The sequence below is a fragment of the Tachyglossus aculeatus genome, chromosome 4, assembly GCF_015852505.1.
Source record: "Tachyglossus aculeatus isolate mTacAcu1 chromosome 4, mTacAcu1.pri, whole genome shotgun sequence".
In the NCBI taxonomy this organism is placed as follows: Eukaryota; Metazoa; Chordata; class Mammalia; order Monotremata; family Tachyglossidae; genus Tachyglossus; species Tachyglossus aculeatus.
In genome coordinates this window covers 2,235,635-2,781,050 of record NC_052069.1, presented here as the reverse complement: position 1 = coordinate 2,781,050, position 545,416 = coordinate 2,235,635, and the positions used below count along the sequence as shown (strand labels likewise).

At 45.5% G+C, this 545,416-nt stretch overlaps 3 protein-coding genes and 1 non-coding gene across 4 annotated transcripts in view; all 4 read right to left on the bottom strand.

Annotated features, from left to right (window-relative positions):
• Nucleotides 1-4,422: 4,422 nt before the first annotated feature.
• Nucleotides 4,423-41,260, bottom strand: MSANTD1 (Myb/SANT DNA binding domain containing 1). The gene is made up of 4 exons (XM_038745801.1): nucleotides 41,238-41,260; nucleotides 40,858-41,122; nucleotides 15,050-15,337; nucleotides 4,423-4,955 (listed from the first exon to the last, which is right to left on the bottom strand). Exons 2-4 carry the CDS (start codon nucleotides 41,109-41,111, stop codon nucleotides 4,715-4,717), a joined length of 783 nt encoding a protein of 260 aa, XP_038601729.1. The 5' UTR covers nucleotides 41,112-41,122; nucleotides 41,238-41,260; the 3' UTR covers nucleotides 4,423-4,714.
• A 15,097-nt stretch (nucleotides 41,261-56,357) lies between these two features.
• Nucleotides 56,358-56,464, bottom strand: LOC119927926. The gene has a single exon (XR_005450891.1). It is a non-coding gene; the product is annotated as a U6 spliceosomal RNA (small nuclear RNA).
• A 12,235-nt stretch (nucleotides 56,465-68,699) lies between these two features.
• HTT (huntingtin) lies at nucleotides 68,700-446,821 on the bottom strand. Its single transcript, XM_038744544.1, has 67 exons — nucleotides 446,585-446,821; nucleotides 409,966-410,049; nucleotides 402,012-402,132; nucleotides 398,466-398,525; nucleotides 394,250-394,329; nucleotides 391,881-392,019; nucleotides 386,633-386,774; nucleotides 379,230-379,408; nucleotides 371,690-371,888; nucleotides 363,446-363,493; nucleotides 354,612-354,692; nucleotides 350,426-350,703; nucleotides 342,756-342,879; nucleotides 337,624-337,778; nucleotides 337,411-337,522; nucleotides 327,701-327,847; nucleotides 322,940-323,098; nucleotides 322,741-322,838; nucleotides 321,190-321,329; nucleotides 317,040-317,103; nucleotides 314,532-314,632; nucleotides 307,203-307,349; nucleotides 304,030-304,150; nucleotides 301,030-301,106; nucleotides 296,238-296,389; nucleotides 292,555-292,757; nucleotides 289,140-289,266; nucleotides 277,477-277,604; nucleotides 271,345-271,455; nucleotides 267,119-267,196; nucleotides 255,418-255,641; nucleotides 253,995-254,073; nucleotides 253,544-253,705; nucleotides 246,807-246,862; nucleotides 241,302-241,450; nucleotides 233,343-233,479; nucleotides 229,907-230,023; nucleotides 221,004-221,126; nucleotides 218,288-218,526; nucleotides 215,006-215,148; nucleotides 206,842-207,049; nucleotides 198,563-198,704; nucleotides 197,097-197,276; nucleotides 191,088-191,264; nucleotides 188,765-188,841; nucleotides 185,805-185,943; nucleotides 184,345-184,467; nucleotides 176,585-176,801; nucleotides 175,836-175,981; nucleotides 172,108-172,285; nucleotides 167,336-167,431; nucleotides 160,525-160,712; nucleotides 150,929-151,055; nucleotides 147,635-147,735; nucleotides 139,497-139,651; nucleotides 138,530-138,669; nucleotides 133,683-133,765; nucleotides 131,554-131,684; nucleotides 131,320-131,449; nucleotides 126,548-126,703; nucleotides 114,602-114,792; nucleotides 100,515-100,629; nucleotides 92,022-92,235; nucleotides 87,036-87,141; nucleotides 80,698-80,860; nucleotides 76,956-77,116; nucleotides 68,700-70,357 (listed from the first exon to the last, which is right to left on the bottom strand). The coding sequence occupies exons 1-67, from the start codon at nucleotides 446,737-446,739 to the stop codon at nucleotides 70,144-70,146; spliced, it is 9,297 nt and encodes a 3,098-aa protein (XP_038600472.1). The 5' UTR covers nucleotides 446,740-446,821; the 3' UTR covers nucleotides 68,700-70,143.
• A 24,900-nt stretch (nucleotides 446,822-471,721) lies between these two features.
• GRK4 (G protein-coupled receptor kinase 4) overlaps nucleotides 471,722-545,416 on the bottom strand; it is a 221,929-nt gene continuing 148,234 nt past the window's right edge. Inside the window, exons 9-16 of the mRNA XM_038745522.1 lie at nucleotides 536,257-536,447; nucleotides 512,087-512,124; nucleotides 509,022-509,111; nucleotides 501,329-501,537; nucleotides 496,791-496,928; nucleotides 485,642-485,779; nucleotides 482,689-482,820; nucleotides 471,722-471,879 (exon numbers count right to left, since the gene is read on the bottom strand). Coding sequence (XP_038601450.1) covers nucleotides 471,826-471,879; nucleotides 482,689-482,820; nucleotides 485,642-485,779; nucleotides 496,791-496,928; nucleotides 501,329-501,537; nucleotides 509,022-509,111; nucleotides 512,087-512,124; nucleotides 536,257-536,447 — 990 coding nt within the window. The 3' untranslated portion in view covers nucleotides 471,722-471,825. The remainder of the gene's footprint in view (nucleotides 471,880-482,688; nucleotides 482,821-485,641; nucleotides 485,780-496,790; nucleotides 496,929-501,328; nucleotides 501,538-509,021; nucleotides 509,112-512,086; nucleotides 512,125-536,256; nucleotides 536,448-545,416) is intronic.

The following is a 545,416-nucleotide window of genomic DNA, read 5'->3' as shown; positions in this document are numbered from 1 at the left end:
TAACTTCTCTGTGCCTCAGTTACCTCATTGGTCAAATGGGGATTGAGGCTGTGAGCCCCATGTGGTACAACCTGATTACCTTGTATCTAACCCATCATTTAGAACAGTGCTCGGCACATATTAAGCATTTAACTAATACAAATACCATCATTATTATTAAGTACCTGGCTAGATCATCTGGGAAAAGAGATGAGGGTGGAGAAGACAGGGGGAATGAGGTGGAGATTAGAAGTCTGAAAAAGTGTCATCCTGGACTCCGCTCTCTCATTCACCCCACACATTCAATCTGTCACCAAAACCTGCGGGTCTCACCTTCACAACATCGCCAAGATCCGCCCTTTCCTCTCCATCCAAACTTCCTTGTTGGTTCAGTCTCTCATCCTGGATTACTGCATCAGCCTCGTCTCTGACCTCCCATCCTCCTGTCTCTCCCCGCTTCGGTCTATACTTCACTCTGCTGCTCAGATTATCTTTCTACAGAAACACTCTGGGTTTGTCACTCCCCTCCTCAATAATCCCCAGTGGTGGCCTATCAACCTTTGCATGAAGCAAAAACTCCTCACTTTCGGCTTCAAAGCTGTCCATCCCCTCGCACCCTCCTACCTTACCTCCCTTTTCTCCTTCTCCAGCGCAGCCCGCACAGTCTGCTCCTCTTCTGCTTTAACCACCTCACTGGGCCTCCTTCTCTCCTGTCCCACCATCAACCCCTGACCCTTGTCATCATCATCATCATCAATCGTATTTATTGAGCGCTTACTATGTGCAGAGCACTGTACTAAGCGCTTGGGAAGTACAAATTGGCATCATACCTCTGGACTGTAATGCCCTCCCTCCTCACACCCACCAAACAAGTTCCCTTCCCCCCTTCAAAGCCCTTCTGAAAGCTCCCCTCCTCCAAGAGGCCTTCCCAGACTGAGCCCCCCTTATCCCCTGCTCCTCCTCCCCTCCCCATCACCCCGACTCCCTCCCTCTGCTCTACCATCTTCCCCTCCCCACAGCACTTGTGTATATTTGTACATATTTATTACTCTATTATATTAATGATGTGCATATATAAATAATTCTATTTATCTGTTCTGATGGCATTGATGCCTGTCTGCTTGTTTTGTTGTCTGTCTCCCCCTTCTAGACTGTGAGCCCATTGTTGGCTAGGAATTGTCTCTATCTTTCGCCAAATTGTACTTTTCAAGTGCTTAGTACAATGCTGTGCACGTAGTAAGCGCTCAATCAATATGATTGAATGAATTAATTAATTAATTAATGAAGGAATGAATGAATGAAAAAGCCAGTGTGGACAATGGACATGAGAGTCTATAAATAATACTATCAGGTGTCAGAGCAAGGAGAGCTAACGCAAATGAGGGTGTTTGATGTGGATAATAATAATAATTCATTCACTCAATCGTACTTTAATAATTCATTCACTCAATCGCACTTATTGAGCGCTTACTGTGTGCAGAGCACTGTATTAAGCGCTTGGGAAGTACAAGTCGGCAACATATAGAGACAGTCCCTACCCAACAACGGACTCACATGGTATTTGTTAAGTGCTTACTATGTGCCAAGCACTGTCCTAAGCACTGGGGGTAAATACATGGTAATTAGGTTGCCCCACATGGGGCTCACAGTCTCAATCTCTATTTTACAGATGAGGTAACTGAGGCACAGAGAAGTTAAGTGACTTGCCCAGGGTCACTCGCAGAAAAGTGGCAAAGCCGGCATTAGAACCCATGAACGCTGATTCCCAGGCCCGGGCTCTTTCCACTGTGTCTGGATTTCTGCCAGCAGCGCCCTTTCGCTCGTGTCTAAGAGCAGAGAAAGATTCCTGAGGAGGTGATCCAGGGTCGCAGAGGGATGTGGGAAAAAAGAAAAGTCACAAGGTTGTGACGGGAGAGTGGAATTTCAGAGTTGGTGAAGGGGGAGATTGTACGATGACTAGGTTGAAAATCCGGCGCTTAGAACAGTGCTTGGCACATAGTAAGAGCTTAACAAATACCATCATTATTATTAAAACGAGCCCCAAATCCAATTTGGTGAGTGGGTGAGGTGGGGTCATCTTGTGCTGCTGGCAAGTTCATTCAATCGTATTTATTGAGCGCTTACTGTGTGCAGAGCACTGTACTAAGCGCTTGATGTGATGCCAATACAAGTAAAAGAAGAGAAGCAGCGTGGCTCAGTGGAAAGAGCCCGGGCTTTGGAGTCAGAGGTCACGGGTTCAAATCCCGTCTCTGCCACTTGTCAGCTGTGTGACTTTGGGCAAGTCACTTAACTTCTCCAGGCCCCAGTTTCCTCATCTGTAAAATGGGGATGAAGACTGTGAGCCCCCCGTGGGACAGCCTTATCACCTTGTACCCTCCCCAGCGCTTAGAACAGTGCTTTGCACATAGTAAGCGCTTAATAAATGCCATTATTATTAAGTAAAAGACCCATCATATGAAAGCAGTGTGGCCTAGTGGAAAGAGCACTGGACTGCGAGTCGGAAGACTTGGGTTCTAATCTCGGCTCTGTCACCTGTCTGTTGGGTGACCTTGGGCAAGACACTTCACTTCTCTGTGCCTCCGTTATCCCCTCTGTAAAACGGGGATTAGGAATGTGAACCCCAAGTGGGACATGTACTTTGTCCAACCTATCTCGGATCTGCCCCATCGCTTGGTACAGAGCTTAGACTGTGAGCCCGTTGTTGGGTAGGGACCATCTCTATATGTTGCTGACTTGTACTTCCCAAGCACTTAGTACAGTTCTCGTATTTATTGAGCGCTTATTGTGTGCAGAGCACTGTACTTGACAAAGGGCTTTTCCTTTCAGATAAATGACAAGACAGTGATTAAGGGGAAGACTGTTACTCCTCAGAATACTTGGTTTTTAGCACACTGCACACAGTGAGCGCTCAATAAATACGATCGATTGATTGATTTTTCCTCCCATTTGACATAATTTTTTTTCCCCCTTGTGAGGCAGACCGGTGAATTCTCTCATTGCTGGTAGTTCAAAAGTAACCCATGGTCTCAGGTAATGAAAAAACTAGACATTTAATATCAAAAGCAACTTCAAGTATTTTCAATAGTCACTCTCTGTGTATATAGAAGGATTTAACATTTCTACAGTTAACTCAAATGTTCAGAACACCAATTTCAATTTTCGGCATTAGGGCTCACCACCGCAGGAATGAGATTTCAAGAAATCGGATGTCTCAAAAGGCCCCTCAAAGCCATAAGCCTTCCTCCTCGAGGCTGCGTGGGTATAGCTCATCCGCTTGGTCCGCTTAGTACAGTGCTCCCCACCCAGTGCCCCGCCCACAGTAAGCGCTCAATAAATACCAGCGATAGAAGAAGGAAAGCAGCACGGCCTAGAGGAAAGAGCCGGGGCCTGGGAGATGGAGAACCTGGATTCAAGTCCCAGCTTTGTCATTTGCTTGCTGGGTGACCGTGGTCAAGTCGCTTCCCTTCTCTGGGCCTCTGTTTCCTTCTCTGTAAAATGGGAATTGAATCCCCGTTCTCTCTCCCCTGTAGACTGTGAGCCCCATGTGGGACAGATTTGTGTCCGATCTGATTATGTTGTCTCTACCACAGCACTTAACACTGCGCTTGGCACATAATGAGCACAGAACACCTGCCACAAATCTTATAATTTGGTCAGAGCCACACATTCTGGTGGAGCACTGCACTGTGGAACTAATAATAATTAATAAGGAAGGTACCCGTTTAGGGGTTTCACTTTTCTATTATTTCATGAAAGCTTGAAATCTGAATCTCTTCAATCTCTTCCTGTAGACTGCAAGTAGACTGTGGGCAAGGATAATAATAATAATGACGATGGCATTTGTTAAGCACTTACTACGTGCAAAGCACAATTCTAAGCGCTGGGGAGGATACAAGGTGATCAGGTTGTCCCACTTGGGGCTCACAGTCTTAATCCCTATTTTACAGATCAGGGAACTGAGGCACAGGGAAGTTAAGTGGCTTGCCCAAACTCACACGGCTGACAATTGGCATTTGAAACCATGACCTCTAACTCCCAAGCCACTTTCCACTGAGCCACACTACTTCTCTGTTTGCTATATTATATTCATTCAATCGCATTTATTGAGCGCTTACTGTGTGCAGAGCACTGTTGTATTGTTGTATTGTACTCTTCCAAGCGCCTAGTACTCTTCCAACTGCTTAGTACAGTGCTCTGCACAGAGTGAGTGCTCGATAAATACAAATGAATGAATGAATCAACTCCTAAAGCACTGATTATGTGCCAAGCACCATTCTAAGCGCTGGGCTAGGTACAATTAAATCAGGTTGGACACAGTCCCTGTCCCACATGGGACTCACACTCTTAATTCCCATTTTCCAAATGAGGGAACCAAGGCTCTTCTTCACCCACCCCAGGACGGTCAGTGGGGTGTGTAAAATGCTACAACTCGGGACCCCTCAGCCTCTTAAAGTATAAAAATAATGAAGACCACTTATCTTCTTAGGAGAATATATCTATCTATCTCTAACTATAGATGCAGATATAGATTTCACAGTTCAGTTTCGTCCCTCCCCTGGCCATCCCCAGTGGTGACTTGGTCTTGACTCCACCGATTCGGTTCTCCCTCCTTCTCCGTCCCTGTCTTCCTTCTCCCCCGAGGCTGACGGCGTCGAGGGCAATCCCGGGCCCATGGGCGGGAAGGATGAGGCCGGACGGGGAGCGGTGGCGGGGAAGGCGGGGGGCCGGCGGGTTGCTAGGCGTTGGCCTTGGCCACCATCTTCTCGAGGAGGTTCATCATGCGCTCCTGCAGCTGGAGGCTCTGGACTTGAATAATGTTCTGCTGGTCCAGGAGCCTGCGGGCCTCCCGGCACGTCTCCTCCATCGCCCGACTCAGTTTCTTTTGCTCTTCCAACATGGCTTCCATCAACTTGAGCTTCTTCTTCTGGAAGTGGCAGCTCTGGACCTTCCTTTTCTTGACCGGTCTTTCTTCGGATCTGAAATGAAAGATTGTTGAAGGAGGGAGGGGCGGCTGGCAGGTAATAATAACAGTAATGATGGCTTTTGTTAAGTGCTTACTATGTGCAAGGATACACATAATATAGTATACTATATAGTATAGTACTATAGTATAGTATTAGTATAGTATAGTATAGTATAGTATAGTATAGTATAGTATAGTGTAGTATAGTATACTATGTGGGAAGGATACAAGGTGATCAGGTTGTCCCCCGTGGGGCTCACAGTTTTAATCCCCATTTCACAGATGAGGTAACTGAGACCCATAGTACTATAGTATAGTATTAGTATAGTATAGTATAGTATAGTATAGTATAGTATAGTATAGTGTAGTATAGTATACTATTTGGGAAGGATACAAGGTGATCAGGTTGTCCCCTGTGGGGCTCACGGTTTTAATCCCCATTTCACAGATGAGGTAACTGAGACCCAGAGAAGTGAAGTGACTTGCCCAAAGTCACACAGCTGAGAAGTGGCAGAGGCGGGATTAGAACCCACGGGCTATGATTCCCAAGCCTGGGCCCTTTCCACTAAGCCACGCCGCTTCTTTGGGTTAGGTCGCTAGGGGTGGGAGGATTTAGGGGATGGGGTTGCTAGGGGGTGGGAGGATTTAGGGGGTGAGGAGCGTTAGGGGGAAAAGGATCAAGGCGTCGGGCAAACCTGCCGTCTCCAGGTAAGTGGGTCCTCAGGCAGGATTTTGCCCCCCACCCCCACCTTGGGAGTCAGAAGTCCAGGGTTCAAATCCCAGCTCCACCAATTGTCAGCTCTGTGACCTTGGGCAAGTCACTTCTCTTCTCTCAAAAATCTCTCCTCAAAAATCTCCAGTGGCTACCAATCAATCTGCGCATCAGGCAGAAACTCCTCACCCTCAGCTTCAAGGCTGTCCATCACCTCGCCCCCTCCTACCTCACCTCCCTTCTCTCCTTCTACAGCCCACCCAGCACCCTCCGCTCCTCCGCCGCTAATCTCCTCACCGTTAGGCCTCGTTCTCACCTGTTCCGCCATCGACCCCCGGCCCACGTCATCCCCCGGGCCTGGAATGCCCTCCCTCTGCCCCTCCGCCAAGCTAGCTCTCTTCCTCCCTTCAAGGCCCTACTGAGAGCTCACCTCCTCCAGGAGGCCTTTTCAGACCGAGCCCTTTCCTTCCTCTCCCCCTCGTCCCCCTCTCCATCCCCGCCATCTTACCTCCTTCCCTTCCCCACAGCACCTGGATATATGTATATATGTTTGTACAGATTTATTACTCTATTTATTTATTTATTTATCTTACTTGTACATATCTATTCTATTTATGTTATTTTGTTAGTATATTTGGTTTTGTTCTCTGTCTTCCCCTTCTAGACTGTGAGCCCGCTGTTGGGTAGGGACTGTCTCTATATGTTGCCAACTTGTACTTCCCAAGCGCTTAGTACAGTGCTCTGCACACAGTAAGCGCTCAATAAATACGATTGACGATGATGATGATGATGACTGTCTCTATGTGTTGCCGACTTGTACTTCCCAAGCGCTTAGTACAGTGCTCTGCATACAGTAAGCACTCAATAAATACGATTGATTGATTGATTGATTGATTGATTCTCTGGGCCTCAGTTACCTCATCAGTAAAATGGGGATTAAAACTGTGAGCGTTTAACAAATACCATCTTTATGTTTATATTTAACAAAAACCACCTCCATATCCTAAATAATCCCACCTAAATCCTCCTACCCCTATTTCCCCCAACCCCTAATGATAATATTAACTGTGGTATTTGTTAAGCAGTTACCGTGTGTCAGGCACTGTTCTAAGCACTGGGGCAGATATAAGAGAATCAGGTTAGACACAGTCCCTATCTCACACATGGCTCACAGTTTTAATCTATGAGAAGCGGTGTGGTTTAGTGGCTAGAGCATGGGCCTGGGAGTTGGACGGTCATGGGTTCTAATCCCACTCTGCCACATGTCTGCTGGGTCTCAGTTACCTCATCTGTAAAATGTGCATAAAAAAATAATTATAATGGTATTTGCTAAGTGCTTACTATGTGCCAAGCTCTGTTCTTAGTGCTGGGGTAGTTACAAGGTAATCAGGTTGTCCCACGTGGGGCTCACAGACTTAATCCCCAATTTACAGATGAGGTAACTGAGGCACAGAGAAGTTAAATAAGCTGCCCAAGGTCACACAGTAGACAAGTGGCAGAGCCGGGATTCGAATCCACAACCTCTGATGCCCAAGCCCATGACATTTCCACTAAGTCACGCTGTGAGCCCTATGAGGGACAAGGACTGTGTCCAACTTGACTAACTTTTAGTGCTTTGAACATTGCTTGGCACATAGTAAGTGCTTAACAAGTACCATAACTATTATTAGTATTATTTTTCTTAATCTTCATTTTACAGATGAGGGAACTGAGGCACCAAGAAGTGAAGTGACTTGTCCAAGGTCGCACAGCAGACAAGTGACCAGGATTGGAACCTAGCTCCTTTTGACTCCCAGGGCCAGACTCTAGCCACTAGGCCAAGCATCCCCTAGATCCCCCTAACCGCTAACACCCTCATCTCCATCACCCCTGCTCCCTCTCCCACATCCTAGCTCAGAGAGAGGCAGATATTATTGTTCTGCACACAATAATAATAATAATAATGGCATTTATTAAGCACTTACAATGTGCAAAGCACTGTTCAAAGCGCTGGGGAGGTTACAAGGTGACCAGGTTGTCCCACTGGGGGCTCACAGTCTTCATCCCTCTTTTCCAGATGAGGGAACTGAGGCCCAGAGAAGTGAAGTGACTTGCCCAAAGTCACACAGCTGACAATTGGCAGAGCCAGGATTCGAACCCATGACCTCTGACTCCAAAGCCCATGCTCTTTCCACTGAGCCATGCTCCCTTAATAAATGCCAGGGATTGGGTGATTGACCAATAGACTGTAAGCTCCTTGTGGGCAGGGAATGTGCCTGCCAACTCTGTTATACTGTGCTTTCCCAAACATTTAGTTCAGTGCTTTGTACACTGTAAGTGCTCAAAAAATACCACTGATTGCTTATTATCTCCATTTTACGGATGAGGAAACAGGCACAGAGGACTAAAGTGATCTTCCCAAAAGTCCTCAACAGGCTAGGAGCAGAGCTAATTAATCAATTAACCATGGTATTTGTCGATGCTTATTTATTTTTTACATGCCAAGCCCTGAACTAAACACTGGCGTAAATCAAAGTTCACCAGATCAGGCACAGTCCCTGTCCCACAGTCTGAAAGGGAAGGAGAACGAGATGAAGAAACTGAGGCACAGAGAAGTTTGTTGTTTTTTTAAGCACTCACTATGAGCCTAACACTGTTGTTAAGTGCTGGGGTGATACAAGTTAATTAGGTTGGACACAGTCCCTGTCCCTCATGGAAGAACAAGAGTTAGATGACTTGTCCGAAAGATATAAGCTCATTCATTTATTCATTTATTAAATCATATTTTTTGAGCACTTACGGTGTGCAGAGCACTGTACTAAGTGCTTAGGACAGTATAATAATAATAATAATGGCATTTGTTAAGTGCTTACTATGTGCCAAGCACTGTTCTAAGCACTGGGAGGATTACAAGGTAATCAGGTTGTCCCACATGGGGAATCACAGTCTTCATCCCCATTTTCCAGATGAGGTAACTGAGGCCCAGAGAAGTTAAGTGACTTGCCCAAAGTCACCCAGCTGACAGGTGGTAGAGTCGGGATTAGAACCCATGACCTCTGACTCCCAAGCCCGGGCTCTTTCCACTGAGCCACGCTGCTACTCTATATAATAAACCTTCCCAGACCGAGGAAGACTTCCCAGACCTTCCCAGGCCTTCCCAGACTGAGCCCCCTTTTTCCTCTCCTCCTCCCCATCCCTCCCGCCCTACGTCCTTCCCCTCCCCACAGCACCTCTATATATGTTTGTACAGATTTATTACTCTATTTTACTTATACATATTTACTATTCTATTTATTTTGTTAACGTTGTGCATCTAGCTTTAATTCTATTTGTTCTGACGACTTTGACACCTGTCTACATGTTTTGTTTTGTTGTCTGTCTCCCCCTTCTAGACTGTGAGCCCATTGTTGGGTAGAGACCATCTCAATAGGTTGCCAACTTGTACTTCCCAAACACTTAGTACAGTGCTCTGCACACAGTAAGCACTCAATAAATACGATTGAATGAATGAATAAACAGTGTAATAAACAGACATATTCCCTGCCCACAATGAGCTTACAATCTAAAAGAGGGGTGACAGACATTAATATAAATAAATTACAGGTATCTACATAAATGCTGTGGGGCTGGGAGAGGGGAAGAACAAAGAGAGCAAATCAGGGTGACACGGAAGGGAGTGGGAGAAGAGGAAAGGCAGGGCTTAGTCAGGGAAGGCCTCTTGGAGGAGGTGTCCCTATAATAAGGCTTTGAAGAAGGGGAGAGTAACTGTCTGTTGGATTTGAGGAGAGAAGATGTGCCATTCATTCATTCATTCAATTTTATTTATTGAGTGCTTACTGTGTGCAGAGCACTGTACTAAGCGTTTGGGAAGTACCAGTTCCAGGCCAGAGGCAGGATGTGGGCTGCCCTCCACTCCTCTGCTGCTAACCTCACTGTGCTTCGTTCTCGCCCGTCCCGCCATCAACCCCCGGCCCACGTCCTCCCCCGGCCTGGAATGCCCCCAATCCCTCTGCACATCCGCCAAGCCAGCTCTCTACCTCCCTTCAAAGCCCTACTGAGAGCTCACCTCCTCCAGGAGGCCTTCCCAGACTCAGCCCCCTCCCCACAGCACCTATATATATATATATATATATATATATGTTTGTACATATTTATTACTCTATTTTACTTGTACATATTTATTCTATTGATTTTATTTTGCTAATATGTTTTGTTTTGTTGTCTGTCTCCCCCTTCTAGACTGTGAGCCCGCTGTTGGGTAGGGACCATCTCTCTATGTTGCCAACTTGTACTTCCCGAGGGCTTAGTACAGTGCTCTGCACACAGTAAGCGCTCAATAAATACAATTGAATGAATGAATGAATGAATGAACGAATGAATGTGGGCGAGGGGTCGGCGGGGAGACAGGTGAGATGGAGGCCCAGTGAGAAGGATGGCATTACAGTAGTGAAGTGTGAAAACTGGGTTGGAATAGGAGAGTAGCAAGGTGAGGTCGGAGGGGGCGAGGGGATAGACGGCTTTAAAGCCAATGATGAGGAGTTTTTGTTTGATGCCAAGGTGGATCAATCAATCAATCGTATTTATTGAGCGCTTACTGTGTGCAGAGCACTGTACTAAGCGCTTGGGAAGTACAAGTTGGCAACATATAGAGACGGTCCCTACCCAACAGTGGGCTCACAGTCTAGTCTAGTGGATGGGAAACCACTAGAGTTTTCTGAGGAGTAGTGTGTCATGTCCTGAACGTTTCTGTAGAAAAATGAACCGGGCAGCAGAGTGAAATATGGACAACCCATTGTTGGGTAGGGATTGCCTCTATTTGTTGCCGAATTGTACTTTCCAAGCGCTTAGCACAGTGCTCTGCACACAGTAAGCGCTCAATATGAATGAATGACTGGAGTGGGGAGACACAGGAGGCTGGGAGGTCAGCAAGGAGGAGGATGATCTTTGTGGGCAGGGAATGTGTCTGCTTATTGTTATATCGTACTCTCCCAGGCACTTAGCACAGTGCTCTGCACACAGTGAGTGCTCAATCAATATGCTTGGATGAAAGAACAAACAGGCAGCAGGCAAGTGACGGAGCCAGGGTTAGAACCCAGGACTCATAACTCCCACGCCTGGGTTCTTTCTGCTAGGCCTCGTTGTGGTTTAGTGGAAAGAGCCCAGGCTTGGGAGCCAAAGGACATGGGTTCTAATCCCGGCTCTGCCACTTGTCTGCTGTGTGACCTTGGGCAAGCCACTTCACTTCTCTGGGCCTCAGTCACCTCGTCTGTAAAATGGGGATTAAAACTGTGAGCCCCACATGGGACAACCTGATGACCTAGTATCTACCCCGCTCTGCCAACTGCCAGCTGTGTGACTTTGGGCAAGTCACTTAACTTCTCTGTGCCTCAGTTCCCTCCTCTGTAAAATGGGGATTAAGACTGTGAGCCCCCCCGCGGGACAACCTGATCACCTTGCAACCTCCCCAGCGCTTAGAACAGTGCTTTGCACATAGAAAGCGCTTAATAAATGCTATCATTAATTAATTACCCCGGTGCTTAGAACAGTGCTTGGCACATAGTAAACAATTCTATTTGTTCTGATGATTTTGACACCTGTCTACATGTTTCGTTTTGTTGTGTCTCCCCCTTCTAGACTGTGAGCCCGTTGGTGGGTAGGGACCGTCTCTATATGTTGCCGACTTGTACTTCCCAAGCGCTTAGTACAGCGTTCTGCACACAGTAAGCACTCAAAAAATATGATTGAATGAATGAATGAAAATACCACTATTATTATTAATTATTATTATTATTCTCTGAGGCCTAAAGCTGAGGCTTTTTCACCTGCTAGTCAGGAGCCTCCCTTCCTGCTTCGTCCCGGACATCCTGGCCACGCTTCATTCATTCAATAGGATTTATTGAGCACTTACTGTGTGCAGAACACTGTACTAAGCGCTTGGAAAGTACAACTCGGCAACAGATAGGGACAATCCCTACCCAACAACGGGCTCACAGTCTAGACGGGGGGGAAACAGACAACAAAACAAGTAGACAGGCATCAGTAGCATCAAAATAGATAAATAGAATTATAGATATAGATGCATCATTAATAAAATAAATAGAATAATAAATATGTACACATACACCTAAGTGCAGTGGGGTAGGGAAGGGGGTAGAGCAGAGGGAGGGAGGGAGTCAGGGCGATGGGGAGGGGAGGAGGAGCAGAGGAAAAAGGGGGCTCAGTGTTGTTGGCTGTGTGACCTGGGATAAGTCATTTCACTTCTCTTAGCCTCAGTGACCTCATATAATAATAATAATAATGGTATTTATTAAGGGCTTACTATGTGCAAAGCACTGTTCTAAGCGCTGGAAATGTTACAAGGTGATCAGGTTGTCCCACGTGGGGCTCACAGTCTTAATCCCCATTTTACCGATGAGGGAACTGAGGCCCAGAGAAGTTAAGTAACTTGCCCAAAGTCACACAGCTGACAACTGGCGGAGCCGGGATTTGAACCCATGACCTCTGACTCCAAAGCCCGGGCTCTTTCCACTGCGCCACGCTGCTTCCCCATATGTTAGACTGTGAGCCCCATGTGGGACGGGGCCTGTGTCCAACCCAATCTGCTTGTATCCACCCAACGCTTAGTATTCATTCATTCAATTCATTCAGTCATATTTATTAAGCGCTAACTGTGTGCAGAGCACTGTACTAAGCACTCGGGAAAGTACAGTGCTCTGCACACAGTAAGCGCTCAATAAATATGATTGAATGAATGAATACAATGAAGCAATAAAGAGTTCCTGGAACATCTTAAACACTTAAATACCACAGTTATTATTATTGTTACTTCACTTCTCTATGCCTCAGTTGCCTCATTTGGAAAATAGGGATTAGAATTGTGATTCCCATGTGGGATAGGGACTGTGTCCAAACCAATTTGCTTGTATCCACTCAGCGCTTAGTACATTTCCTGAAATAGAGTAAGTGCTTAAACACCATAATTATTAGTAGTAGTATTATTACTTCACTTCTCTGTGCCTCAGTTGTCTCATGTGTAAAATGGGGACTAGAATTGTGAGTCTCATGTGGGACAAGGGACTGTGTCCAACCTGATTAGATCCACCCCAGTGTTTATTACAATGCCAGGCACATAGTACGTGCTTAAATATCATGAAAGAAAAAAAAATCACTGTTATCGGGTGCTCTCAGACCCCCCCAGGATTGCTGCTGCCCCCAAGAAGAAGCAGGAATTGGAGGAAAACATCTTCCATATAATAATAATAATAATAATGGTATTTGTTAAGCGCATCCTAGCAGTGGGAGGTCAGTGCTACTGAAGGCAACTTAAAGTTGAAATGTGACCCCTCAAATTGGAGGCTCTGAAACAATAATCGTATTAGACGATAATAACGTGGGTAATTAGGCTAGATAAAATGGATAACAGTTGAACATATATCTGAAAAGGTTTTTTGCCTAGCTTTCTGTTGCTTTTTTTTTCCCTCTCTCTCTCTCTCTCTCTCTGGGAAACCATAATTGAATGCATATTTGAACTGTAAATTGTATTTTTGCCATCAGCAATGGAATTTTACATCTTAGATCTTTGTTAGAACTGTCCTCTGTGGGGTGGCTTATTGTGTTAATAATAGGGAGTTAAATCAATTATACATTCCCCCGTCCTCCAGCCAAAGTCTGCCTGTGCACATTTCAATAACGCCTGCAAATTCTCCCTAATTCTGGATTTCCAAGTTCTCCCTCTCCTTCCCCCACCATGCCCCAGCCACAGGTAGATGCAGTTATTTATCTACGAGGGCAAAAATGTTAGTTTATCCTTCTAATGACCCACCCATTCATTTTGTTCATCTTAAGGGGTCTCGGTTCTGCTCTAGGAAGGCTGGAAATAGCCGGGCTCTGGAGGAGCAGGGGAATCATCATCATCACCATCAGTCGCATTTATTGAGCGCTTACTATGTGCAGGGCACTGTACTAGGCGCTTGGGAAGTACAAATTGGCAACATATAGAGACAGTCCCTACCCAACAGTGGGCTCACAGTCTAAAAGGGGGAGACAGAGAACAAAACCAAACATACTAACAAAATAAAATAAATAAAATGAATAAAATGAAGGGAATGAAGCCGGGAGGCGGCGGAGAAAGAGTACAATAGAAACCACAATAAGACAACGGAAAGGCGGCAAAATCCTTAGATGGGTTAGCTCAACCCAGGTCTACTGAGCACCTGAATTTCTCAAAAAAAGGGGTATCTGGAGGCCAGTCAGTCACTTGTATTTATTGAGCGCTTACTGAGTGCAGAGCACTGTATGAAGCACTTGGGAGGGAACAATATAACAAACACACTCTCTGTCCATAATGAGCTTACAGTCTAGAGACATCGATCAGTGATTAGTAACAGCATGGCCTAGTGGATAGGGCACGGGTCTGGGATTCAGAAGGACCTGGGTTCTAATCCTGACTCTGCTGCTTGTCTGCTGTGGGATCTTGGATAAGTCTCTTCACTTCTCTGTGCCTCAGTTCCCTCATCTGTAAAAGGGGGATTAAGACCGTGGGCCCCAAGAGGGACAGGAACTGTGTCCAACCTGACTTGCTTGTATCCAAACTGTGAGCCTGTTGTGGACAGGGAATGTGTCTGTTATATGGTTCTATTGTAAAAATAGTAATCATAATTATGGTATTTGTTTAGTGCTTACTGTGTGCCAAGCACTGTTCATTCATTCATTCAATCGTATTTATTGAGCACTTACTGTGTGCAAAGCACTGTGCTAAGCCCTTGGGAAGTACAAGCTGGCAACATATAGAGACGGTCCCTACCCAACAACTGGCTCACAGTCTAGAAGGGGGAGACAGACAACAAAAAATATATATATTAACAAAATAAAATAAATAGAATAGTAAATGTGTACAAGTAAAATAAATAGAGTAATAAATCTGTAGAAACATATAGACAGGTGCTGTGGGGAGGGGAAGGAGGTAGGGTGTGGGGGGAGGGAGAGAGGAAGGAGAGGGATCAGTCTGGGAAGGAGAGGGGTCAGTCTGTTCTAAACACTGGGGTAGTTTCAAGGTATTCAGGTTGTCCCCCGTGGGGCTTACAGTCTTAATCCCCATTTTACAGAAGAGGGAACTGAGGCACAGAGAAGTGAAGAGGCTTGTCCAAGGTCACACAGCAGACAAGTGGCAGAGCCGGGATTAGAACCCACGTCCTCTGACTCCCAAGCCCTTGCTCTTTCCACAAAGCCACGCCGTTCTCCCAAGCCCTGAGTACAGTGTAAAATGGGGATTAAGACTGTGAGCCCCACATGGGACAACCTGATGACCCTGTATCTACCGCAGAGCTTAGAACGGCACTTGGCACGTAGTAAGCGCTTAACAAATACCATCATGACTATGATAACGATTATGAAAAAGGAAGAAATGGGGCCCCTACCTTAACTTGAAGGAGAGCAAACTGGACGAGCTGTCCGAGGGCTGCTGGTCTTTGTAGCACTGTTCTCTCCCCTCATAGGGGAACTGGTTGTAGGGCAGATAGAGCGGGGCGGACTTGGCCGACGGAGACAGGGAGGCCTCCGTCTGGGACGTGGAAGGCCCCGGTTGCTGGTTCTCGAGCAGCTTGACGTCGCTGTATTCTGGGACTTTGGACAGGATCCGATCAATGGTCAGGTAATAGGGCCAATCCGGGGGCACGGACTCACTCTCAGTCATGCATTTTAATTTCCTGCAACGAGAGACACACGGCTGCGAAGGGCGATAATAATAATAATAGTGGTATTTGTTAAGCGCTGACGATGTGCAAAGCACTATTCTAAGCGCTGGGGGGGATACAAGGCGATCATCATCATCAATCATATTTATTGAGCGCTTACTGTGTGCAGAGCACTGTACTAAGCGCTTGGGAAGTACAAGTTGGCAACATATAGAGACAGTCCCTACCCAGTAGTGGGCTCACAGTCTAAAAGGGGGAGACGGAGAACAATACCAGACATACTAACAAAATAAAATAGAATAGATATGTACAAGTAAAATAAATAAATGAATAAATAGAGTAATAAATATGTACAAACACCACGTGGGGCTCACAGTCATCATCTCCATTTTACAGATGAGGTAACTGAGGCCCAGAGAAGTGAAGTGACTTGCCCAAAGTCACACAGCTGACAAGTGGTGGAGCAGGGATTAGAACCCCCTTCTAGACTGTGAGCCCGTTGATGGGTAGGGACCTTCTCTATATGTTGCCAACTTGTACTTCCCAAGCACTTAGTACGGTGCTCTGCACACAGTAAGCACTCAATAAATACGATTGAATGAATGAATGAATGAATGAATGAATGAATGAACCCATGACCTCTGACTCCCAAACCCAGGCTCTTTCCACTGAGACATGCTGATTCTCTGGCGATCATGTGTAGACAAACACACACGCCAACTCTGATCTCCACTTTCCTCCTCCTCCACTGCCTGGCTCATCAAGGAGCTCGTTGTGGGCAGGGAATGTGTCGGTTTATTGTTATATCGGACTCTCCCAAGCACTTAGTGCAGTGCTCTGCACACAGTAAGCGCTCAATAAGTATGACTGAATGAATGAATGAGTGTCCGAACTCCCTCAGATGACCTGTGGTGGGCATGGGGCATAAGAAGCATGACCAGTCATTCATTCCTTCAATTGTATTTATTGAGCGCTTGCTGTGTTCGGAGCACTGTACTAAGCGCTTGGGAAGGTCATTCAATCATATTTATTGAGCGCTTACTGTGTGCACAGCACTGTACTAAGCACTTGGGAAGTACAAGTCGGCAACATATAGAGATGGTCCCTACCCAACAGTGGGCTTACAGTCTAGAAGGGGGAGACGGACAACAAAACAGAACATGTAGACGGGTGTCAAAATCATCAGAACAAATAGAATTAAAGCTATATGCACATCTTTAACAAAATAAATAGAATAGTAAATATGCACAAGTAAAATAAATAGAGTAATAAATCTGTACAAATATATACAAGTGCTGTGGGGAGGGGAAGGAGGTAGGGCGGGGGGGATGGGGAGGAGAAGAGGAAAAAGGGGGCTCAGTCCGGGAAGGCCTCCTGGAGGAGGTGAGCTCTCAGTAGGGATTTGAAAGGAGGGAGCTAGCTAGGGAAGTACGACCAAGTGGATAAATCCCGGGTCTGAGAGTCAGAAGGACCTGAATTTTCATCCCGGCTCCGCTGCTTGTCTGCTGTGTGACCTTGGTCATGTCACTTCACTTCTCTGGGCCTCAGTTCCCTCATCTGTAAAATGGAGATTAAGACTCTGAGCCCCACATGGGACAGGGACTGTGTCTCACCTGATTTGCTTGTATCCACCCCAGTGCTTAGTACAGTGCCTGTCTCGTACAGCCCAGCCCACACCCTCCACTCCTCTGCCGCCGCTAACCTCCTCGCTGGGCCTTGTTCTCTCCTGTCCCGCTGTTGACCCTGGCCCATGTCCTACCTCTGGCCTGGAAAACCCTCCCTCCACACACCTGCCAAACGAGCACACTTCCCCCTTTCAAAGCCCTTCTGAAAACCCACCTCCCCCAGGAGGCCTTCGCAGACTGAGCCCACCATTTCCTCTGCTCCTCCTCCCCTCCCCATCACCCAAGCGCTCAATAAATATGATTGATTGATCACCCCAATTCCTTCCCTCTCTTCTACCCCCTCCCTATCCCCACAGCACTTTTTTATTACTCTATTTTATTAATGATGTGTATACATATATATATCATCATCATCATCATCAATCGTATTTATTGAGCGCTTACTGTGTGCAGAGCACTGTACTAAGAGCCTGGGAAGTACAAATTGGCAACATATAGAGACAGTCCCTACCCAACAGTGGGCTCACAGTCTAAAAGGGGGAGACAAAACCAAACATAGTAACAAAATAAAATAAATAGAATCGATACGTACAAGTAAAATAAATAAATAAATAAATAGAGTAATAAATATGTACAAGCATATATACATATATACAGGTGCTGTGGGGAAGGGAAGGAGGTAAGATGGGGGGATGGAGAGGGAGATATATATATATATTTCTGTTTATCTGTTTTGATGCTATTGATGCCTGTCTACTTGTTTTGTTTTGCTGTCTGTCTCCCCCTTCTAGCCTGTAAGCCCGTTGTTGGGTAGGGGCCGTCTCTATGTGTGCCAATTTGTACTTCCCAAGCACTTAGTACAGTGCTCTGCACACAGTAAGCGCTCAATAAATACGATTGAATGAATGAATAGTAAGTGTTTAATACCATAAAAAAATGGATATGATTCTCCCCACATCCCAGCTGGTGACAGGTGGCAGGCTACTAGCCTGGGTGAATCTATTATTGAAAATTGAGAAGCAGCATGGCCTGAGTCACAGGCTCTGTGTTTTAATCCTGGCTCTGTCACCTACCTGCTCTGTGACCTTGGGCAGGTCATTTAAATTCTCAGTGCTTCTCTTTCCTCATCTGTATAATGGGGATTTAAAAACCTGTTCTCACTCTCCCCGAGACTATGGGAGAGGGACTCTGACCGATCTGCACATACTGTAGCTACCCCAGTGCTTAGCTCAGCGTTTGCCACATGATAAGCCCTCAACACCAGACTTCCCCCAGATGGGTTCATTCATATTTATTGAGTGCTTATTGTGTGCAGAGCTCTGTACTAAGCGCTTGGGAAAGCGCAATACAACAATAGTCACATTCCCTGCCCACAATGAGCTTTGAGTCTAGAGGTGGGGAGACTGACGTTATAAAAATAAATAAAATGACAGACCTATACATAAATGCTGTGGGGCTGGGAGAGGGGGGAAGAGCACAGGGAGGGAATCAGGGTGACGCAGAAGGGAGTGGGAGATGAGGAAAAGTGGGGCTTAGTTTGGGAAGGCCTCTTGGAGGAGATGAGCCTTCAATAAGGCTTGAAGGAGGAGATGTCCCTTCAATAAGGTTAGCACCCAGGTGTTATTATTATTGTTATTATTATTATGGTATTTGTTAAGCGCTTACTATTTGCCAAGAACTGTTCTAAGTGCTGGGGTAGATACAAAGTAATCAGGTTGTCCCACGTGAGGCTCGCAGTCTCCATCCCCACTTTACTGATGAGGGAACTGAGGCCCAGAGAAGTGAAGTGGCTTGCCCAAGGTCACACCACAGTCAAGTGGCAGTGGTGGGATTAGAACCCACATCCTCTGACTCTCAAGCCCAGGCTCTTGCCCCTAGGTCATGCTGTTGCCTCGCTCAGGAGCTGAGTGTTGGCAGGAGAAAGGACGCCTTAATTTGGGAGAGGGGCAAGCAGGTGGGCAGGAGAGCTGAAGGAGGGGCAGATGGGGATGCCGTTTTAACGGTGCGTCCACCCCCGGCCTCCCCTCACACCTCAACCCCATCATCACTGTTACTCAGAACTGTCACCTCACCTCCACCCCCACCAAATTTAGGTCCAGATCTATAATTGTTAATTATTTGTTAAGCGCTTACTATGTGCCAAGCACTGTTCTAAGCATTGGGGTAGATACAAGGTAATCAGGTTGTCCCACGTGGGGCTGATTCTTTGAATCCCATTTTGCAGTTGAAATATTTATTCTATTTATTTTATGCTGTTAAGATGTTTTGTTTTCTGTCTCCCCCTTCTAGACTGCGAGCCCACTGTTGGGTAGGGACCGTCTCTATATGTTGCCAACTTGGACTTCCCAAGCGCTTAGTACAGTGCTCTGCACACAGTAAGCGCTCAATAAACACGATTGAATGAATGAATGAATGAGGCACAGTGAAGCCAACTGGCTTGCCCAAGGTCACACAGCAGACAAGTGGCGGAGCCAGGATTAGAACCCAAGTCCTCTGACTCCCAAGCCCGGGCTTTTCCACTAAGCCATGCTACTTCTGTGTGTAAGTGCTGTGGGTTGGGGAACGGAAAAACAAAGGGAGCAAGTCAGGGGGATGTAGAAGAGAGTGGGAGAAGAGGAAAGGAGGGGCTTAGTCAGGGAAGGCCTCTTGGAGGAGACGGGCCTTCAGTAAGGCTTTGAAGCAGGGTAGAGGCATTGTCTGTCAGATTTGAGGAGAAAGGGCATTCCAAGCCAGAGTTAGGCAAGATGGAGGCACAGTTTAGCATTATTCATTCAATTCATTCAATCGTATTTACTGAGCGCTTCCTGTGCGCAGAGCACTGTACTAAGCGCTTAGTATCAGAGGAGTGAAGTGTGCAGGCTGGGTTGTAGAAGGAGAGTAGTGAGGTGAGGTAGGAGGGAGCAAGGATGTGGACTGCTTTACAGCCGATGGTGAGAAGTTTTTGTTCGATGTGGAGGTAGGTAGGCAACCGCTGGAGTATCCTGAACATTTTTCTAGAAAAATGATCCAGGCAGCGGAGTGAAATATGGACTGGAGTGGGGAGAAACAAGAGTCAGGGAGGTCAGCAAGAAGGCTGATGCAGTAATCCAGGTGGGATAGGCTGATTGTATTAATAATAATTATAATAACGACGGCATTTGTTAAGCACTTACTATGTGCAAAGCACTGTTCTAAGCACTGGGGAGGATACAAGGTGTCCAGGTTGTCCCACGTGGGGCTCACAGTCTTAATCCCCATTTTACAGGCGAGGTAATTGAGGCACAGAGAAGCTAAGTGACTTGCCCAAGGTCACACAGCTGACAATTGGTGGAGCGGGGATTTGAACCCACGACCTGACTCCCAAGCCCGTCCTCTTTCCACTGAGCCACGCTGCTGCCATTAACATGGTAGCAGTTTGGTTGGAGGGCAGAGGGCGGATTTTAGCAAAGCTGTGAAAGTGGAACCGGCAGGATTTGGAGACAGATTAAATATGTGGGTTGAGCGAGAGAGAGGAGTCAAGGAAAATGCCAAGGTTACAGGCTTGTGTGACAGGATGAATGGTGGCACTGTCTTCTTCCCCTCCCCCTGCACTCCCCGCAAATAGCCTTCACCCAATGCGGCCTCTAGAATCAGTGGAAAGAGCCCGGGCTTTGGAGTCAGAGGTCATGGGTTCAAATCCCTGCTCCACCGCTTGTCAGCTTGTCAGCTGTGTGACTTTGGGCAAGTCACTTAACTTCTCCGTGCCTCAGTTACCTCATCTGACAAAAGGGGATTAAGACTGTGAGCCCCCCGAGGGACAACCTAATCACCTTGTAACCTCCCCAGCGCTTAGAACAGTGCTTTGCACATAGTAAGCGCGTAACAAATGCCATCATTATCATTAGTATCATTAGTATTACAGAAAAGCTTCCCTTCTTTCTTGACCCAGTCACCGCTCCTTCTTACCATCACGGAAATCTGCCTCTCTCCAATCAAGCGGGTCTCCCCTCCTGTTCTCTCCAAAGGGGAGCTCGATCTTCTCCCACTCCCCCAGACCACTGGGAAAGGTAGAGTGGGCTTTTTTCATTCATTCAATTCAATTGTATTTACTGAGCACTTACTGTGTGCAGAGCACTGTACTAAGCGCTTGGGACGTACTCGCTCCCCCATTTTCACCCCACTCCACCTCCCCCATCCCTCTTTTTTCCTTCCTTTGAAGCCCATACCATCCACCTCTACAACCCACTCCAGATTCTAATAATGGTCATTCATTCATTCAATCGTATTATTGAGCGCTTACTGTGTGCAGAGCACTGTACTAAGCGCTTGGGAAGTACAAGTCGGCAACATATAGAGACGGTCCCTACCCACCAACGGGCTCACAGTCTAGAAGGGGGAGACAGACAACAAAACAAAACAAAACACGTGGACAGGTGTCAACAGAATAAATAGAAATAAAGCTAGATGCGCATCTATCCTACACCTCCGCCCCCAACCCAACTTCCTCCTCCACCTTTCTGAACTATTTTGATCCCCAGCGCTATTTGGATTATTTGATTTTGAACTATTTATTTCCTTAGAAATAAATGCCAATGTTATTATTATTATTAAGTGACTTGCCCAAGGCCACACAGCAGACAAGTGGTGGAGCCAGGATTGGAACCCATGACCTTCTGAATCCCAAGCCAGTTCTCTATCCACTACACCACGCTGTTTCCCGTGGTTAGAACGGTGCCTGGCACATAGTCACTTCACTTCTCTGTGCCTCAGTTCCCTCATCTGTAAAATGGGGATGAAGACTGTGAGCCCATGTGGAACGACCTGATTGCCTTGTATCTACCCCAATGCTTAGCAGATAGTAGCATGGCTCCATGGAAAGAGCCCAGGCTTGAGAGTCAGAGGTCATGGGTTCAAATCCCAGCTCTGCCACTTGTCGGCTGTGTGACTTTGGGTAAGTCACTTCACTTCTCTGAGCCTCAGTTGCCTCGTCTGGAAAATGGGGATGAAGACTGTGAGCCCCCCGTGGGACAACCTGATCACCCTGTATCCCCCCCAGTGCTTGGAACGGTGCTTCGCACACAGTAAGCACTTAATGAATGCCATCATTATTATTATTATAGTAAGTTCTTAACGAATACCTGTGAGCCCTGCGTGGGACAACCCGATCACCTTGTATTCCCCCCCTCCCAGTGCTTGGAACAGTGCTTCACACATAGTAAGCGCTTAATGAATGTCATCACTATTATTATTATAGTAAGCGCTTAACAAATACCTGTGAGCCCCATGTGGGACAACCTGATCACCTTGTATCCCCCCCAGTGCTTAGAACAGTGCTTTGCACATAGTAAGCGCTTAACAAATGCCATCATTATTATTATTATTATTCATCCTCCCTCCCAGTCCATCACATGTGTGTGTGTATATATATATATAATCTGTCATTTATTTATTTATTTATTCATTTATTTATTTATATTAATGTCTGTCTCCCTCTAGACTGAGCTCACTGTGGGCAGGGAATGTGTCATGTTATTATGTACTCTCCCAAGTGCTTACTACAGTGGCCTGCACACACTAAGGGCTCAATAAGTACGACTGACTGATTTAGGAACCATAGTTGTGACAGATTCCTTTGGATGGTCTGAAAGAATAAAACCAATGAATGGAGTTAAGCAAAGTTAAGATAAAGTAAAGAAGCAGACCTCTGCCGTCACAAAAATTCTCCTGAATTTTGACAATAGCTCTGGAGGTGATGGCTTCAATCTGTAAGTTTGTTGTGGGAGGGGAATGGGTCTGTTTACTGTTACATTGTACCCTCCCAAGCGCTTAGTACAGTGCTCTGCACACAGTAAGTGCTCTATAAATACTATTGAATGACTGGATGAATGAATGATCTTTCTGACTCTTAGGCTTGTGCTAAATCTACTAGGCAATGCTGCCTCACTTGCCCCTTCTCTCCTTCCCTCCCTGACCGCCATCCTCAACCATTTTACTTTCCAATGGCTTCTTCCCCACTGTTTCCAAAAATGCTCATGCCTCCCTTATCCTAAAAAAACCAACCCTCCTTTGACCCACAGTTCCCTCCAGTTTATCACCCCATCTCCCACCTGCCATTCCTCTCCAAACTTTTTGAGGGAGTTGTCTCCACCCACTGTCCCCACATCCTCTCTTCCAATTCACTCCTTCCTTGATCCTTTCCAATCCGGTTTCTGCCCCCTTCACTCCAGAGAAACTGCTTTCTCAAAGATCACTGAAGACCTTTTTCTTGCTAAATCCAACAGCTTCTACTCCATCTTAATCCTAATTAACCTCCCAGCTACATTCAACTTTATGAACAACCCTCTCCTCCTTGGAAGTTGATCCAACTTTGGCTTCACTGACACTCTCATCTCCTGGTTCTCCACCTCTCTCTCTGGCCATTCATTCTCAGTCTTCTTCGCAGACTCCTCCTCTGCCTCCCAGCCCCTAATGGTGGGAGTCCCCCAAGGCTCATTTCTGGGTCCCCTTCTATCCTCCATTTTCACCCACTCCCTTGGAGAACTTATTCCCTCCCAAGACCTCAACTACCACCTCTATGTGGTTGATTCCCAAATCTCCCTCTCCAGCCTGGACCTTTCACCACCTCTTCGGTCTTGCATTTCCTTCTGCCTTCAGGACATCTTTACTTGGATGTCCCACCAATATCACGGCTTCAAGGCTCTCCATCCCCTCGACCCCTCCTACCTCACCTCACCTCCCTTCTCTCCTTCTACAACCCACCCCACACCCTCCACTCCTCTGCCACTAACCTCCTCACTGTGCCTCGTTCTCACCTGTCCCGCCATCGACCCCCAGCCCACGTCCTTCCCAAGGCCTGGAATTCCCTCCCTCCACACATCCGCCCAACTAGCTCTCTTCCACCCTTCAAATCCCTACTGAGAGCTCCCCTCCTCCAGGAGGCCTTCCAAACTGAGCCCCCTTTTTCCTCTCCTCCTCCCCATCCCCCCCGCCCTACCTCCTTCCCCTCCCCACAGCACTTGTATATACTTGTACAGATTTATTACTCTATTTATTTTACTTGTACGTATTTACTATTCTATTTTGTTAATGACGTGCATATAGCTATAATTCTATTTGTTCTGATGGTTTTGACACCTGTCTACATGTTTTGTTTCTTGTCTGTCTCCCCCCTTCTAGACTGTGAGCCCGTTGTTGGGTAGGGACCGTCTCTATATGTTGCCAGCTTGCACTTCCCAAGTGCTTAGTACAGTGCTCTGCACACAGTAAGCGCTCAATACGATTGAATGAGTGAATCTCAAACCTAACATGTCCATAGTAGAATTCCTCTTCTCAACCAAACCCTGTTCTCTCCCTGACAGTCATATTCATTCATTCATTCAATCAATCGTATTTATTGAGCGCTTACTGTGTGCAGAGCACTATACTAACAAAGTGCTTGGGAAGTACAAGTTGGCAACATAGAGAGACGGTCCCTACCCAACAACGGGCTCACAGTCTAGAAGGGGGGAGACAGACAACAAAACAAAACATGTGGACAGGTGTCAGGTCGTCAGAATAAATAGAAGTAAAGCTAGATGCACATCATTTACGAAATAAATAGAATAGTATGTACAAGTAAAATAAATAGAGTACTAAATCTGTACAAATATATATACAGGTGCTCTGGGGAGGGGAAGGAGGTAGGGTGGGAGGGATGAGGAGGGGGAGAGGAAGGAGGGGGCTCAGTGTGGGAAGGCCTCCTGGAGGAGGTGAGCTCTCAGTAGGGCTTTGAAGGGAGGAAGAGAGCTAGCTTGGTGGATGTGCAGAGGGAGGGCATTCCAGGCCAGGGGTAGGACGTGGGTCGATGGCGGGACGGGCGAGAACAAGGCACAGTGAGGAGGTTAGAATCATATCACTGTAGACAACACCATTATCCTCCCGATCTCACAAGCCCATAACCTTGGCATTATCCTCAATTCCTCTCTCTCATACAGCCAGATTTTTCATCATTCACCGGATCTTATCTGCTCTACCTTCTCAACATCACTAATATCCACTGTTTCCCCTCCATCCAAACTGCAACTATGCCGATCCAAGCAGTCGTCCTAACTTGGCTTGACTTGCATCAGTCTTCTCGCTGACCTCCAAGCTTCCTGTCTCTCCCCTCTCCAGTCCATACTTCCCTCTGCTGCCTGGATCACTTTTCTAAAAAAACATTCAGGCCACATCTCCCCGCTCCTCAAGAACCTCCAGGGTTTGTTCATCCACCGCAGCACCAAACAGCAACTCCTTACCGCTGGCTTTAATCGACTTTATCTCCTCTCCTCCTCCTACCTTGCCTCACTGATCTACTACTGATCTCATAATGATAATAATAATAACGGTATTTCTTAAGCGCTTACTCTGTGCAAAGCACTGTTCTAAGCTCTGGGGAGGTTACAAGGCGATCAGGTTGTCCCACGGGGGGCTCACAGTTTTAATTCCCATTTTACAGATGAGGTAACTGAGGCCTGGAGAAGTGAAATGACTTGCCCAAAGTCACACAGCTGACAATTGGTGGAGGCAGGATTTGAACCCGTGACCTCTAACTCCAAAGCCCGTGCTCTTTCCACTGAGCCATGCTGCTTCGCTCCTCTAATACTAACCTACTGACTTTCCCCTTATCTCATCTCTCCCACCCCCAATTCTCTACCCAAATCCTGTCTCGGGCCCAGAACTCCCACCCACTTCACAAGAGAAGCAGCGTGGCTCAGTGGAAAGAGCCCGGGCTTTGGAGTCAGAGGTCATGGATTCAAATCCCCACCCTGCCAATTGTCAGCTGGGTGACTTTAGGCGTCACGTCACTTCTCTGGGCCTCAGTTCCTTCATCTGGAAAATGGGGATTAAGATTGTGAGCCCCCCGTGGGACAACCTGATTGCCTTGTAACCTCCCCAGCACTTAGAACAGTGCTTTGCATGTAGTAAGCACTTAATAAATGTCATCATTATTATTATTATCGACAGACCATTAGTCTCCATCTTCAAAGCCCTACTAAAATCACATCTGCTCCATTCATTCATTCATTCAATCATACTTACTGAGCACTTACTGTGTGCAGGAGCACTGTACTAAGCGCTTGCCTGCAGGCAAATCCTCCAAGCTGCCACCTCAGGACTAATGGTATTTGTTAAGTGCTTACTATGTGCCAGGCACTTTACTAAGTGCCTGGCATCAAATAGAAACTCCTCACCATTGGCTATCAAATAGAAACTCCTCACCCATGGCTTTAAAGAAGCCGTTAAAAGCAGCATGGCCTAGTGGCAAGCGTCCAGGTTTGGGAGTCAAAGGTCGTGGGTTCTAATCCCGCCTCTGCCGCATGTCTGCTGTGACCTTGGGCAAGTCACTTCACTTCTCTATGCCTCAGTTACCTCACCTATAAAATGGGGATTGAGACTGTGAGCCCCACGTGGGACAACCTGATCATCTCGTATCTACCTCAGCACTTAGAACAGTGCTTGGCACATAGTAAGCACTTAACAAATACCATAATTATTATTATAATTATTATTAAAGCACTCAATCAACTGCCCCTCCTACCTCACCTTGCTACTCAGAGTGGCTCAGTGGAAAGAGCATGGGCTTTGGAGTCAGAGGTCACGGGTTCAAATCCCGGCTCTGGCAATTGTCAGCTGTGTGACTTTGGGCAAGTCACTTCACTTCTCTGGGCCTCAGTACCCTCATCTGGAAAATGGGGATTAAGACTGTGAGCCCCCCGTGGGACAACCTGATTACTCTGTAACCTCCCCAGCTCTTAGAACAGTGCTTTGCACATAGTAAGTGCTTAAGAAATGCCATTATTATTATTATTATTATTATTATTACTCTCCTACTCCAACCCAGCCTGCAGACTTCCCTCCTGTTATGCTGACCTTCTCAATGTACCTCGATTTCATCTGTCTCCCTGCTGAACTCTCGCCCATGGCCTGCCTCTGGCCTGAAACACCCTTCCTCTTCATATCTGACAGATGATGACTCCGCCCGCCTTCAGAGATTTACTGAAGGCCCATCTCCTCCAAGCAGCCTTCCCTGACTAAACCCTCCTTTCCTCTTCTCCACACTCCTTTCTGCGTCACCTGGACTTGCTCCTTTTATTCATCCCTCCCACCAACCCCACAGCACTTACATAGTGCTCCGCACACAGAAAGTGCTCAATAAATATTATTGAGTGAATGAAAATCCATATTTTATTTATTTCTATTAATAATAATAATAACAATATAATAACAGTATTTGCTAAGTGCTTACTATGTGCCAGACGTTGTTCTAAGCACGGGGGTGGACACAAGCAAATCGGGTTGGACACAGTCCCTGTCCCACGTGGGGCTCACAGTCTCAATCCCCATTTTACAGAGGAGGGAACTGAGGCACAGAGAAATGAAGTGACTTGCCCAAAGCCACACAGCTGATAAGTGGCAGAGCCAGGATTCGAACCCAAGACTTCTGACTCCCAAGCCCGGGCTCTTTCCACTGAGCCACACTGCTTCTCATAATGTCACGCTGCTTCTATTAATGTCTGTCTCCCTCTCTAGAATGTAAAGCTCACTGTGGGTAGGGAATGAGAAGCAGTGTGGCTCAGTGGAAAGAGCCCGGGCTTTGGAGTCAGAGGTCATGGGTTCAAATCCCGACTCCACCACTTGTCAGCTGTGTGACTTTGGGCAAGTCCCTTAACTTCTCTGTGCCTCGTTTACCTCAACTGTAAAATGGGGATTAAGACTGTGAGCCCCATGTGGGACAACCTGATCACCCTGTATCCTCCCAGCGCTTAGAACGGTGCTTTGCACATAGTAAGCGCTTAATAAATACCATTATTATTATTAATGTATCTGTTATATTGTTACACTGTACTATCCCAAGCACTTAGTACAGTGCTCTGCTGCAGTAAGCACTCAATAAACATGACCAACTGAATGACTTCACTAAGAACTGGGGGATATAATAATAATAATAATAATGGTATTTGTTAAGCGTTTACTATGTGCCAAGCACTGTTCTAAGAACTGCGGTAGATACAAGCTAATCAGGTTGTCCCACCTGGGGCTCACAGTCTTCATTCCCATTTTACAGATGAGATAACTGAGGCTCCGAGAAGTGAAGTGACTTGTCAATCAATCGTATTTATTGAGCGCTTACTGTGTGCAGAGCACTGTACTAAACGCTTGGGAGGTACAAGTTGGCAACATATAGAGACAGTCCCTACCCAACAGTGGGCTCACAGTCTAAAAGGGGGAGACAATCGCTCTGTCTTGTCACAGAGCAGACAAGAATTCCAGCGCTTAGAACAGTGCTTGGCACATAGTAAGCGCTTAACACATACCATGATTATTATCATTAAGTGGTGGAGGTGGGATTAGAACCCAGATCCTTCTGACCCCCAAGCCCAAGCTCTAACCACTAGACCACACTGCTTCATGGTGGTGGAGGTGGTGTGAGCCAGCGTGGCTCAGTGGAAAAAGCCCGGGCTTTGGAGTCAGAGGTCACAGGTTCAAATCCTAGCTCTGTGAATTGTCAGCTGTGTGACTTTGGGCAAATCACTTAACGTCTCTGTGTCTCAGTTCCCTCACCTGTAAAATGGAGATTAAGACTGTGAGCCCCCCGTGGGACAACCTGATCACCTCATAATTCCCCCAATGCTTAGAACAGTGCTTTGCACGTAGTAAGCACTTAATAAATGCCATCATCATCATTATTATTATTGCCTTTTAGACTGTGAGCCCACTGTTGGGTAGGGACTGTCTCTATATGTTGCCAATTTGTACTTCCCAAGCGCTTAGTACAGTGTTCTGCACATAGTAAGCGCTCAATAAATACAATTGATGATGATGATGAGGCAGTGGGGGGTTCTCCTGGGCTGGTTTAACCTGTCAGACCCTCAGGGCAGGCTGAGATCGCCCACCTGTCCTGCAAGGGACCCAAACTTCCCGAACACCACCGTCCAACACCTCACCACCAGAATTTACAGAGGCCTCTAACGCCTCGGGCGTCAAGCCAGAAAGCAGTGTGGCCCAATGGATAGAGCAAGGGCCAAGGACCCGGTGGAGCTGGGTTCTAATTCCAGCTCCACCACATGGAACCGTGAATTGATGATGATGATGGCATTTGTTAAGCACTTACTACACGCCAAGCCCTGTTCTAAGCGCCGGGAGAGATACAAGGTAATCAGGTTGTCCCACGTGGGGCTCACGGTCTTCATCCACATTTTACAGAGGAGGTAACTGAGGCCCAGGGAATAGTAATAATAATAGTGATGGTATTTGTTAAGCGCTTATTATGGCCAAAGCACTGTTCTAAGCGCTGGGGAGGTTACAAGGTGATCAGGTTGTCCCACGGGGGGCGCTCACAGTTTTAATCCCCACTTTACAGATGAGGGAACTGAGACACAGAGAAGTAAAGTGACGTGCCCAAAGTGACACAGCTGACAAGTGGTGGAGCCGGGATTAGAATCCACGACCTCTGACTCGCAAACCTGGACTCTTGCCATTAAGCCACACTGATTTAGACTGTGAGCCCACTGTTGGGTAGGGACTGTCTCTATATGTTGCAACTTGTACTTCCCAAGCGCTTAGTACAGTGCTCTGCACACAGTAAGCGCTCAATAAATATGATTGATTGATTGATTGATTGAGCACTGGCCTCCGAGTCAGAAGGTCAGCGGTTCTAATCCAGGCTCTGCCACCTGTCTGCTGTGTGATCTTGGGCAAGTCACTTCACTTCTCTGGGCCTCAGTTATCTCATCTGGAAAATGGGGAAGAAGACTGTGGGCTCCACGTGGAACAACCTGATCTGCCACTCGTCTGCTGTGCAACCTTGGGCAAATCGCTTCATTTCTCTGGGCCTCAGTTATCTCATATGGTTAAGCCGCTTGCATACCTGTACAATGTCTAACGCTGCATGGCTTAGAGGAAAGAGCCCGGGCTTTGGAGTCAGAGGACGTGGGTTCTAATCCCGGCCCTGCCATTTGTCTGCTCTGTGACCTTGGGCAAGTCACTTCACTTCTCTGGGTCTCAGTTACCTCATCTGTAAAATGGGGATTTTACACATGGGACAACCTGATTAACTCTTATCTACCCCAGCACTTAGAACAGAGTTCTAAGCACATAGTAACTGCTTAACAAATACCATTATTACTATATTATTGCTAAAAATAATAATAAATCATTTCACTTCTCTGGGCCTCAGTTCCCTCATCTGTAAAATGGAGATTGAGACTGTGAGCCCCTCGTGGGACAGGGATTGTGTCCAACCCAGTTTGCTTGTAGCCACCCCAAAGCTTAATACAGTGCCTGGTACACAGTAAGTGCTGAACAAGTACTACAATTATTATTATTATTATTTCTGCTGAGTGACCTTAGACAAGTCACTTCACTTGTACGCCTCAGTTATCTCATCTATAAAATGGGGATTCAACAACTCGCTCCCATGGCTTCAACTATCATCTCTACGCTGATGACACCCAAATCTACATCTCTGCCCCTGCTCTCTCTCCCTCCCTTCAGGCTCGGGTCTCCTCCTGCCTTCAGGACATCTCCATCTGGATGTCTGCCCACCATCTAAAACTCAATATGTCGAAGACTGAACTCCTTATCTTCCCTCCCAAACCCTGCCCTCTCCCTGACTTTCCCGTCACTGTAGACGGCACTACCATCCTTCCCGTCTCACGAGCCCGCAACCTTGGTGTCATCCTCGACTTTGTTCTCTCGTTCACCCCTCACATCCAATTTGTCACCAAAACCTGCCGGTCTCACCTCCTCAACATCTCCAGGATCTGCCCTTTCCTCTCCATCCAAACCGCTACCTTGCTGGTTCAATCTCTCGTCCTATCCCGACTGGATTACTGCATCGGCCTCCTCTCTGATCTCCCATCCTCCTGTCTCTCCCCACTTCAGTCTATACTTCACGCTGCTGCCTGGATCATCTTTGTGCAGAAACACTCTGGGCATGTTACTCCCCTCCTCAAAAATCTCCAATGGCTGCCAGTCAACCTACGCATCAAGCAAAAGTTCCTCACTCAGCTTCAAGGCTGTCCATCCCCTCGCCCCCTCCTATCTCCCCTCCCTTCTGTCCTTCTCCATCCCAGCCCGCACCCTCCGCTCCTCTGCCGCCACTAACCTCCTCAATGGGCCTCGTTCTCGCCCATCCCACCGTCAACCTCCGGCCCACATCCTCCCCCTGGCCCGGAATGCCCTCCCTCCACACATCCACCAAGCTAGCTCTCTTCCTCCCTTCAAAGCCCTACTGAGTGCTCACCTCCTCCAGGAGGCCTTCCCAGACTGAGCCCCCTTTTCCCTCTCCTCCTCCCCATCCCCCCAGCCCTACCTCCTTCCCCTCCCCACAGCACCTGCATATATGTCTGCACAGATTTATTACTCTATTTATTTTACTTGTACATATTTACTATTCTATTAATTTTGTTAATGAAGTGCATCTGGCTTTATTTCTATTTATTCTGATGACTTGACACCTGTCCACATGTTTTGTTTTGTTGTCTGTCTCTCGCTTCTAGACTGTGAGCCCGTTGTTGGGTAGGGACCGTGTCTATATGTTGCCAACTTGTACTTTCCAAGAGCTTAGTACAGTGCTCTGCGCACAGTAAGTGCTCAATAAATATGATCGAATGAATGAATGAATGAACAAAGATCGATCGTCTTCTTAGACTGAGAGGCTCTGTGGGACAGGGACTGTGTCCGACCTAACTGGCTTATACCTACCCCAGCGTTCAGTACAGTGACTGGCACATAATAAGTGTTTAACAAATAGCACTTAAAAAAAAAAGGAAGATGGCTGAAGGGCATCTCAGGAGACTCAAGGCCACAACCTGGGAGAGCGGAATAGGGTAAATTCATCCCTTTCATGCTACGTTCTTTCTCGGGCTAGTGTCCATTTCCTATTTAAGAGCTGGGAATCGCTTTCTTTTTCAAAGACTGCATTTTTCAGAGGGGAGACCACCGCTCTGTCTTCCTCCCCTCTTTGCCTTGTTTACTGCCATATTTGTTTGATATTGCCCTCGCCTTCAGAAATGGAAACGGAATTTCTCCCCTGGGAATCCCGAAAAAGCTTTCAGAATAAATAATGAATAATCACGTTCCGGCCACCATATCACCTAGGAAACCGGGTGGGGAGGGAACAGAGAGAGAGTGTGTGTGTGTGTGAGAGAGAGAGAGCGCACAGTACTTAAGTTGTGTGGAGCTTTGAATTATGGAACCGGCAGGAAAAGCTGGTCAGATATTCAAATTTAACTTTCTGCAACATCCTCACTGCATTTTTCCTCCACCACTCACTAACTCATAGGTCAAAACTTTAGTCACTTAATTTCATCAAATTTAGTGAAAGATCACACGAGCCACTACACTTAATTGCAATTGTGTGTAGTCATAAAAACCCCCTCAGACTTTCAACCTTCTGCCTCAAATCATGAGGCAGCGATTCAAATTTAACATTCATTAACATTAATCGACGCAGCTGCATCCTGTTTCAGGACCTCTCTCTGGTCGTCTTGGAAAAATATCAAAGATATAAAAATGTACACGTTCATTTGTTTATATAAGCACAATCATCCTGCCTCCGACCTAGAATGCCCGCCCTCTTCATTTCATTCATTCAATCGCATTTATTGAGCACTTACTGGGGGCAGAGCACTGTACTAAGCGCTAAAATTAATTATGGTTTCTGTTAAGCGTTTACTATGTGCCCAGCACTGTTCTAAGAGTTGGGGTAAATACAAGGTAATCAGATTGTCCCACGTGGGGCACACAGTCTTAATCCCCATTTTACAGATGAGGTAATTGAATTGAGGCCCAGAGAAGTTAAATGACTTGCCCAAGGTCACAAAGCAGACCAGGGGCAAAACCAGGATTAGACTCTCCCTCCATTTCAAACCCTCATTGAAAGCCCATCTCCTCCAAGAGGCCTTCCCTGACTGAGCCTGCCTTTCCCCTTTTCCCTCTCCCTCCTGCGTCATCCTGATTTGTTCCCTTCATTCACCTTCCCTGCCTCACAACACTTAATAATAATAATAATAATAATATTTATTAAGCACTTACTATGTGCAAAGCACTGTTCTAAGCACTGGGGAGGTTACAAGGTGATCAGGTTGTCCCATGGGGGGTTCACAAGTCTTAATCCCCATTTCCCAGATGAGGTAACTGAGGCCCAGAGAAGTGAAGTGACTTGCCCAAAGTCACACAGCTGGCAATTGGTGGAGCCGGGATTTGAACCCATGACCTCTGACTCCAAAGCCTGCACTCTTTCCTCTGAGCCACGCTGCTTCTCATAATCAACACATCAATCAATCAATCATATTCATTGAGCACTTACTTTGTTTAAGGCACCGTACTAATCTCTTGGGAGAGTACAGTACAACAATACAACAGACACATTCCTTGCCCACAGTGAGTTTACAGTCTAGCAGGGCAGACATACATGAATAGAAATAAATACATTTTGGATAGATACATAATAATAATAATAATTTTGGTATTTGTTAAGCGCTTGCTATATGCAAAGCACTGTTCTAAGCACTGGGGAGGATGCAAGGTGATCAGGTTATCCCATGTGGGGCTTACAATCTTAATCCCCATTTTACAGATGAGGTAAACTGAGGCACAGAGAAGTTAAGTGACTTGCCCAAAGTTTGGGGCTGAAGGAGGAGTGAATAAAGGTACTGCGTGATTTAAGTTTAGTCCATATTTTAATCCATCGTATTTTATTGAACACTTAGTGTGCGCAGAGCACTGTACTAAGCATTTGGGAGAGTCCAACATAACAGAGTTGGTAGACCCATTGCCTAGCCACAACGAACTTACAGTCTAGATGTGGAGACAGACATTAATATAAATAAATTACAGCTACCAGAGCACTGTACTAAGCGTTTGGGAGAGTCCATCATAACAGAGTTGGTAAACTCATTCCCTGGCCACAACGAATTTACAGTCTAGAAGTGGAGACAGACACTAATACAAATAAATTACAGATACCAGAGCACTGTACTAAGCGTTTGGGAGAGTCCAACGTAACAGAGTTGGTAGACCCATTCCCTGGCCGCAACGAACTTACAGTCTAGAGGTGGAGGCAGACATTAGTATAAATAAATTACAGAAATGGACATAAATGCTGTGGAGCTCTGGGAGAATCTATCTGTAATGTATTTATTTATATTAATGTCTGTCTCCCCCTCTAGACTGACAGCTCATTGTGGGGAGGGACTGTGTGTTATACTCTCCCAAGTGCTTAGTACAGTGCTCTGCACACATTTAGAGAAGCAGCATGGCTCAGTGGAAAGAGCCCGGGCTTTGAAGGCAGAGGTCATGGGTTCAAATCCCGGCTCCGACAATTGTCAGCTGTGTGACTTTGGGCAAGTCACCTAATGTCTCTGGGCCTCAGTTCCCTCATCCATAAAATAGAGATTAAGACTGTGAGCCCCCCCCCGTGGGACAACCTGATCAGCTTGTTCCTCCCCAGTGCTTAGAACAGTGCTTGGCACACAGTAAGCGCTTAATAAATGCCATTATTATTATTATTATTAAATGCTCAGTAAGTACAATTGATTGATTTAGGAACCATAGTTGTGACAGATTCCTTTGGATGGCCTAAAAGAATAAATCCAATTAATGGAGTTAAGCAAAGTTAAGATAAAGTAGAGAAGCAGACCCCTGCCACCACAAAAATTCTCCTGGATTCCGACAATAGCTCTGGAGGCGATGGCCTGAGTCTGTAAACTTGTTGTGGGCAGGGAATGGTTCTGTTTACTGTTACACTGTACCCTCCCAAGCATTTAGTACAGTGCCCCGCACACAGTTAGCACCCAATAAATGCGATTGAATGAATTAATGAGTGAATTCGTTTCCCAGACAGGCTTGTAGCTCTGGACCATCAATGGGGAGACAGATTCTCCAGATGAGCCCTGTTATTTTTTCATCTTGGACCAGTGATCACTGAAAAGGAAGCTGGGGGCCCTGGGAGGTCCGGAATGTAAGCTCACTGAGGGCAGGGAATGCGTCCACCAACTCTGCGGACAAGCGCTTAGTACAGAGCTGAATACACACACTAGGCGCTCAATAAATACCACTGCCTGTTCTTGGGTTGAGGGTCATTCTCGGCTGAGAAGCACCTTGGCCCAACTGGTAGAGCACAGGTTTGGGAGTCAGAGGACCTCGCTTTAAGCAGCGTGGCTCAGTGGAAAGAGCCCGGGCTTTGGAGTCAGAGGTCAGGGGTTCAAACCCCAGCTCCGCCACTTGTCGGCTGTGTGACTTTGGGCAAGTCACTTCGCTTCTCTGTGCCTCAGTTACCTCATCTGTAAAATGGGGATTAAGACTGTGAGCCCCATGTGGGACAACCCGATCACCTTGTATCCTCCCCAGCGCTTAGAACAGTGCTTTGCACATAGTAAGCGCTTAACAAATACCAACATTATTATTATTATTCTAAACTTGGCTCCGCCACTTGTCGCTTCACTTCTCCAAGCCTCAGTTTCTTCATCTGTAAAATGGGGATGATATAAATCCTCCTCCCTCCTACTCAGACCTAGAGCCTCATGTGGACAGGAATCAAGCAAAAACGCCTCACTCTCAGCTTCCAGGCTGTTCATCCCCTCGCCCCCTCCTCCCTCACCTCCCTTCTGTCCTTCTCCATCCCAGCCCGCACCCTCCGCTCTTCTGCCACTAATCTCCTCACCGGGCCTCATTCTCGCCTGTCCCACCATCGACCCCCAGCTCACGTCCTCCCCCTGGCCCGGAATGCCCTCCTTCCGCACATCCGCCAAGCTAGCTCTCTTCCTCCCTTCAAAGTCCTACTGAGAGCTCACCTCTTCCAAGAGGCCTTCCCAGACCGAGCCCCCTTTTCCATCTCCTCCTCCCCATCCCCCCAGCCCACCTCCTTCCCCTCCCACAGCACTTGTATATATATTTGCACAGATTTATTACTCTATTTATTTTACTTAGAGAAGCCGCGTGGCTCAGTGGAAAGAGCACAGACTTTGCAGTCAGAGGTCATAGGCTCGAATCCTGGCTCCGCCACATCTGCTGTGTGACCTTGGGCAAGTCACTTCACTTCTCGGAGCCTCAGTTACCTCATCTGTAAAATGGGGATGATGACTGTGAGCCCCAAGCGGGACAACCTGATCACCTTGTATCCCCCCAGTGCTTAGAACAGTGCTTTGCACATAGTAAGCGCTTAACAAATGCCATCAGTATTATTATTATTACTTGTACATATTTACTATTCTATTTATTTTGTTAATGATGTGCATCTAGCTTTAATTCTATTTGTTCTGACAACTTTGATGCCTGTCTACTAGGTTTGTTTTGCTGTCTGTGAGCCCGTTGTTGGGTAGGGACCGTCTCTATATGTTGCCGACTTGTACTTCCCAAGCGCTTAGTACAGTTCTCTGCACACAGTAAGCGCTCAATAAATACGATAGAATGAATGAATGAATGAATGAATGGTGTCTGACCTGATTATCTTGTATTTACCTTTTAGTGCTTGTTACAGAGTACGTGATTAACAAATATTATTAACTGTGGTATTTGTTAAGCTCTTACTGTCTGCCAGGCGCTGCACTAAGAGCTGGGGTAGATGGAGTGCTAGGGAAGCAGCGTGGCGCAGTGGATAGAGCTTGGGAGTCAGAAGGTCATGGGTTCTAATCCCAGCTCTGCAACTTGTCTGCTTTGTCACCTTAATAATAATAATAATAATAATAATAGCATTTATTAAGCACTTACTATGTGCAAAGCACTGTTCTAAGCACTGGGGAGGTTACAAGGTGATCAGTTTGTCCCACTGGGGGCTCACAGTCTTAATCCCCATTTTTACAGATGAGGTAACTGAGGCCCAGAAAAGTTAAGTGACTTGCCCAAAGTCACCCAGCTGACAAGTGGCAGAGCCGGGATTTGAACCCATAACCTCTGGCTCCAAGCCCCGGGGTTTTTTCCACTGAGCCACGCTGCTTCTCATTAAGCAAGTCGCTTCACTCCTCTGGGCCTCAGTTCCCTCATCTGTAAAATGGGGATGGAGACTGTGAGCCCCACATGGGACAGGGATGTGTCCAACCCGATTTGCTTGTAATAATAATAATAGTAATAATAATAATGGCATTTATTAAGTGCTTGCTATGTGCAAAGCACTGTTCTAGGCATTGATGAGGTTACAAGGTGATGCGGTTGTCCCACGGGTGGCTCACAGTCTTCGTCCCAATTTTGCAGATGAGGTAACTGAGGCACGGAGAAGTTAAGTGACTTGCCCAAAGTCACACAGCTGACAATTGGCGGAGCCGGGATTTGAACGAATGACCTCTGACTCCAAAGCCCATGCTCTTTTCACTGAGCCACGCTGCTTCTCTATCCACCCCAGCACTTACTACAGGGCCTGGTACATAGAAAGCCCTTAACAAATACCATAATTATTATTATTGTTATTATTATTACAAGCAAATCAGATTGGACACAGTTCCTGTCCTACATGGGGCTCACGGTCTTAATCCCTACTTTACAGATGAGGAAACTGAGGCAAAGAGATGTGAAGTGCGTTGTCTACTAACTCTTTTGTATTGTGCTTTCCCATGAAGGTACACACTGAATGCTCAAGAAATAGTATTGATTGCTTGATTAATTAACTGAAAGAACTGCAGCTGCCAGGCCAATTTACCACCTAGTTACCTCATCTGTCAAATGGAGATGAACATTACGAGTCCCATGTGGTACATGGGACTGATTAATCTTGTATTCACCCCAGCACTTAGCATCGTAGTAGACACAGAGTAAGAACTTAACAAATCATAAGAATGGTATTTGTTAAGCGCTCACTATATGCGAGGCACTGTAACACTCTTTAGGCTAGTGAAGATCTGACTCCACAGAAGAGGCCTTCTCTTTGAGCAGACAGGGGGAGAGGGAGGGCCAGAGGTTTTTCTACATGTATTCCTCCCCCTCAAATAAAAATCAATCGTCTTCTTGCTTCCCCAAGAAGCGGCGTGACCTAATCTTGTCTCGTCTTATGTCGTCGAGTCATTTCCGACCCACAGCGACAGCACGGACACATCTCTCCCAGAAGGCCCCACCTCCATCTGCAATCGTTCTGGTAGTGGATCCGCAGAGTTTTCTTGGGAAAAATCCAGAAGGGGTTGACTGCTTGGTCAGTCGACTGACTGGATGGTATTGCATATTTATTACTCTATTTATTTTACTTGTACATATCTATTCTATTTTATTTTGTTAGTATGTTTGGCTTTGTTCTCCGTCTCCCCCTTTTAGACTGTGAGCCCACTGTTGGGTAGGGACTGTCTCTATATGTCGCCAACTTGTACTTCCCAAGCGCTTAGTCCAGTGCTCTGCACACAGTAAGCGCTCAATAAATATGATTGATTGATTGATTTACCACTGCCGCCTTCTGCGTGGTAAACTTGAGTCTCCGCCCTCAACTCTCTCCCACGTCACTGCTGCCCAGCACAGGGGAGTTTTGACTTGTAGCAGATTGCCTGACCCTCGTTAGCCACTAGCCAAGCTAGGAATGGAATGGACTTGACTTTCCCTCCCGTAGCCGAGACTGGGAGAGGACTGGAAACTCCTCAGGTGCCACCCTGAGAAGGGAGTGACCTCTTAGGAAGAGCATAAGATGGGGAGTCGGATTCAGTATCTGTTCTCCTTCCCCTTTTGGCTGTGATTTCCAGGTGGGACAGGGACTGTGTCTAATCTGAATATATTGTATCTACCCCAGCACTTAGCACAGAGCTTGGCACCCAGGAAGGACTTAATGAACATCACTGTTACTGCAAAGGGAGGATTGGAAAAGTTGCAGGTTTAGATGAAAAAAATTCTACGGGTCAGACCCATGGAAAATGCGTCATCTTTGCTGGGTGCATCCAAACTGCCAACGCACAAGAGGTTCCCGTCTCCCTACCATGGATTCTTCTCCTGTCCCACGGATGAGATTTGGGAAAGACAAAGAAAACTGTTGAGAAGGAGCCAGGAGCTCTGGAGCCTGCCTCCCGCCTTCCGAGCTTCCCCTGCTTTCCTGTGGCTCTGTTTTCCTGTTCCACCTCCCATGCCCGTGTCCATGCCCACAGAGAACACTACACTACACTGTGCTTTGATGGTGCCCTCAGAAAATGGCACCCCACGGACCCACTCCTAGGCTGATGACAAATCAGCCCCCAAACTCTCCAAATCAAACTGTCCCCCGGGGGGGCCCGCACTTCTCCCTCACTCCTGAAGCTTGGCGGTGTCCACCAGAGCCCATCCACAGACCATTCGGAGTGGCACATTTCGGGTTGGGCTGGGATAGGATGGGCTGGGAAGGGTTGGGTTGTGATGGGGTTGGGTTGGGTTGTATTGTGTTGTGTTGGGCTGGGTTGGGTTGGGTTGGGCTGGGTTGTCCACCTCTCTGGCTGATGGGTGAGTGGCATCTTTCCTGAGAGAGGGAGGGAGGAAAACCAGTAGTTTAAACACAGCTGTGCCTGCAGTAAAATTATCCTGTCTCCTTCCTCTCAATTCTCTCCCCAATCAATCTCTCTCTCTCTCTCTTTCTCCTCCTCACACAACACCCCTCATGCCACTTATGTTCCCAGGCAACAATCACAACAGGAAATACAACCCATCCCCATCCAGTATTTCCACCCTAGGGCAGTTGGCACCCTCGGAATTGAGGGGTTGCAAATCCTCTCATCTCCATAATCCTCTCATCTCATCTTACAGATAGACTGTGAGCTCGCTGTGGGCAGGGAATGTGACTGTTTACTGTTGTATTGTACTTTCCCAAGCACTCCGCACACAGTAAGCACTTTGACTGTGACCCTTCTAGACTGTGAGCCTGTTGTTGGGTAGGGCCTGTCTCTATATGTTGCCAACTTGTACTTCGCAAGTGCTTAGTACAGTGCTCAAGCCTTAGTACAGTGCTCTGCACACAGTAAGCGCTCAATAAATACAAATGAATGAATGAATAATATCCTCCATTTATATATTTCTATTCATGTCTGTCTCCCCCTCTAGACTGTCAGCTCATTGTGGGCAGGGAACAGGTCTACCAACTGTCTTATATTGTACTCTCCCAAGCTCTTAGTACAGTCCTGTGCACACAGGAAGTACCACTGACTGATTGATAGATCGAAGGAGAGAGCTGTTGCTTTGAAAGCAGAATCTGTTACCCTTTCCCTGTTCACGCACATCCGTCTCTTTCCGACTTGGCCTGTAGACGCAGATACCTATTTCACATGATTTCCTCTTTCGTGACAGAGTCCTGGCCTTTCCGGTTTGAAAGCAGTTCGGTATATTCTCTCTCTCTCAGTCTCTCTCCCTCGTCTCTGGCCATCTCTCCCCTCCTCACCAGCGCTGCTTTCAATCACAGCAGTAGATGCCACTCAAAAAGAAGGGCCCCAGTAATATTGGCCCCGAGATATGACGTGAGTCTCCCCTTCGGCCCCGCCTCCAGCCTCTACTTGACCTGCCTTTCCTGACCATGGGGTTCATCCCCCCGCACCCCAACTACCTTCCTCTCCCCCCACAAAGCCGTGCTACTGAATCTGAACTTTGACTCCTCTTTCTCCCTCTCGCAACTGGCCACTTGACGCTGCAGTGGTTTGAAGGGTGAAGAAGTGAGCCAACACTGCCAGACCTATAAGCAGGAAAAGCTCTGGGCTTCCACGCTCTATGGACCATAGCCAGGGGCCTCCTCAAGCAAACTCAAGGGGCCAAAGTTCTTCAATAAATAAGGGTGGGGGGAAGGCAGATCAAAGTGACGCGAGGAGGTTGGCAGCAACAATTCTCCCCAAGTAGGACAAACTACCTTTCCTCTCTTACAGTCTGGATTGTCTGCAAGAGAGGTGACGCTGCAAAGTCCTGGTTATGAGCTAAAAAAAGGCACTAACCTCCCCTTTACCGGCCCCCTTCCCCCCCGAAAAAGGATGAAGAGGAGGAGAAGGGAGTGAAGGACAAAGATCCACAGCTTACCTGTACTGAAAGGTCATATTTGTAATTTTTATCTTTATCTCTTCTCCGTGCCGATGTTCTCCAGTCATTTCAAAGAGTTTGTTCGCCATTTTCTCATAAACTTTAGCATTCCTCTTGGTTTGTTTCAGCTCATCGAAAAATTCTTCCCACACCAGCATCAGGCCTCTCATTTCTGCATCGGTCCAGTTCCTGGCCCTCCTGTGTTTCTCCGTCTGAGGAGATACGACATAACTGGGTAGTTCTGCTGCAGCCATTGCTGATTGACCTAAAAGGGTTTTAAAAGAGGACACTTAACCACGCTGTATTTTCAGCTCAGATTTTGTCGGGCGAGGCGGGCATGTGCGGAGAAAGAATTTGAATGACAACAGAACATATGAAACCTTTTTGCAACAGCTTGAAGCTTGAGTGCACAAAATGGGGCCTATATCTGACAGGCAGGAATTTAGTTAAAAGCTTTTAAACAGAGAAACGTCATTTTGATGTCACGTTTCCATAGCAACAGAGCAACTGCAGAAGCTACAACAACAAAAACCTTTTAACTGAAAGCCAAGGAATCAGGACAGAGTTGACGGGCCATCAATATTAAAGCTTTTAAACACTTTAAAAAGGTTTAACCAAAAAAAGAGAGAGCGGGAGCAAGCGAGGCGAGAGAGGGAGAGATCTATACAGCCTTTGGAAAAGCTACTTTTAAGTTTCTGTCCTGATTTAGCTCTCCTCTCTCCCCTCCCACCTCAGCTGCTTTTTGCCTTTTATGCTAAGACACACAATCCACTAGTTGGTGTCGTGATTTCCTGAATAAGCTTTTAAGTTGCACCTTGTCAGACTCTCCAGGCAGTAGAGAGGACTGAATTTGAGTGTACACACATACGCTCTTTTTCAAAGACAGACTATCGAAATCTCACCGCCTCTTTATGGGACACAATGGACTAAAATCATCCATCTCAAGCGGCAGCAAAGTTTGAGGACCCCCCCACCTCTTTCTGCCTCTCCCCGCTTTTCATCTCTGCCCTCCCCCTTCACCCCCACTTTCCCAAGAACGTCTCAGAATTAGTTTCTAGCAATAAGACGCAACACCCCAATTAAGTGTTTAAATAGGATCCTTTTTATTATGCTCAAACGTGCATATGCACGCAGACTCTTCTCCCTGCTACCCGCTCAGATGATTTCTCTGCTGATTAGCACACACTGCAGTGTTGTCAGCCTGGGTGTGTGTGTGTGTGTGTGTGTGTGTGTATTAGTCTATGGCTATTTGGTATTCAGGGTAATTTATATGCTATTTGTGCAGCCGGTCGGCTGCTTTGCGTCTGAGCATTACAGGCTCTGTGGAGATTTTCAAGGGATCATTCGGCAAAAGGGGAAAGAGGGTGCAGGACACCCAGGAGATAAGTGGTTTTTTCTCGTTCTCCTGGTAAAGCAGAAAGGATTTGGCCGCTTTACCAAAAGCTCTGATAGGGAAGCAGCTCAGCTCCGGGAGGGTCAGAATTGGAAGAGATCAGCGCTTAGTACAGTGCTTTGCACATAGTAAGCACTTAATAAATGCCATCATTATTATTATTATAAAGAGCCGCAGGAGAGCAATGCACCAGATTTGAGGCTAAACGCCAATGGACTTGGAATGCGACTGAGGCTCCGTCAACCCACCCCAAATTCCAGAATACTCTCCTTCTTTCTCCTTCTCCTCCTCCTCTGCCTCCTCCTCCTCCTCCTCTTCACATTCTCACCTTCTCCCCAACACCTCATCTTCCCAACGCCTCTAACTTCATGGATTAATAGCAAAGGAAACCAGGCGCCTCCTACATCATCTAGGGGTTGATTAGTAACAAGGAAGGTAGGTCAGGGGTCACTCAGTCAAGTGTATTTACTGAGCTCTTACTGTGTGCAGAATGCTGTGCTAAATGCTTGGGAGAGGCCAGTATAACAATATTACAGACACATTCCTTGCCTATAATGAACTTGGTTCCTTGACCACAGTGAGCTTGCAGTCTAGAGGGGGAGACATTCATAGAAATAAATAAATGACGGATATGGACATAAGTGCTGTGGGGTTGGGAGGGGGGAATGAATAAAGAGAGCAAGTCAGGGTGATGCGGAAGGGAGTGGGAGATGAGGAAAAGTGGGGCTTAGTCTGGGAAGACCTCTTGGAGGAGACGGGCCTTTGGTAAGGCTTTGAAAGGGGGGAGAGTGACTGTCTGTTGCGTAGTAAGAGGGAGGGCACTCCAGGGCAGAGGCAGGACGTGGGCAATCAATCAATCAATCAATCATATTTATTGAGCGCTTACTATGTGCAGAGCACTGTACTAAGCGCTTGGGAAGTACAAATTGGCAACACATAGAGACAGTCCCTACCCAACAGTGGGCTCACAGTCTAAAAGGGGGAGACAGAGAACAGAACCAAACATACCAACAAAATAAAATAAATAGGATAGAAATGTACAAGTAAAATAAATAAATAAATAAATAAATAAATAGAGTAATAAATATGTACAACCATATATACATATATACAGGTGCTGTGGGGAAGGGAAGGAGGTAAGATGGGGGGATGGAGAGGGGGACGAGGGGGAGAGAGGGGGAGGAGAGAGAGGGAGAGGGACGAGGGGCAAGAAGTCGGTGGAGAGATAGATGGGATCGAGGGACAGTGAGAAGATTGGCAATAGAGGAGCTAAGTAGGCAGGCCGCTTGGAGTAGGAGAGTAGTGAGGTGAGACAGGAGGAGGGCAAGGTGATGGACGACTTTGAGGCCAACATTGAGGAGTTTCTTTTTGATGCAGAGGTCGATGGGTGACCATCGGAGGTTCTTGAGAAGGGAGGGGGCCTCTTTCTGTCACCCTCCTCACCCTGCCACTCTCCCCCTCCACGACCTCCAGCTGACGAAGTTCCCTTGGTCCATGACACTGCAGGTGAGGGGCCAATGCACTGCAACTTTCCAGGGGGTCTGAAAGCCCCCTGTTCATCATCCTCATCATCCTCACCACTGTATGAACAGTGTTATAATATATAATATAATGTATTATATTATATACGATATATAATATATTAGATAATATATAATGTTCACCTGTATATATGTATATGTTTGTACATATTTATTACTCTATTTATTTATTTATTTATTTGTACATGTCTATTCTATTTATTTTATTTTGTTAGTATGTTTGGTTTTGTTCTCTGTCTCCCCCTTTTAGACTGTGAGCCCACTGTTGGGTAGAGACTGTCTCTATATGTTGCCAATTTGTACTTCCCAAGCGCTTAGTACAGTGCTCTGCACATAGTAAGCGCTCAATAAATACGATTGATGATGATAATGGTATAAATTATCTCTATTAACGTCTGTCTCCCCCCCGCCCCCAGACTGCAAGCTCCTTGTGGGAAGAGAACGTGTCTGCCAACTCCCTTGTATTGTACTCTCCACCAACTGCTTAAAACAGTGCTCTGCTTATTGTAGGCGTTCAGTAAGAAAAGCAGAGTGGTCTAGTGGATAGAGCCTGGACCTCGGGGTCAGAAGGACTCCAATGAAGTTTCCAGTGGCTGCCAGTCAACCTACACATCAGGCAGAAACTCCTCACCTTGGGCTTCAAGGCTGTCCATCCCCTCGCCCCCTCCTACCTCAACTCCCTTCTCTCTTTCTCCAGCCCAGCCCACATCCTCCGCTCCTCTGCCACTGCTAAACTCCTCACTGGGCCTCGTTCTCACCTGTCCCGCCATCAACCCCCGGCCCACGTCCTCCCCATGGCCCGGAATGCCCCCCCTCCACCCATCCACCAAGCTAGCTCTCTTCCTCCCTTCAAAGCCCTACTGAAAGCTCACCTCCTCCAGGAAGCCTTCCCAGACAGAGCCCCCTTTTTCCTCTCCTCCTCCCCATCCCCCCGCCCTAGCTCCTTCCCCTTCCCACAGCAGCTGTATACATTTGTACAGATTTATTACTCTATTTTACTTGTACATATTCACTATTTATTTTGTCAATGATGTGCATCTAGCTTTAATTCTATCTGTTCTGGCAACTTGACACCTGTCCACATCATCATCATCAATCGTATTTATTGAGCGCTTACTGTGGGCAGAGCACTGTACTAAGCGCTTGGGAAGTATAAACTGGCAACATATAGAGACAGTCCCTACCCAACATTGGGCTCACATGTTTTGTTTTGTTATCTATCTCCCCCTTCTAGATTTTGAGCCCGTTGTTGGGTAGGGACCGTCTCTATATGTTGCCAACGTGTACTTCCCAAGCGCTCAGTACAGTGCTCTGCACACAGTAAGCGCTCAATAAATATGATTGAATGAATGAATAAATGAAAGGACCTGACGTGAGCCCCACATGGGACGGGGATTGTGTCCAAACCGATTTGCTTGTATAATAATACTACTAATAATAACGGTATTTGTTAAGCGCTTACTATGTGCCAAGCAATGTTCTCAGCGCTGGGGTAGATACACGGTTATCAGGTTGTCCCACATGGGACTCACAGTCTTAATCCCCATTTTACAGATGAGGTAACTGAGGCACAGAGAAGTTAACTGACTTGCCTAAAGTCACCCAGCTGACAGGTGGAGGAGCTGGGATTCGAACCCACGACTTCTGACTCCCAAGCCTGGGCTCTTTTCACTAAGCCACGCTGCTTCTCTCTTTGTATCCACCCCAGAGCTTAGTACAGCACCTGGCACATAGTAACCGCTTAACAAATACCATTATTCTTATTATTACCACTGAATGATTGAACAGTTTCCCTATCTCAAAGCCAGGCTCACCACGATCCAGCTATACCAGGTGGGGCACATGAAGAGAAGGAGTGACAGCAGCCTGACTCAGTGGAAAGATCCCGGGCTTGGGAGTCAGAGGTCATGGGTTCTAATCCCGACTCCCCCACTTGTCAGCTGTGTGACTTTGGGCAAGTCATTTCACTTCTCTGTGCCTCAGTTGCCTCATCTGTAAAATGGGGATGAAGACTGTGAGCCCCACGGGGGACAACCTGATTACCTTGTATCTATCCCAGCGCTTAGAACACTGCTTGGCACATAGTAAGTGCTTAACAGATACCATCATTACGGCAGGAGACCGGAAAAGCTGCTGGATCATCGTCATCATCAATTGCATTTATTGAGCGCTTACTATGTGCAGAGCACTGTACTAAGCGCTTGGGAAGTACAAACTGGCAACATATAGAGACAGTCCCTACCCAACAGTGGGCTCACAGTCTAAAAGTTGGGAAACTGAGAGCCAGGAGGGCAGAGGGAGTGATTTAAGGACACGGTGAAAGAAAGATTCAGACACAACAGACACAGCGCCGCGTCCCAGCTGGAAACTGGGAATCTGTTGCTCAGGACAGACCAGCATGGCTTGTTGGTGCTGCTGAGAAAGGAGTTTTTCTCTTGGAACAATAATAATAATAATAATAATAATAATAATAATAATAATAATAATAGTATTTGTTAAGCACTTACTATGTGCCAAGCACCATTCTAAGAACTGGGGTAGACACAAGGTAATCAGGTTGTCCCACGTGGGCCTCCTAGTCTTCATTCCCATTTTCCAGGTGAAGTAACTGAGGCCCAGAGAAGTGAAGTGACTTGCCCAAGGTCACGCAGCAGGCAAGTGGCAAAGTCGGGATTAGAACCCACAACCTCTGACTCCCAAGCCCGGGCTCTTTCCACTAAGCCACGCTGCTTCTTGTACATAAGGTATCTACGAAAAGAGAGACACGGAGGCACAAGGGAAAACATTCATTCATTCAGTCAGTCAGTCGTATTTACTGAGTGCTTACTGTGTGCAAGGCACTGTACTAAGCGCTTGGGAGAGTACGACAGAACAATAAACAGAAATATTCCCTGCCCAGAGTGTCAGGCGCTTCAAAGCCTCAGTTCGATGACCAAAGGGACAACCACATTGTGTGTCCCATATGAAGCAGCATGGCGTAGAGGAAAGAGAATGACTTGGGAGTCATAAGGTCATGAGTTCTAATCCCTGCTCCGCCACCTGTCAGCTGTGTGTCTTTGGATGAGTCACTTCACTTCTCTGGGCCTCAGTTACCTCATCTGGAAAATGGGGATGGAGACTTTGAGCCCCTCTTGGGATAGGGACTCTGTCCAACCCGCCTTGCTTGTATCCACCCCAGCGCTTCATACAGAGCTTGGCACATAAGCAGCGTGGCTCAGTGGAAAGAGCCCGGGCTTTGGAGTCAGAGGTCATAGGTTCAAATCCCGCCTCCGCCAATTGTCAGCTGTGTGACTTTGGGCGAGTCACTTCACTTCTCTTGGCCTCAGTTACCTCATCTGTAAAATGGGGATGAAGACTGTGAGCCCCGTGTGGGACAACCTGATCGCCTTGTATCCCCCCAGCGCTTAGAACAGTGGTTTGCATATAGTAAGCGCTTAACAAATGCCATTATTATTATTATTAAAAATACCATAATAATAACAAATACCATAACAGTAATAATAATAATATGGCTGGGAATGTAGGTTCTACACTGACCTTTTCAGGCCAATGCACACTCACTGGTCGGCTTCACCATCAGTGTGGCTTAGTGGAAAGAGCCCGAGTTTGGGAATCAGAGGACATGGGTTCTAATCCCGGCTCCGCCACTTGTCTGCTGTGTGACCTTGGGCAAGCCACTTCACTTCTCTCAGCCTCAGTGACCTCATCTGTAAAATGGGGATTTAGACTGTGAGCCCCATGTGGGACAACCTCATTACCTTCTATCTACCCCAGAGCTTAGAACAGTGCTTGGCACATAGTAAAATACCCTTATTATTATTGTTATTATGAATTAGTATTATCCGTTCATCTGTAAAAATGGGGATTAAGACTGTGAGCCCTATGTACGATAGGGACTGTGTCCAACCTGATTTGCTTGTATTCACCCAGTGCTTAGTACAGTGCCTGGCACATAGTAAGCACTTAACATATACCAGAAGCAGCGTGGCTCAGTGGAAAGAGCACAGGCTTGGGAGTCAGAGGTCATGGGTTCAAATCCCAGCTCCGTCTTTTGTCAACTGTGTGACTTTGGGCAAGCCACTTAACTACTTTGTGCCTCAGTTACCTCATCTGTAAAATGGGGGTTAAGATTGTGAGTCCCACATGGGACAACCTGATCATCTTATATTCATTCAGTCGCATTTATTGAGCGCTTACTGTGTGCAGAGCACTGTAATAATAATAATAATAATAATAATAATAATAATGGCACTTATTAAGCACTTACTATGTGCAAAGCACTGTTCTAAGCGCTGGGGGATACACGGAAATCAGGTTGTCCCATGGGGGGCTCACAGAGAATCAATCAATCATATTTATTGAGCGCTGACTGTGTGCAGAGCACTGTACTAAGCGCTTGGGAAGTCCAAGTTGGCAACATATAGAGACGGTCCCTACCCAACAGCGGGCTCACAGTCTAGAGGTGGGAGACAGAGAACAAAGCCAAACATACTAACAAAATAAAATAAATAGAATAGAAATGCACAAGTTAAATAAATAAATAGAGTAATAAATCTGTACTAAGCGCTTGGGAAGTACAATTTGGCAACATATAGAGACGGTCCCTACCTAACAGCGGGCTCACAGTCTAGAAATCTTGTATCCTCCCCAGTGCTTAGAACAGTGCTCTGCACATAGCAAGCACTTATTATTATTATTACTATTATTAGGGTTGGTGGGCCACCAACCCTAATAATAATAATAATAATAATAATAATAATTTTGGGGTGGCTCCGCATGTCAGCAAGGGGCTTCTGGGGCTCCTCGTCACCCTCTGCACTCCCCGCCTTCCTCCCAAGCCCTCTCCATTACCCTCCACGCTCTCCCCCCGCTCCTCTCTCTCCCTCCGTTCCCTCCCGCCGCCAGCCCCATCTATTTTGAGAGCTCATCTAAAAATATATTTTCCTCTGTCTTGCCTAAGTCGCTGAATTTCTCCTGACGGTTCAATCTGTAATTGTGCCATTTACCCAACCCTATTTCGGGCGACGGTTGGTGCGGCCGATTTGAGGCCAAGCCAAGGGGCGTCGGGTTGCCTTGACAGCTTTTCTCCAGAAAGAAAAGTTCTGGAAGACAGAGATCTGGCTCGAATCCCGGCCCCGCCACTTGTCTGCTGTGTGACCTTGGGCAAGCCACTTAACGTCTCTGGGCCTCAGTTACCTCAGCTGTAAAATGGGGATTAAGACTGTGAGCCCCATGTGGGACAACCTGATCACCTTGTATCCCCCCAGCGCTTAGAACAGTGATAATGATGATGATGGCATTTGTTAAGCACTGCGAAGCATTGTTCTAAGCACTGGGCTAGATACAAGGTAATCAGATTGTCTCACGAGGGGGCTCACAGTCTTCATCCCCATTTTATAGATGAGGGAACTGAGGCTCAGAGAAGTTAAGTGACTTGCCCAAAGTCGCACAGCAGCCAGGTGGCGGAGCTGGGATTAGAACCCATGACCTCTGACTCCCGAGGCTGAGCTCCTTCCATTGAGCCACGCTCAATGGAAGAACCGTGAGAAAGGTTGCGGATTAGGGCAGAGGACAGGACGTCCTGGAGAAAGTATATCCGTGGAGTCGCAATCAATCATAAAAAGCTCGACAGACTTAGTAATAATGATAATAATAATTATTATTATTATTATTATTGAGAGTAAATTATTATTATAATAATAGTCTAAGTAACAGTGATTCGCATAGAGTAACTACTTAACACATACCATCATCATCATCATCATCGGGGCTGTAGAGGATGAGGAGCGTGGTGGGGGGGACCGTTCCCCACTTCAGATTCATGAGGCAGGGTACAATCAGTCAATCAAACAGTGCAAATTACTGGGTACCTGCTGAGTGATCATCGTCATCATAATTGTGGTATTTTTAGGCACTTACTATGTGTCAGACACTGTACTAAGCGCTGGGGTAGATACAAGGTAATTGGGTTGGATACAGTCCCTGTCCCATATGGGGCTCACAGACTTAATCCCCATGTTACAGATGAGGGAGCTGAGACACAGAAAAGTGAAGTAATAATAATAATAATGGGATTTGTTAAGCGCTTACTAAGAGCCAAGCACTCTTCTAAATGCTGGGGGAGATACAAGGTTATCTGTTTGTCCCACGTGGGGTTCACAGTCTTCATCCCCATTTTATAGATGAGGTAACTGAGGCACTGAGAAGTTAAGTGACCCGCCCGAAGACACAGAGCTGACAAGTGGCGGGACCGGGATTAGAACCCACAACCTCTGACTCCCAAGCCCGGGCTCTTTCCATTAAGCCACGCTGCTTCTCGGGGGCAAGTGACTTACCCAAGGTCACCCAACAGACGAGTGGTGGAGCCTGGATTAGAATCCAGGTCCTTCTGACTCCTGGGCCTGGGCTCCATCCACTAATCCACGCGGCTTCCGTCCTAACCAGAAGCAAAAAGACATGGGCCCTGCCCTCAAGGGGCAACTGTACAGTTCATTCAATTCATTCAATTGTATTTATTGAGCACTTACTGTGTGCAGAGCACTGTACTAAGCGCTTGGGAAGTACAAGTTGGCAACATATAGAGACGGTCCTTACCCAACAATGGGCTCAGAGCAGTATGGTGTAGTGGGTAGAGCTGGGGCTTGGGAGTCTGAGGACGTGGGTTCTAATCCCGGCCCTGCCATTTGTCTGCTGTGTGAGCTTGGGCAAGTCACTTCACTTCTCTGGGCCTCAGGTCCCTCATCTGTAAATGTGAGCCCTACTGAGAGCTCACCTCCTCCAGGAGGCCTTCCCAGACTGAGCCCCCTTTTTCCTCTCCTCCTCCCCATCCCCCCAGCCCTTCCTCCTTCCCCTCCCCACAGTATAATAATAATGGCATTTATTAAGCGCTTACTATGTGCAAAGCACTGTTCTAAGCGCTGGGGAGTTTACAAGGTGATCAGGTTGTCCCATGGGGGGCTCACAGTCTTAATCCCCATTTAACAGATGAGGGAACTGAGGCCCAGAGAAGTGAAGTGACTTGCCCAAAGTCACATAGCTGACAATTGGCGGAGCGGGGATTTGAACCCATGAACTCTGACTCCAAAGCCTGGGCTCTTTCCACTGAGCCACGCTGCTTCTCCTATATACGTTTGTACAGATTTATTACTCTATTTATCATCATCATCATCATCAATCATCAATCGTATTTATTGAGCGCTTACTGTGTGCAGAACACTGGACTAAGCGCTTGGGAAGTCCAAGTTGGCAACATATAGAGACAGTCCCTATCCAGCAGTGGGCTCACAGTCTAAAAGGGGGAGACAGAGAACAAAACCAAACATACTAAGAAAATAAAATAAATAGAATAAATATGTACAAGCAAAATACATAGAGTAATAAATACGTACAAACATATATACATATATATACAGGTGGTGTGGGGAGGGGAAGGAGGTAAGGCGAGGAGGAGGGAGAGGGGGGAGGAGAGGGAGAGGAAGGAGGGGACTCAGTCAGATGGCCCCTAGCAGCCCCTAGCCTCCCCATCCCCCCCGCCTTACCTCCTTCCCCTCCCCACACCACCTGTATATATATGTATATGTGTTTGTACGTATTTATTACTCTTATTTATTTGTACATACTTATTTTATTTATTTTATTTTGTTAATATGTTTTGTTTTGTTGTCTGTCTCCCCCTTCCAGACGGTGAGCCCGCTGTTGGGTTGGGACCGTCTCTATATGTTGCCAACTTGGACTTCCCAAGCACTTAGTCCAGTGCTCTGCACGCAGTAAGCGCTCCATAATTATGATTGATTGATTTATTGATTCTAGACTGTGAGCCCATTGTTGGGTAGGGACCGTCTCTATATGTTGCCAACTTGCACTTCCCAAGCGCTTAGTACAGTGCTCTGCACACAGTAAGCGCTCAATAAATACGATTGAATGAATGAATAAACACGATTATTACTTGATTTATTTATTTATTTATTTATTTTGCTTGTACATATCTATTCCATTTTATTTTGTAGTATGTTTGGTTTTGTCTCCCCCTTTTAGACTGTGAGCCCACTGTTGGGTAGGGACCGTCTCTAGATGTTGCCAATTTGTACTTCCCAAGCGCTTAGTACAGTGCTCTGCACATAGTAAGCGCTCAATAAATACGATTGATGATGATGAGCCCGCTGTTGGGTTGGGACCGTCTCTATATGTTGCCAACTTGGACTTCCCAAGCGCTTAGTACAGTGCTCTGCACACATTAAGCGCTCAATAAATGCGATTGAATGAATGAATGAATAAATAAACCCAAGCCTCCAGGCTGGTGCCTTTGGGCGAGCTGACCATCCACTGCCAGGCTGCTGGCTGACCCGGCTCACAACCGGCTCTGCCCATATCCCTCTGACCCAAACCGCCCGCTGGACTCAGAACCAGGACTGTGAGCCCGCTGTTGGGTAGGGACCGTCTCTATCTGTCGCCAACTTGGACTTCCCAAGCGCTTAGTACAGTGCTCTGCACACAGGAAGCGCTCAATAAATATGACTGACTGAATGAATGAATGAACCAGGAGGGACTGGACCCCTTTCACCAACGAGGAAGCAGCGTGGCTCAGTGGCTAGAGCCTGGTCCTTGGAGTCAGAATAATAATAATAATAATAATGATGGCATTTATTAAGCACTTACTACGTGCAAAGCACTGTTCTAAGTGCTCTCCCCCTCTCCCCCTCCCCGTCGTCCCCCTCTCCATCCCCCATCTTACCTCCTTCCCTTCCCCACAGCACCTGTATATATGTATATATGGTTGTACATATTTATTACTCTATTTATTTATTTATTTATCTTAATTGTACATTTCTATCCTATTTATTTTATTTTGTTGGTATGTTTGGTTCTGTTCTCTGTCTCCCCCTTTTAGACTGTGAGCCCACTGTTGGGTAGGGACTGTCTCTATGTGTTGCCAATTTGTACTTCCCAAGCGCTTGGTACAGTGCTCTGCACATAGTAAGCGCTCAATAAATACGATTGATTGATTGATTGATTGATTCTAAGTGATGGGGAGGTTAAAAGGGGATCAGGTTGTCCCACGGGAGGCTCACAGTCTTCATCCCCATTTTCCAGATGAGGTAACTGAGGCCCAGAGAAGTGAAGTGACTCGCCCAAAGTCACACAGCTGACAATTGGCGGAGCCGGGATTTGAACCCTTGACCTCTGACTCCAAAGCCCGGGCTCTTTCCACTGAGCCACGCTGCTTCTCTAAGCAGGTCTACGACCTCTAAGAAGGTCACGGGTTCCAATCCCTGCTCCGCCGCTTGTCTGCTGGGTGACCATTGGCAGGTCACAGCGTGGCTCAATAGAAAGAGCCCGGGCTTGGGAGTCAGAGGTCATGGGTTCAAATCCCGGCTCTGCCAATTGTCAGCTGTGTGACCTCTAGACTGCGAGCCTGTTGTTGGGTAGGGACCGTCTCAATATGTTGGCAACTTGTACTTCCCAAGCGCTTAGTACAGTGCTCTGCACACAGTAAGCACTCAATAAATACGATTGAATGAATGAATGACTTTGGGCAAGTCACTTAATTCTCTGTGCCTCAGTTCCCTCACCTGTAAAATGGGGATGAAGACTGTGAGCCCCACGTGGGACAATCTGATCAACTTGTATCCTCCCCTGCACTTAGTACAGTGTTCTGCACACAGCAAGCACTTAATAAATGTCATTATTATTATGATTATTCTCCATGTCTCAGTGACCTCATCTGTAAAATGGGGATCGAGACTGTGAGCCCCATTTAGGACAGGGACTGTGTCCGACCGGATTTGCTTGGGTTCATTCATTCATTCATTCATTCATTCAATCAATCGTATTTATTGAACACTTACTGTGTGCAGAGCACTGTACTAAGCACTTGGAAAGTACAATTTGGCAACAAATAGAGACAAATCCCTACACAACAACAGTCTCAGAGTCTAGAAGGGGGGAGACAGATAATAAAACAAAACAAAATAACTCTCCCAGAGAGAGAGAGAGAGAGAAGGGGGGGAGAGAGAGGAGACAGAGAGAGATCCCCATCCAGGATAGAAACAATAAATACGATCGATGGATTGATTGATTGCTTAGAACGGAGTCATGAGAAGCAGAGATTCATTCATTCATTCAATCGTATTTATTGAGCACTTACTGTGTGCAGAGCACTGGACTAAGCGCTTGGGAAGTACAAGTCGGCAACATAGAGAGACGATCCCTACCCAACAACGGGCTCACAGTCTAGAAGGGGGAGACAGACGACAAAACATGTGGACAGGTGTCAAATCATCAGAATAAATAGAAATAAAACTAGATGCGCATCATTAACAAAATAAATAGAATAGTAAATATGTACAAGTAAAATGAATAGAGTAATAAATCTGTACAAACTTTTAGACTGCGAGCCCTCTGTTGGGTAGGGACTGTCTCTATATGTTGCCAACTTGTACTTCCCAAGCGCTTAGTACAGTGCTCTGCACGCAGTAAGCGCTCAATAAATACGATTGATTGATATATACAGGGGCTGTGGGAAGGGGAAGGAGGAGAGGAAAAAGAGGGATAGAGATAGAGACAGAGAAGCAGTGTTGCTCAGTGGAAAGAGCCCGGGCTTGGGAGTCAGAGGTCGTGGGTTCTAATCCCGGCTCCGCCGCTTGTCAGCTGTGTGACTTTGGGCAAGTCACTTCACTTCTCTGGGCCTCAGTTCCCTCATCTGTAAAATGGGGATGAAGCCTGTGAGCCCCACATGGGACAACCTGATCACACTGTATCCCCCCCAGCGCTTAGAACAGTGTTTCACACATAGTAAGCGCTTAACACATCATTATTATTATTATTATTATTACAAGATAGAATCAGAAGCAGAACCCATCTCAGAAGCAGGCAGACGGGAAGACTCTGTGCCGGCCTCACGGGCACAGCTACGCGACCTAATGGGTAGACCCCGGGCCCGGGAGTCAGAAGGACCTGGATTCCAATCCCAGCTCCACCACATGTCTGCTGTGTGACCTTGGGCAAGTCACCTCACTTCTCTGGGCCTCAGTTCCCTCATCTGGAAAATGGGGATAAGAGAGTGAGCCCTATGTGAGAAAGGGACTGTGTCCAATCTGATAAACTTGTATCTCCCCTAGGGCTAAAAACAGTGCTTGGCCCATAGAAAGTGCTTATCAATCAATGTATTTATTGAGCGCTTACTATGTGCAGAGCACACAGTAATTATTATATATTAATTAGTATATTGATAATTAGTATATTGATAACGGTCTATTATTATAATATAATATTATAGTAATATTATTATTGTCATATATTATTATACTATAATAATAGTATTGTATATATTATTGTTATTATTATAATGGTATTTGTAAAATGCTTACTACAGGCCAAGCGCTGAGCTAATCAGGTTGGACACTGTCCCTTTCATTCATTCATTCATTCCATCGTATTTATTGAGCGCTTACTGTGTGCAGAGCACTGGACTAAGCGCTTGGGAAGTACAAGTTGGCAACATATAGAGACAGTCCCTACCCAACAGTGGGCTCACAGTCTAAAAGGGGGAGACAGAGAACAAAACCAAACATACTAACAAAATAAAATAAATAGAATAGATATGCACAAGTAAAATAGAGTAATAAATATGTACAAACATATATCCATATATACAGGTGCTGTGGGGAAGGGAAGGAGGTAAGATGGGGGGATGGAGAGGGGGATGAGGGGGAGGGGGGAGAGTACCCTAAGTACCATAATTATTGCTATTATTATTAGAAATCATTCATTCATTCATTTGTATTTATTGAACACTTATCGTGTGCAGAGCACTGTACTAAGCTCTTGGGAGAGTGCAATAGAATAATATAACCTCTGGTCCAGTGGGAGCAGACTCCTGGACCCACACCTTCCCAGATTTCTAGACTGTGAGCCCGTTGTTGGGTAGGGACGTCCCTATATGTTGCCAACTTGTACTTCCCAAGCGCTTAGTACAGTGCTCTGCACACAGTAAGCGCTCAATAAATAGATTGAATGAATGAATGAATTGAGCCCCCTTAATCCTCTCCTCCGCCCCATCCCCCCACCCTCCCTCCTTCCCCTCCCCACAGCCCCTGTATATATGTTTGGACAGATTTATTACTCTATTGATTTTACTTGTGTATATTTACTATTCTATTGATTTTGTTAATGATGTGCACCTAGCTTTAATTCTATTTGACGATTTTGCCCCCTGTCTACATCAATCAATCCATCAATCAATCGTATTTATTGAGCGCTTACTGTGTGCAGAGCACTGTACTAAGTGGTTGGGAAGTACAAGTTGGCAACATATATGTTTTGTTTCGTCGTCTGTCTCCCCCTTCTAGACTGTGAGGCCGTTGTTGGGTAGGGACCGTCTCTATATCATCATCATCATCATCAATCGTATTTATTGAGCGCTTACTGTGTGCAGAGCACTGTACTAAGCGCTCGGGAAGTACAAATTGGCAACATATAGAGACAGTCCCTACCCAACAGAGGGCTCACAGTCTAAAAGGGGGAGATAGAGAACAAAACCAAACATACTAACAAAATAAAATAAATAGAAAAATATGGAACGCTTCACGAATTTGCGTGTCATCCTTGCGCAGGGGCCATGCTAATCTACTCTGTATCGTTCCAATTTTAGTATATGTGCTGCCGAAGCGAGAATGCATTTCTCCGGCCCGCGGGGCTCACTATATGTTGCCGACTTGTACTTCCCAAGTGCTTAGTACAGTGCTCCGCACACATTAAGCGCTCAATAAATACGATTGAGTGAATGAATGAGTCTGCACATACTAAGCGCTTAACAAATGCCATTATTAATTTTTATTATTATAAAAAAAAACAAAACGGCAGCAGGTGCGGCAAAGCAGGGAGCATGTAAGGCAACAAGAGACAACCTTTGTGTGTGCACAGCATGGCCCAGGATTGTGGCTCTCCCATTCAGCTACACACTCACAACTAGGCAAACTTCATTATCACTGGTGTCTCCTTCAAAAATGACATGTGGCCTAGTGGGAAGCAGCGTGGCTCAGGGGAAAGAGCCCGGGCTTTGGAGTCAGAGGTCATGGGTTCGAATCCTGACTCTGCCGCTTAGCTGTTTGACTTTGGGCAAGTCACTTCGCTTCTCTGGGCCTCAGTTCCCTCATCTGTAAAATGGGGATTAAGACTGTGAGCCCCCGTGGGACAACCTGATCACCTTGTAACTTCCCCAGCGCTTAGAACAGTGCTTTGCATATAGTAAGTGCTTAATAAATGCCATCATTATTATTAAAAGCCCAGGCCTGGGGGGGAGTCAGAGGACCTGGGTTCTAATCCCGGACTCCACAATTTGCTTGTCGTGGGACCCTGTGGTTAAGTCACACAACTTCTCTGGGCCTCTTTTCTCATCTGTAAAATGGGAAGTAAATATCCGCTCTCCGTCCCCCTTACCCTGGGAGCCCCATGTGGAAGAGGGATCGTGTCTCATTCATTCATTCAATCGTATTTATTGAGCGCTTACTGTGTGCAGAGCACTGTACTAAGCGCTCGGGAAGTACACGTTGGCAACATATAGAGACGGTCCCTACCCAACAGCGTGCTCACAGTCTAGAAGGGGGAGATGTGAAGTGCCTTGCCCAAGGTCATACAGCAGACAAGTGGAGGAGCTGGGACTAGAACTCAATCAATCAATCAATCAATCAATCAATCAATCGTATTTATTGAGCGCTTACTGTGTGCAGAGCACTGTACTAAGCGCTTGGGAAGTACAAATTGGCAACATATAGAGACAGTCCCTACCATGAGAAGCAGCGTGGCTCAGTGGAAAGAGCCCGGGCTTGGGAGTCAAAGGTCATGGGTTCAAATCCTAGCTCCGCCACCCGTCAGCTGTGTGACCCTGGGCAAGTCCCTTAACTTCTCTGGGCCTCAGTTCCCTCATCTATAAAATGGGGATTAAGACTGCATGCCCCACATGGGACAACCTGATCACCTTGTATCCCCCCCAAGCGCTCAGTTGACTTCACCTCTTTTAATAATAATAATAATAATAATAATAGTAACTATTTCGCACTTACTATGTGCAAGGCACTGTACTAAACGCTGGGGAGGATACAGGCAAATTGGGTTGGACACAGTCCTTGTCCCACGTGGGGCTCACAATTCCAATCCCCATTTTACAGATGAGGTAACTGAGGCCCAGAGAGGTGACTTGCCCAAGGTCACACAGCAGATAAGCGGCAGAGCCAGGATTAGAACCCACAACCTCCGACTCCCAGCCCGTGCTCTTTCCACTAAGCCACGCTGCTTCTCCAACCCAGCCCTTAACTCAGTGCTTGGCACATAGCGACTAAATACCACAGTGATGATGATTATTGTTTGAAATCCATTCCCTTCCAGGGCTCATCCTCACTAAAATCCCTGTCCCCTCATACACTCCCACGCTCCCGAGGAAACCCCGGCACTCCTGACACTGCTCAGCGTCTAATACACTATTTCCTCATGTCTTCCTGGAAAATATAAAAGAAGGAGGAATGAGGAAGTAGTTAAATGAGTCACTGTTGTACCAAACCTACTTTAGATATTCAAGAACCATTTTCCTTGTACATATTTACTATCCTGTTTATTTTGTTAATGATGTGCATATAGCCATAATTCTATTTGTTCTGACGATTTTGACACCTGTCTACATTTATTCATTCAATCGTATTTATTGAGCGCTTACTGTGTGCAGAGCACTGTACTAAGCGCTTGGGAAGTACAAGTTGGCAACATATTTTAGACTGTGAGCCCACTGTTGGGTAGGGACTGTCTCTATGTGATGCCAATTTGTACTTCCCAAGCGCTTAGTACAGTGCTCTGCACATAGTAAGTGCTCAATAAATACAATTGATTGATTGATTGATTGATATAGAGACGGTCCCTACCCAACAGCGGGCTCACATCTACATGTTTTGTTTTGTTGTCTGTCTCCCCCTTCTAGACCGTGAGCCCATTGTTGGGTAGGGACCGTCTCTATATGTTGCTGACTTGTAGCTGTGTGACTTTGGGCAAGTCACTTAACTTCTCTGTGCCTCAGTTACCTCATCTGTAAAATGGGGATTGATTGTGAGCCCCCCCGTGGGGCAACCTGATCACGTTGTAACCTCCCCAGTGCTTAGAACAGTGCTTTGCACATAGTAAGCGCTTAATAAATGCCATTATTATTGTACTTCCCAAGCGCTTAGTACAGTGCTCTGCACAGAGTAAGCACTCAATAGATACGATTGAATGAATGAATGAATGAACTAGACTGTGAGCTCACTGTGGGCAGGGAATGTCGTTGTTTATTGTTGTATTACTCTATTTTATTTGTACATATTTATTCGATTTATTTTATTTTGTTAATATGTTTTGTTTTGTTCTCTGTCTCCCCCTTCTAGACTGTGAGCCCATTGTTGGGTAGGGACCGTCTCTATATGTTGCCAACTTGGACTTCCCAAGCGCTTAGTACAGTGCTCTGCACACAGTAAGCGCTCAATAAATACGATTGAATGAATGAATGAACTTACAGTGCTCTGCACACAGTAAATACTCAATAAATCCGATTGAATGAATGAATGACTGAAGTCCAGTTGCATTTTTCCTCTCAGAGAGATTTTTTTTTTTCCCGACAGGGATGTGGAACTGCTTATGGAAAAAAACAAATTCCATCTGGAAGACGAATCTTTATAGGTGTGCCAAAAACGCCAAGTTAACATTTTAGCCCTAATGATCTGCGCTTCCTAAAGGCCCTTGGGCCGACCCTTTGAAATGCCTCTGGGGAAAAACATCGCCTTCCAAGAGTCGGTTATGTTAGGAATTAGTGTTGAATTATGTCAAGGAAGGATAAGGTCAATGAAAACTAATTTGACGCTCTTAAATTGAATTAATGGGAAAAGCGTCCCCAGATTGTACTTCCTTTAGGAATCCCGGGTGCCGTTCATGGGACAGTCCAGCATTTCGGGCGGTTGGCGGGTTTGGTGATATCCAAGGGCAAAAGACTAAGCAATCTAGTTCCAATATTTTGTCCATTTTCCCAGTAATGGTTTCTCCTAAGTCTCCGGAGCTGCGGTTTTTGCGGAGCCGGGATAGCTAGAGTCTGTCGCCCAGGTTTGGGGGAGCGGGGAGGACGCGGGGCGCAGCCAAGTGACCTGTTTTGTACCTTCGGGGCTAGTATGAGAAGCAGCGTGGCTCAGTGGAAAGCGCCCGGGCTTTGGAGTCAGAGGTCATGGGTTCAAATCCCGGCTCCGCCACTTGTCAGCTGTGTGACTTTGGGCAAGTCACTTCTCTGGGCCTCAGTTACCTCATCTACAAAACGGGGATTAAGACTGTGAGCCCCTCGTGGGACAACCTGATCACCTTGTAACCTCCCCAGTGCTTAGAACAGGGCTTTGCGCATAGTAAGCGCTTAATAAATGCCATCATTATTATTAGTAGTAGTGGTATGGTGTAGTGGCTAGAGCCCAGGCCTGTCATTCATTCATTCAATTGTATTCATTCATTCAATCATTATTATTAGTAGTAGTATGGTCATTATTATTAGTAGTAGTATGGTGTAGTGGTTAGAACAGTGGTTTGCACATAGTAAGCACTTAATAAATGCCATTATATATATAGTGGCTAGAGCCCAGGCCTGTCATTCATTCATTCAATTGTATTCATTCATTCAATCGTATTTATTGAGCACTTACTGTGTGCAGAGCACTGTACTAAGCGCTTGGGAAGTACAAGCTGGCAACATATTGAGACGGTCCCTACCCAACAGCGGGCTCACAGGCTAGACGAGCGGGCTCACAGTCTAGAAGAAGAGTCAGAAAGTCATGGGTTCTAATCCCCTCCACTTGTCTGCTGTGTGGTCTCGGGCAAGTCACTTCACTTCCCTGGGCCTCAGTGACCTCACCTGCAAAATGGGGATTAAGACTGTGAGCCCCACGTGGGAGAGGAACTGTGTCTAACCTGGTTTGCTTGGATCCACCCTAGTGCTTGGTACAATGAGCGTTTAACAAATGCCACAATTATCATCATCATCATCATCAATCGTATTTATTGAGTGCTTACTACGTGCAGAGCACTGTACTAAGCGCTTGGGAAGTACAAATTGGCAACATATAGAGACAGTCCCTACCCAACAGTGGGCTCACAGTCTAAAAGGGGGAGACAGAGAACAAAACCAAACATACCAACAAAATAAAATAAATAGAATAGATATGTACAAATAAAATAAATAAATAGAGTAATAAATCTGTACAAACATACATACATATATACAGGTGCTGTGGGGAAGGGAAGGAGGTAAGATGGGGGGGATGGAGAGGGGGATGAGGGGGAGAGGAAGGAAGGGGCTCAGTCTGGGAAGGCCTCCTGGAGGAGGTGAGCTCTCAGCAGGGCCTTGAAGGGAGGAAGAGAGCGAGCTTGGCGGATGGGCAGAGGGACTGGGGGCATTCCGGGCCCGGGGGAGGACGTGGGCCGGGGGTCGATGGCGGGACAGGCGAGGGCGAGGTACGGTGAGGAGATCAGCGGTGGAGGAGCGGAGGTTATTAAGGTGAGAGAGAGCACACTTATGTGGATCCTAGGGACACAACCCCCTCTCAGGGGGTTTCCAGTTTCCAGAAACTGGAGAGTTTCCAGTCCTCTCCCAATCACAACTGTGGGAGGGAGAGTGAAGCCGAGCCCTGTCCAAGCCATTCCTAGCTTAGACAGTGGCTGGTGAGTGGAAGGCCATCTGCTACAAGTCAAAACTCAAGTCAAGTCCCTACTGAGAGCTCACCTCCTCCAGGAGGCCTTCCCAGACTGAGCCCCCTCCTTCCCCTCCTCTCCATCCGCCCCCCGCCTTACCTCCTTCCCTTCCCCACAGCACCTGTATATATGTATATATGTTTGTACATATTTATTACTCTATTTATTTTACTTGTACATATCTATTCTATTTATTTTATTTTGTTAGTATGTTTGGTTTTGTTCTCTGTCTCCCCCTTTTAGACTGTGAGCCCACAGTTGGGCAGGAACTGTCTCTATATGTTGCCAATTTGTACTTCCCAAGCGCTTAGTACAGTGCTCTGCACACAGTAAGCGCTCAATAAATATGATGATGATGATGATTTATTACTCTATTTTACTTGTACACTTTTATTCTATTTTATTTTGTTAATATGTTATGTTTTGTTGTCTGTCTCCCCCTTCTAGACTGTGAGCCCACTGTTGGGTAGGGACTGTCTCTAGATGTTGCCAACCTGGACTTCCCAAGCGCTTAGTACAGTGCTCTGCACACAGTAAGCACTCAATAAATACGATCGATTGAATGAATGAATGAATGAAAACTCACCTGTGCTGGGCAGCAGCAGCAGCAGGGGAGAGAGTCGAAGGCGGAGACTCAACTGTGCTCGGTGGCTAAGTGGAAAGAGCCCGGGCTTTGGGGTCGGAGGTTATGGGTTCAAATCCCGACTTCGCCACTTGTCAGCTGTGTGACTTTGGGCAAGTCACTTCACTTCTCTGGGCCTCAGTTCCCTCATCTGTAACATGGGGGTGAAGACTGTGAGCCCCACGTGGGACAACCTGATCACCTCGGAACCTCCCCAGTGCTTAGACCAGTGCTTTGCACATAGTAGGCGCTTCATAAATGCCATTATTATAAGGAAGCGATGCCAAACCACTTCTGCATTTTTCCCAAGAAAGCATTATGGAAACCACTACCGGAAGGATTGCAGACGGAGGTGGGGCGCTCCATGCTGTCGCTATGGATCGGAGACGGCTCGACGGCCTAAGACAAGGGACGCAACCCCCCTGTTCCTCCTCTTCTCCTGCGTCTCTGGCCCCCCGTGGGTTGCCGGCCAGTTGCGAGCACGGCAGAGTGTGAGCCCGCTGTTGGCTAGGGACCGCCAACTTGTACTTCCCAAGCGCTTAGTACAGTGCTCTGCATCATCATCATCATCATCGTCAATCGTATTTATTGAGCGCTTACTGTGTGCAGAGCACTGGACTAAGCGCTTGGGAAGTACAAATTCCAACAGACAGGTTGGAGAAGCAGCGTGGCTCAGTGGAAAGAGCCCGGGCTTTGGAGTCAGAGGTCATGGGTTCAAATCCCAGCTCCGCCAATTGTCAGCTGGGTGACTTTGGGCAAGTCACTTCACTTCTCTGGGCCTCAGTTACCTCATCTGTAAAATGGGGGTGAAGACTGTGAGCCCCCCGTGGGACAACCTGATCACCTTGTAACCTCCCCAGCGCTTAGAACAGTGCTTGGCACATAGTAAGCGCTGAATAAATGCCATTATCATCATCATTACAAATTGGCAACATATAGAGACAGTCCCTACCCAACAGTGGGCTCACAGTCTAAAAGGGGGAGACAAAACCAAACATACTCACAAAATAAAATAAATAGAATAGATATGTACAAGCAAAATAAATAAATAGAGTAATAAATATGTACAAACATATATACATATATACAGGTGCTGTGGGGAAGGGAAGGAGGTAAGATGGGGGGATGGAGAGGGAGAGGAGGGGGAGAGGAAGGAAGGGGCTCAGTCTGGGAAGGCCTCCTGGAGGAGGTGAATCTAGCTTTATTTCTATGACTTGACACCATATTTACTATTCTATTTATTTTGTTAATGATGTGCATCCAGCTTTACTTCTATTTATTCTGATGATTGACACCTGTCCACATGTTTTGTTTTGCTGTCTGTCTCCCGCTTCTAGACTGGGAGCCCGTTGTTGGGTAGGGACCGTCTGTACATGTTGCCAACTTGTACTTCCCAGGCGCTTCGTACAGTGCTCTGCACACAGTAAGCGCTCAATAAATACGATTGAATGAGTGAATGAAGTTTGGCGAGCTCTGGCCCCACTCGTCGTATGGAGTGGGCAGGGACCCTGACCACACCGGTGGATCTCGCCCGCCTCGCTGGCCGTGGGCCGTCGGAGAGGCACGAGAAACTGCGAGTAGAGCCAACGCTCCTTTCAAACTCTTAACTGTCAGATCCTTAATCAATCAATCAATCAATCAATCGTATTTATTGAGTGCTTACTGTGTGCAGAGCACTGTACTAAGCGCTTGGGAAGTCCAAGTTGGCAACATATAGAGATGGTCCCTACCCAATAGTGGGCTCACAGTCTAGGGAACGTATTCAATTGTATTTATTGAGTGCTTACTGTGTGCAGAGCACTGTACTAAGCACTTGGGAAGTACAAGAGAAGCAGCGTGGCTCAGCGGAAAGAGCCCGGGCTTTGGAGTCAGAGGTCATGGGTTCGAATCCCGGCTCCGCCACTTGTCAGCTGTGTGACTTTGGTCAAGCCACTTCACTTCTCTGGGCCTCAGTTACCTCATCTGTCAAATGGGGATTAAAGACGGTGAGCCCACCCGTGGGACAACCTGATCACCTTGTAACCTCTCCAGTGCTTAGAACAGTGCTTTGCACATAGTAAGTGCTTAATAAATACGATTGATGTAACCTCCCCAGCGCTTAGAACAGTGCTTTGCACATAGTAAGCGCTTAATAAATGCTATTATTATTATTATTATTACAAGTTCGCACATATAGAGACGGTCCCTACCCAACAACGGGCTCACAGTCTAGAAGGGGGAAGACAGTCTAGAAAGGCTGTCAGATTGTACTCCCCCATTCAATCGATCGTATCTATTGAGCGCTTCCCATGTGCAGAGTGCTGGACTAATCAATCAATCGTATTTATTGAGCGCTTACTGTGTGCAGAGCACTGTACTAAGCGCTTGGGAAGTACAAGTTGGCAACATATAGAGACAGTCCCTACCCAACAGTGGGCTCACAGTCTAAAAGACTAAGTGCTTGGGAGAGCACGATACAACAGAATTAGCCAACGCGTTCCCTTCCCGCAACGAACATGCAGTCTAGAGTTGAACCTACAAGTGTTTTATACAGTGCTCTGCACTCAGTAAATACTCAATAAATACCACCGATCGATTGATGGATTTCAAAACAGAAAAGACACGGATGAGGAGAGACGGAGTCTCCACTGGTGCTGTCTTGGGGCCCCTCTCCGTGCAGGGAAGACAACCTTTCCATCCCAACTCCCAAAGCCCCATGTCAGGAAGGATCCGGCCCTGACTGGATCCTCAAGCGCTTAGTACAGTGCTCTGCACACAGTAAGCGCTCAATAAATATGATTGATTGATTGATTGATTGACTGGGAAGTTTTCCGAAGCCGGCTGAGGTCCCCGCTCTGGGTTTGTCAAAAGCACAGCCGGCGCGGGTTGCAGGGTGGGAAACGTGGGGATTAATGTTAATAATGTATTTGTACTTGTCAATAATAATAATAATAATGGTGGTATTTGTTAAGTGCTTACTATGTGCCAAGCACCGTTCTAAGCGCTGGGGTAGATACAAGGTCATCAGGTTGTCCCACGTGGGGCTCACGGTCTTCATCCCCATTTTCCAGATGAGGTCACTGAGGCCCAGAGAAGTGGAGTGACTTGCCGAAGTCACAGAGCTTATAAGTGGCAGAGCCGCGATTAGAACCCACGACCTAGATTTGTGAGCCCACTGTTGGGTAGGGACCGTCTGTATATGTTCATTCATTCATTCAATCGTATTTGTTGAGCGCTTACTCTGTGCAGAGCACTGTACTAAGCACTAGGGAAGTACAAGTTTGCAACAGATAGAGACGGTCCCTACCAACCAGCAGGCTCACAGTCTAGAAGGGGGAGACAGAAAACAAAACAAAATATATAAACCAAATAAAATAAATAGAATAAATATGCACAAGTAAAATAAATTCATTCATTCATTCAATCGTATTTATTGAGTGCACACTGTGTGCAGAGCACTGTTGGGTAGGGACCGTCTCTATATGTTCACTCATTCATTCAATCGTATTTGTTGAGCGCTTACTCTGTGCAGAGCACTGTACTAAGCGCTTGGGAAGTACAAGTTGGCAACAGATAGAGACGGTCCCTACCCACCAGCAGGTTCACAGTCTAGAAGGATGAGACAGAGAACAAAACAAAACATATAAACCAAATAAAATAAATAGAATAAATATGTACAAGTAAAATAAATTCACTCAGTCACTCAATTGTATTTATTGAGTGCACACTGTGTGCAGAGCACTGTTGGGTAGGGACAGTCTCTATATGTTCATTCATTCATTCAATTGTATTTATTGAGTGCTTACTCTGTGCAGAGCACTGTACTAAGCGCTTGGGAAGTACAAGTTGGCAACAGATAGAGACGGTCCCTACCAACCAGCAGGCTCACAGTCTAGAAGGGGGAGACGGAGAACAAAACAAAACATATAAACCAAATAAAATAAATAGAATAAATATGCACAAGTAAAATAAATTCATTCATTCATTCAATCGTATTTATTGAGCGCACACTGTGTGCAGAGCACTGGACTAAGCGTTTGGGAAGTACAAGTTGGCAACATAGAGAGACAGTCCCTACCCACGTTGCCAACTTGTACTTCCCAAGCGCTTAGTCCAGTGCTCTGCACACAGTAAGTGCTCAATAAATATGATTGATTGATTGATTGACCTCTGACTCCGAAGACGGTGCTCTTTCCACTAAGCCACGCTGCTTCTCTAGCAGTCATTCAGTCAGCCGGACCTATTTATTGAGCGCTTACTGTGGGTGGAGCAGTGTAACAAGAGCTCGGGAGAGTACGATACAACAGTAAACAGATAAATCCCGGCTCCGCCACTTGTCAGCTGTGTGACTTTGGGCAAGTTGCTTAACTTCTCTGTGCCTCAGTTATCTCATCTGTAAAACGGGGATTAAGACTGTGAGCCCCTCGTGGGACAACCTGATCACCTTGTATCCTCCCCAGCGCTTAGAACAGTGCTTTGCATATAGTAAGCGCTTAACAAATGCCATTATTATTATTATTATTATAAATTCCCTGCCCACTACAAGTGAGCTGGGGGGTCCCTTGGGATGTTGGGATTCTCCTCCTCCCAAATGAAAGATGGCAAACACCGTTAGCCTGGGAGCCCAGGCCTGAGAGGCAGAAGGTCCTGGGTTCTAATCCCGGCTCCGCCGCTTGTCTGCTGTGTGCCTTGGGCAAGTCGCTTCACTTCTCCGGGCCTCGGTTACCTCATCTGTAAAATGGGGATTAAGACTGTGAGCCCCACGTGGGAGAGGGTCTGTGTCCAACTTGATCACCTTGTATCTACCCCAGTGCTTAAAACAGTGCTTGGCACATAGTAAGTGCTTGATTCTATTTGTTCTGACGATTTTGACACCTGTCTACATGTTTTGTTTTGTTGTCTGTCTCCCCCTTCATTCATTCATTCAATCGTATTTATTGAGCGCTTACTGTGTGCAGAGCACTGTACTAAGCGCTTGGGAAGTACAAGTTGGCAACATCTTCCTTCCTCTCCCCCTCGTCCCCCTCTCCATCCCCCCATCTTACCTCCTTCCCTTCCCCACAGCACCTGTATACATGTATATATGTTAGTACATATTTATTACTCTATTTATTTATTTATTTATTCTACTTGTACATATCTATTCTATTTATTTTATTTTGTTAGTATGTTTGGTTTTGTTCTCTGTCTCCCCCTTTTAGACTGTGAGCCCACTGTTGGGTAGGGACTATCTCTATATGTTGCCAATTTGTACTTCCCAAGGGCTTAGTACAGTGCTCTGCACATAGTAAGCGCTCAATAAATACGATTGATGATGATGATGATCTAGAGACGGTCCCTACCCAACAGCGGGCTCACAGTCTAAAAGGGGGAGACAGAGAACAAAACCAAACATATTAACAAAATAAAATAAATAGAATAAATATGTACAAATAAAATAGAGTAATAAATCCGTACAAACATATATACATATATACAGGTGCTGTGGGGAGGGGAAGGAGTAAGGTGGGGGGGATGGGGAGGGGGAGCCCCTTCTAGACTGTGAGCCCATTGTTGGGTAGGGACCGTCTCTGTTGCCGACTTGTACTTCCCAGGTGCTCAGTACAGTGCTCTGCACACAGTAAGCGCTCAATAAATACGATTGAATGAATGAATGAATGAAATACCATCATCATTATTATTATTATTATCTATCCCAATGCTTTGAACTGTGCTTGGCACATGGCAGTGCTTAAATACCATAATTATTATTATTATTTACCTCTGCGTTTATAATGTGAGCTCGTTGTGGGTGGGGAATGTGTTTAATGTTATATCGTACTCTCCCGAGTGTGTAGTACTTAGAGAAGCAGCGTGGCTCAGTGGAAAGAGCCCGGGCTTTGGAGTCAGAGGTCATGGGTTTGAATCCCGGCTCTGCCAATTGTCAGCTGTGTGACTTTGGGCAAGTCACTTCGCTTCTCCGGGCCTCAGTGACCTCATCTGTCAAATGGGGATGAAGACTGTGAGCCCCACGTGGGACAACCTGATCGCCTTGTAACCTCCCCAGCATTTAGAACAGTGTACATAATAAGCGCTTAATAAATGCCATTATATATGTGTGTGTGTGTGTGTGTGTGTGTGTGTGTGTGTGTGTGTGTGTGTGTGTGTGTGTGTATAGAGAGTACAGTGCTTTGCACACAGCAAGCGCACAAATACAATTAATAAAAATAATAATAATGACGGCAGAATTTGGCACATCGTAAGTGTTTAGCAGATACCATCATTATTATTATTATCTACCCTAGTGCTTAGAACAGTGCTTGGCACATAGTAAGCGCTTAACAAATACCATAATAACAATAATCATAACCTTCCCTTCTCCGGGATGGTTTCCAATCGTAACCTTCACTTTTCCGGGATGGCTTCCCCCAACAGACCCGGCTTCGGACTGGCTGACCGGAGCCGGCCCCGGCTGGTCAGCGGCATCCCTGGGGACCGCGTTGTAGCCAACTGACCGTCTGCGGCAATCACGAGGGTTTCAAAACGCCGCCCGGCTCGGGGGCCGGGGAAAGAAGAGCGATCCAAGTGAGACGGTGCAGAAAGGACTTCCTTTAATTGGGCGGCGCGGCCGGACACCACGAGAATCTCGGAAATACCGGGTCCGGGTACGGTTCGGGACGGGGTGAGTCGTTACCAACAATTACTTCCGTTCGCACCATCCTGAACCACTGCGCTGAAGGTTCGGCTCCGGGGGGCGGGGGACAGGGGGACGGTGGAATACACAAAATAGACATTTTAGGAAGTGTGACCCTTGGATGAGCGAATCACTTTATACCGAGGGGGTGGGAGGGGAGGCATCCGGAACCCGAGCCAAGAAGGGCCAACAAGGGGGAGAAAGTGAAAGGGGGATTAAAGGAAGGCCTGGGTGCCATTTTGGAGCTTGGTGGGGCCAAGGGGCGAAGGAACCGCCAGATCCCCCGGCCTCTACATCTTTCCACACGTCGAACAGGGGTCTTGTGCCCACCGGCTGCTTCCTGCCCCTATATCCAACGCGCTGCTCACCCCTTCCCATTTCCAAGTCCTGCCCAAGGCCTCAAGAGCCCTTGCTTTCCCCTCTCACCCCCGAAACCCTTCCAAGCAAAACGTAGGGGAAATGGCTCCGGAGAACTCCCGACCACCGGTACCTGAAGACAAACGAATTGCGCCCTATTCGGGCTCTTCACGGGGCGGACGCACAAAACGGGGTGGGAGGGAGAGCCCAGAAATGCCACCCGGACACTGGCGCGGGCTGAGAACCTAATGAACGACTGGAGGGGGCCGGGGGAGCCCAAAGGGAAAACGGAGACGGGGCGAGGAACGGCAAGGCATTCGGTCAGTGGCTTCGGTCGTCGGAGGAGACGAACGGTGTCATGCAGCAGTGGGTTTTACAATTTTACATACTTTACATGATATAGAAATCTTTTTTAAGTTAAAATTAATCTCTTTACTCGTATACTCGAATCTGAAATCCTGAGAACCACCAAGGAAAACGAAGCGCGGAGCGGCCAAGGGGGTCACCGGGTTTCCCCCCCCCCACCTCCACGGCCACTGGCGCCGTCAAGCCCATCCCGCGCAACACCGCCGGACGGTGAGGGGCCCGAGAGACGGGAAGTACATGCTGGGAGTGTTAATCATGAAGACTGGAATTTCTTTTCCTTTTCCACTTGGGAGGGGACCAGGGAGAGGTCTGGGGATAGAGATCTGTGGCGTGGAAGGCAAAGGATCAACGTTGGTCCCCGCGGATAGCGCCTTCCCTAAGGGCCTCGTTCCCCGTCCCGGATGCCGTGCTAAAAGGGGAAGGGGGAGGGGGACGAGGGGACATTTCCCCGCCGCCCGCGGCCCACACCCCCGTGGGAAACATTATTTCTGTCATCCTCAGGAGAGAGGCAGCAAAGGGCTCGGATTCTCCCGGGGGAAGCAACCACCGGCCCGCCCGGGTGAGAGGGCGGCCCCCTCGGCCCCCCGGTCGTCTCCCCTCGCCCGGCTGGCCGCCCTCAGCACGTGGCGACCTCGTGGACGTTCTGCAGGCAGGTTAACAGGCGGTGGTAAGGGCTGCCCGGGGACGCCACCACCTCAAACACCGACTGGAAGGCCCTGCGGTCCAGCTCCTCGTCTATCTGGTGCCGGTAAAAGTCCACGGCCACCAGGCAGAAAAGGTTAACGTCCACTGGGTCCGATTTTCCCATCCTGCTGATGACGTGCGGGAGGCTGGCGAGGGAGTTAAGGGCAAAGAGGAGGACCTCCGCGGCTCTGCAGCTGACCGTCGCCCTCCCTTCGGAGACCCACGCCGGGCCTCCGACCGACCCCAAGCCGACCCCCGCGGGCTTCCCGTCTGCCGCCCTCCCTCCCCCGGAGAGGAGGAAGGCGGGCGACGACTCGGATGGTTTCGGAAAGCCACACGCGGCCCCCGCGAGGCCCAGCGGCTGGCCAAGGAGGAGGAAGAGGAGAACCACGACCACCCCCACACCCTCTGGCCCCAGCCCCGGGTCCTGTGGCGATACTAGCTGGCAAGGCCGCCCACCCCGGCAAGACTCACCCGGCCCTGGCTGCCCTGCCCGGCCCGCCCGTCCACCGCCGCTTTTCCTCTGGCCGGCCCGGCCGCGCCGGGGGTCTGGGTGATGTCCCCCCCGTCGGCGCCGGGAGCAGCCGGGCTCCTCTCTGGCCGGCGTGGTTCGCCTGGCGGGGCCCGTCGCCAAAGAACGCCTTGAGCTCTGAGGGTGGGAGACGGAGGGGACGCTCCTCTCTTAAGGGCTGGAGCCAAGGCAGGGCCGACATAAAGGAATAATGAAAAGCAGCCTTAATTGAAAAAACGAACGGCCCCGAACGCCCCGACCGCCTGCGGGGGCCGCAGCCTCAGCGCTTCTCCCCACGGTCCCCCTTCGCCTGGGCAAAACCGCAGACACTCCCCTCCTGCTCCTCCCGCCACCACCGTCGCGCCCGCCCGGGCACCGAGGACGGGGGGCCTGGCCCGCCGGGGCTCCCGTCGGGCAACCGGGTCTCGGGAGCGAGCCGGACAGGGCCGGGGGGAAGGCTTTCTCCGATCCAAAAGCACCAGACCAAATTGGGGCCAGTGGCGGGGCCGAGAGAAGAAGCAGCGTGGCTCCGTGGAAAGAGCCCGGGCTTCATGTCTGCTGTGTGACCTTGGGAAAGTCACTTCACTTCTCTGGGCCTCAGTTCCCTCATCTGTCAAATGGGGATGAAGACTGCGAGCCCCCACATGGGACAACATGATTGCCCTATATCCCCCCCACAGCGCTTAGAACAGTGCTTTGCACCTAGTAAGCACTTAATAAATGCCATTATTATTATTATTATTATTAGAAGGAAGGGGACAGCCTTGGGAGTGCTAGTCATGGCTCAGTGGCAACAGCCCAGGCTTGGGAGTCAAAGGTTGTGGGTTCTAATCCTGCCCCTGCCACTTAGCCGTGTGACTTTGGACAAGTCACTTCACTTATCCGGGCCTCAGTGACCTCATCTGGAAAATGGGGATGAAGACTATGAGCCACCCGTGGGACAACCCGATTACTTTTCTAGACTGTTGTGTAGGGACCGTCTCTATATGTTGCCAACTTGTACTTCCCAAGTGCTTAGTACAGTGCTCTGCACACAGTAAGCACTCAATAAATACGACTGAATGAATGAATTACCTTGTATCTCCCCCAGTCCTTAGAACAGTGTGCGACCCACGGTAAGTGCTTAAACAAATACCATCATTAAGAGAAGCACGGTGGCTCAGTGGAAAGAGCACTGGCTTGGGAGTCAGAGGTCATGGGTTCTAATCCCAACTCCGCCACATGTCTGCTGTGTGACCGTGGGCAAGTCACTTAACTTCTCTGAGCCTCAGTTACCTCATCTATAAAATGGGGATTAAGACTGTGAACCCCACGTGGGACAACCCGATCACCTTATATCCCCCCAGCACTTAGAACAGTGCTTCGCACATAGTAAGCACTTAACAAATGCCATCATTATTACTATTATTCTCTGTGTCTCAGTGACCCCATCTGTAAAATGAGGATTAGGACTGTGAGCCCCACGTGGGACAACCTGATTAAATTGTTTCTACCCCAGTGCTTAGAATAGTGCTTGGCACAGAATAAGCGTTTAACAAATACCATACTTATTATTATTATTAGTGGACCAGGAACATTTATATTGTTCTATTGTTCTATTTCTATTGTTCTCCCGAGCAGTTAGCACAGTGCTCTCTATACATGGTAAGCGCCCAACAAATACCACTGACTGAGCAGTACCAGCTTGGCTGCCGGCCTGCTGTAGGGCATCGGATAATAATAATGATAGCATCTATTACGTGCTTACTATGTGCAAAGCACTGCTCTAAGCGCTGGAGAGCTTCCAAGGTGATCAGGCTGTCCCACAGTCTTAATCCCTGTTTTACAGATGAGGTAACTGAAGCCCAGAGAAGTGAAGTGACTTGCCCAAAGTCACACAGCTGACAGTTGGCGGAGGCGGGATTTGAACCCGTGACCTCTGACTCCAAAGCCCGGGCTCTTTCCGCTGAGCCACGCTGCTTAGTCTTCTCCGAGGCAGAGCAGGGGTTAGACGTCCAACCTCCTGCTCCCTGCACCCTTCAGGTGCTGGGGTCCGGGGCATGGCCAATGACCGCCCCACCCCTCCTGGTTTCCACGTCATCATCATCAATCGTATTTATTGAGCGCTTACTGTGAGCAGAGCACTGTACTAAACGCTTGGAAAGTACAAATTGGCATCATATAGAGACAGTCCCTACCCAACAGTGGGCTCACAGTCTAAAAGAGTGGGCTCGCCCAAGGCGGGTCCTTCCCTCTCACCCCCAAACCCCCTCCAAGCACGAGGCAGCGGGTCACTCTTTTAACCCCTCTGCGTCCTCAACTGAAGCAGTGTGGCTCAGTGGAAACAGCCCGGGCTTGGGAGTCAGAGGTCATGGGTTCGAATCCTGGCTCCGCCACATGTCTGCTGTGCGACCATGGGCAAGTCACTTAATAATAATGGCATTTATTAAGCGCTTACCATGTGCCAAGCACTGTTCTAAGCGCTGGGGAGGTTACAAGGTGATCAGGTTGGCCCACGGGGGGCTCACAGCCTTCATCCCCATTTTACGGATTCATTCGTTCAATCAATCGTATTTATTGAGCGCTTGCTGTGTGCAGAGCACTGTACTAAGCACTTGGGAAGTTCAATTGCATTTATTGAGCGCTTCTTACTGTGTGCAGAGCACTGTATTAAGCGCTTGGGAAGTACAAGCTGGCAACATATAGAGACGGTCCCTACCCAACAGTGGGCAGATGAGGTAACGGGCACAGAGAAGTGAAGTGACTTGCCCAAAGTCACACAGCTGATCATTGGCAGAGCCGGGATTTGAACCCCTGACCTCTGACTCCAAAGCCCGGGCTCTTTCCACTGAGCCACGCTGCTTCTCTAACTTCTGCTTCACTTAACTTCTCTGAGCCTCAGTTACCTCATCTGTAAAATGGGGATTGACTGTGAGCCCCACGTGGGACAACCTGATCACCCTGTATCCCCCCCAGCGCTTAGAACAGTGCTTGGCACATAGTAAGCACTTAACAAATGCCATTATTATTATTATTATTATTATTATTAAAACAGGGATGAGAGACTCGCTCTGCCTTCCTCACAGCCTGGGAGCCCAGCAGGCAGTATCTATCACAGTGCTTGGCGCATCAAGAAGTAGTGTGGCCTAATGGCCATACTTGTACATATTTATTCTATTTATTTTATTGTTAATATGTTTTGTTTTGTTCTCGGTCTCCCCCTTCTAGACTGTGAGCCCACTGTTGGGAAGGGACCGTCTCTAGATGTTGCCAAATTGTACTTCCCAAGCGCTTAGTACAGTGCTCTGCACACAGTAAGCGCTCAATAAATACGACTGAATGAATGAATGAATGAATAATGGCTAGAGCCTGGGCCTCGGAGTCAGAAGGACCTGGGCTAGTCTCGGCGGAGGCTTGTTGGCTGTGTGACTTTGGGCAATCAATCAATCAATCAATCATATTTATTGAGCGCTTACTGTGTGCAGAGCACTGCACTAAGCGCTTGGGAAGTACAAGTTGGCAACATATAGAGACAGTCCCTACCCAACAGTGGGCTCAAGTCACTTCACTTCTGGAGAAGCAGCGTGGCTCAGTGGAAAGAGCCTGGGCTTGGTCATGGGTTCAAATCCCGGCTCTGCCAGCTGTCAGCTGTGTCACTCTGGGCAAGTCACTTTACTTCTCTGTGCCTCAGTTCCCTCATCTGTATAATGGGGATTAAGACTGTGAGCCCCACGTGGGACAACCTGATTACCTTGAATGCCCCCCAGAGCTTACAACAGTGCTTGGCACATAGTAAGCGCTTAAGAAATGCCATCATTATTATTATTATTATTACTGTCTGCTATGTGACCTTGGGCAAAGTCGCTTCAGTTCTCTGTGCCTCAGTTACCTCGTCTGTAAAATGGAGATTGAGACTGGGAGTCCCATGTGGGACAACCTGATTAGCTTGTATCTGCCCCAGCGCTTAGAACAGTGCCTGGCACATAGTAAGCACTTAACAAATGCCATAGTTATCATTACTACTGTAGCATGAAGCGGGAATAAGGCATGGGCTGGTGGCTGGTTTCTAGAGCTCTTGGGGGGTTTGAGGTACCGAGTCTCCGAAAGGAGCGTGGCTCAGTGGAAAGAGCCCAGGCTTTGGAGTCAGAGGTCATGGGTTCAAATCCCGGCTCCACAACTTGTCAGCAGCGTGACCTTGGGCAAGCCACTTAAGTTCTCTGGGCCTCAGTTCCCTCATCTGTAAAATGGGGATTAAGACTGTGAGCCCACATGTGGGACAACCTGATCACCTTGTAACCTCCCCAGTGCTTAGAACAGTGCTTTGTACATAGTGAGCGTTTAATAAATGCTATCATTATTGTTATTAAGAAGCAGTGTGGCTCAGGGGAAAGAGCCCGGGCTTTGGAGTCAGAGGTCAGGGGTTCAAATCCCAGCTCCACCAACTGTCAGCTGTGTGACTTTGGGCAAGTCACTTGACTTCTCTGGGCCTCAGTTACCTCATCTGTAAAATGGGGATTAAGACTGTGAGCCCCCTGTGGGACAACCTGATCACCTTGTAACCTCCCCGGTGCTTAGAACAGTGCTTTGTACATAGTAAGCGTTTAATAAATGCTATCATTATTATTATTAAGAAGCAGCGTGGCTCAGGGGAAAGAGCCCAGGCTTTGGAGTCAGAGGTCAGGGGTTCAAATCCCGGCCCCCCCAGTTGTCAGTTGTATGACTTTGGGCAAGTCACTTAACTTCTCTGTGCCTCAGTTCCCTCATCTGTAAAATGGGGATGAAGACTGTGAGCCCCCCATGGGACAACCTGATCACCTTGTAAACTCCCCAGCCCTTAGAACAGTGCTCTGCACATAGTAAGCGCTTAATAAATGCCATTATAATCATCATCAAGTCACTTGACTTCTCTGGGCCTCAGTTCCCTCATCTGTAAAATGGGGATGAAGACTGTGAGCCCCCGGTGGGACAGTCTGATCACCTTGTAATCTCCCCAGTGCTTAGAACAGTGCTCTGCACATAATAAGTGCTTAATAAATGCCATCATCATCATCAAGTCACTTGACTTCTCTGGGCCTCAGTTCCCTCATCTGTAAAATGGGGATGAAGACTGTGAGCCCCCCGTGGGACAACCTGATCACCTTGTAACCTCCACAGCCCTTAGAACAGTGCTCTGCACATAGTAAGCGCTTAATAAATGCCATTATCATCATCATCAAGTCACTTGACTTCTCTGGGCCTCAGTTCCCTCATCTGTAAAATGGGGATGAAGACTGTGAGCCCCCCATGGGACAACCTGATCACCTTGTAACCTCCCCAGCGCTTAGAACAGTGCTCTGCACATAGTAAGCACTTAATAAATGCCATCATCATTATCAAGTCACTTGACTTCTCTGGGCCTCAGTTCCCTCATCTGTAAAATGGGGATGAAGACTGTGAGCCCCCGGTGGGAGAGTCTGATCACCTTGTAATCTCCCCAGCGCTTAGAACAGTGCTCTGCACATAGTAAGTGCTTAATAAATGCCATTATCATCATCATCATCATCAAGTCACTTACTTGACTTCTCTGGGCCTCAGTTCCCTCATCTGTAAAATGGGGATTAACACTGTGAGCCCCCGGTGGGATAATCTGATCACCTGGTAACCTCCCCAGCACTTAGAACAGTGCTCTGCACATAGTAAGTGCTTAATAAATGCCATCACCATTATTAATGGTGATGCCATCACCATCATCATCATCAAGTCATTTGACTTCTCTGGGCCTCAGTTCCCTCATCTGTAAAATGGGGATGAAGACTGTGAGCCCCCAGTGGGACAATCTGATCACCTGGTAACCTCCCCCGCGCTTAGAACAGTGCTCTGCACATAGTAAGCGCTTAATCAATGCCATCATCATCATCAAGTCACTTGACTTCTCTGGGCCTCGGTTACCTTATTTGTAAAATGGGGATTAAGACTGTGAGCCCCCGGTGGAACAATCTGATCACCTGGTAACCTCCCTAGCGCTTAGAACAGTGCTCTGCACATAGTAAGTGCTTAATAAATGCCATTATTATTATTATTATTATTATTATTATCTGATCTTCCCCTGCCTGGGGGGGGTGGCTACCAGATGTCGGGGGGCCTCGGGGCGGATCAGAGGCGCTGCCCGTCCCTCTCGGACCCGGACGGAAATCCAGGCTGCGGCGGGTCTCGCCGGCCGTGCCTCGGTTGGCCCCCTGGAAGCCCCCACTGGGGGAAGGCCGAGTGAAGGATACATCGCGGACACCCACGGGCTGGTGGAAGCGCTGACGAAGAAGCAGGACAGGCTCCACATGGCCATGGCCACCGGGCTCCTCTGCGTGAAGTTGGACAGGGACAGCATCACCCAGTCCCGCACCATGGACGACTGCCCCGTCGTGTGGAGCGTCTGAAACACCTGAGGAGACACCACAACCAATCAATCAATCGTATTTATTGAGCGCTTACCGTGTGCACAGCACTGGACTAAGCGCTTGGGAAGTACAAGTTGGCAACATCTAGAGACGGTCCCTACCCAACAGTGGGCTCACAGTCTAAAAGGGGGAGACAGAGAACAAAACCAAACATACTAACAAAATAAAATAAATAGAATAGATATGTACAAGTAAAATAGAGTAATAAATAGGTACAAACATATATACATATATCATCATCATCATCATCGATCGTATTTATTGAGTGCTTACTATGTGCAGAGCACTGTACTAAGCGCTTGGGAAGTACAAGTTGGCAACATATAGAGACGGTCCCTACCCAACAGTGGGCTCACAGTCTAAAAGGGGGAGACAAGAGAACAAAACCAAACATATTAACAAAATAAAATAAACAGAATAGATATGTACAAGTAAAATAAATAGAGTAATAAATATGTACAAACATATATACATGTATCATCATCATCATCAATCGTATTTATTGAGCGCTTACTATGTGCAGAGCACTGTACTAAGCGCTTGGGAAGTACAAGTTGGCAACATACAGAGACGGTCCCTAGCCAACAGTGGGCTCACAGTCTATAAGGGGGAGACAGAGAACAAAACCGAACATACTAACAAAATAAAATAAATAGAATAGATATGTACAAGTAAAATAAATAAACAAACAAACAAATAAATAAATAAATAAATATACACAAACACAAGCACGTCGGTTTCCTCGCAGGGCAGGGGCCCCGGGACGCGGGAAACGGGGCGAGGAAGGAAGGGCGGGCAGGCCGATCGGGACGCACTGCACGGATCCCGGGAATAATAGTAATAATAATGATGATGGCATTTATTAAACACTTACTATGTGCCAAGCAGTGTTCTGAGCGCTGGGAAGATTACAAGGTGATCAGGTTGTCCCGCGGGGGGGGCTCACAATCTTCATCCCCATTTTCCAGATGAGGTCACTGAGGCCCAGAGAAGTGAAGTGACCTGCCCAAAGTCACACGGCTGACAACTGGCGGAGCCGGGATTTGAACCCATGACCTCTGGCTCCAAAGCCCGGGCTCTTTCCGCTGAGCCACGCTGCTTCCCTGTCAGCTCCTTGAGAGAAGGGTCCACGTCTCCGGAATCTACTTTACTCTCCTGACGGCTCAGTACGCTTACAACAGTGCTTTCTCCCCGCTTCTAGACTGTGAGCCCACTGTTGGGTAGGGACCGTCTCTCTATGTCGCCAACGTGGACTTCCCAAGCGCTTAGTACAGTGCTCTGCATACAGTAAGCGCTCAATAAATACGACTGATTGATTGATTGATTGCACATAGTAAGTGCTTAATAAATGCCATCATTATTTCTTTATTTACAGTGCTCTGACCGCAACAGGCGGGCCACGTGTGCCATCCTCAGTGGCAGGGAAGGGTCGGGCAGATGCCACCCCGGAGGCTGCAGGGAGGGAGACAATTGGGGGGGTGTTGTGTAGGTTGTCAGCTCCTCCCTGCTCCCGGAAGGGTCGGTCATTCCCGGACCGACGGGGATGGAGGTGGTCTTGGTGCCTGCAGTAGACTGTGAGCCCGTTGTTGGGTAGGGACCGTCTCTATACGTTGCCGACTTCCCAAGCGCTTAGTACAGTGCTCTGCACACAGTAAGCGCTCAATAAATACGACCGAATGAATGAATGAATGAACGGTCCATCTTTCCTCGGCCCGTGCTGACTTGAGGACACCCAGACGGGGGAAGGGGGCAAATTTCAGGCAGAGAGACAACGTGCTAAAAGCCCTCATGCACAGAATCAATATTCCGGGCCTGGTTTTTCCCCCAGATCATTCATTCATATTTATTGAGCGCTTACTGTGTGCAGAGCACTGTATTAGGCGCTTGGGAAGTACAAGTTGGCTACATATAGAGACGATCATTAGGACTACTGAGGGAAAGTGCAAGGCGTTGAAGGGGAAGCAGCGCGGCTCCTAATCTTCTAGACTGTGAGCCCGCTGTTGGGTAGGGACCGTCTCTATATGTTGCCAACTTGGACTTCCCAAGCGCTTAGTACAGTGCTCTGCATACAGTAAGCGCTCAATAAATAGGATTGATTGATTGATTGATGTCTGCTGTGTGACCTTGGGCAAAGCACTTCACTTCTCTGGGCCTCGGTTACCTCATCTGTAAAATGGGGATTGAGACTGCGAGCCTGGTAATGGGACCGGGATTGGGTCCATCTTAAATTGTATCCACTCCACTGCTTAGATCAGTGCTTGGCACATAGTAAAGCCGTTAGGAAGCACCACTGTTATTTATTCGTTCAATCGTATTTATTGAGCGTTTAGTGTGTGCAGAGCACTGTACTAAGCGCTTGGGAAGTATAAGTTGGCAACATATAGAGACAGTCCCTACCCAACAACAGGCTCACAGTCTAGAATTATTGCTGAAAAGCAGCACAACGTGGTAGAAAGAGCCCAGGCCTGGGAATCAGAAGGTCATGGGTTCTAATCCCAGCTCCACCACGGGTCTGCTGTGTGACATCAGGCAAGTCCTCGGTCTTTGGGCAAAGACCCACAATAAAGTGTCACTGTTTGGTTAATTTCTAAATCAAAAAAGTAAAACCGTCTCGTGATATCACGGCACAACCACAACCTCGCTGCTTAGAGAAGCAGCGTGGCTCTGTGGAAAGAGCACGGGCTTTGGTGTCGGAGGTCATGGGTTCCAATCCCGGCTCTGCCACTTGTCGGCTGTGTGACTTTGGGCAAGTCACTTCACTTCTCTGGGCCTCAGTGACCTCATATGGAAAATGGGGATGAAGACTGTGAGCCCCACGTGGGACAACCTGATCACCTTGTAACCTCCCCAGAGCTGAGAACAGTGCTTTGCACATAGTAAGCGCTTAATAAATGCCATTAAAAAAATAAAGTCACTTCACTTCTCTGGGCCTCAGTTCCCTCATCTGGAAAATGGGGATAGAGACTGCGAGCCCCATGTGGGACTCCACACAATTTGCTTGTATCCACTCCATCTCTTAGAACAGTGCCTGGAACATAGTAAGCGCTTAATAAATGCCATTAAAAAAAAAAAAGTCACTTCACTTCTCTGGGCCTCAGTTCCCTCATCTGGAAAATGGGGATAGAGACTGTGAGCCCCACGTGGGACTCCACGCAGTTTGCTTGTATCCACTCCATCTCTTAGAACAGTGCCTGGAACATAGTAAGCGCCTAACATCATCATCAATCGTATTTATTGAGCGCTTCCTATGTGCAGAGCACTGTACTAAGCGCTTGGGAAGTACAAATTGGCAACATCTAGAGACAGTCCCTACCCAACAGTGGGCTCACAGTCTAAAAGTCTAACAGATACCGTAATTATTAAGTGCAATCGTGTATTAGAGGTAATTTTGGACGGTTGTGCAGATTTTTCTTGTCAAATCAAACCACGCTTCCCTCTCCGACCTCTGCGGTGTCGTCACCCTCCCTGTCAAAGCGCTGGGAAACGGAAGTTTTGGGAGGGAAACCGGGGGGGCTCAACCAGTAGTTCTCCTGCACCGGTTGGAAGCCCAGGGAAAGCCACACACCTTGTAGAGCACCGCTGCCATGAACTGTGGGTACGGCTGTTGGTTGGACAAAAATTCCCCGATCACTTTGTTCATGACATCCTGGGGGGGGAAGAAGTCATCCAGGAACTGGGGGAGAATCCGGGCCACCACTCTGGCTTCGCAGGGATATCCTTTCCTGATCCTAAGTGGGAAAGAAGGCGACAAGTGGTCAGTTCCCGAGCTGTCCATACAATGGCTCCACGGGCCACGGGAGGACAACGGGACAGGATTTGGGGGCCGAGCGGGGCACCGAAGCGAGGATACAGGAGGAAGGTTTGGGATGTAGGAAGACGGAGGGAGGCAGAGGCCAAAGCAGAGCCCTGGCTTCATCATCATCATCATCATCAATCGCATTTATTGATTGATTTACTGATTGATTCTGGCTTGGGAGCCAGAAGGACCTGGGTTCTAATCCCGACTCTACCCTGTTGCTGTGTGACCGTGGGCATGTCACTTCACTCCTCGGGGCCTCCTTGCCCTCATCTGGAAAATGGGGATTAAGACCGTGGGCCCCATGCGGGACAGGGACTCCGTCCAACTGATTAACTTGTGTCTACCCCAAACCTGATCACCTTGTATCAATCAATCGTATTTATTGAGCGCTTACTGTGGGCAGAGCACTGGACTAAGCGCTTGGGAAGTACAAGTTGGCAACATACAGAGACAGTCCCTACCCAACAGTGGGCTCACAGTCTAAAAGGGGGAGACAGAGAACAAGACCAAACATACTAACAAAATAAAACAGAATAGATATGCACAAACAAAATAAATAAATAAATAGAGTAATAAATATGTACAAACATATATACATATATACAGGTGCTGTGGGGAAGGGAAGGAGGTAAGATGGGGGGGATGGGGAGGGGGTGTAGAGGGTGGGGAGGAGGGGAGGGAGGTGGGGTGTAGAGGGAGGGTGGGGATGTAACCTCCCCAGCGCTTAGAACAGTGCTTTGCACATAGTAAGTGCTTAATAAATGCCATTATTATTATTATTATTATTATTATTACCTTAGCACATGGAAACAGCCCAGGCTTGGGAGTCAGAGGGCATGGGTTCTAATCCCGGCTCTGCCACTTGCCGGCTTTGTGACCTGGGGCAAGCTGCTTAACTTTTCTGTACCTCAGTTACCTCACCTGTAAAATGGGGACTGTGAGCCCCACGTGGGACAAGCCTATTACCCTGTAACTACCCTGTACTACAAGCCTAGTGGCCCCCCAATTACGCACAGAGATCTCTCTTCTTTCCTTAACGAGAAACTGAAGAAGGCATTCCTTCATTCATTCAATAGCATTTATTGAGCGCTTACTGTGTGCAGAGCACTGTACTAAGCGCTTGGGAAGTCCAAGTCGGCAACATATAAGGACAGTCCCTACCCAACAACGGGCTCACAGTCTAGAAGGGGGAGACAGACGACAAAACATGTGGACAGGTGTCCAGTTGTCAGAACAAAAATGTGGGCAGGGAATGTGTCAATGCTGAGTGTAATAATAATAATAAAAATAATGGCATTTCTAGACTGTGAGCCCACTGTTGGGTAGGGACCGTCTCTGTGTGTTGCCAACTTGTACTTCCCAAGCGCTTAGTACAGTGCTCTGCACACAATAAGCGCTCAATAAATACGATTGATTGATTTATTAAGGGCTTACTATGTGCAAAGCACCGTTCAAAGCGCTAGGGAGGTCACAAGGTGATCAGGTTGTCCCTCGGGGGGGCTCCCGGTCTTAATCCCCATTTTCCAGATGAGGGAACTGAGGCCCAGAGAAGTGAAGTGACTTGCCTAAAGTCACACAGCTGACAATTGGCGGAGCTGGGATTTGAACCCATGACTTCTGAGCAGCACCTCAGCGCTAGGGTTGCCCACCTAGCAATCCCTTTGGTCAGAGAGGTTAGTTTGACGGCTTCTCCTCCTGATTCTGGCGGAGGCCCTGCTGCCGCCATTCCCCCGTGGCCTCCACTCCTACAGTTGGTGACCTTCTAGACTGTGAGCCCACTGTTGGGTAGGGACCGTCTCTATATGTTGCCAACTTGGACTCCCCAAGCGCTTAGTACAGTGCTCTGCACACAGTAAGCACTCAATAAATACGATTGAATGAATGAATGAATGAATAAATACGATTGATTGATTATTGAGAGGTCTTGGGGGAGGAGATGGGGGAGAGGGTCTGGCCAAATGTAAGTGTTGATTCACGAGGCCAGGACAAATCCCTTCAATTCCAGGATTTGTTTGCACATAAATGTGTACACAGGCTCACACGCACGTGTGTGCCATCATCAATCGTATTTATTGAGCGCTTACTGTGTGCAGAGCACTGTACTAAGTGCAATGACATTCTCGGTCTATTTCTGGCCCCCCGGAAACAGCTCTTAGGGAGTTCTGGGGCAAGAGAAGCAGCGTGGCTCGGTGGAAAGAGCCCGGGCTTTGGAGTAGGAGGTCATGGGTTCAAATCCCGGCTCCGCCACTTGTCAGCTGTGTGACCTTGGGCAAATTAAGCACTTAGTACAGTGCTCTGCACACAGTAAGCACTCAATAAATACGATTGAATGAATGAAGTCACTTCTCTGGGCCTCAGTTCCCTCAATCAATCAATCAATCAATCAATCGCATTTATTGAGCACCTACTGTATGCAGAGCACTGTACTAAGCGCTTGGGAAGTCCAAGTTGGCAACATATAGAGACAGTCCCTACCCAACAGTGGGCTCACAGTCTAAAAGGGGGAGACGGAGAACAAAACCAAACATACTCATCTGTCACATCAATCAATCAATCGTATTTATTGAGCGCTTACTGTGTGCACAGCACTGTACTAAGCGCTTGGGAAGTCCAAGTTGGCAACATCTACAGACAGTCCCTACCCAACAGTGGGCTCACAGTCTAAAAGGGGGAGATGGAGAACAAAACCAAACATACTCATCTGTCACATCAATCAATCAATCGTATTTATTGAGCGCTTACTGTGTGCAGAGCACTGTACTAAGCACTTGGGAAGTCCAAGTTGGCAACATCTAGAGACGGTCCCTATCCAACAGCGGGCTCACAGTCTAAAAGGGGGAGATGGAGAACAAAACCAAACATACTCATCTGTCAAATGGGGATTAAGACTGTGTTGCCCCATGTGGGACAACCTGATCACCTTGTAACCTCCCCAGCGTTTAGAACAGTGCTTTGCATATAGTAAGTGCTTAATAAATGCCATTATTATTGTTATTATTATTATTTTTAGAAGCGAATCCCCCAACTTCAGACTGGGGCCGGCCCGGGGACACGCAGAGGTGTAAGGCGGCTCCGACCAGCCGCCGGGACCCAGATGCCAGGCTCGTTCCCTCACTGGGTTGATGCCACCTTGGGTAGCTGTGGGGAGGGGAACCGGCACGGCCCAGAGGATAGAAACTGGATCTGGGAGTTTCGGATCCTCACCGTACCTCGTTCTCGCCCATCCCGCCGTCGACCCCCGGCCCACGTCATCCCCCGGGCCTGGAATGCCCCCAATCCCTCTGCCCATCCGCCAAGCTCGCTCTCTTCCTCCCTTCAAGGCCCTAATGAGAGCTCACCTCCTCCAGGAGGCCTTCCCACACTCAGCCCCTTCCTTCCTCTCCCCCTCGCCCCCCTCTCCATCCCCCCATCTTACCTCCTTCCCTTCCCCACAACACCTGTATACATGTATATATGTTTGTACATATTTGTTACTCGATTTATTTTACTTGTACATATCTATTCTATTTATTTTATTTTCTTAGTATGTTTGGTTTTGTTCTCCGTCTCCCCCTTTTAGACTGTGAGCCCACTGTTGGGTAGGGACTGTCTCTATATGTTGCCAACTTGTACTTTCCACGTGCTTAGTGCAGTGCTCTGCACACAGTAAGCGCTCAATAAATACGATTGATGATGATGATGACGATGGGAGTTGGAGGTCATGAGTTCTAATCCCGGCTCTGCCACGGAAAACTAGCCTCCCTTGACTGAGCCGATTTTACTATTGGTGAGGCGCTTACTCTGGGCGGAGCACTGGGGTATGTGCAGGACCATCAGATTTCACACAGTCTAGATTCATTCATTCATTCAATCGTATTTATTGAGCGCTTACTGTGTGCAGAGCACTGGACTAAGCGCTTGGGAAGGACAAGTTGGCAACATATAGAGACAGTCCCTACCCAACAGTGGGCTCACAGTCTAGATGCCCCGCGGGGGGGGGGGCGGGGGTAACCCCTACTTTCTTCAATCATTCAATCGTATTAATTGAGCGCTTACTGCATGCAGAGCACTATACTAAGCACTTGGGAAGTACAATCAATCAATCAATCAATCAATCGTATTTATTGAGCGCTTACTGTGTGCAGAGCACTGTACTAAGCACGTGGAAAGTACAAGTTGGCAACATATAGAGACAGTCCCTACCTAACAGTGGGCTCACCGTCTAAAAGGGGGGGACAGAGAACAAAACCAAACATACTAACAAAATAAAATCAATAGAATAGATATGTACAAGTAAAATAAATAAATAGAGTAATAAATATGTACAAACATATATACAGGTACAAGTTGGCAACGTTTAGAGACGGTCTCTACCCAACAACGGGCTTTACAGATGCAGAGACTGCCACATGCGGAAAGAGCCCGGGCTTATGAGCCAGAGGGCGTGGGTTCTAATCCCGCCTCTGCCACTTATCAGCTGTGTGACTTTGGGCAAGCCCCTCTGCTTCTCCGTGCCTCAGTTACCTCATCATGAGAAGCAGCGTGGCACAATGGAAAGAGCCCGGGCTTTGGAGTCAGTGGTCATGGGTTCAAATCCCAGCTCTGCTGACTGTCAGCTGGGTGACTTTAGGCAAGTCGCTTAGCTTCTCTGTGCCTCAGTTACCTCATCCGTAAAATGGGGATTAAGACTGTGAGCCCCACGTGGGACAACCTGATCGCCTTGTTTCCTCCCCATTCATTCACTCATTCAATCGTATTTATTGAGCACTTACTGTGTGCAGAGCACTGTACTAAGCGCTTGGGAAGTCCAAGTTGGCAACATATGGAGACGGTCCCTACCCAACAACGGGCTCACAGTCTAGAAGGGGGAGACAGACAACAAAACAAAACATGTGGACGGGTGTCAAGTTGTCAGCGCTTAGAACAGTGCTTTGCACATAGTAAGCGCTTAACAAAAACCATTATTATTATTATCTGTAAAATGGGGACTAAGACTTTGAATCCCACATGGGGCAACCTGATTACCTTGTATCTAACCCAGCACGGAGAACGGCACTTGGCACATAGTAAGCGCTGAACAAACACCATCATTATTACTATTATTAAGTCGCTCAACTTCTCTGTGCCTCAGTTCCCTCATCTGTAAAATGGGGATTAAGACTGTGAGCCCCACGTGGGACAACCTGATCACCTCGTATCCTCCCCAGCGCTTAGAACAGTGCTTTGCACATAGTAAGCGCTTAACAAATGACATTATTTTTATTATCTGTAAAATGGGGACTAAGACTTTGACTCCCACATGGGGCAACCTGATTACCTTGTATCTAACCCAGCGCGGAGAACAGCACTTGGCACATAGTAAGCGCTGAACAAACACCATCATTATTACTATTATTAAGTCGCTTAACTTCTCTGTGCCTCAGTTACCTCATCCGTAAAATGGGGATTAAGACTGTGAGCCCCACGTGGGACAACCTGATCGCCTTGTATCCTCCCCAGCGCTTTGCACATAGTAAGAGCTTAACAAATACCATTATTATTATTATCTGTAAAATGGGGACTAAGACTTTGACTCCCACATGGGGCAACCTGATTATCTTGTATCTAACCCAGCGCGGAGAACGGCACTTGGCACATAGTAAGCGCTGAACAAACACCATCATTATTACTATTATTAAGTCGCTTAAGTTCTCTGTGCCTCAGTTCCCTCGTCTGTAAAATGGGGATTAAGACTGTGAGCCCCACGTGGGACAACCTGATCGCCTTGTATCCTCCCCAGCGCTTTGCACATAGTAAGCGCTTAACAAATACCATTATTATTATTATCTGTAAAATGGGGACTAAGACTTTGACTCCCACATGGGGCAACCTGATGACCTTGTATCTAACCCAGCGCGGAGAACGGCACTTGGCACATAGTAAGCGCTGAACAAATACCATCCTTATTACTATTATTAAGTCGCTTAACTTCTCTGTGCCTCAGTTCCCTCATTTGTATCCATCATTACCATTACCTCGTCTGTATCCATCATTACCAAGAAATACCATCATTATTATTATTATTAGTTGGAAGCGGTTGCACGACTTGCTGCCTTGGGGGTCGGATCCGGGCCTCGGCGACCTACCTGTCGAAGAGGATGGACACCCGCTCCATGGCGACAATCACGGACTCGCTGTCGGGGGCCGAGGCGTTGGCTTCCGTCGTCCTTCCCGGGCTCATTTTCTCCTTTCCTGAAAGACGGAACGGGATTTGGGGAAGGGTCACTTGGGAGACGCGGACCGGAGCCCGCCCGGCCCCGCGGGATCCGCTACAGGGCTTCGGGGGACGGGGATGGAATCCTTCCCGACAGCTCCGTTTCAGATCCTGAATTCAGGAGACCCGCTCGCTTTATTTGGTGATGGCAGGAACGCAAGGGTGCTTGGTGGGGTGGTCAATCTTCAGCGCTTAGAACAGTGCTTTGCACATAGTAAGCGCTTAATAAATGCCATCATTATTATTATTCTAGACTGGTAGCCCACTGTTGGGTAGGGACTGTCTCTCTATGTTGCCAACTTGCACTTCCCAAGTGCTTAGTACAGTGCTCTGTGCTCAATAAATACGATTGATTGACTGATTATTATTATCTTGCTCCCCACACTGCTCGCCCCACTGGGGAAGCAGCGTGGCTCAGTGGAAAGAGCCCGGGCTTTGGAGTCAGAGGCCGTGGGTTCACATCCCAGGTCCGCCGATTGTCAGCTGTGTGACTTTGGGCAAGTCACTTCACTTCTCTGGACCTCAGTGACCTCATCTGGAAAATGGGGATTAAGACTGTGAGCCCCCATGGGACAACCCGATCACCTTATAACCTCCTCAGCGCTTAGAACAGTGCTTTGCACATAGTAAGCGCTTAACAAATACCATTATTGTTATTCTCTGTGCCTCAGTGACCTCATCTGTAAAATGGGGATTAAGACTGTGAGCCCCCATGGGACAACCCAATCACCTTATAACCTCCTCAGTGCTTAGAACAGTGCTTTGCACATAGTAAGCGCTTGAAAAATACGATTATTATTCTTATTCTTATTCTCTGTGCCTCAGTGACCTCATCTGTCAAATGGGGATTAAGACTGTGAGCCCCCCATGGGACAACCTGATCACCTCATAACCTCCTCAGTGCTTAGAACAGTGCTTTGCACATAGTAAGCGCTTGACAAATACCATCATTATTATTATTATTATTATTATTATTCTCTGTGCCTCAGTGACCTCATCTGTAAAATGGGGATTAAGACTGTGAGCCCCCCATGGGACAAGCCGATCACCTTACAACCTATTCAGCGCTTAGAACAGTGCTTTGCACATAATAAGCGCTTAATAAATGCCATCATTATGATTATTATTTCTGGCCCTCTGATATGCTTAAAAGTGGGTTTTCCCAGCCCTCTCCCACCCCTCCCTACTGGGAATTCCCAGGGCTGGCAGTCCGGCAGCGAGCGGCTGGCAGGAAAGACCGGAGAGCCCGTCTCTGGCCAACAGGGTTGAGGCGAAAGCCTGGCCGCAGTCATCATCAATCGTATTTATTGAGCGCTTACTGTGCGCAGAGCACTGTACTAAGTGCTTGGGAAGTACAAGTTGGCAACAATCCATCAGTGGCTATCTACTGAGTGCTCCGCTGTGTGCTTGGGAAAACGCGATATGATCCAGTTGGTGGATCCGACCCCTGCCCGCAGGAGGTCACAGTCTAGTTGGGCAAATGAACCTTTAAACTTTGAGAAGCAGCATGGCGTAGCAGATGGAGCCTGGGCCTGGGACTTGGAAGGTCACGGGTTTTAAACCCAACATGTCTGCTGTGCAACCATGGGCAAGTCACTTCACTTCTCTGGGCCTCAGTTCCCTCATCTGAAAATGGGGATTGAGACTGTGAGCCCCACGTGGGACAGGGATTGGGGCCAACTCCATTTGCCTGTATCCACCCCAATAATAATAACAACAACTATGGTACTTGTTAAGCGCTTCTTATGTGCCAGGCACTGTACTAAGCACTCGCGTGGATACAAGCAGATTGGGTTGGACGCAGTCCCTTTCCCATGTAATAATAATAATAATGATAATGGCATTTACTAAGCGCTTACTATGTGCAAGGCACTGTTGGGTAGGGACTGTCTCTATATGTTGCCAACTTGTACTTCCCAAGCGCTTAGTACAGTGCTCTGCACACAGTAAGCGCTCAATAAATACGATTGACTGATTGATTCTAAGTGCTGGGGAGGTTACAAGGTGATCAGGTTGTCCCACGTGGTGCTCACATTCTTAATCCCCATTTTCCAGATGAGGCCCAGCGAAGTGAAGTGACTTGCCCAAAGTCACACAGCTGACAACTGGCGGAGCCGGGATTTGAACCCATGACCTCTGACTCTAAAGCCCGGGTTCTTTCCACTGAGCCACGCTGCTTCTCTGTGGGGTTCACTGCCTTATTCCCTGCTTTACAGATGAGGTAACTGAGGCCCAGAGAAGTCAAGTGACTTGCCCATGGTCACACAGCAGATAAGAGGCAGGGCCAGGATGAGAACACTTAGGGAAGCTGCGTGGCCCAGTGGAAAGAGCCCGGGCTTTGGAGTCAGAGGTCACGGGTTCCAGTCCCGGCTCTGCCAATCGTCAGCTGGGTGACTTTGGGCAAGTCACTTCACTTCTCTGGGCCTCAGTTCCCTCATCTGTAAAATGGGGATGAAGACTGTGAGCCCCCCGTGGGACAACCTGATCACCTTGTAACGTTCTCAGTGCTTAGAACAGTGCTTTGCACACAGTCTCCATCCCCATTTGACAGATGAGGGAACTGAGGCCCAGAGAAGTGAAGTGACTTGCCCAAAGTCACACAGCTGACAATTGGCCGAGCCGGCATTTGAACCCATGACCTCTGACTCCAAAGCCCATAGTCTTTCCCCTGACCCACGCTGGTAACTGAGGCCCAGAGAAGTGAAGTGACTTGCCCAAAGTCACACAGCGGACAATTGGCGGAGCCCCCTCCTTCCTCTCCCCCTCCTCCCCCGTCCATCCCCCCCACCTCTCCTCTTTCCCTTCCCCACAGCACCTGTAAATATATATATATATATGTATATATATATATATATATATATATATATATATATGTTTGTACGGACTTATTACTCTATTCATTTATTTATTTTACTTGTACATATCAATCAATCAATCGCATTTATTGAGCGCTTACTGTGTGCAGAGCACTGTACTGAGCGCTTGGGAAGTACATCTATCCTATTTGATTTTGCTTATATTTTTTGTTTTGTTCTCTGTCTCCCCCTTCTAGACTGTGAGCCCACTGTCAGGTAGGGACCGTCTCTATACGTCTCTAACTTGGACTTCCCAAGCGCTTAGTACAGTGCTCTGCACACAGTAAGCGCTCAATAAATATGACTGATTGATTGATAATGGGCAGAGCCGGGATTTGACCCCACGAACTCTGACTCCAAAGCCCAGGCTTTTTCCACTGAGCCACGCTGCTTCTCCTTGCCATTATCGCAATATGCAATATGCCATATTGCAATGATGATGATGGCATTTGTTAAGCGCTTACTATGTGCACAGCACTGTTCTAAGCGCTGGGGGGGTGGATACAAGGTGATCAAGTTGTCCCACCTGGGGCTTACGGTCTTCATCCCCATTTTCCAGATGAGTGAACTGAGGCCCAGAGAAGTGAAGTGACTTGCCCAAAGTCACACAGCTGACAAGTGGTAGAGCCGGGATTTGAACCCACGACCTCTGATTCCCTAGCCGGGGCTCTTTCCATTGAGCCACGCTGCTTCTCATAAATGCCATCATTATTATTATTATGACGGACTCCGGGCACTGGCCGGGCCTGGGTCGGACGTGGAATCGGGGCGAGGGGCGTCAACCGAACCCCCTCGGCCTCAGGAGCCCCCCACCCAATCAATCAATCAATCAATCACATTTATTGAGCGCTTACTGTGTGCAGAGCACTGTACTAAGCGCTTGGGAAGTACAAGTTGGCAACATCTAGAGACAGTCCCTACCCAACAGTGGGCTCACAGTTTACAAGGGGGAGACAGAGAACAAAACCAAACATACTAAGAGAAGCAGCGTGGCTCAGCGGGAATCAATCAATCAGTCAATCGTATTTATTGAGCGCTTACTGTGTGCAGAGCACTGTACTAAGCGCTTGGAAGATACAAGTTGGCAACATACAGAGACAGCCCCTACGCAACAGTGGGCTCAGTCTAAAAGTGGGAGACAGAGAACAAAACCAAACATACTAAGAGAAGCAGCGTGGTTCAGTGAGAATCAATCAATCAATCAGTCGTATTTATTGAGTGCTTACTGTGTGCAGAGCACTGTACTAAGCGCTTGGGAGATACAAGTTGGCAACATCTAGAGACGGTCCTTACCCAACAGTGGGCTCACAGTCTAAAAGGGGGAGGCAGAGAACAAAACTAAACATACTAAGAGAAGCAGCGTGGCTCAGTGGGAATCAATCAATCAATCAATCGTATTTATTGAGCGCTTACTGTGTGCAGAGCACTGTACTAAGCGCTTGGGAAGCACAAGTTGGCAACATATAGAGACAGCCCCTACCCAACAGTGGGCTCACAGTCTAAAAGGGGGAGACAGACAACAAAACCAGACATAGTAAGAGAAGCAGCGTGGCTCAGCGGGAATCAATCAATCAATCAATTGTATTTATTGAGCGCTTACTGTGTGCAGAGCACTGCACTAAGCACTTGGGAAGTCCAAGTTGGCAACATATAGAGACAGCCCCTACCCGACAGCTGGCTCACAGTCTAGAAGGGGGAGACAGACAACAAAACCAAACACACTAAGAGAAGCAGCGTGGCTCAGGGGAAAGAGCCTGGGCTTTGGAGTCAGAGGTCGTGGGTTCAAATCCCGGCTCGGCCAACTGTCAGCCGTGTGACTTTGGGCAAGTCACTTCACTTCTCTGGGCCTCAGTTCCCTCATCTGGAAAACGGGGATGGAGACTGTGAGCCCCCCCGTGGGACAACCCGATGACCTTGTAACCTCCCCAGCGCTAAGACCAGTGCTTTGCACATAGTAAGCGTTTCATAAATATTATTATTATTATTATTAAGGAGACACTCGCCTGTGTACATGCAGGTCAGCATGAAGCCCAGGGCGGCCATGGCTCGGTGGGGGCTGTGGACGTTGACGCGGTCGACGCTCAGCTTGACCAGGGCCTCGGCGTCCAGGCGCGAGAGCTGCTCCGACAGGAGGAGTCTCTCCAGTCCCCTCAGGATGCAGTGGTACGTCATGGACGGGGTGGACTCGTCGCTGCCGGACACCATCACCCCACACAGCTGAAATAATAATAATAATAATAATAATAATAATAATAATAATAGGCATTTGTTAAGCGCCTACTATGTGCGAGGATACAGGGTGATCAGGTTGTCCCACGTGGGGCTCCCAGTCTTCATCCCCATTTTGCAGATGAGGGAACTGAGGCCCAGAGAAGTGAAGTGACATGCCCCAGATCACACATGTGGCGGAGTCGGGATTCGAACCCACGACCTCTGACTCCAAAGCCCGGGCTCTTTCCACCGAGCCACGCTGCCTCTCTCAAACCGCCACGGGACGGAGCGCAGAGCCCGGCGGGGAGGAAGGAAGGGCCGACGGAAGGGGGGGAGAAGGGAGCTGTCGTCCGGGCGTCGCAGCAGCTCGGTGGACTGGGGTTCCCAAGCGCTCAGTCCAGTGCTCTGCACACAGTCAGCGCTCAATAAATGCCAACTTGTACTTCCCAAGCGCTCAGTCCAGTGCTCTGCACACAGTAAGCGCTCAATAAATGCCAACTTGTACTTCCCAAGCGCTCAGTCCAGTGCTCTGCACAAAGTAAGCGCTCAATAAATGCCAACTTGTACTTCCCAAGCACTTAGTCCAGTGCTCTGCACACAGTAAGCGCTCAATAAATGCCAACGTGTACTTCCCAAGCGCTTAGTCCAGTGCTCTGCACACAGTAAGCGCTCAATAGATGCCAACTTGTACTTCCCAATCAATCAATCAATCGTATTTATTGAGCGCTTACTGTGTGCAGAGCACTGGACTAAGCACTTGGGAAGTACAAGTTGGCAACATATAGAGACAGTCCCTACCCAACAGTGGGCTCACAGTCTAAAAGGGGGAGACAGAGAACAAAACCAAGCACTTAGTACAGTGCTCTGCACACAGTAAGCGCTCAATAAAGACGACTGAATGAATGAATACGATTGAATGAATGAATGAATGCGAGCTCACCTCCTCCCGGAGGCCTTCCCAGACGGAACCCCCTCCTTCCGCTCCCCCTCCCCACCCCCCACCTTACCTCCTTCCCCTCCCTACAGCACCTGTATATATGTTTGTATAGATTTATTACTATATTTATTTTACTTATAAATATTTATTCCATTTATTTTATTAATATGTTCTGTTGCTTGTCTCCCCCTCCTAGACTGTGAGCCCGCTGTTGGGTGGGGAAGGTCTCTATATTTTGCCAACTTGGACTTCCCAAGCGCTTAGTCCAGTGCTCTGCACACAGTAAGCGCTCAATAAATACAATTGAATGAATGAATGAATGAATGAGAGCTCACCTCCTCCAGGAGGCCTTCCCAGACTGAGCCCCCTCCTTCCTCTCCCCCTCCCCATCCCCCCGCCTTATCTCCTTCACCTCCCTACAGCACCTGCATATATGTTTGTACGGATTTATTACTCTATGTATTTTACTTATACATATTTATTCCAATTATTTTATTTTCTTAAGATGTTTTGTTCTCTGTCTCCCCCTTCTAGACTGTGAGCCTGCTGTTGGGTGGGGACCATCTCTATATGTTGCCAACTTGTACTTCCCAGGCGCTTAGTACAGTGCTCTGCACACAGTAAGCGCTCAATAAATATGATTGAATGAATGAATGCGAGCTCACCTCCTCCAGGAGGCCTTCCCAGACTGAGCGCCCTCCTTCCTCTCCCCCTCCCCATCCCCCCGCCTTATCTCCTTCGCCTCCCTACAGCACCTGTATATATGTTTGTATGGATTTATTACTCTATGTATTTTACTTATACACACTTATTCCAATTATTTTATTTTGTTAAGATGTTTTGTTGCTTGTCTCCCCCTCCTAGACTGTGAGCCCGCTGTTGGGTGGGGACCATCTCTACATGTTGCCAACTTGGACTTCCCAAGCGCTTAGTATAGTGCTCTGCACACAGTAAGAGCTCAATAAATATGATGAATGAATGAATGAACGAATGAGAGCTCACCTCCTTCAGGAGGCCTTCCCAGACTGAGCCCCCTCCTTCCTCTCCCCCTCCCCATCCCCCCGCCTTATCTCCTTCGCCTCCCTACAGCACCTGCATATATGTTTGTACGGATTTATTACTCTATGTATTTTCCTTATACATATTTATTCCAATTATTTTATTTTGTTAAGATGTTTTGTTCTCTGTCTCCCCCTTCTAGACTGTGAGCCCGCTGTTGGGTAGGGACCGTCTCTACATGTTGCCAACTTGGACTTCCCAAGCGCTTAGTCCAGTGCTCTGCACACGGTGAGCGCTCAATAAATACGACTGAATGCAAGAATGAATAATAATTATGGCATCTGTTAAGTTCTTACTATGTGCCACTGTTCTAAGCGCGGGGGTGGGGGGGATATTCTATTTACTATTCTATTTATTTTGTTACTGATGGGCATCTAGCTTTACTTCTCTTTATTTTGCTGACTTGACACCTGTCCACATGTTTTGTTTTGTTGTCTGTCTCCCCCTTCTAGACTGTGAGCCCGCTGTCGGGTAGGGACCGTCTCTAGATGTTGCCAACTTGCACTTCCCAAGCGCTTAGTACAGTGCTCTGCACAGAGTAAGCGCTCAATAAATACGATTGAATGAATGAACGAAAGGGGCGGCGGGAAGATCTGGGGGTGGCCCCTGAGCCTGGCTCCGGCCATCCGGCAGAACGCGGCATTCTCCCCCTTTTAGACTGTGAGCCCACTGTTGGGTAGGGACTGTCTCTGTATGTTGCCAATTTGTACTTCCCAAGCGCTTAGTACAGTGCTCTGCACATAGTAAGTGCTCAATAAATACGATTGATTGATTGACTGATTCCTGGAGGAGCTGTTGGCTCCGGGTGGAGACCTGTGCCATCATCAGAACAGTGCTTTGCACCACAGCACCTGTATATATGTATATATGTTTGTACATATTTATTACTCTATTTATTTATTTTACTTGTACATATCTATTCTATTTATTTTATTTTGTTAGTATGTTTGGTTTTGTTCTCTGTCTCCCCCTTCTAGCCTGTGAGCCCGCTGTTGGGTAGGGACCATCTCCATATGTTGCCAACTTGGACTTCCCAAGCGCTTAGTACAGTGCTCTGCACACAGTAAGCACTCAATAAATACGACTGATTGATTGATGGATTATTTTTATTTTTATTTTTTTAGACTGTGAGCCCACTGTTTTTAGACTGTGAGCCCACTGTTGGGTAGGGACTGTCGCTATATGTTGCCAATTTGTACTTCCCAAGCGCTTAGTACAGTGCTCTGCACACAGTAAGCGCTCAATAAATACGATTGATTGATTGATGGATTGATTATCAGGAAGAAGCTATTTTGAGAGAGACTCTCTCTATACTGTAAGCTCCAGGTGGGCAGGCAGTGCGGCGTAGTAGATAAAGCCCGGGCTTGGGGGTCAAAAGGACCTGGGTTCTAATCCTGACTCTGCCACTTGTCTGCTGTGTGACGTTGGGCAAGTCACTTCACTTCTCGGTGCCTCAGTTACCTCATCAGTAAAATGGGGATTTAGACTGTGAGTCCTATGTGGGATGAGGACTTAGAGGAGACCTTCCCAGACTGAGCCCCCTCCTTCCATTCCCCACAGCACCAGTATATATGTATATATGTTTGGACGGATTAATTACTCTATTAATTTATTTATTTTATTTGTACATATTTATTCTATTTATTTTATTTTGTTAATATGTTTGGTTTTGTTGTCTGTCTCCCCCTTCTAGACTGTGAGCCCGCTATTGGGTAGGGACCGTCTCTATACGTTGCCAACTTGGACTTCTCAAGCACTTAGTACAGTGCTCTGCAAACAGTAAGCGCTCAATAAATATGATTGAATAGTAAGCGCTTAACAAATGCCATTATTATTATTATTATTATTATTATTATTATTATCACTTGGGAGAGAATTAGGTAGGGTGCTCAGAACACTGCTTGACACATAGTAGGTGCTTAACAAACACCACCAATATGATTGGGGAAACACCATCAAGGAGTCTAACTGTGGACAGACTCCAAATACTTTATAGACTCTGCCAATTGTCTCTATATGTTGCCGACTAGGACTTCCCATTCATTCATTCAATCGTATTTATTGAGCGCTTACTGTGTGCACAGCACTGTACTAAGCGCTTGGGAAGTACAAGTCGGCGACATATGGAGACGGTCCCTACCCAACAACGGGCTCGCAGTCTAAAAGGGGGAGACAGAACAAAACCAAACATACTAACAAAATAAAATAAATAGAATAGATATGTACAAGTAATCAATCAATCAATCAATCGGATTTATTGAGCGCTTACTGTGTGCAGAGCACTATACTAAGCGCTTGGGAAGTCCAAGTTGGCAACATCTAGAGACGGTCCCTACCGAACAGTGGGTTCACAGTCTAGAAGGGGGAGACAGAGAACAAAACAAAGCGCTTAGTACAGAGCTCTGCGCACAGTAAGCGCTCAATAAATACGATGGAATGAATGGATGAATGAGCAGTGGGAAGCTGGGAAAGTGAGGGGGGACTCTGTTGATAAAATTGGCATCAACCCCCCCAAAATCACCTAACCCCCATTCATTCAATCATATTTATTGAGCGCTTACGGTGTGCAGAGCACTGTACTAAGCACTTGGGAAGTACAAGCTGGCAACATACAGAGACGGTCTCTACCCAACAGTGGGCTCACAGTCTAGAGGGGGGAGACAGACAACAAAACCAAACATATTAACAAAATAAAATTAATAGAATAAATATGTACAAATAAAATAAATAGAGTAATAAATCTGTACAAACATATATACATATATACAGGTGCTGTGGACCTCCGTTCCCTGAACAAACCTGCCCAAGGAGCTTTTCTGCCAAAAAAATCAAGCAAACTAGAGTGGACAATTAAAATCATAACAATAACTGGTATTTACTCAGTGGTTACTATGTGCCAAGCACTGTACTAAGCGCTGGGCCAGACTCACGATAATCAGGTCCCACGTCGGGCAAACAGTCTAAGTAGGAGGGAGCACAAGGACAGAATTCCCATTGGGGAAGCAGCGTGGCTCAATGGAAAGAGGACGGGCTTTGGAATCAGAGGTCATGGGTTCAAATCCCGGCTCTGCCACTTGTCAGCTGTGTGACTTTGGGCAAGTCACTTCTCTGGGCCTCAATTACCTCATCTGTAACAACAAAACTGTTGTTTGGTTCTCTGTCTCCCCCTTTTAGACTGTGAGCCCGCTGTTGGGTAGGGACTGTCTCCATATGTTGCCAGCTTGGACTTCCCAAGCGCTTAGTACAGTGCTCTGCACACAGTAAGCGCTCAATAAATACGGTTGATTGATTGATTGATTGTTGGGTAGGGACCGTCTCTATATGTTGCCAGCTTGTACTTCCCAAGCGCTTAGTACAGTGCTCTGCACACAGTAAGCGCTCAATAAATATGATTGATGATTGATGATGTTGGGTAGGGACCGTCTCTATATGTTGCCAACTTGCATTTCCCAAGTTGGGAAATACTTACTTTCCCAACTTAATACTTTATGCTTAATACTTTAATGCTTAATACTCTCCCAAGTAAGCGCTCAATAAATACGATTGAATGAATGAATGAATTAAAATGGGGATGAAGACTGTGAGCCCCCCGTGGGACAACCTGATCACCTTGTAACCTCCCCAGCACTCAGAACACTGCTTTGCACATAGTAAGCACTTAATAAATGCTTAATGCTTAATAAATGTCATTATTATTATTATTATTATTATTATTGTTATTATTATTGTTATTATTCTACAGATGGGGTAACTGAAGCCCAGACAAGTGAAGGGATTTGCCCAGGGTCACACACCGCAGCGAAGAGACAGAGCGGGAACTAGAACCCGGGCTTGGGAGTCAGAGGTCGTGGGTTCTAATCCCGGCTCCGCCACTTGTCAGCTGTGTGACTTTGGGCAAGTCACTTCACTTCTCGGAGCACGGGCTTGGGAGTCAGAGGTCATGGGTTCAAATCCTGGCTCCGCCACATGTCAGCTGAGTGACTTTGAGCAAGTCACCTAACTTCTCTGTGCCTCAGTGACCTCATCTGTAAAACGAGGATGAAGACTGTGAGCCCCATGTGGGACAACCTGATCACCTTGTATCCTCCCCAGCGCTTAGAACAGTGCTTTGCACACAGTAAGCGCTTAACAAATGAGCCCACTGTTGGGTAGGGACCGTCTCTATATGTTGCCAACTTGTACTTCCCAAGCGCTTAGTTCAGTGCTCTGCACACAGCAAGCGCTCAATAAATAGGATTGAATGAATGAATGAATGAATGAATGTTGGGTAGGGACCGTCTATTACGTTGCCAACTTGGACTTCCCAAGCGCTTAGTACAGTGCCCTGCACACAGCAAGTGCTCAATAAATACGATTGAATGAATGAATGAATGAATGTTGGGTAGGGACCGTCTCTATAGGTTGCCAACTTGGACTTCCCAAGCGCTTAGTACAGTGCTTTGCACACAGTAAGTGCTCAATAAATACGACTGAATGAGTGAATGGTCATACTGAACTCTCTCAAGTGCTTAGTACAGTGCTCTGCACACAGTAAGCGCTCAATAAATACGATTGAATGAACAAATGCCATTATTATTATTATTCTCTGTGCCTCAGTGACCTCATCTGTCAAATGGGGATGAAGACTGTGAGCCCCACGTGGGACAACCTGATCACCTTGTATCTCCCCCAGCGCTTAGAACAGTGCTTTGCACATAGTAAGCACTTAACAAATGCCATCATTATTATTATTATTATCATTATTAGAACCGAGATTCTCAAGCCCAGGCTCTTTCCACTAAGTCACGCTGCTTCTCGGACACCTTGGAGGTCAAACGTATTTCCCGGGGTCTCCCCGTCCAATGAAGGAAAACGGCAGACCGCAGGTGATAATTTTCCTCTCTCCATTTATAGGGAGATAATAATAATAATAATAATAATAATAATAATATAGGGAGATAATAATAATAATAATAATAATAATAATAATAATAATAATGGTATCGATGGGGTCAGTGAGAGGAGAGAACGTGTTAAAAAAGAGGAAGTGACCGGGATGTGTGTGTGTGTGGATGAAGGCGGCTCTAGCCCATATTCGGACAACTTGACACCTGTCCACATGTTTTGTTTTGTTGTGTGTCTCCCCCTTCTTGACTGTGAGCCCGCTGTTGGGTAGGGACCGTCTCTATATGTTGCCAACTTGGACTTCCCAAGCGCTTAGTACAGTGCTCTGCACACAGTAATCATCAATCGTATATATTGAGCACTTACTGTGTGCAGAGCACTGTACTAAGCGCTTAATAGTAATAATAATAGTAATAATAATAGTAGTGATAATAGTAATGGCATTTGTTAAGCGCTTACTACGTGCAAAGCACTGTTCTAAGCGCTGGGGAGGGGAAACAAGGTAATGAGGTTGTCCCATGTGGGGCTCACAGTCTTCACCCCCGTTTTACAGATGAGGGAACTGAGGCTCACAGAAGTGAAGTGACTTACCCAAGGTCACACAGCAGACATGGGATTCGAACCTATGATCTCTGACTCCAAAGCCCGGGCTCTTTCCACTGAGTCATGCCGCTTCTCCGAGCGCTCAATAAATACAATTGATTGATTGATTGATTGTTAAGTAGGGATCATCTCTTTATAATAATAATAATAATAATGATGGCATTTGTTAAGCGCTTTCTATGTGCGAAGCACTGTTCTAAGCACCGGAGTGGATATCAGGTGATCAGGTTGTCCCTAGGGGGGCTCAGTCTTAATCCCCATTTTACAGATGAGGTAACTGAGGCACAGAGAGGTTAAGCGACTTGCCCCAAGTCACCCAGCTGACAAGCGGCAGAGTCAGGATTAGAACCCACGACCTGTATATATGTTTGTACACATTTATTACTCTATTTATTTATTTTACTTGTACATATCTATTCTACTTATTTTATTTTGTTAGTATGTTTGGTTTTGTTCTCCGTCTCCCCCTTTTAGACTGTGAGCCCACTGTTGGGTAGGGACCGTCTCTATATGTTGCCAACTTGGACTTCCCAAGCGCTTAGTCCAGTGCTCTGCACACAATAAGCGCTCAATAAATACGATTGATTGATTGATTGACTGATCTCTGACTCCCGAGCCCGGGCTCTTTCAACTGAGCCACGCCGCTTCCATATGTCGCCAACGTGTACTTCCCAAGCGCTCAGTCCAGTGCTCTGCACACAGTAAGTGCTCAATAAATACGATTGAATGAATGAATGAATGAATGAATGAATGAATGAACGAATGAATGAAAAGCCATTCCGGCTCCTCCGGCTCCACTCACCTGTATTATTTCCGCGGAGAATTCCGGCCCAACGTCCAGCGGGTAGTTCTCCACCAGGTAGAAGGCCGCCGCGCACATCACCAGGACGTGCTCTTGGTTGTGCAAATTCACGTTGCTGAAAGGGAGCGAGACGGCCGACGGTCACGGCAGGGGACCGGACGGACCGGACTTCTGAGCCCGGCGCTTAGTACGGTGGTCTGCGCGCGGTCTTTTAGACCGTGAGCCCGCTGTTGGGTAGGGACTGTCTCTCTATGTTGCCAACTTGGACTTCCCAAGCGCTTAGTACGGTGCTCTCCATACAGTAAGCGCTCAATAAATGCGATTGTGACTGTGAGCCCTTTTAGACTGTGAGCCCACTGTTGGGTAGGGACTGTCTCTATATGTTGCCAATTTGTACTTTCCAAGCGCTTAGTACAGTGCTGTGCACACAGTAAGCGCTCAATAAATACGATTGATGAATAAGCCTTCCCAGACTGAGCCCCTTCCTTCCTCTCCCCTTCGTCCCCCTCTCCATCCCCCCATCTTACCTCCTTCCCTTCCCCACAGCACCTGTATATATGTATATATGTTTGCACATATTTATTACTCTATTTATTTATTTATTTTACCTGTACATATCTATTCTATTTATTTTATTTTGTTAGTATGCTTGGTTTTGTTCTCTGTCTCCCCCTTTTAGACTGTGAGCCCACTGTTGGGTAGGGACTGTCTCTATACGTTGCCAGTTTGTACTTCCCAAGCGCTTAGTACAGTGCTCTGCACACAGTAAGCCTCAATAAATACGATTGATGATGATGATGATGTTGCCAATTTGTACTTCCCAAGTGCTTAGTACAGTGCTCTGCACACAGTAAGCGCTCAGTAAATACGATCGATGATGATGGTGAATAAGCGTGGTGAGAAGCAGCGTGGCTCGGTGGAAAGAACCCGGGCTTTGGAGTCAGAGGTCCTGGGTTCAAATCCTGGCTCCGCCAACTGTCAGCTGGGTGACTTTGGGCAGTCACTTCACTTCTCTGTGCCTCAGTTACCTCATCTGGAAAATGGGGATGAAGACTGTGAGCCCCACGCAGGACAACCTGATAACCTTGTAACCTCCCCGGCGCTTAGAACAGTGCTTTGCACATAGTAAGCACTTAATTAATGCCATCATAATAAATACGACTGATTGATTGATTGATTGATTAATACGACTGACTGACGGACAAGGCCGGGAACCGTCTCCCCGGGGCTCCGAAGGCGAACCGCCTCATCGCCGTCCTGAGACGGGGAGAGACTTCATTTGGGCTGCTAAACGCAGAGAGGAAAGGGATGAGTACAGTGCTAAGCGCTTAGTACAGTGCTCTGCACATAGTAAGCGCTCAATAAATACGATTGATGATGATTATATGTATATATGTTTGTACATATTTGTTACTCTATTTATTTATTTATTTATTTTACTCGTACATATCCCTTTTATACTGTGAGCCCACTGTTGGGTAGGGACTGTTTCTATGTGTTGCCAATTTGTATTCCCCAAGCGCTTAGTACAGTGCTCTGCACATAGTAAGCGCTCAATAAATACGATTGATGATGATGATTGATGATTGAAATGCAATTCCCGGTAATGAATGTCCGTAGGGATATAGGTGACCGAATTCCCAGGCTAAGCTCCCCCTTTCCTCTACTCTCCCTCCCCATCGCCCCGATTTACTCCCTTTGTTCTACCCCTTTCCCCACCCCACAGCACTTGTGCACAATAATAATAATAATAAATCGTATTTATGATTGATATATTTATATCTGTGAGCCCCACGTGGGACAACTTGATCACACTGTATCCCCCCCAGTGCTTAGAACAGTGCTTTGCACATAGTAAGCGCTTAACGAATGATGGCATTTGTTAAGCGCTTACTATGTGCAAAGCACTGTTCTAAGCACTGGGGGATACAAGGTGATGAGATTGTCCCACGTGAGGCTCACAGTTTTAATCCACATTTTACAGATGAGGTAACTGAGGCACAGAGAAGTGAAGTGGCTTGCCTAAGGTCACACAGCTTACAAGTGGCAGGGCCGGGATTCGAACCCATGACCTCTGACTCCCAAGCCCGGGCTCTTTCCACTGAGCCACGAAATGCCATCATTATTATTATTATTATTTATTGAGCACTTACTGTGTGCAGAGCACTGTACTAATCAATCAATCAATCAATCGTATTTATTGAGCACCTACTGTGTGCAGAGCACTGTACTAAGCGCTTCGGAAGTACAAGTTGGCAACATATAGAGACAGGCCCTACCCAACAACAGGCTCACAGTCTAGAAATAATCATGGCATTTATTAAGCGCTTACTATGTGCAAAGCACTGCTCATTTATGCACACATGTACATATTTATAATTCTATTTATTTATGTTATATAGAGAGAAGCAGCGTGGCTCAGTGGAAAGAGCAAAGGATTAGGAAGTCAGCTGTGTGACTTCGGGCAAGTCACTTCACTTCTCTGGGCCTCAGTTCCCTCATCTGTAAAATGGGGATGAAGACTGTGAGCCCCACGTGGGACAACCTGATCACCTTGAAACCTGCCCAGCGCTTAGAACAGTGCTCTGCACATAGTAAGCGCTTAATAAATGCCATCATTATGTCCACCTAGCCCACTGTTGGGTAGGGACCGTCTCTATATGTTGCCAACTTGGACTTCCCAAGCGCTTAGTACAGTGCTCTGCACACAGTAAGGGCTCAATACATACGACTGAATGAATCTGTCATTTATTTCTTTCTATTCATGTCCGTCTCCCCCTCTAGACTGTGAGCTTGTTGTGGGCAGGGAATGTGTCTGTTTACTGTCCTCTCCCAGGCGCTCAGTACAATGTTGTACAATGTTTGGCTTCAAAGCCCTCCATCCCCTCGCCCCCTCCTCCCTCCCGTCCCTTCTCTCCTTCTCCATCGCAGCCCGCACCCTCCGCTCCTCTGCCGCCGCTCAATAAATATGACTGAATGAATCAATTAATTTTTTATGGCATTTTTAAGCGCTTACTATGTGCAAAGTACCATTCTAAGCGCTCAATAAATATGACTGAATGAATCAATTAATGTTTTTTGATGAAATTTATTAAGCGCTTACTATGTGCAAAGCACTATTCTAAGCACTCCTATAAATGACTGAATGAATCAATTAATGTTTTTTTGATAGCATTTATTAAGCGCTTACTATGTGCAAAGCACCGTTCTAAGCGCTCAATAAATCTGACTGAATGAATCAATTAATTTTTTTTGATAGCATTTATTAAGCGCTTACTATGTGCAAAGCACCATTCTAAGCGCTCAATAAATATGACTGAATGAATCCATTAATTTTTTTTATGGCATTCATTAAGCGCTTACTATGAGCAAAGCACCGGTCTAAGCGCTCAATAAATATGACTGAATGAATCAATTAATATTTTTTGGTGAAATTTATTAAGCGCTTACTATGTGCAAAGCACTATTCTAAGCACTCTATAAATGACTGAATGAATCAATTAATTTTTTTGATGAAATTTACTAAGTGCTTACTATGTACAAAGCACCATTCTAAGCGCTCAAAAAATATGACTGAATGAATCAATTAATGTTTTTTTGATAGCATTTATTAAGCGCTTACTATGTGCAAAGCACCGTTCTAAGCGCTCAATAAATATGACTGAATGAATCAATTAATGTTTTTTTGATGGCATTTATTAAGCGCTTACTATGTGCAAAGCACTATTCTAAGCGCTCAATAAATATGACTGAATGAATCAATTAATGTTTTTTTGATGGCATTTATTAAGCGCTTACTATGTGCAAAGCACTATTCTAAGCACTCTATAAATGACTGAATGAATCAATTAATGGTTTTTTTTGATGGTATTTAAGCGCTTACTATCAGCAAAGCACCATTCTAAGCGCTCAATAAATATGATAGTGAATCAATTAATGTTTTTTTTTTGATGGCATTCATTAAGCACTTACTATGAGCAAAGCATCGTTCTAAGTGCTCAATAAATATGACTGAATGAATCAATTAATGGTTTTTTTGAATGGCATTTATTAAGCGCTTACTATGTGCAAAGCACTATTCTAAGCACTCTATAAATGACTGAATGAATCAATTAATGTTTTTTATCACATTTATTAAGCGCTTACTATGTGCAAAGCACCATTCTAAGCACTCAATAAACATGACTGAATGAATCAATTAATTTTTTTTATGGCATTTTTAAGCGCTTACTATGTGCAAAGTACCATTCTAAGCGCTCAATAAATATGACTGAATGAATCAATTAATGTTTTTTGATGAAATTTATTAAGCGCTTACTATGTGCAAAGCACTATTCTAAGCACTCTATAAATGACTAAATGAATCAATTAATTTTTTTGATGAGATTTATTAAGCGCTTACTATGAGCAAAGCACCATTCTAAGCGCTCAATAAATATGACTGAATGAAACAATTAATTTTTTTTGATGGCATTTATTAAGCGCTTACTATGTGCAAAGCACCGTTCTAAGCACTCAATAAATATAACTGAATGAATCAATTAATGGGTTTTTTTTGATGGCATTTATTAAGCACTTACTATGTGCAAAGCACTATTCTAAGCACTCTATAAATGACTGAATGAATCAATTAATGGGTTTTTTTTGATGGCATTTATTAAGCGCTTCCTATGTGCAAAGCACTATTCTAAGCACTCTATAAATGACTGAATCAATTAATGCTTTTTTTTTTTGATGGCATTTATTAAGCGTTTATTATGTGCAAAGCACCATTCTAAGCACTCAATAAATATAACTGAATGAATCAATTAATGGTTTTTTTGATGGCATTTATTAAGTGCTTACTATGTGCAAAGCACCATTCTAAGCGCTCAATAAATATGACTGAATGAATCAATTAATGTTTTTTGATGGCATTTATTAAGTGCTTACTATGAGCAAAGCAGCATTCTAAGCACTCAGTAAATATAACTGAATGAATCAATTAATGTTTTTTATGGCATTTATTAAGCACTTACTATGTGCAAAGCACCGTTCTAAGCGCTCAATAAATATGACTGAATGAATCAATTAATGTTTTTTGATGGCATTTATTAAGTGCTTACTATGAGCAAAGCAGCATTCTAAGCGCTCAGTAAATATGACTGAATGAATCAATTAATGTTTTTTATGGCATTTTTTAAGCACTTACTATGTGCAAAGCTAAGCGCTCAATAAATACGACTGAATGAATCAATTAATGTTTTTTTTTGATGGCATTTATTAAGCGCTTACTATGTGCAAAGCACCGTTCTAAGCGCTGGGGAGGTTACAAGGTGATCAGGTTGTCCCACGGGGGGCTCACAGTCTTCATCCCCATTTTCCAGATGAGGGAACTGAGGCACAGAGAATAATAATAATAATAATGATGGCATTTATTAAGCGCTTACTATGTGCAAAGCACTGTTCTAAGTGCTGGGGATTACAAGGTGATCAGGTTGTCCCACGCGGGGCTCACAGTCTTCACCCCCATTTTCCAGATGAGGGAACTGAGGCCCAGAGAAGTGAAGTGACTTGCCCCGAGTCACTCAGCTGACAATTGGCGGAGCCGGGATTTGAACCCGTGACCTCTGACTCCAAAGCCCGGGCTCTTTCCACTGAGCCACGCTGCTTCTCTAATGTTCTGCACACAGCAAGCGCTCAATAAATACGACTGACTGACGAACAATCTCTCTCTCCCTGCAGGGACTGCCAGAGCGGAGCTGGATCTGCTTAGAGAAGCAGCGTGGCTCAGTGGAAAGAGACCGGGCTTTGGAGTCAGAGGTCATGAGTTCAAATCCCGGCTCAGCCACATATCTGCTGTGCGATCTTGGGCAAGTCACTTCACTTCTCTGGGCCTCGGTGACCTCATCTGTCAAATGGGGATGAAGACTGTGAGGCTCAGTGGAAAGAACATGGGCTTTGGAGTCAGAGGTCATGGGTTCAAATCCCAGCTCTGCCAATTGTCAGCTGTGTGACTTGGGGCAAGTCACTTCACTTCTCTATGCCTCAGTTACCTCATCTGCAAAATGGGGATTAAGACTGTGAGCCCCCCAGTGGGACAACCTGATCACCCTGTATCCTCCCCAGCGCTTAGAACGGTGCTTTGCACATAGTAAGCGCTTAATAAATGCCAATTATTATTATTATTATTATTATTATCTGCATGCGGAACTCCCTCTTGGAAGGACTATGGAGGCACTTGGGAAGGAGCATGTGAGTGTAATAGACTACAGGATTCCCGGGGGATCGGGGAGAGTTTATGTTTTTAGACTGTGAGCCCACTGTTGGGTAGGGACTGTCTCTATATGTTGCCAATTTGTACTACCCAAGCGCTTAGTACAGTGCTCTGCACATAGTAAGCGCTCAATAAATACGATTGATGATGATGATGTGTAGCCAAGTGCTTCAACGGGACCTGGCAAACTGCGGCGCCCAATTGAGAGGAAAAAGGCGTTCAGTTCAGTACAACTTTGCCCCTGAAAAGAAAGCGCAACTCAGTTCAGCTTCCTCGGCTGAAACTGAAATGCGGCACGAGCTACTAATAATAATGATGGCATTTGTTAAGCGCTTACTATGTGCAAAGCACTGTTCTAAGCGCTGAGGGGGGGATACAAGGTGATTGGGTTGTCCGGCGAAAGAGCCTGGGCCTGGAGAGGTTCTAATTCATTCATTCATTCATTCAATCGTATTTATTGAGCGCTTACTGTGTGCAGAGCACTGTACTAAGCGCTTGGGAAGTACAAGTTGGCAACATATAGAGACAGTCCCTAAACAACAGTGTAGGGACTTGCCCAACAGCGGGCTCAATCAATCAATCATTCAGTCGTATTTATTGGGCGCTTACTGTGTGCAGAGCACTGTAATAGGCCCTACTGAGAGCTCACCTCCTCCAGGAGGCCTTCCCAGACTGAGCCCCCTCCTTCCTCTCCCCCTCCTCTCCCTCTCCGCCTTACCTCCTTCCCTTCCCCACAGCACCTGTATATATGTATATATGTTTGTACGGATTTATTACTCCATTTATTTATATATATGTTTGTACATATTTATTACTCTATTTTATTAGTACATATTTATTCTATTTATTTTATCTTGTTAATATGTTTTGTTTTGTTCTCTGTCTCCCCCCTTCTAGACTGTGAGCCCGCTGTTGGGTAGGGGCCGTCTCTATATGTTGCCAACTTGGACTTCCCAAGCGCTTAGTACAGTGCTCTGCATACAGTAAGCGCTCAATAAATACGATTGAATGAATGAATTTATTTTACTTGTACATATCTATTCTATTTATTTTGTTAATATGCTTGGTTTTGTTCTCTGTCTCCCCCTTCTAGATTGTGAGACAACTGTTGGGTAGGGATCGTCTCTATGTGTTGCCAACTTGGACTTCCCAAGCGCTTAGTACAGTGCTCTGCACACAGTAAGTGCTCAATAAATATGGTTGATTGGTTGATTGATTGATTAATAATAATAATAATTATTATTGTACTAAGTACAATACTTAGCGCTTGGGAATTAGCGCTAAGCTTGTAAGCTTATAAGCGCTTAGCGCTTACAATACTTAGCACTGTACTAAGCGCTTGGGAAGTACAAGTAGAAGAGCAGCGTGGCTCAGTGGAAAGAACCCGGGCTTTGGAGTCAGAGGTCATGGGTTCAAATCCCGGCCCTGCCAACTGTCAGCTGTGTGACTTTGGGCAAGTCACTTCACTTCTCTATGCCTCAGTTACCTCATCTGCAAAATGGGGATTAAGACCGTGAGCCCCCCAGTGGGACAACCTGATCACCTTGTAACTTCCTCAGCGCTTAGAACAGTGCTTGGCACATAGTAAGCGCTTAATAAATGCCATTATTAGCATTACAAGTTGGCAACATATAGAGACAGTCCCTACCCAACAGCGGGCTCACAGTCTAGAAGGATCCCCGTCTGCCCCCGGCCTGCTGTGTGATCTCGGGCAAGCCACTGAATTTCTCTGTGCCTCAATCGCCTCACCTGTAAAATGGGGATATAATACTTATTCTCGCTCCCTCAGACTGTGAGCCCCACGTGGGACCGGGATTGTATCCTGATTCTCTTCTATCTGGAAGCAGCGATGCATAATGGCTAGAGCCCGGGCCCGTTGTTGGGAAGGGACCGTCTCTATATGTTGCCAACTTGGACTTCCCAAGCGCTTAGTACAGTGCTCTGCACACAGTAAGCGCTCAATAAATACGATTGAATGAATGAATGAATGAATGGGAGGCAGAAGGAACTGGGTTCTAATTCCGGCTCTGCCACATGTCTGCTGTGTGACCCTGGGCAAATCACTTCACTTCTCTCGGCCTCAGTTCCCTCATCTGGAAAATGGGGATTAAGACTGTGACCCCCCTGTGGGACAGGGACTGTGTCCAACCGGATAAACTTGTACCTTCCGCAATGCTTAGAACGGTGCTTGGCACATAGAAAGTGCTTAACAAGTACCATGATTATCATTAATAATAATAATAATGGCATTTGTTAAGCGCTTACTATGTGCAAAGCACTGTTCTAAGCGCTGGGGAGGACACAAGATGATCAGGTTGTCCTACGTGGGGCTCCCAGTCTTCATCCCCATTTGACAGGTGAGGGAACTGAGGCCCAGAGAAGTGAAGTGACTTGCCCAAAGTCACACAGCTGACAAGTGGCGGAGCTGGGATTTGAACCCATGACTTCTGACTCCAAAGCCCGGGCTCTTTCCACTGAGCCACGCTGCTTCTCTCACACGCTGATAATAATAATATTATTATTATCTACCCTAGTGCTTGACAGCACATAGTAAGTGCTTTGCACAATTATTAATAGAAGTTGAAAGAGCCCGGGCTTGGGAATCAGAGGTCATGGGTTCTAATCCCGGCTCCACCACGTATCAACTGTGTGACCTTGGGCAGGTCACGTAACTTCTCTGTGCCTCAGTCTCCTCACCTGTATATATGTTTGTACATATTTATCACTCTATTTATTGATTTATTTTTCTTGTACATATCTATTCTATTTATTTTATTTTGTTAATATGTTTTGTTTTGTTGTCTGTCTCCCCCTTCTAGACTGTGAGCCCACTGTTGGGTGGGGACCGTCTCTAGATGTTGCCAACCTGGACTTCCCAAGCGCTTAGTACAGTGCTCTGCACACAGTAAGTGCTCAATAAATAGGATTGATTGATTGATTGTAAAATGGGGATGAAGACTGGGGTCGATTGATTGATTGACTGATTGATTGATTGTACAATGGGGAAGAAGACTGTGAGCCCCACGTGGGACAACCTGATTACCCTGCATCTCCCCCAGCGCTTAGAACAGTGCTTGGCACATAGTAAGCGCTTAACAAATGCCCTCATTATTATTATTATTAGACCTTACCCACACCCAGAAGAAAACCAATTCCGTCGGTGCAGACTAGGATGCTTCTCCTTGTTCTCTTCTTGGCCGCTGGGCCAAAGCTGACGTTCATTCATTCATTCATTCAATCGTATTTATTGAGCGCTTACTGTGTGCAGAGCACTGTACTAAGCGCTTGGGAAGTACAAGTCGGCAACACACAGAGACAGTCCCTACCCAACAGCGGGCTCACAGTCTAGAAGGGGGAGGCAGAGAACAAAACCAAACATACTAACAAAATAAAATAAATAGAATAGATATGTACAAGATAAATAAATGAATAGAGTAATAAATATGTACAAACATATATACATATATACAGGACGTTCTGACTTGAAATCGGTACTTGTACTCTCCAAAGCGCTTAGTTCAGTGCTTTGCACACAGTAAGCCCTCAATAAACAGGCCTGAATTTTAGACTGTGAGCCCACTGTCGGGTAGGGACTGTCTCTATATGTTGCCAATTTGTACTTCCCAAGCGCTTAGTACAGTGCTCTGCACATAGTAAGCGCTCAATAAATACGATTGATGATGATGATGAATGAAATCCTTGACCGGAATAAACTTTAGACCTCACCCACCCCCAGATAATAGTAATAATAATGGTACTTGTTAGGCGCTTACTATGTGCCAAGCACTGTTCGAAGCGCTGGGGGAGATAAAGGTGATCAGGTTGCCCCAGGTGGGGCTCCCAGTCTTAATCCCCATTTTAAAGACGAGGTAACCGAGGCCCAGAGAAGTGAAGTGACTTGCCCAGAGTCACGCAGCTGACAAGGGGCGGAGCCGGGATTAGAACCCAGATCCTCTGACTCCCGAGCCCGGGCGCTTTCCACTGAGCCACGCTGCTTCTCCCGCTGCTGTCCATCGGTTGCCGACTAAGATGCTTTTTATTTTCCTTGTCACTTCTCGGCCACGTGACCCAAGGTGACGCTCCGAGTGGAAATCAGTACTTGTCCTCTCCTAAGCGCTTAGTACAGTGCTTCCCCCTTCTAGACTGTGAGCCCGTTTCTGGGTAGGGACCGTCTCTATACGTTGTCGACTGGTACTTCCCAAGCGCTTAGTACAGTGCTCTGCACACAGTAAGCGCTCAATAAATACGACTGACTGAATGAATGAATGCTTTGCCCACAGTAAGCGCTCAATAAATATGACTGAATGAATGAATGAATGCTTTGCCCACAGTAAGCGCTCAATAAATACGACTGACTGAATGAATGAATGCTTTGCCCACAGTAAGCACTCAATAAATATGACAATGAATGAATGAATGCTTTGCCCACAGTAAGCGCTCAATAAATACGACTGACTGAATGAATGAATGCTTTGCCCACAGTAAGCGCTCAATAAATACGACTGGATGAAATCCTTGAGCAGAAGAATACTTCCGCACTGATGCCCCCTGAGAAGCAGCGTGGCTCAGTGGAAAGAGCCCGGGCTTTGGAGTCAGAGGTCGTGGGTTCAAATCCGGGCTCTGCCGACTGTCGGCTGTGTGACTGTGGGCGAGTCACTTCACTTCTCTGGGCCTCAGTTACCTCATCTGGAAAACGGGGATGAAGCATGTGAGCCCCCCGTGGGACAACCTGATCAACTTGTAACCTCCCCAGCGCTTAGAACAGTGCTTTGCACATAGTAAGAAGTTAATTAATGCCATCATCATCATTATTATTATTAGAACAGTGCTTTGCACATAGTAAGCGCTTAATAAATGATATCATTATCATTCTTATATAATTATCTAATATATAATATCTAATATAATGTATAACATTGCATAATTATTATAAGCAGCGTGGCTCAGTGGAGAAGAGCCCGGGCTTTGGAGTCAGAGGTCATGGGTTCAAACCCTGGCTCCGCCAAGTGTCAGCTGTGTGACTTTGGACAAGTCACTTAACTTCTCTGTGCCTCAGTTACCTCATCTGTAAAATGGGGACTGAGACTGTGAGCCCCCCCGTGGGACAACCTGATCACCTTGTAACCTCCCCAGCGCTTAGAACAGTGCTTTGCACGTAGTAAGTGCTTAATAAATGCCATCATCATTATTATTATTAGAACAGAGCTTTGCACATAGTAAGCACTTAATAAATGCTACCATTATCATTATTCTATAATTATCTAATACATAATATCTAATATAATGTATAAAACTGCATAATTATGATTATAACAATTATAACTGTTATTATAATAATTATTATTTAATTACAATATATTATATAAATAATATAACATATCATAATTATATATAAACATATAACTCGCATATAATTTATATAAATTATATATGCTATAATATATGAATTATATTTATATTTTGTACATATTTATTACTCTATTTATTTATTTATCTTACTTGTACATATCTATTCTATTTATTTTATTTTGTTAGTATGTTTGGTTTTGTTCTCTGTCTCCCCCTTTGAGACTGTGAGCCCACTGTTGGGTAGGGACTGTCTCTATATGTTGCCAACTTGGACTTCCCAAGCGCTTAGTCCAGTGCTCTGCACACAGTAAGCGCTCAATAAATACGATTGATGATGACGATGATGATGATGACTGTCTTTGTATGCTGCCAACTTGTACTCCCCAAGCGCTTAGTCCAGTGCTCTGCACACAGTAAGCGCTCAATAAATGCGATTGAATGAATGAGCTAATGATGTTGATATTTCTATAATTCTATTTATTCTGATGGTATTGATGCCTGTCTTCTTGTTTTGTTGCCTGTCTCCCCCTTCTAGACTGTGAGCCTGTTGTTGGGCAGGGACCGTCTCTATATGTTGCCGAATTGTACTTTCCAAGTGCTTAGTACAGTGCTCTGCACACAGTAAGCGCTCAATAAAGGCGATTGAATGAATGAATGAATAAATACGATTGATCGATTAATTATAATAACATATAATTATAATACAATACATTATGTTATAATGATATATTATATGATTATACTTATAATTATTATAATATAATTGATATTGTTATAATTATCATAGTAATAATAATTATTATCACTGAAGTCGGAGCAGAATGAATTTCTTTTCCATACATTACTATAACATGTTATAATGATCTATTATATGATTATACTTATAATTCTTATAATATAATTAATATGGTTATAATAATTACAGTGATAATTATTATTATTACTGAAGTCGGAGCAGAATGAATTTCTTTTCCATACATTATTATAACATGTTATAATGCTATATTATATGATTATACTTATAATTATTATAGTATAATTAATATTGTTATAATTATTATAGTGATAATAATTATTATTACTGAAGTCGGAGCAGAATGAATTTCAACATGTTATAATGATATATTGTATGATTATACTTATAATTATTATAATATAATTAATATTGTTATAATTATTATAGTGATAATTATTATTATCACTGAAGTCGGAGCAGAATGAATTTCTTTTCTGTACATTATTATAACATGTTATAATGATCTATTATATGATCATACCTATAATTACCATAATATAATTAATCAATCAATCAATCAATCATATTTATTGAGCATTTACTATGTGCAGAGCACTGTACTAAGCGCTTGGGAAGTACAAATTGGCAACACACAGAGACAGTCCCTACCCAACAGTGGATTGTTATAATTATTATAGTGATAATTATTATTATTACTGAAGTCGGAGCGGAATGAATTTCTTTTCCATACATTATTATAACATGTTATATTATATGATTATACCTATAATTATTATAATATAATCAATATTGTCATAATTATTATAGTGATAATTATTATTATTACTGAAGTCGGAGCAGAATGAATTTCTTTTCCATACATTATTATAACATGTTATAATGATCTATTATATGACTATACTTATAATTCTTATAATATAATTAATATTGTTATAATTATTATAGTGATAATTATTATTATCACTGAAGTCGGAGCAGAATGAATTTCTTTTCCATACATTATTATAACATGTTATATTATATGATTATACTTATAATTCTTATAATATAATTAATATTGTTATAATTATTATAGGGATAATTATTATTATCACTGAAGTTGGAGCGGAATGAATTTCTTTTCCATACATTACTATAACATGTTATAATGATCTATTATATGATTATACTTATAATTCTTATAGTATAGTTAATATGGTTATAATTATTAGTGATAATTATTATTATTACTGAAGTCGGAGCAGAATGAATTTCTTTTCCGTACATTATTATAACATGTTATAATGCTATATTATATGATTATGCTTATAATTATTGTAATATAATTAATATTGCTATAGTTATTATAGTGATAATTATGATTATCACTGAAGTCGGAGCAGAATGAAATTCTTTTCCATACATTATTATAACATGTTATATTATATGATTATACTTATAATTCTTATAATATAATTAATACTGTTATAATTATTATAGGGATAATTATTATTATCACTGAAGTCGGAGCGGAATGAATTTCTTTTCCGTACATTATTATAACATGTTATAATGATCTATTATATGATTATACCTATAATTATTATAATATAATCGATATTGTGATAATTATTACAGTGATAATTATCATTACCCCGTCCCGGAACCCGCCTCCACCCCCCCCACCGGGTGTTTTTCGAGGTTTCCGGGGGGCAGGGCGAAGGGGTGGCCGGGGCGGTCACTCACTGGGCGACGCTTCGGAGGTTGGAGAGGAGGTAGTCGGCGATGGCCGGGATGAGCTGCTTGGCCGTCTCGTCCAGGAGGTCGCACTCCAGGACGTAGAGGACGCCGTGCAGGGCCCCGGTCCGGCTGGGCAGGTGGGAACTGCGTAGTGTCCACTCCAGCAGGCGGCTGATGGGCTCGGCTACCGCTTTGTCCTGAGGGGCCGACGCGGGCACGGGCCTTAGCCCGCCGGCCCCCATGCCACCGCGGAGGGGACCCCCCAACCGTGGGGCCTGATGAGCTGAAGCTGACCCCCATTGAAGCCCGGGTCCCTGAACCATTCATTCATTCATTCATTCATTCATTCAATGGTATTTACTGAGCGCCTACTGTGTGCAGAGCACCGGACTAAGCGCTTGGGAAGCACTTCCAGACTGCGAACCGCTCTTTCCGCTGAGCCACGCTGCTTCTCAGGGGGCATCAGTGCGGAAGCATTTTTCCGCTCAAGGATTTCATCCAGTCGTATTTATTGAGCGCTTACGGTGGGCAAAGCATTCATTCGTTCAGTCAGTCGTATTTATTGAGCGCTTACTGTGGGCAAAGCATCCAGAGCTCACCTCCTCCAGGAGGCCTTCCCAGACTGAGCCCCTTCCTTCCTCTCCCCCTCGTCCCCCTCTCCATCCCCTTATCTTACCTCCTTCCCTTCCCCACTGCACCTGTATATATGTATATATGGTTGTACATATTTATTACTCTATTTATTTACTTATTTATTTATTTACTTTACTTGTACATTTCTATCCTATTTATTTTATTTTGTTGGTATGTTTGGTTCTGTTCTCTGTCTCCCCCTTTTAGACTGTGAGCCCACTGTTGGGTAGGGACTGTCTCTATGTGTTGCCAATTTGTACTTCCCAAGCGCTTAGTACAGCGCTCTGCACATAGTAAGCGCTCAATAAATACGATTGATTGATTTATTTATTGATTGATTGATTCATGTTGGGTAGGGACCGCCTCTATATGCTGCCAGCTTGGACTTCCCAAGCGCTTAGTCCGGGGCTCGGCACACAGGGAGCGCTCAATAAATACGACTGAATGAATGGATGAATGAATGTGGGTTACACAGTAAGCGCTCAATAAATACGACTGAATGAATGAATGTAGGTTGCCAACTTGGACTTCCCAAGCGCTTCGTACAGTGCTCTGCGCACAGTGAGCGCTCAAGAAATGCGACTGAATGAATGGAAGTTGGCAACGTATAGAGGCGGTCCCTACCTAATAGCGGGCTCACAGGCTAGAAGGGGGAGATGGACAACAAAACAAAACATATAAACATCTTACCTCCTTCCCTTCCCCGCAGCACCTGTATATATGTATATATGTTTGTACATATTTATTACTCTATTTATTTATTTATTCATTTTACTTGTACATATCTATTCTATTTATTTTATTTTGTTAGTATGTTTGCTTTTGTTCTCTGTCTCCCCCTTTTAGACTGTGAGCCCACTGTTGGGTAGGGACCGTCTCTAAATGTTGCCAACTTGGACTTCCCAAGCACTTAGTACAGTGCTCTGCACACAGTAAGCGCTCAATAAATACAATTGATTATGATAAACCAAATACAATGAATAGAACAAATATGTACAAGCAAAATAAATAGAGTAATAAATATATACAAATATATATACATATATACAGGTGCTGTGGGGAGGGGAAGGAGGTAAGGCGGGGGGACGGGAAGGGGGAGTAGAGGGGAACCAGAGGGCACCCATGGACTAGGCCATTACTCTATTTACTTATTTATTTTACTTGTACAAACTTATTCTATTTATTTTATTTTGTTAATATGTTTTGTTTTCTTGTCTGTCTCCCCCTTCTAGACTGTGAGCCCGCTGTTGCATAGGGACCATTTCTATATGTTGCCAACTTGGACTTCCCAAGTGCTTAGTACAGTGCTCTGCACACAGTAAGCGCTCAATAAATACAACTGAATGAATGAATAATGAACAAGTGAGAAGCAGCATGGCTAGTCCCATGCCACGCGCTCAGTACAGTTCTTTGCACACAGTAAGCGCTCAATAAATAACACCGAATAAATGCCTCTGGGAGGATCCCCGGCTTGGGCACGCGGGAAGGGTTAATAATAATAATAGCAATAGTAGTAATAATCATGATGATACTTGTTTAGTGCTTACTAAAGCACTGAAGAACAAGTGAGAAGCAGCATGACTAGTCCCATGCCATGCGCTCAGTACAGTTCTTTGCACACAGTAAGTGCTCAATAAATAAGACCGAATAAATGCCTCTGGGAGGATCCGCGGCTTGGGCAGGTGGGAAAGGTTAATAATAGTAATAATCATGATGGTACTTGTTTAGCGCTTACTAAAGCACTAAAGAAGCAGTGAGAAGCAGCATGGCTAGTCCCATGCCACATGCTCAGTACAGTTCTTTGCACACAGTGAATGCTCAATAAATACGACCGAATAAATGTCTCTGGGAGGGTTCTCGGCTTGGGCAGGAGGGAAGGGTTAATAACAATAACAGCAATAATAGTAATAATCATGATGGTACTTGTTTAGTGCTTACTAAAGCACTAAAGCAGCAGTGAGAAGCATCATGGCTAGTCCCGTGCCATGCACTCAGTACAGTTCTTTGCACACAGTAAGTGCCCAATAAATACGACCAAATAAAGGTCTCTGGGAGGATCCTCAGATTGGGCAGGAGGGAAGGGTTAATAATAATAATAGCAATAATAGTAATAATCATGATGTACTTGTTTAGTGCTTACTAAAGAAGCAGTGAGAAGCAGCTTGGCTAGTCCCATGCCACGCGCTCAGTACAGTTCTTTGCACACAGTGAGTGCTCAATAAATACGACCGAATAAATGTCTCTGGGAGGGTCCTCGGCTTGGGCAGGTGGGAAGGGTTAATAATAATTCATTCATTAATTCAACTGTATTTATTGAGCGCTTACTGTGTGCAGATCACTGTACTAAGCACTTGGGAAGTACAAGTTGGTAAGACAGTAATAATAGCAATAATAGTAATAATCAAGATGGCACTTGTTTAGTGCTTACTAAAGCACTAAAGAGCAAGTGAGAAGCAGCATGGCTAGTCCCATGCCACGCGCTCAGTACAGTTCTTTGCACACAGTAAGTGCTCAATAAATACGACCGAATAAATGTCTCTGGGAGGGTCCTCGGCCTGGGCAGGCAAGGAGGAAGGGTTAATAATAATAATAATAACAATAATAGTAATAATCATGATGGTACTTGCTTAGCGCTTACTAAGCACTAAAGAAGCAGTGAGAAGCAGCAAGGCTAGTCCCATGCCACATGCTCAGTACAGTTCTTTGCACACAGTAAGTGCTCAATAAATAAGACCAAATAAATGCCTCTGGGAGGATCCTCGGCTTGGGCAGGAGGGAAGGGTTAATAATTATAATAGCAATAATAGTAAAAATCATGATTGTCCTAGTTTAGCGCTTACTAAAGCACTAAAGAAGCAGTGAGAAGCAGCATGGCTAGCCCCGTGCCACGCGCTCAGTACAGTTCTTTGCACACAGTAAGTGCTCAATAAATATAACCAAATAAATGTCTCTGGGAGGATCCTCAGCCTGGGCAGGCGGGAAGGAAGGGTTAATCATAATAATAACAATAATAGTAATAATCATGATGGTACTTGTTTAGCGCTTACTAAAGCACTAAAGAAGCAGTGTGAAGCAGCATGGCTAGTCCCAGGCCACGCGCTCAGTACAGTTCTTCGCACACATAAGTGCTCAATAAATATGACCAAATACATGCCTCTGGGAGGGTCATCGGCTTGGACAGGCAGGAAGGGTTAATAATAATTAATTCATTCATTCAATCGTATTTATTGAGCACTAACTGTGTGCAGAGCACTGTACTAATCACTTGGGAAGTACAAGTTGTCAAGACAGTAATAATAGCAATAATAGTAATAATCATGATGGTACTTGTTTAGCGCTTACTAAAGCACTAAAGAAGCAGTGAGAAGCAGCATGGCTAGTCCCATGCCAGGCGCTCAGTACAGTTCTTTGCACACAGTAAGTGCTCAATAAATATGACCAAATAAATGTCTCTGGGAGGCTCCTCGGCTTGGGCAGGAGGGAAGGGTTAATAACAATAATAGCAATAATAGTAATAATTATGATGGTACTTGCTTAGCGCTTACTAAAGCACTAAGGAAGCAGTGAGAAGCAGCATGGCTAGTCCCATGCCCACGCGCTCAGTACAGTTCTTTGCACACAGTAAGTGCTCAATAAATATAACCAAATAAATGTCTCTGGGAGGGTCCTCAGCCTGGGCAGGCGGGGAGGAAGGATTAATAATAATAATAACAATAATAGTAATAATCATGATGGTACTTGTTTAGCGCTTACTAAAGCACTAAAGAAGCAGTGTGAAGCAGCATGGCTAGTCCCATGCCACGCGCTCAGTACAGTTCTTTGCACACGTAAGTGCTCAATAAATATGACCAAATACATGCCTCTGGGAGGGTCATCGGCTTGGGCAGGAGGGAAGGGTTAATAATAATTCATTCATTCAATCGTATTTACTAAGCGCTTACTGTGTGCAGAGCACTGTACTAATCGCTTGGGAAGTACAAGTTGTCAAGACAGTAATAATAGTAATAATCATGATGGTACTAGTTTAGCGCTTACTAAAGCACTAAAGAAGCAGTGAGAAGCAGTATGGCTAGTACCATGCCAGGCGCTCAGTACAGTTCTTTGCACACAGTAAGTGCTCAATAAATAAGACCAAATAAATGCCTCTGGGAGGATCCTCGGCTTGGGCAGGAGGGAAGGGTTAATAATTATAATAGCAATAATAGTAAAAATCATGATGGTACTTGTTTAGCGCTTACTAAAGCACTAAAGCAGCAGTGAGAAGCAGCATGGCTAGTCCCATGCCACGCGCTCAATACAGTTCTTTGCACACAGTAAGTGCTCAATAAATATAACCAAATAAATGCCTCTGGGAGGGTCCTCAGCCTGGGCAGGCGGGGAGGAAGAGTTAATAATAATAATAATAACAATAATAGTAATAATCATGATGGTACTTGTTTAGCGCTCACCAAAGCACTAAAGAAGCAGTGAGAAGCAGCGTGGCTTAGTGGAAAGGGCACAGGCTTGGGAGTCAGAGGTCATGGGTTTTCGTCTTGACTCCACCACTTTTCAGCTGTGTGACTCTGGGCAAGTCACTTGACTTCTCTGTGCCTCAGTTCCCTCATCTGTAAAATGGGGATGAAGACTGCGAGCCCTATGTGGGACAACCTAATTACCTTGTATCCCCCTCAGCACTTAAAACAGTGCTTGGCACATCGTAAGAGCTTAATAAATACCATCATTATTATTATTATTATTATTCATTCAATCATATTTACTGAGAGCTAACTGTGTGCAGAGCACTGTACTAAGCGCTTGGGAAGTCCAAGTCGGCAACATATAGAGACAGTCCCTACCCAACAACGGGCTCACAGTCTAGAAGTCTATTATTACTTTTAGACTGTGAACCCACTGTTGGGTAGGGACTGTCTCTATATGTTACCGACTTGTACTTCCCAAGCGCTTAGTACAGTGCTCTGCACACAGTAAGTGCTCAATAAATACGATTGATTGATGATTGATGATGATGATTATTACTCCGATCCCCTGACCCCCATTTCCTTCAGCCCTTCTGGAGAACTTCATTCCTCATAATAATAACAATAATAATGTCATTTATTAAGCACTATGTGCCAACCACTGTTCTAAGCGCTGGGGAGGATACAAGGTGATCAGGTTGTCCCACGGGGGGCTCACAGTCCTCATCCCCATTTTACAGATGAGGTAACTGAGGCACAGAGGAGTTAAAGTGCCTTGCCCAAAGTCACACAGCTGACAGGATTTGAACCCACAACCTCTGACTCCAAAGCCCGGGCTCTTTCCACAGAGCCACGCTGACATATTTCGCACCAGAAGCGGAAAACTAAACGGGGTGGAATTTCGAAGAGGATCCCTCGCCGATGGACGAGAGGCTCAAGGGCTTGCCTCCCAACGAGTACATTGAGGGAGCTTTGCACATAGTAAGCGCTTAACATACCTGTATATACCTGTATATATGTATATATGTTTGTACATATTTATTACTCTATTTATTTATTTATTTTGCTTGTACATATCCATTCTATTTATTTTAATTTGTTAGTACGGTTTTGTTCTCTGTCTCCCCCTTTTAGACTGTGAGCCCACTGTTGGGTAGAGACCGTCTCTATCTGTTGCCAACTTGTACTTCCCAAGCGCTTAGTACAGTGCTCTGCACACAGTAAGCGCTCAATAAATACGATTGATTGATTAACAAATATCATTATTATTATTACCGCGGCGGGGTCCGAGGGATGAAGCTTTCTGTACAAATTTAATACTCTATTTTACTTGTACACATTTACTATTCTATTTTATTTTGTTAATATGTTTTGTTTTGTTGTCTGTCTCCCCCTTCTAGACTGGGAGCCCGCTGTTGGGTAGGGACCGTCTCTAGATGTTGCCAATTTGTACTTCCCAAGCGCTTAGTACAGTGCTCTGCACATAGTAAGCGCTCAATAAATACAATTGATTGATTGATTGATTAACAAATACCATTATTATTATTATTATTACCGTGGCGGGGTCCGAGGGACGAAGCTTTCTGTACAGATTTAATACTCTATTTTACTTGTGCATAGTTACTATTCTATTTTATTTTGTTAATATGTTTTTTGTTGTTGCCTGTCTCCCCCTTCTAGCCTGTGAGCCCGCTGGTGGGTAGGGACCGTTTCTAGATGTTGCCAACTTGGACTTCCCGAGCGCTTAGTACAGTGCTCTGCACACAGTAAGCGCTCACTAAATATGACTGAATGAATGAGAGGGATCGGTTCTGCAGACAGACGTCCCCCTCCCGCGGACCGCCGGCCCCTTCCCAAATCATTCGCTCCGGGGGGGGTTTATTCAGAGAGGATCTTCCTGCGTTATTCCCATCCATGTCTCCTTATTTCTTTGATTTACGGACTCCGCAGCTACGGCCTCGGGGTTTCGGGACCCACAATTTCAATTATGTGAAGTTTTGCAGCCGAAATCTCCCACGGAGAAAAGAGGGGCCCCCTTCCCTCCTTAAGAGATGGTCCAGGAAAGAGCCAGAGGGTGGACACTTGGAGGATAAAAATGTTCTCACAGAAGAAAAGCCACAGTCTTTCCATGGATTTTTTTTCTTTTCTTTTTCTTTTTAAAGCATTCGTTAGGAGCTTACTAGGTGCCAGAATCCGTACTAAGCTCTGAGGTAGATAGTAATAATGAGGGCATTTGTTAAGCGCTTACTATGTGCGGAGCACTGTTCTAAGTGCTGGGGGGGATACAGGGTGATCAAGTTGTCCCACGTGGGGCTCACAGTCTTAATCCCCATTTTACAGATGACGTAACTGAGGCTCAGAGAAGTTAAGTGACTTGCCCAAGGTCACACAGCAGACATGTGGTGGAGTTGGGATTCGAACCCATGACCTCCGACTCCAAAGCCCGGGCTCTTTCCACTGAGCCAGCTAGTCAGGTTGGAAGCAGTCCCTGTTCCACGTGGGGTTCACAGTCTTCACCCCCATTTTACAGATGAGGTCACTGAGGCTCAGAGAAGTGAAGTGACTGGCCCAAGGTTACACAGCACACATGTGGCGGAGTCGGGATTCGAACCCATGACCTCTGACTCCAGAGCCCGGGCTCTTTCCACTGAGCCAGGTAGTCAGGTTGGACTCACAGTCCCTGTTCCAGGGGGGGTTCACAGTCTTAATCCCCATTTTACAGATGAGGGCACTGAGGCTCAGAGAAGTGAAGTGACTGGCCCAAGGTCACATAGCACACATGTGGCGGAGTCGGGATTCGAACCCATGACCTCTGACTCCAGAGCCCGGGCTCTTTCCACTGAGCCAGCTAGTCAGGTTGGATGCAGTCCCTGTTCCACGGGGGGTTCATAGTCTTAATCCCCATTTTACAGATGAGGGCACTGAGGCTCAGAGAAGTGAAGTGACTTGCCCAAGGTCACACAGCACACACGTGGCGGAGTCGGAATTCAAACCCATGACCTCTGACTCCAAATAATAATAATAATAATTTTGGTATTTGTTAAGCGCTTACTATGTGCAAGGCACTGTTCTAAGCGCTGGGGAGGATACAAGGTGATCGGTTTGTCCCATGTGGGGCTCACAATCTTAATTCATTCATTCATTCATTCATTCGTATTTATTGAGCGCTTACTACGTGCAAAGCACTGTTCTAAGCGCTGGGGGGATACAAGGGGATCAGGTTGTTCCACGTGGGGCTCACAGTCTTCATCCCCATTTTCCAGATGAGGTAACTGAGGCCCAGAGAATACTAATAATGATGTTGATGGCATTTATTAAGTGCTTACTATGTGCAAAGCACTGTTCTAAGCGCTGGGGAGGTTACAAGGTGATCAGGTTGTCCCATGGGGGGTTCACAGTCTTCATCCCCATTTTCCAGATGAGGGAACTGAGGCCCAGGGAAGTGAAGTGACTCGCCCAAAGTCACACGGCTGCCAATTGGCAGAGCCGGGATTCGAACCCATGACCTTGGAGTCCAAAGCCCGGGCTCTTCCCACTGAGCCACACCGCTTCCCATTTTACAGTTGAGGTAACTGAGGCAAAGAGAAGTTAAGTGACTTGCCCCAAGTTACACAGCTGTTGCCGACCTATACTTCCCAAGCGCTTAGTACAGTGCTCCGCACACGGTAAGCGCTCAATAAATACGACTGAATGAATGAAGACCAGCTGTCCCCATGGGGCTCAGAGTACTCAATCGTCTCGCCCCCTCCTCCCTCGCCTCGCTACTCTCCGACTGTAACCCAGCGCGCACACTTGGCTCCTCCGATGGCAAGCTTCTCACTTTACCTCGATCATGCCATCGACCTCCTGCCCTCAAGCGCTTAGTACAGTGCTCTGCACACAGTCAGCGCTCAATAAATACGATCGAATGAATGAATGAATGAACGCCCTCGTCCTACGCCCGGGCTCTTTCCACTGGGCCAGCTAGTTAGGTTGGAGGCAGTCCCTGTTCCACGTGGGGCTCACAGTCTTAATCCCCATTTCGCAGATGAGGTCACTGAGGATCAGAGAAGTGAAGTGACTTACCCAAGGTCACACAGCACACACGTGGCGGAGTCGGAATTCAAACCCCTGACCTCTGACTCCAAATAATGATAATAATAATTTTGGTATTTGTTAAGCGCTTACTATGTGCAAGACACTGTTCTAAGCGCTGGGGAGGATACAAGGTGATCGGTTTGTCCCATGTGGGGCTCACAATCTTAATTCATTCATTCATTCGTATTTATGGAGCGCTTACTATGTGCAAAGCACTGTTCTAAGCGCTGGGGGGGGATACAAGGGGATCAGGTTGTCCCACGCGGGGCTCACAGTCTTCATCGCCATTTTCCAGATGAGGGAACTGAGGCCCAGAGAATACTAATAATGATGTTGATGGCATTTATTAAGTGCTTACTATGTGCAAAGCACTGTTCTAAGCGCTGGGGAGGTTACAAGGGGATGAGGTTGTCCCACGGGGGGTTCACAGTCTTCATCCCCATTTTCCAGATAAGGGAACTGAGGCCCAGAGAAGTGAAGTGACTTGCCCAAAGTCACACGGCTGCCAATTGGCAGAGCCGGGATTCGAACCCATGACCTCGGAGTCCAAAGCCCGGGCTCTTCCCACCGAGCCACGCCGCTTCCCATTTTACAGTTGAGGTAACTGAGGCAAAGAGACGTTAAGCGAAGTGACTTGCCCCAAAGTCACACAGCTGTTGCCGACCTGTACTTCCCAAGCGCTTAGTACAGTGCTCCGCACACGGTAAGCGCTCAATAAATACGATTGAATGAATGGAGACCAGCTGTCCCCATGGGGCTCAGAGTACTCAATCGCCTCGCTACTCTCCCACTGTAACCCAGCGCGCACACTTGGCTCCTCCGATGGTAAGCTTCTCACTTTACCTCGATCATGCCATCGACCTCCTGCCCTCAAGCGCTTAGTACAGTGCTCTGCACACAGTCGGCGCTCAATAAATACCATCGAATGAATGAATGAATGAATGCCCTAGTCCTACGCCCGGGCTCTTTCCACTGAGCCAGCTAGTCATCATCAATCGTATTTATTGAGCGCTTACTATGTGCAGAGCACTGTACTAAGCGCTTACTATGCTTACTATGTGCAGAGCACTGTACTAAGCGCTTGGGACAGTCCCTGTCCCACGTGGGGCTCACAGTCTTCACCCCCATTTTACAGATGAGGAAGCCGAGGCCCCGAGAAGTGAAGTGACTGGCCCAGGGTCACACAGCGGACAAATGGGGGGGGAGCAGTGTGGCCAAGTGGATAGAGCCAGGCCCGGGAGTGAGAAAGACCTGGGTTCTAATCCTGGCTCTGCCACTTGTTTGGAGAAGCAGCGTGGCTCAGTGGAAAGAGCACGGGCTTTGGAGTCAGTGGTCATGATGATGATGGCATTTGTTAAGCGCTTACTATGTGCAAAGCACTGTTCTAAGCGCTGGGGGGGAGACAAGGTGATCAGGTTGTCCCACGGGGGGCTCACAGTCTTCATCCCCATTTTACAGATGAAGTAACTGAGGCCCAGAGAAGTCAAGTGACTTGGCCAAAGCCACACAGCTGACATGTGGCGGAGCCGGAATTAGAACCCATGACCTCTGACTCCAAAGCCCAGGCTCTTTCCACTGAGCCACGTTGCTTTATTTTACTGTTTACTGTGTGCAGAGCACTGTACTAAGCGCTTGGGAAGTACAAGTTGGCAACATATATTCATTCATTCATTCAATCATATTTATTGAGCCATTACTGTGTGCAGAGCTCTGTACTAAGCGCTTGGGAAGTACAAGTTGGCAACATATATTCATTCATTCATTCAATCATATTTATTGAGCCATTACTGTATGCAGAGCTCTGTACTAAGCGCTTGGGAAGTACAAGTTGGCAACATATATTCATTCATTTATTCAATTGCATTTATTGAGCGCTTACTGTGTGCAGAGCACTGTACTAAGCGCTTGGGAAGTCCAAGTTGGCAACATATATTCATTCACTCATTCAATCGTATTTATTATCATTAATCGTATTTATTATCATCAATCGTATTTATTGAGTGCTTACTGTGTGCAGAGCACTGTACTAAGTGCTTGGGAACTCCAAGTTGGCAACAAATATTCATTCATTCATTCAATCGTATTTACTGAGTGCTTACTGTGTGCAGAGCACTGTACTAAGCGCTTGGGAAGTCCAAGTTGGCAACATATATTCATTCATTCATTCATTCATTCAATCGTACCTATTGAGCGCTTACTGTGTGCAGAGCACTGAACTAAGCGCTCGGGAAGTCCAAGTTGGCAACATATATTCATTCTTTCACTCATTCATTCAATCGTATTTACTGAGCGCTTACTGTGTGCAGAACACAGTACTAAGTGCTTGGGAAGTCCAAGTTGGCAACATATATTCATTCAATCAGTCAGTCCATCGTATTTATTGAGCGCTTACTGTGTGCAGAGCACTGTACTAAGCGCTTGGGAAGTCCAAATTGACAACATATATCCATTCATTCAATCAATCGTATTTACCGAGCGCTTACTGTGTGCAGAGCACTGTACTAAGCGCTTGGGAAGTCCAAATTGGCAACATATATTCATTCATTCAGTCAATCGTATTTATTGAGCGCTTCCTGTGTGCAGAGCACTGTGCTAAGCGCTTGGGAAGTCCAAGCTGGCAACATATAGAGATGGTCCCTGCCCAACAGCGGGCTCACGACCTCTGATATTCAAGCCCGGGCTCTAGCCACTGAGCCCCGCCGCTTCTCGACTGGGCGTCCATCCACGACAAGGGGGTCCCCCCGTCCCGTCCCGTCCCATCCCGTCCCGCCTCTCCCCTTCTTACCATTCCAAGGACCGCCGCCGCCTTGCAGATGGCCGGGACTATATACTGAGCGAGGATTTCATCTTCGGCAGGGTGGACCCGCCGCAGCTCCGTCAGCGTGGCGTACATCATTTCAAACTGATTCCTCTCGGTGAACAGGTCCGAGACGACCAGAAGCTGGACGGGGAGGCGGCGGAGGGGAAGGAAAGCAGAGACGGACGAGACTCGGGTGAACGGCTAAGCCCGCGTCATCATCATCATCATCAATCGTATTGATTGAGCGCTTACTATGTGCAGAGCACTGTACTAAGCGCTTGGGAAGTACAAATTGGCAACATATAGAGGCAGTCCCTACCCAACAGTGGGCTCACAGTCTAAAAGGGGCATCACTCGTTCATTCATTCAATCGTAATTACGGAGCACTTGCTATGTGCAGAGCACTGTAATAAGCGCTTGGGAAGTCCAATTCAACGACAATCAATCGATCATCAATCGTATTTATTGAGCGCTTACTGGGTGCAGAGCACTGTACTAATCAATCAATCGATCAACCGTATTTATTGAGCGCTTACTGGGTGCAGAGCACTGTACTAATCAATCAATCAATCAACCACATTTATTGAGCGCTTACTGGGTGCAGAGCACTGTACTAATCAATCAATCATCAATCGTATTTATTGAGCGCTTACTAGGTGCAGAGCACTGTACTAAGCACTTGGGAAGTCCAAGTTGGCAACAGATAGAGACGGTCCCTACCCAACAGCGGGCTCACAGTCTAGAAGGGGGAGTCAGAGGACAAAACAAAACATATTAAGTAAAATAAAATAAATAGAATAGATAATCAATCAATCATATTTATTGAGCGCTTACTGTGTGCAGAGCACTGTACTAAGCACTTGGGAAGTCCAAGTTGGCAACAGATAGAGACGGTCCCTACCCAACAGCGGGCTCACAGTCTAGAAGGGGGAGTCAGAGGACAAAACAAAACATATTAAGTAAAATAAAATAAATAGAATAGATAATCAATCAATCATATTTATTGAGCGCTTACTGTGTGCAGAGCACTGGACTAAGCCCTTGGGAAGTCCAAGTTGGCAACATATAGAGACGGTCCCTACCCAACAGCGGGCTCACAGTCTAGAAGGGGGAGACAGAGAACAAAACCAAACATACTAACAAAATAAAATAACTAGAATAGATATGTACAGGTAAAATAAATAGAGTAATAAATATGTACAAACATATATACATATATACAGGTGCTGTGGGGAAGGGAAGGAGGTAAGGCCGGGGGGGGGGTGATGGAGATATGTACAAGTAAAATAAATGCTGAGCCCACTGTGACAGTGAGCCCACTGTTGGGTAGGGACCGTCTCTCTATGTTGCCAACTTGTACTTCCCAAGCGCTTAGTACAGTGCTCTGCACACAGTAAGCGCTCAATATAATTGATTGAATGATTGATAAATAGAGTAATAAATACATACAAACATATATACATATATACAGGTGCTCTGGGGAAGGGAAGGAGGTAAGGTGGGGGGGATGGACAGGGGAAGGAGGGGGAACGACAGAGACAATTCCTATCCAACAACGGGCTCCCAAACTAGAAGCACCGGGCTTGGGAGTCAGAGGTCATTATTACTATTACTCTATTTATTTATTTATTTTATTTGTACATATTTATTCTATTTATTTTATTTTGTTAATATGTTTTCTTTTGTTGTCTGTCTCCCCCTTCTAGACTGTGAGCCCGCTGTTGGGTAGGGACCGTCTCTAGATGTTGCCAACTTGTACTTCCCAAGCGCTTAGTACGGCGCTCTGCACACAGTAAGTGCTCAATAAATACAATTGAATGAATGAATGAAGAGGTCATGGGTTCTAATCCTGGGCCCGCCACGTCAGCCGTGGGACTTTGGGCAAGCCACTTCACTTCTCTGGGCCTCAGTTATCTCATCTATAACATGGGGATTAAGACTGTGAGCCCCACGTGGGACAATGTGATTATCTTGTATCTCCCTCCAGCGCTTGGAACAGAGCTTGGCACATAGTAAGCGCTTAACAAAGACCATTATTATTATTATTGTTATTATTAGAAGGAGGAGACAGATAACAAAACAAGTAGCCAGGCGGATCTATACACGTGATTAATACCAATAATTAGAATTATAGAGATGTACCTGTATACCCTAGGGCTGTGGGGTGGCGTTGCGGGGGCAGAGTTGAGGGAGGAAGTGGGGGAAAGGGGAAGCACTTAGTACAGTGCTCTGCACACAGTAAGTGCTCAATAAATATAATTGAATGAATGAGGGGAAGGGGGATCAGAGGAGAAGGGGGGCTCAGTGTGGAAGAAAATAATATAATAATAATAATGATGGCATTTATTAAGCGCTTACTATGTGCAAAGCACCGTTCTAAGCGCTGGGGAGGTTACAAGGTGATCAGGTTGTCCCACGGGGAGCTCAGGGTCTTAATCCCCATTTTACAGATGAGGTCACTGAGGCCCAGAGAAGTTAAGTGACTTGCCCAAAGTCACACAGCTGAGAATTGGCGAAGCCAGGGTTTGAACCCATGACCTCTGACTCCAAAGCCCGGGCTCTTCTATTCATTTATATTGATAAATACTTGGTTTTTTGCTTGTTAAAAAACTTGTTACTTGCTTTGACGTCTGCCTCCCCTCTTCTAGACTGTCAGCCCGGTGTGGGCAGGGACTGTCTCTCTTTACTGCCGAACTGTACTTTCCAAGCGTTTAGTACAGCGCTCTGCACACGGTACGCGCTCAACAAATACGACTGAATGAATGAAACTCCTGCCTGGGAGCTGGAAAAGTCGAGAAAAACGCTCAATGAGGGATGAATATTTTCTCCTTGGACGCGTGGGAAGCAACGAGGCTTAGTGGAAAGACCTCGGGTTTGGGAGTCAGAGGCTCAGAGTTCTAATCCAGTCTCTGCCATGTACTTGCAGTGACCTTGGGCATGTCACCTGAGTTCTCTGTGCCTCAGTTTCCTCATCCGCAAAATGGGAATTCAATGCCTGTCCTCCCTCCTACTGGGACTGTGAGCCCCTTTTGAGGCCTGGTGATCTTATATCCACCCTAGCGCTTAGTACAGTGCTTGGCACGTGGTAAGTGCTTAGCAAATACCATAGTGGTTACAAGCAGCGTGGCTCAGTGGAAATCAATCAATCAATCAATCAATCAATCAATCGTATTTATTGAGCGCTTACTATGTGCAGAGCACTGTACTAAGCACTTGGGAAGTACAAATTGGCAACACATAGAGACAGTCCCTACCCAACAGTGGGCTCACAGTCTAAAAGGGGGAGACAGAGAACAGAACCAAACATACCAACAAAATAAAATAAATAGGATAGAAATGTACAAGTAAAATAAATAAATAAATAAATAAATAGAGTAATAAATATGTACAACCATATATACATATATACAGGTGCTGTGGGGAAGGGAGGGAGGTAAGATGGGGGGATGGAGAGGGGGACGAGGGGGAGAGGAGGGAAGGGGCTCAGTCTGGGAAGGCCTCCAAAAAAGAGCACGGGCTTTGGAGTCAGGGGTCACGGGTTCAAATCCCGGCTCCGCCACATGTCTGCTGTGTGACCTTGGGCAAGTCACTTCACTTCTCTGAGCCTCAGTTCCCTCATCTGGAAAATGGGGATTAAGACTGTGAGCCCCCTGTGGGACAACTTGATCACCTTGTATTCCCCCCCAGCGCTTAGAACAGTGCTCTTAGTGCTTTTAGACTGTGAGCCCACTGTTGGGTAGGGACTGTCTCTATATGTTGCCAATTTGTACTTCCCAAGCGCTTAGTACAGTGCTCTGCACACAGTAAGTGCTCAATAAATACGATTGATGATGATGCTCTGCACATAGTAAGCACTTAACAAATGCCATTATTATTATTACAAGTGGATTGTCAGTAGTTAATTATTATTAATTATTATGGTATCTGTTAAGCGCTTACTACGCACCAAGCGCCATTCTAAGCACTGGGGTAGACACAAGGTAATCAGATTGTCCCACGCGGGGCTCAATTTTTAATCCCCATTTTCCAGATGAGGTAACTGAGGCCCAGAGCAGTGAAGTGGCTTCCCCAAGGTCACACAGCAGACAGCAGCGTGGCTCAGTGGAAAGAGCCCGGGCTTTGGAGTCTCAGGTCATGGGTTCAAATCCTGTCTCCTCCAACTGTCAGCTGAGTGACTTTGGACAAGTCACTTCACTTCTCTGGGCCTCAGTTCCCTCATCTGGAAAATGGGGATTAAGACTGTGAGCCCCCCCGTGGGACAACCTGATCACCTTGTAGCCTCCCCAGCGCTTAGAACAGTGCTTTGCACATAGTAAGCGCTTAATAAATGCCATCATTATTATTATTAAGTGGCGGACAAGTTTCCCCCTTGCACTTGCTCCCTTATTTCACCCCTCCCTCCGCAGCGCTTATGGCCATAGCTTTCGTTTCTTTATTTCATTCATTCATTCATTCATTCACTCATTCAATCGCATTTATTGAGCGCTTACTGGGTGCAGAGCACTGTACTAAGCGCCTGGGAAGTCCAAGATTTCTATTATTAATGTCTGTTTCCCCCTCTAGACTGTAAGCTTGTTGTGGACAGAGAACGTGCCTGCCAACTCCACTCTACCGGACTCTCCCTATCGCTCAGTACAGCGCTCCGCACATGGTAAGCGTCCGACGATTGACTGACGCTTCATTTCGGGAGCAAGGCCGTCCCTTCCGGCCCGTTTTCGGCCGAGCCTCGCGCTCCCGGGACGTTTCCGCGGACTTACCGATCGCACCACCTCACTGATCAGGATGACGGGAGTCCGCTTGTTGGGATTCGAGGGCAGTATCCACTGACTGTACAACTCCAGGAGAAACTGAGAGCACGAATGTATGTCCACTCCGGCCCGATGCTTCCTGAGGAGGGAGAGAATCGGGAGGGGACGGGGACGTCCCGAGCCTGAGCGCTTCTCCCGGGACCCCGCTTCCCGCCGTCCGCCCTGCCCGAAACCGCCCGAGACCTGGAATTGAGAGGAGAGTTGGGGGGCGACGAGGGAAGCGGGGGGTCGCCCTCGTCCTCTTCGTCTTCGTCCCACTCTTCCTCTCGCAGGGGGGTGATGTTGTTGCCCAGCCAGATGGAGTGGATGGACACCTGAAATGGCAAAAATAATCAGTCGGACGAAGAGCCGGCCCTCCCTTATCAATTCCGGGGGCAGGGAGGGGCCTGTGGCAAAGTGGACCCGCTGGATTTGGAGGACACGGTTGGAAACCGGGGCAAGGAGGGGAGGCACCTTGGAAGGCGCCACTGTCGAGTCTGCCTTGAGCTCGGGACCCCATGAAAAAAAACCCACTGGGCGGGTGAAGGGGGGGCCCAGCCCTGAGCGGGAGACTGCCCAGCAGGACGGAGGCCTGAAACAATGTGGGCATGTTACTCCCCTCCCCAAAAATGTCCAGTGGCTGCCGGTCAACCACGAAATCAAGCAAAAACTCCTCACTCTCGGCTTCAAGGCTGTCCATCCCCTCGCCCCCTTCTACCTCCCCTCCTTTCTCTCCTTCTCCATCCCAGCCCACACCCTCCGCTCCTCTGCCGCCGCTCACCTCCTCATTGGGCCTCGTTCTCTCCCGTCCCACCGTCGACTCCCGGCCCACGTCCTTCCCCTGGCCTGGAATTCCCTCCCTCCACACATCCGCCAAGCTAGCTCTCTTCCTCCCTTCAAAGCCCTACTGAGAGCTCACCTCCTCCAGGAGTCCTTCCCACACTGAGCCCCCTTTTTCCTCTCCTCCTCCCCACCCACCCCGCCCTACCTTCTTCTCCCCCGCCACAGCCCCTGTATATATGTTTGTACAGATTTATTAATCCATTTATTTTACTTGTACATATTTCCTATTCTATTTACTTTGCTGATGATGTGCATATGGCTGTAGTTCTATTTTTTCTGACGATTTTGACACCTGTCTACATGTTTTGTTTTGTTGTCCGTCTCCCCCTTCTAGACTGTGAGCCCATGGTTGGGTAGGGACCGTCTCTATATGTTGCCGACTTGTACTTCCCAAGCGCTTAGTACAGTGCTCTGCACACAGTAGGCTCAATATTCATTCATTCATTCAATCATATTTATTGAATATGTTGAATATTGAATATACTAAGCGCATATAGTTAAGCGCTTAGTACGGTGCTCTGCACATGGTAAGCGCTCAATAAATACAATTGATTGATTATTGAGTGCTTACTGTGTGCAGAGCACTGGACTAGGCGTTTGGGAAGTACAAGTCGGCAACATATAGAGATGGTCCCTACCCAACAACGGGCTCACAGTCTAGAAATAAATATGACTGATTGAATCGTATAATAAATACGATTGACTGGATTGATTGATTGACCCTGGCCGGGCTGGGCCTCTCTGTATTCATGCTGGCTCCAGGACAAAAATCCTCTGCAAGAGGAGGAAGGCGAGGGGGTGGTGGAGGAGAGGAAGGAATGGGAGGGGACGGGGAGGGGAAGGGAGGAGGAGATGGGGAGGGAATGGGGAGGAGAGGGCGAGGGGAGAGAAATCCATCATCATCATCATCATCATCAATCGTATTTATTGAGCGCTTACTGTGTGCAGAGCACTGTACTAAGCGCTTGGGAAGTACAAGTTGGCAACATATAGAGACAGTCCCTACGCAACAGTGGGCTCACATGTATATATATACACATATATATATATATAAAAATATATATACAGGTGCTGTGGGCAGGGGCAGGAGGTAGGGCGGGGGGATTCATTCATTCATTCAATCGTATTTATCGAGCTCCAGCTCCCCACCTGGATTTCCTAGCACTTTGCTGAATCCTCTGCCTCCTCATTTTTTGGGGGACTCCTCTGCTCCTTCCCCAGCCCCCCAATCCACAAAAGCCATGGCCAAGGGGCAACGGGGGGTTTCCCGACAATCCCAGAGAGGAGCCACCGGAGCAGGTCGGCTCTCCTGGAGGAAACATTCCGGCCACGTCGCGTTCAAGCGTCTCATTGCGGGCCAGGGACACGGGCCCCCCCCAAACTAAGGGGCGCCTTTCCTGGGGGCGGGAGGGGGGCAAACACGCGCACACACATGGCTCGGACGCCGGCCCCGGGCAAATCGTGGCCCGGAAGGGGGAAGGGGAACGAACCTGTCCGAGCTTATAGCTCATGTTTCCGATTTCTCGCTCCGGGTTGATCTGCAGGAGGAGTTTTTCGTGGCTGATCAGGGCCCCTAAGAAAAAATATCTGGTTAAACACACGCCTCAGGAACCTGAAGTTGAATGCAACTGCGATGTTACCTCAGAATCAATGGACAACTCTATGTCTCGGTGGGACATTTTTTCCTTTATTCTGAGCATACTCCAGCTCCCAGACTGAGCTCCCTCCTTCCTCTCCCTTTCCCCCCCACCTTACCTCCTTCCCCTCCCCACAGCACCTGTATATATGTATATATATTTGTACATATTTATTACTCTACTTATTTATTTTACTTGTACATATTTATTCTATTTATTTTATTTTGTTAATATGAATATGTTTTGTTTTGTGGTCTATCTCCCCCTTCTAGACTGTGAGCCCGCTGTTGGGTAGGGACCGTCTCTATATGTTGCCAACTTGGACTTCCCAAGCGCTTAGTACAGTGCTCTGCACACAGTAAGCGCTCAATAAATACAAGTGAATGAATGAACAACTAAAACTGCGTGAAACAGTCCATATTTTTAGATGTTTATACCCACTGCCTCCACTCCCTCTCCTCCGATTCCCTCCTTCTGCCGCCTTCACTCCATGAAAACCACCCTCTCTACGGTCATAATAATGATGGTATTTGTTAAGCGCTATGTGCCAAGCACTGTTCCAAGCGCTGGGGGGGGGGGGGGGGGAAACAAGGTGATCAGGTTGTCCCTCGGGGGGCTCGCAGTCTTAAATCCCCATTTTACAGATGAGGTAACTGAGGCATAGAGAAGTGAAGTGACTTACCCAAAGTCACACAGCTGACAAGTTCTCAGTCTCTTTTTCGGGCTCCTCCTCTACCTCCCAGCCCCTAACTGTTGGGGGGGGGGGGGGGGGTGTCTCTCAAGGATCAATTTTGGGTTCCCTTCTAGTCTCCACCTACGCCCATTCTCACGGAGAGCTCATTTGCTCCCCAGGCTTCAACAACCATCTCTACGCAGATGATTCCCAAATCCACCTCTCTGTCCCTGATCGCTCTCCTTCTCTACAGCCTTGCATTCCCCTCTGCCTTCAGGACATATCTGCCTCGATGTCCCGCTGACAACTCACCTCCTCCCCTACTGAGAGCCCACCTCCTCCAGGAGGTCTTCCCAGACTGAGCCCCCTTTTTCCTCTCCCCCTCCCCATCCCCCCCGCCCAACCTCCTTCCCCTCCCCTCAGCACCTGTATATATATCTGTACAGATTTATTACTCTATTTTACTTGTACATATTTACTATTTCTTTTGTTAATGATGTACATATAGCTTTAATTCTATTTGTTCTGACGATTTATGACACCTGTCCACATGTTTTGCTTTGCTGTCTGTCTCCCGCTTCTAGACTGGGAGCCCGTTGTTGGGTAGGGACCGTCTCTAAATGTTGCCGACTTGTACTTCCCAAGCTCTTAGTGCAGTGCTCTGCACACAGTAAGCCCTCAATAAATATGATTGAATGTATGAACTCAAATCTCACAAGTCCAAAACGGAGCTCCTCATCTTTTCACCCAAACCCTGTCCTCCCCCAGATTTTCCCCATCCCTGAAGACAGCCCCACCCTCCTCCCCATTTCATTCAATCAATCAATCAATCATATTTATTGAGCGCTTACTGTGTGCAGAGCACCGTACTAAGCACTTGGGAAGTATAAGTTAGCGACATAAAGACAGTCCCTACCCAACAGTGGGCTCACAGTCTAGAAGGGGGAGACAGAGAACAAAACCAAACATATTAACAAAATAAAATAAGTAGAATAGATATGTACAAGTAAAATAAATAGAGTAAAAAATATGTACAAACATATATACATGGCTCGTATTTATTGAGCACTTACTGTGTGCAGACCACTGTATCTCACAACCCCATATCAGTGGAGGCATTATACTCAACTCATCTCCTACAGTCTGCATATTCGATCTGTCATCAAATCTTGACCGTTCTTCCTACACATTTCTAGAACACGCTCTTTCCTCTCCATCTTTTATCGTCCTGCATTCTTCCGAGTGCTTAGTACAGTGTTCTGCACACAGTAAGTGCTCAATAAATGCCAATGATTCAGGGATCTGGTGCCCCGTTACGAGGCAGTTCTGTTTTCACAGAACCCCAGAAGTTTCGGAGATTGTTGCTCATCCTGTCTACACCTGCGGAAGTGTCTTCCGTGGCAACCACTGCCCAAGAGGGAACCGGATTGGCAGGTATGAGCAGGAATTCCTGCACGAAGACTCTCGGTCTTCAAATCCTCCCAGACCAACCGGACTCTCCCGAGCGCTTAGTACAGAGAAGCAGCATGGCACGGGCTTGGCTCTGCCACTTGTCTGCTGTGTGACCCTGGATAAGTCACTTCACTTCCCTGTACCTCAGTTACCTCATCTGTGGCATGGGGATTGAGACTGTGAGCCCCATCTGGGACAGGGACTGTCCCCAACACAATTTGCTTGCATCCATCCCAGCACTTAGTACGGTGCCTGGCACATAGTAAGCACTTAGGAAATACCACAATAATAATAATAATAATAATAATAATAATAATAATAATAATAATAATCGCTATTATTACTATTATTATCAGTCTTTTAGACTGTGAGCCCACTGTTGGGTAGGGACTGTCTCTATATGTTGCCAATTTGTACTTCCCAAGCGCTTAGTACAGTGCTCTGCACATAGTAAGTGCTCAATAAATACGATTGATGATGATGATGAATAATAATCGCTATTATTATTATTATCACAGTCTTTTAGACTGTGAGCCCACTGTTGGGTAGGGACTGTCTCTACATGTTGCCAACTTGTACTTCCCAAGTGCTTAGTACAGTGTTCTGCACACAGTAAGCGCTCAATAAATACGACTGATTGATTGATTGGCACCCAGTTACTGCTCACTGACTGGTTCTTCTCTCTGAGGGATAAGGACATAGAAAAAGGGGTTCTACAGATCCTGCCGAGGTTTTTCTGGCAAAGAGAAAATTTCTTTTTCAGTATTTAACCCAAACTGAGATGTTCTTCATCGGACATTCAGAGCAGACTACCTTGGGAGAGCGCAATATACAATACACTTGAGAGATACCCTTAGGATTTTACAGATTACAGTGGGCGAAGAGGATTGGTAATTTGAAATTTGATATCTATAGCTTGAGATCAATATACAATTTGAGATCTCTGCCTATATATAGAGTGAGCCCACTGTTGGGTACGGACCGTCTCTGTATGTTGCCAACTTGTACTTCCCAAGAGCTTAGTACAGTGCTCTGCACACAGTTAAGCGCTCAATAAATACGATTGATTGATTGACTGATTGAGATCAATATATAATTTTAGATCTCTACCTATATATAGAGTGAGCCCACTGTTGGGTAGGGACTGTCTCTATATGTTGCCAACTTGTACTTCCCAAGCACTTAGTATTAGAGTGCTCTGCACACAGTAAGCACTCAATAAATACAATTGAATGAATGAATGAATCTATCTAAATAAATAATTTATGGTATTTACTAAGTGTTTACTCTTCGCCAGGCCCTGTTCTAAGCACTTGAGAAGCAGAGTGGCTCAGTGGAAAGAGCCCGGGCTTGGGAGTCAGAGGTCGTGGGTTCAAATCCCGTCTCCGCCACTTGTCAGCTGGGTGACTTTGGGCCAGTCACACCACTTCTCTGTGCCTCAGTTTCCTCATCTGCAAAATGGGGATTAAGACTGTGAGTCCCGTGTGGGACAACCTGATGACCCTGTATCTATCCCAGTGCTTAGAACTGTGCTTGGCACATAGTAAGTGCTTAACAGATACCATATTATTATTATACAAGATAACTGGGCTGGACACAGTCCCTGTCCCACACGGAGCTCACAGTCTTAATCTCCATTTCCCAGATGAGGGAACTGAGGCCCAGAGAAGTCAAATGACTTGTCCAAGGTCACACAGCAGACAAGTGGCAGAGCCGGGATCTTTTCCTCTCCTCCTCCCCATCCCCCTGGCCCTACCTCCTCTCCCTCCCCACAGCACCTGCATAAATGTTTGGACAGATTTATTACTCCATTTATTTTACTTGTACATATTGACTATTCTATTTATTTTGTTAATGATGTGCGTCTAGCTTTACTTCTATTTACTCTGATGACTTGACACCTGTCCACACGTTTTTTGTTTTGTCATCTGTCTCCCCCTTCTAGACTGCGAGCCCGTTGTTGGGTAGGGACCGTCTCTATATGTTGCTGACTTGTACTTCCCAAGCGCTTAGTACAGTGCTCTGCACACAGTAAGCGCTCAATAAATACGACTGAATGAATGAATGAACTCACCACCTTCCGACTCCCGGGCTGGGGCTCTATCCACTGTGCCATGCTGCCTCTCCAGTACATCTTTACAGATGTATTCATCTTCCAATACATATATAGAGAAGCAGCGTGGCTCAGTGGAAAGAGCACGGGCTTTGGAGTCAGAGGTCACGGGTTCGTATCCCGACTTCGCCACATGTCTGCTGTGTGACCTTGGGCAAGTCACTTAACTTCTCTGAGCCTCAGTTACCTCGTCTGTAAAATGGGGATTAAGACTGTGAGCCCCACGTGGGACAACCTGGTCACTTTGTATCCCCCCAAGCGCTTAGAACAGTGCTTTGCACATAGTAAGCGCTTAACAAATACCAACATTATTATTATTATTATTATTATATAGACATACAATACACATACATACAGACACATATAATGTACTCACACGTGTGTGCAAGCACACCCAAGTGCACACACAGAATACAGCTCGACACATACAGGCAGCCGTCGAGGTGCGTCCCGCAGGGGTACCTGTGAAAGCGGGGGACAGGGACGGCACGGGGTCCCAGGCCTGGTACACGTGGTGGGTGGCGATATTGTCTCTCTGGGAAACCATGGCTTGGATTTCTTGTTCCACGATCCCTCGGATTGTACTCAACTTCCTCCCAAATCTAAAAGATCCAAACGGAGCCCGGTTACAACGGGGTTTCCTCTCTAGTGACCTTCTGGAAACGCTAAAAGGACGTCCCTCCCAACTCCCCAAGACTCAGCCACGAAACCTCTCAGGGTTCCATGACGTCTTTCGAAAGCAAACGGCCCCATTCATGGAGACGGCTTTACTAAAGACTTCCTTACGGAAAACCTCTCGAGTTTACACGATGTCTTTCGAAAGCGAATGCCCGCATGCAGTGGAGGTACCGAAACGTGATTATTTGACACGTACTACGAACTCTTTGCCCCCCATCATCGCGGCATCCCCCCAATCCCTTTGGCCCTTTCTCCTGCACCTTTCAGCGAGGGCTGGAAAGGGAACAGCCCCCCGAAGAGGCCTCGCACAACCGAGGGAAGGCTGATGGCTAATGGCAACCGCCGCGGTGGCCACGGGGACGTCACGGACTCTGGATCACGAGGGGTCTGAAGTTCTGCTCGCCTAACCCCACCTCCCTACTGCTGTTGGCACTTGGTGATGTCTGAATCTGTAATCCGTCCTCGTCCCTTCTGCCGTTTGAATGTTTTATTGTCTCACCGTTCCCGGTGGGTCTCGTCCCCACCTGTATTCACGGAGGGGCAGGGTCTGGGTCTAATCGCCCCCCTGCATACCCTATCCCAGCGTTCGGACAAGTGCCTCGCACGCAGGAAACGCTTCGTAAAGACGATGACTACAGTCGCCAGAGTGCTCCTTACCCCCCAGACCGCTCGGCTTCCCGATCCCAACGGGACGTGGCGGGAAACTACGAGGGGAAGGAGGCGGGGGGGGTGGGGGGAGACGGGGCGATACCTGGTGTCCAGAGCTTTCAGGGCTTTGTTCCGCGGCTGCTGTTCCAAGCAGCTCACGGCTGGGTTGCCGGCCACGGGGATGGTCATCGCGCTCAGGACCAACGAGGTGATGGCTTGGACCGCGAGGACGTTGATCTGGGTCCTCTCGGTGTCCTCCTGCGGGAAGAGGACGCGGGAAGTCACCGAGGACCCGGAAGGCGGCCGGAGAGGGGCCAGCCGTCATCATCGTCATCAATCGTATTTATTGAGCGCTTACTGTGTGCAGAGCACCGTACTAAGCGCTTGGGAAGTACAAATTGGCAACATATAGAGACAGTCCCTACCCAACAGTGGGCTCACAGTCTAAAAGGGGGAGACAGAGAACAAAACCAAACATACTAACAAAATAAAATAAATAGAATAGATATGTACAAGTAAAATAAATAGAGTAATAAATATGTACAAACATATATACAGGTGCTGTGGGGAAGGGAAGGAGGTAAGATGCGGGGGATGGAGAGGGGGACGAGGGGGAGAGGAAGGAAGGGGCTCAGTGTGGGAAGGCCTCCTGGAGGAGGTGAGCTCTCAGTAGGGCCTTGAAGGGAGGAAGAGAGCTAGCTTGGCGGATGGGCAGAGGGAGGGCATTCCAGGCCCGGGGGATGATGTGGGCCGGGGGTCGATGGCGGGACAGGCGAGAACGAGGTACGGGGAGGAGATTAGCGGCGGAGGAGCGGAGGGTGCGGGCTGGGATGGAGAAGGACAGAAGGGAGGGGAGGGAGGAGGGGGCGAGGGGATGGACAGCCTTGAAGCCCAGGGTGAGGAGTCTCTGCCTGATGCGCAGATTGATTGGTAGCCACTGGAGATTTTTGAGGAGGGGAGTAACATGCCCAGAGTGTTTCTGGACAAAGACAATCCGGGCAGCAGCATGAAGTATGGATTGAAGTGGAGAGAGACACGAGGATGGGAGATCAGAGAGAAGGCTGATGCAGTAGTCCAGACGGGATAGGATGAGAGCTTGAATTAGCAGGGTAGCAGTTTGGATGGAGAGGAAAGCGCGGAGCTTGGCAATGTTGCGGAGCTGAGACCGGCACATTTTGGTGACGGCTCGGATGTGAGGGGTGAATGAGAGAGCGGAGTCGAGGATGACACCAAGGTTGTGGGCTTTGTGAGACGGGAAGGATGGTAGTGCCGTCAACAGGGATGGGAAAGTCAGACAGAGGGCAAGGTTTGGGAGGGAGCCGTCTCCCGGGAACGAGAATACCGGGGAATGGCGGGGGAGCCCTGTGGTGATTGTGCTGGACAGTGCTCTGCACACAGTGCGCGCTCAATAAAGACGACTGGATGAATTCTGGACTCCGGAACAGTTCTGCTGGGTGCGTGCGGCTGAAGCAGGAATCAAGGCAAGTAGATGCGTGGATCGACACGGGGAAGCGGCGAGGCCCGGTGGCCCAATGGCTAAAGCACGGGCTTGGGAGTCTGAAAGACCTGGGTTCTACTCCCTGCTCTGCCACTCGTCTGCTCTCTGACCTTGGGCAAGTCACTTCACATCTCTGTTCCTTAGTTACCTCAGTTGTAAAAAAGGGATGAAGACTGTGTGCCCCATGTGAGACAGGGACTCTGTCCCACCCTATTATCATCAATCGCATTTATTAAGTGCTTACTGTGTGCAGAGCACTGTACTAAGCACTTGGGAAGTACAAGTTGGCAACACAACTTGTACTTGTTATCTTCTATCTACCTTCTATCTATCTATCTATCTATCAACTTATCTTCTATCTACCCCAGCGCTTAGTACAACACTTGGCATATAAAAGACCATTAAAAAAATATCCATTCTCCCTCCTCCTTAGACTGTGAGCCCCATGTGGGAAAGGGACTGAGTCTGATCTGATTACCTTATATAATAATAATAATAATAATGATGGCATTTATTAAGCGCTTACTATGTGCAAAGCTCTGTTCTATGCGCTGGGGAGGTTACAAGATGATCAGGTTGTCCCACAGGGGGCTCACGGTCTTCATGCCCATTTTCCAGCTGAGGTAACTGAGGTCCAGAGAAGTGAAGTGACTTGCCCAAAGTCACCCAGCTGACAAGTGGCGGAGCCGGGATTTGAACCCATGACCTCTGACTCCAAAGCCCGTGCCCTTTCCGCTGAGCCACGCTGGTATAGCCATCACAGTGCTTGGCACATAGTAAGTACTTAAATATGACACTTACTACTACTCAGGAAAAAGTGCCCTAGAGAATTCCCAGTGCCCCACACTACACGGACACGTGTGACCGTTTCTCCATGACCGCTTCTTCACCCACGGCACTGAAACCACAAGGCCATTGCCCGAAGAACCTTCCCCAAACTGCCACACGAATAAAAACACATCGGACTGATAATAACTGTGGTATCTGTAAAGCGTTACTATGTGCCAAGCACTGTATGAAGCGCCAAGGTATATACAAGATGGAGCTCACCACCTCTGTACGAGGGAGAACAGGTCTTGAATCCCCATTCTGCAGATGAGGGAACTGAGGCCCAGGGCAGTTCAGAGATTTGCCCCAGGACACGGAGCAGACAAGTGGCGGAGCTGGGATTAGAACTCAGGGCCTCTGACTCCCAGCCCTGTGTCCTTTCCAGTAAAAATAATGATGGTATTTGTTGAGCACTTATAATAATAATGATGATGATGGCATTTATTAAGCGCTTACTATGTGCAAAGCACTGTTCTAAGCACTGGGGAGGTTACAAGGTTATCAGGTTGTCCCATGAAGGGCTCACAGTCTTAATCCCCATTTTTACAGATGAGGTAACTGAGGCACAGAGAGGTTAAGTGACTTGCCCAAAGTCACAGAGCTGACAACTGGCGGAGCCGGGATTTGAACCCATGACCTCTGACTCCAAAGCCCGGGCTCTTTCCACTCAGCCACGCTGCTTCTCACTTATGTTCCCGGCACTGTACTAAGCGCTGAAGCAAATCAGGTTGGACACAATCCCCGTCCCCCGTGGGGCTCACAGTCTCCATCGCCATTTTACAGAGGTCACGGAGGCCTAGAGAAGTGAAGTGACTTGCCCCAGGCCACACAGCAGACAAGTGGCGGAGCCGGGATTGGAACCCGTGACCTTCCGACTCCAAGACCCCGCTGCTTCACCAGAATGGAGTGTGTTCCTTAGAGGCGAGTCATGGCTCTGAGAAAGATACCAGGAGTTCAGGGGGCCTTCTGGCAAGCCCTGAAACCAGGCACCAATCAATCAATCAATCAATCGCCTTTATTGAGCGCTTATTGTGTGCAGAGCACTGGACTAAGCACTTGGGAAGTACAAGTTGGCAACATATAGAGACAGTCCCTACCCAACAGTGGGCTCACAGTCTAAAAGGGGGAGACAGAGAACAAAACCAAACATACTAACAAAATAAAATAAATAGAATAGATATGTACAAGTAAAATAGAGTAATAAATATGTACAAACATATATACATATATACAGGTATATATATATACACCAACCTGCAGGACACCCATAACAACATGTTTGGTATCTGTTGAGCACTTACTAAGTGTTAAACACTGTTCTAAGAGCTGGGGTGGATACGAGTTGAGCGCACCCATCCAGACCGCTACCTTGCTGGTTCAATCTCTCATCCTATCGTGACTGGATGACAGCATCAGCCTCCTCTCTGATCTCCCATCCTCCTGTCTCTCCCCACTTCACTCTGCTGCCTGGATTCTCTTAATAATAATAATAATAATAATAATAATAATAATAATAATAATAACGGCATTTGTTAAGCGCTTACTATGTGCAAAACACTGTTCTAAGCGCTGGGGGGATACAATGGGATCAAGTTGTCCCACGTGGGGCTCACAGAAACGCTCTCTTTCTACATTCACATTCTCTTTGTACAGAAACGCCCTGGGCATGTCACTCCCCTCCTTGAAAATCTCCAGTGGTTGCCTATCAACCTTCGAATCAAGCAAAAACTCCTCACCCTGGGCTTCCAGGCTGTCCATCCCCTTGCCCCCTCCTCCCTCCCCTCCCTTCTGTCCTTCTCCAGCCCAGCCCGCACCCTCCGCTCCCCTGCCGCCACTAACCTCCTCACCGGGCCTCGTTCTCGCCTGTCCCGCCGTCAATCCCCGGTCCACGTCCTTCCCCTAGCCTGGAATGGCCTCCCTCTTCACATCCAAACTAGCTCTCTTCCTCCCTTCAAAGCCCTACTGAGAGTTCACCTCCTCCAGGAGGCCTTCCCAGACTGAGCCCCCTTTTTCCTCTCCTCCTCCCCTGCCCTACCTCCTTCCCCTCCCCACAGCACTTGTCTATATTTGTACAGATTTATTTTACTTGTACACATTTACTACTCTATTCCTTTTGCTAACGATGTGCATACAGCTATAATTCTATTTATTCTGACGGTTTTGACACCCGTCTACATGTTTTGTTTTGTTGTCTGTCTCCCCCTTGTAGATGTGAGCCCATTGTTGGGTAGGGACTGTCTCTATATAATAATAATAATTTTGGTATTTGTTAAGCGCTTACTATGTGCAAGGCACTGTTCTAAGTGCTGGGGAGGATACAAGGTGATCAGTTTGTCCCATGTGGGCTCACAAGCTTAATCCCCATTTTACAGTTGAGGTAACTGAGGCAAAGAGAAATTAAGTGAAGTTAAGTGACCTGCCCAAAGTCACACAGCTGTAGCCGACCTGTACTTCCCAAGAGCTTAGTACAGTGCTCCGCACACAGTAAGCGCTCCATAAATATGATTGAATGAAGACCAGCTGTCCCCATGGGGCTCAGAGTACTCAATCGCCTCACCCCCTCCTCCCTCGCCTCGCTACTCTCCTACTGTAACCCAGCGCGCACACTTGGCTCCTCCGATGGCACGCTTCTCACTTTACCTTGATCATGCCATCGACCTCCTGCCCTCAAGCGCTTAGTACAGTGCTCTGCACAAAGTCAGCACTCAATAAATACGATCGAATGAATGAATGAATGCCCTCGTCCTACCGCTGTCCTGGAACGCCCTCCCTCCTCAAATCTGCCAGTCAACAAATCTCCTCCCCCTCTCCATCCCCACCAGTTTACCTCCTTCTCTTCCCCACAGCATATGTATATATGTTTGTACATATTTATTACTCTATTTATTTATTTATCTTACTTGTACATATCTATTCTATTTATTTTATTTTGTTAGTATGTTTTGTTTTGTTCTCTGTCTCCCCCTTCTAGACTGTGAGCCTGCTGTTGGGTAGGGACCGTCTCTATATGCTGCCAACTTGGACTTCCCAAGTGCTTAGTACAGTGCTCTGCACACAGTAAGTGCTCAATAAATACGATTGATTGATTGATTGATTGATTGAAAGCCTTACACTGAAGGCCCATCTCCTCCAAGAGGCCTTCCCTGATTAAGACCCACTTTTCCTCTTCTCCCACCGCTCCCTTCGGCGTCTCCCTGACTTGCTCCCCTTATTCATCGCCCCCTCCCAGCCCCCCACCACTTAGGTCCACCTCTGTCATTTATTTATTTCTCGCAACGTCTGTCTCCCCGAGCCGAGACTGTCAGCTCGTGCCAAGGACAATAAAAAGGTGGACAAATTCGGGTCCGGGATGGGTTTCTGCCAGCCTGCCCAGTGTAACGCAGCTCAGCGATCCTTTGGCAGATCCAAGAGATTGAGCGTCGCACGTTCACTAGATGATCTTGGGGTAAGTTGACTTTGCGGGGGCAATCTCTGGGCAGAAGTGACCACCATCAGAAGTTACGGTATTTAGGTGAACGTTGAAAATTTGGCTCGGTTTTTGGTGGACTGCAAGTGCGTGCTTTGATTTTTCCCAACATGCAACCGGAGAACAAATACACATTTTCGCCTCTTCTCCCACTCCCTTCTGCGTTGCCCTGACTCGCCCCCTTTATTCATCCCCCCATCCCAGCCCCACACCGCTTTGGTCCACATAAGAGAAGCAGCGTGCCTCAGTGGAAAGAGCACGGACTTTGGGTTCCAATCAATCAATCAATCGTATTCATTGAGCGCTTACTGTGGCCCACGTCATCCCCCGGGCCTGGAATGCTTCCAATCCCTCTGCCCATCCGCCAAGCTCGCTCTCTTCCTCCCTTCAACGCCCTGCTGAGAGCTCACCTCCTCCAGGAGGCCTTCCCACACTGAGCCCCTTCCCTCCGCTCCCCCTCGTCCCCCTCTCCATGCCCCTCATCTTACCTCCTTCCCTTCCCCACAGCACCTGTATATATGTATATATGTCTGTACATATTTATTACTCTATTTATTTATTTATTTTACTTGTACATATCTATCCTATTTATTTTATTTTGTTAGTGTGTTTGGTTTTGTTCTCTGTCTCCCCCTTTTAGACTGTGAGCCCACTGTTGGGTAGGGACTGTCTCTATATGTTGCCAACTTGGACTTCCCAAGCGCTTAGTACAGTGCTCTGCACATAGTAAGCGCTCAATAAATACGATTGATGATGATGATGATGATGATGTTGGGTAGGGACTGTCTCTACATGTTGCCAATTTGTACTTCCCAAGCGCTTAGTACAGTGCTCTGCACATAGTAAGCGCTCAATAAATACGATTGATGATGATGATGGTGATGATGCAGAGCACTGTACTAAGCGCTTGGGAAGTCCAAGTTGGCAACATATAGGGACAGTCCCTCCCCAACAGTGGGCTCACGGTCTAGAAATCAAATCCCGCTCCGCCACTTGTCAGCCGTGTGACTTTGGGCAAGTCTCCCCCTTCTAGACGGTGAGCCCGCTACTGGGTGGGGACCGTCTCTATATGTTACCAACTTGGACTTCCCAAGCGGTTAGTACAGTGCTCTGCACACAATAAGTGCTCGATAAATACGATTGATTGATTGATTGAATGAATGTGGGCGGTGAATGTGCCCGTTCTATTGTTATGCTATTGAAGTCAAATCCCGCTCCGCCACTTGTCAGCTGTGTGACTTTGGGCAAGTCTCCCCCTTCTAGACGGTGAGCCCGCTACTGGGTGGGGACCGTCTCTATATGTTGCCAATTTGTACTTCCCAAGCGCTTAGTACAGTGCTCTGCACATAGTAAGCGCTCAATAAATACGATTGATTGATTATGCTGCATTCTAAGATCTTCCCCTTTGGATGATCGAGCCACTTCCCCGGATGACACCTCCTCCCCTTCCTCCCCCTGGATGATGGAGCCTGGCGGATGCCACCCTCTCTTTTCGCTGCGTGGCAGACCCGGGCCCCAGGTTCAAGCTTCTCCCCCCTCCCTCCCGAGCCCCTGGATACTGAAGCTGCGAGGACATCTTTTATCATCATCAATCATATTTATTGAGCACTTACTATGTGCAGAGCACTGTACTAAGCGCTTGGGAAGTACAAATTGGCAACATGTAGAGACAGCCCCTACCCAACAGTGGGCTCACAGTCTAAAAGGGGGAGACAGAGAACAAAACCAAACGTACTAACAAAATAAAATAAATAGAATAGATATGTACAAATAAAATAGAGTAAAAAAAGATCTTTTAGACATCTTTTACAGTGCTCTGCACACAGTAAGCGCTCAATAAATACGATTGACTGATTTAGACTGTGAGCCCACTGTTGGGTAGGGACTGTCTCTATCTGTTGCCAACTTGGACTTCCCAAGCGCTTCGTACAGTGCTCTGCGCACAGTGAGCGCTCCATAAATACGATTGATGATGATGATGATGATTCTCCGAAGCGCGCAGGGCAATGCTCTGCCCACGGGAAGCGCTCAATAAATACCACGGATCGAGTGGTATTGGACTTAATGGTATAGTGTTATTGGACTTAGTGGTATAGGGAAGTCCTCACCACAGTGAGGCCTGTGGTGGCTCAGAGGGAAAGTAACAGCCTTGAAAGGCTCGAGGCCTGGGTTCTAATCCCCCCTCTGGTACGAGAGATTAAAAGAGATTGTAAATACCTAGGAGGGTCTAGAATAGATCACCTAAGAGATAAAATTTTACTTTTAGACTGTGAGCCCAATGTTGGGTAGGGACTGTCTCTATATGTTGCCAATTTGTACTTCCCAAGCGCTTAGTACAGTGCTCTGCACATAGTAAGCGCTCAATAAATAGGATTGATTGATTGATTGATCGATTCAACCGGTCCCGAGGCAAAGCGAGGGAACGGATCCGCTTCCGGGTAGGCCTTACTTCTTGCTGTGTCTCCTCCGGGTCCATGACGATGGGCTGGGTGACCAGAACGCCGAGGAGGGTAGCCCAGGTCTCTTCAAACTGGGTGCGACTGGTCCACCCTACAAACAGGACGGGCACGGTCAGTCCGGACCCGCCCGCGCCGGGACAGTGACCTGGCCAACGGCCTCCCTCTAAGCAGCGGGGCTCAGCGGAAAAGAGCCCGGGCTCTGGAGTCAGAGGTCATGGGTTCGAATCCCCGCTCCGCCAATTGTCAGCTGGGTGACTTTGGGCCAGTCACTTCACTTCTCTGGGCCACAGTTACCTCATCTGGAAAATGGGGATGAAGACTGTGAGCCCCACGTGGGACAACCTGATCACCTCGTATCCCCCCAGCACTTAGAACAATGCCCTGCACATAGTAAGTGCTTAATAAATGCCATTATGATTATTATTATGGGTTCAAATCCCGGCTCTACCAATTGTCAGCTGTGTGACTTTGGGCAAGTCACTTCATTTCTCTGGGCCTCAGTTACCGCATCTGTAAAATGGGGATTAAGACTGTGAGCCCCCCCACATGGGACAACCTGATCACCTTGTAACTTCCCCAGTGCTTAATACAGTGCTTGGCACATAGTAAGCACTTAATAAATGCCATCATTATTATTATTATTAATAAGAATTCTAATTACGGCATGGTTAACTATGTGTCAGGCACTGTACAAAGCGCTGGAGTGGATCCAAGCAGATCGGGTTGGACGCGGTCCCCATCCCACGCGGGGCTCACGGTCTCCATCCCCATTTTCCAGATGAGGGAACTGAGGCCCAGAGAAGTCAAGTGACTTGCCTGAGGTCACCCAGTGGACAAGTCGCAGAGACAGGATTAGAACCCATAATAATGATGGCATTTATTAAGCGCTATGTTCTAAGCGCTGGGGGGGACACAAGGTGATCAGGTTGTCCCACGTGGGGCTCACAGTCTTCATCCCCATTTTCCAGATGAGGTAACTGAGGCACAGAGAAACTGAGTGACTCGCTCAAAGTCACACAGCTGATAAGTGGCGGATCCAGCATGAGAACCCATGACCCCTGCCTCCCAAGCCCCTGCTCTTTCCACTGAGCCATGCTGCTTCTCTGCTTCATTTTCCAGATGAGGTAACTGAGGCTCAGAGAAGTTGATTATCTTTGTCCAGAAACGCTCTGGGCATATTGCTCCCCTCCTCAAAAATCTCCAGTGGCTACCAATCAATCTGCGCATCAGGCAGAAATTCCTCACCCTGGGCTTCCAGGCTGTCCATCCATCCATCCCCTGGCCCCCTCCTCCCTCCCCTCCCTTCTGTCCTTCTCCAGCCCAGCCCGCACCCTCCGCTCCTCCACCGCTGATCTCCTCCCCGTACCTCGCTCTCGCCTGTCCCGCCATCGACCCCCGGCCCACGTCCTCCCCTGGGCCCGGAATGCCCCCAATCCCTCTGCCCGTCCGCCAAGCTCGCTCTCTTCCTCCCTTCAAGGCCCTGCTGAGAGCTCACCTCCTCCAGGAGGCCTTCCCAGACTGAGCCCCTTCCTTCCTCTCCCCCTCGTCCCCCTCTCCATCCCCCCATCTTACCTCCTTCCCTTCCCCACAGCACCTGTATATATGTATATATGGTTGTACATATTTATTACTCTATTTATTTATTTATTTATTTTACTTGTACATTTCTATCCTATTTATTTTATTTTGTTGGTATGTTTGGTTCTGTTCTGTCTCCCCCTTTTAGACTGTGAGCCCACTGCTGGGTAGGGACTGTCTCTATGTGTTGCCAATTTGTACTTCCCAAGCGCTTAGTACAGTGCTCTGCACATAGTAAGCGCTCAATAAATACGATTGATTGATTGATTGATTGATTGAGTGACTTGCCCAAAGTCACAGAGCTGACAATTAGCGGAGCCGGCATTTGAACCCATGACCTCTGCCTCCCAAGCCCCTGCTCTTTCCACTGAGCCACGCTGCTTCTCTGCTTCATTTTCCAGATGAGGTAACTGAGGCTCAGAGAAGTTGAGTGACTTGCCCAAAGTCACAGAGCTGACGATTGGTGGAGCCGGGATTTGAACCCATGACCTCTGACTGCAAAGCCCGGGCTCTTTCCACTGAGCCACGCTAATAACCCCACTGCATGAGCTTATTTGTACATATTTATTACTCTATTTATTTGATTAATGATGTGTATATAGCTATAATTCTATTTATTCTGAGGGTATTGACACCCATCTACTTGTTTCGTTTTGTTGTCTGCCTACCCTTTCTAATAATAATAATAATAATAATAATAATAATAATAATAATGGCATTTGTTAAGCGCTTACTCTGTGCAAAGCACTGTTCTAAGCGCTGGGGAGGATACAAGGTGATCAGGTTGTCCCACGTGGGGCTCACAGTCTTAATCGCCATTTTACAGATGAGGTAACTGAGGCTCCGAGAGGTTAAGTGACTTGCCCAAGGTCACACAGCTGACATGTGGCGGAGCTGGGACTTGAACCCATGACCTCTGACTCCCAAGCCCGGGGTCTTTCCACTGAACCACACTGCTTCTAGACTACGAGCCTGTTGTTGGGTAGGGACTGTCTTTATATGTTGCCGATCTGTACTTCCCAAGTGCTTAGTACAGTGCTCTGCACACAGTAAGCGCCCAATAAATACGATTGATGATGATGATGATGCCGATTTGTACTTCCCAAGCGCTTAGTACAGTGCTCTGCGCACGGTAAGCGCTCAATAAATATGACTGACTGACTGAATACCCTCACCCAAGCTGCAGCCTTGGGGTTCCCCCCGGCAGCTGTTTCTCCACATCAGCCATGAGGAAACCAAAACAGCCCTTGGGCTTCGAGCTTAGCACAGTGCTCTGCACACAGTAAGCGCTCAATAAATACGACTGATGATGATGATGAGCTACGAACCAGGGCAGACCTGGTTCGAGAAGCAGCGTGGCTCAGTGGAAAGAGCCCGGGCTTTGGAGTCAGAGGTCATGGGTTCAAATCCCCGTTCCGCCAACTGTCAGCTGGGGGACTCTGGGCCAGTCGCTTCACTTCTCTGGGCCTCAGTTACCCCATCTGTAAAATGGGGATTAAGTGAGCCCCCCGGGGGACAACCTGATCACCCTGTAACCTCCCCAGCGCTTAGAACAGCGCTTTGCACATAGTAAGCGCTTAATAAATGCCATCATTATTATTATTATTACCTGAGAGGTCTCCGAGCCCAGGCTCAAAACGTGGCGTTCCTTCCAAGTGGGAAATCACTCACTTCACTGGGGGGAAAATTCACCCACCGTCACCCACCTAATATGTTGATGCGATAGATGAACTCCTTGAAGATCTCCTTTTCCTGAAGGAATTCCACGGGGATTTCCGGAAAGACTGTGCCAAAATCCCCGCCGGGTTTCGGGGACCATCCAAGTTTCCACACCTGTTGGAAGAGGGAAAAGGGAGGGGATGATCAGAACGCTTCCCATCTAGACTGTGAACTCCTGGTAGGGACGGAGCCGATCTACCGACCCTGATAATTGTACTTTCCCCAACAACTTGACACATTGCTCTGCACACAGTTAAGTATTCATTCATTCAATTGTATTTACTGAGCGCTTACTGTGTGCAGAGCACTGTACTAAGCGCTTGGGAAGTACAAGTCGGCAACATGTAGAGACGGTCCCTACCCAACAATGGGCTCATTGTCTAGAAAGGGGAGACGAACAACAAAACAAAACATGTGGACAGGTGTCAAGTCGTCAGAATAAACAGAAGTAAAGCTAGATGCCCATCATTAACAAAATCAACAGAACAGTAAATATGGACAAGTAAAATAAACAGAGTAATTCATTCAATGGTATTTATTGAGCGCTTACTGTGTGCAGAGCACTGTACTAAGCGCTTGGGAAGTACATCTTGGCAACATATAGAGACAGTCCCTACCCAACAGTGGGCTCACGGTCTAGAAAGTCAGCTGTGTGACTTTGGGCAAGTCGCTTCACTTCTCCGGGCCTCAGTTCCCTCATCTGGAAAATGGGGATGAAGACTGCGAGCCCCATGTGGGACAATCTGATTACCTTGTATCTCCCCCAGCGCTCAGAACAGTGTCTGGCACGTAGTAAACGCTTAACAAATACCAAAATTATTATCGTTACCTGTAAATTGTTTATAGCAATGTTTGTCTCGCCTTCTAGACGGTAAACTCCTTGCGGGCAGGGAACATGTTGTTCAACTCTGTTGTATTGTACTCTCCCAAGCGCTTAGCCCAGTGCTCTGCACACACTAAGTGGCCAATAAATAATAATAATAATGGCATTTATCAAGCGCTTACTACGTGCAAAGCACTGTTCTAAGCGCTGGGGAGGTTACAAGGAGACCAGGTTGTCTCACAGGGGGGCTCACAGTCTTCACCCCCATTTTACAGATGAGGGAACTGAGGCCCAGAGAAGTGACTTACCCAAAGTCACCCAGCTGACAATTGGCGGAGCCGGGATTTGAACCCGTGACCTCTGACTCCAAAGCCCGGGCTCTTTCCCCCTGAGCCACGCTGCTTCTCTCATCATCAATCGTTATTTATTGAGCGCTTACTGTGTGCAGAGCACTGTACTAAGCTCTGTCAGTGACTGACTGATCTTCCTCTTTGGGGTGGGCTGATTCCTACGGTGCCCATAACCCAACGGATGGAAAACTGCCATGGGCTCAGAGCCTCAAATAAATTAAGACTGGAACCGAGTCAAAAGGGAACGGCGGGGCAAGGATTTCGGTGAAACTGTAAAAAATGGACAAAGGCGCTTGGAAAAACTCTGAGGTCCGGTGCCTCTTAGAAATGCCCGAGGTTCTCAAATAATAGCAAAAAGAATTCCTCTTTATTCTCTCCAGCTGGAAAAAAAGAAAAGGAATTCTGCCAATCCAATTCAAACACTGAGGCATTTTCGTTGGCCACTAAATTCCCTCACGCGGAATGTGAAAGGACCGTAGAGAGGATCGGACGGCTCTGACGTCCGGTGAGGGGGAATGGGTGGGGAAAAAACTTAATAATAATAATAATGATAGCATTTATTAAGCGCTTACTATGTGCAAAGCACTGTTCTAAACGCTGGGGAGGTTACAAGGTGATCAGGTTGTCCCACGGGGGGCTCACAGTCTTCACCCCCATTTTACAGATGAGGTCACAGAGGCCCAGAGAAGCTAAGTGACTCGCCCAAAGTCACACAGCTGACAAGTGGCGGAGTCGGGATTTGAACCCACGACCTCGGACTCCAAAGCCCAGGCTCTTGCCACTGAGCCACGCTGCTTCTCTAAAACTTGGGAAAAAACTGGCTACGTCTCTTTTTTAAAACGGCCTTTGTTCAGTGCATTCTATGTACCAGGCGCTGAGGTGGATACAAGTTAATCAGGTTATCAGCCCACATAGTCCCAATCCTCATTTTACAGATGAGGAAACTGAGGCACAGGGAAGTGAGTGCCTTGCCCAAGGTTCGTTCCTTCGTTCAATCGGATTTATTGAGCGCTTACTTTGTGCGGAGCGTTACTAAGTGCTTGGGAAAGTACAACAATACTCCGCCACATGTCTGCTGTGAGACCTTTGGCAAGTCACTTAACTTCTCTGAGCCTCAGTTACCTCCTCTGTAAAATGGGGATTAAGACTGTGAGCCCCACGTGGGACAACTTGATCACCATGTAACCTCCCCAGCGCTTAGAACAATGCTTTGCACGTAGTAAGTGCTTAATAAATGCCAACATTATTATTATTATTAAGTGCTTACTATGTCCCAGGCACTCTTCTAAGCACTGTCCACATGATTTGTTTTGTTGTCTATCTCCTTGTATCCCCCCCAGCGCTTAGAACAGTGCTTTGCACATAGTAAGCGCTTAATAAATGCCATTTTTATTATTATTATTATCATTATTAAGTGCTTACTATGTCCCAGGCCCTCTTCTAAGCACTGTCCACATGTTTCGTTTTGTTGTCTATCTCCTTGTAACCCCCCAAGCGCTTAGAACAGTGCTCTGCACATAGTAAGCGCTCAATAAATATGATTGAATGAATGAATGAATGAATGCCATTATTATTATTATTATTATTTTAAAGGAGCAGCGTGGCTCAGTGGAAAGAGCCCAGGCTTTGGAGTCGGAAGTCACGGGTTCAAATCCCATGATTTGCACATAGTAAGCGCTTAATAAATGCCATTAAAAAATTTAAAAAAAAATAAATACCAATAAAATAAAGTAAACAATACTAGCTCATAGTCTAGAGGTGGAGAGGCAGATATCAACACAATAAAATGGCAGATCTGGACATAAATGTTGTGGGACTGGGAGGGGGGGAAGAACGAACGGAGCAAGTCAGGGCGATGCAGAAGGGAGTGGGAAATGAGGAAAAGTGGGGCTTAGTCTGGGAAGACCTCCTGGAGGAGATGGGCCTTCAGGAAGGCTTTGAAGGAGGGGAGAGTAATCATTCATTCATTCCATCGCATTTATTGAGCGCTTACTGTGTGCAGAGCACTGTACTACGCGCTTGGGAAGTACAAGTTGGCAACATCATCTGTGGGATCTGAGGAGGGAGGGCGTTCCAGGCCAGAGGCGGGACGTGGGCCGGGGTCGGCGGCGAGACGGGAGAGGTGGAGGCCCAGGGAGAAGGGGAAAACTAGAGGAACGGAGTGTGCGGGTCACGCAGCAGACAAGTGGCGGAGCCAGGATTAGAATCAATCAATCAATCGTATTTATTGAGCGCTTATTGTGTGCAGAGCACTGTACTAAGTGCTTGGGAAGTACAAGTTGGCTCACCTCCTCCAGGAGGCCTTCCCAGACTGAGCCCCTTCCTTCCTCTTCCCCTCGTCCCCCTCTCCATCCCCCCATCTTACCTCCTTCCCTTCCCCACACCACCTGTATATATGTATATATGTTTGTACATATTTTTTTACCTCTATTTATTTATTTATTTATTTTACTTGTACATATCTATTCTATTTATTTTATTTTGTTAGTATGTTTGGTTTTGTTCTCTGTCTCCCCCTTTTAGAATGTGAGCCCACTGTTGGGTAGGGACTGTCTCTAGATGTTGCCAATTTGTACTTCCCAAGCGCTTAGTACAGTGCTCTGCACATAGTAAGCGCTCAATAAATACGATTGATGATGATGATGATATAGAGACAGTCCCTACCCAACAGTGGGCTCACAGTCTAAACCCGGGCTCTTCCCACTAAGCCACGCTGCTCAGCCTCCAGAAACTGGCTCTCCAAGCTGGCTCTCTTCCTCCCTTCAAAGCCCTACTGAGCGCTCACCTCCTCCAGGAGGCCTTCCCACGCTGAGCCCCCCTTTTTCCTCTCCTCCCCATCCCCTCACCCTACCTCCTTCCCCTCCCCTCAGCCCCTGTATATATGTTTGGACAGTTTTATTACTCTATTTATTTTACTTGTACATATTTATTATTCTATTATTGGGACAAGCAGCGTGGCTCAGTGGAAAGAGCCCGGTCTTTGGAGTCAGAGGTCATGGGTTCAAATGCCAGCTCCACCAACTGTCAGCTGTGTGACTTTGGGCAAGTCACTTCACTTCTCTGGGCCTCAGTTACCTCATCTGTAAAATGGGGATTAAGACTGTGAGCCCCCAGTGGGACAACCTGATCACTTTGTAACCTCCCCAGCGCTTAGAACAGTGCTCTGCACATAGTAAGCACTTAACAAATACCATCATTATTATTATTATTATTATTATTTATTTTAGACTGTGAGCCCACTGTTGGGTACGGACCGTCTCTATATGCTGCCAACTTGTACTTCCCAAGCGCTTAGTACAGTACTCTGCACACAGTAAGCGCTCAAAAAATACGACTGAATGAATGAATGAATTTTGTTAATGATGTGCCTTTAGCTTTAATTCTATTTGTTCTGACGACTTGACACCTGTCCACATGTTTTGTTTTGTTGTCTGTCTCCCCCTTCTAGACTGTGAGCCCACTGTGGGGTAGGGACCGTCTCTATATGCTGCCAACTTGGACTTCCCAAGCGCTTAGTACAGTGCTCTGCACACAGTAAGTGCTCCATAAATATGATTGAATGAATGAATGAAAGTGCTCTGCACACAGTAAGCGCTCAATAAATACGATTGAATGAATGAATGAAAGTGCTCTGCACACAGTAAGCGCTCAATAATTACGATTGAATGAATGAATGAAAGTGCTCTGCACACAGTAAGCGCTCGATAAATACAACTGAATGAATGAATGAAAATGAACGAATGAAGACTGGAGGCAATCGGATTGCCAAGTTCTTTCTCTGGTCCAGTTGCCTGCCTGACTGGCAGGGGTAGCCCATGGGCACTGTCGACTTTATGTTTTGTTTTGTTGTCTGTCTCCCCCTTGTAGACTGTGAGCCCGTTGTGGGGTAGGGACCGTCTCTCTATGTTGCCAACTTGGACTTCCCAAGCGCTTAGTACAGTGCTCTGCACACAGTAAGTGCTTCATAAATACGATTGAATGAATGAATGAAAGTGCTCTGCACACAGTAAGCACTCAATAAATACAATTGAATGAATGAATGAAAGTGCTCTGCACACAGTAAGCACTCAATAAATACGATTGAATGAATGAATGAAAGTGCTCTGCACATAGTAAGCGCTCAATAAATACAATTGAATGAATGAATGAAAATGAACGACTGAAGACTGGAGGCACTCGGATTGCCAAGTTCTTTCTCTGGTCCAGTTGCCCGTCTGACTGGCAGGGGTAGCCCATGGGCACTGTCGACTTCATATTTTGTTTTGTTGTCTGTCTCCCCCTTGTAGACTGTGAGCCCACTGTGGGGTAGGGACCGTCTCTATATGCTGCCAACTTGGACTTCCCAAGCGCTTAGTACAGTGCTCTGCACACAGTAAGCACTCAAGAAATACAATTGAATGAATGAATGAAAGTGCTCTGAACACAGTAAGCGCTCGATAAATACGACTGAATGAATGAATGAAAGTGCTCTGCACACAGTAAGCGCTCGATAATTACGATTGAATGAATGAATGAAAGTGCTCTGCACATAGTAAGCGCTCAATAAATACGACTGAATGAATGAATGAAAATGAACGACTGAAGACTGGAGGCAATCGGATCACCAAGTTCTTTCTCTGGTCCAGTTGCCCGTCTGACTGGCAGGGGTAGCCCATGGGCACTGTCGACTTTATGTTTTGTTTTGTTGTGTCTCCCCCTTCTCGACTGTGAGTCCACTGTGGGGTAGGGACTGTCTCTATATGTTGCCAACTTGGACTTCCCAAGCTCTTAGTACAGTGCTCTGCACACAGTAAGCGCTCCATAAATACGACTGATGAATGAATGAAAGTGCTCTGCACACAGTAAGCGCTCGATAAATACGATTGAATGAATGAAGTGCTCTGCACACAGTAAGCGCTCGATAATTACGATTGAATGAATGAATGAAAGTGCTCTGCACACTGTAAGCGCTCGATAAATACAACTGAATGAATGAATGAAAATGAACGACTGAAGACTGGAGGCAATCGGATTGCCAAGTTCTTTCTCTGGTCCAGTTGCCCGCCTGATTGGCAGGGGTAGCCCATGGGCACTGTCGACTTTATGTTTTGTTTTGTTGTCTGTCTCCCCCTTGTAGACTGTGAGCCCGTTGTGGGGTAGGGACCGTCTCTCTATGTTGCCAACTTGGACTTCCCAAGCGCTTAGTACAGTGCTCTGCATACAATAAGTGCTCCATAAATACGATTGAATGAATGAATGAAAGTGCTCAGCACACAGTAAGCGCTCAATAAATACGACAATGAATGAAAGTGCTCTGCACACAGTAAGCACTCGATAAATACGAATGAATGAATGAATGAATGAAAGTGCTCTGCACACAGTAAGCGCTCAATAAATACGACTGAATGAATGAATGAAAATGAACGACTGAAGACTGGAGGCAATCGGATTGCCACGTTCTTTCTCTGGTCCAGTTGCCCGTCTGACTGGCAGGGGTAGCCCATGGGCACTGTCGACTTTATGTTTTGTTTTGTTGTGTCTCCCCCTTCTAGACTGTGAGCCCACTGTGGGGTAGGGACCGTCTCTCTATGTTGCCAACTTGGACTTCCCAAGCGCTTAGTAGAGTGCTCTGCACACAGTAAGTGCTCAATAAATACGATTGAATGAATGAATGAAAGTGCTCTGCACACAGTAAGCGCTCGATAAATACGACTGAATGAATGAATGAAAGTGTTCTGCACACAGTAAGCGCTCGATAAATATGATTGAATGAATGAATGAAAGTGCTCTGCACACAGTAAGCGCTCGATAAATACAACTGAATGAATGAATGAAAATGAACGAATGAAGACTGGAGGCAATCGGATTGCCAAGTTCTTTCTCTGGTCCAGTTGCCTGTCTGACTGGCAGGGGTAGCCCATGGGCACTGTCGACTTAATGTTTTGTTTTGTTGTCTGTCTCCCCCTTGTAGACTGTGAGCCCACTGTGGGGTAGGGACCGTCTCTATATGTTGCCAACTTGGACTTCCCAAGCGCTTAGTACAGTGCTCTGCACACAGTAAGTGCTCAATAAATACGACAATGAATGAATGAAAGTGTTCTGCACACAGTAAGCGCTCAATAAATACAACTGAATGAATGAATGAAAATGAACGACTGAAGACTGGAGGCAATCGGATTGCCAAGTTCTTTCTCTGGTCCAGTTGCCCGCCTGACTGACAGGGGTAGCCCATGGGCACTGTCGACTTCTTCATGTTTTGTTTTGTTGTCTGTCTCCCCCTTGTAGACTGTGAGCCCGTTGTGGGGTAGGGTCCGTCTCTCTATGTTGCCCACTTTGACTTCCCAAGCGCTTAGTACAGTGCTCTGCACACAGTAAGTGCTCCATAAATACCATTGAATGAATGAATGAAAGTGCTCTGCACACAGTAAGCGCTCAATAAATACAATTGAATGAATGAATGAAAGTGCTCTGCACACAGTAAGCGCTCGATAAATACGATTGAATGAATGAATGAAAGTGCTCTGCACACAGTAAGCGCTCAATAAATACGACTGAATGAATGAATGAAAATGAACGACTGAAGACTGGAGGCAATCGGATTGCCACGTTCTTTCTCTGGTCCAGTTGCCCGCCTGACTGGCAGGGGCAGCCCATGGGCACTGTCGACCTTATGTTTTGTTTTGTTGTCTAGACTGTGAGCCCACTGTTGGGTAGGGACCGTCTCTATATGTTGCCAACTGTTCAATCAATCAATCAATCAATCGTATTTACTGAGCGCTTACTATGTGCAGAGCACTGTACTAAGCGCTTGGGAAGTACAAATTGTCAACACATAGAGACAGTCCCTACCCAACAGTGGGCTCTAAAACTGTTCATTTCACTTCTCTGTGCCACAGTTACCTCTTTTGTAAAATGCAGATTAAGATGGTGAACACTATGCGGGACGTGGCCTGTGTCCAACCCAATTAGCTTGTATCTACCCCAGTGCTTAGTACAATGGCATGCACATTGTACACACTTAACGAATACCATAAAAAATAAATCATGAATAACCTGCAGAAACTGAGGTGTTCGCAGTGCTTCAATTCAGAGAGAAATACTCAGTATTATTAGTACCATTATTAAGTCCAGGATAACTAAAAGGCCCCAAACTAGTACTTAGACTGTGAGACCCACGTGGGACGGGGACTGTGTCCAACCTGATTTAACTGTATCTACTGCAGGGCTTAGAACAATGCTTAACACATAGTAAGTGCTTAACAACTTTAATAATAATAATAATGATAGTAATAATAATAATAATAATAATGATGGCATTTATTAAGCGCTTACTATGTGCAAAGCACTGTTCTAAGCGCTGGGGAGGTTACAAGGTGATCAGGTTGTCCCTCGTGGGGCTCACAGATTTAATCCCCATTTTACAGATGAGGGAACTGAGGCCCGGAGAAGTTAAGTGACTTGCCCAAAGTCACACAGCTGACAATTGGTGGAGCCGGGATTTGAACCCATGACCTCTGACTCCAAAGCCCGTGCTCTTTCCTACTGAGCCACGCTGCTTCTCAATAATGACAATAATAATAATGACAATGATAATGATTGCTTGTCATTATTATTATCATTATTATAGTGGTAAGCACTTACTATATGTTTAGCATTTTTCTAAGCACTGGGGTCACCTACTTGTTTTGTTTTTTTGTCTGTCTCCCCCTTCTAGACTGTGAGCCTGTTGTTGGGCAGGGATCATCTCTATATGTTGCCGATTTGTACTTCCCAAGCGCTTAGTACAGTGCTCTGCACACAGTAAGCGCTCAATAAATGACTGAATGAATGAATGAACTTGTACTTCCCAAGCGCTTAGTACAGTGCTCTGCACACAGTAAGCGCCCAATAAATGGGGAGCAGCGTGGCTCAGTGGACAAGAGCATGGGCTTTGGAGTCAGAGGTCATGGGTTCGAATCCCGGCTCTGCTGCATGTCTGCTGGGTGACCTTGGGCAGGTCACTTAACTTCTCTAAGCCTCAGTTACCTCATCTGTAAAATGGGGATTAAGACTGTGAGCCCCATGTGGGACAACTTGATCACCTTGCATCCACCCCCAGCGCTTAGAACAGTGCTCTGCACATAGTAAGCACTTAACAAATGCCACTATTATTATTATAATAAATACGATTGATTGACTGACTGATTGATTGTCCGTCTCCCCCTTCTACACTGTGAGCCCGCTGTGGGGTAGGGACCGTCTCTAGATGGTGCCAACCTGGACTTCCCAAGCGCTTAGTCCAGCGCTCCACACACAGTAAGCGCTCAATAAATACGATTGAATGAATGAATGACCTTCCGGAAACAACTCCACGGCCCCCACACCGGCTTCCCTCCGCCGCGGCCTCACACAGACACGACCACCCACCCACCCACCCCCAAAAGGCACTCACCAGGGGCGGTACTCTGGTGTAGCTGTTCACTAGAGGCAACCGGGCCAAGCTGACGACGATGTTCCTCAGCAGCGGATTGAGGAAAGCGGGGACGCTGCTGTTCCTCTTGTGCCCCAGGGCCAACACCGACTGGAGAGACTCCACCATCTCTGCCACCATCTCGCAAGCCGCTGGAATATACCTGGGAACTGAAGGGAAGGAAGGGCGCTTAGAACAGTGCTTGGCGCGTAGTAAGTGCTTTATAAATGCCATTATTATCATTGTTATTATGAGGAGAGGCCGGATTGCCGCGACCCGCGGCCGACCGGGTACCCAAGTCGGGGACGTTCCCGAGCCCAGGAATGGGCTCCGGCTCCGCGATGTGTCGGCTGTGTAACTTTAGGTGAGTCACTTCGCTTCTCTGGGCCTCAGTGACCTCATCTGTAAAATGGGGATTAAGACTGTGAGCCCCCCCCCGTGGGACAAAGTGATCACCTTGTAACCTCCCCTGCGCTTCATTCATTCAATCGTATTTATTGAGCGCTTACTGTGTGCAGAGCACTGTACTAAGCACTTGGGAAGTACAAGTTGGCAACATATAGAGACGGTCCCTACCCAGCAGTGGGCTCACAGTCTAGGAGGGGGAGACAGAGAACAAAACATATTAACAAAATAAAATAAATAGAATATGTACAAATAAAATAAACACATAAATGGAGTAATAAATACATACAAACATATATACATATATACAGGTACTGTGGGGAGGGGAAGGAGGTAAGGCAGGGGGGTGGTTACTATTCTATTTATTAATGATGTGCACTTATCTTTAACTCTATTTGTTCTGACCACTTGACACCCGTCCACATGTTCTGTTTTGTTGTCTGTCTCCCCCTTCTAGACTGTGAGCCCACTGTTGGGTAGGGACTGTTTCTATATGTTGCCAACTTGTACTACCCAAGCGCTTAGTACAGTGCTCTGCACACAGTAAGCGCTTAATAAATATAATTGAATGAATAAGTACAGTGCTCTGCTCACAGTGAGCGTTCAATAAATAAGACAGAATGAATGAACTAAAGGGGTGGGGAAATGAGGGGTTAGTCAGGCCCCCCTGTAATGATAATAATAATAATAATGGCATTTATTAAGCACTTACTATGTGCAAAGCACTGTTCTGAGTGCTGGGGAGGTTACATGGTGATCAGGTTGTCCCATGGGGGGCTCACAATCTTAATCCCCATTTTCCAGATGAGGTAACAGAGGCCCAGAGAAGTGAAGTGACTTGCCCAAAGTCACCCAGCTGACAATCGGCAGAGCCGGGATTTGAACCCCTGACCTCTGACTCCAAAGCCTGGGCTCTTAACACTGAGCCATGCTGCTTCCCCCCAAGGCTGTGACTGTAGACTGTGAGCCCACTGTTGGGTAGGGACCGTCTCTATATGCTGCCAACTTGGACTTCCCAAGCGCTTAGTCCAGTGCTCTGCACATAGTAAGCGCTCAATAAATATGATTGAATGAATGAATGAATGAATGAATAAAGGTGTCTCAGAGGCAAGCTAAGTGATGTATGCCCTTCTAACAACAATTTTGGGATGCGGGAGATTCTTACAAGCCTTAATCAATGAGTCCGTCGATCTATCGAACGGTACGGGAACAAATGAGTTCTCCAAGGGAGCGGGTGTAGACGGAGAATAGGAGGGGACCCGGGATTGAGGGATTCCCCACAGTTGGGGTCGGGGGGAGGCAGAGGAGGAGCCCATGAAGGAGACTGAGGATGAGCAGCCAGAGGGATGGGAGGAGAACCCGGAGGAGAGGACAGTGTCGGTGAAGCCGAAGTTTCCCGGAGAAGTGGGTCGTCGACAGCGTCGAAGGCGGCTGAGAGCCCACTGTTGGGTAGGGACCGTCTCTATATGTTGCCAACTTGGACTTCCCAAGCGCTTAGTACAGTGCTCTGCACACAGTAAGCGCTCAATAAATACGACTGATTGATTGATTGAGAGATCGAAGAGGATCAGGATGGAGTACTTATCTATATTAATGTCTGCCTCCTTGCTTCTAGACCGCAAGCTCGTTGTGGGTAGGAAATGTGCCTGTTCATTGTTAGAGAAGCAGCGTGGCTCAGCGGAAAGAGCCCCGGCTTTGGAGTCAGAGGTCAGGGGTTCGAATCCCAGCTCCTCCAAGTGTCAGCTGTGTGACTTTAGGCAAGTCACTTCACCTCTCTGGGCCTCAGTGACCTCATTTGGAAAATGGGGATTAAGACTGTGAGCGCCCCCGTGGGACAACCTGATCACTTTGTAACCTCCCCAGCGCTTGGAACAGTGCTTTGCACGTAGTAAGCGCTTAATAAATGACATTATTATTATTATTATTGTTGGATTGTACTCTCCGAAGTGCGCAGTACAGTGCTCTGCACACAGTAAGCGCTCAATAAATACGACTGATTGATTGATTGAGAGATCGAAGAGGATCAGGATGGAGTATTTATCTATATTAATGTCTGCCTCCTTGCTTCTAGACCGCAAGCTCGTTGTGGGTAGGAAATGTGTCTGTTGATTGTTAGAGAAGCAGCGTGGAAAGAGCCCGGGCTTTGGAGTCAGAGGTCAGGGGTTCGAATCCCAGCTCCGCCAACTTGTACATATCTATTCAACTTATTTTATTTTGTTAATATGCTTGGTTTTGTTCCCTGTCTCCCCCTTTTAGACTGCGAGCCCACTGTTGGGTAGGGACTGTCTCTATATGTTGCCAACTTGTACTTCTCTGTACAGTGCTCTGCACACAGTAAGTGTGCAATAAATACGATTGATTGATTGATTGAGTGCGTACCATGTGCAGAGCACTGTACTAAGCGCCTGGAAAGTACAATTCAGCAATGAAGAGAGACAGTCCCTGCCCACGATGGACTTGCAGTCTAGAAGAGACTGTACAAGCGCTTAGTACAGTGCTCTGCACACAGTAAGCGCTCAATAAATACGATTGATTGATTAGAAGAGGGGAGACAGACATCAAAATACACAGACATCAATCAATCAATCCCCATTTTCCAGAAGAGGGAACTGAGCCCCAGAGAAGTGAAGTGACTTCCCTAAGGTCATACAGCAGATGAGTGGTGGAACGGTATTAGAACCCATGACACCTGTATATATGTATATATGTTTGTACATATTTATTACTCTATTTATTGATTTATTTATTTTACTTGTACATATCTATTCTACTTATTTTATTTTGTTAATATGCTTGGTTTTGTTCTCTGTCTCCCCCTTTTAGACTGTGAGCCCACTGTTGGGTAGGGACTGTCTCTATATGTTGCCAACTTGTACTTCCCAAGCGCTTAGTCCAGTGCTCTGCACACAGTAAGCGCTCAATAAATACGATTGATTGAGTGAGTGCGTACTGTGTGCAGAGCACTGTACTAAGCGCTTGGAAAGTCCAATTCAGCAATGAAGAGAGACAGTCCCTGCCCACGATGGGCTTACAGTCTAGAAGAGACTGTACAAGCGCTTAGTCCAGTGCTCTGCACACAGTAAGCGCTCAATAAATACGATTGATTGATTAGAAGAGGGGAGACAGACATCAAAATGCACACACAACAATCAATCCCCATTTTCCAGAAGAGGGAACTGAGCCCCAGAGAAGTGAAGTGACTTGCCTAAGGTCATACAGCAGATGAGTGGTGGAACCGGTATTAGAGCCCATGACCTTCTGACTCCCGGGCCCGAGCTCTATCCACTATGCTATGACCAGTGAGCCTCTCAGTTGCTATTAATAACAATAATAATAATAATAATAATAATAATAATAATAACAATAACAATAATAATAATAATAATAATGAGTCCTTCCCAGACTGAGCCCCCTTTTTCCTCTCCTCCTCCCCATCCCCCGGACCCTACCTCCTTCCCCTCCCTACAGCACCTGTATGTATGTTTGGACAGATAAACTACTTTAATTGTTTTACTTGTACATATTTACTATTCTGTTTACTTTGTTCATGATCAATCGTATTTATTGAGCGCTTACTGTGTGCAGAGCACTGTACTAAGCGCTTGATCTTAGTACATGTGTGCATCTAGCTTTATTTCTATTTATTCTGAGGACTTGACACCCGTCCACATGTTTTGTTCGTCGTCTGTCTCCCCCTTCTAGACTGTGAGCCCCTTGTTAGGTAGGGACTAGATGTTGCTGACTTGTACTTCCCAAGCACTTAGTACAGTGCTCTGCACACAGTAAGCGCTCAATATATACGATTGAGTGAATAGGGACCGTCTCTATATGTTGCCGACTTGGACTTCCCATTCATTCATTCAATAGAAGGGGGAGACAGACAACAAAACAAAACATATTAACACAGTAAAATAAATAGAATAAATATGTATTATGTTGCCAACTTGTACTTCCCAAGCGCTTTGTCCAGTGCTCTGCACACAGTGAGCGCTCAATAAATACGATTGAATGAATAGGGACTGTCTCCATATGTTGCCGACTTGGACTTCCCATTCATTCATTCAATAGAAGGGGGAGACAGACAACAAAACAAAACATATTAACACAGTAAAATAAATAGAATAAATATGTATTACGTTGCCTACTTGCACTTCCCAAGCGCTTAGTCCAGTGCTCTGCACACAGTGAGTGCTCAATAAATACGATTGAATGAATGAATGAATGAATGAACTGTAGCTACATACGCTTCAAAACAAGTAAACGGGGATCAGTATAAATAGAATTATAACAATAATAATAATAATGGCATTTATTAAGCACTTACTATGTGCAAAGTACTGTTCTAAGCGCTGGGGAGATTACAAGGCGAACAGGTTGTCATCATCATCATCATCATCAATCGTATTTATTGAGCGCTTACTATGTGCAGAGCACTGTACTAAGCGCTTGGGAAGTACAAATTGGCAACATATAGAGACAGTCCCTACCCAACAGTGGGCTCACAGTCGAAAAGGGGGAGAGGTTGTCTCTCAGGGGGCTCACAGTCTTCATCCCCATTTTACAGATGAGGTAACTGAGGCACAGGGAAGTTAAGTGACTTGCCCAAAGTCACTACATATATACATAAGTGCTGGGGGTCGGGGGGGGGGGGGGCGGGCAAAGAGAGCGTGTTGAGGTGATGCGGAAGGGAGGGGAAGCTGAGGAGAAGGGGGGCTCAGTGTGGGAAGGCTTCCTGGAGGAGGTGAGCTCTCAGTTGGGCTTTAAAGGGAGGAAGAGAGCTAGCTTGGAGGATGTGCGGAGAGACTGGGGGCATTCCAGGCCCGGGGGATGACGTGGGCCGGGGGTCGACGGCGGGACAGGCGAGAGCGAGGCCCAGTGAGGAGATTAGCGGCGGAGGAGTGGAGGGTGCGGGCTGGGATGGAGTAGGACAGAAGGGAGGGGAGGTAAGAAGGGGCAAGGGGATGGAGAACTTCGAAGCCAATAGTGAGATTTTCATCATCATCAATCGTATTTATTGAGCGCTTACTGTGTGCAGAGCACTGTACTAAGCGCTTGGGAAGTCCAAGTTGGCAACATATAGAGACAGTCCCTACCCAACAGTGGGCTCACAGTCTAAAAGATTTTAACAAAGCTCCCTTGGCTACCAGACTTGCAGTGTGAGGACAGAGATTCCTAGAGGAGGGAGACAAGCTGGGAAGCAGCGTGGCTCAGTGGAAAGAGCCCGGGCTTGGGAGTCAGAGGTCATGGGTTCAAATCCCGGCTGCGTCGCTTGTCAGCTGTTTGACTTTGGGCAAGTCAAAGTCAATTGGGCCTCAGCTCCCTCATCTGTAAGGGATGCAACATGGCTCAGGGGAGCGAGCCCGGGCTTTGGAGTCAGAGGTCATGGGTTCAAATGCCGGCTCCGCCACTTGTCAGCTGTGTGACTTTGGGCCAGTCACTTCACTTCTCTGGGCCTCAGTTCCCTCATCTGTAAAATGGGGATTAAGACTGTGAGCCCCCGTGGGACAACCTGACCACCTTGTAACTTCCCCAGTGCTTAGAACGGTGCTTTGCACATAGTAAGTGCTTAATAAATACCATTATTATTATTATTATTATTACAACCTGATCACCTTGTACCCTCCCCAGTGCTTAGAACAGTGCTTTGCACATGGTAAGCGCTTAACAAATACCAAAGTTATTATTATTTATAATAATAAAATAAAATAAAATATATTAATATAATATAATAATAATATAATATAATGATATAATAATAATTTAAGCTGCCAGGGGGCTCCTGGTGAAATTCATTCATTCACTCGTATTTATTGAGCGCTTACTGTGTGCAGAGCACTGTACTAAGCGCTTGGGAAGTCCAAGTTGGCAACATCTAGAGACGGTCCCTCCCCACCAGCGGGCTCCCAGTCTAGAAGGGGGAGACAGACAACAAAACAGAACATATTAACAAAATCAAATAAATAGAATAACAGTGTGGGAGACAGAAAACAAAACAAAACGTATTAACAAAATGAAATAAATGGAATAAATATGTACAAGTAAAATAAATAGAGTAATAAATCTGTACAAACATATACATCATCATCATCATCATCAACCGTATTTATTGAGCGCTTACTGTGTGCAGAGCACTGTACTAAGAGCTTGGGAAGTACAAATTGGCAACATATAGAGACAGTCCCTCCCCAACAGTGGGCTCACAGTCTAAAAGGGGGAGACAAAACCAAGCATACTGACAAAATAAAATAAATAGAATAGATATGTACAAAATAAATAAATAAATAAATAGAGTAATAAATCTGTACAAACATATATACATATATACAGGTGCTGCGGGGAGGGGAAGGAGGTAAGGCGGGGGGATGGGGAGGGGGATATGACTACTCACTTTGTGTATCTGAATCCACCTGGTCCTCACCGCCTCCTCTGGAAGTGTTCTTTCTTCTTTCGGGGCTTAGAAGTTGGTCCCCGGGTACTACTGCGACTGAAATCAGAGAGGAGAAGAGAGTCGCCCAATGCACACCACCAAATCGTCAGACGGCTACAAAACCAGCACGGGCTATGTACCGCAGCAGCGCGGCTCAGCGGGAAGAGCCCGGGCTTGGGAATCAGAGGTCATGGGGTTCGAATCCCGGCTCTGTTAATACAAAACGTATTAACAAAATGAAATAAATGGAATAAATATGTACAAGTAAAATAAATAGTGATAAATCTGTACAAACATATACATCATCATCATCAATCGTATTTATTGAGTGCTTACTGTGTGCACAGCACTGTACTAAGCGCTTGGGAAGTCCAAGTTGGCAACATCTAGAGACAGTCCCTACCCAACAGAGCCAGGGTTTGGGAATCAGAGGTCATGGGGTTCGAATCCCGGCTCTGCCAACTCATTCATTCATTCAATCGTATTTATTGAGCGCTTACTGTGTGCACAGCACTGTACTAAGCGCTTGGGAAGTCCAAGTTGGCAACATCTAGAGACGGTCCCTACCCAACAGTGGGCTCACAGTCTAGACGGGGGAGACGGAGAACAAATCATATTAACAAAATAAAATAGATGGAATAAACATGTACAAATAAAATAATCATGGGTTCAAATGCGGCCAATGTCAGCTGGGTGACTTGGGGCAAGCCACTTCACTTCTCTGGGCCTCAGTTCCCTCATTTGTAAAATGGGGATGAAGACTGTGAGCCCCACGTGGGACAGCCTGATCACCTTGTATCCTCCCCAGCGCTTAGAACAGTGCTTTGCACATAGTAAGCACTTAATAAATGCCATTAAAAAAACAAAAGTGCTGTGGGGTGGGGTGACTATCCGATGCTCAAAGGTCACAGATCCAAGTGCAAAGATGCCGCGGAAGGGAGCGCGAGCTGGGGAAAAGAGGGAAAAGCCCCATCCCCCCGCCTTACCTCCTTACCTCCTTCCCCTCCCCACAGCACCTGTATATATGTATATATGTTCGTACGGATTTATTACTCTATTTTATTTGGACATATTTATTCTATTCACTTTATTTTGTTCATATGTTTTGTTTTGTTGTCCGTCTCCCCCTTCTAGACTGTGGGCCCGCTGTTGGGTAGGGACCGTCTCTAGATGTTGCCAATTTGTACTTCCCAAGCACTTCGTCCAGTGCTCTGCACACACTAAGCGCTCAATAAATACGATTGAATGAATGAATGAATGAATGAATGAAAGAGGGCTTAATTGGGGAATGCCTCTTGGAGGTGGAAATGCTGAAGTAGATAGAAGCAAATCAGACTGGACACAGGCCACGTCCCACATGGGCCTCACAATCTTAATCCCCATTTTATAGATGAGGTGGCTGAGGCACAGAGAAGTGCAGTGACTTGACCATGGTCAGGCAGCAGACAAGTAGCTTAGAGCAGGATTGGAACTCAGGTCCTTTGACTCCCGGGCCAGGGATCGTTCCACTAGGCCATGCTGCTTCACTTAAAGCAGACCCCTGCTCTCCCATCTTGAAAGTCACATCTCCAGGAAGCCTTCCTTGACTAATCTCTCACCTCCCCATCCTTCACATGCTTTGTTTCGTTTTGTTGTCTGTCTCCCCCTTCTAGGCCGTGAGCCCGTCGTTGGGCAGGGACCGTCCCTACATGTTGCTAACTTGGACTTCCCAAGCGCTTAGTACAGTGCTCTGCCCACAGTAAGCGCTCAATAAATACGATTGAATGAATGAATTGAATGATTGAATTGAATGAATGAATGAATCCCCCCGCCTTACCTCCTTCCCCTCCCACACCACCTGTATATACGTATATATGTTTGTACGGATTTATTACTCTATTTATTTATTTAGCTTGTACATATTTATTCTATTTATTTTATTTTGTTAATATGTTTTGTTTTGTTGTCTGTCTCCCCCTTCTAGACTGTGAGCCCGCTGTTGGGTAGGGATGGTCCCTATATGTTGCCAACTTGTACTTCCCAAGCGCTTAGTCCAGTGTTCTGCACACACCAAGCGCTCAATAAATACGACTGAATGAATGAATCATCATCATCATCAATCGTATTTATTGAGCGCTTACTATGTGCAGAGCACTGTACTAAGCGCTTAGGGAAGTACAAATTGGCAACATATAGAGACAGTCCCTACCCAACAGTGGGCTCACAGTCTAAAAGAAAGAGGGCTTAATTGGGGAAGGCCTCTTGGAGGAGAAGCAGCGTGGCTCAGCGGAAAGAGCCGGGCTTTGGAGTCAGTGGTCGTGGGTTCAAATCCCAGCTCCGCCAAGTGTCAGCTGTGTGACCTTGGGCAAGTCACTTAACTTCTCTGGGCCTCAGTTACCTCATCGGTAAAATGGGGGTTGACTGTGAGTCCCCTGTGGGACAACCTGATCACCTTGTATCCCCCCAGCGCTTAGAACAGTGCTTTGCCCATAGTAAGTGCTCAATAAATGCCATTATTATTATTATTATTATTAGGAGATGGGACCATAATGATGGATTGAAAGTGGGAAGGGCGGTGGTCCGGTGTCTATGGAGCGGGAGGGAGTTCCAGGATAGGCGGAGGAAAGGGCTCACAAAAGAGTCCAGCCCCGGCCCCCAGTGGTGGCATATCTAGCCCGGGCCTGGGAATCAAAAGGTCATGGGTTCTAATCCCGTCTCTGCCACTTGTCCGCTGTGTGACCTTGGGCAAGTCATTTCACTTCTCTGGGCCTCAATTACCTCAGCTGTAAAATCGGGATTGAGACTGTGACCCCACATGCCACACGGACTGTGTCCAACCTGATTTGCTTGCATCCATCCCAGCGCTTATTACACTTCCTGGCACATAATAATAATGAGGGTATTTGTTAAGCACTTACTATGTGCAAAGCATTGTTCTAAGTGCTGGGGAGGATACAAGGAGATCAGGTTGTCCCACGGGGGGCTCACAGTTTTAACCCCCATTTTACAGATGAGGGAACTGAGGCCCAGAGAAATGAAGTGACTTGCCCAAAGTCACACGGCTGACAAGCGGCAGAGCCGGGATTTGAACCCATGACCTCTGACTCCAAAGCCCGTGTTCTTTCCACTGAGCCACGCTGCTTCTCTGCACGGGGTTCACAGTCTTGATCCCCATTTTACAGATGAGGGAACTGAGGCACAGAGAAGCGAAGTGACTTGCCCAAAGTCACACAGCCGATAAGTGGCAGACCTGGGGTTAGAACCCACGACCTCTGACTCGCAAGCCCGGGCTCTCTTCCACTAAGTCACGCTGCTTCTCAGAATATTCATTCATTCATTCAATCGTATTTATTGAGCGCTTACTGTGTGCAGAGCGCTGTACTAAGCGCTTGGGAAGTCCAGATTGCAACATCATCAATCGGATTTATTGAGCGCTTACTGTGTGCAGAGCGCTGTACTAAGCGCTTGGGAAGTCCAAGTTGGCAACACATAGAGACGGTCCCTACCCAACAACGGACTCACAGTCTAGAAGGGGAAAACAGATTCCCCTACCATAGCGTGACCCAGTGAGGTCTTCCCATATGTGCGTGGCTCAGTGGAAGGAGCCCGGGCTTTGGAGTCAGAGGTCATGGGTTCAAATCCCGGCTCTGCCAACTGTCAGCTGTGTGACCTTGGGCAAGTCACTTCACTTCTCTGTGCTTCAGTTCCCTCATCTGTAAAATGGGGATGAAGACTGTGAGCCCCCCGTGGGACAACCTGATCACCTTGTAACCTCCCCAGCGCTTAGAACAGTGCTTTGCACATAGTAAGCGCTTAATAAATGCCATCATTATTATTATTATTATTATTCCCATATGTGCGTGGCTCAGTGGAAAGAGAACAGACTTTGGAGTCCGAGGTCATGGGTTCAAATCCCAGCTCCGTCAACTGTCAGCTGTGTGACTTTGGGCAAGTCACTTCACTTCTCTGTGCTTCAGTTCCCTCACCTGTAAAATGGGGATTAAGACTGTGATCCCCCCGTGGGACAACCTGATCACCTTGTAACCTCCCCAGCGCTTAGAACAGTGCTTTGCACATAGTAAGCGCTTAATAAATGCCATCATTATTATTATTATTCCCATACGTGCGTGGCTCAGTGGAAAGAGCACGGACTTTGGAGTCAGAGGTCATGGGTTCAAATTCTGGCTCCACCAATTGTCAGCTGTGTGACCTTGGGCAAGTCACTTCCCTTCCCTGGGCCTCAGTTCCCTCATCTGGAAAATGGGGATGAAGACTGTGAGCCCCCCCGTGGGACAACCTGATCACCTCGTAACCTCCCCAGCGCTTAGAACTTAGACTGAGCCTCTTCCTTCCTCTCCCCCTCATCCCCCTCTCCATCCTCCCATCTTACCTCCTTCCCTTCCCCACAGCACCTGTATATATGGTTGTACATATTTATTACTCTATTGATTTATTTATTTATTTTACCTGTACATATCAATTCTATTTATTTTATTTTGTTAGTATGTTTGGTTTTGTTCTCTGTCTCCCCCTTTTAGACTGTGAGCCCACTGGTGGGTCGGGACTGTCTCTATATGTTGCCAACTTGTACTTCCCAAGCGCTTAGTCCAGTGCTCTGCACACAGTAAGTGCTCAATAAATACGATTGATTGATTAGAACAGTGCGTTGCACATAGTAAGCGCTTAATAAATGCCATCATTATTATTACTATCATCGTTATTATTATTATTATGTGCATTTCGACGGTACTCACTTGCTTCTATGAGAAATCTAATGCAGTGAATGAGGGAGCAAGCGTAGGTGACGCAGTCGGGGGAGGATATTACGCTCCACAGCCCAGGCAGCTGCAGAGTCAGACAGCAGCAATCCAGAGCAGCCTGCAGGTCGATGCTCAGTGGGATTTGCTCGTGGATTATGTGCCAAGAAAGACCCTGGAAAACCAAAGGACAGGGAGAGAAGGAGGGAGACGGGGGCAGAAAGAAAGGTAGGGAGGTGAGGTAGAGAGGGGAGGGACGGAGAAAAGAAATAATAATAATTACGGTACTTGTTAATCAATCAATCGCATTTATTGAGCGCTTACTGTGTGCAGAGCACTGGACTAAGCGCTTGGGAAGTACAAGTTGGCAACATATAGAGACGGTCCCTACCCAACAGCGGGCTCACAGTCGAGAAGGGGGAGACAGAGAACAAAACCAAACATATTAACAAAGTCAAATAAATAGAATAAATATGTAGAAATAAACAGAGTAATAGATATGTACAAACATATTCATTCATTCAATTGTATTTATTGAGCGCTTACTGTGTGCAGAGCTCTCTGTCTCCCCCTTTTAGACTGTGAGCCCACTGTTGGGTAGGGACTGTCTCTATATGTTGCCAATTTGTACTTCCCAAGCGCTTAGTACAGTGCTCTGCACATAGTAAGCGCTCAATAAATACGATTGATGATATAGAGACGGTCCCTACCCAACAGTGGGCTCAAGCACTTACTATGTTCTAGACTGTGAGCCCACTCTGTATATATGTTTGTACGTATTTATTACTCTATTTATTTTACTTGTACATATCGATTCTATTTATTTTACTTTGGTAATATGTTTGGTTTTGTTGTCTGTCTCCCCCTTCTAGACTGTGAGCCCACTGTTGGGTAGGGACTATCTCTAGATGTTGCCAACTTGGACTTCCCAAGCGCTTCGTACAGTGCTCTGCACACAGTAAGCGCTCAATAAATACGGTTGATTGATTGATTGATTCTAGACTGTGAGCCCACTGTTGGGTAGGGACCGTCTCTATATGTTGCCAACTTGGACTTCCCAATAATAATAATAATGGCGTTTATTAAGCGCTTACTATGTGCAAAGCACTGTTCTAAGCGCTGGGGAGGTTACAAGGTGATAACAATAATAATAATATTTATTAAGCGCTTACTATGTGCAAAGCACTGTTCGAAGCACTGGGGAGGTTACAAGGTGATCAGGTTGTCCCACGTGGACCTCACAATCATAATCCCCATTTTACAGATGAGGTAACTGAGGCCCAGAGAAGTGAAGTGAGCTGCCCAACGTCACACAGCTGACAAGTGGCGGAGCCGGGATTTGAACCCATGATCTCTGACTCCAAAGCCCGGGCCCTTTCCACTGAGCCACGCTGCTTCTCTAAGTGCTCAATAAATACGACTGATTGATTGATTCTAATCACGGGGAAGATACAAGCTAATCAGGTTGGACACCCCGCACGGGGCTCACACTCTTAAGGAAGGGAAGGACGGACGGGAAAGGATTTTAAAGCGTGATTATCGTTTTCCGACTTAGCCGTCCCGGGACCCGGGCTTCCATTCTGCGACATGGCTAGGACGTGATCAGTCAACGAGAAGCAGTGTGGCTCATTGGAAAGAGCACAGGCTTTGGAGTCAGAGGTCACGGGTTCAAATCCCGGCTCTGCCAAATGCCAGCTGTGTGACTTTGGGCAAGTCACTTCACTTCTCTGGGCCTCAGTTACCTCATCTGGAAAATGGGCATGAAGACTGTGAGCCCCCCCGTGGGATGACCTGATCACCTTGTAACCTCCCCAGCGCTAAGAACAGTGCTTTGCACATAGTAAGCGCTTAATAAATGCTATCATTATTATGATTATAATCCAATCCATCGGATTTACTGAGCACTTACTGTGTGCAGAGCACTGGACTAAGTGCTTGGGAGAGTAAGGGATCCTAGAGATAGGGAACAGTGGGGCCTAGAGGAAGACCTGGGTTCTCTTCTGGCTCGCGGGGAAGTCACTTCACTTCTCTGGGCCTCAATTTATTCATCTGTAAATTGGGGATGTAAATATCGGCTCTGCTTCCTGCTTAGGCTGTGAGCTTCCACGACAAGCGCTCGCTACGTGACTTGCCCAAAGTCACACAGCTGACAGTTGGCGGAGCTGGGATTAGAGAAGCAGCGTGGCTCAGTGGAAAGAGCCCGGGCTTTGGAGTCAGAGGTCATGGGTTCAAATCCCGGCTCCACCAACTGTCAGCTGTGTGACTTTGGGCAAGTCACTTCACTTCTCTGTGCCTCAGTTACCTCATCTGGAAAATGGGGATGAAGACTGTGAGCCCCACGTGGGACAACCTGATCACCTTGCAATCTCCCCAGTGCTTTGCACATAGTAAGCTCTTAATAAATGCTATCATTATAATTATTATAATCCAATCCATCAATCCATTGGATTTACTGAGCACTTACTGTGTGCAGAGCACGGGGCTAAGTGCTTGGGAGAGTAAGGGATCGCAGAGATAGGGAACAGGGGGGCCTAGAGGAAGACCTGGATTCTAATCCTGGCTCGCGGGGAAGTCACTTCACTTCTCTGGGCCTCAATTTATTCATCTGTAAATTGGGGACGTAAATATCGGCTCTGCTTCCTGCTTAGGCTGTGAGCTTCCACGACAAGCGCTCGCTATGTGACTTGCCCAAAGTCACACAGCTGACAGTTGGCGGAGCTGGGATTAGAGAAGCAGCGTGGCTCAGTGGAAGGAGCACGGGCTTTGGAGTCATCATCATCATCAATCGTATTTATTGAGCGCTTACGGTGTGCAGAGCACTGTACTAAGCACTTGGGAAGTCCAAGTTGGCAACATAGAGACAGTCCCCACCCAACAGTGGGCTCACAGTCTAGAAGGGGGAGACAGAGAACAAAACCAAACATATTAACAAAATAAAATAAATAGAATAGATATGTACAGGCAAGATAAATAAATAGAGTCAGAGGTCATGGGTTCAAATCCAGGCTCCGCCAGTTGTCAGCTGTTTGACTTTGGGCAAGTCACTTCACTTCTCTGTGCCTCAGTGACCTCATCTGGAAAATGGGGATGAAGACTGTGAGCCCCCCGTGGGACGACCTGATCACCCTGTAACCTCTCCAGCGCTTAGAACTAGACTGTGAGCCCACTGTTGGATAGGGACTGTCTGCTTAGTACAGTGCTCTGCACATAGTAAGCGCTCAATAAATATGATTGATGATATATGTTGCCAACTTGTACTTCCCAAGCGCTTAGTACAGTGCTCTGCACACAGTAAGCGCTCAATAAATACGATTGATTGATTGATTGATTAGGACAGTGCTTTGCACATAGTAAGCACTTAATAAATGCCATCATTCATTCATTCATTTGAACCCACGACGTCTACCTCCCAAGCCTGTGCTCTTTCCACTGAGCCACGCTGCTTGGTATTTGTTAGGCGCTTACTACCTTCCAGGCTCTAAACGCTGGGGTGGACACCAGCAAATGGGGCTGGACGCAGTTCCTGCCCCACGTGGGGCTCACAGTCTCCACCCCCATTATACAGCTGAGGTACCTGAGGCCCAGAGACGTCAAGCAACTTGCCCGAGGTCACTCAGCAGACGGGTGGCAGAGCCGGGATTAGAACCCGTGACCTCCTGACTCCAGGCCCGTACTGCACTGAACTGCTCCTCGGACCGGCTTCCGATCGTGAACGCCCCGCTCACCTCAAGCGTCATCACCACAAATTTCACACTGTCCGCCTCCTTCTCCGGGGGAAGTTGCAGATGGGCGGGGACTCTGGAGAGCAGCACGAGGTACTGGGCCAGGGCCCGACTGACCGTGTTCATTGACTGATACAGACCGACGTTCCCTGAAACGCAGGAGAATCCAAAAGTTTTCAGAAAACTCTAAAACCGAAGCTAAAGACGGGAACCTACACTTCACCGGGCTATCTACACCGATGCTAAAGATGGGAACCTACACTTCACCGGGCTATCTCGCTTTGCCGGCCTTTAGCGAAGAAAGAAAGTGCGGAGAAAAACAAAAAAACAACAAAAAAAAAAATGGAGGAGAATCCAAAAGTTTTGTGCAAACTCTAAAACCGATCCTACAGATGGGAACCTACACGTCACCGGGCTATCTACACCGATGCTAAAGATGGGAACCTACACTTCACCGGGCTATCTCGCTTTGCCGGCCTTTAGCGAAGAAAGAAAGTGCGGAGAAAAACAAAAAAACAACAAAAAAAAAAAACGGAGGAGAATCCAAAAGTCTTGTGCAAACTCTAAAACCGATGCTACAGATGGGAACCTACACATCACCGGGCTATCTACACCGATGCTAAAGATGGGAACCTACACTTCACCGGGCTATCTCGCTTTGCCGGCATTCAGCGAAGCAATAAAGTGCGGAGAAAAACAAAAAAACTAAAAAAAACCCCGAAACCACCCTTCTGAACTTTTTTTTTTTTTACCAAAGAGATCGGCCAGGTCGCTCCAATAGGCGGAAATCTCCAGGGGCTGCAGGGGCTGAAACACTCGGTGGCCTGCGGGAAACTGGCTCACGATGTGCGTCACGTGCTCCAGGGTCACTCCGCGGGCCGTTTCGAAAAGGCCACTCTTCTTCGGTTCCCGGGACATTTCGTTCGCGCCCAGGCTTAAGCAGGGAGCCAAAAGGCTGAGGTTGAAATCCTGAAACCGTAACAGGGGTGGGGCTGAAGACCCATCACGTTTCCGGGAACGAAAGCCGGCCCTTCCTTCGGTCCGAGCTTGAACTATCTCGAACCTGCGAAGGCAAGCTCTCATCCTATCCCGTCTGGACTACTGCATCAGCCTTCTCTCTGATCTCCCATCCTCGTGTCTCTCCCCACTTCAATCCATACCTCATGCTACTGCCCGGATGGTCTTTGTCCAGAAACGCTCTGGGCATGTTACTCCCCTCCTCAAAAATCTCCAGTGGCTACCAACCAATCTGCGCATCAGGCAGAAACTCCTCACCCTCGGTTTCAAGGCTGTCCATCCCCTCGCCCCCTCCTACCTCCCCTCCTTTCTCTCCTTCTCCAGCCCAGCCCGCACCCTCCGCTCCTCCACCGCTAATCTCCTCACCGGGCCTCGTTGTCGCCTGTTCCACCGTCGACCCCCGGCCCCCGTCCTCCCCCGGGCCTGGAATGCCCCCAATCCCTCTGCCCCTCCGCCAAGCTCGCTCTCTTCCTCCCTTCAAGGCCCTGCTGAGAGCTCACCTCCTCCAGGAGGCCTTCCCAGACTGAGCCCCTTCCTTCCTCTCCCCCTCGTCCCCCTCTCCATCTCCCCCATCTTTCCTCCTTCCCTTCCCCACAGCACCTGTATATGTGTATATATGTTTGTACAAATTTATTACTCTGTTTATTTATTTATCTTGAACATATCTATTCTATTTATCTTATCTTGTTAGTATGTTTGGTTTTGTTCTCTGTCTCCCCCTTCTAGACTGTGAGCCCGCTGTTGGGTAGGGACTGTCTCTATGTGTTGCCAACTTGTACTTCCCAAGCGCTTGGTACAGTGGTCTGCACACAGAAAGCGCTCAATAAATACGATTGATTGATTGATTGAGGGCCTAATCTCCTCTCCCTCCTCGTCGGCTGAAGGGAGGTCAAGAAGCAACCTCCCTTTCTCAGCCAGATTTTACTAAAAGTTCTCCAGAGGAAGAAAGATCTTTAAACTTTGGCGCTGTTCCTCGGCGGGAGGGTCGAAGGAGCAGCAGCACAGTCCTCAGCCTCCCAACTCCCTTGGGAGCCGGAAATTTGCATCCCAATCCCTCGCCCCCTCCGCATCCCGGGGTCACTAGCCCTTAGTACAGTGCTCTGCGCACAGTAAGCGCTCAATAAATACGATTGATTGATTCCTGCCTTGCTCCATACCAGCGGGGGGGTAAGGCAGAAATGGTGGCAGCCATCCCCTCTGCCTCCTGATCCCTGGGACAGTCGAGCCACTTAATAAGAATCAATCAATCAATCAATCGTATTTATTGAGCGCTTACTGTGTGCAGAGCACCGTACTAAGCGCTTGGGAAGTCCAAGTTGGCAACATCTAGAGACAGTCCCTACCCAACAGTGGGCTCACAGTCTAAAAGGGGGAGACAGAGAACAAAACCAAACATACTAACAAAATAAAATAAATAGAATAGATATGTACATGTAAGATAAATAAATAAATAGAGTAATAAATATGTACAAACATATATACATATATACAGGTGCTGTGGGGAAGGGAAGGAGGTAAGATGGGGGGGATGGAGAGGGGATTATTCTTATTAATAAGAATAACATTCATTCATTCAATCGTGTTTATTGAGCGCTTACTTTGTGCAGAGCACTGTACTAAGCACTTGGGAAGTACAGTAAATAATAATAATGATAATGATACTGATGCTATTTGTTTAGCGCTTACTATGTGCCAAGCACTGTCCTTGGACACAAGGTAATCAGGTTGGACACAGTCCCTGTCCCACATGGGGCTCACAGTCTCAATCCCCATTTTACAGGTAAGGTAACTGAGGCACAGAGAATGATAATAATAATAATTATGGTACTTGTTCAGCGCTTTCTATGTGTCAAGCACTGTCCTTAGCACTGGGGTAGACACAAGGTAATCAGGTTGGACACAGTCCCTGTCCCACATGGGGCTCGCAGTCTCAATCCCCGTTTTACAGGTAAGGTAACTGAGGCACAGAGAATAATGATAATAATTATGGTATTTGTTCAGTGCTTTCCATGTGCCAAGCACTGTCCTAAGCGCTGGAGTATTCATTCATTCAATCGTATTTATTGAGCGCTTATCGTCTCCCCCTTTTAGACTGTGAGCCCACTGTTGGGTAGGGACTGTCTCTATATGTTGCCAACTTGTACTTCCCAAGCGCTTAGTACAGTGCTGTGCACACAGTAAGCGCTCAATAAATACGACTGATTGATTGACTGCGTGCAGAGCACTGTACTAAACGCTTGGGAAGTACAAGTTGGGGCAACATATAGAGATGGTCCCTACCCAACAGTGGGCTCACAGTCTAGACACAAGGTAATCAGGTTGGACACAGTCCCTGTCCCACGTGGGGCTCAGAGTCTCAATCCCCATTTTACAGGTAAGGTAACTGAGGCACCAAGAATAACAATAATGATGATGGTATATTTGTTAAGCGCTTTCTATGTGCCAAGCACTGTTCTAAGCGCTGGGGTAGACACAAGGCAATCAGGTTGTCCCACTTGGGGCTCAGTCTAAATCCCCATTTTACAGATGAGGTAACAGAGGCACAGAGAAGTTAAGTAACTTGCTTACGGTCACACAGCAGACAAGTGACGGAGCCGGGATTAGAACCCACGACTCCTGACTCCGAAGCCCGGGCTCTTTCCACTGAGCCACGCTGCTTCACTTCTCACTGCGGCTGTGGCTAGTAGAGCTGGGAGAAGCTTAGAAGCAGCGGGGCTCAGTGGAAAGAACCCGGGCTTTGGAGTCACAGGTCATGGGTTCCAATCCTAGCTCCGCCAACTGTCAGCTGTGTGACTATGGGCCAGTCACTTCACTTCTCTGGGCCTCAGTGACCTCATCTGGAAAATGGGGATTAAGACTGTGAGCCCCCCGTGGGACAACTTGATCACCTTGTAACCTCTCCAGTGCTTAAAACAGTGCTTTGCACATAGTAAGCACTTAATAAATGCCATTAAAAAAAAGCTTGCATTTCTGGCTCTTCTAGCCTGGGGACCCTATGGCTTTTATTTTATTTTTGTATTTAGCTCTGTGCATCTCTTATGTTGTTTCTGTGTTCTTATCCCTTTATTTTTTTATTTATGAGCCTATTGCCAGTCACCTTTTCCCCTTCGGTCTTAGATCACAGCCTTGGTCTAAGTCTCCGTGTGTATTCTTCCCCTCTAGACTCTAAGCTCATTGTGGACAGGGAAAGTGCTGTGCTGTCCTCTCCCAAGTGTTTAGTACAGTGCTCTGCACTCAGTAAGTGCTTAATAAATACGACGGACTGACTGACTGTGCTTAGTACAGTACTCAGCACACAGTAAGCGCTTTATAAACATGATTATCACTACTAAACCTACCGGAATCTCTACGACCTATTTCAATATTCCATTTTCAAAGAAAGCTCAGCGTAATTATTTTTCTCTGCTTCCCGGGTTAGAGACTCCAAGCTCCTGGCGGTCACATTTTCGACGCCTCGCCTGTGGTACTCAAGGTCAGGGGAAGCAGCGTGGCTCAGTGGAAAGAGCCCGGGCTTTGGAGTCAGAGGTCACGGGTTCAAATCCCGGCTCCGCCACCTGTCAGCTGTGTGACTTTGGGCCAGTCACTTCACTTCTCTGGGCCTCAGTTCCCTCATCTGGAAAATGGGGATGAAGACTGTGAGTCCCCCGTGGGACAACCTGATCACCTTGTAAACTCCCCAGGGCTTAGAACAGTGCTTTGCACATAGTAAGCACTTAATAAATGCCATCATTATTATTATTATTACTCATCCTATCCCGACTGGATGACTGCATCAGCCTCCATTCTGATCTCCCAACCTCCTGTGTATATATATGTGTATATATACACATATGTACCCCACAGCACTTGTGTATATATGTAAATACACGTATTTACAACTGTAATTCTATTTATTTTATTAATGACGTGTATATGTCCAGAATTCTATTTATATATAATGACGCTACTGATGCATGTTTACTTGTTTTGATGTCTGTCTCCCCCCCTTCTAGACTGTGAGCCCGCTGTGGGCAGGGATTGTCTCTATTTGTTGCAGAATTGTACTTCCCAAGCGCTTAGTACGGTGCTCTGCACACAGAATGTGCTCAATAAACACAACTGAATGGATGAATGAGTGAATGGTAGACTCTCCCGAGGGCACGGCGGTGGCACTCAGCAAATAGCAATAATAATGATGGCATTTACTAAGCGCTTACTATGTGCAACACACTGTTCTAAGCACTGGGGAGGTTACAAGGTGATCAGGTTGCCTCACGGGGGGCTCACAGTCTTAATCCCCATTTTCCAGATGAGGTCACTGAGGCCCAGAGAAGTGAAGTGACTTGCCCAAAGTCACACAGCTGACAATGGGTGGAGCCGGGATTTGCACCCATGACTTCTGACTCCAAAGCCCGGGCTCTTTCCACTGAGCCACACTGCTTCCCCTAAAATACCACTTATTTTAGGAGATAAAATCGATCGATTGACTGCAAACGCTGTGGTGGTAAGTGGTGAAAATATTGCCTCCCGACTCCCGCGCGAGTCCTCCCTTGTGGGAAAAAATTCGGCGTGCCTTCAGCGGGGATACACTGCTCCTAAAAAACCGCGGGCCGCAGAGAACGGAAGCCACAATTCATTCATTCAGTCAATCGTATTTATTGAGCACTTACTGTGTGTAAAGCACTGTACTACTACTACTACTACTACTACTACTACTAATAATAATAATGATGGCATTTATTAAGCGCTTACTATGTGCAAAGCACTGTTCTAAGAGCTGGGGAGGTTACAAGGTGATCACGTTGTCCCACGGGGGGGCTCACATTAATCCCCATTTTACAGATGAGGGAACTGAGGCCCAGAGAAGTTAATCTCTTAACTTCTCTGGGCCTCAGTTCCCTCATCTGTAAAATTAACTTAAGAGAAGTTAATCTCTTAACTTCTTGCCCAAAGTCACACATCTGACAATCGGCGGTGCCAGGATTTGAACCCATGACCTCTGATTCCAAAGCCCGGGCTCCTTCCCACTGAGCCACACTGCTTCTCTAAGCGCTTGGAGAGTATAATTCAGCAATAAAGAGTGACAATCCCTGCCCAAAAAGAGGGCAGATCCCTGCTCCTGCCCAGATGCCCCCTCTCCACTTCCCACCCGTTTTCCCAGTCACCCCTGAACTTAGCCAGACCATGGGCGCTCTCCAGTTAATAATAATAATAGTAATAATAATGTTGGCATTTGTTAAGCGCTTACTATGTGCAAAGCACTGTTCTAAGCGCTGGATAATAATGATGGCATTTATTAAGCGCTTACTATGTGCCAAGCACTGTTCTCAGCGCTGGGGAGGTTACAAGGTGATCAGGTTGTCCCTCCGGGGGGCTCACGGTCTTCATCCCCATTTTCCAGATGAGGGAACTGAGGCCCAGAGAAGTGAAGTGACTTGCCCACAGTCACACAGCTGACGATCGGCCGAGCCGGGATTTGAAGCCCATGCTCTTTCCACTGAGCCATGCTGCTTCTCCAGTTCTTCTCCTTCACCCGAGCTGTGTCCGGCCTCTGGAAGTTTGCCTGGCTCCCCAGCAGCACGTGAGCAGGGACTGGGAGCTGCCCTCATTCAATCTTTAATTTAATTGTATTTATTAATAATGGCATTTTTTAATAACGACATTTATTAAGCGCTTACTATGTGCAAAGCTCTGTTGTAAGCGCTGGGGAGGTTACAAGGTGATCAGGTTGTCCCTCGTGGGGGGGCTCATGGTCTTCATCCCCATTTTCCAGATGAGGGAACTGAGGCCCAGAGAAGTAAGGTGACTTGCCTAAAGTCACACAGCTGACAATTATCCCCCGGGCCTGGAATGTCCTCCCTCCACACATCCGCCAAGCTCGCTCTCTTCCTCCCTTCAAGGCCCTACTGAGAGATCACCTCCTCCAGGAGGCCTTCCCACACTGAGCCCCTTCCTTCCTCTCCATCCCCCCCATCTTATCTCCTTCCCTTCCCCACAGCACCTGTATATACGTATGTACATATTTATCACTCTATTTATTTATTTATTTTACTTGTACATATCTATTCTATTTATTTTATTTTGTTAGTATGTTTGGTTTTGTTCTCTGTCTCCCCCTTTTAGACTGTGAGCCCACTGTTGGGTAGGGACCGTCTCTATATGTTGCCAACTTGTACTTCCCAAGTGCTTAGTACAGTGCCCTGCACACAGTAAGCGCTCAATAAATACGATTGATTGATTGACTGACAATTGGCAGAGCCGGGATTTGAACTCATGACCTCTGACTCCAAAGCCCGGGCTCTTTCCACTGAGCCATGCCGCTTCTCCTATTTATTTATTTATTGAGCGCTTACTGTGTGCAGAGCCCACTTGGGAGAGGACAAAACCACAATAAACGGACACATTCCCTGCCCACAGAGACCTTACATCTAGAGGGGGGGACATAAATAGCAGAAGCAGCGTGGCTCAGTGGAAAGAGCCTGGGCTTTGGAGTCAGAGGTCATGGGTTCAAATCCCAGCTCCGCCAATTGTCAGCTGTGTGACTTTGGGCAAGTCACTTAACTTCTCCGGGCCTCAGTTACCTCATCTGTAAAATGGGGATTGACTGTGAGCCCCCCCGTGGGACAACCTGATCACCTTGTAACCTCCCTAGCGCTCAGAACAGTGCTTTGCACATAGTAAGCGCTTAATAAATGCCATCATCATTATTATTATTATAGAAATTAATACAAGGTTCAGCGCTCTGTCTGACAGTGCCCTTCCCGGATCTATACTCTGTCTGAAACGTCTCCTTTTTCATTATTATTATTATTAGTAGTAGTAGTAATCATGATGAAGGTATTTGTTAAGCACTTACTATGTGCCTCCACGCACTGTTCTAAGCACTGGGGTTGATAGAAGATAGGAGAAGCCGTGTGGCTCAGTGGAAAACAGCCCGGGCTTTGGAATCAGAGGTCATGGGTTCAAATCCCGGCTCTGCGAACTGTCAGCTGTATGACTTTGGGCCAGTCACTTCATCATCATCATCAATCGTATTTATTGAGCGCTTACTGTGTGCAGAGCACTGTCCTAAGCGCTTGGGAAGTCCAAGTTGGCAACACATAGAGACAGTCCCTACCCAACAGTGGGAGACAGAGAACAAAACCAAACATACTAACAAAATAAAATAAATAGAATAGATATGTACAAGTAAAATAAATAAATAAATAGAGTAATAAATATGCACAAACATATATACATTCCCTCATCTGTAAAATGGGGATTAAGACTGTGAGCCCCCCGTGGGACAACCTGATCACCTTGTAACCTCCCCAGCACTCAGAACCGTGCTTTGCACATAGTAAGCGCTTAATAAATGCCATTATTAAATTAATTAATAGAAGCTAATCAGGTTGGACACAGTCCCGGTCCCATGATTTTTCATTTAATCGTCTTTCTTGAGCGCTTACTGTGTGCAGAGCGCTGTACTAAGCGCTTGATCCTTCACGCTTGATCCTTTAGGGAGGCGGGCACTCACCTTGCTGAGCATCAACGAGTGGAGCTCGCCGGGCGGGACCCTGCCGAGCAGCTCGGCGCCTTCCAGCAGCGCGGAGTCCGACTTGGCGCAGCACTGGGACCGGACCAGAGCCACGTACCAATCCTGGAGGGAGAAACGACCGGGGTGAAGGTGGCCGTCAGATCGCTTCCTTTCAGGAGAAGCTGGAGACATTCCCGGTTGGAGGCTCCGGGGCGTTGGGAGGGTTAAAAAATGATGACGGTATCTGTTAGGCGCTGACTATGTGCCAAAGCACTGTTCTAAGCGCTGGGTGGGATACAAGGTGATCCACCTGTCTACATGTTTTTCTACATGTCTGACGACTTTCATTCATTCATTCAATCGTATTTATTGAGCGCTTACTGTGTGCACAGCACCCTACTGAGCGCTTGGGAAGTCCAAGTTGGCAACATATCGAGACGGTCCTTACCCAACAACGGGCTCACAGTCTCGAAGGGGGAGACAGGCAACGAAACAAAACATGTAGATGGGTGTCAAAACCGTTAGAATAGAATTATTCATTCATTCATTCATTCAATCGTATTTATTGAGCGCTTACTGTGTGCAGAGCACTGTACTAAGCACTTGAGAAGTACAAGTTGGCAACATATTGAGACAGTCCCTACCCAACAATGGGCTCACATTCTAGATGGGGGAGACATATAACAAAACAAAACATGGACAGGTGTCATCAAAATAAATAGAAATAAAGCTAGATGCACATTCATTCCTTCATTCAATTGTATTTATTGAGCACTTACTGTGTGCAGAGCACTGTACTAAGCGCTTGGGAAGTCCAAGTTGGCAACATATAGAGACGGTCCCTACCCAACAGCGGGCTCACAGTCTAGAGGGGGAGACAGACAACAAAACAAAACATGTGGACAGGTGTCATCAGAATAAATAGAAGTAAAGCTAGATGCACATTCATTCATTCATCCAATTGTATTTATTGAGCACTTACTGTGTGCAGAGCACTGTACTAAGCGCTTGGGAAGTCCAAGTTGGCAACATATAGAGATGGTCCCTACCCAACAGTGGGCTCACAGTCTAGAAGGGGGAGACAGACAACAAAACATGTGGACAGGTGTCATCAGAATAAATAGAAGTAAAGCTAGATGCACATTCATCATTCATTCATTCAATTGTATTTATTGAGCACTTTCTGTGTGCAGAGCACTGCATTAAGCGCTTGGAAAGTACAAGTTGTTAACATATAGAGAATTATAGCTATATGCACGTCATTAATAAAATAGAGTAGCCAATTTGTACAAGTAGAGTAATAAATCTGTACAAATATACACAAGTGCTGTGAGGAGGGGAAGGAGGTAGGGCGGGGGGAGGGGGTGGGCGATGGGGAGGAGGAGAGGAAAAAGGAATATCACGATCGTCGTCATCATCATGACGCGGTTCACCAAAGCACGACCATCCGATTCACTTACTTTGTCGGGATTTAGGGTCTCCAGTGTCAACGGCTCCTTCCCGTCCAGGGGGTGCGAGGTAAGCAGAGGAGGCGGGCTGACCGTTTCTGGGGCGATCGTTTGACGAAACCTGTCCAGCAGGGAGTAGAGTCTTTGGTGTCTGAAAGGACACAAGGATGGGAAAGAATGGAGTTCTTTAGGATCGTGGAAGATTAAATCCATCCGTCAGTCAAGCAGTATCGCATTTACTGAGCACTTAATTCATTCACTCATTCATTCGATCTCATTTATTGAGCGCTTACTGCATGCAGAGCACATGCTGTCATCCTCGACTCCGCTCTCTCGTTCACCCCTCACATCCGATCCGTCACCAAAACCTGCCGGTCTCAGCTCCGCAACATCGCCGAGATCCGCCCTTTCCTCTACCATCCAAACCGCTACCCTACTGGTTCAAGCTCTCATCCTCTCCCGTCTGGATTACTGCATCAGCCTCTTCTCCGATCTTCCATCCTCCTGTCTCTCCCCACTTCAATCCATACTTCACACCGCTGCCCGGATCGTCTTTGTCCAGAAACGCTCTGGGCATGTTAGAAATCTCCAGTGGCTACCAATCAATCTGAGCATCAGGCAGAAACTCCTCACCTTCAGCTTCAAGGCTGTCTATCCCCTCACCCCCTCCTCCCTCCCCTCCCTTCTGTCCTTCTCCATCCCAGCCCGCACCCTCCGCTCCTCTGCTGCCGCTCACCTCCTCACTGGGCCTCGTTCTCGCCCGTCCCACCGTCGAGCCCCGGTCCCCGTCCTCCCTGCGGCCCGGAATGCCCCCAATCCCTCCGCACATCCACCAAGCTCGCTCTCTTCCTCCCTTCAAAGCCCTACTGAGAGCTCACCTCCTCCTGGAGGCCTTCCCACACTGAGCCCCCTCCTTCCTCTCCCCCTCCCCATCCCCCCGCCTTACCTCCTTCCCCTTCCCACAGCACCTGTATATATGCATATATGTTTGTACGTATTTATTACTCTATTTATTTTATTTGTACATACTTATTCTATTTATTTTATTTTGTTAATATGTTTTGTTTTGTTCTCTGTCTCCCCCTTCTAGACTGTGAGCCCGCTGTTGGGTAGGGACCGTCTCTGTATGTTGCCAACTTGTACTTCCCAAGCACTTAGTACAGTGCTCTGCACACAGTAAGCGCTCAATAAATACAATTGATTGATTGATTGATTGACCATCTCTATATGTTGCCAACTTGTACTTTCCAAGTGCTAAGTACAGTGCTCTGCACACAGTAAGCGCTCAATAAATACGATTGAATGAATGAGTGTATGAATGAATGAATGAATGAATGAAAGGGAGTGGGAGAAGAGGAAATGATGGTTTAGATGGGGAAGGCCCCTAGAAGGAGATTTCTTCTTAATAATAATAATGGCATTTGTTAAGCACTTACTATGTCCAAAGCACTGTTCTAAGTGCTGGGGGGGATACAGGGTGATCAGGCTGTCCCATGTGGGGCTCACAGCTTTAATCCCCATTTTACAGATGAGGTAACTGAGGCACAGAGAAGTTAAGTGACTTGCCCAAAGTCACACAGCTGACAAGTGGAAGAGCCGGGACCGTCTCTATATGTCGCCGACTTGGACTTCCCAAGCGCTTAGTAAAGTGCTCTGCACACAGTAAGCGTGTGTGAATGAACTGCAGAACACACAGAATCTCCCAGAAGGTCCAACTTGTTCTTACAGGCAATGGTCCTACAGCGTGGCTCAGTGGAAAGAGCCCGGGCTTTGGAGTCAGAGGTCAGGGGTTCAAATCCCAGCTCCGCCACTTGTCAGCTGTGTGACTTTGGGCAAGTCACTTCACAACTCTGGGCCTCAGTTACCTCACCTGGAAAATGGGGATTAAGACTGTGAGCCCCCCATGGGACAACCTGATCACCTTGTAACCTCCCCAGCGCTTGCAACAGTGCTTAGCACATAGTAAGCGCTTAATAAATGCCATTTTTATTACTATTATTATGTGTTCCAATCCTGGCTCCACCACCTGTCTGCTGTGTGACCTTGGGCAAGTCACTTCACTTCTCTGGGCCTCAGCACCCTCATCTGTAAAATGGGGATTAAGACTGTGAGCCCCATGTGGGACAACCTGATTAGCTTGTAAGAATAATAATAATAATAATGATGACATTTATTAAGTGCTTACTATGTGCAAAGCACTGTTCTAAGCCCTGGGGAGGTTACAAGGTGATCAGGTTGTCCCACGGGGGGGCTCACAATCTTAATCCCCATTTTACAGATGAGGTCACTGAGGCACAGAGAAGTGACTTGCCCAAAGTCACACAGCTGACAAGTGGCGGAGCCAGGATTTAAACTTATTCATTCATTCATTCAGTCGTATTTATTGAGCACTTACTGTGTGCACAGCACTGTACTAAGCGCTTGGGAAGTACAAGTCGGCAACAGATAGAGACGGTCCCTACCCAACAAGGGGCTCACAGTCTAGAAGTGGGAGACAGACAACAAAAGAAGCAGAAGCAGCAGAAGCAGCGTGGCTCAGTGGAAAGAGCCCGGGCTTTGGAGCCAGAGGTCACGGGTTCAAATCCCGGCTCCGCCAATTGCCAGCTGTGTGACTTTGGGCAAGTCATTTCACTTCTCTGGGCCTCAGTTCCCTCATCTGTAAAATGGGGATTCGGCCTGTGAGCCCCCCCATGGGACAACCTGATCACCTTGAAACCTCCCCAGCGCTTAGATCAGTGCTTTGCACAGAGTAAGCGCTTAACAAATGCCATCATTAGAACGAAACAAAACACGTAGACAGGTGTCAAAAGCCCAGGCTCTTTCCACCGAGCTACGCTGCTTCCCCCCGCCCCGTGTTTAGAACGGTGTTTGGTACATAGTACGTGTTTAACAAATGCCATAATTAATTAAATACTACGACAGGGTCACTCCAGGCGCCGGGACAACAAGGCGAAACATTTTCTCTGACGTACCTCTGTGCTAATCCGTTGTTTTGCAGGTATTCCTGAATCCTATCCAGTTCTTCCACGGGTAACTGGGAGATGCTGTTCTGGAGGAGACAAGGAAGCAACAAAGCCGTGAAGAAGAATAGTCCGCACGATATCGTCAAAGGTACGACACAACCAAGCCCGCCAGACCGACAAGAATCCATCAATGGTAATAATAATAATAATAATAATAATAATAATGATGATAGCATTTATTAAGCGCTTACTGTGTGCAAAGCACTGTTCTAAGCGCTGGGGAGGTTACAAGGTGATTAGGCTGTCCCATGGGGGGCTCACAATTTTAATCCCCATTTTACAGATGAGGGAACCGAGGCCCAGAGAAGTGAAGTGACTTGCCCCAAGTCACACAGCTGGGATTTGAACCCATGACCCCTCACTCCAAAGCCCGGGCTCTTTCCGCCGAGCCACGCTGCTTCTCAATGGTACTTATTGAGCGCCTCCTGTGAGCCCAGGTGGATAGAGCCCGGGCCTGGGAGACAGAAAGCCATGGGTTCGAATCCCAGCTCGGCCACTTGTTACTTGTACATATCTGTTCTACTTATGTTATTTTGTTAATATGTTTTGTTTCATCCTCTGTCCCCCCCTTCTAGGCTGCGAGCCCACTGTTGGGTAGGGACCGTCTCTATACGTTGCCAACTTGGACTTCCCAAGCGCTTAGTACAGTGCTCTGCACACAGTAAGCGCTCAATAAATACGACTGAATGAATGAAAAGGCTGTGTGACTTTGGGCAAGCCACTTCACTTCTCTGGGCCTCAGTTCCCTCATCTGTAAAATGGGGATGAAGACTCTGAGCCCCCCCATGGGCGGCAGGGACTGCGTCCAACCCGATTCGCGTGGATCTACTCCAGCGCTTAGTAATAATAATAAAAACAATAACGATGGCATTTATTAAATGCTTACTATGTGCAAAGCAGTGTTCTAAGCGATGGGGAGGTTACAAGGGGATCAGGTTGTCCCACGGGGGGCTCCCGGTCTTAATCCCCATTTTACAGATGAGGTAACTAAGGGCCCAGAGAAGTTAAGTGACTTGCCCAAGGTCACACAGCAGACATGTGGCGGAGCCGGGATTCGAACCCCTGACCTCTGACTCCAAAGCCCGGGCTCTTTCCACTGAGCCATGCTGCTTCTCTACAGTGCCTGACACATAGCAAGTGCTTAACGAATACCATTATCATCATTAATTCTATCATTAATTCATTTCTAGACTGTGAGCCCACTGTTGGGTAGGGACTGTCTCTATATGTTGCCAACCTGTACTTCCCAAGCGCTTAGTACAGTGCTCAGCACACAGTAAGTGCTCAATAAAGACGATTGATTGATTGATTGATTGACTGTCTGTATATGTTGCCAACTTGTACTTCCCAAGCGCTTAGTACAGTGCTCTGCACACAGTAAGCGCTCAATAAAGACGATTGATTGATTGATTAATTACCGATAAGCACCTGGGAGAGTGTTAGACAAGAGGGTTGGCCGGCGCGGTCGGTCCCTGCTCACGACCAGGAGGGGAAACGTGCCCGCGATCAAAAATAAAATCCCCCAACCCCACGACGACGCGGCGACGGGATGGGTGACGTGCTTAACAAATACCGTTATTATCATTAATTCTCTCATTAATTCATTTCTAGACTGTGAGCCCACTGTTGGGTAGGGACTGTCTCTATATGTTGCCAACTTGTACTTCCCAAGCGCTTAGTACAGTGCTCTGCACACAGTAAGCGCTCAATAAATACGATTGATTGATTGATTGACTGTCTCTATATGTTGCCAACTTGCACTTCCCAAGCGCTTAGTACAGCGCTCTGTGCACACAATAAAGACGATTGATTGATTGATTCAATCCAGAATCAGCGTGAAGCAGCGTGAAGCAGCGTGGCTCTAGTGGAGAGAGCCCCGGCTTTGGAGTCAGAGGTCATGAGTTCAAATCCCGGCTCCACCAACTCTCAGCTGCGTGACTTTGGGCAAGTCACTGTGCCTCAGTTCCCTCATTTGTAAAATGGGGATTAAAACTGTGAGCCCCCCAGTGGGACCACCTGATCACCTTGTCACCTCCCCAGCGCTTAGAACAGCGCTTTGCACATAGTAAGCGCTTAACAAATACCATTATTATTGATTAATTACCGGCACATAGTAATTATTATTATTGATTAATTACCGATAAGCGCCTGGGAGAGTGTCAGACAAGAGGGCTGGCCGGTGCGGTCGGTCCCCGCTCGTGACTGTGCCCGCGATCAAGAAAATAATGCCCCAACCCCACGACGGCGCCGGGCCGGGCGGGGTTTTCGGTACCTGTAGGGTGGCGGCCAAAAGCATTTCCACGCGACGGCAGGCGAGCGTGTCCACCCTGCGGGCCAGCACGCGGAACGGGTTGCAGAGGAATTTGTCCACGTACAGCGTCAGCACGGCGCCCGACTGGCTGAGGTGGATGCCCTCCAGGCACTGTAACGTCTTCTTCAGCGCCGTGGGCTGAGAAGGGGAGAAGGGGAAGACGGGGCGGGGGGGAGGAGGTTAGCCCCGTTTCCAAGGCCGCCCGTCAGCCGGCTTGTACATATGTCTATATATTTGTACAGATTTATTACTCTATTTATTTATTTTTTTATTTTACTTGTACATATCTATTCTATTTATTTTATTTTGTTAGTATGTTTGGTTTTGTTCTCTGTCTCCCCCGTATGTTTGTACATATTTATTGCTCTATTTATTTATTTATTTATTTTACTTGTACACATCTATTCTATTTATTTTATCTTGTCAGTGTGTTTGGTTTTGTGCTCTGTCTCCCCCTTTTAGACTGTGAGCCCACTGTTGGGTAGGGACTGTCTCTATATGTTGCCGACTTGTACTTCCCAAGCGCTTAGTACAGTGCTCTGCACACAGTAAGCACTCAATAAATACGATTGATGATGATGATGATGTACACATTTATTACTCTATTTATTTATTTATTTATTTATTTTGCTTGTACATATCTAATCCATTTATTTTATTTTGTTAGTGTGTTTGGTTTGGTTCTCTGTCTCCCCCGTATGTTTGTACATCTTTATTACTCTATTTATTTATTTATTTATTTTGCTTGTACACATCTATTCTATTTATTTTACCTTGTCAGTGTGTTTGGTTTTGTTCTCTGTCTCCCCCTTTTAGACTGTGAGCCCACTGTTGGCTAGGGACCGTCTCTAGATGTTGCCGACTTGTACTTCCCAAGAGCTTAGTACAGTGCTCTGCACATAGTAAGCGCTCAATAAATACGACTGATGATGATGTACATATTTATTACTCTATTTACTTATTTATTTTACTTGTACATATCGATCCTATTTATTTTATTTTGTTAGTATGTTTGGTTTGGTTCTCTGTCTCCCCCATATGTTTGTACATATTTAGTACTCTATTTATTTATTCATTCATTCATTCATATCTATTTATTCATTCATTCATTCACTCACTCATTCATTCATTCATTTATTTATTTTACTTGTACATATCTATTCTATTTATTTTATCTTGTTAGTATGTTTGGTTTGGTTCTCTGTCTCCCCCATATGTTTGTACATATTTATTACTCTATTTATTTATTTATTTTACTTGTACATGTCTATTCTATTTATTTTATTTTGTTAGTATGTTTCTTTTGTTCTCTGTCTCCCCCATGTTTGTACATATTTCTCTATTTATTTATTTATTTATTTTACTTGTACACATCTATTCTACTCATTTTATTTTGTTAGTATGTTTGGTTTGGTTCTCTGTCTCCCCCATATGTTTGTACATATTTATTACTCTATATTTATTTATTTATTTTGCTTGTACATATCTATTCTATTTATTTTATTTTGTTAGTGTGTTTGGTTTGGTTCTCTGTCTCCCCCATATGTTTGTACAGATTTATTACTCTATTTATTTATTTATTTATTTTGCTTGTACATATCTATTCTATTTATTTTATCTTCTTAGTATGTTTGGTTTTGTTCTCTGTCTCCCCCTTTTAGACTGTGAGCCCACTGTTGGGTAGGGACTGTCTCTAGATGTTGCCAATTTGTACTTCCCAAGTGCTTAGTAAAGTGCTCTGCACATAGTAAGCGCTCAATAAATACGACTGATGATGACGATGATGATGTACATATTTATTACTCTATTTATTTATTTATTTATTTATTTTGCTTGTACACATCTATTCTATTTATTTTATCTTGTTAGTGTGTTTGGTTTTGTTCTCTGTCTCCCCCTTTTAGACTGTGAGCCCACTGTTGGGTAGGGACCGTCTCTAGATGTTGCCAATTTGGACTTCCCAAGTGCTTAGTACAGTGCTCTGCACACAGTAAGCGCTCAATAAATACGATTGATGATGATGATGTACATATTTATTACTCTATTTATTTATTTATTTGTTTTACTTGTACATATCTATTCTATTCATTTTATTTTGTTAGTATGTTTGGTTTCATTCTCTGTCTCCCCCATATATGTGTACATATTTATTACTTTATTTATTTATTTATTTGTTTGTTTATTTGTTTACTTTTCTTGTACATATCTATTCCATTTATTTTATTTTGTTAGTATGTTTCTTTTGTTCTCTGTCTCCCCCATATGTTTGTACATATTTCTCTATTTATTTATTTTGCATGTACATATCTATTCTATTTATTTTATTTTGTTAGTATGTTTATTTTGTTCTCTGTCTCCCCCATATGTTTATTCATATTTCTCTTTTTACTTATTTATTTTACTTGTACATATCTATTCTATTTGTTTTATTTTGTTAGTATGTTTGGTTTGGTTCTCTGTCTCCGCCATATGTTTGTACATATTTATTACTCTATTTATTTATTTATTTATTTATTTATTTATTTATTTATTTTGCTCGTGCATATCTATTCTATTCATTTTATTTTGTTAGTATGTTTGGTTTTGTTCTCTGTCTCCCCCATATGTTTGTACATATTTATTACTCTATATTTATTTATTTATTTTGCTTGTACATATCTATTCTATTTATTTTGTTAGTATGTTTGGTTTTGTTCTCTGTCTCCCCCGTATGTTTGTACATATTTATTACTCTATTTATTTATTTATTTATTTTGCTTGTGCACATCTATTCTATTTATTTTATCTTGTTAGTGTGTTTGGTTTTGTGCTCTGTCTCCCCCTTTTAGACTGTGAGCCCACTGTTGGGTAGGGACTGTCTCTATATGTTGCCGACTTGTACTTCCCAAGCGCTTAGTACAGTGCTCTGCACACAGTAAGCACACAATAAATACGATTGATGATGATGATGATGTACATATTTATTACTCTATTTATTTATTTATTTTGCTTGTACATATCTATTCTATTTATTTTATTTTGTTAGTATGTTTGGTTTGGTTCTCTGTCTCCCCCATATGTGTGTACATATTTATTACTCTATTTATTTATTTATTTATTGTACTTGTACATATCTATTCTATTCATTTTATTTTGTTAGTATGTTTGGTTTTGTTCTCTGTCCTCCCCTTTTAGACTGTGAGCCCACTGTTGGGTAGGGACCGTCTCTAGATGTTGCCGACTTGTACTTCCCAAGTGCTTAGTACAGTGCTCTGCACATAGTAAGCGCTCAATAAATACGACTGATGATGATGTACATATTTATTACTCTATTTATTTTACTTGTACATATCGATCCTATTTATTTTATTTTGTTAGTATGTTTGGTTTGGTTCTCTGTCTCCCCCATATGTTTGTACATATTTAGTACTCTATTTATTCATTCATTCATTCATTCATTCATTTATTTATTCATTCATTCATTCACTCACTCATTCATTCATTCATTCATTTATTTTACTTGTACATATCTATTCTATTTATTTTATTTTGTTAGTATGTTTGGTTTTGTTCTCTGTCTCCCCCATATGTTTGTACATATTTATTACTCTATATTTATTTATTTATTTATTTTACTTGTACATATCTATTCTATTCATTTTATTTTGTTAGTGTGTTTGGTTTGGTTCTCTGTCTCCCCCATATGTTTGTACATATTCATTACTCTATATTTATTTATTTATTTTACTTCGTCATATCTATTCTATTTATTTTATCTTGTTAGTGTGTTTGGTTTGGTTCTCTGTCTCCCCCATATGTTTGTACATATTTATTACTCTATTTATTTATTTATTTATTATGCTTGTACACATCTATTCTATTTATTTTATCTTGTTAGTGTGTTTGGTTTTGTTCTCTGTCTCCCCCTTTTAGACTGTGAGCCCACTGTTGGGTAGGGACCGTCTCTATATGTTGCCAATTTGGACTTCCCAAGCGCTTAGTACAGTGCTCTGCACATAGTAAGAGCTCAATAAATACGATTGATGATGATGTACATATTTATTACTCTATTTATTTATTTATTTTACTTGTGCATATCTATTCTATTTATTTTATTTTGTTAGTATGTTTGGTTTTGTTCTCTGTCTCCCCCATATGTTTGTACATATTTATTACTCTATTTATTAATTTATTTATTTTACTTGTACATATCTATTCTACTTATTTTATCTTGTTAGTATGTTTGGTTTCATTCTCAGTCTCCCCCATATGTTTGTACTTATTTATTTATTTATTTTACTTGTACATATCTATTCTATTTTATTTTGTTAGTATGTTTCTTTAGTTCTCTGTCTCCCCCATGTTTGTACATATTTCTCTATTTATTTATTTATTTATTTTACTTGCACATATCTATTCCATTAATTTTATCTTGTTAGTATGTTTGGTTTGGTTCTCTGTCTCCCCCATGTTTGTACAGATTTATTGCTCTATTTATTTATTTATTTTACTTGTACATATCTATTCTATTTATTTTATTTTGTTAGTATGTTTCTTTTGTTCTCTGTCTCCCCCATTTGTTTGTACATTTTTCTCTATTTATTTATTTATTTATTTTACTTGTACATATCTATTCTATTTATTTTATTTTGTTAGTATGTTTGGTTTTGTTCTCTGTCTCCCCCATATGTTTGTACATATCTATTACTCTATTTATTTATTTATTTATTTTACTTGTACATATCTATTCTACTTATTTTATCTTGTTAGTATGCTTCGTTTTGTTCTCCGTCTCCCCCTTTTAGACTGTGAGCCCACTGTTGGGTAGGGACTATCTCTGTATGTTGCCAACTTGTACTTCCCAAGCACTTAGTACAGTGCTCTGCACACAGTAAGCGCTCAATAAATATGACTGATTGATTGATTGATTGTGACTTGGTTTAGAAAAGGGGAGGGAAGAGGGATGGAGGGAGGAAGACGGGGATATCCTTCAAGGCCCTACTGAGGGCTCACCTTCTCCAGGAGGCCTTCCCAGATTAAGCCCCTTCTTTCCTCTACCCCTCTTCCCCCTCTCCATCCCCCCCATCTTACCTCCTTCCCTTCCCCACAGCACCTGAATATATGTATATATGTTTGTATATATTTATTACTCTATTTATTTTACTTGTACATATCTATTCTATTGATTTTATTTTGTTAGTATGTTTGGTTTTGTTCTCTGTCTCCCCCTTTTAGACTGTGAGCCCACTGTTGGGTAGCGACCGTCTCTAGATGTTGCCAACTTGTACTTCCCAAGCGCTTAGTACAGTGCTGTGCACACAGTAAGCGCTCAATAAATACGATTGATGATGATATCCTTCAAAGCCCTACTGAGAGCTCACCTTCTCCAGGAGGCCTTCCCAGACTGAGCCCCTTCCTTCCTCTCCCCCTCTCCATCCCCATCTTACCTCCTTCCCTTCCCCACAGCACCTGTATATATGCATATATGAATGAATGAAGGAATATGTATATATGTGTGCATGTATTTATTACTCTATTTTATTTGTACATATTTATTCTATTTATTTTATTTTGTTAATATGTTTCGTTTTGTTCGTTGTCTCCCCCTTCCAGACTGTGAGCCCCCTGTTGGGTAGGGACCGTCTCTATATGTTGCCAACTTGTACCTCCCAAGCGCTTAGTCCAGTGTTCTACACACAGTAAGCGCTCAATAAATCCGACTGAATGAATGACGATGTTTGTACATATTTATTACTCTGTTTATTTGTACATATCTATTCTATTTATTTTATTTTGTTAGTACGTTTGGTTTTGTTCTCCGTCTCCCCCTTTTAGACTGTGAGCCCACTGTTGCTCTATGTGGCCAACTTGGACTTCCCAAGCGCTTAGTCCAGTGCTCTGCACGCAGTAAGCGCTCAATAAATACGATTGATTGATTGATTGATTGATTGATTGATATTCCCCACCACGGGTTGGGAAAGTGACACTCACGGTGGCCAGGTTCTCGCACCGGGACTGGATGGCCTGGATGAACAGACCGCTGGCGGCGGAGTTCCTGTGCACGGCGCTGATAAAGTCCTGCACCGGAGGCTCGTGGGACAGGCCGATCAGATCTTGAACGTGGTTCACGATGAGCCAGGTGAGGTGTTCGGAATCGTGCAAGTTCTGACACTACAAAGAGAAGGGAACCGGACCCGTTTCCCTCGGCCCCAAACGGGAGCCAACGCCGGCCCGCGTTTCCAGAAGCGGAGTGGCCCGGTGCGGACAGCCAGACTGGGAGCCCGCTCTTGGGTAGGGACCGTCTCTATATGTTGCCAACTTGTACTTCCCAAGCGCTTAGCACGGTGCTCTGCACACAGTAGGCGCTCAATAAACACGATTGATTGATTGACCGTCTCTATATGTTGCCAACTTGTGCTTCCCAAGCGCTTAGTCCAGTGCTCTGCACACAGTAAGCGCTCAATAAACACGATTGATTGACTGATTTCCACTGAACCACGCTGCTTCTGTAATGAGACAGCGCTCTGGAAAATATAACGGCGAAATAGACGTAAAGTACTATACTTATTAAAACAGAAACTGAGCCGCTTCAAAAGGCCAGTGGAGACAAAAAAAGCATTCCTCTATTTTCATTTTCTCTCTCAGCCCCTTCTACGTATGTGAGGTTTCGCTCATCGCCGACAAACGGAAAGTTTAGACTCTTGGTTCGGCGTTATTGCTTTAGACTGTGAACCCACTGCTGGGTAGGGACTGTCTCTCTATGTTGCCAACTTGGACTTCCCAAGCGCTTAGTACAGTGCTCTGCACACAGTAAGCGCTCAATAAATACGACTGATTGATTCTGAGGTGTCTCCCTGACTCCCGCGAAAGGCCACCAGAAAAATACTCGGGCCCGTTCTCCACGAGCGGCGGCTAAAAGGATGGGCGGAGGGAGGAAGGGAAGAGTGACCAGAGCGAACCTATTGATAAGGTGCCATGACGACTGCCTCACTTTAATAATAATAATCATCATCAATCATATTTATTGAGCGCTTACTGTGTGCAGAGCCCTGTACTAAGTGCTTGGGAAGTACAAGTTGGCAACATATAGAGACAGGCCCTACTAAAAGGACGGGCGGAGGGATGAAGGGAAGAGTGACCAGAGCGAAACTACTGATAAGGCTGCCATGACGACTGCCTCACTTTAATAATAATAATCATCATCATCAATCGTATTTATTGAGCGCTTACTGTGTGCAGAGCCCTGTACTAAGCGCTTGGGAAGTACAAGTTGGCAACATATAGAGACAGTCCCTACCCAACAACGGGCTCACAGTCGAAAACAATAACGCTTTAATAATAATAATAATAGTTTTGGTATTTGTTAAGCGCTTACTATGTGCAAGGCACTGTTCTAAGTGCCGGGGAGGATACAAGGGGATCAGTTTGTCCCATCCAAGCACACGGGGGAAACTTACGACATAATCACAGAACAGGATGAGTGCTCCTCTTCGGACTATTTCTCCGTTGCACATGCCGAGTTGGGAAGCGAGTTCGGGATCTTCGTTCTCGCCGGACATCTGAGGACTGAGTAACTTAGTGCTGGAAAGGCTGTGTCTCCTGCAAAAGGCAACACATTTTACGGCCATCGTTTCCGGAGCGCGCGTCTTGATGTTGTTTCAGACGTTAGAGATGGGAATTGTTTCCAACACATGCTCTTGACGTTAGAGATGAGAACTGTTTCAAACACATGCTCTTGGCCTCACTATTGACCAGGGTTTTCTTTTTTTGTTTTTCCTTTCAAACGGTTCCGCAGCAGAATGACCAACAATACCGGGGGATGGTGGGTCAGAGATATTTCTGCGTGAGGATGCGGTCTTTCGGGAAAAATTCATTCATTCGGGCAATCGTGTTTATTGAGCGCTTACTGTGTGCGGAGCACTGTACTAAGCGCTTGGGAAGTACAAGTCGGCAACGTATAGAGACGGTCCCTACCCAACAACGGGCTCGCAGTCTAAAATACATTTCTATCCTATTTATTTTATTTTGTTGGTATGTTTGGTTCTGTTCTCTGTCTCCCCCTTTTAGACTGTGAGCCCGCTGTTGGGTAGGGACTGTCTCTAGATGTTGCCAACTTGTACTTCCCAAGCGCTTAGTACAGTGCTCTGCACATAGTAAGCGCTCAATAAATACGATTGATTGATTGATTGATAAAAGGTAGGATTCAATACCTGATCTCCCTCCTACTTAGACTGGGCACCCCATCTGGGACGGCGGCTGTATTCGGCTTGATTAACTTCTATCTCCCCCAGCGCTTAGAACAGTGCTTGACATGTACCTAGCAATCAATCAATCAATCAATCATATTTATTGAGCGCTTACTGTGTGCAGACTGAGCCCCTTCCTTCCTCTCCCCCTCATCCCCCTCTCCATCTCCCCCATCTTACCTCCTTCCCTTCCCCACAGCACCTGTATATATGGATATATGTTTGTACGTATTTATTACTCTATTTATTTTTTTATTTTATTTGTACATATCTATTCTATTTATTTTATTTTGTTAGTATGTTTGGTTTTGTTCTCTGTTTCCCCCTTTTAGACTGTGAGCCCACTGTTGGGTAGGGACTGTCTCTATATGTTGCCAATTTGTACTTCCCAAGCGCTTAGTACAGTGCTCTGCACATAGTAAGTGCTCAATAAATACGATTGATGATGATGATGATGATGATGATGCAGAGCACTGGACTAAGCGCTTGGGAAGTACAAATTGGCAACATATAGAGACAGTCCCTACCCAACAGTGGGCTCACAGTCTAGCACTTAAACACCATAAAAAAAAAGCAGACAACTATTTAATAATGATGCTACCTGTTAAGTGCTTACTATGTGCCAAGCACTGTTCTAAGCGCTGGGGGAAATACAAGGTCATCAGGTTGTCCCACGGGGGGCTCACAGTCTTCATCCCCATTCTACAGATGAGGGAAGTGAGGCACAGAGAAGTGAAATGACTTGCCCAAGGTCACACAGCTGACGAGTGGCGGAGCCGGGATTAGAACCCACGCCCTCCGACTCCCAAGCCCGGGCTCTTTCCACTGAGCCACGCTGCTTCTCAATAATAATAATAAGCTCTCAATAAATACAATCCAGCGCTTAGAACAGTGCTTTGCACATAGTAAGCGCTTAATAAATGCCATTATTATTATTATTACAATTGTTTGCACATAGTAAGCGCTTAATAAATGCCATCATTATTATTATTACAATTGAATGAATGAATGAATGAATAATAATGATGGTATTTGCTAAGCGCTATGTGCCAAGCACTGTTCTAAGCACCGGGGCAGATACAAGGTCATCAGGCTGTCCCACGTGGGGTTCACAGTCTTGATCCCCATTTTGCAGATGGGGGAACTGAGGCACAGAGAAGTGAAGTGACTTGCCTAAGGTCATACAGCAGACAAGTAGCGGAACCGGGATTAGAACCCATGACCTCTGACCCCCAAGTCAGTGCTCCTGTCATTGAGCCTCTATTCTATTTATTTTATTTTGTTAGTATGTTTGGTTTGTTCTCTGTCTCCCCCTTTTAGACTGTGAGCCCACTGTTGAGTAGGGACTGTCTCTATATGTTGCCTACTTGTACTTCCCAAGCGCTTAGTACAGTGCTCTGCACACAGTAAGCGCTCAATAAATACGATTGATGGTGATGATGATGATTGAGCCACTGAGTCCTGTCAATGACTCATTGTCATTGAGTACAGTGCTCTGCACATAGTAAGCGCTCAATAAATACGATTGATTGATTGATTGAGCCAACGCTGCTGGGTGCCTAGCTCAGCCACACCGGAACCCGGAACTTTTAGACTGTGAGCCCGCTGTTGGGTAGGGACTGTCTCTATATGTTGCCAACTTGTACTTCCCAAGCGCTTAGTACAGTGCTCTGCACACAGTAAGTGCTCAATAAATACGATTAATAACAATAATAATAATAATAACCCCTGAAACAGGCGGCGACATTATAATTAGGATGTGCCACCGACTGACGATTAGAGCCGGAAGATGATAAAGGGGAAAACCCCTTTAGATTTCCTTTAGGGAAGCAGCTCGGCTTAGTGGACAGTGCACGGACTTGGGAGTCAGAGGTCATGGGTTCGAATCCGGGCTCCGCCATGTGCCTGCTGTGTGGCCTTGGGCAAGTCATTTCACTTCTCTGAGCCTCAGTTCCCTCATCTGCAAAATGGGGATGAAAACCCCGGCTCCGCCACTTGTCCGCTGGGTGACCTTGGGAAAGTCCCTTCACTTCAGTGGGCCCCAGTTCCCTCATCTGTAAAATGGGGATGAAGACTGTGAGCCCCACGTGGGACAACTTGATCACCTTGTATCCCCCCCAGTGCTTAGAACAGTGCTTTGCACATAGTAAGCGCTTAACAAACGCCATTATTATTTAGATCGTGAGCTCATGGTGGATAGGAAATGAGTCTGTCTGTTCCACTCCTGTTCTCTCCCAAGCTCTTTGGGCAGTGCTTTGCACACAGTAGGCGCTCAAAGAGAAGCAGCGTGGCTCAGTGGAAAGAGCCCGGGCTTTGGAGTCGGAGGTCAGGGGTTCAAATCCCGCTCCGCCTCTTGTCAGCTGTGTGACCTTGAGCAAGTCACTTCACTTCTCTGGGCCTCAGTTCCCTCATCTGTCAAATGGGGATGAAGTCCAAGTGGGCACCATATAGAGACGGTCCCTACCCAACAACGGTCTCACAGTCTAGAAGGGGGAGACAGACGGCAAAACAAAACATGTAGACGGGTGTCAAACTCGTCAGAACAAATCGAATTAAAGCTAGATTGTTATTCTCCAAGGGTCAGGGCCAGAGGCGGGAGAGATCTTACTTGGGCATGGGGACAAAACTCTCATTTATTCTTTTATTCTGATGACTTGACACCTGTCCACATAATAATAATAATAATGATGGCATTTATTAAGCACTTACTATGTGCAAAGCACTGTTCTAAGCGCTGGGGAGGTTACAAGGTGATCAGGGTGTCCCACGGGGGGCTCCCAGTCTTCATCCCCATTTTACAGATGAGGTAACTGAGGCTCAGAGAAGTGAAGTGGCTCTCCCAAAGTCACACAGCTGGCAACTGGTGGAGCCGGGATTCGAACCCATGTTTTGTCGCCTGTCTCCCCCTTCTAGACTGTGAGCCCATTCCGTCTCCACATGTCGCCGACTTGTACTTCCCAAGCGCTTAGTCCAGTGCTCTGCACACAGTAAACGCTCAATAAATACAACTGAATGAATGAATGAAAACAAAACATGTGGACAGGTGTCAAACTCGTCATAACAAATCGAATTAAAGCTGGATTGTTATTCTCCAAGGGTCACGGGGGAGGGCCAGAGGCGGGAGAGGTCTTACTTGGGCGTGGGGACAAAACTCTCATTTATTCTGATGACTTGACACCTGTCCACATAATAATAATAATAATGATGGCATTTATTAAGCACTTACTATGTGCAAAGCACTGTTCTAAGTGCTGGGGAGGTTACAAGGTGATCAGGTTGTCCCACGGGGGGCTCACAGTCTTCATCCCCATTTTACAGATGAGGTAACTGAGGCAAAGAGAAGTGAAGTGACTTGCCCAAAGTCACACAGCTGACAACTGGTGGAGCCGGGATTTGAACCCATGTTTTGTTGTCCGTCTCCCCCTTCTAGACTGTGAGCCTGTTGTTGGGTAGGGACTGTCTCCATATGTTGCTGACTTGGACTTCCCAAGCGCTTAGTCCAGTGCTCTGCACACAGTAAGCGCTCAACAAATACCACTGAATGAATGAATGGGTGAATGTAAACTGCGAGCCCGTTGTTGGGCATGGACCGACTCCGTATGTTGCCGACTTGTACTTCCCAAGCGCTTAGTCCAGTGCTCTGCACACAGTAAGCGCTCAATAAATACCTCTGAATGAATGAATGGATGAATGTAAACTGTGAGCCCGTTGTTGGGTAGGGGACCGTCTCCATATGTTAACGACTTGTAATAATAATAATGGCATTCATTATGCACTTACTATGTGCACAGCACTGTTCTAAGCGCTGGGGAGGTTACAAGGTGATCAGGTTGTCCCACTGGGGGGCTCACAGTCTTCATCCCCATTTTACCGTTGAGGTAACTGAGGCACAGAGAAATGAAGTGACTTGCCCAGAGTCACACAGCTGACAAGTGGCAGAGCCAGGATTTGAACCCATGACCTCTGACTCCAAAGCCCGGGCTCTTTCCACTGAGCCTCCCAAGCGCTTAGTCCAGTGCTCTGCACACAGTAAGTGCTCAATAAATACCACTGAATGAATGAATGGATGAAAGTAAACTGTGAGCCCGTTGCTGGGTAGGGACTGTCTCCGTATGGTGCCAACTTGTACTTCCCAAGCGCTTAGTCCAGTGCTCTGCACACAGTAAGCGCTCAATAAATACCACTGAATGAATGAATGGATGAATGTAAACTTAGAACCCGTTGTTGGGTAGGGACCGTCTCCGTATGTTGCCGACCTGTACTTCCCAAGCGCTCAGTCCAGTGCTCTGCACACAGTAAGTGCTCAATAATTGTATATGTTTGTATGTATTTATTACTCTATTTTATTTGTACATATTTATTCTATTTATTTTATTTTGTTAATATGTTTCGTTTTGTTGTCTGTCTCCGCCTTCTAGACTGTGAGCCCGCTGTTGGGTAGGGACCGTCTCTATATGTTGCCAACTTGTCCCTCCCAAGCGCTTAGTCCAGTGCTCTGCACACAGTAAGCGCTCAATAAATACGATTGAATGAATGAATGTATATATGTTTGTATGTATTTATTACTCTATTTTATTTGTACATATTTATTCTATTTATTTTATTTTGTTAATATGTTTCGTTTTGTTGTCTGTCTCCCCCTTCTAGACTGTGAGCCCACCGTTGGGTAGGGACCATCTCTAGATGTTGGCAACTTGTACTTCCCAAGCGCTTAGTACAGTGCTCTGCACATAGTAAGCGCTCAATGAATACGATTGAATGAATGAATGAATGAATATGTATATATGTTTGTATGTATTTATTACTATATTTTATTTGTACATGTTTATTCTATTTATTTTATTTTGTTAATATGTTTGGTTTTGTTGTCCGTCTCCCCCTAATAGACCGTGAGCCCGCTGTTGGGTAGGGACCGTCCCTACATGTTGCTAACTTGTACCTTCCAAGCGCTTAGTCCAGTGCTCTGCACACAGTAAGCCCTCAATACATACCATTGAATGAATGAATGAATGAATAATTGAATGATTGAATGAAAACAAAACATGCAGGCAGGTGTCCAACTGGTTAGAACAAATTGAATTAAAGCTAGATTGTTATTTTCCAAGGGCTGGAGACGGGAGTCGTCTTAGTTGGGCGTGGGGATAAAAGACAACATGTAGACGGGTGTCGGATGCGTCAGAAGAAATGGAATTAGAGCTCGATCGTTATTCTCCAAGGGTCTTACTTGGGCGTGGGGATAAAAGACAACATGTAGACGGGTGTCGGACGCGTCAGAAGAAATGGAATTAGAGCTCGGTCGTTATTCTCCAAGGGTCTTACTTGGGCGTGGGGATAAAAGACAACATGTAGACGGGTGTCGGATGTGTCAGAAGAAATGGAATTAGAGCTCGGTCGTTATTCTCAAAGGGTCTTACTTGGGTGTGGGGATAAAAGAAAACATGTAGACAGGTGTCGGTCGTGTCAGAAGAAATGGAATTAGAGCTCGATCGTTATTCTCCAAGGGCCTTCCTTGGGCGTGGGGATAAAAGAAAACATGTAGACGGCTGTCGGACGCGTCAGGAGAAATGGAATTAGAGCTCGGTCGTTATTCTCCAAGGGTCTTCCTTGGGCGTGGGGATAAAAGACAACATGTAGACAGGTGTCGGACGCGTCAGAAGAAATGGAATTAGAGCTCGATCGTTATTCTCCAAGGGTCTTACTTGGGCGTGGGGAGAAAAGAAAACATATAGACGGGTGTCGGACGTGTCAGGAGAAATGGAATTAGAGCTCGATCGTTATTCTCCAAGGGTCTTCCTTGGGCGTGGGGATAAAAGACAACATGTAGACAGGTGTCGGACGCGTCAGAAGAAATGGAATTAGAGCTCGATCGTTATTCTCCAAGGGTCTTACTTGGGCGTGGGGAGAAAAGAAAACATATAGACGGGTGTCGGACGTGTCAGGAGAAATGGAATTAGAGCTCGGTCGTTATTCTCCAAGGGTCTTCCTTGGGCGTGGGGATAAAAGACAACATGTAGACAGGTGTCGGACACGTCAGAAGAAATGGAATTAGAGCTCAATCGTTATGCTCTGCACACAGTAAGCGCTCAATAAATACGATTGACGAAGATGATGATGATTCTCCAAGGGTCTTACTTGGGCGTGGGGATAAAAGACAACATGTAGACGGGTGTCGGACGCGTCAGCAGAAATGGAATTAGACCTCGATCGTTCTTCTCCAAGGGTCTTACTTGGGCGTGGGGATAAAAGAAAACATGTAGACGGGTGTCGGACGCGTCAGAAGAAATGGAATTAGAGCTCGATCGTTATGCTCTGCACACAGTAAGCGCTCAATAAATACGATTGATGATGATGATGATTCTCCAAGGGTCTTACTTGGGCGTGGGGATAAAAGAAAACATGTAGACAGGTGTCGGACGTGTCAGAAGAAATGGAATTAGAGCTCGATCATTATTCTCCAAGGGTCTTACTTGGGCGTGGGGATAAAAGACAACATGTAGACGGGCGTCGGGCGCGTCAGAAGAAATGGAATTAGAGCTCGGTCGTTATTCTCCAAGGGTCTTACTTGGGCGTGGGGATATAAGACAACATGCAGACGGGTGTCGGACGCGTCAGAAGAAATGGAATTAGAGCTCGATCGTTATGCTCTGCACACAGTAAGCGCTCAATAAATACGATTGATGATGATGATGATTCTCCAAGGGTCTTACTTGGGTGTGGGGAGAAAAGAAAACATGTAGACGGGTGTCGGACGCGTCAGAAGAAATGGAATCAGAGCTCGATCGTTATGCTCTGCACACAGTAAGCGCTCAATAAATACGACTGATGATGATGATGATTCTCCAAGGGTCTTCCTTGGGCGTGGGGATAAAAGAAAACATGTAGACGGGTGTCGGACGTGTCAGAAGAAATGGAATTACAGCTCGATCGTTATGCTCTGCACACAGTAAGCGCTCAATAAATACGATTGATGATGATGATGATTCTCCAAGGAGATGATGATTCTCCACTTGGGCATGGGGATAAAAGACAACATGTAGACGGTTGTCAGGCGCGTCAGAAGAAATGGAATCAGAGCTCGATCGTTATTCTCCAAGGGTCTTCCTTGGGCGTGGGGATAAAAGACAACATGTAGACGGGTGTCGGACGCGTCAGAAGAAATGGAATCAGAGCTCGATCGTTATGCTCTGCACACAGTAAGCGCTCAATAAATACGACTGATGATGATGATGATTCTCCAAGGGTCTTACTTGGGCGTGGGGATAAAAGACAACATGTAGACGGGTGTCGGACGCATCAGAAGAAATGGAATTAGAGCTCGATAGTTATTCTCCAAGGGTCTTACTTGGGCGTGGGGATATAAGACAACATGCAGACGGGTGTCGGACGCGTCAGAAGAAATGGAATTAGAGGTCGGTCGTTATGCTCTGCACACAGTAAGCGCTCAATAAATACGATTGACGATGATGATGATGATTCTCCAAGGGTCTTACTTGGGCGTGTGGTGCAACGCAGCCCACCAGCTGTAGTTGGTGTAGTTGACGAGGAGCAGGATCTGACACCAGAGCAGCACCAGCGAGGGATGCGTGGGGATGAGGGACCGCACCAGCCGGCTCAGGCCGCCCAGGCTGTAAAATCGCCCGTCCGCCCCGTCGCCGGTGAACAGCCTGGTGGCGGCCGCCGTGATCCTCCGGAACGTGCCTGGGGACGAGGCCAAAGGACAAAACCAAACACCCAGATCAACGCACAATCCAGTGGGCTCACAGTCTAAAAGGGGCACAGAGCACTGTACTAAGCACTTGGGAGAGTACGATACGATAAACAGACACATTCCCTGCCCACAACAGCTTCTTTTAGACTGGGAGCCCACTGTTGGGTAGGGACTGTCTCTATATGTTGCCAACTTGTACTTCCCAAGCGCTTAGTCCAGTGCTCTGCACACAGTAAGCGCTCAATGAATACGATTGATTGATTGATTGACTTATAGAGTCTGGGGGGTGAGGGGGAGACAGACATTAAAATATGCAGAGAAGCAGCGTGGCTCAGTGGGAAGAGCCCGGGCTTTGGAGTCAGAGGTCATGGGTTCAAATCCCAGCTCGGCCACTTGTCAGCTGTGTGACTTTGGGCAAGTCACTTCACTTCTCTTCCTCCCTTCAAGGCCCTACTGAGAGCTCACCTCCTCCAGGAGGCCTTCCCACACTGAGCCCCTTCCTTCCTCTCCCCCTCGTCCCCCTCTCCATCCCCCCCATCTTACCTCCTTCCCTTCCCCACAGCACCTGTATATATGGATATATGTTTGTACATATTTATTACTCTATTTATTTATTTATTTTACTTGTACATATCTATTCTATTTCTTTTATTTTGTTAGTATGTTTGGTTTTGTTCTCTGTCTCCCCCTTTTAGACTGTGAGCCCACTGTTGGGTAGGGACCGTCTCTATATGTTGCCAATTTGTACTTCCCAAGCGCTTAGTACAGTGCTCTGCACATAGTAAGCGCTCAATAAATACGATTGATGATGATGAACGTGCAATCCGCCGGCGGGGGAGACGCCCCCGCCCCGGGCCGAGTCGGAGCCGGCGGGCCGCCGGGGAAGCTGACCGCTCGGAGTCGGCGGGGAAGGACCTGGCTTCTAATCCCAGCTCTGCCACTTGTTGGTTTCTTTTTATGGCATTTATTAATAATAATGATAATAATAATGATAATAATAATGATAAAGTTGTTACCAACTTGTACTTCCCAAACGCTTAGTACAGTGCTCTGCACACAGTAAGCGCTCAATAAATACGATTGATGATGATGATGATGGCATTTGTTAAGCGCTTACTATGTGCAAAGCACTGTTCTAAGCGCTGGGGGGGGGGGATACAAGGTGATTGGGTTGTCCCATGTGGGGCTCACATGGTTCAGTTTGAAGGGAATGCTTTCACGGGGAGTATTCACAGCATGGATCAATAGAATAATACTCAATCAATCAATCGTATTTATTGAGCACTTACTGTGTGCAGAGCACTGTACTAAGTGCTTGGGAAGTACAAGTTAGCAACCTATAGAGATATTAAGCGCTTACTATGGGCAAAGCACCGTTCTAAGCGCTGGGGAGGTTACAAGGTGCTCAGGTCGTCCCACGGGGGGGCTCGCGGTCTTCATCCCCATTTTCCAGATGAGGGAACTGAGGCACAGAGAAGTTAAATGATGGTTTTTGGACTGTGAGCCCACTGTTGGGTAGGGACTGTCTATATGTTGCCAACTTGTACTTCCCAAGCGCTTAGTACAGTGCTCTGCACACAGTAAGCACTCAATAAATACGATTGATTAAGTGCTTACTATGTGCAAAGCACTGTTCTAAGCGCTGGGGAGGTTACAAGGTGCCCAGGTCTTCCCACGGGGGGGCTCGCGGTCTTCATCTCCATTTTCCAGACGAGGGAACTGAGGCACAGAGAAGTTAAATGATGGCTTTTAGACTGTGAGCCCACTGTTGGGTAGGGGCTGTCTCTATATGTTGCCAACTTGTACTTCCCAAGCGCCTAGTACAGTGCTCTGCACACAGTAAGCGCTCAATAAATACAATTGATTGACTGATTGATTAAGTGCTTACTATGTGCAAAGCACTGTTCTAAGCGCTGGGGAGGTTACGAAGTGATCAGGTTGTCCCACGGGGGGCTCACAGTCTTAACCCCCACTTTACAGATGAGGTATCTGAGGCCCAGAGAAGTGAAGTGACTTGCCCAAAGTCACACAGCTGACAGTTGGCAGAGCCGGGATTTGAACCCATGATCTCTGACTCCAGAGCCTGTGTTCTTTCCACTGACCCACACTGCTTCCCTGCAGCTCCTCTGCTTCACGGCAGCTTGTCTGCTGTGTGTCACCTCTCGGGCGAGTCGCCTCACTTCCCTGGGCCTCAGTGACCTCATCCGTAAAATGGGGATGGAGACGCTGAGCCCCACGTGCTACAGGGACTGTGTCCAATCTAATAATAATAATAATGGCATTTGTTAAGCGCTTACTATGTGAGAAGCACTGTTCTAAGCGCTGGGGGGAATACAAGGTGATCAGGTGGTCCCACGAGGGGCTCACAGTCTTCATCCCCATTTTCCAGATGAGGGAACTGAGGCCCAGAGAAGTGAAGTGACTTGCCCCAAAGTCCCCCAGCCGACAAGGGGCGGAGCCAGGATTGGAACCCATGACCGGGGATGTGGGTGCGAATCCCGGTTCCACCACTTGCCTGTTCTGGGAGCTTGGGCAAGTCACTTCGCTTCTCTGTGCCTCGGTTTCTTCACCTGAAAAATGGGGACTGAAGACACATTGATTCCACTGGGCCACGCTGCACATTCCCTGCCCACATCGACCTTACAGTTTAGAGGGGGAGACGGACGTCACTATTCATTCATTCATTCAATCGTAGTTATTGAGCGCTTACTGTGTGCAGAGCACTGTACTAGACGCTTGGGAAGTACAAGTCTGGCTTCTCACGCTGCTTCTGGGAAGGCCTCTTGGAGGAGGTGTGCTTTTAATAAAGTTTTGAAAGGGGTGGGGGAGAGTCACGGTCTGTCAGATAGAGAAGCAGTGTGGCTCAGTGGATAGAGTACGGCCTTTGGAGTCATCAAACAGTGCTCTCAAGGAGCTCCCAATTTAACGGGGAAGACAGACATTAAAATAAATTGCAGATCATAATGAGGGCATTCGGTAAGCACTTACTACATAATAATAATAATAATAATAATAATAATAATAATAATGTTGGTATTTGTTAATCACTTACTATGTGCAAAGCACTGTTCTAAGCGCTGGGGGGAACACAAGGAGATGAGGTTGTCCCATGTGGGGCTCACATTCTTAATCCCCATTTTACAGATGAGGGAACTGAGGCACAGTGAAGTGAAGTGACTTGCCCAAGGTCACACAGCAGACATGTGGGGGAGGTGGCATTCGAACCCATGACCTCTGACTCCCAAGCCCGCGCTCTTTCCACTGAGCCACGCTGCTTCTCGATGCCAAGCACTGTGCAAAGAAGCAGCGTGGCTCAGCGGGAAGAGCCCGGGCTTTGGAGTCGGAGGTCACGGGTTCAAACCCCGGCTCCGCCACTTGTCAGCTGGGTGACTTTGGGCAAGTCACTTCACTTCTCTGGGCCTCAGTGACCTCGTCTGGAAAATGGGGATGAAGACTGTGAGCCCCCCGTGGGACACCCTGATTACCTTGTAACCTCCCCAGCGCTTAGAACAGTGTATTATTACTCTATTTATTTACTTATTTTATTTGTACATATTTATTCTATTTATTTTATTTTGTTAATATGTTTTGTTGTCTGTCTCCCCCTTCTAGACTGTGAGCCCGCTGCTGGGTAGGGGCCGTCTCTAGATGTGGCCAACTTGGACTTCCCAAGCGCTTACTACAGTGCTCTGCACACTGTAAGCGCTCAATAAATACGACGGAATTACAAATTGGCCCCAGATAGAGCCGGTCCCTACCTAACAACGGGCTCACAGCTTTATGCACAGCTGTGCCAACTTGTAGTAATAATAATAACAATAATAATACTAATGATAGCATTTATTACGCGCCTACTATGTGAGCAGGCAGACTGAGCCCCCTCCTTCATTCATTCATTCAATCGTATTTATTGAGCGCTTACTGTGACCTCTCCCCCTCCTCCCCCTCCCCATCCCCCCCACCGCCTTACCTCCTTCCCTTCCCCACAGCACCTGGATAGATGTATAGATGTTTGTACATATTTATTACTCTATTTATTTATTTTACTTGTACATATTTATTCTATTTATTTTATTTTGTCAATATGTTTGGTTTTGTTGTCTGTCTCCCCCTTCTAGACTGTGAGCCCGCTGTTGGGTAGGGACCGTCTCTAGATGTTGCCAACTTGTAGCTCCCAAGCGCTTAGTACAGTGCTCTGCACACAGTAAGCGCTCAATAAATACGATTGATTGATTGATTAGTGCAGTGCTCTGCACACAGTAAGCGCTCAATAAATACGATTGAATGAAAGAATGATTAGCAGACACTGTCTCTGCTCATAAGCAACCCCTGGGCTTCTCCTCTCACACTTCACGACTGAGCCTTTAGGAAAACAGGGAAAGCACCTGAAAAATGGGGCCACAAGTGAAAGATGGAAATCCCCAGAAAATACCAATAGTAACTGGCTTACAGAAAAGCCAGATTTGTACTTCCCAAGCGCTTAGTACAGTGTTCTGCACACAATAAGCGCTCAGTAAATACGATTGAATGAATGAATAGTAACGTCTGTCTCCCCCTATAATCTGTAAGCTCGTTGTGGGCAGGGAATGTGCAGCGTGGCTCAGTGGAAAGAGCACCGGCTTTGGAGTCGGAGTTCATGGGTTCGAATCCCGGCTCTGCCAACTGTCAGCTGTGTGACTTTGGGCAAGTCACTTCACTTTTCTGGGCCTCAGTTCCCTCATCTGTAAAATGGGGATTAAGACCGTGAGCCCCACGTGGGACAACCTGATCACCTTGCAACCTCCCCAGCCCTTAGAACAGTGCTTTGCACATAGTAAGCGCTTAATAAATGCCATCATTATTACTGTTACTATTCTGCACACAGTAAGCGCTCAGTAAGTACGACTGAATGAATGAATATTAACACCTGTCTCCACCTCTAAACTAAGCTCGTTGTGGGCAGGGAATGTGCAGTGTGGCACAGTGGAAAGAGCCCGGGCTTTGGAGTCAGAGGCAGGTCATGAGTTCAAATCCCGGCTCCGCCAACTGTCAGCTGTGTGACTTTGGGCAAGTCACTTCACTTCTCTGGGCCTCAGTTACCTCATCTGCAAAATGGGGATTAAGACTGTGAGCTCCCCATAGGACAACCTGATCACCTTGTAACCTCCCCAGTGCTTAGAACAGTGCTTTGCACATAGTACGCGCTTAATAAATGCCATCATTATTATTATTACTATTCTGCACACAGTAAGCGCTCAATAAATACGACTGAATGAATGAATATTAACACCTGTCTCCACCTCTAAACTGTAAGCTCGTTGTGGGCAGGGAATGTGCAGTGTGGCACAGTGGAAAAAGCCCGGGCTTTGGAGTCAGAGGCAGGTCATGGGTTCAAATCCCGGCTCCGCCAACTGTCAGCTGTGTGACTTTGGGCAAGTCACTTCACTTCTCTGGGCCTCAGTTCCCTCATCTGGAAAATGGGGATGAAGACTGTGAGCCCCCCGTGGGACGACCTGATCACCTTGTATCCCCCCCAGCGCTTAGAACAGTGCTTTGCACATAGTAAGCACTTAATAAATGCCATCATTATTACTGTTACTATTCTGCACACAGTAAGCGCTCAGTAAGTACGACTGAATGAATGAATATTAACGCCTGTCTCCACCTCTAAACTGGAAACTCGATGTGGGCAGGGACTGTGCAGTGTGGCTCCGTGGAAAGAGACTGGGCTTTGGAGTCAGAGGCAGGTCATGGGTTCAAATCCCGGCTCCGCCAACTGTCAGCTGTGTGACTTTGGGCAAGTCACTTCACTTCTCTGGGCCTCAGTTACCTCATCTGTAGAATGGGGATGAAGACTGTGAGCCCCCCGGGGGACAACCTGATCACCTTGTAACCTCCCCGGCGCTTAGAACAGTGCTTAATAAATGCCATCATTATTATTGTTATTATTACTACCACCAAGGCTGTTCTATTGTACTCTCCCAAGCGCTAGACTGTGAGCCCACTGTTGGGTAGGGACTGTCTCTATATGTTGCCAACTTGCACTTCCCAAGCGCTTAGTACAGTGCTCTGCACACAGTAAGCGCTCAATAAATACGATTGATTGATTGATTGATTGCTCTGCACACAGGAAACGCCCAATAAATCCACCTCACTGATGTTAAGGATGGGAGCAGGGTGAGAAAAAGTATTCTCAAGAGACTAACAGAGGCATCAGCTATGTCCTCCCTCAGTAGGTGACCCTGAGCGGCCACTGGCCTTGGCGTATCACCCCATCGTACTTATTGAGCGCTCACTGAGAAGCAGCGTGGCTCAGTGGAAAGAGCCCGGGCTTTGGAGTCAGAGGTCACGGGTTCAAATCCCGGCTCCGCCAACTGTCAGCTGGGTGACTTTGGGCAAGTCACTTCACTTCTCTGGGCCTCAGTGACCTCACCTGTAAAAATGGGGATGAAGACTGTGAGCCCCCGGTGGGCCAACCTGATCGTCTTGTGACCTCCCCAGCAGCTTAGAACAGTGCTTTGCACATAGTAAGCACTTAATAAATGCCATCATTATTATTATTATTATGTCTCTATATGTTTCCAACTTGTACCTCCCAAGCGCTTAGTACAGTGCTCTGCACACAGTAAGCGCTCAATAAATACAATTGAATGAATGAATGAATTGAGCGCTTATTGAGAAGCAGCGTGGCTCAGTGGAAAGAGCCCGGGCTTTGGAGTCAGAGGTCACGGGTTCAAATCCCGGCTCCGCCAACTGCCAGCTGGGTGACTTTGGGCAAGTCACTTCACTTCTCTGGGCCTCAGTGACCTCACCTGTAAAAATGGGGATGAAGACTGTGAGACCCCGGTGGGCCAACCTGATCGCCTTGTGACCTCCCCAGCGCTTAGAACAGTGCTTTGCACATAGTAAGCGCTTAATAAATGCCATTAAAAAAAAAAACCCTGAGTTTAAGTCCCATCCAGCTTCCTGGTGGGTGGCCTCGGCCTGGTGGTGGGACCAGCTCCATCGCTCCATCTGCACAGGTAGAAAATGCCAGGACTCGGAACCTCCTGCCGCCGTCCTACCTCCTTCCCCTCCCCACAGCACTGTATATATGTTTGTACAGATTCACTACTCTGTTTATTTTACTTGTACATATTTACTGTTCTATTTATTTTGTCAATGATACGCATCTAGCTTTACTTCTATTTATTCTGATGACTTGACACCTGTCCACATGTTTTGTTTTATTGTCTTGTCTCCCCCTTCTAGACTGTGAGCCCGTTGTTGGGTAGGGACCGTCTCTAGATGTTGCCAACTTGTACTTACCATCATCAATCAATCGCATTTATTGAGCGCTTACTATGTGCAGAGCACTGTACTAAGCGCTTGGGAAGTCCAAATTGGCAACATCTAGAGACGGTCCCTACCCAACAGTGGGCTCACAGTCTAAAAGGGGGAGACAGAGAACAAAACCAAACATAGAATAGATATGTACAAGTAAAATCAATAGAGTAATAAGTATGTACAAACATATATACATATATACAGGTGCTGTGGGGAGGGGAAGGAGGTGAGGCGGGGGAATTCATTCATTCAATTGCATTTACTGAGCGCTTACTGTGTGCAGAGCATTGTACTAAGCGCTTGGGAAGAACAGTGCTAAGCACATAGTAACAAATGTGCTCTGCACACAGTAAGCGCTCAATAAATGCGATTGAATGAATGAATTATTATTATTATTATTATTATTATTATTATTATTATTACCACACACACAGCACCGTACCCGGCTCTTGGGCCCGTCCAATGCAAGGGGGTTGATAACCCCATTCTCTGCCCACACTGAGCTTTCGTCTAGATACTTTCCCAAACCCGGTCTCCTTTCCCTTCGGCTCCCCGGCAAACTGGCAAGGATGGATCAATCCATCAATCGTATTTATGGACGTGCCTGCCGAGGAGAAATTCACTGCACCCGACTGGGTTACCTGATTTGAAGATGTGAATCAGACACATTAACAAGGTGCCCAGCTCTTGACAGTAGAAAGTGTGCTGCTGTTCGTTCAGATCCACACGCAACTGTTTGGTGACGATGTCCTCTAAAAGAATCCCAACCAGCTGCAACAAAAACCTGAAAAGCGAAAAGGAGGTTTTTGGTCAGTTTTTCAGATGCACGCCAACTTCCATTTCACATAATAATAAGGATAATGATGGCATTTAACATAACAATAATAATGATAATGATGGCATTTGTTAAACGCTTACTATGTGCGAAGCACTGTTCTAAGCGCTGGGGGGGATACAAGGGGATCAGGTTGTCCCACGTGGGGCTCACAGTCTTCATCCCCGTTTTACGGATGCGGTAACTGAGGCGCAGAGAAGTGAAGTGACTTGCCCAAGGTTACACAGCAGGCATTATTTATTTATTTTACTTGTACATATCGATTGTATTTATTTTATTTTGTTAGTATGTTTGGTTTTGTTCTCTGTCTCCCCCTTTTAGCCTGTGAGCCCACTGTTGGGTAGGGAATGTCTCTATATGTTGCCAATTTGTACTTCCCAAGCGCTTAGTACAGTGCTCTGCACACAGTAAGCGCTCAATAAATACGATTGATGATGATGATGAGGATGGCATTTGTTAAGCGCTTACTATGTGCACAGCACTGTTCTAAGCGCTGGGGGGGATACAAGGTGATCACGTTGTCCCACGTGGGGCTCACAGTCTTAATCCCCATTTTACAGATGAGGTGATTGAGGCTCAGAGAAGTTAAGGGACTTGCCCAAGGTCACACAGCAGACATGTGGCGGAGCCGGGATTAGAACCCATGACCTCTGACTCCCAAGCCCGGGCTCTTTCCCCTGAGCCACACACTGCTTCTCTACACATGTCAATCTCTACAGACGTATATATATATATATATATATATATATATATATATATATATATATACATATATTCATTCATTCAACCATATTTATTGAGCGCTGTGTGCAGAGCACTGTACTAAGTGTGTATACACACAAACACAGACACAGCATGACATTGTGAGCCCACTGTTGGGTAGGGACCGTCTCTATATGTTGCCAACTTGCACTTCCCAAGTGCTTAGTACAGTGCTCTGCACACAATAAGCGCTCAATAAATACGATTGATTGATTGATTGTGGACAGAGCACAGGCCGGGGACTCAGGAGGTCATGGGTTCTAATCCCGGCTCCGCCACTTGTCTGCTGTGTGACCTGGGGTAAGTCACTTCCCTAAAGTCACTAATCACTTCTCTGGACTTCTCCGGGCCTCAGTTTCCTCATTCGCAAAATGAGGATTGAGACTGTGAGCCCCCCGGGGGACTAGGGACTGTGTCCAACCTGATTTGCTTGTATTCACCCCAGTGTTAGTACAGTGCATGGCACATTCATTCATTCAATCGTATTTATTGAGCGCTTACTATGTGCAGAGCACTGTACTAAGCACTTGGGAAGTACAAGTTGGCAACATATAGAGATGGCTCCTACCCAAAAGTGGGCTCACAGGTGCATAGTAAGTGCTTAACAAATACCACAGTTATTAATTATCATTATGTGTGAATATATACATATGTACAAGCACACATACATACACATATATACATATATGCATCTATGTATACATGAATATACATATGTATACATAAATATACATATATACTCATATATACATATGTATACTTATATATACATATGCATACATATATACATATATACACATGCATACATATATACATATGCATATATATACCCCCCTCCCTTGTAACCTTGATCACCTTGTAACCTCCTCAGTGCTTAGAACAGTGCTTTGCACATAGTAAGTGCTTAATAAATGTCATTATTATTATTACAAGTTGGCAACATATAGAGACGGTCCCTACCCAGCAGCAGGCTCACAGTCTAGAAGGAGGAGACAGACAACAAAACAAAACATATTAACAAAATAAAACAAATAGAATAAATATGTACAAGTAAAATAAATAGAGTAATAAATACGTACAACCATATATGCATATATGTAGGTGCTGTGGGGAGGGGAAGGGGGGTAAGGCGGGGGGGATGGGGCCTGGGAGGTGGGGGAGAGGAAGGTGGGGGCTCAGTGTGGGAAGGCCTCTGGGAGGAGGTGAGCACTCAGTAGGGCTTTGAAGGGAGGAGGAGAGCTAGTTTGGAGGATGTGTGGAGGGAGGGAATTCCGGGCCAGGGGGAGGGCGGGGGCCGGGGGTCGACGGCGGGACGGGCGAGAACGAGGCCCAGTGAGGAGGTGAGCGGCGGCAGAGGAGCGGAGGGTGCGGGCTGGGCTGGAGAAGGACCGAAGGGAGGGGAGGTAGGAGGGGGTGAGGGGATCATCATCATCATCAATCGTATTTATTGAGCGCTTACTATGTGCAGAGCACTGTACTAAGCGCTTGGGAAGTACAAATTGGCAACATATAGAGACAGTCCCTACCCAACAGTGGGCTCACAGTCTAAAAGGGGGAGATAGAGAACAAAACCAAACATATTAACAAAATAAACGATGGACAGCCTTGAAGCCCAGGGTGAGGAGTTTTTGTCTGACATAGGGCTCACAGTCTTAACTGACCATGGCCGTCCATCCCCTGGCCCCCTCCTCCCTCCCCTCCCTTCTGTCCTTCTCCAGCCCAGCCCGCACCCTCCGCTCCTCTGCCGCCGCTCACCTCCTCACTGGGCCTCGTTCTCGCCTGTCCCGCCGTCGGCCCCCGGCCCACGTCCTCCCCCTTGCCCGGAATGGCCTCCCTCCGCACATCTGCCAAACTAGCTCTCTTCCTCCCTTCAAAGCCCTACTAAGAGCTCACCTCCTCCAGGAGGCCTTCCCACACTGAGCCCCCTTTTTCCTCTCCTCCTCCTCACCCCCCGCCCTACCTCCTTCCCCTCCCCACAGCACCTATATATATGTCTGGACAGTTTTATTCCTCTATTTATTTTACTTGAACATATTGACTATTCTATTTATTTTGTCAACGATGTGCATCTGGCTTTAATTCTATTTATTCCGACGACACCCGTCCACGTGTTTCGTTTTGTTTTCTGTCCCCCGTCTACACTGCAAGCCCGTTGTTGGGTAGGGACCGTCTCTATATGTCGCCAACTTGTACTTCCCAAGCGCAGCAGTGCTCCGCACACAGTAAGCGCTCAATAAATACGACTGAAGAAATGAATGAATCTCTGGAGTAGACGACTTGACCGGTCACGTCAAACTGAATCCGGGCTGGAAGCCGGGCGACGGACCTGGAAAACGTTTCCTCGGGCAAATGCTTCGCTTGTTTCATTTCCCTCTCCTCTTCGGGATCCGGGGACCACGTCTCCCCAGTTCTCAGCTTGTCGATGACCTGACAAGAGATGAAGTACGGGGAGAAGGAGACCTCCTGAATCCGCGACAGGACGATGTCCTCAGTTGACTGCGAAATCAGAACTCTCAGGATTGCGAGGATCCCAGACAGCCACAACTGAACAGTGCTCACTGATTCCTAGGGAGAAAACAGACACGTTGTCACCGTCGGGGGAAGAATCACACTCCTCAACCCACTGCTGGGTAGGGACCGTCCCTATATGTTTCCGACTTGTACTTCCCAAGCGCTTAGTCCAGTGCTCTGCACACAGTAAGCGCTCAATAAATCCGATTGAATGAATGAATGAATATGTATATATGTTTGTATGTATTTATTACTCTATTTCACTTGCACATGCTTATTCTATTTATTTTATTGTGTTAATATGTTTGGTTTTGTTGTCTGTCTCCCCCTTCTAGACTGCGAGCCCGCTGTTGGGTAGGGACCGTCTCTATATGTTTCCGACTTGTACTTCCCAAGCGCTTAGTCCAGTGCTCTGCACACAGTAAGCGCTCAATAAATCCGATTGAATGAATGAATGAATATGTATATATGTTTGTATGTATTTATTACTCTATTTCATTTGCACATGTTTATTCTATTTATTTTATTGTGTTAATATGTTTGGTTTTGTTGTCTGTCTCCCCTTTCTAGACTGCGAGCCCGCTGTCGGGTAGGGACCGTCTCTAGATGTTGCCAACTTGTATCTCCCAAGCGCTTAGTCCAGTGCTCTGCACACAGTAAGCGCTCAATAAATCCGAATGAATGAATGAATATGTATATATGTTTGTATGTATTTATTACTCTATTTCATTTGTACAAGTTTATTCTATTTATTTTATTTTGTTAATATGTTTGGTTTTGTTGTCTGTCTCCCCCTTCTAGACTGTGAGCCCGCTGTTGGGTAGGGACCGTCTCTATATGTTGCCAACTTGTACCTCCCAAGCGCTTAGTCCAGTACTCTGCACACAGTAAGCGCTCAATAAATCCGATTGAATGAATGAATGAATATGTATATATGTTTGTATGTATTTATTACTCTATTTCACTTGCACATGCTTATTCTATTTATTTTATTGTGTTAATATGTTTGGTTTTGTTGTCTGTCTCCCCCTTCTAGACTGCGAGCCCGCTGTTGGGTAGGGACCGTCTCTATATGTTTCCGACTTGTACTTCCCAAGCGCTTAGTCCAGTGCTCTGCACACAGTAAGCGCTCAATAAATCCGATTGAATGAATGAATGAATATGTGTATATGTTTGTATGTATTTATTACTCTATTTCATTTGCACATGTTTATTCTATTTATTTTATTGTGTTAATATGTTTGGTTTTGTTGTCTGTCTCCCCCTTCTAGACTGTGAGCCCGCTGTTGGGTAGGGACCGTCTCTATATGTTGCCAACTTGTACTTCCCAAGCGCTTAGTCCAGTGCTCTGCACACAGTAAGCGCTCAATAAATCCGATTGAATGAATGAATGAATATGTATATATGTTTGTATGGATTTATTACTCTATTTCATTTGTACATGTTTATTCTATTTATTTTATTTTGTTAATATGTTTCGTTTTGTTGTCTGTCTCCCCCTTCCAGACTGTGAGCCCGCTGTTGGGTAGGGACCGTCTCTATATGTTGCCAACTTGTACTTCCCAAGCGCTTAGTACAGTGCTCTGCACATAGTAAGCGCTCAATAAATACGATTGATGATGATGATGATATGTGCAGAGCACTTTACTAAGCGCTTGGGAGGTACAAGTTGGCAACATATAGAGACAGTCCCTACCCAACAGTGGGCTCACAGTCTAAAAGGGGGAGACAGAGAACAAAACCAAACATACTAACAAAATAAAATAAATAGAATAGATATGTACAAGTAAAATAAATCAATAAATAGAGTAATAAATATGTACAAACATATATACATATATATACAGGTGCTGGAGGGACGGGATACTGGGTGCGGCTCTGCTTGTGTTTGTGCTTCTTCTTCTTCTTTGGGGGCTGGATATGCAGCCACACATCCAGTAAGCGCTCAATAAATCCAAATGAATGAATGAATGAATATGTATATATGTTTGTATGTATTTATTACTCTATTTCATTTGCACGTTTATTCTATTTATTTTATTTTGTTAATATGTTTGGTTTTGTTGTCTGTCTCCCCCTTCTAGACTGTGAGCCCGCTGTTGGGTAGGGACCGTCTCTATATGTTGCCAACTTGTACCTCCCAAGCGCTTAGTCCAGTACTCTGCACACAGTAAGCGCTCAATAAATCCGATTGAATGAATGAATGAATATGTATATATGTTTGTATGTATTTATTACTCTATTTCATTTGCACGTTTATTCTATTTATTTTATTAATATGTTTCGTTTTGTTGTCTGTCTCCCCCTTCTAGACTGTGAGCCCGCTGTTGGGTAGGGACTGTCTCTATATGTTGCCAACTTGTACCTCCCAAGCGCTTAGTCCAGTGCCCTGCACACAGTAAGAGCTCAATAAATCCGATTGAATGAATGAACACGGCCCGCGCGACTTTCCGCGCTCCCCACCCGTAAAGCGTTCCCGTTTCTCTTCCAGCCCGTGAAAACCCTTAGGCCGTCCCCGCAGGAATCCTCACCATGCTGCTGGGAGTAACGAACATGCTTCGGAGAAGCATGTCAACGGGCCGGAGGGAGGAAGGAGCCAGGATCTCAAATAAAGTGTTCAGCACGCCGAGGGCTTCGTGGGAATCTATATGCATCTGTTAAAAAAAAATCAAAACATCGGAGAAGGTTTCGGAAGAGCAGGCGTGGCTCAGTGGAAACGGCGCAGGCTTTGGAGTCAGAGGTCATGGGTTCAAATCCCGGCTCCGCCACTTTAAAAAAAAAATGGCATTTATTAAGAGCTTACTATGTGCGAAGCACTGTTCTAAGCAGCTGTGTGACTTTGGGCAAGTCACTTCAATCAATCAATCGTATTTATTGAGCGCGTACTGTGTGCAGAGCACTGTACTAAGCGCTTGGGAAGTACAAGTCGGCAACACATAGAGACAGTCCTTACCCAACAGCGGGCTCACAGTCTAGAAGGGGACTTCACTTCTCTGGGCCTCAGTTCCCTCATCTGTAAAATGGGGATTAAGACTGTGAGCCCCCCATGGGACAATCTCATCACCTTGTAGCCTCCAAAGCACTTAGAACAGTGCTTTGCACATAGTAAGCGCTTAATAAATACGATTGAATGAATAATGCCATCATTATTATTATTATTGGAAGACAGAAACACCCATCCAAGCTACATCTCCTCCTTAATGCCACAGGTCTTAGACTCTATCATCATCATCATCATCAATCGCATTTATTGAGCGCTTACTATGTGCAGAGCACTGGACTAAGCGCTTGGGAAGTACAAATTGGCAACATATAGAGACAGTCCCTACCCAACAGTGGGCTCACAGTCTAAAAGGGGGAGACAGAGAACAAAACCAAACATACTAACAAAATAAAATAAATAGGATAGATATGTACAAGAAAAATAAATAAACAATAAATAAATAAATAAATAAATAAATAGAGTAATAAATATGTACAAACATATATACATATATACAGGTGCTGTGGGGAAGGGAAGGAGGTAAGATGGGGGGATGGAGAGGGGGACGAGGGGGAGAGGAAGGAAGGGGCTCAGTCTGGGAAGTAGACTCTATGTTCTACTTTGCTTCACTTCTACCTTAATTCAGCTGGTAAAAATGGAGAAAGGGGCATTTTGTGCCCATAGGAGAATGAAGAGTGAACACTAAGTGTGGTCTCGCTATGTTGCCGACTTGTACTTCCCAAGCGCTTAGTCCAGTGCTCTGCACACAGTAAGCGCTCAATAAATACGACTGAATGAATGGTGGTGGGGGGGGGTGTTTGTTGGCGGGTGGGGAAGGGAGAATGGGATGAAGAGAAGGGGAAACGTATCCTGGGGAAAAAAAATGATGGCATTTGTTAAGCGATTTAATAATGATGATGATAATAATAATGATAATAATCAATCAATCAATCATGTTTATTGAGCGCTTACTGTGTGCACAGTAAGCGCTCAATAAACACGATTGATTGATTGATTGATTGGTTGTCTGTCTCCCCCTTCTAGCCTGTGAGCCCGCTGTTGGGTAGGGACCGTCTCTATATGTTGCCAACTTGGACTTCCCAAGCGCTTAGTACAGTGCTCTGCACACAGTAAGCGCTCAATAAATACGATTGATTAATGATAATTTTGGTATTTTTTAAGCACTTACTACTATGTGCCAAGTACTGTTCTAAGCGCTGGGGGAGATACAAGGTAATCAGGTTGTCCCACATGGGGTTCACAGTCTTCATCCCCATTTTCCAGATGAGGGAACTGAGGCCCAGAGAAGTGAAGTGACTTGCCCAAAGTCACACAGCTGATAAGCGGCGGAGCCGGGATTAGGGCCCATGACCTCTGATTCCCAAGCCCGCGCTCTTTCCACTGAGCCACGCTGCTTGTCTGTAAATAACACGGATTCACTATGTGCCAGGCACTATACTAAGCGCTGGGTTGGCTACAAGCAAATCGAGTTAGACGCAGTCCCTGTCCCACATGGGGCTCACAGTCTCAAACCCCATTTTACAGATGAGGGAACTGAGGCCCAGAGAAGTGAAGTGACTTGCCCAAAGTCACACAGCTGACAAGTGGTGGAACCGGGATTAGAACCCTGGATCTTCCGACTCCAGGTCCGTGCTCTATCCACTACGTTGTGCTGCTTAATAATGATAATCACAATAATAATAATACTAATGATAATGGCATTTATTTAGCGCTTACTATGTGCAAAGCACTGTTCTAAGCTCTGGGGAGGTTACAATCAATCCATCGTATTTATTGAGCGCTTACTGTGTGCAGAGCACTGAACTAAGCGCTTGGGAAGTCCAAGTTGGCAACATATAGAGACAGTCCCCACCCAACAGTGGGCTCACAGTCATCAGGTTGTCCCACGGGGGGGCTCACAGTCTTCATCCCCATTTTCCAGATGAGGGAACTGAGGCCCAGAGAAGTGACTTGCCCCAAGTCACACAGCTGACAAGTGGCGGAGCCGGGATTTGAACCCATGACCTCTGACTCCAAAGCCCGGGCTCTTTCCACTGAGCCACGCTGCTTCTCTAATGGCTAAAAATACAGATTGATTTATAGACTAGTTTTACTTCCTGGGATGGATAAGCGAATTTTCCCATCTGAATTTTGACCGTGAAACACGTCACTGCTGGCTCTACTGATTCCTCTGACTCCAAAGCCCGGGCTCTTTCCACTGAGCAACGCTGCTTCTCATAATAATAATAATAATAATAATAATAATAATAATAATAATAATAATAATAACGGTATACTGTACTAAGCCCTAGGGGGGATACAAGCAACTCGGGTTGGACCTAGTCCCTGTCCCATGTGGGGCTCACAGTCTCAATCCCCATTTTACAGATGAGGTCACCGAGGCCCAGTGAAGTGAGTCTCCTCATCATTACGTATAGATCTCTAATTCTATTCATTTATTTTGATAGCATTGACGCCCGTCTACTTGTTTTATTTTGTTGCCTGTCTCCTCCTTCTAGACTGTGAGCCCGTTGTTGGGTTGGGATTGTCTCTGTCGCCGAATTGTACTTTCCAAGCGCTTAGTACAGTGCCCTGCACACCGTAAGCGCTCAATAAATACCATCATCATCATCAATCAAAAACATCAATCAAAAACATCAACATCGTCATCAATCAATCATCATCAATCAATCAAAAACCATCCTCATCAATCAAAAGAGAAGCAGAGTGGCTCATTGGAAAGAGCACGGGCTTTGGAGTCAGAGGTCATGGGTTCGAATCCCGGCTCCGCCCCATGTCTGCTGTGTGACCTTGGGCAAGTCACTTAACTTCTCTGAGCCTCAGTTCCCTCATCTGTAAAATGGGGATTAAGACTGTGAGCCCCAATGTGGGACAACTTGATCACCTTGTATCTCCCCCCCAGCGCTTAGAACAGTGCTCTGCACACAGTAAGCGCTTAACAAATGCCATCATTATTATTATTATTATTATTATTATCAATCGTATTTATTGAGCGCTTACTATGTGCAGAGCACTGTACTAAGCGGTTGGGAAGTACAAATTGGCAACATATAGAGACAGTCCCTACCCAACAGTGGGCTCACAGTCTAAAAGGGGGAGACAGAGAACAAAACCAAACATGCTAACAAAATAAAATAAATAGAACAGATATGTACAAATAAAAGAAATAAATAGAGTAAAAAATATGTACAAACATATATACATATATACAGGTGCTGTGGGGAAGGGAAGGAGGTAAGATTGAATGAATGAATGAATTCCATCGGAAAATGTACATCTGGAGAATGGTCGCAAGCCGTATTGCCCCTCCAGACTCGTGGGACGGAAACGCGTTCCAACTCTATTTTGTTGCCCTCTTCCCAAGTGCTCAGTCAGTGTCCTCATTTCCCCTTCTCCTACTTTCTCCTACGTTGCACTTGGATTTGTTCCCTTTATCCACCTTCTCCCCCAGCCCCACAGCACTTCCGCGTGGCTCGGTGGAAAGAGCCCGGGCTTGGGTGCCAGAGGCCGTGGGTTCGAATCCCGGCTCCGCCGCTTGTCAGCTGTGTGACTTTGGGCAAGTCACTTCACTTCTCTGGGCCTCAGTTCCCTCATCTGCAAAATGGGGATTAAATCCCTTTCTCTTTCCTTCTTTCTGTGAGCCCCGTGTGGGACGGGATGATTTTGCATCTATCCCAGCGCTGAGTACAGTGCTTGGCACATAGTAAGTGCTTTAACCAATACCACAATTATTACTTTTATTAGATCTCTCTGTTGCCAACTTGGACTTCCCAAGCGCTTAGTACAGTGCTCTGCATACAGTAAGCGCTCAATAAATACGATTGAATGAATGAATTGCACACAGTAAGTGCTCAATAAATATGAATGAATGAATGAATGAATCTCTGCAGGCAAAGGGCCTTCTAGACTGTGAGTCCGTTGTTGGGTAGGGACCGTCTCTATATGTTTCCGACTTGTACTTCCCAACGCTTAGTACAGTGCTCTGCACACAGTAAGCGCTCAATAAATACGAATGAATGAATGAATCTCTGCAGACAAAGGACCTTCTAGACTGTGAGTCCGCTGTTGGGTAGGGACCGTCTCTATATGTTTCCGACTTGTACTTCCCAACGCTTAGTACAGTGCTCTGCACACAGTAAGCGCTCAATAAATACGACTGAATGGATGAACGAAGGACCGATGAGGCGCCTTCAGGCACGAGAACACTGCTGCTTTCCCCGGGACCAGTTACTGTCCGAACCGGGCTTGCGAGAGGGATTCGTGTCCCCATCTATCGCCTCTCTTGTCACCCCCCCAAATCATCATCATCATCAATCGTATTTATTGAGCGCTTACTATGTGCAGAGCACTGTACTAAGCGCTTGGGAAGTACAAATTGGCAACATATAGAGACAGTCCCTACCCAACAGTGGGCTCACAGTCTAAAAGGGGGAGACAGAGAACAAAACCAAACATACTAACAAAATAAAATAAATAGAATAGATATGTACAAGTAAAATAAATGAATAAATAGAGTAATAAATATGTACAAACATATATACATATATAAAGGTGCTGTGGGGAAGGGAAGGAGGTAAGATGGGGGGATGGAGAGGGGGACGAGGGGAATGTAAAATTCCCCAAATGTAAAATTCCTTTCTTCGTGATGGGAAATAGGGCACGGGGGGAGACTGTAAGCTCGTTGTGGGCAGGGAACGTGTCCGCTAACTCTGCTGTATCGTATTGTACTCCTCTATGTGCTTAGAGAAGCAGCTTGGCCTGGAGGATAGAGCCCAGGCTTGAAAGTCAGAAGGATCTGGGTTCTAATCCCAGCCCTTCCACATGTCTGCCATAATAATAATAATAATAATGATTGTGGCATTTATTAAGTACTTACTATGTGCTAAGCACTGTTCTAACCACTAGGGTAGGTACGAGGTAATCAAGTTGTCCCATGTGGGGCTCACAGGCTTCATCCCCATTTTACAGAGAATAATTATAATAATGTCCACATGTTTTGTTTTGTTGTCTGTCTCCCCCTTCTAATAATGATGTTGGTATTTGTTAAGCGCTTACTATGTGCCAAGCACTGTTCTAACCGCTGGGGTAGATACGAGGTGATCAGGTCGTCCCGCGTGGGGCTCACAGGCTTCATCCCCATTTTACAGCTGAGGGAACTGAGGTCCAGAGAATAATTATAATGATGTCCACATGTTTTGTTTGGTTGTCTGTCTCCCCCTTCTAATAATAATAATAATGTTGGTATTTGTTAAGCGCTTACTATGCGCCAAGCACTGTTCTAACCGTTGGGGTAGATACGAGGTGATCAGGTTGTCCCGCGTGGGGCTCACAGGCTTCATCCCCATTTTACAGCTGAGGGAACTGAGGTCCAGAGAATAATTATAATGATGTCCACATGTTTTGTTTTGTTGTCTGTCTCCCCCTTCTAATAATAATAATAATGTTGGTATTTGTTAAGCGCTTACTATGCGCCAAGCACTGTTCTAACCGTTGGGGTAGATACGAGGTGATCAGGTTGTGGGGCTCACAGGCTTCATCCCCATTTTACAGCTGAGGGAACTGAGGCCCAGAGAATAATAATAATCATGTTGGTATTTGTTAAGCGCTTGTTAAATGCCAAGCACTATTCTAACTGCTGGGGTAGATACGAGGTAATCTGGTTGTCCCACGTGGGGCTCACAGGCTTCATCCCCATTTTACAGCTGAGGGAACTAAGGCCCAGAGAATAATAATAATAATAATAATAATAATAATAGTAATAATAATAGTAATAATAATAATAATGTTGGTATTTGTTAAGCGCTTACTATGCGCCAAGCACTATTCTAACCGCTGGGGTAGATACGAGGTAATCAGGTTGTCCCACGTGGGACTCACAGGCTTCCTCCCTATTTTACAGCTGAGGGAACTGAGGCCTAGAGAATAATAATAATAATGTTGGTATTTGTTAAGCACTTACTATGCGCCAAGCACTATTCTAAGCGCTGGGGTAGATACGAGGTAATCAGGTTGTCCCATGTGGGGCTCACAGGCTTCATCCCCATTTTACAGCTGAGGGAACTGAGGCCCACAGAATAATAATAATAATAATAATGTTGGTATTTGTTAAGCGCTTACTATGCGCCAAGCACTGTTCTAACCGCTGGGGTAGATACGAGGTAATCAGGTCGTCCCACGTGGGGCTCACAGGCTTCATCCCCATTTTACAGCTGAGGGAACTGAGGCCCAGAGAATAATAATAATAATGTTGGTATTTGTTAAGCACTTACTATGCGCCAAGCACTATTCTAAGCGCTGGGGTAGATACGAGGTAATCAGGTTGTCCCATGTGGGGCTCACAGGCTTCATCCCCATTTTATAGCTGAGGGAACTGAGGCCCAGAGAATAATAATAATAATAATAATGTTGGTATTTGTTAAGCGCTTACTATGCGCCAAGCACTGTTCTAACCGCTGGGGTAGATACGAGGTGATCAGGTTGTCCCACGTGGGGCTCACAGGCTTCATCCCCATTTTACAGCTGAGGGAACTGAGGCCCAGAGAAGTGAAGTGACTTGCCCAAAGTCACACAGCCGACAAGTAGCGGAGTCAGGATTAGAACCCACGACCTCGAACTCCCAACCCTGTCCTCTGGGGCAAGTCACTTCACTTCTCTGGGCCTCAGTTCCCTCATCTGCAAAATGGGGATGGAGACTGTGAGCCACTCCTTCCTCTCCCCCTCCTCCCCCTCTCCATCCCCCCAACCTTACCTCCTTTCCTTCCCCACAGCACATGTATATATGTTTGTACGGATTTATTACTCTATTTATTTATTTCACTTGTACATATTTATTCTATTTATTTTATTCTGTTAATATATAGTTTTGTTTTGTTCTCTGTCTCCCCGTTCTAGACTGTGAGCCCACTGTTGGGTAGGGACCATCTCTATACGTTGCCAACTTGTACTTCCCTAGCGCTTGGTACAGTGCTCGGCACACAGTAAGCGCTCAATAAATATGACTGAATGAATGAATGAATGAGCCCCAAGTGGGCCAGGGACTGTGTCCACCTGATTATCTTGTATCTACCCCAGTGTTTAGAACAGTGCCCGGCACGAAGTAAGCGCTTAACAAGGGCCCCAATTTATCTTATTTCTTTTACAATGCTATGCACAGAGTAAGCGCTTCATTCATTCATTCATTCAATCATATTTATTGAGCGCTTACTATGTGCAGAGCACTGTACTAAGCGCTTGGGAAGTACAAGCTCCATAAATACTACTGATTGATTGAAACACTGAATCCAGGTTTCTGGAAAATATATATATATTTATATATTTATATTTTATATATTATTTATAAAATAATATAATTTATATATGTAATGTATTCATTATATATTATATATTTCATATATATATGTATATGTTTGTACATATTTATTACTCTATTTATTTATTTTACCTGTGCATATCTATTCTATTTATTTTATTTTTGTTAGTATGTTTGGTTTTGTCTCCCCCTTTTAGACTGTGAGCCCACTGTTGGGTAGGGACTGTCTCTATATGTTGCCAATTTGTACTTCCCAAGCGCTTAGTACAGTGCTCTGCACACAGTAAGCGCACAATAAATACGATTGATGATGATGATATAATTTATAATATAATTTATATTCTATATTTATATACATTTATAATTATATTTATATATATATTTATATATACACACATACATATTTCTATACGATAATTAATAATAACGATGGCATTTGTTAAGCGCTTACTATGTGCCAAGCACTGTTCTAAGCACTGGGGTAGATCCGGGGTAATCAGGTTGTCCCAAGTGGGGCTCACACTTTTAATCCCCGTCTTACAGATGCGGTAACTGAGGCACAGAGAAGTTACATGACTTGCTCAAGGCCACACAGCAGACGAGTAGAGGAGGCAGGATTAGAACCCTCGCCCTCTGACTCCCAAGCCCAGGCTCTTTCCACTGAGCCCCGATGTTTCTCCGGTCTTTTCTTTGAAGGTGAAGGTCAAACGTGAAATGCGAGCCTCCGTGTATCGCTGTCAAAAAAGATGACCACTTAGCGCAGAAGTCAGCCTGAAAGGAATTACTGGTTTCGCTGCTGCTGATAATAATAATAATAATGATAATAATAATAATGATGGCATTTATTAAGCGCTTACTATGTGCCAAGCACTGTTCTAAGCACTGGGGAATTTACAAGGTGATCAGGTTGTCCCACAGTGGGGCTCACAGTCTTCATCCCCATTTTCCAGATGAGGGAACTGAGGCCCGGAGAAGTGAAGTGACTTGCCCCAAGTCACACAGCTGACAGTTGGCGGAGCCGGGATTTGAACCCATGACCTCTGCCTCCAAAGCCTCTTTTCCACCGAGCCGCGCTGCTCCTCTGTAATAAGCAACAAGGCCTCGCTCGGTTGTGGTGTTACCTGCTGTTTCGCCAACATTGGGAGAATTATATCCGCGATCTGTCGCGACAACCTTTTCCATTTGTCTTCGTTTTCCTTGTGGCACTGTTGCAACACAAGAATGAACATCTCCAACACCTAAAAAAAAAAAAAAAAGGTATTAATCAATCAATCGTATTTATTGAGCGCTTCCTGTGTGCAGAGCACTGTACTAAGCGCTTGGGAAGTACAAGTTGGCAACATATAGAGACGGTCCCTACCCAACAGCGGGCTCACAGTCTAGAAGGGGGAGACAGAGAACAAAACCAAACATACTAACAAAATAAAATAAATAGAATAGATATGTACAAGTAAAATAGAGTAATAAATATGTACATACATATAAACATATATACAGTGTACCTGTTTGTACATATTGATTACTCTATTTATTTATTTATTTTACTTGTACCTATCTATTCTATTTATTTTATTTTGTTAGTATGTTTGGTTTCGTTCTCTGTCTCCCCCTTTTCGACTGTGAGCCCACTGTTGGGTAGGGACTGTCTCTATATGTTGCCAATTTGTACTTCCCAAGCGCTTAGTACAGTGCTCTGCACATAGTAAGCGCTCAATAAATACGATTGATGATGATGACAGTGTGTATTATTATACACACTTCCCAAGTCATTGTGCTTCAGGGAATAAATCTGCAAATTCTGTTCTATCATTCTCTCCCAAGCACTTAGTACAGTGCTCTGCACACGGTAAGCGCTCCATAAATACCACTGATTGATCACCTGATTCCTGCATGCCTGTTGCCGGGTAGGGATTGTCTCTACCTGCTGCCGAACTGTACTTTCCAAGCGCTTAGTACATTCATTCATTCAATCGTATTTATTGAGCACTCAGAGAAGCAGCGTGGCTCAGTGGAAAGAGCACGGACTTTGGAGCCAGAGGTCATGGGTTCAAATCCCGGCTCTGCCACTTGTCAGCTTTGTGACTATGGGCAAGTCACTTCACTTCATCATCATCATCATCAGTCGTATTTATTGAACGCTTACTGTGTGCAGAGCACTGTACTAAGCGCTTCGGAAGTACAAGTTGGCAACATATAGAGACGGTCCCTACCCAACAGTGGGCTCACAGTCTAAAAGACTTCAAGCGCTTAGTACAGTGCTCTGCACACAGTAAGCGCTCAATAAATACGATTGATTGATTCACTTCTCTGGGCCTCGGTTCCCTCATCTGGAAAATGGGGACTAAGACTGTGAGCCCCCTTGGGACAACCTGCTCACCTGTGTAACCTCCCCGGCGCTTAGAACAGTGCTTTGCACATAGTAAGCGCTTAATAAATGCCATTATTATTACTGTGTGCAGAGCAATGTATTAAGCGCTTGGGAATGTACAAGTCGGCAACATAAAGAGACAGTCCGTATCAATCAATCAATCAATCAATCAATTGTATTTATTGAGTGCTTACTGTGTGCAGAGCACTGTACTAAGCGCTTGGGAAGTCCAAGTTGGCAACATATAGAGACAGTCCCTACCCAACAGTGGGCTCACGGTTTAAAAGGGGAGACAGACAACAAAACAAAACATGTAGACGGGTGTCAAAGTCATCAGAACAAATAGAATTAAAGCTAGATGCACACCATTAACAAAATCAATAGAATAGTAAATATGGACACAGTAAGCGCTCAATAAATCAATCAATCAATCAATCGTATTTATTGAGCGCTTACTATGTGCAGAGCACTGGACTAAGTGCTTGGGAAGTCCAAGTTGGCAACATATAGAGACAGTCCCTACCCAACAGTGGGCTCACAGTCTAAAAAATAAATACAATTGAATGAATGGACAAGTAAAATAAATCTGTCCAAATATATATACAACAACTGTGGGGAAGGATAAATGGAATAGCAAATATGTACAAGTAAAATATTGTAAATTATGTACAACTAAAATAGTTTAAATTATGTACAAGTAAAATAGAATAACAAATCTGTACAAATATATACAAGTGCTGTGGGGAGGGGAAGGAGGTAAGGCGATGGGGGCGATGGGGAGGAGGAGAGGAAAAAGGGGGGCAGCGTGGCTCAGTGGAAAGAGCCCGGGCTTGGGAGTCAGAGGTCATGGGTTCAAATCCCAGCCCTGCCACTTGCCAGCTGTGTGACTTTGGGCAAGTCACTTCACTTCTCTGGGCCTCAGTTACCTCATCTGTCAAATGGGGATGAAGTCTGTGAGCTCGAGGGACAACCGGATTACCTTGTCACCTACCCAGCGTTTAGAACAGGACTTTGCACATAGTAAGCGCTTAATAAATGCCATCATTATTATTATTATTATCACTGATCATCCTCCAGTTGGCTGGCAGAGATACAGAAGCAGAGAAGCAGCGTGGCTCAGTGGAAAGAGCCCGGGCTTGGGAGTCAGAGGTCATGGGTTCAAATCCCAGCCCCGCCACCTGTCAGCTGGGTGACTTTGGGCAAGTCACTTCACTTCTCTGGGCCTCAGTTACCTCATCTGTCAAATGGGGATGAAGGCTGTGAGCCCCCCGAGGGACAATCTGATTACCTTGTCACCTCTCCAGTGCTTAGAACAGTGTTTTGCACATAGTAAGCGCTTAATAAATGCCATCATCATTATTATTATTATCACTGATCATCATCCAGTTGGCTGGCAGAGATACAGAAGCAGAGAAGCAGCGTGGCTCAGTGGAAAGAGCCCGGGCTTTGGAGTCGGAGGTCGTGGGTTCAAATCCCGGCTCCGCCACTTGTCAGCTGGGTGACTTTGGGCAAGTCACTTCACTTCTCTGGGCCTCAGTTACCTCATCTGTCAAATGGGGATGAAGGCTGTGAGCCCCCCGAGGGACAATCTGATTACCTTGTCACCTCTCCAATGCTTAGAACAGTGTTTTGCACATAGTAAGCGCTTAATAAATGCCATCATCATTATTATTATTATCACTGATCATCATCCAGTTGGCTGGCAGAGATACAGAAGCAGAGAAGCAGCGTGGCTCAGTGGAAAGAGCCCGGGCTTTGGAGCCGGAGGTCGTGGGTTCAAATCCCGGCTCCGCCACTTGTCAGCTGGGTGACTTTGGGCAAGTCACTTCACTTGTCTGGGCCTGAGTTCCCTCATCTGTAAAATGGGGATTAAGACTGTGAGCCCCCCATGGGACAACCTGATCACCTTGTAACCTCCCCAGCGCTTAGACCAGTGCTTTGCGCATAGTAAGCGCTAAATAAATGCTATTATTATTATTATTATTATTATTATTCTCTGGGCCTCAGTTACCTCATCTGTAAAATGGGGATGAAGACTGTGAGCCATTATTATTATTATTATTATTACAGAATGCAGGGACGGGATTCACCCCAGGACAAGTATCTAGTCTCATGTACTATCAAAAAGGCGCTGCCCTTTTATCACAGAGGGGAAAAGGGGTGGAAGAAATGGGTGCCCTCTCTCTTACCTGATGGTACTGAATAAGTCTCAGTAACATTGACACCACAACCTCTTTCTGCGTTTCCAGCTCTTTCCCGGCATCCGCTTTGTTTGTCCCTCTCAACACGAAGAGGTCGTGGACGATGGGTTGAAGTGCTGGTATGGCTAAGAATAATAATAATAATCATCATCATCATCATCATCATCATCATCACAATGGTGGTATTTGTTAAGCCCTTACTACATGCCAAGCACTGTTCTAAGCGCTGGGGTATTCATTCATTCATTCAATCGGATTTATTGAGCGCTTACTGTGTGCAGGGCACCGTACTAAGCGCTTGGGAAGTACAAGTCGGCAACATTTAGAGACGGTCCCTACCCAACAGTGGGCTCACAGTCTAGGAGGGGGAGACAGACAACAAAACGAAACATATTAACAAAATAAAATAAATAGAATAAACATGTACAAATGAAATAGAGTAATAAATACATACAAACATATATACATATTCATTCATTCAATCATAGTTATTGAGCGCTTACTGTGTGCAGAGCACTGGACTAAGCGCTTGGCAAGCACAAGTTGGCAACATATAGAGACGGTCCCTACCCAACAGCGGGCTCACAGTCTAGAAGGGGGAGACAGACAACAAAACGAAACATGTTAACAAAATAAACTAAACAGAATAAGCATGTACAAATAAAATAGAGTAATAAATACATACAAACATATATACATATTCATTCATTCATTCATTCAATCGTATTTATTGAGCACTTACTGTGTGCAGAGCACTGGACTAAGCGCTTGGCAAGTACAAGTTGGCAACATATAGAGACGGTCCCTACCCAACAGAGGGCTCACAGTCTAGAAGGGGGAGACAGACAACAAAACAAAACATATTAACAAAATAAAATAAACAGAATAAACATGTACAAATAAAACAGAGTAATAAATACATACAAACATATATACATAGTCATTCATTCATTCATTCAATCGTAGTTATTGAGCGCTTACTGTGTGCAGAGCACTGGACTAAGCACTTGGGAAGTACAAGTTGGCAACATATAGAGACGGTCCCTACCCAACAGCGGGCTCACAGTCTAGAAGGGGGAGATGGACAACAAAACGAAACCTATTAACAAAATAAAATAAATAGAATAAATATGTACAAATAAAATAGAGTACTAAATCCATACAAACATATATACATATATACAGGTGCTGTGGGGAGGGGAAGGAGGTAAGGCGGGGGGGATGGGGAGGGGGTAGATACAGGGTAACCAGGTTGTCTCGCATTCATTCATTCAATCAATCGTATTTATTGAGCACTTACTGTGTGCAGAGCACTGTACTAAGCACTTGGGAAGTACAAGTTGGCGACATATAGAGATGGTCTCTACCCAACAACGGGCTCACAGGCTAGAAGGGAACACATCTTGGTCACAATGCTATCTTGGTCACAAAGACAGCAGTGAAAAAAGGATCTGCGATGATGATGATGATGGCATCTGTTAAGTGTTTACTATGTGCAAGGCACTGTTCTAAGCGCTGGGGAGGATACAAGTTGATCAGGCTGTCCCACGTGGGGCTCAAAGTCTTCATCCCCATTTTACTGATGAGGGAACTGAGGCCCAGAGAACTTAAGTCACTTGCCCAAAGTCACACATCTGACAATTGGTGGAGCCGGGATTTGAACCCATGACCTCTGGCTCCAAAGCCCGGGCTCTTTCCATTGAGCCATGTTGCGATTTTAACCGTTTGATTTTTCTACTGTTCCACAAAATCTTGGGAAATCCACTGGCGGGAGGCAGTGCAGCCTAACGCAAACAGTCTGCGTCCGAGAGTCAGGAGACCCGGTTTCTAATCCCCGCTCCGTCCCGACCTGATGATGATGGTATTTGTTAAACGCTTACTATTCGTTCACTCATTCAATCGTATTTACTGAGCGCTTACTGTGTGCAGAGCACTGTACTAAGCGCTTCGGAAGTACAAGTCGGCAACATATAGAGACGGTCCCTACCCACCAACAGGCTCACAGTCTAGAAGGGGGAGACAGACGACAAAACAAAACATGTGGACAGGGGTCAAGTCATCAGAACAAATAGAAATTCATTCATTCATTCATTCAATCATATTTATTGAGCGCTTACTGTGTGCAGAGCACTGTACTAAGCGCTTGGGAAGTACAAGTCGGCAACATAGAGAGACGGTCCCTACCCAACAGCGGGCTCACAGTCTAGAAGGGGGAGACAGAGAACAAAACAAAACATATTAACAAAATAAAATAAATATGCACAAATGAAATACAGTAATAAAGCTAGATGCACGTCACTAACAAAATAAATCGAATAGTAAATATGTACAAGTAAAATAAAGAGAGTAATAAATCTGTACAAACATATATACAAGCAGCGTGGCTCAGTGGAAAGAGCCCGGGCTTTGGAGTCAGAGGTCATGGGTTCGAATCCTGGCTCCACCACAACAGCTGTGTGACCTTGGGCAAGTCACCTCACTTCTCTGGGCCTCAGTTCCCTCATCTGGAAAATGGGGATGAAGACCGTGAGCCCCACGTGGGACAACCTGATCATCTTGTATCCCCCCAGCACTAAGAACAGTGCTTTGCACATAGTAAGCACTTAACAAATGCCATCATTATTATTATTATTATGATATACAGGGGCTGTGGGGAGGGGAAGGGGGTAGGACGGGGGGGTGGGGCTCACAGTTTTAATTCCCATTTTACAGATGAGGTACCTGAGGCACAGAGAAGTTAAGTGACTTGCCCAAGGTCACACAGCCGATAAGTGGCGGAGCTGGGGTGAGAACTCACGACTTCTGACTCCCAAGCCCGGGCTCTTTCCACTGAACCACGCTGCTTCTCATAGACTGTGAGCCCACTGCTGGGTAGGGACCGTCTCTATACGTTGCCAACTTGTACTTCCCAAGCGCTTAGTACAGCGCTCTGCACACAGTAAGCGCTCAATAAATACGATTGAATGAATGAGACAGCTATTTTGTGCCACGAGTCCGGATTCTGATTTGTTCATTTTCACGTCTGTCTCCCACTCTAGACTGTAAGCTCATTTTGGGCAGGAAACGTTTCTGCTAATTCTGCGGCGCTCTACTCTCCTGAGCGCTTAGACCATCTTATTTACTCATATTAATGTCTGTCTCCCCTTCTAGGCCATAAGCTCATTTTGCGCAGGGAACTTTTCTGCTAATTCTGTGGCACTGTATTCTCCCGAAAGCTTATTCCAGTGCCCTTGCACATAGTAAGCACTCGATAATAATAATAATGGAAGCAGAGAAGCAGAGAAGCAGCATGGCTCAGTGGAAAGAGCCCAGGCTTTGGAGTCAGAAGTCATGGGTTCAAATCCCGGCTCCGCCACATCTGCTGTGTGACCTTGGGCAAGTCACTTAACTTCTCTGAGCCTCAGTTCCCTCATCTAGAAAATCGGGATTAAGACAGTGAGCCCCACGTGGGACAACCTGATGACCCTGCATCCCCCCACAGCGCTTAGAACAGTGCTTTGCACATAGTAAGTGCTTAACAAATGCCAACATTATTAATAATGGCATTTATTAAGTGCTTACTATGTGCAAAGCACTGTTCTAAGTGCTGGGGAGGTTATAAGGTGATCAGGTTGTCCCACGGGGAGCCCAGAGTCCTAATCCCCATTTTACAGATGAGGTAACTGAGATCCAAAGAAGTGAAGTGACTTGCCCAAAGTCACCCAGCTGACAACTGGCAGAGCCGGGATTTGAACCCATGACCTCTGACTGCAAAGCCCGGGCTCTTTCCATTGAGCCACGATCCGATCTTAACCGTTTGATTTTTCTGCTGTTCCACAAAATCTTGGGAAATCCACTGGCGGGAGGCACACTCCATCTCCTCTAGACTGTGAGCCCACTGTTGGGTAGGGACCGTCTCTATATGTTGCCAATTTGTACTTCCCAAGAGCTTAGTACAGTGCTCTGCACACATTAAGCGCTCAGTAAATACGATTGAATGAATGAATGAACTGGCAGAGCCGGCATTTGAACCCATGACCTCTGACTCCAAAGCCCGGGCTCTTTCCACTGAGCCACGCTGCTTCTTCTATCAATCAATCAATTCCACTGATTGAGTCATATTTTGGGAACAATTTTCGAGAACTTTCTTATTTTATTTATTTATTTATTTTATTTTATTTTGTCAGTATGTTTGGTTTTGTTCTCTGGCTCTCCCTTTTAGACTGTGAGCTCCCTGTTGGGTAGGGACTGTCTCTAGATGTTGCCAACTTGGACTTCCCAAGCGCTTAGTACAGTGCTCTGCACACAGTAAGCGCTCAATAAATACGATTGATTGATTGATTGATTGATTGATTAATGCACTGTCTGTGCCCGTGTACATCGATCCAGAGTATAGCAGCATAAACAGGGTAATGAGAAAAAAAATTAGAGGAAATTGGTCATGATTATGTATTGCTTCATATCATCCGTTGCCATGCCAGTGAGCAGCGTGGCTTACTGGAAAGAGCCTGGCCTTGGGAGTCAGAGGTTGTGGGTTCTAATCCCGGCTCCGCCACTTGTCAGCTGTGTGACTTTGGGCAAGTCGCTTGACTTCTCTGTGCCTCAGTTACCTCATCCAGAAAATGGGGATTAAGACTGTGAGCCCTGCGTAGGATAGCCTGATTACCTGTATATATGTATATATGTTTGTATATATTTATTACTCTATTTATTTATTTTACTTGTACATATCTATTCTATTTATTTTGTTAGTATGTTTGGGTTTGTTCTCTATCTCCCCCTTCTAGACTCTGAGCCCACTGTTGAGTAGGGACTGTCTCAATATGTTGCCAACTTGGACTTCCCAAGCATCATTATCATCATCATCAATCGTATTTATTGAGCGCTTACTGTGTGCAGAGCACTGTACTAAGTGCTTGGGAAGTCCAAATTGGCAACATATAGAGACAGTCCCTACCCAACAGTGGGCTCACAGTCTAAAAGGGAGAGATGGAGAACAAAACCAAACATACTAACAAAATAAAATAAATAGAATAGATATGTACAAGTAAAATAAATAAATAGAGTAATAAATATGTACAAACATATGTACATATATACAGGTGCTGTGGGGAAGGGAAGGAGGTAAGATGGGGGGGATGGAGAGGGGTTACAGTGCTCTGCACACAGTAAGCGCTCAATGAATACACCCAGATCTCCATCTCTGCCCCTGCTCTCTCCCCCTCCCTCCAGGCTCGCATCTCCTCCTGCCTTCAGGACATCTCCATCTGGATGTCCGCCCGCCACCTAAAGCTCAACATGTCGAAGACTGAGCTCCTTGTCTTCCCTCCCAAACCTTGTCCTCTCCCTGACTTTCCCATCTCTGTTGACGGCACTACCATCCTTCCCGTCTCACAAGCCCGCAACCTTGGTGTCATCCTCGACTCCGCTCTCTCATTCACCCCTCACATCCAAGCCGTCACCAAAACCTGCCGGTCTCAGCTCCGCAACATTGCCAAGATCCGCCCTTTCCTCTCCATCCAAACCGCTACCCTGCTCGTTCAAGCTCTCATCCTATCCCGTCTGGACTACTGCACTAGCCTTCTCTCGGATCTCCCATCCTCGTGTCTCTCTCCACTTCAATCCATACTTCATGCTGCTGCCCGGATTATCTTTGTCCAGAAACGCTCTGGACATATCACTCCCCTCCTCAAAAACCTCCAATGGCTACCGATCAATCTGCGCATCAAGCAGAAACTCCTCACCCTGGGCTTCAAGGCTGTCCATCACCTCGCCCCCTCCTACCTCACCTCCCTTCTCTCCTTCTCCAGCCCAGCCCGCACCCTCCGCTCCTCCACCACTAATCTCCTCACTGTACCTCGCTCTCGCCTGTCCCGCCATCGACCCCCGGCCCACGTCATCCCCCGGGCCTGGAATGGCCTCCCTCTGCCCATCCGCCAAGCTAGCTCTCTTCCTCCCTTCAAGGCCCTGCTGAGAGCTCACCTCCTCCAGGAGGCCTTCCCAGACTGAGCCCCTTCTTTCCTCTCCCCCTCGTCCCCCTCTCCATCCCCCCGTCTTACCTCCTTCCCTTCCCCACAGCACCTGTATATATGTATATATGGTTGTACATATTTATTACTCTATTTATCTATTTATTTATTTATTTTACTTGTACATTTCTATCCTACTTATTTTATTTTGTTGGTATGTTTGGTTCTGTTCTCTGTCTCCCCCTTTTAGACTGTGAGCCCACTGTTGGGTAGGGACTGTCTCTATGTGATGCCAATTTGTACTTCCCAAGCGCTTAGTACAGTGCTCTGCACATAGTAAGCGCTCAATAAATACGATTGATTGATTGATTGATTGATGAATACGATTGATTGATTACCCCAGCGCTTACAACAGTGCTTGGCACATAGTATCATCATCATCATGTTTTTCTTTCCCTCAGAATTGTGTACATTTAATCAAAGCTTTTAAATAAGAACACTGGGGTTACCATGGATACCTTAAGTTTTTCAGAAAATGTGCAGCTAAATTTACCCCCAGTATGCTGGTTCAACATACTGAATCAAAATAACAAATAACTCTAGAGAACCTAATCGGACATATTGCTTTCCCGTCTGTGATCATTATTTTCCTGTATTTTCCTGTGTCCGTTCACTCTAACCACTAAATACCAAGAAATTAAGAGCCGCCAGGCTCGGAAAAAAGGCAAAATGAAATTTCAAGATTTGGTAAATCAAAATTAGAGAAGCACCGTGGCTTAGTGGATAGAGTACAGGCATGGGAGTGACAAGGACCTGGGTTCTAATCCCGGCCCTGCCACTTGGCTCTTGTGTGACCTTGGGCAAATCAATCAATCAATCGTATTTATTGAGCGCTTACTGTGTGCAGAGCACTGTACTAAGCGCTTGGGGAGTACAAGTTGGCAACACGTAGAGACGGTCCCTACCCAACAGCGGGCTCACAGTCTAGAAGGGGGAGACAGAGAACAAGCAAAACATATTAACAAAATTAAATAAATACAATAGATATGTACAAGTACTCCATGTACTCCATGTGGATATGTACTCCAAATCACTTCACTTCCCTGTGCCTCAGTTCCCTCATCTGTAAAATGGGGACAGAAACTGGAAGCCCTATGTGGGACTGAGACGGTGTCCAACCTGATTTGCTAGTATCTACCCCAGTGCTTAGAACAGTGCCTCGCCTGCTTAACATATACCAAAATTATTATTATTATCAAATACCACAATTATTATTATTATTAAAACTGTAAAATAATGACTGATGGCCTCATTTTATAAATAATAATAATAATGATGGCATTTATTAAGCGCTTACTATGTGCAAAGCAGTGTTCTAAGCGCTGGGGAGGTGACAAGGTGATCAGGTTGTCCCACGGGAGGCTCACAGTCTTCATCCCCATTTTACAGATGAGGTAACTGAGGGCCAGAGAAGTGAAGTGACTTGCCCAAAGTCACACAGCCGACAATTGGCAGAGCTGGGACTTGAACCCATGACCCCTGACTCCAAAGCCCGGGCTCTTTCCACTGAGCCACGCTGCTTCTCATAAATCTGAACATTAGTCAAGCCCTTGGGATATATATAACCAAAAAAAAAAAAAAGGAAAAAATATTTCTCACAGATCTTAAAGGGCAAAAAAACGAGAAACCAAAGTAACGAAACCATTCAAAATGGTGCATCTCTTTCAAAGAACTTCATTTTCAATTTTACCTTCTGCCACTCCCTTTTTGGAAAAAAATGAACTATTCTGACTTACAAACCATCACGCAGTAGCGTTTTACTTGATGAATTATGTAGGCAGTGTTAACTGAGAACTAATTTTGAGAATTCTCCTGTGATTTCTGACAGGTAGGATTTGTTTCCACCTCCGTAGGCTGGCTATTTATTAAGCGCGTGTTTTCACATTTCCGGGGAAACACGGCCGATAACAGAAGGAAATGAACCCGCGTCTTCCGTTACCGTGCGTCACAGCTTTCCTCCCGCTGGCCATGATGCCGTCGCAGAGCTGAATGATTTTAGGAATTCCAATGATCTGCTTCGAGTGATAGCGTTCGTAAGACAGTAATACCAAGAAGAAAAAGATGTTGGGAATGATTGCCTCTGATTCCCTGCAAAGGACACAAATGACAATCACTGTCTCCCCTTTAAAACACAATATACCAGCAGCAAGTGGCAACATGAATTTATCCCTGAAAGAATGCGAATGTGAATGTGAATTTGAATTCAAATTCAAATTCAAAGAATGTGAATTATTCATTCACAGTAATTGCTCAATAAACACGATTGATTGATTGATTACTTGGTTGTCTGTCTCCCCCTTCTAGCCCGTGAGCCCGCTGTCGGGTAGGGACCGTCTCTATATGTTGCAAGCTTGTACTTCCCAAGCGCTTAGTACAGTGCTCAGCACACAGTAAGCGCTCCATAAATACGATGGAATGAATGAATGAATTCAATCATATTTATTGAGCACTTACTGTGTGCAAAGCACTGTATTAAACGGTTGGGAGAGTACAATACAACAACAAATAGACACATTCCTGCCCACAATGAGCTCACAGTCTAGAGGGGGAGACACACACTAAGAGAAATAGATAATAATAATAATAACGATGGCACTTATAAAGCGCTTACTAAGTGCAAAGTGCTGTTCTAAGCGCTGGGGAGGTTACAAGGTGATCAGGTTGTCCCACGGGGGGCTCACAGTCTTCATCCCCATTTTACAGATGAGGTAACTGAGGCCCAGAGAAGTGAAGTGACTTGCCCAAAGTCACACGGCTGACAACTGGCAGAGCCGGGATTTGAACCCATGAACTCTGACTGCAAAGGCCGGGCTCTTTCCACTGAGCCACGCTGCATCTCAAAACCAAATAAATAAATAGATAAATACGTATTAAATATTTAAATAAATTAAATATTTAAGTAAATAAATGAGCATCTATTTTAAAAAAGATAAATAAATGGATTACAGATCTATACATATGTGCTGTAGGGCTGGGAGGGAGGATGAATGAGGGAGCAGGTAAGAGTGGCACAGAAGGCAGTGGGAGAAGAGGAGAGGAGGGCGCAGTCAGGGAAGGCTTCATGGAGGAGTCACAAATGATTGTAACAATAATAATGGTATTTGTTAAGCCTCTCCTCTGCCAGACAAAACTACTTCTCCTCCCTTATTGCCACCCATGCCCAACATCCCCGTCTGCTCTTCCGTACATTCAACTCCCTTCTCAGCCTCCGGTTCCTCCCCCTCCTCCTTCCCTCACCCCCAACGATCTGGCCTCCTACTTCATTAACAAAATTAAATCCATCAGGTCTGACCTCCCCAAAGTCACTTCCCCCCCAACCCCCCGGCTCTCAACCCTCTCCGCTACTCTCCCGTCCTTCCCAGCAGTATCCTCAGATGAGCTCTCCTCCCTCCTCTCAAGTGCTACTCCGGCCACCTGTGCTTCTGACCCCATTCCCTCTCATCTCATGAAATCTCTCGCTCCGTCCCTTCTCCCCTCCTTAACTTCCATCTTCAACCGCTCACTCTCCACCAGTTCCTTCCCCTCCGCCTTCAAACATGCCCATATCTTTCCCATCCTAAAAAAACCCTCTCTTGACCCCACCTCACCTTCTAGTTATCTCCCCATCTCCCTCCTACCATTCCTTTCCAAACTCCTTGAACGAGTCGTCTACACGCGCTGCCTCGAATTCCTCAACAACAACTCTCTCCTCGACCCCCTCCAGTCTGGCTTCCGTCCCCTACATTCCACGGAAACTGCCCTCTCAAAGGTCACCAATGACCTCCTGCTTGCCAAATCCAACGGCTCCTACTCTGTCCTAATCCTCCTCGACCTCTCGGCTGCCTTCGACACTGTGGCCCACCCCCTTCTCAACGCGCTATCCAACCTTGGCTTCACTGACTCCGTCCTCTCCTGGTTCTCCTCTTATCTCTCTGGTCGTTCATTCTCAGTCTCCTTTGCGGGCTCCTCCTCCCCATCCCATCCCCTTACTGTGGGGGTTCCTCAAGGTTCGGTTCTTGGTCCCCTTCTGTTCTCGATCTGCACGCACTCCTTTGGTGACCTCATTCGCTCCCACGGCTTCAACTCTCATCTCTACGCTGATGACACCCAGATCTCCATCTGTGCCCCTGCTCTCTCCCCCTCTCTCCAGGCTCGCATCTCCTCCTGCCTTCAGGACACCTCCATCTGGATGTCTGCCCGCCACCTAAAACTCAACATGGCCAAGACTGAACTCCTTGTCTTCCCTCCCCAACCCTGCCCTCTCCCTGACCTTCCCATCACTGTTGACGGCGCTACCATCCTTCCCGTCTCACAAGCCCGCAATCTGGGTGTCATCCTCGACTCCGCTCTCTCGTTCTCCCCTCACATCCAAGCCGTCACCAAAGCCTGCTGGTCTCAGCTCAAAAACATTGCCAAGATCCGCCCTTTCCTTTCCATCCAAACCTACCCTGCTCGTTCAACTCTCATCCTCTCCCGTCTGGACTACTGCATCAGCCTCCTCTCCGATCTCCCATCCTCGTGTCTCTCCCCACTTCAATCCATACTTCACGCCGCTGCCCGGATTGTGTTTGTCCAGAAATGCTCTGGGCACGTTACTCCCCTCCTCAAAAATCTCCAGTGGCTACCAATCAACCTGTGCATCAAGCAGAAACTCCTCACCCTGGGCATCCAGGCTGTCCATCCATCCATCCCCTCGCCCCCTCCTACCTCACCTCCCTTCTCTCCTTCTCCAGCCCAGCCCACACCCTCCGCTCCTCTGCTGCCACACACACCCTCACTGGGCCCGCCTTACCTCCTTCCCTTCCCCACAGCACCTGTATATATGTATATATGTTTGTACAGATTTATTACTCTATTTATTGATTTATTTTACTTGTACATATTTATTCTATTTATTTTATTTTGTTAATACGTTTTGTTTTGTCATCTGTCTCCCGCTTCTAGACTGTGAGCCCGCTGTTGGGTAGGGACCGTCTCTATGTGCTGCCAACTTGTACTTCCCAAGCGCTTAGTCCAGTGCTCTGTACACAGTAAGCGCTCAATAAATACAATTGATTGATTGATTGGGTAGGGACAGTCTCTATGTGTTGCCAACTTGTACTTTCCAAGCGCTTAGTACAGTGCTCTGCACACAGCAAGCACTCAATAAATACAACTGAATGAACGAATATGTTTGAATGCATTTATTACTCTATTTATTTTACTTGTACATATTTATTCTATTTATTTTATTTTGTTAATATGTTTTGTTTTGTCATCTGTCTCCCCCTTCTAGACTGTGAGCCCGCTGTTGGGTAAGGACCGTCTCTATGTGTTGCCAACTTGTACTTCCCAAGCGCTTAGTACAGTGCTCTGCACACAGTAAGTGCTCAATAAATACAATTGACTGATTGGGTAGGGACCGTCTCTATGTGTTGCCAACTTGTACTTTCCAAGCGCTTAGTACAGTGCTCTGCACACAGTAAGCACTCAATAAATACAACTGAATGAATGAATATGTTTGAATGTATTTATTACTCTATTTTATTTTGTTAATATGTTTTGTTTTGTCATCTGTCTCCCCCTTCTAGACTGTGAGCCCACTGTTGGGTAGGGACCATCTCTATGTGTTGCTAACTTGTACTTCCCAAGCGCTTAGTCCAGTGCTCTGCACACAGTAAGCGCTCAATAAATACAATTGATTGATTGATTGGGTAGGGACCGTCTCTATATGTTGCCAACTTGGACTTCCCAAGCACTTAGTACAGTGCTCTGCACACAGTAAGCTCTCCATAAATACGATTGATTGATTGATTGGGCCTCGTTCTCGCCTGTCCCGCCGTCGACCCCCGGCCCACGTCCTTCCCCCGGCCTGGAATGCCCTCCCTCTGCACATCCGCCAATCCCTCTTGCCCCCTTCAAATCCTTATTGAAGGCCCAACTCTTCCCAGAGGCCTTCCCTGACTAAGCCCCACTTTTCCTCATCTCCCACTCCCTTCTGCATTGCCCTTTCATTCATTCATTCAGTCGTATTTATTGAGCACTTACTATGTGCAGAGACTGTACTAATCGCTTGTGAAGTACAAGTTGAAAACATATATTGACTTGCTCCCTATGCTCTCCCCCCCACACCCAGCCCCACAGTACTTACGTATAGAACTGTAAATTTAATTATTTTTACTGATGTCAGTCTCCCCCCCCGCCAGACTGTGATCACACTGTGGGCAGGGAATGTCACTGTTTGTTCATTCATTCAATGGTATTTATTCATTCATTCAATCGTATTTATTCTTTCAATCGTATATATTCATTCAATCGTATTTATTCATTCATTCAATCGTACTTATTGAGCGCTTACTGTGTGCAGAGCACTGTACTAAGCGCTTGGGAACTACAAGTACATTTCTAGACTGTGAGCCCGCTATTGGGTAGGGACTGTCTCTATATGCTGCCAACTTGTACTTCCCAAGCGCTTAGTACAGTGCTCTGCACACAGTAAGCGCTCAATAAATACTATTGAACGAATGAATGAACAAACAGAGACAGTCCCTACCCAATAACGGGCTCACAGTCTAGAAGTCTACTAGACTGTGAGCCCACTGTTGGGTAGGGACCGTCTCTATACGTTGCCAACTTGTACTTCCCAAGCGCTTAGTACAGTGCTCTGCACACTATAAACGCTCAATAAATACAATTGAGTGAATGAATGAATGAAAAGGGGGAGACAGACAACAAAACAAAACGTGCAGACGTGTCAAAACAGTCAGAACTAATAGAATTATAGCTATAATTCTACATATATAGAATATATATATAGACTATATATAGAATATATATAGACTATATATATAGAATATATATAGACCATATATAGAATATATATAACTATATATAGAATATATATATAGAATACATATATATAGATATCTATATATCTACATAATATATATGCTCCACCACAAGTCTGCTGTGTGACCTTGGGCAAGTCACTTCACTTCTCTGAGCCTCAGTTCCCTCATCTGTAAAACTGGGGATTAAGACTGTGAGCCCCATGTGGGACAACTTGATCACACTGTATCCCCCCCAGCGCTTAGAACAGTGCTTTGCACATAGTAAGCACTTAACAAATGCCATTATTATTATTATTATTATTATTATATTGTTGCACTGTACTTTCCCAAGTGCTTAGTGCAGTGCTCTGCACACAGAAAGCACTTAATAAACACAACTGAATGAATGAATGAATGAATGAAAGAACTATAAAGAGAGATGCTTTGGTCCAATACAGTTTTCTCCCAAAAAAAGGATTTATTGTGAAGGGACAGAGGGTAACATATGGCAATATGGAAAACTGCTTCCAAACCAACTTCCTCAACTCTTGATTTCAAACACAGATAAAAAGGCGACAGAAAGGAAGCAATCTATTTGACAGCATCTAAACTGAAATGTGGACGTAGGAAAACTTGGCGCGAGGAAGCATTCTTACCTGAACTGCCCCACTTCAATGTATTCAAACTGCTTTAGCACAAATCCAATAAACACCTACAAATACAATAAAAAAAATAATTGAAACTGAATAGCTCAGTTCTAGATGCCCCACTTCAATGTATTCAAACTGCTTTAGCACAAATCCAATAAACACCTACAAATACAATAAAAACAAAAATAATTGAAACTGAATCGCTCAGTTCTAGTCTGTCGGATTTACGGGAGGGGATGGCATTGTAATTTTCAAATTGAAGCCTTTAGAAAAAATCTTTTCTGATGGTGAATTACAATGATAATAATAATAATAATGGTTTTTGATGGTGAATTACAATAATAATAATGGTATTTGTTAAGCGTGGCTTGGTGGAAAAAGCACAGGCTTGGGAGTCAGAGGACGTGGGTTCTAATGCAACCTCTGCCACTTGTCAGCTGCGTGACTTTGGGCAAGCCACTTAACTTCTCTGGGCCTCAGTGACCTCATCTGTAAAATGGGGATTTAGAACTGTGAGCCCCACGTGGGACAACCTGATCACCTTGTAACGTCCGCAGCGCTTAGAACAGTGCTTTGCACATAGTGCTTTGCGCTTAAGAAATGCCATCATTATTATTATTACTATGTGCCACGCACTGTTCTAAGCGCTGCAGCGTGGCTCAGTGGAAAGAGCCTGGGCTTTGGAGTCAGAGGTCGTGGGTTCAAATCCCGGCTCCGCCAATTGTCAGCTGTGTGACTTTGGGCAAGTCACTTCACTTCTCTGGGCCTCAGTTCCCTCATCTGTAAAATGGGGATGAAGAGTGTGAGCCCCCCCTTGGGACAACCTGATCACTTTGTAACCTTCCCAGCACTTAGAACAGTGCTTTGCACATAGAGAAGCAGCGTGGCTCAGTGGAAAGAGCCCGGGCTTTGGAGTCAGAGGTCATGGGTTCAAATCCCGGCTCTGCCAATTGTCAGCTGTGTGACTTTGGACAAGTCACTTAACTTCTCTGTGCCTCAGTTACCTCATCCGTAAAATAGGGATGAAGACTGGGAGCCCCCTGTGGGACAACCTGATCACCTTGTAACCTCCCCAGCGCTTAGAACAGTGCTTTGCACATAGTAAGCGCTTAATAAATGCCATCATTATTATTATACAGGGGAATCAGATTGGACACAGTCCCTGTCCCACATGGGGCTCACGGTTTGAAACCCCATTTTACAGATAAGGAGAAGTAGCGTGGCTCAGTGGAAAGAGCATGGGTTTCGGAGTTAGAGGTCATGGGTTCAAATCCTGGCTCTGTCAATTGTCAGCTCTGTGACTTTGGGCAAGTCACTTCACTTCTCTGGGCCTCAGTTCCCTCATCTGTAAAACGGGGATGAAGACTGTGAGCCCCACGTGGGACAACCTGATCACCTTGTAACCTCCCCAGTGCTTAGGACAGTGCTTGACACATAGTAAGCGCTTAATAAATGCCATTATTATTATGTGCCAAGCACTGTTCTAAGCACTGGGATAGATACAAGGTGATCAGGTTGTCCCACGTGGGGCTCACAGTCTCAATGTCCATTTGACAGGTGAGGGAACTGAGGCCCAGAGAAGTGAAGTCATCATCATCATAATCAATTGTATTTATTGAGCGCTTACTGTGTGAACAGCACTGTACTAACAGCTTGGGAAGTACAAGTTGGCAACATCTAGAGACGGTCCCTACCCAACAGTGGGCTCACAGTCTAAAAGGGGGAGACAGAGAACAAAACCAAACGTACTAACAAAATAAAATAAATAGAATAGATATGTACAAGTAAAATAAATAAATAAATAGAGTAACAAATATGTACAAACATATATACATATATACAGGTGCTGTGGGGAAGGGAAGGAGGTAAGATGGGGGATGGAGAGGGGGACGAGGGGGAGAGGAAAGAAGGGGCTCAGTGTGGGAAGGCCTCCTGGAGGAGGTGAGCTCTCAGTAGGGCCTTGAAGGGAGGAAGAGAGCGAGCTTGGCGGACGGGCAGAGGGATTGGGGGCATTCCAGGCCCGGGGGAGGACGTGGACCGGGGGTCGATGGCGGGACAGGCGAGAACGAGGCCTAACGGTGAGGAGATTAGCGGCGGAGGAGCGGAGGGTGCGGGCTGGGCTGGAGAAGGAGAGAAGGGAGGGGAGGGAGGAGGGGGCGAGGGGATGGACAGCCTTGAAGCCCAGGGTGACATGTCCAAGGTCACACAGCAGACAAGTGTGGGAGCCGGGATTAGAACCCACATCCTCTGACTCCCAGCTCCGGCTCTTTCCACTAAGCCACGAGTCACACAACCGATAAGAGGCGGGGTGAAGATCAAAACCAGGTCCTCCGGTTCCCAGGCCACGCTTCTTTTATGGTGCTGGGTTTCACTCTCTTCATCTTCATTATGTTCCTCCCATGAGAGGGGGAAAATTCTCAAATAATAATAATAATAAATAATAATAATTTTGGTATTTGTTAAGCACTTACTATGTGCAAAGCACTGTTCTAAGCGCTGGGGAGGATACAAGGTGATCAGGTTGTCCCATGTGGGGCTCACAATCTTAATCCCCATTTTACAGATGAGGGAACTGAGGCCCAGAGAAGTGAAGTGACTTGCCCAAAGTCACAAAGCTGACAGTTGGCGGAGCCAGGATTTGAACCCATGACCTCTGACTCCAAAGCCCACGCTCTTTCCACTGAGCCACGCTGCTTCTCTACATATACATATCTGTACCTGCATTTGTATCTGTAGACATATCTGTATCACACGGTAAGCGCTCAATAAATACGATGGAATGAACATCTGTTCCTATAATCCCAATATTCTTCAATACGGAAATTTAATTCCCAACCTCTTAGCCCCTAAGAGAGCTGGCACTCGAATGGTTGTTTCTTTCTTCTACTTCTTAATAGCTTCACATTCAAATGAATTTTAGACAAAGAAAAACTCAAGTTTAACCACATTATACCAAGACCTGGAAAGTGTTTGGCATTAGGCACTCAAAATTACATTTCTCAAAAGGAAAAAAGTTCGGAAAATTGTCCTCACATTTGCTTGAAAAAAAAAGAATAAAATAAAATAGATAAATAAAATAAAAAAATAATGGCATTTATTAAGCGCTTACTATGTACAAAGCACTGTTCTAAGCGCTCGGGAGGTTATAAGGTGATCAGGTTGTCCCACAGGGGGTTTCACAGTTTTCACCCCCATTTTACAGAGGAGGGAACTGCGGCCCAGAGAAGTGAAGTGACTTGCCCAAAGTCACACAGCTGACAAGCGGCAGAGACGGGATTTGAGCCCATGACCTCCGACTCCAAAGCCTGGGCTCTTCCCAGTGAGCCACGCTGCTACATAGTGTAAAAGTTAACCAGTTTTCATTTGAAAAGTTAACAGTTTTCATTTTAACTATGAAAACCTGAAAACTTCCCATTCATTCAATCATATTTATTGAGCGCTTACTGTGTGCAGAGCACTGGACTAAGCGCTTGGGAAGTTCAAGTCAGAAACAGACAAGACGGTCCCTACCCAACAACGGGTTCACAGTCTAGAAGGGGGAGAGTTTCATTCATTCAGTCATTCATTCAGTCGTATTTATTGAGCGCTTACCGTGTGCAGAGCACTGTACTAAGCGCTTGGGAAGTACAAGTTGTAAACAGAAATGGCCCCTACCCAACAACGGGCTCACAGTCTAGAAGGGGGAGAGTTTCTTTCATTCAGTCATTCATTCAATCCTATTGATTGAGCGCTTACTGTGTGCAGAGCACTGTATTAACAGCTTGGGAAGTCAGTGCTTTGTACATAGTAAGTGCTTAACAAGTACCATTATTATTATTATTATTACAAGTTGGCAACAGATAGAGACGGTCCCTACCCAACAACGGGCTCACAGTCTAGAAGGGGGAGAGTTTCATTCATTCAGGTCATTCATTCAATCGTATTGATTGAGCGCTTACTGTGTGCAGAGCACTGTACTAAGCGCTTGGGAAGTGAGTGCTTTGCACATAGTAAGCGCTTAACAAATACCATCATCATTACTATTACAAGTCGGCAACAGACAGAGACGGTCCCTACCCAACAACAGGCTCACAGTCTAGAAGGGGGAGAGTTTCTTTCATTCAGGTCATTCATTCAATCGTATTTATTGAGCACTTACTGTGTGCAGAGCACTGTACTATGCGCTTGGGAAGTCAGTGCTTTGCACATAGTAAGCGCTTAACAAATACCATCATTATTAGTATTACAAGTCGGCAACAGATAGAGACGGTCCCTACCCAACAACGGGCTCACAGTCTAGAAGGGGGAGAGTTTCATCTATTCAGTCATTCATTCAATCGTATTGATTGAGCGCTTACTGTGTGCAGAGCACTGTATTAAGCGCTTGGGAAGTCAGTGCTTTGCACATAGTAAGCACTTAACAAATACCATTATTATTATTATTATTATTACAAGTCGGCAACAGATAGAGACGGTCCCTACCCAACAAGGGGCTCACAGTCTAGAAGGGGGAGAGTTTCATTCATTCAGGTCATTCATTCAATCGTATTGATTGAGCGCTTACTGTGTGCAGAGCACTGTACTAAGCGCTTGGGAAGTGAGTGCTTTCCACATAGTAAGCGCTTAACAAATACCATCATTATTATTATTACAAGTCGGCAACAGATAGAGACGGTCCCTACCCAACAACGGGCTCACAGTCTAGAAGGGGGAGAGTTTCATTCATTCAGTCATTCATTCAATCCTATTGATTGAGCGCTTACTGTGTGCAGAGCACTGTACTAAGCGCTTGGGAAGTGAGTGCTTTGCACATAGTAAGCGCTTAACAAATACCATCATTATTATTATTACAAGTCGGCAACAGATAGAGACGGTCCCTACCCAACAACAGGCTCACGGTCTAGAAGGGGGAGAGCTTCATTCATTCAGTCATTCATTCAATCGTACTGATTGAGCGCTTACTGTGTGCACAGCACTGTGCTAAGCGCTTGGGAAGTACAGGTCGGCAACATCTAGAGACGGTCCCTACCCAACAACGGGCTCACAGTCTAGAAGGGGGAGACAGACAACAAAACACGTGGACAGGTGTCAAAATCGTCGGAACCCACAGAATGAAAGCTCTATGCACATCATTAAAAAAATAAACAGAATAGTCAATATTTTCAAGTAAAATGTGGCTCCAAAAGCCAATCGGTGAGAAAGACAAAAACATTTGTGTGGAACAGAAGTGGTAAAACCTCTCCCTCTCCGCTTTCTTTATTTTAGGTGGCTTCTAGCTGGTCCATGACGTTTCACGGGAGCGCTCTGCAACTCCATGTTCTTCCCAATTTGATCAACTTGTCATGGACAGAGAAAGTGACCCACTTTCAGTCATTCATTCAATCGTATTTATTGAGTGCTTACTGTGTGCAGAGCACTATACTAAGCGCTTGGGAAGTCCAAGTTGGCAACATGTAGAGACGGTCCTTACCCAACAACGGGCTCACAGGCTAGAAGGGGGAGACAGACAACCAAACAATCAATCAATCAATCAATCGTGTTTATTGAGCGATTACGGTGTGCAGAGCACTGTACTAAGCGCTTGGGAAGTACAAGCTGGCAACATATAGAGACGGTCCCTACACAACAGCAGGCTCACAGGCTAGAAGGGGGAGACAGACAACCAATCAATCAATCAATCATATTTACTGAGTGCTTACTGTGTGCAGAGCACTGTACTAAGCACTTGGGAAGTACAAGCTGGCAACAGATAGAGACGGTCCCTACCCAACAGCGGGCAGAGAGCAAGACAATGGAAATTGGAAACACTGTCAGCGTACTTTATACACAGTTCCTTTTTAACAAAACGTATTAACAAAATAAAATCAATCAATCAATCGTATTTATTGAGCGCTTACTGTGTGCAGAGCACTGTACTAAGCGCTTGGGAAGTACAAGTTGGCAACATATAGAGACAGTCCCTACCCAACAGTGGGCTCACAGTCTAATATATATATATATATATGTGTGTGTGTATATATATATATATATATATGTGTGTGTATACCATATATATATATATATATACCTGTATATATGTTTGTACATATTTACTACTCTATTTATTTATTTATCTTACTTGTACATATCTACTCTATTTATTTTATTTTGTTAGTATGTGTGGTTTTGTTCTCTGGCCCCCCCTTTTAGACTGTGAGCCCACTGTGGGGTAGGGACTGTCTCTAGATGTTGCCAACTTGTACTTCCCAAGCGCTTAGTACAGTGCTCTGCACACAGCAGGCGCTCAATAAATACGATTGATTGATTGACTGATTGATATCAAAGCCCTACTTCCCTTTAAAGCCCTACTGCGAGCTCACCTCCTCCAGGAGGCCTTCCCACACTGAGCCCCCTCTTCCCTCTCCCCCTCCCCATCCCCCCTGCCTTACCTCCTTCCCCGCCCCACAGCACCTGTATAGATGTATGTATGTTTATATGCACTTATTACTCTATTTATTCATTTATTTTATTTGTACATATTTATTCTGCTTATTTTATTTTGTTAATATGTTTGGTTCTGTTCTCTGTCTCCCCCTTCTAGACCGTGAGCCCGCTGTTGGGTAGGGACCGTCTCTAGGGACTTCCCAAGCGCTAAGTCCAGCGCTCTGCACACAGTAAGCGCTCAATAAATACGACTGCATGAATGGATGAATACAAGAGTGGGCTCACGGAATAAAAAGACTAGGAAATACGGACAAGTAAAATAAATAGAGTAACAGACGCACCTGATCGGAGTCCAGGAGGCAATAGTTTACCCTCAGCTGGACCAGCTGGGCCAGCAAATCCAAGACCTGTTTCTGCAACTGGACGGATGTGGTTGTCGTATACTGCTTTAAAGCCTTGATGACGAGCGGTTCGAACAGACGGATGTGATTGTGGATAGCGTTCTATTAAAAAAAAAAACAACACGAACACCCCAAAAACCAAACCCAAAGAAAGCCTTGATCTGAATGTGCTTCTTTTAGACTATGAGCCCACTGTTGGGTAGGGACCATCTCTATATGTTGCCAACTTGGACTTCCCAAGCGCTTAGTCCAGTGCTCTGCACACAGTAAGTGCTCAATAAATATGATTGATTAATTGAGTCAAAGCTCGAAGACTTCACGGGGCAAGGATTCCCCCGACAGCTTCGCTCCCGGAGCGTCCCCTCGGAACCGCGGTCCCCCTTTTCCCTACCTTGTCCGCGCGGTGCTTGGCTGCGCCCGAGAGGTTTGTTTTCAACTGGACGGACACTTTTTGGAGCACGTCAAACCACCTAATCAGAATAAAATCATTAAAAGCAAAAATCACCCGCTAAGAACACACCCAGACTTGACCGAAATAGCCTTTTAAGCTTCTAAGGGGATTAAGTCGGGAGGCGTTCAAAAGCCGGGCCGATGATAACTACCCGGCGGAATCTGTCAATGCCTATTCCTGTTCCCTGGAATTCAGGCTTTCGGTTGGGTCCTAATCATTCATTCATTCATTCAATCGTATGTATTGAGCACTTACTGCATGCGGAGCACTGTACTGAGCGCTTGGGAAGTCCAAGTTGGCAACATATAGAGACGGTCCCTACGCAACAATCAATCAATCAGTCGTATTTATTGAGTGCTTACTGTGTGCAGAGCACAGTACTAAGACACTTAATGTGCCTGTCTAAGCACTTGGTACAGTGCTCTGCATGCAGTAAGTGCTCAATAAATATGGCTGAGTGGATGAATGTTCACTGCTGTAACAGACTCTCCCAAGCGCCTAGTACAGTGCTCTGCGTGCAGTAAGCGCTCAATAAATACGACTGAATGAATGGAAAAGCTGGCGCAGTTTTGATGTACTCCAACAGCCTACACATCTAGATACTTTGGAAGCCCGGAGGTTGGGGAGGATGGGAAGGGTTTATTGCCGTTACCCAACTTGTACTTCCCACGCGCTTAGTACAGTGCTCTGCACACAGGAAGCGCTCAATAAATATGATTGAATCAATGAATGAATGGGAGGGAGAGTCGGGGGGGGCGGGAAGGATGGGAAGAAGTTGGGGGAGAGATGGGCGAAAAGACGGGAAGGAAGCCCGGAGGTGGGGGAGGATGGGAAGGGTTTATTGCCGTTACCCGACTTGTACTTCCCACGTGCTTAGTACAGTGCTCTGCACACAATAAGTGCTCAATAAATACGATTGAATCAACGAATGAATGGGAGGGAGAGTCTGGGAGGGGCGAGAAGGACAGAAAGAATTTGGGGAAGGGAGACGGGGAGGATTAGGGGGAGAGATGGGCGAAAAGACGGGAGGGAAGCCCGGAGGTTGGGGAGGATGGGAAGGGTTTATTGCCGTTACCCCACTTGTACTTCCCACGCACTTAGTACAGTGCTCTGCACACAGTAAGTGCTCAATAAATACAACTGAATCAACGAATGAATGGGAGGGAGAGTCTGGGAGGGGCGGGAAGGATGGGAAGAAGTTGGGGGAGAGATGGGTGAAAAGACGGGAGGGAAGCCTGGAGGTTGGGGAGGATGGAAAGGGTTTATTGCCGATACTCAGCTTGTACTTCCCAAGCGCTTAGTACAGGGCTCTGCACACAGTAAGCGCTCAAGAAATGCGATTGAACGAATGAGTGAAAGTTACCCAGAAGTGTCGTTCTCTTGTTCGGCTTGTACCATGTTCCTCAGGCTGGCGTCAGCCAGGGCCTGCGTAAAATGCGTGTACGGGGCCATGAAGCAGTAGTGGTAGAGGCCGGGCCGAAGGCTGGAGGAGCCCAAACGCTGGGCTTTGCCTTGACACCTGCCGGGGTTGGAAGACAGCCCTTCGTACTGCGACGCCAAGTTGGTCCCAAACAGAGTCTTCAGCAACTGCCGAAAAAGATTGGAAAGTTATAATAATAATAACGCTCCTACTTCTTCAGCGCTTACTAGGTGCCAAGCACTGCGGAGGTTACAAGGTGATCGGGTTGGCCCACGTTGGGCTCACAATCTTAATCCCCATTTTCCAGATGAGGTCACTGAGGCCCAGAGAAGGGAAGTGACTTGCCCAAAGTCACACAGCTGACAAGTGGCGGAGTCGGAATTAGAGGCTATTTAAACGCAGATTATTGTCTTTTTCTCTCTCTGGCCTCTCCTCACAGGGTCTGATTCTCCCCCCGCTCCCTTGCTGAGTGATCTTGGGCTTATGAGAAGCAGGGTGGCTCAGTGGAAAGGGCCCGGGCTTTGGAGTCAGAGGTCATGGGTTCAAATCCCGGCTCTGCCAACTGTCGGCTGTGTGACTTTGGGCAAGTCGCTTCACTTCTCTGGGCCTCAGTTACCTCATCTGGAAAATGGGGATTAAGACTCTGAGACCCCTGTGGGACAACCTGATCACCGTGTAACCTCCCCAGCGCTTAGAACAGTGCTTTGCACATAGTAAGAGCTTAATAAATGCCATCATTATTATTATGGGTTCAAATCCCGGCTCCGCCAATTGTCAGCTGTGTGACTTTGGGCAAGTCACTTCACTTCTCTGGGCCTCAGTTACCTCATCTGGAAAATGGGGATTAAGACTGTGAGCCCCCCGTGGGACAACCTGATCACCATGTAACCTCCCCAGCGCTTAGAACAGTGCTTTGCACATAGTAAGCGCTTAACAAATGCCATCATTATTATTATGGGTTCAAATCCCAGCTCCGCCAATTGTCAGCTGTTTGACTTTGGGTAAGTCACTTCACTTCTCTGGGCCTCAGTTCCCTCATCTGGAAAATGGGGTTTAAGACTGTGAGCCTCCTGTGGGGCAACCTCCTCCTTCCCCCTCCTTCCCCTCCCCACAGCACCTGTATATATGTATATATGTTTGTACGGATTTATTACTCTATTTATTTGACTTGTACATATTTATTCTATTTATTTTATTTGGTTGCTATGTTTTGTTTTGTTGTCTGTCTCCCCCTTCCAGACTGTGAGTCCACTGTTAGGTAGGGACCGTCTCTATACGTTGCCAACCACATAGTAAGTGCTTAATAAATGCCATTATTATTATTATTATTCTTTAGGAAGGCTGCTGTCCCGTGACAGTTCCCGGTTGGAATCTCTATGGAGACCAAAAGAGTATCATGGACACCTTTTTGGTGTGTGGGTGTGGGTCTGTGGTAGTTGTTAAGCTCTTACTAAGTGCCATCTCTATATGTTGCCGATTTGTACTTCCCAAGCGCTTAGTACAGTGCTCTGCACACAGTAAGCGCTCAATAAATGCGATTGAATGAATGAATGAACTCACGACTTCGGACTCCCAAATACTGCTCTAAGCACTGGGGGAGATACAAGGTAATTAGGTTGTCCCACGTGGGGCTCACAGTCTTAATCCCCATTTTCCAGATGAGGGAACTGAGGCCCAGAGAAGTGAAGTGAGTTGCCCATGGTCACACAGCTGACAAGTGGTGGAGTTGGGATTATAACCCATGACTTTGGACTCCCAAGCACTGCTCTAAGTGATGGGGGAGATACAAGGTGATCAGGTTGTCCCACGTGGAGGTCACAGTCTTAATCCCCATTTTCCAGATGAGGTCACTGAGGCCCAGAGAAGTGAGGTGACTTGCCCGAAGTCACACAACTGACAAGTGGTGGAGTCGGAATTAGAACCCATGACTTTGGACTCCCAAGCACTGCTCTAAGCGCTGGGGAGATACAAGGTGATTAGGCTGTCCCATGTGGGGCTCACAGTCTTAATCCCCATTTTCCAGATGAGGTCACTGAGGCCCAGAGAAGTGAGGTGACTTGCCCAAAGTCACACAACTGACAAGTGGCGGAGTTGGAATTAGAACCCACGACTTTGGACTCCCAAGCACTGCTCTAAGCGCTGGGGGAGATACAAGGTGATTAGGTTGTCCCACGTGGGGCTCACAGTCTTAATCCCCATTTTCCAGATGAGGGAACTGAGGCCCAGAGAAGTGAGGTGACTTGCCCAAAGTCACACAGCTGACAAGTGGCGGAGTCGGGATTCAAACTCACAACTTCAATTGTAAAACTGTTGTCACAACAATCCGCCCACCTCATCTTTGGTGATTTACGTCCTGTGACGAAGCTCCGCACGTCCACGGGACAGCTTGAACGTAAGGGAATACTAATACTATCAATCAATCAATCAATCAATCAATCGTATTTATTGAGCGCTTACTATGTGCAGAGCACTGGACTAAGCGCTTGGGAAGTACAGATTGGCATCACATAGAGACAGTCTCTACCCAACAGTGGGCTCACAGTCTAAAAGGGGGAGACAGAGAACAGAACCAAACATACCAACAAAATAAAATAAGTAGGATAGAAATGTACAAGTAAAATAAATAAATAAATAGAGTAATAAATATGTACAACCATATCTACATATATACAGGTGCTGTGGGGAAGGGAAGGAGGTAAGACGGGGGGATGGAGAGGGGGACGAGGGGGAGAGGAGGGAAGGGGCTCAGTCTGGGAAGGCCTCCTGGAGGAGGTGAGCTCTCAGCAGGGCCTTGAAGGGAGGAAGAGAGCGAGCTTGGCGGAGGGGCAGAGGGATTGGGGGCATTCCAGGCCCGGGGGAGGACGGGGGCCGGGGGTCGACGGCGGGACAGGCGAGAGCGAGGCCTAACGGTGAGGAGATTAGCGGCGGAGGAGCGGAGGGTGCGGGCTGGGCTGGAGAAGGAGAGAAGGGAGGGGAGGGAGGAGGGGGCCAGGGAATGGATGGATGGATGGACAGCCTGGAAGCCCAGGGTGAGGAGTCTCTGCCTGATGCGCAGACTGATCGGTAGCCATTGGAGGTTTTTGAGGAGGGGAGTAATATGCCCAGAGCGTTTCTGCACAAAGATAATCCGGGCAGCAGCATGAAGTATGGATTGAAGTGGAGAGAGACACGAGGATGGGAGATCAGAGAGAAGGCTACTGCAGTAGTCCGGACGGGATAGGATGAGAGCTTGAATTAGCAGGGTAATTAATACTACTAATGATGGCATTTGGTCAGGGCTTACTACATGCCAAGCACTGTTCTAAGCGCCGGGGTAGATACAAGGTGATCCGGTTGTCCCACGTGGGGCTCACAGTCTTAATCCCCATTTTACAGATGAGGTAACCGAGGCCCAGAGAAGTTAAGTGGCTTGCCCAAAGTCACCCAGCTGACAAGTGGTGGAGCGGGGGTTCGAATCCACGACCTCTGACTCCTAAGCCCGGGCACTTACCACTAGAAGAAGCGTGGCTCAGTGGAAAGAGCCCGGGATTTGGAGTCAGAGGTCGTGGGTTCAAATCCCGGCCTCGCCACTTGTCAGCTGGGTGACTTTGGGCAAGTCACTTCACTTCTCTGGGCCTCAGTTCCATCTGTAAAATGGGGATTAGGACTGTGACCCCGCCATGGGACAACCTGATCACCCTGTAACCTCCCCAGCGCTTAGAACAGTGCTTTGCACATAGTAAGTGCTTAATAAATGCCATTATTATTATTATTATTATTCTCTGTGCCTCCATTCCCTCATCTGGAAAATGGGGATGAAGACTGGGAGCCCCCCATGGGGCAACCTGATCACCTTGTAACCTCACCACTGCTTAGAACAGTGCTGTGCACGTAGTAAGCGCTTAATAAATGCTATTATTATTATTATTATTAAGTACTTACTATGTGCAAAGCACTGTTCTAAGCACTAGGGAGGAAACAAGGTGATCAGGTTGTCCCACTGGGGGCTCACAGTCTTCATCCCCAATAAGCAGCGTGGCTTAGTGGAAAGAGCCCGGGCTTGGGAGTTAGAGGACGTGGGTTCTAATCCCGGCTCCGCCACTTGTCTGCTGTGTGACCTTGGGCAAGTTGTTTCACTTCTCCGTGCCTCAGTTTCCTCATCTATAAAATGGGGATTAGGACTGGGAGCCCCATGTGGGACAACTTAATAATAATAATGGCATTTATTAAGCACTTACTATGTGCAAAGCACTGTTCTAAGCGCTGGGGAGGATACAAGGTGATCAGGCTGTCCCCTGTGGGGCTCACAGTCTTCAACCCCATTTTCCAGATGAGGGAACTGAGGCCTAGAGAAGTGAAGTGACTTGCCCAAAGTCACACAGCTGACAACTGGCAGAGCCGGCATTTGAACCCACGACCTCTTACTCCGAAGCCCGGGCTCTTTCCACTGAGCCACGCTGCTTCTCTGATGCCCTTGCATCTACCCCAGTGCTTAGAACAGTGCTTGGCACATAATAAGCGCTTAACCAATACCATCATGATTATTATTATTATTATTATCATTATTATTCCCCAGCTCCCTTTCCCTGCTGCGTCGTCTACGCATTCAGATCTGCATCCTTTGGACGGTTAGTATTCACCCCACCCTCAACTCACACACTTATCATCATCATTATCAATCATATTTATTGAGCGCTTACTATGTGCAGAGCACTGTACTAAGCGCTTGGGAAGTACAGATTGGCAACATATAGAGACAGTCCCTACCCAACAGTGGGCTCACAGTCTAAAAGGCTCACACTGATGTCCTTATCTGTAATTTATTTATTCAATCAATCATATATATATGATTGTATACATGATATATATGTACATATATATGTATATATGTTTGACGTATTTATTACTCTATTTTATTTGTACATATTTATACTATTTATTTTATTTTGTTAATATGTTTTGTTCTCTGTCTCCCCCTTCTAGACCGCGAGCCCGCTGTTGGGTAGGGACCGTCTCTAGATGTTGCCAACTTGGACTTCCCAAGCGCTTAGTACAGTGCTCTGCAGACAGTAAGTGCTCAATAAATACGAATGAATGAATTCAATCGCATTTACTGAGCGCTTCCTGTGTGCAGAGCGCTTGTGGCGGGGACTTATCAGGGTTCTGTCACCAGAGCACGGGGAGAGGAGTCACTGCAAAAGCAAGGACATGCTGCAAACCCAGAATGACCATCCTAACAGTAATCATCATCAACTGCATTTATTGAGCGCTTACCGTGTGCAGAGCACTGTACTAAGCACTTGGGAAATACAAGTTGGCAACATATAGAGACGGTCCCTACCCAACAGTGGGCTCACAGTCTAAAAGGGGGAGACAGAGAACAAAACCAAACATACTAACAAAATAAAATAAATAGAATAGATATGTACAAGTAAAATAAATAAATAAACAGTAATGACCTCTAATCACTCTAGCCTATTTATTGAGCGCTTACCGTGTGCAGAGCACTGTACTAAGCGCTTGGGAAGTACAATTCAGCAACAATTAGAGACAAGCCCCGCCCGCGACGGGCTCACAGTCTAGAAGGGGGGACGCAGACAGCAAAACAACTAAGCAGGCATCGGCAGCATCATTATAAATAAAAGGAATTATAGCTGTACACGCATCATTAATAAAAAGAGAATTATAATTATAAATATGTACATATATACACAAGTGCTGTGGGGCAGGGAGGGGGGTAGAGCGAAGGGGGAGCAGAGGAAAAGGGGGGCTCAGTCTGGGAAGGCCTCCTGGAGGAGGTGAGCGCTCAGTAATAATAATGATGGCATTTATTAAGCGCTTACTACGTGCAAAGCACTGTTCTAAGCGCTGAGGGCTTTGAAGGGAGGAAGAGAGCTAGTTTGGCAGAGAAGCCGCGTGGCTTCCAATCCCAGCCCTTTCTTCCCCCTTCCCCCACCCCCATTCCCACCCCTCTTTTATCCCCCTGCTCCTTCCCCTTCTCCAACCCCCATCCTCTATATATACCTATATATATGTATATATGTTTGTACATATTTATTACTCTATTTATTTATTTACTTGCACATATTTATTCTATTTTGTTAATATGTTTTGTTTTGTTGCCTGTCTCCCCCTTCTAGACTGTGAGCTCGCTATTGGGTAGGGACCGTCTCTATATGCTGCCAACTTGTACTTCCCAAGCGCTTAGCACAGTGCTCTGCACACAGTAAGCGCTCAATAAATTCGATAGAATGAATGTATATATATATGTACATATATACGTGTGTGTGTGTGTTATATATGACTCTATATATACCTGTATATATGTTTGTACATATTTATTACTCTATTTTACTTGTACATATTTATTCTATACATATTTATTCTATTTACTTTATTTTGTTAATATGTTTTGTTTTGTTCTCTGTGTCCCCCTTCTAGACTGTGAGCCTGCTGTTGGGTAGGGACCGTCTCTATATGCTGCCAACTTGTACTTCCCAAGCGCTTAGTCCAGTGTTCTGCACACAGTAAGCGCTCAATAAATTCGATTGAATGAATATATATATATATGTACATATATATGTGTGTGTGTGTGTGTGTTGTATATATGACTCTATATATACCTGAATATATGTATATATGTTTGTATGTATTTATTACTCTATTTATTTTACTTGTACATATTTATTCTATACATACTTATTCTATTTACTTTATTTTGTTAATATGTTTTGTTTTGTTCTCTGTCTCCCCCTTCCAGACTGTGAGCCCGCTGTTGGGTACGGGCCATCTCTATATACTGCCAACTTGTACTTCCCAAGCGCTTAGTACAGTGCTCTGCACACAGTAAGCACTCAATAAATTCGATTGAATGAATGAATATATAACTAGAAGCAGCGTGGCTCAGTGGAAAGAGCACGGGCTTTGGAGTCAGAGGTCATGGGTTCAAATCCTGGCTCCGCCACTTGTCAGCTGTGTGACTTTGGGCAAGTTACTTGACTTCTCTGTGCCTCAGTTCCCTCATCTGTAAAATGGGGATTAAATCTGTGAACCCCACGTGGGACAACCTAATCACTTTGTATCCTCCCCAACGCTTAGAACAGTGCTTTGCACATAGTAAGCGCTTAATAAATGCCATTATTATATATGTACATATATATGTGTGTGTGTGTGTTGCATATATGACTCCATATATACCTGAATATATGTATGTTTGTACATATTTATTACTCTATTTTACTTGTACATATTTATTCTATACATATTTATTCTATTTACTTTATTTTGTTAATATGTTTTGTTTTGTTCTCTGTCTCCCCCTTTTAGACTGTGAGCCCACTGTTGGGCAGGGACCGTCTCTATATGCTGCCAACTTGTACTTCCCAAGCGCTTAGTACAGTGCTCTGCTCACAGGAAGTGCTCAATAAATATGATTGATTGATTGATGTATATATATGTGTGTGTTATATATATGACTCCATATATACCTGTATATATGTATATGTTTGTACATATTTATTACTCTATTTTACTTGTACATATTTATTCTATACACACTTATTCTATTTACTTTATTTTGTTAATATGTTTTGTTTTGTTGTCTGTCTCCCCCTTCTAGACTGTGAACCCACTGTTGGGTAGGGACCGTCTCTATATGTTGCCCACTTGCACTTCCCAAGCGCTTACTACAGTACTCTGCACACAGTAAGTGCTCAATAAATGATTGAATGAATGAATGAAATGGCTCAGTGGAAAGAGCCCGGGGTTTGGAGTCGGTGGTCATGGGTTCAAATCCCGACTCTGCCAACTGTCAGCTGTGTGACTTCGGGCAAGTCACTTCACTTCTCTGCGCCTCAGTTACCTCATCTGTAAAATGGGGATGAAGACTGCGAGCCCCCCGTGGGACAAACTGATCACATTGTAACCTCCCCAGCACTTAAAACAATGCTTTCTAGACTGTGAGCCTGCTGTTGGGTAGGGACTGTCCTTATGTGTTGCCGACTTGTACTTCCCAAGCGCTTAGTCCAGTGCTCTGCACACAGTAAGCGCTCAATAAATACGATTGATTGATTGATTGCTTTGTGCATAGTAAGCGCTTAATAAATGTCATTATTATTGTTATTATTCATTAATTCATTCAATCGCATTTATTGAGCACTTACTGTGTGCAGAGCACTGGACTAAGCGCTTGGGAAGTACAAGTCGGCAACATATGGAGACGGTCCCTACCCAACAACGGGCTCACAGTCTAGAACGGGGAGACGGATGACAAAACAAAACATGCGGACGGGTGTCAAATCATCAGTATCAATCAATCAATCGCATTTATTGAGCGCTTACTGTGTGCAGAGCACTGTACTAAGTACAAGTTGGCAACATATAGAGACAGTCCCTACCCAACAGTGGGCTCACAGTCCAGAAGAATAAATAAATAGAAGAATGAGTAGAAGTAAAGCTAGATGCACATCATTAGCAAAATAACAAGAATAGTAAGTATGAACAAGAATTATGTGCGGAGGGAGGGCATTCCGGGCCGGGGGGAGGACATGGGCCGGGGGTCGATGGCGGGACGGGCGAGAACGAGGTACGATGAGGAGCTTAGCAACGGAGGAGGCTTCTCTAAATATATATATTTATCTCTATATATCTCTATCTCTGTATATGACTCTATATATACCTGTATATATGTATATATGTTTGTACATATTTATTACTCTATTTTACTTTATTTTACTCCTTAGCCAACGAGGAGGGAGAGGAGATTAGGCCTTCAATCAATCAATCAATCAATCAATCATATTTATTGAGCGCTTACTGTGTGCAGAGCACTGTACTAAGCGCTTGTGAAGTACAAGTTGGCAACATATAGAGACGGTCCCTACCCAACAGTGGGCTCACAGTCTAGAAGGGGGAGACAGAGAACAAAACCAAACATAGTAAAATAAATAGAATAGATTTGCACAAGTAAAATAGAGTAATAAATATGTACAAACATATATACATATAAACAGGTGTTGTGGGGAAGGGAAGGAGGTAAGATGCGGGGGGATGGAGAGGGGGACGAGGGGGAGAGGAAGGAAGGGGCTCAGTCTGGGAAGGCCTCCTGTATATATGTATATATGTATATGTATATGTATATATGTTTGTACATATTTATTACTCTATTTATTTTACTTTACTTTATTTTACTCCTTAGCCGACGAGGAGGGAGAGGAGATTAGGCCTTCAATCAATCAATCAACCAATCAATCGTATTTATTGAGCGCTTACTGTGTGCAGAGCACTGTACTAAGCGCTTGGGAAGTACAAGTCGGCAACACACAGAGACGGTCCCTACCGAACAGTGGGCTCACAGTCTAGAAGGGGAGACAGACAACAAAACCAAACATACTAACAGAATAAAATAAATAGAATAGATATGCACAAGTAAAATAAATAGAGTAATAAATATGTACAAACATATATACATCTATACAGGTGCTGTGGGGAAGGGAAGGAGGTAAGATGGGGGGGATGGAGAGGGGGATGAGGGGGAGAGGAACGAATACGATTGAATGAATGGATAACCACGCTGCTCCGCAACAAAAATAGGAACAGCCTGGCTTAGTGGAAGTCAGAAGGAGCTGGGTTCTAATCCTGGCTCCGCCGCTTGCCTGCTCTGTGACTTTGAGAAGTCAATTCCCTTCTCTGGGCCTCATTTACCACAACTGTAAATGGGGATTAAGTCTGTGAACCCCATGTGGGACAAGGGCTGTGTCCAGCCCGGTTAATTTTTTTTTTATGGCATTTATTAAGCGCTTACTATGTGCAAAGCACTGTTCTAAGCGCTGGGGAGGTTACAAGGTGATCAGGTTGTCCCACGGGGGGCTCACAGTCTCCATCCCCATTTTACAGATGAGGTAACTGAGGCCCAGAGAAGTCAAGTGACTTGCCCAAAGTCACACAGCTGACAGTTGGCGGAGCCGGGATTTGAACCCACGACCTCTGACTCCAAAGCCCGGCCCCTTTCCACTGAGCCACGCTGCTTCTCTAATTTGTATCTACCCCAGTGGTTAGTTCAGTGTCTGGCACACAGTAAGCACGTGATAAGCGTCTTAAAAAAAAAAACACAACTGGAAACAAAAAAGCCCAATAATTAATAGATTCAAGCAGTCGCACAATAGATTCACAATAGATTCAAAGAATCTCAGCCAAACAAGTCCCCAAGTCTTCAAAAGTCCACAATAATAATAATAATAATAATGATGGCATTTGTTAAGCGCTTACTATGTGTAAAGCACTGTTCTAAGCGCTGGGGGGGATACAAGGTGATTGGGTTGTCCCACGTGGGGCTCACATGGTTCAGTTTTAAGTGAATGCTTTCACAGGGAGTATTCACAGCATGGATCAATGGAATAATAATCAATCAATCAATCAATCGTATTTATTGAGCGCTTACTGTGTGCAGAGCACTGTACTAAGCGCTTGGGAAGTCCAAGTTGGCAACATATAGAGACAGTCCCTACCCAACAGTGGGCTCACAGTCTAGAAGGGGGAGAAATAAATAATAATAAATAATAATAATAATAATGGCATTTATTAAGCACTTACTATGTGTTCCCCCTTTTAGACTGTGAGCCCACTGTTGGGTAGGGACTGTCTCTATATGTTGCAAACTTGCACTTCCCAAGCGCTTAGTACAGTGCTCTGCACACAGTAAGCGCTCAATAAATACGATTGATGATGATGTAAGGCACTGTTCCAAGCGCTGGGGAGGTTACAAGGTGATCAGGTTGTCCCATGGGGGATCACAGTCTTAACCCCCATTTTACAGAGGAGGAAACTGAGGCCCAGAGAGGTTAAGTGACTTGCACAAAGTCACAGAGCTGACAATTGGCAGAGCCGAGAATTAGAAATTTAGAGATTTATAGAGAATTTAGAGAGTTCGATTTAGAAAAATGGGTACTATACAATCACTCCAACTGCCATTTTCAAAAGGCCACTTCTAGACTGTGAGCCCACTGTTGGGTAGGGACCGTCTCTATATGTTGCCAACTTGTACTTCCCAAGCGCTTAGTACAGTGCTCTGCACACAGTAAGCGCTCAATAAATACGACTGATTGATTGATTGATTGGTGAGGCGCAACAATGGATTAACTGAAGCTAGCTAGCTAGCTCTCTTCCTCCCTTCAAGGCCCTACTGAGAGCTCACCTCCTCCAGGAGGCCTTCCCAGACTGAGCCCCTTCCTTCCTCTCCCCCTCGTCCCCCTCTCCATCCCCCCATCTTACCTCCTTCCCTTCCCCACGGCACCTGTATATATGTATATATGTTTGTACATATTTATTACTCTATTTATTTATTTTACTTGTACATATCTATTCTCTTTATTTTATTTTGTTAATATGTTTGGTTTTGTTCTCTGTCTCCCCCTTCTAGACTGTGAGCCCACTGTTGGGTAGGGACTGTCTCTGTATGTTGCCAACTCGGACTTCCCAAGCGCTTGGTACAGTGCTCTGCACACAGGAAGCGCTCAATAAATACGATTGATTGATTGATTGATTGATTGATTGATTGACTGAAGTCCTATTTCTTCTACCTCCGGTCGCCTAGAATCTGGGAGCAGGCGGGGAGGCGGCCGGAAAATGTGGAGGTGAAAATAGCAGGTATAAAATCGGTTGTCCTTACCTGCTGAACGCAGACAGTAGCCATCATTGGTTCTCTGCTGAAGCACGACTTTAGATATCCTAAGATTTCTTCCACACACTACATTCACACACAAACACACAAAGAAAAAAAATTAGCTGGGATTATTCATGATGTATATATGTATATATGTTTGTACATATTTATTACTCTATTTATTTATTTTACTTGTACATATCTACTCTATTTTATTTTGTGAGTAGGTTTGGTTTTGTTCTCTGTCTCCCCCTTTCATACTGTGAGCCCACTGTTGGGTAGGGACTGTCTCTATGTGTTGCCAATTTGTACTTCCCAAGCGCTTAGTACAGTGCTCTACACATAGTAAGCGCTCAATAAATACGATTTATTGATTGATTAGGAAAAGCCGCATGACTTAGTGGATGATAATAATAATAATGATGATGGTATTTGTTAAGCACTCACTATGTGCAAAGCACTGTTCTGAGCGCTGGGGAGGTTACGAGCTGATCAGGTCGTCCCACGGGGGGCTCACAGCCTTCATCCCCATTTTCCAGATGGGGTCACTGAGGCACAGAGAAGTTAGAGAAGCAGCGTGGCTCAGTGGAAAAGAGCCCGGGCTTTGGAGTCAGAGGTCATGGGTTCAAATCCCGGCTCCGCCAATTGTCAGCTGTGGGACTTTGGGCAAGTCACTTCACTTCTCCGTGCCTCAGTTACCTCATCTGTAAAATGGGGATTAAGACTGTGAGCCCCCCGTGGGACAACCTGATCACCTTCTAATCTCCCCAGCGCTTAGAACAGTGCTTTGCACTAGTAGGTGCTTAATAAATGCCATTGTTCTTACTATTATTATTCATGATCACGACAGCATTCACATGAGCATCATTTGTACAGAAAGTCTGAGCCAGCATCAAGGAGGCATTCCCACTTTAGTTGGGAAAAGCCGCGTGACTTAGTGGATAATAATAGTAATGATGATGGTATTTGTTAAGCGCTTACTATGTGCAAATCACTGTTCTAAGCGCTGGGGAGGTTACAAGGTGATCAGGTTGTCCCACGGGGGGGCTCACAGTCTTCCTCTCCATTTTCCAGATGAGGTCACTGAGGCACAGAGAAGTTAGAGAAGCAGCGTGGCTCAGTGGAAAGAGCCTGGGCTTTGGAGTCAGAGGTCATGGGTTCAAATCCCAGCTCCACCAATTGTCAGCTGTGGGACTTTGGGCAAGTCGCTTCACTTCTCCGTGCCTCAGTCACCTCATCTGTAAAATGGGGATTAAGACTGTGAGCCCTCTGTGGGACAACCTGATTACCTTGTAACCTCCCCAGCGCTTAGAACAGTGCTTGACACATAGTAAGTGCTTAATAAATGCCATTATTATTATTATTAAGATTATTAATAGAATATTACTCTATTTATTTATTTATTTATTTTACTTGTACATATTTATTCTATTTATTTTATTTTGTTTTGTTTTCTGTCTCCCCCTTTTAGACTGCGGGCCCACTGTTGGGTAGGGACTGTCTCTATATGTTGCCAACTTGGACTTCCCCAGCACTTAGTACAGTGCTCTGCACACAGTAAGCGCTCAATAAATACGATTGATTGATTGATTGATTGATTGATTTGAACCCCTGACCTCTGACTCCAAAGCCCGGGCTCTTTCCACCGAGCCACGCTGCTTCTTCCTGAGCCCGGCCTAGAGGATAGCACACAGGCCTGCGAGTCAGAAGGACCTGAGTTCTAGTCTCGGTCCGCCACTTGTCTACTGTGAGGCCCCGGACAAGTCACTTCACTTCACTGGGACTCAGTGACCTCATCTGGAAAATGGGGATTAAGACTGTGGGACAGGGACTGTGTCCAACCTGATTCGCTGGTATCTACCCCAGCGTTTAATACAGAGCATGGCATATAGTAAGTGCCTGGTATCTACCCCAGCACTTAATACAGCGCATGGCATATGGTCAGTGCTTAACATTCATTCATTCATTTAATCGCATTTATTGAGCACTTACTGTGTGCAGAGCACTGTACTAAGCGCTTGGGAAGCACACGTTGGCAACATACTGAGACGGTCCCTACCCAAAATTCATTCATTCATTCATTCAATCGTATTTATTGAGCGCTTACTGTGTGCAGAGCACTGTACTAAGCGCTTGGGAAGTACAGTGGGCTCACAGTCTAGAAGGGGGAGGCAGACAACAAAACAAAACATATTAACAAAATAAAATAAATACCACAATTATTAAAAAGGGTGGACAATTGCTATTTTGCCCAGAGAGGGCCTTTTGTACTTTATTTACTTATTTGTTTATTTACTTTATTTATTTTACTTGTACATATTTACTCTATTTTATTTTGCTAATATGTTTGGTTATGTTGTCTGTCTCCCCCTTCTAGACTGTGAGCCCGCTGTTGGGTAGGGACCGTCTCTATATGTTGCCAACTTGGACTTCCCAAGCGCTTAGTACAGTGCTCTGCACACAGTAAGCGCTCGACAAATACGATTGATTGATTGATTGATTGTACAATTTTACCAGCCCACCTGGACTGTGAGCCCGTTGTGGGCAGGGATTGTCTCTATCTGTTGCTGAGCTGTACTTTCCAAGCGCTTAGTACAGTGCTCTGCACACAGTAAGTGCTCGATAAATGCGATTGATTGATTGATTGTACAATTTTACCAGCCCACCTGGACTGTGAGCCCGTTCTGGGCAGGGATTGTCTCTGTCTGTTGCTGAGCTGTACTTTCCAAGCGCTTAGTACAGTGCTCTGCACACAGTAAGCGCTCGATAAATACGATTGATTGATTGATTTCTCTGCACACAGTAAACGCTTGATAAATACGACTGACTGAATGAATGAATGAATGTTAAGCACTTACTATATGCCATGCGCTGTATTAAGCGCTGGGGTAGATACCAGCAAATGTGAGCCCACTGTTGGGTAGGGACTGTCTCTATGTGTTGCCAATTTGTACTTCCCAAGCGCTTAGTACAGTGCTCTGCACATAGTAAGCGCTCAATAAATACGACTGATGATGATGATGATGAATCAATCAATCAATCAGGTTGGACACAGCCCCTGTCCCACGGTCTTGATCGTAATAAATACAAATGAATGAATGAATGTGCCTGACCCTGTCAAAAAACCCTAATGATGTGTCTATATCTCAAGGTCAAATGCTATCTAGTACAGCGCTCTGCACCCAGTAAGCGCTCAATAAATACGACCGATTGATCGAGCAGCCGCCTGAGCCAGCAGGAGGAACTCGGAAATGAGGGTGGGATGCCGCCCCGGCAACCAAACTGCTCGACTCACGGCCCAAGCCGGGAATACAGAAGGTGTCCCTCGCCTCCGCGCCCATCAGATTAGGTATGGAGGAGGGGGGAGGGCAGAGATTGGGTAAACTGAGGCCGGAAGCTGGTAAATACCTGTGCGTTCTGGCCCTTTATGCAGAGGATGGAGACTTGCAGCGATGGCTGCAGGGAGCCTCTGTCCAGAGCGTGAGATTCCCGCTCGGCCTGCACCGAGTGAGGAGCCGTGGGATGGGGAAGTGTCCCGTGGGATGGGGAAGTGTCCCGTGGGATGGGGAAGCGTCCCGTCCCACTGGATGGACGCACGTGGGGCTGGAAGCCAACCGCTTCGCCATAGCTATGGAACGGGATGAATGGATTTCTCCCACGTGGAAAATCTTCGTGGGTGGGAGCTAGGGGCCCCCCGTGGGACAACCTGATCACCTTGTAACCTCCCCAGTGCTTAGAACAGCGCTTTGCACATAGTAAGTGCTTAATAAATGCCATTATTATTATTATTAATAATATTATTATTATTAAGGTCACCCAGCTGACAAGTGGCGGAGCCGGGATTAGAACCCACAACCTCTGAGTCTCAAGCCCGGGCTCTTTCCGCTAAATCATGCTGCTTTGGGACAACCTGATCACTTGAATCTACCCCAATCAATCAATCAATCGTATTTATTGAGCGCTTACTGTGTGCAGAGCACTGGACTAAGCGCTTGGGAAGTCCAAGTTGGCAACATCTAGAGACGGTCCCTGCCCAACAGTGGGCTCACAGTCTAAAAGGGCTTAGAACAGTCCTTGAAACAAAAAAAATAAAAATGAAAATAATCATCTGGGACTTTTGGCAAGCCAAATGAACGCGGTCCCGGTGGACCGGAGACACAAACGCTCCGAATACCGCTCATCCCGACGTGCCGATCCGCTCCGCCTTCCCAACGGGAAGTCCATCCACCCACCTTCCCGATATCCTGCAGCGTGGCTAACTCCAGCATCTGCGACAAGACGTCCAAAGCAGAGCGCAGAAAGCCGCCGAACTTTTCATTATTGTTCTGAAGATCCAGGGTCACCTGAAATGGGGAAAAGGGGATGAATTCCACCCAAAAACTGTAAACCTTCCGAAGAAATGGGTTTTGCAAACGGGGATTGTCCCCCATTCCTCCCCGCATCGACGGTGACCCTGGATACAAGGAGCCTTTTAAACCCTTACTGTTCGAGGTGAAATGGCCTCTCCTACACCACGTGTTATGAGATTATAATAATAATAATAATAATGATGGCATTTATTAAGCGCTTACTACGTGCAAAGCACTGTTCTAAGTCGACGGTGACCCTGGACACAAGGTGCCTTTTAAATCCTTACTGAACGAGGTGAAATGGCCTCTCCTCCACCACGTGTTATGAGATTATAATAATAATAATAATGATGGCATTTATTAAGCGCTTACTACGTGCAAAGCACTGTTCTAAGTGGACGGTGACCCCGGACACAAAGTGCCTTTTAAACCCTTACTGAACGAGGTGAAATTGCTTCTCGTACACCATGTGTTATGAGATTATAATAATAATAATAATGATGGCATTTATTAAGCGCTTACTACGTGCAAAGCACTGCTCTAAGTCAACGGTGACCCTGGACACAAGGTGCCTTTTAAACCCTTACTGAACGAGCTGAAATGGCCTCTCCTACACCACGTGTTATGAGATTATAATAATAATAATAATAATGATGGCATTTATTAAGCGCTTACTACGTGCAAAGCACTGTTCTAAGTCGACAGTGACCCTGGACACAAGGTGCCTTTTAAACCCTTACTGAACGAGGTGAAATTGCCTCTCCCACACCACCTGTTATGAAATTATAATAATAATAATAATAATGATGGCATTTATTAAGCGCTTACTACGTGCAAAGCACTGTTCTAAGTGGACGGTGACCCTGGACACAAGGTGCCTTTTAAACCCTTACTGAACGAGGTGAAATGGCCTCTCCTCCACCACGTGTTATGAGATTATAATAATAATAATAATGATGGCATTTATTAAGCGCTTACTACGTGCAAAGCACTGTTCTAAGTCGACGGTGACCCTGGACACAAGGTGCCTTTTAAACCCTTACTGAACGAGGTGAAATGGCCTCTCCTACACCACGTGTTATGCGATTATAATAATAATAATAATGATGGCATTTATTAAGCGCTTACTACGTGCAAAGTAGTATCCTTCAATCCATACTTCATGCTGCTGCCCGGATTATCTTTGTCCAGAAACGCTCTGGACATATCACTCCCCTCCTCAAAAACCTCCAATGGCTACCAATCAATCTGCGCATCAGGCAGAAACTCCTCACCCTGGGCTTCAAGGCTCTCCATCACCTCGCCCCCTCCTACCTCACCTCCCTTCTCTCCTTCTACAGCCCCGTCTGCACCCTCCGCTCCTCCACCGCTGATCTCCTCACCGTACCTCGCTCTCGCCTGTCCCGCCATCGACCCCCGGCCCACGTCATCCCCCGGGCCTGGAATGCCCTCCCTCTGCCCATCCGCCAAGCTAGCTCTCTTCCTCCCTTCAAAGCCCTACTGAGAGCTCACCTCCTCCAGGAGGCCTTCCCACACTGAGCCCCTTCTTTCCTCTCCCCCTCGTCCCCCTCTCCATCCCCCCGCCTTACCGCCTTCCCCTCCCCACAGCACCTGTATATATGTATATATGGTTGTACATATTTATTACTCTGTTTATTTATTTATTTATTTTACTTGTACATTTCTATCCTACTTATTTTATTTTGTTGGTATGTTTGGTTCTGTTCTCTGTCTCCCCCTTTTAGACTGTGAGCCCACTATCGGGTAGGGACTGTCTCTATGTGATGCCAATTTGTACTTCCCAAGCGCTTAGTACAGTGCTCTGCACATAGTAAGCGCTCAATAAATACGATTGATTGATTGATTGATTGATTGCAAAGCACTGTTCTAAGTGGACGGTGACCCTGGACAAAAGGTGCCTTTTAAACCCTTACTGAACAAGGTGAAATGGCCTCTCCTACACCACGTGTTATGAGATTATAATAATAATAATAATAATGATGGCATTTATTAAGCGCTTACTACGTGCAAAGCACTGTTCTAAGTCGACGGTGACCCCGGACACAAGATGCCTTTTAAACCCTTACTGAACAAGGTGAAATGGCCTCTCCTACACCACGTGTTATGAGATTATAATAATAATAATAATAATGATGGCATTTATTAAGCGCTTACTACGTGCAAAGACACTGTTCTAAATCGACGGTGACCCCGGACACAGGTGCCTTTCAAACCCTTTCTGAACGAGGTGAAATGGCCTCTCCTACACCACGTGTTATGAGATTATAATAATAATAATAATAATGATGGCATTTATTAAGCGCTTACTACGTGCAAAGCACTGTTCTAAGTCGACGGTGACCCCGGACACAAGGTGCCTTTTAAACCCTTACTGAACGAGGTGAAATGGCCTCTCCTCCACCACGTGTTATGAGATTATAATAATAATAATAATAATAATAATGGCATTTATTAAGCGCTTACTACGTGCAAAGCACTGTTCTAAGTCGACGGTGACCCCGGAAACAAGGTGCCTTTTAAACCCTTACTGAACGAGGTGAAATGGCCTCTCCTACACCACGTGTTATGAGATTATAATAATAATAATAATAATGATGGCATTTATTAAGCGCTTACTACGTGAAAAGCACTGTTCTAAGTCGACGGTGACCCCGGACACAAGATGCCTTTTAAACCCTTACTGAAAGAGGTGAAATGGCCTCTCCTACACCACGTGTTATGAGATTATAATAATAATAATAATAATAATGATGGCATTTATTAAGCGCTTACTACGTGCAAAGCACTGTTCTAAGTCGACGGTGACCCCGGACACAAGATGCCTTTTAAACCCTTACTGAACGAGGTGAAATGGCTTCTCCTACACCACGTGTTATGAGATTATAATAATAATAATAATAATAATGATGGCATTTATTAAGCGCTTACTACGTGCAAAGCACTGTTCTAAGTCGACGGTGACCCCGGACACAAGGTGCCTTTTAAACGCTTACTGAACGAGGTGAAATGGCCTCTCCTACACCACGTGTTATGAGATTATAATAATAATAATAATAATGATGGCATTTATTAAGCGCTTACTACGTGCAAAGCACTGTTCTAAGTCGACGGTGACCCCGGACACAAGGTGCCTTTTAAACCATTATTGAACGAGGTGAAATGGCCTCTACTACACCACGTGTTATGAGATTATGATAATAATAATAATGATGGCATTTATTAAGCCTTCCCCTTTTAGACTGTGAGCCCACTGTTGGGTAGGGACCGTCTCTACATGTTGCCAATTAGTACTTCCCAAGCGCTTAGTACAGTGCTCTGCACACAGTAAGCGCTCAATAAATACGATTGATGATGATGATCATTATTATTATTATTACTTCACGTCTGTGGGCCTCTTATCTCATCTGTAAAATGGGGATTAAGACTGTGAGCCCCACATGGGACAACGTGATCACCTTGTATCCCCCCCAGGGCTTAGAACAGCGCTTTGCACGTAGTAAGCGCTTAACAAATACCAAAATTATCATTATTATTACTATACAACAATAAACAGACGCATTCCCTGCCCACAACAGCCTTATTACTCTATTTATTTATTTATTTTACTTGTACATATCTATTTATTTTATTTTGTTAGTATGTTTGGTTTTGTTCTCTGTCTCCCCCTTCTAGACTGTGAGCCCGCTGTTGGGTAGGGACCGTCTCTAGATGTTGCCAACTTGGATTTCCCAAGCGCTTAGTCCAGTGCTCTGCACACAGTAAGCGCTCAGTAAATACGATTGATTGATTGATTGATTGATGTTGCCAACTTGTACTTCCCAAGGGCTTAGTCCAGTGCTCTGCACACAGTAAGCGCTTAACACATACCAAAATTATTACTATTATTACCATACAACAATAAACAGACGTATTCCCTGCCCACAACAGGCTTATTACTCTATTTACTTATCTATTTTACTTGTACATATCTATTTTATTTTACTTTGTTATTATGTTTTGTTCTCTGTCTCCCCCTTCTAGACTGTGAGCCCGCTGTTGGGGAGGGACCGTCTCTAGATGTTGCCAACTTGAACTTCCCAAGGGCTTAGTCCAGTGCTCTGCACACAGTAAGCCATCAATAAATACGACTGATTAATTGATTGATTGTGAGCCCGCTGTTGGGTAGGGACCGTCTCTATGTGTTGCCAACTTGGGCTTCCCAAGGGCTTAGTCCAGTGCTCTGCACACAGTAAGCGCTCAACAAATACGATTGATTGATTGATTGATTGATTGTGAGCCCGCTGTTGGGTAGGGACCGTCTCTAGATGTTGCCAACTCATACTTCCCAAGGGCTTAGTCCAGTGCTCTGCACACAGTAAGCGCTTAATAAATACGATTGATTGATTGATTGATTGTGAGCCCGCTGTTGGGTAGGGACCGTCTATAGATGTTGCCAACTTGGACTTCCCAAGCGCTTAGTCCAGTGCTCTGCACACAGTAAGTGCTCAATAAATACGACTGATTGATTGTGAGCCCGTTGTTGGGTAGGGACCGTCTCTAGATGTTGCCAACTCGTACTTCCCAAGGGCTTAGTCCAGTGCTCTGCACACAGTAAGCGCTCAATAAATACGACTGATTGATTGATTGTGAGCCCGTTGTTGGGTAGGGACCGTCTCTAGATGTTGCCAACTCGTACTTCCCAAGGGCTTAGTACAGTGCTCTGCACACAGTAAGCGCTCAATAAATACAATTGATTGATTGTGAGCCCGCTGTTGGGTAGGGACCGTCTCTATATGTTGCCAACTCGTACTTCCCAAGGGCTTAGTCCAGTGCTCTGCACACAGTAAGTGCTCAATAAATACGACTGATTGATTGATTGTGAGCCCGTTGTTGGGTAGGGACCGTCTCTAGATGTTGCCAACTCGTACTTCCCAAGGGCTTAGTCCAGTGCTCTGCACACAGTAAGCGCTCAATAAATACAATTGATTGATTGTGAGCCCGCTGTTGGGTAGGGACCGTCTCTATATGTTGCCAACTCGTACTTCCCAAGGGCTTAGTCCAGTGCTCTGCACACAGTAAGTGCTCAATAAATACGACTGATTGATTGATTGTGAGCCCGTTGTTGGGTAGGGACCGTCTCTAGATGTTGCCAACTCGTACTTCCCAAGGGCTTAGTCCAGTGCTCTGCACACAGTAAGCGCTCAATAAATACGACTGATTGATTGATTGTGAGCCCGTTGTTGGGTAGGGACCGTCTCTAGATGTTGCCAACTCGTACTTCCCAAGGGCTTAGTACAGTGCTCTGCACACAGTAAGTGCTCAATAAATATGACTGATTGATTGATTGTGAGCCCGTTCTATATGTTGCCAACTCATACTTCCCAAGGGCTTAGTCCAGTGCTCTGCACACAGTAAGCGCTCAATAAACACGATTGATTGATTGATTGATTGTGAGGCCGCTATTGGGTAGGGACCGTCTCTATATGTTGCCAACCTGTACTTCCCAAGGGCTTAGTCCAGTGCTCTGCACACAGTAAGCGCTCAATAAATACGACTGATTGATTGACTGATTGATTACAGCCTGCAGGGGATGACAGACTTTGCCAGGGCCTACTTTCTTGGCGTCTTTACAACTGCTTTTCGCCTCAGAACGCAAACACCGTGAGGCGGGTGAACAGGTCTTCAACTCCGCCTTGCTCCTTGAATTCTCTCTGGGCCTACAAGTTATCGCCCTAATAATAATAATGATGGCATTTGTTAAGCGCTTACTATGTGCAGAGCACTGTTCTAAGCGCTGCCAACCTCCACGCTTCACCAGGGATTTGCTGTACATTTTTCACTCTCACGCTTCGCCGCCGCTTTGTCTGAAACCCCTGCCTTCTCGATTTCCAGTTACCCGCGTGCCCTTTTTTGGGCTCAACGAGCAAAATTCGGCGCGCGTTCTTTATACTTCATTTTCAAAACTTGGTATCATTTCCCAGACGTCCCTCTGCCCGCCGAACCCGCCCAAAGTACCTTGTAGTTGGCGTGGGTGGCTTTCAGGACGTCGTACAACTTGAGGTACGACGGCAGATGGTAGAAGCTCCCCAGGGAGGAGGATTTGCTCGTTGGCGGGGGGCCTGCTGCGTCGGTTTGGCGCGAAGCTTTCAATTATTAAAACAAAAAAAAAAAAAAGAGAGAGAAACATTTAGAGCCAAGTGCAATTTACCCATTCTAGCCCTTCCAATTCATTCATTCATTCATTCATTAAATCGTATTTATTGAGCACTTACTGTGTGCAGAGCAATCAATCAATAGTATTTATTGAGCGCTTACTGTGTGCAGAGCACTGGACTAAGCGCTTGGAGAGTACAATTCATTCACTCATTCAATTGTATTTATTGAGCGCTTACTGTGTGCAGAGCACTGGACTAAGCGCTTGGAAAGTACAATCCATTCATTCATTCAATCGTATTTATTGAGCGCTTACTGTGTGCAGAGCGAGCAATCAATCAATCGTATTTATTGAGCGCTTACCGTGTGCAGAGCACTGGACTAGGCGCTTGGAAAGTACCATTCATTCATTCATTCAATCGTATGTACTGAGCGCTTACTGTGTGCAGAGCGAGCAATCAATCGTATTTATTGAGCGCTTACTGTGTGCAGAGTACTGGACTAAGCACTTGGAAAGTACCATTCATTCATTCAATCGTATTTATTGAGTGCTTACTGTGTGCAGAGCAAGCAATCAATCAATCGTATTTATTGAGCGCTTACCGTGTGCAGAGCAGTGGACTAAGCGCTTGGAAAGTACCATTCATTCATTCATTCAATCGTATGCACTGAGCGCTTACTGTGTGCAGAGTGAGCGATCAATTGTATTTATTGAGTGCTAACTGTGTGCAGAGCACTGGACTAAGCGCTTGGAACGTACCATTCATTCATTCATTCAATCATATGCATTGAGCGCTTACTGTGTGCAGAGTGAGCAATCAATCAATTGTATTTATTGAGCGCTTACTGTGTGCAGAGCACTGGACTAAGTGCTTGGAAAGTACCATTCATTCATTCATTCATTCAATCGTATGCATTGAGCGCTTACTCTGTGCAGAGCGAGCAATCAATCAATCGCATTTATTGAGCGCTTACTGTGTGCAGAGCACTGGACTAAGCACTTGGAAAGTACCATTCCTTCATTCATTCAATCGTATTTATTGAGTGCTTACTGTGTGCAGAGCAATCAATCAATCGTATTTATTGAGCGCTTACCGTGTGCAGAGCACTGGACTAAGCGCTTGGAAAGTACCATTCATTCATTCATTCATTCAATCGTATTTATTGAGCGCTTACTGTATGCAGAGCGAGCAATCAATCAATCGTATTTATTGAGCGCTTACCGTGTGCAGAGCACTGGACTAAGTGCTTGGAAAGTACCATTCATTCATTCATTCAATCGTATTTATTGAGCACTTACTGTGTGCAGAGCGAGCAATCATTCAATTGTAATAATTGTATTTATTGAGCGCTTACTGTGTGCAGAGCACTGGACTAAGCTCTTGGAAAGTACCATTCATTCATTCATTCATTCATTCAATCGTATTTATTGAGTGCTTACCGTGTGCAGAGCACTGTACTAAGCGCTTGGGAAGTACAAGTTGGCAACATAATTCGGCAACAGATAGAGACAATCCCTACCCAACATCGGGCATATCTGTAGCACCTTTGGACATATGTTTGTACATATTTATTACCCTAATTATTTATTTATTTATTTTGCTTGTACATATCTATTCTATTTATTTTCTTCTGTTAGTATGTTTGGTTTTGTTCTCTGTCTCCCCCTTCTAGACTGTGAGCCCACTGTTGGGTAGGGACTGTCTCTATATGTTGCCAACTTGGACTTCCCAGGCGCTTAGTACAGTGCTCTGCACAAAGTAAGCGCTCAATAAATACGATTGATTGATTGGTTGATTGACAATGGCTAGCCAAACCAGCTGGCTATATCTGAGATGCCCCTTTCTCCCATTTTACGTGCTGCTGGGCTCTGCCCTGCTGGCACTGCTGCCCCACGAGAGTATTCAAGGGAAAAATAAAAAGAGGTCCTCCCCTCAAACTGAAATTAGCCGCGGACAATGAGTTATTAACAGGTAGCGACAACAGAGACTAAAACCAGTTTCTCTGCTCTTTAAAAAAATAAAAAATAAAAATCATTGTGCTAATTTATCATTCATTCATTCAATTAATCAATCAATGGTATTTATTGAGCGCTTACTGTGTGCAGAGCACTGTACTCAGCGCTTGGGAAGTACAAGTTGGCAAACATATAGAGACGGTCCCTACCCAACAGTGGGCTCACAGTCTTGAAGTCTTATCATTCATTCAATCGTATTTATTGAGCGCTTACTGGGTGCAGAGCACTGGACTAAGCGCTTGGGAAGTCCAAGTTGGCAACATACAGAGACGGTTCCTACCCAACAGCGGGCTCACAGTCTAGAAGGGGGAGACAGACAACAAAACAAAACATATTAACAGAATAAAATAAAATAAAATATGTACTTATTGAGCGCTTACTGTGTGCAGAGCACTGTACTAAACATCTGGGAAGTCCAAGTTGGCAACATACAGAGACGGTCCCTACCCAACAGCGGGCTCACAGTCTAGAAGGGGGAGACAGAGAACAAAACAAACCATATTAACAACATAAAATAAAATAAAATACATATTTATTGAGCGCTTACTGTGTGCAGAGCACTATACAAAGGAAGGGATTTCATTGATTCACATTTTTGCAGCACTTACTGTGTGCAAAGCACTATACTAAGCGCTTGGGAGAGTACAATGCAACAACAAACAGATTCCCTACCCAACAGCAGGCTCACGGTCTAGAAGGGGGAGACAGACAACAAAACAAAACATATTAACAACACAAAACAAAATAAAATACGTATTTATTGAGCGCTTACTGTGTGCAGAGCACTGTACAAAGGAAGGGAATTCATTGATTCATATTTTTTCAGCACTTACTGTGTGCAAAGCACTATACTAAGCGCTTGGGAGAGTACAATGCAACAACAAACAGATTCCCTGCCCAAGAGCGGGCTCACAGTCTAGAAGGGGGAGACAGACAACAAAACAAAACATATTAACATAAAATAAAATATAATATTTATTGAGCGCTTACTGTGCGCAGAGCACTGTACAAAGGAAGGGATTTCATTGATTCATATTTTTTTTACTTACTGTGTGCAAAGCACTATACTAAGCGCTTGGGAGAGTACAATGCAACAACAAACAGATTCCCTACCCAACAGCGGGCTCACAGTCTAGAAGGGGGAGACAGACAACAAAACAAAACCCATTAACAACACAAAATAAAATAAAATACGTATTTATTGAGCGCTTACTGTGTGCAGAGCACTGTACAAAGGAAGGGATTTCATTGATTCATATTTTTTCAGCACTTACTGTGTGCAAAGCACTATACTAAGCGCTTGGCAGAGTACAATGCAACAACAAACAGATTCCCTGCCCAACAGCGGGCTCACGGTCTAGAAGGGGGAGACAGACAACAAAACAAAACACATTAACAACACAAAATAAAATAAAATACGCATTTATTGAGCGCTTACTGTGTGCAGAGCACTGTACAAAGGAAGGGATTTCATTGATTCATATTTTTTCAGCACTTACTGTGTGCAAAGCACTATACTAAGCGCTTGGCAGAGTACAATGCAACAACAAACAGATTCCCTGCCCAACAGCGGGCTCACGGTCTAGAAGGGGGAGACAGACAACAAAACAAAACACATTAACAACACAAAATAAAATAAAATACGCAATTATTGAGCGCTTACTGTGTGCAGAGCACTGTACAAAGGAAGGGATTTCATTGATTCATATTTTTTCAGCACTTACTGTGTGCAAAGCACTATACTAAGCGCTTGGGAGAGTACAATGCAACAACAAACAGATTCCCTGCCCAACAGCGGGCTCACGGTCTAGAAGGGGGAGACAGACAACAAAACAAAACACATTAACAACACAAAATAAAATAAAATACGCATTTATTGAGCGCTTACTGTGTGCAGAGCACTGTACAAAGGAAGGGATTTCATTGATTCATATTTTTTCAGCACTTACTGTGTGCAAAGCACTATACTAAGCGCTTGGCAGAGTACAATGCAACAACAAACAGATTCCCTGCCCAACAGCGGGCTCACGGTCTAGAAGGGGGAGACAGACAACAAAACAAAACACATTAACAACACAAAATAAAATAAAATACGCAATTATTGAGCGCTTACTGTGTGCAGAGCACTGTACAAAGGAAGGGATTTCATTGATTCATATTTTTTCAGCACTTACTGTGTGCAAAGCACTATACTAAGCGCTTGGGAGAGTACAATGCAACAACAAACAGATTCCCTGCCCAACAGCGGGCTCACGGTCTAGAAGGGGGAGACAGACAACAAAACAAAACACATTAACAACACAAAATAAAATAAAATACGCATTTATTGAGCGCTTACTGTGTGCAGAGCACTGTACAAAGGAAGGGATTTCATTGATTCATATTTTTTCAGCACTTACTGTGTGCAAAGCACTATACTAAGCGCTTGGGAGAGTACAATGCAACAACAAACAGATTCCCTGCCCAACAGCGGGCTCACGGTCTAGAAGGGGGAGACAGACAACAAAAAAAAACATATTAACAACACAAAATAAAATAAAATACGTATTTATTGAGCGCTTTCTGTGTGCTGAGCACTGTACAAAGGAAGGGATTTCATTGATTCACATTTTTTCAGCACTTACTGTGTGCAAAGCACTATACTAAGCGCTTGGGAGAGTACAATCATCATCATCATCAATCGTATTTATTGAGCACTTACTATGTGCAGAGCACTGTACTAAGCGCTTGGAAAGTACAAATTGGCAACATATAGAGACAGTCCCTACCCAACAGTGGGCTCACAGTCTAAAAGGGGGAGACAGAGAACAAAACCAAACATACTAACAAAATAAAATAAATAGAATAGATCTGTACAAGTAAAATAAATAAATAAATAGAGTAATAAATCTGTACAAACATATATCCATATATACAGGTGTTGTGGGGAAGGGAAGGAGGTAAGATGGGGGGATGGAGAGGGGAACGAGGGGGAGAGGAAGGAAGGGAATCATCATCATTATTATTATTATAAATCATAATCATCATCAATCATATTTATTGAGCGCTTACTGTGTGCAGAGCACTGTACTAAGCGCTTGGGAAGTACAAATTGGCAACACCTAGAGACAGTCCCTACCCAACAGTGGGCTCACAGTCTAAAAGGGGGAGAATAAATAATATTATAATATTATAAATAATATTTATTTATTTATTTAAGGAAGGGATTTCATTGATTCATATTTTTTCAGCACTTACTGTGTGCAAAGCACTATACTAAGCGCTTGGGAGAGAACAATGCAACAACAAACAGATTCCCTGCCTACAACGAGCTCACGGTCTAGAGGGGGAGACAGACATTAATGAACATAAATATATAGTACAGTGCTAAGCGCTCAGTACAGTGCTAAGCGCTTCGTACAGTGCTCTGCACATAGTAAGCGCTCAATAAATACGATCGATGATGATGATGATGATATAAATTTCAGATAAGTTCAAATATGTGGGGATGGGAGGGAGAATGAATGAAGGGAGCAAGTCAGGGTGACGCAGAAGGGAATGGGAGAAGGGAAGAGGTGGGCTTGGTTAGGGAAGGCTTCTTTCATTCAATCATATTTATTGAGCGCTTACTGTGTGCAATCAATCAATCAATCATATTTATTGAGCACTTACTGTGTGCAGAGCACTGTACTAAGCGCTTGGGAAGTCCAAGTCGGCAACATAGAGAGACGGTCCCTACCCAACAGCGGGCTCACAGTCTAGAAGGGGGAGCTGGGCCTTCAGTAAGGCAGTGAGGTGGGGGAGAGCAATTATCCATCAGATAACGCTTAGTACAGTGCTCTGCACACAGCAAGCGCTCAATAAATACGATTGAATGAATGAAAGAGGGAGGGAGGGAGTTCCAGAACGTGGGCTAGAGTTCAACAGCAAGACAGATTTCAGGAGAGACGGGCAAGCTCTCCACGAACGACCACAAGAATGGAATGACGATTCATAACCCTTATTCTTACTTAAGCTGAAACACAAATAGGGTTCGAAGACTAAATACCTAAAAGCAGTCCAGCACTAATTAGACGTATAATCAATCAATTGCATTTATTGAGCGCTTACTGTGTGCAGAGCACTGTACTAAGCGCTTGGGAAGTACAAGTTGGCAACACATAGTCCCTACCCAACAGTGGGCTCACAGTCTAAAGAATAATGTTGGTATTTATTAAGCGCTATGGGCAAAGCACTGTTCTAAGCGCTGGGGGGGGGGATACAAGGTGATCAGGTGATCCCACGGGGGGCTCACAGTCTTAATCCCCATTTTCCAGATGAGGTAACTGAGGCCCAGAGAAGTTAAGTGACTTGCCCAAAGTCACACAGCTGACAAGTGGCGGAGCCGAGATTTGAACCCATGACCTCTGACTCCAAAGCCTGTGCTCTTTCCACTGAGCCACGCAGTATAATGGCTACTCACTTAACGTCACTGTGCCTCGGTTATCTCATCTGTGAAAAGGGAATTTAATACCGGTGCTCCTTCCTGTTTGGATTGTGAGCACTGTGTGGGAGAGGGACTGTGACTGACCTGATGGCGTATTCATTCATTCAATCGTATTTATTGAGCGCTTACTGTCTGCGGAGCACTGTACGAAGTGCTTGGGAAGTACAAATTAGAGAAGTAGCGTGGCTCGGTGGAAAGAGCCCGGGCTTTGGAGTCAGAGGTCATGGGTTCAAATCCCGGCTCCGCCAACTGTCTCCCCCCTCCCTCTCTCTCCCCCTCCTCCCCGCCTTACCTGCTTCCCCTCCCCACAGCACCTATATATATATATATTTGTATATGTATATATGTTTGTACATATTTATAACTCTATTTATTTTACTTGTACATATTTATTTTATTTATTTTATGTTGTTAATATGTTTTGCTTTGTTGTCTGTCTCCCCCTTCTAGACTGTGAGCCCACTGTTGGGTAGGGACTGTCTCTATGTGTTGCCAACTTGTACTTCCCAAGCGCTTAGTACAGTGCTCTGCACATAGTAAGCGCTCAATAAATATGATTGAATGAATGAATGAATGAATGAACTATCAGCTGTGTGACTTTGGGCAAGTCACTTCACTTCTATGGGCCTCAGTTCCCTCATCAGGAAAATGAGGATGAAGACTGTGAGGCCCCGTGGGACAACCTGATCACCTTGTAACCTCCCCAGCGCTTAGAACAGGGCTTTGCACATAGTAAGTGCTTAATAAATGCCATTATTATCATTATTATTACAAATCTTCCTCAGCGCTTGGAACACATAGAAGTGTTCAACGAATATTACCAATTATTATGCAATGGATGTCACAGGATTTAGGTCACTGATTTCATAAAATCAAAACTGAAATTAATTTAAATTTTGTCCGTCAACGGTATTTGCAGAGTGCTTACTCTGTGCAGACCATTATATTGAGCTCTTGAGAATATACAGTGCTCTGCACACAGTAAGCACTCAATAAATACGATTGATTGATATACAATAAAATTATTCTCACAAGAGAATAATTTGGAGTTAAAGTATATTCATTCAATTGTACTTATTGAGCACTTACTGTGTGCCAAGCACTGTACTAATAATAATAATGATGGCATTTGCTAAGCACTTACTATGTGCAAAGCACTGTTCTAAGCGCTGGGGAGGATACAAGGTGATGAGGTTGTCCCACGGGGGTGCTCACAGTCTTCATCCCCATTCTACAGACTCTAGATTCAGATTCTCTAGAATCCCCATTCTAGAGAAGCAGCATGGCTCAGTGGAAAGAGCCCGGGCTTGGGAGTCGGAGGTCATGGGTTCAAATCCCAGCTCCGCCACTTGTCAGCTGTGTGACTTTGGGCAAGTCACTTCGCTTCTCTGGGCCTCAGTTCCCTCATCTGGAAAATGGGGATGAAGACTGTGAGCCCCTCGGGGGACCACTGGATCACCTTGTAACCGCCCCAACGCTTAGAACAATGCTTTGCACATAGTAAGCACTTAATAAATGCCATCATTATTATTATCATTATTATTTAGTAAGCGCTTAATAAATGCCATTATTATTATTATTTGTTAAGCGCTTACTATGTGCCAGACACTGTACTAAGCGCTGGGGTAGATACAAGCAAATCGAACTGGACACAGTCCCTGTCCCATGTGGGGCTCACAGTCTCAATCCTCATTTTACAGATGCGGTAACAGGCCCAGAGAAGTGAAGCGACTTGCCCAAACTCACACAGCAGCCAAGTGGCGGGGCCGGGATTAGAACCCACGACCTCTGACTCCCAAGCCCGGGCTCTTTCCACTGAGCCACGCTGCTTCTCTAGAATGGGGACTCTAGAGAATCTGAATCTGGAATCTGTAAAATGGGGATGAAGACTGTGAGCCCCCCGTGGGACAACCTGATCACCTTGTGTCCTCCCCAGCGCTTAGAACAGTGCTTTGCACACAGTAAGCGCTTAACAAATACCAAAATTATTATTCTTATTATTCTTATTATTATTATTATTATTACAGATGAGGTAACTGAGGCACAGAGAAGTTCAGTGGCTTGCCCAAAGTCACACAGCTGACAGTTGGCGGAGCCGGGATTTGAACCCATGACCTCTGACTCCAAAGCCCGGGCACTTTCCACTGAGCCACACTTTGGGGGTCCAATACAGCAACAGAGAGAATATGTGGAGTGAGAGCATTATGAATTCATGAATTTGCTCGTAAAGCAATCTTATTCATTCTGTTGTGCAACGAAATGTTTTTAGTAAATTAGAGCAGAAGCGAGGGTTTCCCTGAAACTAGCCTGATGCTGGTGGAGGCTTTCATCAAGCAATCCGTCAGTGGCATTTATTGAGCGCTCGTCGTGTGCAGAGCACTGTACTAAGCGTACGGGAGAGTATGATACAATTCATTCATTCATTAATTCAGAGCAGAAGTTAGGGTTTCCCTGAAACTAGCCTGATGCTGGTGGAGGCTTTCATCAAGCAATCCGTCAGTGGCATTTATTGAGCGCTCGCTGTGTGCAGAGCATTGTACTAAGTGTATGGGAGAGTATAATACAATTCATTCACTCGTATTCATTCATTCAATTGTATTTATTGAGCGCTTACTGCGTACAGAGCACTGTACTAAGCGCTTGGGAAGTGCAAGTTGGCAACATATAGAGACGGTCCCTACCCAACAGTGGGCTCACAGTCTAGAAAGGGGAGACAGGGAACAAACCAAAACAAATTAACCAAATAAGATAAATAGAAAAAATATGTACAAGTAAAATAGAGTAATAAATATTCATTCATACATTCATTCAATCGCATTTATCGAGCGCTTACTGTGTGCAGAGCACTGTACTAAGCACTTGGGAAGTACAAGCTGGCAACATATAGGGACGGTCCCTACCCAACAGTGGGCTCACAGTCTAGAAGGGGGAGACAGTACAGTGCTCTGCACATAGTAAGTGCTCACTAAATGACCGAATCAATCAATCAATCAATCGTATTTATTGACCACTTACTGTGTGCAGAGCGCTGTACTAAGCGCTTGGGAAGTACAAGACGGCAACATATAGAGACAGTCCCTACCCAACAGTGGGCTCACAGTCTAGAAGGGGGAGACAGTACAGTGCTCTGCACATAGTAAGTGCTCAACAAATATGACCGAATCAATCAATCAACCAATCGTATTTATTGAGCGCTTACTGTGTGCAGAGTGCTGTACTAAGCGCTTGGGAAGTACAAGACGGCAACATATAGAGACAGTCCCTACCCAACAGTGGGCTCACAGTCTAGAAGGGGGAGACAGTACAGTGCTCTGCACATAGTAAGTGCTCACTAAATGACCGAATCAATCAATCAATCGTATTTATTGACCACTTACTGTGTGCAGAGCGCTGTACTAAGCGCTTGGGAAGTACAAGACGGCAACATATAGAGACAGTCCCTATCCAACAGTGGGCTTACAGTCTAGAAGGGGGAGACAGTACAGTGCTCTGCACATAGTAAGTGCTCAACAAATATGACCGAATCAATCAATCAACCAATCGTATTTATTTAGCGCTTACTGTGTGCAGAGTGCTGTACTAAGCGCTTGGGAAGTACAAGACGGCAACATATAGAGACAGTCCCTACCCAACAGTGGGCTCACAGTCTAGAAGGGGGAGACAGTACAGTGCTCTGCACATAGTAAGTGCTCAATAAATATGACCGAATCTATCAATCAATCGTATTTATTGAGAGCTTACTGTGTGCAGAGCGCTGTACTAAGCGCTTGGGAGGTACAAGATGGCAACATATAGAGACAGTCCCTACCCAACAGTGGGCTTACAGTCTAGAAGGGGGAGACAGTACAGTGCTCTGCACATAGTAAGTGCTCAACAAATATGACCGAATCAATCAATCAATCAACCAATCGTATTTATTGAGCGCTTACTGTGTGCAGAGCGCTGTACTAAGCGCTTGGGAGGTACAAGATGGCAACATATAGAGACAGTCCCTACCCAACAGTGGGCTTACAGTCTAGAAGGGGGAGACAGTACAGTGCTCTGCACGTAGTAAGTGCTCAATAAATACGACTGAATGATTGACTGAATGAACAAACCAAAACAAGGAAACCCTTTTCTCACGCCAACCCTGATAAAACCCGAGAAGCCTCGGGGATACCCAGCAGACAAGTGGGAGAAACGGAATTAGAACACAGGTCCATCTGACTCCCAAGATTTCTGCTTCACCTGCTAGACCGTGAGCCCGCTGTTGGGTAGGGACCGTCTCTCTATGTTGCCAACTTGGACTTCCCAAGCGCTTAGTCCAGCGCTCTGCACACAGTAAGCGCTCAATAAATACGATTGATTGATTGATTGATTGATTGATTGCACTAAGCGCTGGATCTTAGACTGTGAGCCCGCTGTTGGGTAGGGACCGCCTCTATATGTTGCCAACTTGGACTTCCCAAGAGCTTAGTCCAGCGCTCTGCACACAGTAAGCGCTCAATAAATACGATTGATTGATTGATTGATTGCACTAAGCGCTGGATCTTAGACTGTGAGCCCGCTGTTGGGTAGGGACCGCCTCTCTATGTTGCCAACTTGGACTTCCCAAGCGCTTAGCCCAGCGCTCTGCACACAGTAAGCGCTCAATAAATCCGACTGAATGAATGAACTGCAACTGGTGCATTCGGGCCCTGGTGCCGGAACTTCCAGCGGGCTGCAAACGACGCTCCCGAAAGGCGGAGCCTCGGCCGGTCGGCTCCGGAATCAATCAATCGTATTGATTGAGCGCTTACTGTGTGCAGAGCACTGTACTAAGCGCTTGGGAAGTCCAAGTTGGCAACATATAGAGACGGTCCCTACCCAACAGTGGGCTCACAGTCTAAAAGGGGGGAGACAGAGAACAAAACCAAACATACTAACAAAATAAAATAAATAGATATGTACAAATAAAATAAATAAATAAATAGAGAAATAAATATGTACAAACATATATACACATATACAGGTGCTGTGGGGAGGGGAAGGACGGAATGGGCCTCCGTCGTCGGCTTTCCGTACCTGGACTGGCTTCCGGGCCTTTTTTGGGACTCAGCGGGACCGACGTCGGCTCTCCCGGTTCCTTCTCTTTCCCTTTCCGCCGGATCGGACTCAGGGACGGCGGGTTTGTCAGGGAGGGCAGGGCGGCCTGGAAGCGGACAGAAAATACATATTTGCTATTCTATTTACCTTGCTAATGATGTGCATGTAGCTTTACTTCTATTTATTCTGATGACTTTAGTGCAGTGCTCTGCACACAGTAAGCGCTCAATAAATACGATTGATGATGATGATTCATTCATTCATTCAATCGTATTTATGGAGCGCTTACTGTGTGCAGAGCACTGGACTAAGCGCTTGGAAAGTACAATAATAATAATAATAATGGCATTTATGAAGCACTTACTACGTGCAAAGCGCTGTACTAAGCGCTGGGGAGATTACAAGGAGATCAGGTTGTCCCATGGGGGGCTCACAGTCTTCATCCCCATTTTACAGATGAGGGAACTGAGGCCCAGAAGAAGTGAAGTGACTTGCCCAAAGTCACCCAGCTGACAGTTGGCAGAGCCGTGATTCGAACCCATGACCCCTGACTCCAAAGCCCGGGCTCTTTCCACTGAGCCATGCTGCTTCTCTAAGTCCAAGTTGGCAACATCTAGAGACGGTCCCTACCCGACAGTGGGCTCACAGTCTAGAAGGGGGAGACACAGAACAAAACCAAACATATTAACAAAATAAAATAAATGGAATAGATATGTACAAAGTAAAATAAACAGAGTAATAAATATGTACAATCATATATACATATATACAGGTGCTGTGGGGAAGGGAAGGAGGCGGGGGGGGCGATGGAGAGGAAGGAGGGGGCTGGTTGCAAGGTGATCAGGTTGTCCCACGTGGGGCTCACCGTCTTAATGCCCATTTGACAGATGAGGTCACTGAGGCACAGAGAAGTGAAGTGACTTGCCCGAAGTCACACAGCTGATAAGTGGTGGAGCCGGGATTAGAACCCATGACCTCCGACAAATACCATCCTCCTCCTGATGACCTTGTATCTACCCCAGCACTTAGAACAGTGCTAGGCACAGAGTAAACGCTTCACCGTGGCTTAGTGGAAAGAGCCCGGGCTTTGGAGTCAGAGGTCATGGGTTCGAATCCCGACTCCGCCACATTTGCTGTGTGACCTTGGGCAAGTCACTTAACTTCTCTAAGCCTCAGTTACCTCATCTGTAAAATGGGGGTGAAGACTGTGAGCCCCCCGTGGGACAACCTGATCACCTTGTAACCTCCCCAGCGCTTAGAACAGTGCTTTGCACATAGTAAGCGCTTAATACATGCCATTATTATTATTATTAACAAACACCACCATTATTACTGAAGCAGCGTGACTGAGTGGAAAGAGGCCGGACTTGGGAGAGGTCATGGGTTCTAATCCCTGCTCTGCCGCTTGTCAGCTGCGTGACTTTGGGCAAGTCACTTCACTTCTCCGGGCCTCAGTTACCGCCCCATCGCTTAGAACAGTGCTTCGCACACAGTAAGTGCTTAAATGCCATCATTATTAATATTATTATTATTATGTTCCTCCTTAGATGCCCTTACCTACTAAGGGAGTAATCCAACATTAACAGCACAATAGATGATTAGTGTAGCACAGTAGATCAATTCCCTGATTTTCTGCCACAGGCCCCTGAACTTCCAATTTCTAACTCTGAGCTATTTCCGCCGAAGAAGAACGTTTGGAAACAAAACCAGAAGTGGGGTTTCTCGTAAAAACAAGCCAAGACGAAAAAGCCAGCAACTACTAGTAATGATGGCATTTATGAAGCGCTTACTAGGTGCCAAGCACTGTTTTAAGCGCTGGGGTAATAATAATAATAATTCTAATAATGGCATTTATTAAGCGCTTAACTAGGTGCAAAGAACTGTTCTGAGCACTGGGGTAATAATAATAATAATTATAATAATGGCATTTATTAAGCGCTTACTAGGTGCAAAGAACTGTTCTAAGCACTGGGGAGGTTACATGGTGATCAGGTTGTCCCACGGGGCGCTCACGGTCTTAATCCCCATTTTACAGATGAGGTAACTGAGGCCCAGAGAAGTGAAGTGACTAGCCCAAAGTCACACAGCTGACAATTGGGGGAGCCGGGATTTGAACCCATGACCTCTGACTCCAAAGCACAAGCTCTTTCCACTGAGCCAGGTTGTCCCACGGGGAGCTCACCGTCTTAATCCCCATTTTACAGATGAGGGAACTGAGGCCCAGAGAAGTGAAGTGACTAGCCCAAAGTCACACAGCTGACAATTGGGAGAGCCGGAATTTGAACCCATGACCTCTGACTCCAAAGCCCGGGCTCTTTCCACTGAGCCAGGTTGTCCCACGGGGGGCTCACGGTCTTAATCCCCATTTTACAGATGAGGGAACTGAGGCCCAGAGAAGTGAAGTGACTAGCCCAAAGTCACACAGCTGAAAATTGGAAGAGCCAGGATTTGAACCCCTGACCTCAGACTCCAAAGCCTGGGCTCTTTCCACCGAGCCAGGTTGTCCCACTTAATCCCCATTTTACAGAGGAGGGAACTGAGGCCCAAGAAGTAAAGTGACTTGCCCAAGGTCACACAGGTGACAATTGGCAGAGCCTACTCAGCTGGAGTTTACAAACGAAACGATTTTAACCCAAATGCAGACCGGGGTACCTTTTTCCATTTTTCCGTTCAACGCTACACGCGCCGGGGGGGCCGGCAGGGCGACTCCCGCTCCCTCCGTGTCCACCCCCCTTCCCGCTGGGGAAGCAGCGTGGCTCAGCGGAAAGCGCGCGGGCTCGGGATTCGAATCCCGGCTCCACCACTTGTCAGCTGGGCGACCTTGGGCATGCCACTTAAGCAGCATGGCTCAGTGGAAAAGAGCCCGGGCTTTGGAGTCAGAGGTCATAGGTTCAGATCCCGGCTTTGCCAATTGTCAACTGTGTGACCTTGGGCAACTCACTTCACTTCTCTGGGCCTCAGTTGCCTCATCTGGAAAATGGGGATCATCACCATCAATCGTATTTATTGAGCGCTTACTATGTGCAGAGCACTGTACTAAGCGCTTGGGAAGTACAAATTGGCAACATATAGAGACAGTCCCTACCCAACAGTGGGCTCACAGTCTGAAGACTGTGAGCCCCCCATGGGACAACCTGATCACCTTGTAACCTCCCCAGCGCTTAGAACAGTGCTTTGCACATAGGAAACGCTTAAGAAATGCCATCATTATGATTATTATTATTCTCTGTGCCTCAGCTCCCTCGTCTGTAAAATGGGGATTAAGACTGTGAAACCCAAGTGGGACAACCTGATCATCTTGGATCCCCCGCCGGCGCTTAGAACAGTGCTGTGCACATAGTAAGCGCTTAACAAATACCACCACTATTATTATTAAACTGTCGCGAGGGATCACCTTCAAGGCTGGGCCGGGGGCTACTTCGTCCAACACGTGCGCGCAGATATTGATGGCCTTGAGGACGTGAGAGAAGAGCTGTTCCACCATGCTGACCAGAGACCGGTCGCCCAAAGCGGGCCAGGCCTCCTCCTGCTTGGCCGTCCCGGGGCTGGCCTCCTCTTCGGACGTCCACGGGTTTTTCAACGACCTCGGGGCGGCGGCTGCAATTGACATCGAGCTTGTTAGTTCATTCATTCACTCTATCGCATTTACTGAGCGCTTAAAGTGCGCAGAGCACTGGACTAAGCGCTTGGGAAGTCCAGGTCGGCAACATCGAGAGACGGTCCCTACCCAACAGCGGGCTCACAGTCTGTAAGGGGGAGACGGACAACGATACAAAACATATTAACAGAATAAAATAAATAGAATAAATATGTACAAGTAAAATACAGCACCTGTATATATGTTTGTACATATTTATTACTCCATTTATTTTACTTGTACATATCTATTCTATTTATTTTATTTTGTTAGTATGTTTGGTTTTGTTCTCGGTCTCCCCCTTTTAGACTGTGAGCCCACTGTTGGGTAGGGACTGTCTCTATATGTTGCCAGTTTGGACTTCCCAAGCGCTTAGTACAGTGCTCTGCACATAGTAAGCGCTCAATAAATACGATTGATGATGATGATGATGTACAAGTAAAATAAATAAGTGATAGAGTAATAGTGTCACCACAATGACAGCAGCCCAACATGATCCAGCTGCTTGGAGAAAACTTACTGCTCTCACTGTTCATTATGACGAAAACGGTACGTAAGTGCTTTGTACAATGTAAAATGGGGATTGATGACTGTTCATCATAATAATGATAGTATTTGTTAATAATAATAATAATAATGGCATTTATTAAGCTCTTACTATGTGCAAAGCACTGTTCTAAGCGCTGGGGTTAAGCACTTACTTTGTGCCAAGCACTGTTCTAAACACTGGGGTAGATACAAGGTGATCAGGTTGTCCCAAGTGGGGCTCCCGGCCTTCATCCCCATTTTCCAGATGAGGGAACTGAGGCCCAGAGAAGTGAAGTGACTTTCCCAAAATCACACAGCTGACAAATGGCGGCGGTGGCATTTGAACCCACGACCTCTGACTCCCAAGCCCAAGCTCTTCCCACTAAGCCACGCGGCTTCTCTTATGACTAAAACGGTGCTTAAGATCTTAGTACAGTGCTTGGCACACAGTAAGCGCTTAACAAATACCATCATTATTATAATGAACAGTCATCAAACCCCAGTTTACACTGTACTAAGCGCTTAAGCACCATTTTAGTCATAACAAGTAAACGCTCACTAAATATGACAATGAATGAATGCTTGGAATATAGTAAGTGCTTAACGAGGACCATGATAATAGTAATAGTAATAATAGCTATTATTATTATTCACACTACACCCTTTGGGAATTGTGCGCAATATCTCTGTTTTTGAATGTTTCTAAAGAGGAGGAACAATATTTTACCCTGAAGGAGAAGCAGATACGCAACATGGAGGCCTTCCCAGACTGAGCCCCCTCCTTCCTCTCCCTCTCCTCCCCCTCGCCATCACCCCCGCCTTACCTCCTTCCCCTCCCCACAGCACCTGTATATATGGATATATGTTTGTACGCATTTATTACTCTATTTATTTATTTTATTTGTACATATTTATTCTATTTATTTTATTTTGTTAACATGTTTTGTTTTGTTGTCTGTCTCCCCCTTCTAGACTGTGAGCCCACTGTTGGGTAGGGACCATCTCTATTTGTTGCTGACTTGGACTTCCCAAGCACTTAGTACAGTGCTCTGCACACAGTAAGCGCTAAATAAATATGACTGAATGACTGAATGAATGTGGCACACCCTGCAAAGTATGGGTCAAAACATCATTTTACTAATTAGTAGTAACAGCAGTCAGCACTTAGAACAGTGCTTTGCACACAGTAAGCCCTTAACAAATACCATCATTATCATTATTACTACTTCTACTAATAACTGTTATTGTTATTCATTCATTCATTCAATCGTATTTATTGAGCGCTTACTGTGTGCTGAGCACTGTACTAAGGGCTTGGGAAGTACAAGTTGGCGACACATAGAGACGGTCCCTACCCAACAAGGGGCTCACAGTCTAGAAGGGGCAGACAGACAACAAAACAAAATATGTGGACAGGTGTCAAGTCATCAGAATAAATAGAAATAAAGCTAGATGCACATCTTTAACAAACTAAACAGTCAATATGTACAAGTAAAATATAGTAATAAATCTGTCCAAACATACATAGAGGTGCTGTGGGGAGGGGAAGGAGGTAGGACGGGGGGGTTGGGGAGGAGGAGAGGGAAAAGGGGGCTCAGTGTGGGAAGGCCTCCTGGAGGAGGTGAGCGCTCAGTAGGGCTTTGAAGGGAGGAAGAGAGCTAGCTTGGTGGACGCATAGAGGGAGGCCATTCCAGGCCAGGGGAAGGACGTGGGCCGGGGTTCAACGGCGGGAATGGCGAGAATGAGGCCCAGTGAGGAGGCGAGCGGCAGCAGAGGAGCGGAGGGTGCGGGCTGGGTTGGAGAAGGACAGAAGGGAGGGGAGGTAGGAGGGGGCGAGGGGATGGACAGCCTGGAAGCCAAGGGTGAGGAGTTTCTGCCTGATGCGCAGATTGATCGGTAGCCATTGGAGGTTTTTGAGGAGGGGAGTAATATGTCCAGAGCGTTTCTGCACAAAGATGATCCGGGCAGCAGCGTGAAGTATAGACTGAAGTGGGGAGAGACACGAGGATGGGACATCAGAGAGGAGGCCGATGCAGTCGTCCAGTCGGAATAGGATGAGAGATTGAACGAGCAGGGTAGCGGTTTGGATGGAGAGGAAAGGGCGGATCTCGGCGATGTTGCGGAGGTGAGACCGGCAGGTTTTGGTGACGGATCGGATGTGAGGGGTGAACGAGAGAGCGGAGTCGAGGATGACACCAAGGTTGCGGGCTGGTGAGACGGGAAGGATGGTAGTGCCGTCCACAGTGATGGGAAAGTCAGGGAGAGGGCAGGGTTTGGGAGGGAAGACAAGGAGTTCAGTCTTGGACATACTGAGTTAGGGGGCACTATAAGAAGCAGCGTGGCTCAGTGGATATAGCCCGGGCTTGGGAGTCAGAGGACGTGGGTTCAAATCCCGGCTCTGCCAATTGTCAGCTGTGTGACCTCGGGCAAGTCACTTAGCTTCTCTGCGCCTCCGTTACCTGGTCTGTAAAATGGGGATGAAGACTGTGAGCCCCACGTGGGGCAATCTGATCACCTTGTATCCTCTCCAGTGCTTAGAACAGTGCTTTGCACATAGCAAACGCTTAACAAGTAAAAGCCTTCCCAGACTGAGCCCCCTTTCTCCTCTCCTCCTTCCCCTCCCCACAGCACCTGTATATATGTTTGGACAGATTTATCACTATATTTTACTTGTACATATTTAGTATTTTATTTATTTTATTTTGTTAGTATGTTTTGTTTTGTTGTCTGTCTCCTCCTTCTAGACACTGAGCCCGCTGTTGGGTAGGGACCGTCTCTCTACGTTGCCAACTTGGACTTCCCAAGTGCTTAGTCCAGTGCTCTGCACACAGTAAGCGCTCAATAAATACAACTGAATGAATGAACGAAGGACCGGACTGGTGTGGAATCAACCGGGTACGAGTTCACTCTACCTGCCAGGAGGTTCCCGGTTAAGATGAGGGCGTCCTGATGGGCGGAAAGGTCCAGGGGAAACCAGGCGGAGGAGAGGAGGGCCAGTACCATGCTGGCCATGCCCACGCTATAGGTCTTGCAGGACTCCTCCGGCGGGCTCTGCTGGGGGATGCTGAATGCAAAGGACACGCGGTCGGTCATCGACGGGGCCGCTCACGCCAGACGGCTGTTTCTCCCCCCATCCCCCCCCCCCATCCTCCGCCGCCGGGCCCAGAAACCGAAACACCCGGGACGGATTTCCACTTCAGAACTGAGGTTCTTCTGTGAATGAGGTCATGCGTTCGAATCCCGGCTCTGCCAGTTGCCAGCTGTGGGACTTTGGCCAAGTCACTTCACTTCTCTGGGCCTCAGTGAGCTCATCGGGAAAATGGGGATGAAGACTGTGAGCCCCCCGTGGGACAACCTGATCACCTTGTAACCTCCCCAGCGCTTAGAACAGTGCTTTGCACATAGTAAGTGCTTAATAAATGCCATCTTCATCAATAGACTTCACTGATAGACACAAGAAGCAGGAAGGGACTAGAGAAAATCCTAGGGCAGGAGGGGAGGGGAATCATCTGTCTATTCTGTTTGTTTGTTACCTGACTACAAATATTTGCAAGAAGACTGTTGACTGTTATTGGTTTCTTGAGGTCTGCCTGCAATATCCAAGCCATCACCAAAACCTGCCGGTCTCAGCTCCGCAACACTGCCAAAATCCGCCCTTTCCTCTCCATCCAAACCGCTACCCTGCTCGTTCAAGCTCTCATCCTATCCCGTCTGGACTACTGCACCAGCCTGCTCTCTGATCTCCCATCCTCGTGTCTCTCCCCACTTCAATCCATACTTCACGCCGCTGCCCGGATTGTCTTTGTCCAGAAACGCTCTGGGCATGTTAGTCCCCTCCTCAAAAATCTCCAGTGGCTACCAATCAATCTGCGCATCAGGCAGAAACTCCTCACCCTGGGCATCCAGGCTGTCCATCCATCCCCTCTCACCCTCCTCCCTCACCTCCCTTCTCTCCTTCTCCATCCCAGCCCGCACCCTCCACTCCTCTGCCGCTAATCTCCTCACCGTTAGGCCTCGTTCTCACCTGTCCCGCCATCGACCCCTGGCCCCCGTCCTCCCCCAGGCCTGGAATGCCCTCCCTCTGCCCATCCGCCAAGCTAGCTCTCTTCCTCCCTTCAAGGCCCTACTGAGAGCTCACCTCCTCCAGGAGGCCTTCCCACACTGAGCCCCCTAGCCCCCTCCTTCCTCTCCCCCTCCTCCCCCTCCCCATCCCCCCCGACCTTACCTCCTTCCCTTCCCCACAGCACCTGTATATATGTATATATGTTTGTACATATTTATTACTCTATTTATTTATTTATTTTATTTGTACATATCTATTCTATTTATTTTATTTTGTTAGTATGTTTGGTTTTGTTCTCTGTCTCCCCCTTTTAGACTGTGAGCCCACTGTTGGGTAGGGACTGTCTCTATGTGTTGCCAATTTGTACTTCCCAAGCACTTAGTACAGTGCTCTGCACACAGTAAGCGCTCAATAAATATGACTGACTGACAGAGGACTGGAAGAGAACCTCCAGGTGACAGGGAGAGGCATAGGAGGCCAAGGAAGCCACGAGAGGGAACACTTTCTATTTGTTAATAATAATAACGCTGCTATTTCTTAAGCGCTTACTATGTGCCAAGCCCTGTACTAAGTGCTGGCGGGGGATACAAGGTAATCAGGTTGTCCCACGTGAGGCTCACAGTCTTCATCCCCATTTTCCAGATGAGGGAACTGAGGCCCAGAGAAGTGAAGTGACTTGACCAAAGTCCCACAGCTGACAAGTGGTGGAGGCGGGATTAGAACCCACGACCCCTGGCTCCCAAGCCCGGGCTATTGCTGAGCCCGCTGTTGGGTAGGGATCGTCTCTACATGTTGCCAACTTGTACTTCCCAAGAGCTTAGTACAGTGCTCTGCACACAGTAAGCTATCAATAAATACGACTGATTGATTGATTAGTACAGTGCTCTGCACACAGTAAGTGCTCAATAAATATGACTGAATGAATGAATGAGCCTTGCTGCTTCTCTGTTAAGCGTTTTTTTTATGGCATTTATTAAGCGCTTACTATGTGCAAAGCACTGTTCTAAGCGCTGGGGAGTTTTACAAGGTGATCAGGTCGTCCCACGGGGGGGGCTCACAGTCTTAATCCTCATTTTCCAGATGAGGGAACTGAGGCACAGAGAAGTGAAGTGACTTGCCCAAAGTCACACAGCTGACAAGTGGCAGAGCCGGGATTTGAACCCACGACCTCTGACTCCAAAGCCCGGGCTCTTTCCACTGAGCCACGCTGTGCTGTTCTAAGCGTTGACGGACATACGAGTCAATCAGGTTGGATACAGTCCCTGTCCCACATGGGGCTCACAGTCCCAATCCCCATTCCACAGCTTCCTCCACAGGATTCCCATCGCCAGCACCGGGAAGCGGACGGTGGGATAGTCTCTGAACGATCTTCCTTGCTTTTAGGGAGAGGCCTGTGTTCGGAACACGCTGGTGGCAGCGACAGGGGTGCAAGGATTTGGGGTGGGCTACGGCAGGCTTTCGCTCATCGCGACATCCCAGAAAGGGAAGAACTAGCAGGATTTAAAGCCCAGCAGAGGCTAGAGGAGGCCTATTTATTCTCTATTTATTTATTTATTTATTTATTTTACTTGTACATTTCTATCCTATTTATTTTATTTTGTTGGTATGTTTGGTTCCGTTCTCTGTCTCCCCCTTTTAGACTGTGAGCCCACTGTTGGGTAGGGACTGTCTCTATGTGTTGCCAATTTGTACTTCCCAAGCGCTTAGTACAGTGCTCTGCACATAGGAAGCGCTCAATAAATACGATTGATTGATGATTGATTGATTGATTGAGGCCTGCCATTCCTAAAGTGACTCTGGGAGCTATTTCGCCTGAGACTAAAGCTGGAAGACCTTGGAAATGTCCCGGGAACAATTAAGAAGCCCAGACCTGGACCAGTAAAAGCCAAGAACATATTCCGGGAAAAATTAAGAAGCCCAGACATGAACCAGTAAAAGCCAAGAACTGGACCGACATCCAGCAACCATTATTTGATCACACCTATATAAAATGAACTGTCAAAATGGCCAACTTTATAGTCAAACAATCAATCAATCGTATTTACTGAGCGCTTACTGTGTGCAGTGCACTGTACTAAGCGCTTGGGAAGTACAAGTTGGCAACATATAGAGACGGTCCCTACCCAACAGTGGGCTCACAGTCTAAAAGGGGAAGGGAAACAAGGTAATCAGGGTTGTCCCACGTGGGGCTCACAGTCTTAATCCCCATTTTGCAGATGAGGGAACTGAGGCACAGAGAAATTAAATGTTTTCTCGACAAGCAGGGGGCCAAATAAGTTAACCGGTGTAAATCGGCCGCAAGGTTCGAGAACCCAAGGTGGTGACGCAGATAGGAAAAACGACTCAGAGACACGAGTTCAGATAGAGCAGTAGAGGTATTAATAATAATGATGGCATTTGTTACTATATGCTTACTATATGCCAAGCACTGGGGAGGTGACAAGGTGATCAGGTTGTCCAACGGGGGGGCTCACAGTTTTCATCCCCATTCTATAGATGAGGTCACTGAGGCCCAGAGAAGCGAAGTGACGCCACGCATTATAGTCACGCAATAATGCCCAATATGCCAAAGGGAATAACAGCATTCCACAGATTGCCTGTGAAGGTCACTCCAAAAGGTTCCTGAAGCCAGGAGAATTAACTTAAATTAACCAATGAATCAGCTCCACTTCAAACAATTACGTATTTCTCAATGCCACACAAGTGTGCTGAATTAGGATGTTTTTCACCACCTGAATCAGGGCAGATACTAAGAATTCATGAAGAAAATTCAGTTGGGCATGAGGAAGATACTGGAGAAAAAATAAAACCAGTTAAGTGGTGAAAAAGGATCAGACGCAAAAACAACGGTCAAACAGAGTATTGTTGGTGGTCGTAAAAGGGTTTTCTTTCTTCCCACTCTAAAATCACCGGCAGCAATGATAATAAATAATAAATAATGTTGGTATTTGTTAAGCGCTTACTATGTGCAAAGGACTGTTCTAAGCGCTGGGGCAGATACAAGGTATCTTTTAGACTGTGAGCCCACTGTTGGGTAGGGACTGTCTCTATAGGTTGCCAATTTGTACTTCCCAAGCGCTTAGTCCAGTGCTCTGCACACAGTAAGCGCTCAATAAATACGATTGATGATGACGACGATGATCTATGCAATGATCATCATATGATCATATGATGCATGATCATATGATCTACGATCATAGATGCATAGATGCAATGATGCATAATACTGGGGGAAAAAAACCTAAAAAGATTGTCCGAGAAAAATAACTTCAAGTTTAATTCAAATTTTGGGCCACCATTCTCCGAAAACACTCAATCTAATCAGACTACTTCACAAATATTTTTTTTTGAAAAAGGAGCAAATCAAAGGATATCAATCTTGGGTTCGCAGAAAAATCATCTGAAACCATTATAAATGATGTCATTTTTTTAACTTAACTCTTACGATAAATCCGTATCCTGAGCACAGCCCAGCTCCCGAACATCCACCGAACTCCTTCAGTTCGAAGAATTGTCCTTTTGACCATCAGGGCCAAGAGCATATACATATTTTTTTTAAATATGTGAGCACTGAACATTATGTCTTTGGTTTCTGGTAAACGTGAACTCGAGAAGCCCGTATACTGGAGGAAGGAACATACCCGCAGTACCATCCCAAGCTCCATGTGCAGACTGGAAAGGAGGCGGAGAGAAGGCATAACGCTTCACAGCAACCAAACTGAAAAGGCGAAAGGAAGACAGTGGCAGTGAGGTTTCGCAGAAAAAAATGGCAATTTCACAGGACTGAAAACTCCAGAATCTGAAACCATGCCTGCGGAAGTCTTAGCTTCTGTACTTTCTAAGAAAAACATATACTGAGAACCATAATCCTCTTGGAAATGTATGAACTTAGATGCTAATAACAATAATAACGGCATTTATTAAGCGCTTACTGTGGGCAGGGCACCGTTCTAAGCGCTGGGGAGGTTACAAGGTGATCAGGTCGTCCCACGTGAAATGCTAATAATAATAATGGCATTTATTAAGCGCTTACTATGGGCAAGGCACCGTTCTAAGCGCTGGGGAGGTTACAAGGTGATCAGGTCGTCCCACGTGAAATGCTAATAATAATAATGGCATTTATTAAGTGCTTACTATGGGCAAGGCACCGTTCTAAGCGCTGGGGAGGTTACAAGGTGATCAGGTCGTCCCACGTGAAATGCTAATAATAATAATGGCATTTATTAAGCGCTTACTATGGGCAAGGCACCGTTCTAAGCGCTGGGGAGGTTACAAGGTGATCAGGTCGTCCCACGTGGGGCTCACAGTCTTAATCCCCATTTTACAGATGAGGGAACTGAGGCACAGAGAAGTCAAGTGACTTGCCCAAAGTCACACAGCTGACAAGTGGGGGAGCCGGGATTTGAACCGACGACCTCTGGCTCCAAAGCCCGGGCTCTTTCCACTGAGCCACGCTGCTTCCCCAATGCCACCACTGCACCTGTAAAATGGACAGCCCCTTCCTTCCTCTCCCCCTCGTCCCCCTCTCCATCCCCCCCATCTTACCTCCTTCCCTTCCCCACAGCACCTGTATATATAGATATATCTTTGTACATATTTATTATTCTATTTATTTATTTATTTTACTTGTACATATCTATTCCATTTATTTTATTTTGTTAGTATGTTTGGTTTTGTTGTCTGTCTCCCCCTTCTAGACTGTGAGCCCGCTGTTGGGTAGGGACTGTCTGTATGTGTTGCCGACCTGTACTTCCCAAGCGCTTAGTACAGTGCTCTGCACACAGTAAGTGCTCAAAAAATACGATTGATTGATTGACTGATTGATTGACCTTGGGCAAGTCACTTCACTTCTGAGGGCTTCAATTACCTCATCTGCAAAGTGGCAACTAGGGCTGTGAGCCCCACGCGGACACGGACTCTGTTCGGCACTTAGTACAGTGCCTGGCACATAGTAAGTGCACAGAAGTAGTGTGGTTCAGTGGAAAGAGCCTGAGCAATCATTTGGTGAGGTCTTCTCTCTGACTGACCAGCTAAGCGTCAGAGGTCATGGGTTCTAATCCTGACTCCGTCACTTGTCTGCTGTGTGCCCTTACACCTTACAGGCAAGTCACTTAACTTCCCCGAGCCTCAGTTCCCTCATCTGTAAAATGGGGATTAAGACTGTGAGGCCCACATGGGACAATCTGATTACCTTGCATCTCCCCCAGCGCTTAGAACAGTGCTCGGCACATAGTAAGCGCTTAACAAATGTCATTATTATTATTAATACCATTTTAAAAGAGGAAAAGAAAACCAATCACCTTCTCTCCCCCAAATTAGCCTCCCTTCTGTCTGACTTTTCTTCCCCAACCCACAGGGAATGAGGAATTTTCTTCAGCAACACTGATTTTCCCCCCTGTTATTCATTCATTCATTAGAGAAGCAGGGTGGCTCAGTGGAAAGAGCACGGGCTTTGGAGTCAGAGGTCATGGGTTCGAATCCCGGCTCCACCACAAGTCTGCTATGTGACCTTGGGCACGTCATTTAACTTCTCTGAGTCTCAGTTCCCTCATCTGTAAAATGGGGATGAAGACTGTGAGGCCCACATGGGACAATCTGATTACCTTGCATCTCCCCCAGCGCTTAGAACAGTGCTCGGCACATAGTAAGCGCTTAACAAACGCCATTATTATTAATAATACCATTTTAAAAGAGGAAAAAAAAAAAAACAATCACCTTCTCTCCCCCAAATTAGCCTCCCTTCTGTCCGGCTTTTCTTCCCCAACCCACAGGGAATGAGGAATTTTCTCCAGCAACACTGATTTTCCACCCTGTTATTCATTCATTCATTAGAGAAGCAGGGTGGCTCAGTGGAAAGAGCACAGGCTTTGGAGTCAGAGGTCATGGGTTCGAATCCCGGCTCCACCACAAGTCTGCTATGTGACCTTGGGCACGTCATTTAACTTCTCTGAGTCTCAGTTCCCTCATCTGTAAAATGGGGATGAAGACTGAGAGGCCCACATGGGACAATCTGATTACCTTGCATCTCCCCCAGCGCTTAGAACAGTGCTCGGCACATAGTAAGCGCTTAACAAACGCCATTATTATTAATAATACCATTTTAAAAGAGGAAAAAAAAAAAAACAATCACCTTCTCTCCCCCAAATTAGCCTCCCTTCTGTCCGACTTTTCTTCCCCAACCCACAGGGAATGAGGAATTTTCTTCAGCAACACTGATTTTCCGCCCTGTTATTCAGTCATTCATTAGAGAAGCAGCGTGGCTCAGTGGAAAGAGCCCGGGCTTTGGAGTCAGAGGTCATGGGTTCGAATCCTGGCTCCACCACAAGTCTGCTGTGTGACCTTGGGCAGGTCACTTCACTTCTCTGAGCCTCAGTTACCTCATCTGTAAAAATGGGGATTAAGACTGTGAGCCCCACATGGGACAACTTGATCACCTTGTATCCCCCCCAGCGCTTAGAACAGTGCTTTGCACATAGTAAGCGCTTAACAAATGCCATCATTATTATTATTATTCGATCGTATTTATTGAGTGCTTACTGTGTGCAGAGCACTGGACTAAGGATCAGGTGAACAGAGGTATTCTCTCAAGTATTTGGGTTCTGCCACCGACGGGTGCTGCAAACCAAGAAGTAGAAACTCACCGTCAGAGCTCGGGTGGTGGACATGGTGAGTGCTTGCGAAACGGCCGCGACGACCCGAGAGAGGTTATTTTCCACGGTGACGTCGGTTACGTTTGGGAGCACGCTGTAGCCTCTGTACATTCTAACCAAAACAGGAATGGAGACGCATGAACCTGCTGGAATTTCACCGGTTCGAACGTGAAACGTTAGCCGTTTGACACACCGCTCCAGATGAACTTAAAGCTTATTTAACCGGACTGAGCCCCTTCCTTCCTCTCCCCCTCGTCCCCCTCTCCATCCCCCCATCTTACCTCCTTCCCTTCCCCACAGCACCTGTATATATGTATATATGTTTGCACATATTTATTACTCTATTTATTTATTTTACTTGTACATATCTATTCTATTTATTTTATTTTGTTGATATGTTTGGTTTTGTTCTCTGTCTCCCCCTTTTAGACTGTGAGCCCACTGTTGGGTAGGGACTGTCTCTATGTGTTGCCAATTTGTACTTCCCAAGCGCTTAGTACAGTGCTCTGCACATAGTAAGCGCTCAATAAATACGATTGATTGATTGATTGATTGATTGATTTTGCACCTGAAGCCCGAATCAAGCATCTCTCCTTCGACAACCCGGCCCGACACTTCGCTCCTCTACCGCTAACCTTCGCACTGTGCCTCAATCACGCCTATCTCGCCGCCGCCGTCTCTTCTAGACTGTAAGCCCACTGTTGGGTAGGGACTGTCTCTATATGTTGCCAACTTGGAATTCCCAAGCGCTTAGTACAGTGTTCTGCAAACAGTAAGTGCTCAATAAATACGAATGATTGACTGATTGATTGGTACAGTGCTTCACACACAGTAAGCACTCAATAACTCCGGTTGAATAAATGAATGAATATGCATCCCCCTCATCTTACCTCCTTCTCTTCCCCACAGCACCTGTATATATGTATATATGTTGGTACATATTTATTACTCTATTTATTTATTTATTTATCATCATCATCATCAATCGTATTTATTGAGCGCTTACTATGTGCAGAGCACTGTACTAAGCGCTTGGGAAGTACAAATTGGCAACATATAGAGACAGTCCCTACCCAACAGTGGGTTCGCAGTCTAAAAGGGGGAGACAGAGAACAAAACCAAACATACTAACAAAATAAAATAAATAGAATAGATATGTACAAATAAAATAAATAAATAGAGTAAAAAATATGTACAAACATATATACATAGATACAGGTGCAGTGAGGAAGGAAAGGAGGTAGGATGGGGGGGATTTAGAGGGGGATGAGGGGGAGAGGAAGGAAGGGGCTCAGTCTGGGAAGGCCTCCTGGAGGAGGTGAGCTCTCAGCAGGGCCTTGAAGGGAGGCAGAGAGCTAGCTTGGCGGAGGGGCAGAGGGATTGGGGGCATTCCAGGCCCGGGGGATGACGTGGGCCGGGGGTCGATGGCGGGACGGGCGAGAGCGAGGTACGGGGAGGAGATTAGTGGTGGAGGAGCGGAGGGTGCGGGCTGGGCTGGAGAAGGACAGAAGGGAGGGGAGGGAGGAGGGGGCGAGGGGATGGATGGACAGCCTGGAAGCCCAGGGGGAGGAGTTTCTGCCTGATGCGCAGATTGATCGGTAGCCGCCGGAGATTTTTGAGGAGGGGAGTAACATGCCCAGAGCGTTTCTGGACAAGGACAATCCGGGCAGCGGCGTGAAGTATGGATTGAAGTGGGGAGAGGCAGGAAGATGGGAGATCAGAAAGAAGGCTGATGCAGTAGTCCAGACGGGATAGGATGAGAGCTTGAATGAGCAGGGTAGCGGTTGGGATGGAGAGGAAAGGGCGGATCTTGGCAATGTTGGGGATTTGAGACTGGCAGGTTTTGGTCACGGCTTGGATGTGAGGGGTGAAGGAGAGAGTTCCTCACTGTACCTTGTTCTCGCCTGTCCCGCCATCGACCCCCGGCCCACGTCATCCCCCGGGCCTGGAATGCCCCCAGTCCCTCTGCCCATCCGCCAAGCTCACTCTCTTCCTCCCTTCAAGGCCCTGCTGAGAGCTCACCTCCTCCAGAAGTTAAGTGACTTGCCCAAGGTCACACAGCTGACAACTGGCGGAGCCAGAATTCAAACCCATGACCTCTGACTCCAAAGCCCGTGCTCTTTCCGCTGAGCCACATTTTATTTAGGGTCAAAAACATATATGACTCTTTTTGGCGAACGGGCCGTCCGAGGAAACATATCAAGACCCTCAATCTCATTTAGAGAATAAATAATAATAATAAAATAATGATGGCATTTATTAAGCGCTTACTATGTGCAGAGCACTGTTCTAAGCGCTGGGGAGGTTACAAGAGGATCAGGTGGCCCACGTGGGGCTCACAGTATTAATCCCCATTTTAAAGATGAGGTAACTGAGGCACAGAGAAGTCAAGTGATTTGCCCAAAGTCACACAGCTGACAACTGGGAGAGCCGGGCGTGGCTCAGTGGAAAGAGCCCGGCCTTGGGAGTCAGAGGTCATGAGTTCTAATCCCACCTCCGCCACTTACTGGCTGTGTGACTGTGGGCAAGTCACTTAACTTCTCTGTGCCTCAGTTACCTCATCTGTAAAATGGGAATTAAGACTGTGAGCCCCGCGTGGGACAACCTGATCACCTGGTATTCCCCCAGCGCTTAGAACAGTGCTTTGCACATAGTAAGCGCCTAACAAATACCATCATTCATTCATTCATTCATTCAATCGTATTCATTGAGCGCTTACTGTGTTAAGCGCTTGGGAAGTACAACATCATCATCATCATCACCAATCGTATTTATTGAGCGCTTACTATGTGCACAGCACTGTACTAAGCGCTTGGGAAGTACAAGTTGGCAACATATAGAGACAGTCCCTACCCAACAGTGGGCTCACAGTCTAAAAGGGGGAGACAGAGAACAAAACCAAACGTACTAACATAATAAAATGAATAGAATAGATATGTACAAATAAAGTAAATAAATAGAGTAATAAATATGTACAAACATATATACATATATACAGGTGTTGTGGGGAAGGGAAGGAGGTAAGATGGGGGGATGGAGAGGGGGACGAGGGGGAGAGGAAGGAAGGGGCTCAGTCTGGGAAGGCCTACAAGTTGGCAACGTATAGAGATGGCCCCTACCCAACAGCGGGATCACATTATTAATATTATTATTATTTATGGTACCTGGTAATAGTGCTGACGGAGAAATGGGATGGGGGCTGCGTCTCATGCATGAGGAGTTTCAAGTAGACGCTGCTTTGGTCCCTCGCCACGGCCACTACTGGATCCGCCTGGCCTTGGTCGCAATTGTAGAACAGCTTTGGAACGAGCCTGAAATCAAATTGGAAACCGCACTGAAAAACCGAGGGCGTCATCATGGGGATCGGAAGGAATTTATTACTCTATTTTATTTGTGCATATTTATTTATTTTGTGAATATGTTTTGTTTTGTCCTCTGCCTCCCCCTTCTAGACTGTGAGCCCGCTGTTGGGTAGGGACCGTCTCTAGATGCTGCCAACTTGGACTTCCCAAGCGCTCAGTACAGCGCTCTGCACACAGTAGGCGCTCAATAAATGCGACTGAATGAGTGAAGGATGGACCACGATATTTTTTCACCGAGGCAGAGACTCTTGTGACCTCGTTGTGGGGGCAGGGAAAGTGTCTAAGTGTCTCCCAAGCGCGTAGTACAGTGCTCTGCACATTCATTCATCCGTTTCAGCCCGAGAGGGTCGGAAAGAGTGATGGAGCTGAAGATGCCTTCCAGATTCTGATGCAGAGATTCACTCATTCATTCAATCGTATGTACTGAGCGCTTCCTGTGTGCGGAACACTGTACTAAGCGCTTGGGAAGTACAAGTCGGCAACACATGGAGACGGTCCCTACCCAACGGCGGGCTCACAGTCTTTCTCACTTGCGAGCCCACTGTTGGGTAGGGACCGTCTCTACATGTTGCCGACTTGTACTTCCCAAGCGCTTAGTACACTGCTCTGCACACAGTAAGCGCTCAATAAATACGACTGATTGATTGTGAGAGTAGAGGCACCAGTGAACCAGACTTCTGTGTGGATCAGTGATCGCTGGGCTCTCCCCACTATGGATCACGCGACGTGACTGTTTCCTGGCCCAACTGATCTTCTAGACTGTAAGCCCACTGTTGGGTAGGGACCGTCTCTATATGCTGCCAACTTGCACTTCCCAAGCGCTTAGTACAGTGCTCTGCACACAGTAAGCGCTCAATCAATATGATTAAATGAATGAATGACTGAATCTCTGCATCAGAATCTGGAAGGCATCTTCAGCTCCATCGCTCTTTCCGACCCTCTCGGCATGGGCCGGAGCAGTAGACAGTAAGTGCTCAATAAGTTCATTCAATCGCATTTATTGAGCGCTAACTTTGTACTTCACCTCCTCCAGGAGGTCTTCCCAGACTGAGCCCCCCTTTTCCTCTGCTCCTCCAACCCTTCTCATCACCCCCACTCCCCTCCCTCTGCCCTATCCCTTTCCCCTCCCCACAGCACTTGCATATATTTGTACGTATTTATCAATCTATTTTATTAATGATGTATCTATAGCTATAATTCTATTTATTCTGATGGCACTGACACCTGTCTACTTGTTCTTTTTTTTTTAATGGCATTTATTAAGCGCTTACTATGTGCAAAGCACTGTTCTAAGCGCTGGGAAGGTTACAAGGTGATCAGGTTGTCCCACAGGGGGCTCGCAATTTTAATCCCCATTTTCCAGATGAGGGAACTGAGGCCCAGAGAAGTGAAGTGACTTGCCCAAAGTCACACAGCTGACAAGTGGTGGAGCCAGGATTTGAACCCATGACCTCTGACTCCAAAGCCCAGGATCTTTTCCACTAAACCACGCTGCTTCTCTGCTTCTCTGCTTCTCTTCTCTGCTTCTTTTTTGATTCAATCGTATTTATTGAGCGCTTACTGTGTGCAGAGCACTGTACTAAGCGCTTGGGAAGTCCAAGTTGGCAACACATAGAGACGGTCCCTACCCAACAGCGGGCTCGCAGTCTAGAAGACTGTTTTTCCGTTTTTGTTGTCTGTCTCCCCCTCTAATAATAATAAATAATAATAATGGCATTTGTTAAGCGCTTACTATGTGCCAAGCACTGTTCTAAGCACTGGTGGGGATATACGGTGATCAGGTGAGTCCCACGTGGGGCTCATAGTCTTCATCCCCATTTTACAGATGAGTGAACTGAGGCTCCAAGAAGTTAAGTGACTTGCCCAAGGTCACACAGCAGACATGTGGTGGAGCTGGGATTCGAACCCATGACCTCTGACTCCAAAGCCTGGGCTCTTTGCACTGAGCTACGCTGCTTCCCCTTTTAGACTGTGAGCCCGTTGCTGGGTAGGAACCGTCTTTATCTGTTGCCGATTTGTACTTGCCAAGCGCTTAGTACAGTGCTCTGCACATAGTAAGCGCTCATTAAATTCGACTGAATGAATGAATGAGTTCTTTGAGCAGAGCACTGTACTAAGCGCAATAAATAGACCTGACTGACCAACAAATGGCAGTCCATTTGCCTGACTGATTTATAAAGGGTCTGTCCACATGAACAAATCAAGGGCCCATTTTCCTTTAATTCAGCCAAAGAAACAGGACGAGAGGCACAAACACCTAAAGGAAATCCTGAATAATTACAGAGCTACATAATAATAATAATAATGATAATAATAATGATAATAATAATAATGGCATTTGTTAAGCGCTTACTATGTGCCAAGCGCAGTTCTAAGCACTGGGGTAGATTCAAGTTAATCAGGTTAGACATAGTCCTTGTTCCACTTGGGCTTTACACTCTCAATCCCCATTTTACAGATGAGGTAACTGAGGCCCAGAGAAGTGAAGTCACTTGCCCAAGATTCATTCAATCATATTTATTAATAATAATAATAATGGCATTTATTAAGCACTTACTATGAGCAAAGCACTGTTCTAAGCACTGGGGGGGGGGGGGGATACAAGGTGATCAGGTTGTCCCATGTGGGGCTCACAGTCTTCATCCCCATTTTATAAATGAGGTAATTGAGGGACAGAGAACAATAATAATAATAATAATGATGGCATTTATTAAGCGCTTACTATGTGCAAAGCACTGTTCTAAGTGGTGGGGTGATCTAAGCGCTGGATGAGGTAACTGAGGCCCAGGGAAGTGAAGTGACTTGCCCAAGATTCATTCAATCATATTTATTATTAATAATCATCATCATCATCAATCGTATTTATTGAGCGCTTACTATGTGCAGAGCACTGTACTAAGCACTTGGGAAGTACAAACTGGCAACACATAGAGACAGTCCCTACCCAACAGTGGGCTCACAGTCTAAAAGGGGGAGACAGAGAACAAAACCAAACATACTAACAAAATAAAATAAATAGAATAGATATGTACAAGTCAAATAAATAAATAAATAGAGTAATAAATATGTACAACCATATATCCATATACCCAGGTGCTGTGGGGGAGGGAAGGAGGTAAGATGGGGGGGATGGAGAGGGGGACAAGGGGGAGAGGAAGGAAGGGGCTCAGTGTGGGAAGGCCTCCTGGAGGAGGTGAGCTCTCAGTAGGGCCTTGAAGGGAGGAAGAGAGCTAGCCTGGCGGATGGGCGGAGGGATTGGGGGCATTCCGGGCCCGGGGGAGGACGTGGGCCGGGGGTCGATGGCGGGACGGGCGAGAACGAGGCCTAACGGTGAGGAGATCAGTGGTGGCAGAGGAGCGGAGGGTGCGGGCTGGGCTGGAGAAGGACAGAAGGGAGGGGAGGGAGGAGGGGGCCAGGGGATGGATGGATGGATGGACAGCCTGGAAGCCCAGGGGGAGGAGTCTCTGCCTGATGTGCAGATTGACTGGTAGCCACTGGAGGTTTTTGAGGATAATAATAATAATGATGGCATTTATTAAGCACTTACTATGAGCAAAGCACTGTTCTAAACACTGGGGGGGATACAAGGTGATCAGGTTGTCTCACAGGGGACTCACAGTCTTAATCCCCATTTTACAGATGAGGGAACTGAGGCCCGGAGAAGTGAAGTGACTTGCCCACTGTTGGGTAGGGACTGTCTCTATATGTTGCCAGCTTGTACTTCCCAAGCGCTTAGTACAGTGCTCTGCACACAGTAAGCACTCAATAAATACGATTGATGATGATGATGATGACTGTCTCCATATGTTGCCAACTTGTACTTCCCAAGCGCTTAGTACAGTGCTCTGCACACAGTAAGCACTCAATAAATACAACTGATTGATTGATTGATAGAGAAACAGCGTGGCTCAGTGGAAAGAGCCCGGGCTTTGGAGTCAGAGGTCATGGGTTCAAATCCCGGCTCCACCAATTGTCAGCTGGGTGACTTTGGGCAAGTCATTTCACTTCTCTGGGCCTCAGTTCCCTCATCTGTAAAATGGGGATGAAGACCGTGAGCCCAACATGGGACAAACTGATCACCTTGTATCACCCCAGTGCTTAGAACAGCTTTGCACATAGTAAGCGCTTAAGAAATACCATCATTATTATTATTATTGATTGATTGATTCATTCAATCATATTTATTGAGCACTCACTGTGTTGCAGAGCACTGGACTAAGCGCTGGGGAAGTTCAAGCAGCAACAGGTAGGGACGGAGAAGTGAAGTGACTTGCCCAAAGTCACACAGCTGACAAGTGGCGGAGCCGGGATTAGAACCCATGACCTCTGACTCCCAACCCCGGGCTCTTTTCCACTGAGCCACGCTGCTTCTCGTTTCGTTGTCTGTCTCCCCTTTCTGTGAGCCCATTTGTTGGGTAGGGACCGTCTCTATATGTTGCTGACTTGTAATAATAAAAACAATAATAATTTTGGTATTTGTTAAGCACTTACTATGTGCCAAGCACTGTTCTAAGCGCTGGGGGGATACAAGGTGATCAGGTTGTCCCACATGGGGCTCACAATCTTCATCCCCACTTTGCAGATGACGTCACTCAGGCCCAGAGAATAATTATAATAATAATAATAATGCCATTTGTTAAGCGCTTACTATGTGCAAAGCACTGTTCTAAGCGCTGGGGGAGATATAAGGTAATCAGGTTGTCCCACAGGGGGCTCACAATCTTAATCCCCATTTTGCAGATGAGGTCACTGAGGCCCAGAGAATAATTATAATAATAAAAATAATGCCATTTGTTAAGCGCTTACTATGTGCCAAGCACTGTTCTAAGCACTGGGGGAGATATAAGGTAATCAGGTTGTCCCACATGGGGCTCACAATCTTAATCCCCATTTTGCAGATGAGGTCACTGAGGCCCAGAGAACAATAATAATAATAATAATAATGGCATTTGTTAAGCGCTTACTATGTGCCAAGCACTGTTCTAAGCGCTGGCGGAGATATAAGGTAATCAGGTTGTCCCACATGGGGCTCACAATCTTAATCCCCATTTTGCAGATGAGGTCACTGAGGCCCAGAGAAGTTAAGTGACTTGCCCAAAATCACACAGCTGATAAGTGGGGGAGCCGGGATTTGAACCCATGACCTCTGACTCCCAAGCTCGGGCTCTTTCCACTGAGCCACGCTGCTTCTCTTGTACTTCTCAAGTGCTTAGTACAGTGCTCTGCACACAGTAAGCGCTCAATAAATACGATTGAGTGAATGAACAAATAATTATAATAATAATAGTAATGATGGTATTTGTTAAATGCTTACTATGTGCCAAGCGCTGTTCTAAGCGCTGGGGGGGAGATACAAGGTAATCTTTCAGCAGCTCAAGATCTGATTATTTATTTATTTTTACTTATTTATTTTATGTGTACATATTTATTCTATTTATTTTATTTTGCTAATATGTTTTGTTTTGTTGTCTGTCTTCCCCTTCTACACTGTGAGCCCGCTGTTGGGTAGGGACCGTCTCTACATGTTGCCAACTTGGACTTCCCAAGTGCTTAGTCCAGTGCTCTGCACACATTAAGCGCTCAATAAATACGACTGAATGAATGAATGAATCAAGATAATAATAATAATGATGGTATTTGTTAAGTGCTTACTACGTGCAAAGCACTGTTCTAAGCGCTGGGGAGGTTACAAGGTGATGAGGTTGTCCCACGGGGGGTGCACAGTTTTAATCCCCATTTTCCAGATGAGGTAACTGAGGCCCAGAGAAGTGAAGTGACTTGTCCAAAGTCACACAGCTGACCGTTGGCAGAGCTGGGATTTGAACACGTGACCTCTGACTCCAAATAATAATAATGATGGCATTTATTAAGCGTTTACTATGTGCAAAGCACTGTTCTAAGCGCTGGGGAGGTTACAAGGTGATCAGGTTGTCCCACGGGGGGCTCACGGTTTTAATCCCCATTTTCCAGATGAGGGAACTGAGGCCCAGAGAAGTCAAGTGACTTGCCCAAAGTCACACAGCTGACCGTTGGCACAGCCGGGATTTGAACCTGCGACCTCTGACTCCAAAGCCTGGGCTCTTTCCACTGAGCCACGGTGCATCACACAGCAGATACGTAGTGAAGCCGGTTTTTTAGACTGTGAGCCCACTGTTGGGTAGGGACTGTACATGTTGCCAACTTGTACTTCCCAAGCACTTAGTACAGTGCTCTGCACACAGTAAGTGTTCAATAAATACGACTGATTGATTGATTAGAACTCGGGTCCTTCTGACTCCCTGGATGGGCTCTAGCCCCTAAGCTGCGTCTGTCTTGCTGTTTTAGCTGTGGTTTAGGCTAAAGGAGAGGTCACGCGCCAGCTGAGCCTTTCTAGGGCCGTGGCTCAGTGGAAAGAGCCCGGGCTTTGGAGTCCGAGGTCACGGGTTCGAATCCCGACTCATCCACATGTCTGCTGTGTGGCCTTGGGCAAGTCACTTCACTTCTCTGAGCCTCAGTTCCCTCATCCGCAAAATGGGGATTAAGACTGGGAGCCCCACGTAGGGCAACTTGATCACCTTGTATTCCCCCCCCAGCGCTTAGAACAGTGCTTTGCACATAGTAAGTGCTTAATACATGCCATTATTATCATTATTATTATTACTATTATTATTATTATTATTTGGAGTCAGAGGTCACGGGTTCAAATCCCGGCTCTGCCAACGGCCAGCTGTGTGACTTTGGACAAGTCACTTCACTTCTCTGGGCCTCAGTTCCCTCATCTGGAAAGTGGGGATTAAAACCGTGAGCCCCCCGTGGGACAACCTGATCACCCTGTATCCCCCCCAGCGCTTAGAACAGTGCTTTGCACATAGTAAGTGCTTAAAAAATGCCATTATTATTATTATTATAGTAAGCACTTAACAAATGCCATTATTGTTATTATTCTTATTGTGAGCCCACTGTTGGGTAGGGACTGTCTCTATGTGTTGCCAATTTGTACTTCCCAAGCGCTTGGTACAGTGCTCTGCACATACTAAGCGCTCAATAAATACGATTGATGATGATGATGATTATTATTATTATTATTATTGCCACGAGTCAGAGCTTCAACAAACCCCCGCCCGGGCAGCCCCCCGTGACGCGAGGACTCACCTCGTCAACGAAGACGCCGCAACGTGTCGCACTCGGGGATCTTCGTCTCCGAGGAGGGTGACCACGACGTCGTTGAGGACCCGATCTTGTAGGTTCAACAACTTGGCGTGAAAGACGACAGAAACAGAGACGATTGAAACGGACGGAAGGGGAGACGCTTTCGGGGCGTTGGACAGGGCTTCTGGGTAACCAACAAGACATTAATAATAATAATAATAATAATAATGGCATTTGTGAAGCGCTTACTATGTGCAAAGCACTGTTCTAAGCGCGGGGGGGGATACAAGTTGATCAGGTTGTCCCACGTGGGGCTCACAGTCTTCATCCCCATTTTACAGATGAGGGAACTGAGGCTTAGAGAAGTCAGGTGACTTGCCCAAGGTCACACAGCAGACATGTGGCGGAGCCGGGATTCGAACCCATGACCTCTGACTCCAAAGCCCAGGCTCTTTCCGCTGAGCCACACTGCTTCACATTACCGGTTGAAACCCACCTTCAGATTTCATTCATTCATTCATTCATTCAATCGTATTTGTGGAGCGCTTACTGTGTGCAGAGCACTGTACTAAGCGCTTGGGAAGTACAAGTTGGCAACACATAGAGACGGTTCCTATCCAACAGTGGGTTCGCATCTGTCATGTATTTATGTTAGTGTCAGTCTCCCTCTCCAGACTGTAATTTCACTGTGGGCAGGGAATGTGTCGGTTTTATTGTTAAAGTGTACTCTCCCAAGCAGTTCTGCACACAGTAAGCGCCCAATAAATAGGATGACTGTACTTGTAACTTGTATTTCCCAAGCGCTTAGTACAGTGATCTGCACACAGTAAGCGCTCAATAAATACGATTGATGATGATGATGACTGACTAGACTGTGTGTCATGGAGTCCTGGTCTCCAAGAGGCCTTCCCAGACTAAGCCCCCCGTTATCCTCTGCTCCTCCACCTGATCAATCAATTGTACTTATTGAGCGCTTACTGTGTGCAGAGCACTGTATTAAGCGCTTGGGAAGTACAAGTTGGCAACATACAGAGACGGTCCCTACCCAACAGTGGGCTCACAGTCTAGAAGGGGGAGACAGAGGACAAAACAAAACATATTAACAAAATAAATAGATAAATATGCACAAAGAAAATAAACAGAGTAATAAATTCTCTCCCCCTTCTAGACTGTATATATGTATATATGTTTGTACATATTTATTACTCTATTTATTTTACTTGTACACGTCTATTCTATTTATTTTATTTTGTTAGTATGTTTGGTTTTGTTGTCTGTCTTCCCCTTTTAGACTGCGAGCCCACTGTTGGGTAGGGACCGTCTCTATGTGTTGCCAACTTGGACTTCCCAAGCGCTTAGTACAGTGCTCTGCACACAGTAAGTGCTCAATAAATATGATTGATTGATTGATTGATTGACTGTGAGCCCACTGTTGGGTAGGGACCGTCTCCACGTGTTGCCGACTTGAACTTCCCAAGTGCTTAGTCCAGTGCTCTGCACACAGTAAGTGCTCAAGTCATTCATTCATTCAATCATATTTATTCATTCATTCATTCAATCATATTTATTGAGCGCTTACTGTGTGCAGAGTACTGTACTAAGCGCTTGGGAAGTACAATTTGGCAACATCTAGAGACGGTCCCTACCCAACAGCGGGCTTACAGTCTAGAAGGGGGAGACAGAGGACAAAACAAAACATATTAACAAAATAAATAGATAAATATGCACAAATAAAATAAATAGAGTAATAAATTCTCTCCCCCTTCCAGACTGTGAGCCCACTGTTGGGTAGGGACCGTCTCCACATGTTGCCAACTTGGACTTCCCAAGCGCTAGCCCAGTGCTCTGCACACAGTAAGCGCTCAAGTCATTCATTCATTCATTCAATCGTAATTATTGAGCGCTTACTGCGTGCAGAGCACTGGACTAAGCGCTTGGGAAGTCCAGGTCGGCAACATATAGAGATGGTCCCTACCCAACAGCGGGCTCACAGTCTAGAAGGGGGAGACAGACGACAAAACCAAACATATTAACAAAATAAATAGAGAAATATGCACAAATAAAATAGAGTAATAAATTCTCTACCCCTTCTAGACTGTGAGCCCACTGTTGGGTAGGGACTGCCTCCACATGTTGCCGACTTGAACTTCCCAAGCGCTTAGCCCAGTGCTCCGCATGCAGTAATTGCTCAAGTCATTCATTAATTCATTCAATCGTATTTATTGAGCGCTTACTGCGTGCAGAGCACTGGACTAAGCGCTTGGGAAGTCCAAGCTGGCAACATCTAGAGACGGTCCCTACCCAAAAAGCGGCTCACAGTCTAGAAGGGGGAGACAGACGACAAAACAAAACATATTAACAAAGTAAAATAGAATATGTACAAATAAAATAGAGTAATAAAACATATATACATATATACAGGTGCCGTGGGGAGGGGAAGGAGGTAAGGCGGGGGGGGACGGGGAGGGGGAGGAGGGGGACACACACGGATTTGGCTTTAAGTTCGCTTACCCCGGTGTAATGATGAGCGCCTCTGTGCAAATGCTCGGCCTTTGCCTCCAAAAAGCTGACTAACCTGAACACGCGGTGGAGAAAACACATCGTGAATCTCGATGACAAAGGAACGACCGATGGATGGCTGAAAATTACTTTCTACATTACGGAGCTCTGAGGAAAAGAGGCAAACTGGGCGTTCAGTTTGGCCCTCGTCAGGAACTCTGTCCTCCCCTCAATCAGTCTGCTCTTGATTTGTACTTGCCAAGCGCTTAGTACAGTGCTCTGCGTACAGTATGCGCTCAATAAATAAGATTGAATGAACGAACGAATGGTCAGTTGTATCAATTGAGCGCTTACTGTGTTCAGAGCCCTGTACTTAGCACTTGGGAGAGAACAACTGAACGATAAATGGACGCATTCTCTGCCCACAACGAGCTTACAGTTTAGAGGAGGGGAGATACATATCAATACACAAAAAATTACAGATGTTCATTCATTCATTCAATCGTATTTATCAATTAATCAATGAATCAATCGTATTTATTGAGCGCTTACTGTGTACAGAGCACTGTACTAAGCGCTTGGGAAGTACAAGTTGGCAACATATCATCATTATTATTATTATTGGTAAATAGTCATAGATGAATTCTTGTTTCAGTGGGAGGTTAGAGGAAAACGGATGAAAGAGTGTGTGGAAGCAGCGTGGCTCAGTGGAAAGAGCCCAGGCTTTGGAGTCAGAGGTCATGGGTTCAAATCCCCGCTTGTCCACTAGTCAGCTGTGTGACTTTGGGCAAGTCACTTCACTTCTCCGTGCCTCAGTTCCCTCATCTGTAAAATGGGGATTAAGACTGTGAGCCCCCCGTGGGACAACCTGATCACTTTGTAACCTCCCCAGCGCTTAGAACAGTGCTTTGCACATAGTAAGTGCTTAATAAATGCCATTATTATTATTATTATTATTATCATCATCATCAATCGTATTTATTGAGCGCTTACTGTGTGCAGAGCACTGGACTAAGCGCTTGGGAAGTACAAGTTGGCAACATATAGAGACAGCCCCTACCCAATAGTGGGCTCACAGTCTAGAAGGGGGAGACAGAGAACAAAACCAAACATACTAACAAAATAAAATAAATAGAATAGATATTTATTGAGCGCTTACTGTGTGCAGAGCACTGTACGACGCGCTTGGGAAGTACAAATCGGCAACGTTTAGAGACGGTCCCTACCCAACAACGGGCTCACAGTCTAGAAGGGGGAGACGGACGACGAAACAAAACATGTGGACGGGTGTCAAGTCGTTGGAACAAATGGAATTAAAGCTAAATGCACATCATTAACAAAATAAATAGAACAGTAAATATGTACAAATAAAATAGAGTGATAAATCTGTACAGACATATATACAGGTGTGGTGGGGAGGGGAAATAAATAGAATAGTAAATATGTACAAGTAAAATAGAGTGATAAATCTGTACAAACATATATATACAGGTGTTGTGGGGAGAGGAAGGAGGGAGGGCAGGGGGGATGGGGAGGAGGAGAGGAAAAAGGGGGCTGAGTGTGGGAAGGCCTCCTGGAGGAGGTGAGCGCTCAGTAGGGCTTCGAAGGGAGGAAGAGAGCTAGCTTGGCAGATGTGCGGAGGGAGGCCATTCCCTCCGGGCCAGGGGGAGGACGTGGGCTGGGGGTCGACGGCAGGACAGGTGAGAACAAGTGAGGTGGTCAGGTGTACTTTAATCGTATTTATTGAGCGCTTACAGTGTGCAGAGCACTGTACTAAGCGCTTGGGAAGTACAAGTTGGCAACATATAGAGATGGTCCCTACCCAACAGTGGGTTCACAGTCACATATGTACATAAGTGCTTTGGGGCTGGGAGGGCGGGGGAAGAACAGGGCGACACAGAAGGGAGTGGGAGAAGAGGAAAGGGGGCACTTAGTCAGGGAAGGCCTCTTGGAGGAGGAGATGGGCCTCTAATAAGGCTCGAAGGGGGAGAGTCATTGTCTGTCCATTTGAGGAGGGAGGGGAGTCCAGGCCAGAGGCGGGACGTGGGCCAGGGGTCGGTGGCGAGAGACGAGAGATCGAGGGGCAGTGAAAAGTTTAGCACTAGAGGAGTGAAGTGTGTGGGGTGGGTTGTAGAAGGAGGGAAGCGAGGTGAGGTAGTAATAATAATAATAATAATAATGTTGGCATTTGTTAAGCGCTTACTATGTGCAAAGCACTGTTCTAAGCGCTGGGGGGGATACGAAGTGATCAGGTTGTCCCATGTGGGGGTCACAGTCTTCATCCCCATTTTACAGATGAGGTAACTGAGGCTCGGAGAAGTGAAGTGACTTGCCCAAGGTCACACAGCAGACATGTGGCGGAGCCGGGATTCGGGGGCTCAGTGTGGGAAGGCCTCCCGGAGGAGGTGAGCGCTCAGTAGGGCTTTGAAGGGAGGAAGAGAGCTAGTTTGGTGGATGGGCAGAGGGAGAGAGGGCATTCCGGGCCAGGGGGAGGACGTGGGCCGGGGGTCGATGGCGGGACAGGCGAGAACGAGGCCTAACGGTGAGGGGATTAGCGGTGGCAGAGGAGTGGAGGGGGCGGGCTGGGATGGAGAAGGACAGAAGGGAGGGGAGGTAGGAGGGGGCGAGGGGATGGACAGCCTTGAAGCCGAGAGTGAGGAGTTTTTGCCTGCTGTGTGACTTTGGGCAACTCACTTTACTTCTCCGTGCCTCCGTTCCCTCATCTGTGAAATGGGGATTACGACTGTGAGCCCTATGTGGAACACGGACTGTTTCCAACAGGATTAGCCCAACCCCACACTTTGGTACAGTGCCTGGCACATAGTAAGCACCTGACAGATACAAGCGGCGTGGCTCAGTGGAAAGAGCCCGGGCTTTGGAGTCGGAGGTCGTGGGTTCGAATCCCGGCCCCGCCGCATGTCTGCTGTGTGACCCTGGGCAAGTCACTTCACTTCTCTGAGCCTGTTACCTCATCTGTAAAATGGGGATTAAGACTGTGAGCCCCCCGTGGGACAACCCGATCACCTTGTAACCTCCCCAGCTCCTAGAACGGTGCTTTGCATAGTAAGCGCTTAACAAATGCCATTATTATTATTATATTATTATATTCGAAAAAACTAAAAAATAAACAACAAAAAAGTTTGCCACGTGCAGATTAGTGCCGGGGGAAAGTGCTAAAACGCAGGTTCTAGGGAACGAGTACAGCCCGTGTTGGAGCAGAATTGGCTCAACTCATTCATTCAATCGTATTTATTGAGCGCTTACTGTGTGCACAGCACTGTACTAAGCGCTTGGGAAGTACAACTCCACTTCCTGATTCACTCTGGCCCTTTTTCCATACTCCTGCAATCACTAATTATAGCTGGGTTTTCCCTCCCGTTCCCACTGCTTGTGAAACACTGACATCTCCCTGTTTCCTCGTGGCTCCGTGGAAACAGCCGGGGCTTTGGAGTCAGAAGCCACGGGTTCAAATCCCAGCTCCGCCCACTGTCAGCTGTGTGACTTGGGGCAAGTCACTTCACTGCTCTGGGCCTCGGATCCCTCATCTGGAAAAGGGGGATGGAGACTGTGAGCCCCCCGTGGGACCACCTGAGTACCTTGTATCCTCCCCAGCGCTTCGAAGCGTGCTTTGTACGTAGTAAGCGCTGAATAAAATGCCATTATTATTATTATTATTCTCCAGGTAAACTGCTCGAGGACAAGGGAAGAAGGTCTCGGGCCTGGAATGCCGTCCCTCCTCAAATCCGACAGATTCTTCCCGTCTCCAAAGCCTTACTGAAGGCCCATCTCCTCCAAGAGGCCTTCCCAGACTAAAACCCACTTTTCCTCATCTCCCTCTCCCTTCTGCATCACCATGACTTGCCCTCCTTGCGCTTCCCCTCGTCCCAGCCCCACACCACGAACGTCCATATCTGTCATCTTATTTATTTTCATCGACGTCTGCCTCCCTGCATCCTGACCGTGAGCTCACTGCGGGCAGGGAATGTCACCGTTCACTGTTGCATCGCTCTCTCCCGAGCGCTTAGCGTTGTTCTCCGCACACACGAGGTGCTCAGTAAATACGACTGGGCGGATGAAAAGGGAAATCATCGTCAATCGTATTTATTGAGCGCTTACTGTGTGCAGAGCACTGTACTAAGCGCTTAAATCCAAGCTCACTCACCTAAAGTCAATTTCTGCCAGCGTTTCCAAAAGCTCCGTCCGGACCAGCCAGTAGGAACTGTGGCTGAGGGTCAGGACGTCGATGATCAACTGCAAGCCGAGTTCGCTGTAGCTGCTGTTGCATAAACTCATGACACAGTGCTGAAAGAAAAAGCGATTTCAGCGTTTAGAATGGCGACACATTCCACACGCAAACTTGGATATATAATTATATATAATATATCATAAATTATATCATATATTATAACATATATTATATTATATTATATTTTATATTATATATTGTATATATTATATATACATATATTATATATTATATATATAATATATATATTATTATATATATTATATATATACTATATATACTGTATATATTATATTATATATTTATATCGTATATGCAATATATTATATATAATATATTATAATATATAACATAATATTGCATATAATATTGTATTATATTATATTATATATTTATATCATACATACAATGTATTATATTATATATTATATTATATTATATTGTATATTGTAATATATGATATAATATAATATATAATATGTAATTATATTATATATTGTTGGTATTTGTTAAGCATTTACTATGGGCATAGCACTGTTCTAAGCGCTGGGGGGAATACAAGGAGATGAGGTTGTCCCACATGGGGCTCACAGTCTTAATCCCCATTTTCCAGATGAGGGAACTGAGGCCCAGAGAAGTGAAGTGACTTGCCCAGGGTCACACAGCAGACATGTAAGCCCCCAGTTCCCCCGCCGACCCCCATCTTACCTCCTTCCCTTCCCCACAGCACCTGTGTATATGTATATATGTTTGTACAGATTAATTACTCTATTTATTTTACTTGTACATATCTATTCTATTTATTTTATTTTGTTAGTACGTTTGGTTTTGTTCTCCGTCTCCCCCTTTTAGACTGTGAGCCCACTGTTGGGTAGGGACCGTCTCTAGATGTTGCCAACTTGGACTTCCCAAGCGCTTAGTACAGTGCTCTGCACACAGTAAGCGCTCAATAAATACGATTGAATGAATGCTTACTACATGCCAGGCACTGTACTAATCCGCCGGGGTAGATACAAGATAATCAGGGTGGACACAGTCCCCGTCCCAAATGGGACTCACAGTCTTCATTCCCGTTATTACAGAAGAGGTAACTGAGGCCCAGAGAAGTGAAGCGACTTGCCCACGGTCACAGAGCAGGCGGAGCCGGGATTAGAACCCAGGTCCTTCTGACGCCCGGGCCCACGCTCTATCCACATGAGCAGTCTTTTAGACTGTGAGCCCGCTGTTGGGTAGGGACTGTCTCTATATGTTGCCAACTTGGACTTCCCAAGCGCTTAGTACAGTGCTCTGCACACCGTAAGCGCTCAATAAATACGACTGATTGACTGATTGATTGATGAGCACGCTGCTTCTCGTTTACTGGGTGTCGAAATGGGATTTTCTTCTACCCAGCACCTCTCATTTCCCAGACACGACGGTAGCCGAGTCCCGAGACCGTAAATAAACTCGGAAAATACGTATACTCACCCTTACGGCGCTGCACGCCAGCTTACAGGTAACCGAGGATTCGTCTTTCAGACTTTTCTGCAGCAAAGGAATGCAGTCGACCAGAGAAAAGCCATTTCCTGATGGGAGAGGGAAGAGGAAACGCCAAATCGTAAGGAATTTCGGGGAGCCTCGCGAAGCAATCCGAGGGGGACGTCGCCGCGGGAGAAGCCGCTTTTACCTGTCGAACTCCTGACCCAAGCCAGCCAGCTCTCCGCATCGAACCGCGACTTGTTGAGAATGGAGTAGACGATGGTCCCGCATAAAATAGAAGTGGCTCCTCTGATTTGTGGGTCTCCGTGGTCGATGTAGCTTAAGATGTCAGACACGTACTGCTCCTCTGGGAAAATGAATTGTGCTCAAAATGATTGAGGCTGTTATTTCTTCCAGGGATCTAATGAGGTCGAGCCGGACGCTGGCGGCTCATGCCGGAGTTATTGGGAAGGCCGTACATTTTCATAAATGTAACGATGAGGGCAGTTTAAGATGTGGGTTTTATAAATAATACTAATAATAATAATGATAGCATTTATTAAGTGCTTACTATGTGCAAAGCACTGTTCTCCCCCTCCTCATCCCCCACCTTACCTCCTTCCCCTCCTCACAGCACCTGTATATATGTATATATGTTTGTACGTATTTATTACTCTTATTTGTACATATTTATTTTATTTTGTTAATATGTTTTGTTTTGTTGTCTGTCTAGACTGTGAGCCCGCTGTCAGGCAGGGACCGTCTCTATATGTTGCCAACTTGGACTTCCCAAGCGCTTAGTCCAGTGCTCTGCACACAGTAAGCCCTCAATAAATACGACTGAAAGAATGAATGAATGTTCCAAGCGCTGGGGAGGTTACAAGGTGATCAGGTTGTCCCACGGGGGGGCTCGCGGTCTTAATCCCCATTTTCCAGATGAGGGAACTGAGGCCCAGAGAAATTCAGTGACTTGCCCAAAGTCACACAGCTGACAAGTGGCGGAGCCGGGATTTGAACCCACGACCTCTGACTCCAAAGGCCGGGCTCTTTCCAATCAATCAATCGTATTTATTGAGCGCTTACTGTGTGCAGAGCACTGTACTAAGTGCTTGGGAAGTACAAGTTCCACTGAGCCATGCTGCTTCTCTAAATGTAGTATTACTCGCAAATGCACACCCTGAATTCGGGCAAAATCAGTACCTAATCCCTGGGGAAGCGGTTCGCTCCCGCAAGGAATACTGTTTTGTTTTGTTGTGTCTCCCCCTTCTAGTCCGTGAGCCCGTTGTTTGGTAGGGAATGTCTCTATCTGTTGCCAAACTGTACTTTCCAGGCGCTCAGTACAGTGCTCTGCACAGTAAGTGCTCAATAAATACGACTGAATGAATGAGTGATATGATAAAGTCATATCGCTGGGTTAGAGAACAGTTCACTAAGCAAACCACAATTCATTCAGCAAAGCGTGTGGCTCCCAAACTGAATAAAGCCATGCTGGTGGCTTTATTACCCCAGACTGAGCCCCCTTTTTCCTCTCCTCCTCCCCATTCATTCATTCAATCGTATTTATTGGGCGCTTACTGTGTGCAGAGCACTGTACTAAGCGCTTGGGAAATACAAGCTGGCAACATATAGAGACGGTCCCTACCCAACAGTGGGCTCACAGTCTAGGAGATAAATGAATGACACACGGACAGACATTAAATGACGGACAGACATTAGTATAAATGAATAAGTAGAAAAATGAATGACACATGGACAGACATTAAATGACAGATGGACAGATATTAATATCAATGAATAAGTAGATAAATGAAGGACACATGGCCAGACATTAATATAAATAAGTAGATAAATAAGTGACAGATGGACAGACATTAATATAAATACTAATGATAATAATCCCCTCGCCCTCCCTCCTTCCCCTCTCCAAAGCCCCTGTATAGATGTTTGGACAGATTTATTACTCTATTGATTTTACTTGCACATATTTACTATTCTATTTATTTTGTGAATGATGTGCATCTAGCTTTAATTCTATTTGTTCTGACGACTGTGACACCTATCTACATGTTTTGTTTTGTCATCTGTCACCCCCTTCTAGACGGTGAGCCCGTTGTTGGGTAGGGACCGCCTCTATATGTCGCCGACCTGGACTTCCCAAGCGCTTAGTCCAGTGCTCTGCACACAATAAGCGCTCAATAAATACGAATGAATGAATGGTGGGTGAGAGAACAATTCACTGAGCAAATTTGGCTAGTTCTCTTAGCCCCCTTAGTTTTTCCCCAAGAGTAAGATGACCTTTTCTTTAAAAAGGAACTGTGTATAAACTATGCTGACAGTGTTTCCAATTTCCATTGTCTCGCTCTCTGCCCGCTGTTGGGTAGGGACCGCCTCTATATGTCGCCGACTTGTACTTCCCAAGCGCTTAGTACAGTGCTCTGCACACAGTAAGCGCTCAATAAATACGAATGAATGAATGGTGGGTGAGAGAACAATTCATTGAGCAAATTTTGCTAGTTCTCTTAGCCCCCTTAGTTTTTCCCCAAGAGAAAGATGACCTTTTCTTTAAAAAAGAACTGTGTATAAACTGTGCTGACAGTGTTTCCAATTTCCATTGTCTCGCTCTCTGCCCGCTGTTGGGTAGGGACCGCCTCTATATGTCGCCGACTTGTACTTCCCAAGCGCTTAGTACAGTGCTCTGCACACAGTAAGCGCTCAATAAATACGAATGAATGAATGGTGGGTGAGAGAACAATTCATTGAGCAAATTTTGCTAGTTCTCTTAGCCCCCTTAGTTTTTCCCCAAGAGAAAGATGACCTTTTCTTTAAAAAAGAACTGTGTATAAACTGTGCTGACAGTGTTTCCAATTTCCATTGTCTCGCTCTCTGCCCGCTGTTGGGTAGGGACCCCTCTATATGTTGCCGACTTGTACTTCCCAAGCGCTTAGTACAGTGCTCTGCACACAGTAAGCGCTCAATAAATACAAATGAATGAATGGTGGGTGAGAGAACAATTCACTGAGCAAATTTTGCTAGTTCTCTTAGTCCCCTTAGTTTTTCCCCAAGAGTAAGATGACCTTTTCTTTAAAAAGGAACTGTGTATAAACTATGCTGACAGTGTTTCAAATTTCCATTGTCTTGCTCTCTGCCCACTATTGGGTAGAGACCACCTCTATATGTTGCCGACTTGTACTTCCCAAGCGCTTAGTACAGTGCTCTGCACACAGTAAGCGCTCAATAAATACGACTGAATGAATGAATGAAGGAATGGTGGGTGAGAGAACAATTCATTGAGCAAATTTTGCTAGTTCTCTTAGCCCCCTTAGTATTTTCCCAAGAGAAAGATGACCTTTTCTTTAAAAAGGAACTGTGTATAAACTATGCTGAGAGTGTTTCCAATTTCCATTGTCTCGCTCTCTGCCCACTGTTGGGTAGGGACCGTCTCTATATGTCGCCGACTTGGACTTCCCAAGCGCTTAGTACAGTGCTCTGCACATAACAAGCACTCAATAAATACGAATGAATGAATGGTGGGTGAGAGAATAATTCATTGAGCAAATTTGGCTAGTTCTCTTAGCCCCCTTAGTATTTTCCCAAGAGAAAGATGACCTTTTCTTTAAAAAGGAACTGTGTATAAACTGTGCTGACAGTGTTTCCGATTTCCATTGTCTCGCTCTCTGCCCGCTGTTGGGTAGGGACCGCCTCTATATGCTGCCGACTTGGACTTCCCAGGCTCTTAGTACAGTGCTCTGCACAGAGTAAGCGCTCAATAAATACGATTGAATGAATGAATGAAGGAATGGTGGGTGAGAGAACAATTCATTGAGCAAATTTGGCTAGTTCTCTTAGCCCCCTTAATTTTTTCCCCAAGAGAAAGATGACCTTTTCTTTAAAAAGGAACTGTGTATAAACTGTGCTGACAGTATTTCCAATTTCCATTGTCTCGCTCTCTGCCCGCTGTTGGGTAGGGACCGCCTCTATCTGTTGCCGACTTGGACTTCCCAAGCGCTTAGTCCAGTGCTCTGCACACAGTAAGCGCTCAATAAATATGATTGAATGAATGAGTGCAGACTACTCTGACCACTTCAAAAAATAAGAGGGCTCAGTTGTTTTTTTTAATCCCTAAAGACAATTGTTGGAAAAGTTTTGACTTCGAAAATGCCACCCCTTACTCTCCCACCAGTGAGATGCCAAGATTCATTCTATTCTATTTATTTTGTTAATATGTTTGGTTTGGTTCTCTGTCTCCCCCTTCTAGACTGTGAGCCATCCCCCATCCCCCCGCCCTACCTCCTTCCCTTCCCCACAACACCTGTATATCATCATCATCATCAATTGTATTTATTGAGCGCTTACTATGTGCAGAGCACTGGACTAAGCGCTTGGGAAGTACAAGTTGGCCACATCTAGAGACAGTCCCTACCCAACAGTGGGCTCACAGTCTAAAAGGGGGAGACAGAGAACAAAACCAAACATACTAACAAAATAAAATAGAATAGATATGTAGAAATAAATTATATAGAGTAAAAAAAATATGTACAAAAATATATACATATATACAAGTGCTGTGGGGAAGGGAGGGAGGTAAGATGGGGGGATGGAGAGGGGGATGAGGGGGAGAGAGTATATATGTATATATATATATGCTTATATGTATATATATGTATATATGTTTGTACAGATTTATTACTCTATTTATTTATTTATTTTACTTGTACATATCTATTCTATTTATTTTATTTTGTTAATATGCTTGGTTGTGTTCTCTGTCTCCCCCTTTTCAGACTGTGAGCCCACTGTTGGGTAGGGACCGTCTCTAGATGTTGCCAACTTGGACTTCCCAAGCGCTTAGTCCAGTGCTCTGCACACAGTAAGCGCTCAATAAAGACGATTGATTGATTCAGGGTTGGGACAACAGTCCCCACGGGAAAGGGGAAAAGGACGGAGCTGAGCGGTGTCCCCGGCGACTCACCAGGCGGTTGGGCGGCCCCCGAGCTGTCCGGCGGCGTTCTGTACAGCGTGCTGAAGAAAGATTCGGGGTGAAGGGCCACGGCGGCGCCGACGCAGCTCACGGCCAGAGCTTTCACGCTGACTCGGACTTCTCTGTCTGGCACTAACGCTGCAAAGACACAAACGCCGGGCTCACGTCCCGCTTCGCGTTTTCATTGGGGGGAAAGAGCCGACATTTCGTTGGGGGGAAAGAGCCTCGCCCCCTCCTCCCTCCCCTCCCTTCTGTCCTTCTCCATCCCAGCGCGCACCCTCCGCTCCTCCGCCGCTAATCTCCTCACCGTACCTCGCTCTCGCCTGTCCCACCATCGACCCCCGGCCCACGTCATCCCGCGGGCCCGGAATGCCCCCAATCCCTCTGCCCCTCCGCCAAGCTCGCTCTCTTCCTCCCTTCAAGGTCCTGCTGAGAGCTCACCTCCTCCAGGAGGCCTTCCCAGACTGAGCCCCTTCTTTCCTCTCCCCCTCGCCCCCCTCTCCATCCCCCCGTCTTACCTCCTTCCCTTCAGCACCTGTATATATGTATATATGGTTGTACAGATTTATTACTCTATTTATTTATTTATTTATTTTACTTGTACATTTCTATCCTACTTATTTTATTTTGTTGGTATGTTTGGTTCTGTTCTCTGTCTCCCCCTTTTAGACTGTGAGCCCACTGTTGGGTAGGGACTGTCTCTATGTGATGCCAATTTGTACTTCCCAAGCGCTTAGTACAGTGCTCTGCACATAGTAAGCGCTCAATAAATACGATTGATTGATTGATTGATTGATTGACATTTCCCCCTTCCCCTCCGCCACGAGGAACTCTCGGTTCACCCTCACCGTTAGGCCTCGTTCTCGCCCGTCCCGCCGTCGGCCCCCGGCCTCCCCCCGGCCCGGAATGCCCTCCCTCTGCCCATCCGCCAAACTAACTCTCTTAGCAGCGTGGCTCAGTGGAAAGAGCCTGGGCTTTGGAGTCAGAGGTCATGGGTTCGAATCCCGACTCCGCCACCTGGCTGCTGTGTGATCTTGGGCAAGTCACTTAACTTCTCTGGGCCTGAGTTACCTCATCCGTAAAATGGGGATTAAGACTGTGAGCCCCCTGTGGGACAACCGGATCACGCTTTATCCTCCCCAGCGCTTAGAACAGTGCTTTGCACATAGTAAGCACTTAACAAATGCCAATTATTATTATTATTATTGTTATTATTATTATTATTCCTCCCTTCAAAGCCCTACTGAGAGCTCACCTCCTCCGGGAGGCCTTCCCACACTGAGCCCCCTCCTTCCTCTCCCCCTCCCCATCCCACCTCTGCCCTACCTCCTTCCCCTCCCCACAGCACCCATATATACATTCACACAGATTTATTACTCTATTTATTTAATTTACTTGTACACATCTATTCTATTTATTTTATTTTGTTAATATGCTTTTTTTTGTTGTCTGTCTCCCCCTTCTAGACTGTGAGCCCACTGTTGGGTAGGGACCGTCTCTATATGTTGCCAACGTGGACTTCCCAAGCGCTTAGTACAGTGCTCTGCACACAGTAAGTGCTCAATAAATACGATTGAATGAATGAATATGTTTGTAATAATAATAATAATAATAGCATTTATTAAGCACTTACTATGTGCAAAGCACTGTTCTAAGAACCAGGGAGGTAACAAGGTGATCAGGTTGTCCCAAGGGGGCTCTCACAGTCTTAATCCGCATTTTACAGATGAGGTAACTGAGGCCCAGAGAAGTGAAGTGACTTGCCCAAAGTCACACAGCTGACAAGTAGCAGAGCTGGGATTTGAACCCATGACCTCTGACTCCAAAGTCCGTGCCCTTTCCATTGAGCCACGCTGCTTCTCTGTTTGTACAGATTTATTACTCCATTTTACTTGTACATATTTACTATTCTATTCATTTTCTTAATGCTGTGCATCTAGCTTTACTTCTATTTATTCTGATGACTTGACACCCGTCCACATGTTTTGTTTTGTTGTCTGTCTCTCCCTTCTCGACTGTGAGCCCGTTGTTAGGCAGGGACCGTCTCTATATGTTACTGACTTGTACTTCCCAAGCGCTTAGTACAGTGCTCTGCACACAGTAAGCGCTCAATAAATACAACTGAATGAACTGAATGAATGAATGAATGAACCAAATGCCATGCCGAGGCAGGTTTCCTCATCCCAACCATGAGTTTGTTGGGAGCAGGGAATTGTGTCTGTTTGTTGTTCTACTGTACTCGCCCAAGCGCTGAATAGTACACAGTAGAGCTCAATAAATAATGATGATGGTATTTTGTGTGACCTTGGGCAAGTCACTTAACTTCTCGGAGCCTCCGTTACCTCATCTGTAAAATGGGGATGAAGCCTGTGGGCCCCATGCGGGACAACCTGATCACCTTGTATCCCCCCAGCGCTTAGAACAGTGCTTTGCACATAGTAAGCGCTTAACAAATGCCATCATCATCATCATTTATTAAACGCTTACTATGTGCCAGGTACTTTATTAAGCACTGGGCATAGTACTAAGTGCTGGACACTGATGACTGAATGACTAATAATAATAATGATGATGGCATTTATTAAGCGCTTCCTATGTGAGAAGCACTGTTCTAAGCGCTAGGAAGGTTACAAGGTTATCGGGGGGCTCACAGCCTTAACCCCCATTTTACAGATGAGGTAACTGAGGCACAGAGGCACACAGAACTGGCGGAGCCGGGATTTGAACCCACGACCTCTGACTCCAAAGCCCGGGCTCTTTCCACTGAGCCACGCTGCTTCTCTAATAATACTTATGGCATTTGAAGCAGCGTGGCTCAGTGGAAAGAGCCCGGGCTTTGGAGTCAGAGGTCGTGGGTTCAAATCCCGGCTCCGCCACTTGTCAGCAGTGTGACTTTGGGCAAGTCACTACACTTCTCTGTGCCTCAGTTCCCTCGTCTGTAAAATGGGGATTAAGACTGTGAGCCCCCCGTGGGACAACCTGATCACCCTATAACCTCTCCAGGGCTTAGAACAGTGCTCTGCACATAGTAAGCGCTTAATGCATGCCTTCATTATTATTATTTGTTAAGCACTTACTATGTGCCAGGCACTGTACTAAGCATTGTGGTAGATACAAGCAAATCGAGTTGGACACTGTCCCTGTCCCATGTGGGGCTCACAGTCTCAATCCCCATTTTACAGATGAGGGAACTGAGGCCCAGAGAAGTGAAGCAACTTGCCCAAAATCACACAGCAGCCAAGTGGCGGGGCCGGGATTAGAACCCACAACCCCTGACTCCCAAGCCCGGGCTCTTTCCACTGAGCCATGCTCCTTATTAAACGCTTATTATGTGCCAGGCAATTTATTGATAACAATAATAACAATAATGGCATTTATTAAGCACTTACTGTGTGCAAAGCACTGTTCTAAGCGCTGGGAAGGTTACAAGGCGATCAGGTTGTCTCACGGGGGGCTCACAGTCATAATCCCCATTTTACAGATGAGGGAACTGAGGCCCAGAGAAGTGAAGTGACTTGCCCAAAGTCACACAGCTGACAACTGGTGGAGCCGGGATTTGAACCCATGACCCAGTCTGACTCCAAAGCCCGGGCTCTTTCCACTGAGCCATGTAAGCGCTGGGCACTGTACTAAGTGCTGGACACTGATGACTGAATGACTAATAATAATTATGGCATTTGTTAAGCACTTACTATGTGCCAAGCACTGTACTACGTGCTGCGGTAGATACAAGCAAATGCATTCATTCATTCATTCAATCGTATTTATTGAGCGCTTACTGTGTGCAGAGCACTGGACTAAGCGCTTGGGAAGTACAATTCGGCAACAGATAGAGACGGTCCCTACCCAACAGTGGGCTCACAGTCTAGAAGGGGGAGACAGACAACAAAAACAAATCATGAAGACGGGTGTCAAAATAGAACAAACAGAATTAAAAGCTAGATGCACATCATTACCAAAATAAATAGAATAGTAAATATGTACAAATAAATCAGAGTAACAAATCTGTACAAATATATATGCAAATGCTGTGGGGAGGGGAAGGAGGTTCATCTTCAAGAACCAGAAGAGCATTCATTCATTCAATCGTATTGTCAGCTGTGTGACTTTGGGCAGGTCACTTCACTTCTCTGGGCCTCAGTTCCCTCATCTGTAAGATGGGATGAAGACCATGAGCCCCATGTGGGACAACCTGATCACCTTGTAACCTCCCCAGCGCTTAGAACAGTGCTTTGCACATAGTAAGTGCTTAATAAATGCCATTATTATTATTATTGTTATCAATAAATTGCCTGGCACATTCCGAGAATGGGTAGGGACCGTCTCTATACGTTGCCAACTTGGACTTCCCAAGCGTTTAGTACAGTGCTCTGCACACAGTAAGCGCTTAATAAATACGATTGAATGAATGAAGAAAATAGAGGTTACCCCCCCCACCCCCACCCCGCCAGGGGCATCTAGACTGTGAGCCCACTGTTGGGTAGGGACCATCTCTCTATGTTGCCAACTTGGTCTTCCCAAGCGCTTAGTACAGTGCTCTGCACACAGTAAGCACTCAATAAATACAACTGATTGATTGATTAATTCCGGAGAGGAACTCATTCATTCATCCATTCAATCGTACTTCTTGAGTGCGTACTGTGTGCGGAGCACCCTGCTCTGCACACAGTAAGCGCTCAATAAATACTATTGATTGATTGTACAGTATAACAGACCTGATCTGAAGTTCCCCCGCCCACCACGAGCCCACAGTCTAGAGGGAAAGACAGAGGCTGGGATTAATTTTAGACTGTTGGGTAGGGACTGTCTCTATATGTTGCCAACTTGGACTTCCCAAGCGCTTAGTACAGTGCTCTGCACACAGTAAGCGCTCAATAAATACGACTGATTGATTGATTGATTCCAGAGAGGAACTCACTCATTCATCCATTCAGTCGTACTTTTGAGTGCGTACTGTGTGTGGAGCGCCGCGCTCTGCACACAGTAAGCGCTCAATAAATACAATTGATTGATTGATTGATTGTTCGGTATAACAGACCTGTTCTAAAGATCCCCCGCCCACCACGAGCCTGCAGTCTAGAGGGAAAGACAGAGGCTGGGATTACTTGTGCATATCTATTCTATTTATTTTATTTTGTTCATATGTTTGGTTTTGTTGTCCGTCTCCCCCTTCTAGACTGTGAGCCCGCTGTTGGGTAGGGACTGTCTCTATATGTTGCCAACTTGGACTTCCCAAGCGCTTAGTACAGTGCTCTGCACACAGTAAGCGCTCAATAAATACGATTGATTGATTCCGGAGACGAACTCATTCATTCATCCATTCAATCGTACTTCTTGAGTGCGTACTGTGTGCAGAGCACCACGCTCTGCACACAGTAAGCGCTCAATAAATACGACTGATTGACTGATTAATTGTATGGTATAACGGACCTGGTCTGAAGTTCCCCCGCCCACCACGAGCCTGCAGTCTAGAGGGAAAGACAGTGGCTGGGATTACTTGTACATATCTATGCTATTTATTTTATTTTGTTAATATGTTTGGTTTTGTTCTCTGTCTCCCCCTTCTAGACTGTGAGCCCGCTGTTGGGCAGGGACCGTCTCTAGATGTTGCCAACTTGGACTTCCCAAGCACTTAGTACAGTGCTCTGCACACAGTAACCGCTCAATAAATACAACTGATTGATTGATTGATTGATTCCGGAGAGGAATTCCATTCATTCATTCATTCATTCAATCGTACTTCTTGAGGGCGTATGTGTGCAGAGCGCGGTGCCTCTGCACAGTAAGCGCTCAATAAATACGATTGATTGACTGATTAATTGTACGGTATAACGGACCTGGTCTGAAGCTCCCCCGCCCACCGCGAGCCCGCAGTCTAGAGGGAAAAGACAGAGGCTGGGATTAATTTTAGACTGTTGAGTAGGGACGGTCTCTATATGTTGCCAACTTGGACTTCCCAAGCGCTTAGTACAGTGCTCTGCACACAGTAAGTGCTCAATAAATACGACTGATTGATTAGTTCCTGAGAGGAACTCATTCATTCATTCATTCATTCACTCAATCGTACTTCTTGAGTGCGTATGTGTGCAGAGCGCGGTGCCTCTGCACAGTAAGCGCTCAATAAATACGACTGATTGACTGATTAATTGTACGGTATAACGGACCTGGTCTGAAGCTCCCCCACCCACCACGAGCCCGCAGTCTAGAGGGAAAGACAGAGGCTGGGATTAATTTTAGACTGTTTGGTAGGGACTGTCTCTATATGTTGCCAACTTGGACTTCCCAAGCGCTTAGTACAGTGCTCTGCACACAGTAAGCACTCAATTAGTACAATTGATTGGTTGATTGATTCCGGAGAGGAACTCATTCATTCATTCATTCATTCATTCAATCGTACTTCTTGAGTGCGTAAGTGTGCAGAGCGCGGTGTCTCTGCACAGTAAGCGCTCAATAAATACGATTGATTGACTGATTGACTGATTAATTGTACGGTATAACGGACCTGGTCTGAAGCTCCCCCGCCCACCGCGAGCCCGCAGTCTAGAGGGAAAAGACAGAGGCTGGGATTAATTTTAGACTGTTGAGTAGGGACGGTCTCTATATGTTGCCAACTTGGACTTCCCAAGCGCTTAGTACAGTGCTCTGCACACAGTAAGTGCTCAATAAATACGACTGATTGATTAGTTCCTGAGAGGAACTCATTCATTCATTCATTCATTCACTCAATCGTACTTCTTGAGTGCGTATGTGTGCAGAGCGCGGTGCCTCTGCACAGTAAGCGCTCAATAAATACGACTGATTGACTGATTAATTGTACGGTATAACGGACCTGGTCTGAAGCTCCCCCACCCACCACGAGCCCGCAGTCTAGAGGGAAAGACAGAGGCTGGGATTAATTTTAGACTGTTTGGTAGGGACTGTCTCTATATGTTGCCAACTTGGACTTCCCAAGCGCTTAGTACAGTGCTCTGCACACAGTAAGCACTCAATTAGTACAATTGATTGGTTGATTGATTCCGGAGAGGAACTCATTCATTCATTCATTCATTCATTCAATCGTACTTCTTGAGTGCGTAAGTGTGCAGAGCGCGGTGTCTCTGCACAGTAAGCGCTCAATAAATACGATTGATTGACTGATTGACTGATTAATTGTACGGTATAACGGACCTGGTCTGAAGCTCCCCCGCCCACCGCGAGCCCGCAGTCTAGAGGGAAAAGACAGAGGCTGGGATTAATTTTAGACTGTTGAGTAGGGACGGTCTCTATATGTTGCCAACTTGGACTTCCCAAGCGCTTAGTACAGTGCTCTGCACACAGTAAGTGCTCAATAAATACGACTGATTGATTAGTTCCTGAGAGGAACTCATTCATTCATTCATTCATTCACTCAATCGTACTTCTTGAGTGCGTATGTGTGCAGAGCGCGGTGCCTCTGCACAGTAAGCGCTCAATAAATACGACTGATTGACTGATTAATTGTACGGTATAACGGACCTGGTCTGAAGCTCCCCCACCCACCACGAGCCCGCAGTCTAGAGGGAAAGACAGAGGCTGGGATTAATTTTAGACTGTTTGGTAGGGACTGTCTCTATATGTTGCCAACTTGGACTTCCCAAGCGCTTAGTACAGTGCTCTGCACACAGTAAGCACTCAATTAGTACAATTGATTGGTTGATTGATTCCGGAGAGGAACTCATTCATTCATTCATTCATTCATTCAATCGTACTTCTTGAGTGCGTAAGTGTGCAGAGCGCGGTGTCTCTGCACAGTAAGCGCTCAATAAATACGATTGATTGACTGATTGACTGATTAATTGTACGGTATAACGGACCTGGTCTGAAGCTCCCCCGCCCACCGCGAGCCCGCAGTCTAGAGGGAAAAGACAGAGGCTGGGATTAATTTTAGACTGTTGAGTAGGGACGGTCTCTATATGTTGCCAACTTGGACTTCCCAAGCGCTTAGTACAGTGCTCTGCACACAGTAAGTGCTCAATAAATACGACTGATTGATTAGTTCCTGAGAGGAACTCATTCATTCATTCATTCATTCACTCAATCGTACTTCTTGAGTGCGTATGTGTGCAGAGCGCGGTGCCTCTGCACAGTAAGCGCTCAATAAATACGACTGATTGACTGATTAATTGTACGGTATAACGGACCTGGTCTGAAGCTCCCCCACCCACCACGAGCCCGCAGTCTAGAGGGAAAGACAGAGGCTGGGATTAATTTTAGACTGTTTGGTAGGGACTGTCTCTATATGTTGCCAACTTGGACTTCCCAAGCGCTTAGTACAGTGATCTGCACACAGTAAGCGCTCAATTAGTACAATTGATTGGTTGATTGATTCCGGAGAGGAACTCATTCATTCATTCATTCATTCATTCATTCATTCAATCGTACTTCTTGAGTGCGTAAGTGTGCAGAGCGCGGTGTCTCTGCACAGTAAGCGCTCAATAAATACGATTGATTGACTGATTGACTGACTAATTGTACGGTATAACGGACCTGGTCTGAAGCTCCCCCGCCCACCGCGAGCCCGCAGTCTAGAGGGAAATACAGAGGCTGGGATTAATTTTAGATTGTTGAGTAGGGATGGTCTCTATATGTTGCCAACTTGGACTTCCCAAGCGCTTAGTACAGTGCTATGCACACAGTAAGCGCTCAATAAATATGATTGATTGATTGATTGATTGATTAATTCTGGAGAGGAACTCATTCATTCATTCATTCATTCAATCGTACTTCTTGAGTGCGTATGTGTGCAGAGCGTGGTGCCTCTGCACAGTAAGCGCTCAATAAATACGACTGATTGACTGATTAATTGTATGGTATAACGGACCTGGTCTGAAGCTCTGCACATAGTAAGCGCTCAATAAATACGATTGATGATGATGAAGCTCCCCCGCCCACCATGAGCCCGCAGTCTAGAGGGAAAGACAGAGGCTGGGATTAATTTTAGATTGTTGGGTAGGGACCGTCTCTATACGTTGCCAACTTGGACTTCCCAAGTGCTTAGTACAGTGCTCTGCACACAGTAAGCACTCGCTTAATATGGTTGATTGATTAATTAATTGATTGATTGATTAGAGAAGCAGCGTGGCTCAGTGGAAAGAGCCCGGGCTTTGGAGTCCGAGGTCATGGGTTCAAATCCCGACTCCGCCACATGTCTGCTGTGTGATCTTGGGCAAGTCACTTCACTTCTCTGGGCCTCAGTGACCTCACCTGTAAAACGGGGATTGAGAACTGTGAGCCCCACGTGGGACAACCTGATCACCTTGTAACGTCCGCAGCGCTTAGAACAGTGCTTTGCACACAGTAAGCGCTTAAGAAATGCCATCATTATTATTATTACTATGTGCCACGCACTGTTCTAAGCGCTGCAGTGTGGCTCAGTGGAAAGAGGCCGGGCTTTGGAGTCAGAGGTCACGGGTTCAAACCCCGCCTCCGCCACTTGTCAGCTGTGTGACACTGGGCAAGTCGCTTCACTTCTCTGGGCCTCAGTTCCCTCATCTGTAAAATGGGGATGAAGAGTATGAGCCCCCGCCATGGGGCCACCTGATCACTTTGTAACCTCCCCAGTGCTTAGAACAGTGCTCTGCACATAGTAAGCGCTTAACAAATGCCTATTATTATTATTATTATTATTATTATTATTATTATTAATTGCAGAGAGGATCGTCTGCGCCCCGGCCGCCACTTACCGCCTTTTTCCCCGGTGAGTAAAAACGAGGCAGAGAGGAGCCGGACGCAGTGATCCAGAGGGGCCGAGTTCCCGTCGGCGCAGCGTCCGATATCTCCCCGAATCCGGGACGGCTAGGGCGGGGAGAAAATCCGCATGGCTTAGCGGTCTTCGGCGGCGAGGAGCATCCGCGGGCCCGAGCCGGGCGCGGCGGGGGGGGGGGGGGGAGACTGACCTTGGTTTCGGGGTCCCCGGGGTCCGGCGCCTCGTCTCTGGGGAGCAGCCGGTCCACGCTGCCGTCGGAGGGCCGGCGCCCGTGGCCCCCGCGCCCCGGCGGGTCGGGCTGCGGGACGCCGGCCGCCGTCGACGCGGGCCTTGGACTCCGGGTCGCTGACGGGGGGTGGGGGGGGAAAAGATCCATAAAGCCGGTTTGCACGGAGGAGAAAGCACTTTGTCCTTTCCAATCAATCAATCAATCGTATGTATTGAGCGCTTACTGTGTGCAGAGCACCGTACTAAGCGCTTGGGAAGTCCAAGTTGGCAACATAGAGAAAGGGTCGCTGACGGGGGCCGGGGGGAAAGATCCATAAAGCCGGTTTGCACGGAGGAGAAAGCACTTTGTCCTTTCCAATCAATCAACCAATCAATCGTATTTATTGAGCGCTTACTGTGTGCAGAGCACCGTACTAAGCGCTTGGGAAGTCCAAGTTGGCAACGTAGAGAGAGGGTCGCTGACGGGGGCCGGGGGGAAAGATCCATAAAGCCGGTTTGCACGGAGGAGAAAGCACTTTGTCCTTTCCAATCAATCAATCAATCAGTCAATCGTATGTATTGAGCGCTTACTGTGTGCCGAGCACCGTACTAAGCGCTTGGGAAGTCCAAGTTGGCAACGTAGAGAGAGGGTCGCTGACGGGGGCCGGGGGGAAAGATCCTTAATGATGATCCCAAGTTTATTCAATAAACAGCATTAACAGGCGGAACAGCTGACTTTCTCCAAATATAACTGTTCAAATAAACTAAATAAGAATAGAAGAAAAGCACTTGGTATAATAGTAAAAGAACAAGGCTACACAGGGCTGTAGATTTAAACTATTTTCATGTATTTTGAAACTGAACTTGCAAAATACTGATTAAAACTAGATATCAGGTCATATTTGAGAAGCAGCATGGCTCAGTGGAAAGAGCGTGGGCTTTGGAGTCAGAGGTCGTGGGTTCAAATCCCGGCTCTGCCAACTGTCAGCTGTGTGACTTTGGGCAAGTCACTTAAATTCTCTGGGCCTCAGTTCCCTCATCTGTAAAATGGGGATTAAGACTGTGAGCCCCCCGTGGGACAACCGGATCCCTTTGTAACCTCCCCAGTGCTTAGAACAGTGCTTTGCACATAGTAAGCACTTAATAAATGCCATCATCATTAAGATCATTATCATTAGAGCGCTTAGGACAGAGCTCTGCAACGCAGTAAGTGCTTATTTTAGTTTATTTTGTTAGTATGTTTGGTTTTGTTCTCTGTCTCCCCCTTTTAGACTGTGAGCCCACTGTTGGGTAGGGACCATCTCTAGATGTTGACAATTTGTACTTCCCAAGCGCTTAGTACAGTGCTCTGCATATAGTAAGCGCTCAATAAATACGATTGATGATGGTGATGATAATAAGTACGACCGAATGGACGAACGACTGTGCGGGAGCTCAAGGCCCTACTGAGAGCTCACCTCCTCCAGGAGGCCTTCCCAGACTGAGCCCCCTCCTCCCCCTCTCCATCCCCCCCGCCTTACCTCCTTCCCTTCCCCACAGCACCTGTATATACGTTTGTACGGATTTATTACTCTATTTATTTATTTAATTTACTTGTACATATCTATTCTATTTATTTTATTTTGTTCATATGTTTGGTTTTGTGTTTGTACGGATTTATTACTCTATTGATTTAATTTACTTGTACATATCTTTCTATTTATTTTATTTTGTTCATATGTTTGGTTTTGTGTTTGTACGGATTTATTACTCGATTTAATTTACTTGTACATATCTATTCTATTTATTTTATTTTGTTCATATGTTTGGTTTTGTGTTTGTACGGATTTATTACTCGATTTATTTTACTTGTACATATCTATTCTATCTATTTTATTTTGTTAATATGTTTGGTTTTGTGTTTGTACGGATTTATTACTCAATTTATTGATTTAATTTACTTGTACATATCTATTCTATTTATTTTATTTTGTTAATATGTTTTGTTTTGTTCTCTGTCTCCCCCTTCTAGACTGTGATCCCGCAATTGGGTAGGGACCGTCTCTAGATGTTGCCAACCTGGACTTCCCAAGCGCTTAGTACAGTGCTCTGCACACAGTAAGAGCTCAATAAATACGATTGAATGAATGAATATGTTGCCAACTTGGACTTCCCAAGCGCTTAGTACAGCGCTCTGCACACAGTAAGCACTCAATAAATATGATTGAATGAATGAATACGTTGCCAACTTGTACTTCCCACGTGCTTAGTCCGGTGCTCTGCACACAGTAAGCGCTCAATAAATACAATTGAATGAATGAATATGTTGCCAACTTGTAATAATAATAATAATAATGATAGCATTTATTAAGCACTTACTATGTGCAAAGCACTGTCCTAAGTGTTGGGGAGGTTACTAGGTGATCAGGTTGTCCCTCATGGGACACTCAGCCTGAATCCCCATTTTACAGATGAGGTAACTTCCCAAGCACTTAGTACTGTGCTCTGCACACAGTAAGCACTCAATAAATATGATTGAATGAATACGTTGCCAATTTGTACTTCCCAAGCGCTTAGTACAGCGCTCTGCACACAGTAAGCGCTCCATAAATACGACTGAATGAATAAATATGTTGCCAACTTGTATTTCCCACGCGTTCAGTCCAGTGCTCGGCACACAGTAAGTGCTCAATAAATACGATTGAATGAATGAATATGTTGCCAACTTGTAATAATAATAATAATAATAATAATAGCATTTATTAAGCGCTTACTATGTGGAAAGCGCTGTTCTAAGGGCTGGGGAGGTTACTAGGTGATCAGGTTGTCCCACGGGGGCTCACAGCCTTAATCCCCATTTTACAGATGAGGGAACTTCCCAAGTGCTTAGTCCGGTGCTCTGCACACAGTAAGCGCTCAATAAATACGACTGAATGAATATGTTGCCAACTTGTATTTCCCACGCGCTTAGTCCGGTGCTCTGCACACAGTAAGCGCTCCATAAATACGATTGATTGAATGAATGAATACGTTGCCAACTTGTACTCCCCACGCGCTTAGTTCGGTGCTCTGCACACAGTAAGCGCTCAGTAAGTACGATTACATCCCCTCACCATCTGACCCATTTTACCTCCTTCCCTTCCCCACAGCACCTGTATATATGAATATATGTTTGTACATATTTATTACTCTATTTATTTTACTTGTACATATCGATTCTATTTATTTTATTTTGTTAGTATGTTTGGTTTTGTTCTCTGTCTCCCCCTCTTAGACTGTGAGCCCACTGTTGGGTAGGGACCGTCTCTATATGTTGCCAATTCGTACTTCCCAAGCGCTTAGTACAGTGCTCTGCACACAGTAAGCGCTCAATGAATACGATTGAATGAATGCATATGTTGCCAACTTGTACTTGTACGGATTTATTACTCTATTGATTTACTTGTACATATCTATTCTATTTATTTTGTTAATATGTTTGGTTTTGTGCTTGTATGGATGTATTACTCTATTTATTGATTTATTTTACTTGTACATATCTCTTCTATTTATTTTATTTTGTTAATATGTTTTGTTTTGTTCTCTGTCTCCCCCTTCTAGACTCCGACCCCGCTGTTGGGTAGGGACCGTCTCTAGATGTTGCCAACTTGGACTTCCCAAGCGCTTAGTACAGTGCTCTGCACACAGTAAGCGCTCAATAAATACGATTGAATGAATGAATATGTTGCCAACTTGGACTTCCCAAGCGCTTAGTCCAGTGCTCTGCACACAGTAAGCGCTCCATAAATACGATTGAATGAATGAATATGTTGCCAACTTGGACTTCCCAAGCGCTTAGTCCAGTGCTCTGCACACAGTAAGCGCTCCATAAATACGACTGAATGAATGAATACGTTGCCAACTCGTACTCCCCACGCGCTTAGTCCGGTGCTCTGCACACAGTAAGTGCTCAATACAATTGAATGAATGAATATGTTCCCAACTTGTACTTCCCAAGTGCTTAGTTCAGTGATCTGCACACAGTAAGTGCTCAATAAATATGATTGAATGAATGAATATGTTGCCAACTTGTCCTTCCCAAGTGCTTAGTCCAGTGCTCTGCACAAAGTAAGCGCTCAATTAAATACGATTGAATGAATGAATATGTTGCCAACTTGTCCTTCCCAAGCACTTAGTCCGGTGCTCTGCACACAGTAAGCACTCAATAAATACAATCAAATGAATGAATATGTTGCCAAACTGTACTTCCCAAGCGCTTAGTCCGGTGCTCTGCGCACAGTAAGCGCTCAATAAATACGACTGAATTAGTGAATATGTTGCCAACTTGTCCTTCCCAAGTGCTTAGTCCGGTGCTCTGCAAACAGTAAGCGCTCAATAAATACGACTGAATGAATGAATATGTTGCCACCTTCTATTTCCCACGCGCTTAGTCCAGGGCTCTGCACACAGTAAGTGCTCAATAAATATGACTGAATGAATGAATATGTTGCCAACTTGTACTTCCCAAGCGCTTAGTGCGGTGCTCTGCACACAGTAAGTGCTCAATTAATACGATTGAATGAATGAATATGTTGCCAACCTGTACTTCCCAAGCGCTTAGTCCGGTGCTCTGCGCACAGTAAGCGCTCAATAAATACGATTGAATGAATGAATATGTTGCCAACTTGTCCTTCCCAAGTGCTTAGTCCGGTGCTCTGCGCACAGTAAGCGCTCAATAAATACGACTGAATGAATGAATATGTTGCCAACTTGTCCTTCCCAAGTGCTTAGTCTGGTGCTCTGCACACAGTAAGCGCTCAATAAATACAATTGAATGAATGAATACGTTGCCAACTTGTACTCCCCAAGCGCTTAGTCCGGTGCTCTGCACACAGTAAGCGCTCAATAAACACGATTGAATGAATGAATATGTTGCCAACTTGTACTTCCCACCCGCTTAATACGGTGCTCTGCACACAGTAAGCGCTCCATAAATACGACTGAATGAATGAATATGTTGCCAACTTGTACTCCCCACGCGCTTCGTCCAGTGCTCTGCACACAGCAGGCGCTCAATAAATACGATCAAATGGATGAACGGTGGGCCGAAGGGAATGGAAAAGCTCTGTGCGGGCGGGCGGGCTCCGAGCCACCTACCGAGGGAGGAGGTCCCGAAGGGCTCTGCGGCTCCATCGGGGTCCACGGGGCCGGACTCCGTGTCCTCGTCCGGCAGCTGGCCCATCTGCATTCCGGAAAACTGGCTCTCCGCGCCGTCTAATACCTAGGCGACCCGACACGGGGGACATTAACCACCGGGATCCTTCCTCCTTTCCACCCAGGGTCCCCAACAAACGATCCACGGCATTACGCCCCACTGTTGGGTAGGGACCGTCTCTATATGTTGCCGACTTCTACTTCCCAAGCGCTTAGTACAGTGCTCTGCACACAGTAAGCGCTCAGTAAATACGACTGATCGATTGATTACGGATTGGGACTGTCCCCCCACCCGGTAAAGCCAAATGATAATAATAATAATAATAATGACGACATTTATTAAGCGCTTACGAAGTGCAAAGCGCTGTTCTAAGCGCTGGGGAGGTTACAAGGTGATCAGGTTGTCCCCGGGGGGGGGGGCTCACAGTCTTCATCCCCATTTGGCAGATGAGGGATCTGAGGCACAGAGAAGTAATAATAACAATAATGGGATTTATTAAGCACTTACTCTGTGCAAAGCGCTGTTCTAAGTGCTGGGGAGGTTACAAGGTGATCAGGTTGTCCCCCCGGGGGGGCTCACAGTCTTCATCCCCATTTTACAGATGAGGGATCTGAGGCACAGAGAAGTAATAATAATAATAATGGGATTTATTAAGCACTTACTCTGTGCAAAGCGCTGTTCTAAGCGCTGGGGAGGTTACAAGGTGATCAGATTGTCCCACGGGGGGCTCACAGTCTTAATACCCATTTTAGTCTCTTTTGCAGGCTCCTCCTCCCCCTCCCATCCTCTTACTGTGGGGGTTCCCCAAGGTTCAGTGCTTGGTCCCCTTCTGTTCTCAATCTACACTCACTCCCTTGGTGACCTCATTCGCTCCCACGGCTTCAACTATCACCTCTACGCTGATGACACCCAGATCTCCATCTCTGCCCCTGCTCTCTCCCCCTCCCTCCAGGCTCGCATCTCCTCCTGCCTTCAGGACATCTCCATCTGGATGTCCGCCCGCCACCTAAAGCTCAACATGTCGAAGACTGAGCTCCTTGTCTTCCCTCCCAAACCTTGTCCTCTCCCTGACTTTCCCATCTCTGTTGACGGCACTACCATCCTTCCCGTCTCACAAGCCCGCAACCTTGGTGTCATCCTCGACTCCGCTCTCTCATTCACCCCTCACATCCAAGCCGTCACCAAAACCTGCCGGTCTCAGCTCCGCAACATTGCCAAGATCCGCCCTTTCCTCTCCATCCGAACCGCTACCCTGCTAATTCAAGCTCTCATCCTATCCCGTCTGGACTACCGCATCAGCCTTCTCTCTGATCTCCCATCCTCGTGTCTCTCTCCACTTCAATCCATACTTCATGCTGCTGCCCGGATTGTCTTTGTCCAGAAACGCTCTGGACATATCACTCCCCTCCTCAAAAACCTCCAATGGCTACCGATCAATCTGCGCATCAGGCAGAAACTCCTCACCCTGGGCTTCCAGGCTGTCCATCCATCCATCCATCCCCTGGCCCCCTCCTCCCTCCCCTCCCTTCTGTCCTTCTCCATCCCAGCGCGCACCCTCCGCTCCTCCACCACTAATCTCCTCACTGTACCTCGCTCTCGCCTGTCCCGCCATCGACCCCCGGCCCCTGTCCTCCCCCGGGCCCGGAATGCCCCCAATCCCTCTGCCCCTCCGCCAAGCTCGCTCTCTTCCTCCCTTCAAGGCCCTGCTGAGAGCTCACCTCCTCCAGGAGGCCTTCCCAGACTGAGCCCCTTCTTTCCTCTCCCCCTCGTCCCCCTCTCCATCCTCCCGTCTTACCTCCTTCCCTTCCCCACAGCACCTGTATATATGTATATATGGTTGTACATATTTATTACTCTGTTCATCTATTTATTTATTTATTTTACTTGTACATTTCTATCCTACTTATTTTATTTTGTTGGTATGTTTGGTTCTGTTCTCTGTCTCCCCCTTTTAGACTGTGAGCCCACTGTTGGGTAGGGACTGTCTCTATGTGATGCCAATTTGTGCTTCCCAAGCGCTTAGTACAGTGCTCTGCACATAGTAAGCGCTCAATAAATACGATTGATTGATTGATTGATTGATTGATTTTACAGATGAGGGAACTGAGGCCCAGAGAAGGTTAAGTGACTTGCCCAAAGTCACCCAGCTGACAGTTGGCAGAGCCGGCATTTGAATCCATTACCTCTGACTCCAAATAATAACAACAATAATAATAATAATAATGGCATGTATTAAGCGCTTACTATGTGCAAAGCACTGTTCTAAGTGCTGGGGAGGTTACAAGGTGATCAGGTTGTCCCACGTGGGGCAGGGGGGAGGACTCTCAGTCTTAATCCCCATTTTACAGATGAGGGAACTGAGTCACAGAGAAGTTAAGTAATAATAATGATAATGGCATTTGTTAAGTGCTTACTATGTGCAAAGCTCTGTTCTAAGCGCTGGGGAGGTTACAAGGTGATCAGGTTGTCCCCGGGGGGGGCTCACAGTTTTAATCCCCATTTTACAGATCGATCAATCAATCAATCATCAATCATATTTATTAAGCGCTTACTGTGTGCAGAGCACTGTACTAAGTACAGATGAGGGAACTGAGGCCCAGAGAAGTGAAGTGACTTGCCCAAAGACATACAGCTGACAGTTGGCAGAGCCGGGATTTGAACCCATGACCTCTGACTCCAAATAATAATAATAATAATGATAATGGTGGCATTTACTAAATGCTTACAATGTGCAAATCACTGTTCTAAGCGCTGGGGAGGGTACAAGGTGATCAGGTTGTCCCACGGGGGGCTCACAGTCTTAATACCCATTTTACAGATGAGGGAACTGAGGCCCAGAGAAGGTTAAGTGACTTGCCCAAAGTCATACAGCTGACAGTTGGCAGAGCCAGGATTTGAATCCATTACCTCTGACTCCAAATAATAATAATAATAATAATAATAATAATAATAATAATAATAATAATAATAATGGCATTTATTAAGAGCTTACTATGTGCAAAGCACTGTTCTAAGCGCTGGGGAGGTTACAAGGTGATCAGGTTGTCCCACGTGGGGCTCACAGTCTTCATCCCCATTTTACAGATGAGGTAACTGAGGCGCAGAGAAGTGAAGTGACTTGCCCAAAGTCACCCAGCTGACAAGTGGCGGAGCCGGGATTTGAACCCCTGACCTCTGACTCCAAACCCCGGGCTCTTTCCACTGAGTCACGGAATCCATTGTTGGGTAAGGACCGTCTCTATCTGTTGCTGAATTGTACTTTCCAAGCGCTTAGTACAGTGCTGTGCACACAGTAAGTGCTCAACAAATACGACTGAATGAATATCTGTAATTTATCTATTTCTATGGATGTCTGTCTACCGCTCTGGATCAGCGTGGCTCAGTGGAAAGAGCCCGGGCTTTGGAGTCAGAGGTTACGGGTTCGAATCCCAGCTCCACCACAAGTCTGCTGTGTGACCTTGGGCAAGTCGGGCTTTGGAGTCAGAGGTCATGGGTTCAAACCCCGGCTCTGCCAATTGTCAGCTGGGTGACTTTGGGCAAGTCACTTCACTTCTCTGGGCCTCAGTTCCCTCATCTGGAAAATGGGGATTAAGACTGTGAGCCCCCCGTGGGACAGCCTGATCACCTTGTAACCTCCCCAGCGCTTCGAATGGTGCTTTGAACATAGTAAGCGCTTAACAAATACCAACATTATTATTCTCTGAGCCTCAGTTACCTCATCTGTAAAAACGGGGATTAAGACTGTGAGCCCCACGTGGGACAACTTGATCACACTGTATCCCCCCCAGTGCTTAGAACAGTGCTTGGCACATAGTAAGTGCTTAACAAATGCTATTATTATTATTATTATTATTATTATTATTATTATTATTGTTATTATTATTATTATTATTATTATAAGCTCCTTGTGGGCTGGGAATGTGTCTACCAACTGCTCCAGTCCAGGGAAGCAGCGTGGCTTGGTGGAAAGAGCCCGGGATGAGGAGTGCTATTTATTATTATTATTATTATTATTATTATTATTATTATTATTATTATTATTATTGTTATTGTTATTATTATTATAAGCTCCTTGTGGGCTGGGAATGTGTCTACCAACTGCTCCAGTCCAGGGAAGCAGCATGGCTTGGTGGAAAGAGCCCGGGATGAGGAGTGCTATTATTATTATTATTATTATTATTATTGTTATTGTTATTATTATTATTGTTATTATTATTATAAGCTCCTTGTGGGCTGGGAATGTGTCTACCAACTGCTCCAGTCCAGGGAAGCAGCGTGGCTTGGTGGAAAGAGCCCGGGATGAGGAGTCACAGGTCGTGGGTTCTAATCCGGGGGTCTACCACCTGTCAGCTGTGTGACTTTGGGCAAGTCGCCTCACTTCTCTGGGCCTCAGTTCCCTCATCTGGAAAATGGGGATGAAGCCTGTGAGCCCCCCGTGGGACAACCTGATCACCTTGTAACCGCCCCAGCGCTTGGAACAGTGCTTGGCACACAGTAAGCGCTTCACAAATACCATCACCATCATAGTCATCATGTGGGACACCTGATTTACCTTCTTTAGAACGGGGCTTGGAACACAATTAAGGCTCAACTTTACTGGAAGAAGCAGCGTGGCTCGGTGGAAAGAGCCCGGGCTTTGGAGTCGGAGGTCATGGGTTCGAATCCCGGCTGCACCACATGTCTGCTGTGTGACCTTGGGCAAGTCACTTCCCTTCTCAGAGCCTCAGTTACCTCCTCTGTAAAATGGGGATTAAGACTGTGAGACCCCCTGTGGGGCAACCTGATCACCTTGTAACATCCCCAGAGCTTAGAACAGTGCTTTGCTTATAGTAAGTGCTTAATAAATGCCATTATTATTATTATTTTCACTTCACTTCTCTGGGCCTCAGTTCCCTCATCTGTAAAATGGGGATTAAGACTGTGAGCCCCCCTGTGGGGAAACCTGATCACCTTGTAACCTCCCCAGCGCTTAGAACAGTGCTTTGCTTATCGTAAGCGCTTAATAAATGTCATTATTATTATTTTTTTTTACGTAACTTCTCTGGGCCTCAGTTCCTTCATCTGTAAAATGGGGATTAAGACTGTGAGCCCCACGTGGGACAACTTGATCACCCTGTATCCCTCCCAGCGCTTAGAACAGTGCTTTGCCTATACATAGTAAGCGCTTAACAAATGCCATCATTATTATTATTAACAAATACCATCATTATTATTATTCTTCTCCCAAGCACTCGGTACAGAGTAAACGCTTGGTGAAGACGACCTCATCTGTAAAATGGGGATTAAGACTGTGAGCCCCACGTGGGACAATCTGATCAACTTGTATCCCCCCCCCAGCGCTTAGAACAGTGCTTTGCACATAGTAAGCACTTAACAAATGCCATCATTATTATTATTTTGATTAACAAATACCATCATTATTATTATTATTCTCCCAAGCACTCGGTACAGAGTAAATGCTCAGTGAAGACGACCTCATCTGTAAAATGGGGATTAAGACTCTGAACCCCACGTGGGACAACTTGATCACCTTGTATTCCTCCCAGTGCTTAGAACAGTGCTGGCACATAGTGAGCGCTTAACAAATGCCATCATTATTATTATTATTATTATTATTTTTATTAAAAAATACCATCATTATTATTATTCTTCTCCCAAGCACTTGGTACAGAGAAAACGCTCAGTGAAGACAACCTCATCTGTAAAATGAGGATTAAGACTGTGAGCCCCATGTGGGACAACTTGATCACCTTGTATCCCCCCCAGCGCTTAGAACGGTGCTCTGCACATAGTAAGCGCTTAACAAATGCCATTATTATTATTCATTCATTCAATCGTATTTATTGAGCGCTTACTGTGTGCAGAGCACTGTACAGAGAATAGTGCTTTGCACATAGTAAGCGCTTAACAAATGCCATTATTATTATTATTATTATATTTAAAAAAGGAATCATATGGACAGCTGTTCCTGTGGAAGCAGCGTGGCTCGGTGGAAAGAGCCCGGGTTTTGGAGTCAGAGGTCGTGGGTTCAAATCCCGGCTCCGCCGACTGTCAGTCGTGTGACTTTGGGCAAGTCACTTCACTTCTCTGGGCCCCAGTTCCCTCATCTGGAAAATGGGGATGAAGCCTGTAAGCCCCCCGTGGGACAACCTGATCACCTTGTACCTCCCCAGCGCTTCAAACAGTGCTTTGCACAGAGTAAGCGCTTAATAGATTCTTTTAGACTGTGAGCCCACTGTTGGGTAGGGACTGTCTCTATATGTTGCGCTTAGTACAGTGCTCTGCACATAGTAAGCGCTCAATAAATACGATTGATGATGATGATATGTTGCCCATTTGTACTTCCCAAGCGCTTCGAACAGTGCTCTGCACATAGTAAACGCTCAATAAATACGATTGATGATGATGATATGTTGCCCATTTGTACTTCCCAAGCGCTTCGTACAGTGCTCTGCACATAGTAAGCGCTCAATAAATACAATGAGGATAGATGCCATCATTATGTACTGAATAAATCAAAAAAAGCATAGACTTAAGATTGATTGACTGATTGATCACAGTCTTTTAGACTGTGAGCCCACTGTTGGGTAGGGACTGTCTCTATGTGTTGCCAATTTGTACTTCCCAAGCGCTTAGTACAGTGCTCTGCACATCAATCAATCAATCAATCAATCGTATTTATTGAGCGCTTACTATGTGCAGAGCACTGGACTAAGCGCTTGGGAAGTACAAATTGGCATCACATAGAGACAGTCCCTACCCAACAGTGGGCTCACAGTCTAAAAGGGGGAGACAGAGAACAGAACCAAACATACCAACAAAATAAAATAAGTAGGACAGAAATGTACAAGTAAAATAAATAAATAAATAAATAGAGTAATAAATCTGTACAATCAATCAATCAATCAATCGTATTTATTGAGCGCTTACTATGTGCAGAGCACTGGACTAAGCGCTTGGGAAGTACAAATTGGCATCACATAGAGACAGTCCCTACCCAACAGTGGGCTCACAGTCTAAAAGGGGGGAGACAGAGAACAGAACCAAACATACCAACAAAATAAAATAAGTAGGACAGAAATGTACAAGTAAAATAAATAAATAAATAAACAGAGTAATAAATCTGTACAATCAATCAATCAATCAATCGTATTTATTGAGCGCTTACTATGTGCAGAGCACTGTACTAAGCGCTTGGGAAGTACAAATTGGCATCACATAGAGACAGTCCCTACCCAACAGTGGGCTCACAGTCTAAAAGGGGGAGACAGAGAACAGAACCAAACATACCAACAAAATAAAATAAGTAGGATAGAAATGTACAAGTAAAATAAATAAATAAATAGAGTAATAAATCTGTACAACCATATCTACATATATACAGGTGCTGTGGGGAAGGGAAGGAGGTAAGACGGGGGGATGGAGAGGGGGACGAGGGAGAGAGGAAAGAAGGGGCTCAGTCTGGGTCTCAGTCTGGGTCTGGGTCTCAGTCTGCTCTGCACATAGTAAGCGCTCAATAAATACGATTGATTGATTGATTGATTGATTGATTGATTGGGAAAGCGGACAAAGAAGGGGCCACGGTCCGAGAGGCCGGGGCCGGGGCGCTTACCATTTCCGAGCTGTCCGACGGGGTGACGGCCGAATCGGGCCCCTCGGTGGTGGTCTGGGAGCTGTCGCTGAGGGGCGAGGAGGCCTGGGTCCCATCGTGGAGGTCGGCGGCGGGGTCCGACGGGACGGCGCTGACCGGGCTGGAGCTCAGCGTGTCGTCCTCGTCCCCCTCGGGGGCCGCGCCGCCGGCCGACTCCGGCTGCAGGGTGTGCTGCGAGCGGGGCTGCTCCGTGATGATGTCCTGCCCCGCGGGCCCCGCCGCCTCGCTCTTCATCGAGGCTGGAAGCGGGCAATCAATCAAGCAATCAATCAGTCAATCGCATTTCTTGAGTGTGCAGAGCACCGGACTAAGCGCTTGGGAAGTCCGAGCGGGCGACATATGGAGACGGTCCCTACCCGACAGCAGGCTCACAGGCTAGAAGGGGGAGACGGAGAACAAAACCAAACGTACTAACAAAATAAATAGAATAGATACGCACAAGTAAAATAAATAGAGTAATAAATCTGTACAAACATATATCCATATATACAGCTGCTGTGGGGAAGGGAAGGAGGTAAGATGGGGGGGATGGAGAGGGCAAGAGCCCAGAGGCGGGGGAGCGGCTCTCCTCCTTTTTCCTCTCCTCCTCCCCATCCCCGCCGCCCTCCCTCCTTCCCCTCCCCACAGTCCCTGTATAGATGTTTGGACAGACTTATTACTCTATTTATTTTACTCGTACATATTTCCTATTCTATCGATTTTCTCAATGATGTGCATTTAGCTTTAATTCTATTTGTTCTTATGACTTGACACCTGTCCGCATGTTTTGCTTTGTCGTCTGTCTCCCCCTTCTAGACTGTGAGCCCGCTGTTGGGGAGGGACCGTCCCTATATGTCGCCGACCTGTACTTCCCAAGAGCTTAGTACAGTGTTCTGCACACAGTAAGTGCTTAATAAATATGATTGAATGAATAAAACGGGGCATCTGGTGGCAACTTTCCTGAGCATCTCGACCACGGTCGCCTAGGGGGACGCTGCCCATGATGACCAGCTACGTGATCTGAAGGGCCCAGACTGAGCTCCCTCCTTCCTCTCCCCCTCCTCCCCGCCTTACCTCCTTCCCCTCCCCACAGCACCTGGATATATGTATATATGTTGGTACAGATTTATTACTCTATTATTTATTTATTTATTTATTACGCTATTTATTATTTATTACTCTATTTATTTATTACTCTATTTATTTATTTATCTATTTATTTATTTATTTACTTATTTGCCATCCCCCATCTTACCTCCTTCTCTTCCCCACAGCACCTGGATATATGTATATATGTTTGTACAGATTTATTACTCTATTTATTTATTTATTTATTTTACTTGTACATATCTATTCTATTTATTTTATTTCGTTAGTATGTTTGGTTTTGTTCTCTGTCTCCCCCTTTTAGACTGTGAGCCCACTGTTGGGTAGGGACCATCTCTATATGTTGCCAACTTGGACTTCCCAAGCGCTTAGTACAATGCTCTGCACACTGTAAGCGCTCAATAAATGCGATTGATGATGATGATGATGATTTATTTTTATTACTTTATTTATTTATTATTCTATTTATTATTTATTACTCTATTTATTACTCTATTTATTTATTTATTTATCATTTATTTATTTGCCATCCCCCCATCTTACCTCCTTCTCTTCCCCACAGCACCTGTATATATGGATATATGTTTGTACATATTTATTACTCTATTCATTTATTCATTTATTTTACTTGTACATATCTATTCTACTTATTTTATTTTGTTAGTATGTTTGGTTTTGTTCTCTGTCTCCCCCTTTTAGACTGTGAGCCCACTGTTGGGTAGGGACTGTCTCTATGTGTTGCCAACTTGTACTTCCCAAGCGCTCAGTACAGTGCTTTGCGCACAGTAAGCGCTCAATCAATACGATTGATTGATTGATTTTACTTGTACATGTTTATTCTATTTATTTTATTTTGTTAATATGTTTTGTTTTGTTCTCTTTCTCCCCCTTCTAGACTGTGAGCCCACTGTTGGGTAGGGACCATCTCTGTATGTTGCCGACTTGTACTTCCCAAGAGCTTAGTACAGTGCTCTGCACACAGTAAGCGCTCAATAAATACGATTGAATGAATGAATGAAAAGGGCCGGGGGGGGGGGGATGGAGGGGGCCTGAGAAGTCGAGGGGCGCGTTCCGTTCATACCCACCCGCAACCCGTTACGCTGAGAGGCCGCATGGCCTGGCGACCAGAGCACACGCCTGGGGAGTACCAGGGAGCTGGGCTCTGCCACTTGCCAGCTGTGTGACCTTGGGCAAGTCGCTTCGCTTCTCTGGGCCTCAGTTACCTCATCTGGAAAATGGGGATGGAGACTAGGAGCCCCACGTGGGACAGGGACAGCGCCCAAACAGTGTGGCTCAGTGGGAAGAGCCCGGGCTTGGGAGCCAGAGGTCATGGGTTCTAATCCCAGTGCCGCCACGTCTGCTGTGTGACCTTGGGCAAGTCATTTCACTTCTCTGAGCCTCAGTTACCTCATCTGTTAAATGGGGATTAAGACCGTGAGCCTCACGTGGGACAACCTGATCACTTTGTATCCCCCCCCAGCACTTAGAACAGTGCTTTGCACATAGTAAGCGCTTAACAAATGCCAGCATTGTTATTATTATTCTAGACCGTAAGCCCATTGTTGGGTAGGGACTGTCATTCATTCATTCATTCAATCGCATTTATTGAGCGCTTACAGTGTGCAGAGCACTGTACTAAGCGCTTGGGAAGTACAAGTTGGCAACATATAGTGACGGTCCCTATCTGTCGCCGAAATGCACTTTCCAAGAGCTTTGTACGGTGGTCTGCACACAGTATGCACTCAATAAATACGACTGAATGACTGAATGAATGAATGAATGCATTTACCCCAGCGTTAAGAACAGTGCTTGGCACACAGCTGGCGTTTAAACAATACCATAATTATTTTTATCATAATACCCCTCCCGGCCGAACAACCTCAGGGTGTGAACTCCTGGGGACAGTATCCAATCTGATTGCCCTTTATCTACATTTGGCATATAGTAAGAATTTAATTAATACCTGGATTCACATCTATCTGTCATTTATTTTAATGTCTGCCTCCCCCTCTAGACTGAAAGCTTTGTGTGGCACGGATCGCTTCTACCTAATCTTTTGTACAGTACAAGCACTTATAACAGTGCTTCGCGCACAATAAGAATTTAATTAATACCGGGACCCATATCTATGTCATTTATTTTAATGTCTGCCTCCCCCTCTACACTGTAAGCTTTCTGTGGCACGGATCGCTTCTCCCTAATCTTTTGTACAGTACAAGCACTTATTACAGTGCTTTGCACACAATAAGAATTTAATTAATACCGGGATCCACATCTATCTGTCATTTATTTGAATGTCTGCCTCCCCCTCTAGACTGTACGCTTTTTGTGGCACGGATCGCTTCTACCTAATCTTTTGTACAGTACAAGCACTTACTACAGTGCTTTGCACACAATAAGCGCTCAATAAATACCAGGGTTGGGAGATGAGTTCCCTTTCTACCGGGAGCTTACAGTCTAGAGGGGAGACAGACATTAATATACAAAAGCAGCGTGGCTCAGTGGAAAGAGCCCGGGCTTTGGAGTCCCAGGTCGTGGGTTCAAATCCCGGCTCCGCCAACTGTCAGCTGTGTGACTTTGGGCAAGTCACTTCACTTCTCTGGGCCTCAGCTACCTCATCTGTAAAACGGGGATGAAGACTGTGAGCCCCCCGTGGGACAACCCGATCTCCTTGTAACCTCCCCGGCGCTTAGAACAGTGCTTGGCACATAGTAAGCGCTTAATAGACTGTGAGCCCACTCTTGGATAGGGACTGTCTCTATATGTTGCCAACTTGTACTTCCCAAGCACTTAGTACAGTGCTCTGCACACCGTAAGCGCTCAATAAATACGATTGATTGATAAATAAATGCCATTGTTATTATAATATACATCGGGAAATCCTTCCGTTCTATAGCAGAAGTTTTCCTTTACTGCGGGATACTGTGAGGACGTCAATCCGGAGCACATAGAATCCGTCTCCTTTTGATTCTGAATTCCTCAAAGGCAAGGAACCTGTCTCCTCCTTCCTTCGGCGTGGATGAGGCAAAATGAAAATCAAGTGGACTGCGCTACGGCTTACCTGTAAAAGCCGCGCTGCTGATTTCTGACCTGGATTCGGAGTCATCCTCCAAACTTTCCTCTTCTCCTAAGAGCACTTTACCTGACGAACGGGGCGACAATGATTTTCTTTTTAGGTTTGCTTTTAAAAATAGAACCACCTTCTTGAAACCAAACAACTGCACAGTCTAAATCCTAAATATGTTTCATCCCTAGGGAGCTGAGTTAAACCAGTACCGATCAACTGTATCCGGTATCCACGTCATCTATACACACAGAATTAAACTGCTCAGCCAAGTAGAGCGATTTGAAGATTATTACCAACAACTTTTCAAAAAATCTTCCTGGTATTTTACCAATGATTCCCTAATGTTCAATTTGAGATTCCCTGAGTTAAACCAGTATCGATCAAGTGTATCTAGTATCCATGCCAACTATATATACAGAATTAAACTGCTCAGCCAAGTAGAGCGATTTGAAGATATTATTCTGATTATTACCATCAACTTTTCAAAAAATCTTCCTGGTATTTTACCAATGATTCCCGAATGTTCAAATTGAGATTCCCTGAGTTAAACCAGTATCAATCAAGTGTATCTAGTATCCGTGCCAACTATACACACAGAATTTAACTGCTCAGCCAAGTAGAGCGATTTGAAGATATTATTCCGATTATAACCATCAACTTTTCAAAAAACCTTTCTGGTATTTTACCAATGATTCCCTAATGTTCAATTTGAGATTCCCTGAGTTAAGCCCGTATCGATCAAGTGTATCTAGTATCCACGTCCTCTATACACACAGAATTAAACTGCTCAGCCAAGTAGAGCGATTTGAAGATATTACTCCGAGTATTACCATCAACTTTTCAAAAAATCTTCCTGGTATTTTACCAATGATTCCCGAATGTTCAAATTGAGATTTCCTGAGTTAAACCAGTATCTATCAAGTGTATCTAGTACCCATGCCAACTATACACACAGAATTTAACTGCTCAGCCAACTAGAGCGATTTGAAGATATTATTCAAATCATTAACATCAACTTTTCAAAAAAACCTTTCTGGTATTTTACCAATGATTCCCGAATGTTCAAATTGAGATTCCCTGAGTTAAACCTGTATCGATCAAGTGCATCTAGTATCCATGCCAACTAGACACACAGGATTAAACTGCTCAGCCAACTAGAGCGATTTGAAGATATTATTCAAATCATTAACATCAACTTCTCAAAAAATCTTCCTGGTATTTTACCAATGATTCCCGAATGTTCAAATTGTGATTCCCTGAGTTAAACCAGTATTGATCGAGTGTATCCAGTATCCACATCATCTATACACACAGAATTACACTGCTCAGCCAACTAGAGCGATTTGAAGATATTATTTCGATTATTACCATCAACTTTTCAAAAAATCTTCCTGGTATTTTACCAATCATCATCATCATCATCATCAATTGTATTTATTGAGCGCTTACTGAGTGCAGAGCACTATACTAAGCGTTTGGGAAGTACAAGTTGGCAACATATAGAGACAGTCCCTACCCAACAGTGGGCTCACAGTCTAAAAGGGGGTTAAATCAAGTAGAGCAATTTGAACTATTTCAACTACCATCTCTACGCTGATGACACCCAAATCTCCATCTCTGCCCCTGCTCTCTCTGCCTCCCTTCAGGCTCGGGTCTCCTCCTGCCTTCAGGACATCTCCATCTGGATGTCTGCCCGCCACCTCAAACTCAATATGTCCAAGACTGAACTCCTTATCTTCCCTCCCAAACCCTGCCCTCTCCCTGACTTTCCCATCACTGTTGATGGCACTACCGTCCTTCCCGTTTCACAAGCCCGCAACCTTGGTGTCATCCTCGACTCCACTCTCTCTCGTCCACCCCTCACATCCGATCCGTCACCAAAACCTGCCGGTCTCACCTCCGCAACATCGCCGAGATCCGCCCTTTCCACTCCATCCAAACCGCTACCCTGCTCCTTCAATCTCTCATCCTATCCCCACTGGATTACTGCATCAGCCTCCTCTCCGATCTCCCATCCTCCTGCCGCTCCCCACTTCAATCCAAACTTCACACCGTTGCCCGGATTGTCTTTGTCCAGAAACACTCTGGGCATGTTACTCCCCTCCTCAAAAATCTCCAGTGGCTGCCAGGCAACCTATGCATCAAGCAAAAACTCCTCACTCTCGGCTTCAAGGCTGTTCATCCCCTGGCCCCCTCCTCCCTCCCCTCCCTTCTCTCTTTCTCCAGCCCAGCCCGCACCCTCCGCTCCTCCGCCGCTCACCTCCTCACCGTTAGGCCTCGTTCTCGCCCGTCCCGCCGTCGACCCCCGGCCTCCGTCCTCCCCCGGGCCTGGAATGCCCCCAATCCCTCTGCCCATCCGCCAAGCTCGCTCTCTTCCTCCCTTCAAAGCCCTACTGAGAAACTCCCCTCCTCCAGGAGGCCTTCCCACACTGAGCCCCCCCCCATTCCTCTCGCCGTCCCCATCCCTCCCGCCCTACCTCCTTCCCCTCCCCACAGCCCCTGAATACATGTTTGTTCATATTTATTACTCTATTTTACTTGTACATATTTACTATTCTACTTATTTTATTTTGTTACTATGTTTTGTTTTGTTGTCTGTCTCCCCCTTCTAGACTGTGAGCCCGCTGTCGGGTAGGGACCGCCTCTATATGTTGCCAACCTGTACTTCCCAAGCGCTTAGTACATTGCTCTGCACACAGTAAATGCTCAATACGATTGAATGAATGAATGAATTTGAAGATATTATTGAAATTATTAACATCAACGTTTCAAAAAACCTTCCTGGTATTTTACCAAGTTTTCCCTGATGTTCAAATTGAGATTCCCTGGTGAGCGAAATACTTCCGGAATACATCGAACCGACGAGGTGAAGATTAAAACACACACCGCAGTCGTTACTGACCAGAAATTTAGTGTTTTACTTTACGGTTCTTAGAAAGAGTTCAGAAAAATTGAAGGCCCGTGGGAAGTTTCTGATTTTAGACGTGAAAGTACAAGACTCTCCCCCTCCTCCCCATACCCCCGCCTTACCTCCTTCCCTTCCACAAAGCACCTGTATATATGTATATATGTTTGTACATATTTATTACTCTATTTATTTTACTTGTATATAATTATTCTGCTGTATTTACGTATTTATTCTGCATATTTATTCTGCCCGCTGTTGGGTAGGGACCGTCTCTATCTGTTGCCAACTTGTACTTCCCAAGCGCTTAGTACAGTGCTCTGCACACAGTAAGCGCTCAATAAATATGATTGAATGAGTGAAGACTCTTGACACTGTCTCAGTGTACCTTTAAATCTTAAGATCAAATCTTAAATCAAATGCGAGGCTGTTTATACGCCATAGTTCATAGCTTATATACCATCAGCAAAAAGACAACAAAAATCTGTATAAGCAAATCTCCAACTAAAAAACTCCTAAAGTGATCATTTAAATACCAAGTCTCTTTGCAAATTCACATCGCAGTATTTTTCTGAATTTTAATAACCACCAATTATTCATTCATTCATTCAATCGTATTTATTGAGCGCTGACTGTGTGCAGAGCACTGGACTAAGCGCTTGGGAAGTCCAAGTTGGCAACATCTAGAGACGGTCCCTACCCAGCAGCGGGCTCGCAGTCTAGAAGGGGGAGACAGACAACAAAACAAAACATATTAGCAAAATAAAATAAATAGAACAAATATGTACAAATAAAATAGAGTATCTACAAGAAGCAGCGTGGCTCAGTGGAAAGAGCCCGGGCTTTGGAGTCAGAGGTCAGGGGTTCAAATCCCGGCTCCCCCAACTGTCAGCTGTGTGACTTTGGGCAAGTCACTTCACTTCTCTGGGCCTCAGTTCCCTCATCTGGAAAATGGGGATGAAGACTGTGAGCCCCCCATGGGACAACCTGATCACCTTGTAACCTCCCCAGCGCTTAGAACGGTGCTTTGCACATAGTAAGCGCTTAACAAATACCATCATCATTATTATTATTATTATTACAACACCTAATTTTAAAACCAATTATACTATCTCTAAGGCGCAAGGAGCAAAGTGGGAATGCAGCTGACTGTGAGCCCACTGTTGGGTAGGGACCGTCTCTATATGTTGCCAACTTGGACTTCCCAAGCGCTTAGTCCAGCGCTCTGCACACAGTAAGCGCTCAATAAATACGATTGATTGACTGATTGATTGATGACAAGGAATGAGTTCACTGAATTTAAAGCTACAGCAAAGAGAACCCCCAAAATCCAGTTAAGACAGCTACAATATTGCTACATGCCTCAGAAGAAATGCAGCCTGTCCCCGGACTGGGCCGCAATTGGCTCCTCAAAAGTTGGTCTAAATTAATTATTTGTTGGTCTAAATTATTAAGTTGGTCTAAATTAATAATACAGTGCTCTGCACACAGTAAGCGCTCAATAAATACGATTGATTGATTGACTGATTGATCTACTCCTCTCCTAGAAATAGTGCTACAGATGGAGGAATCAGTTACCCGGTTTCAACCCAAACTAGCCAGAGTTGTGTATTCAATGTCGGGGCTGACTCTTACTGCCTCTGAGTAATATAATAATGATGATAATAATAATGATAATAATAATAATAATAGCAATAATAATAATAATAATAATAATAATGGTATGGTGATAATATAATGATGATGATGACGATAATAATGGTGTGGTGATATAATATGATAATAATATAATGATGATAAGAATAATGGTGTGATAATAATAGAGTGATGATGATGATAATAATAACAGAGAAGCAGCGTGGCTCAGCGGAAAGAGCCTGGGCTTCGGAGTCAGAGGTCATGGGTTCAAATCCCGGCTCTGCCAATATTCAGCTGTGTGACTCTGGGCAAGTCACTTCATAGACTGATGATGACGATGATGATAATAATAATAATAGAGAAGCAGTGTGGCTCAGTGGAAAGAGCCCGGGTTTTGGAGTCGGAGGTCATGGGTTCGAATCCTGGCTCTGCCCATTGTCAGCTGTGTGACTCTGGGCAGGTCACTTCACTTCTCTGGGCCTCAGTTCCCTCATCTGTAAAAATGGGGATGAAGACTGTGAGCCCCCCGTGGGACATCCTGATCACCTTGTAACCTCCCCAGCGCTTAGAACAGGGCTTTGCACATAGTAAGCGCTTAATAAATGTCATCAAAAAATAAAAAGTTAAGGGACTTGCCCAAAGTCACACAGCTGTCTCCCAAGCGCTTAGTACAGTGCTCTCCACACAGTGAGCACTAGTCCCAAATAATCGTTTGCTCACTCCAGGCCCCTGATGCCCTGTTATGCACTCAGTACAGTGACCACTGTTGGGTAGGGACTGTCTCCATATGTTGCCAACTTGTACTTCCCAAGCGCTTAGTACAGTGCTCTGCACACAGTAAGCGCTCAATAAATACGATTGATTGATTGATTGATTTTAGACACAGATAAATGAATAAATGAGGGGCAGTGTTGCCCAATGGAAAGAGCCCGGGCCTGGGAATGAGAGGACCAGGTTCTAACCCCGGTTCTGCCACTTGTGTGCTGTGTGACCTTAGGCGCGTCACTTGACTTCTCTGCGCCTCAGTTACCTCAACTGTAAAATGGGGATCAGGACTAACGAGCCCAATGTGGGACAGGGACTCTGTCCAACCTGATGAGCTTGAATCTCCCCCGGCGCTTAATACAGTGCCTGGCACACAGTAAGTGCTTAGCGAAGATCTTAAAAAAAAAACAAAAAAACAAACTCAACAGACTGAATAATAATAATAATAATAATGGCATTTATGAAGTGCTTACTATGGGCAAAGCACTGTTCTAAGTGCTGGGGCGGTTACAAAGTGATCAGGTTGTCCCACGGGGGGCTCACAGTCTTAATCCCCATTTTGCAGATGAGGGAACTGAGGCACGGAGAAGTGAAGTGACTTGCCCAAAGTCACACAGCTGACAATTGAGGGAGCCGGGATTTGAACCCATGACCTCTGACTCCAAAGCCCGGGCTCTTTCCACTGAGCCACGCTGCTTCCACACACTCTGTCATCCGTTTTCCTCTACCCTCCCACTGAAACAAGAGTTCATCGACGACTATATACCAATAATAACAATAATAATGGTATTTGTGAAGGAATGACTAGTTGATTTCTAGACGCTATACGTGAGCTCGTTGTGGGTGGGGACTGTCACTGTTTATTGCTGTATTCTACTTGCCCGAGGGTTTAGTACAGCGCTCTGCACACGGTAAGCGCTTAATAAATATGAATGAATGAATGATTTACAATCTAGCGGAGTAGACGGGCACTCGACAAATTACAAATAGGAGAAACTTAGAATAAATACACAATGCATATACTAATAATAACAACAATAATGATGGCATTTATTAAGCGCTTACTATGTGCAAAGCACTGTTCTAAGCGCTGGGGAGGTTACAATCAATCAATCAATCAATCAATCGTATTTATTGAGCGCTTACTGTGTGCAGAGCACTGGATTAAGCGCTTGGGAAGTACAGGTCGGGAACATATAGAGATGGTCCCTACCCAACAGTGGGCTCACAGTTGTCCCTCGGGGGGCTCACAGTCTTAATCCCCATTTTACAGATGAGGGAACTGAGGCCTTGAGAAGTGAAGTGACCTGCCCAAAGTCACACAGCTGACAAGTGGCGGAGTCGGGATTTGAACCCATGACCTGACTCCCAAGCCCGGGCTCTTTCCGCTGAGCCATGCTGCTTACATGGAATCAATCAATCATATTTATTGAGCGCTTACTGTGTGCAGAGCACTGTACTAAGCGCCTGGGAGGTACAAGTTGGAAGTTCTCCAAAACCAACAGTTACGTTCCAGGAAGAATGCCTGCGTTGCCAATTGCGGAGAGACATTTCTGAAACCTCGCCGAGCATCCGCGTACTGATTTAAGTGTATCGGCGTTGAAATAAAACCTACATTTTCTCCAGGTAAAACAGATCCAACAATCAGTTTGGGGTATTGTGTATCTTTTGCCCCCCCCCAAAATCCAAACCCTCACTCGAACCCACAAGAAAAGACCACGTTCTCACACTTCCCGTCACCCTAGATGGAGTCATCTCCCAGCGTCCCTGAAAAGCCAGAATTTTAGTCATTCTTTCACGATTCCGGAATGGAAAAGTGACAAACAATCTCGCGAAGACAAACGGAGAGATGGAGCGACAGAATCAGGACCAACACCAGACAGGCAGTACTGGAGAATGCTGACATTATAAATGTAATTTTCCCGGAGAAGTGGAGGCGATTTAAAAGCCTGATATTCCAAGTCCAGCGTAGTTGTCAGAAGGATAACCGGCCCCCAGCTGAACCCAGACGGCAGTTTTTGCCAAATTTTTTTGCTAAATTTTGCCAAATTTAGATTAATCCCTGACCCAGAGCCTTGGGAGACGTGGCTGTTCCTCCACAAAACCCCTGCAAGTGAGTCGCTTACAGACTTTTTTTTTTCCTGGTGCTTCCTTTCCCTTTTAGTCTTCCTCATAAAAAAAGGAACAACTGTAATAATAATAATAACAATGATGGCACTTGTTAAGCGCTTACTATGTGCAAAGCACTGTTCTAAGCGCTGGGGAGGTTACAAGGTGATCAGGTTGTCCCATGGGGGGCTCACCGTCTTCATCCCCATTTGATGAGGGAACTGAGGCTCAGAGAAGTGAAGTGACTTGCCCAAAGTCACACAGCTGACAGTTGGCAGGGCCGGGATTTGAACCCATGACCTCTAACTCCAAAGCCTGGGCTCTTCCCATTGAGCCACGCGGCTTCCCAACTGTAGAAGGCTTTTAAACCAAAACCCCACAACTTCCCCATTTTTCGAACGAAAATCACTCTCCCCAAGTGAAGCCTGCAAGAAAAAACGCTTTGCTGGTGCTCATGGCCGAACAAATCGGTTGATTTGTGCCCACCATCGCAAAACCGATTTTTAGGTGGCTACACGGTCCAGAAGGATTTCTGTTAAAAGGAAAATAATTAAGCTCGGAATTAAGCTCCCCCCCCCCCCCCCCCCCCCCCACTTTTAGACTGTGAGCCCACTGTTGGGTAGGGACTGTCTCTATGTGATGCCAATTTGTACTTCCCAAGCACTTAGTACAGTGCTCTGCACATAGTAAGCGCTCAATAAATACGATTGATTGATTGATTGACACAGTTTCTGTTGCAAACTGAAGTGCAAAATGAGTCTTTAGGTGCAAGTTAAACAGCAAAAGCGAATCCAAGCCCAAAACTTTCTGGGTTTCAAGCTGATGGATTATTTTAGACCGTGAGCCCATTTTTAGACTGTGAACCCACTGCTGGGTAGGGACCGTCTCTATATGTTGCCAACTTGGACTTCCCAAGCGCTTAGTACAGTGCTCTGCACACAGTAAGCGCTCAATAAATACAATTGAATGAATGAATACGTTTGAATGTATTTATTACTCTATTTATTTTACTTGTACATATTTATTCTATTTATTTTATTTTGTTAATATGTTTTGTTTTGTCATCTGTCTCCCCCTTCTAGACTGTCAGCCCGTTGTTGGGTAGGGACCGTCTCTAACTGTTGCCGAATTGTACTTAGAAGTGCTTAGTACAGTGCTCTGCACACAGTAAGCGCTCAATAAATACGATTGATTGATTGATTGATTGACCGTTCGGTCATCAGCACCTCAAGATGAGGTAATCCCCAGAATAGCTAGCTAAAGTCAAGTTAATCAGCGAGGTTCCCCCCGGAAAAATGTGCAAGCCCCGTCGTTCCGCGGACAACTAGAATGGAGACGGAGAACGGGGTGGATCGGTGATGCGACACAAAGGATGCAAAAAGCACGAGACTATGATTTCGGGAATAATCACCTTTTTGTTTCCTTGGAAGGACAGGGCTGCAGGAAGGCGCCCCTCCGGCTGCAAATCACAGAGAGGAACAGATCAAAAACGAGCCGACGCGAGGCAGGGCGCTTGAGGGAATCTCAAACCGTCCGGGAAGTTCCGATTCCAGCAAATGGGAAATTACGGGATGCTAAGTGAACTGTTGTTGGAGCATCCCCCAGCAGCGTGGCTCAGTGGAAAAGAGCATGGGCTTTTGGAGTCAGAGGTCGTGGGTTCAAATCCCAGCTCTGCCAACTGTCAGCTGGGTGACTTTGGGCAAGTCTGGGCCTCAGTTCCCTCATCTGTAAAATGGGGATTAAGACTGTGAGCCCTGCTGTGGACAACCTGATGACACTGTAACCTCCCCAACGCTTACAACAGTGCTTTGAACATAGTAAGCGCTTAATAAATACCATCATTATTATTATTGTTCCGGACTGTGGTCGCTAGGACGACACCGGTCCTTGTGGACGCTTTGACGGCTTTTGGGAAAATGGAAAATGACATCCGAGCCACGGCGGATGTGACTCTGGGCTTAAACACGGGCTTCCTTAAGGACCGAATTTCACACTGGCTGGTGGCTTGCCTCCCAGCAGCGGCAAACCGCAAGATATTAATAATAATAATAATAATAATAACAATAATGATGGCATTTGTTAAACGCTTACTATGCCAAGCACTGCTCTAAGCGCTGGGAGAAAGCACAATCTTTGCCCCCAGGCTGAAAGGGAGAGTTAGTAAGATTTCAACCAAAATGCTAAGAGAATCATCGTCAATCGTATTTATTGAGCGCTTACTGTGTGCAGAGCACTGTACTAAGCGCTTGGGGAGTACAAGTTGGCAACACAATCCAATTTCTTCTGGAAAAATCAGCAATTAAGGGAACGCTGCTCGTCGGCGAGTTTTCACGCACTATGGACTGGACGCCAGAGCGTTCTCTGGCCCTCGAGGTTAGAGGAAAAGAGGAGAAAAGTGCTCTTAGTTGGGACTTCATGCACACGCCCGAATTCCTGGGGGGGTCACGCAAACGCTTGCAGGAAAACTGGAAGTCAATCCCCCCGCTCTTTCAACGGCTTGCCTGGGAAACTGATCCCCGGGATAACGATATAAAGCATCGTGACTCCTCACGCGCTTCCAAAGAACCGAATTCGGGAACCTGACAGTGCGGAAAAGGACTGGGAGGAGATGGGTGGGGGTCGGGAGCGCGGAGCCTGCTGAGGAGGAAGAGTTTTGATTCCTTCCCTAGGTCAGCTGGGACTTGGCTCCCTGCTTCGGGAAACTGAGGGCCATATTAAAGGACGTGATCATCGAAGGAAGCTTTCTCCAAACAACCGTCGAGGTTCCAATCAATCGGTGGTATTTATCGGGCGCTTACATTTTCTTTTTACAGTATTTGTTACATTCATTCATTCAATCGTATTGATTGAGCGCCTACTGCGTGCAGAGCACCGCACTAAGCGCTTGGGAAGTACAAGCCGGCCACATCTAGAGACGGTTATTCATTCATTCAATCGTATTGATTGAGCGCTTACTGCATGCAGAGCACCGTACTAAGCGCTTGGGAAGTAGAAGCCGGCCACATCCAGAGACGGTTATTCATTCATTCAATCGTACTGATTGAGCGCTTACTGAGTGTAGAGCACCGTACTAAGCGCTTGGGAAGTACAAGCTGGCAACATCTAGAGACGGTTATTCATTCATTCAATTGTACTGACTGAGCGCTTACTGCGTGCAGAGCACCGTACTAAGCGCTTGGGAAGTACAAACCGGCCACATCTAGAGATGGTTATTCATTCATTCAATCGTACTGATTGAGCGCTTACTGCGTGCAGAGCACCGTACTAAGCGCTTGGGAAGTACAAACCGGTCACATCTAGAGACGGTTATTCATTCATTCAATCGTACTGACTGAGCGCTTACTGCGTGCAGAGCAACGTACTAAGCGCTTGGGAAGTACAAGCCGGCCACATCTAGAGACGGTTATTCATTCATTCAATCGTACTGATTGAGCGCTTACTGCGTGCAGAGCACTGTACTAAGCGCTTGGAAAGTACAAGTCGGCAACATCTAGAGACGGATATTCATTTATTCAATCGTACTGATTGAGCGCTTACTGCGTGCAGAGCACCGTACTAAGCGCTTGGGAAGTACAAGCCGGCCACATCTAGAGACGGTTATTCATTCATTCAATCGTACTGATTGAGCGCTTACTGCGTGCAGAGCACCGTACTAAGCGCTTGGGAAGTACAAGTCGGCAACATCTAGAGACGGTCATTCGTTAGGTACTTACTACGTGCCAGGAACTGTACTAGAGAAGCAGTGTGGCTCAGTGGAAAAAGCCCGGGCTTTGGAGTCAGAGGTCAAGGGTTCAGATCCGGGCTCTGCCAATTCTCAGCTGTGTGACTTTGGGCAAATCACTTCACTTCTCTGTTAATTAATTCATTAATGATGGCATTTATTAAGTGCTTACTATGTGTGCAAACCACTGTTCTAAGCGCTGGGGAGGTTACAAGGTGATCAGGTTGTCCCACGGGGGGCTCACAGTCTTCAACCCCGTTTTACAGATGAGGTCACTGAGGCCCAGAGAAGTGAAGTGACTTGCCCAAAGTCACACAGCTGGCAATTGGCGGAGTCGGCACGCTGCTCTGTGCCTCAGTGACCTCATCTGTAAAATGGGGATTACGACTGTGAGCCCCCCGTGGGACAACCGAATCACCTTGTATCCTCCCCAGCGGTTAGAACAGTGCTTTGAACATAGTAAGCGCTTAATAAATGCTACCATTATTATTATACCTCATCTGTAAAATGGGGGTTACGACTGTGAGCCCCCTGTGGGACAACCTTATCACTTTGTAACATCCCCAGTGCTTAGAACAGTGCTTTGCACATAGTAAGCGCTTAATAGATGCTATCGTCATTATTATTATTATTATTATACCTCATCTGCAAAATGGGGATTATGACTGTGAGCCCCCCGTGGGAGAACCTGATCACCTTGTCACGTCCCCAGCGCTTAGAACAGTGCTTTGCACATAGTAAGCGCTTAACAGATGCTATCATTATTATTATTATACCTCATCTGTAAAATGGGGATTACGACTGTGAGCCCCCCATGGGACAACCTGATCACCTTGTAACCTCCCCAGCGCTTAGAACAGTGCTTTGCACATAGTAAGCGCTTAATAGATGCTATCATTATTATTATTACTATTACTAAGAGCTGGAGGAGATTATGAGCTAATTCAATCGCATTTATTGAGCGCTTACTGTGTGCAGAGCACTGTACTAAGCGCTTGGGAGGTACAAGTTGGCAACATATAGAGACGGTCTCTATCCCACAGCGGGCTCACGGTCTAGAAGGGGGAGACAGACAACAAAACGAAACATATTGACAAAATAAAATAAATAGAATAAATATGTACAACTCTCCACCATTTAATCCACAGATCGACAGTTCAGTTCCTGCCTCTCCCTCCTCCCTATTAGCATAGATGATGATAATAATAATAATAATAATGATTGGGTTGGACACAATCCCTGTCCCACATGGGGTTCAGAATGTTAATCCCCATTCTGCAGAGGAGGTAACTAAGGACCAGAGACGTGAAGTGACTTGCCCAAGGTCATACAGCAGACAAGCGGTGGAGTCGGGATTAGAACCCAGGTCCTTCTGACTCCCGGCCCGGGCTCTATCCAATTTGCCGTGATTACTTTGCGCAGAGCCCCGTCCTAATCACTAGGGAAGAGTCCGACAGAACAGAGTTGGGAGACATTCCCAGCCCGCGCGCTGACGATCTAGAGGGGGAGGCAGCCATGAACCGCAACGAATAGATCAAATTACGGCTACATATTTATTCTACTGATTTTATTTTGTTAATACAATAATAATAATAATGATGATGGCATTTATTAAGCGCTTACCATGTGCAAAGCACTGTTCTAAGTGCTGGGGAGGTTACAGAGTGATCAGGTTGTCCCACAGGGGGTTCACAGTCTTAATCCCCATTTTACAGATGAGGTACCTGAGGCCCAGAGAAGTTAAGTGACTTGCCCAAAGGCACACAGCTGACAATTGGCGGAGCCGGGATTTGAACCCATGACCTCTGACTCCAAAGCCCATGCTCGTTCCATTGAGCCACACTGCTTCTCCATATGTTAATATGTTTTGTTTTGTTCCCTGCCTCCCCCTTCTAGACTGTGAGCCCACTGTTGGATAAGGACCGTCTCCATATGTTGCCAACTTGGACTTCCCAAGCGCTTAGTACGGTGCCCTGCACACAGTAAGCGCTCGATAAATACGACAATGAATGACTATACGAGTACGTTATTCTACTGTCCTCTCCCAAACGCTTAATACAGTGCTCTGCACACAGTACGTGTTCAATAAATATGAGTGACTGCCTTCGTAGAGCCTCCAAGGGGGAGGCAAGCTGGAGGCCGGGTGCCGTCCTCGAATTTTGTCACCGTTCAGGCCACCCCACGGGGAACCTCTTTAACGCCAATCGGAAATCATCATCATCAATCGTATTTATTGAGCGCTTACTGTGTGCAGAGCACTGTACTAAGCGCTTGGGAAGTACAAATTGGCGACATATAGAGACAGACCCTACCCAACAGTGGGCTCACAGTCTAAAATGGGGAGACAAAACCAAACATACTAACAAAATAAAATAAATAGAATAGATATGTACAAGCAAAATAAATAAATAGAGTAATAACTATGTACAAACATATATACAGGTATATACATATATACATATACAGGAAATGGCATACGAACCCTGAGGACCCTGAGAATCACCTGCCCCATCTCGTCTGTCTCTCCTCAAAAATCTCAGTGGCTGCCTATCAACCTTCGAATCGAGCAGAAACCCCTCACTCTCGGCTTCAAGGCTCTCTATCAATCAATCAATCAATCGTATTTATTGAGCGCTTACTAAGTGCAGAGCACTGTACTCTATCCCCTCGCCCCCATCTAATAATCATGATAATGGCATTTATTAAGCGCTTACTATGTGCTAAAGCACTGGTCTAAGCGCTGGGGAGGTTACAAGGTGATCAGGTTGGCCCACGGGGGGCTCACAGTCTTCATCCCCATTTTACAGATGAGGGAACTGAGGCCCAGAGAAGTGAAGCGACATGCCCAAAGTCACACAGCTGACAAGTTCCCTCCGCACATTCGCCAAGCTCGCTCTCTTCCTCCCTTCAAAGCCCTACTGAGAGCTCACCTCCTCCAGGAGGCCTTCCCACACTGAGCCCCCTCCTCCCTCTCCCCATCCCCCCACCTTACCTCCTTCTCCTCCCCACAGCACCTGTATATATGTATATATGTTTGTATGGATTTATTACTCTATTTTATTTGTACATATTCATTCCACTGTTCTAAGTGCTGGGATGGATATGGGGTGATCAGGTTGTCCCATGGGGGGCTCACAGTCTTAATCCTCATTTTATTCACTCAGTCAATCATATACATTGAGCGCTTACTGTGTGCAGAGTGCTGGACTAAGCGTTTGGGAATCAATCAATCAATCAATTGTATTTATTGAGCGCTTACTGTGTGCAGAGCGCTGGACTAAGCGCTTGGGAATCAATCAATCAATCAATCGTATTTATTGAGCGCTTACTGTGTGCAGAGCGCTGGACTAAGCGCTTGGGAATCAATCAATCAATCAATCAATCAATCGTACTTATTGAGTGCTTACTGTGTGCAGAGTGCTGGGCTAAGCGCTTGGGAAGTACAAGTTGGCAACATATAGAGACGGTCCCTACCCAACAGTGGGCTCACACTGATAAATACGACTGATAGAAGGGGGAGATGGAGAACAAAACAAAACATATTAACAAAATAAAATAAATGGAATAAATAAATAGAATAAATAAATAAAATAGAGTAAATATGTAAATATGTAATAAATATGTACAAATAAAATAGAGTAATAAATTTTACAGATGAGGTAACTGAGGCCCAGAGAAGTGAAGTGACTTGCCCAAAGTCATAGAGCTGACAAGTGGCGGAGCCAGGATTTGAACCCCTGACCTCTGACTCCAAAGCCCGGGCTCTTTCCACTGAGCCACGCCGCTTCTCTCTTGGGTGACTTTGGGCCAGTCACTTCACTTCTCTGGGCCTCAGTTCCCTCATCTGGAAAATGGGGATCAAGACTGTGAGCCCCACGTGGGACAATCTGCTCACCTTGTAATAATAATAATAATAATAATGGCATTTATTAAGCACTTACTATGTGCAAAGCACTGTTCTAACTGCTGGGGAGGTTACAGGGTGATCAGGTTGTCCCACAGGGGGCTCACAGTCTTCATTCCCATTTTACAGATGAGGTCACTGAGGCCAAGAGAAGTGAAGTGACTTGCCCAAAATCACACAGCTAACAACTGGCGGAGCTGGGACTTGAACTCATGACCTCTGACTCCAAAGCCCGGGCTCTTTCCACTGAGCCACGCTGCTTCTCCTTGTAACCTCCCCAGCGCTTAGAACAGTGCTTTGCACATAGTAAGCACTTAACAAATGTCATCATTATTATAAATACGATTGACTGATTATTATTTATTCATTTCTATTAATTCAATGATGGCATTTATTAAGCGCTTACTATGTGCAAAGCACTGTTCTAAGCGCTGGGGAGGTTACAAAGTGATCAGGTTGTCCCACGGGGGGCTCACAGTCTTAATCCCCATTTTACAGATGAGGTCACTGAGGCCCAGAGAAGTGAAGTGACTTGCCCAAAGTCACACAGCTGACAATTGGCGGAGCCGGGACTTGAACCCATGACCTCTGACTCCAAAGCCCAGGCTGTTTCCACTGAGCCACACTGCCTCTCTAATCAATGCCATTGATTGGTTGAAAGTACAACGGAGTAGGTAGTTCCCTCATCTGTACTTAGTACAGTGCTCTGCACACAGTAAGCGCTTAATAAATATGATTGATTGATTGATTGATTGATCTGTAAAATGGGGATTAAAACTGTGAGCCCCCCCCCCCGGGACAACCTGATCACCTTGTAACCTCCCCAGCGCTTAGAACAGTGCTTTGCACATAGTAAGCACTTAATAGATGCCATCATTATTATTATTATTATTTATTCATTTCCTTCCTCTCCCCCTCCTTCCCCTCTCCATCCCCCCATCTTACTTCCTTCCCTTCCCCACAGCACCTGTATATGTGTCTATATGTTTGTACATATTTATCACTCTATTCATTTATTTCTCTTACTTGTACATATCTATTCTATTTATTTTATTTTGTTAGTGTGTTTGGTTTTGTTCTCTGTCTCCCCCTTCTAGACTGTGAGCCCGCTGTTGGGTAGGGGCTGTCTCTATGTGTTGCCGACTTCTAATTTATCACTCCATTTATTTATCTTACTTGTACATATCTATTCTATTTATTTTGTTTTGTTAGTGTGTTCGGTTTTGTTGTCTGTCTCCCCCTTCTAGACTGTGAACCCGCTGTTGGGTAGGGACTGTCTCTATGTGTTGCCGACTTCTAATTTATCACTCTATTCATTTATTTATCTTACTTGTACATCTCCATTCCATTTATTTTATTGTGTTAGTGTGTTTGGTTTTGTCCTCTGTCTCCCCCTTCTAGCCTGTGAGCCCGCTGTTGGGTAGGGACCGCCTCTATAAGTTGCCGACTTGGACTTCCCAAGCGCTTAGTCCAGTGCTCTGCACACAGTAAGCGCTCAATAAATACGATTGATTGATTATTCAATTCTATTCACGTCCGCCTCTCCCTCCAGACTGTCAGCTCGTTGTGGGCAGGGGGGGGATGTGTCTCCCCCTCGTCCCCCTCTCCATCCCCCTCATCTTACCTCCTTCCCTTCCCCACAGCACCTGTATATATGTATATACATATTTATTACTCTATTTATTTATTTATTTTACTTGTCCATATCTATTCTATTTATTTTATTTTGTTAGTATGTTTGGTTTTGTTCTCTGTCTCCCCCTTTTAGACTGTGAGCCCAATGTCGGGTAGGGACCGTCTCTATATGTTGCCAATTTGTACTTCCCAAGCGCTTAGCACAGTGCTCCGCACATAGTAAGCGCTCAATAAATACGATGGATGACGATGATGTTCTGTTGCTCTATTGGACTCTCCCAAGTGCTCGGTCCCTGCGCACACGAGGGGCTCGGACGGACGGAGGGACGGCCTGGTGGGCCTTTCCCGGCCCGGGGAGGCGGAGGGGAAGGGAAGGGAAACCGAGGCGGGCTTACCGAGCAGCTCGCCGATGCTCCCGCTGCGGGTGCGCCCGCTGGGCTGGCCGGGGCTGAGCCGCGCCGTGCCCCCCGGGGTGGTGAGGGCCCGCAGGAGCTCGGGCGGCGGGGTGCGGAACAGCTGCTGCAGGAGCTCCAGGGCCCCGGTCACCACGTTGTGGTCTCGGTGCTGGGTGTAATGCAGAGTCAACTCGTACACCTGGAAAATCAAGCAATCAATCAATCAGTCGATCGTATTTATTGAGCGCTTACCGTGTGCGGAGCGCTGGACTGAGCGCTTGGGAAGTCCAAGTTGGCAACATCTCCAGTGGCTACCAATCAATCTGCGCATCAGGCAGCAACTCCTCCCCCTGGGCTTCCAGGCTGTCCATCCATCCATCCCCTGGCCCCCTCCTACCTCCCCTCCCTTCTGTCCTTCTCCAGCCCAGCCCGCACCCTCCGCTCCTCCGCCGCTAATCTCCTCACCGTACCTCGTTCTCGCCTGTCCCACCGTCGACCCCCGGCCCACGTCCTCCCCCGGGCCCGCAATGCCCCCAATCCCTCTGCCCCTCCGCCAAGCTAGCTCGCTCTCTTCCTCCCTTCAAGGCCCTACTGAGAGCTCACCTCCTCCAGGAGGCCTTCCCAGACTAAGCCCCTTCCTTCCTCTCCCCCTCGTCCCCCTCTCCATCCCCCCATCTTACCTCCTTCCCTTCGCCACAGTACCTGTATATATGTATAGATGTTTGTACATATTTTTTTTACTCTATTTATTTATTTTATTTGTACATATCTATTCTATTTATTTTATTTTGTTAGTATGTTTGGTTTTGTTCTCTGTCTCCCCCTTTTAGACTGTGAGCCCTCTGTTGGGTAGGGACTGTCTCTATATGTTGCCAATTTGGACTTCCCAAGCACTTAGTACAGTGCTCTGCACATAGTAAGCGCTCAATAAATACGATTGATGATGATGATGATGATGATGATGATCTGGAGACGGTCCCTACCCAACAGCGGGCTCAAAGTCTAGAAGGGGGAGACAGGGAACAAAACAAAACAACAAAATAAAATAAATAGAATAAATATGGACAAATAACATAAATAGAGTAATAAATACGTACAAACATTCATTCATTCATTCAATCGTATTTATTGAGCGCTTCCTGTGTGCAGAGCACTGGACCGAGCGCTTGGGAAGTACAAGCTGGCAACATATAGAGACGGTCCCTACCCAACGGCCGGCTCACAGTCTAGAAGGGGGAGACAGAGAACAAAACCAAACATATTAGCAAAATAAAATCAATAGAATAGATATGTACAAGTAAAATAAATACAGTAATAAATATGTACAAACATATATACATATATAGAAACCGACAGCGGCCCGCCGTGGGGGCCGGACAGTCCGTTAGCAGGTCCGGCCTGGGCGGTACCAGTCCGAGGATGGAGCCAGGAATCATAATAATAATAACAATCTCATTTATTAAGCGCTTACTATGTGCAAAGTACTGTTCTAAGCACTGGGGAGGTTACAAGGTGATCAGGTGGTCCCATGGGGGGCTCACAGCTTAATCCCCATTTTTACAGAGGTGGTAACTGAGGTACAGAGCAGTTAAGTGACTTAATAATTAACAGTGGCATTTATTAAGCGCTTACTATGTGCAAAGCACTGTTCTAAGCACTGGGGAGGTTACAAAGTGATCAGGTTGTCCCATGGGGGGCTCACAGTCTTAATCCCCATTTTACAGAGAAGGTAACTGAGGCACAGAGAAGTTAAGTGACTTAATTAATAATTAACAATGGCATATTTGTTCTATTTATTTTATTTTGTTAATCTGTTTTGTTTTGTTGTCTGTCTCCCCCTTCTAGACTGTGAGCCCGCTGTTGGGTAGGGACCATCTCTATATGTTGCCAACTTGGACTTTCCAGGTGCTTAGTACAGTGCTCGGCACACAGTAAGCGCTCAATAAATACGACTGAATGAATGAATGCAAAGCCCTGTTCTAAGCACTGGGAAGGTTATAAGGTGATCAGATTGTCCCACAGGGGGCTCACAATCTTAATCCCCATTTTACAGAGGAGGTAAGTGAGGCACAGAGCAGTTAAGTGACTTAATAATTAACAATGGCATTTATTAAGTGCTTACTATGTGCAAAGCACTGTTCTAAGCGCTGGGGAGGTTACAAGGTCATCAGGTTGTCCCATGGGGGACTCAAAGATTTTAATCCCCATTTTACAGAGGAGGTAAATGAGGCCCAGACAAGTGAAGTGACTTGCCCCAAGTCACAGTCTGACAGTTGGCAGAGCACGGATTTGAACCCATGACCAATGACTCCAAAGCCCGGGCTCTTTCCACTGATCCACGCTGCTTCTAGCAGTCTGTAGCTAAGAGTCTATGGGGGAGACAGATATTGATGGAAATAAATACAAAAATAAGCAAATAAATAGTGTCTGGGATGTGTGTTTTCATTCATTCATTCAATTGCATTTATTGAGTGCTTACTGTGCACAGAGCACTGTACTAAACGCTTGGAAAGTACAATTCCAATTATACATATCTATCCATATGCATCCAATTATACATAATTGTACAAGTAGAATTAAGAGAAGCACCATAGCTCAGTGGAAAGAGCGCGGGCTTTGGAGTCGGAGGTCAGGGGTTCGAATCCCAGCTCCGCCAGTTGTCAGCTGTGTGACTTTGGGCGAGTCACTTGACTTCTCTAGGCCTCAGTTCCCTCATCTGTAAAATGGGGATGAAGACTGTGAGTCCCCCGTGGGACAACCTGAGCACCTTGTCACCTCCCCAGCGCTTAGAACAGTGCTTTGCACATAGTAAGTGCTTAATGAATGCCCTCATATAATTCGGCAACTGATAAGAGACAACCCCTACCAAACAGCAGGCTCACAGTCTGGAAAGGGGAGCCAGACAACACAACAAAACAAGTAGACAGGTGTCAATACCGTCAAAATGTTGCCAACTATGTTGTCTTGTCTTGTCTCATCACATGTTGGGATTGTCACTATTGGTGATTTGTACTTTCCAAGCGCTTAGTACAGTGCTCTACACACGGTAAGCGCTCAATAAATACGACTGATTGATGGATTGATTGATCAAAATAAATAGAACTGTATTTTCTTCTTGCATTGTACTCTCCCAAGCTTTTAGTACACTGCCCTGCGAACAGTAAGCGCTCAATAAATACGATTGATTGACGGATTGATTGATCAAAATAAACAGAACTGTATTTTCTTGTTGCATTGTACTCTCCCAAGCTTTTAGTACAGTGCCCTGCGAACAATAAGCGCTCAATAAATCCCACCGACTGAATGAAGGAAATACCGCTCTATGTGGCCCAATTCATTCATTCATTCATTCAATCGTGTTTATTGAGCGCTTACTGTGTGCAGAGCACTGTACTAAGCGCTTGGGAAGGACAAGTTGGCAACATGTGGCCCCCCGGTTCCACTCCAATAATGGCAACGGGCTGCTTGGAGCCGCCTCTCCGCGCCCACTCCCTCCTGGCTGTGGATGCCTAATCCGAAGTCCGGAGGATCCCCGCTACGTCAACTGACTTTCCCTCGGGGTCTCCTGACGTACCTTTCAACCGGGAATTTATCCAAATGTCCGATCGAATCCTATTATTTGTATGATTTCCTGCAGATAGTGAATTCAACTCATTCCTTCCTTCCTCTCCCCCTCGTCCCCCTCTCCATCCCCCCCATCTTACCTCCTTCCCTTCCCCACAGCACCTGGATATATGTATAGATGTTTGTACATATTTATTACTCTATTCATTTATTTATTTATTTTACTTGTACATAATAATAATAATAATAATAATGATGGCATTTGTTAAGCGCTGACTATGTGCAAACCACTGTTCTAAGCGCTGGGGGGGATACAATGTGATCAAGTTGTCCCACGTGGGGCTCACAGTCTTAATCCCCATTTTTACAGATGAGGGAACTGAGGCTCAGAGAAGTTAAGTGACTTGCCCAAGGTCACACAGCAGACTTGTGGTGGAGCCGGGACTCGAACCCATGACCTCTGACTCCAAAGCCCATGCTCTTTCCACTGAGCCACGCTGCTTCTTGTACATATCTATTCTATTTATTTTATTTTGTTAGTATGTTTGGTTTTGTTCTCTGCCTCCCCCTTTTAGACTGTGAGCCCACTGCTGGGTAGGGACTGTCTCTATGTGTTGCCAATTTGTACTTCCCAAGCGCTTAGTACAGTGCTCTGCACACAGTAAGCACTCAATAAATACGACTGATGATGATGATGAATTCAACTCATTCGATAACATTTATTGCCTGCTGTGCGTAAACGGCTTCCTTTGCTTTGCTCGGAACCGACCCGCTTTGAGCTTCAATCAATCAATCAATCAATCGTATTTATTGAGCGCTTACTGTGTGCAGAGCACCGTACTAAGCGCTTGGGAAGTCCAAGTTGGCAACATATAGAGACAGTCCCTACCCAACAGTGGGCTCACAGTCTACAAGGGCTCACAGCTTCAATCAATCAATCAATTGTATTTATTGAGCCCTTCCTGTGCGCAGAGCACTGTACTAAGCGCTTGGGAAGTACAAGTCGGCAACACAACGGCAGCTTCAGTACTGTGAGAAGCAGCGTGGCTCAGTGGAAAGAGCCCGGGCTTGGGAGTCAGGGGACGTGGGTCCTAATCTAATTAATAATAATAATAATGATGATAATAATAATAATGGTATTTATTAAGCGCTGTACTAAGTGCTTGGGAAGCCATATAGAGACGGTCCCTACCCAACAGCGGGCTCACAGTCTAGGAAGGGGAGACAGAGAACAAAACAAAACATATCTACAGAACAAGTATTCTTTCATCATCATCAATCGTATTTATTGAGCGCTCACTATGTGCAGAGCACTGTACTAAGTGCTTGGAAAGTACAAATTGGCAACATATAGAGACAGTCCCTACCCAACAGTGGGCTCACAGTCTAAAAGACTGCATTCTTTCCTCTCTTTCCCTTTTTTCTGCAAGTTGTCATATATTTTTCTGAGACGGATAGATCATTTTTACTGAAAAGTGACTTGATGTTGGTTAACTTTCTTATAAAATTATGAAAACAGGAAAAAATTTCCATTTCAAACACTACCACTTTTGGGGAATTTGCCACTGTTATCAAAAATCACAAGTTTATTCAATAAACAGTATTAATAGGCGTAACAGCTGACTTCCTCCAGACATAACTGTTCAAATAAACTAAATAAGATTGGAAGAAAAGCATTTGGTATAATAGTGAAAGAACAAGGCAGAGCACTGTACTAAGCGCTTGGGAAGTCCATACAGAGACGGTCCCTACCCAACAGCAGGCTCACAGTCTAGGAGGGGGAAACAGACAACAAAATAAAACATATCTACAGAATAAGTATTCTTTCCTCTCTTTCCCTTTTTTCTGCAAGTTGTCATATATTTTTCTGACACAGATAGATCATTTTTACTGAAAAGTGACTTGATTCTGGTTAATTTTCTTATAAAATTATGAAAACAGGAAAAAATTTCCATTTCAAACACTACCACTTTTTGGGAATTTGAAACTGTTCTCAAAAATCACAAGTTTATTCAATAAACAGTATTAATAGGTGGAACAGCTGACTTTCTCCAAACATAACTGTTCAAATTAAATAAGAATAGAAGAAAAGCATTTGGTATAACAGTGAAAGAACAAGGCAGAGCACTGTACTAAGCGCTTGGGAAGTCCAATTCTGATACGGATAGATCATTTTTACTGAAAAGTGACTTGATTTTGGTTAATTTTCTTATAAAATTATGAAAACAGGAAAAAATTTCCATTTCAAACACTACCACTTTTTGGAAATTTGAAACTCTTATCAAAAAATCACAAGTTAATTCATTAAACAGCATTAACAGGCGTAACAGCTGACTTTCTCCAAACATAACTGTTCAAATAAACTAAATAAGAATAGAAGAAAAGCATTTGGTATAATAGTGAAAGAACAAGGCTACACAGGGCTGTAGATTTAAACTATTTTCATGTACTTTGAAACTAAACTTGCAAAATAAATACTGATTAAAACTAGATATCAGGTCATATTTAAAATAGGAATCATATGGACAGCTGTTCCTGTGGAAGCAGCGTGGCTCAGTGGAAAGAGCCCGGGTTTTGGAGTCAGGGGTCGTGGGTTCAAATCCAGGCTCCACCAATTGTCAGTTGTGTGACTTTGGGCAAGTCACTTCACTTCTCTGGGCCTCAGTTACCTCATCTATAAAATGGGGATTACGATTGTGAAGGGGGAGACAGAGAAGAAAACATGCTAACAAAATAAAATAAATAGAATAAATATGTACAAATAAAATAAATACAGTAATAAATACATACAAACCTATACACACCACTTGTCCGCTGTGTGACTTTGGGCAAGTCACTTCACTTCTCTGGGCCTCAGTTCCCTCATCTGGAAAATGGGGGCTGTGAGCCCCACCCCGTGGGACAACCTGATCACCTTGTACCTCCCCAGCGCTTAGAACAGTGCTTTGCACATAGTAAGTGCTTAATAAATGCCTTCATTATGTACTGAATTAAAAAAAAACACATAGACGTAAGATTCAGTAGAGTGTAATTAATCTGAAAGACTCCACCAGATTTTTTTAGCCATTGAGAATATATCTTTTAGACTGTGAGCCCACTGTTGGGTAGGGACCGTCTCTATATGTTGCCAACTTGGACTTCCCAAGCGCTTAGTACAGTGCTCCGCACACAGTAAGTGCTCAATAAATACGACTGATGATGATATCATTTATTTCTTGATTTTCTTTCTTTACTTTTAAAACGACATCTTGTGATTGCTATATTCTAGACTGTGAGCCTGTTGTTGGGTGGGGACCGTCTCTATGTGTTACCGACTTGTACTTCCCAAGCGCTCAGTACAGTGCTCCGCACACAGTAAGCGCTCAATAAATACGACTGATGATGATATCAATTATTTCTTGATTTTCTTTCTTTACTTTTAAAACGACATCTTGTGATTGCTATATTCTAGACTGCGAGCCCGTTGTTGGGTGGGGACCGTCTCTATGTGTTACCGACTTGTACTTCCCAAGCGCTCAGTACAGTGCTCCGCACACAGTAAGCGCTCAATAAATACGACTGATGATGATATCAATTATTTCTTGATTTTCTTTCTTTACTTTTAAAACGACATCTTGTGATTGCTATATTCTAGACTGCGAGCCCGTTGCTGGGTGGGGACCGTCTCTATGTGTTACCGACTTCTACTTCCCAAGCGCTCAGTACAGTGCTCCGCACACAGTAAGCGCTCAATAAATACGATTGATGATGATATCACTTATTTCTTGATTTTCTTTCTTTATTTTTGGAATGAAATCTTGTGATTGCTATATTCTAGACTGTGAGCCCGTTGTTGGGTGGGGACCGTCTCTATGTGTTACCAACTTGTACTTCCCAAGCGCTCGGTGCAGTGCTCTGCACACAGTAAGCGCTCAATAAATACGATTGAATGAATGAATGAATTAATTAATTAACAAAATAAAATAAGTAGAATCACCTGGATAAGCTGCTCGGCCGAAGGGGAGACTTCGGCTTCCTTCCGCGTTACCCCGAAGCTTCCTTTCAGGCTGGTGTCTTTGACCTGCTGCTGCAGCAACGGTATCAGATACCGCAGCGTGAGGAGCACGCCGAGGATGAGGAGGGTGGGCCCTTCGTCCTCCACGGGAACCAGCAGACCTAATAATAATAATAATAATAATAATAAGTGCATTCGTTCATTCAGTTGTATTTATTGAGCATTTACTGTGTGCACAGCACTGTACTGAGCACTTAGGAAGTACAAGTTGGTAGCACACAGAGACGGTCCCTCCCCAACAACGGGCTCACAGTCTAGAATAGCCTGTATAGTCTAGAAATAGTCGAAATAGTCTAGAATTTATTGAGCGCTTACTGTGTGCACAGCGCTGTACTGAGCGCTTGGGAAGTCCAAGTTGGCAACATCTAGAGACGGTCCCTACCCAACAGTGGGCTCACAGGCTAGAAGGGGGAGACAGAGAACAGAACAAAACGCATTAACAAAATAAAATAAATAGAATGAATATGTACAAATAAAATAGAGTAATAAATACATACACACATATATACACCACTTGTCTGCTGTGTGACCATGGGCACATCATTTCACTTCTCCACGCCTCACTTACCTCATCTGTAAAATGGGGATTAAGACTGTGAGCCGCCGTGAGACAACCTGATCACCTTGCAACCTCCCCAGCGCTTAGAACAGTGCTTTGCACATAGTAAGCGCTTAATAAATGCCATTATTATTAGTAGTAGTATTATCATTATTATAATGAATGAATGATCAATAGGGTCCCACAAGGGGAAACATTTCCTAAAACACCAATTTACTGCCTCGTTGCTTATCCCTGCTGTATCCGTCCAAAGCAGAAGGAATACCCAGCCCTCCGGGAGTCCCTACTTTACTCAATCAATCAATCGTATTTATTGAGCGCTTACTGTGTGCAGAGCACTGTACTAAGCGCTTGGGAAGTCCAAGTTGGCAACATATAGAGACGGTCAATCAATCAGTCGTATTTATTGAGCGCTTACTGTGTGCAGAGCACTGTACTAAGCGCTTGGGAAGTCCAAGTTGGCAACATATAGAGACGGTCAATCAATCAATCGTATTTATTGAGCGCTTACTGTGTGCAGAGCACTGGACTAAACGCTTGGGAAGTACAAGTTGGCAACGTGTAGAGACAGTCCCTACCCAACAGTGGGCTCACAGTCTAGAAGGGGGAGACAGAGAACAAAACCAAACACATTAACAAAATAAAATAAATAGAATAGATATGTACAAGTAAAATAAATAAATACATAACTAAATAGAGTAATAAATCTGTACAAACATATAAACATATAAACAGGTGCTGTGGGGAAGGGAAGGAGATAAGACGGGGGGGATGGAGAGGGGGAATCCTGAACACCTCTACTTTGGCTGCTAAGAAATGGAAGGTCCATTGGAAGCAGCGTGGCTCAGTGGAAAGGGCCCGGGCTTTGGAGTCAGAGGTTGTGGGTTCAAATTCCGGCTCCGCCACTTGTCAGCTGTGTGACTTTGGGCAAGTCACTTCACTTCTCTGGGCCTCAGTTCCCTCATCTGGAAAATGGGGATGAAGATTGTGAGCCCCCCGTGGGACAACCTGATTACCCTGTATCTATCCTAGCGCTTAGAACGGTGCTTGGCACACAGTAAGTGCTTAATAAATACCATCATTATTAGCCTAGACTGTGAGCCCACTGTTGGGTAGGGACTGTCTCTATATGTTGCCAACTTGGACTTCCCAAGCACTTAGTGCAGTGCTCTGCACACAGTAAGCGCTCAATAAATACGATTGATTGACCGTCTCTATATGTTGCCAACTTGTACTTCTCAAGCGCTTAGTACAGTGCTCTGCACACAGTAAGAGCTCAATAAATATGACTGATTGATTGACTGACCATCTCTATATGTTGCCAACTTGTACTTCTCAAGCGCTTAGTACAGTGCTCTGCACACAGTAAGCGCTCAATAAATACGACTGAATGAATGATAATGAATGAATTATTATTATTATTTGGACTTCAGGAAATATCCAGAGAGACAGTTCATACATAACAGGATATTTCTGAGAGGATTTCTCTGAGCAATTTTTTTTTAAATGGTATTTGTTAAGCACTTACTATGTGCATGGCACTGTACTAAGCACTGGGGTAGATACAAGCTATTCAGGTCGGACTCAGTTCCCCGTCGTACATGCAGCTCGCAGTCTCAATCCCAATTTTAATAATAATAATATGGTATTTGTTAAATGCTTGCTTTGTGCGGGCACTGTACTAATAACTGGGGTATTCAGATTGGACAAAGTCCCCCGTCCTACGTGCGGCTCACAGTCTTAATCTCCATTTTATTAAAAATAATTATAATAATGATATGGTATTTGTTAAGTGCTAACTTGGTGCAGGGCACTGTACTAAGCGCTGGGGTAGATACAAGCTATTCAGGTTGGACTCAGTTCCCCGTCGTACATGCAGCTCACAGTCTCAATCCCAATTTTAATAATAATAATATGGTATTTGTTAAATGCTTGCTTTGTGCGGGGACTGTACTAATAACTGGGGTATTCAGATTGGACACAGTCCCCCGTCCTACGTGCGGCTCACAGTCTTAATCTCCATTTTATTAAAAATAATTATAATAATGATATGGTATTTGTTAAGTGCTTACTTTGTGCAGGGCACTGTACTAAGAGCTGGGGGGAAAATACAAGCTATTCAGGTGGGACATAGTCCCTGTCTTACATGCAGCTCACAGTCTTAATCCCCATTAAAAATAATAACAACAACAACAACAACAACAATAATAATCATAATAATGGTATTTGTTAAGCGCCTACTTTTTTTTAACAGCATTTATTAAGTGCTTACTATGTGCAAAGCACTGTTCTAAGCGCTGGGGGGGGATACAAGGTGATCGGGTTGTCCCAGATGGGGCTCACAGTCTTCATCCCCGTTTTCCAGATGAGGGAACTGAGGCCCAAAGAAGTGAAGTGATTTGCCCAAAGTCACATAGTTGATAAGTGGCGAAGCCGGGATTTGAACCCATGATCCCAGAGCACCTGCATATATGTATATATGTTTGTACATATTTGTTACTCTATTTATTTTACTTGTACATATCTACTCTATTTTATTTTGTTGGTATATTTGGTTTTGTTCTCTGTCTCCCCCTTTTAGACTGTGAGCCCACTGTTGGGTAGGGACCGTCTCTATCTGTTGCAGACTTGGACTTCTCAAGTGCTTAGTACAGTGCTCTGCACACAGTAAGCGCTCAATAAATACGATTGATGATGATGACGATCCCTGACTCCAAAGCCCGGGCTCTTTCCACTGAGCCATGCTGCTTCTCATAATAATAATAATAATGATGGTATTCATTAAGCGTTTACTAGGTGCCAAGCACTGCTCTAAGTGCTGGGGAGGTTACAAGGTGATCAGGTTGTCCCAAGGGGGGCCTCACAGTCCTCACCCCCATTTTCCAGATGAGGGAACTGAGGCCCAGAGAAGTGAAGTGACTTGCCCAAAGTCACCCAGCTGACAAGTGGCGGAGCCGGGATCTGAACCCATGATCCCTGACTCTTTCCACTGAGCCTCACTGCTTTGTGTGGGGCACTGTACTAAGCGATTGGGGATTAAGACTGTGAGCCCCCCGTGGGACAACCTGATCACCTTGTAACCTCCCCAGCGCTTAGAACAGTGCTTTGCACATAGTAAGCGCTTAATAAATGCCATTATTATTATTATTATTATTATTGTTAATATTAATATTAAGCGCTGGGGTAGACACAAGCTCTTCAGGTGGGACAGAGTCCCCATCCTACATGGGGCTCACAGTCTCAATCCCCATTTTCCAGATGAGGGAACTGAGGCCCAGAGAAGTGGCCACGAGAAGCTGCGTGGCTCAGTGGAAGGAGCCCGGGCTTTGGAGTCAGAGGTCACGGGTTCGAATCCCGGCTCTGCCACATGTCTGCTGTGTGATCCTGGGCAAGTCACTTCACTTCTCTGAGCCTCAGTGACCTCATCTGGAAAAATGGGGATGAAGACTGTGAGCCCCATGTGGGACAACCTGATCACACTGTATCCCCCCAGCGCTTAGAACAGTGCTTTGTTAGTAGGTTTGGTTTTGTTCTCTGCCTCCCCCTTCTAGACTGTGAGCACACTGTTGGGTAGGGACTGTCTCTATATGTTACCATCTTGTACTTCCCAAGCGCTTAGTACAGTGCTCTGCACACAGTAAGCGCTCAATAAATACGATTGATGATGCTGATGATGATGATGATACTAAGCACTTAACCAATGCCATCATTATTCCTTCTAGACTGTGAGCCCACTGTCGGGTAGGGACAGTCTCTAGATGTTGCCAACTTGGACTTCCCAAGCGCTTAGTACAGTGCTCTGCACACAGTAAGCGCTCAATAAATACGACTGATGATGATGATGATGATACTAAGCACTTAACCAATGCCATCATTATTCCTTCTAGACTGTGAGCCCGCTGTCGGGTAGGGACCGTCTCTAGATGTTGCCAACTTGGACTTCCCAAGCGCGTAGTACAGTGCTCTGCACACAGTAAGCGCTCAATAAATACGATTGATTGATTGATTGATTGACAGGCGGCGGAACGGGGATCAGAACCCAGCTCCTTCTGATTCCCGGCCCCGAGCCCTCTGCGCTAGACCACGCCGTTTCTCGCCGCATCCGGGGAAAGAGAGCGCCAACCGAGAGAGCCCTTCTAGACTGTGACCCTTCTAATAATAACAATAATAATAATAATAATAATTGGCATTTGTTAAGCGCTTACCATGTGCAAAGCACTGTTCTAAGCGCTGGGGAGGATACAGGGTGATCAGGTTGTCCCACGGGGGGCTCACAGTCTTAATCCCCATTTTACAGATAGACTGTGAGCCCGCTGTTGGGTAGGGACCGTCTCTAGATGTTGCCAACTTGGACTTCCCAAGCGCTTAGCACAGTGCTCTGCACATAGTAAGCCCTCAATAAATACGATTGAATGAATGAATGAATGAACGTGTACTTCCCAAGCGCTTGGTACAGTGCTCTGCACACAGGAAGCGCTCAACAAATACGACTGAATGAATGAATGAACTTGTACTTCCCAAGTGCTTAGTACAGTGCTCTGCACACCAGAAGCGCTCAACAAATACGATTGAATGAATGAATGAATGGACATGTACTTCCCAAGCGCTTGGTACAGTGCTCAGCGCACAGGAAGCGCTCAACACATACGATTGAATGAATGAATGAATGAACGTGTACTTTCCAAGCACTTGGTACAGTGCTCTGCACACAGGAAGGGCTCAATAAATATGATTGAATGACTAAATGAATGAACGTGTACTTCCCAAGAGCTTAGTACAGTGCTCTGCACACAGGAAGTGCTCAATAAATACGATTGAATGAATGAATGTGTACTTCCCAAGCGCATGGTACAGTGCTCTGCACACCGGAAGCGCTCAACAAATACGACTGACTGAATGAATGAATGAACGTGTACTTCCCAAGCGCTTGGTACAGTGCTCCGCACACCGGAAGCGCTCAACAAATACGACTGAACGAATGAACGAAGGAACGTGTACTTCCCAAGCGCTTGGTACAGTGCTCAGCGCACAGGAAGTGCTCAACAAATACGATAGAATGAATGAACGTGTACTTCCCAAGCGCTTAGTACAGTGCTCTTCACACCGGAAGCGCTCAATAAATACGATTGGATGAATGAATGAATGAACGTGTACTTCCCAAGCGCGTGGTACAGTGCTCTGCACACAGGAAGCGCTCAACAGCTACGATTGAATGAATGAATGAATGATTGCGTACTTCCCAAGCGCTTAGTACACTGCTCTGCACACAGGAAGCGCTCAATAAATACTATTGAATGAATGAATGAACGAATGAACGTGTACTTCCCAAGCGCATGGTACAGTGCTCTGCGCACAGGAAGTGCTCAACAAATACGATTGAATGAATGAATGAATGAACATGTACTTCCCAAGCGCTTAGTACAGTGCTCTGCACACAGGAAGCGCTCAATAAATACGATTGAATGAATGAATGAACGAATGAACGTGTACTTCCCAAGCGCTTAGTACAGTGCTCTGCACACAGGAGGTGCTCAATAAATACGATTGAATGAATGAATGAATGTGTACTTCCCAAATGCGTGGTACAGTGCTCCGCACACCAGAAGCGCTCAACAAATACGATTGAACGAATGAATGAATGAACGTGTACTTCCCAAGCGCTTGGTACAGTGCTCCGCACACCAGAAGTGCTCAACAAACACGACTGAACGAATGAATGAATGAACGTGTACTTCCCAAGCGCTTGGTACAGTGCTCCGCACACCGGAAGCGCTAAACAAACACGATTGAATGAATGAATGAATGAACGTGTACTTCCCAAGCGCTTGGTACAGTGCTCAGCACACAGGAAGTGCTCAACAAATATGATTGAATGAATGAACGTGTACTTCCCAAGCGCTTGGTACAGTGCTCCGCACACCAGAAGCGCTCAACAAACACGACTGAACGAATGAATGAATGAACATGTACTTCCCAAGCGCTTGGTACAGTGCTCCGCACACCAGAAGCGCTCAACAAACACGACTGAACGAATGAATGAATGAACATGTACTTCCCAAGCGCTTGGTACAGTGCTCCGCACACCGGAAGCGCTAAACAAACACGATTGAATGAATGAATGAATGAACGTGTACTTCCCAAGCGCTTAGTACAGTGTTCTGCACACAGGAAGCGCTCAATAAATACGATTGAATGAATGAATGAACGTGTACTTCCCAAGCGCGTGGTGCAGTGCTCTGCAAACTGGAAGCGCTCAATAAATACGACAATGAATGAACGAATGAACTTGTACTTCCCAAGCGCTTAGTACAGTGCTCTGCACACCGGAAGCGCTCAACAAATACGATTGAATGAACGTGTACTTCCCAAGCACTTGGTACAGTGCTCAGCACACAGGAAGCGCTCAAATACGACTGAATGAATGAATGAAGGAACATGTACTTCCCAAGCGCCTGGTACAGTGCTCAGCGCACAGGAAGTGCTCAACAAATACGATTGAATGAATGAACATGTACTTCCCAAGCGCTTAGTACAGTGCTCTGCACACCGGAAGCGCTCAATAAACACGACTGGATGAATGAATGAATGAACGTGTACTTCCCAAGCGCGTGGTACAGTGCTCAGCGCACAGGAAGCGCTCAACAAATACGACTGAATGAATGAACGAATGAACGTGCACTTCCCAAGCGCTTAGTACAGTGCCCCGCACACCGGAGGCGCTCACTAAATAGGACTGGACGAAGGACTGAACGGAGCCCGCCCTCACCGACGAGCACGTTCAGCAGCCAGGTGTAGAAATACTGGGTCCTCCGCGAATGCTGGCAGATGCTCACGGCCGAGGCGGCTGCGGTCCGGCGGATGGCAGGCGAGCTCGACTTCAGGTTAGCTATGAACGCCTTCAATAAAACCTACAAAGAAGAGGAGAACGAAAGTGAGATGGACGCCCCGGATCAACCAATCAATCGTATTTATTGAGCGCTTACCGTGTGCAGTGCACTGTACTGAGCGCTTGGGAAGTCCAAGTTGGCAACATCTAGAGACGGTCCCTACCCAACAGCGGGCACCAAGGGCTTCATTCATTCATTCAAATTTACGGAGCGCTTACTGTGTGCAGAGCACTGTACTAAGCGCTTGGAAAGTACAATGCAGAGACGCCCTCCGGATGGAGAGAAATGACGTAATAATAATGATAATAATGATGACGATGGCATTTGTTAAGCGCTTACTATGTGCAAGCACTGTTCTAAGCGCTGGGGAGGTGACAAGCTGATCAGCGTGGCTCCGTGGAAAGAGCTCGGGCTTGGGAGTCAGAGTTCATGGGTTCGAATCCCGGCTCCCCCACATGTCTGCTGTGTGACCTTGGGTAAGTCACTTCACTTCTCTGAGCCTCAGTTCCCTCATCTGTAAAATGGGGATTAAGACTGTGAGCCCCACATGGGACTCACTATTACTCTATTTATTATTACTCTATTTATTATTACTCTATTTATTATTACTCTATTTATTTCTCTATTTATTTATTACTCTATTTATTTATTTATTACTCTGTTTATTTATTATTACTCTATTTATTTATTATTACTCTATTTATTTATTTATTACTCTATTTATTTATTTAGTCTGGGACTCAGAGGATCCGGGTTCTAATCCCAGCTCTGCCATATTGCCTGCCGCACAACTCTGGGCAAGTCACTTCGCTTCCCTGTGCCTCAGTTCCCTCATTCAGTCAGTCGTATTTATTGAGCGCTTCCTGTGTGCACAGCACTGTACTAAGCGCTTGGGAACTACAAGTTGGCAACATATAGAGACGGTCCCTACCCAACAGTGGGCTCACAGTCACCCTCCGGATGGAGAGAAATGACATAATAATAATAATAATAATGACGGTGGCATTTGTTAAGCGCTTACTATGTGCAAGCACTGTTCTAAGCGCTGGGGAGGTGACAAGCTGATCAGCGTGGCTCCGTGGAAAGAGCTCGGGCTTGGGAGTCAGAGTTCATGGGTTCGAATCCCGGCTCCGCCACGTGTCTGCTGTGTGACCTTGGGTGAATCACTTTACTTCTCTGAGCCTCAGTTCCCTCATCTGTAAAATAGGGATTAAGACTGTGAGCCCCACATGGGACTATTACTCTATTTATTTATTATTACTCTATTTATTACTCTATTTATTTATTATTACTCTATTCATTATTACTCTATTTATTTATTTATTACTCCATTTATTTATTACTCTACTTATTTATTTATTACTCTATTTATTTATTTAGTCTGGGACTCAGAGGATCCGGGTTCTAATCCCAGCTCTGCCATACTGCCTGCCGCACGACTTTGGGCAAGTCACTTCGCTTCCCTGTGCCTCAGTTCCCTCATTCAGTCAGTCGTATTTATTGAGCGCTTCCTGTGTGCAGAGCACTGTACTAAGCGCTTGGGAAGTACAAGTTGGCAACATACAGACATCAGCAGCCATTCTCCCTCATACTCTGACTAGCAGCCCCATATGGGACCTCCTTTGATCAACCCCAGCACTTAGTACAGTCCTTAGCACATAGTAAATACTTAACGAGAACCATTTTGATGATTATTGTTATCGTTATTGTTTTTTATAGTATCTGTTAAGCCCTTACTGTGTGCCGGGGGGTGAGCCGTTTTCCGTAGCGTAGTGTTTATCACATTCGCCTAACATGCAAAAGGTCCTCGGTTCGCAACCGGGCGGAAACATTAACATTTTTAGAGAAGCAGCGTGGCTCAGTGGAAAGAGCATGGGCTTTGGAGTCAGAGGTCATGGGTTCAAATCCTGCCCCACCACATGTCTGCTGTGTGATCTTGGGCAGGTCACTTAACTTCTCTGGGCCTCAGTTCCCTCATCTGGAAAATGGGGATGAAGACTGTGAGCCCCACGTGGGACAACCTGATCACCATGTATCTCCCCCAGCGCTTGGAACAGTGCTTTGCACATAGTAAGCGCTTAAATACCATCATCATCATTATTATTATTATTACTAAACTGGGGTAGATACAAAATACTTAAGTTGGGCACAGTCCCGGTCCCGCATAGGATTCACAATCTTTATCCCCATTTTACAGGCGAAAGAACTGAGGACTGATGGGTTTTGCACAGACCACTAGAATTTAGGGAATTTACACCATGAATGCACATTTTTAGACATGATTAACTGTTTCCATGTATATGTTGCCAACTTGTACTTCCCAAGCGCTTAGTACAGTGCTCTGCACACAGTAAGCGCTCAATAAATACGATTGAATGAATGAATGTGGCGGACTCAGGATTCGAACCCATGACCTTTGACTGCAAAGCCCGTGCTCTTTCCACCGAGCCACACTGCTTCTCTTCACTGCTCTTCTGCTTCCCTCATCTGCCATCATTACTACCATTATTATTATTATTATTATTGCTGTTAACCCACAAATTCTGACGCCTAAACACACGCTCTTTCCACCGAGCCACGCTACTTCACTGCTCTTCTGCTTCCCTCATCTGCCATCATTACTACCATTATTATTATTATTATTATTGTTGTTAACCCGCAAATTCTGACTCCTAAACGCATGCTCTTTCCACGAAGCCACGATGCTTCTCTTCACTGCTCTTCTGCTTCCTTCATCTGCCATCATTACTACCATTATTATTATTATTGTTGCTGTTAACCCCCAAATTCTGACTCCTAAACGCATGCTCTTTCCACCAAGCCACGCTGCTTCTATTCACTGCTCTTCTGCTTCCCTCATCTGCCATCATTACTACCATTATTATTATTATTATTGCTGTTTCCTAAACGCATGCTCTTTCCACCGAGCCACGCTGCTTCTCTTCACTGCTCTTCTGCTTCCCTCATCTGCCATCATTACTACCATTATTATTATTATTATTATTGCTGTTAACCCACAAATTCTGACTCCTAAACGCACGCTCTTTCCACCGAGCCACGCTGCTTCTCTTCATTGCTCTTCGGCTTCCCTCGTCTGCCATCATTACTACCATTATTATCTTTGTTGCTGTTGTCCCACAAATTGACTCCTAAACGCATGCTCTTGCCACCGAGCCACGCTGCTTCTCTTCACTGCTCTTCTGCTTCCCTCATCTGCCATCATTACTACCATTATTATTATTATTGTTGCTGTTAACCCACAAATTCTGACTCCTAAACACATGCTCTTCCCACGTTCCTTCTCTTCACTGCTCTTCTGCTTCCCTCATCTGCCATCATTACTACCATTATTATTATTATTATTGCTGTTTCCTAAACGCACGCTCTTTCCACCGAGCCACGCTGCTTCTCTTCACTGCTCTTCTGCTTCCCTCATCTGCCATCCTTACTATCATTATTATTATTATCATTATTGCTGTTAACCCACAAATTCTGACGTCTAAACACATGTTCTTTCCACCGAGCCACGTTGCTTCTCTTCACTGCTCTTCTGCTTCCCTCATCTGCCATCATTACTACCATTATTATCATCATTATTGCTGTTAACCCACAAATTCTGACTCCTAAACGCATGCTCTTTCCACTGACCCACGCTGCTTCTCTTCACTGCTCTTCTGCTTCCCTCATCTGCAATTATTACTACCATTATTATTATTATTATTGTTGCTGTTAACATCTGCCATCATTACTACCATTATTATTATTATTATTTTTGCTGTTAACCCCCAAATTCTGACTCCTAAACGCATGCTCTTTCCACCGAGCCACGCTGCTTCTCTTCACTGCTCTTCTGCTTCCCTCATCTGCCATCATTACTACCATTATTATTATTATTATTATTATTATTATTGTTGCTAACCCAAATTCTGACTCCTAAACGCATGCTCTTTCCACTGAGCCACGCTGCTTCTCTTCACTGCTCTTCCGCTTCCCTCATCTGCTTCCCTCATCCCTTTGAGACTGTGAGCCCACTGTTGGGTAGGGACTGTCTCTATATGTTGCCAATTTGTACTTCCCAAGCGCTTAGTACCGTGCTCTGCACATAGTAAGCGCTCAATAAATACGATTGATGATGGTGATGATCTGCAATTATTACTACCATTATTATTATTATTGTTGCTGTTAACATCTGCCATCATTACTACCATTATTATTATTATTATTTTTGCTGTTAACCCCCAAATTCTGACTCCTGAACGCATGCTCTTTCCACTGAGCCACGCTGCTTCTCTTCAATGCTCTTCTGCTTCCCTCATCTGCCATCATTACTACCATTATTATTATTATTATTGTTGCTAACCCAAATTCTGACTCCTAAATGCATGCTCTTTCCACTGAGCCACTCTGCTTCTCTTCACTGCTCTTCTGCTTCCCTCATCCCTTTGAGACTGTGAGCCCACTGTTGGGTAGGGACTGTCTCTATATGTTGCCAATTTGTACTTCCCAAGCGCTTAGTACCGTGCTCTGCACATAGTAAGCGCTCAATAAATACGATTGATGATGGTGATGATCTGCAATTATTACTACCATTATTATTATTATTGTTGCTGTTAACATCTGCCATCATTACTACCATTATTATTATTATTGTTGTTAACCCACAAATTCTGACTCCTAAACGCATGCTCCTTCCACCAAGCTACGCTGCTTCTCTTCACTGCTCTTCTGCTTCCCTCATCTGCCATCATTACTACCATTATTATTATTATTATTGCTGCTTCCTAAACGCATGCTCTTTCCACTGAGTCACGCTGCTTCTCTTCACTGCTCTTCTGCTTCCCTCATCTGCCATCATTACTACCATTATTATTATTATTATTATTGCTGTTAACCCACAAATTCTGACTCCTAAACGCACGCTCCTTCCACCGAGCTACGCTGCTTCTCTTCACTGCTCTTCTGCTTCCCTCATCTGCCATCATTACTACCATCATTATTATTATTATTATTATTATTATTATTATTATTGCTGTTAACCCACAAATATTGTCGGGCTCCCGCCACGCCAAGGCCCGGCCCTTTCTCCGGCGTTTTCCACGGTGGCTCCGTGAGCGTCGGTAGGGGTACCTTAATTTCGTTGTCGTTGGCGAAGTTGCCAAAGGCCGCCCCGATCTTCGGGATGGCCTGGGCCAACGTCTCCTGCACGGACTCTTCGGGACGCTTGCTTATCCTGGTGAGGCAGGGCAGCAGGTTTACCAGGTAGGGCCTGTTGGCAAAAATTAAAAAAGCCAATGATTGAAAACCATTCCGCCCACCGGCTGCGGTTGAGACGCCCCTCCGGGGATCGTTGCTCAGACCTGGCGTGCGACCGCTCGCGAGTGGGGTTATAATCGAGGGCTGCTCGCCGGAAACTGAACGACTGAATGAGATGGAGGAGCGGTGAGAAGGTTGACGAGACAAAACATATTAACAAAATGAAATAAATAGAATATAATAATAATAATAATAATAATGGCATCTATTAAGCGCTTACTATGTGCAAAGCACTGTTCTAAGCGCTGTAATAATAATGATGGCATTTGTTAAGCGCTTACTATGTGCAAAGCACTGTTCTAGGCCCTACTGAGAGCTCACCTCCTCCAGGAGGCCTTCCCAGACTGAGCCCCCTCCTTCCTCTCCCCCTCGTCCCCCTCTCCATCCCCCCCATCTTACCTTCTTCCCCTCCCCACAGTACCTGTATATATGTTTGTACAGATTTATTACTCTATTTATTTATTTTACTGGTGCATATCTATCCTATTTTATTTTGTAGTATGTTTGGTTTTGTCTCCCCCTTTTAGACTGTGAGCCCACTGTTGGGTAGGGACTGTCTCTATATGTCGCCAATTTGTACTTCCCAAGCAGTGCAGTGCTCTGGAAACAGTAAGCGCTCAATAAATACGATTGATGATGATGAGCCTGCCGTGGGACAACCTGATCACCCTGTAACCTCCCCAGTGCTTAGAAAAGTGCTTTGCACAAAGTAAGCGCTTAATACATGCCATTAAAAAAAAAAAGATGATCGAATGAATGACTGAATGAAAGACATTTTTAAAATGATAAAAAGTACAGTGCTTTGCACACAGTAAGTGCTCAATAAATAACGACTGAATGAATGAATCCTGTATATATGTATATATGTTTGTACATATTTATTACTCTATTTATTTTACTTGTACATAGCTATTCTATTTATTTTATTTCGTTAACATGTTTTGTCGTCTGTCTCCCCCTTCTAGACTGTGAGCCCGCTGTTGGGTAGGGACCGTCACTAGATGTTGCCAACTTGTACTTCCCAAGCGCTTAGTACGGTGCTCTGCACACAGTAAGCGCTCAATAAATACAATTGCATAAACGAATGAATGAATGAATATATGAATTAATTAATTAATCCATCCCCTCCGCCTCATTATGGATGAGGGTGTGGGAGCCATGTCTTAGCAACATCATACCCCCGGTCACTTCCTTACCAGCTGACTTTTTGAAATCGTCTTCCATGGGCCTAGACTGTGAGCCCGCTGATGGGTAGGGACCGTCTCTATATGTTGCCAACTTGTACTTCCCAAGCGCTTAGTACAGTGCCCTGCACACAGTAAGTGCTCAATAAATACCACTGAATGAATGAGTGAATACCCTCGGTCGCTTCCTTACCAGCTGACTTTCTGAAATTGTCTACCATGGGCCTAGACTGTGAGCCCGCTGTTGGGTAGGGACCGTCTCTATATGTTGCCAACTTGTACTTCCCAAGCACTTAGTACAGTGCTCTGCACACAATAAGCGCTCAATAAATACGACTGAATGAATGAGTGAATACCCCCAGTCGCTTCCTTACCAGCTGACTTTCTGAAATCATCAACCATGGGCCTAGACTGTGAGCCCGCTGTTGGGTAGGGACCGATATGTTGCCCACTTGGACTTCCCAAGCGCTTATTCCAGTGCCCTGCACACAGTAAGCGCTCAATCATCATCATCAATCGTATTTATTGAGTGCTTACTATGTGCAGAGCACTGGACTAAGCGCTTGGGAAGGACAAATTGGTAACATCTAGAGACAGTCCCTACCCAGCAGTGGGCTCACAGTCTAAACGGGGGAGACAGAGAACAAAACCAAACATACTAACAAAGTAAAATAAACAGAATAGATATGTACAGGTAAAATAAATAAATAGGGTATATACATATGTATATAAATAAATACGTAGTACAGTGCAAGCGCTTACTACAGTGCTCTGCACATAGTAAGCACTCAATAAATACGATTGATGATGATGACTGACTGACTGAATGAATGAATGAATGGGCCCCCCCGATGAAGGGAACCGCCGAAGCGTCCAGCAAATGGGGTCATTTTCTTAAAGAGCACTTGGTTCTGCTCCTTCCTTTTTGCGGTGGTCAACGGTCCCAATTCCGGGAGGCGATTCCGACCCCCCTTTCCCCCAGGCCGGCCGGGGCTTTACCTGCACTTCTGCGGGCGGACGAGGTGGGCGAGTTCGGCAAACCTCCAAAGGGCGGCCCGCAGGCTCCGGGGAGCCCCGTTCTGCGCGACGCATTGCCAGCGGATTGAAAAACAAAAAGAGGGGTGGGGAGGACACGCGAATTACGATTTTTAATTTCACAGGACCCCCCCCCGACCCTCTCCAATCTCCCTCTCGTCTGCCACCCTCTTCTGCATTCCTTGCAGTAACTCAAGAAGAGATTTCTCACCTACTCTCCACCGTTGCCTCTGACCCATCCCTTTATTTACTTTTATTTATTATTTATTCATTTTACTTGTGCATTTCTATCCTATTTATTTTATTTTGTTGGTATGTTTGGTTCTGTTCTCTGTCTCCCCCTTTCAGACTGTGAGCCCACTGTTGGGTAGGGACTGTCTCTATGTGTTGCCAATTTGTACTTCCCAAGCGCTTAGTACAGTGCTCTGCACATAGTAATCATCATCATCATCATCAATCGTATTTATTGTGTGCCCAGGCTTTAGTGCCCAGGCTCTAATATTCTGTAATTCTCAGAAAGAAGAGATGTCCCACCCCAGTTCTGAAGGCTCAAAAAACAGATTAATCTACACAATGATTTTTACATATCTACACATAATTTTTCTAGCCTTGCTTTGCTTTTAGCTATTGTCTTCTCAGTTGCTGGGGTCGATCAGCTCAAAGGAGGCATCCAAGAAGTATTAAGCAAATAATAATAATAATGACGATGATAATATTAATTAAGCGATTACTGTTTGCCAGGCCCCGTGCTCAGCCATGCTCAGGTAGGGACTGTCTCTATGTGTTGCCAATTTGTACTTCCTAAGCGCTTAGTACAGTGCTCTGCACATAGTAAGCGCTCAATAAATACGATTGATTGATTGATTGATTGATTGATTCATACCTTTTTAATAATCATAATAATAATAGTGATGGCATTTATTAAGCGCTTACTATGTGCCAAGCACTGTTCTAAGCGCTGGGGAGGTTACAAGGTGATCAGGTTGGCCCACGGGGGGCTCACGGTCTTCAGCCCCATTTTACAGATGAGGGAACTGAGGCCCCGAGAAGTTAAGTTGGGTAGGGACCGTCTCTACATGTTGCCAACTTGGACTTCCCAAGCGCTTAGTACAGTGCTCTGCACACAGTAAGCGCTCAATAAATACGATTGAATGAATGCCTTCCCAGACTGAGCCCCCTCCTTCCTCTCCCCCTCATCCCCCTCTCCATCCCCCCCATCTTACCTCCTTCCCTTCCCCACAGCACCTGTATATATGAATATATGTTTGTACGGATTTCTTACTCTATTTTACTTGTACATATCTATTCTATTTATTTTATTTTGTTAATATGTTTGGTTTTGTTCTCTGTCTCCCCCTTCTAGACTGTGAGCCCACTGTTGGATAGGGACCGTCTCTATATGTTGCCAACTTGTACTTCCCAAGCGCTTAGTACAATGCTCTGCACACAGTAAGCGCCCAATAAATACGATTAAGTGACTTGTCCAAATAATAATAATAATAATGGCATTTATTAAGCACTTACTATGTGCCAAGCACTGTTCTAAGCACTAGGGAGGTTACAAAGTGATCAGGTGGGCCCACGGGGGGCTCACGGTCTTCAGCCCCATTTTACAGATGAGGGAACGGAGGCCCGGAGAAGTTAAGTGACTTGTCCAAATAATAATGATAATAATGGCATTTATTAAGCACTTACTACATGCAAAGCACTCTTCTAAACACTGGAGAGGACACAAGGTGATCAGGTTGTCCCACGGGGGACTCACAGTCTTCGGCCCCATTTTACAGATGAGGGAACGGAGGCCCAGAGAAGTTAAGTGACTTGTCCAAATAAGAATAATAATAATGATGGCATTTATTAAGCGCTTACTATGTGCCAAGCACTGTTCTAAGCGCTGGGGAGGTTACAAGGTGATCAGGTTGGCCCACGGGGGGCTCACGGTCTTCAGCCCCATTTTACAGATGAGGGAACTGAGGCCCAGAGAAGTGAAGTGACTTGTCAAATAAGAATGATAATAATGATGGCATTTATTAAGCGCTTACTATGTGCCAAGCACTGTTCTAAGCGCTGGGGAGGTTACAAGGTGATCAGGTTGGCCCACGGTCTTCATCCCCATTTTACAGATGAGGGAAACTGAGGCCCAGAGAAGTGAAGTGACTTGTCCAAATAATAATAGTAATAATGGTATTTATTAAGCACTTACTATGTGCAAAGCACTCTTCTACACACTGGGGAGGACATAAGGTGATCAGGTTGTCCCACGTGGGGCTCACACTTTTAATACCCATTTTCCAGATGAGGGAACTGAGGCACAGAGATGTGAAGTGACTTGCCCAAAGTCACACGGCTGACAATTGCTAGAGCTGGCATTTGAACCCATGACTTCTGACTCCCAAGCCCGAGCTCTTTCCATTGAGTCACGCTGCTTCTCCATCCCTTCATATCTTTTTATTAATAATAATAATAATGGCATTTATTAAGCGCTTACTATGTGCAAAGCACTGTTCTAAGCGCTGGGGAGGTTACAAGGTGATCAGGTTGTCCCATGAGGGGCTCACAATCTTAATCTCCATTTTACAGATGAGGGAACTGAGGCCCAGAGAAGTTAAGGGACTTGTCCAAATAATAATAATAATAATGATAATAATAATAATGGAATATATTAAGCGCTTACTACGTGCAAAGCACTGTTCTAAGCGCTGGGGAGGTTACAAGGTGATTAGATTGTCGCATGGGGGGCTCACAATCTTCACCTCCATTTTACAGATGAGGGAACTGAGGCACAGAGAAGTGAAATGACTTGCCCAAAGTCACACAGTGGACAATTGGTGGAGCCGGGATTTGAACCCATGACCTCTGACTCCAAAGCCCAGGCTCTTTCCACTGAGCCACGCTGCTTCTCCAAAGTCACCCAGCTGACAGCTGGCGGGGTCGGGATTTGAACCCACGACCTCTGACTCCAAAACCTGGGTTCTTTCCACTGAGCCACGCTGCCTCTCCAGAGTCACACAGCTGACAGTTGGCAGAGACGGGATTTGAACCCATGACCTCTGACTCCGAAGCCCGGGCTCTTTCCACTGAGCCACGCTGTGATTGACCCGACTGATGCGTACCTACCCCAGGGCTTAGAAACGTGTTCAAAACATAGTAAGATAATTACCTTTGGACTGTAAGCTCATCGTGGGCGGGGAAAGTGCCTGTTTCTTGTTTCATTATACTCTCCCAAGTGCTTGGTACAGTGCTCCGCCCACATAAGCCCTTAATAACTACGAGTGACCGAATCAATCAATCAATCAATCAATCGCATTTACTGAGCACTTACTATGTGCAGAGTACTGTACTAAGCGCTTGGGAAGTACAAATTGGAAACACATAGAGACAGTCTGTGAGCCCACTCTTTTAGACTGTGAGCCCACTGTTGGGTAGGGACTGTCTCTATGTGTTGCCAATTTGTACTTCCCATGTGCTTAGTACAGTGCTCTGCGCATAGTAAGCGCTCAATAAATACGATTGATTGATTGATTGATTGTGAGCCCCCTCTTTTAGACTGTGAGCCCACTGTTGGGTAGGGACTGTCTCTATGTGTTGCCAATTTGTACTTCCCATGCGCTTAGTACAGTGCTCTGCACATAGGAAGCGCTCAATAAATACGATTGATGATGATGACGATAAAATCAACACCTCAGATGTTGATTTGATTCAGTTGATCTGAATCAACACCTCAGATCAAAAACATCTCAGATAAAAAGACGGAGGCGGAGTTTCATATTCTAATTTCCCTCTTATCTTTAGGCAAGCAGCAAAGCAGCGCGGCTCAGTGGAAGGAGCCCGGGCTTTGGAGTCCGAGGTCACGGGTTCAAATCCCAGCTCTGCCAATTGGCAGCTGTGTGACTTTGGGCAAGTCACTTCACTTCTCTGGGCCTCTCAGTTCCCTCATCCGGAAAATAGGGATGAAGACTGTGAGCCCCCCGTGGGACAACCTGATCACCTTGTAACCTTCCCAGTGCTTAGAACAGTGCTTTGCACACAGTAAGCGCTTAATAAATGCTATTTTATTATTATTATTATTATTATTATTATTAAAGCAGAAGAGCAGAATGAATACGCACGAAAAGAACTGCAGCTCTCCCAACAAGTTTAACCGGGGCAACGCCAACTTCCAACAAGGGCCAAAGCTTACCTTTTTTATTTCTTTGTAGAGCTCTAGCTGTAACCTGGGAAGGTTGGAATCCATCAAGGCCTATGTCAAAGACAGAAAAGAAGAAATCTGCTTAATTAACATTATCATCATCATTACTATTATTATTTGCTTATACGGTTATTATTTGCCGTTACGGCTATTATTTGCTTATACGGTTATTATTACGGTTATTATTCGCTTATACGGTCTTTATACTAGAACACATCGCTCGATAGAACTAATCCTCACAGGCAATTAACATTGCTGTTTGGATGTGAAATACATACTTGAAACGGATGATTAAATTTAAAAAAGAAAAGCACACCTGGGCATTAGTTGAAAAGCTAGATCAGTGATTTACGTGAGTTCAAAGTACAAAACACAAAATACAAAAATACAAAAAAAACCCACAATACGTAGTTGGCTCTAATCATCATCATCATCATCAATCGTATTTATTGTGTGCCCAGGCTTTAGTGCCCAGGCTCTAATATTCTGTAATTCTCAGAAAAAAGAGACGTCCCACCCCAGTTCTGAAGGCTCAAAAAACAGATTAATCTACACAATGATTTTTACATATCTACACATAATTTTTCTAGCCTTGCTTTGCTTTTAGCTGTTGTCTTAGTTGCTGGGGTCGATCAGCTCAAAGGAGGCATCGAAGAAGTATTAAGCAAATAATAATAATAATGATGATGATAATATTAATTAAGCGATTACTGTTTGCCAGGCCCCGTGCTCAGCCCAGAAATAGATACAGAGTGAATTGTGAAGGATAATTAAAATAATCAATAACAAGTATCGGTGCGTTTGTTAAGCGCTTTTGATCCAAGCACTGAGCTAAACTCTGGGTTGCTTCAGTTTCCTCATCTCGAAAATGGAGATTAAAATACATCTTTGATTGAGCCCTGCAAGGACAGGGAATAATAATAATAGTAATAATAATAATAATAATAATAATAATGGCATTTGCTAAGCGCTTACTATGTGCCAAGCACTGTTCTAAGTGTTGGGGGGTATACAAAGTGACACAGTCACTCACAGTCTTGATCCCCATTTTAGAGATGAGGGAACTGAAGACAAGCGCTCAATAAATACGATTGAATGAATTCTATTTATTTTATTTTGTTAATACGTTTTGTTTCGTTCTCTGTCTCTCCCTTCTAGACTGTGAGCCCGCTGTCGGGTAGGGACCATCTCTCTGTGTTGCCAACTTGTACTTCCCAAGCGCTTAGTACAGTGCTTTGCACACAGTTAGTGCTCAATAAATATGATTGAATGAAAAGCCCAGAGAATCAATCGATCGATCGTATTTATTGAGCGCTTACTGTGTGCAGAGCACTGTACTAAGCGCTTGGGAAGTACAAGTTGGCAACATATAGAGACAGTCATCATCATCATCATCATCAATCGTATTTATTGAGCGCTTACTATGTGCAGAGCACTGTACTAAGCGCTTGGGAAGTACAAATTGGCAACATACAGAGACAGTCCCTACCCAACAGTGGGCTCACAGTCTAAAAGAAGTGAAATGACTTGCCCAAAGTCACACAGCTGACAAGTGGCGGAGCCGGGATTAGAACCCGTGACCTCTGGCTCCCAAGCCCGGGCTCTTTCCACTGAGCCACGCTGCTTCTCATACGACGGACCTGACGGTTCTGTATCTATTCCTGGGCTGAGCAAGGGGCCTGGCAAATAGTAATCGCTTAATATTATCATCATCATTATTATTATTATTTGCTTAGTATTTCTTGGACGCTTCCTTTGAGCTGATCGACCCCAGCAACTGAGAAGACAATAGCTAAAAGCAAAGCAAGGCTAGAAAAATTACACCTTCCAACTCTTATTTGATTTCTGCCAACGTGATCCCACCGGAACTAAAAATGAAAAACCAAAGACGACATTGGAATCATTCATTCACTCATTCAATCGCATTTATTGAGCGCTTACTGTGTGCAGAGCACTGTACTAAGCGCTTGGGAAGTCCAAGTTGGCAACATCTAGAGACGGTCCCTACCCAACGGCAGGCTCACAGTCTAGAAGAAGCAGCGTGGCTCAGTGAAAAGAGCCCGGGCTTTGGAGTCAGAGGTCATGGGTTCGAATCCCGCCTCCACCACATGACGGCTGTGTGACCTTGGGCAAGCCACTTAACTTCTCTGAGCCTCAGTTACCTCATCTGCAAAATGGGGATTGATTGTGAGCCCGCACGAGGGGCAACCTGATCACCTTGTATCCCCCCCAGCGCTTAGAACAGTGCTCTGCACACAGTAAGCGCTTAACAAATGCCATCATTATTATTATTATTATTAGAAGGGGGAGAGAGACAACACATTAACAAAATAAAATGAATAGAACAAATATGTACAAATAAAATAGAGTCATAAATACTATTTATTGTGTGCAGAGCACTGTACTAAGCGCTTGGGAAGGCCAAATGGGCAACATATAGAGACTGCCCCTGCCCACCAGCGGGCTCACAGTCTAGAAGGGGAAGACAGACGACGAAACACGTAGACAGGGGGCAAAACCGTCGGAATAAATCATCAATCGCATTTATTGAGCGCTTACTATGTGCAGAGCACTGTACTAAGCGCTTATAGAATAAATAAATAAATAAATAAGTGAGTGAGTGAGTGAGTGAGTGAGTGAATAAATAGATGGATGGATGGATGGATGGATAGATAGATAAATAGATAAATAAATAGATAAATAAATAAATACATACATACATACATGAATGAATGAATGAATAACTAAATATAAATGAATGAATGAATGAATAAATAAATAAATAAATAAATAAGTGAATAAATGAATGAATAAATAAATAGATGAATAAATAGATGAATAAATAAATAAATAAATAGATGAATAAATAAATGAATAAATGAATAAATAACTAAATTAATAGATAGATAAATAGATAAATAAATAGATAAATAAATAAATACATAGATACATACATACATGAATGAATAACTAAAGATAAATAAATGAATGAATGAATGAATAGATAAATAAATAAATAAATGAATGAATGAATAAATGAATAAATGAATGAATTAATGAATAAATAAATAAATGGATAAATAAATAAATGAATGAATGAATGAATAAGTGAATGAATGAATAAATAAATGAATAAATAGATGAATAAATACATAAATAAATAGATGAATGAATGAATGAATAAATGAATAAATAAATAAATGAATAAATAAATAGATGAATAAATGAATGAATGAATAAATAAATGAATAAATGAATAAATGAATAAATGAATAAATAAATAAATAAACGAATGAATGAATAGATAGATAGATATAGATAGATAGATAGATAGATAAATAAATAGATAAATAAATAAATAAATGAATAAATGGATAGATAGATAGATAGATAGATAGATAGATAGATAGATAGAAAGAATCAGTGTCCATGTTACCCTTCAGCAATTCGGAACACGCCCATTAGCCTCTTCTGCCCTATTTCCCGACCCCAGGAGGACCAACTTGAAGGAGAGCAGGACGTCCCCGTGGCCCTTACTTTGATAACTTTGTTGAGGCACTCGTCGGCCACCATCCGGACGTCAGACTCGGCGTCGTCGCTGCACAGGAGGAACAGCTCCATGGCGATGCCCAGAAGCTTCTGAAATTCTGGAGAGTTTCTAAAACGAGAAGGAGAGGGGGGCTGATCTTCAAGGGTCTAAGTCAAATGAACCTACGCGTACGTCCGGAAAATTTAAAATCCCAGGTCGGTCCTTTTCCCTTCCGGCACGCCGTAGCTGGAAAAATAAAGTGAGACTTAAGTAAATGGAAAGTTTTTGCTCCCCCCTGTCTGGCTTTTGGGGTGTTCCAAATATTTCTGGGAAAATTTAGCTGTATTACGCTGCTATCTAATGGGGGCGGGGGGGGTGCGCGCACACATACATGTCTGTGATTCATTCAATCATATTTATTGAGCGCTTACTGTGTGCAGAGCACTGTACTAAGCGCTTGGAAAGTGCAATTCGGCAACATATAGAGACGGTCCCTACCCAACAGCGGGCTCACAGTCGAGAAGACTGTGATCTGACAGCCTCAGCCACTGTTGAGTCTAGTAGCAAAAAGGCAATCTGCATCAGTTCCCTCCCAAAACACGTTATTTACACGTATATGCTAGACTGTGAACCCGTCGTTGGGTAGGGACTGTCTTTATATATTGCCAAATTGCACTTTCCAAGCGCTTAGTACAGTGCTCTGCGCACAGTAAGCGCTCAATAAATACGATTGAATGGGTACAGGCAGTAAAGGAATTTATAATTCTGAGAATGATTCCATTAACTATCAGTTCGACTTGGGCGTGAGTTCCCAGTCGCTAACCAGAGACCGCTAGTTACACGATCAATCAATCAATCGTATTTATTGAGCGCTTACTGTGTGCAGAGCACTGTACTCAGCGCTTGGGAAGTACAAGGTGGCAACATATAGAGATGGTCCCTACCCAACAGTGGGCTCACAGTCTAAAAGGGGGAGACAGGCTACAAAATCAAACATACCAACAAAATAAAATAGAACAGATACGTACAAGTAAAATAAATAAATAAATAACGAGTAATAAATATGTACAAACATATATACATATAAACAGGTGCTGTGGGGAAGGGAATCAATCAATCAATCGCATTTATCGAGCGCTTACTGTGTGCAGAGCACTGTACTCAGCGCTTGGGAAGTACAAGTTGGCAACATATAGAGACGGTCCCTACCCAACAGTGGACTCACAGTCTAAAAGGGGGAGACAGAGAACAAAACCAAACATACTAACAAAATAAAATAAATATAATAGATATGCACAAGTAAAATAAATATGTACAAACATATATACGTATAAACAGGTGCTGTGGGGAAGGGAATCAATCAATCGTATTTATTGAGAGCTTACTGTGTGCAGAGCACTGTACTAAGCACTTGGGAAGCACAAGTTGGCAACATATAGAGACAGTCCCTACTCAACAGTGGGCTCACAGTCTAGAAGGGGGAGACAGAGAACAAAACCAAACATTCTAACACAATAAAATAAATAGAATAGACATGTACAAGTAAAATAAGCAAATAAATAACTAGAGTAGTAAATATGTACAAACATATATACATATAAACAGGTGCTGTGGGGAAGGGAAGGAGGTAAGATGGGGGGGATGGAGAGGGGGATGAGGAGGAGAGGAAGGAAGGGGCTCAGTCTTGGAACGTCTCCTGGAGGAGGTGAGCTCTCAGTAGGGCCTCGAAGGGAGGAAGAGAATGGCCCTGAGAATCCAACTCCCAGCTTCCTGTGGGTAACGAACGTGTCTACCGACTCCGTTGCACTGGACTCTCCCGGGTGTCTAGTAATAATAATAATAATAATAATAATGGCATTTATTAAGCGCTTACTATGTGCAAAGCACTGTTCTAAGCGCTGGGGAGGTTACAAGGTGATCAGGTTGCCCCACGGGGGGCTCACAGTCTTCATCCCCATTTTCCAGATGAGGTAACTGAGGCCCAGAGAAGTGAAGTGACTTGCCCAAAGTCACACAGCTGACAAGTGGCGGAGCCGGGATTTGAACCCATGACCTCTGACTCCAAAGCCCAGGCTCTTTCCACTGAGCCACGCTGCTTCTCTAGTACAGCGCAGTACACACAGCAAGCGCTCAATAAATACAAGGGATGATGTGATCCAACCCCCGGCATGCCAAAGCCAAAGCTGCCCGCCGAGGAACGGGGGCTCTAGGACGGACAACGGAGGGAAGACGGGGCAACACGGGAAAGGAATTAGAGGCCAGAGGATCCGGGGGAACTGCAGCCCAAGGGAAGATGGGGGAACACGGGAAAGGAATTAGAGGCCAGTGAATCCGGGGGAATTTTCCACTGGTATAGCTGCCACACAGTGAAATGCCAACGGCATGAAGCTCAGGTACAACCATGCGATAAAACCTCGGACAGGCCCATCCAACTGTGCCATTCCAACTGAATGTGGTGGAAAAGTGAGCATACACCATCAATGGAAGTATAAAAATGATTTTCCATCAATGGAAGAATAAAAACGATTTTCCATCAATGGAAGTACAAAAACGATTTTCCATCAGTGGAAGTATAAAAACGATTTTCCATCAATGGAAGTATAAAAACGATTTTCCATCAATGGAAGTATAAAAACGTTTTTCCATCAGTGGAAGTATCAAAACGATTTTCCATCAATGGAAGTATAAAAATGATTTTCCATCAGTGGAAGTATAAAAACGATTTTCCATCAATGGAAGTATAAAAACGATTTTCCATCAGTGGAAGTACAAAAACGATTTTCCATCAACGGAAGTATAAAAACGATTTTCCATCAATGGAAGTACAAAAATGATTTTCCATCAATGGAAGTATAAAAATGACTTTCCATCAATGGAAGTATAAAAACGGTTTTCCATCAGTGGAAGTATAAAAACGATTTTCCATCAATGGAAGTATAAAAACGACTTTCCATCAATGGAAGTATAAAAACGGTTTCCCATCAATGGAAGTATAAAAACGATTTTCCATCAATGGAAGTACAAAAACGATTTTCCATCAATGGAAGTATAAGAACGACTTTCCATCAATGGAAGTATAAAAATGACTTTCCATCAATGGAAGTATAAAAATGACTTTCCATCAGTGGAAGTATAAAAACGATTTTCCATCAGTGGAAGTATAAAAACGATTTTCCATCAATGGAAGTATAAAAACCATTTTCCGTGATCCCTGTAACAACCGGGGCGTAAAAACTATACTATCCATGGTGTGGATTCTTGAAAAAGATTTTTAGAAGTGAGGCAAGGCAAAAACCCGGCTAGGAAACATCATCATCATCATCAATCGTATTTATTGAGCGCTTACTACGTGCAGAGCACTGTACTAAGCGCTTGGGAAGTACAAACATGGGTGCTTTAGACTCAGTCCCTGTTTCAATCAGTCGTATTTACTCATTCATTCGTATTTATTGGGAGCTTAATGTGTGCAGAGCACTGAACTGAGCGCTTGGAAAGTACAATACAACACTTGCTGTGCGCAGAGCACTGTACTATGGAGAAGCAGTGTGGCTCAATGGAACGAGCGTGGGCTTTGGAGTCAGAGGTCATGGGTTCAAATCCCGGCTCTGCCAATTGTCAGCTGGGTGACTTTGGGCAAGTTACTTAACATCTCTGGGCCTCAGTTCCCTCATCTGTAAAACGGGGATTAAGACTGTGAGTCTCCTGTGGGACAACCTGATCACTCTGTAACCTCCCCAGCACTTAGAACAGTGCTTTGCACATAGTAAGCGCTTAATAAATGCCATCATTATTATTATTATTATTATTATTATTATTATTACTAAACACTTGGGAGCGTGCAATATAACAGAGTTGATTCGATATGCTCGCTGCCTATAATGAACTTATACTCTAGAAGGGGAGACGGATATTGATACAAGTAAATAATAATAGTACTAATAAAATATGTATATAAGCTCTGTGGGGCTGAGAGGGGGTGACAAAAGGGGGTAAATGCTAGTGCAAGGGTGACTCGGAAGGGAGTGGGAGAAGAAGAAATGAAGTCAGGGAAGGTTTCTTGGAGGAGATGAGCCTTCATCATCAACATCAATCATATTTATTGAGCGCTTACTATGTGCAGAGCACTGTACTAAGCGCTTGAGCACTGTACTAAGCGCTTGAAGGTGAGGAGAGTCATTGTCAGTGGGATATGAGGAGGGAGGGCGTGCCAGGCCAGAGGAAGGATGTGGCGACGAGATTAAAATTCAGCAGGTATTAGAGGAGGGAAGTACGCTGGTTTGTGGGAGAGTAGTAAGGTGAGGTAGGAGGGGGTAAGGTGATTGACTGCTTTAAGTCAGTCAATCAATCAATCAATCGTATTTATTGAGCGCTTACTGTGTGCAGAGCACTGTACTAAGCGCTTGGGAAGTACAAGTTGGCAACATATAGAGACGGTCCCTACCCAACAGTGGGCTCACAGTCTAAAAGGGGGAGCCAACGGTGAGGAGTTTCTGTCCCTCTCCCCCTCCTCCCCCTCTCCATCCCCCCCCGCCTGACCTCCTTCCCTTCCCCACAGCACCTGTATATATGGATATATGTTTGTACGGATTTATTACTCTATTTATTTTGCTTGTACATATTTATTCTATTTATTTTATTCTGTTAATATGTTTTATTTTGTTCTCTGTCTCCCCTTTCTAGACTGTGAGCCCGCTGTTGGGTAGGGGCCGTCTCTCTATGTTGCCAACTTGATGATGATGGCATTTATTAAGCGCTTACTCTGTGCAAAGCACTGTTCTAAGCACTGGGGAGGTTACAAGGTGATCAGGTTGTCCCACGGGGGGCTCACAGTCTAATCCCCATTTTCCGGATGAGGGAACTGAGGCACAGAGAAGCGAAGTGACTGGCCCAAAGTCACACAGCTGACAATTGGCAGAGCTGGGGTTTGAACTCATGACCTCTGACTCCAAAGCCCGGGCTCTTTCCACTGAGCCACGCTGCTTCTCTGACCAACCTGTACTTCCCAAGCGCTTAGTACAGTGCTCTGCACACAGTAAGCGCTCAATACGATTGAATGAATGAATGAATGAATGAATGAATGAATGAATGGGTGACCACTGGAGGTTCCTGACGAGGGGGGAAACACGGCCTGAACATTTTGGTGGAAAAAGGGTCCAGGTGGCAGACTCCCCACAGCACCTGTATATATGTTTGTACAGATTTATTACTCTATTTATTTTACTTGTACATATTTACTATTCTATTGATTTTATTTTGTTAATCTGTTCTGTTGTGTTGCCTGTGTCCCCCTTCTAGACTGTGAGCCTTAATCTGTTCTGTTGTGTTGCCTGTCTCCCCCTTCTAGACTGTGAGCCCGCTGTTGGGTAGGGACCGTCTCTATATGTTACCGACTTGTACTTCCCAAGCGCTTAGTACAGTGCTCTGCACATAGTAAGTGCTCAATAAATACGAATGAATGAATGAAGTAAGGACTAGAGTGGGGAGTGACAAGAGTCAGGGAGGGCAGCAAGGAGGCCGACACAGAAATCAAGGTGGGACAGGATAAATGCTTGGATTAACATGACAGCGGTCTGGATGGAGAGGAAAGGGCAGACTTTAGCGTTGTTGTGAAGTCCATTTGAGGGATACTTCAATTTTCGACTTGATTTTCATTCAATCGTATTTATTGAGCGCTTACTGTGTGCAGAGCACTGTACTAAGCGCTCGGGAAGTACAAGTCGGCGACATATAGAGACGGTCCCGACCCAACAACGGGCTCACGGTCTAGAAGGGGGAGACGGGTAACAAAACCAAACACGCGGTCGGGTGACAAGTCATCAGAATAAATAGAAGTAAAATGAGATGCACAATCCTAGATGCTAGATTTCTTCGGAGAAGATGCTGAAGATGTTTGAGACCGTATTTCCAAAAGCTGGACAATTACTAGAATTTTCATCGAAATGGGTGAGAAACAAATTTATACTTAGGTGAAGAATTAAAATAATTACCTGAGAGACTGAGCAACTATGTTTTCGCATATCGTATTTCCAAAAGCTGGACAATGATTAGAATTCTCATCGGAATGGGTGAGAAACAAATTTCTACTTCAGTGAAGAATTAAAATAATTACCTGAGAGACTGAGCAACTATGTTTTCGGATACCGTATTTCCAAAAGCTGGACAATTACTAGAATTCTCATCGGAATGGGTGAGAAAGAAATTCATACTTAGGTGAGGAGTTAAAATAATTACCTGAGAGACTGAGCAACTATGTCTTCGCATATGGTATTTCCAAAAGCTGGACAATGACTAGAATTCTCATCGGAATGGGTGAGAAACAAATTCATACTTAGGTGAGGAATTAAAATAATTACCTGAGAGACTGAGCAACTATGTTTTCGCATACTGTATTTCCAAAAGCTGGACAATGACTAGAATTCTCATCGGAATGGGTGAGAAACAAATTCATACATAGGTGAGGAATTAAAATAATTACCTGAGAGACTGAGCAACTATGTCTTCGCATATCGTATTTCCAAAAGCTGGACAATGACTAGAATTCTCATCAGAATGGGTGAGAAACAAATTCATACTTCGGTGAGGAGTTAAAATAATTACCTGAGAGACTGAGCAACTATGTTTTCGCATACTGTATTTCCAAAAGCTGGACAATTACTAGAATTCTCATCGGAATGGGTGAGAAAGAAATTCATACTTAGGTGAGGAGTTAAAATAATTACCTGAGAGACTGAGCAACTATGTTTTCGCATATCATATTTCCAAAAGCTGGACAATGACTAGAATTCTCATCGGAATGGGTGAGAAACAAATTCATACATAGGTGAGGAATTAAAATAATTACCTGAGAGACTGAGCAACTATGTCTTCGCATATCGTATTTCCAAAAGCTGGACAATGACTAGAATTTTCATCGGAATGGGTGAGAAACAAATTCATACTTAGGTGAGGAGTTAAAATAATTACCTGAGAGACTGAGCAACTATGTTTTCACATACTGTATTTCCAAAAGCTGGACAATGACTAGAATTCTCATCGGAATGGGTGAGAAACAAATTTATACATAGGTGAGGAATTAAAATAATTACCTGAGAGACTGAACAACTATGTTTTCGCGTATCGTATTTCCAAAAGCTGGACAATGACTAGAATTCTCATCGGAATGGGTGAGAAACAAATTCATACTTAGGTGAGGAGTTAAAATAATTACCTGAGAGACTGAGCAACTATGTTTTCGCATAACGTATTTCCAAAAGCTGGACAATGACTAGAATTCTCATCGGAATGGGTGAGAAACAAATTTATACTTAGGTGAGGAGTTAAAATAATTACCTGAGAGACTGAACAACTATGTTTTCGCGTATCGTATTTCCAAAAGCTGGACAATGACTAGAATTCTCATCGGAATGGGTGAGAAACAAATTCATACTTAGGTGAGGAGTTAAAATAATTACCTGAGAGACTGAGCAACTATGTTTTCACATACTGTATTTCCAAAAGCTGGACAATGACTAGAATTCTCATCGGAATGGGTGAGAAAGAAATTCATACTTAGGTGAGGAGTTAAAATAATTACCTGAGAGACTGAGCAACTATGTCTTCGCATATCGTATTTCCAAAAGCTGGACAATGACTAGAATTCTCATCGGAATGGGTGAGAAACAAATTCATACTTAGGTGAGGAGTTAAAATCATCATCATCATCATCATCAATCGTATTTATTGAGCGCTTACTATGTGCAGAGCACTGTACTAAGCGCTTGGGAAGTACAAATTGGCAACATATAGAGACAGTCCCTACCCAACAGTGGGCTCACAGTCTAAAAGGGGGAGACAGAGAACAAAACCAAACATACTAACAAAATAAAATAAATAGAATAGCTATGTACAAGTAAAATAAATAAATAGAGTAATAAATATGTACAAGCATATATACATATGTTTATATATATATAAAATAATTACCTGAGAGACTGAGCAACTATGTTTTCGCATATTGTCAGGCAGTGATTCACTCGATCCTTCTTGGTAGTGGAAAGTTCTTTCTTTCTGAAATGAAAAGAGACGCATTTTTCATAAATGACTCCTTTTCAATCATTCGAGCCTGTGCCCACTGAGGGCAGAGAATGTGTCGACCGACTCGACCACGAGCACCAAAGCCCGTGCGCTTTCCACTGAGCCACGCTGCTTCTATTATCAATCAATCAATCAATCAATCATATTTATTGAGCGTTTACTGTGTGCGGAGCACTGTACTAAGCGCTTGGGAAGTCCAAGTTGGCAACATATAGAGACGGTCCCTACCCAACAGCGGGCTCACAGTCTATTAGGAGCAGGAATCACATCAACCCAAAGCAGTTCCTTTCCCCTTCAGGAAAAGTCTCTTAATTGGAAAGAGGAAAAGCTTAGATGGCTTGAGCAACGAAGAGGGGTGAGGTTAATTGGCTTCAAATAATAATACTAATAATAATAATGGCATTTGTTAAGCGCTTACTATGTGCAGAGCACTGTTCTAAGTGCTGGAATAGATACAGGGCATTCAAGCTGTCCCCTGTGGGGCTCACAGTCTTAACCCCATTTTCCAGATGAGGTAACTGAGGCACAGAGAAGTGAAGTTGTACTTCCCAAGTGTTTAGTACAGTGCTCTGCACACAGTAAGCGCTCAATAAATACGATTCACTGATTGATTGATTGATTGATTGAAGTGGCTTGCCCAAAGTCACACAGCTGACAAGCGGCGGAGACGGAATTTGAACCCAGGATCTCTGACTTTCCACTGAGCCACGCTGCTTCTCTTTCAGACCCACAGGGGCTTTGGGGTGCTGTATTAAACTCTCCCAAGTGCTTAGTACAGTGCCCTTCACAAAGTAAGCGCTCGATAAATACGGCTGAATGAACGAATGGTCACCCCCACAAGTTTTTCAGCCGGACTCTCGGACTCGCTCATCCCAAATCTCAGATGAGAAGTGGGAGTTTCCACCGAGGGAGGAAAAGACCCAAAATGATGGGCTCTCTGGCATGTTATCATCAATCGTATTTATTGAGCGCTTACTATGTGCAGAGCACTGTCTCTTTGAAAGTCTGTCATTCATTCATTCAATCGCATTTATTGAGCGCTTACTACGTGCAAAGCACTGTTCTAAGCGCTGGGGGGGGGGGGGATACAAAGGGATCAGGTTGTCCCACGTGGGGCTCACAGTCTTCATCCCCATTTTCCAGATGAGGGAACTGAGGCCCAGAGAAGTGAAGTGACTTGCCCAAAGTCACACGGCTGACAATGGGCAGAGCCAGGATTCGAACCCATGACCTCTGACTCTTCCCACTGAGCCACGCCGCTTCTCTTCCCAACCTCCATCCTCCCCATCCCCAACTTAAAATCTCTGCCCCCTTTTCACCCCCATCCTCACGACGAAAAGTCACCCCTTAGGGTGAGAATTCCCTCTTTCGGTTTCCTGAAGAAAGGATGGGTGGCTGCTGTTGGAGCCAAATTGGGATTTTTTTTTTAGGAAATAAAGTGTTTTGGGAGTCGAGACTGCACTCTATAGACTCTAAGCTACTTGTGGGAGGACAACGCGTCTACTAATTCTGTTGTGCTGCACTCTCCCAAGCGCTTAGTACAGTCCAGCACTGGCCGATGTCCTCGGGCTGGAGAACACAAGAACCATTAGGGAGTCTGAGCCATTAATGTAGAAGCTAGGTCCCTGCCAACAGAATCTTTGCGGACGACTGAAGAAGTGAATGATAATCAATCAGTCAATCAATCGATCGCATTTATTGAGCGCTTACTGTGTGCAGAGCACTGTACTAAGCGCTTGGGAAGTCTAAGTTGGCAACATCTAGAGACGGTCCCTACCCAACAGTGGGCTCACAGTCTAGAAGGGGGAGACGGAGAACAAAACCAAACATATTAACAAAATAAAATAAATAGAATAGATATGTACAAGTAAAATAAATACAGTAATAAATATGTACAAACATATATACATATATACAGGTGCTGTGGGGAAGGGAAGGAGGTAAGACAGGGTGGGTGGCGAGGGGGACGAGGGGGAGAACACAAGAACTATTAGGGAGTCTGAGCCATTAATTTAGAAGCTAGGTCCCTGCCAACAGAATCTTTGCGGACGACTGAAGAAGTGAATGATAATCAATCAATCAATCAATCAATCGTATTTATTGAGCGCTTACTGTGTGCAGAGCACTGTACTAAGCGCTTGGGAAGTACAAGTGGGCAACATATAGAGACGGTCCCTACCCAACAGTGGGCTCACAGTCTAGAAGGGGGAGACGGAGAACAAAACCAAACATATTAACAAAATAAAATAAATGGAATAGATATGTACAAGTAAAATAAATAAATAAATAAATAGAGTAATAAATCTGTACAAACATATATACATATATACAGGTGCTGTGGGGAAGGGAAGGAGGTAAGACAGGGTGGGTGGCGAGGGGGACGAGGGGGAGAACACAAGAACTATTAGGGAGTCTGAGCCATTAATTTAGAAGCTAGGTCCCTGCCAACAGAATCTTTGCGGACGACTGAAGAAGTGAATGATAATCAATCAATCAATCAATCAATCGTATTTATTGAGCGCTTACTGTGTGCAGAACACTGTACTAAGCGCTTGGGAAGTCCAAGTTGGCAACATATAGAGACAGTCCCTACCCAACAGTGGGTTCACAGTCTAGAAGAGGGAGATGGAGAACAAAACCAAACATATTAACAAAATAAAATGAATAGAATAGATATGTACAAGTAAAATAAATAAATAGAGTAATAAATCTGTACAAACATATATACATATATACAGGTGCTGTGGGGAAGGGAAGGAGGTAAGACAGGGTGGGTGGAGAGGGGGATTAGGGGGAGGACACAGGAACTATTAGGGAGTCTGAGCCATTAATTTAGAAGCTAGGTCCCTGCCAACAGAATCTTTGCGGACTGAAGAAGTGAATGATAATAATAATAATGACATTTATTAAGCGCTTACTATGTGCAAAGCACCGTTCTAAGCGCTGGGGAGGTTACAAGGTGATCAGGTTGTCCCACGGCGGGCTCACAGTCTTCATCCCTATTTTACAGATGAGGGAACTGAGGCCCAGGGAAGTGAAGTGACTTGCCCAAAGTCACGCGGCTGACAAGCGGCGGAGCCGGAATTTGAACCCATGACCTCTGACTCCAAAGCCCGGGCTCTTTCCACTGAGCCACGCTTAACGATAAAATGGGTTGAAATTCTCTGCTCAACAAGGGATTTCTCTCCTCCTACGCTGTGAGCCCGTCTTCTAGACTGTGAGCCCATTGTTGGGTCGGGACCGTCTCTATATGTTGCCAACTTGTACTTCCTAAGCGCTTAGTACAGTGCTCTGTACACAGTAAGCGCTCAATAAATACGATTGAATAAAGGAATGAATGCTTCAAGGAATGGGGTGAGAGCTCCCCTGAAGTCTCCCTTATCTGTAAAATGGGGATTAAAACTGTGAGCGCCACGTGAGGCAGGGACTGCGTCCAACCTGATTATCGTGTATCTACCCCAGCGCTCAGTACAGTGGCACAAAGTAGCTTAACACCACAATATCCTCAATTATCATTTGACAGATGAGGTAACTGAGGACAGAGAAGTGAAGTGACTCGCCCAAGGTCCCACGGCAGACAAGGGATTAGAACCCAGGTCCTAACGGCTCCCAGATCCGCGCCCTGCTAGGCACTGTACTAAACACTGGGGTAGATATGGGAGAATCAGGCCCCACATGGGGCTCACGGAGCCAAGCGGGAGGGAGAGCAGGCACTGAATTCCCATTCTGCAGATGAGGTAACGGAGGCACAGAGAAGTGAAGTGACTTGTCCAAGGTCACACAGCGGACAAGTGGCGGAGCCGGAATTAGAAAGGCAGCGTGGCTCAGTGGAAAGAGCCCGGGCTTCGGAGTCGGACGTCATGGGTTCAAATCCCAGCTCTGCCGATTGTCAGCTGTGTGACTCTGGGCGAGTCACTTCACTTCTCTGTGCCTCAGTTCCCTCATCTGTAAAATGGGGATTAAGACTGGGAGCCCCACGTGGGACAACCTGATTCATTCATTCATTCAATCGTATTTATTGAGCGCTTACTGTGTGCAGAGCACTGTACTAAGCGCTTGGGAAGTACAAGTCGGCAACATATAGAGACGGTCCCTACCCAACAACGGGCTTGCAGTCTAGAAGGGGGAGACGGGCAACAAAACAAAACACGTAGACAGATGTCAAAATCATCAGAACAAATAGAATTATAGCTATACGCACATCATTAACAAAATAAATAGAATAGTAAATATGTACAAGTAAAATAGAGTAATAAACCTGATCACCTTGTATCCCCCCAGCGCTTAGAACAGTGCTTTGCACATAGTAAGCGCTTAACAAATACTATCATTATTATTATTATTATTATTATTATTAAGCGCTTAACAAATACCATCATTATTATTATTATTATTAGAACCCAGGGCCTCTGACTCCCGGGTTGTGCTCTTTCCCCTAGGATAGGCTGCTTCCCTGTTCAATACCCTCCCCGCAACCCTCTGCGACTTGAGGTTGGACAAAGCTTGAAATAATAATAATAATACTAATAATGATGGCATTTGTTAAGCGCTTACTATGTGCCAAGCACTGTTCTAAGCGCTGGGGGCGATTCAAGGTGATCAGGTTGCCCCACGTGGGGCTCACGGTCTTCATCCCCATTTTCCAGATGAGGGAACTGAGGCCCAGAGAAGTGAAGTGACTGGCCCAAAGTCACACAGCTGACAAGCGGCGGAGCCGGGATTCGAACCCACGACCTCTGACTCCCAAACCCGGGCTCTTTCCACTGAGCCACGCTGCTCCTCTGGAAGCCTACGTTGCCTGGGCAGTGGCTAGGGTGGAGTGGTGAGTCTAATAATAATAATAATGATAATAATAGAGATACTAAATTAATGTTTATTAAAATTAAAATTTTTAATTTAATTAAAAATCTCTCTATTAAAGCGCTTACTATGTGCCAGGCACTCTACTAAGCGCAGGGATGGATACAAGCAAATCCGGCTGGACACAGTCCCTGTCCCACATGGGGCTCACAGTCTCAATCCCCATTTTAGAGAAGCAGCGTGGCTCAGTGGAAAAGAGCACGGGCTTTGGAGTCAGAGGTCATGGGTTCAAATTCCGGCTCCGCCAATTAATTATAATAATGACAATAAATAATAATAATGGTATTTGTTAAGCGCTATGTGCAAAGCACTGTTCTAAGCGCTGGGGGAGATACAAGGTGATCAGGTTGTCCCACGGCGGGGGGGCTCACAGTTTTAATCCCCATTTTACAGATGAGGTAACTGAGGCCCAGAGAAGTGAAGTGTACTACGCGCTTAGTACAGTGCTCTGCACACAGTAAGCGCTCAATAAATACGATTGATTGATTGAAGTGACTTGCCCAAAGTCACACAGCTGACAGTTGGCGGAGCCGGGATTTGAACCCATGACCTCTGACTCCAAAGCCCGGGCTCTTTCCACTAAGCCACGCTGCTTCTCCAGCTGGGTGACTTGGGACAAGTCACTTGACTTCTCTGTGCCTCAGTTCCTTCATATGGAAAATGGGGATTAAGACTGTGAGCCCCCCGTGGGACAACCGACCCCTTGTAACCTCCCCAGCGCTTAGAACAGTGCTTTGCACATAGTAAACGCTTAATAAATGCCATCATTATCATTATTATTATTATTATATTATTTTACAGATTAGGGAACTGAGGCAAAGAAAGTGAAGTGACTTGCCCCGGGTCACCCAGCACACAAACGGAGGAGCCGGGATTAGAACCCATGACCTTTTGACCCCTTCCCCTCCCCACAGCACCTGTATATATGTATATATGTTTGTACGCATTTATTACTCTATTTTATTTGTGCATATTTATTCTATTGATTTTATTTTGTTAATATGTTTTGTTTTCTTCTCTGTCTCCCCTTTCTAGACAGTGAGCCCACTGTTGGGTAGGGACTGTCTCTATACGTTGCCAACTTGGACTTCCCAAGCGCTTAGTACGGTGCTCTGCACACATTAAGTGCTCACTAAATACGACTGAATGAATGAATGAATGAATTTGTTAAGCGCTTACTGTGTGCAAAGCACTGTCCCAAGCGCTGGAGGGGATACAAGGTGATCAGGTTTACCCACATGGGGCTCACAGTCTTCATCCCCATTTTACAGATGAGGGAGCTGAGGCCCAGAGAATAACAATAATAATAAAAGTGGAAAGAGCCCGGGCTTTGGAGTCAAAGGCCATGGGTTCAAATCCCGGCTCCGCCATGTGTCAGCTGTGTGACTTTGGGCAAGTCACTTCACTTCTCTGTGCCTCAGTTACCTCATCTGGAAAATGGGGATTAAATGTGAGCCCCCGGTGGGACAACCTGATCACCTTGTAACCTCCCCAGCGCTTAGAACAGTGCTTTGCACATAGTAAGCGCTTAATAAATGCCATTGGAAGAGGCTAATGCTGTTGATGAAAATCGGGGCTGTCAGGCTGACTGATAGCTGTTGCCCCCGGACTGAAGAACGGTGTCTCCATCTTCATTTCCCCCTAAGAAATGCTGGTCTTATTACTCTATTTATTTATTTTATTTTATTTGTACATATTTATTCTATTTATTTTGTTAATAGGTTTTGTTTTGTTCTCTGTCTCCCCCTTCTAGACTGTGAGCCCGCTGTTGGGTAGGGACCGTCTCTAGATGTTGCCAACTTGTACGTCCCAAGCGCTTACTACAGTGCTCTGCACACAGTAAGCGCTCAATAAATACGACTGAACGAATGAATGGTCTTCAAAACAGGTTCTGGGTGAGGGAAAAAAAAAACAAACCAAAACCAAAGAAATGTCCCCGATAATCTAGTCCTTGGCTACCCAAAAGTCCCTAGCAGCACAAAGAGAAGGTTCTTCGAGAAGTCTCCCTCCACAGAGGCTTGAAAAACAAATAATAATAATAATGGCATTTATTAAGCGCTTACTATGTGCAAAGAACAGTTCTAAGTGCTGGGGAGGTGACAAGGTGATCAGGTTGTCTCCTGGGGGGCTCACAGTTTTAATCCCCATTTTACAGATGAGGGAACTGAGGCCTAGAGAAGTGAAGTGACTTGCCCGAAGTCACACAGCTGACAGTTGGCGGAGCCGGGATTTGAACCCATGACCTCGGACTCCAAAGCAAAGGCTCTTTCATCATCATCATCAATCGTATTTATTGAGCGCTTACTGTGTGCAGAGCACTGTACTAAGCGCTTGGGAAGTCCAAGTTGGCAACATATAGAGACGGTCCCTACCCAACAGTGGGCTCACAGTCTAAAAGTCTTAATGCTCCTGAATATATGTTATTCCAGATATGTTGGCAAACAGTTCTCTTATAATGAAGTCCTAAAGCCTGCAACTATTCCTGGGACACAAGGATCAATCAAAGCAATGAAAAGCATGTGCAAAGCGCAAGAGAACAAAATCCCTCTCCTCCAATGCAGACCAGCCTAGACATCATCTGTTTCAATCACATACTTTCCACTAAGCCACGCTGCTTCTCAATCAATCAATCAATCAATCGTATTTATTGAGCACTTACTGTGTGCAGAGCACTGGACTAAGACTAAGCGCTTGGGAAGTAAGCTTGGCAAATCGCTTGAGAAAACACAATAGTCCTTTAAAGAAGGGCAAGGTGGCAAACTTATATCTGGAGGAAAACTAGAAATCCCGACAGGAATCAGGTCATAGTCTATTAAAAGCCGTTCTGCTGGAAGAAAGTACAAGTGGGGGCGGGTGGCAACTTTCTGAGCCAGAGAGCTCTTTCAATCAATCGATCAATCGTATTTATTGAGCGCTTACTGTGTGCAGAGCACCGTACTAAGCGCTTGGGAAGTCCAAGTTGGCAACATCTAGAGACGGTCCCTACCCAACAGTGGGCTCACAGTCTAGAAGGGGGAGACAGACAACAAAACCAAACATATTAACAAAATAAAATAAATAGAATAAATATGTAGACGGCCCCTACCCAACAGCGGGCTCACGGTCTAGAAGGGGGAGACAGAGAACAAAACCAAACATATTAACAAAATAAAATAAATAGAATCGATATTTACAAGTAAAATAGAGTAATAAATATGTACAAACATATATACATATATACAGGTGCTGTGGGGAAGGGAAGGAGGTATGGCGGGGGGGGGGGGGGGGAATCACGCAGTCACTCAAAGTTTTCCCTCTCCAGGCCCCTAACAACTTTCCGTGAGCCGCTTTTAAATCGTATTTATTGAGCGCTTACTGTGTGCAGAGCACTGTACTAAGCGCTTGGGAAGTCCAAGTTGGCAACATAGAGAGACGGTCCCTACCCAACAGTGGGCTCACAGTCTCCCATGTCAGGTGGCATGTCACTTATGCGCGTCATCTGCGCACAAGCTGCCCACGGGGGATGTGTGCAAAACATACATTTATTCTATTTATTTTCCTTGTCCATATTTACTATTCTATTTATTTTGTTAATGATGCGCATGACTCCCAAGCCGGGGCTCTTTCCACTGAGCCACGGTGCTTCTCGATAGGCTAGCTGCTTTTGCACACAGTAAGCACTTAATAAATGCCATTAAAAAAAAATAAAATAAAATGTGCGTTAAGTGCTAAGAGTGGCTACTGGGTTGATGTGACTGGGGAGTATTATGACTAATTTGGGGGGAGGTGGGATGTTAGGAGGGCTTTGAAGATAACAATAACAATAATAATAATAATTGCCTTTATTACATTATGGTATTTATTAAGTGCCGACTACGTTCCAAGCATCTATTTATTTTGTTAATGATGTGCATGACTCCCAAGCCGGTGCTCTTTCCACTGAGCCACGGTGCTTCTCGATAGGCTAGTTGCTTTTGCACGCAGTAAGCACTTAATAAATGCCATTAAAAAATAAAATAAAATAAAATATGCGTAAGTGCTAAGAGTGGCTACGGGGTTGATGTGACTGGGGAGTATTATGACTAATTTGGGGGGAGGTGGGATGTTAGGAGGGCTATGACGATAACAATAATAATAATAATAATTGCCTTTATTACATTATGGTATTTATTAAGTGCCGACTACGTTCCAAGCATCTATTTATTTTGTTAATGATGTGCATGACTCCCAAGCCGGTGCTCTTTCCACTGAGCCACGGTGCTTCTCGATAGGCTAGCTGCTTTTGCACACAGTAAGCACTTAATAAATGCCATTAAAAAAAAATAAAATAAAATGTGCGTTAAGTGCTAAGAGTGGCTACTGGGTTGATGTGACTGGGGAGTATTATGACTAATTTGGGGGGAGGTGGGATGTTAGGAGGGCTTTGAAGATAACAATAACAATAATAATAATAATTGCCTTTATTACATTATGGTATTTATTAAGTGCCGACTACGTTCCAAGCATCTATTTATTTTGTTAATGATGTGCATGACTCCCAAGCCGGTGCTCTTTCCACTGAGCCACGGTGCTTCTCGATAGGCTAGTTGCTTTTGCACGCAGTAAGCACTTAATAAATGCCATTAAAAAATAAAATAAAATAAAATATGCGTAAGTGCTAAGAGTGGCTACGGGGTTGATGTGACTGGGGAGTATTATGACTAATTTGGGGGGAGGTGGGATGTTAGGAGGGCTATGACGATAACAATAATAATAATAATAATTGCCTTTATTACATTATGGTATTTATTAAGTGCCGACTACGTTCCAAGCATCTATTTATTTTGTTAATGATGCGCATGACTCCCAAGCCGGGGCTCTTTCCACTGAGCCACGGTGCTTCTCGATAGGCTAGTTGCTTTTGCACGCAGTAAGCACGTAATAAATGCCATTAAAATAAAATAAAATAAAATATGTGTAAGTGCTAAGAGTGGCTACTGGGTTGATGTGACTGGGGAGTATTATGACTAATTTGGGGGGAGGTGGGATGTTAGGAGGGCTATGACGATAACAATAATAATAATAATAATTGCCTTTATTACATTATGGTATTTATTAAGTGCCGACTACGTTCCAAGCATCTATTTATTTTGTTAATGATGCGCATGACTCCCAAGCCGGGGCTCTTTCCACTGAGCCACGGTGCTTCTCGATAGGCTAGTTGCTTTTGCACGCAGTAAGCACTTAATAAATGCCATTAAAAAATAAAATAAAATAAAATATGCGTAAGTGCTAAGAGTGGCTACGGGGTTGATGTGACTGGGGAGTATTATGACTAATTTGGGGGGGGAGGTGGGATGTTAGGAGGGCTTTGAAGATAACAATAATAATAATAATAATTGCCTTTATTACATTATGGTATTTATTAAGTGCCGACTACGTTCCAAGCACTGTTCTAAAGCACTGGGGTGGATTCCAGCAAATCAAGTTGGACACAGCCCCTTGTCACAGGTGACGCTCACAGTCTCCATCCCCATTTTACAGATGAGGCCCAGAGAGACTGTGAGCGCACTGTTGGGTAGGGACCGTCTCTATATGTCGCCGACTTGTACTTCCCAAGCGCTTACTACAGTGCTCTGCATTCATTCATTCATTCAATCGTATTTATTGAGCGCTTACTTTGTGCAGAGCACTGTACTACGCGCTTGGGAAGTACAAGTGGGCAACATCTAGAGATGGTCCCTACCCAACAGCGGGCTCACAGTCTAGGAGGGGGAAATAGACAGCAAAACAAAACGTATTAACAAAATAAAACAGAATATGTACAAGTAAAATAGAGTAATAAATATGTACAAACATATATACATATATACAGGTATTTATTGAGCACTTCCTGTGTGCAGAGCACTACACTAAGCGCTTGGGAAGTGCAAGTTGGCAACATTCATTCATTCAATCGCATTTATTGAGCGCTTACTGTGTGCAGAGCACTGTACTAAGCGCTTGGGAAGTCCAAGTTGGCAACATATAGAGACGGTCCCTACCCAACAGCGGGCTCACAGTCTACAAGGGGATCAGGTATTGATTGAGCGCTTACTCTGTGTAGAGCACAGTACTAGAGAAGCAGCGTGGCTCAGTGGAAAGAGCACAGGCCTTTGGAGTCAGAGGTCATGGGCTCGAATCCTGCTCCGCCACATCATCAATCGTATTTATTGAGCACTTACTATGTGCAGAGCACTGTACTAAGCGCTTGTGTGCCAGACTCTGTACTAAGTCCTGGGGTAGATTCAAGTTAATCAGGATGGACACAGTCCCTGTCCCGTGTGGGGCTCACAGTCTCAATCCCCATTTTGCAGATGAGGTAACTGAGGCACAGAGAAGTTAAGTGACTTGCCCAAGGTCACACAGCTGACAGGTAGCGGAGTCGGGATTAGAACCCATGACTTTCTGACTCTCGGGCTCGTGCTCTATCCATTATGCCACGCTGCACACATGTCTGCTGTGTGATCTTGGGCAAGTCACTTAACTTCTCTGGGCCTCAGTTCCCTCATCGGTAAAATGGGGATTAAGACTGTGAGCCCCCCGTGGGACAACCTGATCACCCTGTATCCTCCCCAGCGCTTAGAACAGTGCTTTGCACATAGTAAGCGCTTAATAAATGCCAATTATTATTATTATTATTATTACTAAGCGCTTGGGAAGTCCAAGTTGGCAACACGCTCAATAAATACGATTGAATGAACGAACAGACAGGTGGCAGAGCCGGAATTAGAACCCATGACCTTCTGGTTCCTGGGCCCGGGCTCTATCCACCAGCCCACGCTGTTTCCTTCTCCTGGTTTATGCGAGATTTAAGAAAAAACGCTTGGCTAACTAGCATCATCATCATCAATCGTATTTATTGAGCGCTTACTGTGTGCAGAGCACTGTACTAAGCAGAGTTCTTCTGAGCTTCAGAGGTCCGGAAAAATAAGGGCCAACAAATATTTCCCCGGCCACAAATAGCCACCAACCTGGGTATCCAGGACCATATTTTACAGGGCGGTTTACCGTATTTTACCCTGCCCCTCTCTGCTTCTACATTTATCACGGCAATTACTGTTCCTGGGCAAACCCCCTGAAAGCTGCTTTTGCATTTCTTTCTTGAAATATAGTTGGGAATTTCAAAACTAAAATCACCCAGCAGTCTAGAGAAGTGCTTCAGCTGATAATAACAACTGTGATATTTGTTAAGTGCTCACCACGTCCTAAGCACTGCATACGACTGAATCCTGAGATCTTGTTAGTGATGTGCATCTAGCTATAATTCTATTTATTGCGACGGTTTTGCCCCCTGTCTACATGTTTTGTTGTCTGTCCCCCCACTTCTAGACTGTGAGCCCGTTGGTGGGCAGGGACTGTCTCTATATGTTGCCCATTTGGCCTTCCCAAGCGCCTAGTACAGTGCTCTGCACACTGTAAGCGCTCAGTAAATACGACTGAATACTGAGATCTTGTTAATGATGTGCATTTAGCCATAATTCTATTTATTGCAACGGTTTTTACCCGTCTACATGTTTTGTTGTCTGTCCCCCCACTTCTAGACTGTGAGCCCGTTGGTGGGCAGGGACTGTCTCTATATGTTGCCCATTTGGCCTTCCCAAGCGCCTAGTACAGTGCTCTGCACGCTGTAAGCGATCAGTAAATATGACTGAATCCTGAGATCTTGTTAATGATGTGCATCTAGCTATAATTCTATTTATTGCGACGGTTTTGCCCCGTCTCATGTTTTGTTTTGTTGCCTCTCTTCCCCTTCTAGACTGTGAGCCCGTTGGTGGGTAGGGACCGTCTCTATATGTTGCCCATTTGGCCTTCCCAAGCGCTTAGTACACTGCTCTGCACACTGTAAGCGCTCAGTAAATACGACTGAATACTGAGATCTTGTTAATGATGTGTATCTAGCAATAATTCTATTTATTGCGACGGTTTTGCCCCGTCTACACGTTTTGTTGTCTGTCCCCCCACTTCTAGACTGTGAGTCAGTTGGTGGGCAGGGACCGTCTCTATATGTTGCCCATTTGGCCTTCCCAAGCGCCTAGTACAGTGCTCTGCACACTGTAAGCACTCAGTAAATACGACTGAATACCGAGATCTTGTTAATGATGTGCATTGAGCTATAATTCTATTTATTGCGACGGTTTTGCCCCCTGTATACATATATTGTTTTGTTGTCTGTCCCCCCACTTCTAGACCGTGAGCCCGTTGGTGGGTAGGGACCGTCTCTATATGTTGCCCATTTGGCCTTCCCAAGCGCTTAGTACACTGCTCTGCACACTGTAAGCGCTCAATAAATACGACTGAATACTGAGATCTTGTTAATGATGTGCATCTAGCTATAATTCTATTTATTCCGACGGTTTTGCCCCCGTCTCCATGTTTTGTTGTCTGTCTTCCCCTTCTAGACTGTGAGCCCGTTGGTGGGCAGGGACAGTCTTTATATGTTGCCCATTTGGCCTTCCCAAGCGCTTAGTACAGTGCTGCACACAATAAATAGTATTTATTACACTATTTTATTTGTACATATTTGTTCTATTTATTTTATTTTTTTTAATATGTTTTGTTGTCTCGCTCCCCCTTCTAGACTGTGAGCCTGCTGTTGGGTAGGGACCGTCTCTAGATGTTGCCAACTTGTACTTTCCAAGCGCTTAGTACAGTGGTCTGCACACAGTAAGCGCTCAATCATCATCATCAATCGTATTTATTGAATAAATACGATTGAATGAATACATGATAATAAGGTTGGACACAGGGACTGGGGCTCAGAGTCTTAATCCCCAATTTACAGGCGAGGTGACTGAGGCACAGAGAATAATCATCATCATCACTAGGGTATTTGTTAAGCGCTTACTATGTGCTGTGCGCTGACAAAGCGCTGGGGTGGATATAAGCACAGCTGACTGGACCGAGTCCTCGTCCCGCGTGAGGCTCACCGTCTCCATCCCCATTTTACAGATGAGGGAGCTGAGGCCCAGAGACGTGAAGTGACTTCCCCGAGGTGGCACAGCAGCCGAGCGTGGGGGTCGGGATGAGAACCCGTGACCTTCTGTCTCCCGGGCCGGTGCTCTCTCCACTGGGCTGCGTCTCTGAAGTGACTTGACCCCAGCTCACAAAGCAGACACGGGGCAGGGGCGGGATTAGAACCCAGGTCCTCTGACTCGGGCCTGTGCTCTTTCCGCTAGGCCGGACCGCTTCTCTAAGCGGAAACTTCCTTCTAGACTGTGAGCCCGCTGTTGGGTAGGGACCGTCTCTATATGCTGCCAACTTGGACTTTCCAAGCGCTTAGTACAGTGCTCTGCACGCAGTAAGCGCTCAATAAATACGATTGAATGAATGAATGAATGAATAAATATGATTGATTGATTCTCTAAGCCCACCTGAGGTCTGGAAATACGAAGGACGTACGCCCCAAGACGTCCTGAGTGTAGCAACCCCCTCCTCCCCCTCTCCACCCCCCCCCCGCCTTACCTCCTTCCCCTCCCCACAGCACCTGTATATATGTATATATGTTTGGATGGATTTATTACTCTATTGATTTATTTATTTTACTTGTACATATCTATTCTATTTATTTTATTTTGTTAATATGTGTCTCCCCCTTCTAGACTGTGAGCCCACTGTTGGGTAGGGACCGTCTCTAGATGTTGCCACCTTGGACTTCCCAAGTGCTTAGTACAGTGCTCTGCACACAGTAAGCGCTCAATAAATACGAATGATTGATTGATTGGATTGATTGACTGACCGTCTCTATATGTTGCCAACTTGTCCTTCCCAAGCACTTAGTACAGTGCTCTGCACACAGTAAGCGCTCTATAAATACAATTGATTGATTGATGTATATATGTTTGTATGGATTTATTACTCTATTTTACTTGTACTTATTCCATTCATTTTATTTTGTTAATATGTTTTGTTTTGTTCTCTGTCTCCCCCTTCTAGACTGTGAGCCCGCTGTTGGGTAGGGCCCGTCTCTCTATGTTGCCAACTTGGACTTCCCAAGCGCTTAGTCCAGGGCTCTGCACACAGTAAGCGCTCAATAAATACGATTGATGATGACTGTCTCTATATGTTGCCAACTTGTACTTCCCAAGCGCTTAGTCCAGTGCTCTGCACACAGTAAGCGCTCAATAAATACGATTGATGATGACTGTCTCTATATGTTGCCAACTTGGACTTCCCAAGCGCTTAGTCCAGTGCTCTGCACACAGTAAGCGCTCAATAAATACGATTGATTGATTGATTGATTTTCAGGGTGGCTGGAATGCCACCCTCCAAAGGACTCCAAAACCCCCTTTTTTTGTTGTTCAAATTCCAATCATCATCATCAATCGTATTTATTGAGCGCTTACTATGTGCAGAGCACTGTACTAAGCGCTTGGGAAGTACAAATTGGCAACATATAGAGACAGTCCCTACCCTCGGGTCCTCGAGACGACCGACCGACAGTCGAGCAGAGAACGCCGGGCTCGGGAAGGTTTCCGGGCCCGGATCGCGGAGTTTCAAAGAGAAATCGGCCATTTGGCTGGGTTCAGGCGGGTTTCCGGGGATTGCTTTTCGGCTGCGGTCGCCCGAGGAGAAACGCCAAGGTGGCCATTTATGCGTCGTCCGTCCCCGGGCCTTGAAACAAAAACCTGCCCGCCGATAAATACGGTTGATGATGATGATGATGATCCGACAGCAGGGCCTCCGAGAAGGAGCTCCGTTATTCGGTCCTCCTTCCGTTCAGTACGCTGACAGCCCCCTGCGCCGCTGGCCCAAGACGGCAACGACCACCCCTTCGACGGCAAAATCAAACATTTTCTGAAGCGGCGAAAAAGCAGCAGGGTGCCGTGCCCGCCGCTCAGGTGGGCTGACCCAAAATGATCATTTCTCTACCGCGCCTGAAGATTCATTCATTCACTCAACCGCATTTACTGAGCACTTACTGTGTGCAGAGCACTGTACTAAGCACTTGTGAAGTACAAGGAGGCCTTCCCAGACTGAGCCCCTTCCTTCCTCTCCCCCTCGTCCCCCCTCCATCCCCCCATCTTACCTCCTTCCCTTCCCCACAGCACCTGTATATATGTATATACGTTTGTACATATTTATTACTCTATTTTACTTGTACATATCTATTCTATTTATTCTATTTTGTTAGTATGTTTGGTTTTGTTCTCTGTCTTCCCATTTTAGACTGTGAGCCCACTGTTGGGTAGGGACTGTCTCTATATGTTGCCAATCTGTACTTCCCAAGCACTTAGTACAGTGCTCTGCACCTAGTAAGCGCTCAATAAATACGATTGATGATGATGATGATGCTTTGCACATAGTAAGCGCTTAATAAATGCCATAAAAAAAAATAGAGAGACGGTCCCTACCCAATCAATCAGTCGCATTTATTGAGCGCTTACTGTGTGCAGAGCACTGGACCAAGCGCTTGGGAAGTCCAAGTTGGCAACATATAGAGACGGTCCCTACCCATCAATCAATCAATCGTATTTATTGAGCGCTTACTGTGTGCAGAGCACTGTAACTAAGCGCTTGGAAAGTCCAAGTTGGCAACATAGAGAGACAGTCCCTACCCAATCAATCGTATTTATTGAGCGCTTACTGTGTGCAGAGCACTGGACTAAGCGCTTGGAAAGTCCAAGTTGGCAACATATAGAGACGGTCCCTACCCAATCAATCAATCAATCGTATTTATTGAGCGCTTACTGTGTGCAGAGCACTGTAACTAAGCGCTTGGAAAGTCCAAGTTGGCAACATATAGAGACAGTCCCTACCCAATCAATCAATCAATCATATTTATTGAGCGCTTACTGTGTGCAGAGCACTGGACTAAGCGCTTGGAAAGTCCAAGTGGGCAACATATAGAGACGGTCCCTACCCAATCAATCAATCGTATTTATTGAGCGCTTACTGTGTGCACAGCACTGTATTAAGAGCTTGGAAAGTACAAGTGGGCAACATATAGAGACGGTCCCTACCCAATCAATCAATCAATTGTATTTATTGAGCGCTTACTGTGTGCAGAGCACTGGACTAAGCGCTTGGAAAGTACAACTTGGCAACATATAGAGACGGTCCCTAACCAACAGTGGGCTCACGGTCTAGAAGATCTGTCCTTGTGGGCTCGAACAGACAATAATAATAATAATAATAATAATGATAATAATAATAATAATAATTGCATTTGTTATGCACTTACTATGTGCAGAGCACTGTTCTAAGCGCTGGGGGGGGGGGTATTAGGTGATCAAGTTGTCCCACGTGGGGCTCACAGTCTTAATCCCCATTTTCCAGATGAGGCCACTGAGGCTCAGAGAAGTTAAGTGACTTGCCCAAGGTCACACAGCAGACATGGCAGTGTCAGCATTCGAACCCACGACCTCGGACTCCAAAGCCCGGGCTCTTTCCACTGAGCCACAAACGGCTATACTGTTTCAGTCTACTCCCCACCGTACGTCAGCTCCATACCCAAACCGCCCACGCCGGCATCTTCCCAGCGTGGCTCAGCGGAAGGAGCCCGGGCTTTGGAGTCGGAAGTCGTGGGTTCGAATCCCAGCTCCACCACAAGTCTGCTGTGCGACCTCGGGCAAGTCACTTCACTCCTCTGAGCCTCAGTTCCCTCATCTGGAAAAATGGGGGTGAAGACTGTGAGCCCCACGTGGGACAACGTGATCACCTTGTACCCTCCCCAGTGCTTAGAACAGAGCTTGGCACATAGTAAGCGCTTAATAAATGCCATTATTATTATTATTATTATTAAGTAGAGAAAGTTAGGATTAGAGGAGGGAAGTGTGCGGGCTGAAAGGGGACGGGCGTGCAGGGGATCCAGGGGTCTCGGGCCTCTGTGTTGTATCTACCCCAGTGCTTGGTACATAGTAAGTGCATAACAAATACCATCATTACCATTATTATTATTATTATCATTATTAAAGCACTCAATTAACCCAGACTGAGCCCCCTCCTCCCTCTCTCCCTCCCCATCCCCCGTGCCTTACCTCCTTCTCCTCCCCACAGCACCTGTATATATGTACATATGTTTGTACGGATTTATTACTCTATTTATTTTATTTGTACATATTTACAACGTGAATCACCTTGCATCCCTCCAGCGCTTAGAACAGTGCTTTGCACATAGTAAGCGTTTAATAAATGCCATTATTATTATTATTAAGTAGAGAAAGTTAGGATTAGAGGAGGGAAGTGTGCGGGCTGAAAGGGGACGGGCGTGCAGGGGATCCAGGGGTCTCGGGCCTCTGTGTTGTATCTACCCCAGTGCTTGGTACATAGTAAGTGCTTAACAAATACCATCATTATCATTATTATTATTATTATTATCATTATTAAAGCACTCAATTAACCCAGACTGAGCCCCCTCCTTCCTCTCTCCCTCCCCATCCCCCCCGCCTTACCTCCTTCCCCTCCCCACAGCACCTGTATATATGTATATATGTTTGTACGGATTTATTACTCTATTTATTTTATTTGTACATATTTACGTGAATCACCTTGTATCCCCCCAGCGCTTAGAACAGTGCTTGGCACCTAGTGAGCGCTTAACAAATGCCATCATCACCGTTACCTAGCCTACGGTTTTCGGCCTTACCTACAGATCCGTCCTTCCATCCTCTTCTTCCTCCCTCTCCTCTCTGTATTTTACGTCTGCGCGGAGATCAGGCCCTTCCTTCTAAATCTCCGGCAGTTCTCCAGCACTTAGGGACGGCGCCCGGTGAGCGCTCGATAAATTTTATTGACTGATTGGCTGGCCAAAGGATTAAGGGCCATCTCAGCCTCTTTGACATTTATTTTGGGCATCTATTAAGCACTTACCACGGGAGAGGCAAGACGGTCGGATCAAATACCGTCCCCCGCGGGGCTCTAAATGGAAGAGGTAGGGAACGTGGAAAGAGCCCGGGCTTTGGAGTCCAAGGTCATGGGTTCAAATCCCGGCTCCGCCAGTTGTCAGCTGGGTGACTTTGGGCACCGCTCTGGGCCTCAGTGACCTCATCTGTAAAATGGGGATTAAGACTGTGAGCCCCTTTGGGAAAAGCTAATAATAATAATAATAATGATGGCATTTATTAAGTGCTTACTATGTGCAAAGCACTGTTCTAAGCACTGGGGAGGTTACAAGTTGATCAGGTTGTCCCACGGAGGGGCTCACAGTCTTAATCTCACAGTCTTGGGTAGGGACTGTCTCTATGTGTTGCCAATTTGTACTTCCCAAGCGCTTAGTACAGTGCTCTGCACATAGTAAGCGCTCAATAAATACGATTGATTGATTGATTGATTAATCCCCATTTTACAGATGAGGGAACTAAGGCCCAGAGAAGTGAAGTGACCTGCCCAAAGTCACAGAGCTGACAGTTGGCAGAGCTGGGGTTTGAACCCATAACCTCTGACTCCAAAGTCCGTGCTCTTTCCAGTGAGCCACGCTAATCACCTTGTAATCTCCCCAGCGCTTAGAACAGTGCTTGGCACAGTCTTTTAGACAGTGAGCCCACTGTTGGGTAGGGACTGTCTCTATATGTTGCCAACTTGGACTTCCCAAGCGCTTAGTACAGTGCTCTGCACACAGTAAGCGCTCAATAAATACGATTGATGATGATGATGAGTAAGCACTTAATAAATGCCATCATCATTATTATTATTATTATTATTATTATTAATCAATGAGCCCTTACCCTTCCAGACTGCATGCTCGTTGAGGTCAGAGAAACCGACCCTATTAAACTGTACTCTCCCAAGTGTTTAGTATAGTGCTCTACACACAGTAAGCAGAGAAGCAGCGTGGCTCAGTGGAAAGACCCCGGGCTTTGGAGTCAGAGGTCACGGGTTCAAATCCCGGCTCTGCCAATTGTCAGCTGTGTGACTTTGGGCTTCTCTGGGCCTCAGTGACTTCATCTGTAAAATGGGGATGAAGACTGTGAGCCCCAGGTGGGACAACCTGGTCACCTTGTAACCTCCCCAGCGCTTAGAACCGTGCTTTGCACATAATAAGTGCTTAATTAATCCCATTATTATTATTATTATTATTATTATTATTATTATTATTATTATCATCAATCAATGAACCCTTACCCTTCCAGACTGCATACTCGTTGAGGTCGGAGAAACCGACCCTATTAAACTGTACTCTCCCAAGTGTTTAGTATAGTGCTCTACACACAGTAAGCAGAGAAGCAGCGTGCCTCAGTGGAAGGAACCCGGGCTTTGGAGTCAGAGGTCACGGGTTCAAATCCCGGCTCCGCCAATTGTCAGCTGTGTGACTTTGGGCAAGTCACTTAACTACTCTGGGCCTCAGTTCCCTCATCTGTAAAATGGGGATTAAGACTGTGAGCCCCCTTGGGACAACCTGATCACCTTGTAACCTCCCCAGCACTTAGAACAGTGCTTTGCACACAGTAAGTGCTTAATAAATGCCATCATTATTATTATTATAATCAATCAATGAACCCTTACCCTTCCAGACTGCACGCTCGTTGAGGTCGGAGAAACCGACCCTACTGAACTGTACTCGCCCAAGTGTTTAGTATAGTGCTCTACACACAGTAAGCAGAGAAGCAGCGTGGCTCAGTGGAAAGAACCCGGGCTTTGGAGTCCGAGGTCAAGGGTTCAAATCCCGGCTCCGCCAATTGTCACCTGTGTGACTTTGGGCAAGTCACTTAACTACTCTGGGCCTCAGTTCCCTCATCTGTAAAATGGGGATTAAGACTGTGAGCTCGCTTGGGACAACCTAATCACCTTGTAACCTCCCCAGCACTTAGAACAGTGCTTTGCACATAGTAAGTGTTTAATAAATGCCATCATTACTATTATTATTATTGTTATCATCAATCAATGAGCCCTTACCCTTCCAGACCGCACGCTCGCTGAGGTCGGAGAAGCCGACCCTATTGAACTGTACTCTCCCAAGTGCTTAGTATAGTGCTCTACACACAGTAAGCAGAGAAGAAGCGTGGCTCAGTGGAAAGAACCCGAGTTTTAGAGTCAGAGGTCATGGGTTCAAATCCCGGCTCCGCCAATTGTCAGCTGCGTGACTTTGGGCTTCTCTGGGCCTCAGTGACTTCATCTGTAAAATGGGGATTAAGACTGTGAGCCCCCCGTGGGACAACCTGGTCACCTTGTAACCTCCCCAGCGCTTAGAACAGTGCTTTGCACATAGTAAGTGCTTAATAAATACCATCATTATTATTATTAATAATAAATACCAGTGATGGATACACCACCTGGGGAGTAATAATAATAATAATGATGATGATATTTGTTAAGCACTCACTATGTGTCAGGCACTGTACTGAGGGTTAGGGAGGATACAGTCTTCCAGATTGTGATCCCACTGTTGGTTACGGACCGTCTCTAATATGTTGCCAACTTGTACTTCCCAAGCGCTTAGCACAGTGCTCTGCACACAGTAAGCGCTCAATAAATACGACTGAATGAACAAATACAGCAAATCAGGCTGGACACAGTCCCTGTCCCACGTGGGGCTCACAGTCTCAATCCCCATCTTCCAGATGAGACAACCGAGGTCCAGGGAAGCGAAGTGACTTGACCAAGGTCACACAGCAGACAAGTGGCGGTGCCGGGATTAGAACCCATGACCTTCTGACTCAAGGGCAGGTGCTCTATCCATTGCGGCACTTAAAAGTGTTGGTAGGCATGATTCCTGACCACAAGGAGCTTTCAGTCTAGCCGGGGAAGACACGCATTACCGATAAAAAGATAAAAAGACCGAGGGACCAGAAAAGTAAAGGGTCTTATCCAAAGTCCAATAGCAGGCCAGTGCCAGGGGTTCATTTATTCAATCGTATTTATTGAGCGCTTACTGTGTGCAGAGCACTGTACTAAGCACTTGGGAAGTCCAAGTTGGCAACATACAGAGACGGTCCCGCCCCAACAGCGGGCTCACAGTCTAGAAGGGGGAGACAGACAACAGAACAAAACATATTAACAAAATAAAATAAATAGAATAAATGTGTACAAATAAAATAGAGTAATAAATCCATACAAATATACATATATCCAGGTGCTGTGGGGAGGGGAAGGAGGTAAGGCTGGGGGATGGGGAGAGGAAGGAGGGGGCTCAGTCTGGGAAGGCCTCCTGGAGGAGGTGAGCTCTCAACTCTCAATTTATTTTATTTGTACATATTTATTCTATTTATCTTATTTTGTTAATATGTTTTGTTTTGTTGTCTGTCTCCCCCTTCTAGACTGTGAGCCTGCTGTTGGGTAGGGACCGTCTCTACATGTTGCCAACTTGGACTTCCCAAGCGCTTAGTCCAGTGCTCTGCACACAGTGGGTGCTCAATAAATACGATTGAATGAATGAAAGGAGGGCTTTGAAGGGGTGGGATTCGAACCCAAGCCTCCTAACACTCAGCCCCTTGCTTATCCTGACTACTTTTTGGGGCGTGTTTTTTAGTGTCTTGATTTTTTCATCATCATCATCATCAATTGTATTTATTGAGCGCTTACTATGTGCAGAGCACTGTACTAAGCGCTTGGGAAGTCCAAGTTGGCAACATATAGAGACAGTCCCTACCCAACAGTGGGCTCACAGTCTAGATTTTTTCATCTTCCCTCCACGGACTCTCACTAACCTCTCACTTATCAGGGAAGCAGCACGGCACAATGGATAAAGCCCAGCCCTGAGAGTCAGAAAGTCATGGGTTCTAATCCCGACTCCGCCACTCGTCTGCTGTGTGACCTTGGGCAAGTCACTTCACTTCTCTGGGCCTCAGTTATCCGTACAATGAGGATGACAACTGTGAGCCCTCCGTGGGACAACCTGGTCAACCTGTATCTCTCCCACCGCTTAGAACAGTGCTTGGCATAGAGAAGCAGCGTGGCTCAGTGGAAAGAGCCCGGGCTTTGGAGTCAGAGGTCATGGGTTCAAATCCCGGCTCCGCCAACTGCCAGCTGTGTGACTTTGGGCACGTCGCTTCACTTCTCTGGGCCTCAGTTACCTCAGCAGCAAAATGGGGATTAAAACTGTGAGCCCCCCCATGGGACAACCTGATCACCTTTCATTCAATCGTATTTATTGAGCGCTTACTGTGTGCAGAGCACTGTACTAAGTGCTTGGGAAGTACAATTTGGCAACATATAGAGACGGTCCCTACCAACAGTGGGCCAGCGCTTAGAACAGTGGCACATAGTAAGTGCTTGGTAAATACCATTATTATTATTATTATTATTATTATTATTATTATTATTATTATTATTATTGCCACGTTCCTTCCAACTACTGGTGGCAACACCAGGAAGTGAGGGAGAAAGAAAAGGATTCCTCGAACTGAACCGCTCAGCAAGACTCATTTCCACACACACACCAGCCTTTAAAGAAGAGTCGCAGGTTCATTTCTCAGGAAAATTTACTCACTCGCTCATTCATTCATTCACTCAATCGTATTTATTGAGCGCTTACTGTCTGCAGAGCACTGTACTAAGCGCTTGGGAAGTACAAGTTGGCAACATCTAGAGACGGTCCCTACCAACAGTGGGCCAGCGCTTAGAACAGTGCGTGACACATAGTAAGCGCTTGGTAAATACCATTATTTTATTATTATTTTTATTACTATTATTATTAGCCACGTTCCTTCCAACTACTGGTGGAAATTTGCTCACTCACTCATTCATTCATTCACTCAATCGTATTTATTGAGCGCTTACCGTGTGCAGAGCACTGTACTAAGCGCTTGGGAAGTACAATTTGGCAACATATAGAGATGGTCCTTACCAGCAGTGTGCCAGCACTTAGAACAGTGTGTGGCACATAGTAAGCGCTTGGTAAATACCACTGTTATTATTATTATTAGCCACGTTCCTTCCAACTACTGGTGGCAACACCAGGAAGTGAGGGAGAAAGAAAAGGATTCCTCGAACTGAACAGCTCAGCAAGACTCATTTCCACATACTCACCAGCCTTTAAAGAAGAGTCGCAGGTTCGTTTCTCAGGAAATTTTGCTCACTCGCTCATTCATTCACTCAATCGTATTTACTGAGCGCTTACTGTGTGCAGAGGACTGTACTAAGCGCTTCGGAAGTCCAAGCTGGCAACATATAGAGACGGTCCCTACCCAACAGTGGGCCAGCGCTTAGAACAGTGCGTGGCACACAGTAAGCGCTTGGTAAATCTAATTATTTCATTATTATTTTTATATTATTATTAGCCACATTCCTTCGAACTACTGGTGGAAATTTGCTCACTCACTCATTCATTCACTCAATCGTATTTATTGAGCACTTACTGTGTGCACAGCACTGGACTAAGCGCTTGGGAAGAACAAGTTGGCAACATATAGAGACGGTCCCTACCAACAGTGGGCCACCGCTTAGAACAGTGTGTGGCACACAGTAAGCGCTTGGTAAATACCATTGTTATTATTATTATTGTTATTATTATCATTATTATTATCATTAGCCACGTTCCTTCCAACTACTGGTGGCAACACCAGGAAGTGAGGGAGAAAGAAAAGGATTCCTCGAACTGAACCGCTCAGCAAGACTCATTTCCACACACTCACCAGCCTTGAAAGAAGAGTCGCAGGTTCGTTTCTCAGGAAATTTTGCTCACTCGCTCATTCATTCACTCAATCGTATTTATTGAGCGCTTACTGTGTGCAGAGCACTGGACTAAGCGCTTGGGAAGTACAAGTTGGCAACATATAGAGACGGTGCCTACCAACAGTGGGCCAGCGCTTAGAACAGTGTGTGGCACATAGTAAGTGCTTGGTAAATACCATCATTATTATTATTATTATTATTATTATTATTATTATTATTATTAAGGCCACGTTCCTTCCAACTACTGGTGGCAACACCAGGAAGTGAGGGAGAAAGAAAAGGATTCCTCGAACTGAACAGCTCAGGAAGACTGATTTCCACATACTCACCAGCCTTTAAAGAAGAGTCGCAGATTCGTTTCTCAGGAAAATCTTGCTCACTCACTCATTCATTCATTCACTCAATTGTATTTATTGAGCGCTTACCGTGTGCAGAGCACTGTACTAAGCGCTTGGGAAGTCCAAGCTGGCAACATATAGAGACGGTCCCTACCCAACAGTGGGCCACCGCTTAGAACAGTGTGTGGCATATAGTAAGCGCTTGGTAAATACCATTATTATTATTATTATTATTATTATTATTATTATTATTAAGGCCACGTTCCTTCCAACTACTGGTGGCAACACCAGGAAGTGAGGGAGAAAGAAAAGGATTCCTCGAACTGAACCGCTCAGCAAGACTCATTTCCACACACTCACCAGCCTTTAAAGAAGAGTCACAGGTTCGTTTCTCAGGAAAATCTTGCTCACTCACTCATTCATTCACTCAATCGTATTTATTGAGCGCTTACTGTGTGCAGAGCACTGTACTAAGCGCTTGGGAACTCCAAGTTGGCAACATATAGAGACGGTCCCTACCCAACCCTGGGCTCACAGTCTAGTCACTCAGACCCGGGCCAGTTTTTCCGTACCTCCAATGGCTTTTTCCGACTTTAACCTCCGTGACCCGCGCGTAAATATAGGTACGCGTGTGTTTTGGGGGCACCAGGGGCAGGAAAATACTGCTCAGGGAAGGGACTAAATAAATCCTGGGGCAGAAGCCATTCTTCGAGTGGTCTCGTGCGTCTATCTCGGGGAAGAGATGGGCAGGCAGCTGCTTTGTGGACAGCCGGCTCGGGAAACTTTTAGACTGTGAGCCCACTGTTGGGTAGGGACTGTCTCTATATGTTGCCAATTTGTACTTCCCAAGTGCTTAGTACAGTGCTCTGCACATAGTAAGCGCTCAATAAATACGATTGATGATGATGATGATGAAACGCTGGAGACGGACGGAGAGAGACGAAGGCCTTCACCGCCGTCTCTGCGGCGGTCGCTGTGAAGACCACGGAAAAACTCTCCCACTCCAAGGGCTAACGCGCCGTTAGCGGCCTGGGAACTTTCTAGCTTCTCAAGGATATGCTGCTTCCTGAGGGGCACGTTCCTGCACGTCAACTGCTGTGACCTCTTCTCTCAACACCACTATAATAATAATAATAATCATCATTCACTCATTCAATCATATTTACTGAGCGCTTACTGTGTGCAACACACTGTGTGTGTAGAATACGCTGCTTCCTGAGGGGCACGTTCCTGCACGTCAACTGCTGTGACCTCTTCTCTCAACACCACTGGAATAATGATAATAATAATAATCATTCACTCATTCAATCGTATTTACTGAGCGCTTACTGTGTGCAATACACACTGTGTGTGTAGAATACGCTGCTTCCTGAGGGGCACGTTCCCGCACGTCAACTGCTGTGACCTCTTCTCTCAACACCATTGTAATAACGATAATAATAATAATCGTCATTCACTCATTCAATCGTATTTACTGAGCGCTTACTGTGTGCAATACACACTGTGTGTGTAGAATACGCTGCTTCCTGAGGGGCACGTTCCCGCACGTCAACTGCTGTGACCTCTTCTCTCACCACCATTATAATAATAATAATAATCATCATTCACTCATTCAATCGTATTTACTGAGCGCTTACTGTGTGCAATACACACTGTGTGTGCAGAATACGCTGCTTCCTGAGAGGTATGTTCCTGTACGTCAACTGCTGTGACTTCTTCTCTCAACACCATTGTAATAATGATAATAATAATAATCATTCACTCATTCAATCGTATTTACTGAGCGCTTACTGTGTGCAATACACACTGTGTGTGTAGAATACGCTGCTTCCTGAGGGGCACGTTCCCGCACGTCAACTGCTGTGACCTCTTTGCTCAACACCGTTGTAATAATGATAATAACAATCATCATCAATCGTATTTATTGAGCGCTTACTATGTGCAGAGCACTGTACTAAGCACTTGGGAAGTACAAATTGGCAACATATAGAGACAGTCCCTACCCAACAGTGGGCTCGCAGTCTAAAAGGGGGAGACAGAGAGCAAAACCAAACATACTAACAAAATAAAATAAATAGAATAGATATGGACAAGTAAAATAAATAAATAAATAAATAGAGTATTCACTCATTCAATCGCATTTACTGAGCGCTTACTGTGTGCAATACACACTGTGTGTGTAGAATACGCTGCTTCCTGAGGGGCACGTTCCCGCACGTCAACTGCTGTGACCTCTTCGCTCAACACCACTGTAATAATAATCATAATCACCATAATAATCATTCACTCATTCAATCGCATGATTGAGGCCCAGAGAAGTGAAGTGACCTGCCCATCGTCACACAGCTGACAGTTGGCAGAGCTGGGATTTGAACCCATGACCACTGACTCCAAAGCCCGGGCTCTTTGCCACTGAGTCGCGCTGCTTCTACTAAGTGTTGGATCTACCCCGACACTTAGTCGAGTGCTTAATACCACTGTTATTATTATTATCATTAATTAGGAGAAAACTGGATGAAGAAATAGTCTTAAAACACGACAGCAGCCAAGAAGCAGAATGATAACTCTGGTCCATTGACCCACTCGAAGGATTCCGGGGCCCGAAAACATATCACGGCCTCAGGTTTAGCCACCCCAACTTCAAAGACCTCTCCGCTACTCTGGGAAAACCGTTCTGGGAAAAGAACTTCAAAGTGTAACTACGACAGGGAGCTCACCTCCTCCAGGAGGCCTTCCCAGACTGAGCCCCCTCCTTCCACTCCCCCTCGCCCCCCCCCATCCCCCCATCTTACCTCCTTCCCTTCCCCACAGCACCTGTATATATGGATATATGTCTGTACATACTTACTACTCTATTTATTTTACCTGTACACATCTATTCTATTGATTTTATTTTGTTAAGATGTTTGGTTTTGTTCTCTGTCTCCCCCTTCTAGACTGTGAGCCCACTGTTGGGTAGGGACTGTCTCTAGATGTTGCCAACTTGTACTTCCCAAGCGCTTAGTACAGTGCACTGCACACAGTAAGCGCTTAATACGATTGATTGATTGATTGACAGAGAGCTCACCTCCTCCAGACTGAGCCCCCTCCTTCCTCTTCCCCTCGCCCCCCCCATCCCCCCATCTTACCTCCTTCCCCTCCCCACAGCACCTGTATATATGGATATATGTCTGTACATATTTATTACTCTATTTATTTATTTTACTTGTACATATCTATTCTATTTTATTCTGTTAATATGTTTGGTTTTGTTCTTTGTCTCCCCCTTCTAGACTGTGAGCCCACTGTTGGGTAGGGACTGTCTCTATATGTTGCCAACTTGTACTTCCCAAGCGCTTAGTACAGTGCTCTGCACACAGTAAGCGCTCAATAAATACGATTGATGATGATGATGATTCATTCAGTCAAACATATTTATTATTAATCATCATCATAATCATAATCATAATGGCTGTGAGCCCACTGTTGGGTAGGGACTGTCTCTATATGTTGCCAACTTGTACTTCCCAAGCGCTTAGTACAGTGCTCTGCACACAGTAAGCGCTCAATAAATACGACTGATTGATTAGTACAGTGCTCTGCACACAGTAAGTGCTCAATAAATATGATTGATTGATTGACTGATTGACAGAGAAGCGCCATCTTTCTTGCCAAACTCAACAACTTCCCAATTCTCAAATGAGTCAGTTTTCCCCCGTGTTTAGTTTTTCTTTTGTTGTTTCTTTGGGGGGCAGGTCATAACTAAAGTCAATCAATCAATCAATCGTATTTATTTAGCGCTTACTGTGTGCAGAGCACTGTACTAAGTGCTTGGTAAGTACAAGTTGGCAACATATAGAGACAGTCCCTACCCAAGAGTGGGCTCACAATCAATCAACCAATCGTATTTATTGAGCGCTTACTGTGTGCAGAGCACTGTACTAAGCGCCTGGGAAGTCCAAGTTGGCAGCATATAGAGACGGTCCCTACCCAACAGTGGGCTCACAGTCTAGAAGGGGGAGACAGAGAACAAAACCGAACATATTAACAGAATAAAATAAATAGAATAGATATGTACAAGTAAAATAAATAGAGTAATAAATATGTACAAACATATATACAGGGGCTGTGGGGAGGGGAAGGAGGTAAGACAATCTAGAAGGGGGAGACAGAGAACAAAAGTCACTGCCCCGGCCTAAGTAATATGCCCCCTTGAATCCATGCCAACGCAAGACCCAGCATGGCTCAGTGGAAAGAGCCCGGGCTTTGGAGTCAGAGGTCATGGGTTCAAATCCCGGCTCCACCACTTGTCAGCTGTGTGACTTTGGGCAAGTCACTTCACTTCTCTGGGCCTCAGTTCCCTCATCTGTAAAACAGGGATTAAGACTGTGAGCCCCCCGTGGGACAACCTGATCGCCTTGTAACCTCCCCAGTGCTTAGAACAGTGCTTTGCACATAGTAATCACTTAATAAATGCCATTATTATCATTATTATTATTATTATTATGTGGGACAGGGACTGTGTCCAACCTGATTACCCTGTCTCTACCCCAGTGCTTAAAGCAGTGCTTGGCACATAGTAAGTACTTAACAAGTACGATTATTATAAGCGCTTTGTACAGTGCTCTGCATACAGTAGGCGCTCAATAAATATGATTGAATGAATGAATCTCCTGCCCATAAGGAGCTTACAGTCTACGAGTCACCTGTCTGCTTGCTTTGTTTTGTTGTCTGTCTCCCCCTTCTAGACGGAGAGCCCATTGTTTGGGTAGGGACCGTCTCTATCTGTTGCTGAATTGTACTTCCCAAGCGCTTAGTACAGCTATCTGCACACAATAAGCGCTCAGTAAATATGACTGAATGAATGAGTGAATGAATAATGGTTGCTTATTTATTATTTTTTGAGCACTTACTGTGTGCAGAGCACTGTACTAAGCACTTCACTTCTCTGGGCCTCAGTTCCCTCATCTGCAAAATGGGGATTAAGGCTGTGAGCCCCCCGTGGGACAACCTGATCACCTTGTAACCTCCCCAGCGCTTAGAACGGTGCTTTGCACAGACTAAGCGCTTAATAAATGCTGTCATTATTATTATTATTATCAGAGATACTGGAACCCTTCCTCAACGTGCTGGCAATGGGAGGGACGACAAGAGCGTGCTTTTCCAAGGACGATGAGTTGTTACTTTAATAAGGGGGGGCAAGGAAAATTAGAATCCGTTCTCTTTTCCAACTAGGCTTCAGCTCGCTCCGCTCACTCCTTCAGAGTTCCCTTCATCACCGTGTCTGGTTAATTCATTCGATCATATTTATGGAGCACTTACTGTGTGCAAAGCGCTGTACTAAGAGCCTGGGAGAGTAAATTTATTTATTTATTTATTTAATTAATTTACTTGTACAAATCTATTCTATTTATTTTATTTTGTAAGTATGTTTGGTTTTGTTCTCTGTCTCCCCCTTTTAGACTGTGAGCCCGCTGTTGGGTAGGGACCGTCTCTATATGTTGCCAATTTGGACTTCCCAAGCGCTTAGTACAGGGCTCTGCACATAGTAAGCGCTCAATAAATACGATTGATTGATTGATTGATTGAGAGTAAAACAGAACAGATTCGTCCCTGCCAAGAACGAACTTACAGTCTAGAGGGGGAGACGTCAATATAACTAAATAGATAAACAGAGAAGCAGCGTGGCTCAATGCAAAGAGCCCGGGCTGGAGAGTCGGAGGTCGCGGGTTCAAATCCCGGCTCCGCCACTTGTCAGCTGTGTGACTTTGGCCCAGTCACTTCACTTCTCTGGGCCTCAGTTCCCGCATCTGTAAAATGGGGATTGAGACTGTGAGCCCCACGTGGGACAACATGATTACCTAGTATCACCCTCCAACACTTAGAAAAGTGCTTGGCATATAGTAAACACCTAACAAATACCATTATTTTATTTTTCCAGAGGCAGCGTGGCTTAGTGGAAAGAGCACGGGCTTAGGGGTCAGAGGTTGTGGGTTCTAATCCTGACTCCACCACCTGTCAGCTGTGTGACTTTGGGCAAGTCACTTAATTTCTCTGTATCTCAGCTGCCTCATCTGTAAAATGGGGATGAAGACTGTGAGCCCCACGTGGGACAACCTGATTACCTTGAATCTACCCCAGCGCTTAGAACAGTGTTTGGCACGTACTAAGCGCTTATACCAACATTATTAGTATTATTATTATGAAATAAATAAGTGGTTCTCAAGACCCATTTCAGACCATTTGCTCAAACCCATCCTTTCTCCAAGTGCAAATACCAACAACATCAGTATTAGTATTATTATTATGAAATAAATAAGTGGTTCTCAAGACCCATTTCTGACTGTTTGCTCAAACCCATCCTTCCTCCAAGCGCAAATACCAACACTATTAGTATTATTATTATGAAATAAATAAGTGGTTCTCAAGACCCATTTCTGACCATTTGCTCAAACCCATCCTTCCTCCAAGCGCAAATACCAACACTATTAGTATTATTATTATGAAATAAATAAGTGGTTCAAGACCCATTTCTGACCGTTTGCTCAAACCCATCCTTCCTCCAAGCGCAAATACCAACATTATTAGTATTATTATTATAAAATAAATAAGTGGTTCTCAAGACCCATTTCTGACCATTTGCTCAAACCCATCCTTCCTCCAAGCGCAAATACCAACATTACTAGTATTAGTATTATTATTATGAAATAAATAAGTGGTTCTCAAGACCCATTTCTGACCGTTTGCTCAAACCCATCCTTCCTCCAAGCACAAATACCAACATTATTAGTATTATTATTATTAAATAAATAAGTGGTTCTCAAGACCCATTTCTGACCGTTTGCTCAAAACCATCTTTCCTCCAAGCGCAAATACCAACACTATTAGTATTATTATTATGAAATAAATAAGTGGTTCTCAAGACCCATTTCTGACCGTTTGCTCAAACCCATCTTTCCTCCAAGCGCAAATACCAACACTATTAGTATTATTATTATTAAATAAATAAGTGGTTCTCAAGACCCATTTCTGACCGTTTGCTCAAACCCATCCTTCCTCCAAGCGCAAATACCAACATTACTAGCATTAGTATTATTATTATGAAATAAATAAGTGGTTCTCAAGACCCATTTCTGACCGTTTGCTCAAACCCATCCTTCCTCCAAGCGCAAATACCAACATGATAGTATTATTATTATAAAATAAATAAGTGGTTCTCAAGACCCATTTCTGACCGTTTGCTCAAACCCATCCTTTCTCCAAGCGCAAATACCAACATTATTAGTATTATTATTATAAAATAAATAAGTGGTTCTCAAGACCCATTTCTACCATTTGCTCAAACCCATCCTTCCTCCAAGCGCAAATACCAACATTATTAGTATTATTATTATTATGAAATAAATAAGTGGTTCTCAAGACCCATTTCTGACCGTTTGCTCAAACCCATCCTTCCTCCAAGCACAAATACCAACACTATTAGTATTATTATTATTAAATAAATAGGTGGTTCTCAAGACCCATTTCTGACCGTTTGCTCAAACCCATCCTTCCTCCAAGCGCAAATACCAACATTACTAGCATTAGTATTATTATTATGAAATAAATAAGTGGTTCTCAAGACCCATTTCTGACCGTTTGCTCAAACCCATCCTTCCTCCAAGCGCAAATACCAACATTATTAGCATTATTATTATTATGAAATAAATAAGTGGTTCTCAAGACCCATTTCTGACCGTTTGCTCAAACCCATCCTTCCTCCAAGCGCAAATACCAACATTATTAGTATTATTATTATTATGAAATAAATAAGTGGTTCTCAAGACCCATTTCTGACCATTTGCTCAAACCCATCCTTCCTCCAAGCGCAAATCAATCAATCAATCGTATTTATTGAGCGCTTACTATGTGCAGAGTGGTTCTCAAGACCCATTTCTACCATTTGCTCAAACCCATCCTTCCTCCAAGCGCAAATACCAACATTATTAGTATTATTATTATTATGAAATAAATAAGTGGTTCTCAAGACCCATTTCTGACCGTTTGCTCAAACCCATCCTTCCTCCAAGCGCAAATACCAACATTACTAGTATTATTATTATAAAATAAATAAGTGGTTTTCAAGACCCATTTCTGACCATTGGCTCAAACCCATCCTTCCTCCAAGCGCAAATACCAACATAATTAGTATTATTATTATTATTATTAAATAAATAAGTGGTTCTCAAGACCCATTTCTGACCGTTTGCTCAAACCCATCTTTCCTCCAAGCGCAAATACCAACATTATTAGTATTATTATTATTATGAAATAAATAAGTGGTTCTCAAGACCCATTTCTGACCGTTTGCTCAAACCCATCCTTCCTCCAAGCGCAAATCAATCAATCAATCGTATTTATTGAGCGCTTACTATGTGCAGAGTGGTTCTCAAGACCCATTTCTACCATTTGCTCAAACCCATCCTTCCTCCAAGCGCAAATACCAACATTATTAGTATTATTATTATTATGAAATAAATAAGTGGTTCTCAAGACCCATTTCTGACCGTTTGCTCAAACCCATCCTTCCTCCAAGCGCAAATACCAACATTACTAGTATTATTATTATAAAATAAATAAGTGGTTTTCAAGACCCATTTCTGACCATTGGCTCAAACCCATCCTTCCTCCAAGCGCAAATACCAACATAATTAGTATTATTATTATTATTGTTAAATAAATAAGTGGTTCTCAAGACCCATTTCTGACCGTTTGCTCAAACCCATCCTTCCTCCACCTTCAAATCCCTCCTCTTCCAAGAGATTTCTCCCAACTAAGCCCGCCTTCCCAGGTTGTGTCCACCTCATGGCCACCCTGGACACTTCATTCATTCATTCTTTCATTCAACTGAATGAATGAATGAATTCAATCGCATTTATTGAGCGCTTACTGTGTGCACAGCACTGGACTAAGCGCCTGGGAAGTCCAAGTTGGCAACAAACAGAGGCGGTCCCTACCCAACAGCGGGCTCACAGTCTAGAAGGGGGAGACAAACAAAACCAAACATATTAACCAAATAAAATAAATAGAATAAATATGTACAAATAAAATAAATAAATAAATAGAGTAATAAATATGTACAAGCATATATACAGGTGCTGTGGGGAAGGGAAGGAGGTAAGATGGGGAGGATGGGGAGGGAACACTTCTTTATGCCCCCAGGCCTTACGCACAATCTTGGATGGAGATGGATGAGTCTGGTAATTTATTTAACCAATCAATACTATGTATTTTAGACTGTGAGCCCACTGCTGGGTAGGGACTGTCTCTATATGTTGCCAATTTGTACTTCCCAAGCGCTTAGTACAGTGCTCTGCACATAGTAAGCACTCAATAAATACGATTGATGATGTATGAAGCTTTATCCTTCCACACTTCTACCGACAACCACTATGTTTCTGAACGTGTGTCGGACACCACTAAACTCTAACTCCTTAAAGGTAGGGGCCAACACCACTTAATTCCAACTTGTACTTCCCAAGCGCTTAGTCCAGTGCTCTGCACACAGTAAGCGCTCAATAAATACGACTGAATGAATGAATGACACACCGACAAGCACTCACTGCGACACAGGGCTTTACACACAGTAGGTGCTCAATAAACATCATGGACTGACTGATTCTTAAATCAGTCTGAGTGTGAATGGGACTGTGAGCCCGCTGTTGGGTAGGGACCGTCTCTATGTGTTGCCAACTTGTACTTCCCAAGCGCTTAGTACAGAGCTCTGCACACAGTAAGCGCTCAATAAATACGATTGAATGAACGAATGAATTGAAGAATTAATCAGTGGTGTTTACTGAGCCCTTACTGTGTGCAGAGCACTGTACTAAGCACTCGTGGCTCAGTGGAAAGAGCCCGGGCCTTGGAGTCGGAGGTCATGGGTTCGAATCCCGGCTGCACCAACTGTCAGCTGGGTGACTTTGGGTGAGTCGCTTAATTTCTCTGTGCCTCAGTTACCTCATCTGTAAAATGGGGATCATCCTCATCACCAATCGTATTTATTGAGCGCTTCCTGTGTGCAGAGCACTGGACTAAGCGCTTGGGAAGGACAAATCGGCAACAGATAGAGACGGTCCCTGGCCACCAACGGGCTCACAGTCTAGAAGGGGAAGACAAAACATGTAGACGGGGGCAAAACCGTCGCAATAAATAGAATTATAGCTCGATGCACATCATTAACAAGATCTCGGTTTTCAGTCGTATTTACTGAGCGCTTACAGTGTGCAGAGCACTGTACTAAGCCAAATGGGCAACATCTAAAGACGGTCCCTGCCCACCAAAGGGCTCACAGTCTAGAAGGGGAAGAGAGACAACAAATCAAAACGTGTGGACAGGGGGCAAAACCGTCGGGATAAATAGAATTATAGCTAGATGCACATCATTAACAAGATCTCAGTATTCAGTCGTAATTATTGGGTGCTTACAGTGTGCAGAGCACTGTACTAAGCGCTTGGGAAGAACAAATGGGCAACGTATAGAGACGGCCCTTGCCCACCAACGGGCTCACAGTCTAGAAGGGGAAGAGAGACAACAAAACAAAACATGTAGACGGGGGCAAAATAACATTAATAATTATGGCATTTTAATGCATAATAATGCATTAATGCATAATAATGATGGCATTGATGATAATAATGATAATAATAATAATAATGATAATAATAATGACAATAATGATAATAATAATGATGGCATTGCAAAACCGTCGCAATAAATAGAATTATAGCTAGATGCACATCATTAACAAGATCTCAGTATCCAGTCGTATTTACTGAGCGCTTTCAGTGTGCAGAGCAGTGTACTAAGCGCTTGGGAAGGCCAAATGGGCAACATATAGAGACGGCCCCTGCCCACCAATGGGCTCACAGTCTAGAAGGGGAAGAGAGACAACAAAACAAAACATGTAGACAGGGGGCAAAACCGTTGCAATAAATAGAATTATAGCTCGATGCACATCATTAACAAGATCTCAGCATTCAGTCGTATTTACTGAGCGCTTACAGTGTGCAGAGCACTGTACTAAGCGCTTGGGAAGGCCAAATGGGCAACATCTAGAGACGGCCCCTGCCCACCAAAGGGCTCACAGTCTAGGAGGGGAAGACAAAACATGCAGACAGGGGGCAAAACCGTTGCAATAAATAGAATTATAGCTAGATGCACATCATTAACAAGATCGCAGTATTCAGTCGTATTTATTGAGCGCTTACAGTGTGCAGAGCACTGTACTAAGCCAAATGGGCAACATCTAGAGACGGTCCCTGCCCACCAACGGGCTCACAGTCTAGAAGGGGGGAGACAGACCACAGAACATCATCATCATCAATCGTATTTATTGAGCGCTTACTATGTGCAGAGCACTGTACTAAGCGCTTGGGAAGTACAAGTTGGCAACATCTAGAGACAGCCCCTACCCAACAGTGGGCCTACAGTCTAAAAGGGGGAGACAGAGAACACAACCAAACATACTCACAAAATAAAATAGATATGGACAAGTAAAATAGAGTAATAAATATGTACAAACATATATACAGGTGCTCATTCATTCATTCGTATTTATTGAGCGCTTACTGTGTGCAGGGCACTGTACTGAGCGCTTGGGAAGGCCCAGTGTCCTTCCTTCCCTCCCTGGCAGGGTTGCCTCCCCCAGGGGGTCTTCCACTCAAGCTCTTAGTACAGTGCTCTGCACACAGTAAGCGCTCAATAAATACGATTGATTGATTGATTGATTGATTGATTCCACTCACGGTCGTTGAAGCGGCTCCTCGGGCAGGACTGGGCCTGGGGGAGGCGGGGGTGGTGGTGGAGGGGGTGGTGGAGGGGGTGGGGGTGGGGGCTGTTGCTGCTGCTGGAAGGACTTGAGGGACTCGAAGGCCTTCATCAGCTTCTCCAGGGTGGCCATGATGCCAGGGGTCCTGTCAGGGCGAGGCCCCTCAGCAGGCAGGTGGAGGATGGGCCAGATGGCACAGGAACGGTTCACTATGGCCCACTATGGCCACCCGCCGCCATCTTGTGGGCACCTTCCCGGCATCCTCCGCGCCGGCCAGCGGCCCACGCCGGCAGGGGCCGGGAGGATGCCGCGAGATTGACAGCCGGCCCGCCGCGCCCCAGCCAATCCCCGGGCGGGGACCCGGAGCCCCGCCCACCCCCGCGGGGCGGCCAATCGGAGGGCGAGAAGCCGCGGTAGGCTGCGCTGGGGACTTAACCGTCAGGACTGGTTGAGAGGTCGCCGGGAGAGCTCCGACGAGCTTGCCCGGTTGCCTAGGTTACCCATCATTCATTCATTAATAATAATAATAATGGCATTTATTAAGCGCTTACTATGTGCAAAGCACTGCACATATATATGTATATATATGCACAAAGCCCTGTATATATGTATATATCATCCTCAATCGTATTTATTGAGCGCTTACTGTGTGCAGAGCACTGCACATATATATGTATATATATGCACAAAGCCCTGTATATATGTATATATCATCCTCAATCGTATTTATTGAGCGCTTACTGTGTGCAGAGCACTGGACTAAGCGCTTGGGAAGTACAAGTTGGCAACATCTAGAGACAGTCCCTACCCAGCAGTGGGCTCACAGTCTATATGTTTGTACATATTTATTACTCTATTTATTTATTTATTTATTTATTTATTTTACTTGTACATATGTATTCTATTTATTTTATTTTGTTAGTATAATCATCATCAATCGTATTTATTGAGGGCTTACTGTGTGCAGAGCACTGGACTAAGCGCTTGGGAAGTACAAGTTGGCAACATCTAGAGACAGTCCCTACCCAGCAGTGGGCTCACAGTCTATATGTTTGTACATATTTATTACTCTATTTATTTATTTTACTTGTACATATGTATTCTATTTATTTTATTTTGTTAGTATCATCATCATCAATCGTATTTATTGAGGGCTTACTGTGTGCAGAGCACTGGACTAAGCGCTTGGGAAGTACAAGTTGGCAACATATAGAGACAGTCCCTACCCAGCAGTGGGCTCACAGTCTATATGTTTGTACATATTTATTACTCTATTTATTTTACTTGTACATATGTATTCTATTTATTTTATTTTGTTAGTATTATCATCATCAATCGTATTTATTGAGCGCTTACTGTGTGCAGAGCACTGGACTAAGCGCTTGGGAAGTACAAGTTGGCAACATCTAGAGACAGTCCCTACCCAGCAGTGGGCTCACAGTCTATATGTTTGTACATATTTATTACTCTATTTATTTATTTTACTTGTACATATGTATTCTATTTATTTTATTTTGTTAGTATCATCATCATCAATCGTATTTATTGAGGGCTTACTGTGTGCAGAGCACTGGACTAAGCGCTTGGGAAGTCCAAGTTGGCAACATATAGAGACAGTCCCTACCCAGCAGTGGGCTCACAGTCTATATGTTTGTACATATTTATTACTCTATTTTTTTTATTTTACTTGTACATATGTATTCTATTTATTTTATTTTGTTAGTATCATCATCATCAATTGTATTTATTGAGCGCTTACTGTGTGCAGAGCACTGGACTAAGCGCTTGGGAAGTACAAGTTGGCAACATATAGAGACAGTCCCTACCCAGCAGTGGGCTCACAGTCTATATGTTTGTACATATTTATTACTCTATTTATTTTACTTGTACATATGTATTCTATTTATTTTATTTTGTTAGTATCATCATCATCAATCGTATTTATTGAGCGCTTACTGTGTGCAGAGCACTGGACTAAGCGCTTGGGAAGTACAAGTTGGCAACATCTAGAGACAGTCCCTACCCAGCAGTGGGCTCACAGTCTATATGTTTGTACATATTTATTACTCTATTTATTTATTTTACTTGTACATATGTATTCTATTTATTTTATTTTGTTAGTATCATCATCATCAATCGTATTTATTGAGGGCTTACTGTGTGCAGAGCACTGGACTAAGCGCTTGGGAAGTCCAAGTTGGCAACATATAGAGACAGTCCCTACCCAGCAGTGGGCTCACAGTCTATATGTTTGTACATATTTATTACTCTATTTTTTTTATTTTACTTGTACATATGTATTCTATTTATTTTATTTTGTTAGTATCATCATCATCAATTGTATTTATTGAGCGCTTACTGTGTGCAGAGCACTGGACTAAGCGCTTGGGAAGTACAAGTTGGCAACATATAGAGACAGTCCCTACCCAGCAGTGGGCTCACAGTCTATATGTTTGTACATATTTATTACTCTATTTATTTATTTATTTATTTTACTTGTACATATGTATTCTATTTATTTTATTTTGTTAGTATCATCATCATCAATCGTATTTATTGAGCGCTTACTGTGCGCAGAGCACTGGACTAAGCGCTTGGAAAGTCCAAGTTGGCAACATCTAGAGACAGTCCCTACCCAGCAGTGGGCTCACAGTCTATATGTTTGTACATATTTATTACTCTATTTATTTATTTATTTATTTATTTTACTTGTACATATGTATTCTATTTATTTTATTTTGTTAGTATCATCATCCTCAATCGTATTTATTGAGCGCTTACTGTGTGCAGAGCACTGGACTAAGCGCTTGGGAAGAACAAGTTGGCAACATATAGAGACAGTCCCTACCCAGCAGTGGGCTCACAGTCTATATGTTTGTACATATTTATTACTCTATTTATTTATTTATTTATTTTACTTGTACATATGTATTCTATTTATTTTATTTTGTTAGTATCATCATCATCAATCGTATTTATTGAGCGCTTACTGTGTGCAGAGCACTGGACTAAGCGCTTGGGAAGTACAAGTTGGCAACATATAGAGACAGTCCCTACCCAGCAGTGGGCTCACAGTCTATATGTTTGTACATATTTATTACTCTATTTATTTATTTATTCTACTTGTACATATCTATTCTATTTATTGTATTTTGTTAGTATGTTTGGTTTTGTTCTCTGTCTCCCCCTTTTAGACTGTGAGCCCACTGTTGGGTAGGGGCTGTCTCTATATGTTGCCAACTTGTACTTCCCAAGCGCTTAGTACAGTGCTCTGCACACAGTAAGCGCTCAATAAATACGATTGATTGATTGATTGATTGATTGATTATTATAGATTGTGAGCCCACTGTTGGGTAGGGACCGTCTCTCTATGTAGCCAACTTGTACTTCCCAAGCGCTTAGTACAGTGCTCTGCACACAGTAAGCGCTCAATAAATACGATTGAATGATTGATTGATTGATTATTATAGATTATGAGCCCACTGTTGGGTAGCGACCGTCTCTATATGTTGCCAACTTGTACTTCCCACGCGCTTAGTCCAGTGCTCTGCACACTGTAAGCGCTCAATAAATACGATTGATTGATTGATTGATTGGATCCAAGCGCTTAGTAGAGTGCTCTGCACACAGTAAGCGCTTAATAAATACGATTGAATGAATGAATAAATAAGCGCTCAGTAAATAGGACTGAATCCTGAGATCTTGTTAGTGATGTGCATCTAGCTATAATTCTATTTATTCTGACGTTTTGCCCCCTGTCTACGTGTTTTGTTTTGTTGTCTGTCTCCCCCTTCTAGACTGTGAGCCCGTTGGTGGGTAGGGACCAGCTGTATATGTTGCCCATTAGGCCTTCCCAAACGCTTAGTGCAGTACTCTACACACAGTAAGCGCTCAATAAATACGACTGAATCCTGAAATCTTGTTAATGATGTGCATCTAACTATAATTCTATTTATTCCAACGGTTTTGCCCCGTCTCCATGTTTTGTTTTGTTGTCTGTCTCCCCCCTTCTAGACTGTGAGCCCGTTGGTGAGTAGGGACCGGCTGTATATGTTGCCAATTTGTACTTCCCAAGTGCTTAGTACAGTGCTCTGCAAGTAGTAAGCGCTCAATATATACGACTGAATTCATTCAATCGTATTTATTCATTCATTCATTCACCTATGTCACCTTGGACAAGTCACGCCACTTCTCTGGACCTCAATCCCCATTATTATTTAACAGATGATAATAATAATAATGGCATTTATTAAGCACTTCCTATGTGCAAAGCAATGTTCATTCATTCAATCACATTTATTGAGCGCTTACTGTGGGCAGAGCACTGGACTAAGCGCTTGGGTAGTACAAGTTGGCAACATATAGAGACGGTCCCTACCCAATAGTGGGCTCACAGTCTAGAAGGGGGAGACAGACAACAAAATAAAACATATTAACAAAATAAAATCAATAGAATAAATATGTACAAGTAAAATAAATAGAGTAATAAATCTGTACAATTCATTCAATCGTATTTATTGAGCACTTACTGTGTGCAGAGCACTGTACTAGTAAGTACACTGTACTACGCTACCTAGTAGCTAGCCGAGTCTTTTTTTTTATTCAATCGTATTTATTGAGTGCTTACTGTGTGCAGAGCACTGGACTAAGCGCTTGGGAAGTCCAAGTTGGCAACATCTAGAGACAGTCCCTACCCAACAGTGGGCTCACAGTCTAAAAGGGGGAGACAAACAAAATAAAACATATTAACAAAATAAAATGGATAGAATAAATATGTACAAGTAAAACAAATAGAGTAATAAATCCGTACAATTCATTCATTCATTCAATCGTATTTATTGAGCGCTTACTGTGTGCAGAGCACTGGACTAAGCGCTTGGGAAGTCCAAGTTGGCAACATCTAGGCTTTGAAAAGCCACCAGGCCAGGGGGCTGCCATTTGAAGTCTCTCTCTAACCCTGACTGGAAGCTCTCGGGAAGTGTCAGAGTCCTCAAATAAGCATTCATTCATTCAACCATATTTATTGAGCACTTATTGTTTGCAGAGCACTGGACTAAGCGCTTGGGAAGTCCAAGTTGGCAACATCTAAAGACGGTCCCTACCCAACAGCGGGCTCACAGTCTAGAAGGGGGAGACAGACAACAAAATAAAACATATTAACAAAATAAAATAAATAGAATAAATATGCACAAGTAAAATAAATAGAGTAATAAATCTGTACAATTCATTCATTCATTCAATCGTATTTATTGAGCACTTACTGTGTGCAGAGCACTGTACTAGTAGGTACACTGTACTACGCTACCTAGTAGCTAGCCGAGAAGGAGTCTTTTTTTTTTATTATTCAATCGTGTTTATGGAGCGCTTACTGTGTGCAGAGTACTGGACTAAGTGCTTGGGAAGTACAAGTTGGCAACATCTAGAGACGGTCCCTACCCAACAGCGGGCTCACAGTCTAGAATGGGGAGACAGACAACAAAATAAAACATATTAACAAAATAAAATAAATACGTACAAATAAAATAGAGTAATAAATCCATACAAACATATATACATATATACAGGTGCTGTGGCGAGGGGAAGGAGATAAGGTGGGGGGGGATGGGGAGGGAAAGAGGAAGGAGGGGGCTCAGTCTGGGTTAATTGAGTGCTTTAATAATGATAATAATAATAATAATGATAATGATGGTATTTGTTAAGCACTTACTATGTGCCAAGAACTCGGGTAGATACAACACAGAGGCCCGGGACCCCTGAACCCCCTGCAAGCCCGTCCCCTTTCAGCCCGCACACTTCCCTCCTCTAATCCTAACTTTCTCTACTTAATAATAATAATAATAATAATGATAATAATAATAATAATAATAATAATGACATTTATTAAGCACTTACTATGTGCAAAGCACTGTTCTAAGCACTGGGGAGGCTACAAGGTGATCTGGTTGACCCACGGGAGGCTCACAGTCTTCATCCCCATTTTACAGATGAGGGAACTGAGGCCCAGAGAATAATAATAATAATAATAATGTTGGTATTTGTTAAGCGCTTACTATGTGCAAAGCACTGTTCTAAGTGCAGAGAAGTGAAGTGACTTGCCCAAAGTCCCACAGCTGACAATTGGCAGAGCTGGGATTTGAACCCACAACCTCTGACTCCAAAGCCCGGGCTCTTTCCACTGAGCCACCCTGCTTCCCTATCCTGTCTATCTCGCCCCCGACCCCTCATTCATTCAGTCGTATTTATTGGGCACTTACTGTGTGCAGAGCACTGCACTAAGCGCTTGGAAAGTACAAGTTCATTCATTCATTCATTCGATCATATTTATTGAGTGCTTACTGTGTGCAGAGCCCTGGACTAAGCTCTTGGGAAGTGCAAGTTCATTCATTCATTCATTCAATCGTATTTATTGAGCGCTTATTGTGTGCAGAGCACTGGACTAAGCGCTTGGGAAGTGCAAGTTGGCAACATATAGAGACGGTCCCTACCCAACAATGGGCTCACAGTCTAGAATCAATCAATCAATCAATTGTATTTATTGAGCGCTTACTGTGTGCAGAGCACTGTACTCAGCGCTTGGGAAGTACAAGTTGACAACACTAGAAAGGGGAGGCAGAAAACAAAACAAAACATATTAAAAAAATAAAATAAGTAGAATAGGAAATATGTACAAGTCAAATAAATAGAGTAATAAATCTGTACAAACATATGTACAGGGGCTGTGGGGAGGGGAAGGAGGTAGGGCGGGGGGGGGTGGGGAAGGGGATAATGAATGAGTCTTCATTCGTTCATTCAATAATAATATTCATTCATTCAATCGAATTTATTGAGTGCTTACTGTGTGCAGAGCACTGTACTAATCGCTTGGGAAGTACAAGTTGGCAACATGTAGAGACGGTCCCTACCCAACAGCGGGAATAATAATAATTTGGGTATTTGTTAAGCGCTTATTGCATGCCTAGCACTATTCTAAACGCTGGGGGAGATACAAGGTCATCAGGTTGTCCCACGTGGGGTTCACAGTCTTCATCCCCATTTTAATAATAATAATAATTTAAGTATTTGTTAAGCGCTTATTATGTGCCAAACACTGTTCTAAGATCTGGAGGAGATACAAGGTCATCAGGTTGTCCCACGTGGGATTCACAGTCTTCAGCCCCATTTTAATAATAATAATGATGGCATTTATTAAGCGCTTACTATGTGCCAAGCAGTGTTCGGAGCGCTGGGGAGGTTACAAGGTGATCAGATTGTCCCACGGGGGGCTCACGGTCTTAATCCCCATTTTACAGATGAGGTAACTGAGGCCCAGAGAAGTGAAGTCACTTGCCCAAAGTCACACAGCTGACAATCGGCAGAGCCTGGATTTGAACCCATGGCCTCTGACTCCAAAGACCCGGCTCTTTCCACTGAGCCACGAATAATGTTGGTATTTGTTAAGCGCTTATTATGTGCCAAGCACTATTCTAAGCGTCAGGGGAGATACAAGGGCATCAGGTTGTCCCACGTGGGGTTCACAGTCTCCATCCCCATTTTACAGATGAGGTCACTGAGGCCCAGAGAAGTTAAGTGACTTACCCAAAGTCACACGGATAAGTGGCTGAGTCGGGATTAGAACCCATGACCTTTGACTCCCAAGCCCACGCTCTTTCCACTGAGCCACGCTGCTTCTCTATTTGAGTGCTTACTGTGTGCAGAGCACCGTACTAAACGCTTGGGAGAGGACAATTTGGCACCAGATAGAGACAGTCCCTACCCAACAACGGGCTCGCAGTCTAGAAAGGGGAGACAGACAACAAAACATATAGATGGGTGTCAAAACTGTCAGAATAAATAGAATTATAGCTATATGCACATCATCAACAAAATAGAGTAGTAAATCATTCATTCATTCATTTTATTTGTACGTGTTTATTTACATTTTACATTTATATTACACTTACATTTATTACATTTACATTTACATATGTACATTTTATTTGTACATATTTATTCTATTTATTTTATTTTGTTAATATGTTTTGTTTTGTTCCCTGTCTCCCCCTTCTAGACTGTGAGCCCACTTTTGGGTAGGGACAGTCTCTATATGTTACCCATTTGGACTTCCCAAGCGCTTAGTCCAGTGCTCTGCACACAGTAAGCGCTCAATAAATACGATTGAATGAATGAATTCACTCGGTCATATTTGTTGAGCACTTACTGTGTGCATCCATTCATTCAGTCATATTTATTGAGCACTTACTGCATGCAGAGCACTGTACTAAGCACTTGGAAAGTACAATTTGGCAACAGATAGAGACAATCCCTACCCAGCATGGGCTCACAGTCTAGAAGAGGGAGATAGACAATAAAACAAAACAAGTACACAGGGATCATTCTCCAAACAGGATCACACCTCCTCCCTTCCCATCATTTATGGCCCTGTCCATTTAAAAATGTCATTTGGGAAGTAGATTCACCTCCTTTTTTTTTTTTTAGTTACTCATGGGCAAGAAATTCTTTTTCCATTCATTCATTCATTCATTCAATCGTATATATTGAGCGCTTACTGTGTGCAGAGCACTGTACTAAGCGCTTGGGAAGTACAGGTTGGCAACATATAGAGACGGTCCCTACCCAACAGTGGGCTCACAGTCTAGAAGGGGGAGACAGATGACAAAACAAAACATGTTAACAAAATAAAATAAATAGAATAGTAAATACGTACAAGTAAAATAAATAGAGCAATAAATCTGTACAAACATATATACAGGGGCTGTGGGGAGGGGAAGGAGGTTAGGAGGGGGGATGGGGAGGGGCAGGAGGGGGAGAGGAAAGAGGGGGCTCAGTGTGGGAAGGCCTCCTGGAGGAGGTGAGCTCTCAGTAGGGCTTTGAAGGGAGGAAGAGAGCGAGCTTGGTGGACGTGGGGAGGGAGGGCATTCCAGGCCAGGGGGAGGACGTGGGCAGGGGGTCGACGGCGGGATGGGCGAGAACAAGGCCCAGTGAGGAGGTGAGCGGCGGCAGAGGAGCGGAGGGTGCGGGCTGGGATGGAGAAGGACAGAAGGGAGGGGAGGTAGGAGGAGGTGAGGGGACGGACAGCCTTGAAGCCGAGAGTGAGGAGTTTTTGCCTGATGCGTAGGTTGACTGGTAGCCACTGGAGATTTTTGAGGAGGGGAGTAACATGCCCAGAGCGTTTCTGCACCAAGACGATCTGGGCAGCAGCGTGAAGTATAGATTGAAATGGGGAGAGACAGGAGGATGGGAGATCAGAGAGGAGGCTGATGCAGTAATCCAGTGGGGACAGGATGAGAGATTGAACAAGCAGGGTAGCAGTTTGGATGGAGAGGAAAGGGCGGATCTCGGCGATGTTGCGGAGCTGAGACCGGCAAGTTTGGGATCGGATGTGAGGGGTGAACGAGAGAGCGGAGTCAAGGATGACACCAAGGTTGTGGGCTTGTGAGACAGGAAGGATGGTAGTGCCGTTAACAGAGATGGGAAAGTCAGGGAGAGGGCAAGGTTGGAGAGGGAAGATAAGGAGTTCAGTCTTGGACATGTTGAGTTTTAGATGGCGGGCAGACATCCAAATGGAGATGTCTTGAAGGCAGGAGGAGACACGAACCTGAGGGGAAGGAGAGAGAGCAAGGGCGGAGATGTAGATTTGGGTGTCATCAGCGTAGAGATGATAGTTGAAGCCATGGGAGCGAATGAGTTCACCGAGGGAGTGAGTGTAGATTGAGAACAGAAGGGGACAAAGAACTGACCCTTGAGGAGCCACCATAGTAAGGGGATGGGAGGGGGAGGAGGAGCCCGCAAAGGAGACTGAGAATGAACGGCCGGAGAGATAAGAGGAGAACCAGGAGAGGACGGAGTCTGTGAAGCCAAGGTCGGATAGCGTGTTGAGGAGAAGGGGGTGGGCCACAGTGTCGAAGGCAGCTGAGAGGTCGAGGAGGATTAGGACAGAGTAGGAGCCGTTGGATTTGGCAAGCAGGAGGTCATTGGTGACCTTTGAGAGCGCAGTTTCCATGGAATGAAGGGGACGGAAGCCAGACTGGAGGGGATCGAGGAGAGAGTTGTTGTTGAGGAATTCGAGGCAGCGCGTGTAGACAACTCGTTCAAGGAGTTTGGAAAGGAATGGTAGGAGGGATATGGGGCGACAACTAGAAGGGGTGGTGGGGTCAAGAGAGGGTTTTTTTAGGATGGGGGAGACGTGGGCATGTTTGAAGGCAGAGGGGAAGGAACCAGTGGAGAGTGAGCGGTTGAAGATGGAAGTTAAGGAGGGGAGAAGGGATGGAGCGAGAGATTTCATAAGATGAGAGGGAATGGGGTCAGAAGCACAGGTGGCTTGAGTAATAATAATAATAATAATGATAATAATAATGACGGCATTTATTAAGCGCTTACTATGTGCAAAGCACTATTCTAAGCACTGGGGAGTTTACAAGGTGATCAGGTTGTCCCACATGGGGCTCACAGTTTTAATCCCCATTTTCCAGATGAGGGAACTGAGGCCCAGAGAAGTTAAGTGACTTTCCCAAAGTCACACAGCTGACAAGTGGAGTAGCACTTGAGAGGAGGGAGGAGATCTCATCTGAGGATACTGCTGGGAAGGATGGGAGAGTAGTGGAGAGGGTTGAGAGCAGGGGGGTTGGAGAAAGGGGAGGAGTGACTTTGGGGAGCTCAGACCTGATGGAGTAAATTTTACTAATGAAGTAGGAGGCCAGATAGTTGGGGGTGAGGGAAGGAGGAGGGGGAGGAACAGGGGGCCTGAGAAGGGAGTTAAATGTACCAAAGAGCTGACGGGGATGGTGGGCATGGGTAATAATAATAATAATAATAATAATGGCATTTGTTAAGCGCTTACTTTGTGCAGAGCACTGTTCTAAGCGCTGGGGGGATACAAGGTAATGAGGTTGTCCCACGTGGGGCTCACAGTCTTCATCCCCATTTTACAGATGAGGGAACTGAGGCCCAGAGAAGTGAAGTTGTACTTGTACTTCACTTGTACTTGTAATTCCCAGGAGGCCTTCCCAGACTGAGCCCCCTCCTTCCTCTCTCCCTCATCCTCCTCTCCATCCGCCCCCAGTCTTACCTCCTTCCATTCCCCACGGCACCTGTATATATGTATATATGTTTGTACATATTTATTACTCTATTTATTTATTTATTTATTTATTTTACTTGTACATATCTGTTCTATTTATTTTATTTTGTTAGTATGTTTGGTTTTGTTCTCTGTCTCCCCCTTTTAGACTGTGAGCCCACTGTTGGGTAGGGACCGTCTCTAGATGTTGCCAACTTGGACTTCCCAAGCACTTAGTCCAGTGCTCTGCACACAGTAAGTGCTCAATAAATATGATTGACTGAATAAATGAATTAGAGGAGCAAAGTGTGTAGGCTGGATTGGAGTAGAATTCTATTTATTTTATTTTCTTAATATGTTTTGTTTTGTTGTCTGTCTCCCCCATCTAGACTGTGAGCCCGCTGTTGGGTAGGGACCGTCTCTAGATGTTGCCAACTTGGACTTCCCAAGCGCTTAGTCCAGTGCTCTGCACACAGTAAGCGCTCAGTAAATATGATTGACTGAATAAATGAATTAGAGGAGCAAAGTGTGCAGGCTGGATTGGAGTAGAATTCTATTTATTTTAATTTGTTAATATGTTTTGTTTTGTTGTCTGTCTCCCCCCTTCTAGACGGTGAGCTGTTGGGTAGGGACCGTCTCTAGATGTTGCCAACTTGGACTTCCCAAGCGCTTAGTCCAGTGCTCTGCACACAGTAAGCGCTCAATAAATACGATTGAATGAATGAATGAATGAATGTGCCAAGCACTGTTCTAAGCGCTGGAAAAAAGTATACACATAGTCGGCAGGATACGAACCTGCGCGGGGAAATCCCAATGGATTTCCAGTCCATCGCCTAAACCACTCCGCCACGACTAATGTCCACCAGTTCTACTGTACGCTCCCAAGTGCTTAGTACAGTGCTCTGCACACAGTAAGCACTCAATGAATGCAATCGAGTGAACACATGCACACAGTAAGCGCTCAATAAATACGATTGATTGATTGATCCCAAGTGTCCAGACCCAATCTTCCACCTTGGCCTTCCTCCCTCCGCTACAGGAAGCAGGGATGTGGGAGCTCGCTGTGGGCAGGAATGTGTCTGTTGAAACGTTGTACTCTCCCAAACGCTTAGTACAGTGCTTTGCACAGTAAGAGCAAGCATTTATAGCCTTAAATAAAATAAGAAGTTGGGACATAAGCGCTCTGTGGGGGTGGGAGTGGGGGGATGAAAGCAGCACGGCTCAGTGGAAAGGGCACGGGCTTTGGAGTCAGAGGTCATGGGTTCAAATCCCGGCTCTGCCAATTCCCTCCTCCCCCTCCCCATCCCCCCTGCCTTACCTACTTCCCCTCCCCACAGTATGTATTTATTACTCTATTTATTTATTTTATTTGTTAGAGGGACTGTTTCTATATGTTGCCAATTTGTACTTCCCAAGTGCTTAGTACAGTGCTCTGCACATAGTAAGCGCTCAATCAATACGATTGATGATGATGATGATATTTATTCCATTTATTTTGTTAATATGTTTTGCTTTGTTGTCTGTCTCCCCCTTCTAGACTGTGAGCCCGCTGTTGGGTAGGGACCGTCTCTCTATGTTGCCAACTTGGACTTCCCAAGTGCTTAGTACAGTGCTCTGCACACAGTAAGTGCTCAATAAATACGATTGAATGAATGAATGAATGAATGAATGAATTGTCAGCTGTGTGACTTTGGGCAAGTCACATTCATTCATTCAATCGTATTTATTGAGCGCTTACTGTGTGCAGAGCACTGTACTAAGCGCTTGGGAAGTCCAAGTTGGGTTATCCCATGTGGGACTCACAATCCTAATCCCCATTTTACAGATGAGGTAACTGAGGCACAGAGAAGTTAAGTGACTTGCCCAAAGTCACACAGCTGACAATTGGCGGAGCTGGGATTTGAACCCATGACCTCTGACTCCAAAGCTCGTGCCCTTTCCACTGAGCCACGCTGCTTCAGCTTCTCTGGTCCTTAGTTACCTCATCTGTAAAATGGGGATTAATTACGATTGAATGAATGAATGAATAATAATAATGATGGCATTTCTTAAGCGCTTCCAAGCACTATTCAATCAATCAATCAATTGTATTTATTGAGCGCTTACTATGTGCAGAGCACTGTACTAAGCGCTTGGGAAGTACAAATTGGCAACACATAGAGACAGTCCCTACCCAACAGTGGGCTCACAGTCTAAAAGGGGGAGGCAGAGAACAAAGCCAAACATACCAAAAAAATAAAATAAATAGGATAGAAATGTACAAGTAAAATAAATAAATAAATAAATAAATAGAGTAATAAATATGTAAATAAATATTCTAAGCCTTAGAGTAGGTACAAGGTGATCAGTGCTCTGCACACAGTAAGCGCTCAATAAATACGATTGAATGAATGAATGAATGAATTGTCAGCTGTGTGACTTTGGGCGAGTCACAGCTTCTCTGGGCCTCAGTTACCTCATCTGTCAAATGGGGATTAAGACTGAGAGCCCCACGTGGGACAACCTGATCACCTTGTAACCTCCCCAGCACTTAGAACAGTGCTTGGCACATAGTAAACGCTTAATAAATGCCATTCAATCAATCAATCAATTGTATTTATTGAGCATGTACTGTGTGCAGAGCACTGTACTAAGCGCTTGGGAAGTCCAAGTTGGCAACATATAGAGACAGTCCCTACCCAACAGTGGGCTCACAGCCATGATGATGATGATGATTATTATTATTAATAATAGATATGTTTGACTGAATGAATCATCATCATCATCAATCGTATTTATTGAGCGCTTACTGTGTGCAGAGCACTGTACTAAGTGCTTGGGAAGTGCAAGTTGGCAACATATAGAGACAGTCCCTACCCAACAGTGGGCTCACGGCCATTACGATGATGATGATGATTATTATTAATAATAAATATGTTTGACTGAATGAATGTGAGAAGCCACGTGTCAGAGCCCCAACGCCAGCCGGGGCCCGCCGGAGGACAGTAGAAATCCCTCCCTTGGCTAACTCGGTGGTGTGAACCAAGCGCTTAGTACAGTGCTCTGCACACAGTAAGCGCTCAATAAATACAATTGAAGGAATGAATGAATCAGTCTTAGGAGCGTCCACCAAATAGTAACTAGGTGCAGCATGAAGAAGCAGCGTGGCTTAGTGGATAGAACGCAGACTTCTGGACTGTGAGCCCGCTGTTGGGTAGGGACCGTCTCTATATGTTGCCAACTTGGTCTTCCCAAGCGCTTAGTACAGTGCTCCGCACACAGTAAGCGCTCAATAAATACGATTGAATGAATAAACACAGGCCTGGGAGAAAGTCATGGGTTCTAATCCCGCATATCTGCCACTTGTCTGCTGTGTGACCTTGGACAAGTCACTTCACTGTAAAATGAGGATTAAGACTGTGAGCCCTATGTGGAACAGTGACTGTGTCCAACCTGGTTATCTTGTATGTAGCACTAGCACTGTACTTCCCAAGCGCTTAGTACAGTGCTCTGCACGCAGTAAGCGCTCAATAAATACGATTGAATGAATGAATGAATGACATTCATTCATTCAATGGAATTTATTGAGCGGTTACTGCGTGCAGAGCACTGTACTAAGTGCTTAGCACTGCACTAAGCGCTTATAGTAATAATATATGAGAAGCAGCGTGGCTCACTGGAAAGAGCGCAGGGCTTGGAGTCAGAGGTCTGGGTTCAAATCCCGGCTCCGCCACTTGTCAGCTGTGTTTGGGCAAGTCGCTTCACTTCTCTGGGCCTCAGTTCCCTCATCTGGAAAATGGGGATTAAGACTGTGAGCACCCCATGGGACAACCTGATCACCGTGTCACCTCCCCAGCGCTTAGAACAGTGCTTTGCACATAGTAAGCGCTTAATAAATGCCATCATTATTAGCGCTTAGAACAGTGCTTTGCACATAGTAAGCGCTTAATAAATGCCATCATTATTAGCGCTTAGAACAGTGCTTTGCACATAGTAAGCGCTTAACAAATGCCATCATTATTATCATTATTTATTATAGTATTTAAGTGCTTACTATGCACTGGATACAAACAAATCAGGTTGGACACTGTCCCTTGTCCCACATGGGGCTCACAGACTCAATCCCCATTTTACAGCTGAGGAAACTGAGGCACGGAGAAGCGAAGTGACATACACAAGGTCGCACAGCAGACGAGTGGCTGCTGAAAAGCGAGAAGCGGCGTGGCTTAGTGGCAAGGGTGCTTGGGAATCAGAGGGCGTGGGTTCTAATTCCGACTCCACCACTTGTCTGCTGTGTGACCTTGGACAAGTCACTTCACTTCTCTGGGCCTCAGTTCCCTCATCTGTAAAATGGGCATTAAGACTCTGAGCCCCACGTGGGACAATCTGGTTACCTTGTGTCTACCCCAGTGCTTACAACAGTGCCTGGCACATAGTAAGCGCTTACCAAATACCACAATAATAATTAATAAGTGGCGGAGCCGGGATTAGAACCCAAGACCTTCTGACTCACTCCGAGGCCTCACTGAACATGCTGCTTCTCACAGTAAGCGCTTACCGAAAAAAGAAAGCTTCGGAACACTGCACTACGCATTTCTAAGCATAAATTCGAAACTAATAATAATGATAATAATCATTATGGTATTTGTTAAGCGCTTACTCTGTGCTAAGCACTGTTCCTGTATATATGTCTATATGTCTGTACCTATTTATTACTCTACTTATTTATTTATTTATTTTACTTGTACATATCTATTCTATTTATTTTATTTTGTTAGTCGGTTTGGTTTTGTTCTCTGTCTCCCCTTCTAGACTGTGAGCCCGCTGTTGGGTAGGGACCGTCTCTATATGTTGCCAACTTGGACTTCCCAAGCGCTTAGTACAGTGCTCTGCACACAGTAAGCGCTCAATAAATACGATTGATTGATTGATTGATTGATTGATTGATTCTAAGCGCCAGTGTAGATACAGGGCAATCAGGTTGTCCCACGTGGGGTTCACCCTTTTAATCCCCATTTTCCAGATGAGGGAACTGAGGCCCAGAGAAGTGAAGCGACTTGCCCAAGGTCACACAGCAGACAAGTGGAAGAGGTGGGATTAGAACCCATGTCCTCTGACTCCCAAGCCTGTGTGCTTTCCCCTAAGCCACACTTTAGATTTAGGTCATAATACTCATAAAATGGAAACCTGGGGAAAAGGTCTATCCTACTTTCTAGAGAAGCAGCGTGGCTCAGTGGAAAGAGCCCGGGCTTTGGAGTCAGAGGTCATGGGTTCAAATCCCGCCTCTGCCACTTGTCAGCTGGGTGACTTTGGGCCAGTCACTTCACTTCTCTGGGCCTCAGTGACCTCATCTGTAAATGATGGTATTTGTTAAGCGCTTACTATGTGCAAAGCACTGTTCTAAGCATTGGGGGTATACAAGGCGATCAGTTTGTCCCATGGGGGGGGGGCTCACAGTCTTAATCCCCATTTTACAGGTGAGGGAACTGAGGCACAGAGAAGTGAAGTGACTTGCCCAGAGTCACACAGCTGACAATTGGCGGTGGGGATGAAGACTGTGAGCCCCACGAGAGATCACCTTGTAACATCCCCAGCGCTTAGAACAGTGCTGTGCACATAGTAAGCGCTTAATAAATGCCATTATTATTATTATTATTATTACTATTATTACCTAGACGGACAGGGAACGTTTCTGTCGTATTGTACTCTCCCAAGCGCTTAGTATTGTACTGGGCACACAGCAAGCACTCGATAAATAATAATAATAACAACAATTGTGGTATTTGTTAAGCGTTTACTATGTGGCGGGCACTGTTCTAAGCGCTGGGGTCAATACAAGCCAATCGGGTTGGACACAGTCCCTGTCCCACGTGGGGCTCCCAATCTTAATCCCCATTTTACAGATGAGGGAACTGAGGCCCAGAAAAGTGAAGTGTCTTGCCCAAGGTCACCCAGCAGACACGTGGTGGAGGCGGGATTAGAACCCAGATCCTTCTGATGCCCAGGCCCGGGCTCCCTCCATCAGGCCACGCTGCTTGATTACCACCGATCGACGATTGATTACCCACCACCCCGCGGTGATCTGGACAGCACAAAATATTGAGAAAACGAACAGAAAAATCTAGTTTTACTTCCTGATTCAGCTCAGGTCTAAACGGCAGTGTTTATTAAGCGCTTAGTACAGTGCTCTGCACATAGTAAGCGCTCAATAAATACGATTGATGATGATTTCCATTTCATTTACAAGAGTGAAAAGAAACTCGGTGAAGGAACGGAAACCAGGGTGATTACACTTACACATCAATCAATCAATCATATTTATTGAGCGCTTACTGTGTGCAGAGCACTGTACTAAGCGCTTGGGAAGTCCGAGTTGGCAACATCTAGAGACAGTCCCTACCCAACAGTGGGCTCACAGTCGAAAAGGGGGACATGTTTCACATTACACGTTTCATAAACATTTATAGAAGTACATTCATCAGCTTCAGAAATGAAAATGGATATTTAATGGAAATTCTGGCCTTTTGGCATTATAATACACGTGGAGCAACAAGACAGATACAAGTCATCATCATCATCATCATCAAGTCAAGTCAAGATTTTAAAATAAATTATTCCTCACTAATAAAGGAGTACACCATCCAGATATTCGTGCTGATAAATATTTTCTCTGAAGAATCCAGAGCCATTCAACTTTCCGTTTCTTCCTTCCTTACCATGCGGTAAAACCCATTTGAAAGCAAAAAGGTGATTCCTTCGGCAGGAGGAAGACGATCATCATCAATCGTATTTATTGAGCGCTTACTGTGTGCATCGTCATCATCATCAATCGTATTTATTGAGCGCTTACTATGTGCAGAGCACTGTACTAAGCGCTTGGGAAGTACAAATTGGCAACATATAGAGACAGTCCCTACCCAACAGTGGGCTCACAGTCTAAAAGAATAATAATAGCATTTATTAAGCGCTTACTATGTGCAAAGCACTGTTCTAAGCGCTGGGGAGGTTACAAGGTGATCAGGTTGTCCCACATGGGGCTCACAGTCTTCATCCCCGTTTTACAGATGAGGAAACTGAGGCGCAGAGAAGTGAAATGACTTGCCCGAAGTCACACAGCTGACAAGTGGGGGAGCCGGGATTTGAACCCATGACCTCTGACTCCAAAGCCCGGGCTCTTTCCACTGAGCCACGCTGCTTCTCTACAGTGTGCAGAGCACTGTACTAAGCGCTTGGTGCGGTGTTAGTACCAAGATGAGTACAATCTTCTTCACGGAACAGAAACCGGTCTTTTCTTTGAATTCGTTATTGGGCAGGTAGGGAGGTAATGTTGTCTAGTGGAAAGGGCATGGGATGGAGAGCTCGTTAAAGGCAGGGAATGTGCTCTGTTATATACTGAACGCTTCCCAAAGCTTAGTACCGTGCTTTGCACATAGTAAGCGCTCAATAAATACCAGCGATTGACTGACTGGGGGTGGGAAGACCTGGGTTTTACCCGCAGCTCTGCCCCCGACCTTCTGGGTGACCGTGGACAAGCCGCTTAACCTCTCTGCGCCGCCGTTCCCTCATAATAATAAGGATGGCATTTATTAAGCGCTCACTATGTGCAAAGCACTGTTCTAAGCGCTGGGAAGGTTACGAGGTGATCAGGTTGTCCCACAGGGGGCTCACAGTATTAATCCCCATTTTACAGTTGAGGTAACTGAGGCCCAGAGAATGATAATCATCATCATCATCAATCATATTTATTTATTGAGCGCTTACTATGTGCAGAGCACTGTACTAAGCGCTTGGGAAGTACAAATTGGCAACATAATAATAATAACCTCTCTGCGCCGCCGTTCCTTCATAATAATAATGATGGCATTTGTTAAGTGCTTACTATGTGCAAAGCACTGTTCTAAGCGCTGGGGGGGATACAAGGTGATCAAGTTGCCCCACGTGGGGCTCACAGTCTTAATCCCCATTTTACAGATGAGGTAACTGAGGCTCAGAGAAGTTAAGTGACTTGCCCAAGGTCACACAGCAGACATGGGGTGGAGCTGGGATTCGAACCCATGACCTCTGACTCCAAAGCCCGGGTTCTTTCCACTGAGCCACTCTGCTTCTTTTTGAGCTTCTGTTCTTTTTGAGCACTTCTCCTGCGGAGAAGCAGCGTGGCTCCGTGGAAAGAGCCCGGGCTTTGAAGTCAGAGGTCATGGGTTCAAATCCCGGCTCTGCCAATTGTCAGCTGTGTGACCAAGTGATCAGGATGTCCCACGGGGGGCTCACAATCTTCATCCCCGTTTTCCAGATGAGGTCACTGAGGCCCAGAGAAGCGAAGTGACTTGCCCAAAGTCACCCAGCTGACAATTGGCGGAGCCGGGATTTGAACCCATGACCTCTGACTCCAAAGCCTGTGCTCGTTCCATTAAGCCACGCTGCTTCTCCTACTCCTCTTCTGTATAATGGAAGTAAAATTCCTCCTTCCTAGCCTGTGAGTCCCAAATGGGATGGGAATTGTGTCCAATCTGTTTGTTTTGTATTTATCCTAGCCCTTGGCACAAGGCTTGGCACATAGTAATTATCATTTAATAATAATATAATCTATTATATTATTATAATATTATTATAATATAATGTTATATTATTATAATATAACAATTTAATAATAATAATAATAATAATAATAATGGCACTTATTAAGCGCTTACTATGTACAAATCCCTGTTCTAAGCGCTGGGGAGGTTACAAGGTGATCAGGTTGTCCCACGGGGGGCTCACAGTCTTCATCCCCATTTTACAGTTAAGGTCACTGAGGCCCAGAGAACTGTGACTGTGAGCCCACTGTTGGGTAGGGACCGTCTCTATATGTTGCCAGCTTGTACTTCCCAAGCGCTTAGTACAGTGCTCTGCACTCAGTAAGCGCTCAATAAATACGATTGAATGAATGAATGAACAGAGAAGCAAAGTGACTTGCCCAAAGTCACACAGCTGACAGTTGGTGGAACCGGGATTCGAACCCATGACCTCGGACTCCAAAGCCCGGGCTCTTTCCGCTGAGCCACACTGCTTCTCTAGATTGTAAGCTCCTTGCGGGCAGGGAAGGGGTCAACTCGGTGGTGTTGGACTCCCCCTTCTAGACTTGTGAGCCCGTTGTTGGGTAGTGAGCGTCTCTACATGTTGCCGACTTGGACTTCCCAAGCGCTTACTACAGTGCTCTGCACATAGTAAGCGCTCAATAAATACGACTGAATGAACGAATGATACTACAGAGTTCCGCACAAAGGAAGCGCACGATAAATAATAATAATAATAATAATAAATAATAATAATAATAATAATAATGGCATTTATTAAGCGCTTACTATGTGCAAAGCACGATAAATACCACTGATGATGGAAACGTGGTACCGAGAAAGGTGACCACATTCTTTTAGACTGTGAGCCCGTTGTGGGCAGGGATTGTCACTACTGGTGAATTGTACTTTCCAAGCGCTTAGTACGGTGCTCTGCACACAGTAAGCGCTCAATAAATACGATTGAATGAATGAATCGCTGAGGGGAAGAAGCAGCTTCCTCGGGCAGATAGAGCGAAGAGATCAAAACCAGTAGAAAAAAGAAAAGGGGAGCAAAAGCTGAATTCTGAGAGTGCTGGTGTAGATCGATCAATCAATCAATCGTATTTATTGAGTGCTTACTGTGTGCAGAGCACTGTACTAAGCGCCTGGGAAGTACAAATTGGGAAGAACAGTGCTTTGCACATAGTAAGCGCTTAATAAATGCCATCATCATTATTATTATTATTATTAAATTGGCAACATATAGAGACAGTCCCTACCCAACAGTGGGCTCACAAGATCATCAGGTTGGACCCAGTCCCTGTCTATCAATCAATCAATCAATCGTATTTATTGAGCGCTTACTGTGTGCAGAGCACTGTACTAAGCGCTTGGGAAGTACAAGTTGGCAACATATAGAGACAGTCCCTACTCAACAGTGGGCTCACAGTCTAAAAGGGGGAGACGGAGAACAAAACCAAACATACTAACAAAATAAAATAAATAGAATAGATATAATAATAATAATGTTGGTATTTGTTAAGCGCTTACTATGTGCAAAGCACTGTTCTAAGCGCTGGGGGGAATACAAGGAGATGAGGTTGTCCCATGTGGGGCTCACAGTCTTAATCCCCATTTTCCAGATGAGGGAACTGAGGCCCAGAGAAGTGATTACCCTATTTATTTATTTATTTTACTTGTACCTATCTATTCTATTTATTTTATTTTGTTAGTATGTTTGGTTTTGTTTTCTGTCTCCCCCTTCTAGACTGTGAGCCCGCTGTTGGGTAGGGACCGTCTCTAGATGTTGCCAGCTTGTACTTCCCAAGCGCTTAGTCCAGCGCTCTGCACACAGTAAGCGCTCAATAAATACGATTGATTGATTGATTGAAGTGACTCGTCCAAGGTCACACAAAGCGGGAGGAACTGGGATTAGAACCGAGGGCCCGGGCTCGATCCACTAGGCCTTGCCGTTTCTCAATCAAAATCCAATCCATTGTATTTATTGAACACCTAGTGTGCGCCGAGCACTGTATTAAGCGTTCAGGAGAGTGCAGCACAACAGAGTTGGCAGACACGTTTCCTGCCCGCCACGAGCTTACAGTCCAGCGATGAGTTTCCGCGCTACAGTCTTTTCATCTGAGAAACTGCCGAAGAAGAGAAGCGGCGTGGCCCAGTGGAAAGAGCCCGGGCTTTGGAGTCAGAGGTAATGGGTTCAAATCCCGGCTCCGCCAATTGCCAGCTGTGGGACTTTGGGCAAGTCACTTCACTTCTCTGGGCTTCAGTTCCCTCATCTGGAAAAGGGGGATGAAGACTGTGAGCCCCCCGTGGGACAACCTGAACACCTTGTAACCTCTCCAGCGCTTAGACCAGTGCTTTACACATAGTAAGCGCTTAATAAATGCTATTAAAAAATAAATAAGAATGATAATTTTTAAAAAAGCTGAGTTGCCTTTGAGAAGGAAGTAGAGGTCAAGTCCTCTGCCGGATTTGGGCCGTCTGTAAAAACCACTTCTCTTTTTGTTCCGAGGTTGGGAAGATTAGGGAGTCCGTTTTATTCTTTTGGTCTCTCCCAAGTGCTTAACACAGGGCTCTATTTGTAGCATAAATAATAATAATAATAATAATAATAATAATAATGGTATTTGTTAAGTGCTTACTATGTGCCAAGCACTGTTCCAAGCACTGAAGGAATGAATACAAGGTGACCAGGTTGTCCCACTTGGGGCTCACAATCTTCATCCCCATTTTCCAGATGAGGGAACTGAAGCCCAGAGAACTGAAGTGACTTACCGCAGGTCACACAGCAGACAAGTGTCTGGAGAAGCAGCGTGGCTCAGTGGAAAGAGCCGGGCTTTGGAGTCAGAGGTCATGGGTTCGAATCCTGGTTCAAATGTCAGCTGTGTGACTTTGCACAAGTCACTTCACTTCTCTGTGCCTCAGTTCTCTCAACTGTAAAATGGGGATTAAGATTGTGAGCCCCACGTGGGACAACCTGATGACCTTGCATCCCCCGCCCCAGCGCTTAGAACAGTGCTTGGCACATAGTAAGCGCTTAACAAATACCATCATCATTATTATTATTATTATTATTATTAACAAATACCATTAAAAAAAAAAGTGGCGGAGCCAGGATTGGACCACAAATCCTCTGACTCCCAAACCCGGGCTCTTTCCACTAAGCCACGCTGCTTCTCTCCGGGATTAGAACCCATGACCTTCTTACTCCCAAGCCCGTGCTCTAATTCACATAATAAGCGATTAACAAATATTGTAAAAAAAAAAAAGGCTCTCCTGCTCTGGGGTTAGGTGAAGAGGGAGGAAGGGAAAGGTGGGGAGAAGTTAGGACAATTTGGAGGGAGGAAAGGGTCACAAATTGTCCAGTCCTCAAAAGTTCAGGGACAAGACACCCCTGCTCAAAGGCCCTTTGATTTTATCGCAAATTTGTATTCAATCAATCAATCAATCAATCAATCGTATTTATTGAGCGCTTACTGCGTGCAGAGCACTGTACTAAGCACTTGGGAAGTACAAGTTGGCAACATCTAGAGACAGTCCCTACCCAACAGTGGGCTCACAGTCTACAAGGTGGGCTCACAGTCTAAAAGGTCATTCAGCCATCATCATCATCATCAATTGTATTTATTGAGCGCTTACTGCGTGCAGAGCACTGTACTGAGCGCTTGGGAAGTACAAGTTGGCAACATCTAGAGACAGTCCCTACCCAACAGTGGGCTCACAGTCTACAAGGTGGGCTCACAGTCTAAAAGGTCATTCAGTCATCATCATCACCATCAATCGTATTTATTGAGCGCTTACTATGTGCAGAGCACTGTACTGAGCGCTTGGGAAGTACAAGTTGGCAACTTATAGAGACAGTCCCTACCCAACAGTGGGCTCACAGTCTAAAAGGTGGGCTCACAGTCTAAAAGGTCATTCAGTCATTCAATCATATTTACTGAGCGCTTCCTGCATGCAGAGCACTGTACTAAGCGCTTGGGAAGTACAATTTGGCAACATATAGAGACCCCAGTCCCTCAACATTTCCACTTACACTGTTCCAGGTGCCTTGAGTCAATCGTATTTACTGTCAGTCAATCATATTTATTGAGCACTCACTGTGTGTAGAGCACCGTACTAAGCGCTTGACGTACTAAGCGGTGACGGCGGATCTCAAGACTCATCCGCAGAAGTGTCTGTTTTTCCCCCAGTCCTTGCATTCAGTAATGTGGAATTGGGGGAGCCAGGCAGACCCAGGCCCGGGGAGGGAGAGAGACAGAGAAAGGGAGAGGGGTTCCAACATTCCCAACATTCCCAAGACGCCCACAGCCAGAGGAACCGGGAACATTTCTTGGTATCATGCGGAGGCCCATCTGTGCCTGCAAAAGCCTCGGCTTTTGGGACCCGTAGGTAAGACGGTGCCTTTTGATAAGCCGGCAAATCTGGTCCTGGAGATTTAGTTCATTCATTCATTCATTCATTCATTCATTCATTCATTCATTCATTCAATCGTATTTATTGAGCACTTACTGTGTGCAGGGCACTGTACTAAGCGCTTGGAAAGTACAAGTCGGCGACAGAGACATCTTTATTGACTGTGTGCGGAGCATTCATTCATTCACTCATTCAATCGTATTTATTGAGTGCTTACTGTGTGCAGGGCACTGCACTAAGCGCTTGGAAAGTACAATTCGGCAACAGAGACAGAGACATATTTATTGACTATGTGCGGAGCACTGTACTAAGATGATGACCAACAACATTTGGGGCAAAGTACAGCAATATGGCTAATATGACGTCCTACTTAGATATATATAAGCATATATATATATATCTATAACCCACACAAACACACACACATATGTTTATATAAGCACATGTAGAAGGATACCGACAAGAACAACCTGAGAAATAAAACCGAATAATTCAAAACCCTTTAAAAGCAGCAACGCTGAAAACTGGCATCGGGTTCCTGAGTCCTTCCTCCGTGCCCTCCTCCCGCCCCGAAAAAGCTGTACCTTCAGTGAATCCTGAGACGAAAGATATTGCATCTTTTTCTTCTGTTCTTAAAGTGGCTAATCACCAAAACCCTCCTCTAAATCATTACTTATCTCCATCAGACAGCCGTCCTTTGGGGCTCGAACCCACCGCAAGCGCATCACTTAAACCCTCTTTCTCCCCCTTTTAGACGGTGAGCCCACTGTTGGGTAGGGACTGTCTCTGTATGTTGCCAATTTGTACTTCCCAAGCGCTTAGTCCAGTGCTCTGCACACGGTTAAGCGCTCAATAAATACGATTGATTGATTGATTGATTGATAGGTTCTTGTGCTTTAAAAACCGCTATTTCTACAGCTACGCCAACTAAAACAGACACACTAATCGGCGGCTGGGTCTGCAGACGTACGCTAAGGCAGCAAGCTATAAATGTGCACCAAAGTGGTACTTCCATGGCTTTTTTTTTTCCAAGGCAGCTTTAATGAAAATATACATCTGAATGGAATTCAAGTACAAATGTACAAAACCTGTAAACTCATACAGCGGGTTTTAAAAGGTATAATAAATTTTTATTACAGTTTATAGAGACAATAAAACATTCAGAACTCGGTCAGTCCTTGCCCATCGGGATTCCGGCTCTCGTACAGTGGTTTAAAGTTTCGTTGGTTCCTCTTCCTCATCACTGTACCTAGTTTTGAAACAGACCTGAGGTGGGAGAAAGAATGGCCGGATTTAGTGAAAATTAAAATGCACGTTGTATTGTCCTGGGGCTCCTGGTCTTTCCTTCACACACATTTCCCCCCAAAACTGCACCCCCCCGCAAAGATAAAATGACCCCAGTGAGAAGCAGCGTGCCCCAGTGGAAAGATCTTGGGCATGGGAGTCCGAGGACCTGGGTTCTAATCCCGGCTCGGCCGCTTGTCTGCCGTGCGTCCCGGGGAAAGCCACTCAACTTCTCCTTGCCTCGGTTTCCTCATTTGTAAAATGGGGATTGAGACTTAAAGTCCCATGTGGGACTGTGTCCAACTTGTCTAACGTGGATCTACCCCGGCGCTTAGTACAGTGACGGCACGCGGAAAGCGCCTAACAAATACCATTAAAAAACAAAAAAAGTCCCTTCCCTTTTAGACTGTGAGCCCACTGTTGGGTAGGGACTGTCTCTATATGTTGCCAGTTTGTACTTCCCAAGCGCTTAGTACAGTGCTCTGCACATAGTAAGCGCTCAATAAATACGATTGATGATGATGATGATGAAATAAGCGCTTAGTACAGTGCTCTGCACACAGTAAGTGCTCAATAAATACGACTGAATGAAATACTTGCGGCAACAATTTCAGCAACTACTTGCTTCCCTGGAATTACATTTGGGTAATAAAACGTAATTCCTTGCAACGATACGTCTCAAATAATAATAATAATGATGATGGTATTTGTTAAGCACTTACTATGTGCAAAGCACTGTTCTAAGCGCTGGGGGGATACCAGGCGATCAGGTTGTCCCACGTGGGGCTCACAGTCTTAATCCCCATTTTCCAGATGAGGGAACTGAGGCCCAGAGAAGTGAAGTGACTTGCCCAAAGTCACACAGCAGGTTGGTGTTAGAGGCGTAACATAATAATAATAACAATGGCATTTATTAAGCGCTTACTATGTGCAAAGCACTGTTCTAAGCACTGGGGAGGTTACAAGGTGATCAGGTTGTCCCACGGGGGGCTCACAGTCTTAATCCCCATTTTCCAGATGAGGGAACTGAGGCCCAGAGAAGTGAAGCGACTTCCCCAAGGTCACACAGCTGACGATGGGTGGAGCAGGAATTTGAACCCACGACCTCTGACTCCAAAGCCCAGGCTCTTTCCACTGAGCCACGCTGCTTCTCAAACAGTTACATCCTCACAAGACACCCATTCCAAATTACAGTTTCAAAACGTCCTACTGTGTAAGCAAAACAGATACCTCCTCCCCCCCCCGCCCCCCCACCTTACCTCCTTCCCTTCCCCACAGCACCTGTATATATGGATATATGTTTGTACGGATTTATTACTCTATTTATTTTACTTGTACATATTCTATTTATTTTATTTTGTTAATATGTTTTGTTTTGTTGTCTGTCTGTCTCCCCCTTCTAGACTGCGAGCCCACTGTCGGGTAGGGACCATCTCTATCTGTTGCCAACTTGGACTTCCCAAGAGCTTAGTACAGTGCTCTGCACGCTGTAAGTGCTCAATAACTATGATTGATTGATTGATTGATGCCCACAGTCGGCCCCTTAAGGGTAGGGTGCTTTGACTGAACCAGACCAGATGAGTTTAGTTCCGAGCAGGCATTAGTTGGCAATAAACTGTTTTTATCATCCCAATGAAAGTACAATTACTCTGTGTCAAGTACTGCCTTAAGGCTGGGGGAGGTCTAGAAGAATCAGATCAGACACATTCCCTGTCCCACCCAGGATCTCCCTCCCTGCCAACCTCTCGCCCACGTCCTGCCTCTGGCCTGGGACGCCATCCCTCCTCAAATCCGACAAGGACTCTCCCCATCGTCAAAGCCTTATTGAGGGCCCATCTTCTCCAAGAGGCCTTCCCTAAGCCCCACTTTCCCACTCCCTTCTGTGTTGCCGTGACTTGCTCCCCCTCGTCCCCCTCTCCATCCCCCCATCTCACCTCCTTCCCTTCCCCACAGCACCTGTATATATGTATAGATGTTTGTACATATTTATTATTCTATTTATTTATTTATTTTACCTGTACATATCTATTCTATTTATTTTATTTTGTTAGTATGTTTGGTTTTGTTCTCTGTCTCCCCCTTTTACACTGTGAGCCCACTGTTGGGTAGGGACTGTCTCTATATGTTGCCAACTTGTACTTCCCAAGCACTTAGTACAGCGCTCTGCACACAGTAAGCACTCAATAAATACGACTGATTGATCGACTGATTGATTGTTCTTCCCCCCTCCCAGCCTCACAGCACAGACCTGTCATTTATTTATTTGGATTGATGTACGTCCCCTCTGGCCTAGACTGTAAGTTAGTTGTGGGCAGTAATAACCTCACGTCACCAGTGATCTCCTTTTCGCCAAATCCGCCGGCTTCTACTCCATCGTAATCCTCCTCGACCTCTCAGCTGCCTTTGACGTCCTCCCCCGGGCCTGGAATGGCCTCCTTCTACCCATCCGCCAAGCTAGCTCTCTTCCTCCCTTCAAGGCCCTACGGAGAGCTCACCTCCTCCAGGAGGCCTTCCCACACTGAGCCCCCTCCTTCCTCTCCCCCTCGTCCCCCTCTCCATCCCCCCCATCTTACCTCCTTCCCTTCCCCACAGCACCTGCATATATGTATAGATGTTTGTACATATTTATTACTCTATTTATTTATTCATTTATTTATTTATTTTACTTGTACTTATCTATTCTCTTTATTTTATTTTGTTAGTATGTTTGGTTTTGTTCTCTGTCTCCCCGTTCTAGACTGTGAGCTCACTGTTGGGTAGGGACTGTCTCTATATGTTGCCATCTTGTACTTCCCAAGGGCTTAGTACAGTGCTCTGCACACAGTAAGTGCTCAATAAATTGATTGATTGATTGATTTGACACTGCGGACCACTCCCTTCTCCCGGAAATGTTATCCAACCTTGGCTTCACACTGACACCCTCCTCTCCTGGTTCTCCTCCTATCTCTCTGGCCCCTCATTCTCGGTGTCTTTTGTCTGTCTCCCCCTTCTAGACTGTGAGCCCGCTGTTGGGTAGGGACCGTCTCTATATGTTGCCAAATTGGACTTCCCAAGCACTTAGTACAGTGCTCTGCACACAGTAAGCGCTCAATAAATATGATTGATTGATTGATTGATTGATTCCCAGACTGAGCCCCAAACTCCCCCTCCCCATCCCCCCACCTTACCTCCTTCCCCTCCCCACAGCACCTGTATATATGTATATATGTTTGTACGGATTTATTACTCTATGTATTTACTTATTTTATTTGTACATATTTATTCTATTTATTTTATTTTGTTAATATGTTTTGTTTTGTTGTCTGTCTCCCCCTTCTAGAATGTGAGCCAGCTGTTGGGTAGGGACCATCTCTATATGTTGCCAACTTGGACTTCCCAAGTGCTTAGTACAGTGCTCTGCACACAGGAAGCGCTCAATGAATACGATTGAATGAATGAATGAATTTATTTTATTTTGTTAATGTTTTGTTTTGTTGTCTGTCTCCCCCTTCTAGACTGTGAGCCCGCTGTTGGCTAGGGACCGTCTCTATATGTTGCCAAATTGGACTTCCCAAGCACTTAGTACAGTGCTCTGCACACAGTAAGCGCTCAATAAATATGATTGATTGATTGATTGATTGATTCCCAGACTGAGCCCCAAACTCCCCCTCCCCATCCCCCCCACCTTACCTCCTTCCCCTCCCCACAGCACCTGTATATATGTATATATGTTTGTACGGATTTATTACTCTATGTATTTACTTATTTTATTTGTACATATTTATTCTATTTATTTTATTTTGTTAATATGTTTTGTTTTGTTGTCTGTCTCCCCCTTCTAGAATGTGAGCCAGCTGTTGGGTAGGGACCATCTCTATATGTTGCCAACTTGGACTTCCCAAGTGCTTAGTACAGTGCTCTGCACACAGTAAGCGCTCAATGAATACGATTGAATGAATGAATGAATTTATTTTATTTTGTTAATATGTTTTGTTTTGTTGTCTGTCTCCCCCTTCTAGACTGTGAGCCCGCTGTTGGCTAGGGACCATCTCTATATGTTGCCAACTTGTACTTTCCAAGCACTTAGTACAGTACTGTGCACACAGTAAGCGCTCAATAAATACCATTGAATGAATGAAGGAATGACTTCTCCTCTGCCTCCCATCCTCTAACTGTGGGCGTCACTCACAGTTCAGTTCTGGGTCCCCTTCTTTTCTCCATCTATACCCACTCCCTCCCCTTCTTTTCTGAGCCACAAGAAGCAGCGTGGCTCAGTGGAAAGAGCCCGGGCTTTGGAGTCAGAGGTCATGGGTTCAAATCCCAGCTCTGCCACACGTCTGCTGTGTGATCTTGGGCAAGTCATTTAACTTCTCTGAGCCTCAGTTACCTCATCTGTAAAAATGGGGATTAAGACTGTGAGCCCCACCTGGGACAACTTGATCACACTGTATCCCCCCCAGCGCTTAGAGCAGTGCTTGGCACATACTAAGCGCTTAACAAATGCCATTATTATTATTATTATTTTCTCCAACTCCTCCTACTCCCTTGGAAAACTCATTCATTCACACAGCTTCAACTATCACCTCTACGTTGATGACACCCAAATCCCCATCTCCAGCCCTGATAATAATGATGATATTTGTTAAGCGCTTACTATGTGCAAAGCACTGTTCTCTCTCCCGCTCTGCAGTCTCACATCTCCTCCTGCTTTCCCGGCATCCTCTACTTGGATTCCTTCCCGTCGTCTCAAACTTAATATGGCTAAAACTGAACTTCTAATCTTCCCATCCAAACCCCGTCCTCCCACTCACTTTCCCACCCCTGTTGACGGCGCCACCATCCTTCCCGTCTCACAAGCCCTCAACCTTGGCATTATCCTTGACTCCACTCTCTCTTTCAATCAATCAATCAATCAATCAATCGTATTTATTGAGCGCTTACTGTGTGCAGAGCACTGTACTAAGCGCTTGGGAAGTCCAAGTTGGCAACATCTAGAGGCAGTCCCTACCCAGCAGTGGGCTCACAGTCTAAAAGGGGGAGACAGAGAACAAAACCAAACATACTAACAAAATAAAATAAACAGAATAGATATGTGCAAGTAAAATAAATAAATAAATAAATAGAGTAATAAATATGTACAAACATATATACATATATACAGGTGCTGTGGGGAAGACAGAACTCAGCCCAGCAACAATACTTCTCCATCCTCATCGTCTCTTTCCTTTAACCCTTGCACGTCTCTTGACCCCCGATGATCTGGCCATCAATTTCACTGACAAAACTGAAATCACCAGCCATGAGCTCCCTAAAAATCTCCTCCACCTCTCCGGCCACCCATCCACCCCCTCCTCCTTCCCCGTCATCTCTCAAGAGATCCCCTGCCTCCTTTCTCAATCTACCCTTTCCACCCGCACTCCGACCCCATCCCCTCTTACGAATGGGACCATGTGTAATTCCTTTCCACCCGGATATTCCAGCCATCACTAAATCCTGTCAGTTCTACCTTCATGGCATCGGCAAAATCCGCCCCTTCTTCTCCGTCCAAACCGCTACCATATTAATGAAGGCGCTTATCGTATTCCGCCTTGATTATTGTAGCGGCCTCCTTGCTGACCACCCTGACTCCTGCCTCTCCCCACTCCAGTCCATACTCCATTGTGCAGTCCCTATCATTATCATTATCATTATCTCATTCACCCCTCACATCCAAGCCATGACCAAAACCTGCCGGTCTCAGCTCCACAACATTGCCAAGATCCGCCCTTTCCTCTCCATCCCAACGGCTACCCTGCTCATTCAAGCTCTTATCCTCTCCCGTCTGGACTACTGCATCAGCCTTCTCTCTGATCTCCCATCCTCGTGTCTCTCCCCACTTCAATCCATACTTCATGCTGCTGCCCAGATTATCTTTGTCCAGAAACGCTCTGGGCCTGTTACTCCCCTCCTCAAAATCTCCAGTGGCTACCGATCAATCTGCGCATCAGGCAGAAACTCCTCCCCCTGGGCTTCCAGGCTGTCCATCCATCCATCCCCTCGCCCCCTCCTACCTCCCCTCCCTTCTGTCCTTCTCCAGCCCAGCCCGCACCCTCCGCTCCTCCACCGCTGATCTCCTCACCGTACCTCGCTCTCGCCCGTCCCGCCATCGACCCCCGGCCCACGTCCTCCACCGGGCCTGGAATGCCCCCAATCCCTCTGCCCCTCCGCCAAGCTAGCTCTCTTCCTCCCTTCAAGGCCCTACTGAGAGCTCACCTCCTCCAGGAGGCCTTCCCAGACTGAGCCCCTTCCTTCCTCTCCCCCTCGTCCCCCTCTCCATCCCCCCATCTTACCTCCCTCCCTTCCCCACAGCACCTGTATATATGTATATATGTTTATACATATTTTTTTACTCTATTTATTTAATTTATTTGTACATATCTATTCTATTTATTTTATTTTGTTAGTATGTTTGGTTTTGTTCTCTGTCTCCCCCTTTTAGACTGTGAGCCCACTGTTGGGTAGGGACTGTCTCTAGATGTTGCCAATTTGTACTTCCCAAGCGCTTAGTACAGTGCTCTGCACATAGTAAGCGCTCAATAAATACGATTGATGATGATGATGATGATGATTATCCTTCAAAAGCGTTCAGTCCGTGTGTCCCCACTCCTCAAGAACCTCCCAGTGGTCGCCCATCCACCTCCACATCAAACAGAAACTCCTCACCATTGCCCCTAAGGCCGTCCATCGCCTCGCCCCCTCCTACCTCACCTCCCTTCTCTCCTCCTCCAACCCAGCCCGCACATTTTAATGCCAACCTTCTCGCTGGGCCTTTTTTAGACTGTGAGCCCACTGTTGGGCAGGGACTGTCTCTATATGTTGCCAACTTGGACTTCCCAAGCGCTTAGTACAGTGCTCTGCACACAGTAAGCGCTCAATAAATACGACTGATGATGATGATGATGACTGTCTCTATATGTTGCCAACTTGTACTTCCCAAGTGCTTAGTACAGTGCTCTGCACACAGTAAGTGCTCAATAAATATGATTGATTGATTGATTGATTGATTGATTGGGCCTCCATCTCATCTCTCTCGCCACCGACCTCTCGCCCACATCCTCTCTCTGGCCTCATCACATCGGACGGATAATTGCTCTCCCTCGCTTTAAAACCTCATCGAAGGCCCATCTCCTCCATGAAGCCTTCCCCGACTGCACCCTCCTCTCCTCTTCTCCCACACCCTTCTGCGCCGCTCTTACTTGCTTCTTCATTTATCCTCCCTCCCAGGCCCACAGATCATATATATATTTGGATATATCTGTAATTTATTTATCTATTTGTTTATCTATTTATTTTATTTTGTTAGTATGTTTGGTTTTGTCTCCCCCTTTTAGACTGTGAGCCCACTGTTGGGTAGGGACTGTCTCTAGATGTTGCCAATTTGTACTTCCCAAGCGCTTAGTACAGTGCTCTGCACACAGTAAGCGCTCAATAAATACAATTGATGATGATGATTTATTTATTTATTCACTCAATCGTATTTATTGAGCGCTTACTGTGTGCACAGCACTGTACTAAGCGCTTAGCACTGTACTAGAGAAGCAGCGTGGCTCTGTGGAAAGAGCCCAGGCTTTGGAGTCAGAGGGCATGGGTTCAAATCACGGCTCCGACACTTGTCAGCTGTGCGAATCTGGGCAAGTCACTTCACTTCTCTGGGCCTCAGTTCCCTCATCTATAAAATGGGGATTAATCAATCAATCAATCAATCAATCGTATTTATTGAGCACTTACTGTGTGCAGAGCACTGTACTAAGTGCTTGGGAAGTACAAGTTGGCAACATATAGAGACGGTCCCTACCCAACAGTGGGCTCACAGTCTAAAAGGGGGAGATGGAGAACAAAACCATATGTACTAACAAAATAAAATAAATAGAATAGATATGTACAAGTAAAATAAATAAATGGAGTAATAGATAAATAAATAAATAGAGTAATAAATTAAGACTGTGAGCCCCACGTGGGACAACCTTATTGCCTTGTAACCTCCCTAGCGCTTAGAACAGTGCTTTGAACACAGTAAGCACTTAATAAATGCCATTATTAACTATTGTCAGCTGTGTGACTTTGGGCAAGATACTTCACTTCTCTGGGCCTCAGTTCCCTCATCTATAAAATGGGGATTAAGACTGTGAGCCCCACGTGGGACAACCTGATCACCTTGTAACCTCCCCAGCGCTTAGAACAGTGCTTGGTGCATAATAAGCGCTTAATAAATTCATTCAATCGTATTTATTGAGCGCTTACTGTGTGCAGAGCACTGTACTAAGCACTTGGGAAGTACAAGTTGGTAACATATAGAGACGGTCCCTACCCAACAGTGGGCTCACAGCTGCCATTATTATTATTATTATATATCTGTCATTTATTTATATGTTGCCAACTTGTACTTCCCAAGCGCTTAGTACAGTGCTATGCACACAGTAAGCGCTCAATAAATACGATTGATTGATTATTTATTTATTCTTTCATATTAATGTCTATCTCCCCTTCTAGACTGTGAGCCCGCTGTGAGCGGGGATTGTTTCTCTTTGTTGCCGAATTGTACTTTTCAAGCGCTTAGTACAGTGCTCTGCACACAGTAAGCACTCAATAAATACGACTGAATGAACGAATGAATTATTTGGTGGTAGCTAGCCCGGAACAGCTCTCTTGCTAAAAAACCTCTTCTTCGCCATTGCTCTTTCCTGTCCTGTTGCCCTGGGGACTAAATATCTACTTTAGATATTTACTTTACTTTAGATATCTACTTCAGTTAGAGAAGCAGCGTGGCTCAGTGGAAAGAGCCTGGGCATTGGAGTCAGAGGTCATGGGTTCAAATCCCGACTCCACCAATTGCCAACTGTGTGACTTTGGGCAAGTCACTTCACTTCTCTGTGCCTCAGTTCCCTCATCTGTAAAATGGGGATTAAGACTGTGAGCCCCCCTGGGACAACCTGATCACCTTGTAACCTCCCCAGCACTTAGAACAGTGCTTTGCACGTAGTTAGTGCTTAATAAATGCCACCATTATGATTATTATTATTACTTCGTAATCCCCCACTAATTAAGAGATCACAACCTTGCCAAAGGGTCATCTCCCATCAGAAGGGAACATTTCACTTCTCCACCTTGTTTTTCCCAAGTGCTTAGTACAGTGCATTGCAGCCAGTGGGAGCTTAATGAACGGCATTACAACCATTAGTCATTCACTCATTCATTCAATCGTATTTATTGAGCGCTTACTGTGTGCAGAGAGCTGTTCTAAGCGCTTGGAAAGTACAATTCAGCAACAGATAGAGACAATCCCTAATCAATCAATCAATCAATCAATCAATCAATCGTATTTATTGAGTGCTTACTGTGTGCAGAGCACTGGACTAAACGCTTGGGAAGTACAAGTTGACAACATATAGAGACAGTCCCTACCCAACAGTGGGCTCACAGTCTAAAAGGGGGAGACAGAGAACAAAACCAAACATACTAACAAAATAAAATAAATAGAATAGATAGGTACGAGTAAAATAAATAAATAAATAAATAAATAGAGTAATAAATATGTACAAACATATATAACATATAGACAGGTGCTGTGGGTAAGGGAAGGAGGTAAGATGGGGGGGATGGAGAGGGGGACGAGGGGGAGAGGAAGGAAGGGGCTCAGTCTGGGAAGGCCTCCTGGAGGAGGTGAGCTCTCAGCAGGGCCTTGAAGGGATTCAATCACTGACTGAATGACTGATTACAATTACCATTACTGTTCTGCTCTGTAGTGAATGTGTCTATTGCTATATTATATTCTTTTAAGCGCTCAGTACAGTGTTCTGCACATAGTAAGAGCTCAATAAATACACTGACTGACTGGCTGAGTGGAGCACGAGACTACAGGGTCCCTGTGGAGCGTGGCGTGGACTTCAGACCCCAACTCTCCAAAGGCGAGCCTTTTCCAAAGGCAGAGGGCGATTCACTCATTCAATCGTATTTATTGAGCGCTTACTGTGTGCAGAGCACTGTACTAAGCGCTTGGAAAGTCCAAGTTGGCAACATCTAGAGACGGTCCCTACCCAACAGTGGGCTCACAGTCTAGAAGGGGGAGACAGAGAACAAAACAAAACGTATTAACAAAATAAAATAAATAGAATAAATATGTACAACTAAAACAAATAGAGTAATAAATATGTATAAACATAAATTCATTCATTCATTCAATTGTATTTATTGAGCGCTTACTGTGTGTGCACAGCACTGTACTAAGCGCTTGGGAAGTCCAAGTTGGCAACATCTAGAGACGGTCCCTACCCAACAGCGGGCTCACAGTCTAGAAGGGGGAGACAGAGAACAAAACAAAACGCATTAACAAAATAAAATAAATAGAATAAATATGTACAACTAAAACAAATAAATGAGTAATAAATATGTATAAACATAAATTCATTCATTCATTCAATTGTATTTATTGAGCGCTTACTGTGTGCACAGCACTGTACTAAGCGCTTGGGAAGTCCAAGTTGGCAACATCTAGAGACGGTCCCTACCCAACAGCGGGCTCACAGTCTAGAAGGGGGAGACAGAGAACAGAACAAAACGCATTAACAAAATAAAATAAATAGAATAAATATGTACAACTAAAACAAATAGAGTAATAAATATGTATAAACATAAATTCATTCATTCATTCAATTGTATTTATCGAGCGCTTACTGTGTGCACAGCACTGGACTAAGCGCTTGGGGATTCCTCATGGAAGACACAATCCAAATGATCGAATATTCGGTCCGCGCTTTGAAGGAAGCGTTTTCTTACCCCTCTTCTGAAGAGTCGATGGAAGAAGCCTCTCTTTGGTCTAGGGTTACGTTTTCCAGAGTCTATTTCGGACGGTAAGCTTTCGTCGTTTTCGTAAACGTTGATGTCTTTAAAGCATTCCGTTTCGATCATCTGAATCCGAAGGGAAAAACCAAAGGAAAGAGTCGTGGTGAACCCCGAGTCACGGGTTGGCTACTGGCGGCCTAGCGGGACAAATGCCACACCTCTGGAAAAGCGGCCAGCGACGGTGGGAATGGCCCACTCTTTTCTCCTTCAATCAATCAATCAATCAATCGTCTTTATTGAGCGCTTACTGTGTGCAGAGCACTGTACGCAGTCTCAATCCTCATTCTACAGAGGAGGACACTGAGGCCCAGAGAAGTGAAGTGACTCGCTCAAGGTCAAACAGCAGACCTGTGGCAGAGCTGGGATTAGAACCCAATAATAATAATAATAATAATAATAATAATGGCATTTGTTAAGCGCTTACTATGTGCAAAGCACTGTTCTAAGCGCTGGGGGGATACAAGGTGATCAGGTTGTCCCGCGCGGGGCTCACAGGCATCATCCCCATTTTACAGATGAGGGAACTGAGGCTCTGAGAAGTTAAGTGACTTGCCCAAGGTCACACAGCAGACGTGTAGCGGAGCCGGGATTCGAACCCACGGCCTCTGACTCCAAAGCCCGTGCTCTTTCCATTGAGCCACGCTGCTTCTCTTAATAATAATATGTATATATGTTATGTATATATGTTTGTACATATTTATCACTCTATTTATTTATTTATTTTACTTGTACATATCTATTCTATTTATTTTATTTTGTTAGTATGTTTGGTTTTGTTCTCTGTCTCCCCCTTTTAGACTGTGAGCCCAATGTTGGGTAGGGACCGTCTCTATATGTTGCCAATTTGTACTTCCCAAGCGCTTAGTACAGTGCTCTACACACAGTAAGCGCTCAATAAATACGATTGATGATGATGATGAGGTCTTCAGACTCCCAAGCCCATGCTCTTTCCACTACGCCATGCTGCTCCTTCCTTATTATTACCTTATTATTACCTTATCATTACTATTATTATAAGCCAGAAGCAGCGTGGCGTAGTGGAAAGAGCCCAGATTTGGGAGTCAGAGGTCGTGGGTTGTAACAATAATAATAGTAATAATAATAATGGCATTTATTAAGCACTTACTATGTCAGCTGTGTGACTTTGGGCAAGTCACTTCACTTCTCTATGCCTCAGTTACCTCATCTGTAAAATGGGGATTAAGACTGTGAGCCCCCCGTGGGACAACCCGATCACCTTGTAACCTCCCCAGCGCTTAGAACAGTGCTTTGCACATAGTAAGAGCTTAACAAATGCCATTATTATTATTATTAATTGGCAGAGCCGGGATTTGAACCTGTGACTTCTGACTCTGACTTCTGACAGTGCTCTGCACATAGTAAGCGCTCAATAAATACGATTGATGATGACTCCAAAGCCTGGGCTCTTCCCACTGAGCCACGCTTGCTTCTCACGCCCGCTCTGCCACTTGCCAGCTGAGAAGCAAGTCACCTGGCTTCTCTGTGCCTCAGTTACTTCACCTGCAAAATGGGGATTAAGACTGTGAGCCCCACGTGGGACAACCTGATCACCGTGTGTCTACCCCAGCGCTTAGAACAGTGCTTGGCACATAGTAAGCGCTTAACAAATACCAGCATTATTAGAGAAGCAGCGTGGCTCAGTGGAAAGAGCCCGGGCTTGGGCGTCAGATGTCATGGGTTTGAATCCAGGCTCCACCACTTGTCAGCTGTGTGACCGTGGGCAAGCCATTTAGCTTCTCTGGGCCTCAGTTCCCTCATCTGTAAAATGGGGATTAAGACTGTGAGCCCCACGTGGGACAACCTGATTACCTCGTAACCCCCAAGTGCCCACTTGTACTTCCCAAGTGCTTGACCAGTGCTTGGCACACAGTAAGCGCTTAACAAATACCATTATTATTACCATCATCATCATCATCAATCGTATTTATTGAGCGCTTACTATGTGCACAGCACTGGACTAAGCGCTTCGGAAGTACAAATTGGCAACATCTAGAGACAGTCCCTACCCAACAGTGGGCTCACAGTCTAAAAGGGGGAGACCTAGAGGGGGGCTACTGATTCTGACAGGGGTTCTCCAACTGCATCACAGGCTCAGGAGCCAGATCATCATCATCATCATCATCATCAATCGTATTTATTGAGCGCTTACTATGTGCAGAGCACTGGACTAAGCGCTTGGGAAGTACAAATTGGCAACATCTAGAGACAGTCCCTACCCAACAGTGGGCTCACAGTCTAAAAGGGGGAGACCTAGAGGGGGGCTACTGATTCTGACAGGGGTTCTCCAACTGTATCACAGGCTCAGGAGCCAGATCATCATCATCATCATCATCAATTGTATTTATTGAGCGCTTACTATGTGCAGAGCACTGGACTAAGCACTTGGGAAGTACAAATTGGCAACATCTAGAGACAGTCCCTACCCAACAGTGGGCTCACAGTCTAAAAGGGGGAGACCTAGAGGGGCTACTGATTCTGGCAGGGGTTCTCCAACTGTATCACAGGCTCAGGAGCCAGATCATCATCATCATCATCATCAATCGTATTTATTGAGCGCTTACTATGTGCAGAGCACTGGACTAAGCGCTTGGGAAGTACAAATTGGCAACATATGGAGACGGTCCCTACCCAACAGTGGGCTCACAGTCTAAAAGGGGGAGACCTAGAGGGGCTACTGATTCTGACAGGGGTTCTGGAGCCAGATGGCCGACACTCGTCCCATTTTCACCAGCCAGACGTAATCCCTACCTTCCGGGCCTTGGGACGGGGGCCTCCCTCTCCGAATGGGAAGAGATGGGGAAAAAAGGGGTTTCATCTGAGGAAAACGCGTTGCCCTTTCCTGTAGGGAACAGAGAGCAAACCGTACCTCGTTCTGCCAGGGGATGGAGACGCAGCCCGTGACGAACTTGGAGTAGAAATCGTCGTCGGTGGTATCCAGGTTGACTCCCTTTACCGTGGAGAACTGCTCGATATCCAGGACGTCCTTGCAGTAGACCGCCCGTGGCTGGGGACGGGAAGGAGAGAGACCGTCACCAAATGTCGGCTCCCAATTTTGTCTGTCCCACGTGGGGCACCTCCAACATTCAAACTCGCTTGGAGACAAAATGAATAATAATGATGATGATGATGGCATTTATTAAGCGCTTACTATGTGCAAAGCACTGATCTAAGCGCTGGGGGGAAAACCAGGTGATCAGGTTGTCCCACGTGGGCCTTACGGCCGTCATCCCCATTTTACAGATGAGGGAACTGAGGTGATGATGGTGATGATGATGATGATGGTATTTGTTAAGTGCTTACTATGTGCAAAGCACTGTTCTAAGCGCTGGGGAGGTTACAAGGTGATCAGGTTGCCCCATGGGGGACTCACAGGCTTAATCCCCTTTTTACAGATGAGGGAACTGAGGCCCAGAGAAGTGAAGTGACTTGCCCAAAGTCACACAGCTGACAATTGGTGGAGCCGGGATTTGAACCCATGACCTCTGACTCCAAAGCCCGGGCTCTTTCCACTGAGCCAAGCTGCTTCTCTGAGGGCTGGGGGGAATACAAGGTGATCAGGTTGTCCCACTTGGGGCTCACAGTCGTCATCCCCATTTTACAGATGAGGGAACTGAGGTGATGATGGTGATGATGATGATGATGGTGTTTGTTAAGCGCTTACTATGTGCAAAGCCCTGTTCTAAGCGCTGGGGGGGATACAAGGTGATCAGGTTGTCCCATGTGGGGCTCAGTCTTAATCCCCATTTTACAGATGAGGTAACTGAGGCTCAGAGAGGTTAAGTGACTTGCCCGAGGTCACACAGCAAACATGTGGTGGAGTGGGATTCGAACCCATGACCCCCGACTCCAAAGCCCGGGCTCTTTCCACTGAGCCATGCTGCTTCCCTAACTGAGGCTATGAGAAGTGAAGTGACTTGCCCAAGGTCACACAGTAGACATGTGGCGGAGGCAGGATTCGAACCCAGGGCCCCCGACTCCAAAGCCCGGGCTCTTTCCACTGAGCCATGCTGCTTCCCTGAGGCTATGAGAAGTGAAGTGACTTGCCCAAGCTCACACAGCAGACACGTGGCGGAGCCAGGATTCGAACCCATGGCCCCCGACTCCAAAGCCCGTGCTCTTTCCACTGAGCCATGCTGCTTCCCTAACTGAGGCTATGAGAAGTGAAGTGACTTGCCCAAGGCCACACAGCAGACATGTGGTGGAGCCAGGATTCGAACCCATGACCCCCGACTCCAGAGCCCGGGCTCTTTCCACTGAGCCATGCTGCTTCCCTAACTGAGGCTATGAGAAGTGAAGTGACTTGCCCAAGGCCACACAGCAGACATGTGGCGGAGGCAGGATTCGAACCCATGACCCCCGACTCCAAAGCCCGAGCTCTTTCCACTGAGCCATGCTGCTTCCCTAACTGAGGCTATGAGAAGTGAAGTGACTTGCCCAGGGTCACACAGCAGACATGTGGCGGAGCCAGGATTCGAACCCATGACCCCCGACTCCAAAGCCCGTGCTCTTTCCACTGAGCCATGCTGCTTCCCTGAGGCTATGAGAAGTGAAGTGACTTGCCCAAGGCCACACAGCAGACACGTGGCGGAGGCAGGATTCGAACCCATGACCCCCGACTCCAAAGCCCGGGCTCTTTCCACTGAGCCATGCTGCTTCCCTAACTGAGGCTATGAGAAGTGAAGTGACTTGCCCAAGGTCACACAGCAGACATGTGGCGGAGGCAGGATTCGAACCCATGGCCCCCGACTCCAAAGCCCGTGCTCTTTCCACTGAGCCATGCTGCTTCCCTGAGGCTATGAGAAGTGAAGTGACTTGCCCAAGGCCACACAGCAGACACGTGGCGGAGGCAGGATTCGAACCCATGACCCCCGACTCCAAAGCCCGAGCTCTTTCCACTGAGCCATGCTGCTTCCCTAACTGAGGCTATGAGAAGTGAAGTGACTTGCCCAAGGCCACACAGCAGACATGCGGCGGAGACAGGATTCGAACCCATGACCCCCGACTCCAAAGCCCGGGCTCTTTCCACTGAGCCATGCTGCTTCCCTAACTGAGGCTATGAGAAGTGAAGTGACTTGCCCAAGGCCACACAGCAGACATGTGGCGGAGGCAGGATTCGAACCCAGGGCCCCCGACTCCAAAGCCCGGGCTCTTTCCACTGAGCCATGCTCCTTCCCTAACTGAGGCTACAAGAAGTGAAGTGACTTGCCCAGGGTCACACAGCAGACATGTGGCGGAGCCAGGATTCGAACCCATGACCCCCCCGACTCCAAAGCCCGTGCTCTTTCCACTGAGCCATGCTGCTTCCCTAACTGAGGCTACGAGAAGTGAAGTGACTTGCCCAAGGCCACACAGCAGACATGTGGCGGAGGCAGGATTCGAACCCAGGGCCCCCGACTCCAAAGCCCGGGCTCTTTCCACTGAGCCATGCTCCTTCCCTAACTGAGGCTACAAGAAGTGAAGTGACTTGCCCAGGGTCACACAGCAGACATGTGGCGGAGCCAGGATTCGAACCCATGACCCCCCCCGACTCCAAAGCCCGTGCTCTTTCCACTGAGCCATGCTGCTTCCCTAACTGAGGCTACGAGAAGTGAAGTGACTTGCCCAAGCTCACACAGCAGACATGTGGCGGAGGCAGGATTCGAACCCATGACCCCCGACTCCAAAGCCCGTGCTCTTTCCACTGAGCCATGCTGCTTCCCTGAGGCTATGAGAAGTGAAGTGACTTGCCCAAGGCCACACAGCAGACACGTGGCGGAGGCAGGATTCGAACCCATGACCCCCGACTCCAAAGCCCGAGCTCTTTCCACTGAGCCATGCTGCTTCCCTAACTGAGGCTATGAGAAGTGAAGTGACTTGCCCAAGGCCACACAGCAGACATGCGGCGGAGCCAGGATTCGAACCCATGACCCCCGACTCCAAAGCCCGTGCTCTTTCCACTGAGCCATGCTGCTTCCCTAACTGAGGCTATGAGAAGTGAAGTGACTTGCCCAAGCTCACACAGCAGACACGTGGCGGAGCCAGGATTCGAACCCATGGCCCCCGACTCCAAAGCCCGGGCTCTTTCCACTGAGCCATGCTGCTTCCCTAACTGAGGCTATGAGAAGTGAAGTGACTTGCCCAAGCTCACACAGCAGACATGTGGCGGAGCCAGGATTCGAACCCATGACCTCTGACTCCAAAGCCCGGGCTCTTTCCACTGAGCCATGCTGCTTCCCTAACTGAGGCTATGAGAAGTGAAGTGACTTGCCCAAGGTCACACAGCAGACATGCGGCGGAGCCAGGATTCAAACCCATGACCCCCGACTCCAAAGCCCGTGCTCTTTCCACTGAGCCATGCTGCTTCCCTAACTGAGGCTATGAGAAGTGAAGTGACTTGCCCAAGGCCACACAGCAGACATGTGGCGGAGCCAGGATTCGAACCCATGACCCCCGACTCCAAAGCCCGGGCTCTTTCCACTGAGCCATGCTGCTTCCCTAACTGAGGCTATGAGAAGTGAAGTGACTTGCCCAGGGTCACACAGCAGACATGTGGCGGAGGCAGGATTCGAACCCATGACCCCCGACTCCAAAGCCCGGGCTCTTTCCACTGAGCCATGCTGCTTCCCTAACTGAGGCTATGAGAAGTGAAGTGACTTGCCCAAGGTCACACAGCAGACATGTGGCGGAGGCAGGATTCGAACCCATGGCCCCCGACTCCAAAGCCCGTGCTCTTTCCACTGAGCCATGCTGCTTCCCTGAGGCTATGAGAAGTGAAGTGACTTGCCCAAGGTCGCACAGTAGACATGTGGCGGAGGCAGGATTCGAACCCAGGGCCCCCGACTCCAAAGCCCGGGCTCTTTCCACTGAGCCATGCTGCTTCCCTGAGGCTACAAGAAGTGAAGTGACTTGCCCAGGGTCACACAGCAGACATGTGGCGGAGTCAGGATTCGAACCCATGACCCCCCCGACTCCAAAGCCCGTGCTCTTTCCACTGAGCCATGCTGCTTCCCTAACTGAGGCTATGAGAAGTGAAGTGACTTGCCCAAGCTCACACAGCAGACACGTGGCGGAGCCAGGATTCGAACCCATGACCTCTGACCCCAAAGCCCATGCTCTTTCCACTGAGCCATGCTGCTTCCCTAACTGAGGCTATGAGAAGTGAAGTGACTTGCCCAAGCTCACACAGCAGACATGTGGCGGAGCCAGGATTCGAACCCATGACCTCTGACCCCAAAGCCCATGCTCTTTCCACTGAGCCATGCTGCTTCCCTAACTGAGGCTATGAGAAGTGAAGTGACTTGCCCAAGCTCACACAGCAGACATGTGGCGGAGGCAGGATTCGAACCCATGACCCCCGACTCCAAAGCCCGGGCTCTTTCCACTGAGCCGCGCTGCTTCTCTAATGAAGACCGGAGAGGTATTTGAAAAATGGTTTGATGGCAACGTCGTCCTTGGATCTGTTCCCTCTGAGCACTGGGTATTCACCTCACCCCACAGCCCTTACCGACATACTCTCCCCCTTTTCGACTGTGAGCCCACTGTTGGGTAGGGACTGTCTCTATATGTTGCCGATTTGTACTTCCCGAGCGCTTAGTACAGTGCTCTGCACATAGTAAGCGCTCAATAAATACGATTGATGATGATGATGATGATTTATATTAATTTCCGTCCCCCGCTCTAAACCGGAAGCCTACTGTGGGCAGGGAATGTGTCCACCGACTCTGTGGTATTGTACTCTCTTGCGTGCTTAGCAGCTTGGCTCAGTGGAAAGAGCCTGGGCTTTGGAGTCATGGGTCACGGGTTCAAATCCCGGCTCTGCCTCCCACCTCCTCCAGGAGGCCTTCCCAGACTGAGCCCCTTCCTTCCTCTCCCCCTCGTCTCCCTCTCCATCCCCCCCATCTTACCTCCTTCCCTTCCCCACAGCACCTGTATATATGGATATTTACATATGGATATGGAAAATAAATGTTTGTATATTTATTACTCTATTAATTAATTTATTTATTTTATTTGTACATATCTATTCTATTTATTTTATTTTGTTACTATGTTTGGTTTTGTTCCCCGTCTCCCCCTTTTAGACTGTGAGCCCACTGTTGGGTAGGGACTGTCTCCATGTGTTGCCAACTTGTACTTCCCAAGCGCTTAGTACAGTGCTCTGCACATAGTAAGCGCTCAATAAATACAATTGATGATGATGATGTCAGCTGGGTGACTTTGGGCAAGCCACTTCACTTCTCTGGGCCTCAGTTACCTCATCTGTAAAATGGGGATTAAAACTGTGAGCCCCCCGTGGGACAACCTGATCACCTTGTTATCTCCCCGGCGCTTAGAACAGTGCTTTGCACATAGTAAGCACTGAGACAGAGTTGGTAGATACGTTCCCTGCCCACAACGAGCTTACAGTCTAGAGGCCAAGTCAGATGTTAATATGAATAAATATATTAAATTACAGATATAATAATAATAATAATAATAATGATGGTATTCTTTGAGCGCTTGCGATGTGCACAGCACTGTTCATTCATTCATTCAATCATATTTATTAAGCACATAATAATAATATTCTAATACAATATAATAATATTATTATTAGAAAGGGGGGTGTCTCCCCCTTTTAGACTGTGAGCCCACTGCTGGGTAGGGACCGTCTCTATATGTTGCCAACTTGGACTTCCCAAGCGCTTAGTACAGTGCTCTGCACACAGTAAGCGCTCAATAAATACGATCGATGATGATGAATAATAATTATTATTATGATTACAGTGCTCTGCACATAGAATACCATTGATTAATAATAATGGCATTTGTTGAGCGCTTACTAGGTGCCAAGGAAACTCTTCATAAAGGGAGAATGTTTTTCTTTATATTTCCGTCGTCTTTTCTAATCTATCTGACGTTCATAAAGCTCCGTCGGTCGGATGTCGCCTGTGTTAACTTTGTACACGCGTGGACACTCACAAACCCCAAAAGCCTCTTCCCACGCGTCCTCTCTCGTGTAACCGGCTCGGCCGCCCGTCCTCCGCCACATCATCATCATCATCATCATCAGTCGTATTTATTGAGCGCTTACTGTGTGCAGAGCACTGTACTAAGCGCTTGGGAAGTACAAATTGGCAACGTCTAGAGACAGTCCCTACCCAACAGTGGGCTCACGGTCTAAAAGGGGGAGACGCTTCTCCTGGGGTTCGAAGCTCCATCCAAGCAAATCCAGAAGCCGCACGGTTTAGTGGAAATAGCAGGGGCTTGGGAGTAAGCGGCCCGTCGTTCGTTCATTCATTTATTTAATCGTATTTATTGAGCGCTTACTGGGCACAGAGCACCGCACTAAGTGCTTGGGAGAGCACAATACAACAATAAACACATTCCCTGCCCACAAGGAGCTTACATGACTTAGAAAGTCATGGGTCCTAATGACGAAGAGAAGCAGCGTGGCTCAGTAGAAAGAGCACGGGTTTGGGAGCCAGAGGTCATGGGTTCTAATCCTGCCCCCGCCACTTGTCAGCTGTGTGACTTTGGGCCAGCCACTTCACTGCTCTGTTCCTCGGTTACCTCATCTGTAAAATGGGGATGAAGACTGTGAGCCCCCCGTGAGACAACCTGATCACCTTGTATCCCCTCCAGCGCTTAGGACAGTGCTTGGCACATAGCAAGCGCTTACCAAATACCATCATTATTATCATTATTATTATTCTAATCCCACCTTGGCCACCTGATTTATTATGATTATTATTCTAATCCCGCCTTTGCCACCTGCCTGCTGTGTGACCATGGGCAAGTCACATGGGGGCTCACAGCCTTAATCCCCATTTTACAGATGAGGAAACTGAGGCCCAGAGAAGTGAAGAATAATAATAATATTATTATTAATGTACTAATACATTAATGTACTAATACATTTTTAGACTGTGAGCCCACTGTTGGGTAGGGACTGTCTCTATGTGTTGCCAATTTGTACTTCCCAAGCGCTTAGTACAGTACTCTGCACATAGTAAGCGCTCAATAAATATGATTGATTGATTGATTGATTAATAATAGTACAGTGCTCTGCACATAGTAAGCGCTCAATAAATACAATTGATGATGATGAATAATAATAATAATGGCATTTATTAAGGGCTTACTAGGTGTAAGGCACTGTTCTAAGCGCTGGCGAGGTTCCAAGGTGATCAGGTTGTCCCACGGGGGGCTCCCAGTCTTCATCCCCATTTTACAGATGAGGGAACTGAGGCCCAGAGAAGTGAAGTGACTAGCCCAAGGTCACACAGCAGACAATTGGAGGAGCCGGGAATAGAACCCAAGACCACCTCACTCCCAGAACTGTGCTCTATCCACTATGCCGAACTCCCAGGACCTCTAACTTGTACGACCGATGGATTGTAAACCCAAAGTGTTTCAAGTGCCATTCCAATCAACGGATCGATCGATGGTATTTGTTGAGCGCTTCCTGGGTGCAGAGCACTGTACTAAGCCCATATCTATTCTATTTATTTTATTTTGTTAGTATGTTTGGTTTTGTTCTCTGTCTCCCCCTTTTAGACTGTGAGCCCACTGTTGGGTAGGGACTGTCTCTAGATGTTGCCAACCTGTACTTCCCAAGTGCTTAGTACAGTGCTCTGCACACAGTAAGCGCTCAATAAATACGATTGATGATGATGATGATGATTGGAGAGTACAATACGACAGAGTTGGTAGACACGTTCCCTGCCCACGACGAGCTTACAGTCTAGAGGCCAAGACAGACGTTAATATGAATAAATATATTAAATTACAGGTATAATAATAATAATAATGATGGTATTCGTTAAGCGCTTACTATGTGCAAAGCACTGTTCATTCATTCATTCAATTGTATTTATTGAGCGCTTTCTGTGTGCAGAGCACTGGACTAAGCGCTTGGGAAGTACAAGTTGGCGCTTGGGGGATGCGAGGTGATCAGGTTGTCCCACGTGGGGCTCACAGTCCTAATCCCCATTTTACAGATGAGGGAACTGAGGCCCAGAGAAGCTAAACGGCTTGCCCAAGGTCACACAGCTGACAAGTGGTTGAGTCGGGATTCGAACCCATGACATCTGATTCCCAAGCCCGGGCTCTTTCCACTGAGCCACGCTGCTTCTCTAATAATGCTGGTATTTGTTAAGCGCTTACTATGTGCAAAGCACTGTTCATTCATTCATTCAATCGTACTTATTGAGCGCTTACTGTGTGCAGAGCACTGGACTAAGCGCTTGGGAAGTACAAGTTGGCGCTTGGGGGATGCGAGGTGATCAGGTTGTCCCACATGGGGCTCACAGTCTTCATCCCCATTTTACAGATGAGGGAACTGAGGCCCAGAGAAGCTAAATGGCTTGCCCAAGGTCACACAGCTGACAAGTGGTTGACTCGGGATTCGAACCCATGACATCTGAGTCCCAAGCCCGGGCTCTTTCCACTGAGCCACGCTGCTTCTCTAATAATGCTGGTATTTGTTAAGCGCTTACTATGTGCCAAACACTTTTCTAAGCGCTGGGGTAGATACAAGGTGATCAGGTTGTCCCACGGGGGGCTCACAGTCTTCATCCCCATTTTCCAGATGAGGTCACTGAGGCCCAGAGAAGTGAAGTGACTTGCCAAAGGTCACCCGGCTGACAAGCGGCGGAGTCGGGATTAGAACCCATGACCTCTGACTCCCAAGCCCGGGCTCTCGCCACTAAGCCACGCCGCTTTTCATGTACACCTGCCCCCACTCAAAATCCTTAAGTTGAACTCTGACCATTCAATTTCATCCCACCGATTCCCCATCATTCTGGGAGGAAAAGTTCCTTTTTTATTTTTCTTCCACTTCCCCTGTCAGAACCCCAGTGGCAAATGTCAAATTTCTTTTTACGGCAGTCGTGAAGCACTTACTATGCGCCAGGCATTGTTTCAAGCGCTTCTTCATCATCATCATCAATCGTATTTATTGAGCGCTTACTATGCGCAGAGCACTGTACTAAGCGCTTGGGAAGTACAAATTGGCAACATATAGAGACGGTCCCTACCCAACAGTGGGCTCACAGTCTAAAAGAAAATGTTCTTGTCAATTTGAGTTTTTATCTGGAGGTGGAGCGGAGGGGGCCAGAGGGTAGAAATCAGTTTGGCTTAGTGGAAACGGCCAGGGCTTGGGAGTCGAAGGGCATGGGTTCTAATTGAGAAGCAGTGTGGCTCAGTGGAAAGAGCCCGGGCTTGGAGTCAGAGGTCATGGGTTCAAATCCCGGCTCCGCCAGTTGTCAGCTGTGTGACTTTGGGCAAGTCACTTCACTTCTCTGGGCCTCCATTCCCTCATCTGGAATATGGGGATTAAGACTGTGAGCCTCCCGTGGGACAACCTGAAGACCTTGTAACCTCCCCAATCAATCAATCAATCAATCAATCGTATTTATTGAGCGCTTACTATGTGCAGAGCACTGTACTAAGCGCTTGGGAAGTACAAATTGGCATCACATAGAGACAGTCCCTACCCAACAGTGGGCTCACAGTCTAAAAGGGGGAGACAGAGAACAGAACCAAACATACCAACAAAATAAAGTAAATAGGATAGAAATGTACAAGTAAGATAAATAAATAAATAAATAAATAAATAAATAAGAAGTAAGAAATATGTACAACCATATATACATATATACAGGTGCTGTGGGGAAGGGAAGGAGGTAAGACGGGGGGATGGAGAGGGGGACGAGGGGGAGAGGAAAGAAGGGGCTCAGTCTGGGAAGGCCTCCTGGAGGAGGTGAGCTCTCAGCAGGGCCTTGAAGGGAGGAAGAGAGCTAGCTTGGCGGATGGGCAGAGGGATTGGGGGCATTCCAGGCCCGGGGGAGGACGTGGGCCGGGCGTCGATGGCGGGACAGGCGAGAGCGAGGTACGGTGAGGAGATCAGCGGTGGAGGAGCGCAGGGTGCGGGCTGGGCTGGAGAAGGACAGAAGGGAGGGGAGGTAGGAGGGGGTGAGATGATGGACAGCCTTGAAGCCCAGGGTGAGGAGTGCTTAGAACAGCGCTCCCCAGGAGTGCTCCCCAGTGCTTAGAACAGCGCTTTGCACATAGTAAGTGCTTAATAAATGCCATTATTCATTTATTATTTAAATATTATTATTACTTATCATTATATTATTCATTATAATAAATTACACTATAAACTATTGATTTATTAATTAAATTATTATAAATTATATTATTTCTCATTTGTTGTTATAATTATTATTATTTAATAATAATAATAATCCTGACTCTGCCTCTTGTCTGCTGTGTGACCTTGGGCAAGTCACTTCACTTCTCCATGCCTCACTTACCTCATCTGTAAAATGGCGATTAAAACTGTGAGCCCCACGTGGGACAACCTGATCACTTTGTAAACTCCCCAGTGCTTAGAACAGTGCTTTGCATATAGTAAGCGTTTAATAAATGCCATTATTATTATTATTATTATTAATAATCCTGACTCTGCCACTTGTCTGCTGTGTGACCTTGGGCAAGTCACTTCACTTCTCCATGCCTCACTCACCTCATCTGTAAAATGGTGACTAAAACTGTGAGCCCCACGTGGGACAACCTGATCACTTTGTAAACTCCCCAGGGCTTAGAACAGTGCTTTGCATATAGTAAGCGCTTAATAAATGCCATTATTATCATTATTATTATTATTATCTGTAAAATGGGGATGAAAAGTGAGCCCCACGTGGGACACTTATTTTACTTGTACATATCTATCCTATTTATTTTATTTTGTTGGTATGTTTGGTTTTGTTCTCTGTCTCCCCGTTTTAGACTGTGAGCCCACTGTTGGGTAGGGACTGTCTCTATGTGTTGCCAATTTGTACTTCCCAAGCGCTTAGTACAGTGCTCTGCACATAGTAAGCGCTCAATAAATACGATTGATGATGATGATGATGACAACCTGATTACCCTGTATCTACCCCTCCGCCTGACACATAGTAAGTGCTTAACAAATACCAAAATTATTACCATTATTATTATTATTATTATTTCCCTGGATAAGAGTCAGGGGTTTGGGATGAATTACTCACATCAGGGGAGAAGGGTGGTTCTACCATGTTTGCTTCCAGTCTCTTGAAGTTAATGCCCTTAAAAATAGGGTGCAGTTTCACACTGGCCGCGCCGTCTCCGATGCAACCCAGTCGGTCCTTCGGATCTTTGGCGAGCAACTGCGCAGAAACGAGAAGGGAATTCGTCAAAATTTATGTCCTCTTTCCCAAGGCCCCTGATCGGCGGGCCTCCCCAGTCAGCCAACCACCGAGGTCCCAGTGGACTTTAATAATAATAATAATAATAATAATAATGGTATTTGTTAAGTGCTTATTATGTGCCAAGCACTGTTCTAAGCACTGGGCTAGATACAAGGTCATCTGATTGTCCCACGTGGGGCTCACGGTCTTAATCCCCATTTTCTGGATGAGGTCTGTAAATATGTCTGTACGGATTTATTACTCCATTTATTTATTTATTTTATTTGTACATATTTATTCTATTTATTTTATTTTGTTAATATGTTTGGTTTTGTTCTCTGCCTCCCCCCCCTTTAGACTGTGAGCCCACTGTTGGGTAGGGACCGTCTCTATATTTTGCCAACTTGTACTTCCCAAGCGCTTAGTACACTGCTCTGCACAAAGTAAGCGCTCAATAAATACGATTGATTGATTGATTTTTGGTGCATAGTAAGTGCTTAACAAATGCCATTATTACTATTATTATTATTATTATGATTAAGTGACTCGCCCCAGGTCACACAGAAGACAAGCGGTGGAGCCCGGATTAGAACCCATGACCTCTGACTCCCAAGCCAGGGCTCTTTCCACTGAGCCACGATACAGTAGTACTTCATCCTATGAAAGTTGAAACACTCCACTGTGAGTGATGTTTTCAAGAACTGGAACTCGGCTGAACACTCGACCCACGGAAACGATTCTGAATTAGCGTCTCCCTTCCCCCAGGGGACGGAAAACCAGGACAACGTGACTTAGAACTCGCTTAGAACAGTGCTTTGCACATAGTAAGCGCTTAATAAATGCCATTATTATTATTATTATTATTAGAACGTGGGCCAGAGGGCTCTGCGGTTTGGGATTCCCAGCGTTGACAGAATTAGATTGATACTCCTTCGCACTTCCAAAAGATACAAACAATAATGATGGCATTTGTTAAGTGCTTACTAAGTGCCAAGCACTGCTCTAAACTCTGGGGGAGACACGAAGTTATCAGGTTTTCCCAGGTGGGGCTCACCGTCTTAATTCCCATTTTACAGATGAGGTAACGGAGGCACAGAGAAGTGAAGCGACTTGCCCTGGATCACACAGCAGACAAGTGGCGGAGTCAGGATTAGAACCCACGACCTCTGACTCCCAAACCCGGGCTCTTTCCACAGAGCCATGCTGCCGCGAGGTAACTGGGAGGCAGCAAAGCTTGGCGGAAACGGCACGGGCTGGAGAGTCAGAGGACCTGGGTTCTAATCCTGGCTCCGCCACTTGTCTACTGTGTGACCTCGGGCAAGTCACTCCACTTCCCTGGGCCTCAGTTACCTCATCTGGAAAATGGGGATTCAGACCGTGAGCCCCACGTGGGACAACCTGATTATCTTGTAGCTACCTCAGCGCTTAGAACAGTGCTTGGCACATAGTATGCGCTTAACAATTACTATGTAATTAGTAATTCTAGACTGTGAGCCCACTGTTGGGTAGGGACCATCTCTATATGTTGCCAACTTGTACTTCCCAAGCACTTAGCACAGTGCTCTGCACACAGTAAGCGCTCAATGAATACGACTGAATGAATGAATGAATGAAACAAATACCATCATTATTATTATTATTATAATTATAATTCTGGTTCTTCCACAGGCCTGCTGTGTGACCATGGGCAAGTCACTTCACTTTTCTGTGTCTCGATTTCAATCAATCAATCAATCGTATTTATTGAGCGCTTACTGTGTGCAGAGCACTGTACTAAGCGCTTGGGAAGTACAAGTTGGCAACACGTAGAGACGGTCCCTACCCAACAGTGGGCTCACAGTCTAAAAGGGGATTTCCTAGTTAGTCCCATGTTGGGCAAGGACTGGGTCCAGCCTGATTATCTTGTACCTACCCCGAACACTTTGAACGGTGACTGAAACTTAGAAAGTGCTCAACAAATACTATTACTATCATCATCATCATCATCATCATCATCGTACAGCTTTTTCCCTAATACTTTAATTTTCAAAGGAAATATAGGCAGGGGTACTAATAAGGAGTAAAAACACGACTAGTCTATAATCAATCAATCAATCAATCAATCGTATTTATTGAGCGCTTACTATGTGCAGAGCACTGGACTAAGCGCTTGGGAAGTACAAATTGGCAACACATGGAGACAGTCCCTACCCAACAGTGGGCTCACAGTCTAAAAGGGGGAGACAGAGAACAGAACCAAACATACCAACAAAATAAAATAAATAGGATAGAAATGTACAAGTAAAATAAATACATAAATAAATAGAGTAATAAATATGTACAACCATATCTACATATATACAGGTGCTGTGGGGAAGGGAAGGAGGTAAGATGGGGGGATGGAGAGGGGGACGAGGGGGACGAGGGGGAGAGTTGTATCATGGAGTTGTTTTAGCTATTGGAGTAGAGTCGATTCTTTAAACCGTGCCAGAGAGAAACTGAGGGGCCGGTCCCCGAAAGTCTAAAAAAATGACGGTTTGAAGAAGAGCAGCATGATTTACAATTTTTTTTTCAACTTCTCCTGACAAAAGAAGCATTAGATTAGTAGACTGAGAAGCAGTGGGGACTAGTGGAAATGGGGTGGGCCAAGGAGACAGAGGACCTGGATTCTAGAGAAGCAGCGTGGCTCAGTGGAAACAGCACGGGCTCTGGAGTCAGAGGTCATGGGTTCAAATCCCAGCTCTGCCAACTGTCAGCTGTGTGACTTTGGGCAAGTCACTTCACTTCTCTGGGCCTCAGTTCCCTCATCTGTAAAATGGGGATGAAGACTGTGAGCCCCCCACCCCCGTGGGACAACCTGATCACCTTGTAACCTCCCCAGCGCTTAGAACAGTGCTTTGCACATTGTAAGCGCTTAATAAACGCCATCAGTATTATTATTATTAATCCGCATTCCACCACCTACCTGCTGTGTGACATTGGGCATAATCACTTCTCTGTGTCTCAGTTCCCTCATCTGTAAAATGGGGATTCGATACCTGTTTTTCCTCCTGCTAAGACTGTGATTCCCATGTCATCATCAATCGTATTTATTGAGTGCTTACTATGTGCAGAGCACTGTACTAAGCGCTTGAACAGTGGGTTGGGTCCATGTGGGACCCAATCAATTTATATCTACCCTAGCATTTTGTACAGTGTTTGGTACGTAGTAAGCGCTTAACAAACCCCAACATTATTATTAGTAGTAGTAGGGTCCCCCATCTACTTCTGCAGCTAATACAATGGAAGAGAAGTGAGCTGAATTTTGGCTAACATCACCACGCTTTTCCTAGCTGTGTTTACCCGTTCAGATTTGTCCTTTGTTAAGACACCTTAGTGAAGAGCCCATGGAGAATAATAATAATGATAATAATGATAATGATGATGGCATTTATTAAGCACTTACTATGTGCAAAGCACTATTCTAAGTGCTGAAAATAATGATGGCATTTATTAAGTGCTTACTATGTGCAAAGCACTGTTCTAAGTGCTGGGGAGGTTACAAGGTGATCAGGTTGCCCCAGGGGGGCTCACAGTCTTAATCCCCATTTTACGGATGAGGTAACTGAGGCACAGAGAAGTGAAGTGACTTGCCCAAAGTCACACAGCTGACAGTTGGCGGAGCTGGGATTCAAACCCATGACCTCTGACTCCAAAGCCCGTGCTCTTTCCACTGAGCCACGCTGCTTCTCTATAGATTTGGAGTGAAACAATTGTAAAGAGAAAGGACTGCACTTATTTCAATAGCTGTGTTTCACCCTAAAAATGAGCAGGGTAGCAAAAAAAAAATACATATTTTTAGAATCTTAACATGGCTCATTTGCAAGATGGAATGTTATTGCTGATATTTTATTTCATATAAATCACACTTTATTTTAGATGTAAAGTCAAAAGTTGCAGCATTTTGAGTGAGAACATAAGAACTGCGTTCACTTTTACTCCTTTTAGCATCTCCTGAGAGGTCAAAGGTTAATCCCGGAGTCTTAAATGGGTTCAGTCCCGACAGGTAATTGGAGATTTTAAAAGTTCTGGAGTGTTAGACTCTGGCCTGAATGATTGAGGGAATGGCCTAGTTTTAAATTAAGTTCAGGAAATTCATTCAACTGTATTTATCGATCGCTTACTGTGTGCAAAGCACTTTATGAAGCGCTCAAAAATCTTTTGAATCTCTCCAGTTTCTGAGTTCCTGCCATTAGGCATGTCACTGACCCCATCGTCTTGAAAATGAACCTTATTCCAGGTCAATTTTGTATTTTCAAGAATCAAACAGAAATACTTTTCCCGACAACGGCTATAAGGATTTCAGTTCTTTAAAATGCACTAGAATTTTAATTTCCAAACCTCTATATATCTTCACCCACCATCCTGCAGATGGATTTTGCCTCCTCTGAGAACTTCTCAGAATACTCTTCCCGGTCCTCTTTCACCCTCCGGTCTACCTCCTCCCTTTTGACCTTCTCTTTGCGTTTCCTGAATGGTGATTGTCCCTGAATCATTTCATAAATTAAGCAGCCAAGTCCCCACCAGTCGGGACTAAATGTATAGTTCTCATTATTGATGACTTCTGGAGCTGAAAAAAAGGAAAAAGAAGAGTCATTCATTCATTCGATCGTATTTATTGGGTGCTTACTGTGTGCAGAGCACCGTATTAAGCGCTTGGAAAGTACAATTCAGCAGCAAGGAGAGACAATCCCTGCCCACGATGGACTCACATTTTAGAAGGGGGGAGACAGACAACAAAACAAGTAAACAGGCATCAGTAGCATCAATATAAATACACAGAATAATATATATATATACATATATATATATATGAAAACAAGTAAGCAGGCATTTGTGTAAATAAATAGAATTATAGATATGTACATATATACATATATATATATACACACACACACATATATATATATACATATATATATACATATATATATACACACACATAAGCAGCGTGGCTCAGTGGAAAGAACCTGGGCTTTGGAGTTAGAGGTCATAGGTTCAAATCCCAGCTCCACCAATTGTCAGCTGTGTGACTTTGGGCAAGTCACTTCACTTCTCTGGGCCTCAGTTACCTCACCTGTAAAATGGGGATTCAGACTGTAAGCCCCACGTGGGACAGCCTGATCACCTTGTATCGCCCTCAGGGCTTAGAACAGTGCTTTGCACATAGTAAGTGCTTAACAAATACCAATCAATCAATCAATCGTATTTATTGAGCACTTACTGTGTGCAGAGCACTGGACTAAGCGCCTGGGAAGTCCAAGTTGGCAACATATAGCGACAATCCCTACCCAACAGTGGGCTCACAGTCCATCATTATTATTAATAGTAATTATAATACCATTATTATTATTATTATTATATACACAAGTGCTGTCAGGTGGGGAGGCGGGGCAGAGCAAAGGGAGTAAGTCGGGGTGATGGGGAGGGGGAGCTGAGGAAAAGGGGGGCATAGTCTGTGACACGTCATTGACATGTCCATTGACATGCCATATGGCTGAATTTATTATGAGTGTTTATCTAGAGGAAATATCTAAAACTTTATGTAGGTGCTGTTTGGAACCCAAATCAGCAATCAATCAATAAGAGGTATCACGTGAGTACTTACTGTAACGATAATAACACTAATAATAATAATAATAATAATAATAATGGTATTTGTTAAGTGCTTACTATGTGCCAATCAATCAATCAGAGGTATCTCATGAGTACTTACTGTAATAATAATAATAATAATAATAATAATAATGGCATTTGTTAAGTGCTTACTATGTGCCAGGCACTGTACTAAATGCTGGGGTGGATAATAATAATAATAATGATTATGGTATTTGTTAAGCGCTTACTATGTGCCAAGCACTGTTCTAAGCACTAGGGTAGATATGAGGTAATCATGTTGTCCCACGTGGGGCTCAGTTTACAGATGAGGTAACTGAGGCACAGAGAAGTGAAGTGACTTGCCCAAGGTCACACAGCTGACAAATGGCAGAGCCGGGACTAGAACCCATGACCCCTAACTCCCAAGCCCGGGCTCTTTCCACGAAGCCATGCTGTTCCTCCAAACAAGCAAATCGGGTTGGATGCAGGCCCTGTCCCAAATGGGGCTCACAGTCTCCACGCCCATTTTACAGATGAGAGAACTGAGGCCCAGAGAAGTGAAGTGACCCACCCAAGGTCACACAGCAGACAAGTGGCGGAGCTGGGACTAGAACACATAACCTTTTGTCTCCCAGGCCCGGGCTCGATCCACGTGTGCAGAGCATTGTGTAAGCGTTTGGGAGAGTCCAAAAGAACAGAGTTCACTCATTTAATCGTATTTGTTCATTCATTCAATCGTATTTATTGAGCACTTACTGTGTGCAGAGCACTGTACTAAGCGCTTGGGAAGTACAAGTTGGCAACATATAGAGACGGTCCCTATCCAACAATGGGCTCACAGTCTAGAAGCAGCGTGGCTCAGTGGAAAGAGCCCGGGCTTTGGAGTAAGAGGTCATGGGTTCAAATCCTGGCTCCGCCACTTGTCAGCTGTGTGACTTTGGGCAAGTCACTTCACTTCTATGGGCCTCTGTTCCCTCATCTGGAAAATGGGGATGAAGACTGTGAGCCCCCCATGGGACAACCTCATCACCTTGTAACCTCCCCAGCGCTTAGAATAGTGCTTTGCACATAGTAAGCGCTTAATAAATGCTATTATTATTATTATATTATAGAAAGGGGAGACAGACAACAAAACAAAACATGTGGACAGGTGTCAAGTCATCTGCCTGGATCATGTTTGTGCAGAAACGGTCTGGGCATGTTACTCCCCTCCTCAAAAATCTCCAGTGGCTACCAGTCAACCTACACATCAGGCAAAAACTCCTCACTCTCGGCTTCCAGGCTGTCCATCCCCTTGCCGCCTCCTCCCTCACCTCCCTTCTCTTCTCCTCCATTGCAGCCCGCACCCTCCGCTCCTCTGCCGCCGCTCACCTCCTCACCGGGCCTCCTTCTCGCCTGTCCCGCCGTCGACCCCTGGCCCCCGTCCTCCCCCGGGCCCGGAATGCTCCCAATCCCTCTGCACATCTGCCAAACTAGCTCTCTTCCTCCCTTCAAAGCCCTACTGAGAGCTCACCTCCTCCAGGAGGCCTTCCCACACTGAGCCCCCTTTCTCCTCTCCCCCTTCCTCCTTCCCCTCCCTACAGCACCTGCATATATGTTTGTACAGATTTATTACACTATTTATTTTACTTGTACATATTTAGTATTCTATTTATTTTGTCAATGATGTGCATCTAGCTTTACTTCTATTTATTCTGGTGACTTGACATCTCATCACATGTGATCACCTGATCACATCACATCACATGCTACCACATTAATGCCAGCACTTATGCTATCTCACCTTGATTATTACATCAGCCTCCTCACTGAGCTCCCTGCCTTGAAGCCGAGTGTGAGAAGTTTTTCTTGATTCGTAGGTTGACAGGCAGCCACTGGTACTCTCCAAAGGGCTCAGGCCTTCCCAGACTGAGCCCCCTCCTTCCTTTCCCCCTCCTCCCCCTCCCCATCTCCCCAGCCTTACCTCCTTCCCCTCCCCACAGCACCTGTATAGACGTATATATGTTTGTAGGTATGTATTACTCTATTTATTCATTTATTTCATTTGTATATAGTTATTCTAATTATTTTATTTTGTTAATATGTTTTGTTTAGTTCTGTCTCCCCCTTCTAGATTGGGAGCCCACTGTTGGGTAGGGACCATCTCTATATGTTGCCAACTTGTACTTCCCAAACGCTTAGTACAGTGCTCTGCACACAGTAAGCACTCAGTAAACACGATTGAATGAATGAATGAATGTTTTGTTTTGTTGTCTGTCTCCCCCTTCTAGACTGTGAGCCCATCGTTGGGTAGGGACTGTCTCTATATGTTGCCGACTTGTACTTCCCAAGCGCTTAGTACAGTGCTCTGCACACAGTAAGCGCTCAATAAATACGATTGAATGAATGAATGAATTCAAAACAAATAGAATTAAAGCTAGATGCACATCATTAACAAAATAGAATAGTAAATATGTACAAGTGAAATAAATAGAGCAATAAATCTGTACAGACATATATACAGGTGCTGTGGGGAGGGGAAGGAGGTAGGGCGGGGGGATGGGGAGGAGGAGAGGAAAAAGGGGGCTCAGTCTGGGAAGACCTGAGCCCTTTGGAGAGTACCAGTGACTGCCTGTCAACCTACGAATCAAAAAAAACTTCTCACACTCGGCTTCAAGGCAGGGAGGTCAGTGAGGAGGCTGATGTAATAATCAAGGCAAGATAGCATAAGTGCTGGCATTAATGTGGTAGCAGTTTGCATGGAGTGGATTTTAGTGGAGGATGGGGGGATTCCATCATTTTAGTGATGTTGTGAAGGCAGAACTGACAGGATTTAGTGATGGCTTGAATATGGGAGTTCAACGAGAGAGAGGAGTCAAGTGAGACAGAAAGGATGGTGGGGCTATCAGCTGTGATGGGAAAGTGAATGGGAGGACAGGTTTGGGTGGGAAGATACGAAGATCAGTTTTAGCCATATTAGGTTTGAGGTGACAGGAGGACATCCAAGTAGAGATGTCTTGAAGGCAGGAGGAAACGCAAGACGCTAGAGAGGGAAAGAGATCAAGGTTGGAGATGTAGATTTGGGTGTCATCAGCTAAGAGGTGGTAGTTGAAGCCGTGTGAGCGAATGAGTTTTCCAAGGGAGTGGGTGTAGATGGAGAATAGAAGGGAGCCAGAACTGAACCCCAAGGGACTCCCACATTTAAGGGATCAGTTAAGAACTCAAGGGTCGGTTCTTGGTCTCCTTCTGTTCTCTATCTACACTCACTCCCTTGGTGAACTCATTCGCTCCCACGGCTTCAACTATCATCTCTATGCTGATGACACCCAAATCTACATCTCTGCCCCTACACTCTCTCCCTCCCTTCAGGCTTGTGTCTCCTCCTGACTTCAAGACATCTCCATCTGGATGTCTGTCCGCCATCTAAAACTCAATATGTCCAAGACTGAACTCCTTATCTTCCCTCCCAAACCCTGCCCTCTCCCTGACTTTCCCATCACTGTTGATGGCACTACCGTCCTTCCCGTCTCACAAGCCCGCAAACTTGGTGTCATCCTCGACTCCGCTCTCTCGTTCACCCCTCACATCTGATCCGTCACCAAAACCTGCCGGTCTCACCTCCGCAACATCGCCAAGATCCACCCTTTCCTCTCCATCCAAACCGCTACCTTGCTGGTTCAATCTCTCATTTTATCCCGACTGGATTGTTGCATCAGCCTCCTCTCTGATCTCCTATCCTCCTGTCTCTCCCCACTTCAGTCTGTACTTCACACAGCTGCCCGGATCATCTTTGTGCAGAAAGGCTCTGGGAATGTTAATTCCCTCCTCAAAAATCTCCAGTGGCTGCCTATCAACCTTTGCATCAAGCAACAACTCCTCACTCTCGGCTTCAAGGCTGTCCATCCCCTCACCCCCTCCTAATTCACCTTCCTTCTCTCTTTCTCCATCCCAGCCCGAACCCTCCACTCCTCTGCCACCGCTCACCTCCTCACTGGGCCTCGTTCTCGCCTGTCCCGCCGTTGACCCCCGGCCCCCGTCCTCCCCCTGGCCCGGAATGCCCTCCCTCCACACATCTCCCAAACTAGCTCTCTTCCTCCCTTCGAAGCCCTACTAAGAGCTCACCTATTCCAGAAGGTCTTCCCAGACTGAGCCTCCTTTTTCCTCTCCTCCTCCCCTCCCTCTCAGCCCCCATCTTACCTCCCTCCCCTCCCCACAGCACTTGTATATATTTGTACATATTTATTACTCTATTTATGTTACTTGTACATATTTACTACTTTATTTTATTAATGATGTGCATATAGCTATAATTATATTTATTCTGACGGTTTTGACACCTGTCTACATGTTTTGTTTTGATGTCTGTCTCCCCCTTCTAGACTGTGAGCCCACTGTTGGGTAGGGACCGTCTCTATATGTCGCCGACTTGTACTTCCCAAGCACTTGTACAGTGCTCTGCATACAGTAAGTGCTCAATAAATATGACTGACTGACTGACTGACTGAATGAATGAATGAATGAGAGGACCATGCCAGTGAAGCCACGGTTGGGTAATGTTTTCAGGAAAGGGAGGTGGTTGACAGTTCAAAGGCAGCTGAGAGGTGGAGGAGGATTATAATAACAATAATAATGATGACATTTGTTAAGCGCTTACTATGTGCAGAGCACTGTTCTAAGCGCTGGGGGGGATACAAGGTGATCAAGTTGTCCCACGTGGGGCTCACAGTCTTCATCCCCATTTTACAGATGAGGTAACTGAGGCTCAGAGAAGTTAAGTGACTTGGCCAAGGCCTCACAGCAGACATGTGGCGGAGTCGGCATTTGAACCCATGACCTCTGACTCCAAAGCCCAGGCTCTTTTCACTGAGCCACGCTGCTTCTAGACTGTGAGCCCACTGTTGGATAGGGACTGTCTCTATATGTTGCCAACTTGTACTTCCCAAGCGCTTAGTCCAGTGCTCTGCACATAGTAAGCGCTCAATAAATACGATTGATGATGATGATCATTGGTGGCCTCTGAGAGGGCGGTTTCTGTGGAGTGAAGGGGACGGAAGCCACATTGGAGGGGGTCAAGGAGAGAATTGGAGGAGAGAAACTTGAGGCAGCGGGTAGAGGTTACTCACTCAAGGAGTTTGAGATTGAGGCTGTGAGCCCCACGTGGGACAGGGACTGTGTCCAACCCTATTAGCTTGTATCCACCCCAGCGCTTAGAACAGCGCCTGGTACATAGTAAGCACTTAACATACACAATAATAATAATTGCTGTTATTATTATATCTTCTAGATCACTCTTATTTCTACAATTGACTGACAGAGTGTACAGCACTGCTATTCTTCTCACTGACCTACAGATTTTTGGAATTTAGCATCATCATCATCATCATCAATCGTATTTATTGAGTGCTTACTGTGTGCAGAGCACTGTACTAAGCGCTTGGGAAGTCCAAGTTGGCAACATATAGAGACAGTCCCTACCCAACCGTGGGCTCACAGTATAAAAGGGGGAGACAGAGAACAAAACCAAACATACTAACAAAATAAAATAAATAGAAAAATATGGAACGCTTCACGAATTTGCGTATCACACAATAGGCTGTGCAATGTATCAGAACATCACACCTGGAACATTCCAGAAACTGGGCTCTTTGACCCATTAAGTCTCTGGACAGGCATCATCATCATAATAATAATGATGGCATTTGTTAAGCGCTTACTATGTGCAAAGCACTGTTCTAAGCACTGGGGAGGTTACAAGGTGATCAGGTTGTCCCACGGGGGGCTCACGGTCCTAATCCCCATTTTACAGATGAGGTAACTGAGGCACAGAGAAGTGAAGTGACTTGCCCAAAGTCACACAGCTGACAGTTGGCGGAGCCGGGATTTGAACCCATGACCTCTGACTCCAAAGCCCGTGCTCTTTCCACTGAGCCTGTATATATGTATATATGTTTGTACATATTTATTACTCTATTTATTTATTTATTTATTTAACTTGTACATATCTATTCTATTTATTTTATTTTGTTAGTATGTTTGGTTTTGTTCTCTGTCTCCCCCTTTTAGACTGTGAGCCCACTGTTGGGTAGGGACTGTCTCTATATGTTGCCAATTTGTACTTCCCAAGAGCTTAGTACAGTGCTCTGCACATAGTAAGTGCTCAATAAATACGATTGATGATGATGATGATGATGATGATGATGATGATGATGAGCCACGGTGCTTCTCAATGTCCACTGCGTGACCCTGGACAAGTCACTAAACTTTTCTGTACCTCATTTACCTCATCTGTAAAATGGAGATGAGAGTGTGAACCTCAGGCGGGACAGGGACTGTATCCGACCTGATTAACTTGATTAACCCCAGAGCTTAGTGCAGTGCTTGGCACATAATAAACGCTTAACAAGTACCACAATTATTATTATTAAGGCATCAGAGCAGCTTTAAAACAATTATACTTTTTTAAATTGTTTTACATACCCATGTAACCAACTGTTCCGACCCTCCCGCGGATCGTTTCTCCTTCTGGAATCTGCACAGCTAATCCAAGATCTGAAATCCGGATATGTCCTGTTTATATTCCAGAACAGGGTTGAAAGATATTGATATTTTGGAACTTCAAAAAACAAAATGAAATCAAAAGCAAAAATCATCTTTAACAGCCGAGCAAAAGGTTGTCGTTGGGTCTATTTAAGTCAGAAAACAGAAGTTCGTACTCGGTTATAAACCAGGAAGTTTCTTAATAGGGTAAAGAAATTACTGCATGAAATGGAAGCCCCTAGTTGGATGGTATATTTTGCATAAAATCATCGAGTGCTTCAGAAAAAGCTCCCTGTAGCTTGCCTTACTGCAAAGTGGTAGCTAAATGCAAATTTCTTTAGTATTACATATTACATATGTAATAGTATACAGTATAGTAATAGTATATATGTATAGTATTACATATTACATATTTAGTTAGTAAATATGAAGAGATGGAATCTGAGTTCCTGAAGTTAGAAGAAGTCTGGGTGTAAGCCTGCAGAGAATGCTGTGATTCTTAATTTGACATTCTCCTTCGTAAAATGAAGATTTTTATGATTTTTTCGTTCTTCGTTTCATTTTCTGGCTGCTGTCTTCTCCCTCTTTTTTTTAAACAAATCAGATTGTGTACATATAACGGACATATTTGAAGCAGTTTTCACAAAATAGCCGTCAGACAATTAGCTTGGCTACCTAATTCATCACAGTTTTCAAGTTCCTTTTTACAACCTTCTGATTTTTTACAGGTTCCGGCATTAGTATGAAATAAAACATGAGAGTTTTCAGGGCGAGCAAAAAAGGTCTTTGAAGCAAACTGGTGGAAAATTTGTTGTTGAAATTGTATGGCTATCATTCCAAAATCCATGTTCCTGATGGAAATTAGAGACTATTCTTCATTTTAGACTAGTCTTCATGTTTTGTTGTCTGTCTCCCCCTCCTAGACTGTGAGCCCGTTGTTGGGTCGGGACCGTCTCTATACGTTGCAGATTTGTACTTCCCAAGCCCTTAGTACAGTGCTCTGCACACAGTGAGCGCTCAATAAATACGATAGAATGAATGAATTTTACAAGACTAAATATGTATGCAGGGATCCTCTTGAGAGGCGTGAACCTCATGTGAATTGCTCAGAATGAATTTTACAAGACTAAATATGTATATAGGGATCCCCTTGTGAGGCGTGAACCTCGTGTGAATTTTTTAGCAAGTACCTAGTCGAGAATTTAGCATAGTGTAGCGTGCATAGTGATGACTTCCTAAATAATGTAACAAAGGGAGGAGAAATAATACAAATGAAGGCAGCTTCCAAAATCCTCAGAAAAGGGGATTTCTTTGAGGAATAATAAAATAAAACTGGCGCCTTCTTTCCCAAGAATAATGGCACTCAAGTTTGGCACGCTTTTGAATAATTAAAATGGTGTGAGAGAGAATAACTGAAAATTGTAAGTAGGTCTGTGGTAGCAGTTCTACAATTATCGCCTTGTGTAGTAGCTATTCCATTGTTGCTTTTTCAAAATGTAAGCCGCACTGCTCCTGGCCTACACAACGGCGCGAAGGAAATGGATACCAATGTGACGGCTACAACAGAACAACGAACAGAAAAGCTTGAACTACCAAACATTTAGCCAGTAGGCAACCAGGTAGAAAGAACACACCCACGGGGTACTGAAAATCAACCTTTTTGATTATTACTTCCCAAGCCCTTAGTACAGTGCTCTGCACACAGTAAGCGCTCAATAAATACAATAGAATGAATGAATTTTACTCATTCAGTCATTACTCATTTAAAAGCTTTGATTTGTACAGATGCACAAGAATGAAAAGGTGAAATACTGGAATCCACTATCAAGGAATTACACCTTTTTGGAAGGCCAATTTCAAGAGTTTTCCAGAGAAAGGGATACTTTGAATTATATAGCACAAACAAGTTTTATGTAGTTAAAAAAGAATGAGAAATAGTGGGCGGGGTCAGGAGGGGTTGACAGTCAGGGAGTCTTACTGCCTTGAGCAACTTATCTGTGGGGAGGAAGAGGAGGGTCTTCCCCATGCGGGTCGGCTGCCCCCTTCAAACACATATAGTGAATGGAGACTATATGGGATCTATAGGGGGTGAGGGTGAGTGGGTTCGCGGGGACGGGAGAGGCGAAGAAACTCCAGCGAGGATGGTAGAAGTACTGTTCTGCAATGAATGTTTTCAAGCAAAAGACTCCCTCCCCAAATGCTAAATTTCAGGGGTTTGCTCAAAGTGAAGAAAACGAGATGTACAGTGAACATCCAGGGTCAGGGAGCAATAGACGCTTCTTCCTCGACCTTGCTTCCGATCCTATCCCGTGGGCCCAAGGTGGATGGAACACCTGTATATATGTATACAGCATATAACATATATATAACATATATATATATAACATATAACACAGCACCTGTATATATGTATATATGTTTGTACATATTTATTACTCCATTTATTTATTTATTTATTTTACTTGTACATATCTATTCTATTTATTTTATTTTGTTAGTATGTTTGGTTTTGTTCTCTGTCTCCCCCTTTTAGACTGTGAGCCCACTGTTGGGTAGGGACTGTCTCTATGTGTTGCCAACTTGTACTTACCAAGCGCTTAGTACAGTGCTCTGCACACAGTAAGCGCTCAATAAATACGATTGATTGATTGTGGGTCTCACATGGGCCTTTTCAGTCTCTCTCTCTCTCTCTCTCTCTCTCTCTCTCTCTCTCTCTCTTTTTCTCCTGGGGTAATTTTACCATCTGTCATGTCTTCATCGAATTCAAAGGACAACTATCCACATGATTACGTTGCATTTTCAATAGCTCGTCTGGCTAAATTCAGAGAAAATAAAAACGTTCCGAACACGTTTTAAAAAATGACTGCAAAGGTCTGCAGGTTTTTCTCTTGTTCCAAAAACTAGCAGTCTTTTAATTAGGCCCTTTTAGCACCTGATGCTTCGCTGGGTTTAATCCGGTTGTTTCTTAGCCAGGTTACGAAACGGGAAAGCAGCTTTACACTTACCACGGTCATCCAGGAGAATATTTTCAGGCTTCAGATCTCTATAAAACAAAGAAATGACATCAGAGAAATATTATTACTTTAAAAGTAGTATTAAAACGCATCGATACAAATATCAACAATCTTTGTTGCTTCACTAAATTCCTTTAGGTGAATTGAAACATACTAAAGATTTTTTTAAAAATTTAGGATAATCAATTTGCATGATTGAATCCTTTAGTTCTCTCCTTCTTGACCCAGAACAATGGCAACTTTCAATGAGTAACAATTGAAGTGATCGCATTTAACAAATCTCCAAACTTTTTCAATCCAGCTCCACTGCAACCATTTGAAAGATCAAGTGAGACAGACGAACTACAATGCTCCTATAGAGATAAGTTGGGTGTCTCTTTGATAAGCTTTCACATAGCAAACACAATCCACTAATTTCTCTATTGATATTCTAACAAAAATGGTGTTTCCTTAAGCCATTCCCCTTCAGATTTACAGGGAAATCTGTCTGAAGAAATTGACCTCTATTTAAAGGATTAAAGTGCTTTTTATGGTATTTGTTAAGCACTGACTATGTGCCAGGCATTCTACTAAGCTCTGGGGTAGATAAAAACTAATCAAATGGGATATAGTCCGTGTCCCACATGAGGCTCACAGTCTTAATCTCCATTTTTCAGATGAGCCACCTGAAGCACAGACACTCGCCCAAGGTCACGCGGCAAATGAGTGGTGGAGCCGGGATACTAATTCCAAAATGTGGTGATAGTATCCTTTTCTCAAAATCAAGATGAAGAAGCTACCTCTTCTCCAGAGAACAAACTCAAAGCAAAGCAAAGAGAATTTTGTTGGGGCTGAAATTTTAAACTTTCCAATTTCAAAATTGCTTTTCGAAATTTGACCACTCTGGCAGGTTCATGAACAACAGTCTTAGAAAACAACATTATTCGATCGTAAGTAACCGGACCTAAGGACAGGATCTGAGATTGAGCGTAGAATAATCCAGGCTGAGATTTTAATCTGGGCACAGAGATGCACATCTAAATTCATGGGTTTCTCAGACCGTCTCATGTCGTGTCAGCGGATGTCACAGAGGGGGGAGTTCTGAACTGCTCTTTGGTCAATACAACATCACCTGAGGGTCACGGGAATGGACAAAGAAACCTTCTCCATATTCTGGATCTTCCCCTGGCCATCTGCCCGCTCTCCAACCCTTAAAATTTGCTGGGATCAATCAATCAATCAATCAATCAATCGTATTTATTGAGCGCTTACTATGTGCAGAACACTGTACTAAGCGCTTGGGAAGTACAAATTGGCAACATACAGAGACAGTCCCTACCCAACAGTGGGCTCACAGTCTAAAAGGGGGAGACAGAGAACAAAACCAAACATACTAACAAAATAAAATAAATAGGATAGATATGTAATAAATAAATAAATAAATAAATAAATAAATAGATAAATAGAGTAATAAATATGTACAAATATATATACATATATACAGGTGCTGTGGGGAAGGGAAGGAGGTAAGATGGGGGGGATGGAGAGGGAGACGAGGGGGAGAGGAAGGAAGGGGCTCAGTCTGGGAAGGCCTCCTGGAGGGATGCGCAAAAGGAGGCTGGAAGCAGCATGGTTTAGTGGATAGAATATGGGCTTGGGAGTCAGAAGGACCTGGGTTCTAATCCCGACTCCGCCACTTGTCTGCTATGTGACCATGGGAAAGTCTCTTCACTTTTCTGTGCCTCGGTGACCTCACCTGCAAAATGGGGAATAAGCCTGTTGAGCTCCATGTGGGACAAGGACTGCGACCAACCTGATTACCTTGTATCCACCCCAGCGCTCAATACAGGGCCTGGCACATAGTAAGCGTTTAACAAATACCATTAAAAAGCCCAGTTTGTTATGCTGGACTCTCTCAAGTGCTTTGTACACAGTAAGTGCCTAATAAATACGATCGATCGATTGACTGATCTATCGCCTCAGGACTGTGGGTCCCATTCGTGAACAGGTCACTCTCTGAATAGAACTGTACAGCCAACTGCATATCACCTACCAGTTTGGAGGTAAAAACCTTATTTTCCCAGTTCATTAAAGAGGATGTCATGCTACACAGAATTAAAAATGGTATTAATAATAATAATGGTATTTGTTAAGCGCTTACTATGTGCAAAGCACTGTTGTAAGCCCTGGGGAGGTTACGCGGTGATCAGGTTGTCTCACGGGGGGCTCACAGTTTTAACCCCCATTTTACAGATGAGGGAATTGAGGCACAGGGAAGTTAAGTGACCTGCCCAAAGTCACACAGCTGACAGCGGAGCTGTGATTTCAAGGGTGAAATTCAAGATGGATTCCTTCCATCTGCCTGGCCTGTCCCTCTATCGGGAGAGAAGATCAGTGTGGTTTTAACTCCAGTAATCGCCCCATCTCCCTCCTACCATGGCTCCCCAAACTCCTGAAGTGAGTTGTCTACACCTGCTGTCTCTCTTCCAATTCTCTCCAATCTGATTTCCTCCCCCTTCACGCCACAGGAACTATCCACTCTAAGACCACCGATGACCTCCTTCTTGCCAAATCCAACAGCCTCTACTCCATCCTAACCCTTCTTGACCTCTCTTCTGCTTTTGACAAAGACCGTGAGCTCCTCTAGACCGGGAACTCTCTGTGGGCAAGGGAACATGTCTGTTTGTTAGACCGTGAGCCCACTGTTGGGTAGGGACTGTCTCTATATGTTGCCAACTTGGACTTCCCAAGCGCTTAGTACAGTGCTCTGCACACAGTAAGCGCTCAATAAATACGATTGATGATTGATGATGTTTGTTGCTATATTGCTCTCTCCCAAGAGCTTTGTACAGTGCTTTGCACACAGTAAGCACTCAATAAATACGACTGAATTGAATTGACACTGTGGGCCACCCACTATTCCTGAACACATTATCCATTCAATCAATCGTATTTATTGAGCGCTTACTGTGTGCAGAGCACTGTACTAAGCGCTTGGGAAGTACAATTCAGCAACAAATAGAGACGATCCCTAGCCACACCAACCCTGGCTTCACTGATGCTGTCCCCTCTTGGCCTCCTCCTATCTTTCTGGCCGTTCATTCTCAGTCTCCTTCGTGGACTCCTCCTCTACCTCCCACCCCTAACTGTGGGGGGGTCCCTCAAGATTCAGTCCCCTTCTCTTCTCCATCTCCACCCAATCAATCAACCAATCATTTATTGAGCACTTACGGGGAACAGAGCACCAAACCAAGCACTTGGGAGAGAATAACATAACAGTAGAAGTTAGAAAAGCAGCGTGGCTCAGTGGAAAGAGCCCGGGCTTGGGAATCAGAGGGCGTGGGCTTTAATGCTGGCTCCACCATCATCAATCGTATTTATTGAGCGCTTACTGTGTGCAGAGCACTGTTCTAAGCGCTTGGGAAGTACAAACTGGCAACATATAGAGACAGTCCCTACCCAACAGTGGGCTCACAGTCTAAAAGGGGGAGACAAAACCAAACATACTAACAAAATAAAATAAATAAATAGAATAGATATGTAGCTAACAAAATAAAATAAATAGATATGTAATAGCTGACCACTTGTCAGCTGTGTGACTTTGGGCAGGTCCCTTAACTTCTCTGTGCCTCAGCCCCCTCATCTGTAAAATGGGGATTAAAACTGTGAGCCCCACGTGAGACAACCTGATTACCCTGCATCTACCCCAGCGCTTAGAACAGTGCCTGACACATAGTACATGCTTAAAAAATACCATCATTAGTTAGTAGAAATGTTCCCTGCCCATATGGCTCTTAAAGCGTACAGTTCTCCAATCCAATGGAGAACTCATTTGCTCTACGTAGACGATTCGCAAATCTACCTCTCCCTTCAGGAAATTTCTACTTGGATGTGCACACAGTAAGCGCTCAATAAATACGATTGAATGAATGAATGAAGGAATGAAGGAATGAATGCTTAGCGACACCTCAACCCTAACTTGTCCAAAACAGAATTCCTCCCCTTCAGCCCAAACTCTCATCTTCCCCATCTTTCTCATCACAGTATACAACACCACTACCCTCCATCCCTGGTTCACAGCCGTGGCATTATCCTCAACATCCCTCTCACACAACCCACGCGCTCAACCTGTCATCAAATTCTGTGGGTTCGACCTTTACCACTTCACTAAAATCCACTCTTTCCTCTCCATCCAAACTGCTACTATGCTGACCCAAGGTTTTATCATGTCCCACTCCTTGATTACGGCATCATCCTCTTTGCCGACCATCCTCCCTCTTGTCTCTCCCCACTCCAGTCCAAACTTCACTCTGCTTCCTGGATCGTTTTTCTCAAAAGCAATGAAGTCCACATCTCCCGACTCTTCAAGAACCCCCAGCAGTTGCCCAACCACCTCCACTCAAACAGAAACTCCTCATCATCAGCTTTAAAACTTTGAAATCGACTCGATCCCTCCGACCTGATTTTACTGATTTCCTACTCCACTCCAGGCCACACAGAGAAGCGGCGTGGCTCAGTGGAAAGAGCCCGGGCTTTGGAGTCAGAGGGCATGGGTTCAAATCCCGGCTCCGCCAGTTGTCAGCTATGTGACTTTGGGCAAGTCACTTCACTTCTCTGGGCCTCAGTTCCCTCATCTGGAAAATGGGGATTAAGACTGTGAGCCCCCCGTGGGACAACCTGATCACCTTGTAACCTGAACAGTGCTTTGCACATAGTAAGCGCTTAATAAATATCATTATTATTATGTTATGCCTCTAACGCCAACTTATTCACTGCACCTCCATCTCACCTATTTTACCATCGACCCCTTCCCCATCAATCAATCAATCAATCAATCGTATTTATTGAGCGCTTACTGTGTGCAAAGCACTGTACTAAGCGCTTCCTTCCTTCCTTCCTCTGTCTGGGAAACCCCTCCCTGCGTAGATCTGATAGATCATTACTCACCCCGCCTTCAAGCCTTATTAAGATCCCATCTCCTCCAAGAGGCCTTCCCTGATTTAGCCCTCATTTCCTCTACTCCCTCTTCTTTCTGCGTCACCTTTGAACTTGGCAGGGATCGTGTCTACCGACCTCGTTGCACTGTACTCTCCCACGTGCTTAAAAGAGTGCTCCGAAAACAGAAAGTGTTCAATAAATTCACTGACTGATTATTAGTCTGGCAGGGCACAAAGCTTCAGGACCTGCTTCGGTTAAAATGGTGGCAAAATGGCTTTTCTAGGTATAGAAATTTCCCGTGGGGCTGAGATTTTCGGTGTCTTCCCTGGGCCTCCGGGAATCAATCAATCAATCAGTCGTATTTATTGAGCATTTACTCTGTGCAGAGCACTGTATTAAGCGCTTGGGAAGTACAAGTTGGCAACATATAGAGACAGTCCCTACCCAACAGTGGGCTCACAGTCTAAAAGGGGGAGACAGAGAACAAAACCAAACATACTAACAAAATAAAATAAATGGAATAGATATGTACAAGTAAAATAAATAGAGTAATAAATATGTACAAACATATATACATATATACAGGAATCCCTCTAGACTGGAAGCTTCTTGTGGGCAGGGAACATGTCTACCAACTCTATTAGAGTGTACTCCTCTCAAGCCCTGAGTACAGTGCTCTGCATGCAGTAAATATTCAATAAATAGGATTGACTGACTGACTGATTGATTCGTTTCCTCCCAGAGCCAGGATTACGGGTGAATTATGTCAGGGGGTTCCTTGGCTCCGCAAGGAGTTAGGGAAAGAGAATGCACAGTCCAGCCACATCCTGCAGGGCCCGGGAATGGCGAATGAGGATTCCCGTCTCTCGACGCCCCCACAGAGGGACTCCAATTCCCAGTGTTCCTTTGCCACTACCCATTTATCTGGAACCAGGAGATAGGAATTCTATTATAATAATGATGGGATTCGTTAAGCGCTTACTATGTGCAAAGCACTGTTCTAAGCACTGGGGGGATACAAGGTGATCAGGTTGTCCCACATGGGGCTCACAGTCTTAATCCCCATTTTACAGACGAGGTCACCGAGGCACAGAGAAGTTAAGTGACTGGCCCAAAGTCGCACAGCTGACAAGTGAGAAGCAGCAGGCTCAATGGAAAGAGCCCGGGCTTTGGAGTCAGAGGTCATGGGTTCAAATCCGGGCTCTGCCAACTGTCAGCTGTGTGACTTTGGGCAAGTCACTTCACTTCTCTGGGCCTCAGTTACCTCATCTGGAAAATGGGGATTAAGACCGTGAGCCACCCGTGGGACTCCCAGACTGAGCCCCCTCCTCCCCGTCTCCATCCCCCCCACCTTACCTCCTTCCCCTCCCCACAGCACCTGTATATATGTATGTATGTTTGTACGGATTTATTACCCTATTTATTTATTTATTTTACTTGTACATATTTATTCTACTTATTTTATTTTGTTAATATGTTTTGTTTTGTTCTCTGTCTCCCCCTTCTAGACTGTGAGCCCACTGTTGGGTAGGGACCATCTCTATATGTTGCCAACTTGTACTTCCCAAGTGCTTAGCACAGTGTTCTGCATACAGTAAGTGCTCAATAAATACGATTGAATGCATGAATGAATGAAAGTGAGAAGCGGCATGGCTCAACGGAAAGAGCCAGGGCTTTGGAGTCAGAGGTCATGGGTTCAAATCCCGGCTCTGCCAACTGTCAGCTGTGTGACTTTGGGGAAGTCACTTCACTTCTCTGGGCCTTAGTTACCTCATCTGGAAAATGGGGATGAAGGCTGTGAGCCCCCCGTGGGACAACCTGATCACCTTGTAACCTCTCTGCGCTTAGAACAGTGCTTTGCACATAGTAAACGCTTAATAAATGCCATTATTATTATAAGTGGCGGTGCTGGGATTAGAGCCCATTACCTCCGACTCCCAAGCCCGTGCTCTTTCCACTGAGCCACACCGCTTCTCATATTATATTGGCCCTGCTGAGAGCTCACCTCCTCCAGGAGGCCTTCCCAGACTGAGCCCCTTCCTTCCTCTCCCCCTCGTCCCCCTCTCCATCCCCCCATCTTACCTCCTTCCCTTCCCCACAGCACCTGTATATATGTATATATGGTTGTACATATTTATTACTCTATTTATTTATTTATTTATTTATTTTACTTGTACATTTCTATCCTATTTATTTTATTTTGTTGGTATGTTTGGTTCTGTTCTCTGTCTCCCCCTTTTAGACTGTGAGCCCACTGTTGGGTAGGGACTGTTTTTATATGTTGCCAATTTGTACTTCCCAAGCGCTTAGTACAGTCCTCTGCACATAGTAAGCGCTCAATAAATACGATTGATTGATTGATTGATTATGCTACTGTCTCTCCCAGAATACACTCCAAAACATGAATGAATGAATGAATGAATGAATGGTACAAATTTATTACTCTATTTATTTTACTTGTACATATTTATTCTATTTATTTTATTTTGTTAATACGTTTTGTTCTGTCATCCGTCTCCCTCTTCTAGACTGTGAGCCTGCTGTTGGGTAGGGACCGTCTCTATATGTTGCCAACTTGAACTTCCCAAGCTCTTAGTACAGTGCTCTGCACACAGTATGCGCTCAATAAATACGATTGAATGAATGAATGAATGAATGAACTCAGAGGAACAGCAGGCTCTTCCCTATCACCACTAGACTGGCCCTTATCCAATTTTCTAGCACTTTTCTTGTTCTGTCATCATCATCATCATCATCATCAATCGTATTTATTGAGCGCTTACTGTGTGCAGAGCACTGTACTAAGCGCTTGGGAAGTCCAAGTTGGCAACATATAGAGACAGTCCCTACCCAACAGTGGGCTCACAGTCTAAAAGGGGGAGACAGAGAACAAAACCATCATCATCATCATCATCAATCGTATTTATTGAGCGCTTACTGTGTGCAGAGCACTGGACTGGTCAACAGGACTTCCTGGAAAACCCCTGAGGGCCAGGACTGACTCTGTGTATCCTCTTTTAGCATCCAGTACAGTGGCCTCCACACAGTAACTGCATAATAAATACCATTGCTACTTCTAAGCCCCTCCTTTCCTCTTCTCCCACTCCCTTTTAGGTCGCTCTGACTGGCTCCCTTTGCTCTTCTTCCCTCCAAGCCCCACACCAACTACGTACTTAGCTACAGTCTGTGTGTTTGTATTCATTCATTCATTCAATCGTATTTATTGAGCGCTTACTGTGTGCAGAGCACTGTACTAAACGCTTGGGAAGTCCAAGTTGGCAACATATAGAGATGGTCCCTACCCAACGACGGGCTCACAGTCTAGAAGGGGGAGACGGACCACGAAACAAAACACGTGGTCCAGTGTCAAGTCTTCAGGATAAATAGAAGTAAAGCTAGATGCACATCCCTGACAATATAAATAGAATAGTAAATATGTACAAGTAAAATAAATAGAGTGATACATCTGTACAAACATATATAGAGGTGCCGTGGGGAGGGGAAGGAGGTAGGGTGGGGGGGATGAGGAGGAGGAGAGGAGAAAGGGGGCTCAATCTGGGAAGGCCTCCTGGAGGAGGTGCGCTCTCAGTAGGATGATGTCTGTCTCCCCCTTCTAGACTGTAAGCTCCTTGTGGGCTAGGAATGAGTCTGTTTATTATTGTAATAATAATAATAATAATGATGGTATTTTAGACTGTGAGCCCACTGTTGGGTAGGGACTGTCTCTATGTGTTGCCAATTTGTACTTCCCAAGCGCTTAGTACAGTGCTCTGCACATAGTAAGCGCTCAATAAAGACGATTGATGATGGTATTTGTTAAGCGCTTACTGTGTGCACAGCACTGTTCTAAGTGCTGATTGTACTCACCCGAGTGCTTAGTACAGTGGTTTGCACACAGTAAGGGCTCAATAAATACAATTGAGTACTTCTGGCTACCACCACTATTACTATCAATCAATCAATCGCATTTATTGAGCGCTTACTGTGTGCAGAGCACTGTACTAAGCGCTTGGGAAGTACAACTTGGCAACATATAGAGACGGTCCCTACCCAACAGTGGGCTCACAGGCTCACAGTCTATTACTACTCCCGCTACTACCATTACTAGAGAAGCAGCGTGGCTCACTGGAAAGATCACTGTCTCTATATGTTGCCAACTTGTACTTCCCAAGCGCTTAGTACAGTGCTCTGCACACAGTAAGCGCTCAATAAATATGATTGATGATGATGATGATGATGATGTTGGAAGATCACGGGTTTGGGAATTAGAGGCCGTGGATTCTAATCCCAGCTCCGCCACTCGTCTGCTGTGTGACCTTGGGCAAGCCACTTCAATTCTCTGTGACTCAGTTACTTCATCTGTAAAATGGGGATGAAGACTGTGAGCCCCACGTGGGACAACCTGATTACCTTGTATCTACCCCAGCGTTTAGAACAGTAATATGTTTTGTTTTGTTGTTTGTCTCCCCCTTCTAGACTGTGAGCCCACTGTTGGGTAGGGACCGTCTCTATACGTTATCAACTTGTACTTCCCAAGCGCTTAGTACAGTGCTCTGCACACAGTAAGTGCTCAATAAATACCATTGAATGAAAGAATGAATGAATGCTCAGCACATAGTAGGAGCTTAATAAATACCATCATTATTATTATTATATACATACATATTTATTATTCTATTTTATTAGTGATGTGCATATATCTATAATTCTATTTATTTTGATGCTATTGATGCCTGTCTACTTGTTTTGTTTTGTTGTCTGTCTCCCCCTTTCTAGACTGTGAGCCTGTTGTTGGGTAAGGATTGTCTCTATCTGTTGCCGAATTATACTTTCATTCATTCATTCATTCATTCAATGAATGAATGAATGTGAGGTGAGCCCCAGCGTCACAGGCCCCCCAACGCTGCCGTCCCCCTCCAGGCGTGTGGAGCGAGGGCCCACCAGAGCACTGTACTGGGCGCTTTGGAAGTCCAGGTTGGCAACACATGGAGACGGTCCCTACCCAACAGCGGGTTCACAGTCTGGAAGTGTATATTCTATTACCTGTGTATTCTATTACCTGTATACATGTATATATGTTTGTACCTATTTATTACTCTATTTATTTCCTTATTTATTTATTTTCCTTGTACCTATCTATTCTATTTATTTTATTTTGTTGGTATGTTTGGTTTTGTTCTCTGTCTCCCCCTTTTAGACTGTGAGCCCACTGTTGGGTAGGGACTGTCTCTAGGTGTTGCCAATTTGTACTTCCCAAGCGCTTAGTACAGTGCTCTGCACATAGCAAGCGCTCACTAAATACGATTGATGATGATGATGATGATTCAACCGTATTTATTTGAGCGCTTACTGTGTGCAGACCACTGTACTGAGCACTTACTGTGTGCAGAGCACTGTACTAAGCGCTTGGGAAGTACTTTCCAAGTACTGCTGCTATTATTATTTTATTGCCTTCACATGTTAGCCCACTGTTGGGTAGGGACTGTCTATATGTTGCCAACTTGTACTTCCCAAGTGCTTAGTACAGTCCTCTGCACACAGTAAGCGCTCAATAAATACGATTAATGATGATGTTAATTGTTAACTGCTCTCTGTGATGTCATCATCTGCTTATTTTATTATTGCTATCACATGTTAACTGTTAACTGCACATAGTAAGCGCTTAATAAATGCCATTAAAAAACTACTCTCTGTGATGTCATCATCTGCTTATTTCATTATTGATAGCGCATGTTAACTGCACATAGTAAGCGCTTAATAAATGCCATTAAAAAAACTGCTCTCTGTGATGTCATCAACTGCTTATTTTATTATTGCTACCGCATGTTAATTAGCTGCACATAGTAAGTGCTTAATAAATGCCATTAAAAACCCCTGCTCTCTGCGATGTCATCATCTGCTTATTTTATCATTGCTACCGCATGTTAATTGTTAACTGCATGTAGTAAGCGCTTAATAAATGCCGTTACAAAAACTGCTCTCTGTGATGTCATCAACTGCTTATTTTATTATCGCTACCGCATGTTAATTGTTAACTGCACATAGTGAGCACTTAATGAATGCTATTAAAAAAACTGCTCTCTGTAATGTCAACTGCTTATTTTATTATTGCTACCACATGTTAATTGTTAACTGCACATAGTAAGCGCTTAATAAATGCCATTTAAAAACCTGCTCTCTGTGATATCATCTGCTTATTTTATTATTGCTATTGCACGTTAACTGCACATAGTAAGCACCTAATAAATGCCGTTAAAAAAAGCTGCTCTCTGTGATGTCATCAACTGCTTATTTTATTATTGCTACCGCATGGTAACTGTTAACTGCATACAGTTAGCGATTAATAAATGCCGTTAAAAAACTGCTCTCTGTGATGTCATCAACTGCTTATTTTATTATTGCTACTGCATGTTAATTGCTAACTACACATAGTAAGCGCTTAATAAATGCCATTAAAAAAACTGCTCTCTGTGATGTCATCTGCTTATTTAATTACTGCTATCACATGTTAATTAACTGCACATAGTAAGAGCTTAATAAATGTCGTTTTAAAAAAACCTGCTCTCTGTGATGTCATCATCTGCCTATTTCATTATTGTTATTGCATGTTAATTGTTAACTGCACATAGTAAGCCCTTAATAAATGTCGTTAAAAAAAAACTGTTCTCTGTGATGTCAACTGCTAATTTTTTTATTGCTACTGCATGTTAATTGTAAACTGCACATAGCACTTGATAAATGCCGTTAAAAAAACGGCTCTCTGTGCTGTCATCTGCTTATTTTATTATTGCTACCGCATGTTAATTGTTAACTGCACATAGTAAGTGCTTAATAAATGCTGCTAAAAAAACTGCTCTCTGTGATGTCATCGGCTTATTTTATTATTGCTACTGTAATAATTAACTACTCACTGTGCCGTCATTTACGTCGCTGACCTCACCATGAACTATCAATTCCCCTGCTCCCATCTGCCCTTCCCATTCCTCACCTTCCCCTTCCCCTCTCCCACCCAGCTCTTTCCCTCATCATCATCAATCGTATTTATTGAGTGCTGACTATGTGCACAGCACTGTACTAAGCGCTTGGGAAGTACAAATTGGCAACATATAGAGACAGTCCCTACCCAACAGTGGGCTCACAGTCTAAAAGGGGGAGACAGAGAACAAAACCAAACATACTAACAAAATAAAATCAATAGAATAGATATGTACAAGTAAAATAAATAAATAAATAAATAGAGTAATAAATATGTACAAACATATATACATATATACAGGTGCTGTGGGGAAGGGAAGGAGGTAAGATGGGGGGGATGCAGAGGGGGACGAGGGGGAGAGGAAGGAAGGGGCTCAGTCAGTTTCCCTCCCTTCACCCCTTCCCCAGACTCCCTCTGTACCAACGCCAACCCTCAACTTGTACTTCCCAAGTGCTTAGTACAGTGCTCTGCACACAGTAAGTGCTCAATAAATACGATTGAATAAATACGGTTGCATTGATGCCCTTCCAACCCCCATCCCCGCCTCTTCCCTACCTCCTTCCCCTCCCCACAGCCCTTGTATATATTTTAACAGATTTATTACTCTATTTATTTCACTTGTACATATTTACTATTCTATTTATTTTGTTAATAATGTGCATATAGTTATAATTCTATTCATTCTGACGATTTTGACACCTGTCTACATGTTTTGTTTTGCTGTCTGTCTCCCCCTTCTAGACTGTGAGCCCTCTGTGGGTAGGGACTGTCTCTATCTGCTGCTGAATTGTACTTTCCAAGAGCTTAGTACAGTGCTCTGCACACTTAGAACAGTGTTTTGCACATAGTAAGCGCTTAACAAATACCATCATCATCATCACACAGTAAGCGCTCAATAAATACGATTGAATGAATGAATAAACACTAGTTTATAATGAATCAAGAGAGATCAGAATCATCATCATCATACAGTAAGCGCTCAATAAATACGATTGAATGAATGAATGAATAAACACTAGTTTATAATGAATCAAGAGAGATCAGAATCATCATCATCATACAGTAAGCGCTCAATAAATACGATTGAATGAATGAATGAACACTAGTTTATAATGAATCAAGAGAGATCACAATCATCATCATCATACAGTAAGCGCTCAATAAATACGATTGAATGAATGAATGAATAAACACTAGTTTATAATGAATCAAGAGAGATCAGAAGCCACGGCTCAGCAACGACAGACTTTGGAAAGTCATAATCCCAGAAATCGAAGCTTCCCTTGTGTCAGTGTATCTAAATTTATTTTTATTTATTCTGGTGACTTGACACCTGTCCACATGTCTTGTTTTGTTGTCTGTCTCCCCCTTCCAGACTGTGAGCCCGTTGGTGGGTAGGGACCGTCTCTATACGTTGCCGACTTGAACTTCCCAGGCGCTTAGTACAGTGCTCTGCACACAGTAAGCGCTCAATAAATACGATTGAATGAATGAATGCATCTGCAACACGGATCCTCACCCAAAAGGGGCTCGAGACATACCAATGAAGAGACTTAAAATGGTAAACTACTTGCATTACTCATTGATCCAGTTGTATTTATTAAGTGCTTACCGTGGGCAGAGCACTGTACTAAGCGCTTGGGAAAGTACCATATGACAATAAATAGTGACGAAAAGGCAGCCTGAAATATAAATGTCCTCAATGAAACGTAAACATAATCTTGTTGCTTTAGAGAAAAGGAGTCTCACATGCCTGCCCAGAAAAATTCCAATACTTGGACTATAATAAGAAGCAGCGTGGCTCAGTGGAAAGAGCCCGGGCTTGGGAGTCAGAGGTCATGGGTTCAAATTCCGGCTCCGCCAATTATCAGCTGTGTGACTTTGGGCAAGTCACTTCACTTCTCGGTGCCTCAGTTCCCTCATCTGTAAAATGGGGATTAAGACCGTGAGCCCCACGTGGGACAACCTGATCACCTTGTAACCTCCCCAGCGCTTAGAAGAGTGCTTTGCACGTAGTAAGCACTTAATAAATGCCATTATTATTACATTATCATTATCTATATATCAAAGATAGCAAAGATTATTATTAGAAAATAGAAAATATTATTATTATATTCTTAATATATTAATATATTGTTATATATTGATAATAATAGTAATGATATTTGTTAAACACTTACTAAGTATCAAGCACTGTTCTAAGCACTGGGATAGATATGAGCTTACTATCTATGAGAAACAGCATGGCTCAGTGGAAAGAGCCTGAGCTTGGGAGTCAGAGGTCATGGGTTCTAATCCTAGCTCCGCCACATGTCTGCTGTGTGACCTTGGGCAAGTCACTTAACTTCTCTGTGCCTCAGTTTCCTCATCTGTAAAATGGGGATGAAGACCGTGAGCCCCACATGGGGCAACCTGATCACCTTGTATCCCCCCCAGTGCTTAGAACAGCGCTTTGCACATAGTAAGTGCTTAACAAATACCATTATTAATATTATTATTATTACCTATCTATCAAAGATAGTAGCAAAGATTCTATCCTTGGTAAGTAACGTGATTGTTCAAATTCATCAAGAGGCTAGTTAAAAAAGGCTAAAGAAACTGACCTCTGTTCAAAAACTTCACCCTGAAAATGAAGGTTGTAAACACATTTTTAAGAAGAGAGGAGTTGATGAAAAAAACAAATTAAATGCCACTGGGCGATGGACTTTCTTGAAAGGAAACCAAGAATGAGACAGAACTCTGAAAAGAGCTAGAGAACTGTCTAATTGCCTGGTGGGGGTGAGAGAAGAGTCAAGAGAATGCAAGTTAGGTAAATCATAAGAATGTTACCAAAATTAAAAGAGTACTAGAGATAAAAGGATGCCACTGGTTATTGTTGTATTGTACTTTCCCTAGCGTGGCTCAGTGGAAAGAGAACGGGCTTTGGAGTCAGAGGTCATGGGTTCAAATCCCAGCTCCACCAATTGTCAGCTGTGTGACTTTGGGCAAGTCACTTCACTTCGCTGGGCCTCGGTTCCCTCATCTGTAAAATGGGGATTAAGACTGAGACCCCCCATGGGCCAACCTGATCGCTTAGAACAGTGCTTTGCACATAGTTAAGTGCTTAATAAATGCCATTATCATTATTATTATAGTACAGTGCTCTGCACAAATTTCAATAAATATGACTGAACGACTAAAAGAAAAACCCAAATTTCTCACAGATTTCAGGGCTAAAACTTTCATTCATTAATTCATTGTCGTATTTGTTGAGCACTTACTGTGTGCAGAGCACTGTACTAAGTGCTTGGGAAAGTTGCCAACATATCGAGACGGTCCCTACCCAACAGTGGACTCACAGTCTAGAAGGGGGAGACAGGGAACAAAACACAACTTATCAACCAAGAGATTTTAGAATCCAATAGGTAAATTTTATGCCATTAAAATAGTGATTTTGATGTTTCACAGGCAGTACTCTCCCCACACAGAAGTGTGCACAGGAATTCTCTCTATATGTTGCCAACTTGTACTTCCCAAGCGCTTAGTACAGTGCTCTGCACACAGTAAGCGCTCAATAAATATGATTGATTGATTGATTGATTGACTGTGAACATTTGACTCTCCATGCTATAGTTTTTTTATGGTATTTGTTATGGGCCTAGTGGAGGCAGAGGACCTGGGTTCTAATCCCAGCTCTGCCACTTATCTACTGGGTGACCCTGGGCAAGTCACTTAACTCTCTGGGCCTCATTGTCTCATTTACAAAATAATAAAAATAATGATGGCATTTGTTAAGCTCTTACAAAATGATGAGTTATTACCTGTTCTCCCTCCCCCTTAGTCTGTGAGCCCCATGTGAGAGAGGGACTGTGTCCCACTTGATTAGAGAAGCAGCGTGGCTCAGTGGAAAGAGCCCGGGTTTGGGAGTCAAAGGTCATGGGTTCTAATCCCGGCTCTGCCACTTTTCAGCTGTGCGACTTTGGGCAAGTCACTTCATTTCTCTGAGCCTCAGTTACCTTATCTGTCAAATGGGGATTAAGACTGTGAGCCCCAGGTGGGACAACTTGATTACCTTGTATCTACCCCAGCGTTTAGTAAAGTGCCTGGCACATTCATTCATTCATTCAATCATATTTATTGAAAGCTTGCTGTATGCAAGCTTACCTCCCCGCCTTACCTCCTTCCCCTCCCCACAGCACCTGTATATATGTATATATGTTTGTTCGTATTTATTACTCTATTTATTTATTTTATTTGTACATATATATTCTATTTATTTTATTTTGTTAATATGTTTTATTTTGTTGTCTGTCTCCCCCTTCTAGACTGTGAGCCCACTGCTGGGAACTTGCACTTCCCAAGTGCTTAGTACAGTGCTCTGCACACAGTAAGCGCTCAATAAATACGATTGAATGAATGAAAGCACTTGGAAAGTACAAGCGGGCAACATATAGAGACAATCCCTACCCAACAATGGGCTCACAGTCTAGAAACAAGGACATAGTAAGCGCTTAACAAATATCATAAAAAAACGCTTAGTATAGTGCTCTCCACACAATAGATGCTAGAGAAGCAGCATGGCTTAGTGGAAAGAGGCTGGGCTTGGATGTCAGAGGTCGTGGGATCAAATCCCAGCTCCACCACTTGTCAGCTGTGTGATTTTTGGGCAAGCCACTTCACTTCTCTGGGCCTCAGTAACCTCATCTGTAAAATGGGGATGAAGACTGTGAGTCCCATATGGGACAACCTGATGACCTTGTGTCTATCCCAGCGCTTAGAACAGTGCTTGACACGTAGTAAGCACTTAACAAATACCATCATTATTGTGGACTTTAGGAATGGGAAGGATAAAATCTGTTTTCAAGCCATCACCTGGAACGTAGGCTAATTGGGCATAAATCAATCAATCAATCAATCTATCATATTTATTGAGCGCTTACTGTGTGCAGAGCACTGTACTAAGCGCTTGGGAAGTCCAAGTTGGCAACATATAGAGACGGTCCCTACCCAACAGTGGGCTCACAGTCTAAAAGGGGGAGACAGAGAACAAAACCAAACATACTAACAAAATAAAAAAAATAGAATAGATATGCACAAGTAAAATAAATAAATAAATAAATAGAGTAATAAATATGTACAAACATATATACGTATATACAGGTGCTGTGGGGAAGGGAAGGGTGTAAATCACTGGATGTCTACTGAGTGCAAAGTGCTGTACTAAGCACAAAGGACTCCCTACCCACAAATAGCTTACAGTTATCCCCTCTGTAACACTAGCCAGTCATCTGACAACATCTACACAGGGCTCACTGTCTTAATCCCCATTTTACAGATGAGGTAACAGAGGCCCTGAGAAGTGAAGCGACTTGCCCGGGGTCACAGAGCCAACGAGTGGCGGAGCCGGGATTAGAACCCAGGTCCTTCTGATCCCAGGCCTGGGCTCTATCCATTGGCTGTCCATCCCCTCACCCCCTCCTACCTCCCCTCCCTTCTGTCCTTCTCCAGCCCAGCCCGCACCCTCCGCTCCTCCACCGCTGATCTCCTCCCCGTACCTCGCTCTCGCCTGTCCCGCCATCGACCCCCGGCCCACGTCCTACCCCAGGCCTGGAATGCCCCCAATCCCTCTGCCCATCCGCCAAGCTGGCGCTCTTCCTCCCTTCAAGGCCCTACTGAGAGCTCACCTCCTCCAGGAGGCCTTCCCACACTGAGCCCCTTCCTTCCTCTCCCCCTCATCCCCCTTTCCATCCCCCCCATCTTACCTCCTTCCCTTCCCCACAGCACCTGTATATATGTATATATGTTTGTACATATTTATTACTCTATTTATTTATTTATTTTACTTGTACATATCTATTCTATTTATTTTATTTTGTTAGTATGCTTGGTTTTTTCTCTGTCTCCCCCTTTTAGACTCTGAGCCCACTGTTGGGGAGGGACTGTCTCTATATGTTGCCAACTTGTACTTCCCAAGCGCTTAGTACAGTGCTCTGCACACAGTAAGTGCTCAATAAATATGATTGATTGATTGATTGATTGACTTGCGCTGTCCAGTTGTTTCCCAACCCATAGTGACACCATGGACACATCTTTCCCAGAATGTCCCATTTCCATCTGCCATCATTTTGCCACTAGGCCAAGCTATTTCACTTGGAAGAATCGCCTGGGAGAGTCTGATACAAAAGACTCAAATGTTGGCACAATCCCTGCCCACAAGGAGCTGGAAGCCTGGAGCTAACAAACTGTTCTTTGGAATTGAACGATCTCATTGACATTGAAGCAGTGTGGCTCAGTGGAAAGAGCCCGGGCTTTGGAGTCAGAGGTCATGGGTTTGAATCCCAACTCCGCCAATTGTCAGCTGGGTGACTTTGGGCAAGTCAATTCATTTCTCGGCGCCTCGGTTACTTCATCTGTAAAATGGGGATTAAGACTGTGAGCCCCCCATGGGACAACCTGATCACCCTGTAACTTCCCCACCGCTTAGAACAGTGCTTTGCACATAGTTAGCACTTAATAAATGCCATCATTATTATTATTTACTCTACCATTTTGACTAATTTCAATGGTATTCTCTTTTACTATCACGTCTCTTCCAAGAGGCCTTCCCTAAACTCCCCTCTCCTCTTCCCCCATTCTCTTCTGCGTCGCCCAACTTGCTCCCTTTGTTCTTCCCCCCTCCCAGCCCCACAGTATTTATGTCCATGGCTGTCAATCAATCAATCAATCGTATTTATTGAGCGCTTACTGTGTGCAGAGCACTGTACTAAGCGCTTGGAAAGTACAAGTTGGCAACATATAGAGACAGTCCCTACCCAACAGTGGGCTCACAGTCTAAAAGCTGTCACTTGTTAATTTTGATAATAATAATAATGACGGCATTTATTAAGCACTTACTATGGGCAAAGCACTGTTCTAAGCACTGGGGAAGTTACAAGGTGATCAGGTTGTCCCACACGGGGCTCACAGTCTAAATCCCCATTTTACAGACGAGGTAACTGAGGCCCAGAGAAGTGATGTGACTTGCCCAAAGTCCCACAGCTGACAATTGGCAGAGCTGGGATTTGAACCCGTGACCTCTGACTCCAAAGCCCGGGCTCTTTCCACTGAGCCACGCTGCTAAATCGAATTCCACTAGCCAAAATCCAAAAGCCACATGAGGTTCCGGGATCCGGCAGTTAGTTTTATGTTGTTGACATGGACAAATATTGTCTAAACACACACTGGCAGTCAGCTCCACATCAGAGCCAAGGGATGAGTTTAGAGTTTATCCAGTTTGTGGTGGATTAATGCCACTCGCCAGCCTCTGTTTGGAAGGATTTGATAAAAACAATTGTGTTTCTTGGGCCATTTGGCCAAACATCCGTTATGATAGCTCATTTTGCAACTGCACGACAAAAATGAAATCACATTAAATAGGTATGCACTTGGAGACATTTTGCACGCTAGAAAATACTAGCCCTTCCCAGAAAGCTACTTAATCGCTTTGAAGATTCAAGGGTGGACATGATTTCACCCATTTTCCACAGAATCGATACTAATAATAACAATAATAAAGGTATTTGTTAAACCCTTACTACGCGAGCAGCACTGTTCTATGTGCTGGTGGATTCAGCACTTAGAACAGTGCTTTGCACATAGTAAGCGCTTAACAAATACCATCATTATTATATACAAGTTAATAATAATAATGGCATTTATTAAGCACTTACTATGTGCAACACACTATTCTAAGCGCTGGGGAAGTTGCAAGGTGATCAGGTTGTCTCACGGGGGGCTCACGGTCTTAATCCCCATTTTACAGATGAGGGAACTGAGGCCCAGAGAAGTTAAGTGACTTGCCTAAAGTCACACAGCTAACAATTGGCAGAGCCGGGATCTGAACCCATGACCTCTGACTCCAAAGCCCGGGTGCTTTTCCACTGAGCCACGCTGCTTCTCATAACCCAGTGCTTAGAACAGTGCTTTGCACATAGTAAGCGCTTAACAAATACCATCATTATTATCATTATTATTATTATTATTATTATTATTTTAGACTGTGAGCCCACTCTTTTAGACTGTGAGCCCACTGTTGGGTAGGGACTGTCTCTATGTGTTGCCAATTTGTACTTCCCAAGCGCTTAGTACAGTGCTCTGCACATAGTAAGCGCTTAATAAATACGATTGATTGATTGATTATGATTATTATTATAGAGTTAATCCGGTTAGACACGGTCTCCATCCAGCAAGGGGCTCACGCTCTTGATTCCCACTTTACAGATGAGGGAACTGAGGAGCTTCTCTGTGCCTCAGAACATGGGGCTCACAGTCTCAGAGGGAGGGAGTACAGGTACAGAACCCCCATTTTACAGTTGAGCAAACTGAGGCCCAGAGAAGTGAAGTGACTTGCTCAAGGTCACTCGGCAGGCCTGTACTCTTTCCACTAGGCCCCGCTGCTTCTCAAAACAAAAAGTCAAATCCCTGTTTTTTCTCTGTTTTTGAAAAAAACACCCACCTGCTCACTCCTCACATCCTTGGAGTACCCAGTGTGCTTCCAACTGCCTAAATCCTTTATCAGTGACGAAAGTTTTTTAGACTGTGAGCCCACTGTTGGGTAGGGACTGTCTCTATATGTTGCCAACGTGTACTTCCCAAGCGCTTAGTACAGTGCTCTGCACACAGTAAGCGCTCAATAAATATGATTGATGAAGATGGAACGATTTTTCACAAATCTGGTTTCAAAAATGTTCTGATTTCTGTAACCGACCATCCAAAGTAACCGACACTAGTATGAGGGGGGTAAAAATGGTCTTTTACTATTTAACAAATCGACAGCTGATGGGACTAACTCTCTCAACCAGTCTTCTAGACTGTGAGCCCACTGTTGGGTAGGGACCATCTCTATATGTTGCCAACTTGTACTTCCCAAGCGCTTAGTACAGTGCTCTGCACACAGTAAGCGCTCAATAAATACGATTGAATGAATGAATGAATGAACTTCAAATCTGTGGTGATATTTTCAGATGATTATATGTATATAGCTATAATTCTATTTATCTATTCTGATGGTATTGACACCTGTTTACTTGTTTTATTTTGTTGTCTGTCTCCCCCTTCTAATCATAAAAATAATAATGGCAATTGTTAAGCACTTACTATGTGCCAAGCACTGTTCTAAGCGCTGGGGTGGCTACAAAGTGATCAGGTCATCCCAGGTGGGGCTCACAGTCTAAATCCCCATTTTACAGATGAGGTAACCGAGGCACAGAGAAGTGAAGTGACTTGCCCAAAGTCACACAGCTGACAAGCTGCGGAGCCGGGATTAGAACCCATGACCTCTGACTCCAAAGCCCAGGCTCTTTCCACTGAGCCACGTGGCTGTGAGTCCGTTGTTGGGTAGGGACCAACTCTATAAGCTGCCGATTTGTACTTCCCAAGCGCTTAGTACAGTGCTCTGCACACAGTAAGCGCTCAATAAATACGACTGAATGAATGAAAGATTATGCAAAGTGGGCGCCACATCTTGAAAATGTGTCCTCTTAAAGTTGGACCTTTTTGTTTTTTACAAAAGAAAAAGGAAAGACTTGTTTTAAAGGACTGTATTAAACTCATAATTTCAAGCTATTATGACGATTCTCTTCCCAGGGGTAATGGTCGTCACTAAAATCTTTCCCCCCAAAAAAAAAAGTTAGGCTAGGTATAGCTGAGGCTACGTATGGCTTTAAAAAAGCCATTTTCTGAGTACACAGTGAAATCTAATATTTTGTTCTTGAACCCTTTTCGATTTGATGCGGGGTTTGTTTGTTTTGTTTCCTCCAGGCTTTGATACCTTGTGACCTTGTCCAAGCCATGGGTCGCACTCAGATGGCCTGCGAGGATAACATTTGGCTTGAATGGACATACAATAATAATAATAATAATAATTGCGGTATTTCATTCATTCATTTATTCATTCAATCGTATTTATTGAGCGCTTACTGTGTGCCCAGCACTGTACTAAGCGCTTGGGGAGTACAAGTCGGCAACATATAGGGACGGTCCCTACCCAACAAAGGGCTCACAGTCTAGAAGGGGGAGACAGACAACAAAACAAAACATGGAGACAGGTGTCAAAATCGTCAGAACAAATAGAATTAAAGCTATATGCACACCATTAACAAAATACATTGAATAGTAAATACGTACAAGTAAAATAAATAGAGTAATAAATCTGCACAAATATATATACAGGTGCTATGGGGAGGGGAAGGAGGTAGGGCGGGGGGGATGGGAAGGAGGAGAGGAAAAAGGGGGCTCAGTCTGGGAAGGCCTCCTGGAGGAGGTGAGCTCTCAGTAGGGCTTTGAAGGGAGGAAGAGAAGCAGCGTGGCTCAGTGGAAAGAGCCCGGGCTTTGGAGTCAGAGGTCATGGGTTCAAATCCCAGTTCTGCCACTTGTCAGCTGTGTGACTTTGGGAGAGTCACTTCACTTCTCTGGGCCTCAGTTCCCTCATCTGCGAAGTGGGGATGAAAACTGAGCCCCCCGTGGGACAACCTGATCTCCTTGTAAACTCCCCAGCGCTTAGAACAGTGCTTTGCACATAGTAAGCGCTTAATAAATGCCATTATAAAAAAATAAAAAAAGAGAGCTAGTTTGGCGGATGTGTGGAGGGGGGGCATTTGTTAAGTGATTTCTATTTACAAAGTGCTGGGATAGATACCAGGTAATTGGGTTGGACAGAGCCCCTGTCCCACACAGGGCTCAGAGTCTTAATCCCCATTTTCCAGATGAGGCAACTGAGGCCCAGAGAAGGGCAGAGACCAGCCCAAGGTCCCACAGCAGAGAAGTGGCAGAACCGGGATTAGATCCCACTAAGCCGCGTTGCTTCCCCAACGCCCAGTGAAGAATTCGCGCCTGATTTCGTGGAAGACACGGAGATTTGAGCGATCGCTTCCAGACGACAGCTCATCGGGCCATATGCCTCGATAAGATTGAAGAAGGAAAAGAAGCATTTTGAAACATACACGTTCAAGGTAATAATAATTACGGTATTTGTTAAGCGCCAAGCACTGTTCTAAGCATCCTCTAGACCACAAGCTGGGCGGGGATCCTGTCTACCAACTCTTTTATACTGCTCTTTCCCAAGCGCTTAGTAAATACCATGGATTGAGAAGAAGAGGTGATATGACCTAAGTTTACGAAGGGTGCACTGCAAAAATCAATCAATCAATCAATCAATCGTATTTATTGAGCGCTTACTATGTGCAGAGCACTGTACTAAGCGCTTGGGAAGTACAAATTGGCAACATCTAGAGACAGTCCCTACCCAACAGTGGGCTCACAGTCTAAAAAGAGCTAAAGTTCGATTTGGTCGCGAGTGGAAGAGAGGCTGACGCAAGATTTTACAAGAGTGAGTCTTCATTTTCACGTGAATCACTTTAACGCTATTAATGCTAACATTCAGTCAATCGATCGGCGAGATTTATTGAGCATTTACTGTATACACAGCGCTCTACTAACTGCTTGGGAGAGTACGGCAGAGTTGGGAGAAATGATTCCTGCCCTCGAGGAGCTTAACAGCCTACTTGGGGAGCAGAGGGATTTGAAAAAATAAACACTTCTTCCGGGGATCGACCCGGGGCTATTGACAGGATAATCAATCAATCTTATTTATCAAGCATTTACTGTGTGCAGGGCACTGCTCTAAGCGCTTGGAATCAATCAATCAATCGTATTTATTGAGCGCTTACTATGTGCAGAGCACTGTACTAAGCGCTTGGGAAGTACAAATTGGCAACACATAGAGACAGTCCCTACCCGACAGTGGGCTCACAGTCTAAAAGGGGGAGACAGAGAACAGAACCAAACATACCAACAAAATAAAATAAATAGGATAGAAATGTACAAGTAAAATAAATAAATAAATAAATAAACAGAGTAATAAATATGTACAACCATATATACATATATACAGGTGCTGTGGGGAAGGGAAGGAGGTAAGATGGGGGGACGGAGAGGGGGACGAGGGGGAGAGGAAGGAAGGGGCTCAGTACAACAGAATCGGCAGTCACGTTCCCTGTCCACATGAGCTTACGGTTTTAGAGGACACTTCTTTGACCAAGGAAACTTAAAAACGAACTTGAAGGGTGAAAACTGTCAACAGAAAGCAAAAGGGTCAAATTTAATTTTAACAAAATGCATCTCACACCATAAAAGTCCCTGTAAATGTGATCTTGTGGACAAACAGAAACTCCCAGCATCGGGGCAAACTCTTTTGCTCTACACGCTGAAATGGAAAGCTTGACAAGCATGCATTACTGCCGTTGGGTCTTACCTGTAAACAATTCTCTCCCTCTGTAAATCTTCCAAGCCACAGCACAGTTCTGCAGCATAGAAAACTGCCCTCTGTTCATCAAAGCCAGGATTTCCCATGTTGTATATGTGAAACTTCAAATCCCCTCCGTTCATAATCGTTAACACTAAACACAGGGCATCTTTTGTTTCATACGTGTAGGATAAACTAACCTAAAAACAAAAGAGACTTGCTGTTTTCACTTGTGATTCCCCAGAATCCCCACTCCCAATTTCTTTCTAATTGGAAAGGAAAGCACAAAAGCCGAGGAATTAGGTGGGGAAAATGTAGCAACTGAGAGCTCACGTGGAAGAACGCATCTGGAAGGAAAACGAACAAGACACAGACACATTCGTCAATCCCCCGAAACGAACAAAACTCTAAAAGTGCATCCCTTTGGTAATCCAAGGGACCAATCCGATTTATAGATTAAAAACAGAGCTCCACAAAAACTGGTGGAGGAGATAACACCTCCACCAGTCAAATCACAACAAGTGTCCCTGTTTGCCACCCCATCGCATGAGAAGCAGCGTGGCTCAGTGGAAAGAGCCCGGGCTTTGGAGTCACAAGTCACGGGTTCAAATCCCGACTCCACCAACTGTCAGCTGTGTGACTTTGGGCAAAGGCTCACCTCCTCCAGGAGGCCTTCCCAGACTGAGCCCCTTCCTTCCTCTCCCCCTCGTCCCCCTCTCTATCCCCCCATCTTACCTCCTTCCCTTCCCCACAGCACCTGTATATATGTTTGTACATATTTATTACTCTATTTATTTAGTTAGTTATTTTACTTGTACATATCTATTCTATTTTATTTTGTTAGTATGCTTGGTTTTGTTCTCTGTCTCCCCCTTTTAGACTGTGAGCCCACTGTTGGGTAGGGACTGTCTCTATATGTTGCCAATTTGTACTTCCCAAGTGCTTAGTACAGTGCTCTGCACATAGTAAGCGCTCAATAAATACGATTGATGATGATGATGATGAAGTCACTTCACTTCTCTGTGCCTCAGTGACCTCATCTATAAAATGGGGATTAAACCGGTGAGCCCCCGGTGGGACAACCTGAGCACCTTGTAACCTCCCCGGTGCTTAAAACAGTGCCTTGCACATAGTAAGCGCTTAACATATACCATCATTATTCTTATTATTATGAGGGGTGAGTCTTCTGGGGTCAACCCTGAAAATTCAGTTTTTTAGGGTTAGAAGTTAAGCATTTCTTGAACGGCCCTTGAGTTGAAAATGCGCTCTTCTTTACCATCCCCTCATCCCCCCCATTTGTTCTCAATCAGTATTTAAAGTCGTATTTTTCAAGGCAATCTACAAAGGAAGATCTAAATATCATAGTTCTTAGTCTGGGTTCTGCCACATGATAATAATAATAATAATAATTATGGTATTTCTTAAGCGCTTACTATGTGTCAGGCACTGCACTAAGCGCTGCGGTGGATCCATGCAAATTGAGTTGGACACAATCCCTGTCCCTCGTGGGGCTCACAGTCCAGATCCTCATTTTCCATCATCATCATCATCAATCGTATTTATTGAGAGCTTACTGTGTGCAGAGCACTGTACTAAGCGCTTGGGAAGTACAAGTTGGCAACATATAGAGACAGTCCCTACCCAACAGTGGGCTCACAGTCTAAAAGAGCAGGCAAGTGGAAGAGCCAGGATTAGAACCCATGTCCTTCTGATTCCCAGATCTGTGCTGTCGCCACTATGCCATGCTGCTGCTGCTGCTGTGTGACCTTAGGCAGGTCACTTCACCTCTCTGGGCCTCAGTTCCCACATCTGTAAAATGGGGATGAAGGCTGTGAGCCCCCCGTGGGACAGGGACTGGGTCCAACCTGATGAGCTTGAATCTACCCCAGCGCTTAGAACAGTACCTGGCACGTAGTAAATGCTTAAAAAATACCTCAATTATTTTTAGGTTGAAAAATATTTTTTTCAGTGTTATTTGTTTAGGACTTCCTTTGTGCCAGGCACTGTACTAAGTATTGCGGCTCAGTGGAAAGAGCGCAGGCTTGGAAGTCAGAGGTCATGAGTTCTAATCCTGGCTCTGCCACTTATCAGCTGTGTAACTTTGGGCAAGTCACTTCACTTCTCTGGGCCTCAGTGACCTCATCTGGAAAATGGGGATTAAGACTGTGAGCCCCATGTGGGACAACCTGATGACCTTGTATCACCCCCAGTGCTTAGAACAGTGCTTGGTACATAGTAAATGCTTAACAAATACCAAAATTATTATTATTATTATTACTATTATTATATTATGATTATTATTATTATTGTTGTTACTGGGGTAGATACAAGCTAATCAGGTTGGACCCAATCCATGTCCTTCCTGGGGCTACAGTCCAGATTTCCAGATGAGGTAACCGAAGAACAGAGAAGAGAAGTGACTTACCCAAGATCACACAGCATACAGGTGACAAAACAGGGATGAAAACCCAGCTGTTCTTACTGCCATGCCCGGGCTCTATCCACTAGACCACATTGTTAATAATGGCATTTATTAAGCGCTTACTATGTGCAAAGCACTGCTCTAAGCGCTGGGGAAGTTACAAGGTGATCAGGTTGTCCCACGTGGGGTTCACAGTCTTAATCCCCATTTTACAGATGAGGTCACTGAAGCCCAGAGAAGTGAAGTGACTTGCCCAAAGTCCCACAGCTGACAATTGGCGGAGCCGGGATTTGAACCCATGACCTCTAACTCCAAAGCCCAGGCTCTTTCCACTGAGCCATGCTGCTTCTCACTGCTATTTTTCCTTTAAGTGCTTTTACATCTCCTCTCACTTTTGCTGACCATCGGCTATGAATTTTATCAAAGTTAACCGATTTTATCCCTTGTGAAAGAAGGTTCAGTGTACTGTCACAAATATTCTTTCAGTCATTCCAATTTAGTGATGAAGCATGCATTCGAAGACTAAATGTATTTTGATGAAGTCCTTCCCAGACTGAGCCCCTTCCTTCCTCTCCCCCTCGTCCCCCTCTCCATCCCCCCATCTTGCCTCCTTCCCTTCCCCACAGCACCTGTATATATGGATATATGTTTGTACATATTTGTTACTCTATTTATTTATTTATTTATTTATTTTATTTGTACATATCTATTCTATTTATTTTATTCTGTTGGTATGTTGTTTTGTTCTCTGTCTCCCCCTTTTAGACTATGAGCCCACTGTTGGGTAGGGACTGTCTCTATATGTTGCCAACTTGGACTTCCCAAGCGCTTAGTACAGTGCTCTGCGCACAGTAAGCGCTCAATAAATACGATTGATGATGATGATGATGATGAAGTCATAGAGAAGAATGGCGGGCAAATTGATTGTCACTGATAATCCTTGTTGACCATAGAACAAAAAGTGACCGAGCCACTCCTTCCTCTCCCCCTCCTCCCCCTCCCCGTCCCCCCCCACCTTACCTCCTTCCCCTCCCCACAGCACCTGTATAGATGTATTTATGTTTGTACATATTTCTCTATTTATTTATTTTACTTGTACATATTTATTCTATTTATTTTATTTTGTTAATATGTTTTGTTTTGTTGTCTGTTTCCCCCTTCTAGACTGTGAGCCCGCTGCTGGGTAGGGACCGTCTCTAGATGTTGCCGACTTGTACTTCCCAAGCGCTTAGTACAGTGCTCTGCACACAGTAAGCGCTCAATAAATACGATTGATGATGATGATGATGATGTATTTATGTTTGTACATATTTATTACTCTATTTTACTTGTACATATTTATTCTATTTATTTTATTTTTTTAATATGTTTTGTTTTGTTGTCTGTTTCCCCCCTCTAGACTGTGAGCCCGCTGTTGGGTAGGGACCGTCTCTAGATGTTGCCGACTTGTACTTCCCAAGCGCTTAGTACAGTGCTCTGCACACAGTAAGCGCTCAATAAATACGATTGATGATGATGATGATGATGTATTTATGTTTGTACATATTTATTACTCTATTTTACTTGTACATATTTATTCTATTTATTTTATTTTTTTAATATGTTTTGTTTTGTTGTCTGTTTCCCCCCTCTAGACTGTGAGCCCGCTGTTGGGTAGGGACCATCTCTAGATGTTGCCGACTTGTACTTCCCAAGCGCTTAGTACAGTGCTCTGCACACAGTAAGCGCTCAATAAATACGATTGAGTGAATGAATGAATGAAAAGGAGGTAAATGAAATACAACGACCAGGGATCTGAAGACGGGAAAACGACGGACCTAATTTTGTAAGAGGACCTGAAGGATCAAAAATTCCTAGTCAATTACTACTACTACTACTACTACTACTACTAATGATGATGATGGTATTTGTTAAGTGCTTACTATGTGTGAAGCACTGTTCTAAGCACTGGGGGGGATACAAGGTGATCAGGGTGTCCCACGGGGGGCTTACAGTCTTCATCCCCATTTTACAGATGAGGGAACTGAGGCACAGAGAAGTTAAGTGACTTGTCCAAGGTCACACAGCTGACAAGTGGTGGAGCTGGGACTCCATGTGAGAAGCAGCATGGCTCAGTGGAAAGAGCCCGGGCTTTGGAGTCAGACGTCAGGGGTTCAAATCCCAACACCGCCACATGTCTGCTGTGTGACCTAACTTCTCTGAGCCTCAGTTACCTCATCTGTAAAATGGGGATTAAGACTGTGAGCCCCACGTGGGACAACCTGATCACCCTGTAACCCCCCCAGTGCCTAAAACAGTGGTTTGCACATTGTAAGCGCTTAACAAATACCATCATTATTATTATCATTAAAGATTACATCTGTTCCTCCCCAGATTACATGCTAGGATAAACTCACTGAAGAATAAACAGCATTTCTGATGCACGTGAAATTAGTTCTAGCACACTGGCTACCAAACCATCTCCAAAACACCACACTGCTGACGATAATAAGGCAAGAACAAGCAGAAGGTGAGATTGCAATTAAAAAGCAATTGAGAAGCAACTGTGCAATCTTGGGAGTCAGAAGGACCTGGGTTCTAATCTTGCCTCCTCCACTTGTCGGCTCTGTGACCTTGGGCCAGTCACTTCACTTCCTCTATGCTTCAGTGACCTCATCTGTCAAATGGGGATGAAGACTGTGAGCCCCACGTGGGACAACCTGATCACCTTGTCTACCCCAGGGCTTAGAACAGTGTTTGCCACATAGTAAGCGCTCAACAAATACCATAATTATTAATTATTATTATTATTCCTCTATGCTTCAATTACCTCATCTGTAAAGCAGGGACCAAGACTGTGAGCCCAGTGTGGGACAAAGACTGTGTCCAACTGATTACCTTACATCCAGCGCATAGAGCACTGCTTTGCACATAGTAAGCGCTTAATAAATGCCATTATTATTATTATTATTATTATTATTATTATTATTATCTATCTTGTTCGGTGCTTAGAACAGTGCTTAATAGTAAATAATAATAATAATGGCATTTATTAAGCGCTTACTATGTGCAAAGCACTGGTCTAAGCACTGGTGGGGGATACAAGGTGATCAGCTAGTCCCATGGGGGGCTCACAGTCTTCATCCCCATTTTACAGATGAGGGAACTGAGGCCCAGAGAAGTTAAGCAACTTGCCCAAATTCACACAGCTGACAAGTGGCGGAGCCTGGATTTGAACCCATGACCTCTGACTCCAAAGCCCAGGCTCTTTCCACTGAGCTACGCTGCTTCTCTACTTAACACGCTGCTTCACAAATACTTTTTATTATTATCATTATCTACCCCAGTCTTTTAGACTGTGAGCCCACTGTTGGGTAGGGACTGTGTCTATATGTTGCCAATTTGTACTTCCCAAGCGCTTAGTACAGTGCTCTGCACATAGTAAGCACTCAATAAATACGATTGATAATGATTATCTACCCCAGAGCTTACAGTGCCTGGCACATAGTAAGTGCTTAACAAATACCATTAAAAATAAATTAAAAAAAAAAAAGACTAAGCGGTGGTCTGCATGAGATGAACTTCCAGCTGGGTTTGAAAAATGTTCCTGATTCTCCCGATTCTCCGTCATTTTTGTCTCGAGCCGATCCTCATCCTGTGCTGGTCCTGGCTTTACGTCTTCCTGGGAGTTAAGCTCTGGAGTGTAGTCCTATACGTTCAGTAATTCTTGAATCATCATCATCAATCGTATTTATTGAGCGCTTACTCTGTGCGGAGCACTGTACTAAGCGCTTGAATGACTGTTTCTAAGAACCCGCGGGAGTTTGTTGATTTGGAGGCGTTTCCAAGTGGGGCAGAAGCTCAATCTAACCATGTTGTGGCAGAGAAGCAGCCTGGCCTAGCGGAAAGAGCCCGGCCTTGGGAGTCAGAGGTCGTGGGTTCTAATCCCGGCTCCGCCACTTGTCTGCTGTGTGGTCGTGGGCAAGTCACTTCACTTCTCTGGGCCTCAGTTACCTCATCTAAAAATGGGGACCAAGACGGTGAGCCCCGTGAGGGCCATGGACTGTATCCAATCCTATTACCTTGTATCTACCCCAGTGCTTAGAACAGTGCTTGGCATATAATAAGTGCTTGACAAATATCATCATCACATAGTAAGCACTTAACAAATCCCATAATAATAATTATTATTATTATTCAGCACGGCTGCAAACAAGTTGAACGGGTCTGGACCCACTTCACATCCCTGGTTTAATAATAATGATAATAATAGTGGCATTTATTAAGTGCTTACTCTGTGCAAAGCACTGTTCTAAGCTGTGGGGAGGTTACAAGGTGATCAGGTTGTCCCATGGGGGGGCTCACTGTCTTCATCCCCATTTTCCAGATGAGGGAACTGAGGCCCAGAGAAGTGAAGTGACTTGCCCAAAGTCACACAGCTGACAATTGGCGGAGCTGGGATTTGAACCCGCGACCTCTGACTCCAAAGCCCGGGCTCTTTCCACTGAGCCACGCTGCTTCTCCACAGGTTCCTAGACCGTGAGCCCGCTGTTGGGTAGGGACCGTCTCTATATGTTGCCAACTTGCCGACTGTACCAAGCGCTTAGTACAGTGCTCTGCACACAGTAAGCGCTCAATAAATTCATTCATTCATTCAATCGTATTTATTGAGTGCTTACTGTGTGCAGAGCAATCAATCAATCAATCGTATTTATTGAGCACTATACTAAGCACTATACTAAGAGCTATACTATATACTATATATATACATATCAATCAATCAATCGTATTTATTGAGCGCTTACTATGTGCAGAGCACTGTACTAAGCGCTTGGGAAGTACAAATTGGCAACACATAGAGACAGTCCCTACCCAACAGTGGGCTCACAGTCTAAAAGGGGGAGACAGAGAACAGAACCAAACATACCAACAAAATAAAATAAATAGGATAGAAATGTACAAGTAAAATAAATAAATAAATAAATAAATAGAGTAATAAATATGTACAACCATATATACATATATACAGGTGCTGTGGGGAAGGGAAGGAGGTAAGATGGGGGGATGGAGAGGGGGACGAGGGGGAGAGGAAGGAAGGGGCTCAGTCTGGGAAGGCCTCCTGGAGGAGGTGATATATATATATATACATATATGTATACATATATACATGTATATATACATGTATACTTATATATACATATATATATAAGCAGCGTGGCTCAGTGGAAAGAGCACGGGCTTTGGAGTCAGAGATCATGGGTTCAAATCCCGGCTCTGCCAACTGTCAGCTGTGTGACTTTAGGCAAGTCACTTCACTTCTCTGTGTCTCAGTTACCTCATCTGTGAAATGGGGATGAAGACTGTGAGCCCCCTGTGGGACAACCTGATCACCTTGTAACCTCCCCCAGCACTCAGAACAGTGCTTTGCACATAGTAAGCACTTAACAAATGCCATCATCATATATATATATATATATATATATATTATACTAAGAGCACTATACTAAGCGCTTGGAAAGTACATAAATCTGATTGAGTGAATGAATGAAAGGTTTCTTCCACAGGCGAAGGGGAATGGCTGAGGAGGGGCCCCCTCAGCCCTCCTTTGCCAGCCGTGCCCTCGTGAACGGAGGTGGGTACCACCCCACATCCCCATTTCAGGGAACGGCTCCGACAGAGTCCCCTCGCCTCTGATCCGCCCAACCGGCCAACTTCCGTCATGAAGTTGCCTCAGAATCTCGACGGACTTTACCAAGTGGCCAAATTCCCGTCATTTCCATCATCATCAATCATATATATTGAGCGCTTACTGTGTGCAGAGCACTGTACGAAGCGCTTGGGAAGTACAAGTTGGCAATGTATAGAGACAGTCCCTACTCAGCAGTGGGCTCACGGTCTAAAAGTCTAAAACTTCCAGAGGTCAGATCCACTGCTAATAATAATGACGATGGCATTTGTGAAGCGCTTACTATGTGCCAAGCACCGGGGCAGATACAAGGTCATCAGGTTCTCCCGTTTGGGGCTCACAGTCTTATTCCCCTTTTACAGATGAGGGAACTGAGGCCCAGAGAATAATAATAATAATAATAATGATGGCATTTGATAAGCGCTTACTATGTGCCAAGCACCGTTCTAAGCGCTGGGGCAGATACAAGGTCATCAGGCTGTCCCATGTGGGGCTCACGGTCTTATTCCCCTTTTACAGAGGAGGGAACTGAGGCCCAGAGAAGTGAAGTGACTTGCCCAAGGTCACACAGCTGGTAAGTGGCAGAGCCGGGATTTGAACCCATGACCTCTGACTCCCAAGCAGGTGCTCTTTCCACTAAGCCACGATGCTTCTCATAAGCAGCTTCGAATACTGTACGCACATGATGATGATGATGATGATAAGACTGTGAGCCCCACGTGGGACAGTGTGATCACCTTGTATCCCCCCAAGCGCTTAGAACAGTGCTTGGCACGTAGTAAGTCCTTAACAAGTGCCATTTTATATATATACATATATATAAAATATATACCAAATAGATGTATTTGTTATATATATATATAAGTGCTTAGTACAGTGCTCTGCACATAGTAAGCGCTCAATAAATATGATTGATGATATATTTGTTATGCCCTTACTGTGTGCCAAGCACTGCAGTAAGCATTGGGGAGGATACAAGATAATAATAATAATCATGATGGTATTTGTTAAGCGCTTACTATAATGTGCATATACCTATAATTCTATTTATTTACATTGATGCTATTGATGCCTGTTTACTT

Coding starts and splice junctions, on each gene's coding strand:
- MSANTD1 (XM_038745801.1), bottom strand. CDS start 41,111: ATGGCTGCAGCAGAACTACCCAGTTATGTCGTATCTCCTCAGACGGAG. Junction 15,338..40,857: donor AATATGACCTTTCAGTACAG/GTAAGCTGTGGA, acceptor CTCTCGTTGCAG/GAAATTAAAATGCATGACTG. Junction 4,956..15,049: donor TTGCTCTCCTTCAAGTTAAG/GTAGGGGCCCCA, acceptor CTTTCATTTCAG/ATCCGAAGAAAGACCGGTCA.
- HTT (XM_038744544.1), bottom strand. CDS start 446,739: ATGGCCACCCTGGAGAAGCTGATGAAGGCCTTCGAGTCCCTCAAGTCC. Junction 398,526..402,011: donor GCCTCAACAAAGTTATCAAA/GTAAGGGCCACG, acceptor TCTTTGACATAG/GCCTTGATGGATTCCAACCT. Junction 304,151..307,202: donor TCCGTCAGCACTATTACCAG/GTACCATAAATA, acceptor TGTTTTGGTTAG/AATGTACAGAGGCTACAGCG.